This window comes from Triturus cristatus, chromosome 11, assembly GCF_964204655.1.
Source record: "Triturus cristatus chromosome 11, aTriCri1.1, whole genome shotgun sequence".
In the NCBI taxonomy this organism is placed as follows: Eukaryota; Metazoa; Chordata; class Amphibia; order Caudata; family Salamandridae; genus Triturus; species Triturus cristatus.
Window position 1 is genome coordinate 21,410,710 of NC_140594.1, and position 576,716 is coordinate 21,987,425.

Here is a 576,716-nt window from a genome sequence, read left to right on the forward strand (position 1 = left end):
GCTACCAATGACATCAGGGCACTCCTGGACCATGAGAAACGGCAGCCCTCCTCCTCCTGGAGTTTTCAGCTGCATTTAACACTATTTCCCATCACATCCTGATCAACAGACTTCACCACATCAGGTTCTGAGGATACACCCTCAAATGGATTACCTCCCACTTCATGGGTAGAAGCCAGAGGATCCGTCTCCCACAGTTAACCTCGGAGCCCAAGAAAGTCATCTGCAGAGACCCCAAAGATTGTCTCTCAGCCCCACACTCTTCAACACCTGCATGACCCCCCAGCTGACACCGTCAGATTGAACGGACTCAACATCATCTCCAATGCCGAAGACACCCAGCTAATCCTCTCACTATCCGAGGACCCCTCCACCATTAGAGCCAACTTCCACAGATGCATGAGGGACGTCATTGACTGGTTGAAAGTCCACAGTCTCAAACTCAACACAGACAAGACGCAAGTCCTCATATTTAGAAATCACACCTCGCCATGGATGATGCATGTTGGCCCACGCAACTTGGCCTTCCCCCTGCCCCGACAGACCATGGCAGCAACCTCGCCATCATCCCTGACAGCAAGTTTTGATAAAGAAACAAGTCAACATAGTCTCTTTCACCCACTTTTACATTCTCCGTTTGCTCCGCAAGATCTTCAGATGGCTCCTAGTCAACACCAGAAGGCCCGTCACGCAGGCCCTTGTCACCAGCAGACTGGATTACGGAAAAACTCTCTACGCGGGAATCACTGCACGCCTCCTGAAGAGACTCCAGACCATAAACAACTCAGCAGCAAGATTCCTCGTCGATCTCCTCAGAAGGACCCACATCATGCCGCACCCAAGAAACTTAACTGGCTCCCGATCCAGAAGAGATGCCAGTTCAAAATATTGACCCACGCCAACAAGGCCCTACACAACGAAGGATCAGCAAACATCAACAATCGCCTGACCGTCTACCAACCAGACACGTCCGATCTGCTTACATCGCCCTCACAGACACCCCTCGGCTCCGCCAAACCAACGCTCCATCTCGCACCTGGCAGCCAAGGCTTAGAACAACCTTCCCCTACACCTCAGGACCCCACCATCACTCCAGCTTTTCAGGAAGGAACTCAAAACTTGGCTGTTCGACTGAACATTCCACCACACAGCAGCCAACTTCCTCAGTGCTTCGACACCCTCACGGGTGCGTTGCCACCATACATGCCAATAGACCTGATTGAGGCGGGAGACTCACAATTTTTCAAGCCAGAAATGGCTTTATTTTAGCCGTCTCCTGCCTGAAATTGCATTTTCTACAATAGAAGTCAATGGGGAATTTTCATTCTCCCAATTTTTGATTTTATATCTCCCACGTCCGTCCTAAAATGTTGGCATGTATGGTTTCCGCCCTTTATAAATGATTGATTGATTGACTACCAGTTGTAGAAAAATACCACTTTTAATAAGTAATTCTAAGTGTAGTGCTATAATGTGCCCTGTGAATTTCAAAGCTTCAAAGTGTTAAACGAATACCCTTCTCTTCATCGTAAAGAGGTGTGAGGGATTGCGGGACGACCTCACGAGTATGACGCCGTGGAAGCGCTCTGGTCGTAACCTCCCACACAATGTCCCCCTTAAGAAAAGGAGGGACTACCCTAAACTACGATATCCATACTCCTCTCTGGTTTGTCCACAGACGGGAGTCGAAGACCCGGAAGAGGGCGGGGTGAAACCCGGAAGTACAAACCAAACACCAATGAAAGGCGGAGGAGAAGGAACGTCGTTGTCGAGGACCAAACGCGAGAGAGAGGAAGGAACCCGGAACGAACAGCACGGAGAAGACGAAGTCGGAGAAAGGACAGCGGAAAGAGCGGACCCCGAGGAGGACAAGCAGGAAGAAGGCAGAGACGACGCGGAGTTAGAGGACCGGTGGTACGAAGATTGGTGGTGCCCTCTGGAGGACGCTGAGGAGCGGCCGTAACTCTGGAGAGTTACGGCGGGCGTCGGTGAGTGAAACCGTCACCGGGGTCTGAGCTGAGGGATTGAGGGAGGCAGCGGGAGGCAGGAGGTAGAGAACTGACGGGGAGGTCGGGTGGAGAACGGGGAAGGCTGAGTTACCGTATATACTGTGATTGCCTAGTTGAAACCGATACGGTCTCTGCGTCGATAAAATATCGGACCTCGCTACCTCATCCCGTAGACAAACCTAACTCTTCTATACTGCTAAAATAAGTACTCTCAATGCTTAGCCGGACTACGTTTAAATTGCCCTATTTTCCTTCACGATCCTATTTCCCTTCACGACCCTGTAATGTTGCTCAATAATCACACGAGGCACGTGTTGGGCTATCGCTATGTTTATTTTAACATTTAAATTAACATGTACCGAGGAGCGTCGGCCGGCACTCCCGCTCTGGCTGCCCGGCGCGCTAATCTGCGCGCGCACCCCGGCGCCAGCATGGCCGCCTGCGTCACGTCAACGTGACGCGATAACAACTAGACCGCTACATATCTCCCCCTTTTACCAAACCAAAAATCAGGCACTTACAGTTCGCAGGTTAGTTCAAAGTCTTGGAACCTGGAAGGCCTTACAACTTGTCTTCCACTCCTGGTCACCTTACCAATGTTCCCTCGAGCCCCTTGGCTCTGCGTTTCCTCGATTTCTGTCCCTCCACTCATCGCTCCTTCGCTGTTCATATTGCCTCTCGGCCTGTCCATCTCTACCTCTGGGGCCTCACCCCTTAACACACCTTCTTGCTCCTCTCCTGCACCTGCTTCTTCCCTTTGTTCACTTCCGCCTTCCTTGTTCTCTTCATCCCCGTCTTCCGTGTCCTCACCTTCCGGATCCCACTGTTCCCATCTCAGTATCTTGTTGCACCGGGCCATGCGGTCCTGCGACCACACGTTCCCATCACTGAGCAGGGCAGCTCGATCATAAACTTCCTTAACCTGCATCGGCTTGCTGTACTTGCTGTCTCCCTTTCTTTGTAGGGTCGCCAGCTTTACTCTCACCCATTCTCCCCTCTCCAAATGAGTGTCCTTCACGTTCCTCCTCTTGTTGTAGTTGTTGGTGTAGGTGGCTTGTGCTCTCTCCAGATTCGCTCTCACTACCGCCGGGGACCATTCGCTGGTCACCACCTTCTCCTTCCAGATTCTGTTGTCGTGCGTGAAGGGTTCACGTCCTCTCAAAATTTGAAACGGGCTATACCCCGTGCTTGTGGGCGTTATTCTGTAGGCCCATACCATGTTCTCCAACGCTTTCTTCCAGTCTTTATTACAGGTGATGGCCGCTTGTATGGCCCCCATCACCACTCTGTTAAATCGTTCCACTAGACCGTTGCCTGCCGGATGGTATATGGCCGTGTGCTTTACAGAGATGCCATTTCTTCCCATGAATTGTTTCCATCTTTCCGACGTGAACTGTGGTCCATTGTCACTTAAGATGGACTTGGGAATTCCTTCTCGGGTGAATGTTTCCGATAGAAACTCCAGGATGTTCTCCGTGTCCATGGATTCGCTCACCTTTATTTCTGGCCATTTAGAATAACGGTCGATGAGGACACACACATATTTCTGTATGCTCTGGTCATCCAGCACCGGTCCTAGAATGTCTATGGACAACTCTTCCCACGGGTTTGAGGGAGTGTCGAATTTTCCGAGAGCTGGACGTAGTGGCCTCAGTGTTTTGTCGGCCCCTTGACATTGGGGGCACTCCCTGACATGCCTCTCTGCTCTTACGTCCATACCTGGCCACCAGTAGTTCTGTTTCGATCTGGCCTTGAGTTTCCCAATGCCAAGGTGGCCTTCGTGTAATAAGTCCAGCAGCTTGTCGATGAGATTCGTGGGGGGAATTACTCTGTCTCCCCGGTAGATGAATATGCCCTTGTCTCCTACTGTCAGTTCTTCTTTCACTTCATAAAATGGTTTGAGGCTGGTTTTCACCTTTTTCTTGTCAGGCCACCCTTGTGTGATGTGCGCTTTTACTTCCATGAGGTCAGAGTCTTCTTCATAGGCTTCCGTCCACTCTTGTATGCTGATTATCTTCTCTTGATCCTCTATGAGAGCTACCATCTCTCCTTTGTCCGCTGGGTCTTCTTCTCCCGGTTCCATGGCCGCCGCTCGACTCAAGTAGTCCGCCACTCGGTTCTTGTTTCCAGGAATGTACTCCACATCATATCTGAATTCCAACAGTTGTAAGGACATCTTCGATATCCGGGGTGTGGCACTGGCGTGCCCGCTCGATGTTAATACCTTCACTAACGGCTTGTGGTCCGTCTTGAGCAGGAATCGGGTACCCCATAGGAACTGCCGGAATCTCGTCATGGCCCACACTACCGCTAACATCTCCTTCTCGATGACGCTGTACTTGCCTTCTGTCTCCGTCAGTGCTCTGGAGGCGAAGCTGATTGTCTCCGTGTCCCCTCTTCCTCGGTCTTGCATGAGTACAGCGCCTAAACCCTTGTCGCTGGCGTCGGTGATGAGTATGGTGGCGCCTTGTGGGTCGTACCCCTTGAGTGGTATGGCTTCTAGGATTCCCTTTTTGATGACTTCGAATTCCACTTGGGCTTCCGGTGTCCACTGGAACACTGTGCTCTCTCTTGTCAGCCTCCTCATGTTGTAGGTCTTGGATGCGAAGTGTACCACGAATTTGCTATAGTACTCCGCCATCCCCAGGAACGATCTGACCTCCTCCTTGTTCTTGGGGGGCGGTGCTTCCGCGATGGCTTTCACGTTCCCCGCCTTGGGTGTGATCCCCTGTCGCCCAATTTCATGGCCTAAATACGTTACCGATTGCAGCCCCAACCGACATTTCGACCATTCTGCCGTGAGACCTTTGGCTTCTAGTGTTCGTAGTACTTTTTCTAGTTTCCGGTCATGATCTCTCCTATCTCTCCCCATCACTAGGATATCGTCCTGGAAGTACTGTACATCTTCGCAGTCTCTGAACAATTGGTGCATCATCTTCTGAAAGACAGCTGCCGCCGAGGCTAGCCCGAACGGCATGCGACAAAATCTGTAGCACCCGAACGGGGTGATGAACGATGTCAGGCTTTTGCTGTCCGGGTGTAGAGCTACCTGGTGGTAAGCTGATGTAAGGTCAATGGTTGAGTACCACTGAACTCCTCTTGTTTTTGCCAACATCTCCTCTATCTTGGGAAGGGGAAATTTCTCCACCACAATGTTTTTATTGAGTTCTCTCAGGTCCACACAGAGCCTGACCTTCCCGTTGGGTTTCCTCACGACCACCAAGGGCGCCAGCCATTCGGCACATGTAATGGGTTCTATGATGCCCTTCTTCTCCAGATCTTGGAGTTCGGTCTGGACGGCTTCCCTTACTGCAATGGGCACATTCCTCACTTTATGTGCCACTGGCGTGGCTCCTTCCTTGAGCACTATTTTATGTTGAAATTTCTCCATTTTCCCTACAGTGCCCCCGAACACTTTTGGGTAGTTCTTCTTCCATCTGTCCATGTCCGGCCATTCCTCCTGTTCTGTGAGCAGAATTTGTTCCTTTCCTCCTGGGTCGAGTTTTATGCCTAGGTCGCCCTGGTCTAACCATCCTAGGACGGAGGGTCCTTTCTCGGCCACATACAGTTTACACCACGCGGATCGGCCTCTGAACTCGAACAGTAGACGTCGGAAACCTAGCATGGGAATGCGATCCCCATTATAGGTAACTGGTCGTATGTCTAGTTTCTCCAGTTCAGGGCCCAACTTGGATTGGAACTGTTCTTCCCACACTGCTCTCTGTATAATGGTAAATGGGGAACCGGTGTCTGCCACTACTGAAATGGTGATGCCGCCCATGGACATCTCTAGGACGGGTTTGGTTGATCTCTTGGCGTCCACGCTCAATACCTGATCGTATATACATAAGACGGTGACCACTTCTTCCTCTGCGGCTTCCTCCAGGTCTTCTGCGCTTTGGTCAACATATCTCACCACTCCTTTTTGTTGTTTCTTCCGGCACACCTTCTCGTAGTGACCCATGATACCGCAGTGCAGGCATTTGGCTCGGAACGCCGGGCAACGTCTGTCTTGGGCTTCGTGGGACCAACTTCCACACCTGTAGCACGTTTTCTTGTTCTCACTGTCCGCTTGTTTCCCTTGCCATCTGCTAGTCCCTTTGGCCATGGGTTGTTTGTTTTTCTGGTCCTTGCGGTGATCTCCCTCCTGTATCCTGTTCACCATGGTTGGGGTGACCGCCTCTTTTTTAGTAGCGTCGGCGCACCTCTTCGAGAGTTCTGCCCTCTTCACGATGACCATTACTTCCTTGAGTGTGGTGTCCCCACTCGCCCACAGCTTGTCTTGCACGTTTGCACTAGTGGTGTGCATGATCACCTGGTCTTTTATGAATTCATCTTCCCACAGTGCGTACTTACACGGGGCTGCTAGCTTTCTCAACGCTGCTACATACTCTTCGATGGATTCCCCCACCCTTTGTTTCCTTTGCTGGAAGTTATATCTATCCACTGAAACACAGATGGTGGGGCGGTATCGCTCATCTAGGGCCTCCACTGCATGCGCATACACATCGTCGTCTGTGTCTTCTCTCTTCGTTGGTACCAGACTCTTATATATTCTCAGTCCTTCTGGGCCCAGATTTAGTAGCAGGATGCGTTTTTTTCTCTGAGGAGTGAACTGCTCTTCATTTTCGTCCTCCAGAACCCCTATGAAATTGTCTATATATTCCTTCCAGTCCTCCCATTTCATCAGTGGGTCTCCGGGTTTCGTTAGGAATTGCACGGGTGCAATCGCATACCCTGCCGGGGTACTCATCTTCACTTCCTTGGCGCTCGTTCCGTCGGTGGCTTTGCTCGGGGGGCTGCCTGGGGTGTTGTTGTTGTTCCCTGTGTGCTTGATTCTCTGGGGGCTCTTGTTACTAGACCCCACTTCCCCCTCCTTGGTAGCCAGCGCAGCGCTCCCTGTACGTGGCTATGTGTGAAGGTGGCGCGTGTGCTCTTGGCCTTTTGTGGATAGCGTCGTCTTTGTGGCCTATATGCAGTTCGTGTGCTGTACTGTGGCACTGCCACGCTCCTCGGTTGCTCCGTACCTCGGATCGTCCGACGTGGTTGACTAGGACGTTTTCCGTGACTCCACCGCTCCAGGCAGGTCTGTCTGGTGTTCCGTTTTGGGCCTGGTGCCCTGTTTGCGTGTCTTCCTTCGCCTCGTGGGGGCCACGTGGAGTGTTGCCCTCTCCTGTGCTCCCGCGTCGGTCAGGTCTCTATCCCGCGCTCGTCGCCACTGTAATGTTGCTCAATAATCACACGAGGCACGTGTTGGGCTATCGCTATGTTTATTTTAACATTTAAATTAACATGTACCGAGGAGCGTCGGCCGGCACTCCCGCTCTGGCTGCCCGGCGCGCTAATCTGCGCGCGCACCCCGGCGCCAGCATGGCCGCCTGCGTCACGTCAACGTGACGCGATAACAACTAGACCGCTACAGACCCTATTTCCCTTCACAATCCTATGTCCCTTCAGGGTCCTACAACTGATCCCGATCCCGACGGTGTTAAGAAAGTGCAACCTACCAACAAATACCAAACTGACAACCCCCTCTTTTTCCCTCCTATGAGCCTCCGGGAAGACGGGCGCGACACTGCCGAAGAACCCCCTGACACGTCCAACTCGAACCCTAAAGATCCATCGTACGAGGAAGAAGAAGGACTCTCAGGAGGGAAACCAGAAGCTTCAACATCATCCAGAACTCTATTGTCACAGAAACCCAATAAAACACTTTCTTTGGGCAAATATATACAGCCTCCTCGCCTGTTTATCAAGCTTGCCCTCCCACAAGAGGATATCATATTTTATGTGATGTTTCTTGTATGACGTACATAGTAAATATTATCAGGGCTCGGCCCCTGCACGGGCTCTAAGATCCGAGGCAGACCAGTGGCTCGGCTCTGGCTCGGCTCGCCCACCTCTACTCTGCTGGCCTCTCTCCAGCGTCCTTCAGTGGCACTCAAGGCAGACAGTACCGATCCAAGATGGCGGGGCCGCTGGCGGTCTTGTCCTTCTTCAGTGTCGGTGCTGCGCAGGTGCGCCCGTCGCCACGCCCAAGGCACCCCGGAAGGCCGAGCACCCTCCCAAGATGGCGGAGTGTCGTTAGTCCGTCTTCTGTGTTTATGTGCCATGACATCGCCTCTCCCAGGCACTGACCCAGCGCTGACATTAGAAGCCGCGGTCGGTGGGCGCTATGAGGATCCTGTTGCTCGCCTGCCTGCGAGCCCAGACCGGCAACAGCAGCACTGCCAGCAGGATACAGTAAGAGAAGGCAGAGGAAGTGGGGGCTGAGCTCACAAGACCACATACACTCCAGGCACGCCCCCTCCCCGTATGCACGCTCAGGGGCTCACCACTACTCGTGCACTCCCACACACCCCTAGCACAGGCACTCGCACACACACTGACTTCTGATAACTGACTGTTCCATTCACACTGACTCCTGATCGCACACTGACTACGAATCAATGACTGTCCAATGTACAGGGCTCCTCATCCCTGACTGCCCATGCACACTGATTACCCCATGTCCACTGACTGTATCGCTGACTACTGAATGCACACGGATTACCCCATGCTCACTGACTGTGTATCACTGACTCCCCATGCCCACTGACTTCTGATAACTGACTGTTCCATGCACACTGACTCCTTCCTGATCGCACACTACCCCATGCCGATGGACTCCTCATCACTGACTGCCCCATTCACACTGATTACCCCATGTACTCTGACTGTATCACTGACTGCTGCATGCACACAGTTTACCCCATGCCCACTGACTTTAACACTGACTGCTGCATGCACAGTTTACCCCATGCCCACTGACTGTTCCATGCATACTGACTCCTTGCTGATCGCACGCTACCCCATGCACACTAACACCGGATTAATGACTGTGCAATGCACATGGACTCATCACTGACTGCCCCGTGCACTCTGATTACCCCATGCACACTGACTACACCATGCACACTGACTACACCATGCACACTGACTACACCATGCACACTGACTCTTAATCACTGACTGTGTGATGCACACTGACTCTTAATCACTGACTGTGTGATGCACACTGACTCCTAATAACTTATTTTCAATGCACAGAGTGAATCATGCACGCTGACTCCGGTTCACTGACTGGCCCATGCACACTGACTCCGAATCGTTGCATGGAGCAGTTTTTAAATATGAACTAAGAAGCATTCCTGCCCCCCTCTGATAACGATGCTATTATTAGTGACCCAAGAGGTCAGGGGTCATGTCTTCTTACGAGTTGATGCTTATTTTCCCCTGGAGATTGGTCTTTACTTTTCTTTCTCTGACTGCAAAGTCAGAGGATTTTGTGAAGTGAGCTGTGAGCAGTCTGACAATCTTCCTGGACGTACGACGGGCGATTACATGGCATTTAAATTAACTATACAAGTATTTCCAAATACATTTTAGAAGTTAGGAAAGCATTTTAAAATTCTGAAGTGCGATGAAAACAAAGATTTTAATAGGAACAAAACAAACCCCAATGCTTTACTTAGTGATGTGCAAATGCAAAATATTGGCTGAAATCCGTTTCCCAAACATAATTGTTTATGCAATATTCTGTTTTATCAGTAAAATTTCATGTCAGTGGAAAAATCTTTGGCCATTTCAATTAAAAATATCTGTCTGTAAATGACGGTGCGCCACCACATCATGCTTTAGTAATAGATTTATTAAAAGGGAGTTTTTAACCTTCAACTGATAAACATTCCTGCCCCCGGCCTGATAGCAATGCTATGAGTGAACTACGAGGCAAGTCAGGGGCATGTGTACCCAGTGCTTTAAATGGGCCGGTACTCACCGGTACTGAGTACCGGCACTTATTATCATTTTTATCACTCTGAGTACTGGCACTTCTCTGCTGCCAAGGAGAGTACCGGTACTCATCAAAGGTAGGCTCATTGTTGCTAGTGCTCACGAAGGAGGCTGTCTGATAGCCAAAGCGCCTCTAGCCCAAGCTGAGCCACTTCTAAACAATTCAGCAGGGCTCATTTGCATAATGTCCGGCGTTCACCACCATGCTGTGTTTGACAGCCCTGTGCTGTCAATCACATTCACACCATGGTGTGCATTTGTGCACACACTCGAATCCAGGCATCCTGCTGACAGCAGCAATAGCAGCAATTAAGAAAGCCACCCACCTGAATCTTTTGTGTGAGTGTCTGCTTGTGTCTGGGTGTTTGCCTGCTTGTGTGCGCATGTTTGTGTGTATGTGAGAAAAGCGAGTGAAAGAGGGAGGGAATCCAGACACTAGGGAGGTATTTTAAAGGATATTCTTGGAATGCTTTGTGTGAGCATTGCTGCTTGTTTCTGTGAGTGCGCACTCAAGAATATATAAGTAATCGGCCACATAGTAGAAGTGTCTCATATGTCTTATCCTTAGCCCCGCCCCCAAGCCCCGCCCACTTGCTACATTTATAGCTCATTTTAAGAGTACCTGCACTTATTTTTTCCAATGTGTAATCTATACGTGGGCTACATTTTTATTATACATGGAGCAAACATGGAGTCTGTTAATTCAAACAGAATAGTTCATTGTACAGCAGCCACGTGGAACTCACTCTCGTATGTGATGGTGAAGAAAAAGGCAACCTGGTGAAATAAAGTATTTGCCAAGGATCACACAATTTGAGACGAGTTTATGGGTCAAGTGCATTACAGTTTGGTTGAGTAGATTATTCTAGACCGCCGGTCGATTAACATTGTTCTGATGTTCGAGGTCTGTACCCTGAGCTCACTGATTGCCCCGTGCTCACTGATTGCCCCGTGCACACTGATTGCCCCATGCACACTGTGTGCCACATGCACATTGATTTCGGAAAACGGACTGTCCCATGTACACTTACCGTCCCTTGCACACTGATTTCGGATCATATTGACGCCATGCATTCTAGCTGTCCCATACACGCTGACGCAAAATGACTGACTGCACCATGCACACTGACTGTTCCATGCCTCCTCTTACCCTTCCTGACCTACAGCCACTCCCATGGACAGTGTACCCATGCCCAGAACTATATGTGTACGTCATGTATTGGCTCCCTCATTCACACGACTTCCTTCACAAACAACCTTTACACCCATAACCCAGATACACACTAAATGAACAGACTCACTCCTGCTCAAAGCGCACACAGACCACCATAGAAAGACCCTGTATAAGACCAACTCCATGATACACACACACTGACTAGCCAGGACAGATGCCTCCCCCACATAGTTTGCACATACACACTCACTCATCAAATATGCAGCAGACGCACCCCACACAGACATCCTATGCATATTTATTCTCACACACATCCACCCACTTTATAGGGATCATTTCGCTCAAAATGTTCGAATTCGCTTGACTAATGATATTTGTGGGGGGGGGGAGGAGGGGGGGTGATGGACCATGGCATAAACCGGTGGTGGTTCAGCCGGTGCAATATGTTAGAGAACTGTACAAATTGCTGGTAAAATCGCAGAAAGGTAACTCAGTGTCTTGAGTGTCTGTCTCAGAGTTTATGAGTAACCTATAGGCCTGAGGCTCTGGTAAGAGTAACGCAGCCAATAGAACTGATGTCAGTAGAGTAGGTAAGAGAGGGCATGCCAGTAACTCATGGGGTCCAGTCCCTGTTGCACAACTAATCCACACGTCCACTCTTCTCACGAGGGCTTTATGTTACGGGTTCCAAGTGTAGGTCAAGATTAACAGCGTCCTGCATCTCTTGTAGGCAGGTTTTGTCCAGGCCGCAGTGTGGTTCGATTGTGGTGTCTGTAATACCAGCTTGATGTCTGTTGCGCTGCTGCTTCGGTCCTTTTGGCTTTTTCTGCAGTATTTGACATAGTAGATCATCAGACTGTGATTACCAGAATAGACCTCTATGGTTATCAGATTAGATCTGTGTGATTACCAGAATAGACCTCTGTGATTACCAGAATATACCTCTGTGATTATCAGATTAGATCTGTGGGATTACCAGAATAGACCTCTGTGATTATCAGATTAGATCTGTGTGATTACCAGAATAGACCTCTGTGATTATCAGATTAGATCTGTGTGATTACCAGAATAGACCTCTGTGATTACCAGAATAGACCTCTGTGATTATCAGATTAGACCTCTGTGATTATCATATTAGATCTGTGTGATTACCAGAATAGACCTCGGTGATTAGCAGAATAGATCTGTGTGATTACCAGAATAGACCTCTGTGATTATCAGATTAGACCTCTGTGATTATCAGATTAGATCTGTGTGATTACCAGAATACACCTCTGTGTTTACCAGAATAGACCTCTGTGATTATCAGATTAGATCTGTGGGATTACCAGAATAGACCTCTGTGATTACCAGAATAGACCTCTGTGATTATCAGAATAGACCTCTGTGATTATCAGAATAGACCTCTGTGATTATCAGATTAGATCTGTGTGATTACCAGGATAGACCTCTGTGATTATCAGAATAGACCTTTGTGATGATCAGAATAGACCTTTGTGATGATCAGAATAGACCTCTGTGATTATCAGATTAGATCTGTGTGATTATCAGATTAGATCTGTGTGATTACCAGATTAGATATCTGTGATTACCAGATTAGATATCTGTGATTACCAGATTAGATATCTGTGATTACCAGACTAGATAGCTGTGATTATCAGATTAGACCCCTGTGATTACCAGATTAGATTTCTGTGATTACTAGTTTAGATCTCTGTGATTATCAGATTAGAGCTCTGTGATGACCAGATTAGATCTGTCATTATCAGATTAGATCTCTGTGATTACCAGATTAGAGCTCTGTGATGACCAGATTCGATCTCTGTGATGCCCAGATTCGATCTCTGTGATGGCCAGATTAGATCCCTGTGATTACCAGATTAGACCTCTATGATTATCAGATTACATCTCTGTGATTATCAGAGATCTCTGTGATTATCAGATTAGATCCCTGTGATTACCAGATTAGATCTCTGTGATTGTTGGGACGGGAATGTCTCCTGCATGATGTACAGTCGTGTCCCCTGGGCTTTTCTCAACAGGTTCTGGACCTAGTCCTGAACCAAGAGAGGTACGCCCAATGCACCCCCATAGGGACAAGAGATTACCATCTCTATCACCGGGTTTATGCGTGGTGGCAACATAACATTCACCTGTGGGTCATGTGTGCCTGCTTACCTGCCGATTCATGTAGTCACCTGGAGGCTGACCTGCTGGGCTGAGCTTCCAAGCAGACTGAGGCCAATCTGGAAAGTAGCCTGGCCAGGACACATGAATGGGGAACCAACCCAAACCGGTTCCATGGAAGGAGAACTGTCCTCACCCTGCAAAACCGGAATAATGGTGGGAGCTCAAACCTAGCTTTGTGGTGTGCTCTCTTCTACAGAGGAGGGGGCACTGCAAAGAGTACTCAGGGACTACACGCAGCCAAGTGTTGATGACCCCCCCCAGCAGACCAGAAATCCAGGGCTTTCCTGAATTAATTATATTTGTTGGAAAGTGTTCCCTGGGAACTGAGGCAGCAGGGAGTCTGGAGCTCAGTCACTCCTGGCTTCATCCTTTGACCAAAACTCTCTCCATCTCGTTGTGCCTTAAATTGTAAATATGTGTAGTTTTAGTGTGTAGAAAAAAAGCAAAACGGTTCCCCTCCACTTCGCATAATTGGTTCTGCAACAAACCCCATGCATCCTTCAACTCTGCACATCCCTTCAAGGTCGAGGGCCTCCTGCTGCTCGAAGGAATGCTCTCTGTGAGGCACCCTCTGCCATGTGCCCCAGGTTATTGCTCAATGAAACACTGAGAGCAGTAATGTGTCTCATATGTACTTTTCAATGACTGGCATGCATGAATATTTTTGATGTACATTCGTACCCGGCTGTGCTGCCCTTTCAGCTCCTTGAAGCCTTCACTTACGCGCATGTACCATGAGTCTGTGTTTTGTTGCTCAGCCGCAGAACAGTTTCTTGCTGAGCAGCTCTTTGGGGCTCCTTCTCCCGACCGTGAAAGGAGAAAGGATGTATGGACCCCCGGGAGTCTGTGATCGCAGCTTCAGCATAAGCAGTGGGAGCCAACAGTGGGAGAAGCAAGTCCTAATCCTCCAGTATTGACACCTGGACCCCAGCATTTCACACACAGGACCCTCATACACACAGAAGAGCCCCTCCATAGACACACAAGACCCACCTGCGCCCACAGGGGCCCTTGTGTCTGTTACAGGCCCTGTACACCCAGGGGCCCTCATTTCCGTCCGTTCTAGCCCCATATTCAGTCTCATGTCTGTACCTACTTCTGCACACGGAGACCCTCCTGTACATCCATACTGACCCCATGCGCACAACGGACCCTATGTCCGTACTAGCCCCACACTCAGAAGGAACCTTGCATCCGTACTGGGTTTTTACATACAAAGACCTCCATGTCCGGACTGGCCCCATACGCACAGTGACTCTAATGTCCTTACTGGTTGCATACATGTCATGTCATGTCTTTACTATCGTTGTACACACAGGGTGCCTCATGTTCGCCCTGGCCCCGTACACACAGTGAGAATGATGTCAGCCTGTACTGGCCCCGTACAAAAGTGTCTCATTCGTTAATTAATTATGCCCTGTACAGCGTTTAGTTGTAGGCGCTATAGTAATAAATGAGCACCTTTACTTATGTTTTCTTCCCAGTGATCTGCACCATCCCTGTTTGTAGCCTTTGCACAATGTGTAGTGTTTCTGCTAGCCGCGTTCGTCTCTCCATTGTATTCCCTGCCGTGGCCAATTCGTCATTAAGCAGCCGATGAAGTCCGAGTTTCTCAAAGGTCTCATTTTGAGGTTCGGCATTTCCTTTATAGTTCAGAATCCGACGTAGTCTCCTTGAATCCGGCCTTTGTATATCCCTTCTTTGAAGTGTATGTTCTTAGAGCCCTCAATCCATCTGAACTGTTTCAGTCATTCAGTTTATCCAGCACTCTGAACCCTTCTCCGCACCTCTGGACCACTTGTCCTCCAGATGAAAAGCTCAAGAAACAGCTGTTTCAGGCAGCTACACAAAAGTCCCCCCTGTCCACCTACTGTCATCCAAGCTGGTACTAATGTCCCGCTAATACTGATAAATCTGTTCGGCCCCTGTCCTGTCGTTTACGCCAGTGTGTATTATCACACTAACGGCCCCTGTCCTGTTGTTTACCCCAGTGTGTATTATCACACCAACAGCCCCTGTCCTGTCCTTTATGCCAGTGTGTATTATCACACCAACAGCCCCTGTCCTGTCCTTTATGCCAGTGTGTATTATCACATCAATGGCCCCGTCCTGTCCTTTGTCCTTTATGCCAGTGTGTATTTTTACACCAACGGCCACTCACTTTTACTGCAGTATATATGATCACACCAACGGCCCTTGTCCTGTCCTTTACGCCAGTATGTATTATCGCACCAACGGCCCCTGTCCTGTCCTTTACGCCAGCGTGTATTATCACACCAATGGCCCCGTCCTGTCCTTTATGCCAGTGTGTATTATCACACCAATGGCCACTGTCCTTTACTCCAGTATGTATTATCGCACCAACGGCCCCTGTCCTGTCCTTCACGCCAGTATGTATTATCGCACCAACGGACCCTGTCCTGTCCTTTACGCCAGCGTGTATTATCGCACCAATGGCCCCGTCCTGTCCTTTATGCCAGTGTGTATTTTCACACCTACGGCCACTGTCCTTTACTCCAGTATGTATTATCGCACCAACGGCCCCTGTCCTGTCCTTTACGCCAGTATGTATTATCGCACCAACGGCCCCTGTCCTGTCCTTTACGCCAGTATGTAGAATCACACCAGTATCCTAACTTTTGTATATGAAAGTCATCTGTGTCTTTGCAGCACGGTGTCTTCAACCCAAACAAAGTTAATTTGGCTCTTTAGGTCTGGAACATTGTGACCTCATGTGACCAGTTTAAAAAAAAAACATTTTGCGATTGGTGGTCATATGCTTGTGATCTCTAAAGTGGAGAACAGTATGCTGTGAATACTGCCACTTTATTCAGTATCTACACTAAATAATTTGTACCTTTTATTTCAGTAGTATGTTCGCTTTGTCTCCTTTTTCGTAGTGTTGTCTAATCATACTGTGACCGATAGTATATGAGGCACAATATTTTTCTGCTCAGAAGAGGTCTGGGAATCCTTCCCCTCAAAGCTCCTTTGTGTCCTTTGGAAAACTTTGCTGTACCATTATCCTGGACGTCCTGCATGTGGTCACTCCTGAGTACTCTGGTGCTGATCCACCCTTCATGTGGTCACTCCTGAGTGCTCTGGTGCTGATCCACCCTGCATGTGGTCACTCCTGAGTGCTCTGGTGCTGATCCACCCTTCATGTGGTCACTCCTGAGTGCTCTGGTGCTGATCCACCCTTCATGTGGTCACTCCTGGGTGCTCTGGTGCTGATCCACCCTTCACGTGGTCACTCCTGGGTACTCTGGTGCTGATCCACCCTTCATGTGGTCACTCCTGAGTGCTCTGGTGCTGATCCGCCCTTCATGTGGTCACTCCTGGGTACTCTGGTGCTGATCCGCCCTTCATGTGGTCACTCCTGGGTACTCTGGTGCTGATCCGCCCTTCATGTGGTCACTCCTGGGTACTCTGGTGCTGATCCGCCCTTCATGTGGTCACTCCTGGGTGCTCTGGTGCTGATCCACCCTTCATGTGGTCACTCCTGGGTACTCTGGTGCTGATCCGCCCTTCATGTGGTCACTCCTGGGTACTCTGGTGCTGATCCACCGTTCATGTGGTCACTCCCGAGTACTCTGGTGCTGATTCACCCTTCATGTGGTCACTCCTGAGTACTCTGGTGCTGACCCACCCTTCACGTGGTCACTCCTGAGTACTCTGGTGCTGACCCACCCTTCACGTGGTCACTCCTGAGTACTCTGGTGCTGACCCACCCTTCACGTGGTCACTCCTGAGTAATCTGGTGCTGATCCACCTTTCATGTGGTCACTCCCGAGTACTCTGGTGCTGATCCACCCTTCATGTGGTCACTCCTGGGTACTCTGGTGCAGATCCGCCCTTCATGTGGTCACTCCTGGGTACCCTGGTGTTGTTCCGCCTTTCATGTGGTCACTCCTGGGTACTCTGGTGTTGATCCACCCTTCATGTGGTCACTCCTGGTACTCTGATGCTGATCCTGGATTCATCCTTCTTCCCAAGCTCTCTGGGCACAGTGAGCTTGCAATCTGTCAGGTGCTGGGGTAACTCTGTAAAGCAGCTACTCAAGATGTGCCCCTTCATGAACACATTGTACAGCCCATCATAACCTGTTACTTTACTGCCCTTCAGCCAACCTTCCATTCCCTTGCTAGACGCGTCTACAGAGTCCACCTCAGACTGGTGTGTCTGCTTCTGGCTATCCCTGAAATTTAGGCAATAATTCTCTTGGGTTAGGCCAAATTTTGCAATGAAAGCATCTTTCACGGGGCCATGTGTAACCCAATGAGATGCATCTAGGGCCACTGGCGTATCCCTCCCAGTGATGGGCATGTGCTTTCACAGGCTCCCCTCCCTCCCCCGTAACCCCCAGTTCTCATCTGGCACTCTTTGCATCAGCAAATCAACTGCATAAGCTGCGCACCTTTTATCAATGTCACCTGCCACCCTATTACTAGCCACCATGTCTCTTGGGATATGAATCCTATGTTTACCTCCCCATGGAACTTTAATGTCACTGCCACCATCATCACTGAACTCAGATATCCTCTGGGACATGAAGTTCATCTAGTGATGACTCCTCTTGTCTTATAGGCCAAGGCCATCTTTTGCTCCTCCAGTGCAAAATTTACTGCTGCCTTCTCTTCAGCAGCTCATTCTTCCTCTTCAAGGGCAAGGCTAGCCAGCTGCAAGGCGAAGGCCCTCTCTGCTTGCCTGTCCTCCAGCTCTGATGAGGACAAACGGGGGGCAACTCATTGCCTCCTGCCATGGGCCATGCAGACGGCACTGCTCCTTGGGAAAAACATTTCCCTGGCACTGGGACTCCCTTCATGCCATCCTCATTTCCTCCCTCAAACTCATCCCCATTCTCCTCTGAGGTGCACTCTTTCCGGTAGGCTTCCTCCCCGGCTTGAGGGCGATGGGATATTCCTCCTTCTTGGACTGTTTGTTCAGCTTCAGTCGGCTTTGCTTGAACATGCACATAAGTGACACAGCTGTTTCTTGGCTTTGCAATGTACACCCTAAAACATGTTCCATTATATTCCATCTGGGGGCTACTTCTCAATTACTCGGCGGTGGATGGCCAACACGTTTTTGAAATTAAATCCAACCAAAACTGAGCTCTTTCTAGCCTCTGCCTTTGATTCAATCACAAAACCCTTTGACTGGCCTCCTCACGTGGCACCATTACTGGTTCAAGGTGACTCAGTTTGCGATCTTTGTATTTACGTAAATTCTAATCTGTCCATGGAACTCGTTCAGCTCTCTAAGACCTGTTTCTGGCAATTGAAGAGCTTATGAATTTTACTGCCTTATATTGACAATAAATGCCATGCTCCTGTTGTGGGTGCCCCTGTATGAAAAAGATTGCATTATGGGAACTCAATATACTTGGCTGGCCTAGAAGTGGTTCAGCTGGTGCAAGTATACCGGCAAAAGTGATCGCACATCGCTCCTGTGTGCATCAATTCCACTGGCTACTCAGCGCCTGGATACCGTGACTGGTGACAAGTAGCGCTCTATGAATCTACTGATTTATTAATTAATTGATTGACCCATCAATTGTCTGGTCATTTTAAAAGTGATTGTCATAGTCAATTGAGCGATTTATCAACATTCTCCAGACTTTTTATTGAACATGTTATCCTGGTAAATTCCAAAACAAGCTCTTTAGTTGTCACATCATTTGTTAGAGTTCCTGTGATCTGCATGGCCTGCGTGGCCTGCGTGGCCTGCGTGGCCATGCGTGGCAGTAGGGACTTTGCGGTGCGCTAAGGAAAGAGCTGAAATGCTCAGACTTCTGCCTCTGCTCTAAAACTGGTCTTTCTCCAATCCAGGAAACCGCTCAGGTCTTTTTTCTTTAACCCTCATTAGATCTGTCATTCCAGTGGTGCCTCATTGAAGGTCCAGCAATATTAATTTTCCACATATGTGCACTTTACAAATATCCCCCATAGACCATGTGCTATCTTGAATTGGGGATGAAAACTTCCCGCTATTTAGGAAGCACAGTGTGCTGAATGAACAACGTAGACACTGAAGGGAGGAGTATGTACGACAGTCTGGAAGCACTACCTAGCAGATTCAGTATCCCCAAACACGTTGAGAGAGTAATGGCCGTAGCCGATTCAGGATCCGGAAACACGTTGAGAGAGTCATAATCGCGGCAGATTCAGAATCCGCAAATACGTTGAGAGAGTAATAATCGTGGCAGGTTAAGTATCCCCATACACGTTGAGAGAGTAATGATTGTGGCAGATTATGGATCCGCAAACACGTTGAGAGAGTAATGGCCGTGGCAGATTCAGCATCCCCATACATGTTGAGAGAGTATTGGCCTTAGCAGATTCAGGATCTGCAAACACGTTGAGAGTGTATTGGCCGTAGCGGCTTCAAGATCCCCATGTAATGGCTGTAGCAGATTCAGGATCCGCAAACACGTTGAGCGAGTAATGGCCGTAGCAGATTCAGGATCCACAAACACGTTGAGAGAGTAATGGTTGTGGCAGATTCAGAATCCTGAAACACGTTAAGAGAGTAATGTCCGTAGCAGATTCAGTATTCCCATTCACGTTGAGAGTGTAATAGCCGTAGCAGTTTCAGGATCCGCAAACATGTTGAGAGAGTAATGGCCGTGGCAGATTCAGTATTCCCATTCATGTTGGGAGTGTAATGGCCGTAGCAGATTCAGGATCCGCAAACACGTTGAGAAAGTAATAATTGCGGCAGATTGAGGATCCGCAAACACGTTGAGAGAGTAATAATCGTGGCAGGTTAAGGATCCCCAAACACGTTGAGAGAGTAATGATTGTGGCCGATTATGGATCCGCAAACACGTTGAGAGAGTAATGGCCGTGGCAGATTCAGGATCCCCATACACGTTGAGAGAGTATTGGCCTTAGCAGATTCAGGATCTGCAAACACGTTGAGAGTGTAGTGGCCGTAGCGGATTCAAGATCCCCATGTAATGGCCGTAGCAGATTCAGGATCCACAAACACGTTGAGAGAGTAATGGTTGTGGCAGATTCAGAATCATCCCGAAACACGTTAAGAGAGTAATGTCCGTAGCAGATTCAGTATTCCCATTCACATTGAGAGTGTAATGGCCGTAGCAAATTCAGGGTCCGCAAACACGTTGAGAGAGTAATGGCCGTAGCAGATTCACGATCTGCAAACACGTTGAGAGAGTAATGGCCGTAGCAGATTCAGGATCTGCAAACACGTTGAGAGAGTAATAGTCGTGGCAGATACAGGATCCGCAAACACGTTGAGAGAGTAATGGCCGTAGCAGATTCAGGATCCCCATACACGTTGAGAGAGTAATGGACGTAGCAGATTCAGGATCCACAAACACGTTGAGAGAGTAATGGTTGTGGCAGATTCAGAATCCCGAAACACGTTGAGAGAGTAATGTCCATAGCAGATTCAGTATTCCAATTCACGTTGAGAGTGTAATGGCCGTAGCAGATTCAGGATTCGCAAACACTTTGAGAGAGTAATGACCGTGGCAGATTCAGGATCTGCAAACACGTTGAGAGAGTAATGGTCATGGCAGATTCAGGATCCGCAAACACGTTGAGAGTGTAATGGCCGTAGCAGATTCAGGATCCCCATACACGTTGAGAGAGTAATGGCCGTAGCAGATTCAGGATCCGCAAACACGTTGATAGAGAGTAATGGCCGTAGCAGGTTCAGGATCCGCAAACACGTTGAGAGAGAGTAATGGCCGTAGCAGGTTCAGGATCCGCAAACACGTTGTGAGAGTAATGGCCGTAGCAGATTCAGGATCCGCAAACACGTTGAGAGAGTGTAATGGCTGTGGATGATTCAGGATCCGCAAACACGTTGAGAGAATAATGGCCATAGCAGATTCAGGATCCGCAAACACGTTGAGAGAGTACAAGTGCCACACACCCTGTAGAAAGTTCCCTCACAAGCACCACAGCACCTGCCTCACTGCCCGTGCCTCCACCCCCTTCAGTTCCAGTTTCCGCACTCCTCCTCACTGCCAGTGTCACCTGTGTCCTTATCCCACTTACTGTCAAACTCCATGTTTTACATTTTTTTCTTTACATTTTCCTAGGCAAAGTTTGCGTATTTAAACTGTGCCCGGGTGGCTCATCTAAAGGGTTCCAGTCTCATGTCCAAGAGAAAAAAATTGCTGTCTTGAGCATGGAAAGACTACATGGTTAGTGTCAGCCGGTTAGATTATGGGTGCCCCTTTTCTTACCTCCCTCCCATGACTGTTCCAGATAAAATCCTCTCAGTTCCCCTGAAGATGACCTTTTATTTTATCATTTGGGTTTGTGGTAAGAATAGTTCACCACATCCCCGACAGTCCTTCTTCAGCTATGGATGCTTGTAATATAGTGAAGGCTAACCACCCATCCTTCCGACAACCTTGAGCCGCTGTTGGCAACCCTTTTAATCATTTAAGTGTCTGTTTTCTGGACTTGGATTTTTCTAGAAATCATGGTCTTTGCTCCCAGTTGACACTTCTTGGGCCTTGGAATAGAAGTTTGTAAACCTGCCCTGCTCTCAGCTCTATTCAGCCTATGTTTTTGAGCCATGCTTCCTGCTGATTGGTCGCTGCGCTCCTATCCACCTTATCTGAGATCTAATATATATGGGGCCTCTGCAGCTAGTACTTCAAACTGCTACCCCCCTGATACTTGCGTGGACACGTAGAGCACATTCTTGAGGTTCGTGTGTCCTATAGCCATCGACCCGCTGTCGCCCCCATCACCACCTTCAACTTCTCCCCAACACCTATGGTCAAGCTGTGGTGACATTCTTCCTAGGCCACAGCCAGCCTGAAGTGTTTGTAGACCAAAAGATCCCCCAGTAAGATGACAACAGCAGTTCCATTGCTGCCCTAGAAGTGCTCCGTGAGGAACTGGGGTCATCGCTGCTTCAGACGAGGCTGACTAGAAGATTATGACAAGTGCAGGTGGGCAGCATGGACTAGGGACACTGAGCGGCTGCTCTACTTCACCAGCAAATTCTTAAGATTTCAGAACTCTCCCCACATCCCCTGTGGGACAGCAAACCTACTGCGCCTGCTGAGGCTTCGAGCCCGGTCTACCCTGTTTTGGTCCAAAAATAGTTGGGGTCCCCTGTTTGGCGTCTACGCAATATGGCATTGATGTCCCACAACTGTTAGCCTTGTACCAGTGATTGTGAACGCCCGCTCTGCATGTAAATCAAAGCCCCTTGCATTACCCTACTTGAAACAAAAGTATCCACATGGACACTGGGTAGCCTCGGGGCCCCACGATTCCCCTCATGATGCACTAGAGAAACAAGGAACTCACGGCCACCTAGAAGGTCTTAGGCATAGCTGTGTGATCCTGAGGTCCATACCTATGAAGTTTCCTTGTGCCCTGAACCCTGACTGTGAGGCACAAGAAACTAAGAGCTTCTCCACAGAGCCAGAAAAGTCTGTCTGCGACCAGTTGATTCCAAGATACAGGTCCGTCTTGTCCCCGTTGGCCGCAACCTTTACACCAAGGAAGAGTCTGTAGAACCGGTGGTCCACATAAAACATGGCCCACGGCCTAGAGTGGTCAAGGAAGTGTCACAGCGACAGTTTTAGTACCAGAAATTGTCACTGTTGTCATTTGACTGCCGCTGTAGGGACTCCTCTCTGGTGTCTTACAGCTCACTTTGGACTTTAGAAGAACTCTATCGCAGCCGGTGCTTCGCTTGCGAGAGAGGATCAACCATCTCGTCTCACGTGTGCACCAGGCCATTGACTACCTCCTAGTAATCATTAGTATTGACTCACCCAGACCCCAGACCCCTGGAGGTCATGCTGAATTTGTAGATCCAAGTGGCTGCAAGGTTTCTTGAATGTAGCTCTGTTATTTAATAGGCGGGAGCCGCTGTTTTTTTAAATATAAGCTTTGAAACTGCTAGGTGTTCCCTGCAAGCGACAGGATCTGGAGAGATAGTCCAACACCTGTGGTTGAAATGGAATATTCCTACATCTTTCCACAGTGGGTCCACATGAAGCGGCTTGTAGCACACACTGCGGTAAGGCATTGCTGTTTGTCAGTTCTGCGGATGGCCCCAATACCTGCAGATCAGGAGAAGGGGTCCTTCAAAGAGAGCAATGTGATCACATGGCCTCATCTCCTCCCACCCTCAGTCCCAAGAAACTCTCCTCTGTTTTATTCTAAATCCCATGTTCTTGAAGAGAATGTTTTATCATTCCGGAGACAGGTCTTAGTTTGATGCCTTTGCTTCGTTTGGCGTGGGTGATGGATAGGAAGAGAGGTAGACGAGCTTTTTATTTACTTCTTGTGGCTGCTTGCATTTTTTTTCTGAAGGATTAAATTCCAGGCTGGGGCTGCGATGTGCAGCTGAAGTTCTACCTCGTCTACTGTTTTATTAAGAGAAAATAAAACTGTTTAGGAAAGTTAACGTAGTGCCAAATTAAATCATTTAATATATGTGAAGCCTTAAATGAATTGCGGAAATTGCTAATAAACTGAATGGGGTAGGTGTACTATAAAATTAAGAATCATTTCTTCAGCTGAGCGACTCAACTAAACAAACCAGCATCCATAATATGAAGTTTAAATCGAAATTGAGATTAATGAGAATTTTCATGGCAGTGTGCCTTGTTTGCGCGGTCACATCTGTTGAATTGTAATGAGATGAAGACCTTAGTGCTGCAGAACTAAACCAAGGTACTCCTCTTTGGGGCCCCACCTCCCCCTGGAATGACACCTGGTGGCCAGCTGAACTCTCCCGCTCCACACCCACGGAACACACTAAAAACCTGGGCATCGTACCCGACGGCAAGCTCAAAATGAGAAACGGGGGAGTGCCGACTCTTTGGCGTGCTTCCACATCCTCCGCAGCTGAAGAGAATATTCAAAGGGCACCCACAGACACCAGAAACACCATCCCCCAAGCCCTCGTCACCAGCCGCCTGGACTACGGCAACACCCTATATGTGGGGATCACCACCTAATGCTGAACAGGCTTTAGACGATTCCGAATACAGCAGCCAGGCCCGTCCCCGACCTACCTAGGCGAACCCACATAACACCGCACCTCACAGCACTGAACTGGCTCCCCCTTAACAAACGACGCCAGTTCAAACTCCTCACCCACACCTACAAAACCCTCCACAATTCTGGCCCAGCTTCACTCGACTACAGAGTAAACTTCCACCAACCCACCAGACAACTACGCTCCACGCCCCTCTATCTCGCCCACACTCCGCACACCCGCAGAAGCAGAAGCGGCGGCCGCGCCTTCTCCCAGTTGGCCGCTAAACACTGGAACGATCTCCCTCTCCGAACCGCCCCAACCCCTTGAGTTCAGGAAGAAACTGAAAACCTGGCTGTTCAACCGATAACATGGAGCTGTGGCTCCGCCTCCCCCCCACCCAACACACAGATTGCCGCCCCCACCCCACCAGCGCCTGGATACCGTCGCAGGTGATAAATAGAGATCTATAAATCCACTTTGATTGATGATTGGTTGAACTCTTTGTTTTAGGTCTGGCCTAAAGCCAGTTTTGCTTGTTTACCAGCCTCAATTAATTAAAAAAACATCCCAAATAAATAATACATGTAAATACAGAGATGAGCCTTCTTCCATTGGTCGGTTCTGCTGCCATTCTCATTGTTGCTTCCACTCCCCACAGCATGTGGCAGTGGGTCAGCCCGTTTCATCTGTTGGTGAGCTGACCTATGACTAATTGCATTTTGGGTGATCCCGTGCACATTTGCCTAAATATAATAACACCACAGTGTCAGGGTTGGTGGGGGGTACATTACTTTGCCATTGGTTATTTTTCTTCCCATTCTTTATCTTTTTTACATTTGTCTTTCAGCTTTGTGTTTTAGGTCTTTAAATGACAGTACTCAAAGCCATATTACCTTTCCTTTACACCAGTAAGAATCCTGTTTTCAAGCGGTGTACATTAAGACTGAAAGGGTTTTCTATACCTGTTCTTGGTACACCTGTCTGCTTGGAAGCACTGATTAGTGTGGCTTGTGGCTCAGGTCATTGAGGCTCGTAGGCGCTACCTTGACGGGTCTCTTTTGGAAAACTTCGTCCCAGGTGGATAATTCAGCCTTTCAATCGCAGAGCAGGAGTGGGACGGCTTGGGGCTGTGTAGAGCACATGCGTGTGGTGGAAGGAGGAAGCAAGAAGTGGGTGAATTTGTGGCTGAGCTCACCTGGGCCCCTTTTGGAGGAATTCAGGGAGAGGAGGAGAACCCGGTAGAGCTCCGATGGGATCTCCTGGTCAGATCCTAAACTTGACAAAAGTGTTGGCTACAGGATGAGGGACCAAGGCACTTAAAGTCCCAGGTCCCTGGGTCAGGGGATCCCTTATCAGCCACATCAAATCTGAACAGTAAAGGTTCGACGGAATCTACCATTGACAGCGTTGTTAATCAATGATCATTTAGCAGATTCGAGGGTGAACCATGTAGCAGCTGGATTTAGGGAACACCTTCATGTTTCAGTGAAAGGGTGTGACCTACCTAGAACCGGGGTTCAGAGCAATTCATGGTCCTTGCAGAAAAAGAGTTTCACACAGACCTCAGTGGAAGAGACGATCATAGCATCAACCATTGATTCTGTAGACCTCTTTGGTGGAGTCGGGGCCCCAATAAATAGGTGAAGAATTTCAAGTCTCCATCTGCAGGCTCTGCAGGTTGTGCTGCGCTCATCACACATTCAGGGGGTGATGATTCTGAAGGATTTCCCTTGTGTCAAATGCAGGCTGGAGTTCAGTTCTAGGTTTATTCCATCGTTGACCAGGATTTTGTGATCTCTTCCACAGGAGAGGAATCTGCCTTCTTCCAATAACTGATTCTTGCAGATGAAGGCCGATTGCTCACCGACCACCAACGATTATGAACATCGGCCTATGATCAGTTCTGTATTACCTCAAGGTGGTCCTTTGGTGATATTCCCCAGCAGTTTGAGCCCGATCATTAGGAGAGGTGCAGAGAAGAAGCACATTGTTGATCATAGTTAGTGGTTATCCCGAATCAAAAATAAATGAGAAGAACCCGCCTCTCCCTCTCCCGAACCATAAACTTCAGATCATTGAGGTCGGCTGGCTTCTACCTGAGGACCATAACACGGAATAGATAACGGGCTCCAGTGCTGCTGTTATTGTTCTTCAAGAATCCTTTGGTACTGATCTTTTTGTTTGTCAGCAGGGTGGTAAGGACTAGACTCGAGAGGTGCAGGGGGTAAGGCAGCAGCGTAGGTAAGGATCACACCCATAAGGAGCATGGGGTAAGGCGGGCTGCGTTTGTTTTATAAGTCACTTGACTGGAGACATTTTAAGAGTTTACATCTACAGGGCTAAAATACCTGCTTCACTTCTGTATGCAGTTGAGTAGATGACCTCGAGTCATGGAGCTTTTTATAGAAAACAGAACCAGAAATATTACGTAAGCTCTGCTCCCTGAGAGGCTCTCTCCTGGTTCAAGCACTGTCTCTCAAATTCGGACTGTCGCTCTCTTTTTTTAGGTCTCGCTGAGTCTGTGCACATGCGCTGCTCGGAGAGACTTTAGTAGATGAGTTTTCAAAGTGCTGCTGGCTGGCCTAGCGCTTGCTTTCACGCTTTTTTGCTTTTCAGCTTTGCAATTTGTACAGCCGTGATCACTTTCACTTGCGCGCGCAGCCTACTTTCACTTTTCGCGCCCACGCACCACTCGCTTTGCACAAGCGTGTAATTGGAATGAATGGTCACTTATACAGTAGTGTTCCAGATCAGGGCATATAAATTCTCCCTACTTCCACGGATAGAGTAATTTCACAGATACACGCACATACACTCACCATACGCTTGGGCCCATTCCACTAACATACACTCCGATTACTCTACCTGTACCAACCATGGGAAAAACACCTCCTAAACACCCTGCATCTAGAGTGAGGTCAATGAGACCAAATTGACACTGTCTTGAGTCATGATTTAAACAACAATAATCACAATAGAGTACTCAATAAAGCACAAGAAATAACCACCAACACTGTATTTAAAATAATGGTACTTTATCTAAAATTAGTTCAAATGGAAAGGCAATCAAAATAAAATCATTATTCTCATAGTTACCTATTCTAGCTAAATGTCATAAATGGGTCAGGACAGGTCTCTCAGTAGAAGTCTCCCAAGTCACCGTCCTCACAGCATCGATCCTCACCAACGCAGGTTTGGGAAGAAGTGGCCTCAAAAATCCCGAATGCAAAAACCCACAGACCCTCTCTAGTCTAGTATATTTATAACAAAACTTACAAAATAAAGCAACATAAAATGTTCTGAATTTCCGTTGAGCCGCTGAGCAGAGCGAGCAGGAAAGGATGTAGCATCGCTACATTTGGAAAATCTCCGCTCAGAAAAAATCACAAAAATAAAAAAACGGAAGAAGGAAACTCGAGTTTGCAAATGTAACTTTTACAAATGTTCTTCCTCGGAACCATCATAAAACCACTACTGTAATCACAAAGTTCATTGTGGCTCTCTTTTCCTCCAAGGTTACTTGGATGTTTGCCTGGAGTCGCTGTCATCATGGAAACTTTCAAAACTCCAGCAGAAGCCACAGTCAGATGACTTTCAACAAGGCCTCTCGTCATCCATTTCACTCGAGCACAGGCTGTAAACGGCAGCCATTTTCTCTTAGGCCAAAACGAACCATCTTAATCGAAAGAAATACAAACAACGTTACTACATCATCGCAATGATTAAACAGTGTTAATTCCCACTAATACCCTTATGTGTATGTAATTAACTAGCCATCTGCAACATATTTAAGCATTAGTACACGTTATTTCAAAAGCGTTTTGTGCTTAAAACAAACAGCACTTAGCAACATTTATTTAATAAAACCTGCACATTATTATTAAGCAACATATATGCATTACCACGTGTAATTTCTCTTTGTTAATCATGTTGGTTCATCAAAATTTTCACACAAGACAAATAATTACTAATTATGAATTAATATTTTTAATCACGACTTGTAGACAAAACTGGAGCTTAAAAACCCGATAAATTTTCAACAGAAAACTCTGCTCCAGCAATCCCCCCTTTGGTGATATTATCACCAAATAAACAACCCCAAAAAAAAATGTATTCCCATTTTAGGAGAAATTGGAAATGTCTTTTCTTTTTCACAACACTACACACCAGACTCCCTTTCATCATCCCTCTTCGTTTCCAAGTAAACACTCTCCCTCAATTCTTCTAATTCTATTTCTTGTGGATCTCTTTTTGACCTTTTATTTCTCTTTCCAATATTTATTTTGATTAATTTCTTTTTCCCTCCCCTGTTTTTACAACACAAACACCCCAATCTTAGTATTAATAAAGCAACAATTACACAGGTCAAAGGAAACAATATCTTACCTATAATAGTACTACCTATTCTTGCAATAAAACTCTTAACAGCAACTATTTTATTAGCTATTTTGGTCCAGATACTTTCAGCTTCCAGTGGTACTAATTCTTCATGCAAATCAGTAATATTTTTGATATAGACCTTCAGGTCCTTGCTTTCGTCAGGAATGTAAGTGCAACAATGTTGAACTTTCAGCATTCCACAAACCCCACCCTCCTTGGCCAATAAAATATCAAGGGCAAGTCGATTTTGCATAGACATGGCACGTACGGCAATCATCTCCGTATTCACCAAAAGAAACCCTCCAGCGGTACTTGTCGATAAGCGATCCACCACTGTTGACAATTTCCGAATTCCATATGCATTTAAAGAAATTCCCACTGCTGGAATTAAAGCTCCAAAGATATCACCCACTATTTCAGACCAAGTTTCTCTCTTAAAACGTGTTAGTAAATTAATATGTTCTACATCTTCTATTCTATCTATATGAAAGATCTTTGGAAAGACCAGGCCCACATAACACGTGCCATACCAATGGTCAGGCAACCTATAATAAGCCTTGTTCCCACAAACATAATACACTCCTGGGAAAACTGGATCCTCTCCTCCTTTAAAACCCCATCCTGTTGCAATGAAGTATGTATCATGACACTCACTAGTCCCAACAAAATATGTATCATATTGGGATTTCTTCCTTGTAATGCATAGTTTACCCTTCTGTGGTGCATCTAGAGCTAAAGTTGGACTAGCCTCATTCCTCAACTCTTTCCCCAATTCAATGTCCCAAATTGTCTCACTCACTTTGTATTTCCCTGCCTTTTCATGCATACTCATTCTCCTTTCCTCTACCATGTTTAGGAAAGCCTTCTCCTCTTCTTTCAAGCTGCAAGTTAAATTGTTCTTAAAAATGTAATCTAATGTTATTTCTTCTTTTTCAATAAAAATCTCACCAAAAACATTAGCTTCTTTAGCTGGATTCAGCCTTTTGTTCATAGGCAATTGCCCAAAAATATTATCTTTGTTAGACATCACATAATCTATTTTCCCTAGCAAATAAAAAACACTACTTAACACACTACAAGAAATTCCATACGTAGCTGGTAAATGGTGATAAGTAACACCCTCTGAAACGGATGCAGGTAATTGCATACATACGTAGCAATCTCTTACTTCCATTGTCTTCACATATTCATATAGCAATTTTGAAAAAACATTACTAGAAAAATCATTAATTGACCTGTCTTTATGCATGTAAGTATTACTAATTCTAGTTGGGACTACTTTCTGTGAATTCTTCTCTACATTAGTCTCATTCTCAGTATGTATCTCAAATGTACCTATTGTAACTCTAAATGTAACTAATAAAGCTAAAACTCCCCATAATAGCATTAATAATCCAGTACAGCAGCAGCACATTCTACACCATCTTTTTAAGAAGGCACATCTACTTTGATTATTCTTTGTGTTAGCCATTTTACTACTTTGACCGTGTCTTTTGACTTAGCCTCTACTACTCCACTACTGCAATTCTTTATTTCTGGACAACAGCTAAATTTCAGACTTTCTCCTTTTCACTTTTCTCCAAGTGATTTCTTCAGTTCACTCAATTTGGATATTCATCACTCTTCACTCCTTCTTCAGCAACATCAAATTGTATCAGATCATCAACAACATCCTGTGCATCCGACTCTTCTCCAATGTCAGTCAGGATAACTTTTAAGATTCCAACAGACTTTTCCTCTTCCTCAACCACTTTTCTCAAGATCCCCTCCGGATTGTCTTGATTCACTGTTTCTTCTTCTTCTCCTTCAGACAGTGCTACATAAGACCATTCCGGTGATCTGTACTTTTGGTTGGGACTTCTAATTCTCTTTATCTCCTCGGGTTCTTTTGATTTCTTTTGCTCCTTTTTCTTCACTTCATTTTGACTTGACACCTCATTCACTTGTTCAGCTTTCGATGTATTTGCTCTTATCAGTCTGTATCTCAGCCTCTTTACTCTGTTGTTAGGCCAAAGATCTCCTCTTACAACCTTTTTTGGTCTTGTTTCTTTATTATTTCTTTCTCCAATCCAAGTTCTCTTTCTCAGAACTCGACCTTCTGATTTCTCATTCTCACTCTCGTCCGATTCTGTTTCATATGCCTCTTGTTCTTCAGCAGTTTTCTTTCGCTCCACACTCTTTATCACCACTGTTTGAGACTTCCCTATTTCTTTCCCTCCTCGGGTCTCCGACACGCAATCTTCTTGCTGTCTACTTGTCCCTTCACCTAGCTTATCAGGAATGTTCCCTACACCTCCTCGGGGGTCTTCCGCAATCTGTCCCTCTCTATCTTCTTCTGACCCTACTTCTTCAGATATAATCTCAAGTGGATTTTCAACCTCCTCATCTGATTCAGGAGTAGTCTCTGTGGAACTGCTCTTTTCTCTTCTTTCTTCTCCACTGCTTGTTGGAACTTCAGGCTCTCTCACAGAATCTGATCTCCCTTTTGAAACTCTCAATGTTTCTCTTGAAGCTTCTCCTGGAAAGAAAGAATCACCTGACTCTTTTTCTCCTTCACTCCTTCCAGAATTCTGATTCCTTGTCACTGGTTCCGTTTCTTCATCATCACTGGAATCTGACTCTTCAAAATACTCCTTACCAGTCCCATCTTTTGGGTTTGGAACTCTCAGAGTATGACTTGCATGTACCCAGTTTTTCACACCAGCACACTTCACTGCAGTTGTCGTAGTCAGAATGACTTGTCTTGGCCTTCCCCACCTTGGAACCAAGCAATTTCTTCTTCTGTGCACTTTAATCCTCACCCAGTCCCCTGGACTCAGATCATGAGCTTGCTTCTTCTCAAGTGTAGTAGCGTCTTCTCCAACCTGGTGAAACACAGAATGAACTGCGTCAGCCAGGCCTTTACAGTAATCCAAAATCATGTCATCAGTTATTGTCATCAACTTGTTGACAGGCACAAAAGCATGTCTCATCGCACGTCCCATTAAGATTTCGTGCGGACTCAAACCTGTGGTTCTATCTGGAGTAGACCTAATAGTCATCAGCACTAGAGGCAAGACATCGGGCCATTTCATTCCAGTGGCTAAACACATCTTACCAATCCTGTTCTTAATTGTGCCATTTATCTGTTCCACAACACCAGAAGCCTCTGGTCTGTAAGCACAATGTAGCTTCTGCTGTATGCCCAATGCTTCACAAATCAAACTCATGAGCTCATTATAGAAGTGTCCACCTCTATCAGACTCAATCGTTACTGGAAACCCGTACCTTGGAATCAACTCCCTCAACAGTAATTTTGCAACTGTTATTCCATCATTTCTCCTAGTTGGATAGGCCTCCACCCATCTTGAAAACAAGCAGACTACCACTAGAACATACCTCAATCTGTTCACTTGTGGCATTTCAATGAAATCAATCTGCATTCTCGTAAAAGGACCTCCTTCTCTGCCTATTGTTCCTAGACTCACCACTGTCTTTTTCCCAGTGTTAAATTGCTGGCAAATCAAACATCTTTGACAAATGCTTTCTGCAATCGTCCTGAACTTTGCATTGTACCAAGTCTGTTTTAAAGACCTAATCATCGCATCCCTTCCCAAATGTCCCTGGCCATGATACATCCTTGCCATTGTCGACAGCATAGAGTTTGGCATGACTGGTCTACCATCTCTATAGATCCAGACATGATCTGTCTCTCTTGGGGCACAACCTGCCTTGATCCAGTCTTTCTTTTCTTCCTTTCCTGCCTCATCCTGCAACTGTTTCACTTCATCCCACGTTTCTAGGACATTAGTAAACATCACAGAACAAAAAGACATTTCCCCTTCTCGTTCCCTATTAATCGAGTGATTATTCTTAGCACAATATTGTGCAATGTCATTGGCAAAGCGATTCCCAAGTGTCACAAAATCATCTCCTTGTCCATGAGCAGCACATTTTACAACTGCTAATTCTTTAGGCAGCTGTATCGCCTCAAGTAATTTTCCAATCACCTCAGCGTTCTTTATTGGAGTCCCACTCGACGTCAAGAAACCTCTCTGCAGCCAAAGCTGGCCAAAATCATGCACGACTCCAAATCCATACTGACTATCAGTCATTACAGTCACTCTCCGATCTTTCCCAATTTCGCAAGCTTTCGTCAATGTCACCAATTCAGCAACTTGTGCAGATTTCACTCCTTTCAATGGTGAAGCTTCCATCACTTCTGAAACCTTGCACACTGCATATGCTGCACTCAGCACACCCTCATCATTCCTCAGACATGATCCATCCACAAACAGCACATGATCACTCTCAGGCAATGGAAGATCTCTTATGTCTGGTCTCGGTTTTGTACAGTAATCCAGCACATCCAAACAATTGTGATCATCTTCTTTCACACCCACATTTTCATTATCTGGCAACAATGTCGCTCGATTCACATTCACACATCTCTCAAGAGTCACATTTGATGCTCCCAGAATGACTTTCTCATATTTAGTCAACCGACTATGTGACATGTACTGAGTTCTGCTTCTTGTCAAAAGAATTGCCACATTATGAGGTACAAATACCCTTACAGGATATCCCATTATGATTCCCTCACTCTGTTCCAGACTTCTGCATGTTGCAGCTACAGATTTCAGACAACCTGGTAAACCCACAGCTACAGGGTCAAGTGTCGATGAGAAGTACGCAATAGGCCTTCTCAGTTGTCCATGCTTCTGGATTAACACTGAAAGTGCCCATCCATTTCTCTCACTGCAGTACAACTCAAACTCTTTTTCATAGTCTGGCATACCCAAAGCAGGGGCTTCACACATTCTGCTCTTCAACTCCTCAAATGCTGCCATTTGTTCTCCATCTAGTTCCAATGGGTCTCTCACCTCACTTTTAGTCAATTTAATCAATGGCTTTGCTATCAGGGAGAAATTAATTATCCACTGACGACAATAACCCACCATCCCCAGGAACATCCTCACTTCTCTTTGGGTCCTCGGGGCTCTCATTCCTCTGATGATTCTGATTCTGTCATCAGTCACTTTTCTCAGACCTTTTTCAATATTGTGTCCAAGATAATGCACCTCTTTCTTGCAAAATTGCAATTTGGCTGGAGACACCTTTAACCCTCCATCTGCCAGATGATTCAGTAAAGCTATGGTATCTACTTCACAAGCTTCACGTGTCTTCGATGCCACAAGTAAGTCATCAATATACTGCACTAGTACTGAGTTTTCAGGCATGATCAAGCTCTCCAATGACTTTTTCAATAACTGATTGAATATCGAAGGACTCTCTGTATACCCCTGTGGGATTCTGCACCATGCTAAAATACGCTGGCCAAACCTAAATGCAAAAATCGGCTGGCTGTCATGATGCAATGGAATTGAAAAGAAAGCATGACACAAATCAATCACTGTGTACCACTCAGCATCATGTGGAATCTGATACAAAATCACTGACGGATTTGGCACAATGGGACAACATGCCACCACAATTTTGTTAACTTTTCTCAAATCCTGTACAATCCTGAACTTCCCATTAGGTTTCTTTAGCCCCATTATCGGTGAATTACACGGACTACTCAGTAATTCTCTCAAAACTCCTTGCTGAATCATTTTTTCAATTATAGGAGTTATTCCTGCAATTATTTCTGGTGTCATTTTGTACTGGGGAATGTTAGGATAAATAATTCCCTCTTTCACTGAAATTTTCACAGGATCTACATTATTCATCAATCCCACATCCTCTCCAGTAAACTCCCAAACTGCCTTTTTCACTGTGTCTCTCAGCTCTTGAGGCAAATCCTCTGGATTAAACACAGCATATGTACCAACCATCTCACTTTCTCTATTATCTAGAGTCATTCGGTACAAAACATCTTCATCTTGTGTTTCAAAAGCTATTCCATCCGGAGTACAAAAAATTGTACAATTCATTTTGCATAGCAGGTCCCTGCCTAACAAGTTCACTGGACTAGTGTCACAGACTACAAATCTGTGCATGTCCGAAAATTTCCCTATTTGTACCCTTACTGGTTCAGTAAGACGTGTCTTAATTTGTGTATTGGCTACACCAACTACTTGGATTGCTTCATCCGAGAGAGGAAGATTTCTAATATCTGCTGACCTGACAGTTGATCTCGTCGCACCTGTGTCTACTAAAAAAGTAACGCTTTCTTCATTTATTTTCCCATCTACAAATGGTCCTGCCTGGTCTATTTCTAGAGTTGCACCAAGTATGCACTCTTCCTCCTCTCCTCGGCACCGTCAATAATCACCTTCAGACTCACTCCCTTCATTCTTTAACAAATATTGTTGTACCTGGTTAGAACGCCTTGGTTTGTTTACCTGCTCCTCATTGTAGAATCCCGAATCCTGATTGTACTTTTGTGACCCTCTACTCTGCGGCAAGGGCGGTTTTGGCTCTTGGCTCTGCTGTCTCACAACCTTCTGTTGTTGCTGCTGTTGATTATTCCCCTCGTTCTGCACCTGTTGATTTAAGGTTTTACTCTCATTATTCGTTAATGGTGGATTGGTACATTCAGATCTCCAATGTCCCAGTTGGCCACAGTTGTGACAAGGAAACTTTTTCTTCGTTTCCTCAAGATTCCCCTTTCCTTTCCCTGCATATCTGGGCCTATTCCCTGGATTATTTGCCTGTTCCACCAACTGTGCTTCTTGTCTCTCCGCAACTTTCACTTGTGCCCACATTGCTTTCTCTTTCAGCTTTCTCTGTTTTGCTTCAATTTCATCACTAAAGTACTTTGCATGTCTCAGAATCTCATCTATTTTCTTACTCTGCCAGTCCACTGTATGCTCACGAATTCTCTCACTAATCTCAGGTCTCAGGCCATATACAAATCTGTATACAAAATGACTCAAATCCTTGTCACCCAGGTGCTCATCCCCACTGAATTGTTTAAAAGCCAGTATCAGCCTCTCATAAAAAGCATGAACTGATTCTTTTGCTTCCTGATGTGTTCGATCTATCTTAACCCAGTCTGTCTCTTTTGGAGGTACTTTACTTTTCAGGTATACAATCACCTGATCGTACTTCCTCATTACCTCTGGATCTGGTGCCCCTGTTCTTGGATCTCTTGGATATTCCTCAGTAGGCCAACTCACAACTATTTTACACTCAGCCCACAAGTCTGCTGGAACAATTATATCAAACAGACTATTCAGGTCAATCCACAGCACTTTCGACAATTTCACAAACCTGTCTACCTGCCTATACCACTCGACGGGGTTTTCTCTCAGTCGAGGGAAATCATTCGTAAATGATAGAATATCCTGTCTGGTCCATGGAACATGTACATATCCTCCTCCAGGTATTTCTCTCATAGGATAAGCATCCACTGTTTTCTCTTTTTCTCTCACAGGAAATGCTGAATAAGTCCTGTCCCCTGATTCTTCCCTTTTCTTGTACCACCTATCCTTCCACTTCTCTACATCACCCCACCTTCGCAACAATGCAATCATTTCCTTAATCTGTCCTGTTCTACCAGCACCATTCAGATTTTCATTATCCTTGTCCGTAAAATCCATCCTGTAAGACCTCTGCAATGTTTTCATCTTATCAATGTCAACTCCTTGCTCACTCGCTATTGCTCTTAACCTGTCATGCGTATTTTAAGCTCTCCAGGTAATGTTTTTGCACATGAATAACAATTCTCCATCATGATGATTTTTTAGAATGTCTGTAGGAATTGTCCCTACAACAAGCTCCTCTAATTCTATGCGTAACCTGGCCACATCAATTGCCTGGGAATCTTTATCCCTCTTTTGAAGGACTCTCATCCAATCATTCAAATCTTCAGCTGTTATTTCAGTAGTTCTTTTCACTGGAACCACCTTTTCTGGCATTCTTTGTTGTTCTAGAATTGGCATCCCTGAACAACTAGCATCACTAGTATCCAATCTCGAATTAGACTGTACCTCTAATCCTCCACTGCATGTGTCACGTCTGGATTGTCTCAAATCATCATTACATTCTGTCCTTTTTCCTGAGTCTCCTGAGGGACCAGCCAAACTTGTTATCCTATTCCCAACATATGGAACCACCAAACCATTTTCACCCGTCCTCTGCTTGTCAAAAACAGGCATAACCGGACCTATGGTTACAGGTACCGTAACAGCTTCTAGAATCTTCGTCAGTTCCCTAATCTTTTCAGTCAGTTCTGATGTAGTTCTGGCTAATTCTCTCGTATTCTCATCACCACATCTTTTCTCTTTCTCTTTTTCTCTTTCTCTTTTTCTCTGAAAGGGTTACCACTTCTTAATTCAGGTGTCACAACTTCTGTCTCAATGATACGCAATGTATCTCTCATCGGAGAAACAACTGGTGTGCTCTCTTCTGGTTCTGGTCTATATGGAGGTGGTCTCTTGTAAATCATGTCATTCAAGACCTCATCCTCATAATCGCTAACTCCATATCTTCTCACTTCTGCCTCAGGAACCCTCTCCGTACCCTTCCTTTCTTCCTTCTCGTCAACTGTTCTCATAGGATATAATCCCTCTGACATACTAGCATCTCACCATCTCCTCATTCGATCATGATGAGTTTCACGATCATATTTCCTCCCGAACATGTACCTATAGTTGCCTCCAGATCTCTGTTTTTCTCGCTCATGTACTTCCTCTTCCCATTCCACCAAAGCCTCAAACTGTCGGCCTTGGTCTAGGCTCTAGACCCATCATTTTCTCCTGCAAATTTCTCAACACGGCCAGATTAAATGAACCATGTTCTGGGAAAGCTAAGACACCATCTTCCTTAGTATACCTAGCCCAATTCTCCAACCATATACAGGTATGATACCCATATCTCGCAATCATAAAGGATGCAGGCGTTTTCGTTGGAGGTAACAATTCACCTTCTCTTGTTTTAACATCTTTATCAAACCATCTCTTTATTTTTCCGAACAAGGATTTCTTCTTTTTCTCTTCTTGGTAATACATTTCTGTGTTTACCAAAACTTTCTAATCCCTTCCATAATTCCACTGTACAGTACGATATTTTATCCAATGACAGCGCAACTCACACCAACGCACCAATCCTGGAGCGTCTACGTCACAGGAATATAGGGTGACTCCTTCCAATCCCTGCGCGGCTCACACCAACGCACCAATCCCAGCGCGAGCACTGTTCTGATTCACTATCCAATCAGAGCGCGGTCTGTATGACGTCAGCAGTCGCTGCAGTCGCTCCTGCTCCTGTCTCCTGTCACTCGTCTACCCCTCCTTTACAAAATCTTCTCAGTAGACTTCGTGTCAAATTTTACAAAATCTATTAGTTACAACATATAAACATCTCCATTGTCTGCTTCGCTAACCATAGAATAGTAAAGAAAATCTATTTCACAAGAATCCCGTCTTTTCCCTGAAACAGTTCTCACTTCTGCTTCACTACGGAATTAATACTCTCGTTGACACAGTAGCACATCCCTCTACTCTGCCCTTCTAACATGCATCCATTAACTGTTTCCTCTAGGACTGATCCAAAGAGTCTTACAATCAACGAAATGCTCATACATTCACGCACTTTCATACAAGAAAATATAATACATACACACAGAATCCTGCCTTCCCGAGAACAGCGAACAGTCTGTCCCACTACAGAATTATATCACACATTAACCAAGCAGCGCTTACCTCTGCCCAGTCCTTCAGACAAGCTCAGAGAATACCTATTACTCCTCCCGTGATAAGCTTTAACGGCAAACCTTACGGATCCCTGGGACTTAAGACCAGAGTTTCACAGATAACCTTCGCTATCATACACACTCCTTTTATACTAGAAATATATCCCTAATAGTAACACACGACGATGTCACTGATTCCGAACCCAGACAATGTGACGCGCAACTTCAATTGTCACACGTTTTTCCTGCATACGTACAGGTAATTCCAACAATCCCGTCTTTCCCGAGAGCAGTATATACTTCCCTCTGCCCTACTACGGAACTACTACCAGCTCCCAAATTCCAGAAGCACTACATAAAACTCAACACGACGATTCCAACATATAATATTAGTACATATACCAACATCAATCAATAATCAATAAATCAAAAAGCCAATGTACAAGCAATCTAATCAGATCAAGACAATAATCAAAACCATCAAATTCTGCTACCAGGAAATTGTTCCAGATCAGGGCATATAAATTCTCCCTACTTCCACGGATAGAGTAATTTCACAGATACACGCACATACACTCACCATACGCTTGGGCCCATTCCACTAACATATACTCAGATTACTCTACCTGTACCAACCATGGGAAAAACACCTCCTAAACACCCTGCATCTAGAGTGAGGTCAATGAGACCAAATTGACACTGTCTTGAGTCATCATTTAAACAACAATAATCACAATAGAGTACTCAATAAAGGACAAGAAATAACCACCAACACTGTATTTAAAATAATGGTACTTTATCTAAAATTAGTTCAAATGGAAAGGCAATCAAAATAAAATCATTATTCTCATAGTTACCTATTCTAGCTAAATGTCATAAATGGGTCAGGACAGGTCTCTCAGTAGAAGTCTCCCAAGTCACCGTCCTCACAGCATCGATCCTCACCAACGCAGGTTTGGGAAGAAGTGGCCTCAAAAATCCCGAATGCAAAGACCCACAGACCCTCTCTAGTCTAGTATATTTATAACAAAACTTACAAAATAAAGCAACATAAAATGTTCTGAATTTCCGTTGAGCCGCTGAGCAGAGCGAGCAGGAAAGGATGTAGCATCGCTACATTTGGAAAATCTCCGCTCAGAAAAAATCACAAAAATAAAAAAAACGGAAGAAGGAAACTCGAGTTTGCAAATGTAACTTTTACAAATGTTCTTCCTCGGAACCATCATAAAGCCACTACTGTAATCACAAAGTTCATTGAGGCTCTCTTTTCCTCCAAGGTTACTTGGATGTTTGCCTGGAGTCGCTGTCATCATGGAAACTTTCAAAACTCCAGCAGAAGCCACAGTCAGATGACTTTCAACAAGGCCTCTCGTCATCCATTTCACTCGAGCACAGGCTGTAAACGGCAGCCATTTTCTCTTAGGCCAAAACGAACCATCTTAATCGAAAGAAATACAAACAATGTTACTACATCATCGCAATGATTAAACAGTGTTAATTCCCACTAATACCCTTATGTGTATGTAATTAACTAGCCATCTGCAACATATTTAAGCATTAGTACACGTTATTTCAAAAGCGTTTTGTGCTTAAAACAAACAGCACTTAGCAACATTTATTTAATAAAACCTGCACATTATTATTAAGCAACATATATGCATTCCCACGTGTAATTTCTCTTTGTTAATCATGTTGGTTAATCAAAATTTTCACACAAGACAAATAATTACTAATTATGAATTAATATTTTTAATCACGACTTATAGACAAAACTGGAGCTTAAAAACCCGATAAATTTTCAACAGAAAACTCTGCTCCAGCAGTAGCACTGCCGTCAAATCACTGTGCATCGCTCTTTGATAGCCTCAGGAATCCAGTCAGAAGTGGGTATTACAGGGTTGTAAATCAGTATGTTGGTTATCAAGGTTATCTTCGTGGATAGTTCCCGTATGACTTGTCAAAGCCTTAAATAACTCATTAAATGCGAGCCGTTAAGACTAGAAATGGCCAAGCCCTATTCCACGGTCCATTGTACTGCAAGACACACTGCCATAAACTTCACACAACATCAAGCTATGTTAAGCAACTCGAGTTCCTTATGATGCTGAGCACAGCTGGGGGGTTTGCTGCTGGTGCGCTAGATGCAGGCAGTTCCTAGCTGCTCTTCTGTGTTTGCATTTGGCCTCAAGCCCGCAGCTTCCAGCTTTGCTAGGGCCTTGTAGCGTTGCTGCCCGCATTCATTCCTAAAAGGATTGTGACGCTTTCCATGATTGAGCCGAGACTAGACTTAAGGCCGCCTTCAATGGTGCTTTGTCCTCATAACATGTACCCACGACTGAAGACATCAGACGGTGCAGCGGCAGTGAACTGGCGGAGCGCTTTTGTTTCCACATCTTGACCATGAATCTGTTATCACTGCACTTCTGTGGCATGCCATACTGCACTTCTGTGGCATGCCATACTGCACTTCCGTGGCATGCCATACTGCACTTCCGTGGCATGCCATACTGCACTTCCGTGGCATGCCATACTGCACTTCTCTGGCATGCCATACTGCACTTCCGTGGCATGCCATACTGCACTTCCGTGGCATGCCATACTGCACTTCTGTGGCATGCCATACTGCACTTCTGTGTTACAACAAACAAATGATGGACGGAATGCTGACAATGCAGACATTCTCCCCCAGTCAAGAGATCTGGGTTAAATCCATTGTTCTTTTGTCCACTACGCCACCCCAGTTCAGACATGGCCATATGCAAATCAGTCTTGACCCTGTGCCTCATGGGAACAGTCCAGCCCGAACTGCCAAGCCATGTCTTCCCTGGACCGGAATCAAGCATCCTAGGACCGGTTTCTGGCTATCAGCCGTCATCAGCCAGGATAGCTTGACTCCAGTAGCGTAGTGAGCATGGGACCCACGTCTGGGCATACCCATCCCACTTAGGGCGAAAAGCGTTACAACAAACAAATGATGGACGGAATGCTGACAATGCAGACATTCTCCCCCAGTCAAGAGATCTGGGTTAAATCCATCGTTCTTTTGTCCACTACGCCACCCCAGTTCAGACATGGCCATATGCAAATCAGTCTTGACCCTGTGCCTCATGGGAACAGTCCAGCCCGAACTGCGAAGCCATGTCTTCCCTGGACCGGAATCAAGCATCCTAGGACCGGTTTCTGGCTATCAGCCGTCATCAGCCAGGATAGCTTGACTCCAGTGGCGTAGTGAGCATGGGACCCACGTCTGGGCACACCCATCCCACGTAGGGCGAAAAGCGTTACAACAAACAAATGATGGACGGAATGCTGACAATCCAGACATTCTCCCCCAGTCAAGAGATCTGGGTTAAATCCATCGTTCTTTTGTCCACTACGCCACCCCAGTTCAGACATGGCCATATGCAAATCAGTCTTGACCCTGTGCCTCATGGGAACAGTCCAGCCCGAACTGCCAAGCCATGTCTTCCCTGGACCGGAATCAAGCATCCTAGGACCGGTTTCTGGCTATCAGCCGTCATCAGCCAGGATAGCTTGACTCCAGTGGCGTAGTGAGCATGGGACCCACGTCTGGGCATACCCATCCCACTTAGGGCGAAAAGCGTTACAACAAACAAATGATGGACGGAATGCTGACAATGCAGACATTCTCCCCCAGTCAAGAGATCTGGGTTAAATCCATCGTTCTGTGGCATGCCATACTGTACTTCCGTGGCATGCCATACTGCACTTCTGTGGCATGCCATACTGCCCTTCCGTGGCATGCCATACTGCACTTCTGTGGCATGCCATACTGCACTTCTGTGGCATGCCATACTGCACTTCTGTGGCATGCCATACTGCACTTCCGTGGCATGCCATACTGCACTTCTGTGGCATGCCATACTGCACTTCTGTGGCATGCCATACTGTACTTCCGTGGCATGCCATACTGCACTTCTGTGGCATGCCATACTGCACTTCTGTGGCATGCCATACTGCACGTCTGTGGCATGCCATACTGTACTTCCGTGGCATGCCATACTGTACTTCCGTGGCATGCCATACTGCACTTCTGTGGCATGCCATACTGTACTTCCGTGGCATGCCATACTGCACTTCTGTGGCATGCCGTACTGCACTTCTGTGGCATGCCATACTGTACTTCTGTGGCATGCCATACTGCACTTCTGTAGCATGCCATACTGCACTTCTGTGGCATGCCATACTGTCTGTCTTCTCCAGTTTAAGCTTTGGCTGACTTGTAGCAAATATTCTTTGTGTCAGACGTTTATATTCAGTTTTCCTTTTTATTAAACTGAAATAACATTTTGGGGCCCATTCAAAATCTTGGGAGCTCGAAAATGTCAAGATATCTCTGCATGTTTACGTGAAAACATCCTCCTAGCTAAACTAAGTGTTTTTCATATATTTTTCTGAAACAGCGTGGGCAAATCGTCCCCCTCAATGACTGGACAGAGTGGCACCGCCTTGGCAGAGTGGGCAGCACTATTTAGCTTGGTAGCGCTGCCACTTTTGTTGTCGGAGTACGATGGATTTGTGGTGCATCGGGCTATACTTGAGGATTCATACATTCATACATGAACGTCTCGCTCGCGTTGACTTTTTTCAGACTCTTTCTTTTATTACACGGCGTGAAAGAACATGATGTCTCCGGTGACTTCCGGCGGTGCTCCCGTGCCAGCGATCCGCCGTGTCCCTTATTACAAGTTCCCCAGAACGCTAGCATTCCTTAGGCCACCTCACTGGTTCGGCAGGTATAAGGCGAGCCTTTAAGAGCTCGCAGTCGCCCTTCAGCACAGACCAGCCCTTCCCCGGAATGGTCATCGGCCGGCTGTAAACAAGGACGCTCTGAGCTAAGTTGGTAACTATGTGGTATTGGTCATAGGTATAATGGCGCCTCATCAGATTAGCACTTGTGTTTTGTACGTTATTCTATGACGGTGCTGATGGGTGTAGAGGAACCACAAACTCTACAATGAAAAAACAATAACAATTCTTTTGAATCCCCAGCACACGTAAATAAGTATTTACAACATTAGTTTAGATTTCGGAAGTAAACACATCTAAAAAGTAATTGTAGAGGACATGAGTCAGATCTTCTTTCTTTCTTTATTTTAGAAGTGTTCCTTAGAAACTCCACAGCCAACACGTGTTTCGTCGTTTTGGGAAAGCTGGTCCCACGACTTTCTCAAGGCTGTACAAGTAAAGAAACAACAGTGAAGAACAGTATAGTCTTTCATATATTCCCAAAAGAGGGGTTTCTTAGTACGTAAAACAAAGTTGTAATGTCTATAAAATTTAAGCAACATATGTACATCAACTCCAACTTGAAAACGACGAAACACGTGTTGGCTGTGGAGTTTCTAAGGAACACTTCTAAAATAAAGAAAGAAAGAAGATCTGACTCGTGTCCTCTACAATTACTTTTTAGATGTGTTTACTTCCGAAATCTAAAATAATGTTGTAAATACTTATTTACGTGTGCTGGGGATTCAAAAGAATTGTTACGCTCTGAGCTAATGTTTAATGTTCCAGCGACATGAATCCTATGGTGAGATGTTGAGGGACGCCCGCCCTCTTCAGCAAACTTTTAGCAATTTCGTGTTTGCCAATTTTCGTCTCTGGTTGTGTTGGCAAATATTTTAGATGCTTCAAACATACCTTATGGGGATAGATGTGTTACTAGGTTTTCGGTGTGAGATTAAGTAACACTGAAGCGAGCCACACGAACCATCCTACAGAAGTGCAGCACATCATCTGAGGCGTCTTGCACATGAAGTCTACTCCCTGGCGTGATATTGAGTGGGAGGGGCGGTGGGTGTAGGACTTTAGTGGCATGCATGTCCCTTTTTTCGTCCTTAAAACTACACGGCTTGTCCCATTCATTCCCTGCAGTTTCCACCTTTTGTGTTTGCGCCGATAGATGGATGGTGGTTTCTTTTATTTTGTTTTGACAAAAAAGCCTTGGTTTGTTCCAAACACCCGTCCGCTGTAATTCTATACGTCTTTCAAGGTTTGTAGGAGACATTGGACAAACTCAATTGGCTTCTGATTGAAATATTCGAGTCCATGGTTGCCCCTGGATTCCACACTTGCGCGCGGTTATTTAATGGTACGCCGGATTGTTGAGGCCATATTGAGTGGTGTTTGATCCACTTGCCTCAAATACATATTTCAGTTTGACTTTTATCCCTTTTTTTTCCTTGCTGTGGTTGGAGGTCATTCTTTATTTGACCACTTGAGGTAATGTCCATTTAAGTAAGCGTCAAAGTCAAATGGCCTTTCATATGTACATTGATGAGTGTACTATCTGAGTAACAGTTCAGATTGCAGGAAGAGATTAGGTCCGATAGAGAGACAACTCCACATAATACCACTCAGTGCCACGTAATAACACGCCACCTAATTACACTCTACTCAATGCAATATAAATACACTCCACCTAATACCACTCAGTGCCACATAATTACACACCATATAATTACTCTACTCAAAGCAACATAAATACACTCCACATAATAACACTCAGTACCACATAAATACACGTCACATAATTAATCTATTCATTGCAACATGAATACACTCCACATAATAACACTGTGCCACATAATTACACGCCACATAATTACACTCTACTCAATGCAACATAAATACAGTCCACATAATACCACTGTGTGACACTTACATGCCACATAATTACACTCTACTCAATACAACATAAATACACCCCACATACCACTCAGTACCACATAATTACAAGCCACATAATTACACTCTACTCAATGCAACATAAATACACTCCACGTAATACCACTGTGCCGTATAATTACACACCACATAATTACACTCTACTCAATGCAACAAAAATACACTCCACAAAATACCACTCAGTGCCACATAATTACATGCCACATAATTACTCTACTCAATGCAACATAAATACACTCATATAATAACACTCAGTGCCACATAATTACACGTCACATAATTACACTCTACTCAATGCAACATAAATACACTCCACGTAATACCACTGTGTCACATAATTACACACCACATAACTACACTCTACTCAATGCAACATAAATACACTCCACAAAATACCACTCAGTGTGACATACTTACACGCCACACAATTACGCTCTACTCAATGCAACATAAATACACTCCACATACCACTCACTACCACATTACACTCTACTCAATGCAACATAAATACACTCCACATACCACTCAGTACCACATTACACTCTACTCAATGCAACATAAATACACTCCACATAATGCCACTCAGTGCCATATAATTATATGCTACATAATTACACTGCACTCAATGCAACATACACTCCAAATAATACCACTCAGTGCCACATAATTACACGCCACATAATTACTCTACTGAATGCAACATACACTCCACATAATACAACTCAGTGCCACATAATTACACGCCACATAACTCTACTGAATTCAACATACACTCCACATAATACCACTCAGTGCCACGTAATAACACGCCACATAATTACACTCTACTCAATGCAATGTAAATACACTCTACTTAATACCACGCAGTACCACATAATTACACACCACATAATTACTCTACTCAATGCAACATAAATACACTCCACATAATACCACTCAGTACCACATAATCACACGTTACAATTACTCTATTCAATGCAACATAAATACACTTCACATAATACCACTTAGTGCCAGCCACATAGTTACACACCACATAATTACACTCTACTCAATACAAAATAAATACACTCCACATAATACCACTCTGTGCCATTTAATTACACGCCACATAATTACTCTACTGAATGCAACATAAATGCCCTCAACATAATACCACTCAGTACAACATAATTACTGTCACATAATTACACTGTACCCAATGCAGCATAAATACACTCCACATATTACCACTGTGCCACATAATTACATGCCACATAATTACACTCAACGCAACATAAATACACTCCACATACCACTCAGTACCACATAATTTCACGCCACATAATTGCCCTCTACTCAGTGCAACAACTACACTCCACATAAATGCACTCTATGCCACATTCCACCAATCAACATAATGCACTCCACACCATAACACAATTTCACTAATCTTAATTTGACTCAACACCACAGTTCCAGGCCACACAATTCAACTCCACACATTTCCAATACACACCACATAATTACACACAAAACCACATATTTCAACTCCACAACTCCACAATCCTCGACGTACTTCCAATCCACACCATATAGTGGCACCACCTGAGCACCAAACATCACTCCCCACCATCATTTTGCATCACCTAAGCATCACGTCACTCTGCCCTCTGAATCTGGCATCTGTTGATTCTCCCCTAGTGTCCGCCCGCTACTCGTGTTCTAATAAATTACTGTTTTCTATCCTCCATGCCCCCATTATTTATGTCCCGCTCCCCCATAACAAAAAAATTATAACAAACAAGTATGAGAACAGGCAGAAAGAAGTTGCAGGCAGTGCAAGTACAAAAAAACTAGAAGACATTTTTTATGTTAAAATCTTTTTTTAATCAGGTTGTTTAGTTGTATATAATGTCGTTTTGCTTTGTAGAAATGTAACAAGAATGCTTAACACTTTTTATTATAACTTTTCAACATGATGCACAGCAGCCACAATAAGGAGGCCTCCATCCAGTCCTAGATGGTGAAATAACACATTTTTCACATAAGATTTACTTCTTGGTGAAAGTAATTCTTAGCTCTGACCTTTGAGCCAGCATTAGCTGGCTCATCAGACTATTGTTTGTCCAAAAGTCTGAACCACAGCAGTTATCTGAAGTTGATGTTGTTGCACCAAGGATATTGTGCTGCATAACTAAATACTTCTAAGGTCCCAAAAGCGAGACCTATTGGCTATGTAAATGCTTGTTTTATTTTGGCCATGCAGCAGACACTCGTTGAGGTTATCGTTTGATGCACTCGAAGGAAGGAAGAGTAACAGGACTCGTTGAAAAATGTATTTTTTCCTTCATGGGAACCATTGGCACTCATGGACAAAGATTGCTTTTAATCAATCAATCAATCAATCAAAGCATTTATATAGCGCACTACTCACCCAGAGGGTCTCAAGGCGCTGGGGGAGGGGGGTCCGCTACTGCTCGAACAGCCAGGTCTTGAGTTGCTTCCTGAAGGCGAGGTGGTCCTGGGTCAGGCGGAGGTGGGTCGGGAGGGAGTTCCATGTCTTGGCGGCGAGGTAGGAGAAGGACCGTCCCCCTGTGGTGGCTCTTCGGATGCGGGGGACGGCGGCGAGGGCGTGGCCGGTCGATCGAAGCTGGCGTTTGGGAGCGTAGAAGTTGAGGCGGCTGTTGAGGTATCCTGGGCCTTGGTTGTGTAGGGCTTTGTGTGCGTGGGTGAGGAGTCGGAAGGTGATTCTCTTGTTGACCGGGAGCCAGTGCAGGTCTCTCAGGTGTCCGGAGATGTGGCAGTGACGGGGGATGTCCAGGATGAGTCGTGCTGAGGCGTTCTGGATTCGCTGGAGTCTCTTCTGGAGTTTGGTGGTGGTTCCGGCGTAGAGGGAGTTGCCGTAGTCCAGACGGCTGGTGACGAGGGCCTGGGTGACCGTCTTCCTGGTCTCGGTGGGGATCCACCGGAAGATCTTACGTAGCATGCGCAGGATGTTGAAGCACGACGAGGAGACGGCGTTGACTTGTCTGGTCATGGAGAGGGAGGAGTCCAGGATGAAGCCCAGGTTGCGTGCGTGGTCTGTTGGTTTGGGTGCGCTGCCTAGGGCGGGGGGCCACCAGGAGTCCCAGGTGGAGGGTGAGGATCCCAGGATGAGGACTTCCGTCTTGTCCGAGTTCAGTTTCAGGCGGCTGTTCATCATCCACTTGGCTACTTCTTTCATCCCTTCGTGAAGGTTGGCTCTGGCGGTGGCGGGGTCGTTGGTGAGGGAGAGAATCAGCTGGGTGTCGTCGGCGTAGGAGATGATGTTGAGGTTGTGCTGGCGTGCGATGTCTGCGAGGGGGCTCATGTAGGCGTTGAAGAGGGTTGGACTGAGCGAGGAGCCTTGAGGAACGCCGCAGATGACTTCGGTGGCTTCAGATCTGAACGGGGGGAGGCGGACTCTCTGTGTCCTTCCGGCGAGGAAGGAGATGATCCATTCTAGTGCCTTCTCCCGGATTCCGACGTTGCTGAGGCGCTGCACTAGGGTGCAGTGGCAGACCGTGTCGAACGCTGCGTCCATTATTGTATTTGTATTATTTTCAGAAATGGGTATTCCATTAATATGGCTAATCTTGTATGATCATATTGTGCTCTGCTGGCATCGGCAGAGGTCTTTATCGACACAGTTTTGGTTTAGGAAGCGCGCGTGGGCTGGTGCTTTGTGCTTATGCTGCCCTGAGGCCTTTGGTGAAGACGATGCTTCCTTCTCCTAAGTTGTGGGCGTGGTTTCGAGTGCTCCCGTCAGGTGTCCTACACTCTGTGCCATTCCTGCCACAGGTGATGGCATGGAGGGCCTATATGGCAGAGCAGACGTACTCATTCAAGGTACGCCTCCAGTGCTGGGCACAGAGCTCTTTACACCTTCACAGGTGCCCCTACGGCTCAGCCATAGGCCCATGCTTGCCTGAGCAAGTTACGCCTTTTCGAGTATGCGCAGATGATCGAGAGGTCTATTTTCACACTTTTTGGTATTCTGGGAAAGTGGAAAGATGGCAAGTGGTGTCCCGCGCCCCTTCTCTCCTTCGCTGCAGCCTAAAGTGTCCCTCCAGGTAGTGGAGTCCCAACAAGTCTTGAAAACCCAACGGCGGGACATTCTAAAACCCAACCCGACATCATCAAACTAAGTGACATTCTGAAATGTGAAACTCAAGGAGACCTCAAACTAAAGGGCCGCCTGAGACCCAGGCAGACGTCATCAGAGGAAAGGAAAGTCTGACTTGTGAAACCCAAGCCAACATCATCATAGGGACACCATGAAACTCTAGCAGTGAGCCACAAACAGAAGGGCATTAAAAAATGTGAGGCCCAACCTGACATGGTGTATGTATTTATTTATATATGAATATAGTATTTCTATCGCGTGAACCTAGCTGAAAGACAGCGGAGCACTGTACGAGGTCAAAGATGAGCATAAAATAAAAAGAAAATGGTAACGGCCACTAAAGGATCCAAACGAGTTCCATTAGGATGAGGGGGTGGGGGGGAATATATATCTTCCGGCCCTGCATGGGGCGTGCTCTGAAGGTAGGTGTGGAGTCTGGGAGCCAATGGGGTTCCATCAGAATGGCGGGGTGGTGATCATATATCTTCAGGCCCTACATGAGGCGTGCTGCGGCTGGTAGGTGTGGAGTCTGGGAGCCAATGGAGTTCCATTACGATGGGGGGGCGGTGATCATATATCTTCAGGCCCTGTATGGGGCGTGCTCGGAAGGTAGGTGTGGACTCTGGGAGCCAATGGGGTTCCATTCAGATGGGGGCGCGGTGATCATATATCTTCAGGCCCTGCGTGGGGCGTGCTCAGAAGGTAGGTGTGGAGTCTGGGAGCCAATGGGGTTCCATCAGGATGGCGGGGTGATCATATATATTCAGGCCCTGTATGGGGCGTGCTCGGAACGTAGGTGTGGAGTCTAGGAGACAAAGGGGTTCCATCAGGATGGGGGGGCGGTGATCATATATCTTCAGGCCCTGCATGGGGCGTGCTCGGAAGGTAGGTGTGGAGTCTAGGACACAATGGGGTTCCATCAGGATGGGGGGGGCGATTCTATATCTTCAGGCCCTGCATGGGGTGTGCTCGGAAGGTAGGTGTGGCGTCTGGCAGACAATGGGGTTCCATCAGGATGGGGGGGCGGTGATCATATATCTGCAGGCCCTGCGTGGGGCGTGCTCGGAAGGTAGGTGTGGCGTCTGGCAGACAATGGGGTTCCATCAGGATGGCGGGGTGATCATATATATTCAGGCCCTGTATGGGGCGTGCTCGGAAGGTAGGCGTGGAGTCTAGGACACAATGGGGTTCCATCAGGATGGGGGGGCGGTGATCATATATCTTCAGGCCCTGCGTGGGGCGTGCTCGGAAGGTAGGTGTGGAGTCTGGGAGCCAATGGGGTTCCATCAGGATGGCGGGGTGATCATGTATCTTCAGGCCCTGTATGGGGCGTGCTCGGAAGGTAGGTGTGGAGTCTAGCACACAATGGGGTTCAATCAGGATGGGGGGGCGGTGATCATATATCTTCAGGCCCTGTATGGGGTGTGCTCGGAAGGTAGGTGTGGAGCCTGGGAGCCAATGGAGTTCCATTAGGATTGGGGGGGGCGATTCTATACCTTCAGGCCCTGCGTGGGGCGTGCTCGGAAGGTAGGTGTGGCGTTTGAGAGCCAATGGAGTAGATCATTGCCGTGCCATGAGAAGCAGCTCTGAAGTCGATTTCTGGAAGAAATGGTTTGAGCTTCTTCTGAAGAGAGAGCTAGTCCCAGACCACCTTTGTTTTTAGGCTGGTCGTTCCTTGAGGGGGAGGTTGGCGCCCAGAGTGAATCCAAGTGACGGCATTTAGTGAAGGTTGGGGTTCGAAGCGTTCTTTGCTCTTGTAATTGAGCCAGGTTTGCAGTGTATCTTGTTTATTGTTCTTGGCAAATAATAGGGCTTCTGTCTTGATTGCGTTGAGCTTCAGGGAGACGCTAAATATTTCAAGTACAGTTGAGCATCATTGGCAAATTTGTGAATGTTGATGCTGTTATCACAAAGCAGCTCCTTGTAGAGGTTATAGATGACAGGTGAGAGTATGGCGCCCTGTGTTACCCCTCTGGTGATGGGGATCTTGTGACCTGCAGGTGCCCATATGAAGGAACTGGTGACGGTTGGAAAGGCAGGAGAAGAACATTGCCGGTGAATCCCATTCGAGACTCCAGGGTGCGTATGAGGGTGGGATGGTGACTGTGTTGAAGGCAGCTGAGTGGTCCAGCGATATCAGGAAGCAGGGGCCATCTTCATCTGTGAACTAGAGGGCATCGTCTACAATGTGTAAGGCAGCGGCTTCCGTGCTGCAGGGTGGTCTGAAGCCCGACTGGTAGTCGTGCAGGAGATGGTTAGCACGGATGCGGTATTGGAGATGAACGTATGCTGCTGTTACTTTTATCTTGCCGATGAGTGGTAGATGAGTGATGGAGCGGTATTAGGCGAGGGTGTAAGGGTCTAGTGTAGGTTTCTTTAGGAGTGGGAGGAGCTAGCCTAGCTTGAGACCTTCTGGTTCCTTGAGTAAGGGCGGGATTGACAGTTGTAAGTAGGGGTAACACAGCATCTCCAGAGAGAGAGTGCTTAGATGACGAATGACGGTGAGACGTAATCTTCATAAGAAGTGGTTTTCAGGGAGTTGAGCATGTCAGTGAGATCTGGGAGAGGGAGGGCGTTGAGGGCTGAAATCCATCAAAGCTACATTAGGCACTTGTTGGCAACATCCGGGTGTGACCCGTTGGGCATAGATGGAAACCCGGGAGGACCTTTGAGCGTCATTTTTGTGCCATTGAGTTGTATAACAGGATCATGTAACATGCAGCACGCGCAAAGAATGAATGTTGTGGCGCGTGTTACTTGAGTGGTCCGTATTTTAACTGCACAGTGACGGGCAGTGCCAGCTCGAGCTGGACATGATGAGGGAGTGTGGGCAGTGAGGGCGAGACAAACTCTCCGGAGGCAAATTGAGAATAGGAGTGCGTCACAGGGCCGTTTCTGCACCTTTGCTGAGGGGGACTCCTGTCGCTTGTGATCTGTGGTTTTAATAAACAGAGGTGATTTCTGTACCCAAGTTACAGCAGCGCCTATAATGTTATTGGTGCCGCAGCCCTTTCCGCCCGTGATTTCAGAGGGAGAAGGATCTTAATGTGCGACCTCTCCTTCCGTACCTTCCTCATCGTCAAGTTTTGTTTATTTCCAAACTGATCAGTGAAACCGCCGCAACGGCGCGCATGCGCACACCTTTATGGCAAAGTGTTCCTATATAGACATTAAATAAAGAGAACACGGTCACAGATCATGAAGATGGCCGCATCCGCACACACACAGGACCGTGAATCTGGAAAGAGAAGAATCCGTTCATGGACGTTTCTGAGTCTGTCGAGATTGATGTTTCTAATTTTTATTCTCTTAACCCAAAGTTCCCAATCCTAAAATTGCAGCTTTTCATTAAATGGCTTTAACATTTGTGGCTGAACGAGCATGGCTGCATCTACAATAATGGCAAAAGGGTTTTATCGTCAATGTTCTGTTCACCCCAATCTTCTTTGCCTGCACCCCACACCCCTGGTGATGACGCCCGCTTCCTTCGGGGAGGCGTGAGATCACCAGAGCCCCTTTCCGCCCTCCGGGCTGTGTGAACGGGGCCGGCGGGTGTGGTGTGTAGGATGCCTTTCAAGGGTCAAGTCAAGTCAGAGAATCTTGTATAGCGCTCATATCCCCGCTAGGTCTCGTGGCGCTTGCAGAGACTCCAGAGCCTGGGGGACAGATCCGATTAGCGTTAATTCTGGTCGAACAGCCATGTTTTCAGTTCTTTACGGAAGTGCTGGTGGTCTGCCATGGAAAGAAGATAAGGCGGCAACTTATTCCAGAGATGGGGGGCAAGAAAGGAAAACGATCGGCCCCCATTGCGAATGGTGCGAACGCGAAATGGGGTGAGAAGACATTTTGAACAAGATCTTAGTGTTCTTTTTGGCTGATACGTTTGAAGTTTTTTCGCTAAATAACCAAGTCCGGTACCAGGGATACTTTTATGAGTTAGAAACAGGATTTTGAAATGACCCCTTTCATGTCCATGACTTTCCAGATGGACAGTGAGCTCTTTATTTCCCAGGCATTCGAGCGCCTTCCCGAAGTAAGGCAGTAGCGAGATGGGACGGTAATTGCCTGGCTCTTTGGGATCTAACGTTGGCTTTTTCAGGATAGGCCTAACTTGAGCTGATTTCCATCTTTTGGGCGCCATCGCCTGGTCTAGTGACCGGTTAAAAATCTCTGTTCACTTTGGTATTAGTAGGGGTGCTAGTTGCGTGAAGAAGCGGGGAGGTAGAGGATCTGCTGGGGAGCCTGATTTGAACTTAATGATGGCGTCTGATGCCTGATCACAGGTCACAGTTTTAAATGCACCCAGCAAAGGCCCCGCGATTGACTGTTCGCCGCTGAATGCAGATCAACTTTGCTTACATTGCCTTGGGGAAAAGCACTATAGATGGTTTTAACCTTTTCGTCAAAAAAGGAGGACACTCTATTAACCCATTCTTGGGTGGGGGGAAGGGTGTGCTGGTTGACCTGAGGGGTAGTGAACTCCTTCAAGGTTTTATATAGCTCTTTACTGGAGTTCGCACCAGTAGTGTGTTACGTTTTATAGGTTCAGACCGGTCAGCTGTGACGTGTTGCCTTTGGGGTGCCTTTTCTTGAAACCTCCTGTTCTTTTAAGAGGTTGCGTGTCAGAGGCGTTGTACAGCGGTGTTTTTGTCTTTGGTTTCTTTCTGCGGTTCTGATGGACACAAACCTGCCCTGTTTTTAGATTTCCTTTCATCCTTTACCTGGGACAGATCTGAGCACTTCACGTCCCGTTTCTGTTGTTCTCAAATCTGTGCTTCATTTGCCTGTGACTGGGATTTCCTGGCCGGGTGTCATTCTGTGGGGCAGCCATGTTTACGCTCGTCTCCCTCGCACCTTGGTCCTGGGCGCCTCCATGTTGTGTTAGCCCAAAGCGCCATTTTCTTGGTTCCGTCTCCTCTAAACATTCCTGTCTTGGAGGCACTTGGTCCCAGTGCATCATGGGTGGATGGATGGAAACAGATAAACAAATGGAAGAGACAGTGAATCACCTATCCAGGAATAAACCAGTATACCACGGCATAGCTCTGCTGTCTGTGGTCTTTTGGAGTAAACTTGGCTGTCTATGTAAGAGAGAAATATCGCCTGTGTTTGCACCAGCCAAGAGCTCAGTCAGCAGAAAGTGTGATGTTTGTCCCTCAGTGACGATTCAGGTCTACCTCTGTCTGCTGTCTCTAGCAAGTGAGGGGTAGCTCTGGTGTCTGGAACTGGAGAGGGGAAGTTCTGCTGACAGGCAAGGGAGGGGTAGGTAGCTCTGGTGTCTGAAACAAGAGAGGGATAGCTCTCCTAAGAGGCAAATGAGGGGTAGCTCTGGGGCCTGGAACAAAGAGGGATAGCTCTCCTAAGAGGCAAGCAAGGGGTAGCTCTTTTGTATGGAACAAGAGAGGGATAGATCTGCTAAGAGACAAGCGAGGGGTAGCTCTGGTGTATGGAACAAGAGAGGGATAGCTCTGCTAAGAGGCAAGCGAGGGGTAGCTCTGGTGTCTGGAACTATGGCGGGATAGCTCTGCTAAGAGGCAAGCCAGGGGTAGCTCTGGTGTATGGAACAAGAGAGGGATAGATCTGCTAATAGGCAAGCGAGGGGTAGCTCTGGTGTATGGAACAAGAGAGGGATAGCTCTGCTAAGAGGCAAGTGAGGGGTAGCTCTGTGTGGGACAAGAGAGGGATAGCTCTGCTAAGAGGCAAGCGAGGGGTAGCTCTGGTGTATGGAACAAGAGAGGGATAGCTCTGCTAAGAGGCAAGCAAGGGGTAGCTCTGGTGTATGGAACAAGAGAGGAATAGCTCTGCTAAGAGGCAAGTGAGGGGTAGCTCTGTGTGGGACAAGAGAGGGATAACTCTGCTAAGAGGCAAGCGAGGGGTAGCTCTGGTGTATGGAACAAGAGAGGGATAGCTCTGCTAAGAGGCAAGCGAGGGGTAGCTCTGGTGTATGGAACAAGAGAGGGATAGCTCTGCTAAGAGGCAAGCAAGGGGTAGCTCTGGTGTATGGAACAAGAGAGGGATAGATCTGCTAAAGGCAAGCGAGGGGTAGCTTTGGTGTCTGGAACTAGGGAGGGATAGCTCTGCTAAGAGGCAAGCAAGGGGTAGCTCTGGTATCTGGAACTAGGGAGGGATAGATCTGCTAAAGGCAAACAAGGGTTATCTCTGGTGTATGGAACAAGAGAGGGATAGCTCTGCTAAGAGGCAAGTGAGGGGTAGCTCTGGTGTATGGAACAAGAGAGGGATAGATCTGCTAAAGGCAAGCGAGGGGTAGCTCTGGTGTATGGAACAAGAGAGGGATAGATCTGCTAAAGGCAAGCGAGGCGTAGCTCTGGTGTATGGAACAAGAGAGGGATAGATCTGCTAAAGGCAAGCGAGGGGTAGCTCTGGTGTATGGAACAAGAGAGGGATAGATCTGCTAATAGGCAAGCGAGGGGTAGCTCTGGTGTATGGAACAAGAGAGGGATAGCTCTGCTAAGAGGCAAGTGAGGGGTAGCTCTGTGTGGGACAAGAGAGGGATAGCTCTGCTAAGAGGCAAGCGAGGGGTAGCTCTGGTGTATGGAACAAGAGAGGGATAGCTCTGCTAAGAGGCAAGCAAGGGGTAGCTCTGGTGTATGGAACAAGAGAGGAATAACTCTGCTAAGAGGCAAGTGAGGGGTAGCTCTGTGTGGGACAAGAGAGGGATAGCTCTGCTAAGAGGCAAGCGAGGGGTAGCTCTGGTGTATGGAACAAGAGAGGGATAGCTCTGCTAAGAGGCAAGTGAGGGGTAGCTCTGTGTGGGACAAGAGAGGGATAGCTCTGCTAAGAGGCAAGCGAGGGGTAGCTCTGGTGTATGGAACAAGAGAGGGATAGCTCTGCTAAGAGGCAAGTGAGGGGTAGCTCTGTGTGGGACAAGAGAGGGATAGCTCTGCTAAGAGGCAAGCGAGGGGTAGCTCTGGTATCTGGAACTAGGGAGGGATAGCTCTGCTAAGAGGCAAGCAAGGGGTAGCTCTGGTGTATGGAACAAGAGAGGGATAGATCTGCTAAAGGCAAGCGAGGGGTAGCTTTGGTGTCTGGAACTAGGGAGGGATAGCTCTGCTAAGAGGCAAGCAAGGGGTAGCTCTGGTATCTGGAACTAGGGAGGGATAGATCTGCTAAAGGCAAACAAGGGTTATCTCTGGTGTATGGAACAAGAGAGGGATAGCTCTGCTAAGAGGCAAGTGAGGGGTAGCTCTGGTGTATGGAACAAGAGAGGGATAGATCTGCTAAAGGCAAGCGAGGGGTAGCTCTGGTGTATGGAACAAGAGAGGGATAGATCTGCTAAAGGCAAGCGAGGCGTAGCTCTGGTGTATGGAACAAGAGAGGGATAGATCTGCTAAAGGCAAGCGAGGGGTAGCTCTGGTGTATGGAATAAGAGAGGGATAGATCTGCTAATAGGCAAGCGAGGGGTAGCTCTGGTGTATGGAACAAGAGAGGGATAGCTCTGCTAAGAGGCAAGTGAGGGGTAGCTCTGTGTGGGACAAGAGAGGGATAGCTCTGCTAAGAGGCAAGCGAGGGGTAGCTCTGGTGTATGGAACAAGAGAGGGATAGCTCTGCTAAGAGGCAAGCAAGGGGTAGCTCTGGTGTATGGAACAAGAGAGGAATAACTGCTAAGAGGCAAGTGAGGGGTAGCTCTGTGTGGGACAAGAGAGGGATAGCTCTGCTAAGAGGCAAGCGAGGGGTAGCTCTGGTGTATGGAACAAGAGAGGGATAGCTCTGCTAAGAGGCAAGTGAGGGGTAGCTCTGTGTGGGACAAGAGAGGGATAGCTCTGCTAAGAGGCAAGCGAGGGGTAGCTCTGGTGTATGGAACAAGAGAGGGATAGCTCTGCTAAGAGGCAAGTGAGGGGTAGCTCTGTGTGGGACAAGAGAGGGATAGCTCTGCTAAGAGGCAAGCGAGGGGTAGCTCTGGTATCTGGAACTAAGGAGGGATAGATCTGCTAAAGGCAAACAAGGGTTATCTCTGGTGTATGGAACAAGAGAGGGATAACTCTGCTAAGAGGCAAGCAAGGGGTAGCTCTGGTGTATGGAACAAGAGAGGGATAGATCTGCTAAAGGCAAGCGAGAGGTAGCTCTGGTGTATGGAACAAGAGAGGGATAGATCTGCTAAAGGCAAGCAAGGGATAGCACTGGTGTCTGGAACAAGAGAGGGATAGATCTGCTAAAGGCAAGCAAGAGGTAGCTCTGGTGTATGGAACAAGAGAGGGATAGCTCTCTAAGAGGCAAGTGAGGGGTAGCTCTGGTGTATGGAACAAGAGAGGGATAACTCTCCTAAGAGGCAAGCAAGGGGTAGCACGGGGTCTGGAACAAGAGAGGGATAGATCTGCTAAAGGCAAGTGAGGGGTAGATCTGGTGTATGGAACAAGAGAGGGATAGCTCTGCTAAGAGGCAAGCAAGGGGTAGCTCTGGTGTCTGGATCTAGGGAGTGTAGGAAGGTGGAATCTGACTATATAGTTCCCCCCACTTTTTTCCTGGTGTTTTGCTGGTTTATGACCAATGTTCCCTCTAATTTTTCTTTCTTATGTGTGGCAATAGAATGTTGGTGTGCACTCTTTTATTGCTTGTGTGCGCAACTGAGTGATAAGATGTGCAACAAGGCAAGTCGATCCGCTACCACTTATAGGTAAATGACAAGCATTGGCACTGCCAATAAGCCTTGCTTTTAATTAAAAGTGACTTCTTTGTCACTGATTGGTTTAAGCACTGAATAAGTCATCACACATGCACCCTGTCAATCATCCTTGCACTTGTGCATCCATAAATCACTTATTCATTCTTGCATTCACCAACATACACAACCACAATACAGCACATACACAAGTTGAGTCACATTTGCAAGATAAATTGAAAGAATAAAAGTAGAAAAATACAACATGCTATCGGCTAAAAATGGCAGACGTGTGCAATAATAAAGTTAAACAAAGCAGCTCATTTCTTGCCCTCTGTGTGTCCCTTCTCTGCTCGTTTCTTGCCCTCTTTTTGCATTTTCTGCCCATTTCTTGCCCTCTGTTTCTAACTTCACTGCTCGTATCTTGCCCTCTTTTTGCTTTTTCTGCTTGTTTCTTGCCCCTGGTTTGTGCCTCCTTCTCTGCTCATTTCTTGCCCTCTTTTTGCCTTTTTTGCTCAATTCTAGACCTCTGTTTATGCCTTCTCTGCTTGTTTCTTGCCCTCTTTTTGTCTTTTCTGCTTGTTTCTTGCCCTATTGTTGCCTTTTCTGTTCACTTCTTGCTCTCTGTTTCTGCCTTATCTGCTCATTTCTCACCCTCTGTTTGCCTTTTCTGCTTACTTCTTGCTCTCTGTTTTGCTTTTTCTGCTCGTCTCTTGCCCTCTTCCTGCCGTTTTCCTCCGCCTATTGCCCAGCGCCTCTACTTCCCCCCAGGACACCTTCCCATGCGGAGTTCAGAAACAAACTCTAAACTTGGCTTTTTGACGGAGGCCTTGCATTCTAGCACCCAGATATCCTTGGGGTGACAGTGCTGCACACTAAAAATGCTGAGTGATTGATTGATTCAAATAAAGATACTTTCAAAAAGGTTATGATTGTTTGAAAAATGTTGATTTGCGACGTTTCTAATGGAGGTGAGTGGGAGAACTTGGTGAACTGGTTTGTAGGTAAAGGCAAAGGCCTATTGTTTGGGAAGTCCACTGCCAGTCCTTGGTTTCTGGTTCACATTCCAAAGTACTTGACGTTTGTTTTTATAATCAGATAAGTAATATTACTAAGTCATTCCCCAAATGCCCCATAATGCCTGATGACCTTTTAAGTACTTAGTGTCTGGGCAAGTATTTTCAGTGGCCACTTAGAGTGTATTCTCTGCTAAGCCTAAAATATTTGCCCTATTTGTTTATCTTTTGCTTTGTCATGTGTATACAGTTGGCAATAACCTGTTTCACTAATAAAAGATATGAAAAGGGCACTCACTTGTTCCTAATCTGTCTAGGGCCCCAAAAACCCTAGAACTAGCCCTGCTGCTGTGTGTGTAATCGCTGCCTAAGTGTCAATGGCACATACTGCAGAACACCTGGCAGTTTCGAGAAGTGGAATGAAAAACTAACATATTGAGCAGTTTGAGGCGGGAGACACAAATGTGAATGGCAGCATGCAGTAGGGAGCATTTTAGGAGTCACTGCATAGGTAACTGACTAACAATAACAGCTGAAGGTGCTGTATTGGATGGAAGCATCTTACAAACAGTAAAAGCACACGTGAAGCCAGTGACGCCACACAGTGCAAAAAAAAGAAGAACTGGAGAAATCAGGAGGTGGCCTGGTCGGAGGCAGTGAAGTAAGGTGCAGCACGCCGGTGAAGAGTGTTTAACAAGTCACTGCAGAGGTGAATGGGCAGCAAAAATAGCAGAGGCTGCTGAACTGAGACCAACCAGCATACCGACTGATAAGGCCTCAGACAAGCATGTGTGATGCCACAGCCAGACACAGAAGGAGAAAGCAGAAAGGTGGAGGCAGCTCTGCCAAGCACCACGCATCAGGCGTTAGACTAACGCATTTCAGTGTGGTGATCTGCATCACCGCACTGAAATGCAAAGTCATGCATTTATATTGATATATCCTCATGGCCTGTGTTCCGCTGCGCCTTGGGTGTCTCTCTGTGGAGCCTTGGGAGAGCGGGTATCTGAAGCGGGTTGTGGCCTGTTTTATTTCTTGGTCAAGGAGTCCCATCCCCGTTTCTTGACAGCGCCAGGTCTATCTTCCTCACATGCAGAGGCAAAAAAGTCAGAAGCCGCACATGAAGGTGGATTCTTCACTTAGTTAATCCAGAAGCTCTCAGTCTGCCCGGCCGGCCAGATCAGCTATCACAGCACAGCAAACCATCTCCCATAGGGAACGAATATTTATTAGAGCGTTTTGTAAAATAGCGTAGGCTGTATCTGGTTTATTCTTGGTGCCCAATTAAATGGCACAGTTTACTTTCGATTTATGAGGGCATCTTCTTAAAATACAAAGAATTTCAAGCAATCATTCTAATGGCAACAGACAGTGCAAACATAGGTGGACTGCTCACCCAGTTGTACATGTAAAGTGTGGATCATGTCAATCGCAGTGCCTTCCCATAAAGTACAGCTGCCTGCTTAGTTGTCTCCCACTCTCAGCTTTAGAATGTAGCTGTGCTTACTGCTCATGTCGCTGTATGTGAGTCTGCGAGTCACGCAGCTTTCAGTGTGCCTTATCTTTTGTCTGAATTTTGGCTAGAGTCTGATAAAGCAAAGTTGTTTATATTTCTTACGTTTTGCAGCAGTTAACTTAGTTTCTCGTTGCTCAAATTGGTGATCTTTCTGATATTTATGTGTTCCCCTTGTCTTCATTGCTTGATTTTGCTCGCGATAAACTGGATGCCATTAGTTTAGGAAACAATAACACCTGTTATATTGAGAAGTGAGAAGCCCCAAAAGTGCAGTAAAAAATGCTTTATAAAAATCAACGTATTATTATGGGTTCTCTAGTAAAGCACATTTTACTAGTTTCCTTTTCAGTGTTGTAGGATGCTATATTTTTTATTGGACCTAAAAAATAAGTATGGTGCCGCATCTTAAATACATGGGCTTTCACACCACTCTACTTCCTATGCCAGACCAGTAAAATGAATCACATACGAAAATGAACATGCAGGCATCATTTTCAGATCAGTCGGGCGACAAAAAAAACTTATCTGACACAGCATGTAATGCTATCACTATCTGTTACATGAGAGAGATTTAGCAATACTAATGTCTTAGATCGATATATTTATTGGTATAGTGGATAAATATATGTTGTTTTAGTTTCTGAATGTAATCGATTTCGGTTAAGGGCATCGCTCCCCTGATTAACAGCAGTCTAATTATATTTCCCACCTCCTTTTACTTCACTTTAAAAGCTTGAAAGATTTCTCATATACTTTCAGCAAAAATTATTCTCAATTTTATTTAAAATGAAATTCTCAATGTCACTCACAGTCATTGAAATGCACTCATAATTACTCTAAAATTACAAAGATGTCACACATGGCAATCTGAAACCTTGGTAGCTATGTGAGGAGATAGAGGTCCCTGGACTTTGCAAATGTGATTGTCTACTAAATACAACCAACCAGTTCAATGAATTTCCGTGGAAAGTTCAAGCTGAACGAGCATCTCGGTGTTAAGAAACCCTCGCTACAAAGGAGAGGTTTGTGACCGCTCCGAGGCAGACAGGTAGGAGCTTCAATCACGACTTTGGGGAAGTGACAACACAGCTCAGCTACACACTCCTCAGCGGGGGCACCTCTGGACACACTGCAAGCACAGAATCCGAGGCAAATCACGCAGTTCACCCCCGCCGGGAATGTATTTTGCATTGTAATTTTATTTTTTAATCGAATATGGCACTTTCACGATGCTTGGTAAACTAGACCGCTGCCTGGTTCATCTGTATATATGAACCCACCGCCCGGGCGGGCTCCCTAACACAAACTTAATTTATTCATATACCGTGCACTTGTGCCCCATTTCGGCAGCAACAACTGCGTGCTCGTTGACATTCGGTGATGAAACAACGGGACTCTGGCTGTAGAGAAAGCTATCGGAATTCTCTCCTGCTGTTTAATGACCGCGTTGCAGGCATTTAAACGTCCCCCATTAGGATTTCTAAAGACGAAATCCACGTCTTTAGAAATGCATTTGGAACCGCAGCAGCATTGCCATGAGCCGCACTTCAAGGGCTCCAGTGAAGTATTTACTGGAATCCTTTGTAGTGCGCGCTCATTGTAGGTGTCTGCGCGGAGGGAAACCTAGGTGTGCGCGCCCGCTCAGGCGCGCAGGTTAGAGGGAACCATGTTTATGACTTAGTTGGACTGGGATCCTGCTATTCAGGGCCCCAGTCTATCTGCTTTCTCTGTAAAATGGTTTCCATGTACATTAGGTACATATCTAATTGTATTCTGGGGTGCCTTATAAGCCCCTAGTACATGGTATACTATGTACCTAGGGCATAGGTACCTCATAGATCTATCAGGGGCTGCAGCATATATTATGCCACCCCTGGGAAGCACTCCAAAATGACACCACAGGTCTGCTACTGCAGCCTGGGTAAGGGTGTGCTTGCACCCCTTACTGTGGCATAGCCTACCTATATCACCACCGTATACAGACGCATATAAACCTATAAGCCACTCCTATGGCATGCCTTGACAATCCTGAAGGCAGAGTGCTTGGTTTTATATGAGAGGGTGCCCAAGCATGAGCTGAGCCCCTCTGCAGCATTTGAAAATACTTCCTTATGGCTGTTCTGTGATACAGCCATACCATATACTCTTAAGTGCATTATAACCTTGCGGTAAGTGCTAACTTTGGGATGGCTGCATCAAAACATGTCGTGTTTGGTGTCAAACACTTTGCAATACTAACCCCCCCCCCCCGCCAGTTCTGGTGGCGGGGGTAGCATTCCACCCTTCTAGAGGGAGAGACATGTTTACACTGGCTAAACCCGGTTAAAACTTTCCAAAGTCCTGGCATCACAAAATGGATGCCACTGCCACAGACACGGGTCTAGCCTCCTTCTGCTGGGGGAAACTCCGGCAGGGGAGGCCTGGACAATAGGTTTCCTGTCGCAGGGAGGTGTAACCCCCTCCCCATACAGGCAGATGTGTATTGGGGCAGGGTCTGTGCATTCAGAGAATGCTTCTGAGACACTGCCTGGGGCACACAAGGTGTCCCTGTGCATAGCCCAGTTCAAACCGGTTGCAGGGACACTTAACCCCTGCTCTGGTGCAAAACTGGACAAAGGGGAAGAGTTGTAACCACCCCCACCCCAGGCCCACCCCTAGGTGGGGCCTTAGAGTTAGTCCATTCCCTAAACTTAGTATAAGTATAGGAATCCAGTCCCTAGGACTTTAGATTACCCTGGACGAACCTCTGAAACATATATCCTGGACCTTCGACTTTCTATCACGACTAGAAGACGGAAGAAAACTCCCTTGGGGTCAAGGAGTGACTCCCCTGCTTGGCAGGCACCTAAGAAGCAACTGACCGGTCTGCATTGCTGAAGCTCCTGCCGGACGCCGAGGTCTTTGCATCACCAGAGGAGGATTTCCAGACTTCCCCGAGGCTACCTTGAGTCCACAGCAAAGCTGAGGTCCGTGGCTATCATGGATAACGTGGAACCGTGACCCCTGGACACGGTGAACTTTTGCAGCAACACTACCTTCCTGGTCATCCTTGAAGTTGTGCTTTGGGCTCCGAGTAGCCCCAGCCTTGAGCACCTCCTGCACCGAAGATTGTTGGCCTCCACTCCACGAGTGACCCGTGGGCCAGCTTCCAGTGCGACCGCTCAAGGCTCCTTCGCGATCACTAGCCCGTTGGCTAGCAGGTCCCCACGAAGGCAACACCACTTCTGCTTGGGCTTTTCTGGTTGCTCCAGACTTGCTCCTACTTACCATCGCTGGGTGAGTCCATCAGACCTTGCTGGTCTGCACCGCAGTCCTTTCTATGATTTTCTTTGACTTGCCGTTGCCAAGGCTTGTTGGTTCTTCCCTGGTCGCCGACACCGCAGCACTCGACCGACTTCGTGGTACAGCTCGAATCCGGCTCGTGGACTTCGTCGACGCCTCCTGGACCTCGTGGCTCAAGAGTCAAGACACCCATCAACTCACCTGAAGCACCCGACAACTGTGGGCATTGGTCCATCCTGCCCTAGGTCACTGGCAAGTAACCCAGACTCTGTCCCCTCTGCTTTCAGGTTCCTTCCATCCCAGATCCAGGCTTGGATCTCTCCGGACTCTTCTCCTCTTCACGGCAGCAGCAGTACTTTGCAGGCTTCCATTGAAATCGACGACGCGACCCGACACCAAAACTATGCACCCGGCTTCCCTGGGTGAGGTAACTCGAGTACTCCGGTGCTTTCGTTGGTGCTAACCCTAGAACTGTCTAAGTCCAAAAGGGTTTGGTCCTGACTCGTTAAGAAGTGTCCCTAATCTTTAAAATTCCATCCGCGACATTCCTCATAGAAGATAATAGGAACCCGCGGTTGTGTTTCCACACTGCATACAGTCCCCGTGGGTCCCCTGCGTCACTACCTTGGGTGGTTCCTTGGGGTCCCAGCGATTCTACAGGCTATAGGCCTAGTGTCTATTCCAGTCGTGGTTCTTATACCACTTTTTTAGTATATGGTTTGGTACACCCCTAGGGCCCAAACGTGTATTTGTGCTTTTACTGATGCTTAAACACTTGTAACTAAAGTACTTCGAACTCCAGTCTCATAAAGAGACTAGAGGGGTGTGTATTATCTTAAATACATATATTTTAAATATATACCTGGTGTGGTTGTCTTTTCATTTGACGCAAAAAAAGATCCGACATCAGGGATCAGAGAACCTAGCTAGATGGGAAGGGAGGGGTCTACTTAGTGAGTAAGACGCACCTTAAATAGAGAAAAGAAAATACTTTTCTTGAGTCCCCTCACTCACAAAAGGTTTCCCCTAGGTGACATGCTTCATCATTGGGGCCATCCCAAGCATCTACTGCTTGGGGCGTGCTGCGACTTGCGACAGTTACGTAGGAGCACTATTTAGTGAAGACTATGTGTAGTGCAGTGAGAGGGGAGTGGTGTGGGTTTAAATTAAAAATTACCTAGCTAGTGAGCGTAAATTAGTTTATTCGTGCTCCTAGTTGGTAAAGGATAAAAAGGGGGGTTAATAAAAGGGAGGAATTAGTTAATAATGTGCTAATAGTCCCTAATATTGAAAGCCAACATGTTTCGAGGTTATCCCCTAAAGCTAGCCCCATGTGTACCACTCCGTGCAAAGACCTATAATAAGGTGATAAAGTAAAAAGGAAAAATAAACGCACACATTAGGGTCAGCGTAAATCAATTACATACGGTTAGATTGAACGGGTAGTATTTAGTAGTTAATCAAAATTTGCCTCATGGTCTGCCGGGGCGGAGGAGCCTAAATAACCTTGACTCTGCTTGCCTCCGTCAACTTGACCTATTGGATCCCCTTGGCGGAGGGGTAACTCTGGTGTATGGAACAAGAGAGGGATAGCTCTCCTAAGAGGCAAGCGAGGGGTAGCTCTGGTGTCTGGAACAAGAGAGGGATAGATCTCATAAGAGGCAAGCGGGGGGTAGCTCTGTTGTCTGGGACAAGAGAGGGATAGCTCTCCTAAGAGGCAAGCGAGGGGTAGCTCTGGTGTCTGGGACAAGAGAGGAATAGCTCTCCTAAGAGGCAAACGAGGGGTAGCTCTGGTGTCTGGAACAAGAGAGGGATAGCTCTCCTAAGAGGCAAGCGAGGAGTAGCTCTGGTGTCTGGAACAAGAGAGGGATAGATCTGCTAAAGGCAAGCGAGGGGTAGCTCTGGTGTCTGGAACAAGAGAAGCATGGCTCTGCTAAGAGGCAAGTGAGCAGTAACTGCTGTTTAGCTGCTGAGTGATAGCTTTGCTGCCCGTGGCAAACAATGCATATGCTTTGTTATCTGCGCTGATTGATCGATGTCAGCTAAGCATGGGATATCTCTGCTGTCTGTCACAAAGGAGGCCCAGTACTGCTGTCTGTGGCATGTGGGGAAGAGCTCTGCTGCCACTTCTGCTCTGTTTCAAACAAAATGTCCCTAACGAACTGAAAGTAACAGCATCTAATATATTTATTTTACAATATTATTTTTTGCATGCTTCTGTTTAGGAATTTTAAAATGTTCACATCTAAATGTACATTAAATTAAATGTTTCCAGGGATTCTGTATTGGCGCCAGCCTGAAGAGTAACCGCTACTCCTTTGTGGTCATTTGTTTCAGCCATAGGTTACTCTTCATTGGTAGCTCTTCTACAGGAAATACGGATGGACTCATACTTGGGCACAAGGCAGGCTGAAGCAGCAGCAGCTCCGAAGAGTGTGTTCTCTCAGGTGTAACTGCTGGGGCGTCGGAGGACCCTAACTCTAGAATTGCAGAAGCTTCTGGGGTGATATCAGATACCAGTATACTGTTCCGAGGGGATTCAGCCCCAGAGAACGTATCCCTCGCTGAATGCTGGTACCCTGAGAAGCCAGTGCTTGTGAGAACGATTGCCCTCACTTACCCGAAGGTGACATGTGTCATCATAGGGCGGTGCTCCTCGCCAAGCCGGCGCTGCAGTTCCTTACGGAACTCATGAGAGGGCTCTTTGTCGAAGATCTTTTTATAAACACGCCAATTGAGCACCGTAGGACAAGGAATGGCGTGTCCTACAATTTTTGAATGCGAGGACTGGGGGAGGTGCTAGTAGGCGCTATCCAGTGGAGACCAGTCTTGCTCTGGGTTGGCGTCCTCGCATCCAGATAGTTTGATTTGATCTAAAACTCAGGAGAGTCATCCAAAACCGAGCGCTCTATTAGTACAGTCCTCGGCAATGACGGTAAGATGTCAGCTGGCACCGTATCATCCGCACTCGGAGTGGGGCTTCAAGTTCTAGAGCTCCTCACTCTACCAGGATTACGTCACATCATATACAGTTGGTCCTGTCGAAATGCCACAAGATCGCTCCACAACTAGCTTGGGGATGAGACATGTTGACCTATAACTCAGACCAGGGCTTACAAGCCAGTGTATAGGTGACCGATTCACGCTCTCACTCGCACAGACAGGGACCATTATATCTTAAGTTTCTCTGCCTTATTTTTAATCTCAACATCAACCGGGGTATCACATTAAATATTTTGGTGGCACCTGGTTGACCGTTCATTTTATCTCTACACCATTTCAATCTTCTCCCATTGCAGGACACACCATTCCTTGTCCTACGGTGCTCAATCGGTGTATTTATTAAAAGATCTCCAACAAAGAGCCCTCTGGGGGGCGCACTAGGGACTGCCGCGCCGGCCTGGGGAGGAGCACAGCCCTATGAGGAAGCATGTCACCCTCAGGCGAGTGAGGGCAACTGTTCTCAAAAGCACCGGCTTCTCAGGGTACCTGCACTCCGCTACGGATAATGTATTTTGGGCTGAATCCCCTCGGAGCAGCCGACTGTGATTTGACTTTGGTTAGTTTGGGGAGAGGGTTTGCTGGACCGGTCATCTCCCCGTCCTCCTCTGTGATGCGCTACTTGAATGGTGCCAGGCGGTGCATCAGATGTTGGCTGGCTGTGCTTCTCATCACACTACGCAACCTGAAAAACACGTTTTCTTCATTAAATTGAAATGAATTCATGCTCCTTGTAAAGTGAATCTTTATTGTACTGTGACTATCTCAGGATCTGAAGTCCTTGATTAGTAAAGAGAAGTTGTAGGAATCATCATTGCACGTTTTCTGGCTCTGAAGTCCTCCAATGTTTGTGTCTTTCTCCTCCCATCCAGGAGTCACCTGGAGGCGGCGGGGCACACCTGTGTCCTGAAGGATGCCGCGGGGGTCGGGTGCTCGTCCGAGGTGGCAGACCTCGTCGCTGATGGCCAGTTCGATGCCGGACTCCTAATTCACCTTTACAAAGGAGGCCGCCTTCTGCTGGGTAATCAGCGTCATGTTTACCAGTAGGACCTCTTTCCAAGGGGGGGGGGCTGAGGAGGAGAGAGCCCTTGGCTCTAAGGAGAGAGGGAGGGAGGTGGCGATAGACACCAGCCCATATTGTGTCCCCAAGCCTCAGCCCTGGTGGCTCATGTTCATGGCTGGCACGTGGTTCCCTGGTGTAGACCACCCCACCTTGGCTGCTTGGAGGCCACAAGATGGGTCTTTAGGGCTTTCTTTTAGGAGAATTGTAATGAAGATGAAATGGATTTAAAAAGATGCCATCTCTAAGAGACTTCAAGTACGTTCACTGAAGCGGAGCACACTGAAAGGGTACAAATGCTGATGAGATATTGAAATATAAGTAATGTTTTAGGAAATTAAATTGAACTGTTCCACCAATCACGACGGATCTCTCTTCTGGGGTTACCTTTTCCTGTGTGTTTAATCACATTCCACTGTTAGAAATGACCTCTAAAACCACTAACACGCCAGAGACTGGAAGAAGACTACAATAGGGCCCCTTCAGACGACACTAGACACCGACTGCAGCTCAAACAGGAGGTGTATCGGTCCCTGACCAGAGAAAAGATACGAGCCAAACTCCTTCACACCACACACACACTGTACGAACTAGGGGACAGAGCTGGGAAACTATTGGCGTGGCTGGAGAGGAAGGAACAAGGGGAAAGATGGGTGCCTCTGCTGACTTTGGGGGACGGGTCGCAAGTTACACACCCACTGGATATTGCCAATGCCACTCACTTAGCACAAGTGTATACCCCTTCCACCTCATACACCTCCAAAGACTCCCGCCAACTGTTGGCAGACAGCGATGTGCCGGTTTTATCGGACGAAGACAGGAAAGCATTAGAGGGGGATTCGACTGATGTGGAGATTCAACAGGCCTTGAGCAAGATCCAATCTGGTAAAGCGATGGGCCCCAATGGTATCCCCATAGAATTCCTGAAAGTAGCTGCCACGCAGGTGATGCCTCAGCTGCGAGAAATGTTTGAAGAAAGCTATGAGAGGGGTCTCCTGCCGGCGGACCTATGGCTAGCATCCATTGTAGTAATCAGGAAACCTGGGAAGCCAGCGACAGAGTGTGGCTCATACCGCCCGATTTCCCTGATCAATGCAGAGGGTGAAATCTTAGCTACAATCCTCGCTCTGCCCCTAATAGTGGTCCTTCCATCACTGGTCCACCCGGATCAGTCGGGCTTCATGCCTGGAAGGAACACAGTACTGAACATCAGACGCCGACATAATGTCATTGCCCGTCGGGAGTTTATCGAAGAAGATGCTGTGATCCTCTCCCTGGACGCCTCGATGGCATTTGATTCCATCGAATGGCCCTACTTATTCGAGGTCTTGAAGTGTATTGGATTTGGTCCTAAATTCATGGGGTGGGTGAGACTCTTATACACAGAAATACGGGGACAAGTGCGGGTGAACAACCATACATCCAGGTGCTTCCCCCTCGGGAGGGGTACCAGACAGGGTTGACCTCTTTCCCCCCAGCTGTTTGCTTTGATGCTGGAACCGCTCGCAGCCTGGGTTAGGCGGGACGCTATGGTGAGAGGTCTGCGATGGGCGGAGGGTCACGACGACAGGATGTCACTCTATGCAGATGATATTTTGCCCTACCTGCGGTCCCCCTATAAATCCTTATGTGGGGTTTTAGACATATTCACGAACTTTGGGAAGTACTCGGGGTATGCCATGAACTGGAGCAAATCAGTGCTTTTTATCTTGAAGGGTGAGGCCCCCAGACTACCGTCGGGATGCAATGTGGAAATCACATCGATGCGCTTCCGATACCTAGGGATCTTTGTAACGCCGGACCCCCAACTTTTTTACGATCGCAATCTGGCGGCCCCCCTGACCCAGCTTTGAGAGGACGTCAAACACTGGCGCTCTCTGCCTCTGTCCCTGGTGGGGCGGGCAGCCCTCTTTAAAATGTTAGCCCTTCCTCGGTTCTTGTACATAATTCAGAACTGCCCCCACAAGAACCCAGACGCCTACTTCACCGGAGTAGAGAGTGAGATTTGCACGCTGCTGTGGGATGGTGGATCCCCCCGAATAGCCATGCACAAGCTGACTAAAGGGTGGTATGATGGGGGAATTGGCCTCCCCGACCTCCGTCTGTACTATTGGGCGACGCAGCTAGTGGTGATTAACCACTGGATTTATAGATCCCCGGCGGATCCAGCATACATGCTAGATAGGTACCAGATGGGCAGATGGGGTTATCTGGAGGCGTTATACTCCAGGTCAGAAAAGGTCGATATATTAGCCCCACCATGCACACGGTAACAATATGGCATTTGGCGAACTCTCGTCTGGGTTGGACCGCGATCCTCACTAAGGCTGTGCCCCTGTGCTGCACTCGGAAACTGGGACTTCTAGGCAATCAACCTGGGTTCGATAAGTGGGACACTATCAGAATATCCACAATAGGAGACTTGATAAAACGGGGGGCGCTACTCAAGTTTGAAGACCTACAGAGAACGTATGCTATGACCGGTGGGGAGGTATTTCGATACTTGCAGGTAAGACACGCCCTCACGACAGCTATCCCTGACATGGCAGGTATCCCTGACTCGTCCCCTCTGGAAGACAGGCTACTTGATGGTCCTCTGCTTGCGAAGCCTATATCACTCACATATAAAAAACTGTGTAATAACCTGCCGGACACTTTTAATGAACTTCGAGAGAAATGGCGAGGAGACTTGGGGCAATAGAGGACGAGGACTGGCAGGTGGCATTGATGTCACCTCGGGAGGCGGCCATAACACAGCGGTATAGCAGCTAAACAATTTACATAGGTCCTACCTCACGGGAGTGACCCTTGCAAAAATAGGTTCCAGACCTAATGCACTATGCCTTAGAGGGTGTCAGCAAGATGCATCCTTTTTCCACATGATATGGGAATGCCTGGAGGTGAGACCCCTATGGGAGGGGGCCACTAAAAGTATCCTTGAAGCCCTGGGCAAAGAACACGCCCTCACGCCTCGGCTGGGTCTCCTAAATATCTGGGAGCCGACTGACCTTACAGATGCTGAACAACAATTCATGACATTGGGTTACACACTGGTCAAGAGGGAGATAGCAAGGAACTGGGAGGTTGCAGATAGACCCTCGCTTCGGATGTGGTCCAAGGAATATGACAAATGCATGATTGCAGAGAGGGAGGTGTTCAAGGTGAGAGGGTGCCCTAAAAAATGGGACAGAAAGTGGGGCAAATGGAATACGTATCAAGGTGAAATATGTGTGTCCCCTACAGTGGAGCTAGAACTGCAACGATCAAAACGACGATCACGAGAAGTCCCCTGAATACGCTTCAGATTTTACACGGTGCACTGTTCTGCTTGCTGAAATATGACCATTGCTTCTTGATTACACACGTGATTTGTATTTGTTTAAATTTAATAAAAAGATTTTCACACAAAAAAAAAACATTAACAGGACGTGTACTCAAATGCAGACAATTTGCACCTCTTCTGGATTCTCAAAATGTGCTTAGATGTTTATCCTCTTTATTTTCGAATATTTTATTGGGGAAAAACAATCCTGCTAGTTCTTTTATGGAAAAGGTTTTCCAGTAGTGTTTACAGCTGAGTTAAACACGAAGGATGCTCGCGGTTAAGAATCAGGACATTGCAGTGTGGCCCTAAAATTGAGCAACAGGAGACAGAATGTGTGTAGTGATGGGCAGAGCAGTGAGGCTGAGATCAGTGGTCCTGTATATCAGTCGCTCATCAGATCCTATATACTATGGGGCACATGCAGTGCACCTGAGGCCCATCTGGGTGTCTATTTGGGTTCTGCAAATTGTGATGTATTTGCAGTGTGTCTGACGTCTAGAAGGGCTAGGCAGCGGCCGGGTCCAGTAAATTGCAGCTCACAGGATGTGAACCTATAGGTTAGGGGGGGCTTGCTTATTTCCTATAGATTGCAGTGCACATACACTACAGCTTACAGCAGAGTAAGCGGCGGTGCACAGACACTATGACGTGTTGGAAGTGCACCCAGGTGTCTGATAGGACCCCTTAGACTGTAGTGCACGTGCAGAGTGCAGCGGGCACCTACCAAGGCACCATATGGGTCCTATTGACAGCGACACATAGGGAGTGCATGTCAGACTCACGCTCGGGTCTCATTCCACCCTTTGGACTGCAGTGCACGTGCAGGGCAGCCAACACTCAGCAGAGAGTGCGACAGGTGCTCCGGAACCGGGTGCGCTAGAATCACGGCCGATGCTCTGAAGAGCACGTGACAGGTCCTCCAGAACCTGATGCGCAAGAATGATGGCCGATGCTCTGAAGAGCGCATGACAGGTCCGCCAGAACCTGGTGCGCAAGAATCATGGCCGATGCTCTGAAGAGCACGTGACAGGTGCTCCAGATCCTGGTGCGCAAGAATCACAGCCGATGCTCTAAAGAGCGCATGAGAGGTCCGCCAGAACCTGGTGCGCAAGAATCATGGCCGATGCTCTGAAGAGCACGTGACAGGTGCTCCAGAACCTGGTGTGCAAGAATGACTGGCGATGCTATGAAGAGCACAGACAGGTCCTCCAGAACCTGGTGCGCAAGAATCACAGGCGATGCTCTGAAGATCACGTGACAGGTCCTCCAGAACCTGATGCGCAAGAATGACGGCCGATGCTCTGAAGAGCGCATGACAGGTCCGCCAGAACCTGGTGCGCAAGAATCATGGCCGATGCTCTGAAGAGCATGTGACAGGTGCTCTAGAACCTGGTGCGCAAGAATCACAGCCGATGCTCTAAAGAGCGCATGAGAGGTCCGCCAGAACCTGGTGCTCAAGAATCATGGCCGATGCTCTGAAGAGCATGCGAGAGTGGCTCTAGAACCTGGTGCTCAACAGGCACAGGTGATGCTCTGAAGAACACATGACAGGTGCTCCAGAACCTGGTGCTCAAGAATCATAGGCGATGCTCTGAAGAGCACGTGACAGGTGCTCCAGAACCTGGTGCACAAGAATCACAGGCGATGCTCTGAAGAGCACTGACAAGTGCTGCAGAACCTGGTGCGCAAGAATCACAGCCGATGCTCTAAAGAGTGCATGAGAGGTCCGCCAGAACCTGGTGCACAAGAATCATGGCTGATGCTCTAAAGAGCACGTGACAGGTGCTCTAGAACCTGGTGCGCAAGAATCACGGGCGATGCTATGAAGAGCACGACAGGTCCTCCAGAACCTGGTGCGCAAGAATCATGGCCGATGCTCTGACGAGCACGTGACAGGTGCTCCAGAACCTGGTGCTCAAGAATCACAGGCGATGCTCTGAAGAGCGCTTGACAGGTGCTCCAGAATCTGGTGCGCAAAAATCACGGCCGATGCTGTGATGAGCATGTGACAGGTGCTGCAGAACCTTGTGCGCAAGAATCATGGCCGATGCTCTGAAGAGCACTGACAGGTCCGCCAGAACCTGGTGCGCAAGAATCACGGCCGATGCTCTGAAGAGCACTGACAGGTCCGCCAGAACCTGGTGCGCAAGAATCACGGCCGATGCTCTGAAGAGCACTGACAGGTGCTCCAGAACCTAGTGCACAAGAATCATGGCCGATGCTCTGAAGAGCACGTGACACGTGCTCCAGAACCTGGTGCACAAGAATCATGGCCGATGCTCTGAAGAGCACTGACAGGTCCGCCAGAACCTGGTGCGCAAGAATCACGGCCAATGCTTTGAAGAGCACTGACAGGTGCTCCAGAACCTAGTGCACAAGAATCATGGCCGATGCTCTGAAGAGCACGTGACACATGCTCCAGAACCTGGTGCACAAGAATCATGGCCGATGCTCTGAAGAGCACTGACAGGTCCGCTAGAACCTGGTGCGCAAGAATCACGGCCGATGCTCTGAAGAGCATGTGAGAGGTGCTCTAGATCCTGGTGCGCAAGAATCACAGCCGATGCTCTAAAGAGCGCATGAGAGGTCTGCCAGAACTTGGTGCGCAAGAATCATGGCCGATGCTCTGAAGAGCACGTGACAGGTCCTCCAGAACCTGGTGCACAAGAATCATGGCCGATGCTCTGAAGAGCACGTGACAGGTCCTCCAGAACCTGGTGCTCAAGAATCATGGCCGATGCTCTGAAGAGCACTGACAGGTCCACCTGGTGCGCAAGAATCACGGCCGATGCTCTGAAGAGCACTGACAGGTGCTCCAGAACCTGGTGCGCAAGAATCACAGGCAATGCTCTGAAGATTGCATGACAGGTGCTCCAGAAACTGGTGCGCCAGAATCACGGCCGATGCTTTGAAGAGCACGTGACAGGTGCTGCAGAACCTGGTGCGCAAGAATCATGGCCGATGCTCTGAAGAGCACGTGACAGGTCCTCCAGAACCTGGTGCACAAGAATCACAGGCGATGCTCTGAAGAGCACTGACGGGTCCGCCAGAACCTGGTGCGCAAGAATCACAGGCGATGCTCTGAAGAGCACGTGACAGGTCCTCCAGAACCTGGTGCTCAAGAATCACAGGCGATGCTCTGAAGAGCACGTGACAGGTGCTCCAGAACCTGGTGCGCAAGAATCACGGCCGATGCTCTGAAGAGCACTGACAGGTCCTCCAGAACCTGGTGCTCAAGAATCACAGGCGATGCTCTGAAGAGCACGTGACAGGTGATCCAGAACCTGGTGCGCAAGAATCACGGCCGATGCTCTGAAGAGCACAGACAGGTGCTCCAGAACCTGGTGCACAAGAATCACGGCCGATGCTCTGAAGAGCACAGACAGGTCCTCCAGAACCTGATGCGCAAGAATCATGGCCGATGCTCTGAAGAGCATGTGAGAGGTGCTCCAGAACCTGGTGCTCAAGAATCACAGGCGATGCTCTGAAGAGCATGTGACAGGTGCTCCAGAACCTGGTGCACAAGAATCACGGCCGATGCTCTGAAGAGCACAGACAGGTGCTGCAGAACCTGGTGCGCAAGAATCACGGCCGATGCTCTGAAGAGCACTGACAGGTCCTCCAGAACCTGGTGCGCAAGAATCACGGCCGATGCTCTGAAGAGCACAGACAGGTGCTGCAGAACCTGGTGCGCAAGAATCACGGCCGATGCTCTGAAGAGCACTGACAGGTCCTCCAGAACCTGGTGCGCAAGAATCACGGCCGATGCTCTGAAGAGCACTGACAGGTGCTGCAGAACCTGGTGCGCAAGAATCATGGCCGATGCTCTGAAGAGCACGTGACAGGTCCTCCAGAACCTGGTGCACAAGAATCACAGGCGATGCTCTGAAGAGCACTGACAGGTCCTCCAGAACCTGGTGCGCAAGAATCACAGGCGATGCTCTGAAGAGCACGTGACAGGTCCTCCAGAACCTGGTGCTCAAGAATCACAGGCGATGCTCTGAAGAGCACGTGACAGGTGCTCCAGAACCTGGTTGGCAAGAATCATGGCCGATGATCTGAAGAGCATGTGAGAGGTGCTCCAGAACCTGGTGCTCAAGAATCACAGGCGATGCTCTGAAGAGCATGTGACAGGTGCTCCAGAACCTGGTGCACAAGAATCACGGCCGATGCTCTGAAGAGCACTGACAGGTGCTCCAGAAACTGGTGCGCAAGAATCACGGCCGATGTTCTGAAGAGCACAGACAGGTCCTCCAGAACCTGGTGCGCAAGAATCACGGCCGATGCTCTGAAGAGCACAGACAGGTCCTCCACAACCTGGTGCTCAAGAATCACAGGCGATTCTCTGAAGAGCACGTGACAGGTGCTCCAGAACCTGGTGCGCAAGAATCACGGCCGATGCTCTGAAGAGCACAGACAGGTGCTCCAGAACCTGGTGCACAAGAATCACGGCCGATGCTCTGAAGAGCACAGACAGGTCCTCCAGAACCTGATGCGCAAGAATCATGGCCGATGCTCTGAAGAGCATGTGAGAGGTGCTCCAGAACCTGGTGCTCAAGAATCACAGGCGATGCTCTGAAGAGCACGTGACAGGTGCTCCAGAACCTGGTGCGCAAGAATCACGGCCGATGCTCTGAAGAGCACTGACAGGTCCTCCAGAACCTGGTGCGCAAGAATCACGGCCGATGCTCTGAAGAGCACAGACAGGTGCTGCAGAACCTGGTGCGCAAGAATCATGGCCGATGCTCTGAAGAGCACGTGACAGGTCCTCCAGAACCTGGTGCACAAGAATCACAGGCGATGCTCTGAAGAGCACTGACGGGTCCGCCAGAACCTGGTGCGCAAGAATCACAGGCGATGCTCTGAAGAGCACGTGACAGGTCCTCCAGAACCTGGTGCTCAAGAATCACAGGCGATGCTCTGAAGAGCACGTGACAGGTGCTCCAGAACCTGGTGCGCAAGAATCACGGCTGATGCTCTGAAGAGCACTGACAGGTCCTCCAGAACCTGGTGCTCAAGAATCACAGGCGATGCTCTGAAGAGCACTGACGGGTCCGCCAGAACCTGGTGCGCAAGAATCACAGGCGATGCTCTGAAGAGCACGTGACAGGTCCTCCAGAACCTGGTGCTCAAGAATCACAGGCGATGCTCTGAAGAGCACGTGACAGGTGCTCCAGAACCTGGTGCGCACGAATCACGGCCGATGCTCTGAAGAGCACTGACAGGTCCTCCAGAACCTGGTGCTCAAAAATCACAGGCGATGCTCTGAAGAGCACGTGACAGGTGCTCCAGAACCTGGTGCGCAAGAATCACGGCCGATGCTCTGAAGAGCACAGACAGGTGCTCCAGAACCTGGTGCACAAGAATCACGGCCGATGCTCTGAAGAGCACAGACAGGTCCTCCAGAACCTGATGCGCAAGAATCATGGTCGATGCTCTGAAGCGCATGTGAGAGGTGCTCCAGAACCTGGTGCTCAAGAATCACAGGCGATGCTCTGAAGAGCACGTGACAGGTGCTCCAGAACCTGGTGCACAAGAATCACGGCCGATGCTCTGAAGAGCACAGACAGGTGCTGCAGAACCTGGTGCGCAAGAATCACGGCCGATGCTCTGAAGAGCACTGACAGGTCCTCCAGAACCTGGTGCGCAAGAATCACGGCCGATGCTCTGAAGAGCACAGACAGGTGCTGCAGAACCTGGTGCGCAAGAATCATGGCCGATGCTCTGAAGAGCACGTGACGGGTCCTCCAGAACCTGGTGCACAAGAATCACAGGCGATGCTCTGAAGAGCACGTGACAGGTCCTCCAGAACCTGGTGCACAAGAATCACAGACGATGCTCTGAAGAGCACTGACAGGTCCTCCAGAACCTGGTGCGCAAGAATTACGGCCGATGCTCTGAAGAGCACTGATAGGTCCTCCTGAACCTGGTGCTCAAGAATCACAGGCGATGCTCTGAAGAGCACGTGACAGGTGCTCTAGAACCTGGTGCGCAAGAACCATGGCCGATGCTCTGAAGAGCATGTGAGAGGTGCTCCAGAACCTGGTGCTCAAGAATCACAGGCGATGCTCTGAAGAGCACGTGACAGGTGCTCCAGAACCTGGTGCGCAAGAATCACAGGCGATGCTCTGAAGAGCACGTGACCGGTCCTCCAGAACCTGGTGCTCAAGAATCACAGGCGATGCTCTAAAGAGCACGTGACAGGTGCTCCAGAACCTGGTGCGCAAGAACCATGGCCGATGCTCTGAAGAGCATGTGAGAGGTGCTCCAGAACCTGGTGCTCAAGAATCACAGGCGATGCTCTGAAGAGCACGTGACAGGTGCTCCAGAACCTGGTGCGCAAGAATCACAGGCGATGCTCTGAAGAGCACGTGACAGGTGCTCCAGAAACTGGTGCGCAAGAATCACGGCCGATGCTCTGAAGATCGCATGACGGGTCATCCAGAACCTGGTGTTCAACAGGCCTCAAAACAGTCATACATTGGATTTGTGGTCGGTATTAGGAAGGGAACGCCCTTTCCTAATAGCGAGTCGAAAATCCTATTTAGCGAGTCGCAAATAAATTGTGACTCGCTAAATAGGGTTTGTACATGGCCCTTTAGGTTTTTGTATGCAAAAAAACGGGTCGTATGGCCCTTAAAGTGTTCCCTGAATGCGCGATGGCAGGCCGCTTGTAGCAGCCAATAGCGAGACAGCAGGGAGGCACCCAGTAATCCAGCGGGTACAGTGGGCATATTGCAGCCCTCTATATATTGGTGACAGACAGGGTGACGCATTCTTTTTGTCAGGGTGGAAGTCTCGAAAGCCTTTCTGTATTCTGTAGAGGGGTGTTTGTGGGGGGAGGAGGGGGTTATCAAACGGTGAAGTCAGAGGAGAAGCCATGAACAACCCTGCTGGTAGGTCCAGTGTCTTTCATTCGTCTGTGCCAGAGTCGCCGAAATGCCACGACCCTGGAGAGCGTCATCTTAAGGATATTCGGGGCCTTGGTTAGACATATTTTGGAGCCCTCTGTTCGCGATAGATTTGACTTTTATTACTTGTTTCTGCTAATTCATGCCCACATGGCACCACACGGTATTCAGTTATATGTTACGCTTTGTGAAATTGAGTCACTATAAAAGAACCGAACTATCTCTTGAGCTGAACCCCAAAACACGTGTGATGTCACTGGACTGACGTAGCGACAGAGTCGGATGTTCAAGTAGAGATTGTGCTACAAAAAATCAACAGCGGTGAGATAGGGAGACAGGAGACTCACCCCTCCAGTGGGGCCCTTCAAAGGTGGGGGCCCTGGTGAGATAGGGAGACAGGAGACTCACCCCTCCAGTGGGGCCCTTCAAAGGTGGGGGCCCTGGTGAGATAGGGAGACAGAAGGCTCACCCCTCCAGTGGGGCCCTTCAAAGGTGGGGGCCCTGGTGAGATAGGGAGACAGAAGGCTCACCCTTCGAGGGGGCCCCTTCAAAGGTGGGGGCCCTGGTGAGATAGGGAGACAGAAGGCTCACCCCTCCAGTGGGGCCCTTCAAAGGTGGGGGCCCTGGTGAGATAGGGAGACAGGAGGCTCATCCTTCGAGGGGGCCCCTTCAAAGGTGGGGGCCTAGTGAGATAGGGAGACAGAATGCTCACCCATGCCGGGGGTGGGGTGCTTCAAAGGTGGGAGCCCTGGGCAATTGCCCACTTTACCCAAGTCTTAAAACGTCTCTGTCCCTGGACGGCATCTGTGCAGTTCTGTCGTCCTGCCTGGGGATTCTGGAATAGCGCGTCTCTCTGTAGGGATGTGGGACGGGACTCTCCGTGGAGGGTACCAAGCTGTGAGGAGCCTTCTCAACCCATGCCTGTGGCGATAAAGACATCCTGTGACGCTGGTGCGTGGCGGCACTGCTGGTGACCCGTGTGATCCTCGGCACACTGGCGTGTCTGATTGCATAACCTAGTGATACGCTGGCTGTGTCTGAGGGCCGCAGTCAGCCCTTATCAGCTTTGCTGGTTACAGCGGATACTCGAGCACTGCCTTCACTTCAGTGCCTGGACCGCCAGAAAAGTTTAACATCTGGATAACATTGTTTGGTCATCACGAAAGGACAGAGTCTCGGCCGCTTTGAGTCCTTTGTCCAGCGCCGTGTGTGAGAGACCCTTATAACTCCCGAGGGTGGATTATAACCACACCTCCCCCCCCACCCCCCCCCCCTTTCAGCATCTGTGGAACCTTTGCTGAGACCGTTTTGTGGTGTCTGCCGACAGCCGTGTCACTGCCTCACACCGCCCAGTGTTTCATCTGCGATCTTAGTTTATGGGCAGGTTTTCCAGGTATTAAAAGTCTGCTCTGTGTTCGCATTTATGTCTGCAGATATTAAAAGCGATCCTTCTTACGGCTGCGCGCTGTCTGCGTGATTACAAGGGCGCACAGCACTGCGAAGCCCTGTGACACGCAGGTAGGCGCACAGATCCCCGCGCATGAACTGTTAGCATTGGGCCTCGTGTGAGTCACAGCATTGACTATCACTCCCGACATAATGTACATTATAAACTTTATTAAAGATCTCAGTCTCGGATGCGCTTCTCTGACTCCGAGAGCAGAGGTTGAAAGGAGTACCACGGCCTCGCGCTACAGCGTTTATTACCCCCAGGGCCTTGGAAGGGGGCACCCTGCCTCACGTTTACACTTTACAGTAACTTATGGCAAGACGTGTCTCGTCTTTTTAATCTTAGTAACGATACTCTTTATTAAATGTGCGTAATCGTCTCGAGGCGCTACAGGTAGTTCTTATCTCCTCAGTAGCGCTGTCGGATTTATTTACCTTAGTGAGGATGCCTTTCAGTTACCTCAAAACTGCGGTCCCGGGTATCTCCCCTTTAATACTGGGGCCAGTGACCCAAACCTGCAAACACGGCTCCGTCTCCCTGCCGCTGGTGTGTGTGAGGCGATGATGAAGCATGACACGCTCTGTGTGTGAGGGGATAATGAAGCATGACACCCTCTGTGTGTGAGGCGATGATGAAGCTTGACACACTGTGTGTGTGAGGCAATGATGAACCATGACACGCTCTGTGTGTGAGGCGATGATGAAGCATGACACGCCCTGTGTGTGAGGCAATGATGAAGTATGACACGCTCTGTGTGTGAGGCACTGATGAAGTATGACACGCTCTGTGTGTGAGGCGATGATGAAGCATGACACGCCCTGTGTGTGAGGCAATGATGAAGTATGACACGCTCTGTGTGTGAGGCACTGATGAAGTATGACACGCTCTGTGTGTGAGGCGATGATGAAGTATGACACGCTCTGTGTGTGAGGCACTGATGAAGTATGACACGCTCTGTGTGTGAGGCGATGATGAAGTATGACACGCTCTGTGTGTGAGGCAATGATGAACCATGACACGCTCTGTGTGTGAGGCGATGATGAAGCATGACACGCTCTGTGTGTGAGGCGATGATGAAGCATGACACGCTGTGTGTGTGAGGGGATGATGGAGCATGACACACTGTGTGTGAGGCGATGATGAAGTATGACACGCTCTGTGTGTGAGGCAATGATGAACCATGACACGCCCTGTGTGTGAGGCGATGATGAAGCATGACACGCTCTGTGTGTGAGGCGATGATGAAGCATGACACGCTGTGTGTGTGAGGGGATGATGGAGCATGACACACTGTGTGTGAGGCGATGATGAAGCATGACACGCCCTGTGTGTGAGGCGATGATGAACCATGACACGCCCTGTGTGTGAGGCGATTGTTAGACGGCGACCTCAGAGGAGCCCGGAAGGGGGTCCTGACTTCCCTGAGTCCCACCCGTGTAGTATCGTAGCCGGGCACTGGCGAGAGATTCCCCAGGGGGGAGGAATCGCGCAACTAGGATCGTACTTCTGACACCACACGACACAGAGAGACCACACTGGGTATTCTCAGAAACAAGCTTTATCAAATAGGTATCACTGCAAATATGTACACGGCGAGCACGGGCTCAAGAGTCTCGGAAAGGTAGGGGGTAGCGGGACTGTCTCTGGTAACGGTTCAAAGCAGGGACGTATCCGGCGCACAGCTCACAATCCTCGAGCTGGGGGATATGTGGTCGGAGTCGGGGTCCGGCGGGACCGTGAGAGTCTGGGGGAGCCGTGAGTCACTCAGCGGGCTCAGGTACAAGTTCGGAGGTCTTACGATCTTCAAGGAGCCGCGAGTCACTCAGCAGGGCTCAGGTACAAGTCTTACGATCTTCAAGGAGCCGCGAGTCACTCAGCAGGGCTCAGGTACAAGTTCGGAGGTCTTACGATCTTCAAGGAGCCGCGAGTCACTCAGCAGGGCTCAGGTACAAGTTCGGAGGTCTTACGATCTTCAGGGAGCCGCGAGTCACTCAGCAGGGCTCAGGTGAGTTTCCAGTTCCAGGAGCCGCGACCACGTCAGCAGGCTCTCGTTGTTCCAGCGTCGAATCTGCCGGACAGTCTCAGAGCACCCCTTGTTATAGGTCGACCCCGCTTTGATGTCCGGAGTCTGCGCAGGCAGGGGTCTTGTCACCTGGGGGCCGCTTGTCGGGGTTTCCTGCTATTGTCTTTTGATCCTTTCAGGGCCGGGTCGGGAGGAGTCCCAGACACCCAGCAGGCACGGAGCCAGCCCGCAGGGAGGCCGGAGGGCCGATCGAAACCCATCGTCCCAGGGGAGTTCAGAAGTGCGATAGAAACTGCTCCTCCCTCTCTCATCCCCTGGAAGCGTGATGTCCTCCAGCCGGAGTGGCGCCTCGAGGCCCGGGTCGCGCTGGGGCCGGGCGGCCATCTTGTTGCAGGGAGTGGGCACGCGGGCCCGGGGTGGCCGAAAGGAGAGAGGCCATGGACGGGGATGCCCGGGGTTGGTGCAGGTGTCCTGGTGGGAAAGGTCGGCTGGGCCGCGTGCTTGGGCTGCAGGCACCAGGTTTCGGTGGTGCGGGGGCACGGAGGGCCATTCTACGAGGCCGGGTCCAACACGCGTCCCCCCCAGCTGAAAGCTGGAGAGAACTGCCCATCACCTTGGGGGGTTCTCTTCTCTGAGGCGGAAGAACCGGGAGAGGCCGTCAGCGTTGGCGTGGTCCGTACCAGGGCGGTGTTCTACGGTGAAGTCCATTCCCTGGAGGGAGATTGACCACCGCAGTAGCTTGGGGTTTTCTCCTCGCATCTGCATGAGCCATCGCAAGGGCCGATGGTCAGTTTGGACCCTGAAATGAGTGCCGAACAGGTAGGGTCGTAGTTTTTTGAGTGCCCAGACCACGGCAAAGGCTTCGCGCTCTATGGTGCTCCACTTCTGTTCTCGGGGCAGCAGCCGCCGACTGAGGAAGGCGACGGGCTGGTCTAGGCCTCGATCATTCACTTGGGACAGGACGGCCCCAATGCCATGCTCGGAGGCATCGGTCTGGACTATGAACTCCTTGGTGTAGTCGGGAGCCTGGAGGACGGGGGCCGTGCACATGGCCTTTTTTAGAGCATCGAAAGCTTCCTGGCAGGCAGCCGTCCATTGCACCTTCTTTGGCTGTTTTTTAGACGTGAGTTCCGTGAGAGGGCCGACCAGGCTGCCATACCCCTGAATGAATCGGCGGTAGTAGCCCGTGAGTCCCAGAAAGGCTCGGACTTCCGTTTGGGTGATGGGTGGGTTCCAGGCCAGGATGGCGTCGATCTTGGGCTGTAGAGGAGCGACCTGGCCACTCCCGACTTGGTGCCCCAGGTAGACTACGGATCCTTGCCCGATCTGGCACTTGCTGGCTTTTATGGTGAGGCCTGCCTGGCACAGGGCGGTTAGCACTCTCCGGAGGTGCTGGAGGTGCTCACTCCACTCTGAACTGAAGACAGCGATGTCGTCCAGATAGGCCGCGCTGAACTGTTCTAGCCCGGCCAGGACCCTATTTACCAGTCTCTGGAAAGTGGCCGGGGCATTTTTCATCCCGAAGGGCATCACGCGGAAGCGGTAGTGCCCATCGGGGGTGGAGAAAGCAGACCTCTCCTTGGCCCCTTCGGTGAGCGCAATCTGCCAGTAGCCGCAGGTGAGGTCGAAAGTGCTGAGGAACCGGGCGGCCCCTAGTCGGTCAATGAGCTCGTCGGCTCGTGGAATGGGGTGGGCATCGGCTCGGGTAACATCATTGAGCCCCCGGTAATCCACGCAGAACCGGAGCTCGGGGGCGACACCGGGGGCTGCTGCCTTCGGAACCAGGACCACGGGGCTGGCCCAGGGACTGTCAGAGGGCTCGATCACCCCCAGGGTCAACATCTTCGAGACTTCGGCTTGAATACAGGACCGGACCCGGTCAGGAACCCGGTAGGCTCGGTGTCTCACCGGCGGGCTGTCCCCGGTGTCCACATCGTGAACACACCAGTTGGTGACCCGGGGGGTCAGGGAGAAGAGGTCAGAAAATTGTCTGAGGAGTTGTCGGCAGTCCGCTTGTTGCTGGGCAGTGAGGGCTGGGGAGTGGTTCACTCCCTCCACGGAGCCATCCTGCTCCTTGACACACAGGAGGTCCGGGAGGGGATCTGACTCATCTTCGGCCCCGTCATCGGTGGCCAGCAGGAGGCTCAGTTCTGTCCGCACGAAGTGAGGCTTGAGGCGGTTCACGTGCAGGACCCGGAGGGGATCCCGAGGCGACTGGACGTCCACCAAGTAGGTGACTTGGCTCTTCCTCTCAACCACTTTGTAGGGCCCAGTCCATCGGTCCTGGAGAGCGCCAGGCTTCACGGGGGCCATGACCCACACCTGCTGGCCCGGCTGGAACTCGACCAGAGTAGCATTCTGGTCGTACCAGCGCTTCATTTCTTCTTGACTCGCCTCCAGGTTGGCTTCGGCCAGTTCTCGGAACCTCCTGGTCTGGTTCCGGAGGGCCAGGACATATTGGAACACATCTCGGGGGGTGGTCTGGGGTGCTGCCTCCCACCCTTCCTTAACCAAACTGAGGGGACCTCGGACGGGGTGACTGTGAGAAGTTGGCCTGGTATATGCTGTTCACTAGTTCTAGTGACCACCTTGTACCATGCCAAGCAACCCTTATGGTGTGGTTGTAAGTCAACCTTTTTGGACTAGCTGCCCTAGTGGTAGCGTAGGCTAAGCAGTCTTTGAGGCTAAACTCGTGAAGCGTGTTAAGCAAGCTGTTTTACCAATAGTAATCCCCTTTTATACCAATGAAAGGACACCACACAGATATATATTCAAAATATATATGTATTTATTTCTCAAAGTAACCCCTAGTCTCTTTATGAGCACAGGAGCACAAATCGTCAAACAAGATTATCACAGAATACACAGAAGTTGCACTTTATATGGATAGGCCCTGGTGGCCACTCGAACCATATACTAAAATAGTGGTATAAGTACCACGAACAGAAAAGGGAAAAGGCCTAGGGCCTCTAGAATCGCTGGGCCTACAAGGAGCTAACGTCAGTTAGTGACCAGGAGGTCCACGGGTGGCGTGTGCAGAGCAAATAGTCACACGCGTGCTCCCATAGGTTTCAATGGGTGCGTAAAAAGTACAAAGTTACTGCAAAAGGAATCTTCCGGATGACCTAGGAACTTAAGATTTGGAACACAGGCACTAGAGATGTAATACTACACTTGGGCACAGGAGTGCCAGCTTTACCTCACCCACAGGAAGCGGGTGCATAGGCCTCGAAGTGCGTCGGGTTCCTTCTATCGGTTCCGTGGGGTCTGTAGTCAAAAGTGCTGCAGGCGGTCGGTCGGGAAGAGATGCAGTGGATCCAAGAGTGGATCGGAGATGTTGAAGACCTGTAAGCAGAGGGGACAGTGTTCACAGTCACTAGCCAGTGACCAGCGTGGCACCAGGTGGGTACCAGGCGATGTCGGGTGCAAACAGGTGATGAGGGGTAGCTTGTCTCCGCAGCCACGTGGTCCCTGAAGGTCGACGACGTCCAGGAGTCGGCTCACGAGCTGTCCCACGCAGGCTCTCGCTGTCGGCGGTGTCGGCGACTTGATCGAAGCAAACAAGCCTTGGCAAAAGCAATTGTAGAAGGATTCGGAAATCAGCTGTTGGTTCTGACCAGCAAGGTCAGAGGGATTGCTCCTTTGGAGGGGAGCAAGGGCCAGTCTGGAGCAACCAGACCAGCGGTGTTTGTCGTAGATTTCGTCGCCAAGATGGCCACTAGCCAGCGGGCCAGCAACCGGTTAGGCGCGTCGAGTGGCAAAATGCAGAAGGGCCCCACGCAGATCGTGGAGATGCTGGAGGGCTCACCTTTGGTGCAGATGCTGCTCGAGGGTTGGGCTTCTCAGGACCCAAAGCACAACTTGGAGGGAGCCTCGGTTGTTGCACTGGTCAGCTTGTCGTAGTCGTTTCAAGATGGCTGGCTCCACGTGTCTCGGTGCCTCCACGGGTCTCCTCTTTGCAGGGACTGTGGATCGGGCGGTGAGAGGTCTGGAGGTCCAGGTCTTGTCAGTCTCTGGGCTCGGGCTCCGGCGGGAGGCGGCGGCAGAGCAGACGTTGATTCGCTGGATGGTGCTTGCGTTAGCAAGGTGGTCACTCCCTGACCACAGGGGAGATTGGCTTCAGTCCTCTGTGCAGCAGAGCGTCGAAGTTCCCGTCTTCTTCTTAGTTTTAAGTTGATTCCAGGATGTCTGAAGTCTTAGGACACAGCTCCTACCTTTATTCGGATTCTAGGGGCCGGACTACCTGCTAGGTCCCTCCCTATGGGTGGGACCAGGAAGGGGGGTGGTTACACCCCCAATCCTTTGTCCAGCTCGCCCCAGGCCCGGGACTGGTGTGCCCCAGGACCGGTTTGAATTGGCATATGCACCGAGGCTCCTTGTGAGCCACAGGCATGTCTGGTTTCTTTCAAGCCCTACCTGACCAATACACAAAATCCTGTCTGGGGTGGTGCACGCACCTCCCCTGGCAGGAAACCCTTTGTCCACACCTCCCAAGCTGGAAGGACTCCCAGCAGCAGGAGGGCAGACTTGTGTCTGTGGTGGCAGCATCCATTTTGTGGAGCTGAGGCTATGTCTGATTTTACCCGGGTTTCAGGTACTGTACATGTCGTGTCCCTCTAGAAGGGTGGAATGCTAACCCCGTCGCCAGAATTGGCGAGGGGTTAGTATTCCAATTCGTATGACACCTTACTCGACATGTTTTGATAAAGCCAAACCAAAGATAGCATTTAACCGCGAGGTTCATAATGCACTTAAGAGTATATGGTATGACGATATCTGGAAACAGTAGAAGGAAGTTGTTCCGACCACTGCAGACAGGCTCAGCTCATGCCAGAGCACCATCTCACATGGAACCAAGCACTCTGCCTTCAGGATTGTTAAGGCCTGCCATAGGAGTGACTTATAGGTTACCAGGTGTCCCATTTAAGGTTAGGTATAGGTATACTACACCTAAGTAAGAGGTGATTACACCAACTTACCCCAGCTGAGTGATCAGCCAGTTGTGTCAAATTGTTAGGCCAAGCCTGGGGTGGCATAATACATGCTGCAGCCCTTGGCAGGCCTTGGGTACACCAATGCCCTGGGTACCTAGTGTACACTGGTACAGGGGCTGACAGGGTGATCCACTTCCAATTGGTTATGCACCTAGGGTGCATAGTTTTAATTTAGTAGAGAGAACAGCAGGCTGGGGGTCTGATTGGCAGGCCCACAGCCTCAATATGTCAAAAACCAGTGAAGCAAAAAGCAAAAATTTGGGGTGACCATAGGATAGCAGACCCTACTCTCCTACACAACCCCCCCCCAAACGCTGGGACATTAAACTAGCCTTGACCAGTCTCGTCTTCATGTCCTAAGTGGAAGTACCTGGAGAGACCATCTGCATTCCCATGGTCAGTACCTGGCCGGTGCTCCACTGTAAAGTCCATCCCCTGTAGGGAAATGGACCACCTAAGCAGTTTGGGGTTTTCACCCTTCATCTGATTTAGCCACAAGAGGGGCTTATGGTCGGTCTGAATCTTGAAGTGAGTGCCAAACAAGTATGGCCTCAGCTTCTTCAGGGCCCACACCACAGCAAAGGCCTCCCTCTCAATAGCTGACCAATTCTTCTCTCTGGGGGTCAACCTTCTGCTAATAAAAGCAATGGGTTGGTCTTGACCATCTACATTAAGTTGTGACAGCACAGCTCCCACACCCAACTCAGAAGCATCTGTTTGGACAATAAACTCTTTGGAGTAGTCAGGACTTTTCAGGATAGGTGCAGAGCACATGGCCTCCTTCAGGTCATCAAATGCCTTTTGACAGCTTACTGTCCACTGAAGCTTTTTGGGCATCTTCTTGGATGTCAGATCATTAAGAGGAGTCACAATGGACCCATAGTTCTTAACAAACTTCCTGTAGTACCCAGTCAAGCCCAAGAAAGCTCGAACTTGAGTCTGGGTGGTTGGAGGGGACCAGTCCTTGATGGATTGTATCTTACTCTCCAGTGGTTGAACTTGGCCTCCACCTACAAGGTGGCCCAAATATACAACCTTACTCTGCCCTATCTGGCACTTTGTAGCCTTGATAGTGAGGCCTGCCCTTTGCAGAGCCTCAAGAGCCTTCTTCAGGTGGATCAGGTGATCCTCCCAGGTGGAGCTAAAGACAGCAATGTCATCAAGATATGCTGCGCAAAAGTCATCCAACCCAGTAAGGACTTGGTTCACCAGCCTTTGGAAGGTGGCAGGTGCATTCTTCAGACCAAAGGGCATCACCACAAACTGGTAGTGCCCACCTGGGGTTGAGAATGCTGTTTTGGCCTTAGACTCCTCAGCTAATCTGATTTGCCAATAGCCAGCTGTTAAGTCAAATGTGCTCAAAAACTTTGCAGAAGCTAGTTTGTCTATGAGCCCTTGGAATAGGGTGTGCATCTGTCCTGGTGACAGCATTGAGTCCTCTGTAATCCACACAGAACCTCATCTCTCTCTTGCCATCTTTGGTGTGAGGTTTGGGGACCAGAACCACTGGGCTAGCCCAGGGGCTCTCTGAGGGTTCAATGACACCTAATTCCAGCATTTTATGTACCTCAGCCTTTATACAGTCCCTGACGTGGTCAGGTTGTCTGTAAAGTTTGTTCTTTACAGGCAGACTGTCACCAGTGCCCACCACATGGGTACACCAGTCAGTTTGACTAGGTATCAAGGAAAACATATGTGAAAATGATTGTAGAACCTGTCTACATTCAGTCTGCTGATGGGCAGTGAGGTTGCCTCCCAGGGTCACTCCTTCAACTGAGCCATCTTCAGGGTTCTGAGACAACAGGTCTGGGAGAGGGTCACTCTCTTCCTCCTGTCCCTCATCTGTAGCCATGAGCAAGCCCATGTCTGCCCTGTCAACATATGCTTTAAGCCTGTTAACATGGAGTACCCTGTGGGGACTCCTGGGAGTTCCTAGGTCGACCAAGTAGGTGACCTCTCCCTTCTTTTCCAGGATTGTATGGGGTCCAGACCATTTGTCTTGGAGTGCTGCTGGGGCCACTGGCTCCAACACCCATACCTTCTGTCCTGGCTGAAACTCAACCAAGACAGCCTTTTGGTCATGCCAAGCTTTCTGTAAGGCCTGGCTTGCCTCAAGGTTTTTGGATGCCTTCTCCATATACTCAGCCATCCTGGAGCGGAGACCAAGTACATAGTCCACTATGTCTAGCTTAGGCTTTTTGAGAGGTAACTCCCAGCCTTCCTTCACCAAACACAGTGGGCCTCTCACAGGGTGTCCAAACAACAATTCAAAGGGGCTGTAGCCAACTCCTTTTTGTGGGACCTCTCTGTAAGCAAACAGAAGGCAGGGTAGAAGGATGTCCCATCTTCGCCTGAGCTTTTCAGGTAATCCTTTGATCATACCCTTTAGGGTCTTGTTGAATCTCTCAACAAGCCCATTGCATTGTGGGTGATAAGGGGTGGTGAACTTGTAGTTGACACCACATTCCTTCCACATAGCTGTCAAGTATCCTGACATAAAGTTGGTACCTCTGTCAGATACTACCTCCTTAGGAAACCCCACTCTGGAGAATACTCCCAGCAGGGCCCTGGCCACAACAGGAGCTGTAGTGGTCCTAAGGGGAATTGCCTCTGGATACCTGGTGGCATGATCCACTACCACCAGTATAAATCTGTGCCCAGATGCAGTGGGAGGATCCATGGGACCCACTATGTCTATTCCCACTCTTTCAAAGGGAACCCCCACCACAGGTAGTGGTATCAGGGGGGCCTTTGTTGTGCCACCTGATTTGCCACTGGCTTGGCAGGTAACACAGGAGCGACAAAACTCCTTTGTATCTTCATTCATATGAGGCCAGTGAAAGTGAGGGACAAGTCTGTCCCAGGTCTTGTTCTGGCCTAGGTGTCCTGCTAAAGGAATATCATGGGCCAAGGTAAGAAGGAAGCCCCTAAATTGCAGAGGTATAACCAACCTCCTGGTTGCACCAGGCTTGGGGTCTCTAGCCTCTGAATAAAGGAGCCCTTCATCCCAATACACTTTATGGGTACCTTGAGCATTCCCAGCAGCCTCAGCAGCAGCCTGCTGTCTGAGGGGTTCAAGAGAGGGACAGGATAACTGAGCCTGCCTCAAGTCAGCCCTTGAAGGTCCCCCTGTCCCCAGAAACTCAACCTGGTCAGGTTCAAGCTCTTCAGGGACAGTTCCTTCAGGGTCCTCTAGATCAGCTTCCTGGGAAGGCTGATCATCACTCTGAGGCAGGGGGGAAGGCACAGCCTTGACCCTCCTGTTCTTCTTCTTGGTAGGTGCTTGGTCCATTGTTCCAGGATCCAAGACCTGAGGTTCAGTGAGGCACTTTTTGGCCTGTGACCTGGTCACAGCAAGGACATGTGATGATATACCTAACATCTCTGCATGAGTCCTGTACTCCACTTCTGACCATAGAGAACTCTCTAGGTCATTGCCCAACAAACATTCTACTGGGAGGTCTGCACTAACCACAACCCTTTTGAGGTCAGTTACCCCTCCCCATGAGAAGTTAACAACTGCCACACTATGTGAAGTAGTGGCATTGCTGGCATTGGTCACCAGGTAGTTCTCACCTGGTATGTACTGTCCAGGGTCCACAAAGCCTGGTGTCACCATAGTGACACTGGCACATGTGTCCCTGTAGGCTTGAGCCACTTTGTCATTAATTAAAGGAGTCTGTCTGTACTTGCCCAGGTTACTGGGGCTCACAGTCAGGGACAAATCAATGTCCCCATCACAGATCAAGACTGCCTGTGTAAGGGTTCTGTCTAAGTCAGAATCTCCTTCAGTTCCCATAGTGATTCCCACTACACCCTTTGTCTGGGGACCAACACTGCTAACAGTAGTACTGGGAGCAGGTGCCTTAGGGGCAACAGTGTTGGGGGCTCCACCCTTTTTGCAATCACTAGTCCAGTGAGTTGTATTTTTGCAATGATTGCACCAGGGTTTCTTTTGACCTTCTTTCTTCTTTTTGGACTGTTGTTGGGACCCACCCTCCTTAGCAGTAGTTTGGGGCCCTGTTGAAGACTTCTGGTCTTTAGGTTTCTGATCTCCACCCTTTTGGTCTGTTTTCTTCTGATCACCCCCTTGGCCCTGGTTCTGGTTCTTTTGCTTAACCCTGGTTCTGACCCATTTGTCTGCCTTCTTTCCCAATTCTTGGGGAGAGGTCAGATCAGAGTCAACCAAGTGTTGATGCAGTTGCTGGTTTTGACAGTTATTTAAAATCTGCTCTCTCATCATCAAATTATACAATCCTGTAAAATCAGATACCTTACTTCCCAGCAACCAACCCTCCAAAGCCTTAGTGGCACATTCAACATATTCAGACCAGTCCTGAGTCTGTGTCTTTTGGGTGTCTCTGAACATTAACCTGTACTGTTCAGTGGTTAAGCCTAACCCATCTACCAGAACACTCTTCAGGACTCTGTAGTTTCTGACATCCTCTTCTCTAACAGTGAGGAGTCTGTCTCTGCCTCTTCCTTCAAAGGAGAGCCAGAGGATTGCTGCCCACTGGTCTTCAGGAACCTGCTGTACTTTGCAGGCTCTCTCAAGAGCAGTTATCCATTTGTGGATGTCATCCCCACTTTTGTAGGGGGGCACAACCTTAGACAGGTTTCTATTATCGAAAACCCTATCTTTGTCCTTAGGGACAATGCTGCAACCAGTGGGTATAGACCCACTCTCTTTATGCTGTCTAGCCTTGCTCAGTTTCTCTTCCATCAGGGCTACTTCTAGCTCCTGTTTCCTGATCCTCAGCTGGGCTTCCTGCATTCTGGCCTCATGTTCCCTCCTCTGAGGGGTGGTCATCCTTTTCCTGGAGTGACCTTGAGAGCCTCTAGAGTCATGAGAAGCATTGGAGTCACCTGAGCGATTCCTTTGCCTCCCAAGCCCTGTGTTAAGTCCACTGGGGAGATCCAATGGGGTAAACCCATTGTCAGTCCCCAATAGCCTTAGTTTAGCTGGGCCAAGTATAATACTTGGCACTGGGCTAGTTCTCCCTTCATCATCACTACTTTCTGTATCCTCACCACTTTCCTCCCCTGTAGTATGATTCTCATCTAAGGGATGGCTATTGGAACTGGGTACCTCTGTAGTATCTTCAGAAGGGGGGCCTCCTGTTCCTGACCCTGAGGGGGCTAACTGGGAAGCTTTCTTGAGTGCTCTCTGATTCTCATCATCCTGTAAGAGCTCTCTGAGCTCAGCAGAGTTTGGGTTCTTGGGCTGTTTAAGGCCTCTAAGAGTTGCCAAATGCCTGAGCTCATTCTGATTAAGGGTAGCAAAGCTGGATGGTGCCCTCTGGGGGTCACTCTCAACAGAGATGGGTACAGTGGACCCCTCTGCCCCGGCCATTGCTCTTAAGTGTGGGTGGATGTGTTGCAATCTACCTACACTTGGGTTTACCTACTAAACCTATCTAGTAGTTGTAGTCAGGGTGTGCTACTCCCTTTGCTCTACAACAACTAAGTTCAGTAGAACTTAAGTATATCTAATCTTGTTTTATATGTACCTACAGGTACCTATGTGATCTTTCAATTGGTAACCAAGAGATTACAATGGTAAAACACAGCAAGCTCAAATCCAACCGCTGCTCACCAATGTGAGAAGTTGGCCTGGTATATGCTGTTCACTAGTTCTAGTGACCACCTTGTACCATGCCAAGCAACCCTTATGGTGTGGTTGTAAGTCAACCTTTTTGGACTAGCTGCCCTAGTGGTAGCGTAGGCTAAGCAGTCTTTGAGGCTAAACTCGTGAAGCGTGTTAAGCAAGCTGTTTTACCAATAGTAATCCCCTTTTATACCAATGAAAGGACACCACACAGATATATATTCAAAATATATATGTATTTATTTCTCAAAGTAACCCCTAGTCTCTTTATGAGCACAGGAGCACAAATCGTCAAACAAGATTATCACAGAATACACAGAAGTTGCACTTTATATGGATAGGCCCTGGTGGCCACTCGAACCATATACTAAAATAGTGGTATAAGTACCACGAACAGAAAAGGGAAAAGGCCTAGGGCCTCTAGAATCGCTGGGCCTACAAGGAGCTAACGTCAGTTAGTGACCAGGAGGTCCACGGGTGGCGTGTGCAGAGCAAATAGTCACACGCGTGCTCCCATAGGTTTCAATGGGTGCGTAAAAAGTACAAAGTTACTGCAAAAGGAATCTTCCGGATGACCTAGGAACTTAAGATTTGGAACACAGGCACTAGAGATGTAATACTACACTTGGGCACAGGAGTGCCAGCTTTACCTCACCCACAGGAAGCGGGTGCATAGGCCTCGAAGTGCGTCGGGTTCCTTCTATCGGTTCCGTGGGGTCTGTAGTCAAAAGTGCTGCAGGCGGTCGGTCGGGAAGAGATGCAGTGGATCCAAGAGTGGATCGGAGATGTTGAAGACCTGTAAGCAGAGGGGACAGTGTTCACAGTCACTAGCCAGTGACCAGCGTGGCACCAGGTGGGTACCAGGCGATGTCGGGTGCAAACAGGTGATGAGGGGTAGCTTGTCTCCGCAGCCACGTGGTCCCTGAAGGTCGACGACGTCCAGGAGTCGGCTCACGAGCTGTCCCACGCAGGCTCTCGCTGTCGGCGGTGTCGGCGACTTGATCGAAGCAAACAAGCCTTGGCAAAAGCAATTGTAGAAGGATTCGGAAATCAGCTGTTGGTTCTGACCAGCAAGGTCAGAGGGATTGCTCCTTTGGAGGGGAGCAAGGGCCAGTCTGGAGCAACCAGACCAGCGGTGTTTGTCGTAGATTTCGTCGCCAAGATGGCCACTAGCCAGCGGGCCAGCAACCGGTTAGGCGCGTCGAGTGGCAAAATGCAGAAGGGCCCCACGCAGATCGTGGAGATGCTGGAGGGCTCACCTTTGGTGCAGATGCTGCTCGAGGGTTGGGCTTCTCAGGACCCAAAGCACAACTTGGAGGGAGCCTCGGTTGTTGCACTGGTCAGCTTGTCGTAGTCGTTTCAAGATGGCTGGCTCCACGTGTCTCGGTGCCTCCACGGGTCTCCTCTTTGCAGGGACTGTGGATCGGGCGGTGAGAGGTCTGGAGGTCCAGGTCTTGTCAGTCTCTGGGCTCGGGCTCCGGCGGGAGGCGGCGGCAGAGCAGACGTTGATTCGCTGGATGGTGCTTGCGTTAGCAAGGTGGTCACTCCCTGACCACAGGGGAGATTGGCTTCAGTCCTCTGTGCAGCAGAGCGTCGAAGTTCCCGTCTTCTTCTTAGTTTTAAGTTGATTCCAGGATGTCTGAAGTCTTAGGACACAGCTCCTACCTTTATTCGGATTCTAGGGGCCGGACTACCTGCTAGGTCCCTCCCTATGGGTGGGACCAGGAAGGGGGGTGGTTACACCCCCAATCCTTTGTCCAGCTCGCCCCAGGCCCGGGACTGGTGTGCCCCAGGACCGGTTTGAACTGGCATATGCACCGAGGCTCCTTGTGAGCCACAGGCATGTCTGGTTTCTTTCAAGCCCTACCTGACCAATACACAAAATCCTGTCTGGGGTGGTGCACGCACCTCCCCTGGCAGGAAACCCTTTGTCCACACCTCCCAAGCTGGAAGGACTCCCAGCAGCAGGAGGGCAGACTTGTGTCTGTGGTGGCAGCATCCATTTTGTGGAGCTGAGGCTATGTCTGATTTTACCCGGGTTTCAGGTACTGTACATGTCGTGTCCCTCTAGAAGGGTGGAATGCTAACCCCGTCGCCAGAATTGGCGAGGGGTTAGTATTCCAATTCGTATGACACCTTACTCGACATGTTTTGATAAAGCCAAACCAAAGATAGCATTTAACCGCGAGGTTCATAATGCACTTAAGAGTATATGGTATGACGATATCTGGAAACAGTAGAAGGAAGTTGTTCCGACCACTGCAGACAGGCTCAGCTCATGCCAGAGCACCATCTCACATGGAACCAAGCACTCTGCCTTCAGGATTGTTAAGGCCTGCCATAGGAGTGACTTATAGGTTACCAGGTGTCCCATTTAAGGTTAGGTATAGGTATACTACACCTAAGTAAGAGGTGATTACACCAACTTACCCCAGCTGAGTGATCAGCCAGTTGTGTCAAATTGTTAGGCCAAGCCTGGGGTGGCATAATACATGCTGCAGCCCTTGGCAGGCCTTGGGTACACCAATGCCCTGGGTACCTAGTGTACACTGGTACAGGGGCTGACAGGGTGATCCACTTCCAATTGGTTATGCACCTAGGGTGCATAGTTTTAATTTAGTAGAGAGAACAGCAGGCTGGGGGTCTGATTGGCAGGCCCACAGCCTCAATATGTCAAAAACCAGTGAAGCAAAAAGCAAAAATTTGGGGTGACCATAGGATAGCAGACCCTACTCTCCTACAGTGACCATAGAGTAATTCAAACGGGCTGAACCCTAAGGACTTCTGGGGGACCTCCCGGTAAGCGAACAGGAGGCAGGGGAGCAGGACGTCCCACTTACGCCGGAGGGGCTCTTCTAGGCCAGCGATCATCCCTTTCAAAGTCCTATTAAACCTCTCTACTAGGCCGTTCCCTTGGGGATGGTACGGGGTGGTGAACTTATAGGACACCCCACATTGTTGCCACAGGGACGTCATATACCTGGATATAAAATTAGTGCCGCGATCGCTCACGACCTCGCGGGGGAAACCCACCCTGGAAAAGATCCCCATCAGGGCCCGGCCCACCACGGGGGCCGTAATGGTGCGCAGGGGAATAGCCTCTGGGTAGCGGGTGGCGTGGTCTACTAGGACCAAGATGAAACGGTGACCTTGGGAGGTGGGGGGGCCCCGTGGCCCCACGATGTCGATTCCGACTCCTTCGAAGGGGGTACTGACGACCGGGAAGGGTTGGAGGGGAGCCTTGCGCTTCCCCCCACTCTTCCCACTGGCTTGGCACGTGGGGCAGGATTTGCAGTGTGCCTCTACCGCTGCTTTCATCTTAGGCCAATAAAAATGGGTCACGAGACGGCTGTAGGTCTTGTCCTGACCCAGGTGACCGGCGAGGGGGACATCGTGGGCTAAGCCCTGGAGGAAAGCCCGGAAGCGGAGGGGTACCACCAGTACCCGTCCGGATCCCAGCTCCACTGATTTCTGCTCACTATACAGGATGTTATTTTCCCAATAGATTCGGTGCGTTCCGGTCTGGTCACCTGCGGCTTGGCCCTCGGCCTGGCGCCGCAGCCCGACCAGGGAAGGACAGGTGGCTTGCTCCCGGCAAAATTCTTCCCGGGTGGGCCCGCCCTCGTGGCGCCAATGGGCCAACTCGGGTAGATCCCCCAACTCGGGGACCGGGGCGGGGTCGGATGGTGCGGGTTCGTCGCTGGCGACGGACCCTTCCGATGGGGGAACGGGAGGACCCTCGGCGGGGACGGTACGGGCTTCTTCGACCGGGGGGCTCTCGACTTCTCTCCGGGGAGTGAGTCGGGCTGTCATAGATCGGGTGGTGGCACACACCCACTCGGGGAGTCCCATCATCCCTAGGTGGGCCTTGCGCTCTACGTGCTTCCAGGGAGAACTCTCCAGGTCGTTCCCTAAGAGGCAGTCGACCGGCTGGGAGGTTCTTACGGCCACCTTGAGTTTACCTATCACCCCTCCCCACTCAAATGGCACCAGGGCTACCTGACACATACTTTCCCTATTGTCTGCAGAGATTACGGGGCAAAAGACATTGGGGAGGATCTGCTCCTCGGGAACTAGGTGCCTGAGGACACCGGTGATACTGGCCCCGGTGTCCCGCAGGGCCTCTACCTGGTGGCCATTGATCTTGACGAGCTGCCCATATTTCTGTGTGTTAGACGGTAGGAGGCTACCAGGGATCATTTCCCTATCTCCCAGGGATACTAGGGCCATAGCGGCGGGTTCCCACTCCTCGGCTTCCTCAACCTCCTCCCCCAGGGCTACGTTGGCTATCTGTCTCGCAGGGGTGACTTGGGTGGCCATGGGGCACTCTGGGTCATTGGCGTAGTGCCCGGGTTTCTGGCAACGAAAACATGTAACGGTCACCCGGTGTCCTCGTCTCCCAGGGGGCCCTGTTACTGGTGGGGGGGGCGCCGGGAAAGGTGGAGGTGGTGTCTTCGGGGGGCTAGGCTGGGACTCTCTCGGCCCTCCCTGGTTCCCTCCCCCTCTCTGGCGGGGTGGTCCCTGACTGGTTCGGGGGTACTCTCCTACCATGCCCCGGGAGACCCGGGTGTTGGTCCAGCGGTCGGCCTCCACAGCCAGCTTCCGGGGATCTGTGAGCTTGCTATCCAGCAGATGTTGACGAAGCTCTACGAAGCAGTTCGCAGCCAGATGTTCCCATAACATGAGGTCAGTGAGTTCGGCAAGGGTGGTGACCTTGCTGCCCTTGACCCACCCATCGAAGGCCCGACTAAAAAAGTTTACATACTCCACCCAGGTGGTGCCTGGGATCTTCCTGCAGTCCCGGAACCGTTGGCGGTACATTTCTGGGGTGAGGCCGTATCTTGTGAGGAGAGCCTCTTTCATGTGGCTGTAGGAGGTCTGCAGGGAGAGGGGTAGGTCGAGCAGGGTGTCCCTTCCTTCGCTCAGAAACCGCCCCCACAACCCCGCCCCCCCAGTCCTTCTGTGGAATCCGATGGGAGGTCATGGCGACCTCGTAGGCCCGAAACCATTGCTGAATGTCATCGTTTTTATAATATTCTTTGACCACATCCTTGGGGATGTGGACCTTCTGTTCCGCTGGGGGGGCCGTCTCTCGGTTCCCCGAGGGCCTCCCGTCCTCATTTCGGGCCTTGAGCTCGAGTTCTTTTAAGCTGCGTTCGTGCTCTAGTTGGAGCTTTCTTCCTTCGTGCTCCCGTTGGAGCTTCTTTTCTTCCAGTTCGCCTTGTACGCGCATTTGCTCTACCGCTAGCTTTTTCTCCGCTAACTTCAATTCGCCCTCGATTTTGAGTTTGGCTAACTCGAGTTCATGACTGCGGCTTCTCTCTCTGTCCGCGAGTTCTCCCGGGGATAGGCCCCCATCTGGTACCATGCCTTGCACCTGATTGTCGCTGCTTTCACTTGGAGGGGGTTCGGCTTCGTCGGGGCGCTCCCCCGTGCCTTCCGGGCGGGATGCCCCGGTCTCCACCCAAGTTTTCAGTGTTTTCTGCAAGTCTTCCTTAGTGTTGAGGCCAGTGGTAGCTATTTTAAGTTCTTTGCAAAATTGTTTTAGCTCTTTGTGTGTGTATTCTTCCAGATGCTCCACCTGGAACACTCTGTTGGCGTTGGTTTCTGCGGAGCTCATGGCGCTTCTGTCTGCCATCTCTGTTGGTCGTGCGTCCGTTGTTCACTGTACGATCTGTAGGTGATGGGCCCGAATCCCGTCGCTTGCCACCAATGTTAGACGGCGACCTCAGAGGAGCCCGGAAGGGGGTCCTGACTTCCCTGAGTCCCACCCGTGTAGTATCGTAGCCGGGCACTGGCGAGAGATTCCCCAGGGGGGAGGAATCGCGCAACTAGGATCGTACTTCTGGCACCACACGACACAGAGAGACCACACTGGGTATTCTCAGAAACAAGCTTTATCAAATAGGTATCACTGCAAATATGTACACGGCGAGCACGGGCTCAAGAGTCTCGGAAAGGTAGGGGGTAGCGGGACTGTCTCTGGTAACGGTTCAAAGCAGGGACGTATCCGGCGCACAGCTCACAATCCTCGAGCTGGGGGATATGTGGTCGGAGTCGGGGTCCGGCGGGACCGTGAGAGTCTGGGGGAGCCGCGAGTCACTCAGCGGGCTCAGGTACAAGTTCGGAGGTCTTACGATCTTCAAGGAGCCGCGAGTCACTCAGCAGGGCTCAGGTACAAGTTCGGAGGTCTTACGATCTTCAAGGAGCCGCGAGTCACTCAGCAGGGCTCAGGTACAAGTTCGGAGGTCTTACGATCTTCAAGGAGCCGCGAGTCACTCAGCAGGGCTCAGGTACAAGTTCGGAGGTCTTACGATCTTCAGGGAGCCGCGAGTCACTCAGCAGGGCTCAGGTGAGTTTCCAGTTCCAGGAGCCGCGACCACGTCAGCAGGCTCTCGTTGTTCCAGCGTCGAATCTGCCGGACAGTCTCAGAGCACCCCTTGTTATAGGTCGACCCCGCTTTGATGTCCGGAGTCTGCGCAGGCAGGGGTCTTGTCACCTGGGGGCCGCTTGTCGGGGTTTCCTGCTATTGTCTTTTGATCCTTTCAGGGCCGGGTCGGGAGGAGTCCCAGACACCCAGCAGGCACGGAGCCAGCCCGCAGGGAGGCCGGAGGGCCGATCGAAACCCATCGTCCCAGGGGAGTTCAGAGGTGCGATAGAAACTGCTCCTCCCTCTCTCATCCCCTGGAAGCGTGATGTCCTCCAGCCGGAGTGGCGCCTCGAGGCCCGGGTCGTGCTGGGGCCGGGCGGCCATCTTGTTGCAGGGAGTGGGCACGCGGGCCCGGGGTGGCCGAAAGGAGAGAGGCCATGGACGGGGATGCCCGGGGTTGGTGCAGGTGTCCTGGTGGGAAAGGTCGGCTGGGCCGCGTGCTTGGGCTGCAGGCACCAGGTTTCGGTGGTGCGGGGGCACGGAGGGCCATTCTACGAGGCCGGGTCCAACAGCGATGATGAAGCATGACACGCTGTGTGTGTGAGGGGATGATGGAGCATGACACACTGTGTGTGAGGCGATGATGAAGCATGACACGCCCTGTGTGTGAGGCGATGATGAACCATGACACGCCCTGTGTGTGAGGCGATGATGAACCATGACACGCTGTGTGTGAGGCGATGATGAAGCATGACACGCTCTGTGCGTGAGGCGATGATGAAGCATGACACGCTCTGTGTGTGAGGCGTTGATGAAGCTTGACATGCTCTGCGTGTGAGGCGGTGATGAAGCTTGACACGCTGTGTGTGTGAGGTGATGAAGCTTGACACTGTGTGTGTGAGGCGATGATGAAGCATGACACGCTCTGTGTGTGAGGCGATGATGAACCATGGCACGCTCTGTGTGTGAGGCGATGATGAACCATGACACGCCCTGTGTGTGAGGCGATGATGAAGCATGACACGCTCTGTGTGTGAGGCGATGATGAACCATGACTCACTGTGTGTGTGAGGGTATAATGAGGCATGACACACTCTGTGTGTGAGGGGATGATGAAGCATGACACACCCTGTGTGTGAGGCGATGATGAAGCATGGCACGCTCTGTGTGTGAGGCGATGATGAAGCATGACACGCTCTGTGTGTGAGGGGATGATGGAGCATGACACACTGTGTGTGATGGAGGCGATGATGAACCATGACACGCCCTGTGTTTGAGGCGATGATGAAGCATGACATGCTCTGTGTGTGATGGAGGCGATGATGAACCATGACACGCCCTGTGTTTGAGGCGATGATGAAGCATGACACGCTCTGTGTGTGAGGCGATGATGAACCATGACTCACTGTGTGTGAGGGTATAATGAGGCATGGCACGCTCTGTGTGTGAGGGGATGATGAAGCATGACACGCCCTGTGTGTGAGGCGATGATGAACCATGACACGCTCTGTGTGTGAGGGGATGATGAAGCATGGCACGCTCTGTGTGTGAGGCGATGATGAAGCATGACACGCCCTGTGTGTTAGGCAATGATGAAGTATGACACGCTCTGTGTGTGAGGCACTGATGAAGTATGACACGCTCTGTGTGTGAGGCAATGATGAAGCATGACACGCCCTGTGTGTGAGGCGATGATGAAGTATGACACGCTCAGTGTGTGAGGCAATGATGAAGCATGACACGCCCTGTGTGTGAGGCGATGATGAAGCATGACACGCCCTGTGTGTGAGGCGATGATGAAGCATGACACGCTCTGTGTGTGAGGTGATGATGAAGCATGACACGCTCTGTGTGTGAGGGGATGATGGAGCATGACACACTGTGTGTGAGGCGATGATGAAGCATGACACGCCCTGTGTGTGAGGCGATGATGAACCATGACACGCCCTGTGTGTGAGGCGATGATGAACCATGACACGCTGTGTGTGAGGTGATGATGAAGCATGACACGCTCTGTGCGTGAGGCGATGATGAAGCATGACACGCTCTGTGTGTGAGGGGCGTTGATGAAGCTTGACACGCTCTGTGTGTGTGAGGCGATGATGAAGCTTGACACGCTGTGTGTGTGAGGTGATGAAGCTTGACACTGTGTGTGGAGGCGATGATGAAGCATGACACTCTGTGTGTGAGGTGATGATGAAGCATGACATGCTCTGTGTGTGAGGCAATGATGAAGCTTGACACACTGTGTGTGTGAGGCGATGATGAAGCATGACACGCTCTGTGTGTGAGGGGATGATGAAGCATGACACACTGTGTGTGAGGGTATAATGAAGCATGGCACGCTCTGTGTGAGGCGATGATGAAGCTTGACACACTGTGTGTATGAGGCGATGATGAAGCATGACACGCTCTGTGTGTGAGGGGATGATGAAGCATGACACGCTCTGTGTGTGAGGGGATGATGAAGCATGACACACTGTGTGTGTGAGGTGATGATGAAGCTTGACACACTGTGTGTGTGAGGCGATGAAGCATGACACGCTCTGTGTGTGAGGCGATGATGAAGCATGACACTCTGTGTGTGTGTGAGGGGATGATGAAGCATGACACACTGTGTGTGAGGGTATAATGAAGCATGACAAGCTCTGTGTGTGAGGTGATGATGAAGCTTGACACACTGTGTGTATGAGGCGATGATGAATCATGACACGCTCTGTGTGTGAGGCGATGATGAAGCATGACACGCTGTGTGTGTGAGGGGATGATGAAGCATGACACGCTGTGTGTGTGAGGGGATGATGAAGCTTGACACACTGTGTGTGAGGTGATGAAGCATGACACGCTCTGTGTGTGAGGGGATAATGAAGCATGACACCCTCTGTGTGTGAGGCGATGATGAAGCTTGACACACTGTGTGTGAGGCGATGATGAAGCATGACACGCCCTGTGTGTGAGGCGATGATGAAGCATGACACGACCTGTGTGTGAGGCGATGATGAACCTAACTCACTGTGTGTGTGAGGGTATAATGAAGCATGACACGCTCTTGTGTGAGGGGATGATGAAACATGACACGCTCTGTGTGTGAGGGGATGATGAAGCATGACACACTCTGTGTGTGAGGGAATGATAAAGCATGACACGTTCTATGTGTGAGGGGATGATGAAGCATGACATGCTCTGTGTGTGAGGCAATGATGAAGCTTGACACACTGTGTGAGGCGATGATGAAGCATGACACGCTCTGTGTGTGAGGGGATGAGGAAGCATGACACACTGTGTGTGAGGGTATAATGAAGCATGGCACGCTCTGTGTGAGGCGATGATGAAGCTTGACACACTGTGTGTGAGGTGATGATGAAGCTTGTCACACTGTGTGTGTGAGGGGATGATGAAGCATGACATGCTCTGTGTGTGAGGCGATGATGAAGCTTGACACACTGTGTGTGAGGCGATGATGAAGCTTGACACTGTGTGTGTGAGGCGATGATGAAGCTTGACACTGTGTGTGAGGGGATGATGAAGCATGACACACTGTGTGTGAGGGTATAATGAAGCATGGCACGCTCTGTGTGAGGCGATGATGAAGCTTGACACACTGTGTGTGAGGTGATGATGAAGCTTGTCACACTGTGTTTGTGAGGCGATGATGAAGCATGACACGCTCTGTGTGTGAGGGGATGATGAAGCATGACATGCTCTGTGTGTGAGGCGATGATGAAGCTTGACACACTGTGTGTGAGGGGATGATGAAGCATGACACCCTCTGTGTGTGAGGCGATGATGAAGCTTGACACACTGTGTGTGAGGCGATGATGAAGCATGACACACCCTGTGTGTCAGGCGATGATGAAGCATGACACGACCTGTGTGTGAGGCGATGAACCATGACTCACTGTGTGTGTGAGGGTATAATGAAGCATGACACGCTCTGTGTGTGAGGGGATGATGAAACATGACACGCTCTGTGTGTGAGGGGATGATGAAGCATGACACACTCTGTGTGTGAGGGAATGATAAAGCATGACACGTTCTATGTGTGAGGGGATGATGAAGCATGACACGCTCTGTGTGTGAGGGGATGATGAAGCATGACACACTGTGTGTGAGGGTATAATGAAGCATGGCACGCTCTGTGTGAGGTGATGATGAAGCTTGACACACTGTGTGTGAGGTGATGATGAAGCTTGTCACACTGTGTGTGTGAGGCGATGAGGAAGCATTACACGCTCTGTGTGTGAGGGGATGATGAAGCATGACATGCTCTGTGTGTGAGGCGATGATGAAGCTTGACACACTGTGTGTGAGGCGATGATGAAGCTTGACACTGTGTGTGTGAGGCGATGATGAAGCTTGACACTGTGTGTGAGGCGATGATGAAGCATGACACGCTCTGTGTGTGAGCGGATGATGAAGCATGACACGCTGTGTGTGTGAGGGGATGATGAAGCATGACACGCTGTGTGTGTGAGGCAATGATGAAGCTTGACACACTGTGTGTGAGAGGCGATGGTGAAGCATGACACGCTCTGTGTGTGAGGGGATGATGAAGCCTGACACTGTGTGTGAGGAGATGATGAACCATAACACACACTGTGTGTGAGGGTATAATGAAGCATGACACGCTCTGTGTGTGAGGCGTTGATGAACCATGACACGCTCTGTGTGTGAGGCGATGATGAAGCATGACACTCTGTGTGTGTGTGAGGGGATGATGAAGCATGACACACTGTGTGTGAGGGTATAATGAAGCATGACAAGCTCTGTGTGTGAGGTGATGATGAAGCTTGACACACTGTGTGTATGAGGCGATGATGAATCATGACACGCTCTGTGTGTGAGGCGATGATGAAGCATGACACGCTGTGTGTGTGAGGGGATGATGAAGCATGACACGCTGTGTGTGTGAGGGGATGATGAAGCTTGACACACTGTGTGTGAGGTAATGAAGCATGACACGCTCTGTGTGTGAGGGGATAATGAAGCATGACACCCTCTGTGTGTGAGGCGATGATGAAGCTTGACACACTGTGTGTGAGGCGATGATGAAGCATGACACGCCCTGTGTGTGAGGCGATGATGAAGCATGACACGACCTGTGTGTGAGGCGATGATGAACCTAACTCACTGTGTGTGTGAGGGTATAATGAAGCATGACACGCTCTTGTGTGAGGGGATGATGAAACATGACACGCTCTGTGTGTGAGGGGATGATGAAGCATGACACACTCTATGTGTGAGGGAATGATAAAGCATGACACGTTCTATGTGTGAGGGGATGATGAAGCATGACATGCTCTGTGTGTGAGGCAATGATGAAGCTTGACACACTGTGTGAGGCGATGATGAAGCATGACACGCTCTGTGTGTGAGGGGATGATGAAGCATGACACACTGTGTGTGAGGGTATAATGAAGCATGGCACGCTCTGTGTGAGGCGATGATGAAGCTTGACACACTGTGTGTGAGGTGATGATGAAGCTTGTCACACTGTGTGTGTGAGGCGATGATGAAGCATGACACGCTCTGTGTGTGAGGGGATGATGAAGCATGACATGCTCTGTGTGTGAGGCGATGATGAAGCTTGACACACTGTGTGTGAGGCGATGATGAAGCTTGACACTGTGTGTGTGAGGCGATGATGAAGCTTGACACTGTGTGTGAGGCGATGATGAAGCATGACACGCTCTGTGTGTGAGGGGATGATGAAGCATGACACACTGTGTGTGAGGGTATAATGAAGCATGGCACGCTCTGTGTGAGGCGATGATGAAGCTTGACACACTGTGTGTGAGGTGATGATGAAGCTTGTCACACTGTGTTTGTGAGGCGATGATGAAGCATGACACGCTCTGTGTGTGAGGGGATGATGAAGCATGACATGCTCTGTGTGTGAGGCGATGATGAAGCTTGACACACTGTGTGTGAGGGGATGATGAAGCATGACACCCTCTGTGTGTGAGGCGATGATGAAGCTTGACACACTGTGTGTGAGGCGATGATGAAGCATGACACACCCTGTGTGTCAGGCGATGATGAAGCATGACACGACCTGTGTGTGAGGCGATGAACCATGACTCACTGTGTGTGTGAGGGTATAATGAAGCATGACACGCTCTGTGTGTGAGGGGATGATGAAACATGACACGCTCTGTGTGTGAGGGGATGATGAAGCATGACACACTCTGTGTGTGAGGGAATGATAAAGCATGACACGTTCTATGTGTGAGGGGATGATGAAGCATGACACGCTCTGTGTGTGAGGGGATGATGAAGCATGACACACTGTGTGTGAGGGTATAATGAAGCATGGCACGCTCTGTGTGAGGTGATGATGAAGCTTGACACACTGTGTGTGAGGTGATGATGAAGCTTGTCACACTGTGTGTGTGAGGCGATGAGGAAGCATTACACGCTCTGTGTGTGAGGGGATGATGAAGCATGACATGCTCTGTGTGTGAGGCGATGATGAAGCTTGACACACTGTGTGTGAGGCGATGATGAAGCTTGACACTGTGTGTGTGAGGCGATGATGAAGCTTGACACTGTGTGTGAGGCGATGATGAAGCATGACACGCTCTGTGTGTGAGCGGATGATGAAGCATGACACGCTGTGTGTGTGAGGGGATGATGAAGCATGACACGCTGTGTGTGTGAGGCAATGATGAAGCTTGACACACTGTGTGTGAGAGGCGATGGTGAAGCATGACACGCTCTGTGTGTGAGGGGATGATGAAGCCTGACACTGTGTGTGAGGAGATGATGAACCATAACACACACTGTGTGTGAGGGTATAATGAAGCATGACACGCTCTGTGTGTGAGGCGTTGATGAACCATGACACGCTCTGTGTGTGAGGCGATGATGAAGCATGACTCACTGTGTGTGTGAGGGTATAATGAAGTGTGACTCACTGTGTGTGTGAGGGTTCCTTTTCCCACTTGATTTGACAGATTCTTGTGATGTCCAAATAGGGCTCGGACTTGAATTTCCAATAAGGAAGAAAAGTCCTTCTTTAACTTGAGCTACCCTACCATTTTGTGTTGTAGTGTTTAGTTTAGGGAGGACGTGCGGTGGCCTCACCTTCCCTCTCCATTTACATGTTGAAAGTTGCAAATAGCAATACAGAACTGTGTGCATTCCACTGCTCTCTGTGCATCAGTGCCCCAGTGCATCGAAATGCTGCCACTCCTTTCCCAATGCACCCTTCCAGTGCACCCTCTTCTTCCAGTGGCCCTGCCCCTCGTGCTGCTCTTACTGACCCTTAATCTACTGCCAGCACACCTGCTCCCCTCCCAAGGCTCCTTCTCACCTCCCATGCACTCACTGTACCCAAGTGCATTAATCTCATAGTGCACCCACTCCCCTCCCAGTGCACCCCCTCCCCTCCCAGTGCACCCCCTCCCTCCCCAGTGCACCCCCTCCCCTCCCAGTGCACCCCCCTCCCCTCCCAGTGCATCCGCTCCCCTCTTAGTGCACCCACTCCCCTCCCAATGCACCCGCTCCCCTCCCAATGCACCCGCTCCCTTCCCAGTGCACCCACTCCCCTCCCAGTGCACCCCGCTCCCCTCCCAGTGCACCCACTCCCCTCCCAGTGCACCCACACCCCTCCCAGTGCACCCACACCCCTCCCAGTGCACCCACTCCACTCCCAGTGCACCCACTCCCCTCCCAGTGCACCCGCTCCCCTCCCAGTGCACCCACTCCCCTCCCAGTGCACCCGCTCCCCTCCCAGTGCACCCGCTCGCCTCCCAGTGCACCCGCTCCCCTCCCAGTGCACCCGCTCCCCTCCCAGTGCACCCGCTCCCCTCCCAGTGCACCCACTCCCTTCCCAGTGCACCCGCTCCCCTCCCAGTGCACCCACTCCCCTCTCGATCCCCTCTCAGTGCACCCACTCCCCTCTCATTCCCCTCCCAGTGCACCCGCTCCTCCACCAGTGCACTCACTCCCCTCCCAGTGCACCCACTCCCCTCTCGCTCCCCTCCCAGTGCACCCGCTCCCTTCCCAGTGCACCCGCTCCCCTCCCAGTGCACCCGCCCCCTCTCAGTGCACCTGCTCTCCCACCAATGCACTCACACCCCTCTCAGTGCACCCACTCCGCTCTCGCCCCCCTCTCAGTGCACCCACTCTCCCACCAATGCACCCGCCCCTCTCCCAGTGCACCCGCTCACTTCCTTTGCCCTTCCAGTGTTCTGGCCTCATCATCCCTCCAACTTTGTTTTTGTGAACACTGCTGCTGTTCTGCAGCTTAGTTCGGTCATGTCACGTGCTTGAATATATTGAATAGAAGCAGGGCTTTAAGTGGGCCGGGTCTCACCGGTGCTGAGCACCTGCAGTTTTTTATTGGGGGGCTCGAAACGGGACTCTATCGGGCTCTGTTTTGTGCCCTGGCAGAGGCGGACTACAGTGACAGCGTGCACATGGACGTGCGCTGCTCACACTGCTCACTTTTCACAAGTGGAGAAGTTACGGCATGACGTCATGCCAGGGGAGCGTTGTAGGGGAAGGGACATCCCTGAAAGAGAGTCATTTTCTCTCTGGATTTCCCTTCCCCTTTTTTGAAACTCAGGAACAGAAACATTGTCGTGATGTCATCAGGGCTTTAAGTGGAAGCTTTTTCAATATTATATATAAGCCATAGTTGCTGCTTATTTATCTTATGCAACTAACAACCATTGACAAAGCCAATAGTCCTGACTTGTAGGTATGATGTTACTTGTTGTGTTGTTAGAAGGCGACCTCAGAGGGGCCCGGAGGGGGCCCTGACTGTCCTGAGACCAACCCTCGAGGTATCGTAGCCGGGCACTGGCGGGAGACTCCTCAGGGGAGGTATCTCGTATCTAGGATCGTACAATCGGCACCACACGACAAAGAGACACCACACCGAGAGTTCTTAAGAATAAATCTTTATCAGATCGGAGTTGTAGGATCTTTATGATCAGCAAGGCAAATATATACAAGTGGAGCGCGGGCTCACAAAGTCTTGGAGGGGGGGTAGGAGGTAGCGGGACAGTCTTTGGGAATATGGATCAGATGCAGGAGCGTACCTGGCGCACAGCCCACAATCCTCGAGCTGGGGGATACGCTTGTCGTCGTGGAGTCCGGCGGGACCAAGAGAGTCTGTGGGAGCCGCGAGTCACTCAGCAGGGCTCAGGTACAAGTTCGGAGGTCTTACGATCTTCAGGGAGCCGCGAGTCACTCAGCAGGGCTCAGGTACAAGTTCGGAGGTCTTACGATCTTCATGGAGCCGCGAGTCACTCAGCAAGGCTCAAGCACGAGTTCGGAGGTCTTACGATCTTCAGGGAGCCGCGAGTCACTCAGCAGGGCTCAAGCACAAGTTCGGAGGTCTTACGATCTTCAGGGAGCCGCGAGTCACTCAGCAGGGCTCAGGTACAAGTTCGGAGGTCTTACGATCTTCAGGGAGCCGCGAGTCACTCAGCAAGGCTCAAGCACAAGTTCGGAGGTCTTACGATCTTCAGGGAGCCGCGAGTCACTCAGCAGGGCTCAAGCACAAGTTTGGAGGTCTTACGATCTTCAGGGAGCCGCGAGTCACTCAGCAGGGCTCAGGTGTTTCCAAGGCGAATCTCCCGGACAGTCCCAGAGCACCCCTTGTAATAGGGCAACTCCTCTTTGATGTCCGGAGTCTGTGCAGGCAGGGGTCTTGTCACCTGAGGGTCGCTTGTCGGGGTTTCCTGCCATTGTCCTTTGATCCTTTCAGGGCCGGGTCGGGAGGAGTCCCAGACACCCAGCAGGCGTGGAGCCAGCCCTCGGGGAGGCCGGCGGGTCGATCGAAACCCACCTTCCCAGGGAAGCGCAGAGGTGTGATGGAAACTGCTCCTCCCTCTCTCATCCCAAGGGGAGCGTGATGTCCTCCAGCCGGAGTGGCGCCTCTAGGCCAGGGTCGTGCTGGGGCCGGGCCGCCATCTTGGTGCATGAAGTGGGCACGCGGGCCCGGTGTGGCCGAAAGGAGGAAGGCCACGGACGGGGAAGTCCGGGTCGGGTGTGTGTGTTCTGGTGGGAAGGATCGGCTAGGCCGTGGGCTCGGGGGCTTGTGTGAGGTGCAGGGGTCAGGTATGGCTATGTTACGAGGGCCGGGTCTAACATGTGTCATATATCTGGATGCAATGACAGAAACAGCAAAATACAAGTCTCAGGGCACAGATTGTTAACATACGTGTTTTAAGCCATGCCCTTAATTATGTTGGCCACGCCCCTTTGAGAGACCCCGCAGTTTTGTCAACCCACTTAAAGCCCTGAGTAGAAACATAGCATAAAAAGATGCAAGCGTCCTTTTACGTTGTAAAGTACAAGCCTTCGCTTTTAGTCCCTAATTGTAGGCCCATTGTATCCTCTACACCCTGTAATGGCCTTTATTTGTTCATTTCTATTTTGCTATTTGTTTCGTCTTGTCTTTGTTTTCGACTCTTCGTTTTGTGCTGCCCGTGTTTCCCTGTTGTTTGCCTGCTCCTCCTCTCCCCTCCGCCGCTGATCCAACGTCTGCAAACTTCCCTTTTAATATCTATTTCCCGCCACTTATCAAGGAGCTCGCCAGGGAGGGCTGTCGGATCATAAATGGTGTCGATGATTGTCGGGTCTGCTCCGGCTGGACCCCCCAGATCCACCCCAGATCCCTTTAGAGCACAATGTGTGTCATCAGAGGGTGGATCAGACCATATCACTCAAAGCCGCAGGCAGAGAAGACCGGAAGTGTGGTATCAGCTCATACACCCTCCTTGAGCGCGAGATCCCTTCAGCCGCCTGATATGGGGGCGCAGCCTCCCCCAAAGCCGGTGGCTAAAAGGTTGGGAGCTCTCGTTGGTCCATCCCCATCGCTTCATCCACCTGCACCGGCTCCCAGTTAAACCTCTTGTCTCATTTGTAAGATTCGAAAGGGGTGTCCCCTGGTTTCCTAAGAGACCCCATAGTGGGACTTTCTCCAAGATGGCTCCCCTCCTCTTCTGCTAACCCTCCGGGGATCCCAGGGTTTCGGAGAATCAGAATGGGAGGGCGTACCTTGTCGGGTCTTGTTCCTGAGGAGGGGAATGACCATCCACTCTATTCCTGAATGACTCCCTTCGATGGGGGGTGCTAAGGACCCGGCTCTCGCAGGCTTCTCACAAGTGAAACTGCCGGTCTCCGTCCTTTCATATGTTTCTCTTCCGTTGCTGTAGCGCCGAGAGACCCTTGGGTGTTCGTTGTACTTCATAACACAACACGGCCCGAGTCTGGCGGCCACAATCTCAGCCTCATCTGAGTTCAGCTCTTGTGATGGAGACATTGCGTGAACCAGAGGGCGAAGTGCGTTGGAACTGCTGAGAGCCCCGCTCCTTACTGCAAACGAGTTCTTATCCTCAAGGAAAGCGTGCCAGAAGGGGGCGCCAGCACCGAGGGGCTTACCTTTTCAGGTATGTTGCGTCTTCTGCAGCATCTTCTGCAGGCTCTATCACAGGAAGGAGGAGGGGACTGTAGGGGGTTCATCTCAGCCCCAAACCCCTGGGGGCTTTCATCGGGCTCGGTCATATGTCTGACCAGCCAGCTCCCAGGGTCCGGCACAGAGTGGATTTTTCACTGTGAGCATTTGATGCTTATATCTGCGGGTAAAAGGCCTTCGCTGCCATCTTCCTCACCACTGGGCATAACCTTCGACCGCCTCAAAGAATGAGGTCTCCCAAAAACTGACGGCTTCTTTCACGTGCTAAATCAACTTAATCTGGCTCCAGCCCCCTGGATTCTGGAACTTTTGTTTTGTTTTGCTAAATAGACCAGCGGGGCAGGGAATAGTCGGGCTCATGGTTTTTTCTGTCCAAAAAGCTAACACTGACCCCGCCTCCGTTGCCATCACTCTCCCCACTGCCAGATTGTTACCACCCACATCAGGGCTTTAAGTGGGAAAAAAAACTGGGGGTGCTCTAAAAGGGGCGGGGCAAACCTCAAAGGGGTGTGGCCTATCTAAGTAGGGGCGTGGTCTAAATAGAGATAACTAGTGTAGCAGTCCCCCCTGCTCTGACAAGCCCTCAGCTCTAGGACTCCTCAGAGAACAACTGCAGTATACACAAACATAGACATGACACAATATATTCCGCCTAACCTCAATGCAGGTAGAATTGTGACACAGGTTGTCGAAGAACATTTACTTCAGTACAGCCTGGTGTACACCTCGAATCACATCTACCACAACCCAGCTGGGCCTGTAAACACGGATTAGAGCACTCCCTACTTTACTCGCCATGCAGAATCAACATAAAAACTATGCTTATTTATTTACATCAGTACTATTGCATTATCATTCTTTTATTGATAACGATGAAAACAAAATTGCAATAAAAATAACTTTTTATTGCAATTTTGTTTTCATCGTTATCAACAAATATTATTATTTGCAATGATGATAATATTAATAATAGCAGTGGTAATGGAACAATAATAATTAAAATAAGCAGGTTAGGCAATATTTACTTTATAAAATCCGATATACTGCGTTGTTATGTGATCCGTACCACCGTTTCTCTTCCCCATAATCACCTAATTAACAAAGCTTGATAATCGCCTCGCACTATTCGTTTTTCATAATAGTATAATTGAAGGTGGACTGCGACGTGTACCCGGAGGAGCCACAGTGGGCTGCCCGCTGCCTGCTTTCTCTCTCCCACAGGGCCGGCGCTAGGCATGGGCAGCGTGGGCAGCTGCCCAGGGCCTCGCACTCAACCTACCAGCATGGGGCCCGCACTGATCGTGTGCCCTGTTGTTTCCCTGTCTCCTTGCAATTAGAGTCCATGGGAGGAGTCCCTTCCCCCTGGCCACTCAGGGATGTTGTCTGGACGCCTAGGGGAGGGAGACGCTTCCTTTTGTCCCAATTGCAAGGAGACCATTCAGACACTGTGGGAGGCCCATTGTAGAGGATTTTAGCGCCCCCACAGTGTTAACTCTCAGCCCACAAGCAATTCTTACACCCATCAGGCTGAAGGTGAGAGAATTGCTTGTGGGCTGAAAGTTAAAACTGTGGGGGCACTAAAATACTGTACAATGGGCCTCCCGTAGTGTCTCTGAATGGTTTCCTTGCAAGGGGTCACTTAAGGGGCCTCGCACATTCCCTTTTGTCCCAGGGCCCCGCAAATCATAGAACCGGCCCTGCCCCAAGTGCACGCGGGATCAATGAAGACGCACCGCACGTGCAAGCTGCAACCGTATTGTGGATTCTTGAGAAAGCTGTCATGATAAAAAGAGTTTGCACCAGCTAGCTAATAGCCACGTATATATATATATTTTTTAAAACGTCGACGTAGTCTTATTTTTGCACAGATGGTACGTCTGGTGGACGCACAAGTGATGGCTGGGGTGGGGGGGCTACAATCGTCTCTGTTCGCTGCGTTAAGATTCACCAGCTAGTGCGTCGTCCTCCTGACAGGAGAAAACCATGTAGCGGAAATACTTACCCTCCGACGCCGTGCCTGTCAGTGAAGCTGCGGAGACTCAAACCCTAACCTGACCGGGAACCAACCGAATCCTGCCTTTCAGGCCAAGTTCTCCTATGCGAGAGACAACAAACTGCAGCGGCTGCCGAATCACAGGTGTCATGTTATCTTATGCAGGGGCTGCCACGGCAGCCACGCTGCAAGTAATACCAAAACACAGACCCTAAGCAACTCGGCAAGAGGTTTCACATCACAGCCGAGATCAAAAAGCCGATAAGGCACATCGATGTGCATGCTCTCACTGCAGTCCAAGAAAAAAAAAAGAAAACGGACTACCTCTGCGAGGCACAAAAATAGAGCCCAATAGAGACCCGTTTCGAGGCCCCCTGAAAATAACTGCCGGTGCTCAGACCCGGACAGACCCGGCCCACTTAAAGCCCTGACCCACATCACAGCTCCCATACTTGTTGGCGCTTGGACCACTTTAGTGTGTGAACGCACGCGCTATTTCTGTGGTTTGTTCCAGACCCTGAGTGCACAGATGCTGGGGCGGTCCTGATGGACACAGTGATGCTGTTCCAGACCCTGGGTGCACAGATGCTGGGAGGGTCCTGATGCACACAGTGATGCTGTTCCAGATCCTGGATTCACAGATGCTGGGGCGGTCCTGATGCACACAGAGATGCTGTTCCAGACCCTGGGTGCACAGATGCAGGTGTGGTCCTGATGCATACAGGGATGCTGTTCCAGACCCTGGGTGCACAGATGCAGGGGTGGTCCTGATGCATACAGGGATGCTGTTCCAGACCCTGGGTGCACAGATGCAGGGGTGGTCCTGATGCATAGAGGGAGGCTGTTCCAGACCCTGGGTGCACAGATGCAGGTGTGGTCCTGATGCATACAGGGATGCTGTTCCAGATCCTGGATGCACAGATGCTGGTAGGGTCCTGATGCACACAGGGATACTGTTCCAGATCCTGGATGCACAGATGCTGGGGTGGTCCTGATGCATACAGGGATGCTGTTCCAGACCCTGGGTGCACAGATGCAAGGGTGGTCCTGATGCATAGAGGGATGCTGTTCCAGATCCTGGATGCACAGATGCTGGGAGGGTCCTGATGCAAACAGGGATACTGTTCCAGATCCTGGATGCACAGATGCTGGGGCGGTCCTGATGGACGCAGGAATGCTGTTCCAGACCCTTCGTGCACAGATGCTGCGGTGGTCCTGATGCGTTTCAGGGATGCTGTTCCAGACCTTGGGTGCACAGATGCTGCAGTGGTCCTGATGCACACAGAGATGCTGTTCCAGACCCTGGGTGCACAGATGCTGCGGTGGTCCTGATGCATACAGGGATGTTGTTCGAGACCCTGGGTGTTTAGATGCTGGGGTGGTCCTGATGCGTACAGGGATGCTGTTCCAGACCGTGGGTGCACAGATGCTGCAGTGGTCCTGATGCATACAGAGATGCTGTTCCAGACCCTGGGTGTTTAGATGCTGGGGTGGTCCTGATGGACACAGGGATGCTGTTCCAGATCCTGGATGCACAAATGCTGGGGCAGTCCTGATGGACGCAGGAATGCTGTTCCAGGTCCTGGATGCACAGATGCTGGGGCGGTCCTGATGCATACAGGGATGCTGTTCCAGATCCTGGATGCACAGATGCTGGGGTGGTCCTGATGGACGCAGGAATGCTGTTCCAGATCCTGGATGCACAGATGCTGGGGCGGTCCTGATGCATACAGGGATGCTGTTCCAGATCCTGGGTGCACAGATGCAGGGGTGGTCCTGATGCATACAGGGATGCTGTTCCAGACCCTGGGTGCACAGATGCAGGTGTGGTCCTGATGCATACAGGGATGCTGTTCCAGATCCTGGATGCACAGATGCTGGTAGGGTCCTGATGCACACAGGGATACTGTTCCAGATCCTGGATGCACAGATGCTGGGGCGTTCCTGATGCATACAGGGATGCTGTTCCAGACCCTGGGTGCACAGATGCAGGGGTGGTCCTGATGCATAGAGGGATGCTGTTCCAGATCCTGGATGCACAGATGCTGGGAGGGTCCTGATGCACACAGGGATACTGTTCCAGATCCTGGATGCACAGATGCTGGGGCGGTCCTGATGGACGCAGGAATGCTGTTCCAGACCCTTCGTGCACAGATGCTGCGGTGGTCCTGATGCGTACAGGGATGCTGTTCCAGACCCTTCGTGCACAGATGCTGCAGTGGTCCTGATGCACACAGAGATGCTGTTCCAGACCCTGGGTGCACAGATGCTGCGGTGGTCCTGATGCATACAGAGATGCTGTTCCAGACCCTGGGTGTTTAGATGCTGGGGTGGTCCTGATGCATACAGGGATGCTGTTCCAGATCCTGGAAGCACAGATGCTGGGGCGGTCCTGATGCATACAGGGATGCTGTTCTAGATCCTGGGTGCACAGATGCTGGGGCGGTCCTGATGCATACAGGGATGCTGTTCCAGATCCTGGATGCACAGATGCTGGGAGGGTCCTGATGCACACAAGGATACTGTTCCAGATCCTGGATGCACAGATGCTGGGGCGGTCCTGATGCATACAGGGATGCTGTTCCAGACCCTGGGTGCACAGACGCAGGGGTGGTCCTGACGCATAGAGGGATGCTGTTCCAGATCCTGGATGCACAGATGCTGGGAGGGTCCTGATGCACACAGGGATACTGTTCCAGATCCTGGATGCACAGATGCTGGGGCGGTCCTGATGGACGCAGGAATGCTGTTCGATCCTGGGGGCACAGATGCTGTGGCAGTCCTGATGGACTCAGGAATGCTGTTCCAGATCCTGGATGCACGGATGCTGGGGCGGTCCTGATGGGCACAGGGATGCTGTTCCAGATCCTGGATGCATGGATGGAAAGGCCTGCTGCCTTCTTTTATCTTTTTTCCCTCCGTAGTCTGCAGTCACATGGTGTCCTGGCTGTAGGTGTGCCGAGAACCACCAGGGCTGATGATCTTGCGAATCTAATTAGGGGGTTGGATGCTGGTCATGATGCCTCTGTCAATGATGCCGTTGGTTCTGAAGATGTTACAGGCCGGCAGGGCCAGGCATTGGTGTTCCATCAGGATGGGGTGATGTGATCATATTTCTTCAGACCCTGGATGAGACGTGCTGCAGCGTGTTGGGTGCTCTTAAGGGTGCCAGCGTGGAGTCTGGAAGGGCATGGAGTAGGACGTTGCGAGAGGACGAGAGCGTGAACAGTAGTTCTTAAGTCGCAGTCCAGAAGCTGGTACCAGGCTACCAATTGTTTTTGCCAATGTGTACTGTGATGGAGAGGTTGTTATCCAGGGTGAATTCAAGCGACTTGGCACTTGATGGAAGCTGGGGTTTAAAGCTGCCAATGTTCGTATCACTGAGGCAGGTTTGCAGTGTTTCTTGCTTGTTGTCCTCGCCGAATAACCGGAGTTCCATCCTGGTTGGTTTCAGCTTCAGGTAGACACTGGACATCCAGGTGTGGTTGATGTGCAGACAGTGTTTGAGGTGTTGGTTGTCCGAAGCAGAGGAGACGTTGAAGCAGAGTTGTGTATCATGGATTCTCGAGGCTCTTGTCTATGGGTAGAACCCTGGGGGGCACCATATTGTGATTGAAGATGGCGTAGAGTGTTATCTAGCTCTGGGGGGTCCCTTCTCTTTCGTCCCTCTTGCAGAGACTTCATTTTGGAAGACTTGTGAGCTCCTCAGTCTGATGACTTCAAGTGGTGTTGATAAGTTTGTTTAGTGGAATGATTGCCGTGCATGGATAAGTTTGAACTGTAAGTCAGCCGCTTACGGTGTCGGAAGAGTTACTGTTGTAGTTACTTGACTCCTGTTCACAGATCCACCTTCTTCAGTTTGTTCTGGCCTAGAAACCTTTTTCATTCCAGGAATTGTCGAATAGTTTCTATTAGAAATCAGTTTCATCCCACCAGAAAACAGGGGAAGGGGCCAGCATTCTGTACAGGTGACTTTACTGCACATTTCAGTCCACTGACTACAGCTCTAAGCATCGCAGAGGAGAGGCCATTAAATATGAGACGCCCTTTTCTGGCGAGGTTCATCAAGAAGCCCGTTGATGTTGTGTAAACCTAGAGCAGTCATGGTTGGGTTGTCAGTAGAGCAGACTTCCTTCATTCGTGTGTCACACAGGCCCGGCTCCAGGAATTTGTATTTGGGTGGGCCAAGGGTGCATTCGGGTGGGCCACTGCGGGCCCGATTTGTCACTTATATGTCTAGCCAGGCCTGCTTCAGGGCCCTCCTTTATCTCTCCTTAGACTTACAAGGGCCCAGTAAAAAACATTATTTTCTTTCCAAATGTCTTTCTAAATGTTATCACTCTCAAAAAGTGTTTTTTTCCTTGTAATGTCCTTCTAATGGGAAGAGGAGGTTTCTGAGGTGGCAGTATCAGGCAAGTGACACTTCTCGGGCTCTCCCTCATGCCCTCCTCCTCGGATTCCCTCACTGCCACCCTCAGCCAGTGCCCCTCATCTCTCCATATCCCCCTCCTCGGATTCCCTCACTGCCACCCTCCAACAGCGCCCCTCATCTTTTCGTAGCCCCCCCTATTGTCCTCCTCCTCGGATTCCCTCACTGCCACCCTCCACCAGTGCCCCATATCTCTCCATAGCCCCTCCCCCTATTGTCCGCCTTCTCAGATTCCCTCACTGCCACCCTCCAACAGCGCCCCTCATCTTTTCGTAGCCCCCTCTATTGTCCTCCTCCTCGGATTCCGTCACTGCTACCTTCCAACAGCGCCCCTCATCTTTCCGTAGCTCCCCCTATTGACCTCCTCCTCGGATTCCCTCACTGCCACCCTCCTCCAGTGCCCCTCATCTCTCTGTAGCCCCTCCCCCTATTGACCTCCTCCTCGGATTCCCTCACTGCCACCCTCCTCCAGTGTCCCTCATCTCTCTGTAGCCCCTCCCCCTATTGACCTCCTTCTCGGATTCCCTCACTGCCACCCTCCTCCAGTGCCCCTCATCTCTCGGTTGCCCCTCTCTCATATGCATTTCATTTGTTGTATAGCGCTACTCATATCAGTGTAGGGTGTCACAGTACTTTACATCACGCACACATTATACAGAGACAATCAATCATGCCAGTATGTAAATCAGTCTACAGGGAATGCCACATAAGCCAATGAAGATTACAAGGTGGAGGAATCACATGTCATCCATACTGGTGGGCAGTACATTTTAAAAGGGTTTAATCTGGAGAAGCACAAACTCAGGATTTACAGATTACCCCAGTGGTTAGGGGTTGGCTTTACTGATAAAAATGTATATCTGCCCAAACAAACTCTTTTTAGCAACATTCCAATAATTAAAGACTGGGGAAGTTCGAACTATATTACAACACAAAAAAAGCTAAGTTCTAAATATATCATTCAGGTTTGCATGCAGCTCTTTGATGACAGTTTATAGGTCACTGACCTATGATAGGGTTGTAACTTCTGTACTGCAAGTAACACAAGAATCTTTGTGACAAAGGCGTAACCCACTGAGCTATCCACATAAAATACAGTTTATCTGCATTTCAAAACTGCCAACAGGCAAAGGATTGGCAGGATCATTAATCTCCAGTTATCTGGACATTTTTATTGTTGTCTTACATCTGTGGCAGAGCCGGCCTTGATAAGATAAAAACTGTTTAAATAAAGCATACAGGAAGTATGTGGCTTGCTGGGCCTGCCCACCTTTCTAAAAGTAAACGTGTGATTGGGGTGCCTGTGAGAGAGAGCCCAGGCCCAATCACGCAACTCCCAGAACAGGAAGAAAAACAACGTTCGGAGGAATGTTTTAAATGAAAGCGGCCATTTACTACTGGGCTTTGTGCCGTCACTGCCAGGGCTCATGTTTGGGTGGGCCAGGCTCATGTTTGGGTGGGCCTGTCCTACACGGTCCACACGCTAGAACCGGGCCTGGTGTCACGATTTACCTCCAGCTTTACAGAATAGCCTAACGTTCAAACGTCATTGATAGGTGCTTGAATTTGTCGCTGCCCGCAAGGAGGGCTAGCAGTTTCCTCTTAAGGAGTGTGACTAGTGGCTCATAAGTTGTATGTTGACTCTACTCCTGTGATGATGGTGAGGTGGACATCTTACTAGTTGAAGACCAAGGGTTCTTTTACGTATTTGCTTTTAGCTGTTTTTTCATGTATTGCCTCAGTTTGTGGCATAAGAATGTTATGCACTGCGAAGATGTTGTCAAAGTGTGTGTGTTTGTGTATCGAGTGCTATCCGTGTGATGGCTGTTCACTAAGTGCTACGTGCAGGATACAGGTGCCGTTCTGCTTCGCAGTCTTTTTCCTGCCATCTGTCAAAGCACTACATGAGAAGTTGGCCTGGTATATGCTGTCCACTAGTTCTTGTACCAGTCCAAACAACCCTTATTGATGATTAGGTTAAAGACAACCTTTATTGAAAGCTATCCTAGTGGTAGCTATGGAGAGCAGCCTTCAGGCTAAGTCTCGAAGGAATGTAAAGCAGCTTGGTTTACCAGATTGTAACCTCCTGAATGACCAAATGAAAGGAGAGCCACACAGGGTACATATAAAATATATGTATTTATTACTAAACACTCTCTACTAACTTCTTTATGAGACTGGAGCACAAGGCACACAATACTGAATCAATAGACCAACAGTAAATAGCCAAATACACAGCGGGCTCCAGGGGGAGACCGAACCATATACAAAAAAAATGGTATAACAACGACAACTTCACTAGGCGATTTAGTGATTTAGAATAGATATAGGTAACCTATATCTAAGTAAGGGGTGCATACACCACCTTACACAGGTTGCCGTAGCAGACCTGTGGTGCCATTTTGAATGGTCTCTGAGGGGTGGCACAATACATGCTGCAGCCCCTGAGAGGCCTCTGGGGTACCTATGCCCTGGGTACATAGTATACCATATACTAGGGACTGATACGTGTACCCCAGTATCCAATCTGGAGTGTATCTAATGTACATGCCATCAATTTAGAGGAGAAAGCAGACAGACTGGGGTCCTGAATAGCAGGATCCCAGGTCAGACTAAGTCAAAAACAGTGAAACATCAGCAAAAAGTTTGGGTAACCATAAGAAGCAGATCCTACTCTCCTACACAGTATATATTTGCATTTTGTCCTGTGAAGTAGCAGTTAAACCCGTTGTTATCGGAGCACTGGTCAATTTCTGTTGCACCTTTCAGCTGTTCTATAAGTCTGGGGTGATACTTTCATAGGTTGAGTCATGGATGTCATCTCATCAGATCTGGATTCTGAGGGAAGCATGAAACTGATATCTGGTTGAGGAAGGAGGGGTACATACCCTTCAGAGCCAGGAGTGTCAGCTGCATAGACCCCACTTCCTTTCAGTACAGAAAGCTTTGTGACTTTTGGATTTGAATAAAGATATGGTCGCTTCTCTTCTCTCCAGGTGACATCAGTGGCTGACCTCTGTAGTAGTCCACTTAGTTTGCACAATAAGGGACTGACCTATTTATATCCAATCTTGTTGGCACTCATTTCCGGTTTAATAAGTATTGAAAGCTGAGCATTCTCTGCTTGGATTCAACTTATGGCTAGTTTGTGCACATCTCTCTCTCTCTCTCTCTCTCTCTGTCTCTTTCTCTTTCTCTATGCCACTCTCTTTATCTCCCCTTCTCTTCTCTCTCTCTCCTTCTCTCGGTCCCCTTCTCTCTCTTACACTTTCCTCTTCCCTCTCTATTTCTCTGCCTCTCTCTCTCACTCTCTCCTCTTCTCTCTCTCTCGCTCTCTCTCTCATTCTCTTCTCTCTCTCTCATTCTGTTCTCTAGTCTCTCTCTCTCTCTCTTTCTTTATTTCTATGTCTCTCTCTCTCTCTCCCCTTTACTGTCTTTTTGTCACTCTCTCTTTCTCTTCTCTCTTTCTATCTCTCTCTCCTCTTCTCTCCCCAAGTCTGTCTTTTTCTTTCTCTCTCTCTCTCTTCTCTTCTCTTCTCTTCTCTTCTCTTCTCTTCTCTTCTCTTCTCTTCTCTTCTCTTCTCTTCTCTTCTCTTCTCTTCCTTCTCCTCTCGCTCCTCTCTTCTGTCTTTCTGTCTCTCTTTTTCTTTCTCTCTCCTTCTCTTCTTCTCTCTCTATTTTGTTCTCTCTCCCCCCCTCTACTGTCTCTGTCTCTCCTCTCTTTCTCTTCTCTCTCTTCTCTCTCTCTCTCTCTCTCTCTCTCTCTCTCTCTCTCTCTCTCCACTTTGTCTTCATAAATTGTTTTCTCCTGCATTCATGTTCTCAGCGTTGCACATCGTTGTGTGTCTTACATGTGAATCTTCAGAGCAGTTTGCTTTGGACCACCGGCCCCACCGCCTCGTGCTGGTCTCTAGGGGCCCGTGGGTGATTCTAGTCCCTAAACCCCCCACCTCTTGTCAGAAACTCACAGAGTTTAGTCACTTTGTTGACAGTCTTGTTTTAGTCCCCACTTTCAGTCACATAATAGAACTGCCCAGATCCATAACTGAAGGTGACGATGGTCTGATCTGATTTCTCGATCTAGGTTCTGGGATCCCTTTTGGAGCCGTGTTTGGTGGAACCGACATTAATGAAGATATTAAAAATGAGGAGAAGGCCCGGGTGATGGGGGCTGTGCTGGAGGAGGCCAGGTAAGGGGGGGTCTGTGTCTCTCTTCATGTGTGTGCTTGTGAGTGTGGTGCTGGGCACTCATAGCCGAGTGTGAGGGGACCACAGCACCTTACACTGCGGCACAAACCATAGACGATGGTGCAAGTCCCGCGTGAAGGGGACTGTGCTGGAGGAGGCCAGGTAAGGGAGGTCTGTGTCTCTGTTCATGTGTGTGCTTGTGAGTGTGGTGCTGGGCACTCATAGCCGAGTGTGAGGGGACCACAGCACGTTACACCACGGCACTGACCGTAGACGATGGTGCAAGTCCCTGGTGATGGGTGCTGTGCTGGAGGAGGCCAGGTAAGGGAGGTCTGTGTCTCTCTTCATGTGTGTGCTTGTGAGTGTGGTGCTGGACGCTATTATCCGAGTGTGAGGGAACCACAGCACCTTACACTATGGCACAGACCATAGACGATGGTGCAAGTCCCGCGTGAAGGGAGCTGTGCTGGAGGAGGCCAGGTAAGGGGGGGTCTGTGTCTCTCTTCATGTGTGTGCTTGTGAGTGTGGTGATGGCTGCTCCTACCTGAGTTTGAGGGAACCACAGCACCTTACACCACGGCACTGACCATAGACGATGGTGTAAGTCCCGCGTGAAGGGGGCTGTCCTGGAGGAGGCCAGGTAAGGGAGGGTCTGTGTCTCTCTTCATGTGTGTGCTTGTGAGTGTGGTGCTGGGCGCTATTAGCCGAGTGTGAGTGAACCACAGCACCTTACACCACGGCACTGACCGTAGACGATGGTGCAAGTCCCTGGTGATGGGGGCTGTGCTGGAGGAGGCCAAGTAAGGGAGGTCTATGTTTCTCTTCATGCGTGTGCTTGTGAGTGTGGTGCTGGGCGCTATTAGCCAAGTGTGAGGGAACCACAGCACCTTACACTGTGGCACTGACCGTAGACGATGGTGCAAGTCCCTGGTGATGGGGGCTGTGCTGGAGGAGGCCAGGTAAGGGAGGTCTGTGTTTCTCTTCATGTGTGTGCTTGTGAGTGTGGTGCTGGGCGCTATTAGCTGAGTGTGAGGGGACCACAGCACCTTACACCACAGCACTGACCGTAGACGATGGTGCAAGTCCTTGGTGATGGGAGCTGTGCTGGAGGAGGCCAGGTAAGGGAGATCTATGTCTCTCTTCATGTGTGAGCTTGTGAGTGTGGTGATGGCTGCTCCTACCCGAGTGTGAGGGAACCACAGCACCTTACACCACGGCACTGACCATAGACGATGGTGCAAGCCCCGCGTGAAGGGGGCTGTGCTGGAGGAGGCCAGGTAAGGGAGGTCTGTGTCTCTCTTTGTGAGACCGGCCTCGTGGCGTGGGCCCTTCCGACCAGCAAGCCACCCTGCAAACCGCACCGATCCTCGATGTCACAGACTTCCGGCCACCATGGCCCAACATCCCGATGGCCGGCCAGACCCCAATACGCATGCCCGGCCGAGGGAGAGAGAAACCCCCCAAGCCAGACCGAGAGGCGCCGACCTTGTCACACCTCTTGTCTCTTCCCCAAGGAAGGTTTCGATTGGCCACCAGGCCCCCGGTGAGCGGCCGCCTCGCCTGCTGGTTGTCTGGGGTCCCTCCCGGACCCACCTGAACAGATCAAAGGGCCGAGCGACAGGAAGCCCCGACACACCGCCCCCAGGCACCAAGACCCCTCTCGGCGAGGACTCCGGACTTCAAAGAGGAGGGGAAGTATAAGAAGGGGTGCGGAAGGGACGGGAGGCAGAGAAGACCGGGACTGACGAGAGCCTGCTGACCTGGTCGTGGCTCGATCGCTCCCTGAACCGAAGAACGCTACCCGAACTCTGAACCATCTGAGCCCTGCTGACGCTGTCGCGGCTCCCCGAACTCTGAACCATCTGAGCCCTGCTGACGCTGTCGCGGCTCCCCGAACTCTGAACCATCTGAGCCCTGCTGACGCTGTCGCGGCTCCCTGAACTCTGAACCATCTGAGCCCTGCTGACGCTGTCTCGGCTCCCCGATCTCTGAACCATCTGAGCCCTGCTGACGCTGTCGCGGCTCCCCGATCTCTGAACCATCTGAGCCCTGCTGACGCTGTCGCGGCTCCCCGAACTCTGAACCATCTGAGCCCTGCTGACGCTGTCGCGGCTCCCCGAACTCTGAACCATCTGAGCCCTGCTGACGCTGTCGCGGCTCCCCGAACTCTGAACCATCTGAGCCCTGCTGACGCTGTCGCGGCTCCCCGATCTCTGAACCATCTGAGCCCTGCTGACGCTGTCGCGGCTCCCCGAACTCCGAACCACCTGTGCCTGCTGAGTGACTCGCGGCACTCTCCTCCAAGGGAATCGGCAGAGATTGCCGAGAGAAGCAACGTTCCCCCAGCTCGAGGATTGAGAGCTGTGCGCAGGACACTCCGCAGAGACACTGACTCAAAGACTGTCCCTCTACCCCCATACCCCCATCACGAGATCGCCGCCGCTTGTGGCACTAATTCCATACCTGCCTTCCGGATCATAAAGATCCCCTACAACTAACGATAAAGTATACTGTCTTACGAAGAACTACTGTGTGGTGTCCCTCTGTCAGAGAGTGCAAGCGCAGCGTGTGCGATCCTAGGTACGAGACCCTTCCAGGAAGGGCCTCCCCGCTCTTGCTCGGCCTAACTCTGGGAGAGGTGGGTCCCCAGGTGGTCAGGAACGCATTCCGAAGCCTCCCCGGTGAACGCCTTCTAACACTCTTCATGTGTGTGCTTGTGAGTGTGGTACTGGGCACTCTTAGCCGAGTGTGAAGGAACCACAGCACGTTACACCACGGCACTGACCATAGACGATGGTACAAGTCCCGCGTGAAGGGGGCTGTGCTGAAGGAGGCCAGGTAAGAGAGGTCTGTGTCTCTCTTCATGTGTGTGCATGTGAGTGTGGTGCTGGGCGCTCATAGCCGAGTGTGAGGGAACCACAGCACCTTACACCACGGCATTGACCGTAGACGATGGTGTGAGTCCCTGGTGATGGGGGCTGTGCTGGAGGAGGCCAGGTAAGGGGGGGGGGTCTGTGTCTCTCTTCATGTGTGTGTTGTGAGGATGGCCAATCCGCAAAGGTGTCTCAGGGAGATGTGTGGGGGCAAGAGCTGAGAATTCAGCTGTCTAACACTCTGCTTTGAAAGTAGAAGAGTAACATGACAGGGAAATAGCTTTGATAAGGCATTTCTAAGCATGCCCTGTAGGTCTCCACTACAGGGTACACCCTATATAAAAGGGAGACATATTAAATATTATGGAAAAGTGAGCCCCAAGTGAATAGGCGCCAGAAGCGCTTATCACTGTGTAGGCCAAAGGTCAAGTTATGTTTCCACTGTCGGCTCGGTTATAATTAAAGGCAATTTTTTTTATAATTCTACTAATCCCTCAGACGCGAAGTACTTACCGAAGCATCAGGAACTCTGGAATCTCCTTCGTTTTAAGGAAAAATCCAATTTTTGCAGGAAGTTTTTGTCCCTGGAAGCAAAGGCGCCGGGAGGTTTCCTATCAGAGGCTTTCAAGGAGCAAATGTGTCTGATTTGAGGCCAGAGAGAGGGACAGGAGATCTAACTGCCCCCCCCCACTGCCCCAACGCTGTGACATTCTTTAGCAAAAATATTTTTTCCTGGGAAATATTGTTGCTGCAGAGCCAGATTTTGCAACGAGGAGCCGACTGTCTTTGAACAGACAGTTCTAATAGTGGGAAGCTCTGGTCACTGTGTCTGCCTCAAAGAAAGATTAGTCTCGCTGCTTACACACCCTCTGATATTTTTAAAGAATTTGCTGGGTATTTTCATATCTGTAGGACTCGGAACACACTGATTGATACCCAACGGTTAGAGGACCCTTTCCGAGGCAGGGTAGGAAGGCCAACTCTATCTGAGGAGGTGTAGGGTGGCGAGGAGGGGGACATTACAGGAGCTGAGACCCAAGCGGCTTTAGAGAGGTCCACCGGGAACGCTCTGGGGTCGATGGATTCCCCACTGATGGGTATGAAATCAACAAAACTCTGATAATGTCACTTCTACAGCAGGTATTTAGGGCAGTGGAGGAAACTGGGTCTCTTAGGAGTGCGACGGCCAATGTTGACGCTTCTCGATGAACCTGGAAAGGACCCCTTACTATGTTCTCGCTCCCGCCCCATTTCACTATTCAACACAGATGTAAGAATCCTAGCCAAAGTCTTAGCCAGTTCACTCTCTTTTGAATAAGATATGATATACCAGCGGGAGCCGAGTGACCCTTTCACATGCTTTCTCCCACCCCCATTTGACTTTTCGTAAAGTCTTAGCCAGTTCACTCTCTTTTGAATGAGATATGATATACCAGCGGGAGCCGAGTGACCCCTTCACATGCTTTCCCCCCTCACCCCCATTAGATTTTTCGTAAAGTCTTAGCCAGCCAACTTACAAAAGATAATTCTGTGTCTTATACACCGTGTGCAGCCGATCGGATTTGATCCGGGACACACGTCCAGTGACCATTTGAGAACTCGATCGCATGATGTGTCGGGTGCAGAGCGACAAGGATCAAAACATAGGGATTTCACTCGATGCCGAAAGGCGCTTGAGATTGTTGAAAGGGGCAGTTGTTTGGACAATGGAAGGTGCTAGAAAAGGCCAGTCATGTGTTATCTAGGTCAGATGGTTAGATGAACCCCAGATGCAAAACTTAATTGTGGAAGATGTATGTATGAGGCATCCCCTATCAATCGAAGGACTCTGCGGGGTGCCTGTAGACACCGCTGCTAGTCTTATAGGCCCTTGATCCGCGAGGGCCATACTCCCAGGTGCTTGCGTTAAAGGGATTCCTACAGAGGCAGCAGTAAAAAAAGCTTTTCTATATGGCAATGACTTCTTGCCCACTCTTTCCAGCCCGCTCTCCTAGATCGATACCGTCTTCGATGTTCGCCGTAGATCGATTCTCCCAATTTTGGTTCACAAAATTAATTGGAATAAAAGCGCGGTGTTACCCCTCATATCTACTAATGGAAAAGGGTCTATTGGATATCAAACAACATGCAATATTTGTGGGGGGGTTAAAATAATAAGAGATTAAAACACCCAGTCAGGGGCAATATTTACACCTCTTATTCAGAAGGTGAGGGGTGAGTTACACAGTTGGAAGGCCCTGGGCATTTGTTTGTGGGGGCAGGGTACAATTTATAAAATGAATGTGACACCCAGGCCGAATTCCCTTCTTGGGATGTTTGCTGTGCCGGTCCCTTGAACCCCACGAGGCGCCATTGATACTCCCTTTAAAATGTGTTTGAGGAAATTCCAAGCCACGAGTCCAAATGTCCAACTGTGAGCCTTCTCGAAGTATGGATTATTGAGAGCGCCCGAAATGAGCTCTTAGGATTTGGCTGGTACACTTGCACCACCAGCCAGATATTTCTGATTAAATGACACAGCACCAGCCCGGTGCTTTATAGAAGACACTGATGGTGGCACCGGACAATAGAGACATCATTTAGGGGAGTTCAAGGCCCCTTCAGGAGCAGATAACCCTATAAGGATTTCCTCTACACATATGTGGTGACCATTACATAAACAGCTTTAGATACGTCCATATATTCCTGCTGGAACCCCAATATGGAGAAGCAAGACATTGTTTATAGGTGGTGTCCCTCTCTGGTGGAAACCAAGGCCGGATTCAGTGATGTGCAACTGTCAGGTTGTCAGCAGCTCAACAAAGGAATATATACAGCCCACTAACCTCTGCGTAGCAGCCAGCAGGGACGATGTCGTGAAGAATAGGATTCCTTCGCCACCGAACACCTTCACCCCAAAGTGTAATGGCTTTACAGCTCTGAGGGAACGCACCCGGGGGACAAGGAACAGAACAAGGGTCTCCGGGGTCTTGGGTCAGAGGGTCTGGTCTAAGAGGAGTTGCAAGCTGCCTGTAAGAACAATAGGAAACTCACATTAGAGAGGGGGGCACTCTGTCTCATTCCTTCTCTACTTCCCTCTTGTCAGAAACGTACCTGAAAGGCTTATCCCTTCAGCGAACCTTTTTCCTCGACACAGTCTCGAGTGACTCCTCTGTGCAATGTCGTCTCTGTTGTAGTCACAGCGACTGACGATAGTTTGCCCCAACTTCCACAGTGTCTAGGAAGCAGGCCGATGTTCTGAAGCTTGTGAAATTTAACACAATAGTTAGGTCAGAAAATATACGGGGATTCTCTCGGAACTCGAGGAACACACCAGGAACTGGGGAATCTAAGGAAGACACTGAATTACCTATAAGTGCTCACGTCTCCACCAGGAAAGAAGGACTCGCAAAATACGAAGAAAATCGGAGGCTCCGGGTGGAATCCCTCCGCTCTTTTGAAGTCCTCAAGGGATAATGGTGAATGACCACGGCAGGACGAGACTTGAAAATTGGAGGCTCCAGTTGGAATCCCTCCGCTCTTTTGAAGTCCTCAGGGGAAATGGCGAATGACCTCGGCAGGACGAGACTTGGAAATCGGAGGCTCCGGTGGGAATCCCTCCGCCCTTGTGAAGTCCTCTCAGGTAGTAAACCGATGTTTTCGCTTCCTCTCTCCGTGCTGCGGGAAAGAAAGCGTCCGCTTGAAGCCAGGGTCCGGAACGGATTGTCAAGCGCCGTTCCGAGGCCCCGGAAGTGTTTTTATGTGTTTCCGACTTCGCAGAGTCCTTCCCCGGAAACGGCCCAGCCTCTGGGAATTGTAGTCTTTCCGCCTTGGTTGTGACGGAACGGGAGGAATCGACCTTCGCGTCTTTGTTTTCGGCTCCGTGAGTACAGGAGCATGACAGCAACGGACAAGACGTGTTACAAGAAGGTGGACTACATTTATTTATGTATCTCCAGCATGAATAAAATCTACCCTGCTCTCCCTTTCCCGCTTCTATCCCCTCCCCACATCTTTTGAGGGTTACCTACACAAGTGCAGGTCATACAGGGGTGATGCGTTATGATTTTGAGGGATTTGTTCTTTAAACCTATGACGGAGGGTGTAAGACAATCCTGGTAGATGTTACTGGACTGTGAATACGCGTTTAAGGACTGGGCTAGGATGCTTGAACATCCAGGAGGTCTAAAGGAGGCCAGACTTGAATTCACCGCCTTCAGTGTCACCCATGGATGCCACTGGACTCTGTAAAGGTTGTTTAGATTCAACCTGAGTCCTTACTGCACATCACTCATAATGGCTGGGACCTAAGAAAGGAAATGTTAGCAAGTTTGAAGAAAGTGATTGGTGGAGGAGAGACTAGGGGGAGTGGTGTTTTTCTAAGTTTTGTGGGCTTGTGGGGATCCCTGAAGAGCGTTGTCACTTGGACAGATGTGGTTGGAGGAGAACTCGCTCAGGTACTTAGTAATTGATCCTGGTGGGTGTTGCGGAGTTTGCAGAACTGGCCCATTGAATGAGGAGCCCGATACAGCCTTCCGCGTCCAGCGCTAATGTCTCTCCGCAGCATCACCGCTGCTGTTATTCATCACACAGTCATTAAAACAACAATTGATTTTTGTTCCTCCATTGATTGCGCCGGAGCAGCCAGAAAGGTGCCTGAATTGTGGATTCCTCTCCTGCACGATCCACGGCGAAACTTCATAAAACGAAATATTGAACGGTCTCAGGGCTGCATAATGAGCGTTTCATTTTTAATTAAATTCCTTTGCATGGAGCCGTGTTCCTCAGGGAAGACTCTTGCGTTCGTATGGGTTGTGTCTATAGGAATCCAATTTGTTTCCCGGGCACCATTGTTTGGGTCCTAACGATCACTGCAGGTAGGTACATCCATGCCTGCAGGCGAGTGGCACACAGTCCTGTTTAGTGCTCTGCCGCAGTGGGTCACGATGCATGCCTATGTCTGGCTTTGTCGTCACACAGCCACCAGCTTCTCCATGCTGTACCGCCCAGCTCCTGGACTTTCATGAGCGCGCCATCAAGGCTTGCACTGTCCATCCTCTTGTAGACCTAGAAAAGAGAATTCCAACCCACTCCAGAGGCTATATCCAGCCTTTCTTCATCAGGCAGCCAAGTAGCTGCATTTACCACAAGAGAACCAGGACCCTTGGAAGATAGTGACGGTACTGCCAGGAGCCAAACTGACCCCCCCTGCCTTGAGCCTCTCCAGAAGCAGAGGAACCGCCTTCAACTTATTTTGGACCGCATCCCAATCCATCGTGGCCTGGTAGTTCCGACTGAACTGTTCCTATTGGAGCAGGATCAAGACTGATTTGCATATAGCTAGGTCCAAACTCAGGTGGCGTGGCGCACAAAAAGCAATGGATTTTGATGCGGCGTGAGTAAGTACCAGTGGCTGAGATTTATTCAAGAATATCCATCTCTTTTTTGTATACATTAGTGCAACGCCCTAAGTGGGACATGTATGCCCAAACGTGGGTCCCGTGCACACTGTGTGACTAGAATTAACATGTACCCGACTGATGAGCCCATAACTAGGGCGAGACGGGTCCTGGGCTGCTTGTGTTCTGGTTCAGAGAGGACCTGGCTTGTCGGTTCTGGGCTGGACTGTTCCATTATGGCTGGGTGAGATCTGATTTGCATTTGCCTTAAGTCCAAACTGAGGAGGTCTGGAGGGCAATGGACTGGGATGTGGCCTGAGTAATTACCAGTGAGTGAGATTCATTCAAGCACTCCATCCCTCACTCTCTTGCACACTTCAGTGCTTCAGGAGTGCGGCAAGAGTAGAGGGCTAGGTGACCGATGACTGAGGATGAGAGTGAACTCCAACGCTACCTGCTGACACAACCCTTATGAATGCTTTTCTCCTTCACAGATATTGATCAGTCCCTTAACTTCACTAACTTTCTTCCTAGGTTTGCGGTGGCTTTCACCTGCCAGATGAAAGAGGCGGCAGACACGCAATGGGTAAGTTTTATGTTGTACGAATTCGTTCTATGATCCAAAGAGCATTTTATGTTCTGTGGTTGGTATTTTTGGTTTTCTGTGCTTCTGTGAGTTTACTGTGTTGTAGCTGTGGTAAAGAAGGCTTCGCTCAGCTGCAGCTCCCCATGATTAGAGGGTACAGGGCACTTCTTAATCTCTTCAAGGCGATATAACTGCATGGTTGTTTTGATGTCTCCTGTTGGATGTAAAGCAACTCGTGGTCCCGTATTAAGGATGGTGTTGGGATGTTTGAGTTTCAAGGAGATGAAGACTGAACCAATGGAACTACGTGTTCAGCGATACGTAAAACTATAGAGCATCTAATGAAGGGGTAGAGTAGACAGGCATCCCGTCAGGCTAGGATTATAAACCAGATTTGGTGCATTCCTGGTGCACCCTCATAATACTGATGACCATACACAAGCCATGAACTGAATTGGATCTGGTCTCTTGACCGTTGGGTGTCTTGAAGCCGAGACTCACGGATGCTCTATTTATTTAGTCCTGGAAGATGATTGGGTCAAGATTCCTACCTGGAAGCCCCCATGGCTCTCGGCGCGCTCCCACTTCTCGCAGGAGTCCTTCTTCGCCAGACTGAGCACAAGCGCATGAAAGGCAGCGTGGGGTACAGGTGCTCAGTTAATGGTGGGGAGCATCTCTGAGGCTTGTGTTAAGAAACAGAAGACACAGGAAACCAAGAGCTGAAACAGAGGAAGAAAGGCAGAGGGGTGAGTGCCTGGGGATCACTATTATGGCCCCCAGCATGACATGGACACCTCTGTTACCTGGAGCACCCACCCTCATGCTCATAGCAGGCCAACGACAGACTAAACCATTAACAAAGAACTCCCAGCTGGATGCGTTTCTGTTGGGTGCACTATACAATACCTATTACGTCTCTGGTGCTAAGAATAAGTCCGGATTGAGGTCTTTGATATAAGTAACACTTGAACAGCATCGGGGTTTATAACCAAGGTAACTATTACGTCCGAGTCAAAATGCAAATAGAAGCATATGTGTGGATGGAGAAAATTATCAGAAACTGAAGACTGGAGGTCTCAATCTGTAGTAAACAGGAGTTACAAAGCTGCCCGGCTCTTGTGGGCGTGGGCTTTGTGGGGTCATCATAGTATCCTGAGCTGGGGAGGAGAGACACTAAACATGTGCTGGAGTGCATGCGCTGTGGCCATCTTGGATTGGGATAGCTTCTCAGACTAGATGGAACTTGGTGTGGCCATGTTAGCTTGGGAGCGTTATTGGGCTAACTGCGGACTGTGGTCTGGTTTGGGACAAACTTCCATGTCCTTGATATGTGACTGAGAAATGTCTGCCATTGATGTTGGGCCCTGGAGCCCAGGCAAAACAGCTATTGCTTCCTCACTACATGGACTAGCCTGGACATGTGGCTGTTGCCTGGCCTCAGCACCGCAGATGTGGTAGTTTCAGTCTAGTTCTTGCTGTTTGTGCATTACACCCTGGTTTATGTCATCTGTCGGGATGTGAGTCACTGCTCTGTAAAGCGTTCTATTTATTTTATGGGAGTGGGTGGTTGTAAAGCACTGTAAACCATCTGGTGTTAGTCTCAGAGCATTTAATCTCTAATAGATACAAGGCAGAGTACACATATGTGCCATTCAGACTTGTGACCTGCAGGTGAAACCGACGCTCTAGTTTGGAGACAGTCCAATGAGAGGTGTGTTATGCCTCATTTTTTCATAACTCTCATATTTACAGTTTCATTTATGTGAGCGGACCATGCGGTACACCCTTGTGCTGCCTTATTCTCAATGCCTGCGACTCCTCTCTGCGCTCCATGTCCACCGCACACCCAGCACTACACCCACTGTTGCCCAGTGTAGACTGGCAAGGAAAGCTCAGCACCAAGTATGTGCCATGCCACGAAGGCCACAGTGAATGAACTAAGGAGCGGCGATTGCATCATTGTAGTTATTTTATGTCCTGGAAATCTTTAATGTCACTCAAAATAAGCAATAAACCTATTGCTAACCGGCCCACGTCACTCCAGGTCATTACAGACATTGTCTCCTGCCCTGAACTTCACACCTACAAATGAATTGATGTCAGGTGTGTTAGCCTGATTAGTTCTATGGAAGCAAAACAAGACAATAACACCCAGAATGCACTGCTTTTGCAGTGCGCACACGTACTGTAAGCATGCGCTTGCACTGATTGGACCCAAGTGTGCAATCGATTCCTCTTTCTTTGCCAGATCCATTTCATGGATGACGCGGGACACTCCCTAATCATGAACCGCTGCCGATAAAAAGATCAGCTGTGCATCCAGTGTGCATCTGTGTACAAAATCCTCTGTATGCAGTAACGCTGTGCCTGGTGATATCATTTGTAGGCTGAGCTCGAAGCATCACCGTCTGCTCTCCCTTATAAATGCACCGACACATAAGGGGGCGTGGTGCAGTCTGCATTGAAGCCCTTGGGCGCAGAGTCCTCCATGACTGACCTGCAGAGATGACGCCGGATTGGATTGACGACAAGTCCGGGTCCATCATATCATCTCACCAGGATCGAATGGATGCTCCGGCACCACCCATCCTGGGGACACGCGTGTTACTGGGCTGTGCACTTTGAAGGATGACACATTTCAGGCTTCTGTGTGCACCAGAAGTCCGCCAGGCAGAAAGACAGTGCAAACATGCAATTCCTTGAGCTAGCGAAACTTTATCGCACCATAGCAACCTGATTTGAAAGGAAAATTAGGGAGTCAAGGAAGCTCTGTTTGCACATCCACCTTAAAATCTCATGAGAACTATTTGGTTTTAGTGCTGAGTCGAAGCTTCACAGAGCAAGTTAACCTGCCTTCTTGAACTCATGTAAACTCTGGGAAGATCTTTCACACTCTGCGAAGATCTCTTACTCTCTGCGAAGATCTTACTCTCTGCAAAGAACTCTTACTCTTTGCGAAGAACATTTACTCTCTGCGAAGAACTCTCACACTCTGCTAAGACCTTTTACACCCTACAAAGAACTCTTACTCTCTGCAAAGATCTCTGCAAAGATCTCACACACTCTGGAAAGGTATCTTACTCTCTGTGAAGCACTCTTACTCTCTGCAGAGAACTCTTACTCTCTGCGAAGACTTCTCTCTGCAAAGATCTCTCACTCTCTGTGAAGCTCTCTTACTCTCTGCAAAGATCTCTCATTCTGTGAAGATCTCTTACTCTCTGCAAAGTACTTTTACTCTCTGTGAAGAACTCTCACACTCTCCTGAGATCGTTTACACCCTGCAAAGAACTCTTACTCTCTGCAAAGATCTCTCACTCTCTGCAAAGACCTCTGCAAAGATCTCACACACTCTGGGAAGATATCTTACTCTCTGTGAAGCACTCTTACTCTGCAAAGAACTCTTACTCTTTGCGAAGAACATTTACTTTCTGCAAAGAACTCTCACACTCTGCTAAGACCTTTTACACCCTACAAAGAACTCTTACTCTCTGCAAAGATCTCTCTGCAAAGATCTCACACACTCTGGAAAGGTATCTTACTCTCTGTGAAGCACTCTTACTCTCTGCAGAGAACTCTTACTCTCTGCGAAGACTTCTCTCTGCAAAGATCTCTCACTCTCTGTGAAGATCTCTGCAAAGATCTCACACACTCTGGGAAGATATCTTACTCTATGTGAAGCACTCTTACTCTCTGCAGAGAACTCTTACTCTCTGCGGGCTCCGAAATTTAAGGAATGGCTTAAAGACCTTGTCTACTGCCAAGAACAGATCCTGGCATACTCCGACCGGCTCCCGGCTCGATCCCGCCCCGCCGATATCTGGGGCCCACTACAATGTTACCTACTGCAATACCCGGAAGCCCTGACCGGGGATGCCCCTCCCCCGGCCCTTGATGGCGTTGCTTCTGCTGCTCATGATTCACAAATTACGCAAGGGGTCGGTTGAGCTGTTGCGGTGCTGTGGGGGCGGGAGTTCTGTTCATGTGTCCCCGGGTTTTCCCTTTTTTTTTTTTTTTTTTTTCCCCCTCTCCCTGGGGGGCCCCTCTGCCCTTTCTTCCACGATTGCCAGGCTGGGATGATCGGGTTGCATACCTGTTACACGTGTCTTAAGGATTACGGTCATGCCCTGGGAGAGGTATACTGCATGGGGAAGGTCCGCTGAAGAACCCCTCAGGACTACACTGTTCGCTTTTCTTGTGTGTGGCTCTGTTGCCGGCTGTTCCTGCCCAGGGTCCCTGTGCTAAGACTCATGATAATGTCTATTTTGCTGTTCCCGCCCCCCCCGGACATGCATTGGATATACTGATGTAATGATTCAGACCTTGAAATGCCACAGAAGTTTGATTATGATAACTGTGTGATTGTATTGTTTTGATGCAAAATCCAATAAATAAAGTTTAAAAAAAAAAATAAATAAAAAAAAAAAACTCTTACTCTCTGCGAAGACTTCTCTCTGCAAAGATCTCTCACTCTCTGTGAAGAACTCTTACTCCTTGCGAAGAACATTTACTCTCTGCGAAGAACTCTTACTCCTTGCGAAGAACATTTACTCTCTGCGAAGAACTCTCACACTCTGCTAAGACCTTTTACACCCTACAAAGAACTCTTAATCTCTGCAAAGATCTCTGCAAAGATCTCACACACTCTGGAAAGGTATCTTACTCTCTGTGAAGCACTCTTACTCTCTGCAGAGAACTCTTACTCTCTGCGAAGACTTCTCTCTGCAAAGATCTCTCACTCTCTGTGAAGCTCTCTTACTCTCTGCAAAGATCTCTCATTCTGTGAAGATCTCTTACTCTCTGCAAAGTACTTTTACTCTCTGTGAAGAACTCTCACACTCTCCTGAGATCGTTTACACCCTGCAAAGAACTCTTACTCTCTGCAAAGATCTCTCACTCTCTGCAAAGACCTCTGCAAAGATCTCACACACTCTGGGAAGATATCTTACTCTCTGTGAAGCACTCTTACTCTCTGCAAAGAACTCTTACTCTTTGCGAAGAACATTTACTTTCTGCAAAGAACTCTCACACTCTGCTAAGACCTTTTACACCCTACAAAGAACTCTTACTCTCTGCAAAGATCTCTCTGCAAAGATCTCACACACTCTGGAAAGGTATCTTACTCTCTGTGAAGCACTCTTACTCTCTGCAGAGAACTCTTACTCTCTGCGAAGACTTCTCTCTGCAAAGATCTCTCACTCTCTGTGAAGATCTCTTACTCTCTGCAAAGATCTCTCATTCTGTGAAGATCTCTTACTCTCTGCAAAGTACTTTTACTCTCTGTGAAAAACTCTCACACTCTGCTGAGATCGTTTACACCCTGCAAAGAACTCTTACTCTCTGCAAAGATCTCTCACTCTCTGCAAAGACCTCTGCAAAAATCTCACACACTCTGGGAAGATATCTTACTCTCTGTGAAGCACTCTTACTCTCTGCAGAGAACTCTTACTCTCTGCGAAGACTTCTCTCTGCAAAGATCTCTCACTCTCTGTGAAGATCTCTGCAAAGATCTCACACACTCTGGGAAGATATCTTACTCTCTGTGAAGCACTCTTACTCTCTGCAGAGAACTCTTACTCTCTGCGAAGACTTCTCTCTGCAAAGATCTCTCACTCTCTGTGAAGATCTCTGCAAAGATCTCACACACTCTGGGAAGATATCTTACTCTCTGTGAAGCACTCTTTCTCTCTGCAAAGAACTCTTACTCCTTGCGAAGAACATTTACTCTCTGCGAAGAACTCTCACACTCTGCTAAGACCTTTTACACCCTACAAAGAACTCTTAATCTCTGCAAAGATCTCTCTGCAAAGATCTCACACACTCTGGAAAGGTATCTTACTCTCTGTGAAGCACTCTTACTCTCTGCAGAGAACTCTTACTCTCTGAGAAGACTTCTCTCTGCAAAGACCTCTCACTCTCTGCAAAGACCTCTGCAAAGATCTCACACACTCTGGGAAGATATCTTACTCTCTGTGAAGCACTCTTACTCTCTACAAAGATCTCTTACTTTCTGTGAAGATCTCTCACACTCTGTGAAGATCTCTTACTCTCTGTGAAGAACTCTTACTCTCTGCAAAGATCTCTTCCTCTCCGGAAAGATCCCTCACATACTGTGAAGATCTCTCTGCAAAGATCTCTCACACTCTGGGGAGATCTCTCACTGTCTGCGAAGATCTCTCTCTGCAAAGATCTCTCACACTCAAGGAATATCTCATACTCTGGAAAGATCTCTTACTTTGGGAAGTTCTCACACTGCGAATATCTCTCTCACTCGGCAAAGGTCTCTGGCAGGCTCTATCTCTCACTCTGTGAGGAAAATCTGTCACTCACAGTGATTATCTCTCACTCTCTGTGAAGATCTCTCTCTCTCAGTCAAGATCTCTCACTATGTGAAGATCTCCCCCTGTGCGACTATCTTAAACAGTGCCAATATCGCCCTTTAAAGTGTCTCAGTTCCCACTGATTGTAAAACTGTTCTTACCCCAACAGGCTCTTGAATCGCATCTGAAGCACTTAAGGTATCTCTGAATCCTAGTTAAGGGCCACTATCGCAAGAAGTTGTCCCTCTGCATCGCCGAAGCACCCATGTCCAGTCATAGTTATGAAGCAGCTCTGTCCTCTTCTTACAACTGCGCTTCTCGTCCTGTTTACCAATTGTCTGAGACAAGGTATTGTGCCCGGAGCCAGGAAGTTGCAATGGTAAAGCCCCTGCTCAAAAAGCTTTCCTCAAGAATAGGTGACTTGACCAACTTTTGCCTTATATATTTATTGATTTACTTAGAAAAGTTGCTGGAAATCTTGCTTTTAACAGGTTACACAAATAAGCGTCGGTACATGGTCCTTTTGACTCCTTTCATGTGGACTTCCTTCCAGACTGCAGCACTGAGGTGATGGTGCAGCCCTTGCTCGACAGTCTTCACAGCCAGGTTGATGGCGGTGTGTCGAATCACAGATTCTTTTAGGTCTATCAGCCACCTCTGGTACCATTCACCTAAACGGCATTATGAAGAACCTGGGGGAAGCCTGATATCACCTGCCAATGCATCCTTTTGAAGAAGATGGGGAAGCCTGATACCACCTACCTACACGTCATTATGAAGAACCTGGGTGAAGCCTCATACCACCCACCAACACGTCATTGTGATGAACCTGGAGGAAGCCTCATACCACCCACCAACACATCACTGTGAAGAACCTGGGGAAAGCCTGATACCACCCACCAACACATCATCGTGAAGAACCTGGGTAAAACCTGATACCTCCCACCAACACATCATCGTGAAGAACCTGGGTAAAACCTGATACCTCCCACCAACACATCATCGTGAAGAACCTGGGTAAAACCTGATACCTCCCACCAACACATCATCGTGAAGAACCTGGGTAAAACCTGATACCACCTTTCGCCTTCTCAGATGTCTCCACCGGCTTCCCATCCACAGTAGAGTCTATTGCAAAGCTGTGAAAACTGTGCACAAAGTTTAGCATTAAAAGACTCCTAAATGTCTGGCTTCTAAATCCAAACGGTCCCCCAAAAGGATCTCTGTACTCTTCAAACTAATGTGGTTTTTAGTGTTCGGTGGTCGTCCATCGCCATAGCCAAAGTCTCAAATACTTTCCACCTACTTTGTGTATTGAGCCCAATCTGATGAGTTTTAATCAGTTATTACAGTTCTGGGGTTTTAAATAATAACATCTTTTAATTAAGTTATGTTGTTTGTTAGGTTTTAGCCTGTACAAAGAAGCTCAGCGAAGCAGTGCTCTGTTAACAAACATAAGATAACCACCTCTTTATTACTTGCACATGAGAACCACAAAAAGACCTGAAAACCTAGAGTATCTTTAACATGATGGAGACACAAATGCTGAAGAACTGGCAGTGCATGAACAGCCATCATCAAAAAGGGGGAACAAGAGTAGTAGGCCCTGCATGATTGCTTCCTCCCAGTTATGTACTAAAACATCAAAATCAGGCAACCGGCACATAAGGGTACTGCCAGAAAATGTGTCTGAGTAAGTGGGTACTCTCATGTCTTGTGTGGAATTCATAAATGTTTATAAACCTTTTTACAAAAACTTGAGTCAGACCCTCACCCACCAATTTGGGTGTCATGCTACATCATTGGGTTTACCTGATCCGTCCAACTGTCTTAGCGTGGCCGATGGGCCCCTTAGTTTACCAAGGGCTGTTATTTTTGAATGCACCTCCTTTTGTTTTTAGTGTGTGTAGGAAAGTAGGATCTGCACTTATGTTGCCCCCACTTTTTTCTGATGTATACACTGGTTTCTGGCTATAGTCTGGCTGGGTCCCTGCTAATCAGGGCCCCAGTCTCACTGATCTCTCTAAACAACTTGGTGTGCATATTAGATGCACTAGTGATTGGATACTGTGGTACCTTATGAGCCCCTAGTATATGGTACCTTAGGTACCTAGGGCATTGGTACTTCACAGGCCTACCAGGGGCTGCAGCATGTATTATGCCCCCCCCCCCGGGAAGCATACACAATCTGACACCACAGGCCTGCTACTGCAGCCTGTGTGAGGTAGTGTTAGCACTCCTCACTGAGGTATAGGTTCCTATATCTCACCATACACACACACATAAACCGATCAGTCACCCCTCTTGCAGGCCCCAACAATCCTGAGGGCAGGGTGCTTGGTTTACTATGTGAGGGGGTGCTTCTGCCTGAGCAGGACCCCTCTGCAGCTGGCAGAGTCTATTCTCTGCTGCTGTTTGTGGATGCGGTTAAACCATATACTCTTAAGTGCATTATAACCTCGCGGTAAATGCTAACTTTGGAATGACTGCATCAAAACATGTCGTGTTTGGTGTCAAACAACTTGGAATCATACCCCCACACCAGTAACTGGTGTGGGAGTATGATCCCACCCTTCTAAAGGGGACGACATGTACCCACTGTACTAAACGGTAGAAATCTTCTAGAGCCCTGGCATCACAAAATGAATGCCACCAGCACAGACACTGGACTGCCCTCCTGCTGCTGACCGAAACTCGCAGTGGAGGAAGCCCAACAAAGGGTATCCTGTCACAGGGAGGTGTCACCACCTCCCAGACAGGATTAAGTGTATTGGAGCTAGGTGGGTGCACTCTTAGAGTGCTTTGAAGTCCTGCACTGGGGGAGCAGTAGGCTCCTCTGTGCATATGCCAGCTCAAACCGGTTCAGGGGCTACCTGCCCCTGCTCTGGCGCGAAACTGGACATAGGGAAGTGGGTGTAACCACCCACTACCCTGACCCTCCTAGAGGAGTGGTCATAGAGCTAGTCCCTCCCCTATCTTCACTATAAGATACCAAGCATTGCCAATGCAATTCAGATTAACCCTGGACGACGCTCTACAAAGAAGAATCCTGGCCCTTCGACGTTCCACTATCTCTGGAAGACTGAAGAATCTCCCTTGGAGTCAAGGAGTGACTCCCCTGCTTGGCAGGCACCAGTAACTTTGATCAACGGTTGCAAACTTCACCGCTCCCGCCGGAGTCCGAAGTCCCTGCGTCCCCTGATGCGGATTTCCTGACCTCTCGACGGCCATTTTGAGTCCCCAGCGAAGCTGTGGCATCTGGACCCCACGAGTGACGAGGAACAGCAATACCAGGGAACCGTGCACTGATTTCGACTGCAAACCCTAAACAATGTTCTACGAACTTGTGCTGTAGACCATCTGTGTAGTCCAAGTCCCTAGCAGGTCTGGTACCGAAAATCAGCGGCCTACCCCGTCCCGAGTGACCGTGGGCTCCGGTGGAACTTTTCCTGTAAAGGCGTCTTCGCGGTTGCTTGCCCGTTGGCTAGTGACTCACCCGAAGACTTTCTCATCAACTTCAAGGGCTCTCCTGGTTGATCCGGGCCTGCCCTCACTTACCCTCGCTGGGTAAGTCCATCAGACCGTGCTGGTCTGCATCACCGTCAATCTTCATTCCACACGAGACTTGCAGTTGCCAAGGCTTGTTGGCTCCAATCCGGTCGCCGACACCGTCATCAGCTGCAGACGTCGTGGGACCCTCCGAATCCAGCTGCTGGTCAGCGTCGATCACTCCTGGACCTCGTGAGCGAAGAGACAAATCACCATCGACGACCTGAAACGACGCAACATCAGTGGTCATCCATCCTGCTGGCCACCGGTCACTGGCAAGTGACTTTGAACACTGTCCCCTCAATTTTCAGGTCCTCTTCAACTTCAATCCATCTTCGGATTTCAGCGGACACCTCTTCAGTCGTCTCAAGCAGCAAGTCTTTAGTGATCTCCATTGAAAACAGCATCGCGACCCGACACCAAAAGACACCTATGCACCCGGCTTCCGTGGGTGAGGTAACTCGTGCACTCCAGTGCCCAAGTGTGTGTTGGCCCTCAAAATACTTACCCTGTAAGTGGCTTGCTTGTTGACTTCTTCGAATTGCCCTAAAACTTTAAAATACAAACCGCGACTTACGCCATTGAAACCAATAGGAAACCCGCGGCTGTGTTTAGACACTGCACGCGTCTCCCGTGGGCTGATTACTTACCTGCTAACACTGCAGAAGTGAAGCCCCAGCGATTCCCAAGGCCCTAGGACTTTTCATTTTGCAAGTCGAGTTTGTTAAACCATTTTCTTAGTATATGGTCTGGTACGCCCCTAGGGCTCCAGCCATATTTGTGCTTAATTTATTGAGAAGTGTTGACATTTGAATGTGTATCTTGGTTCTAATCTCATAAAAAGATTAGTAGAGTGTATCAAGAAATAAATACATATATATTTGATATATATACCTGTGTGGTGTCCTTTTCATTTGGTTATTCAAGAGATTATAAGGTAAAACAAGCTGCTTTACATTCCTCAAAGACTTAGCCTGAAGGCTGCTCTCCACAGCTACCACTAGGATAGCTTTCTTTAAAAGGTTGTCTTAAACCTATCACCATAAGAGTCGAATTGGACTGGGGCAAGGTGGCCACTATAACTAGTGACCAGCATATGCCAGGCCAACTTCTCACAGTGGCTATCCAATGTTAGAGAATATAAATCACTCTAGATGACCTGAATGATTTTTTATTAAGTGTTTCTAGAAGGATGTTAAAAACAAAGTGAATATGGGAGTGTTATGTGCCTTTAACCCGGCTGAAACCTGTCGACCAGCAGAGTGCGGTAACAATAGTCATTCCTAACATCCCCATTCTCACTTTGTTGAGTAAGAAAGTAAAACATGAGGAGAAGCACATGAGGGAGAGAGCAACAAAGAGCTCGAGGGGGGACTTGTGGAGAAGGACATGGGAGCATAAGCAGGTTGCCAACAGCGAAAGAGAGGAGAGAGAGCAAACGCAGCACGGGAGAGTGAGTATTTCGTGCTGGGGAGAGAAAAACAAGAAGAGAGAATGTAGTTTTTATAAAAGTGAGCAGTGGCAGGACACAAATCAGTCAGTCAAGAGGATGGTAAATAGGCCCTGCTTTAGAGGAGGGACAAACACAAGATGGAGAAAGAAAGCCATCACATAAGAAGCCAGCAAATGAGACTGACTGTGAAATAAGCCAATTGTAAGCAGTGGGCGGGCTCTAAGCCCCTGTACGTTCTTGGTAAGCTGACAATAGGCCTTTTGCAGGTAAGCTCAACTTAAAAGCGGGTACCCTGGATTACAAAAGGCATGGAGAGAAAATAGCCAGAGGATTAAATTGGTCACAAAATTGTCAAGTGATCATGGGCTCGCCTGTAACCGTGGTTTAGAAGCTAGAGCAGCCGGCAAGAGGACAAGGGAAAAACAAAAAATAAGCAGATGATCGTTTCTGGCCCAGGGAACTGTGCTTGTCGTTACTGGAGTTCGGGGCAGGACCCTGAACGTTGAGTTTAATCACACTGTAGTTGGAACTTCAAGCTCAGAGTTATGAATGATGCCTTCAAGCCTCCACAAGGCTGCTGGTGATTGAGCTGCGGGTCGAAACCAGAAGCAGGTAGTTCGAAGACTGAGGAAGACAGTCGATGCTATGTGGAGGTGCCTGACCAGGTGAAGGAGCCTCCTCCAGGCTTGTCTCCATAATGCTTCTCCTGGCATGGCTAAAAGTATCTGCCTGCTTGACACAAGTGTTTTTGTTGAGTGGAAGAGGGACATTAGTGATTTTATTAGTTTGAAGAGGGTTAACCCCTCAACTCATGGGGCTTTCCCAAACCCCACAGTGCTGAGACCTTTTATGACTATTTGGTGTAGTTTGTGCTTAGGGCCTGCAACGTTCTTTTTACATGAGGTATCCTCGCCACATTTGTGTCCTTTTTTCCCAACATCTTGGAGATTCTAAAGGTACCAAGTGTTTGTGGATTTCCCTGGAGGGGACCGAGAAAATAGGCAATATGGAGCTACATTTTGAGTTAGTTTGCATCAACAAATGATTTGCTGTGCTAAATTCATCATCTTCCCAGCATTGGGACCATGGAGAGCTGAATCAAAAAAACAACTTTTTTACTAAAGTTTTGGCATTTTTCAAAGAAGTCGCCCATTTTTCCTCTTTTTTGTGCTTTCAACCTACTTCCAGTTTGTGGTGGAAACCAGTGTAAAACCCATGAGTGATCCAGGTAAGCCACAGATTTCTTAAAAGTAGAGAAAATTCCAAATTCAGCAGGGGGTCATGCGTAGATCCTGCATGGTTCTCCCAAAGAAACTAACTGTTGAAATAAAGAAGTTTCCTCACATTTCTGTGATGGAAAGTTCTGGAATCTGCAGGGAGCCACTAACATCATTCCACCCTGCATTCCACCAAGTCTTCCGATAAAAATGGTTCCTCATATGTGTGGGTAGGAATATTGCCCGCAAAAGGAAAGGGCTCAAAATGTACCATGGACACCTCCCATTTTTACTCAAAAGACTCTTTTTTTGCCAAGAGGGTAGCTGTGGATTTTGGGCCCCAGCTCAGCCGGCACATAATGAAACCTGGCAAACGTGCATGTTTTTGAAAACAAGATGCCTTGGGGAATAAAGGGTGGGGGTGACTTCTGTAGCTTTCACTAAGTAGTTTTATCCAGAATCCCTTGCATATGTCAAACTTTAGTTTAAAACATAAAAAACACCTTTTCCTCACATTTATGTGACTGAAAGTTCTAGAATTTGCAGGGAGCCACAAATTTCCTACCACCCTGAATTCCCACCTGTCCCCCAATAAGAACGGTACCCCCACTTGTGTGGGTGGGCGAAGAGCCCACAACACAAAAGGCCCTACATTGATAGATAAGCAACAGGGGTGGGTGGTGTATTTGGACCGGGCTGTGCTGTGGTGCCAGCCATGCAAAGGTACGAAACACAGAAATTGTTGAAAAATAGACACCCTGGGGATTCCAGGGTGGTGTGCCTCGCGAGGAACCCATGAGGTTGTTTTACCCTGAGTGCCCTGCAAACCTCAAACTTTGCCTGAAATCTCTCATTCCTGTTGCGGGCACCAGGCCCAACCAGACAAGTTGGGTAATGCTGGGTGGTAGGAAGTTTGCAGATTCCTGCGGATTCTGGAAGTTTCCATCACAGAAATGTAAGGGAAATGCGTGATTTCAGGCAAAGTTTGAGGTTTGCAGGGCAGGCCCAGGACAATCCCTTCCCATCCCATGTGCATTGTAGGTGCGTGCCCTTTGAAGTTGTGGGCTGGAAGGTGGGCATTAAAAGTTGTGGACTGTTGGGAGCCCCCCAAAGTGTATTCTGTCTGAATACCCTGCTGCCGAGGCAGACAGATGAGATTTCAGATCCAAAACTACCTGTGCACACGGGAACGGAATATATTTTGTCCCTTGGACTTTTCCAGTCAATCGGCCTCTAAGCTGTGAATTATGCGTGATTGTATTTGTCAATCAGAATTCACTCTTTAAATGCCGCGGCGTTTCACAGGGTGTAAGATTCTGCATTCAGCAGCACTGCCAGAAACAAGGCAGCTGTAAGCCTCTCAAGTGCCTGGTGTAAACTCCTTGGTGCTACCCCTTCTTGTAACAACTTCTGGTGATGGGCAGCTGCTCTGCACACACATGCACCTTACGTGAGGGTCATTGGTGAATAACTTGAAAAAGGATGCCTACCCTTTGCTCGTAGCAAATGTGGGCGCTGATCAGGAGATCGCAGTAACTGTAGAAGTCTAAAACGAAGGCATCCGCGATGAAAGGATGGGAGCCCAGGCCATGAAGATGGAAGTCTCTATGGTGTTCCTTCAGAGCCTGGGGCGTGTGCACTTCTCTTTTGTACAGGACATGCTGGGGGCGTCCATCACTGGCACAGAGAGCTGTTTCCAGGCCCTTCACATAGATCTCCTGACCAAGAGAACTGGAGAGTCAAATAGAGCATGGAAGCTAGCCCCAGGTCTTCTGACCCTGTCCAGTGTACCCCAACTGACCCCTCTGCTTTCGTAGGCAGTTGGGGGTCTTCACAGCCGCACACCATCAGCCATTCTCTCCTCTATGTCGGAGAGTAGAGGAAGGGGCCAAGCTCAATAATGCATCGCTGAAGCCAGGCAGCAAGAAGGCATCTCAGATCCCTGGAGGCCTGGTCCTACAGCTCTTGGAAGGATAGAGGCGCTACAAGAGAACAAATCACGTATTCTTACAAATCGCTTATTCACAACTGAAGCAGTTTCTTAGCGGTGATAAGAGAAGTTTGTTGTCACCCAACTCCCTGGTGCTCATCTGGTCAGTCTCAGAAGAGTCAAGGCTTAGTCAATGGCTGGAAACAAGCTTCGGGACACAAGCTCAGCAGAGGCCCAGCAGTGGGCGGATCAGCCCACAGAGCCACTGCTCTGGTGCTTGAACCATGAGGTGACGTGGATGAGGGAGCAATTGAGTGGAGCGCCAAGAGGGAGGTTATCAGGAGTGGATCGAAGTTGAGGGCAGTGATCAGGAGTGGATCAAACTTGAGGGCAGTGATCAGGAGCGGATCACCAAGGGGGTGACGATTGTGAACTGATCACCCTGAGGTTAGCTATCAGTGGATGAGGAAGCAATTGAGTGGAGCGCCAAGAGAGAAGTGATCAGGAGTGGATCGATGTTGAGCTCAGTGTTCAGAAGTGGATGGAAGTTGAGGGAAGTCATCAGTAGCAGATCGAAGTTGAAGGCAGTGATAAGGAGTGGATCGAAGTTGAGGGCGGTGATCAGGAGTGGTTGGAAGTTGAGGGCAGTGATCAGGAGTGGATCAAAGTTCAGGGCAGTGATCAGGAGTGGATCAAAGTTGAGGGCAGTGATCAGGAGTGTATCAAACTTCAGGGCAGTGATTAGGAGTGGATCGAAGTTGAGGACCGTGATCAGGAGTGGATTAAAGTTGAGAGCAGTGATCAGGAGTGTATCAAACTTCAGGGCAGTGATCAGGAGTGGATCAAAGTTGAGGACAGTGATCAGGAGTGGATCGAAGTTGAGGGCAGTGATCGGGAGTGGTTGGAAGTTGAGGGCAGTGATCAGGAGTGGATCAAAGTTCAGGGCAGTGATCAGGAGTGGATCGAAGTTGAGGACAGTGATCAGGAGTGGATCGAAGTTGAGGGCAGTGATCAGGAGTGTATCAAACTTCAGGGCAGTGATAAGGAGTGGATCAAAGTTCAGGGCAGTGATCAGGAGTGGATCAACGCTGAGGGCAGTTATCAAGAGTGGATCAAAGTTGAGGGCAATGATCAGGACTGGATCAAAATTGAGTGAAGTTATCAGTGGATAACCAAGGGTGTGACAATTGATAACTGATCACCTTGAGGTTAGCGATCCGGAGTGGATCACCAAGTGTCTGGCCTATCGAGTGCTGATCACCATGAGGGTGGTCATCGAGAGCCCATCATCATATTAAACAAAGTGGTAAATTTGTACTCAGCTGGACCCAGTCATTTCTAAAACTGTCCCCGGAAGGCCCTGTGAGGCGCTGAAGTCTCGTTGTACAAACCCCTGGCCCAGGAAACTCTTTCTTTACCTTCTCAAATAAAACATTTAGGGTTTTGTAGACTTGAAGTGTTTGTTTCTGTCCCCAGGCGTTTCAGCTTGGAAAGACTGTGGCGCTCTCTATATTCCATTCATGACGTCAGTTTGTGAAGGCTGTTGTAAGATGTCTGCAGACTGGGCAGGCCCTGGAAAGCAGTGCGTGCTCCACGTGCCACGCCCGCGAGCTGGTAGGACCTGGAGCCTGGGCTGGGCAGATCCTACTTACCCCCCACCTCCAGGATGTTTGCCCAGTTTATAGCTCGCCATCTGGCAGGGCCCCTCCCTGTGTGAGCTGTGACAGGCAGCCTGGGATCCTGTGCCCTGGAGGTTGGTCAGGGGCTCTACTTTTACCAGCTCTGAGGCTTCCTTACCTTGGCTTCATCCACTCACACAAGCACCTGTCCCGCGGTCCCCGCAGTGACGCAACGGACCGGAAGTATGATGAGGCAGAGTTCTGCTGTTTATTGTAACATCTGTTCTTCAAAGTTTGTTGTACTGAGAGTTTAGATACAGCATGGCAGTCAGGATATCCTGATCAGTGTGTGCACTAACATGCCATGTACCCGTCTCACCATGCTCATGACATGTATGCTGCATTGACATAAGACATCTGGCACTCAGTGTAAACTACTTACAGAAGGTGGGAGACCCTTCACTTAGCCACAGCTAGGCCGGTTAGAGCAGACAGTAGACCCTCCCTTAGTCACAACCAGGCCGGTTAGAGCAGGCGGTAGACCCTTCGCTGTACCATACCTAGGCCAGTTATAGCAGACGGAAGACCCATCCCTCAGCCAAAGTTAGGCCGGTAAGAAAAGAATCTCTTTGACATTTCTGCTTTATTTTACATTTTAAATTGAAAAAAACACAGGTTGAGGGAAACTAGTGAATTGGGAAACTTGATGACAGCCACGGATGCAGGCACGGTGACGGCTAAGGTACCTAACCTTAGAATCCAGATGTTTTTTGGGTGAGATAACCACCCACTGGGGTCGAAGGAGTTAAATCTGTTTACTCAAATGAAGTCTCCTGCACAGAGAATCCTGTAGACGAGTGGTTCTCAACCTTTTGGATTCTGTGGACCTCCACTTAATCACTACTGCAACCCATGGACCCCGGTGAATCAGTATTGGAATCCAGGGACCCCCACTGAATCATTATTGGAATACAGGGACCCCTCCACTTAATCATTGGTTGAACCCCGGGACCCCCACTGAATCATTACTGGAACCCCAGGACCCCCGTTTAATCATTACTGGAATTCAGGGATCCCCTGAATCATTGCTGGAACCCCAAGACCCTCTCGGAATCATTGCTGGAACCCTGGGACCCCCACTGAATCATTGCTGGAACCCTGGGACCCCAAACTTAATCATTACTGGAACCCTGGGACCCCCACTCAATCATTATTGGAATCCAGGGGCCCATTTAGTCATTACTGGAAACCCTGGACCCCCGCTGAATCATTACTGCAACCCGGGGACCCCCAATGAATCTTTATTGGAATCCAAGGACCACCGTTTTATCATAACTGGAACCCCGGGACCCCCGCTGAATCATTACTGGAATCCAGGGACCCCTCCACTTAATCATTACTGGAACCCAGGAACCCCCACTGAATCATCACTGGGACCCCGAGAGCCCCCACTGAATTATTACTGGAACCCGGAGACCCCCAATGAATCATTATTGGAATCCAAGGACCACCGCTTTTTCATAACTGGAACTCCGGATCCCCTGCTGAATCATTACTGGAATCCAGGGACCCCCGCTGAATCATTACTAAAACCCCGGGATCCCCACTTAATCATCACTGGGACCCACAGAACCCCACTTAAACATTACTGGAGCCCTAGGACCCCCACTTAAACATTACTGAAACCCTGGGACCCCCATTGAATCATTGCTGGAACCCCAGGACCCCGCTGAATCATTATTGGAACCCTGGACCCCCACTTAATCATTGCTGGAACCCTGGGACCCCAAACTTAATCATTACTGGAACCCTGGGACCCCCACTCAATCATTATTGGAATCCAGGGGCCCACTTAGTCATTACTGGAAACCCTGGACCCCCGCTGAATCATTACTGCAACCCGGGGACCCCCAATGAATCTTTATTGGAATCCAAGGACCACCGTTTTATCATAACTGGAACCCCGGGACCCCCGCTGAATCATTACTGGAATCCAGGGACCCCTCCACTTAATCATTACTGGAACCCCGGAACCCCCACTGAATCATCACTGGGACCCCGAGAGCCCCCACTGAATTATTACTGGAACCCGGTGACCCCCGCTGAATCATTACTGGAATCCAGGGACCCCCCCTGAATCATTACTAAAACCCCGGGATCCCCACTTAATCATCACTGGGACCCACAGAACCCCACTTAAACATTACTGGAACCCTAGGACCCCCACTTAAACATTACTGAAACCCTGGGACCCCCATTGAATCATTGCTGGAACCCCAGGACCCCGCTGAATCATTATTGGAACCCTGGACCCCCACTTAATCATTACTGGAACCCTGGGACCCCCAGTGAATCATTGCTGAAACCCCAGAGCCCCCACTTAATCATTACTGGAACCCGGGACCCCCACTGAATCATTACTGGAATCCCGGGACCCCCGCTGAATCATTATTGGAACCCTGGACCCCCACTTAATCATTACTGGAACCCTGGGGCCCTCAACGAATCCTTGCTGGAACCCCAGGACACCCACTGAATCATTATTGGAATCCAGGGGCCCCCACTGAATCATTACTGGAACCCGAGGACCCCCACTGAATACGAGGACCCCCACTGAATCATTATTGGAATCTGAGGATCCCACTGAATCATTATTGGAACCCCGGGACCCCGAATCATTATTGGAGCCCCGGGACCCCTGCTGAATCATTATTGGAACCCCGGACCCACACTTTATCATTACGGGAACCCTGGGACCCCCAATGAATCTTTGCTGGAACTCTAGGGCCCCCACTGAATCATTACTGGGACCCCAGGACCCCCACTGAATCATCACTGGATCCCTGGGACACCCGCTGAATCATTACTGGATCCCTGGGACACCCGCTGAATCATTACTGGAATCCAGATACCCCCGTATGTTTCAATTTTTACATTTTGCTTCTTTCATTACATTTTTAAGGACCCCCTGAGAAGGCTTCACGGACCCCAGGGCTCCCCGGGCCACAGGTTAAGAACCGCTGCTGTAGACACATTAAAATACTGTATCCAAGCGTGTCAGGGTGTGTATTGCTTCCTGCCTGCTCTCGGGCACGTACCGGCATAGTACCCACATAATACCGACATAGCACCAGCGTAGCACCGGCATGCACTGTTCTTCTGCTTACTTAACATTTTTTTTCTCCATTTTTTTTTTTACTTTGAATGTTCTCGGCATCTGGCGCGCGCACTGCTCGCGGGGTGCGTTTTATTTGAATGGCTATCAATGCTTCCTTGGGCACATTTGGGCCAGCAGGGGTGGGCGCCTTTGAACGGGCTTCCAGTCATTAAATCAATGATGGCCTCACTGCGTCTATGCGCGCCTCAGGTGGCCATCTTTGAATATTCCTGTAAAACCTTGTTACAGAAACTTCCAAAGATGTCCACCTGCGCATGCGCATACAGAGGTGGCCATTATTTCATGCTATTGTACTGAAGGTGTACAAAAAGCATTGCAAAGGAAGGATTGTCAAAGCGAGTAGGCTGGCATCCACAGTCAGCCTGGTTGGGTGCGCACATCTCACCAGTTAACCGCTTTAGGAGACTGTAGGTGATGATCTGTTGGGACAGGAAGGTCCCCTGAGGTCTCCGGCCATGTTCTCTGCGCGGGGTGCGCGGTGTCCTCGCTTTTGGATATTTGTACCCAGCCTCGCGCTAGTCTAGCCTGTATACACAGGCCTGTCCGTGCCCTTTAATGTGAGTGCGGTCCTAGCTTTGAGCTAGTCCGGCCTGTATACACAGGTCTGTCCATACCCCTTAATGTGAGTGTGGCCCTCGCCTCGCGCTTGTCTAGCCTGTATACAGAGAACTGTCCGTGCCCCTTAATGTGAGTGTGGCCCCAGCCTCTCGCTAGTCTAGCCTGTATACACAGGCCTGTCCGCGCCCCTTAATCTGAGTGCAGCCCCAGCCTCACTCCTGTCTAGCCTGTATACACAGACCTGTCCGTGCCCCTTAATGTGAGTGTGGCCCCAGCCTTGCGCTTGTCTAGCCTGTAAACACAGACCTGTCCCTGCCCCTTAATGTGAGTGTGGTCCTAGCTTCGCGCTAGTCTAGCCTGTGTACATAGGTCTGTCCGCGCCCCTAAATGTGAGTGTGGTCCTAGCCTCGCGCTAGTCTAACATGTATGCACAGGTCTGTCCGCGCCCTTTATTGTGAATGCGGCCCCAGCCTCGCGCCAGTATAGCATGTATGCACAGGTCTGTCCGCGCCCCTTAATGTGAGTGCGGCTCCAGCCTGTCCGCGCTCTTTCATGTGAGTGCGATCCCAACCTCGCGCTAGTCTACACTATATACGCAGGTCTGTTCTTGCCCCTTAATGTGAGTGCGGCCCCAGCCTCGCGCTAGTCTACACTATATACGCAGGCCTGTTCTCGCCCCTTAATGTGAGTGCGGCCCCAGCCTCGCGCTAATCTAGCCTGTATAAATAGGCCTGTTCTCGCCCCTTAATGTGAGTGCAGCACGAGCCTCGCGCTAGTCTAGCATGTATACGCAGGCCTTTGATTGCCCTTTAATGTGAGTGCGGCCCCTGCCGCGCGTCAGTATAGCATGTATACACAGGCCTGTCCGCGCCCCTTCATGTGAGTGCGGTCCCAACCTCGCGCTAGTTTAGCATGTATACTGAGGCCTGTCTACGCCTCCTAATGTGAGCGCGGTCCTAGACTTGCACTAGTCTAGCCTGTACGCTCCTCTTAACGTGAGTGCGCCCTAGCCTCGTGCTACTCTAGCCTGTAAACGCAGGCCTGTCCGCGCCCCTTAATGTGAGTGCGTCCAAGCCTTGCGCAAGTCTAGCCTGTATACGGAGGCCAGTCCCCTGCCCCTTAATGTGAGTGCGGTCCTAGACTCGTGCTACTCTAGCCTGCAAACACAAGCCTGTCCACGCCCCTTAATGTGAGTGTGGTCCTAGAGTCACTGTGGACCCTGACGGTGCACCAACCGCCCCCTCTTTACTGACACCAGACTATCGTCCCCGTCATGGATGCTAGCCAGGTCTGGTGGCTTAGTGGACTAATGCGTCCTCTGTAGGGGCCTGTGTGCGACCTCTTGGTCACAGGTCCAAATCTTAACTGGCCTTTCAACCTTTGGAGGTCGATTAAATGAGCACCATTGGGTTGGTTATCAATAAACTTGTTCTTCAATGCCAAGATACCCTCGGGTGAACGTGCGCCTTACAAATACACATTATGATATGCTTTTACATTACTAGCATGCAGACGGGTGAGGGCAGCACGCCGTTTTTCAGATATCATATAGTTGTGACCAGACCTTTTTATCTGTGTCAAGGGAGTACTGCCCATCTGGCCCTTTCGTGTAAAGTTCCCTTGCTACAGGCTAGACGCAGATTGCTGCGCTGACATCCCAGCGCATGTCTGCCTGTATGTGTATGGTGTCGGTGCGCATTGCTCATTGGGCTGAAAGGGTTTCTGCCCCCCTCCCGTCGTGTCTCAGCTGCAGCTCGAGCTGCTGTGGGCTCGGGGGAGGGTGGGTGGCAGTGTCTGGAGTTTTATCTCTGGCACGACCATTTACATATTTACATACCTTTGGAAACTAGTTACTGAGGCTTAGTTTTTTTTCTATTTCCAGTACCCCCTGGGCCCCCACTGTTAGAAGGCGACCTCAGAGGAGCCCGGAGGGGGCCCTGACTATCCTGAGACCAACCCTCGAGGTATCGTAGCCGGGCACTGGCGGGAGACTCCTCAGGGGAGGAATCTCGTATCTAGGATCGTACACTCGGCACCACACGACAAAGAGACGCCACACCGTGAGTTCTTAAGAACAAATCTTTATCAAATCGGAGTCGTAGGATCTTTATGATCAGCAAGGCAAATATATACAAGTAGAGCACCGGCTCATAGAGTCTCGGGGGGGGGTAGGAGGTAGCGGGACAGTCTTTGGGGATATGGATCAAATGCAGGGGCGTACCCGGCGCACAGCTCACAATCCTTGAGCTGGGGGATACGCTTGTCGTCATCGGGGTCCGGCGGGACCAGGAGAGTCTGTGGGAGCCGCGAGTCACTCAGCAGGGCTCAAGCACAAGTTCGGAGGTCTTACGATCTTTCAGGGAGCCGCGAGTCACTCAGCAGGGCTCAAGCACAAGTCGGAGGTCTTACGATCTTAAGGGAGCCGCGAGTCACTCAGCAGGGCTCAAGCACAAGTTCGGAGGTCTTACGATCTTCAGGGAGCCGCGAGTCACTCAGCAGGGCTCAAGCACAAGTTCGGAGGTCTTACGATCTTCAGGGAGCCGCGAGTCACTCAGCAGGGCTCAAGCACAAGTTCGGAGGTCTTACGATCTTCAGGGAGCCGCGAGTCACTCAGCAGGGCTCAGGTGTTTCCGAAGGCGAATCTGCCGGATAGTCCCAGAACACCCCTTGTTATAGGTCGACCCCTCTTTGATGTCCGGAGTCTGTGCAGGCAGGGGTCTTGTCACCTGGGGGTCGCTTGTCGGGGTTTCCTGCCATTGTCTTTTGATCCTTTCAGGGCCGGGTCGGGAGGAGTCCCAGACACCCAGCAGGCGTGGAGCCAGCCCTCGGGGAGGCCGGAGGGCCGATCGAAACCCACCTTCCCAGGGGAGCTCAGAGGTGCGATGGAAACTGCTCCTCCCTCTCTCATCCCAATGGGAGCGCGATGTCCTCCCGCCGGAGTGGCGCCTCTAGGCCAGGGTCGCGCTGGGGCCGGGCGGCCATCATGGTGCATGAAGTGGGCACGCGGGCCCGGTGTGGCCGAAAGGAGGAAGGCCACGGACGGGATAGTTCGGGTCGTGTGTGTGTGTGTCCTGGTGGGAAGGATCGGCTAGGCCGTGTGCTCGGGGGTTGCATGAGGGGCATGGGTCAGGATATGTGGTGCGGGGACAGGGATGGCCATGCCACGAGGCCGGGTCTAACACGCGCCCCCCCCAGCTGAAAGCCGGAGAGAACTACCCATCTTCTTGGGGGTTCTCTTCGCTGAGGCGGAAGAACCGGGAGAGGCCATCGGCGTTGGCGTGGTCAGTACCAGGGCGATGTTCCACGGTGAAATCCATCCCCTGGAGGGAGATTGACCACCGCAGTAGTTTGGGGTTGTTAGACGGCGACCTCAGGGGAGCCCGGAAGGGGGTCCTGACTACCCTGAGTCCCACCCGTGTAGTATCGTAGCCGGGCACTGGCGGGAGATTCCCCAGGGGGAGGAATCTCGCAACTAGGATCGTACTTCTGGCACCACACGACACAGAGTGACCACACTGGGTATTCTCAGAAAACAAGCTTTATCAAATAGGTATCACTGCAAATATGTACAAGGTGAGCACGGGCTCAAGAGTCTCGGAAGGGTAGGGGGTAGCGGGACAGTCTCTGGTAACGGTTCAAAGCAGGGACGTATCCGGCGCACAGCTCACAATCCTCGAGCTGGGGGATACGTGGTCGGAGTCGGGGTCCGGCGGGACCGTGAGAGTCTGGGGGAGCCGCGAGTCACTCAGCGGGCTCAGGTACAGGTTCGGAGGTCTTTACGATCTTCAAGGAGCCGCGAGTCACTCAGCAGGCTCAGGCACAGGTTCGGAGGTTTTACGATCTTCAAGGAGCCGCGAGTCACTCAGCAGGCTTAGGTTGGTTCAGTTCCAGGAGCCACGCACACATCGGCAGGCTCTCGTTGTTCCAGCGTCGAATCTACCGGACAGTCTCAGAGCACCCCTTGTTATAGGTCGACCCCTCTTTGATGTCCGGAGTCTGTGCAGGCAGGGGTCTTGTCACCTGGGGGCCGCTCGTCGGGGTTTCCTGCTATTGTCTTTTGATCCTTTCAGGGCCGGGTCGGGAGGAGTCCCAGACACCCAGCAGGCACGGAGCCAGCCCGCAGGGAGGCCGGAGGGCCGATCGAAACCCATCGTCCCAGGGGAGTTCAGAGGTGCGATAGAAACTGCTCCTCCCTCTCTCATCCCCTGGAAGCGTGATGTCCTCCAGCCGGAGTGGCGCCTCGAGGCCCGGGTCGCGCTGGGGCCGGGCGGCCATCTTGTTGCATGGAGTGGGCACGCAGGCCCGGGGTGGCCGAAAGGAGAGAGGCCATGGACGGGGATGTCCGGGGTTGGTGCGGGTGTCCTGGTGGGAAGGGTCGGCTGGGCCGTGTGCTTGGGCTGCAGGTACCAGGTTTCGGTGGTGCGGGGGCACGGAGGGCCATTCTACGAGGCCGGGTCCAACACGCGTCCCCCCCAGCTGAAAGCCGGAGAGAACTGCCCATCACCTTGGGGGGTTCTCTTCGCTGAGGCGGGAGAACCGGGAGAGGCCGTCAGCGTTGGCGTGGTCCGTATGTGGTAAATTTAAATTACCTGGACTTAATTTATGCGGTAAAATACAATACAAATAACTCAGTAAAAATAAGAGGCAGAATCCGTGGTATTCGAGGGTATAATAGGGTATTTATTCCTTACAAAGGAATGATGGTTCGAACCAGGCAATCGAGTTCCGTCACCACGAAGGTTCAGGAAGGGATCAGCAATACATTATTGACAGGTTATGGCATATATAGTAATGCATTACAGTAAAGACAGATGCAGGAGGCGTAACAACTGATAAGAATACACATACGTAATAGAAAAGGCGTTACAATAGGCGTGCATAGAGGCGTATACTAAAAAACGTCATTATGATGATGACACAAGTGGGTGGATCCATAAGAGAATCCTGCAAAGTCAGCAAAAATACATGGCAGAGATGCGCGCGCAGTCGCATGACGTGTGATTGACGTGTAACTAGAGGGTGAAGGGAACTTGACATTTAGCCCTACATGAGGAGACAGAAGTCTGGGGTGTCAGGACAACCTAGTCCTAAATCATATCTAATATCTTGTGTTTAAGGAACTATATTATCTGGAAGGAAAGGTCTTCTCGGACAGATCCTATTCTATACTGACTGCTAGTGCGTGTACAAGCGTCTAAGTGTCTACATGAGATGCGAGGGGGCATGGGCCTACCATGGTAACGAGAGTCATGAATTACTTGCACGGAGACAGTAAGGCCGGGCCCTTTGCTCTGCAGCTAGAGGGATGTTTACCTAAGCTATTTAGACAGGAATGCATTTCTTGAGGAACGGAGCAGATAACTTGAAGGCTGAATACAGTTTTTGGCAGGCAACAGGCCGGGCTAGGCACCGTTAGCCGCGCAGGAAGTAAAACAAAGTTCATGGATACAGATGCAGGTCCAGGCTGGAGCATTCAGAGGCAGAAGCAGGAAAAAGCTCGATGGCAGAATTCAGGGCCTACCTTGCCAGAGCTGGAAAACGTGAAAAGTATACCATATAAAGACGGTGGCAAGGCATACTTAGGAACGGAATATCTGGCCCATTCATGGCAGATAGGAAAGAGTACATATTAACGTTGGACACAATTGTATTTGCGTCTTCATAGCTTGAAGTGGAGGGAACATACATGTACTTGTAGCATGTACATGGAGCCGTTGGGGTCTAGATAGGGGACACAATTGACCATAAAAATTCATATTTCCTCACGTACCAGGGCGGTGTTCTACGGTGAAGTCCATTCCCTGGAGGGAGATTGACCACCGCAGGAGCTTGGGGTTTTCTCCTCGCATCTGCATGAGCCATCGCAAGGGCCGATGGTCAGTTTGGACTCTGAAATGAGTGCCGAACAGGTAGGGTCGTAGTTTTTTGAGTGCCCAGACCACGGCAAAGGCTTCGCGCTCTATGGCGCCCCACCTCTGTTCTCGGGGCAGCAGCCGCCGACTGAGGAAGGCGACGGGCTGGTCTAGGCCTTGATCATTCACTTGGGACAGGACGGCCCCAATGCCATACTCGGAGGCATCGGTCTGGACTATGAACTCCTTGGTGTAGTCGGGAGCCTGGAGGACGGGGGCAGTGCACATGGCCTTTTTTAGAGCATCGAAAGCTTCCTGGCAGGCAGCCGTCCACTGCACCTTCTTTGGCTGTTTTTTAGACGTGAGTTCAGTGAGAGGGCCGACAAGGCTGCCATACCCCCGAATGAATCGGCGGTAGTAGCCCGTGAGTCCCAGAAAGGCTCGGACCTCCGTTTGGGTGATGGGTGGTTCCCATGCCAGGATGGCGTCGATCTTTGGCTGTAGAGGGGCGACCTGGCCACTCCCGACTTGGTGCCCCAGGTAGACTACGGATCCTTGCCTGATCTGGCACTTGCTGGCTTTTACTGTGAGGCCTGCCTGGCGCAGGGCGGTTAGCACTCTCCGGAGGTGCTGGAGGTGCTCACTCCACTCTGAACTGAAGACAGCGATGTCGTCCAGATAGGCCGCGCTGAACTGTTCTAGCCCGGCCAGGACCCTATTCACCAGTCTCTGGAAAGTGGCCGGGGCATTTTTCATCCCGAAGGGCATCACGCGGAAGCGGTAGTGCCCATCGGGGGTGGAGAAAGCAGACCGCTCCTTGGCCCCTTCGGTGAGCGCAATCTGCCAGTATCCGCAGGTGAGGTCGAAAGTGCTGAGGAACCGGGCGGCCCCTAGTCGGTCAATGAGTTCGGCGGCTCGTGGAATGGGGTGGGCATCGGCTCGGGTAATGTCATTGAGCCCCCGGTAATCCACGCAGAACCGGAGCTCGGGGGCGACACCGGGGGCCGCTGCCTTCGGAACCAGGACCACGGGGCTGGCCCAGGGACTGTCAGAGGGCTCGATCACCCCCAGGGTCAACATCTTCGAGACTTCAGCTTGAATGCAGGACCGGACCCGGTCAGGAACCCGGTAGGCTCGGTGTCTCACCGGCGGGCTGTCCCCGGTGTCCACATCGTGAACACACCAGTTGGTGACCCGGGGGGTCAGGGAGAAGAGGTCGGAAAATTGTCTGAGGAGCTGGCGGCAGTCCGCTTGTTGCTGGGCAGTGAGGGCTGGGGAGAGGTTCACTCCCTCCATGGAGCCATCCTGCTCCTTGACACACAGGAGGTCCGGGAGGGGATCCGACTCATCTTCGGCCCCGTCATCGGTGGCCAGCAGGAGGCTCAGTTCTGTCCGCACGAAGTGAGGCTTGAGGCGGTTCACGTGCAGGACCCGGAGGGGATCCCGAGGCGACTGGACGTCCACCAAGTAGGTGACTTGACTCTTCCTCTCAACCACTTTGTAGGGCCCAGTCCATCGGTCCTGGAGGGCGCCAGGCTTCACGGGGGCCATGACCCACACCTGCTGGCCCGGCTGGAACTCGACCAGAGTAGCATTCTGGTCGTACCAGCGCTTCATTTCTTCTTGACTCGCCTCCAGGTTGGCCTCGGCCAGTTCTCGGAACCTCCTGGTCTGGTTCCGGAGGGCCAGGACCTATTGGAACACATCTCGGGGGGTGGTCTGGGGTGCTGCCTCCCACCCTTCCTTAACCAAACTGAGGGGACCTCGGACGGGGTGTCCATAGAGTAATTCAAACGGGCTGAACCCTAAGGACTTCTGGGGGACCTCCCGGTAAGCGAACAAGAGGCAGGGGAGCAGGACGTCCCACTTACGCCGGAGGGGCTCTTCTAGGCCAGCGATCATCCCTTTCAAAGTCCTATTAAACCTCTCTACTAGGCCGTTCCCTTGGGGATGGTACGGGGTGGTGAACTTATAGGACACCCCACATTGTTGCCACAGGGACGTCATATACCGGGATATAAAATTAGTTCCGCGATCGCTCACGACCTCGCGGGGGAAACCCACCCTGGAAAAGATCCCCATCAGGGCCCGGCCCACCACGGGGGCCGTAATGGTGCGTAGGGGAATAGCCTCCGGATAGCGGGTGGCGTGGTCTACTAGGACCAAGATGAAACGGTGACCTTGGGAGGTGGGGGGGTCCAGTGGCCCCACGATGTCGATTCCGACTCGTTCGAAGGGGGTACTGACGACCGGGAAGGGTTGGAGGGGAGTCTTGCGCTTCCCCCCACTCTTCCCACTGGCCTGGCACGTGGGGCAGGACTTGCAGTGTGCCTCTACCGCTGCTTTCATCTTAGGCCAATAAAAATGGGTCACAAGACGGCTGTAGGTCTTGTCCTGACCCAGGTGGCCGGCGAGGGGGACGTCGTGGGCTAAGCCCAGGAGGAAATCTCGGAAGCGGAGGGGTACCACCAGTACCCGTCCGGATCCCAGCTCCACCGACTTCTGCTCACTATACAGGATGTTATTCTCCCAATAGATTCGGTGCGTTCCGGTCTGGTCACCTGCGGCTTGGCCCTCGGCCTGGCGCCGCAGCCCGACCAGGGAAGGACAGGTGGCTTGCTCCCGGCAAAATTCTTCCCGGGTGGGCCCGCCCTCGTGGCGCCAATGGGCCAACTCGGGTAGATCCCCCAACTCGGGGACCGGGGCGGGGTCGGATGGTGCGGGTTCGTCGCTGGCGACGGACCCTTCTGATGGGGGAACGGGAGGACCCTCGGCGGGGACGGTACTGGTTTCTTCGACCGGGGTGCTCTCGACTTCTCTCCGGGGAGTGAGTCGGGCTGTCATAGATCGGGTGGTGGCACACACCCACTCGGGGAGTCCCATCATTCCTAGGTGGGCCTTGCGCTCTACGTGCTTCCAGGGAGAACTCTCCAGGTCGTTCCCTAGGAGGCAGTCGACCGGCTGGGAGGTTCTTACGGCCACCTTGAGTTTACCTATCACCCCTCCCCACTCAAATGGCACCAGGGCTACCTGACACATACTTTCCCTATTGTCTGCGGATATTACGGGGCAAAAGACATTGGGGAGGATCTGCTCCTCGGGGACTAGGTGCCTGAGGACACCGGTGATACTGGCCCCGGTGTCCCGCAGGGCCTCTACCTGGTGGCCATTGATCTTGACGAGCTGCCCATATTTCTGTGTGTTGGAGGGTAGGAGGCTACCAGGGATCATTTCCCTATCTCCCAGGGATACTAGGGCCATCGCGGCGGGTTCCCACTCCTCGGCTTCCTCAACCTCCTCCCCCAGGGCTACGTTGGCTATCTGTCTCGCAGGGAGGACTTGGGTGGCCATGGGACACTCTGGGTCATTGGCGTAGTGCCCGGGTTTCTGGCAACGGAAGCAGGTGACGGTCACCCGGTGTCCCCGTCTCCCAGGGGGCCCGGTCACTGGTGGGTGGGGCGCCGGGAAAGGCGGAGGTGGTGTCTTCGGGGGGCTAGGCTGGGACTCTCTCGGCCCTCCCTGGTTCCCTCCCCCTCTCTGGCGGGGTGGTCCCTGACTGGTTCGGGGGTACTCTCCTACCATGCCCCGGGAGACCCGGGTGTTGGTCCAGCGGTCGGCCTCCACAGCCAGCTTCCGGGGATCTGTGAGCTTGCTATCCAGCAGATGTTGACGTAGCTCTATGAAGCAGTTCGCAGCCAGATGTTCCCATAACATGAGATCAGTGAGTTCGGCAAGGGTGGTGACTTTGCTGCCCTTGACCCACCCATCGAAGGCCCGACTAAAAAAGTTTACATACTCCACCCAGGTGGTGCCCGGGATCTTCCTGCAGTCCCGGAACCGTTGGCGGTACATTTCTGGGGTGAGGCCGTATCTTGTGAGGAGAGCCTCTTTCATGTGGCTGTAGGAGGTCTGCAGGGAGAGGGGTAGGTCGAGCAGGGTGTCCCTTCCTTCGCTCAGAAACCGCCCCCACAACCCCGCCCCCCAGTCCTTCTGTGGGATCCGATGGGAGGTCATGGCGACCTCGTAGGCCCGAAACCATTGCTGAATGTCATCGTTTTTATAATATTCCTTGACCACATCCTTGGGGATGTGGACCTTCTGTTCCGCTGGGGGGGCCGTCTCTCGGTTTCCCGAGGGCCTCCCGTCCTCATTTCGGGCCTTGAGCTCGAGTTCCTTTAAGCTGCGTTCGTGCTCCAGTTGGAGCTTCCTTCCTTCGTGCTCCCGTTGGAGCTTCTTTTCTTCCAGTTCGCCTTGTACGCGCATTTGCTCTACCGCTAGCTTTTTCTCCGCTAACTTCAATTCGCCCTCGATTTTGAGTTTGGCTAACTCGAGTTCATGACTGCGGCTTCTCTCTCTGTCCGCGAGTTCTTCCGGGGATAGGCCCCCGTCTGGTACGATGCCTCGCACCTGATTGCCGCTGCTTTCACTTGGGGGGGGTTCGGTTTCGTCGGGGCGCTCCCCCGTGCCTTCCGGGCGGGAGGCCCCGGTCTCCACCCAAGTTTTCAGTGCTTTCTGCAAGTCTTCCTTAGTGTTGAGGCCAGTGGTAGCGATTTTAAGTTCTTTGCAAAATTGCTTTAGCTCTTTGTGTGTGTATTCTTCTAGATGCTCCACCTGGAACACTCTGTTGGCGTTGGTTTCTGCGGAGCTCATGGCGCTTCCTTCTGCCATCTTTGTTGGTCGTGCGTCCGTTGTTCACTGTACGATCTCTAGGTGATGGGCCCGAATCCCGTCGCTTGCCACCAATGTTAGACGGCGACCTCAGGGGAGCCCGGAAGGGGGTCCTGACTACCCTGAGTCCCACCCGTGTAGTATCGTAGCCGGGCACTGGCGGGAGATTCCCCAGGGGGAGGAATCTCGCAACTAGGATCGTACTTCTGGCACCACACGACACAGAGTGACCACACTGGGTATTCTCAGAAAACAAGCTTTATCAAATAGGTATCACTGCAAATATGTACAAGGTGAGCACGGGCTCAAGAGTCTCGGAAGGGTAGGGGGTAGCGGGACAGTCTCTGGTAACGGTTCAAAGCAGGGACCTATCCGGCGCACAGCTCACAATCCTCGAGCTGGGGGATACGTGGTCGGAGTCGGGGTCCGGCGGGACCGTGAGAGTCTGGGGGAGCCGCGAGTCACTCAGCGGGCTCAGGTACAGGTTCGGAGGTCTTTACGATCTTCAAGGAGCCGCGAGTCACTCAGCAGGCTCAGGCACAGGTTCGGAGGTTTTACGATCTTCAAGGAGCCGCGAGTCACTCAGCAGGCTTCGGCACGAGTTCGGAGGTCTTACGATCTTCAAGGAGCCGCGAGTCACTCAGCAGGCCCAGGCACAAGTTCGGAGGTCTTACGATCTTCAGGAAGCCGCGAGTCACTCAGCAGGCTTAGGTTGGTTCAGTTCCAGGAGCCACGCACACATCGGCAGGCTCTCGTTGCTCCAGCGTCGAATCTACCGGACAGTCTCAGAGCACCCCTTGTTATAGGTCGACCCCTCTTTGATGTCCGGAGTCTGTGCAGGCAGGGGTCTTGTCACCTGGGGGCCGCTCGTCGGGGTTTCCTGCTATTGTCTTTTGATCCTTTCAGGGCCGGGTCGGGAGGAGTCCCAGACACCCAGCAGGCACGGAGCCAGCCCGCAGGGAGGCCGGAGGGCCGATCGAAACCCATCGTCCCAGGGGAGTTCAGAGGTGCGATAGAAACTGCTCCTCCCTCTCTCATCCCCTGGAAGCGTGATGTCCTCCAGCCGGAGTGGCGCCTCGTGGCCCGGGTCGCGCTGGGGCCGGGCGGCCATCTTCTTGCATGGAGTGGGCACGCAGGCCCGGGGTGGCCGAAAGGAGAGAGGCCATGGACGGGGATGTCCGGGGTGGGTGCGGGTGTCCTGGTGGGAAGGGTCGGCTGGGCCGTGTGCTTGGGCTGCAGGTACCAGGTTTCGGTGGTGCGGGGGCACGGAGGGCCATTCTACGAGGCCGGGTCCAACAGGGGTTTTCTCCTCGCATCTGCATGAGCCATCGCAAGGGGCGATGGTCGGTTTGGACTTTTAAATGGGTGCCGAACAGATAGGGGCGTAACTTCTTGAGGGCCCAGACTACGGCGAACGCCTCGCGCTCAATGGTGCTCCATCTCTGTTCTCTGGGCAACAGCCGTCGGCTGAGGAAGGCTACGGGCTGGTCTAGGTCCTGGTCATTCACCTGGGACAGGACGGCCCCAATGCCATGCTCGGAGGCGTCCGTTTGTACCACAAACTCCTTGGAGTAGTCGGGGGCCTGGAGGACGGGGGCAGTGCACATGGCCGCTTTCAGGGCATCGAACGCCTCTTGGCAGGCAGAGGTCCACTGCACTTTCTTGGGTTGTTTCTTGGACGTGAGTTCCGTGAGGGGACCGACCAGGCTGCCGTACCCCCAGAGGAATCTCCGGTAGTAGCCCGTGAGGCCCAGAAAGGCTCGGACCTCCGTTTGGGTAGTGGGTGGTTCCCAGGCTAGGATGGCTTCGATCTTGGGCTGTAGAGGGGCGACCTGGCCGCTTCCGACCTGGTGCCCCAGGTAGACTACCGAACCTTGCCCAATCTGGCACTTGCTGGCTTTCACGGTGAGGCCTGCCTGGCGCAGGGCGGTTAGCACCCTCCGGAGGTGCTGGAGGTGCTCACTCCATTCGGAACTGAAAACTGCGATATCGTCTAGATAGGCAGCGCTGAACTTTTTCAGCCCGGCCAGGACTCTATTTACCAGTCGCTGGAAGGTGCCGGGGCATTTTTCATCCCGAAGGGCATCACGCGAAAGCGATAGTGCCCATCCGGGGTGGAGAAGGCGGACCGCTCCTTGGCTCCTTCTGTGAGCGCAATTTGCCAATAGCCGCAGGTGAGATCGAATGTGCTGAGGAACCGAGCAGCCCCGAGTCGGTCAATGAGCTCGTCGGCTCGGGGAATGGGGTGGGCATCGACTCGGGTGACTTCATTGAGTTCCCGGTAGTCCACGCAGAAGCGGAGTTCTGGGGCGACACCGGGGGCAGCTGCCTTCGGGACCAGGACCACGGGGCTGGCCCAGGGACTGTCTGAGGGTTCGATCACTCCCAAGGTCAACATCTTCGAGACCTCGGCTTGAATGCAGGACCGGACCCGATCAGGGACTCGGTAGGCTCGGTGTTTCACCGGTGAGCTGTCTCCGGTGTCCACGTCATGGACACACCAGTCGGTGACTTGGGGGATGTTAGAAGGCGACCTCAGAGGGGCCCGGAGGGGGCCCTGACTGTTCTGAGACCCACCCTCAAGGTATCGTAGCCGGGCACTGGCGGGAGACTCCTCAGGGGAGAAATCTCGTATCTAGGATCGTACACTCGGCACCACACGACAAAGAGACACCACACCGGGAGTTCTTAAGAACAAATCTTTATCAGATCGGAGTTGTAGGATCTTTATGATCAGCAAGGCAAATATAAACAAGTGGAGCGCGGGCTCACAGAGTCTTGGAGGGGGGTAGGAGGTAGCGGGACAGTCGTTGGAGATATGGATCAGATGCAGGAGCATACCCGGCGCACAGCTCACAATCCTCGAGCTGGGGGATACGCTTGTCGTCGTGGGGTCCGGCGGGACCAAGAGAATCTGTGGGAGCCGCGAGTCACTCAGCAGGGCTCAAGCACAAGTTCGGGGGTCTTACGATCTTCAGGGAGCCGCGAGTCACTCAGCAGGGCTCAAGCACAAGTTCGGAGGTCTTACGATCTTCAGGGAGCCGCGAGTCACTCAGCAGGGCTCAGGTGTTTCCAAAGGCGAATCTGCCGGACAGTCCCAGAGCACCCCTTGTTATAGGGCGACTCCTCTTTGATGTCCGGAGTCTGTGCAGGCAGGGGTCTTGTCACCTGGGGGTCGCTTGTTGGGGTTTCCTGCCATTGTCCTTTGATCCTTTCAGGGCCGGGTCGGGAGGAGTCCCAGACACCCAGCAGGCGTGGAGCCAGCCCTCGGGGAGGCCGGCGGGTCGATCAAAACCCACCTTCCCAGGGAAGCGCAGAGGTGTGATGGAAACTGCTCCTCCCTTTCTCATCCCAAGGGGAGCGCGATGTCCTCCAGCCGGAGTGGCGCCTCTAGGCCAGGGTCGCGCTGGGGTCGGGCGGCCATCTTGGTGCATGCAGTGGGCACGCGGGCCCGGTGTGGCCGAAAGGAGGAAGGCCACGGACGGGGAAGTCCGGGTCGGGTGTGTGCGTTCTGGTGGGAAGGATCGGCTAGGCCGTGGGCTCGGGGGCTGGTGTGAGGTGCAGGGGTCGGGTCTGGCTATGTTACGAGGGCCGGGTCTAACACGCGTCCCCCCCAGCTGAAAGCCGGAGAGAACTACCCATCCTCTTGGGGGTTCTCTTTGCTGAGGCGGAAGAACCGGGAGAGGCCATCGGCGTTGGCGTGGTCCGTACCAGGGCGTTGTTCCACGGTGAAATCCATCCCCTGGAGGGAGATTGACCACCGCAGTAGCTTGGGGTTTTCTCCTCGCATCTGCATGAGCCATCGCAAGGGGCGATGGTCGGTTTGGACCTTGAAATGGGTGCCGAACAGGTAAGGGCGTAACTTCTTGAGGGCCCAGACTACGGCGAACGCCTCGCGCTCGATGGTGCTCCATCTCTGTTCCCTGGGCAACAGCCTTCGGCTGAGGAAGGCTACGGGCTGGTCTAGGCCTTGGTCATTCACCTGGGAGAGGACTGCCCTGATGCCATGCTTGGAGGCATCAGTTTTTACCACAAACTCCTTGGAGTAGTCGGGGGCCTGGAGGACGGGGGCAGTGCACATGTGCGCTTTCAGGGCATCGAACGCCTCTTGGCAGGCAGGGGACCACTGCACCTTCTTGGGCTGTTTCTTGGACGTGAGTCCCGTGAGGGGACCGACCAGGCTGCCGTAATTCCGGATGAATCTCCGGTAGTAGCCCGTGAGGCCCAGAAAGGCTCGGACCTCGGTTTGGGTCGTGGGGGGTTCCCAGGCTAGGATGGCGTCGATTTTGGGCTGTAGAGGGGTGACCTGCCCGCTTCCGACCTGCTGCCCCAGGTAGGTTACCGAACCTTGCCCAATCTGGCACTTGCTGGCTTTCACGGTGAGGCCTGCCTGGTGCAGGGCGGTCAGCACCCTCCGGAGGTGCTGGAGGTGCTCACTCCACTCAGAGCTAAAAACTGCGATATCGTTGAGATATGCAGCACTGAATTTTTCCAGCCCGGCCAGGACTCTATTTACCAGTCGCTGGAAGGTGGCCGGGGCATTTTTCATCCCGAAGGGCATCACGCGAAAGCGATAGTGCCCATCCGGGGTGGAGAAGGCGGACCGCTCCTTGGCTCCTTCTGTGAGCGCAATTTGCCAGTAGCCGCAGGTGAGATCGAAGGTGCTGAGGAACCGAGCAGCCCCGAGCCGGTCAATGAGCTCGTCGGCTCGGGGAATGGGGTGGGCCTCGGCTCGGGTGACTTCATTGAGTCCCCGGTAGTCCACTCAGAAGCGGAGTTCTGGGGCGACACCGCGGGCAGCTGCTTTTGGGACAAGGACCACGGGGCTGGCCCAGGGGCTGTCTGAGGGTTCGATCACTCCTAGGGTCAACATTTTCGAGACCTCGGCTTGAATACAGGACCGGACCCGATCAGGTACTCCGTAGGCTCGGTGTCTCACCGGCGGGCTGTCCCCGGTATCCACGTCATGGACACACCAGTCGGTGACTTTGGGGACCATGGAGAAGAGGTCAGAAAACTGCCCTAGGAGCTGGCGGCAATCCACACGTTGCTGGGGAGTGAGGGATGGGGAGAGGTTCACTCCCTCTACGGAGCCGTCCTTCTCTTTGGTGCACAGGAGATCAGGGAGAGGATCCGACTCCTCCTCGGACCCGTCATCCGTGGCCAGTAGGAGGCTCAGCTCCGTCCGCACAAAGTGGGGCTTGAGGCGGATCACGTGGAGGACCCGGAGGGGGTCCCGGGGTGACTGGACGTCCACCAAGTACGTGACCTGGCTCTTCCGCTCAACCACTTTGAAGGGCCCGGTCCATTTATCCTGGAGGGCGCAGGGTTTCACGGGGGCCATGACCCATACCTGCTGGCCGGCTGAAACTCGACCAGAATGGCGTTCTGGTCGTACCAGCGCTTCATCTCCTCCTGGCTCGCCTCCAGGTTGGCCTCGGCCATCTCTCGGAACCTCCTAGTCTGGTTTCGGAGGGTCAGGACGTAACGGAACACATCTCGGGGGGGGCCTCGGGGTGCCGCCTCCCACCCTTCCTTGACCAGGCTGAGGGGCCCCCTGACGGGGTGTCCGTAGAGTAACTCAAAGGGGCTGAACCCCAAGGATTTCTGGGGAACTTCTCGGTAGGCGAATAGGAGGCAGGGGAGCAGGACGTCCCACTTACGCCGGAGGGGCTCTTCCAAGCCCGCGATCATCCCCTTCAGAGTCCGGTTAAACCGCTCTACCAGGCCGTTTCCTTGGGGGTGGTACGGGGTGGTGAATTTATAGGACACCCCGCATTGTTGCCATAAGGACTTCATGTAGCGGGAGATAAAGTTGGTACCGCGATCGCTCACGACCTCGCGGGGAAAACCCATGCGGGAGAAGATTCCTATCAACGCCCGGCCCACCACGGGGGCTGTGACGGTGCGCAGGGGGATGGCTTCAGGGTATCGGGTGGCATGATCCACCAGGACGAGGATAAAACGGTGCCCTTGGGAAGTTGGGGGGTCCAGCGGCCCCACGATGTCGATCCCGACCCGCTCAAAAGGGGTACTGACGACAGGGAAGGGTTGGAGGGGAGCCTTGCGCTTTCCTCCGCTCTTCCCACTGGCCTGGCACGTGGGACAGGACTTGCAGTGGGCTTCTACATCTGCTTTCATTCTGGGCCAGTAGAAGTGGGTCACGAGGCGACTGTAGGTTTTGTCCTGGCCCAAGTGGCCTGCGAGGGGAACGTCGTGGGCCAAGCCCAGGAGGAGGTTTCGGAAGCGTAGGGGTACCACCAGCACCCGGCCGGACCCTAGCTCCACCGACTTCTGCTCGCTGTACAAAAGGTGATTCTCCCAATACACCCGGTGCGTCCCATTCTGGTCGCCTGCGGCCTGGGCCTCTGCCTGTTGCCGGGGCCCGACCAAGGAAGGACAGATAGCCTGCTCTCGGCAGAACTCCTCTCGGGAGGGGCCCCCCTCGTGGCGCCACTGGGCCAATTCGGGCAGATCGCCTAACTCGGTGACCTGGGCGGAGTCGGAAGGCGGGGGTTCGTCACTGGCGACCGACCCTTCTGGTGGGGGGATGTGGGGACCCTCGGCGGGGACCATCCTATCTTCAGTGGACGGGGCGTCGTCGACTTCCCTCAGGGGGGTCAGTCGGGCCGCCATGGATCGAGTGGTGGCGCACACCCACTCAGGGAGGCCCATCATCCCTAGGTGGGTCTTGCGCTCGACTTGTTTCCAGGGGGAACTTTCCAGGTCGTTCCCCAGGAGACAGTCGACTGGCTGGGAGGTTCTCACTGCGACTCTCAGTTTACCGACCACCCCTCCCCACTCAAAAGGCACCAGGGCTACCTTACATAGGCTTTCCGTGTTGTCGGCGGAAATGACCGGGCAAAAGACGTTGGGGAGGACCTGGTCTTCGTGGACTAAATGACTGAGGACACCGGTGATGCTGGCCCCGGTGTCACGGAGGGCTTCTACTTGGTGGCCATTGATCGTTACGAGCTGCCCATATTTCTTCGTGTTGGAGGGCAGGAGGCTTCCAGGGACCATTTCTCTATCTCCTAAGGATACTAGGGCCATGGCTGCGGGTTCCCACTCTTCGGTCTCCTCAACCTCCTCCCCCAGTGCTACATTGGCTATCTGTCTAGCGGGGGGTGCTGCCTGGGTGGTGTGTGGGGCCATGGGGCATTCAGGGTCGTTGGCGTAATGCCCGGGCTTCTGACAATGGAAAGAAGTGATGGTCACCCGGTGCCCCCGTCTCAGGGGGGGGCCGCATACAGCTGGTGGGGGTGCCGGGAAAGGCGGAGGTTGGGACTTCGGGGGGACTAGACTGGGACTCTCTCTGCCCTCCCTGGTTTCCCCCCCCTCTCTGGCGGGGTGGTCCCTGACTGGCTCGGGGGTACTCTCCTACGGGGCCCCGGGAGACCCGGGTGTTGGTCCAGCCATCCGCCTCGACAGCCAGCTTTCTCGGATCCGTGAGCTTGCTGTCGAGCAGATGCTGGCGTAGTTCCACAAAGCAGTTCGCAGCCAGGTGTTCCCACAACATGAGGGGTTAGTTCTTCTAGGGTGGTTACCTTGCTGCCCTTGATCCACCCATCGAATGCACGGCTGAAGAAGTTTACATACTCCACCCAGGTGGTGCCCGGGATCTTCCTGCAGTCCCGGAACCGCTGGCGGTACATCTCCGGGGTGAGGCCGTACCTTGTGAGGAGGGCCTCTTTTATGTGGTTGTAGGAGGTCTGCATGGAGGTTGGTAGGTCGAGCAGGGTGTCTCTCCCTTCGCTCAGAAATCGTCCCCACAACCCGGCCCCCCAATCCTTCTGCGGGACCCGATGGGATGTCATGGCGACCTCGTATGCCCTGAACCACTGTTGGATGTCATCGTTTTTGTAATATTCTTTGACCACATCCTTGGGAATGTGGACCTTCTGCTCCGCCGGGGAGGCCGCCTCTCGGTTTCCCGGGGGGCGCGCTTCTTCGCTTTTTGCTTTTTGTTCGATTTCCTTCAAGCTGCGTTCGTGCTCCAGTTGAAGTCTCCTTCCTCCGTGTTCCCATTGGAGTTTCTTCTCTTTTAGTTCTCCTTGTACTCGCATCTGTTCCACTGCTAGCTTTTTCTTGGCTAATTTCAACTCGCCCTCGATTTTAAGTTTGGCCAATTCGAGTTCGTGATGGCGACTTCTCTCTCTGTCTGCGAGTTCCTCCGGGGATAGGCCCCCGTCTGGTACGAAGCTTCGCACCTGGTTGCTGCTGCATTCTCCTTGGGAGGCTCCAGCTTCGTCGTGGAGCTCCACCGCTCCTTCTGGGCGGGGGGCTCCAGAATCCACCCAAGCTTTCAGTGCCTTCTGCATATCTTCTTTGGTGTTGAGACCAGTGGTAGCGATTTTTAGTTCTTTGCAGAATTGCTTCACTTCTCTGTGCGTGTACTCTTCCAGTTGTTCCGCCTGGAACACGGTACTGGTGTCGTTTTCTGTGAGACTCATGGCGTTTCCTTCTGCCATCTTTGTCGGTAGTGCGTCAGCCGTTCACGGTACGATCTCTAGATTATGGGCCCGAATCCCGTCGCTTGCCACCAATGTTAGAAGGCGACCTCAGAGGACCCCGGAGGGGGCCCTGACTATCCTGAGACCAACCCTCGAGGTATCGTAGCCGGGCACTGATGGGAGACTCCTCAGGGGAGGAATCTCGTATCTAGGATCGTACACTCGGCACCACACGTCAAAGAGACGCCACACCGTGAGTTCTTAAGAACAAATCTTTATCAAATCGGAGTCGTAGGATCTTTATGATCAGCAAGGCAAATATATACAAGTAGAGCACGGGCTCATAGAGTCTCGGGGGGGGGGGGTAGGAGGTAGTGGGACAGTCTTTGGGGATATGGATCAAATGCAGGGGCGTACCCGGTGCACAGCTCACAATCCTCGAGCTGGGGGATACGCTTGTCGTCGTCGGGGTCCGGCGGGACCAGGAGAGTCTGTGGGAGCCGCGAGTCACTCAGCAGGGCTCAAGCACAAGTTCGGAGGTCTTACGATCTTTCAGGGAGCCGTGAGTCACTCAGCAGGGCTCAAGCACAAGTCGGAGGTCTTACGATCTTCAGGGAGCCGCGAGTCACTCAGCAGGGCTCAAGCACAAGTTCGGAGGTCTTACGATCTTCAGGGAGCCGCGAGTCACTCAGCAGGGCTCAGGTGTTTCCAAAGGCGAATCTGCTGGATAGTCCCAGAACACCCCTTGTTATAGGTCGACCCCTCTTTGATGTCCGGAGTCTGTGCAGGCAGGGGTCTTGTCACCTGGGGGTCGCTTGTCGGGGTTTCCTGCCATTGTCTTTTGATCCTTTCAGGGCCGGGTCGGGAGGAGTCCCAGACACCCAGCAGGCGTGGAGCCAGCCCTCGGGGAGGCCGGAGGGCCGATCGAAACCCACCTTCCCAGGGGAGCTCAGAGGTGCGATGGAAACTGCTCCTCCCTCTCTCATCCCAATGGGAGCGCGATGTCCTCCCGCCGGAGTGGCGCCTCTAGGCCAGGGTCGCGCTGGGGCCGGGCGGCCATCATGGTGCATGAAGTGGGCACGCGGGCCCGGTGTGGCCGAAAGGAGGAAGGCCACGGACGGGGAAGTCCGGGTCGTGTGTGTGTGTGTGTCCTGGTGGGAAGGATCGGCTAGGCCGTGTGCTCCGGGTTTGCATGAGGGGCATGGGTCAGGATATGTGGTGCGGGGACAGGGATGGCCATGCCACGAGGCCGGGTTTAACACCCACTCTGCCTATTCCTTACATTGCATTTTACATTTACTGCCCTAGTGTGAGAAGGCATTTAATGAAAAGGAATATAACTCAGGGTTGCCAAAAGAAAAATGCCAGCCATGTGTTGGTTAAAGAGCCTGCAAAGACCTCCTCTTGACACTAAATAGGTTTATAAATAAAATCATATGTATTCATTTTTAATGTGACTTTTCTGTCTTTGTTCCCTTTAATTATCAGTCATGGATCATTCAGGCAGCCCTAGAACACAACTAAAAGTGCATTCTATTTACTTTTGCTGTTCCAAGTATGCACAGATAAGTTCTGAAAATAGGCTATAGGTGACTGCTTATTTTTATAATGTCTGGGACGTCAATATAATGAGCTGGAAACCCTAATCACAAGACTGGAAGTTTGTTGCAGGATGGGGACGATATATTTCCTCCACCCTCCGGCCCTGGACAGGGCCGGACTGGGAACGGAAACCGGCCTTGGTAATTAGGTTGGAACGGCCACAGAGGAGGGTGGTAGGGGCTGAGGGGGGCGCATGGGGGGGGGGCGTGGAATCACTTGCAGCTGCTTTTGAGACAGGGAGGCGCTATTGCAGAATTGCTACAAAACCGGCTCCCTGTAACAAAACCAGCACCCACCGGTCCAAAAACGGACCCCACCCTTCTAGCCCTCCGAGAAAACGCCCTGTGCCCGCTACCGCTAGTCCAGCCCTGTCCCTGAATAATGCAATAATAGCAATAGTTTAACTCATATCTGAAACCCTACGCCGCCGTCAATAACAAGCTAAGTTACTTCAAGTGTCTGGGAATCGGACAACTCACTCCTCATTCTCTCCCTTCACTTTCAAACTCACCCTGCACTCGCACCAATCACAGTGCACTCACACTGATCACCATGCACTCACGCCATACACCATGCACTCGCAATGACCACACAGCACTAATGCCACTCACCATGAACTCACACCGTTCTCCCTCCACTTACCCAGCAGTCACATGAGCACACCGCTCACTCTGCACTCACACTGATCACCATGCACTCACGCCATACACCATGCACTCGCAATGACCACACAGCACTAATGTCTCTCACCATGAACTCACAGCGTTCTCCCTCCACTTACCCAGCAGTCACATGAGCACACCGCTCACTGTGCACTCGCACCGTTCACTCAGCACTCACACCGCTCACCCTGCACTCACAATGACCACACAGCACTAATGCCACTCACCATGAACTCACAGCGTCCTCCCTCCACTTACCCAGCAGTCACATGAGCACACCGCTCACTGTGCACTCGCACCGTTCACTCTGCACTCACACCGCTCACCCTGCACTCACAATGACCACACAGCACTAATGCCACTCACCATGAACTCACAGCGTTCTCCCTCCACTTACCCAGCAGTCACATGAGCACACCGCTCACTGTGCACTCGCACCGTTCACTCTGCACTCACACCGCTCACCCTGCACTCACAATGACCACACAGCACTAATGCCACTCACCATGAACTCACAGCGTTCTCCCTCCACTTACCCAGCAGTCACATGAGCACACCGCTCACTGTGCACTCGCACCGTTCACTCTGCACTCACACCGCTCACCCTGCACTCACAATGACCACACAGCACTAATGCCACTCACCATGAGCTCACATCGTTCTCCCTCCACTTACCCAGCAGTCACATGAGCACACCGCTCACTCTGCACTCACAGTGATCATCCTGCACTCACAATGCACTTGCGCTGTTCACCCTGTACCTCACCCTGCAGTCACACAAGCACAGTACTCACCCTGCACTTATGTGGCACTTCATTTACTTGTCCCCCTCACTGCTCACTCTGCAATCTCACTCAAACAAGCCCATCACTAACCATACATTCATTCGTCCCACTCTGCACTTACATCCTTACCCAAATTCATATGGTCACCTCACTCACCCTGTAGCCACTTCTCTCACCCCACTTTAACACTGTTGCATTGCTCACCGTGCACTCACATCGGCACTCCTGTCACCCAGTCAGTGCAGGGGGTTAATGTGCCTGCTACAAAGAAGGTGTACCATCCAGATCACAGAGCTGAGTGTGAGTAAACTATGAGTAGCCCTATAAAAAACTGAAATGTTTGTCAGAAAGGGGCAATAGAGAGATGAGGTGCATTGTTGGCGAGTGGTAGTGAGGAGATTCCTGGAGAAGGAGGAAATGGGGGAGGGGCACCAAAAAAGACTGTTGCACTGTGTGCGACCAGTGCTAGGGCCAGCCCTGGCTCGGAGTCTTAGCCCCACCACCCTCAAAGTTCGGGTCTAGTTGTGCCCCTGGTGTGGTGCATGTATAGTGTGTGAATATACCAGAATGAAGGAGGCCATTTTGGAAACACCTGACCTATTCATGTCAACAAGATGGAGGTGGTATTGCTTTCCCAGACAGTGTGGGGATGGATGCTAGCTAAAGAAGTGAGACAGAGGAGACTGGCTTCTCCTCAGTGGCTGAATAAGGTCATGCTGCTACAAAGAGCTGCTATCAGCCGTCCTGAATCCAGCCATCTGGTGTGGGGTGGGACTGCAGTCTCTGAGGTTCAGAGTGTGAAGGGTCCTTTAGAAGAGGCCAGCCTTGTGTCACTCTTTCTGATCACTGTCAGTGCTGCTGTTGATAGCCAGGTGCAAGATTGAGACCCTTAGTGGATTCAGGCCTGTCATGGACTGCACTTGTAGGATGCTCTTTAAACTTATAGTGTATAAAAGTAGCTTCTGTCACTAAGAAGAGGTGGAGGTTTTAAGCAGCTCTCTGAAGGCGGTGGGTGACTCTCTGCGGGCCGTGGGTGACTCTCTGCTGGCGGTGGGTGACACTCTACAGGCAGTGGGTGACCCTCTGCGGGTGGGGGGTGACTCTGCAGTTGATGGGTGACTCTGCAGGCGATAGGTGACTCTCTACAAGTGGTGGGTGACTCTGCAGGCAGTGGGTGACTCTGCAGGCAGTGGGTGACTGCAGACAGTGGGTGACTCTCTGCAGGTGGTGGGTGACTGTAGGCAGTGGTTGACTCTCTGCAGGTGGTGGGTGACTTTCTGCGGGCGGATCGTGACTCTCTGCGGGCGGTGGGTGACTGCAGGTGGTGGGTGACTCTGCAGGCGGTGGGTGACTGCAGGCGATGGGTGACTCTCTGCAGGCGGTGGATGACTCTGCAGGCGGTGGATGACTGCAGGCGGTGGGTGACTCTGCAGGTGGTGGGTGACTCTCTGCAGGCGGTGGATGACTCTGCAGGCGGTGGATGACTGCAGGCGGTGGGTGACTCTGCAGTCGGTGGGTGACTCTGCAGGTGGTGGGTGACTCTGCAGGCGGTGGGTGACTCTGCAGGCGGTGGGTGGCTCTCTGCAGGTGGTGGGTGACTCTCTGCAGGCAGTGGGTGACTCTGCTGGCAGTGGGTGACTCTCTAGAGGCAGTGGGTGACTGCAGGCGGTGGGTGACTGCTGGTAGTGGGTGACTGCAGGCGATGGCTGATTCTCGGCAGGCGGTGGGTGACTCCCAGTAAGCGGTGGGTGACTCTGCTGGCAGTGGGGATTGCTGGAGGTGGGTGACTCTGCAGGCGGCTTGTGACTCTGCAGGTGGTGGTTGACTCTCTGCAGGCAGTGTGCAACTCTGCAGCCAGTGGGTAACTGTAGGTGGTGGATGACTCTCTGCAAGCGGTGGGTGTCTGCTGGCGGTGGGTGACTCTCTGCAGGTGGGGGGTGACTGCATGCGGTGGGTGACTCAGCAGGCAGTGGGCGACTCCAGGCGATGGCTGACTCTCTGCAGGCGATGGCTGACTCTCTGCAGGTGGTGGGAAACTCTCTGAAGGTGGGGGGTGACTCTCTGCAGGTGGTGGGTGAATCTCTGCAGGCAGTGGGTGGCTGCTGTCAGTGGGTGACTCGCTGCAGTTAGTGGGTGACTCTCTGCAGGCGGTGGGCGAATCTCTACAGGCAGTGGGTGTCTCTGCAGGCAGTGGGTGACTCTCTGCAGGCAGTGGGTGACTCTCTGCAGGCAGTGGGTGACTACAGGCAGTGGGTGACTCTGCAGGCAGTGGATGGCTCAGCAGGTGGTGGGTGACTCAGCAGGTGGTGGGTGACTCAGCAGGTGGTGGGTGACTCAGCAGGTGGTGGGTGACTCTCTGCAGGTGGTGGGTGACTCTCTGCAGGCAGTGGGTGACTGTAGGCAGTGGATGACTCTGCTGGCGGTGGGAAACTCTCTGAAGGTGGGGGGTGACTCTGCAGGCGGTGGGTGAATCTCTGCAGGCAGTGGGTGACTGCTGTCAGTGGGTGACTCTACAGGCAGTGGGTGACTCTGCAGGCGGTAGGTGACTCTGCAAGAGGTGGATGACTCTCTGCAGGCAGTGGGTGACTGTCTGCAGGCAGTGGGTGACTCTCTGCAGGCAGTGGGTGACTCTCTGCAGGCAGTGGATGACTCTCTGCAGGCAGTGGGTGACTCCCTGCAGCCAGTGGGTGACTCCCTGCAGCCAGTGGGTGACTCCCTGCAAGTGGTGGATGACTCTCTGCAGGTGGTGGGTGACTCTCTGCAGGTGGTGGGTGACTCTCTGCAGGCGGTGGGTGACTCTCTGCAGGTGGTGGATGACTCTCTGCAGGCGGTGGGTGACTCTCTGCAGGTAGGGGGTGACTCTGCAGGTGGGGGGTGACTGCTGGCGGTTGGTGACTCTCTGCAGGTGGTGGTCGACTCTGCAGGCTGTGGGTGACTCTGCAGGCTGTGGGTGACTGCAGGCTGTGGGTGACTCTGCAGGCGGTGGGTGACTCTGCAGGCGGTGGGTGACTCTCTCCAGGTGGTGAGTGACTCTCTCCAGGCGGTGGGTGACTGTGCATTCAGTGGGTGACCCTGTGCCGGCAGTGGGTGACTCTGCAGGTGGTTGGGGACTCTGCAGGTGGTGGGTGACTGCAGGTGGTGGGTGACTGCTGGTGGTGGGTGATTGCTGGTGGTGGGTGACTGCTGGCGGTGGGTGACTCTCTGCAGGCGGTGGGTGACTCTCTGCAGGCGGTGGGTGACTCTCTGCAGGAGGTGGGTGACTGTGCCAGTGGTGGGTGACTGCGCTGGCGGTGGGTGACTCTGCTGGCGGTGGGTGACTGCTGGCAGTGGGTGACTCTTTGCAGGTGGTGGGTGTCTCTCTGCTGACGATGGGTGACTGCAGGCTGTGGGGCACTCTGCTGGAGGTGGGTGACTCTGCAGGCGGTGGGTGGCTCTGCAGGTGGTGGGTGACCGCAGACGGTGGGTGACTGCATGCTGTGGGGCACTCTGCAAGCGGTGGGTGACTCTGCAGACTGTGGGTGACTCTACAGACTGTGGGTGAATCTGCAGGCTGTGGGTGAATATGCAGGCTGTGGGTGACTCTGCAGACTGTGGGTGAATCTGCAGGCTGTGGGGCACTCTGCTGTAGGTGGGTGACTGTCTGCTGGCGGTGGGTGATTCTGCAGGCTGTAGGTGACTGCAGGCTGTGGCTGACTGCAGGCTGTGGGGCACTCTGCAATCTGTGGGGCACTCTGCAGGTGGTAGGTGACTCTACAGGCTGTGGCACACTCTGCTGGAGGTGGGTGACTCTCTCCTTGTGGTGGGTGACTCTGCAGGCGGCTGGTGACTGCAGGCTGTGGGGCACTCTGCAGGCTGTGGGGCACTCTGCAGCCTATGGGGCACTCTGCATGCTGTGGGGCACTGCATGCTGTGGGTGACTCTGCATGCTGTGGGGCACTCTGCTGGAGGTGGGTGACTCTGCAACAGGGCGACAACTCTGCAGGCTGTGGGGCACTCAGCAGGCGGTGGGTGACTGCAGGCTGTGGGCACGCTGCTGGAGATGGGTGACTGCAGGTAGCATGTGACTGCAGCAGGGCGACAGCTCTGCCGGCTGTGGGGCACTCTGCCGGCTGTTGGGCACTCTGCCGGCTGTGGGGCACTCTGCCGGCTGTGGGGCACTCTGCCGGCTGTGGGGCACTCTGCTGGCTGTGGGTTGTAGTGGAGACGGAGGTCCACGTACGCACATTGCTATGTTAGCATAAGCGTCTTAGCCATCTTGCCACTTTTGCTGCTTTTGCACACGACACTGCAGATAGATGTTATTATATGAAAACTGCTTGCTTGCCTTTTCTTCACATGAGAACGGTCTGTTGTTCACATCCCTAGACTTGCACCGCGACCTCGGTCTGAACATTGTGTGCAGAAACAGTCAGGGCCAACAAACAATGTATGCTTTTGAATTCGGGTTGATCGGCCCACGCTCTAGCCATAACACGCACACAGCTGCAAATATCTGAAACTCGAGCGCCTTTAAAATTGCAGTTTGCATGCATGAGACATTCATTCTGGAGAAGACTTTTTCATGACACAGAGCAAAGCTGATCCTGTGATGTGATTCACCTAAGCTGATCTTTACGGGATGGGGTTCCCCATTCAAACCTAGAGACCTTCTATTAGTCTAATAATACTAGCTCACTAGCGAAGGGAGGGTGGTTGTATTCCACTAGCATTTGTAACATGATTTCTCCCTTCATTTTCTATGGTATTGTAACAATGCTGATGGTTGTATTTGTAATCATTTGTCTGCTTATGTTAGCCAAAGTACTGCATCTTAGGACAGGTAGTTTATAAAATAAACATTTTAAACTTTACTGTGTCTCTGAATACTCTTGTTGTGAACTGATATGAGAATAATAACAAATAGGTATTTCTAATTCCCACCATTCCTGAGAGTACTCTAAGCCGCTTGTTCTGGGTTGTCTAATCATTGGTAGCTTCGAGATGATACGGAGAACGAATGAGACACTGATGCTAGTCGGATCGGGGTTCTGGGTACCGAGGTGAGTTTTTGGTACACCGCAATTCACTGAGGTCCTGGTTTGCTGCGCATAGTTCTGTGCATGAGCAGAATCCCTGCAACAGGGTCACTCTGCTGGCTGTGGGGCACTCTGCAGGTGGTGGGTCACTGCAGGCTGTGGGTCACTCTGCTGGTTGTGGGTCACTCTGCTGGCTGTGGGGCACTCTGCTGGCTGTGGGGCACTCTGCAGGCTGTGAGGCACTCTGCTGGAGGTGGGTGACTGCAGGCTGTGGGACACTCTGCAGGCTCTGGGACACTCTGCAGGCTCTGGGACACTCTGCAGGCTGTGGGGCACTCTGCAGGCTGTGGGGCACTCTGCAAGCTGTGGGGCACTCTGCTGGCGGTGGGTGACTGCTGGCAGTGGGTGACTCTTTGCAGGTGGTGGGTGTCTCTCTGCTGACGATGGGTGACTGCAGTCTGTGCGGCACTCTGCTAGAGGTAGGTGACTATGCAGGTGGTGGGTGACTCTGCAGGCGGTGGGTGACTGCAGGCGGTGGGTGACTGCATGCTGTGGGGCACTCTGCAAGCGGTGGGTGACTCTGCAGGCTGTGGGTGACTGCATGCTGTGGGTGACTCTGCAGGCTGTGGGACACTCTGCTGGAGGTGGATGACTGTCTGCTGACGGTGGGTGATTCTGCAGGCTGTAGGTGACTGCAGGCTGTAGGCGACTCTGCAGGCTGTGGGACACTCTGCAGGTGATGGGTGATTGCAGGCTGTTGGGCACTCTGCAGGTGTTGGGTGACTGCAGGCTGTGGGGCACTCTGCTAGAGGTGGGTGACTGTCTGCTGGCGGTAGGTGACTGCAGGCTGTGGGGCACTCTGCAGGCTGTGGGGCACTCTGGAGGCTATGGGTGACTGCAGGCTGTAGGGCACTCTTCAGGCTGTGGGGCACTCTGCAGGCTGTGGGGCACTCTGGAGGCTATGGGTGACTGCAGGCTGTGGGGCACTCTGCAGGCTGTGGGGCACTCTGCAGGCTGTGGGGCACTCTGCTGGCTGTGGGGCACTCTGCTGGAGGTGGGTGACTGCAGGCTGTGGGGCACTCTGCTGGAGGTGGGTGACTGCAGGCTGTGGGGCACTCTGCTGGCTGTGGGGCACTCTGCAGGCTGTGGGGCACTCTGCAGGCTGTGGGGCATTCTGCTGGAGGTGGGTGACTGCAGGCTGTGGGACACTCTGCAGGCTCTGGGACACTCTGCAGGCTCTGGGACACTCTGCAGGCTCTGGGACACTCTGCAGGCTGTGGGGCACTCTGCAGGCTGTGGGGCACTCTGCTGGCGGTGGGTGACTGCTGGCAGTGGGTGACTCTTTGCAGGTGGTGGGTGTCTCTCTGCTGACGATGGGTGACTGCTGTCTGTGCGGCACTCTGCTAGAGGTAGGTGACTATGCAGGTGGTGGGTGACTCTGCAGGCGGTGGGTGACTGCAGGCGGTGGGTGACTGCATGCTGTGGGGCACTCTGCAAGCGGTGGGTGACTCTGCAGGCTGTGGGTGACTGCATGCTGTGGGTGACTCTGCAGGCTGTGGGACACTCTGCTGGAGGTGGATGACTGTCTGCTGACGGTGGGTGATTCTGCAGGCTGTAGGTGACTGCAGGCTGTAGGCGACTCTGCAGGCTGTGGGGCACTCTGCAGGTGATGGGTGATTGCAGGCTGTGGGGCACTCTGCAGGTGTTGGGTGACTGCAGGCTGTGGGGCACTCTGCTGGAGGTGGGTGACTGTCTGCTGGCGGTAGGTGACTGCAGGCTGTGGGGCACTCTGCAGGCTGTGGGGCACTCTGGAGGCTATGGGTGACTGCAGGCTGTAGGGCACTCTGCAGGCTGTGGGGCACTCTGCAGGCTGTGGGGCACTCTGCTGGAGGTGGGTGACTGCAGGCTGTGGGGCACTCTGCTGGCTGTGGGGCACTCTGCTGGCGGTGGGTGACTCTGCAGCAGGGAGACGACTCTGCAGGCGGTCCCAGGGGCATGGTCTACACCCTGCAGGAGGATGGCAGAACTGTTGCAGGAGGGTAGGCACACACTCTGGTCGGTGGGCATAAATCTGAGTCTGGGGGGTGGTTGCACTCTCGAAGAAGACTAGAAGACACCATAACGGGTGGTAGGAATCAATCTGGCAGCAGGGTGGGAAGCATTCTGACTGGTGAAATGTTACACCTTGAAGGATGTGTGGGGAGCTCCCTGCCAGGCAGTTGAACCACCCTTACTCACCACAAGGAGGTGAGTGATACTGCCTGGTAGACAGTGGGCACCACTGTACAGGCCATGGACGACTCCCCGGCTGACTGGTGGGCAAGACCCTGGTAGGAGAGAGGAAGAGCTCCTGGCAGGCACCTGGTGTTACTGATGCAGGAGCGTGGGCCAGAGCCTCATCTTGGCCAGCAGAGTCTCACTCCATGGCCAGCATGGCCTCACTCCATGGCCAGCATGGTCTCACACCATGGCCAGCATGGTCTCACTCCATGGCCAGCATGGTCTCACACCACGGCCATCAGAGTCTCACACCACGGCCAGCAGTCTCACACCACGGGCAGCAGAGTCTCACACCACGGCCAGCAGAGTCTCACTCCGTGGCCAGCAGAGTCTCACTCCGTGGCCAGCAGAGTCTCACTCCGTGGCCAGCAGAGTCTCACTCCGTGGCCAACATGGTCTCACTCCGTGGCCAGCATGGTCTCACTCCATGGCCAGCAGAGTCTCACACCACGGCCAGCAGTCTCACACCACGGGCAGCAGAGTCTCACACCACGGCCAGCAGAGTCTCACTCCGTGGCCAGCAGAGTCTCACACCGTGGCCAGCAGAGTCTCACACCATGGCCAGCAGAGTCTCACACCATGGCCAGCAGAGTCGCACTCCCTGGCCATCAGAGTCTCACTCCCTGGCCATCAGAGTCTCACACCGTGGCCAGCAGAGTCTCACACCGTGGCCAGCACATAGTCTCACTCCATGGCCAACATGGTGTCACACCATTGCCAGCAGAGTCCCACACCACGGCCATCAGAGTCTCACACCACGGCCATTGGAGTCTCACTCCAAGGCCAGCAAAGTCTCACACCATGGCCAGCAGTGTCTCACACCATGGCCAGCAGTGTCTCACTCCCTGGCCAGCAGAGTCTCACTCCCTGGCCAGCAGAGTCTCACACCGTGGCCAGCAGAGTCTCACACCGTGGCCAGCAGAGTCTCACACCGTGGCCAGCAGAGTCTCACACCCTTGCCAGCACAGTCACACCCTTGCCAGCAAAGTCTCACACCATGGCCAGCAGAGTCGCACTCCATGGCCAGCAGAGTCTCACTCCATGGCCAGCAGTCTCACACCGTGGCCAGCAGAGAGTCACACCATGGCCAGCAGAGTCTCACTCCATGGCAATCAGTGTCTCACACCATGGGCAGCAGAGTTTCACTCCGTGGCCAGCAGAGTCTCACTCCGTGGCCAGCAGAATCTCACTCCGTGGCCAGCAGAATCTCACTCCATGGCCAGCAGGGTCTCAAACCCTGGCCAGCAGGGTCTCACACCATGGCCAGCCGAGTCTCACACCCTGGCGAGCCGAGTCTCACACCCTGGCCAGCCGAGTCTCACACCCTGGCCAGCAGTGTCTCACACCCTGGCCAGCCGAGTCTCACACCCTGGCCAGCCGAGTCTCACACCCTGGCCAGCCGAGTCTCACACCCTGGCCAGCAGAGTCTCAAACCATGGCCAGCAGTGTCTCACACCATGGCCGCCAGAGAGTCACACCATGCCAGGTGGTGGAGCACACCCTTGTAGGCTATAAGCAACTTCCTAACAGCGACCGTGTGAGACCCTTGGAGGTGCTGCCCATGCCCTGGCACTCCGAGAGACCTGGACTACACCCTAGTAGGCGCTGGTATCACTTATACAGGCCGCAGGGTGACACCGTAGCAGACAGCGCACCCTGCCTTGGGACTCCGAAGGAGGTGGAATACACCCTAGCATGCACTGGTATCACTGTTGGAGGCCGTGGGCTGACACCATAGCAGACGGTGCACCATGCCATGGCACTCCGAGGGAGCTGGAGTACACCCTAGTAGGCCCAGGTATCATTCTTGCAAGCCGCGAGATGAAACCTTAGCAGAGGGCGGGCGCACCATGGCTTGGCACTCCGAGGGGACTGCACTACACCCTAGCAGGCTCTGGTATCACTCTTGCAGGCTGTGGGGTGACACCTTAGCAGAGGGCGGGCACACCATGGCTTGGCACTCCGAGGGGACTGCACTACACCCTAGCAGGCTCTGGTATCACTCTTGGAGGCCATGGGGTGACACCTTAGCAGAGGGCGGGCACACCCTTCCCTGGCACTCCAAGGGGACTGCACTACACCCTAGCAGGCTCTGGTATCAATCTTGCAGGCCGTGGGGTGACACCCTAGCAGACGGCGCACCATGGCTTGGCACTCTGAGGGAGCTGGACTACGCCCCAGCAGGTGCTGGGTGTCACTCTTGGAGGTCGTGGGGTGACACTGTGACAACATAACTGATGGTGCACCCTGCCTTGGCACTCTGTGAAAGCTGGACTACACCCTAGCAGGCACTGGTATCACTCGTGGAGGCCGCAGGGTGCCACCATAGCAGACGGCGCACCCTGCCTTGAAATACTCAAGGGAGACTGAGGTGGCAAAGTGAGCTAAGGAATGATAATAGATTCAACCTAGATCTGTGACTGGGGGTGAGTGTCTGAAAAGTTTCAGTGCTCCGTTCGTCATCTCCTTATGTTTGCTTTCTTCGCCCTAAGTTGGCAGGGTATGCCCAGACATGAGTCCCTTGCTCTCTTTGCCACAGGATTCAAGCTATCCTGGCTGATGAAGTGTGTCACCCAGAAACTGGTCCCAGGATGCTTGTTTCCGGTCCATGGAAGACCTGGCTTGGCAGTTCGGGCTGGACTGTTCCCATGAGGCACAGGGTCAAGAATGATTTGCATATAGCTGGGTCTGAACTGAGGTGGTGAAGTGAGCTAAAGAATGATGATGGATTCAACCCAGATCTATGACTGAGGGTGAGTGTCTGAAAAGTTTCAGTGCTCTGTTCGTCATCTCCTTATATTTGCTTTGTTCGCCCTAAGTTGGCAGGGAATGCCCAGACGTGGGTCCCTTGCTCACTTTGCCATTGGATTCAAGTTAGCCTGGCTGATGAAGGGTGTTACCCAGAAACTGGTCCCAGGATGCTTGTTTCTGGTTCAGGGAAGACTTGATTTGGCAGTTCGGGCTGGACTTTTTACCTTGAGGCACATGGTCAAGACCGATTTGCATATAGCTGGGTCTGAACTGAGGTGGTGAAGTGAGCTAAAGAATGATGATGGATTCAACGGCGCACCCTGCCTTGGCACTCCGAGGGAGCTACACTACACCCTAGTAGGCGCTGGTATCACTCTTGGAGGCCGTGGTGACACCTAAGCAGACGGTTGGCGCACCATGGCTTGGCATTCCAAGCGAGCTGGACTATGCCCTAGCAGGCACTGGTATCACTCTTGGAGGTCGCGGGGGGACACCATAGTAGACGGTGCACCCTGCCTTGGCATGCAGTGGGCACTAGGCCGAATTCTGGCATATTATGGGCCACACCCTGGCATCGGGAGGGATGCTGCCTGGTAGTTGGGGAGCTCACCCTGATAGGCAGAGCTACTGAAAGTAGAAGGTATGTGACTTCACTGTCCATCAGACAAAGAACGGTTTCTTCTGTTTAAAATCGCGCATTTAAAGGCTCACTCCTGGAAGTCCCTAGCGCCTTCTTTGAAGCTCATAGTGCCTTTATGGATGCGCATGGCTTCTCGGTGTCTCTTCTTTACAGTCCCTTCCTATTCGCAGCCGGGCACACTTGTGGTGATATGTCGCGATAAAAAGGCACAGATGCCACCCCTTCAGGCCTCCTCGGTAACAAGCATTGGCACTCTGAGAGGGTTGGCACACTGTGAGCGCTGGCACCGCTTGCCACCCCGGGCTAGGACTGTCCATGCTGTGAACCTCACCACAGCTGCTGCTGCGCCTTGGCACCGAGCGCCTATATGAGGCGCCAACCCCCGGGGCAGCTCAGCGCTACATGCATTGCAGGATGTACATGAAATAAAACTGATAAACGCATGGGGTGGGGAAGGGTAGAGGAGGGGGTGGATCGCACCTTGCAGCCTAGAGATGCAGGGTGAGAGGTCATGTACTCTTCCTAAAAAGACAGGGTGCCAAAAGCACTTTCAAAAGGCAAATCATTGAGACTGACTCGTGATTTTGTGGCCGTTATACCAAGAATCATTTTAAAAAACGGTGTCAGCTGTCGGAGAAGTATCTGTAAAATGTCCGTCTTGTTCCTTAAAAGTTGTATCTGCAAACATTTAAAGACAACATGGCTGTTCTGAATCAGACAGAGCGAGGGGTTACATTGACGTGATGTGCCCAACATGATAATGTCTCTCTGGAGTATTTCTGAGCAGTGTGTGCTCTGCCTGACACATTAATGTCTCCCTGGAGTATTTCTGAGCAGTGTATTATCTGCCTGATCTGTCAATGTCTCCCTGGAGTATTTCTGAGCAGTGTGTGCTCTGCCTGACATGTTAATATTTCCATGAAGTATTTTGTGAGCAGTGTGTCCTCTGCCTGACATGTTAATGTCTCCCTGGAGTATTTCCAGACAGTGCGTGCTCTGCCTGACATGTTAATGTCTCCATGAAGTATTTCTGAGCAGTGCATCCTGTGCCTGAAGCGTTAATGTCTCCCTGGAGTATTTCTGAGCAGTGTGTCCTCTGGCTGACACATTAAAGTCTCCCTGGAATATTTTGTGAGCAGTGCGTGCTCTGCCTGACATGTTAATGTCTCCCTGGAGTATTTTGTGAGCAGTGTGTGCTCTGCCCGATCTGTTAATGTCTCCCTGGAGTATTTCTGAGCAGTGTGTGCTCTGCCTGACCCCTTAATGTCGCCCTGGAGTATTTCTGAGCAGTGTGTCCTCTGCCTCACACATTAATGTCTCCCTGGAGTATTTCTGAGAAGTGTGTGCTCTGCCTGGCATGTTAATGTCTCCCTGAAGCATTTTGTGAGCAGTGTGTGCTCTGCCGGATCTGTTACTGTATCTTGGGGGTATTTCTGAGCAGTGTGTGCTATGCACAAAATGTTAATGTCTCCCTTGAGTATTTCTGAGCAGTGTGTCCTCTGCCTGACACGTTAATGTCTCCCTGGAGTATTTTGTGAGCAGTGTGTCCTCTGCCTGACACATTAATGTCTCCCTGAAGCATTTTGTGAGCAGTGTGTGCTCTGCCGGATCTGTTACTGTATCTTGGGGGTATTTCTGAGCAGTGTGTGCTATGCACAAAATGTTAATGTCTCCCTTGAGTATTTCTGAGCAGTGTGTCCTCTGCCTGACACGTTAATGTCTCCCTGGAGTATTTTGTGAGCAGTGTGTCCTCTGCCTGACACATTAATGTCTCCCTGGAGCATTTTGTGAGCAGTGTGTGCTCTGCCGGATCTGTTACTGTATCTTGGGGGTATTTCTGAGCAGTGTGTGCTCTGCCTGATCTGGTAATGTCTCCCTGGAGTGTTTCTGAGCAGTGTGTCCTCTGCCTGACACATTAAAGTCTCCATGGAGTATTTTGTGAGCAGTGTGTGCTCTGCCTGACACGTTAATGTCTCCCTGGAGTATTTTGTGAGCAGTGTGTGCTATGCCCGATCTGTTAATGTCTCCCTGGAGTATTTCTGAGCAGTGTGTGCTATGCCCGATCTATTAATGTCTCAGTCGAGCATTTCTGAATAGTGTGTCCTCTGCCTGACACATTAATGTCTCCCTGGAGTGTTTCCGAGCATTGTGTGCTCTGCCCGATCTGTTAATGTCTCCCTGGAGTATTTCTGAGCAGTGTGTGCTGTGCACGAAATGTTAATGTCTCTGTTGTGTATTTCTGAGCAGAGTACCCTCTGCCTGGCAAGTTAATATCTCTCTGGAGTATTTCTGAGCAGTGTGTACTCTGTTTCACATGTTAATATCTCCCTGGAGTATTTCTTAGTGTGTGTGCTCCGCCTGACATGCTAATGTCTTCTGTAGTATTTCTTCAAGATGTGCTCTGCCTGACACATTAAGTCTCCCTGGAGTATGTCTCCAGTGTGTGCTATGCCTGACAAGTTAATGTCTGTCTGGAGCATTTCTGAGCAGCGTGTCTTCTCCCTGACACGTTATTGTCTCCCTGGAGAATTTCTTCAGTGTGTGCTGTGCCTGACATGTTAATGTTTTCCTGGAGTATTTCTGAGTAGTGTGGGCTCTGCTTGACACCTTAATGTCTACCTGGAGTATTTCTGAGAAGTGTGTGCTCTGCCTGACACATTAATGTCTCCCTGGAGTATTGTATTTCTGAGAAGCGTGTGCTCTGCCTGACATGTTAATGTCTCCCTGGAGCATTTTGTGAGCAGTGTGTGCTCTGCCGGATCTGTTACTGTCTCCTAGGAGTATTTCTGAGCATTGTGTGCTATGCCCGATCTGTTAATGTCTCCCTGCAGTATTTCTGAGCAGTGTATCCTCTGCCTGACACATTAAAGTCTCCCTGGAGTATTTTGTGAGCAGTGTGTGCTATGTCAGATCTATTAATGTCTCAGTCGAGTATTTCTGAGTAGTGTGTCCTCTGCCTGACACATTAATTTCTCCCTGGAGTGTTTCGGAGCAGTGTGTGCTCTGCCTGACATGTTGATGTCTCCCTGGAGTATTTCTGAGCAGTGTGTGCTATGCACGAAATGTTTGGTCTCCCTTGAGTATTTCTGAGCAGTGTGTCCTCTGCCTGACACGTTAATGTCTCCCTGGAATATTTTTGTGAGCAGTGTGTGCTCTGCCTGATCTGTTAATGTCTCCCTGGAGTATTTCTGAGCAGTGTGTGCTATGCACAAAATGTTAATGTCTCCCTTGAGTATTTCTGAGCAGTGTGTCCTCTGCCTGACACGTTAATGTCTCCCTGGAGTATTTTGTGAGCAGTGTGTGCTCTGCCTGATCTGTTAATGTCTCCCTGGAGTATTTCTGAGCAGTGTGTGCTATGCATGAAATGTTAATGTCTCTGTCGTGTATTTCTGAGCAGTGTACCCTCTGCCTGGCAAGTTAATATCTCTCTGGAGTATTTCTGAGCAGTGTGTACTCTGTTTGACATGTTAATATCTCCCTGGAGTATTTCTGAGCGTGTGTGCTCCGCCTGACATACTAATGTCTTCTGTAGCATTTCTTCAAGATGTGCTCTGTCTGACATGGTAATGCCTCTCTGTAGTATGTCTTCAGTGTGTGCTGTGCTTGACACATTAAGTCTCCCTGGAGTGTGTCTCCTGTGTGTGCTCTGCCTGACACGCTAATGTCTCCCTACAGAATGTCTCCAGTGTGTGCTCTGCCTGACATGTTAATGTCTCTCTGGAGTATTTTTGAGCAGTGTGTGCTCTGCCTGACACGTTGATGTCTCCCTGGGGTATGTCTTCATTGTGTGCTCTGCCTGACACGTTAATTTCATCTGGCGTATGTCTTCAGTGTGTGCGCTGCCTGATATGTTAATGTCTCCCTGGAGTATTAACTCCAGGGTGTGCTCTTCCTGACACGTTAATGTCTCCCTGGCCTATGTCTTCAGTGTGTGCTCTGCCTGACACGTTAATGTCTCCCTGGAGTATGTATTCAATGTTTGCTCTGCCTGACACGTTGATGTCTCCCTGGGGTATGTCTTCATTGTGTGCTCTGCCTGACATGTTAATGTCTCCCTACAGAATGTCTCCAGTGTGTGTTCTGACCATCATGTTAATGTCTCTCTGGAGTATTTCTGAGCAGTGTGTGCTCTGACCATCATGTTAATGTCTCTCTGGAGTATTTCTTTTTTTTTTTTGAAAATTTTTATTGTGCAGAAAGAAGGTTACAGTCACGGGCCTACAACCACCAGGGCCGGCCGCTAGTAGGGAAAAGATCACACAGTGCAATAAAGATGACTGGCCCATCGGGGCTCCGCACAATACAGAAGAGCAGACTGCACATAGAGGAAATCAGGATACACCCTTTTAACATAAATAACAACTTAAAACAAAGGCGAGGCAAGAAAACATAAGATGGGCGTCGGGCCACAGCAGGGGCACGTCCATATCCGACCACCCGATGGCAGTCAAAAAACAGGGAAACAAAGAGGTAGGGTGGGGGGGAGAGACGGGAATACAAATCTATACTCAGATATGCCAAGTGAGTAAGGAACCATCAAGGATCAGGGGGACATGGCGACATCAGACGTGTCCATCAGGGGGGAGCACAAATACTTCCACGATACGCATTCCACTGCCCCCAAATTCTGTTCCAAGCCCCGGGCTTACCACGAGCCACATAAACAGTCTTTTCCCTAAACATGCACCAGTCCATGTTCTCCTTCCAGACAGACACGGTGGGGGCCCGCTGCGAACCCCAAAGCTGCGCTATGTCCCTCTTTGCTATCATGTTCCCCAGGGAACCCCACCGCGTCTGGGCAGCATTATAGTCATTGGGCTCCCACACATTCAGCACACAACGACGCACCTCCGGCAACAGCGTGACCCCGGTGACTCGCCCCATAACCTCATGCACCTGACGCCAGTATTCCACCACCTCACGGCACTCCCACAGGATGTGGAGAAAGGTGGCACTGTGCCCACAGCCACGCTTGCAGAGCCCGTCCTCAGAAAACCCCATCGAGACCAAACGGGGGCCCGTCACGTAAACGCGATGGAGGATCTTAAGCTGGACCAAACGGAGACGGGCCGGGATGGCCACCTCCTTAGGAGATGACAGCGCGGACTGCCAGTCCTCGTCGTCCAACTCAACTCCATCCCCCGTCCATGTCTCCCGTAGACGCACCAAGAGGTCAGCCCGATTATTTATCAACTTTTTATATATCAAGGAGATAGTACTATCGGGAACGTGACCGTCGAGTATGCGGTCCTCGAGGGGCGAAGAAACAGGGACCGTGGACCCTTCCCCAAAGACCGAGAGCAGGGCATGCCGCACCTGGGCGTAGCGAAAAAACTCCCTCTCACTAAGCTCATACTCGCTTCGGAGCGCCGCGAAGGTCTTGACCGCGCCTTTAACCCACAGATCCCCCACTCTGCTAATACCGATCGTGTCCCAGTGCTCAAAGCCTTTCGTCGTCCAAAGGCTCCCCAGGCGGTCTGAGGCAAACAGGGGAGTGGCACACGTTAAACGCTCACCCCACCCCATCGCAACATTCGCCGCCTTCCACACCCTTACCGCAATCTTGGTAGGGCCTGTGAGGGTACCACCAGCAGATCGGGAATAAAGCGCTCTGTTATAATTACCGCCGGGAAGCAGGAATTTATCCATCTCATACGCCGGGTTCAGACCAGGAGCATACGTGGCATGGTTAATTGCCGACAGTTGAGAGGCCCAGTAGTACCGTCTAATGTCAGGAAGCGCGATGCCCCCGTCGTACCAGGGGAGAGTAAGCTTTGCCAGAGCGATACGCGCCCGCCCATCCCAGACCAGTCTCCTCTGCAGGCTCTCCACCTCCCGAAAGTAGGCCACCGGGATGACATCAAATGAGTTCTGTAGTGCGTAGAGAAATCTGGGAAGGGACATCATTTTAAACAGGGCCGCGCGACCAAGCGGAGACAGGGGCAACCTACACCAACGCGCAGTATCCACCCTCAAACGTCGGAGTGGAGACAGGAGGTTCTGCTCATAGCGGACCGCCGGGTCCAACGAAACATACACCCCCAGGTACTTAAAGCCGGATGAGGACGTTTGGATAGGAAGTAGAGGCGGCAAGACGGGAGGGCCACCGGAAAGAGGGTACACACAAGATTTGGACCAGTTAATTATCAAACCCGAGTTTTTCCCAAAGGAGGTGAGGACATCAAAGAGAACATTGAGTGACTGTCGCGGCGAGGTGAGGTACAGAAGGATATCGTCCGCGTACAGCGAGACCCGATCCTCGAAGCCCGGAGCCCACCGGATCCCCCTGATAGAGGGCTCCCAGCGGAACCAGGCGGCGAGCGGTTCCAAGGCCAGAGCAAAAAGCAGAGGGGACAACGGGCACCCCTGCCTAGTGCCCCTCCCGAGAGCAAAGGGCCTGGAAGCCCGCCCATTGACAACCACCTGAGCCATTGGTCCGGCATAAAGAAGCTTCACCCAGCTAAGGAATCCATCCCCAAAGCCAAACTTCTCCAAGACCGCCCAGAGGAATGGCCACTCGATGGTATCAAAGGCCATGGTGGCGTCCAATGAAACCAATACGGCTGGTTCAGAAAAGTATTTCGCCCTAGCTAGGACACCGTGCAGACGCCGCAGATTAAGAGCGGTATTACGGTGGGGGATGAAGCCGCATTGATCCGGATGAATCAGATCACAGATAACGCTCAGCAAGCGGTTGGCGAGGACTTTAGCCAGGATTTTGGGTTCTGCGTTTAAGAGGGAGATAGGCCTATATGAAGCACAGCGGTCACGTGGTTTACCCTCCTTAGGAATCACGACTATAGTCGCCAGACGCTGGTCGGCGGGAAGGGAACCCCTCTCGTTCGACTCCTGAAACATACGACGAAGGAAGGGCGCGATTTTATCCGGGCGTAGTTTGTATAGTTCGATCGGCAGGCCATTAGGGCCCATGGCTTTGCCCGAGCGAAGGGAGCCAATCGCGGCAGCAATCTCATCGACGGCCAAGGGGGCATCCAACCGCTCACGGTCCTCGGCGGATAAGCCGGGCAGGACAATATCCCGGAGTAGAAGACGAGAGTCGTCTTCATCTCTGTCAGACACCGGGGAATACACCGTCCGGAGGTGGTCAGCAAAGCACTCCACAATCTCGCCAGGCTCAGTCACACACACTCCATCCGCAACCCGGAGCTCCGGGACCACACGATTCACTCTCTCCTTCCTATCCAGCCAAGCAATCAATTTACCAGCCTTGTCTCCAGCATCATACAACCTACCCTGCTGCTCCCTATACATGGTCCGGGCAGCGTCAGTAACAAGGGACTTATACTCGAACTGTTTCAGGCTGAGGGCATGCAGCCCATCCGGAGAGACACCCGTCTCCAAGGCCGCCTCCAACCCCAAGATGTCGGTCTCCAGCTTCTCCACCTCCTCCGTCTTAACCTTCTTAGCCGCCACAATCTGGGATAGGGCATGCCCACGGAGTACTGCCTTAAAGGCTTCCCACAGGGACACTGCGGACATCACCGACCCATCATTTTCAAGGAAGTATTGGTCAATCGACTTGACCAGACTATAGCGGATCGTGGGGTTCCGCAGGTACCAAGGGTTAATAGGAGCGATCCGCCCAGCAGACCGCGTCCCAGTGTCAAAAAGCAACCACAGTGGGGAATGATCAGAGATACCCCGGGCCAAATGCTTAACCTCTCGAATCCGAGCACTCTGGGCCGCGGGCATAAGAAAGTAATCCAATCTGGAGAGACTCCCATGCGCCCCCGAATGAAAGGTGTACTGACACTGTGTAGGATGCATAAACCTCCAGCAATCGACCAGGCCGAAGGTCTCCATGAATCCGCCAAGCCACGCCTGCGCAGCAGGGAGGGCCCTGGGCGGGTGGCGATCCCGGTCGCCCGAGACCACCGAATTGAAATCCCCACCCATAAGCAGAAGACTGTCAGGAAGCTCAAGCAGCATTCGACCCAAATCTGAAAAGGTGGAGTTCTGGAGGCCCGGGGGGACATAGACAGAGACCAGGGAAAGGGACTGCCCCTCCCACCGCCCAGTCAAAGCCACATAGCGCCCTCTGTCGTCCGGGACTACCCTGGTGATCTCCAGCGGAAGTGAAGATCGCAGAAGAATGCCAACCCCTCTAGAGCCAGTGGTGAAACCAGAATGGGCAACGAGTCGGTACCCCCCCCTGTTCATGGCATGACAAACGTTACCCACCAGATGCGTCTCCTGTAAAAACACCACATCAGGAGATATACGTCGCAGATACTGCAGCACAACACCCCGTTTGATACGGTCCCCCAATCCATTGACGTTCCATGACATCAACCTCAACCCGTCTCCCCCCATCCCCTCCAATCGATCAAAGGTCCCCCGGCAGATAGCGCAACGCCCAAGACAAGAACAGAACAAAAACCTCGCATGAAAAACAAAACACACAAATCAAAGCCCCCCAACCCCCCCCAACTACCAACTCCCCCCACCCTGCACCCCTGCGACCCAAAAAACCACCCCAACTTGCAGTGTGCCTGTCGCCCCATAAACCCCATTCTACGGAAAGACCCCGGAGGAGGAGAGGGACCCGTCCCCAGCCGCCCCCCACATAGATCATAATGAAACAAAATGCAAAAGAGAAGTTGAACCCAGCCGAACAGTACAGAATGGCAAAATCAAGGACCAAAGTCACTCCGAGGGAGACCCGCCACCCTCGGTACCAGGAGAGGGCCCAGGCCGGTCCCCGCGGCCCGGCAACGAGTCAAGCCAGTCACTCACAATCGCGGGAGAGTCAAAAAAGAGTGTCCGATCTTCGTGCTCCACTCTGAGCCTAGCAGGAAAAAGCATGGAGTACTTGAGACCCAGGTCGCGGAGGCGACGCTTTACCCCTTGGAAGCCCATCCTTTGCTTCTGGACAAGTTGGGTGAAGTCCGGTAAAAAGTTAATAGACGCATTCTCATGGCGGACCGGGCCATGGGCCCGCGAGACCTGCAAAATCACATCTCGGTCTCTGTAGTAGAAAGGTTTGGCAACAATGGGCCTCGGGGGGGCCCCCGGCCGCGGCCGACCGCCCGGAACTCGATGGGCCCGCTCCACGGCAAAGAACTTACTCAGGCCGGCGGGGGCAAGATACTTGAGGATGAGCTCTTCCACCAAGAGATCCACCGGGTGGTTGTCGGAGGACTCCGGGACGCCCACGACTCGGACGTTATTGCGGCGGGCCCGTCCCTCAAAGTCCTCCAGCCTCCGGGCCATCAGATCGTTGGCCGACTTGAGGTCGCCGAGAGTGGCCCGCTGGTCCGACACATCCGTAACCAGGGTGGACGTCCGCACCTCAAGCGATTGAACCCTCTCGTTGGTCTTGGAGAGATCCGCCCGAATCAGTGCGACATCAATAGCCACCGTGTCGATTTTACGGGCCAAGACCTCGTATTGCGTAGCAATAGTCTCCTTGATGCCGTTAATGGCGCCCATAATGTCCTGCAGGGACGGATCCGAGGGCATGGACGAGCCACCACCAGCCTCGTCCGAGGGGGCTCCAGCCGCTCCAGGGGACCCTCTTCCTTGAGTATAGCGATCCATGTTGTTCGTCTGGACCGGACCCCCGCGGAGGGATGTCTTAGTCTTACGCCCCTCGGGGCCCCCCCTGCCACCCATGAGAACCACGCTCACCAACGGGGACCGCCGGCCCAGCGTCAAGGGGGGTGCCGGCCACTCAGTCAGAAGCCGCACCAGGTACCGTGGTGCGGCCGGGCGAAGAAACAAAAATCGACGGACACACTGGTGGCAAGCGGAGACAAGGGCATCCAGCGGAGATAAACACCCAGCCGCTCCAATCAGTTACGATCTCCAGCCCCTCAGGGATCCAAAAGTGAAACCGAAAGTAATGGAGCGGCCCCTGGCACAGATCCGCTGCCGCTGTTGTTCAATTACACCCCGGCTTCACAGGTCACCCTCGCACCGGGCACAGCCATCGATTGGGCCTCGAAAGTTCCAACCACCGTAGATCAGGATTCCCAGGTCCGATTTGATTTCTGAAAGAAGATCCACGCTCAGCCAGAATTCGCCTTCCAGATTCCGTCAGCCAAGTCAGGATAATTGCAGGATAAATTCCGAGGAGCGGCAAGGGTCCGGGGAGCCCTGTGCTCACGCGACCATCTTGGATGCGCGCTAGGCTCCTCCTTTCTCTCTGGAGTATTTCTGAGCAGTGTGTGCTCTGCCTGACACGTTGATGTCTCCCTAGAGAATGTCTCCAGTGTGTGTTCTGACCATCATGTTAATGTCTCTCTGGAGTATTTCTGAGCAGTGTGTGCTCTGCTTGACATGTTAATGTCTCTCTGGAGTATTTCTGAGCAGTGTGTGCTCTGCCTGACATGTTAATGTCTCCCTGGAGCATTTCTCCAGTGTCACAGGAAAGTTCCTCTTTTGAAATGGTTAGGCCACACTTTTTGCCTCATGTTATTTCAAATGAAAGTGAAGAGGGCCCCTGCTATCCAAGTTCCCAGTTCCAGATCTCTTTTCCAAAACGGTACCACCATTGGCACAATTTCAGCGACTCCTGCTAATGTCTCCGTGAAGTATGTCTCCAATGTGTGTTCTGCCTGACATGTTAATGTCTCCCTAGAGAATGTCTCCAGTGTGTGCTCTGCCTGACACATTAAGTCTCCCTGGAGTGTGTCTCCTGTGTGTGCTCTGCCTGACACGCTAATGTCTCCCTACAGAATGTCTCCAGTGTGTGCTCTGCCTGACATGTTAATGTCTCTCTGGAGTATTTTTGAGCAGTGTGTGCTCTGCCTGACACGTTGATGTCTCCCTGGGGTATGTCTTCAGTGTGTGCTCTGCCTGACACGTTAATGTCTCCCTAGAGAATGTCTCCAGTGTGTGTTCTGACCATCATGTTAATGTCTCTCTGGAGTATTTCTGAGCAGTGTGTGCTCTGCCTGACATGTTAATGTCTCCCTGGAGCATTTCTCCAGTGTCACAGGAAAGTTCCCCTTTTGAAATGGTTAGGCCACACTTTTTGCCTCATGTGATTTCATATGAAAGTGAAGAGGGCCCCTGCTATCCAAGCTCCCAGTTCCAGATTTCTTTTCCAAAACGGTACCACCATTGGCACAATTTCAGCGACTCCTGTAAATCCTGAGTTCATGGTACCCATGGTACCTAGGGCATGGGTACTGAAGAGGGTCCCCTGGGGATGCAGCACAGATTGCGCGACCACAAGGATCCCTCACCAAGATCGTGCACACTGCCAATGCAGGCTTCGTGTCTTGGTGCAGAGAAACCTGAAGAGGCGACATGGCACACAACCCTGTGTGCCATGCCCGTAGACACTGCATGAGATATACTTAAGTTATCCCTACTGCTGACTCTATTGCCCTAAGGAAGGGTGCACTATATCCCATGTGCGGACATATCTGTACGAGTGGATATGACCCTACAATATCTGAGCTGTTCTTGGATATTGTAAGTGCACATGGAAGCCATGAAGATTACATTGGCTGGATACTTGTCATTACGAGTTTCCTTGCTCCACGATGGTTTCCCTGTACCATAAGATGTTTGGTACCACACTTCTCAACCTAATAAATCCTCACTGATGCCAGTATTGGCTTTAATGATAAATGCACACAGGCGATCCTTTATTGTCTCCCTGGCGTATGTATTCAATGTGCGCTCTGCCGTACACGTCAATGTCTCCCTGGAGTATGTCTTCAGTGTGTACTCTGCCTGACACGTTAATTTCATCTGGCGTATGTCTTCAGTGTGTGCGCTGCCTGATATGTTAATGTCTCCCTGGGGTATGTATTCAGTGTGTGCTCTGCCTGACACGTTAATGTTTCCCTGGAGTATGTATTCAATGTGTCCTCTGCCTGACACGTCAATGTCTCCCTGGAGTATTAACTCCAGGGTGTGCTCTTCCTGACACGTTAATGTCTCCCTGGCCTATGTCTTCAGTGTGTGCTCTGCCTGACACGTTAATGTCTCCCTGGAGTATGTATTCAATGTTTGCTCTGCCTGACACGTCAATGTCTCCCTGGAGTATTTGCTCTGTCTGACACGTTAATATCACCTGGTGTATGTCTTTAGTGTGTGCGATGCCTGACATGTTAATGTCTTCCTGGCGTATGTCTTCAGTGTGTGCTCTGCCTGACACGTTAATGTCTCCCTGGAGTATGTCTTCAGTGTGTGCGCAGCACATCCCTTAGCACAGGTGAACACAACGACAATCCAGACCATCACACAAGAGGTCAGACCCAGCACATCTCTTAGCACAGGAGAATACAACAACAATACATACCAGCACACAAGAGGCCAAACTCATGACATCCCTCAGCATAGGTGAACACAACGACAACCCAGACCAGCACACAAGAGACCAGAGTCGGCGTATCTCTCAGCACAGGTGAACACAGTGACTTCACTGACCAGAACAGAAGAGGTCAGACACAACACATTGTCCTGCTTCTAAAACTCATGAATCTCCTCACATAAATCCCACACACAAAAAACCACCAAGGAATTCCAATGATACTAGGCAATTGTAGGGGCTTCGTGTACACCAGGACATCGTAGGCAATCCTAAGGGCTGTCTGTACACCTGGAGAGCATAGGTGATCCTACCGTCTGTGTGTACGCCTGGAGACCGAGGGAATCCTAGGGTCTATCTGTACACGTGGTGATCATATGCGATCCAAGGGTCTGTGTGGTCACCTGGAGATCATAGGCGATCCTAGGGTCCGTCTGTTCATCTGGAGATCATAGGTGATCTTAGGGTTTGTGTGGACGCCTGGAGATCGAGGGGATACTAGGGTCTGTGTGTACATGTGGTGATCATATGTTATTCTTGGGTCTGTGTGTACATGTGGTGATCATATGTTATTCTTGGGTCTGTGTGTACATGTGGTGATCATATGTTATTCTAGGGTCTGTGTGTACATGTGGTGATCATATGTTATTCTAGGGTCTGTGTGTACATGTGGTGATCATATGTTATTCTAGGGTCTGTGTGTACATGTGGTGATCATATGTTATTCTTGGGTCTGTGTGTACACCTCAAGATTGAGTCAATCCTAGGATGTGTACGTGCATCTGGCGATCCTAGGGTCTGTCTGTACAACTGGAGATCGAGAGGATCCTAGGATCTGTCTTTACACCTAGAGATCGAGGTGATCCTAGGGCCTGTGTGTACCTCTGGAGATCGAGGCGATACTTCGGTCTGCCTGTAAACTTGGAGATCATAGGTGATCCTTGGGTCTGTGTGTACACCTGGAGATCACGGCGATCCGAGGGTCTGCCTGTGCACCTGGAGATGGTAAGGTCGGTCTGAACACCTGAAGTTCGTAGGGTCTTCTGTACACCTTGAGATCTTAGGGTGTCTCTACACCTGGCGATTGTAGGGACTCACTGCAGATTGTTGGGCCCATTTTCTTAAGAAAAAGGGGAGAAAGGTCCCAGATCCCTTACTCGCCAGATATTAAGCGTATGTCATATTGGTGCTGGTTCTTGCCCGATGACAGTGGGAGACCCCTATCCCCCTAATTGAAGCAAAGGTTCTGTAGGTTTGTCTGGGCAAGATTTGTAATTCTTATTCGTGATGGAAAAATTCCAATTCAATATAAGTAAGTCCAAAAGTGAATAGTCCTTTATTTGCACTCTCAATATAGGAGTGGGTATGAAAGATGACGAAAAGAAGTGGCACAGCCAACACGTGTTTCACCCCCTAAATGGCCTTTCGGCCTGGGGCTTCTTCAGGGCGGGTGTCTCAGTAATGAAATATTTCAACCGTAGTAACTTGTATTGAATTGGAATTTTTCCATCACGAATAAGAATTACAAATCTTGCCCAGACAAACCTACAGATTGTTGGGCCCGTCCGAATACCTGGAAATTAAAGGGTCCTTTTGTAAACCTTGAGTTCATAGGGTCTCCTTGTACACTTTGAGATAGTTGGACAGGATAAGGTCTATGTACGGTCACCACACAGGGTATTGGGTGCAGGCTCCTCTCTCCCACTGAGGCAGCAGTAGGCACAGGCCCATCTCCCACCGAGGCCACAGTAGGCACAGGCCCATCCCTCTCACCCATCCCAGCAGTAGTTGCAGGCCCCTCTTACCCATCCCAGCAGTAGTTGCAGGCCCCTCTCACCCATCCCAGCAGTAGTTGCAGGCTCCTCTCACCCATCCCAGCAGTAGGCGCAGGCCCCTCTCACCCACAGAGGCAGCAGTAGGCGCAGGCTCCTCTCACCCATCCCAGCAGTAGGCGCAGGCCCCTCTCTCCCACCGAGGCAGCAGTAGGTGTAGGCCCCTCTCACTGATCCCAGCAGTAGGTACAGGCCCCTCTCACCCATCCCAGCAGTAGGCGCAGGCCCCTCTCACTGATCCCAGCAGTAGGCGCAGGCCCCTCTCACCCATCCCAGCAGTGGTTGCAGGCCCCTCTCACCCATCCCAACAGTAGGTGCAGGCCCCTCTCACCGATCCCAGCAGTGGTTGAAGGTCCCTCTCACCCATAACAGCAGTAGGCGCAGGCCCCTCTCACCGATCCCAGCAGTGGTTGCAGGCCCCTCTCACCGATCCCAGCAGTGGTTGCAGGCCCCTCTCACCGATCCCAGCAGTGGTTGCAGGCCCCTCTCACCCATCCCAGCAGTAGGCGCAGGCCCCTCTCACCCATCCCAGCAGTAGGTGCAGGCCCCTCTCACCCATCCCAGCAGTAGGTGCAGGCCCTTCTCACCCATCACAGCAGAAGGTGCAGGCCCCTCTCACCCATCACAGCAGTAGGCGCAGGCTCCTCTCACCGATCCCAGCAGTACCCGCAGGCCCCTCTCACCGATCCCAGCAGTAGGCGCAGGCACCTCTCTCCCATCCCAGCAGTAGTTGCAGGCCCCTCTCACCGATCCCAGCAGTAGGCACAGGCCCCTGTCTCCCACCCATCCCATCAGTAGGCGCAGGCTCCTCTCACCCATCCCTGCAGTAGGCGCAGGCCCCTCTCTCCCACCCATCCCAGCAGTAGTTGCACGCTCCTCTCACCCAATGAGGCAGCAGTAGTCGCAGGCCCCTCACCCACCCCAGCAGTAGGCGCAGGCCCCTCTCTCCCACCCATCCCAGCAGTAGGAGCAGGCCCCTCTCTCCCACCCATCCTAGCAGTAGGTGCAGGCCCCTCTCTCCCACCCATCCCAGCAGTAGGCACAGGCCCCTCACCCATCCCAGCAGTAGGCGCAGGCCCCTCTCACCCATCCCAGCAGTAGGAGCAGGCCCCTCTCTCCCACCCATCCTAGCAGTAGGTGCAGGCCCCTCTCTCCCACCCATCCCAGCAGTAGGCACAGGCCCCTCACCCATCCCAGCAGTAGGTGCAGGCCCCTCTCCCCTGCCGAGGCAGCAGTAGGCGCAGGCCCTTCACCCATCCCAGCAGTAGGCACAGGCTCCTCTCACCCATCCCAGCAGTAGGTGCAGGCCCCTCGCACCGACCCCAGCAGTAGGTGCAGGCTCCTCTCACCCATCCCAGCAGTAGTTGCAGGCCCCTCTCACCCATCCCAGCAGTGGGTGCAGGCCCCTTTCACCCACTGAGGCAGCAGTAGGCACAGGCCCCTCCTTCCCACCCATCCCAGCAGTAGGCACAGGCCCCTCACCCATCCCAGCAGTAGGCGCAGGCCCCTCACCCATTCCAGCAGTAGGTGCAGACCTCCCTCTCTCCCACCGATTCCAGCAGTAGGTGCAGACCCCTGTCCCCTGTCGAGGCAACAGTAGACGCCGAGGCAGCAGTAGACGCCGAGGCAGCAGTAGGCGCCGAGGCAGCAGTAGGCGCAGGCCCCTCTCACCCATCACAGCACTAGGTGCAGGCCCCTCTCATCCATCACAGCAGTAGGCGCAGGCCCCTCTCACCGATCCCAGCCTTAGGCACAGGCCCCTCTCACCGATCCCAGCCGTAGGCGCAGGCCCCTCTCACCGATCCCAGCAGTAGGCGCAGGCATCTCTCTCCCATCCCAGCAGTAGTTGCGGCCCCTCTCTCCCATCCCAGCAGTAGTTGCGGCCCCTCTCCCCCATCCCAACAGTGGTTGCAGGCCCCTCTCTCGCATCCCAGCAGTAGGCGCAGGCCCCTCACCCATCCCAGCAGTAGTTGCAGGCCCCTCGCACCCACCCAGCAGTAGGCACAGGCCTCCCTCTCACCCACTGAGGCAGCAGTAGGCACAGGCCCCTCCTTCCCACCCATCCCAGCAGTAGGCGCAGGCCCGTCACCCATCCCAGCAGTAGGTACAGTCCCCTCTCCCCGCCGAGGCAGCAGTAGGCGCAGGCCCCTCACCCATCCCAGCAGTAGGTGCAGGCCCCTCTCACCCATCCCAGCAGTAGGTGCAGGCCCTTCTCACCCATCACAGCAGAAGGTGCAGGCCCCTCTCACCCATCACAGCAGTAGGCGCAGGCTCCTCTCACCGATCCCAGCAGTACCCGCAGGCCCCTCTCACCGATCCCAGCAGTAGGCGCAGGCACCTCTCTCCCATCCCAGCAGTAGTTGCAGGCCCCTCTCACCGATCCCAGCAGTAGGCACAGGCCCCTGTCTCCCACCCATCCCATCAGTAGGCGCAGGCTCCTCTCACCCATCCCTGCAGTAGGCGCAGGCCCCTCTCTCCCACCCATCCCAGCAGTAGTTGCACGCTCCTCTCACCCAATGAGGCAGCAGTAGTCGCAGGCCCCTCACCCACCCCAGCGGTAGGCGCAGGCCCCTCTCTCCCACCCATCCCAGCAGTAGGAGCAGGCCCCTCTCTCCCACCCATCCTAGCAGTAGGTGCAGGCCCCTCTCTCCCACCCATCCCAGCAGTAGGCACAGGCCCCTCACCCATCCCAGCAGTAGGCGCAGGCCCCTCTCACCCATCCCAGCAGTAGGAGCAGGCCCCTCTCTCCCACCCATCCTAGCAGTAGGTGCAGGCCCCTCTCTCCCACCCATCCCAGCAGTAGGCACAGGCCCCTCACCCATCCCAGCAGTAGGTGCAGGCCCCTCTCCCCTGCCGAGGCAGCAGTAGGCGCAGGCCCTTCACCCATCCCAGCAGTAGGCACAGGCTCCTCTCACCCATCCCAGCAGTAGGTGCAGGCCCCTCGCACCGACCCCAGCAGTAGGTGCAGGCTCCTCTCACCCATCCCAGCAGTAGTTGCAGGCCCCTCTCACCCATCCCAGCAGTGGGTGCAGGCCCCTTTCACCCACTGAGGCAGCAGTAGGCACAGGCCCCTCCTTCCCACCCATCCCAGCAGTAGGCACAGGCCCCTCACCCATCCCAGCAGTAGGCGCAGGCCCCTCACCCATTCCAGCAGTAGGTGCAGACCTCCCTCTCTCCCACCGATTCCAGCAGTAGGTGCAGACCCCTGTCCCCTGTCGAGGCAACAGTAGACGCCGAGGCAGCAGTAGGCGCCGAGGCAGCAGTAGGCGCAGGCCCCTCTCACCCATCACAGCACTAGGTGCAGGCCCCTCTCATCCATCACAGCAGTAGGCGCAGGCCCCTCTCACCGATCCCAGCCTTAGGCACAGGCCCCTCTCACCGATCCCAGCCGTAGGCGCAGGCCCCTCTCACCGATCCCAGCAGTAGGCGCAGGCATCTCTCTCCCATCCCAGCAGTAGTTGCGGCCCCTCTCTCCCATCCCAGCAGTAGTTGCGGCCCCTCTCCCCCATCCCAGCAGTGGTTGCAGGCCCCTCTCTCGCATCCCAGCAGTAGGCGCAGGCCCCTCACCCATCCCAGCAGTAGTTGCAGGCCCCTCGCACCCACCCAGCAGTAGGCACAGGCCTCCCTCTCACCCACTGAGGCAGCAGTAGGCACAGGCCCCTCCTTCCCACCCATCCCAGCAGTAGGCGCAGGCCCGTCACCCATCCCAGCAGTAGGTACAGTCCCCTCTCCCCGCCGAGGCAGCAGTAGGCGCAGGCCCCTCACCCATCCCAGCAGTAGGCACAGGCTCCTCTCACCCATCCCAGCAGTAGGCACAGGCTCCCCTCACCCATCCCAGCAGTAGGCGCTGGCCCCTCTCTCCCATCCCAGCAGTAGTTGCGGCCCCTCTCTCCCATCGCAGCAGTAGTTGCGGCCCCTCTCCCCCATCCCAGCAGTGGGCTCAGGCCCCTCTCTCCCACCCATCCCAGCAGTAGGCGCAGGCCTCCCTCTCTCCCACCCATCCCAGCAGTAGGTGCAGGCCCCTCCCCCCCTGCCGAGGCAGCAGTAGGTGCAGGCCTCCCTCTCTCCCACCCATCCCAACAGTAGGCACAAGCCCCTCTCCCCCGCCGAGGCAGCAGTAGGTGCAGACCCCTCCCTCTCTCTCACCCATCCCAGCAGTAGGCACAGCCCCCTCTCCCACCCATCCCAGCAGTAGGTGCAGGCCCCTCCCCCACTACAGAGGCAGCAGTAGGCGCTGGCCTCCCTCTCTCCCACCCATCCCAGCAGTAGGTGCAGGCCCCTCCCCCCCTGCCGAGGCAGCAGTAGGTGCAGGCCCCTCTCTCCCACCCATCCCAACAGTAGGCACAAGCCCCTCTCCCCCGCCGAGGCAGCAGTAGGTGCAGACCCCCCCCCTCTCGCCCACCCATCCCAGCAGTAGTTGCAGGCCCCTCTCCCCCGTCGAGGCAGCAGTAGGTGCAGGCCCCTCTCCCCCACCCAGCCGTAGGTGCACCCCAGCACGAGGCGCAGGCCTCCCCCTCTCTCTCACCGATGGCCCCCTGGAGTCAGCCGCGCGCTCGGGGGTGTTGACTCCCCTGCGGGCCTCTCTGGAACTGTTGCTCATTAGTAGTTATATGTATAAAAAGTAAGAAAGGATTCATTCACTGTCAGATGTTTCTGCGATCATAATTAATAAGACTTCCAGGTTTCCAGCGGATTTCTGGGTGTGAATCTGCCTTTTTATTTGTAATATTTCCCTTGGGGCCAGAAGGCCCCTCTCTTGACACAACACGTGTAATATTTATGTGAGAGGCAGGAAGTGCCGCGGATTGTGTCATTAAAACTGTGATCCCAGTGTAGAGTGCCACTCGGCCTCTACCATACAATGTAGACACACATACACGCATCCTCCACCCCTCGAGGCGGGCTCGCCTCGAGGGTATAAATAAAAGTATCGGAAGACCGCTCGGGGTCTTTCCGGTTTAACCAACACACCGACTCACCGTCTCTGTATTGCGGCGTTCCTGTCCCCATACACGTGGCCTATCTTGGGTCACCACATTGGCGACGAGGCCGGAGGTCCCGCTGCGTGCTGCCTACTCGTCCTGCTGCCCGCGGCGTCATCGGAGCCCACAAGCGTCGCTCCTTCATCATCGGCGCTTCCCGCCTGTCGCGCTCCAGACCGGAGTGCCGCCTGCTGTTCCGGCCTGTTCCAGCCCTCCGCGAAGCAAGCGTGGTGGCCGAAGGATCCCCCGAGCTGACGGCCGGTGAGGCGCTGCATGGACGCGCTGAACGCGCATCACCCTCCCCCACCTCCCTCGGCTCTGCATTCATCAGCGAGGCCCGGGAAGTGCCCCGCCCGCTGAACCTCGTGGAGCGCCTGCTGCCTGCCGTGACGCCCCGGGCTCCTGACTGGCTGTGGCCTGGCCGTGTGGTGGGTGTTCCCTCCCCCAACAAGCACTGGCGAGTGCAAGGGGACCGGTGGAGGAGGAAGGCAATTCCAGACTGGAATGTAAAAAAAATTAACAGAGGACTAACACGTCCTGCCAGCAACAAGCATTGGCTGCTGCAAGAGGGTTCTTCCACTGTCCCTCATCAAGCATTGGCAGCTGCAACTCCTATTTCTGGCCCTGGTGATCCCTGCGGATGCGGAGCGTCGCTGGCTACCTTCAAGAGACGCAGGGGGACGCCGCTGACATCTGCGAGGTCTGAGTGAGTACGCCTGCCCCAAGCGCCCCCTGCCGCTCGCCCACCCGCCAGCCGGCTCGTGCGTGGGAGGTCAGAAGCTGTGTACCTGCAACTCGTGATGGGCGACCAACCGGGGGCCGGAAGGGGCGCCGCGCCGGCCCAGGCAGCTGCACCTGCTGGAGGGGGACGCCAAGCAGTTGACCCACCCCGTCACAATGCGACGACCAACCCGCTCCCGCCATTCAGCGAGATGGTGGATCCGGCCACTGCTGCACCCCGTTGGAGGGCATGGGTCGGTCAACTGAACAACTACTTCACGGGGACCCGTGAGACGGATGGAACTGTTAAGCGCTCCCTGTTGATTTTCTATGGGGGGTCCGAAATCTATGATCTCTTCGAGACCCTGCCGAACACGGGCAATGCGGATGACTACGACGGCGCGGTGGCGGCCCTCAACGGCTATTTCGATCCACAGCTAAACCTGGACTTCGAAAAATTCAAATTTCGACGGTCACTACAATTGGAAGATGAGTCCATCGACATGTTCCACGCGCGCCTGCGGAAACGGGCGGCCACCTGTGGGTTTGCCGATCACCGGGAAGAGATACGGAGCCAAATCATCCTTGGATGCAAGTCGAAACTGCTCCGGAAACTGATACTGCGCCAGCCGGGGATCACGCTCGATCAGATCCTGGTGCTCGCCCGTTCGCACGAACTTTCAGACGTCAGGGCGGAAGAGATGGCTGCGGCCCTACACAAGCCTGCCCCGGTGCAGACCGCCACCAGAACCCCCCAGATCAAGGAGGAGCGCGTGGATGCTATTCGGAGGAGGCCGACACCTGCGCCTGGGAGAACACGACCGCCACCCGGAGGGCCCTGCGGGAATTGCGGGGAGGACCACCTCCCCACAGCCACGTGTGGAGCGAAAGGGCGCGAGTGCTCCCGCTGCGGGAGATTGAACCACTACGCAAAAGTCTGCCGCAGTAGCCAGCCACGGCCTACCCCAAGGAAGCCGCGGGGTTTCACGCAAAGGGTCCGCCAACTGTCGATCGCGGGGTCCGAGGAGGCAGAAAAGGAAGCGCCGCACCAGACCAACCTCGACTTGGAAGAAGATGACGACGAGATCTACTACGTATCGTTTGTAGGCCAGTCCGGGAGCCGGCGGAGGCCGCCTCCCATGTGCTCGGTCAGAATAATGGACACTACCCTTCAGGCGCTCATAGACACCGGAGCGACAGTGAATGTCATGGACTCCCAACAATTCGAGGCCCTGGAACACCGACCTCCGCTACTCCCGACCAGAGCGAGAATCTACGCATATGGAGGAGTCGACCCCCTTCCCCTGAGGGGCACGTTTGAAGCGCCAGTCACGAGTGGGTCACTCACCACCATGGCCCGGTTTCATGTGACAGAAGGGAAAAGGGGCACCCTTTTAAGCTGCCACACGGCCGAAGACTTGGGCCTCGTGTTCTTCACGAACGAAGTGCACGAAGCACACGCGGAGGACATTCTAAGTGAGTTTCCTGAGCTGTTCACAGGTCTGGGGAAGCTGAAAGGAAAGCAATTCAAGCTTCACATAGACCCCACGGTCAGGCCGGTAGCACTGAGACACCGACGAGTACCCTACAACCTGAGGCCACAAGTAGAAGCTGAACTGGCAAAACTTGAAGCGCTGGGAGTCATCGAGAAGGTTTCAGGCCCCACGCCCTGGGTGTCCCCGTTGGTGGTCGCCCCCAAACCGAAGCAGCCCGGGGCAATCAGGCTGTGCGTCGACATGCGGCTACCCAACGCAGCAGTCAAGAGGGAGCGCCACGTCACGCCGACCATGGATGATGTCGTTGCTGATCTTAATGGGGCCAGGTGGTTTTCCAAACTAGACCTCAACGCGGGTTACCACCAGTTGGAGCTGGAACCGAGCAGCAGATACATCACGACGTTTGCGACGCATGTGGGCCTGAGAAGGTACAAGCGCCTCAGCTTCGGGGTATCGTCGGCCGCAGAGGTATTCCAGAATGCCATCAAGGAAACCCTGTCTGGTCTAACCGGGGTGATCAACCTGAGTGACGACATCCTCGTGTTCTCCTGCACCCTTGAGGATCACCACGCACAATTAAGAGCCACACTCCAGCGGCTCAGGGACCATGGCCTCACTCTACATAAAGAGAAGTGTGTGTTTTATCAGGAATCCATCGATTTCTTTGGTTACACCTTCACACGAGACGGCCTAAAAGTAGACCCCAAGAAAGCGATCGCCCTGAGGTCAGCCAGCATACCCAAATCACCAACAGAAGTGAGGAGTTTTCTTGGCATGGCAACTTATTGCGGGAGATTCATCCCGAACCTGGCGGCATTGTCAGAACCCCTCCGTGCCCTCACGAGAAGCGACCAGCCCTGGCGGTGGACCGTGGAGGCCAATGCGGCGTTTGCGAAGATCAAGGCGGCCCTACAGGACAAAACGGTCATGGCGTACTTCCGCCCGGGGAAGCCGACGGAGCTTGTCGTGGATGCCAGTCCGGTGGGCCTCGGAGCGGTGTTGCTCCAGGAACACGACAAGGGCACATGGAAGCCGGTCGCATATGCCAGTCGGGCACTGTCTGACACCGAGACGCGGTACGCCCAGATTGAAAGAGAGGCCCTCGCGATCAAGTGGGCCTGCCAGCATTTCCATCTGTATCTGTTCGGACAGGACTTTACAGTAGTCACGGACCACAAACCGCTGGTCCCACTGTTTGGAGGCACCACACGGTTAGCCCCGCCACGGATTGAACGCTGGGCGGTACAACTGCAGCAATACCGATTCACAGTGGTCTTCCGTCCCGGAGCGCACAATCCGGCTGACTACCTGTCCCGGCACCCTGAAGACCTTCCCCCTGAGTGCGTCCCCGCGGACGTCGGGTACTCCGACGCCTACGTGAAGATGATTGGCAGAGATGCCTGCCCGGACGCGATGACCCTGGAGGAAGTTGGCCGGGTGACTGAACAGGATGGAACCCTGACTAAAGTCAAGGAAGCCCTGACGTCCCACAACTGGAAAAGGTTTCTAGAAGGCAACCAGGTGCTCACGGAGGAGGAGAAACATGCCCAGCAGCGGATGTGGCAAGTCCGCCACGAGCTGAGTGTGGGAGAATGCGGCACAGTGCTACGAGGCCACCTGCTGGTTGTTCCCTGCGCACTTCAGGAGAGGTGTCTGCGCTTGGCGCATGAGGGCCATCAGGGGATGGCGAAGACCAAGGCCCGCCTGAGACACAAGGTCTGGTTCCCGGCCATGGACGTGAAGGTCGAGGAGCTGGTACGAAGATGCAGAGCATGTACGATCACAGGAGCGGACTCACCAGCCACGCCGGTCATCACGGAGGAACCGTGTCCTCGCCCATGGTGCCATGTGAGTGTGGACTTCGGCAGCTTCCCGGATGGGAGGCAGATGCTGGTGATGGTGGACGCGTATACGAAATTCCCGGTGGTGGAGGTGGTGGAGTCCACGTCGTTCCAACACATCCGGATGGCTCTGGAGAGGACCTTCGCCATGCTGGGGAACCCGGAGGTGGTCCGGTCGGACAACGGCCCACCCTTCCAGGGCCAGGAGTTCAGGGACTACATGGCACAACGTGCGATCCGGCACAGGCGAATCACTCCTCTGTGGCCTCAAGCGAACGGCGATGTTGAGAGACTGATGCGTACACTGAACAGAGCTCTTCGCATTGCCGTCGAGCAGGGGCAGGATGCGGAAGCAGCACTAACTAAGTTCCTTGATGCGTATCGGCATACACCGCACTGTACTACGAAGTGTGCCCCAGCACATCTCCTGTTTAAAGAAGCACCACGAGATGGAATACCGACGGATCCATCCTGGAGCCCACCGGCACGGGATGATGTTGCAGTACAGGAGAGGAGAGAGAGAGCTAACAACAAAGCCAGTGAACACCGGAGAGCCCGCGAACACCGCATAGTGGTTGGAGACAGGGTCATAGTGAAAGACCGACATCCGGGATGGAAGTTCAGGACGCCTTTTGAACCAGAGGTGTGGACGGTGCTATCGGCAAAAGGAACGATGATAACAGCCGGAAGAGGCGATGTGAGGGTGACCAGGAACGCATCGTACTTCAAGAGAGTCGGAGAGGAACTGGCGGGAGAGCCATCGCGTGAAGACGCGAGTGAGGAGCCGTTTGACTTCCCGGAGCGAGCCGACACCCCGGAGAGGGCGTCCCCGAGGCAATGGGGGGGCACTCCGCCAGGAGCCTCCGGTCGGACCCCGACTGACCGTCAGGAGAGTCAAACCCGAGCGGAAGAGCATGACCCCCGGGGCCAGGGTGAGAGCGGTGTGTCCCACAGGGGAGTAGGCTCCAGGCTGCGCAATAACCCAGCTCCAAGTCAAAGACTCCGAGACTATGTTTGCCCCTCGCCTTGAGAGAGACTTTCGAAATGAAGGACACTATCTAAAATGTTGGAGGGATGTAGAGTGCCACTCGGCCTCTACCATACAATGTAGACACACATACACGCATCCTCCACCCCTCGAGGCGGGCTCGCCTCGAGGGTATAAATAAAAGTATCGGAAGACCGCTCGGGGTCTTTCCGGTTTAACCAACACACCGACTCACCGTCTCTGTATTGCGGCGTTCCTGTCCCCATACACGTGGCCTATCTTGGGTCACCACACCCAGCATGGACGCGCGATACAGCGAGGGGGTAATCACCACCCCAGAGACGTCTTATTATAGCTATAACTCCTCGCACACAACCGCGGCAGCGACGCGAAACTGTAATATTCACCATGTAATAAAAACAAAAAGGAGCGGAGCGAGGCCGGCCGAGGAGACGGGGGCATTGCGTGGACGGAGGCTGTCAGGGGCCAAAAACCCAGAAGACATCAGCGGAGGAACTTCATTTATGCATTTAGTAGTTTTATTAAGCGCCACAAGTTCGTTTTTTGTTGCATCAGATCGCTGAAGAACCCTGCAGACGGGCTTGGTATATATGTTGCAGGGGCGTCCTTCTGTTCTCTATGTAGCTCATTATAAAGTTAGTTTCAGAGTTTGATTGTCCAGGTGGTCTGAGATACCTTGATGTCGGTCAGTTTCAGAGTTTGATTGTCCAGGTGGTCTGAGATCCTTTGAGGTCGGTCAGTTTCAGAGTTTGATTGTCCAGGTGGTCTGAGATCCCTGGAGGTCGGTCAGTTTCAGAGTTTGATTGTCCAGGTGGTCTGAGATCCCTTGAGGTCGGTCAGTTTCAGAGTTTGATTGTCCAAGTGATCTGAGATCCCTGGAGGTCGGTTAGTTACACAGTTTGATTGTCCAGGTGGTCTGAGATCCCTGGAGGTCGGTCAGTTTCAGAGTTTGATTGTCCAGGTGGTCTGAGATCCCTTGAGGTCGGTCAGTTTCAGAGTTTGATTGTCCAGGTGGTCTGAGATCCCTGTAGGTCGGTCAGTTTCAGAGTTTGATTGTCCAGGTGGTCTGAGATACCTTGAGGTCGGTTAGTTTCACAGTTTGATTGTCCAGGTGGTCTGAGATACCTTGAGGTCGGTTAGTTTCGCAGTTTGATTGTCCAGGTGGTCTGAAATACCTTGAGGTCGGTTAGTTTCACAGTTTGATTGTCCAGGTGGTCTGAGATCCCTTTGTGGATGGCTCTTTTAGGGGCTTACTGGTGCAGGGGTTCCCCCTATCTGTTCACAGGTCCTTAGACCAACAAAATAGAGATTGGCACGGGAGCTGGAATATCAAACAACAAGTTTATCAATCTCTCATGAGTGGGACTACATCAATAGAGCACCCTCAGGCACTGTAGGAGGTAGTCCAAGGAATACAGAAACCAAGGGTCTTATATACCCTGTTTACAGCTGAGTAGGCATGGAGACTCAAATGGGAGGTACAGGCATACACAGGAATAGTTATTGACTAACACAGACAGATAGAAATCACTTTGTCGGCAGAGTGGGAGGGGAGACAGAACTGCTTCCATCAGTCGAAATAGCCTGACAGTTACACTCTAAGACAGGTGCATTCTAGCAGCTACAGGCCTTTCTGAGCTTACACAGTGCTCTGGCTCAATACTGAAGGAGTTATGATTGAAGCAGACTAGAAAGGCAAGCAACAGTGAAGGCGGGAGAAGCACATGGCTAGCACATGGCTAACAAAAATGGATGCCACAACCAAAATGGCTTCAGCTTATGCTAACTGCAATTTCTGCGATTTCCACAGAAGGCCCTTTTAGCATTAGCTGAAGACATCCACTATGTAATAGAAGAAACATGAAAGTTATCACGGATGTTGATTGACATTAGTTCTCTTATTTCTTGGTCAGTTACGAGCCGGGCATTTGCATTCTTGACATTTTGTTTAGCTGGTATACATGAAGATCTGAAAGAAACACGTTAGTTAGATTCCTCACCTTACAATATCCCCAGGCGTCAGACTGGATCCGGAAGATTTTTGTAGCAATACCCCTTGCGCGTCGCTAGGCGTCGTCTGCGGCTCCGCGCCCGTCGTTGGCGTCGTGCGCCGGAATGACGTCGTCGGAGTACTTAGATGCCGCCCTCGCGCGCTGACGTCAGTTCTTCTTTTTTCCGCGCCAGTAAGCGCCGATCCGGGAGAGCTACCCCTTTAGTCAATTTTTGACTAACTTTTTTCGACTCTTTTTGGTCACTTTCGACTCTGGTGCCGGTAGGATGCCTGGTTTCAAGGCCTGCGACGACTATCACCGACTGATGTCGGTGACCGATCATCACCGCCGGTGCCTGTACTGCTTGGGCCTCGACCACGACGCGGAGTCGTGCTCCGATTGTATGGCCCTGACCTCGAAAGCTAGGAGGGAGCGGTCCCGCAAGCTTCTCGACCTTCGCCACTCGGCTCCGCGCCCCTCTCGATCCCGGTCCAGGAGGAGGTCCAAGGATCGGTCGCGGAGCCGCACTCGACATCGTCGCTCGTCTGGCTCGAAGTCTTCGGGTAAGTCGAAGCACTCCAAGAAGTCCAAGAGGCGACACTGCTCTTCGGACTCACCTCGCCGGTCGCGCGACTCGGCCGAGGGTCCGGGTGGTTCCACCCCCGCGGCTCCGCGGGAGCCGCAGGCGCCGCGCAAGTCCCCATACCCGCCGGTCCCTTGGACTGACGCGACGCCGGCGAAGGTCAATGCCTTCCTCTCGGCCATGAGGAGCCTGGCCCCGCCGTCGATGCCCGCTGGCGCGCCTTCGGGCCCCGCGGACACGACTGGGCGACCTTGCGTGCCGGCGGCTCCGGCCCCGGCGCTGTTGGAGGCACCGGCCCCGACGCCACAGGTCCCTGACGCCGGTCGACCTCGTTACGCCTCCTCCGCCGGCGCCGACACCGGTACCACCCCCGACGCCGACTCCGGTCGACGTCGATCCCCGGTTGAGCTCCTGTCCGGTCCCGATGCTGATGCTGCGCCAACCGACGCTGCATCCGACGCCGCTAGAGACACATATTGTCTATCGACCGGCTCCAATCATTCCTCCTGTTTACCAGGAATCAGATTACGGGGGTGACTGGGAGGGGTCTGAGGACCCTATGGCCCTTCAGGGGCACCTTTCTCAGGACTGGGCAGATGAACTGGGAGAGGCCAGTGGTCTGGGTACCTCACCAGACACTGGATTCATCTCTCCTCCGACTGTGGCTGTGGAGGAGGGTGCAGCGTTTTCTGTGGTGCTGCGCAAGGCGGCCGCGGCCCTTGGGCTTGAGCTGCCTGCCGTGGCTGTGAGGACTAACATCCTCACTGAGGTGCTTCAGCCTGCCGCATGCTCCACTGAGCCTCTGCTGCAATTCAATGAGGCCCTCACTGACGTTCTGCAGGGCACCTGGTCCAAGCCCTCCACAGTCCCTCCTGTGGATAGGAACATTGCCAGGCGCCACCACCCTGCTCCGGGCGACCCCAGTTTTCTGTCCCAACACCCCACCCCCGAGAGTCTGGTTATCCAGGCCTCTACCTCTCAATCCTCCTTCCCGACCGCTCCTCCGGACCGGGATTCCAAGAGACTGGAACAGTTCGGTAAGAAGCTGTTCTCCTCGCTCAGTTTGGGCCTGCGGTCTTTGAACACCGCCTGTCTCTTGGACCGTTATTCCCACTCTCTGTGGGGTACGGTGGAGGACGGGCTGCCACTGTGCCCGGAGGAGGCCCGGGCGCGGCTTTCCTCGGCTCTGGCCGATGGGAGAGATGCAGCGCGCCATGCCATCCGATGTGGACTTGACACTACGGACTCGCTGGGTAGGGCGATTTCTACCACGGTGGCGCTTCGACGTTTCGCCTGGCTGTGGTCCACGTCCTTTTCAGGGGATGTCCAGAGCACACTCATGGACATGCCTTTTGATGGCACTCGCCTTTTTGGTGAGAAAGCGGACAGTGCGCTGGCTCGCTTCAAGGACTCCCGGGCTACGGCCACGTCCTTGGGCCTCTCGGCCCCGCGGCCACAAACTTCCGCTTTTCGCTCCTTTCGTGGCCAAGGAAGGGGCTCCTCCTCACGTCCGCCTAGCCACCGGCCGCAGAACCAGCCTGCACGCGGTCGCGGACGTGGTTTACGCCGAGGCGGTACTGGAGGACGACGTGGTCAGTCCACATCCACCCCGGCAGCATCCGCCTCAAAGCCTTCCTAGTCCGAGCTTTCAGGCCCATTCCTCGCCAGTGGGAGGCCGGGTTCGCCATCACCTGCTCCACTGGCGTACCATTACTTCGGACAGGTGGGTGCTGCAGATCATCCGAAGGGGCTACTCCCTCCCCTTCGAGACGACCCCTCCAGCCATGCCACCGCAGCACCACCGTATCTCGGAGGATCATTTGAATCTTCTGCAAGAGGAAGTTTCGGCCCTCTTGGCCAAAGAGGCTGTTGAGCGCGTTCCGAGCCCAGAAGTAGGTCGTGGTTGTTATTCCCACTACTTTCTGGTTCCCAAGAAGGGCAAAGGAGGCCTACGCCCTATCTTGGACCTCAGGAACGTCAATGCCTTCCTCCGGAAGGAACGGTTCAAAATGTTGACTTTGGCTCAGGTTCTAGCTGCCCTAGACCCTGGAGACTGGATGGTAGCGTTGGACTTGCAGGACGCATATTTCCATATCCCCGTCCTGCCGGCCCACTGGCGTTACCTACGGTTCACGGTGGGTCAGGAGCACTTTCAGTTCACCGTGCTCCCCTTCGGCCTTACCAGTGCCCCTCGGGTGTTCACGAAAGTGATGGCGGTGGTCGCAGCTCATCTGCGCAGATCAGGGGTTCCGGATCTTTCCCTATCTCGACGACTGGTTGTTGAAGGCGGGCTCGCCCCAGACAGTCGTCTTCCACCTCCAGACTACGGCGGATCTCCTGCATTTGCTAGGGTTTTCCATCAACGTGCCGAAGTCACACCTGAGCCCCTCTCAGAAGCTCCTCTTCATCGGAGCGGTTCTAGATTCGGCGCAGTTCCGGGTTCATCCACCGGAACAGCGGGTCCGGGATATACAGGCCCTGATTCCCATCTTTCGGCCTCTATCCTGGGTTTCGGTCAGGCTAGCGTTGCGGCTTCTGGGGCTGCATCCTACTAGTGCATCACGCCAGGCGGCGCATGCGGGCTCTGCAGTGGGACCTGAAGTTTTAGTGGGCCCAGCATCACGGCAACCTGTCCGACCATGTCTTGATCTCAGAGGGCACTGCACAGCAGTTGCAGTGGTGGCTCACGGACCGCGATTGGGTCACGGGCAAGAGACTCTCCCTTCCCCTACCGGAGCATGTCGTAGTGACGGATGCGTCCCTCCTGGGATGGGGTGGCCATATGGGCGAGGCGGAGATCAGAGGCCTCTGGTCTCCGGCGGAGTCTCGCCTCCACATCAACTTGTTGGAGCTGAGAGCGATCTGACTTGCACTGAAAGCCTTCCTTCCCTCTGTCCGGGGAAGTGTCGTGCAGGTGTTCACGGACAACACCACCGCCATGTGGTATTGCAAAAACAGGGCGGGGTGGGGTCGTGGACCCTTTGTCAGGAGGCTCTGCGCCTCTGGACATGGCTGGAACACCAGGGCATCACCCTGGTGGTTCAACATCTGGCAGGCTCTCTGAACGCCAGAGCAGACGAACTCAGCCGCCGGTGCATGATGGATCACGAATGGCGTCTGAACTCCGAGGTGGCGCAAGGTCTCTTTCAGCAGTGGGGAGAGCCTTGGTTAGATCTATTCGCCACCGACAAGAACGCGCAATGTCAGCAGTTCTGCGCGTTGGAATTTCCAAGGTGGCACTCGCTCGGCGATGCTTTTCGTCGCGAGTGGAGTTGCGGTCTGTTATACGCCTTTCCGCCTATACCACTTCTGCCCAGAGTACTGAAGACGATCAGGCGCGACCGGGCCCAAGTCATCTTGGTGGCTCCGGATTGGGCACGAAGATACTGGTATCCCGAGCTACTCAGTATGTTGACCGATCCTCCGATACGTCTGCCCCTTCGGGAGGATCTTCTGTCGCAGCAGCAGGGGACGGTCCTCCACCCGAACCTGTCCAGCCTCCACCTCCATGCGTGGAGATTGAGCGGCGGCAGTTGATGCCATTTGACTTGCCTCCTGAAGTCTGTGATGTCATTCTGGCAGCCAGGCGTCCCTCCACAAAGACGGTATACGCCTGCCGGTGGAACAAATTTGTGGCATGGTGCACAGCAAAGGCTATGGATCCCCTTTCCGCCCCTCTTTCTGAGGTTCTCCTCTTTCTTCTTTCTTTGGCCCGGCAGGGCTCTGCCCTGGGCACCTTGAAAGGTTATCTTGCTGCCATCTCTGCCTTCTTACGGCTTCCTGATCAGCCCTCTCTTTTCAAGTCCCCTGTAGTGTAACGCTTTCTTAAAGGCATTACTCACACGTTCCCTCCTGTCCCTTTCGTAATGCCTCAGTGGGACTTGAATCTTGTCTTAACATTCCTGATGTGCGCTCCCTTTGAGCCTCTTCACAATTGTCCTCTTCGTCTTCTAACTCTTAAGACTGCTTTCCTGGTTGCCATCACCTCAGCTAGACGGGTGAGTGAGCTCCAGGCTCTATCGTCCAAGCCTCCTTTTCTATCTGTTCATCCGGACAAGGTTGTCCTTCGGCCTCGTCCTTCCTTTCTACCGAAAGTGGTGACCCCCTTTCATCTGGGGCAATCTGTCACCTTGCCCACCTTCTTTCCGCCTCCGCATCCTTCCACAGAGGAAAAGCGGCTCCACCGTCTGGACCCAAAACGTGCGCTCTCCTTTTATTTGGACCGCACAAAACAGTTCCGAGTGGACGACCAGCTTTTCGTTGGCTACGTGGGTGCAAAAGAAGGGAAAAGCTGTGCACCAATGGACCATCTCCTGGTGGGTCGTTTTGTGTATAACAATCTGTTATTCCTTGGCAAAAAAGGACCCTCCTGTTGGGCTGCGAGCCCATTCTACTTGGGCCACGGCGGCTACTACTGCTTTGGGACGGGGAGTCCCTTTGCAGGACATCTGTCAGGCAGCGACGTGGGCTTCGCTGCACACGTTTGCCAGGCATTATTGCCTAGACAGCCAAGTCCGGAGGGATGGCTTCTTTGGCCGTTCTGTCCTCCAGGACTTTCTGGTGTGATCTTGGTTCGCAGACCCACCACCGGGGTTGGTATTGCTTGGGTATCTATTCTAAGGTGAGGAATCTAACTAACGTGTTTCTTTCAGATGAACAAGTTACTTACCTTCGGTAACGATGTATCTGTAAGAAACATTAGTTAGTTAGATTCCTCACCGACCCACCCATCCTCCCCGTTCTGCGAACTGACATCTAGGGTTAAGGCTATCCCTTTCAGGGCCCTAGATTTTTTGGCACCAGTGTCGGTCTCTTGCATGGCTCTGCGTTCCTGGCGCGGAAAGCTATGTACAAGAACTGACGTCAGCACGCGAGGGCGGCGTCTAAGTACTCCGACGATGTCATTCCGGCGCACGACGCCAACGACGGACGCGGAGCCGTAGACGACGCCTAGCGACGCGCAAGGGGTATTGCTACAAAAATCTTCCGGATCCAGTCTGACGCCTGGGGATATTCTAAGGTGAGGAATCTAACTAACTAATGTTTCTTACAGATACATCGTTACCGAAGGTAAGTAACTTGTTCTACAGGTACAAGCACAAAGGGAACAGAGCATCGGGCCACATTATATACAAAGGCAGCACGAAAAAAGGATTGCAGCGAATATACAAAGGGTTGATAATAACTTCCAGCCCCAGACGGTAAACAGTGTCCAAAGCCATCCAGTCCAAGTCCATGTCGCTGAATTCTGGTGGATTTCAGTGGCTATTTTATTCAGTTTTGGAAATAGCCAACAGCACATGTCTGATGCAATGTCTAAATAAAAACATTATCTTGATAGACCTTCCGGTGTTCTTCCTTATGAGGGCTAGAGTACCAATGATATGTTCAGGGGGAGGGCGAAGTAGTACTTATCAAAGTGTACACAAGATGTTTTTCTTACAGAAAAAACAGTATTCCAAATACGAATATGAAAGCAAATACAATCATTGTCACAAAAACAATCTTTGTTTTGGGGGACCAGGAGGACCAAAAGGGGCCATGGGAATTAGGACGAGGAGCTGCAGAGGGCTGCTCCTCCTCAAAAATGGGACGACCAAAGGGGTACATTGCTAACAAAAAAGTACTTGAGGAATTGAAGCCGCTGTACAACCGGCCAGAGTGGAGTGTTCTCCCTGTGTCCCTCTGAGCCTCACAGGCAGGCTCTTATCGCTCATCAAGAGTTCACTTCACCCACGGTGGAACTGCACAACTTGCAACCCAGAAAAACAATCACGGCCCAGGCTAAGGAAAAAGTCTTTCTTTCAGGATAGGGCAATCACCCTCCAGGTAAAATACCCTCAACGATCCTGTCCAGTGTCTCAGGCATTGCACCAGTATTCTTCACTCTAATCTAACAGGCACCAGAGGCACAGCACCTGTACCCTGAACTCAAGTCCTTCCCTAACTCCTGTGTTGCTCGGCCTGTGCACTGCTCTTTCGTCTGGGTCGCAGATTGTACCTAGTGTGTCCAGGCACCTCCTTATCAACAAACAGAGGTGCAGACTTGCATTCACTTGGGGACCGGGACTCAGAGGCCTGATGCTGGAGTATCTGAAGCAACCCTTGTTTCAGAGGGGGTCATCTCCAGCAAAGCCTCCTTATCGTCCTTGTCGGTCTCAGCTGGGCATCAGGAAAAAAGGAACAAAGCAAGGAATCATCTCTCCGTCCTGATTTGTGACCCCGTCCTTCGCCCAAGAATTTTCCGACAGTGGTAGGGGTACACATTTCACGTCACTTTCATGGACCCAGTGCTTCCGGCCTTCTACCTTCACTGTGGTCCTAGTTGCCAGCACCTCCTGTGCTGGTTTTCTTCACCTCAGCTCCAAGCAGGACTTGCACTGAATCCCTCGGCTGGATCTGATGTCCGGGCCCCTCTGGCTATGGTTGTAAGGCAGCAGATATCTGTTAGTGAACAGAACAGAAATCTTTAGATACAACATACAAATAATCAATCAAAAGAGGATATTCAATTTCAGAAACTCCTCTATATTATTCTTATGAAGAACCTTAAAGAAAAAGGAATTTCAAAACAACTATTCTTTTAACAAACTTGGAATTATAAGTCATAGAAGTCACAATACAGCTTCTACTTTGTGAACCTTCACCATTGTGCAAAACTGCAGACTCCTCTAAAATTATTTTCCTTGCATAAGAACAACCATGTTTTGCTCTTATGACCATGCTCTCATATTATAGGTGTAGTGGAAAACTCTAAAACTGTAAATGTAACAGAGATCCATATTACATGAATAACTAATAAATTAAGCATAACCTAATAGGTACATGAATTTTCCAGCAGAACTTGTTTGTGGCAGACAAGAAAACAAGCAAAAGAACATTTTGTTCTTAAAAATGTGTGCTAGGGGCATATGGGCCTCTTTCCTAGCATTGTGAACCATATGCATCATACTTTTCACAATCCGGGCCATGTAATATCATATTCAGGGGAGAAACCCATTCACCAGCTCTAGCAAGGGCTGTCAGCTCGATTACATAGACTAACTACTGAGGGACTCGTGCTGCCTCTGCGACTTATGTAGTGCTGTAATAACATCAGCAATAATGGTGTTGCCACCTGGGAATTTGGAACAAACACCACCAACCTATAGTTCCCCTTAAAGGTCAAATAAGGGAACATCAGTCTATTCTACCCATCCTTTCATCGTTATCCAATTTCATCAGTTTACAGACAGGAGGGGCAGTAACATGGCGTATTTATTTATTCATTTTGTTAATTCTAACAATTTGTTCAAACAGTATTACTTAAGAGCCAATTGTCTCTATTTATTCAAGAGCATATTCACAGCATCCTGTGAAATTAATGACTAAAGCGAGACCAACCGATTGTCTCATGGCTGTTGAGAGAGAGAGAGAGAAAAAAACAAAAAAAAACACACACACAATGTGTTGCTTAATTTTGCTTACTCTTAATTTGACCAGGAGCTAGTCTCCTACCCTTCTTCGACAGTAGGTCACCTAAGCAGGTGACGTCCTGTCGACAATACTTTCCTCTTTTGGCAGCTGGGCACGGACAGACTTGTAGGAGATAAATAACTAGGGGAAACCACACCAAGGAGGCCATGTCCATTACTATTGGACTGTACCACCTTGTAAATTTTGCTATACAAGCACAATGAGCTAACTAGAAAACATGAATCCAATGACCAACTACCAATTCCTCTAGCTATTGTGCTGTTTAACATGATGGCGCAGTAATGCAAACTTTATTTCATTGGCCATGTGTCAGGAGCTACGCATGGCCCACAGATGCTGCTGCTCCTCCTTCGGAATGTCTACTAAGGTCGAAGTGCCAGAGCAAGCCTGCCAGAAATAAACCCTCCTGTGTGGGCATTTTGCTTTAACAACAAAACTCGACCTCTGACCCTTAAACCTGTTGTCCCTTGTGTGAGCAAAGTTATCCCCATGTGGCCATCACAATTCAAAGTAACTTCTTCAAGAAGCATGACTGTAGTGCATCCCTGCTCCGTGCCTGTGTGCTGATATTCCAAAGGTATACTTTTGCTCTTTATTTTTTTTTATTCTTGTGCACTGTGCTTTCTAGCACCTAAAAAACTGGCTCAAAATTTTAGTTTTCAGAATGCGCCCATAACTATTGTGCATTAAGGGCGTGCGATGTAATTCACATGTCTCTAGAGCTACTCTTTTTGTATAACTTTTAATTGTATTTGAGACTGCAGCCATTAGGCCATACTAGAAATCATTTTTTAAGTTTGTCACTAAGATACAGTAATATTGTCTTTGTTAGAGAAACTAATATTCACCTTTTTAATTTTGATGCACAATATATTTAACTATTTAGACATTGAAATCTTAATGCACACTTTGCACAGGGTAATTTTCTACATTGCCAAATATTATTGAATTTTCACAGTAGTGTTATTAGATATTATAAAGATCATAATAATGCAAAAACGATTTTAGTGCAATGACTTTTAATAAATATTTTCATGTAGTCATTTTTGAATAATGATCACTACCCCTTTTTGTTGTTTCTGCATATGAAAAGTAAACCTCATTCCTTTCCTTTTGTCTTTAAATGCATTTATTTATAACACTTACAAAACTTCTTTTGTAACTAAGCACAGAAGCTTTACTGAAACATCGAAAGTTTGTTTCACTCTTTAGAAAGTAGTAATTATTTACCGTCAGATCCACAGATGTGCTTCTTAGGAAAGCAACAGGAAAGAAAGTCCTTACTTTTATCCTTTCTCTTTTATCCAAAATAATGAAGCTGTATTTCTAACTTTCAAAAGTAGTAGTCTTTAATGCACGTGCTTTTATGCCATTTTGCACTAACTTAAAACCTAGTTGCCACAGTGTTTATTTGTAGCTTGTGCCTGGGTAAGGCCTGTATTATTTATTTAGCTGTGTTTTATGACCGGCAGATGTTAGCTTCTACATTTTTCTCAGGAGAGAAGGCATCGTGTTCTAGGACTGATAAATCCTGTCTGACAATTAATGGCACAGGGCCCCTTATGATGCTATTTGTTTCCAATATGACAGCAATGTGCTGTATTCTAATGTCCTCACAACCCCCCCCCCCCCAAAAAGTTGATAAACTACTCATTACCTCCAACAGAACTTAAGCGGTAGGGCTCCCAGCACTAGCGCACTAGGCGTTTTCATATGTCAAAAAAAGATTGAGTAATAAGGAAAAATGTGCTCACTTCTCATGGTTTACCGCTAAACACCTACACTAACAAATACTCAATTGCAAGGAGAAGGAGAAGGAGCAACACAATTTAAATTCAATAATATCCATATTAGAGCCAAATCTTCAAAACGAAAGAAGTCATTAGGCAGATAGTTCATGAATCAGATCCATTCATCTTTATTGTAATTCGAGTCAATTTCTTTTCATAAATAGTCATTCGATTTTTCAAATTAAAGACTTGCAGTTTTATTGTATGAATCAGATCATTCTTTGTTGCGATACTTAATTCAGCCAACGCGTTTCATCCTAAAAAGACATCATCAGGGCTTAGTAATTTAAGGTGAATCTCCTCATTAAAACGTTCAAATGCATCGCATGAATCTAATATTGAGTGTGTTGCTATTCTTAGAGGAGTTTCATCTATTTAACATCCGTTAATTTTGCGCGTCTATTTTTCAAACAAGCAATCTTGTTCAAATCTTGCTATGATGTAATAGTATAAAACTACATCCCATACCCAGGTATAAGAGGGTAATTTGGGTATACCCCTGTTGATTATGTTCAGCCACCTCCAGGAAGTCCTCTCAAGAGGACAGGAGCTAGTGGCTAAAGTTCTTGATATTGGCCTTGCCAATGAATTTCAACCTGTTTCCTTCCTGGGTGACTGATGGTATGTCCCTTTATAGACAACTCGTCAAGTCAGGCGTTGAGATGGAAAGTCTACCTTGCTCCATTGGAGTCTACCAGAACTGACCACGGTAGTCTTTTGTGGAGGCCGAAGGTAATCAGACAATATATGACAGATCTGAGGCAGGTTAGAACCAGGGCTCTGTGCTCTAGGGGGCAGGTCTTTGGAGCATATTGATGCTGTGATGCAGGACGAGCTGCAGCTAAGACCTCCACTGCCTGGCTGCATCTTCCAGTTCTATACTCTGCATGGAGGCTGTTTATGGTATGTCCCTTTATAGACCTGGCAGTTTGGCCGATGCCCGGTTGAGCTACCTTGATATCTATAGAGGAGATGGGCTGTGGATTTACCGCTCGGCCGTCACCTACCCAGCTAGACTTTGGGCAGACTTTCCTTTGTCTCTCCGCCGTATCTCCCTCCTACCCTTTTACCTTACTCCCCTACCACTCTATGCTCCTTTTATCTCGTCTTCTATGCTCTTTTAATGTTTTTTTGCAACAAATGTAACTTGTAACTGATGTAACATTGTAACATTGTAGAACCTCATGTAAAGCGCTCTGATACCTCCGGGTCTAGCCAGCGCTATATAAAACTCATCAAATAAAATAAAAAAAATAAAAATATATAGACAACTCGTCAAGTCAGGCATTGAGATGGAAAGTCTACCTTGCTCCATTGGAGTCTACCGGAACCGAACACGGTGGATTTTTTGTGGAGGCCGAAGGTAATCAGACAATATCTGACAGATCTGAGGCAGGTTAGAACCAGGGCTTTGTGCTCTAGGGGGCAGGTTTTTGGAGCATGTTGATGCTGTGATGCAGGTTGAGCTGCAGCTAAGACCTCCGCCTCCTGGCTGCATCTTCTAAATCTTTACTCTGCACCATGCAAGCACAGTCCCCGCAGCGAAGAGTGCTTCAGTGGCGTTTTCGAGGGATGGACCGGTCAGCACCATAGATATAGTGCAGCTACGCGGCCTTCACCAAACACCTTGGACAGAAAGCATTGTTAGAAAGCGACCGTGCGATGCGATGCACAGTTTGGCTTTGAGGTTCGATGGAGCCTGTTTGCTGGGGTCTGCACTTCCCAATGCTGCCATTTGCTCAGCCCTATGTTCTGTCTACTGTAAAATCCACCCACAGCTTGTGAGAGAGGCCTGATGAGAGAGCAGCTTAAAGATGCCTTTCTATAAACTCCATCATTCCTAGGTAGCAAAACTGGTGATGGTGGGCACCCGCGAGGTTGTAGACTAGGGGTGCCTGCCTATTGTAAGGAGATCCTGCCACTGGATGGTGCTGGCTCCCACAGGCTGGTAATGAGCAATGTTCTACTTATGACTCTCTTGCAAGAGCCGTTGTCTGTCCTTCATCCTTCTTGGGTATCAACAAGAACTCTGCATCCCACTGACCTCAGGCTTGCACAGAACACCACAACCTCTTGTCACTCAGGAACTATCACCGTTGAAAGCTCAGATATTGCTAATGTGAGTTTGTTCATACCCCATGGCTAGCAGGGGTGGTAACATCCTTCTTAAAATGAAAGCTGGACTTTTGAATGCCCCACTGTGCCCCCTCTGCCCCCAGGCTCCCTTCTGAATCTTCATTCACTACCTTTAAAATAGAATTAAAGGTAGCAGGGGCTGTTCTGTACATCCTAGGTTAATCTTCTGTGGAAACATTTGCTGCGCCAGCATCAATCTCACGCTGTCCTATGAGACAAACCTTGTTGTTTAATTAACGTTAGGCTTTATAAACATGGCGCACCTGAGAGCAGCTTTACTAATGAGCAATGCACCTTAGAGGTATTTACATAAATGTAGAGTATTGCACAGTTCAGCACAGGATGGAAATACCTGTATACCTTCTTGCAGTAATTGCGGCACAATGAAAACATCTTCCCACACCTAGGATTCCCTCAGAGGGTTCAAGCTGCCATCTCTCTTGTCCTATCAAAGCTAGATTACGCTAATGGTCTGTATCACAGCTCACCTCTGTCAACTATGAGAAGATTACAGAGAATTCAGGACACTGCTGCAGGACTCCTCCTACTTGTAAAGCCACAAGCAGACACCTCCCCTGCCTTGAGGGACCTGCACTGGTCACCAGTTGCCAGGAGATCCACACTCCAGCTGCTTTGTATCGCACACAAAGCATTACATGGCAATGGACCACTCTTTATCATGAATAAAATCAACAAATACATACAACAAAGAAACCTTGTAGGAAAGTAGCATCTGCTTTCATGGTCACCCCCACTTTTTGCTGGTGTAATTATGTTTTACTGACTAGTCTGACTGGGATCCTGCTAATCAGTGTCTGTGCTTCTCCTCTAAATTGGACATGGTGAGTACTTAGGTACCCCCAGATTGGCTACTAATGTACCCTTGTTAGTCCCTAGTATATGGTAACAAGGTACCCAGGGCATAGGTACACCAGGGATCTCCCATGGGCTGCAGTATGTATTATGCCACCCATAGGAGACCACTCAAATTGTGACTATGGGCCTGCCATTGCAGCCTGTGTAGGCTGGTGCAAGCCCCACTGAGGACCGATAAACGTTTCCTTATATATGAGGTCACTACACTTTAAACCTATAAGTCACCCCTAGGGCAGGCCTCTCAATCCTGAAGGCAAGGTGCTCGGTTGTAAGTGTGAGAGTGTCCCTGCATTAGCAGGACACCCCTGTAACCTTCGGAGTCCATTCTCCGGGGTTGTAAGTGCATCAGCCATTACGATATATAGAGTTGCCATGCATCATTACGCAATGGTTTTCTCTAAACTGGCTGTAACGAACTCTGTCATGTTTGGTATCAAACATGTTAGAATCATACCTCCAACACTGTAAACAGTGTTGGAGGTATGATTCCATGCACTGTAAAGCTCCTCCGGACGCCCTCAGTGCTCCTGGTACTAGTCTTCTAGACCCGGACAGCAAACTATGGCTGCTGGCGACCAGAGACACGATTCTGCCCTCCTGCAGGTGAGCCAAGCTCGAGCAGGGGAAGGCTTGACATTAGGTTTCCTGTCACAGGGAGGTGTGACCACTTCCCAGACAGGACTTAGTGTTTTGGGACTGGGTGTGGATGCTTGCCAGCACCACAAGACTGCTTTGAAGGGCACATTTGGTGCCCTCCTTGCATACTCCAATTGAAACCACTTCAGGGAGTGGTTGGCTCCCGCTCTGGTGTGAAACTGGGCAAAGGACATGGGGGTATCCTCCCCACTTTCCAGCCTCTCCTCTGGGAGGGAATCCTGAATCGTCCCAACTCTTTCCTTAGGGTACTTAAGGGCTTACCTGCGGGTGGGTCCCTAGATTCGTCGTGGAACAAGATTCAAATCTGAAACCACTTCATCTTTAGCCGTCTAGGCACTTTAGACTTCGCTGGACTTCGCTTTGGGAACCGAGACTGTAACTGGGAAGACTCCTGCTGCTCCTGGTCTCGTTGTCCTGCCAGTCTTCTGCAACATCTGTGCCTGTGCTCCATACAGGTTCTTCACAGGGCCTGTGGACATCCAAGACACCCAAAGGAATCTTCCTTGGTGTGAAGGAGTTACTCCCCTGCATCTGCAGGCACCACAACAAAGCTGACCTGTCTGCTGTTCCTGAGCTCCTATGGACTCCAAAAGGTTCAGCAACACAGGTGGTGGTTCTGCAACTCCCTCGAGGCCTGCTCTGTCTTCACAGCAAGTTTGAAGCCAGTGCCCTCGTTGGAACCGCTGGAGCAGTACCCATGTCCACCGCTTTGACATGCCATTGCCAAGGCTTGTTGACTCTCTCCTCCAGAGATCTTTGAGCTGCAAGAAGCTCCAGCCTCAATCATCTCCTGCAGCCAAGAAATTCACCTGCTCTCGCATCCCTTGCACTGTGGGCCTTCATTGTTTGATGAGCAGCTCGAAGTCCTCTTGCGACTCCTGTCCCTCTGGCCTGTGGGTGTTCTCGGGGGTCTACTTTGGCTCAGTGGGCTCCCTGCATGCTCGGGCCTGCTCTAACTTACCTGCTCGCGGTAAGTCACTTAGACCTTGCTCGTCCCGACACTGCACCTTTTTCTATGATCACTATGTTGGTTGCCGCTACCAAGGCTTGTTGGTGCCCATGCCGGACACTGACCCCCTGGCTCTTAACATCCGATGTGGGACGGCCTGTGAACGCCTCCTGGTCTTCCACAGAGTCGCCTGGTCCGCACAGCTGCTATTCAAGGGCACCGTTAACTATCCTGCATCTCCGATATCGGTGGGCATTCGTCTTCTGCGCTCCTGGTCACTCCTGAGTGGCATAGACTCTGTCCTCTCTGCTTGCAGATACCTCTCATCTTGAATCCACCTTTGGGATCTACCGGACTCTTTCACCTTCTGTGCCAGCGGCATCCGCACTGAAGTCCTCCATTGTGGTCTACGGCGGTTTCCGACATCACTTCGCACCTATGTCAATGTCAATGTCAAACATTTTTATAACGCACACAAATCACCAAAAGGTCTCAAGGCGCTAGCAGCCAAAACAAAAGAAACAGACAGTGACTGAAATGCTCAAATACCTAAGTTTATTGAGAAAAAAGCCAAGTCTTCAGCTTTCTTCGGAAATGTAAATAGTCCGTTGTGGATAGGAGCTCCAATGGAAGTTTGTTCCAAAGCAGAGGAGCTAAGTATGAAAAGACCTATGCACCCAGCTTCCTCGGTGTAGGTATCCTGGTTCCTGGGGTATCCATGGGTGGGGTGACTCTCCAACCTTCCATCTTCAACGGGATGTCTTCATCGTCCATTTTCTTTAAAACTGCAACCACGACTTACCCATTGACTTCTATTGGGCACGCGGTCGTGTTCCCACTCTGCACACGGCCTCCGTGGGGTTCCCAGATACTCACCTTGGGTGGTTCCTTGGGTCCCCGACTCTTCTACGTCTTCTGGGTCCATTCTCGACTTAGGTCGTGGTTCGCATTCCACTATTTTAGTATATGGTTGGTCTCCCTCTAGAGACTACTGTGTATTCGGTGCTACTTACGTATTCTATTCACAAAGTATTGTGTGTATTGTGCTTATATCTCCGGGTAGGCGAGATTGCAATGTGTTAGTGAGTGTTTATAATAAATGCTTATTTGTATAACTACACTGTGTGGTCCTTTTTCACTTACTCTACACCACAAGGTTATGTACTGGTAAAACAAGCAGTTTTACAGTCCTGGACTAAGCCTGAAGGCTGCTGTCCACAGCTAGCACTTAGAGAGCCTTCTATGGTTGTGTAAGACCACTAAAAGCACCATAGGGTTGGTCTAGATTAGAGCAGGGTGCTACACTTGCATAAGTGAACACTATATACTAAGCTAGCCTCCTCCAAACCTGCTCTTAAGATTGTCTCTTCACCTCATAATTCCTACATACAAGCTAAGAAACATGGGGGGGACATCTTTCTCTGTTCAAGGAGCCAAACTATGGAACTCCCAACCCACAAACCTGCGATCCACCGGCAACCATCTTATCTTTGGAAGATTAGTCAAGAGCTGGCTCTTCCTCACATGACAACTCTACTCACAACACAACATTGTACCACAATAGTATACTCCAACATAAACAAATATGTTTCTCACGGTATTGACATGAAGCTGTTGCTATATATGTGCCCTTGTACATTGAACTATGCTTCCTGTTACAAGCAGATACGATCATATAAGGAGAAAATATATATTACAGCACAAGAGACGTGCATATCCGACATTGTCATAATTGCTGCTTCTATGTAGATATAGGTGAATATATAGAGGAGTTTATGGCTGCTACTAAAACTTTAACATGTGTCATGACAACATTTGTAGACCCCACCACAAGTTAACTGTGCACATTAGGCCATATTAAAAATGACTGCTTCTGTGCACATATGGATATTTATATGGAGGCTCTCCAGCCATTACAGCCTTACAAAGTGTCATTTGTAAACAAATATACAAGAAATCCTCCTTTCAACATTTTTGTCCATCCCTCCACTCTCTGACTCTATCCCAAACCTTTCTAAGTACTATGAACTCAAAAACGTCCTTCTAAAAGTTCCCCTTTTTTTTATCGATGACACGCAACTAATAGACACACACTATTTACGAAAACAATTTACTCCTTCCCCTTACAAATCCATTCCATTCATTCTGTCCCTAATTTAAACTCTACTAAGCACACAAGAAATCAAGAGTGCAAACCTAAGACAACTAATACACAAAGGAATGAAAAGCAATATACATAGATATATGCAACTAATCTACTAACTTCTAACGTTGGGCTCCGGAGTAGCGTGCTACTCGCCCCAAAGCGCTTCACCGCCTAGCAAGGGGTCGTACGAACTATGTAAATACTATCTACAATTACATTTATAGTTGTGTCACTACTCAGTCCCACCGAGGGGCGTCAACTACAGACTGGTTCTCTTCTGAATTTCAGTTTTATGATGATGACACCTTAGTTTATTTTACCCAGTCTCAGGTGGTTACACTTTGAATTCTGTTGTAGCATTGTATAGTGCTTTCCTGCCACACACAAAGACCCACAGTGCTTTCTGGGTGGCTGAGTAAATACGTACTGTTTGTTATGCGTTGTTGGAAGAGTGTAGAGTGTAGGTTTGTGGTGTCCTTTAGGAGCACTGTGGTTGGTGTCGACATTGGAGTTTAGAAATATGCTTCATTGTTTTTTCTTCTTTTTATTCACAGCCACAGTGCAGAAATAAAATCTACGTCCAGCCTCAAGGTAAGCATTTGAGAGTGTAAAGGACAGTCTCTTGGTTATTGGGCGCGGTTCTGACTGTCTCTGTCCTCTGCTGTCCGCACCCCCGGGGGCTCTGAGTAGGGCCCCTTCTTTTTCCTCCATGGAGTGATGTCCACTCCAAGCTTATGTTCCACTTTTCATGGGAAAGAGCCATCTTCATGTGTGTGCCTTGCACCTACTCACTGTCCTCACACTCCTCTCTGTGTCAGTGCTAAATGCTTTCTAACCCCCCCAGTTCACAGATTGAGCAGGACTCATTGACAAAGTGAAACCTCATCTTGCTCTTTTCTGCTTCTCAGATCCATTTCCTCTGCTTCTGTGTCACCTTCCCTCTCTGCCCAACAACTTGGAAAGACTTTAGATGCTCCTCCGTGGGTCTTAAACTAGCTCTAGTCCAAGCCAACTTTCCAAAATCGTAGACAAGCCGGTCTTCATGCATGCTTGTCATCATCAGGTGACATGTCCCACATCCCTTACGCTGTGCTTGACCCTCCACACCCACGGTCCACACAGGTCCTCCCTGTGCTCACTCTCCTCCGCACCCGTGGGCACATTGACTCCTCCATGGTCTCCTGTGCACCCGTGGGTCTCACTGTGACTCCCACTCCATGGTCGCCCCTACACCTGTGGGTCACACTGCGACTCCCTCTCCATGGTCTCCTTTACACCCAGGGGTCGCACTGTGACTCCCTCTCCATGGTCTCCTCTACACCCAGGGATCTCACTGTGACTCACTTTCCATGGTCTCCTCTTCACCCGTGGGTCACACCGTGACTCTGTCTCCATGGTCTCCTCTTCATCTGTGGGTCACATAGACTCCTCTATGGTCTCCTCTGCACCTGTGGGTCACACTGACTCCCTCTCCATGGTCTCCTCTACACACATGGGTCACAGTGACTCCCTCTCCTTGGTCTCCTCTGCACCCGTGGGTCACACTGACTCCCTCTCCATGGTCTCCTCTACACCCAGGGATCGGGCTGTGAATCCCTCTCCTTGGTCTCCTCTGCACCCGTGGGTCACACTGACTCCCACTCCATGGTCGCCTCTACACCCATAGGTCACACTGTGACTCCCTCTCCATGGTCTCCTTTACACTCAGGGGTCTCACTGTGACTCCCTCTCCATGGTCTCCTCTACACCCAGGGATTGCGCTGTGACTCACTTTCCATGGTCTCCTCTTCACCCGTGGGTCACACCGTGACTCCCTCTCCATGGTCTCCTCTACAAACATGGGTCACACTGACTCCCTCTCTATGGTCTCCTCTACACCCAGGGATCGGGCTGTGACTCCCTCTCCATGGTCTCCTCTACATCTGTGGGTCACATAGACTCCTCTATGGTCTCCTGTACAACCGTGGGCCACACTGTGTCTCCCTCTCCAAAGTCTCCTCTACACCCGTAGGTCACACTGTGACTTCCTCTCCATGGTCTCCTCTACACCCATGGGTCACACTGACTCCCTCTCCATGGTCTCCTGTACACACATGGGTCACACTGACTCCCTCTCTATGGTCTCCTCTACACCCAGGGATCGGGCTGTGACTACCTCTCCATGGTCTCCTCCACACTCAGGGGTCGCACTGTGACTCCCTGTCCATGCTCCCTTCTACACCCGTGGGTCACACTGTGACTCACTCTCCATGGTCTCCTCTACATCCGCGGGTCACACTGTGACTCTATCTTCATGGTCTCCTCCACACCCGTAGGTCACACTGTGACTTCCTCTCTATTGTCTCCTGTACACCCAGGGGTCTTACTGTGACTCACCTCTCCATGGTCCCCTCCACACCCAGATGTCACACTGTGACTCCCTCTCCATGGTCTCCTTTGCACCCTTGGGTCACACTGCGACTCCCTCTCCATGGTCCCCTCTTCATCTAGAGGTCGCACTGTGACTCCCTCTCCATGGTCTCCTCCACACTCGGGTCACATGGTGACTCCATCTCCCATGGTCTCCTCCACATTTCGGGTCAAACTGTGACTCCCTCTCCATGGTCCCCTTTACACCTAGAGGTCGCACTGTGACTCCCTCTCCATGGTCTCCTCTACACCCAGAGGTCGCACTGTGACTCCCTCTCCATGGTCTCCTCCACACTCAGGGGTTGTACTGTGACTCCCTCTCCCATGTTCTCTTCTACACTCAGGGGTCGCACTGTGACTCCCTCTCCATGGTCTACTCTGCACCCTTGGGTCACACTGTGACACCCTCTCCATGGTCTCCTCTACATCCAGAGGTCGCACTCTGACTCCATCTCCGTGGTCTCCTCTAGACCCAGGGGTCACACTGTGACTCACTCTCCATGGTCCCCTCCACACCCAGATGTCACACTGTGACTCCCTCTCCATGGTCCCCTCCACACTCAGGGGTCGCACTGTGACTCCCTCTCTATGGTCTCCTCTACACCCAGGGATCGGGCTGTGACTCCCTCTCCATGGTCTCCTCTACATCTGTGGGTCACATAGACTCCTCTATGGTCTCCTGTACAGCCGTGGGCCACACTGTTTCTCCCTCTCCAAAGTCTTCTCTACACCCGTAGGTCACACTGTGACTTCCTCTCCATGGTCTCCTCTACACCCGCGGGTCACACTGTGACTCTGTCTTCATGGTCTCCTCCACACCCGTAGGTCACACTGTGACTTCCTCTCTATTGTCTCCTGTACACCCAGGGGTCGCACTGTGACTCACCTCTCCATGGACTCCTCCACACTTCGGGGTCGCACTGTGACTCCCTCTCCCATGGTCTCTTCTACACTCAGGGGTCGCACTGTGACTCCCTCTCCCATGGTCTCTTGTACACTTAGGGGTCGCACTGTGACTCCCTCTCCATGGTCTCCTCTGCACCCTTGGGTCACACTGTGACTCCCTCTCCATGGTTTCCTCTACATCTGTGGGTCACACAGTGACTCCCTCTCCATGGTCTCCTCCACACTCGGGTCACACTGTGACTCCCTCTCCCATGGTCTCTTCTACACTCAGGGGTCGCACTGTGACTCCCTCTCCTTGGTCTCCTTTGCACCCTTGGGTCACACTGCGACTCCCTCTCCATGGTCCCCTCTTCATCTAGAGGTCGCACTGTGACTCCCTCTCCATGGTCTCCTCCACACTCGGGTCACATGGTGACTCCATCTCCCATGGTCTCCTCCACATTTCGGGTCAAACTGTGACTCCCTCTCCATGGTCCCCTCTACACCTAGAGGTCGCACTGTGACTCCCTCTCCATGGTCTCCTCTACACCCAGAAGTCGCACTGTGACTCCCTCTCCATGGTCTCCTCCACACTCAGGGGTTGTACTGTGACTCCCTCTCCCATGTTCTCTTCTACACTCAGGGGTCGCACTGTGACTCCCTCTCCATGGTCTCCTCTGCACCCTTGGGTCACACTGTGACTCCCTCTCCATGGTCTCCTCTACACCCATGGGTCACACTGTGACTCACTCTCCATGGTCCCTTCTACACCCAGAGGTCGCACTGTGACTCCCTCTCCCATGGTCTCTTTTACACGCAGGGGTCGCACTGTGACTCCCTCTACATTGTCTCCTCTACATCTATGGGTCGCACTGTGACTCCCTCTCCATGGTCTCCTGTACACCCGTGGGTCAAACTGTGACTCCCTCTCCATGGTCCCCTCTACACCTAGAGGTCGCACTGTGACTACCTCTCCATGGTCTCCTCCACACTCAGGGGTCAAACTGTGACTCCCTCTCCATGGTTTCCTCCACACTCAGGGTTCACACTGTGACTCCCTCTCCATGGTCTCCTCTACATCTGTGGGTAACACTCTGACTCCCTCTCCATGGTCTCCTCTACACTCAGGGGTCACACTTTGACTCCCTCTCCATGGTCTCCTCTACACCCAGGGATCGCACTCTGACTCCCCTTCCATGGTCTCCTCTACACCCCTAGGGTCACACTGTGACTCCCTCTCCATGGTCTCCTCTACATCCAGAGGTCGCACTCTGACTCCATCTCCGTGGTCTCCTCTAGACCCAGGGGTCGCTCTGTGACTTACTCTCCATGGTCCCCTCCACACTCAGGGGTCGCACTGTGACTCCCTTTCCCATGGTCTCCTCTACACACATGGGTCACAGTGACTCCCTCTCCTTGGTCTCCTCTGCACCCGTGGGTCACATTGACTCCCTCTCTATGGTCTCCTCTACACCCAGGGATCGGGCTGTGACTCCCTCTCCATGGTCTCCTCTACATCTGTGGGTCACATAGACTCCTCTATGGTCTCCTGTACAGCCGTGGGCCACACTGTGTCTCCCTCTCCAAAGTCTCCTCTACACCCGTAGGTCACACTGTGACTTCCTCTCCCATGGTCTCTTTTACACGCAGGGGTCGCACTGTGACTCCCTCTACATTGTCTCCTCTACATCTATGGGTCGCACTGTGACTCCCTCTCCATGGTCTCCTGTACACCCGTGGGTCAAACTGTGACTCCCTCTCCATGGTCCCCTCTACACCTAGAGGTCGCACTGTGACTACCTCTCCATGGTCTCCTCCACACTCAGGGGTCAAACTGTGACTCCCTCTCCATGGTTTCCTCCACACTCAGGGTTCACACTGTGACTCCCTCTCCATGGTCTCCTCTACATCTGTGGGTAACACTCTGACTCCCTCTCCATGGTCTCCTCTACACTCAGGGGTCACACTTTGACTCCCTCTCCATGGTCTCCTCTACACCCAGGGATCGCACTCTGACTCCCCTTCCATGGTCTCCTCTACACCCCTAGGGTCACACTGTGACTCCCTCTCCATGGTCTCCTCTACATCCAGAGGTCGCACTCTGACTCCATCTCCGTGGTCTCCTCTAGACCCAGGGGTCGCACTGTGACTTACTCTCCATGGTCCCCTCCACACTCAGGGGTCGCACTGTGACTCCCTTTCCCATGGTCTCCTCTACACACATGGGTCACAGTGACTCCCTCTCCTTGGTCTCCTCTGCACCCGTGGGTCACATTGACTCCCTCTCTATGGTCTCCTCTACACCCAGGGATCGGGCTGTGACTCCCTCTCCATGGTCTCCTCTACATCTGTGGGTCACATAGACTCCTCTATGGTCTCCTGTACAGCCGTGGGCCACACTGTGTCTCCCTCTCCAAAGTCTCCTCTACACCCGTAGGTCACACTGTGACTTCCTCTCCATGGTCTCCTCTACACCCAGGGATTGCGCTGTGACTCACTTTCCATGGTCTCCTCTTCACCCGTGGGTCACACCGTGACTCCCTCTCCATGGTCTCCTCTACACACATGGGTCACAGTGACTCCCTCTCCTTGGTCTCCTCTGCACCCGTGGGACACATAGACTCCCTCTCTATGGTCTCCTCTACATCCAGGGATCGGGCTGTGACTCCCTCTCCATGATCTCCTCTACATCTGTGGGTCACATAGACTCCTCTATGGTCTCCTGTACAGCCGTGGGCCACACTGTGTCTCCCTCTCCAAAGTCTCCTCTACACCCGTAGGTCACACTGTGACTTCCTCTCCATGGTCTCCTCTACACACATGGGTCACACTGACTCCCTGTCTATGGTCTCCTCTACACCCAGGGATCGGGCTGTGACTCCCTCTCCATGGTCTCCTCTACACACATGGGTCACACTGACTCCCTGTCTATGGTCTCCTCTACACCCAGGGATCGGGCTGTGACTCCCTCTCCATGGTCTCCTCTACACCGTGGGTTACGCTGTGACTCCCTCTCCATGGTCTCCTCCACACTCAGGGGTCGCACTGTGACTCCCTGTCCATGCTTCCTTCTACACCCGTGGGTTGCACTGTGACTCCCTCTCCCTGGTTTCCGCCACACTCAGGGGTCGCACTGTTACTCCCTCTCCATGGTCTCCTCTACACCCAGGGCTCGCACTGTGACTCCCTCTCTATGGTCTCATCTATACCCAGGGGTCACACTGTGATTCCCTTGGTCTCCTCTACACCCAGAGGTCGCAATCTGACTCCAGCACCATGGTCTCCTCTACACCCAGGGGTCGCACTCCCATCAATCTCAGTCCAAGGTGTCCTGCTCCCCTTCCCAAGGGACTCGTTGTCACGCTCTCTCTCGGCTGGTCTTCCTTTCTGCGCTCTCTCCTCTCGCCTCACTGTCTCATGCGGTCATTATTATGCCATGTTGCGGTGTCACTCGTGCAGTGTCTCCCCTGGCTCCTCTGCACTCCGAGTCTCTTCTTAAGAATAGCGCCCTGAACCCCCGCTCCCTTACCTCCTGTTTTGTTCTCTTCCACCCTCCCCTCCTATACCTGCTTCTCTCATCTCTCTCAACTCCTTTGTCGGCGGCCCAGAATATTCCAGCAGTGGCCCTGAAAGTGCGCGTTTCATCCTGTGGTTTACAATTGTCCTTTTACGAACATTTTCCTAACTCATCTTTTGCGTCCTCTTCGTCAATAACTAATTAATGTGTGAAGCTCCTTTTACTTTTGAATTGAACTCTGGCCCCAGTGTGACGCAGATCCAGCAAGTGAGCCTGAAGGGTGCAAATTCAAAGTCTTAAATCTTGCAGAACAGACCCCATGTCATCCCCCTGAGAGACCACCGAGGCACACCTTTGTGCAGCGTCACCTGCTGCAGGTGAGGTGCTTCAGGAGCTGGGTGTGCACGCGGTGGGTCTCTTCCGGGTCACGCCCCTCCTGCGGTGACGCTTAGCAGGGCCCTCACGCCTGAGACTTTGAGGTGGGGAATAACACCGCGCTCCTCTTCTTCCCCAGGAATCCTCACCTCCCCGACTCCAGCCTTCAAGTACGAGGCGTTTCTGCGAAGCACAGGTACCGTCTGCACCCTCAGCTTGCTGAAGAAAATAACAGTAGACTTTATGTAATCATCATTTGTCTGAAATGTTTCTTTGCCTTTGTGTCTTTAAGTGCACAGCCTTATTTCACAGAGATGATGGTATTCCTGTGATGTATTTTCCAGATTTCGCAGAAGTGCTGTTGTGAGTGAAGTTCAGAGGCCGTAGTGTAGATTATAAGGTTTATTCGATCTCAGTTTCAAGTGGGTAAGTACACAGCAGCGCCCCCCCTGGTGCAGCCTCCTTGCTGCTCAGCCCAGGTGTCCACTGGCCTCATCCAAACACAAACACTCAACATTCTACGGGACCCCAGGCCCTGCCTGAGCAGCAGGGTCTGGGAACGCTGAGGAGGCTGCAACATTCTATGGGACCTCAGTCCCTGCCTGAGCAGCAGGGACTGGGAACGCTGAGGAGGCTGCAACATTCTACGGGACCTCAGTCCCTGCCTGAGCAGCAGGGACTGGGAACGCTGAGGAGGCTGCGATAAGATATGGGGGTACACCAGAAGCCTCGGCTGACGCGGATAATCAGTTTGACATTACACTGCGTTTAGATATTGGAATCCCCAATCCTTTCTCAGAGCTTGACCAATGCCCATTGTTTCATTAGCTTGTTATTGATGCTGGGGATTCTGGTTCCCATCCATGCCCTGTATCTGCACCTTGCTGAGAGCAGTTTCAATTGTCTCTCACTTCCACACATACAGTTTGTGTTTTAGGTCAAGCCTGACGTCGGCGCGCATGCGCTGCTCGCTCCGCGAGGCATGCTGTATTAGGGTATGTTGTTGAAGTGGCTCCCACTCTCCGCACATATTTGCCATTGGCTTTGTGTCATTGTCCTTCTTAAATGGTGACTTCTGGTTCATAAATGGGGTTGTTAGTCCTGCCCTGGTACCGCCTTGTCTCCATTTGTTACGGCCCATAATGACTGGACCTTTAACTTGGCTCAATCAATCAATCATTTGTAGAGCGCACTACATACCCGCGAGGGTCTCAAGGCGCTGGGGGGGCGCTACTGATCGAACAGCCTGGTCTTGAGCATCCTCCTGAAGGTCAGCAGGTCTTGGGTCAGGTCAGTGGCAGGGTGTTCCAGGTCTTGGTGGCGAGGTGGGAGAAGGATCTCCCGCCGGTGGTTGTTCATCGGATGCGAGGGACGCTGGCGAGTGCGAGGTCGGCGGAGCAGAGCTGGCGGTTGGGGATGTAGAAGGAAAGTCATCTGTTGAGGTAGGCTGGGCCGGTCTTGTGGAGTGCCTTGTGTGCGTGGGTGAGGAGCTTGAAGGATATCCTCTTGTTGACGGGGAGCCAGTGCAGGTTTCTCCGGAGGGGAGTGATGTGGCTGTGGCGTGGTACGTCGAGGATCAGTCGTGCAGAGGCGTTTTGGATGCGTTGCAGTAGTTTAATGAGCTTAATCGGGGCTCCCGCGTAGAGGCCGTTTCTGTAGTCGAGTCTGCTGCTGACGAGGGCCTGGGTGACTGTTCTTCTTGTGTCTGTCGTGATCCACCTGTAGATCTTGCGAAGCATGCGGAGGGTGTTGAAGCAGGAGGAGGAGACGGCGTTGACTTACTTGGTCATGGAGAGCGTTGAGTCGAGGATGATAACCAGGTTTCGTGCGTGATCGGTGGGTGTCGGGGCTGCCCCCAGTGCCGTCGGCCACCAGGAGTCGTCCCAGGCTGAAGGGTTGGAGCCAAGGATGAGGACCTCCGTCTTCTCCGTGTTCAGCTTGAGTTGGCTGATCTTCATCCAGTCGACGACGGCCTTCATTCCTTCGTAGAGGTTGGATTTGGCGGTGATAGGGTCCTTGGTGACAGAGAGGATCAGTTGTGTCGTCGGCGTAGGAGATTATGTTGAGGTCGTGCTATCGGGCGACGTGTGCGAGCGGGGCCATGTAGGTGTTGAACAGTGTTGGGCTGAGGGAAGATCCCTGGGGTATGCCGCAGATGATCTTGGAGGCTTCGGATCGGAAAGGGGGGGGGAGGCGGACGCTCTGGGCTCTGCTGGAGAGGAAGGAGGTGGTCCATTCCAGAGGCTTGTCTCGGATCCCTACAGCGTGGAGGCATGCGCATAGTGTGCGGTGGCAGACGGTGTCGAAGGCGGCGGAGAGGTCCAGGAGGATGAGGGCCGCGGTCTCACCATTGTTCAGCAGGGTCCTGATGTCGTCAGTGGCGGCGGTGAGGGCAGTCTCGTTGCTGTGGTTGCTGCGGAACCCTAACTGGGAAGGGTCCAGGAAACTGTTTCCTTCAAGGTATCGGGTTAGCTGTCTGTTGACGATCTTCTCGATGACCTTGGCCGGGAACGGAAGCAGAGAGATGGGCCGTAAGTTCTTGAGGTCTCTTGGGTCTGCCTTGGGTTTTTTGAGTAGGGCGTTGATCTCGGCATGTTTCCAGCTCTCTGGGAAGGTCGCGGGCTCGAGGGAGACTTTGATGACATTGCGCAGATGGGGTGCGATGGAGCTGCTGGCTTTGTTGAAGATGTGGTGCGGGAATGGGTCTGACGGGGAGCCAAAGTGGATTGTGCTCATGGTCTTGATGGTGTCATTGAGGCTCACGTTGGCCCAGGCTAGCAGGGGGTCGTGGTCGATGGTGTGCGGAGAGTCTGTTGTGTTGATGACTGTTGGGGCTGTCTGGGTGTTTAAGCTGTTGTGGATGTCTGCTATCTTGCGGTGAAAAAAAGTGACGAGGGAGTCGCACAGGGCTTGCGATGGCGGGATGTCGTTGGTGTTGGTGCTGGGGTTGGAAAGTTCCTTCATGGTGTTGAAGAGCTCCTTGATATTGTGTGCGTTGTTGTCGAGGCGGTCTTTGAAGGAGGTCCTCTTGGCAGTCCTGATGAGATGATGGTGGTTGCGGATGGCGTCCTTGTGGGCTGCGTGGCTGTCCGGAGTCTGCTCACTGTGCCATTTCTTCTTTAGTTTCTGGCAGGCTTGCTTGGAGGCTAGGAGTTCTGGGGTGAACCAGCTGGCCTTCTTGCTGGTGTCTCTGTAGGAGGGTTTGTTCAGCGGGGCGAGGGTGTTGGCGCAGTCGTCGATCCAGCGTCTGAGGCTGTGGGCAGCGTCGTCGGTGTTGGAGGGCTCGGTGGGTGGGCTGAGAGCGAGGTTTGCGTGTAGTTGGTCTTCGGTGATTTTGCTCCAGCAGCGGCAGAGGATCTGTTGGGTGCGGTGGTGTGTGGTGGGTTTCTGGAAGGTGAAGTGGATGCAGCGGTGGTCGGTCCAGGGGAGTTCGGTAGTGTGGCTGAAGGAGACGTGGGAGCTTGAGGAGAAGACTGGGTCGAGCGTGTGGCCGGCGGAGTGGGTAGGCGTTTTGACGAGTTGCTTCAGTCCGAGGTTGGCGTGGTTATCGATCAGGGTGGTGGAGTTGCTGTCGTTGTTGTTCTCAAGGTGAAAGTTCAGGTCTCCGAGGAGGATGTAGTCGGTGGAGGTCAGGGCGTGCGTGCTGATGAAGTCGGCGATGGAGTCGCTGAACTGGGGTCGGGGTCCGGGGGTGTCTGTAGACGAGGATGCCTCTGAGGGTGGAGTTGGGGTCTGTGTTGATCTGGAAATGCATGTGTTCGGCGGTGCTGAGAGTGTCGTCGGTGCTGGTCAAGACCCTGATGCTGTTCTTGTGGACGATGGCGATTCCTCCTTCGACTCCGTTGGGGCGGTCTCTGCGGGTCATCTTGTAACCGTCTGAGATGGCAATGGCGATGTCGTGTGCGGAGGAGTTGTTCATCCAGGTCTCTGTCAGGAAGGCGATGTCCGGGGATGAAGTGTCGTGCAGGTCCCAGAGCTCGACGGCATGTTTGCGTGCGGAGCGGGTGTTCAGTAGGATGCATCGGAGGTGATTGTGGCCTTTCTTGGCGAGTGGTTCGGCGGCTCTGAGACTGGTGTAGTTGCAGTTCTGGCAGGTGAAGGGACCCTGTGTGCGCCTCGGTGCGGCTTTGAAGCAGGTGTGGGTCCGTCCGGAGTTGAGAATGTGGAGTGTGCTGGCATAGTAGCGGCGGCGGTTGTCGTGGCGGGCGCGGGGACCAGGGGTTCTGGTGCTGGGCGCGGTCCAGGCACGGACGGGCGCAGACGGGCTTGCCTTAGGCGCGGCTGCTGCACGCATCCACTGCGTGGCCGCGCAGCGGCTGCCATATATGGGGAGGTGGGAGGGAGGAGCAGCTGGGAGGCGGGAGGTAGGGCAGGGGCAGAAAATGGGCGGTCAGGGGGGCGGGGCCGCAGGAGATGCAGCAGGTGGAGCGGGAGCGGTGAGGGGCGACGAAGGGAGCAGAAGGCAAAAGGGCACCGAATTACAGGGGCAGCAAGGGAACAGATTGCAACAAGCATTGGCATAGCCAATAGGTCTCGCCTTTGGGACCTTATAAGTGTTTAGCCATGCAACAGTTGCATAACTAAATACTTATAAGGTCCCAAAAGCGAGACCTATTGGCTATGCAAAGCGGCCGTGATCACGATCAAACATGGCCGCGAAAGTAATCGTGGTAAAGCGCGGCGCGCGCGCCCGCTCACATGCACTGTAGCTCTAGGCTGGCCTGGTAGCACTTTTTGGAGCCCTCTCAATAAGTCTCGCCAGACCAGCGCATGCGCTGGGTCAAGCGAGCCCTAAAAACTGGCAGAGAAACACGGGGACAGCGAAGGGAACATAAGAAAAAAGAGGGCACAGAATTACGGGGGCAACAAAGGGAACAGAATGCAAAAATGGGCAGAGACGCACAGGGACAGCGAGGGGAACAGAAGGAAAAGAGGGCGCAGAATTACGGGGGCAACGAAGGGAACATAATGCAAAAACGGGCAGAGAAACACGGGGACAGCGAGGGGAACAGAAGGAAAAGAGGGCACAGACCAAGTACAGGCACCAGGGGAAGACAGACAACAGTAGTCACAGACACCAAAATAACAATAAAGGCAGTACAATAAAGATACAGATGGTGATACAAACCTACGGCCTACCACTGGCCACCAGGGATGAGGCGCAGGTGGTAGCCTGCGAGTGGAGGAGGGCCTCGAACTTCCTCAGCAGCGGCAGCTGGGGCAAGGACACACAGACGGTGCTGTGCGGAGGGGGAGCGACCTAGCTAGCGGAGGGGGAGCGACCTACCTAGCAGGGTCAAGGGTCGCTGGTTACACGGCCTGCTTCATCCAGGGGGTGAGCACTATTTTTGTTATTGCCACCGATTGGGACAATGGCGGGTGCTTTTTGGGGAATTTTTATATGATTGCGGCACCCGCTTTAGGGACACCGCAATCATTTTCAATTTTAATTTCATTCAATTTTCATGTTGAGCGCGGCGTCTAGTTCTGGGACACCGCGCTTTATTTTTATTTTCTTAAACTTTCTTAGTGAGCGCGGTGCCCGCTTCAGGGACACCGCATTCTGTTTCTTTATTATTTGTTTTTACTTAAAAACTGAGTGCGGCGCGGCTTCAAGGAGACGGCGCTCAATATTAAAGTAAAAAAAAAAAGAAATCAAGCGCGGTGTCCTGGAAGCGGCGATGCGAGTTTAAGCTATTAGCATTGTCATTTACAATGCCAATAGCTTAAACTCGCAGAAATGCGAGACCTATTGCGTGGCAAATGCTTGTTTAACTATGAGAAGATTGTTTTTTTTTCTAAAAATGTCTGTATTGTTCACTCCATAACTACTTTCATTCTCTTCTTTTCACTATAAACTACAACATGTTATAATGCAATGTTTCAATCAATCACTCATTATTTGTAAAGCGCGGCTTGTCACCTGAGAGGGTATCCAGGCGCTTGCAGTAGGTCTCATTCGAAGAGACAGGTCTTGACCCTTCCTGAAGTCGGTCAGCAAGGGTGAGGTGCGGAGGTGGAGAGGGAGGGTGTTCCAGGCTTTTGCGGCGAGAAAGGAGAAGGAACGCCCTCTGTCTTGGCAGCGGTGTACAAGAGGGATCTGTGCGAGGGCGAGGTGTGTTGAACGTAGGTTCCTGGGGGCGGGGGAAGTGCAGACGGGGGTTCAAGTAGGTGGGTCCTAGGTCATGGAAGGCCTTGTAGACGTAAGTCAGGAGCTTGTCATGTCATCTCTTCTGGACCGGGAGCCAGTGAAGGTCTTTCAGATGCTGGGTAATGTGACTTCTCTTGGGCAGGTTGAGAATCAGTCTGGCAGCTGCGGTCTGGATCATCTGGAGTCTTTGCGTGAGTCTGGTGGTGGGGCCTCCTTAGTGTGCGTTGCCGTAGTTCAGCCGGCTGGTGATGAGGGCATGCATTACAGTCTTCCTGGGGTTGATTGGGAGCTACTTGAAGATTTTGCGGAGTGTGTGGAAGCATCCGGAGGAGACGGTGTTGACCTGACATCTCATAGAGAGTACGCGGTCTAGAATGAAGCCTATTCATTTAAAGAGTTTTATATAGCGTTAGCTAGACCCGAAGGTATCAAAGCGCTTTACATTAGGTTCCACAATGTAACAGAAAATGATAACAATTACACATAACATCAACAAAAAATAAATAAAAAATTAGCAATACATTGAGAGAGGAGAGAAAGGAGAGACATAAATAGTGGAGGGGAAAGGGGAGGTGTGAAGAGGGAGGATGAGGGAAGAGACGACAGGAGAGACGAAAGGAAGTCTGTCTAAAGACCGACTGGGTAGGTGACGTCCGAGGAGGGAATCCACGGCCCGTCTCCCCTTTAGCTAAACAAGGTAGCTCCATCGGTCATCAGTCAAAATAGCTAGGTCTCAATTGATGAGGGAAAGTTCACAGATAAACAGGGTGTGGACTAAGGGCAAGGACAGGTGAGGGCAAAGGTCAGTAGCTGGAAAGAGGAGAAGAGTAGAGCGGAGAGGGGTAGGGAAAAGGGGTAGGAGGGAGATATGACGGAGAGACAAAAGAAAAGTCTGTCCAAAGTCCGGATGGGTAGGTGACGGCAGAGGGGGAAGTCCACAGACTATCTCCTCTATAGCTAACTGGTAGCTCCACTGGGCATCAGCCAAAAAAAGGTAGGTCTCCATTGTCGGAGGTAAGATCAACATGGTCTGAGTACTGATGGGTAAGCAGGATGAGGGATAGGTTCAAAGACAGGTCGTAGTCCAGTTTTTGTTCTGAAGTAGTAGCAGAACGTGGTGAGGACAGCTGTGAAAGCCATCTTGGAGACAGGCAAAGGAATACTAATCATGGGGTTACATTCTGACGGACCCATTAATATCTTTAGCTCAAAGGCGAGTGTTTGTTGATCAATGGCACAGCGAGAGGCCATAGCCGGTGTCCTCTCGCCTCCCGAGGAGGAGAGTATTGCTGTGTTAAAGAAACAAGGGGGAGAAACTGCTGTCATTTTAGGATCAGGTGAGGCGCCTCCTGTATCCCTATCACATTAAGACTAATTGTCTTTCTCTTCCCTCGCGGTGCTTGGGGGTCTAAGGAGTCCGACACCATCACAGGCAGTGGTCGTGGCAGTGGCGGGCTAGTTTGATTTCCTGCTGCGTGAACCTCTTGGCTTCAAAACTGCCCGGCCACCATCTTGTGTGCAGGCCGGCCCGTGTGTTGTGCGGTAAGTTCCTGAATTACTAAAGGTGGCAGCCGGGCCGTTACCAGCCGTAAGTTTGATTTATCCTTACAGCTCCACCGATTGCTTTGCGGGCCGCAAGTCTCTCGGGTCATTAATTGTGCTCGGCCGTTGTGGGGAGGGGGGTGCGGACCACAGCCCAGCCGGCAGTCTCTCTGCGAAACCGCACCATCACCTGAGTCAATCCGTCGTGCCTTGGCACCTACCAGTGCTCGCTGTTCCCGGTTGTGCCCCTGTGAGTCTCCAACGCAGACATGGTTCTTCTTAGGGCTCTGTCACTGCTGTTCGCCCGCCATCTGGCCTCTCAGCCGGGATAGATGTCGGGAGGTTGCCGGGTAGGGGTTTGCTCATCGTTTTTTTTTGGGGGGGGGGGGTCTTCCGATGTCAGTCTTTAGACGTTCGCCGCTGCCCTGGATCTCGCAGCACCCCTCCTCCTCTACAGCTGCAGTGTTGTTGGCTCAACTCAGGATAGAATCGGGACGATCTCTGCTTTCCTTCGCCCGATTTCATCCGTTTCACTATCGGGTCGCTCTATGGAGGTTCCGAAGCAGTTGGTGAAAATTTCAGCGAGGATTAAAGCTGATTAAAGGATGAGATTCATCTCGAACAGGCTCGGTAGAGCGGAGCCTCGCAGCTACGCGGCCATTTCACCCCATGGTGCGTGGCCTCGGAACGAAGACTAGGTTGCGGACGTGGTCTTTCGACGTGGAGGTTGGTCCAAGTTCCGATGGCCACCAGGAGTCGTTCCAAAGGGCAGTGTGTTTGCTGAAGATGAGAACTTCCGTTTTGTCCATGTTGAGCTTTAGACAGCTGTCCTTCATCCATACTGAAATGTTCTTCAAGCAGTTTTGGAAGTTAGACTTCGTTGAGGTGGGTCAGCAGACAGTGATAGGACGAGCTGTGTGTCGTCGGCTTAGGAAATAGTGTTAACGCTGTCTGATCTGACAATGTCTGCGAGTGATGTCATGTAGAGGTAGAAGAGTGTTGGGCTGAGGGATGAGCCTTGGGAACGCCGCAGATGTTGTGTGCGGCTTGCTATGTGAAGGGAGGGAGGAGGACTTTCTGGGTGCATCCTGGGAGAAAGGATGCCATCCAACTGAGTGTGTTGTCTGTTATACCAATCTGGCGTAGGCGGTTGATGAGTGTGTGGTGGGAGACCGTGTCGGAGACCACGGAGAAGTCATGTAGGATCAGGGCGGCTGATTCTCCTCTGTTGAGTAGGGTTCCAATGTCATCTGTTGTGGCGATCAGAGCTGTCTCAGTGCTGTGGTTGGTTCTGAATTCTGATTGGGAGTAGGAGTCTAGTAGGTTGTTTCTCTCCAGCTGTTCGGTGAGTTGGAGGTTGATGGCTTTCTCCAGGACTTTGGTGGGAAACAGGAGCGGAAAGATCGGACAGTAGTTCTGGAGATCGTTGGGGTCTGCCAAGGGTTTCTTGAGGAGGGGTCAGACCTCGGCGAGTTTCCAGGTTTCAGGAAAGTTGCCTGTGATTTGAGAGGCATTGATGATGGTGGTGAGTTGGCGGCTGATCTGGTCTCTTTCGAGGTTGACGAGTCGGTGGGGGCAAGGGTCAGTGGGTGCTCCTGAGTGGATGGAGTTCATAAGGGTGGTTGTATTTGGTGCACGGAGTTTCCATGCGGAGAGCCGATGGTCGGCGGTGGTGGTTTATTGGAGGCTGAGGAGGTTGGAGGTTTGAGGATTGAAGTTCTTATAGATGGTTGCTATTTTGTTGTGGAAATGTTCGGCGAGGGCGTCACAGAGTTCCTGTGATGAGGGGATCAAAGTTTTTGGTGGTTGACGAGCAGGTGAACTCCGTGACGATGGTGAAGAGTATCTTGGTTTGGTTGGAAGTGGTGTTGATTCGGCTGGTCAGGGCCTCCCTCTTTGCTGCTTTGATCTGTCAATGGTAGTCTTTGAAGGTGGCTCTGTCTGTGTGGTTCCTGCTGATGCACCCTCTTCTTTCATGTTGTGTGAACCTGTGTTTTGATGTGCTGAGGTCAGGGATGTACCACCTGGCTTGTTTGGAGACCCTGTATGTATTGGCTGGTTTGGTGGGAGCGACTTTGTCTGCAGCGCTGGTGATCCACTCGTTGAAGCTCTGTACGGCGTGGTCCAAGTTGGTGGTGTCCTTGGGCTGTGAGGTGCTGAGGGTGCCAGTCCAACCTTGTTGAGTGACCTTAGACTAGCTGCGGAAGGGATCGATGTGTCGGTTGGGGCTGGTGCGGGTATATCCGGCGATGGTGAAATGTACGATGGAGTGGTCAGACCAGGTGAGTTCCGAAGTGTGGTTCAATCAATCAATCAATCAATCAATCAATCAATCAATCAGGGGTTTATAAAGCATGCTGCTCACCCGTCAGGGTCTCAAGGCGTGGGGGGTGCAGCTCCGGATTAGTCGAAGAGCCAGGTCTTGAGGCACTTTTTTAAAGTGTGCAGAGTGGGGGAGCATCTGATGTTGATTGGGAGCTTGTTCCATGTCTTTGCTGCGACGTAGAAGGCACTTCCACCTGCTCTGGTTCTACGGATGCGTAGGGTCTCTGCCAGGGTGAGGTCGGTGGAGCAGAGGTACCTTTTGGGTACGTGGAAGGAGACTATTTCGTTGAGGTATTTGGGTCTGATTTTGTGGAGGGATTTGTAGGCGTGGGTGAGTAGCTTGAAGGTTACTCTCTTCTCGATGGGGAGCCAGAGGAGGTCTCGTAGGTGCTGGGTCATATGTTCCTGTTGTGGAGTTCCGAGGACGAGTCTGGCTGAGGTGTTCTGGATGGTTTGGAGCTTGTGTAGCAGGGTTTTGTTGATTCCGGCGTAGCGGGCGTTGCCGTAGTCCAATCTGCTGGTAATGAGTGCGTGGGTGACGGTCTTTCTGCATTCAGAGGGGATCCACTTGAAGGTCTTGCGGAGGATGCGGAAGAAGTTGAAGCAGGTGGAGGCGACGGCGTTGATCTGGCGGGTCAAGGTGAGAGAGGAATCTAGAATGATGCAGAGGTTCCGGACGTGGTCCGTCGGGATGGGTGGTTTTCCGAGGGCAGGGGGCCACCTGGAGCTGTTCCACGCAGTGGCTGTCACTCATCCAGGCTGCAACATCTTTCATTCCTTCTTGGAATCTGAGTCTGGTGTCTTCGGGGTTCTTCGTGAGAGAGAGGATGAGCTGGGTGTCATCGGCATAAGATACTATGCTGAGCTCCTGCTGTCTGACGATGGTGGCGAGGGGGGCCATGTAGATGTTGAAGAGCGTGGGGCTGAGCGAGGCTCCTTGGGGTACTCCACAGTTGATCTCTGTAGGTTCGGAGAGGAAGGGAGGCAGTCTGATCCTTTGGGTTCTGCCGGAGAGAAAGGAGCAGATCCAGTCGAGGGCGGTTCCTCGTATACCGGAGTCGTGGAGTTTGGCTGCGAGAGTACGGTGTGAGACGGTGTTCAAGGCTGCGGAGAGGTCTCGTAGGATGAGGGCTGCAGTGGGGCCCTGGTCGAGTTGCATGCGGATGTCATCGGTGGCGGCGAGGAGGGCGGTCTCGGTGCTGTGGTTGCTGCAAAATCCAGACTGGGAGGAGTCGAGGATGGCATTCTATTCGATGAAGGTGGTCAGCTGGGCGTTGATGAATCTCTCTGTGACTTTGGCTGCGAAGGGAAGAAGAGAGATGGGTCGGTAGTTTTTCAGGTCCGTCGGGTCAGCCGAGGGTTTCTTGAGGAGGAGCTTGACCTCTGCTCTCTTCCAGTCGTCGGGGAAGGTGCCAGATTCGAGGGAGGCGTTGATGGTCCAGCCTAGTTCCGCTGCTATGGTGGCGGCGGCTCTGTGGTAGATGTGCGGAGGGCAGGGGTCAGTGGGGTCTCCTGAGTGGGTGTTCTTCATGGTCGTGGCGGTGTCTTCAGTGGCGGCAGGTTTTCAGGTGGTGATGGTCAGCTGGTTTTCGGTGGCGGAGAGGGGGGTGGTGTCCGAAGTCTGTTCGCTGAAGTTGTCATAGAGGGCCTTGATTTTCAGGTGAAAGTAGCAGCTGAGCTTGTTGCAGAGGTCCTGAGACGGTGAGACGTCTGTGGCTTCGCTAGGGGGGTTTGGTGAACTGCTGTACGACGTTGAAGAGTTCTTTTGCGTTACTTGCATTGGTGTGCATTCTGTTCTTGATAAAGGTCCGCTTGGTGGCTCTTATGCGCTGGTAATATTCATTCGTGGCGTCCCTGTAGTTGTTCTGGTCTTCAGTGGTTTTCCTGTTCCACCAGAGTTTCTCAAGGTGTCTGCAGGAGCACTTGACTTCTTGAAGGTCGGTGGTGAACCAGACAGCCTTCAGGGGGCATTGTTTGACGGGGTGGTGGAGGGGTGCAAGCTTGTCAGCGCAGCTGGCGATCCAACTGTGTATTTCTTTGGCTGCAGAGTTGGCGTCGGTTGTGGCGAAGGGGGGGTCATGAGAAAGGGTGGTGTTGAGGTGTTCCTTTGGGATCTTGTTCCAATTCCTTTGTGGCGGAGCGGGCGGGTTTGGGTGTGGTGGTGGTGGTGAAGGTAAAGTGTACGCAGTGGTGGTCTGTCCAGAGGGGCTTGGTGGTGTGGCTGAAGTGGATGTTTGTCCCTCCTGCGAAGATGGGGTCGAGGATGTGTCCGGCTCTGTGGGTGGGGGTGGTGACGAGCTGCTTCAGTCTGAGGTTGGCGAGATTGTCCAGGAGGGTGGTGGAATCCGGGTCGCTGCGGTTGTTGAGGTGGAAGTTCAGGTCACCGATGAGAATGCAGTCCGTGGAGGCGATGGCGTGGGGTGCGACGAGGTCGGCAATGATGGTGGCGGAAGAGGTGCGAGGGCCAGGTGGTCTCTAGATGAGGGTCCCGCGCAGCGTGGTTCTGGGGCTGGTCTGGATCTGGAAGTGGAGGTGTTCGGTGTTGGAGAGGGGGTCACTCGTGCTGGAGGTGGATAGTCGGAGGGAGCTCTTGTGTGCGATGGCGAGTTCTCCTCATGGACGGTGGGGGCGGTCCTTTCTTTGGATCTTGTAACCCTCAGGGATGGCAGTGGCAATGTCGGGGGCGGAGATGGCATTGGTCCATGTTTCCGTGAGGAAGGCGATGTCGGGCGGGAGGGTGTCAGGCAGGTCCCAGATCTCCATGGCGTGTCTGTGGAGGGAGCGCACTTTGAGGAGGATGCACGTCAGGGCTTCGGTGGTGCTGGAGTCCAGCGTGGGTTCAGCGGTCGTGGGGGGCTGTTGATGATGGATTGTCGGCAGTGTAGGCAGGAGAACTGGCCGTGGGTGGTGTTCAGCATCAATCTCTGGCAGTTGTTATTTCTTCCGGGGTTGAGTGCGAGGAGGGCGATGGAGTTGTAGTGGTGCGGGGTCGTAGATCCAGGGTTCCTGGCGCTGGCCAAAGTCGGGTCGCGGACGGGCGCAAACTGGCTTGCCTTTGGCGCCCTTTTGGCGCGCTGTCAGCGTGGCTGCGCAGTGGTCGCCATTAAGTAGGGGAGGGGGAGGGAAGCGCAGCTGGGAGGCGGGAACCGGCGGGGGGAGGGGCCGCAGGGGCAGCAGCAGCAGGAAGGGCACAGAAACAGAAAACGGGCACAAGAGAGACAGAGGAACAGAAAGGGGCACAAGGCAGACACGGGGACAAGAGAGACAGATAGAACAAAAAGGGGCACAAAGGCACACATGAGTGCAAGAGAGACAGAAAAAACACAATAAAACGGCAAAGTGGTACAAAGATAGACACGGGCACAGAGAAATTGAACAGCAAAGTGGCACAAAGACAGACAGAGACAACAGCGGCCAGCAGAAGAGCAAGGCTCTCCCCTGGACCACCAGGGATGAGGCGCAGGCAGGAGCCTGCCCGTGGAGGAGGGCCTCAACTCCTACCTGGGCAGCAGCGCCCAGAGCACAGTGCCGGAGCGGTGGCACTTGACAGCGGAGCTGCGGGGGGAGAGCAGGTCTCTGACCAGGAGGTCAGGGGTCTTAGTTGTAACTGATTCTGTTACTAGATGTGAAGATGGGGCCCAGCGTGTGTCCTGCTTTGTGCGTGGGTCGGTGACTAGCTGCTTGAGGCCGATGTTGTCCGGTCTTTCCAGGAGGTCAGTGGAGCTGGTATTGGTGGAGTTGTCTAGGTGGAAGTTGAGGTCTCCCAGGAAGATGTAGTATTTGTATTCGATGGCAAGCGGGGTGGTGAATTCAGTGATAGCGTTGGTGAGTCTGGTCCGGGGTCCTGACAGTCTGTACACGAGGGTGCTTTTGATGGTGGTGCTATCGTTGGTGCAGAGTTGAAAGTTTGTTTTTCATGATTGGCGATGTTTGGTCGTCGGTGATGGTGCAGGTGATGGATTCCTTGTGTATGATGGCGATGCCGCCTGTGTGTGTGTTGGTGCAGTCACGGTGTTTCATCTTGAAGCTGGTGGGTGTTGCTGTGGTGATGTCTGGGGTCAATGCTGGGGTGAGCCAGGTCTCTGTGAGGAAGGTTATGTCTGGGTGAGGGTGGAGATGGTTTACTAGATTTTAGTGGCGTGTTTGCAGAGAGATCTGCCATTGAACAGGAGGCATCTGAGTTGATCCAGCGGGATCTCGGCCGGTGTGTACGGTGTTGTGCTCGTTCCTGCGGGGGGTGATCGGTCCTGAAGTGGAGGTGAAGCGGCAGTGGAGCCAAGTGAACGGTCCTGCTGTGAAGCGGGGAGATGTAAGGCAGCAGTTGTTGTTGTGTCCGGAGTCTGTGGTATGAAGCTCGGCGCTGGAGTACCCGTGGGATTCCGGAGGGCCAGGGTTCCTGGCGATGGGAGTGGTCCAGGCACAGACAGGCAGTTACTGTTCCTAATAATTTTGATTACTGTTTCTAATAATTATGTTTCTGTTTTAAAAAAAATCTTTGGTCCTGGTGACATTGCCTTATAATTTTCACTGATAGGGTAAACCTTTTCACTTTGATCATACCCTTCAAAAGTGTGAAATGCCAGCAGACATTTTCTTTGCAAGTTTACCTTTTGTGCAGCTTTTCTACGCACGATGGTGTTGGTCAGAAAAGTACAGCTACTTTTTCTGCAAAGTATATCTTATCAAGAACCATTTTGTTAGAGCTAAATATCTATGCAACAGAAATTGTGACATAAGTCATGATTTTCATGCAGAGGTCTCAAAGCAGAAACTTTGTGGCATTTGTAAAGTTGCAATAGAACTTTCTGCATGTTGTTTAAAAAAGACAAAAAACTTTACACCCCTATTGATGTTATTTTATCAGATAATATACAGATAACGTGTCTGCGTAGGATCGGGGCGGTGTGGTCCTCAAGAACATATGAAGAAGTGTGGTCCGTCATAGATTAGATTTTCAGCAAATCAAATTGCGTCATTTATTAAATAAGCCTCCTTGAGACAAAGTATGAGTTAGAATCCATGGTGGTTTATTACATAATCAAAGTTCATTACAGGAGGCAAAATATAGTTAGTCTCAAAATCAGTCAAATTTCATATTTAATCATACATATGGAATTAACATAACACTTGACTTACCTGCTGGAATCAGTAATGTAGCGTGAGGTCTGACCTAGGGCCGCCACAGGAATCAGTAATGTAGCGTGAGGTCTGACCTAGGGCCGCCACAGGAATCAGTAATGTAGCGTGAGGTCTGACCTAGGGCCGCCACAGGAATCAGTAATGTAGCGTGAGGTCGGACCTAGGGCCGCCACAGGAATCAGTACTGTAGCGTGAGGTCGGACCTAGGGCCGCCACAGGAATCAGTACTGTAGCGTGAGGTCTGACCTAGGGCCGCCACAGGAATCAGTACTGTAGCGTGAGGTCTGACCTAGGGCCACCACAGGAATCAGTTCTGTAGTGTGAGGTCTGACCTAGGGCCGCCACAGGAATCAGTACTGTAGCGTGAGGTCTGACCTAGGGCCGCCACAGGAATCAGTACTGTAGCAAGAGGTCTGACCTAGGGCCGCCACAGGAATCAGTAATGTAGCGTGAGGTCTGACCTAGGGCAGCCACAGGAATCAGTACTGTAGCGTGAGGTCTGACCTAGGGCCGCCACAGGAATCAGTAATGTAGCGTGAGGTCTGACCTAGGGCCGCCACAGGAATCAGTAATGTAGCGTGAGGTCTGACCTAGGGCCGCCACAGGAATCAGTAATGTAGCGTGAGGTCTGACCTAGGGCCGCCACAGGAATCAGTACTGTAGCGTGAGGTCTGACCTAGGGCCGCCACAGGAATCAGTACTGTAGCGTGAGGTCTGACCTAGGGCCGCCACAGGAATCAGTACTGTAGCGTGAGGTCTGACCTAGGGCCGCCACAGGAATCAGTACTGTAGCGTGAGGTCTGACCTAGGGCCGCCACAGGAATCAGTAATGTAGCGTGAGGTCTGACCTAGGGCCGCCACAGGAATCAGTAATGTAGCATGAGGTCTGACCTAGGGCCGCCACAGGAATCAGTACTGTAGCGTGAGGTCTGACCTAGGGCCACCACAGGAATCAGTACTGTAGCGTGAGGTCTGACCTAGGGCCGCCACAGGAATCAGTACTGTAGCGTGAGGTCTGACCTAGGGCCGCCACAGGAATCAGTACTGTAGCGTGAGGTCTGACCTAGGGCCGCCACAGGAATCAGTAATGTAGCGTGAGGTCTGACCTAGGGCCGCCACAACAGAATTGTACATGTTCTAAGTCTACAGTGTGCAATAAGTCCATGTGAATTTGTTTTCTAAGAATTCGAAAAGCATCACTGGCTCGCCTTCACAATGAGCCATCTTTTTTGAGGAAAATACACCTGAATGGACTGGACATTGCAGGCCTTCAAGCTGTACGGCAAGGTGCACTGTATCCCACGTGTGGACATATCTTCATGAGCAGATATGCCCCTACAATATCTAGTCCATTCTTGGATATTGTAAGTGAGCAGGGAAGCCATAAATAGTGCATGGGCTGGATACTTGTCATTACGAGTTACCTAGCTCCATGGTGGCTTCACTGTACCCTAAGATGTTTGGTACCAACCATCTTGCCTTAACAAATCCTCACTGATGCCAGTGTTGGATTTATTATTAAATGCACACAGGGGACCCTTTAGAGGGTCCCCTGAAAACCTACCACGCACTGGTGTGGTCTCTGACTAGTCTTAGGGTGGACATCCATCACAACGTATGCGTTACATCGCATGCGTTTACATCGCAAGCGTTACAACGCAAGCGACGTTACGGCGCGGACCATTACTACGCGTCCCACTACATCGCATGCGCTTTTACAACGCATGCTTTTAAAGAGCATGTGATGTAATGGGCGGGCTCCGAGACGGACGTGCGCCAGGACAGAGACGAGGAAGAGACGACGCTGGGACCGGAACTGGGAGAGCACGACGAGAGAGAGGTAAGGGGGATTGTGCTTAGAGTAGTAGTGTACGATAGGGTTTTAGGCTTTAGGGCTTAGGGTTGAGGGTAGTGTCAGGGGTGGTAGTGTAGGGGACTGATTTAGGGTTTAGGGTTGTGTCAGGGGGTCGTAGTGCAGGGTAGTGATTAAGGCTTTACGTTTTAGGCTTTAGGGTACTGTATTGTTTTGTCCTGTAGGGTAGTGTTGTGGAGTGTGTGTTATGTAGGGTAGTGTATTAGTGTTGGGGGGGTTAGCTCAGGAAAAACAATTGCGATGTAAGAGCATGCGGGGGATTGGTGTGCGTTGTAAAGGAGTTTTCTATGCATTTCAAAGGAAAAGCGAAGTAATGGTTTGCGATGTTATGACTTGCGTTGTGACGGTACATGCGAGCTAACAACTGCGAGGTAAAGGCATGCTTTGTTTTAGTTTGCGATGTATCGTCATACATCCAGTCTTAGCCAGCCCGCCACCACCAGACATGTTTCTAACCTCATGGGGTGAGGAACGAAGCCTGCTTGGGCAGAGGTGCTTCACACCTCCCCCAGGACAGGATGGCCTTTCAGGGCAGGAGGTTTCAAAGCGATGCCACCTTTGAAATGCCACCCTGGCAGCTCCAGATAGTGGAAGATGCCAACCCCCTTTCCTACTCTACATTTGGCGAGAGGACAGACAGGAAACTTAGTTAAATTAGGAGGTGGGTCCCCATTCAGCCCTCACCACCCCTAAGGTGGGGAAGGCGATGTGGAGCCCATTCTTCATTTCCCCTGTCTTGGTTTGAGGGGGAATTAGCCAATTAGGGTCAGGGTAGTGCCCCTTCTCACAGGAAGGGGTCACTTAGAGGGAGGAGACACCCTAAAGGTAGGTAGCCCATTGGCTACTACCTGTTACTCCCTTTAACATCCCTACATTAAGTATTTATATGGCATCCAGGGACCCTGAACTTGGATTTGTTGGGCACAGAGAAGAAAAGGACAAAGAAGAGCTGCTGACCCGAGGACTGAAGCCCTGCTTCAGAAAATTGGCGCCAAAGTCTACCTGCTGCCTTAAAGACTCGACAATCGTGGTGTACTGTCTCGTCCTGCAACTGTGAGGCATCCAAGAACCCTGGAGCTCCTCCAGCCTTCTGCAAATCGCCAAAGATTTCCTTTGGAATGGAGGTACCGCTCCCCTGCAGCTGCAGGCCCCGAAACGCAGAATCCAGTTGTTTCGACTTGCTGATCCCCGGCGACTCCAACACAGCCCTCGAACCAAAAGTGGTATACCAGCTCCGGATGGTCATATCTGTCTCCCTACACAATTTGGAGACACCAGGACCTACCAGAGCCGTGCCGCACCAATACTAGGAGTCCAAAACCCTCTGCAGCGTACACAAAGACGAAGAGTCCAATCCAGACTCCAACTGCCCTGGAAGCAAGCATCCGTAGAGGAGAGTCGAGACCCATGAGACCCACTTTGTGAGTGCCCTAGCTGTCCCGGAATTGCCTCTCCAAGCTGCCTTCTCCTGACCGCAGGAACATCTTGATGTGCACCGCCCGACTGACCTACCTGCTTTGTACCTGGCCCATCCGGCATTGGTAATGACGATCCAGCTGTTCTTCCGTGGTTCTGAGGCCCTTGCGACCTGCTCCCTTGAGTGGGACCCCTCAGACTTACGTTTAAATCTTTGTGCAGTGTTTTTTCAAGTGGCCCCTTCTTCATAGCGCACCAGCTACCAACGACCACAGCACCCTGACCGAATCTGGCCGAATCTGGGACGCTTTCTAGAACCCGCTGGTGGAACAATGGGCCTGGCCTTGCTACGTGCTTGTTTTTCTTTCTTGCTGTTTTATGTAGCGTGAACTCAACTCCGAGTGCTTTACATGAGCACCAGTTGCATTACAGATGGACACGTTCATTTTTTTTTTTTTTTTAGACACTGAGAGATTAAGTGATTTGCTCAGAATCACCAAATGTTTGAGCCTTCCACCAGACTCGAACTTGGTTCCCCAGCTTCAATGTCGGCCGCTCTAGCCGTTAAGCCACATCCCGAAATCGAACTTTGAAATCCAATGGTGTGATTTTATATGCATTTTTCTCTTTTCTCATATTGACTTCAATAGTGCAGAATTGTGCACAAAAATGATTTATATTGCGAACTTAAAAAATTAATATCTTGAAAAGTACATCTTGAAAAGTACTTACTGAGAACAAAGTTCTTGGCCTGAAAAATGTCATAAAAATCGGTGTTATTTTTATCAATTGGTCTCGGAGTTATTCATGAGTGTGTATCTCATTTGTTGCCTCTGTGAGTACAACAAATGCTTTGCACTCATTATCCCCTGAATAGCCTAGTTGCTCGCCCACACCACCACAAATAGAGCGTTCGTATGACCTACTTTTGCCTCTGTGTGCCAATCTGGGACTCTTGGAACTCTCTGCGCAGTGCACTTCTTTTTAGTGCACTATACAGAGAGCCAGCGTCCTACAGGGCAGAGTGAGCATGTCCTGCCCATCTGTTGCCCGCCCCTCGGTCCCTAAATTGGCGCATCACTCATGGTGGTTTGTCCCTGGACGGTGACAGCCAGTCGCCCATCAGCGTCCGCCTGCGCGTGATTGATCCGCGCAGTGGGCGCGGCTGCGCCAGGATTCATGGAGGGCGCAGCATCCCACCATGAAGCAATGGATGTTGGGGGGTGCAGCTGAATGATGGGGCGCTCTCTGACGTGATGGAGAGCCGGGACAGCGGGGGCTCATTTGTACCCCCGCCAACAGCTGGAACTCCTCCCAGAGACGGATGGTGCGCAGTCTATTGGTTTTTATATTCAGTTGTGTGAGAGAAATGGATGGAAATTAGTCACGCTGCAGAAGGGGCCAAAGAAGGCTGGGAAACCCGTGGAAGTAAAGTGCCTCGACTGTGGCCTCGAGGGGTAGTGATTCAGGCACCCTCTGCTGTATTACACTGTTTGATTGTGATAAAAATGAAACGCAACTAGTTTATTCCAATTCCTATTTACTAGATAAATATACAATCACCCTCTGGTGTCTGTAAGGTTTCAGTGCGCTATCTAATCCAAAACAACACCAGGCACTCAAAGTACCACCACACGTGCACACCTGCAGCTGCTGGTGCCCACTAGGAGAGGTTCACTCCCAGCGTGCACAGGTACTGGCCTGCCGCTTATGACTGGCATCGTGAAGGGCCACTATGAAGATAACATCTCTGGATTATTGTGTTAAAAAAAATATATAGCAGGGAACCGGTCTTTTTGTCAGTATTTGTATCGACGTCATAGAGAGATAAATCTAGGAGCCTTTTTGGTTTTAAGTGTCATCAGCACAGCGGAGTAGGCGTGAATCAAGCGGCACTTCTGTGAGTGACACGGTGTGATCCTGGGCAAACATTTAATTCCCCCCCCTCCCCCTTTCAGTAATTAGCTGTATAAATGAGGCGCCTCAAGGCCATGTCGGTGGTTTATAAGATGCTCTACTGGTATAGCAACCCCCTTTAGTGCAGGTTGTGTGAAACTAGTCATTCAGTTCCCTACTGCTAGCCACAAGAAGGCTGTTTGCGCCCAAACATGTATTTTTATTGAGTTTTTTTGCTATTTTCGTACAGGACCCGTGAAGGTGGTGTGGTGGTTCGGGAGTGTATAGCTGCTTTTAGGTTTGGCCTTACCGGCCCTTTACCAACATTCACTCCAAACTGCTTAAGTATATGTAAGACGATGGGAGAGTGGTCTGGAATGCTCCAGTCTGGGCTCTGTGATCTGTGCACAAACCTTTGGTAACACGTCGAGTTTAACATCTGCTTGAGCAGCCTTTTATATTGCACATGTTAGCAGTGCATGGTGTGTGTCCTCAAAGCCTCCATGTTGGGGTCAGGCTCTATTATTGGGACAAACACACCTGTGCCATTGTTAAAGTAGTCCACTGTATTTTTTGTGTTGCTTTCCTAAAGTTTGCTCAAAAGTCAATAAATCAATTCTGCCATAGATTGCTGCCTGCTGGACCGGTTTCACTTTCCACATTATTTGTAGCAGATGTTAGCCTCAAATAACTTTTTTTAAAGTTCAAAAGTAAGTTTATTAAAGAGATAAAGATGTCAATACATAATAAAATAGAGCAATACATTTTCACCTAAACAAAAATAACTCTTAGGATCAAGAATAATTGGAGATATAAAACAAATATACATACCCTGAAGAAAAGGGTAACATTAACTAGCTAAAATGGATTGGCATATATAAAATTAAAACGTATTATATAAAAGAAGTACAAAGCAGCGTTAGGGAAGTATATAAAACAAATATACATACCCTGAAGAAAAGGGTAACATTAACTAGCTAAAATGGATTGGCATATATAAAATTAAAACATATTATATAAAAGAAGTACAAAGCAGCGTTAGGGAAGTCATGGAGGTTGCAGAACTTCTTGTTGGTCAGGGTTCAGAGAAAAAGGGGCCATATGTATCAAAAAAGAGTTTTGCGATTCTCAAATTACGATTTTTAGCGAATCGCAATTAGAGAATTGCAAAATGCAATGTATGTAGGATTTGCTAAAAAATGTCCTTATTTGTAAATCGAAAATTGAGATCCGCAAATAAGGAATACCTTCCCATTCATTCCTATGGGCTAGGAGGCCCATAGGAATGAATGGGAAGATATTCTCAATTTGCGATTACCAATTAGAGAATCCCAAATTGAGAATGCAATTTCAAGGTTGCAAGGGTGCCAAAAGGACACCCTGTTGCACCCCTGAAATATGCATGTGTGCACATTTTACGCACATACAAACATACATGCCCTAATGGCATGTATGTGTGTCATAAGGCACTTTGAAAAAATCAAAAAACTGATTTTTTTAAAAGAAAATCGCAAATTACCACCAACTTGAAGTTGGTGGTAATTTGCAATTCCTTAAGGCCAAATAGCAAATTTCTGGTGCTTCCAGAATTGCATTTAAGGAATCCCAATTTGCAATTCCTTAATTGCATTCGCAAAATAGAGAATCGCAAATTTTGCACTTCTCTATTTTGCGATGGCCTTTTAAGGTGATACATCCCAAAAGGCTTTTTTCAATTCGCAAACGGGCTGATTCTGAGAATCTGCCAGTTTGCAAACGGGAAAAAAGCTTGATACATATGGCCCTTGATCTTTTAGCACTAGCATCAATAAACAATGTAACCGATAGCTATACGTTTAATCGTTTCGCAGCCATATGAATAGGATAGACAAAAGAAGTATCTAATCTGTGATTGTGACATACGGCATACCACCACGCCTGATTTTTGGTTATTTGTTGGAGGGCAACCGCCAATAGTAAATCAATGATTTTAGTATTGGAGGTATAATTTCCCAATTAGGGGATAAACTTCCCAAAAATACGTGGGCAGCTGAAAAAGGAAAACTGGAGCCAAAGATTAGGTTGATTTGGGACCATACATTTTTCCAAACATTGCAAACAGGCGGACACAAAAATAACAAGTGATTTAAGTCTGCCACTGGAGAAGAGCAAGTCCAGCAAGTATCGGGCGTAGCGGTGTGTCTCCTGTTTAAAGCACCCGGGCAAAGCAAAAGTCCATTATATATGAAAAAGCGTGGTGTTTGCAGCCCTTGAGGATTTTCTGATCTTAGTCCAAATTTTATTCCATAAGGACGTCGACCAATCAACTCACAAATCCGCTTCCCAAGCAAGTTCCACGTTTGTTTTTTCTCTTATAACAGGTGAAGAACGTAGATGACTGTAGATAGCAGAAGCCTTGGGTGTGGCGTACAGCAAGGTGTGTAGTCTATTGACTGGGGAGGGAGTGGAGGCGGCGGGAGAAGCAAGTTGAGTGCAAGCGCTTAGAATGGCTTGTCGTGAAAGGTTATATTTAGATTGAAAGGATCGGGGCAGGTTAAAGAGTTCGCTGAGTAGGGGAAAGACAAAATGTCATTCTGCGCAAAGAATTGTTTAACCCAAGGTAGGCCTTTATATCTCCAAAATTTCCAGTAAAAAGGTGTCTCCCCCGTATCAATACTAACTTATTATGCCAAATTGTGGATTTGAGAAAAGAGTTAAAATCAGAAGGAATTAATGGTGAGTTTGAGCACAGAATTTTACAAGTGTGTTTAAGTATAGGGGTGGATAGGGATTGTGGCTTTCGAGAAAAAGAAATACATTCTTGAAAGGAGAAGGGAGATAAAAAGAGGGGTTCAAGTGAAGTCCATAAAGGACAGCCTTCTGAGGGATCAGCAAGCCAATTCGAGGATAGGCGTAGTAAAAAGGACTTCTGATATGTGGGGAAATCAGTAAAATTGACCCCTACTTCTGACTTAGAACGTGAAAGTTTCAATAGTGACATGCGTGATTTTTTATTATTCCACAAAAAAGAGGAAATTATAGAGTTAATCTTTTTAAACAATTTTAACGGAATGGGAGCTCGGATGTTAGTAATTGTTTACAGTATTATAGGAGTTATACTCATCTAAATGGTTTCTAGTCGACCCCACCAAGATAGATATAGAGGATGCCATTTGGCAGTTTATTCCGAGACCCTATGTATACACTTATTCATACACAAGGAAATTGTACCAGAAATGGAAGGTGTAAAGTATAGACCTAAGTATTTGACATGATTGGGACTCCAGGCGAAATTTGAGATTACAAAATCATCTTTAAAGGTATATTTAGTTAGAGGTAATATCTCACATTGATCCTTGTTCAACTTGTACCCAGAAACAGAGGAGAAGGATTCGACTTCCTTTAAAAAAGCGGGGATAGAGGTCTGTGGATTTGAAATAAATAACAGCATGTCGTCAGCATAAGCTGCTAGTTTAATTTGGGAGTTATGCACTTGACCCCTTGAGGTATCACAACTGAGGCAGGGGTATGGGCTGCAGACTGTGGTACTCCTGCCCCCCTCTTTCCGTCATTTTCCAGCTTCATACTAGAGGCGCTCATCGCCTGAATCAGTCCATAGTTACATTTTGAGGGCAGCATGGGCATCTTCATGTCACTTCCTGGTCCTTGAGGCTGCTGTTGCCAGGCTCTAGAGTGGGAGGTGGATCTCTTCCCTTTTCCTGGAAGCATCCCTTTGCTTCCCATCTTCGGGTATCCCAGAAGGCTCATACAGGACCTATCTAACTCAGATTTCAGTGTATTTCCAACCAGAATTCTGTAGTTACATATCAGTTTACTGGCTCTTGTGCTCGCTCCAGTGGCCACGAGTCTCACCCTCTTTTGGATCTGAAGTTGAAAGGTCACAAGTCTCACCCTCTTTTGGATCTGAAGTTGTATTGGCTGCCCTAATCAAACTGTTGAGCCAATGGCATAAGTGATGCATACTACTTTAACTTCTGCACTAAAAACGGGTGTGTCTGAGGCTCTTTCCTCTTGTGAACCTTATGCTGGTTCCATGAGGACGAGCTGCTGTTGAAATCACCTTTCCACTCCTGTCCTCTTCACAGACCTTCTCTCAGACTTTCATATGAATCAGGAGTTTGGTGTTGACACTAATTACCTTCTCTTACATCAAAAGCAGGGAGGAGTCTCCACAGCCTGACATTTTAAGTGTCCCCCACCTGGACTTTCTGGAGAATGCTACGCCCCCCGGACAGCCTAAATGGTCTCGAGGCTTCAGAAGAACTTACGCTCTCTTCCATGCCTGGGTGCTACTCAATAAGATTGATTCCAATGCATTCGGCCAGCGCCAAGGTGTACTGGTGGGGTTTCAGTCACCGATCCCTATCAATGGACATCATCTGCAGGACAGCAGGCTGGGCTGCTTCCAAAGCTAAGGTGTCGATAAACGAATAGATTGAACAGAATGCTCAAAATATGGACAAGTAGTGCACTCAAGGCAGTGATTTAGAAAATCAAGTTGTATATAATTCTGAAATAGCTGTGTTGCCTCTTCTGTTGAGATGTTATTGTTAATTTTTTCTTAGTGATTAGTTTTTATCAGACTTACAGACATGTTCATGCCTCTAGCTACAATATTGGCGAACTAACCGGTACTGGAAACTCTGCAGCTTTTGCTGGATGCTTTAGAAATAAATCAAGCAGTTCATTATAAACTGACCCACAAAGGACAACGAAGGACTCACAGGAGAGGAGTAGGGCGCTAGAGTTAGGAGATATAAACACGGTGAGTACTGTTCAGGGCAGGAAGCAGCCCTGTGGCAGCACACTGAGCTTTATACAACACAACATATATGTAAAAAAAAATGTCATGGCTGGTGAGTGTCATAACGCACATAGATCGTAACCGAGCGACTTGTATGTGAAACTAGAATTGATGGCAGCTCTGCTCTTTCAGAGCTCTCTGTCGGGCTCTATCGATGTTGCTGCGGTGAGACCCCGCGGGCATCAGTAGCGCTTGTAGTGGTGAAGGTGGTAGTTAATTCTGGTGATGCATCGTTTAATTAAAAATCTTCTTTAATCATGAATCTTATTGCGACTCTTTTGTAAAACGACCTCAAAGATCGCTCCATAAATACGCAATAGGCTCACTAGTTCGCCCGTGGAATGAGGCCGCCCTAAGAAGACCATGTGACTGGTTAGTAAAAGGCAGTACGTTGTCACATGCTCGAGCGGGCCTTAAGGAAACAATTACTTTACGTCAGTCTTTGACACTACGCTTTATCCTCCTGAAGTATACACATCTGAGAAGTTACTCCATTTCTCTTAGTGGCCCTGGTCTCTGCCTTGTGCTGTCTGGAACCTCTGGAGACCGCTGGTCCAGATTCTGCAGTCACAGACTTACTAGTGGATGTCCCACCTTGGGTCCAGCCAGAAGGGTCAATGCGTTCTCTGGACTCACTTGTGTGTCCTTCACGCCATAACCTTCATGCACTGGAGACCTGATGAGTCCTGGAGTCTGAACTCTCCTGTAGAGTGCATGTGGCCGGGGTTGTATGTCATAAAGTTGAGTTTTAAAATGTTGTTGAAATTATCATGGCAATAATGTTGTGTCCTTAATTGCAATCTGTGACAATTCTAAAAATGTGTTACTTTTACATGCCTTCTTTACTTTATGCAACTCTTCCCTGATAACCCCTTAGGTACTCCTTAACTCTTCCCATCTGTGAATCCTAAATACTCCATACTACAAGAGGTACCCTGCGTTGTACCCTAAAAAACGCTAACTATCTCTTGACTATACCAGTCCCTGTACTGCACCAATCACTTAGTACACCCTAAAGCTGCCCTTCCCTAAACCCCTTAGGAGTTGCCTGACCCCTTCCCGCCCCAGTTTTAATTCTCATCTCTACCTTAGCAAGAAGATGTCACGGCTCCCAGTACATTTACCTTTGCCCTTAAGGCACAACATTTTTCTCTTTTTTTTTTTGTAACCACAACTTCTTCATTCTATTTTTTTAGTAGTCAACATTCTTGGCACAACTTTTTTTCTGCCTACTTTTTTTCCCATGACCTCATTTGCTACAATCCGTGGCCGGTGGCGCCCAACTCCTGTGCTGGTCTCGCCTGTGATTGCTTCTAGGCGCAGGAGATTGACCAAGATCCGGTACCAGGTTTTGTGTCTTTCTGTTGTAAGAAATCAAAGTGGGATTGTTTCAACGGTACTGAATGCTCCGGAGAACAATCAGTCTCATGGTGAGATAAGCATTGGCAAAGCCAGTAGGTCTCATCTTTACAATGAGTGGCACACTCTTAGCTTTCCCAATGCTTGCTTTTAAAACATTGTTTAGAACATAAGCAAAAGGGCAAAATCAAAAAGCTGGCACAGCGGCAGATAAATACTCTAGGGGGATATTCTGAAGAACATGCGATAATCATCGCCAAATAGGTTAACGCAATTTTTCATATCGCCATCTATCACGAGAAAATAACTCCATGTTAACGTCGTATTTCCAACACGGCGATAACATGCGGTAGTCTCCTAATAACGCGTCAAATGTCCGCGATAAAATTACCTGTACGGCAATAAAAATCTCAAGCTGAATGTGAAAAAAGTGGCGATCGGCCCAACCGTGATAAAAAAATCAGCGATAAGCTGCGCCAGGCCTGCAATTCACACACGTCAGGCGGGAAAAATCACCATAAAACCAGAAAAAAAACCACAAGCAAAACCAAAACAACTGCGAAGCACAATGGAGGTAGCCGGAGCAAGGACAGAGGACAACCAGAACCCCACAAGCCCCACGCAGGACCAGCCTGGGACCTCGGGTCAGGGAAGGGCAAGGAGAAGAGGAAGACACGGTTCAGTCCGCAGGAAAACAGGATCCTGATAAGAGGTGGTCGAACACCATCCACTGCTGTTTGTCACCTCCACTGTGTCATTGGCAACAAAAAATGGAATATGGCGGGACATCGTGGACAAGGTGAATGCAGTCGGAGTGCTGAAGAGGACAATGGAAGAGGTCAAGAGGCGCTGGAATGACATCAAGCGCAAAACCAAGCAGAAACTCGCAAACAACCGGAAGGCAGCAATGCAGACCGGAGGTGGGAGTCCAGAGCCACAGGAAGAGCTGGACGATATGGAGGAAATGGTGTCCACAGTCATCAGTGGGGAGACGGTGGCAGGAGTTGGGGGACCGGACAATGCTCAACATGACCTGACCCAACAGCAACAGGGTGAGTAACGACCAGGAACTGGGGGGACGGGGGGAGATGGGGGGAGATGGGCACACAATTAAGTATAGCACAGTACACACCCACAATGACCCTGATCGCCTTGCCACACAGCAGCACACCTACAAACAGCAAGTAGGCCCCCGTCGACTATGTGCCCAGAGGGGGCCCTTCCCACACATCACCAATCTCACAACCAACCCATGCACATGTGCCAAACCCAGCAAAGGGCGTGTCTGTGAGCCACACTGACAATGCAAGTGACACTGCATGACGAATAGCATGGCAGCAGTCAATATATCATGACATGTTGCATGACACGATACTGAGGTGGCTGAGTGTGGACCACATCCGTAAAGGAGCAGGTCACACTCTGACACATCCACGTGCACAAACAACCCCTCACGTCAACAACACATCTGCAGACAAGCCATACCCCAGAGTCTCAACTCCCACCAAGAGCCCAATTCACCCAAGTATGCAACATCTCAGCACTGTATAAGCACAGAAGTCAAAGGCACACCGCCTGAAAGGGATAAGGGGCAGCAAAATCAGAGCTGCAGGGGCGACTCTCCCAAAATGCAGCACACACATCACATGCAGAGCACATCAACATTGATAACAATATGGTACAAACTGCAACGCGTTCAGAACAAAGGACACAACTGCTGCCGCTTTTGTGTAGAAACTGGCCAATTACATTTGGCATAGCAGGGAAATGTGAGATGGCAATGTACAAGTACAAACACACATCCGTGATATTGTCGAAATGTCCACTGTCCCACATAAAATAGGCAGCTCCTCCCAATCAGTCACAATGTACATTGTCATGCAGTCTGTATGTAAACTTGTACAATGCGTCAACATACATGTGAACACAATGTTAAACTGCATCTCCCCTTCACGTTGCAGAGGGAGAATCAACACCTCCTGCAGAGCAGACTGAACCTCTCTTCACTAATCACGAAGAGGACCTCCACACCTTCGACCTCGACTCCCTCCAAGAGCTCATGGACAGCTTCGGCACCTCACCTCTAGGAGCAGGGCAGCCCAGCTGCATCGAGGAGACCTCACACACTACACAGACCACACAGCAGGAAGCACCCACCACCACGGCTGTCTCCCAGGACCCCCACGAACAACACATGGCCTACCAACTCTGTGTGTTAGGGCGCCAGGAGAAGATGGCTGATCAGGTGCGGGTGGGGTTCGACCGCATGGCAGCCAAATTGGATGCCATACGTGGGTGTCTAAGGACACCCACAGTCCGCTCCATGCTCTTGAGCGATCCATGGCTGACATTGCTGGAGTCCTGACTCAGAGACAAGAACAACTGTCTAGTCCGAGTGGCTCCAGCGATGTCATTCAGCACTTGGGACACATGCGGAGGAACGCGGAGGAACATGGAGAACATGGAGCGGATGCAGGCGGAAAGAATGGCTGCCACGGCTGCACACCAGCGAGATATAGCTGGGATCTTCCATGCCCTGCAGACCCTCATCATGGCATTGCTGCCACAAGGCTTGGCACGGGCGAATGCTGCTGCTACTACTCCATCCACATCTCTGCCCCCTGAAGTGTCAGTGCCTCACAGTGCGGCAGACAATCCACCTCCGGCCCCTGAGGTGTCACTGCAACACAGTGCTGGAGACAGAACACCACCACCCACATGTGTGGCACATGAGACATCAGAGGACGAAGATGAGGATGATTCTGCCTTGGTGGTAAGAAGGAAGCGGTAGCATTCATCTCCGCCATGTGGCCTGTTTCTGCTTAGTTCTGCCCTCTGCATCATCACCTTCCACTGTCCCCCTATGCACTCTGTGACACTCACCTTGGACCTCGACATGGACTGCCATATTCTGTTTGGTCACCAATGACACAGCAATCAGACTGCGGACTGGACTCTTCCTCTTCTGATGTACTTGTCATTCCCTAAAGGACTCTGGCTGGCCCTCCACGGGCCAACAATGTGAAGTGGGGTTTGCATGGCCCTTTACTGCTCCAGCTTCAACACTCCACTGAATGTGAATAAAACATTCAAATTTACACAGATGTGTCATGTCTGTGATCATTCAAGTATGAAAGTACGGATGAATGTAGAGTCAGTGAGTCCCCCTTACGTCCATGTTGCTCATGTTGTGGGACTTGAGTCACAGGGTGCAACATTGCCGATTGCGGGCCAGGTGGCGCCAACACTACAACAGAGTCACATGCATTTGTTACTTCCTTGTCCAGCCCAGAACTGAACCACGCCCAGAGCCCCGGGATCATTGTTCACACCCCTACGCTGGACTGGCATATGCCAGGCCAGACCACTCCGCTTACGCTTACTGGGGGGGGGAGGGAGGGCGGAGGTCGACAAAGCTACATGTCCCAGATCTTCCATGTAGTGATCTGCTGATCACTGGTCTAGTTGTCAGCATGCCACAGCCACTCCCTGAGGGCTGGCTTACACCCACACCACACCCACCCAGCACAGGCACCTCAGGACATGTGAGCCTGCTAATAAAAGGGGCCTTCCACATCACATTCCCCACTGCCGGAGGTGACATGATGGTGTCCGCACCCCGAGACTCAATCATAAAGGGTCAGTGACTTGTGGCGCACTGGGTTAGTGGCACCCGATGTACTGCGGCCGGCATGGTCCTACCGCCACGGGACGATGACTTTCGTTGCACAGAGTTGGTGGCACCTAATTCACTGCGGCTGGCATGGGCCTACCGTCACGGGACGATGACTTGCTGTTGGAAAACGAGGCAGCATCTGTGAGGCCTGCATAAATAACATGACTACATTTGTCCTTCACTGGGAACCAAACACCCAATTGTAGCGCCTGACTCTCAGAGGGTAGCGTTGCAGAGCAGTCTGAGGCTTACTCAAAGGAGGTGGTGTGGGCTAGTAATCGCCATTTGCAGGTGCACAAAAATAACACTCAATAATTGATTGTCCAGTCTGTACTTTGCTTTATAAAAGTAAGAGTACATTTATTAAACACACACACTACTCAATACTATGCACCAATTTACAAATATACATAAGCTGTTGGAATTACTTTGTGACATTGCATAACATCTCCACCCCTCCCGCAGGGGGGGTGGGGTCTAGTACCACCACTCCCATGTATGCACATCAACTTGCCCCCAATGCAGTTAGTTGAACATGACCTGGAGCGAGTGCCCTGCGCACTGGCACCATCCCAGTGGCGACCCACCCCATTACCTCAACAAGCATTAAAAAGTGGTAAACCTGCCTTGGTGACACATGACCCTGACTGAGCATCTCCTACTGACCATAAAGTATGCACCTCTATATCTTAAGGGCTAGCAGTCTGGGGTCTTCACCTAAGCTCAGCAGCAAGAATCCATGTTTACGCACACTTTAGAATGACAGTACTCATCACCTTGGTTGATCATTTGAATGCATTGCAATTACAGCCCCTAAGGGCATCACAGATGAAATCACAGGATTGCACATATACAGCCAGACACCCTAGCAGGACTGTCTGGCAACATAGCCCCACTTGGCTTATGACATCTCCTAACACATGTGACTTACAGTCCCTTCAAAAGAAGTACTCCTGGCAACTACACTTCCCCTGCAGTGCGCCTCTTCACTTTAAAAGGAATCACAGGTAAAAGCATGGGATTACGTAAATACAGCCAGACCCCCTAGCAGGAAGGTCCAGCAACATAACTCCATTTAGCTTAACATCACCTTACACAGGTACTTCACTTTACACATGTGACTTTCAGTCCACCTAAAAAGAAATAACCAATAGTTAATGCATTTCGGTGCAATTACACCACTTCACCTCCAGGGGATGCCCTTCTTCACACATCCCCAACTCAGCCCTTCACTCCATGATGCACTTCCTAGTACACCCTCAGCTGTAGAACATAAGTTCCAGCCTAGAAGGTGTTAAAGGCTGGCTGAGCCCTTGGGGGTTATTCTTTCAGATGCCCTGTGAAACTTAGGGGTGGACTGTTCTTCTTTATGCTGGGGGAGACTGCGGTGCTCCTGCAGCCCCCCTGCACCCCTTTTCACTCATGAGGTGACCCCCTCCTCTGGGGGCCACCAGGCACCAAAATGGCAGATTTCTTCGTGCTGGGGGGGGGGGGGGAGACTGCGCTCCTCCAGCAGCTCCCCCAGCACTTTTTCACAAGTGAGGGTGACCTCCCTCCTCTGGGGGCCACAACGCACCAAAACGGCAGATTTCCAAATGCCTGGTGAGGCATTATGGGGCGCTTCATGCTCCTCTTTACCAGCCCCAGCCACTGAGAACACTCTCCTCCGCCCTCAGGGTCTCTGATTCAGCAGGGTGCTGTCTTCACTGGCTCCCTGCGCCAGCCTTTCGCCAGGCTCTCCTCCTGGGCCTCTCTTCTCCCTGCGCAGAGGCCCCTGCTTCTGTGCACCAGTCCTGGGCTCTTCTTCTGGTGCTGATAGGGTCCTGGGGGTAGTCAGGGGTCTCTCCTTCCAACTGCCCATTGCGCCTGGTTCCAGCACCTTCACCCTCAGCAGACCACACCCCAGAGAGACCTTCTCTTCCTGTGCAAGCACTTTTTAAAAGCTGAGTAGGGGGCTGGCAGGAAGTCTCTGTTGGTCCTATCAAACAGCGACACATCACGTCCCTGCCCCTGCTCCCTCCTTCTTGTCCAGCCTCTGAGGTTGTCAAAATGGCATCGTCCAGGGTTTCTGGCCACATGTCTCTGAAGCCCCTTTCGCCCACACTGCCTTCCCTCCTTGGTGCAGCCTGGTGCCTGGCACCCAGTGACAGCTGCTAATTGATGAGCCTGTAGCCCCTCCCATCTTCTCTTCGTGGAGAGGAGGCCCTAGCTTGTGCAAGAAAGGTTATCAATCCATCCAGCTGAGGTCAGCCCTCAGCCTGGGTCTGGTCCTGGCTGGCTCAGAGAAATATGACAGTTCTGGATGACCCAAAAGCAGTACAAATATGACTTTGGACTCTGCAGAATACTTATTTTCACATTCGCTACATTGGACTTAAGTGCGTGTTTGGAATCTGTAGGCCTAATGGAAGTTAATCTAGCCATGGGCCCCACATTTCCATAAGGGAATAATGAAGTGAAAACACAGTAAAACACACTGACTTTCCCTGGCATGTTTCTTTCCAGGGTATAAAGCCTATTCCATGTCACCACCCAATACTGCATAAGTCCTGGCACACCATTCACTTTGTAGCTGCTCCTGGACTGCGCACGCTAGGAATCTCCCCTGCGCAGCCCGTACACGTGTGCACACGCGTATACACATGTGTCTGCATGTAACCAGCCCGGTGCCCCTTACTCTAGCTGCTGCGCAGTGGCCTGGTCAGGCCAGGGTAACACCAGTAAAATCCCCATGCAGTCTCTTACATCCTGAGTTCGCTGTGGGTGAGTCCCAATTTATGAGGCTCCCCCACAGTAAAAGCTCAACAACTAGGTGCTCAAAAAGCGAAAAATCCGGGCGGCCCATAGTGTCAGAACCACCATCTAACACTTGCGTTGCACAGATTTGGTGGCAGACGATGCACTGCAGCCGGAACGGGTCTACCGCCACGGGACGATGACTTACGGTGCACTGAGGTAGGGGCACCTGAAGAGCTGAGCGGGTGTGCAGCCTGTGATGATGCGCCGTCCTGGCAGTATGGACTGGATTGAATTTGTGTGAGCCCTGCTGGACCGCAGTGTAGGCCTGAGGCAGCGGGAAGCGCGGGCCTCCCGCCACGTGGCGATGACTTGCGGTGCACTGAGTTAGTGGCACCAGAGCTGAGTGGGTGTGCAGCTTGCGATGATGCGTAGGTCTCGATACGCCATCCTGCCAATCAAGATTCGATTTGAATTGGGAGGCCTGCTGGACCGCAGTGTACACCCAAGGCAGCAGCCAGCACACACATGACTCCGCGGTGCGGTGCCGCAGGGTGCGCTGGGGGCCTGTGGCACGGAATCCAGCGATCGCCTGAGGAGGTTGCACCGGCACGTGGTGGACCCTCTTGGAGACACGCCGGTGGTGGCAGGTGAGCATTGAGGCCTGGGTGCGCATGGGCAGTCGGTCATCTCTGGGCGGCAGACGGGTCTGTGGACCAGGGCTGGGGTGCAGCAGATGCACAGGATCGCGCAGGCAACACCAGTCATGGTGGCGACCTTGTGGCTTGGCGGGGGCGCCGCCCTAGCAGACACGACCCTGCATGCGATGACTAGATGTGCGCGGGTTGGCTTCTGACGTAGCCACCTCGTCTCCAGTATAAATGTGGCCGTTGAAGGTGGTTGGCCACGTGTGTGTAGGCCTATGGACAGGATATGGCTGACACTTAGACACACGCAGTAGTAACTTTGGTGGCCATCCCGGGACTGAACCATGCCCAGAGCCCGGGGTGATTCATACACAACATACACCAGCTCAGCCCACTCCGCTCACGGTCTCGGGGGGGGGGGGGTAACAAAGCTGCATATCCAAGGTCTTCCACACTGCCGGAGGTGACCAGTTTGCGTCCACTGTCCACAACACTACAAACACCAGCAGTATATGTCCACATGGACATGTCTGTGCTCTGCATACTGAAGTCTGTCCAGCACATCTCCGCCACACTTGGCATTGTGTACATTCTCATTGATGGGTCACTTGCCTCCTTCGCACATACTTGGTTCCCACCTCTCCCCGCATTCTGCAATTGAGTGGCAGAGGTGCCATGCCGTGGATGGTTAGTCTACATGGCTGGCCACAGTTACCACAGTTACTTGTGTTGTTGTGTCTGGTAGTTGGGCATGTTGATTGGCATGTTGTATGTGCTTTTGTAACATTTGGATTACCACAGTTGTGAGTTGTAGGATTGTGAAGTTGAGATGTGTGGTGTGTTCAGTTGGTACTTACTGACGAGCAGGGCATTCCCATGGGTGCCCTCCTCAATGCGCTGGTTGATGATGGACTTGCAGAAGATGAAGGAATCATGCACACTGCCTGGGAAGTTTGCGACGACATTGGTGTACAGTCCCTGGTGGTCCACTTTTGCCTGCACATTGATTGAATGTGTGTGGTTTCTGTTGCAGTGATTGTGTGCAGTGTCGGCAGGTTCACAAGTAGTATGTGTGGAGTCAATTGCCCCCGACATGTGCGGGAAGCCAGCTATGGCGTAGTTCCCTTGCTTGGTCTCCAGCTGTTCCTGCGCAGTGTGGGAGAAGTGAAGGTGCAGGGGCATCTATCTGATACAAAATGTGATGCTTACAGGTATGATATATCCTGCATAATAAGACCATAACAGAAGTTCGTGTGGTCGTAACCTTCCTTTTCTTTCCTACGAAGGTTACGTCCACACGAACTTCTGTTACGGTCTTTTTCTTCAGGATGTATCATACCTGTAAGCATTCCGGTTTGTCCAAGTGCAATACACTGTACCAGATTACAATTGTGACTATACGGACGCTTGACCATTGTCACCATTTCATTCATCAGGTTTCTGGATACTGACTTTTGGAATATGGAATGGTATTGGTGCGTTCCCACAGCATTTGCAGTTAATTGAATCCACACGTTGCCCTGCTGAAGTTCCCCGTTGGGGATGGAACGTGTTGTCTGAGCTTTTCGTATTGTTGATTTATGTATTTGTAATAAAGAACTGTTTTTACACTACTGTTGACTACTGGACTTCGTGACCTGGCGCACCCCCATTTCAGTGACTACAATCTTGGATCTGGAGCACAGAGGCGTCAAGCAAAGGCTGGCGTTGGGTTTGGTTGCGCAGGAACACTACGAATTGGAATGTGTGTGTGGTGCGGATACAAGGGCCCAGCGTTGATTTGGTGGACATGCATCCAAGACATGTGTGGGGAAGTTTGATAGGGCTGGCTGTGAGACTCCTCCGACTCTGGCAGTTGTTGGTTGGAAGGTCCCAGAGGCCAACAGGTGCAGCACTTTGTCTGCGGAGGGATGTTGGTTCTCCGCTGGGTTGGTACCGTCAGCCTGTGGGCGATGTGTGTCAGGATGCGGAGGATGGTTGTCCTTTTGAGCGAACGTCAGCTGTCTTGTTATGCGCTGCCTAGGTGGTATTCTGGGGGGGGGGGGAGTGGTCCGGGGGAGGCCTGGGAGTGGTGGCGGTGGGTGTTGTGGCCCTCTTGGGTCTCCGAACTGCATGATCAGAAGCTCCATGACATGTGTTGATCTTCAAATGTGGCTCTGAGCTGGGCTCCCTTTCATGCTGCAGGTTTTCGTCCTGCTTAACACCAGTAAAAGGCAGGTCTTAAATCCCTGCTGCTAACGCGCCTTATTGCCTGTTTTTGGATCGCTTCGCCGATCTGGCTGGTCGTTGAGAATATCGCGAAGTGGTGTTTTTGTGTGTTTTTGCACGGGAACGCCTACTCTGCATATCATTAGCGTTAGTTGTCGCTCTCATCCGTGGCGATGTCTTTTGCGGCAGCTGTCGCTGAGGAACTGGCGATATCGCCAGTTTGGACCAGCTTGAGAATAGGATGAAAAAATCTATTGCCACTTTTGCGGCGCTGAAGTGCCGATAAATCGGCGATAGGTCCTTGAGAATATATGTCCCTAAGACTTCTTGAAACTGATCATTGATTTCCTTGTTTGCAATCCTTAGAAACGTCACGGTTTCCTTGTCCAATACTTCTGAGGCAGGAAACTCTGCAGTGTTAGTAAACTTGTTGCACGAGATCGAACTTAAAACTAACGAAGAGGACAAGCTGCAGGCGCTGAAAAGAATAAAACGGTGTGCGAAGAAGGATGGAAGCAAGGACACCTTACCCAGAATACCCTCAGAGTGGGCGTGGTCAGTCTAGCACCTCTGAAAAACACTGCGCCAAAATAGATCTAGGCGCTAGATGCAGGTGAGATGGAAGCCTTCAGCACCTGTGTCAGGGCAGCGCATTCTGATTTGATTCAAATGTGTAAAGCGCCACGAATGCCCTAAGGCGTTGTTAGACGGTGACCTCAGAGGAGCCCGGAAGGGGGTCCTGACTACCCTGAGACCCACCCTCGAAGTATCGTAGCCGGGCACTGGCGGGAGATTCCCCAGGGGGAGGAATCTCGCAGCTAGGATCGTACTTCTGGCACCACACGACACAGAGTAACCACACCGGTTATTCTCAGAAACAATCTTTATCAAGTAGGTTATCACGGCAAATATGTACAAGGTGTGCACAGGCTCAAGAGTCTCGGAAAGGTAGGGGGGTAGCGGGACAGTCTTTGGCAAAAGTTCAAGCAGGGACGTATCCGGCGCACAGCTCACAATCCTCGAGCCGGGGGATACGGGGTCGTAGTCGGGGTCCGGCGGGACCGTGAGAGTCTGGGGGAGCCGCGAGTCACTCAGCGGGCTCAGGTACAGGTTCAGAGGTGTACGATCTTCAAGGAGCCGCGAGTCTCTCAGCAGGCTTAGGCACAAGTTCGGAGATGTTACGATCTTCCAGGAGCCGCGAGTCACTCAGCAGGCTTAGGCGCAAAGTCGGAGGTGTTACGATCTTCCAGGGGCCGCGAGTCACTCAGCAGGCTTAGGCACAAGTTCAGAGGTGTTACGATCTTCCAGGAGCCGCGAGTCACTCAGCAGGCTTAGGCACAAGTTCAGAGGTGTTACGATCTTCCAGGAGCCGCGAGTCACTCAGCAGGCTTAGGCACAAGTTCAGAGGTGTTACGATCTTCCAGGAGCCGCGAGTCACTCAGCAGGCTTACGTTGTTCCAGCGTCGAATCTGCCGGACCGACCCAGAGCACCCCTTGTTATAGGTCGACCCCTCTTTGATGTCCGGGGTCGGTGGAGGCAGGGGTCTTGTCACCTGGGGGTCGCTTGTCGGGGTTTCCTGCTATTGTCTTTTGATCTCGTTCAGGGCCGGGGCGGGAGGAGTCCCAGACACCCAGCAGGCGTGGAGCCAGCTCTCAGGGAGGCCGGAGGGCCGATCGAAACCCATCGTCCCAGGGGAGTCCAGAGGTGCGATAGAAACTGCTCCTCCCTCTCTCATCCCCCTGGAAGTGTGATGTCCTCCAGCCGGAGTGGCGCCTCTAGGCCAGGGTCGCGCTGGGGCCGGGCGGCCATCTTGACGCATGAAGTGGGCATGCGGGCCCGGGGTGGCCGAAAGGAGAGAGGCCATGGACGAGGATGTCCGGGCCGGGTGCGGGTGTTCTGGTAGGAAGGACCGGCTGGGCCGGGTGGTTGGGGCGGCAGGTACCAGGTTTCGGTGGTGCGGGTGCACGGAGGGCCGTTCTGCGAGGCCGGGTCCAACACGCGTCCCCCCCAGCTGAAAGCCGGAGAGAACTGCCCATCATCTTGGGGGGTTCTCTTCGCTGAGGCGGAAGAACCGGGAGAGGCCGTCAGCGTTGGCGTGGTCCGTACCAGGGCGGTGTTCTACGGTGAAATCCATCCCCTGGAGGGAGATTGACCACCGCAGTAGCTTGGGGTTTTCCCCTCGCATCTGCATGAGCCACCGCAAGGGCCGATGGTCAGTTTGGACTCTGAAATGCGTGCCGAACAGGTAGGGTCGTAGCTTTTTGAGTGCCCAGACCACGGCAAAGGCTTCGCGCTCTATGGTGCTCCACCTCTGCTCTCGGGGCAGCAGCCGCCGACTGAGGAAGGCGACGGGCTGGTCTAGGCCTTGGTCATTCACTTGGGACAGGACGGCCCCAATGCCATGTTCGGAGGCATCGGTCTGGACTAGGAACTCCTTGGCATAGTCGGGAGCCTGGAGGACGGGAGCAGTGCACATGGCCTTTTTTAGAGCATCGAAAGCCTCCTGGCAGGCAGCCGTCCACTGCACCTTCTTTGGCTGTTTTTTAGATGTGAGTTCGGTGAGAGGGCCGACCAGGCTGCCATATCCCCGAATGAAGCGTCGGTAGTAGCCTGTGAGTCCCAGGAAGGCTCGGACCTCCGTCTGGGTGATGGGTGGTTCCCAGGCCAGGATGGCGTCGATCTTTGGCTGTAGAGGGGCTACCTGGCCGCTCCCGACCCGGTGCCCCAGGTAGACTACGGAGCCTTGCCCGATCTGGCACTTGCTAGCTTTTACTGTGAGGCCGGCCTGGCGCAGGGCGGCTAGCACCCTCCGGAGGTGCTGGAGGTGCTCACTCCACTCTGAACTGAAGACGGCGATATCGTCTAGATATGCCGCGCTGAACTGTTCCAACCCGGCCAGGACCTTATTCACCAGTCGCTGGAAAGTGGCCGGGGCATTTTTCATCCCGAAGGGCATCACGCGGAAGCGGTAGTGCCCGTCGGGGGTGGAGAAAGCGGACCGCTCCTTGGCCCCTTCGGTGAGCGCAATCTGCCAGTATCCGCAGGTGAGGTCGAATGTGCTGAGGAACCGGGCTGCCCCCAGTCGGTCAATGAGTTCGTCGGCTCGTGGAATGGGGTGGGCATCGGCTCGGGTAACGTCATTGAGCCCCCGGTAATCCACGCAGAATCGGAGCTCGGGGGCGACACCGGGGGCCGCTGCCTTCGGGACCAGGACCACGGGGCTGGCCCAGGGACTGTCAGAGGGCTCAATCACCCCCAGGGTCAGCATCTTCGAGACTTCATCTTGAATGCAGGACCGGACCCGGTCAGGAACCCGGTAGGCTCGGTGTCTCACCGGCGGGCTGTCCCCGGTGTCCACGTCATGAACACACCAGTTGGTGACCCGGGGGGTCAGAGAGAAGAGGTCGGCAAATTGTCTTAGGAGCTGGCGGCAGTCCGCTTGTTGCTGGGCAGTGAGGGCTGGGGAAAGGTTCACTCCCTCCACGGAGCCATCCTGCTCCTTGACACACAGGAGGTCCGGGAGGGGATCCGACTCATCTTCGGCCCCGTCATCGGTGGCCAGCAGGAGGCTCAGTTCTGTCCGCACGAAGTGAGGCTTGAGTCGGTTCACATGCAGGACCCGGAGGGGGTCCCGGGGCGACTGGACGTCCACCAAGTACGTAACTGGACTCTTTCGCTCAACCACCTTGTAAGGCCCAGTCCATCGGTCCTGGAGGGCGCCAGGCTTCACGGGGGCCATGACCCACACCTGCTGGCCCGGCTGGAACTCAACCAGAGTGGCATTCTGGTCGTACCAGCGTTTCATCTCTTCTTGACTCGCCTCCAGGTTGGCCTCGGCCAGTTCTCGGAACTTCCTGGTCTGGTTCCGGAGGGACAGGACGTATTGGAACACATCTCGGGGGGTGGTCTGGGGTGCCGCCTCCCACTCTTCCTTTACCAAACTGAGGGGACCTCGGACGGGGTGCCCATAGAGTAACTCAAACGGGCTGAATCCTAGGGACTTCTGGGGGACCTCTCTATACGCGAACAATAGGCAAGGGAGCAGGACGTCCCACTTCCGCCGGAGGGGTTCTTCTAGGCCAGCGATCATCCCTTTCAAAGTCCTATTAAACCTTTCTACTAGGCCGTTTCCTTGGGGATGGTACGGGGTGGTGAACTTATAGGACACCCCACATTGTTGCCACAGGGACGTCATATACCTTGAGATAAAATTAGTGCCGCGATCGCTCACGACCTCGCGGGGAAACCCCACCCTGGAAAAGATCCCCATCAGGGCCCGGCCCACCACAGGGGCCGTAATGGTGCGCAGGGGGATAGCCTCCGGATAGCGGGTGGCGTGGTCCACTAGGACCAAGATAAAACGGTGGCCTTGGGAGGTGGGGGGGTCCAGTGGTCCCACGATGTCGATCCCGACTCGTTCGAAGGGGGTACTGACGACCGGGAAGGGTTGGAGGGGAGCCTTGAGTTTCCCTCCACTCTTTCCACTAGCCTGGCACGTGGGGCAGGACTTGCAATGGGCCTCTACCGCTGCTCTCATCTTAGGCCAGTAAAAATGGGTCACAAGACGGTTGTAAGTCTTGTCCTGTCCCAGGTGACCGGCGAGGGGGACGTCGTGGGCTAAACCCAGGAGGAAATCTCGGAAGCGGAGGGGTACCACCAGTACCCGTCCAGATCCCAGCTCCACCGACTTCTGCTCACTGTACAGGATGCTATTCTCCCAATAGATTCGGTGCGTCCCGGTCTGGTCACCTGCGGCTTGGCCCTCGGCTTGGCGCCGCAGCCCGACCAGGGAAGGACAAGTGGCTTGCTCCCTGCAAAACTCCTCCCGAGTGGGTCCGCCCTCGTGGCGCCAATGGGCCAACTCGGGTAGATCGCCTAACTCAGGGACCGGGTCAGGGTCGGATGGTGTGGGTTCATCGCTAGCGACGGACCCTTCTGATGGGGGGACGGAAGGACCCTCGGCGGGGACTGTTCTGATCTCTTCGATCGGGGTGCTCTCGACTTCCCTCTGGGGAGTGAGTCGGGCGGACATAGATCGGGTGGTGGCGCACACCCACTCGGGGAGTCCCATCATTCCCAGGTGGGCCTTACGCTCTACGTGCTTCCATGGGGAACTCTCTAGGTCGTTCCCTAAAAGGCAGTCGACCGGCTGGGAGGTTCTTACGGCCACCTTGAGTTTGCCTATCACCCCTCCCCACTCAAATGGCACCAGGGCTACCTGGCACATGCTCTCTCTATTGTCTGCGGATATTACAGGGCAAAAGACGTTGGGGAGGATCTGCTCTTCGGGGACTAGGTGCCTGAGGACACCGGTGATACTGGCCCCGGTGTCTCGCAGGGCCTCTACCTGGTGGCCATTGATTTTGACAAGCTGCCCATACTTCTGGGTGTTGGAGGGGAGGAGGCTACCAGGGATCATCTCCCTATCTCCCAGGGATACTAGGGCCATTGCTGCGGGTTCCCACTCTTCGGCTTCCTCCACCCCCTCCCCCAGGGCTACGTTGGCTATCTGTCTCGTCGGGGGGACTTGGGTGGCCATGGGGCACTCTGGGTCATTGGCGTAGTGCCCGGGTTTCTGGCAGCGAAAACATGTGACGGTCACCCGGTGTCCCCGTTTCCCAGGGGGCCCGGTTACTGGTGGAGGGGGCGCCGGGAAAGGTGGAGGTGGTGTCTTCGGGGGGCTAGGCTGGGACTCTCTCGGCCCTCCCTGGTTCCCTCCTCCTCTCTGGCGGGGTGGTCCCTGACTGGTTCGGGGGTACTCTCCTACCATGCCCCGGGAGACCCGGGTGTTGGTCCAGCGGTCGGCCTCCACAGCCAGCTTCCGGGGATCTGTGAGCTTACTGTCCAGCAGATGCTGACGTAGTTCTACGAAGCAGTTCGCAGCTAGATGTTCCCACAACATGAGATCAGTGAGTTCGGCCAGGGTGGTGACCTTGCTGCCCTTGGTCCACCCATCGAAGGCCCGACTGAAAAAGTTTACATATTCCACCCAGGTGGTGCCCGGGATCTTCCTGCAGTCCCGGAACCGTTGACGGTACATTTCTGGGGTGAGGCCGTATCTTGTGAGTAGAGCCTCTTTCATGTGGCTGTAGGAGGTCTGCAGGGAGAGGGGTAGGTCGAGCAGGGTGTCCCTTCCTTCGCTCAGAAACCGCCCCCACAGCCCCGCCCCCCAGTCCTTCTGCGGGATCCGATGGGAGGTCATGGCGACCTCGTAGGCCCGAAACCATTGCTGAATGTCATCGTTTTTATAATATTCCTTGACCACATCCTTCGGGATGTGGACCTTCTGTTCCGCTGGGGAGGCCGTCTCTCGGTTACTTGGGGGCCTCCCTTCCTCGTTTCGGGCCTTGAGCTCGAGTTCCTTTAAGCTGCGTTCGTGCTCCAGCTGGAGCTTCCTTCCTTCGTGCTCCCGTTGGAGCTTTTTCTCCTCCAGTTCGCCTTGTACACGCATTTGTTCTACCGCTAGCTTTTTTTCCGCTAACTTCAATTCGCCCTCAATTTTGAGTTTGGCCAGCGCTAGTTCATGATTGCGGCTTCTCTCTCTGTCCGCGAGTTCTTCTGGGGAGAAGCCCCCGTCTGGTACGCCTCCTCGCACCTGATTGCTGCCGCTTTCACTTTGGGGAGGTTCGGTTTCGTCGGGGCGCTCCCCCGTGCCTTCCGGGCGGGAGGCCCCGGTCTCCACCCAAGTTTTCAGTGCTTTCTGCAAATCTTCCTTCGTGTTGAGACCAGTGGTAGCGATTTTAAGTTCTTTGCAAAATTGCTTCAGCTCCTTGTGTGTATATTCTTCTAGATGCTCCACCTGGAACACCCTGTTGGCGTTGGTTTCTGCGGGGCTCATGGCGCTTCCTTCTGCCATCCTTGTCGGTAGTGCGTCCGTTGTTCACGGTACGATCTCTAGGTGATGGGCCCGAATCCCGTCGCTTGCCACCAATGTTAGACGGTGACCTCAGAGGAGCCCGGAAGGGGGTCCTGACTACCCTGAGACCCACCCTCGAAGTATCGTAGCCGGGCACTGGCGGGAGATTCCCCAGGGGGAGGAATCTCGCAGCTAGGATCGTACTTCTGGCACCACACGACACAGAGTAACCACACCGGTTATTCTCAGAAACAATCTTTATCAAGTAGGTTATCACGGCAAATATGTACAAGGTGTGCACAGGCTCAAGAGTCTCGGAAAGGTAGGGGGGTAGCGGGACAGTCTTTGGCAAAAGTTCAAGCAGGGACGTATCCGGCGCACAGCTCACAATCCTCGAGCCGGGGGATACGGGGTCGTAGTCGGGGTCCGGCGGGACCGTGAGAGTCTGGGGGAGCCGCGAGTCACTCAGCGGGCTCAGGTACAGGTTCAGAGGTGTACGATCTTCAAGGAGCCGCGAGTCTCTCAGCAGGCTTAGGCACAAGTTCGGAGATGTTACGATCTTCCAGGAGCCTCGAGTCACTCAGCAGGCTTAGGCGCAAAGTCGGAGGTGTTACGATCTTCCAGGGGCCGCGAGTCACTCAGCAGGCTTAGGCACAAGTTCAGAGGTGTTACGATCTTCCAGGAGCCGCGAGTCACTCAGCAGGCTTAGGCACAAGTTCAGAGGTGTTACGATCTTCCAGGAGCCGCGAGTCACTCAGCAGGCTTAGGCACAAGTTCAGAGGTGTTACGATCTTCCAGGAGCCGCGAGTCACTCAGCAGGCTTACGTTGTTCCAGCGTCGAATCTGCCGGACCGACCCAGAGCACCCCTTGTTATAGGTCGACCCCTCTTTGATGTCCGGGGTCGGTGGAGGCAGGGGTCTTGTCACCTGGGGGTCGCTTGTCGGGGTTTCCTGCTATTGTCTTTTGATCTCGTTCAGGGCCGGGGCGGGAGGAGTCCCAGACACCCAGCAGGCGTGGAGCCAGCTCTCAGGGAGGCCGGAGGGCCGATCGAAACCCATCGTCCCAGGGGAGTCCAGAGGTGCGATAGAAACTGCTCCTCCCTCTCTCATCCCCCTGGAAGTGTGATGTCCTCCAGCCGGAGTGGCGCCTCTAGGCCAGGGTCGCGCTGGGGCCGGGCGGCCATCTTGACGCATGAAGTGGGCATGCGGGCCCGGGGTGGCCGAAAGGAGAGAGGCCATGGACGAGGATGTCCGGGCCGGGTGCGGGTGTTCTGGTAGGAAGGACCGGCTGGGCCGGGTGGTTGGGGCGGCAGGTACCAGGTTTCGGTGGTGCGGGTGCACGGAGGGCCGTTCTGCGAGGCCGGGTCCAACAGGCGTCTTGGCGCTGATGTCGGCTCTTTCAAAATCACAAAAGAACATAATCGAATCGAATACGAATCTGTAGACCTGTTGTTGTTTTGGGCCGTTGTATCCTGTATAAGGCGGTAGGGTGGTGTTGCCTCCCACCACAGGAGGTTGGAGGCTGAGAACATCTGACCCCAGGGAGCATCCGGTGTCTCACCTCCGAGGCCTGAGTGTGGCACTCCTCTGAGCAGGACCGCCCGCACCTCTCCAGGCCGTACCTTATAAGTGTGCCCTCCCCCCTGGCACAGAGGGCAGCGCTTCCTGTAGCCCTGACACCCTAAGGCTCAGGAGTCTGCGTTCCCTCCTGTCAGTCTTGTTACAGGGTAACAGATGTCGGCGGTTCCTCCTCTTCTATAGGTTATTTCTGAGAATCCTACAGGAACATGAGGTGGCCATAAAACGGATTTGTGTGTGAATGTGTTGTATTTCTTTTTCATGTGTTCCCCAGAGCGCAGTGAGCAGTACAGACCAGCGCCTTAGTTCAGTAGAGATGATATCGAAATGTTTGTGTTCACTTTTCACGTGTTCTGCACTTTACAAAGCGTTGTTTTGCACTGTTGTGAAGTTTTGTGCTTTCAGTAGAATGCTAGGTTGTTTTCCATCCAAGGAGTTAGGGGGTATTTTGGGCAGTTTCGCTTTAATATTTTTCTGTGCGTGTCATGGTGGCGCAACTCTGATCAATTTTTGTTTTCCGTTGTTATAACCTAAGCATTGGTAAATGGCAGCAGGGTTTCTGAGACTCGTACCCATGACTGGTGGGTTCTCGCCTGCACTGATGACGTCTCGTCCTCTAGGACACATGTAAACACCTCCTCCCTCTTGTGTTTCAGAGATCCCGCAGCGCCTCGACGCCGTGCGCCTCTTCGTGCTGGTGTGCGGCCTCCGGCGCGTGAAGGACCCCCTGTTCTTGGTGGACGCCTTCTCAGGTGCGTAGCCCGGATGTAGAGCTGGTGTTATGGGCGTCTGACCAGTTACTAGCCGGCTTTGTTCATTGTGGGGACTTTCATCGGCGCTTTGTGGGGTGCACGGGGGTGGAACTGCTCAGTGACAGGACTGTATTGTGTTCTAAAACCAGCAGCCGCAGGCTCGGGTGCGAGGGTGTGTCTGCAAACACGGGTGAGTAGCACCTGAAGGGTTGAGGACATTCCTATAAACTGAAACCAGTTTACCTCCACAGCTGCATGCGTGAAGACTCCGACCCAAACCTCCCCTGTCTGCAAGCTTCCAGCCGAGGCGCAGAATGGGAACCCAAAGCCGTCCTGAGCAGCTGGAAGCTTGGAGCCACGGTGGCTACCTGGAAACAAATGCATCATAGCAGCTGCGCGCCTAAACTCACCACACATGGCTAGTAGCAGCAACGGTCTTACCCCAGCAAACACGAGGACTGTTCTGTCCAGTCCCAGCAAAAGGAAACCACGATTGCGTGTGACTCCAAAGCCACGGCCACGACTGACCACCACAAGCAGCTGCAAGTTTAAAAGTCACAAAAACCACATTGAAGCCGAAACGTATCTTAAAACCCGCAGGCCGAGGTTCACGGGGAGTGTGTGCGGAGCTAGGCAGAGGTCACCTTTTCAAAGGCCAACTTCAAGCATAGCAAGAAAATGAAAACACAAACGTACTACAGAAGTTACATGTAAAGGCAGCGGGTGCCTGAAATATCGCACGTGTTGCATCTGCGGTGCTCGGTCCATCAAGAGATTCTGCAAACAGAAAATTCTGACAGAGATTTCTAGCCACAGATCCCTCGCCCTTTGAATATTCCCAGGCGTTAGACTAGATCCGGAAACATTTCATCAGTACTTCTGAGCACCATCAGGTGGCATCGTGCAACACCACGCTAGCACCATTCCGCTCTGGAAATGAGGTGCAGCGCTCGTGTACCCCACCCCTGTGTGCTGACGTCAGTTCCTTTCTTACCCTGCCACCAGGCGAGGATCTGAGCTCCCTTTACCTCAGACTTTCTTCAATGTGCAAGGGAAGTCACCCCCTAAAATGGCAGGTTTCAAGCCCTGTAGGGACCGCTGCAAACAGATGTCTATGACGGATCCGCCCCAGGTATGTGTGTGGTGTATACGGTCAGGCATGACTGCAGGGCCTCCAGCAACTACGCGTTGAGGAATCTGGCGACCATCAGGCAAATCTTTATGTCACCGAGCTCAGATAGACTCCTTGTCAGGGCTGCTCCAAGGCGCGGGCTGCGTCTAAAGTTCAGTCCAAGTACCAGTCGCTTTCCCGAAGTCGCCGGAGCTCATCATGCCGGTCCGTGCCACGGCCAAACTCCTCAGGTAATTTAAAAAGGAAGCACAGGAAATCAGAGTGATTCCGCGCCCTCGCGCCGCTCACAATCGCTTGATCAGGCACGTGGGTGACGTCACTCATTTTGATCTTTCTCTCAAAGTCATCTGACTTCGGAGCCGATCCTGCAACTAGCGCCGGCACAGCCCAAGTCAAAGTCCGATCAAAGGGTTCCATGCAGCCATGATCTGTCTCTTCGGGTCCTTACTGGCTCCCTCTGGGGCAGCTTCAGGCCCGTGGAGCTGAGAGACCTTCCATCTGGAGAATGGCTGGCGAGTTCGACCTCGGTGACAGTTGAACTCACCAGGCCTATCATGTCTCTGGCTCCAGTTCTAACCCCGCTTCCGGCTTCACAACATATGCGGGCTCTGGGTACGTTGCCGTTGATGCCAACACCATTGACACTGGCGGAGAAGTCCCAACTTAACATCAACCTGATAAAACTGAGGAACATCTACTTGGCACTGAAAGCCTCCCTTCCCTCCATAAAAGGGAGGCTGGTGCATGTGCTCACGGACATCACCACCGTCATGTAATGCTGCAACACACAGGGCGGGGTGAGGTCATGGGCCTTGTGTCTGGAGACCTTACCAGCTCCCTCTGGCGCACCTTCGGGCCCCAACAAGCCGAGAGATCTTCCATCTGGAGCACTGCTGGCAGGTTCACTCTCCGCACCAGTTGGACCCTCTGAGCCCCTCTTGCCTCCAGCTCTAGCTCTGACCCCGCTTCCGGCTCGGCAACCTATGCCAGGCTATGGTACTTTGACATCGATGCCGACACCGGAGGAGAACGAGGAGTCTTGGCTCTCTGTCAACCTGCTGGAACTGAGAGGCATCTGCTTGGCGTTGAAGGCCTTCTTTCCTCCATGAAAGGGAGGCTGGTGCAGTTGCTCACGGACATTATTATTATTAAAATTTTTATAGAGCGCGTAGTCACCCGGAGGTATCCCAGCGCTAAAAAAAAAAATCCCTACACCAGTGGGGGGGGGGGGGAGAAGGGGGGTACAGCAATTTTAGACAGAAGCAATTTTAAACATGGCAAAAAAGAAGTGGTTAAAAGCTGTTTTAAGGAAACAAGTGGGTTTTGAGTCGTTTCCTGAATCGTAAATAGTTTGGTTCTTTCCTCAGGTCTCGAGGAAGGGCGTTCCATAGGCGCGCTGTGTGGATCGAGAAACGTCTTCCACCCGTGCGGGCTTTTTTGAATCTGGGCACGGTGATGAGGGACTCCCTGTCCGATCGGAGAGATCTAGGGGCTTTATAGGGTTGTATGAATTTCCTCAGAATGGGGGGGCCCTGATTCTGCACTAGCCTATGAGCCAGGCTTAAGGCTTTGAATGTTATTCGTTCTCTCACTGGAAGCCAGTGAAGGAGCTTCAGAGCAGGTTTGGCTGAAGCTCTGGCAGGAGTATGTGTGAGGATCCGGGCGGCAGCATTTTGAATTTTCTGCAGTTTATTTAAGGTTGCTTCGGGTGCGCCCAGGTATATAGCATTGCTATAGTCAAGCCTGGACAGAATAAGGCCTTGGATGAGAAGTCTTTGCGATGTGGGTGGAAGGAGGGGCAGAATCTTTCTCATCGCTTTGAGTAGGCCGAAGCAGGTGCCTGCTACTCTTTTGGCCTGCGTAGTAAAAGAGAGATCTGTTTCAATCCATACTCCCAGGCTTTTTACTTCCTGTTTGGGAGCAGGGGGGGGGCCCAGACAGGGTGGCCAGGTGTTCAGAGGGAAGGTGCATCCTTTCTGACCCAGAAGGAGAATGTCAGTTTTAGAACCATTCAGCTTTACGGCTGAGTTATTCATCCACCCTTGGATCTGTGTTAAGCAGTTGAATAGATCCGCTGGCTGTTGACTAGGGTGGGAGAGGGAGACAACTAGCTGTGTGTCATCCGCATAGCTGACAATGCTCACTCCGAACGGGATGACGACCTCCTCCAATGGGACATATAGATGTTAAACAATGTGGGGCTCAGGGAGGAGCCCTGAGGCACCCCACATTGGAGGGGAGTATCGGAGGAGCGGGTGTTATTTTCCCAGATCTGGAAGGAACGTTGGGCCAGAAAGGAGGAAAGCCAGGATAGAGCGGTGCCTTCTACTCCTACCTTCTTAAGCCGTTTAACCAGGAGTTGGTGGTTGACGGTGTCGAAGGCCGCGCTCAGGTCGAGGAGGATCACTGCCACTGATCCTCCCTCGTCTAAGAGTGCTCTGGCCTCCTCCACTGCAGCCAGGAGGGCGATGTCAGTGCCTTGTCCTGGGCGAAAACCTGTCTGCGAGTTTTTTAGCAGATTATTAGATTCAAGAAACTGGGAGAGTTTCTTATTCACCAGTTTCTCTGCAACCTTGCTGGTCCCGGGGAGGAGGGATATAGGTCGATATAGGTCAACATGTAATACTGCAACACACAGGGCGGGATGGGGTCACAGGCCTTGTGCCTGGAGACCTTACCAGCTGCCTCTGGCGCCCCAAGGAGCCGAGAAGCCTTCCATCTGGGGCACTGCTGGCGGGTTCACTCTCAGCACCAGTTGGACCCTCTGAGCCCCTCTTGCCTCCAGCTCTAGCTCTGACCCTTCTTCCAGCTCGTCAACCTATGCCAGTCTATGGTACTTTGACATCGATGCCGACACCGGAGGAGAACGAGGAGTCTCGGCTCTCTGTCAACCTGCTGGAACTGAGAGGCATCTGCTTGGCGTTGAAGGCCTTCTTTCCTCCATGAAAGGGAGGCTGGTGAAGGTGCTCACGGACATCACGACCACCATGTAATACTGCAACACACAGGGCGGGATGGGGTCACAGGCCTTGTGCCTGGAGACCTTACCAGCTGCCTCTGGCGCCCCAAGGAGCCGAGAAGCCTTCCATCTGGGGCACTGCTGGCGGGTTCACTCTCAGCACCAGTTGGACCCTTTGAGCCCATCTTGCATCCGGCTCCAGTTCTGACCCTGCTTCCGGCTCTGCAACCTATGCCGGTCCCGGGTACTTTGACATCGATGCCGACACCGGAGGAGAACGAGGACTCTCGGCTCTGTCAACCCGCTGGAACTGAGGGTCATCCTCGCCTCCATCAGAGGGAGGCTGGTGCAGGTGCCCACGGACAACACCACAGAATGGAGATATGGAACGGTGGAGTGAAATACATCTTTCCACCACTTTATTATGTACCAAGTGAATTTTAAAACACCTGTTTTGGGAACCAGGCTGCAGAGCGTATTTCCAATGAGCAGGACAGAGTAAACATTTAAATTTCGTAACTTCTGACAGGAAAGTGTCATCAAACCATCACATAGTGGTAAACTGATCTCAAAACATAAGTGCTCTTATATAAAAGATATTATTCTACCCCATAGCAGCTAAGCGGGTAACAAGAGACACCCACATGTACGAGGCGCTGTGTATGATGGGAATAAAGTGCAGGTCTCTGGGAGATGTCTAGGGAGGCTGCGGAGAGAAGCACCTGTGGTACTTAGGACAGGGTGGAGCGGAAGTGGGTCTCTAGATGTGTGAGGGGGTGAGAGGTCACGATCTACACTATGGGCATAGAGTGGGTTCCATGATGCGAGACAGTCTCCGTAGTAAGAACTGTATGGGGGGTCTCTTTACGTCACAGGGGCATTACAGTAAAGCCACTGTTGCCGCAGAAGAGAGTTGGACGAAGGTGTTTCACATTTCTTCATCTTGTAAGTTATTAGGCTCCAGCCTCAATGGGGGGGTGAGGGGTGGGGGGGGGGGACAGAATACAAACAGTAAAATGATTTAACCCGGTGACACAGAAATGAAAGTAGCATTTTCCTTTCTTTCGTGCTAAACGAACGCCATCTTTCTTCTCGATGACTCACTAATAATCATTGATAACTGTAAGAGCCAGTTGCGTTCTATCAACATTGAGAGGACCCCGTAAAGTTTACATTAGTGATGTCGAGGCGCACACTGGACCCTGTTGAAACGGTGTTCACTGCTTGGCTCTCTATGTGTGAACGAAAGAAAAATGTCCAGTTCACGAGCCCTGATCATCAGACCCACCTGTGATCCTTCCATGGAGACAAACACCCTTTACTCATCTTCTTTGACACACAATTCGGCAGCTGCACTATTACAATTCTTTAGCCACCTTTTGTATTACAGAATTCAAGTGCAAATACCTCTTGCATCCGGCATGACTGATGACATCATCGCCAAGAAAGAAAACTTCCCGCATTGACATCATCAACAGGACGTTGTCCAGAAGACAAGCGCCACCCCCAGATGAACACGCGATGCATTCGTTGGCCTGTCGCATTGATCCACCTGAGGGCAGAACTTTGCACCAGTGACGCCTGCCACACTGCTGGAGCATCCTAGCCAGGGCTGCCTTCCATAGTCCTTGCCCCCTCTGATGCCAGTCTACTGCCCAGGGCATGGTTCTAAAATGAAACTAATGCCCATTGCTCGACCTACGACCTACGAACATCAGCCCCTGGCAGAATTCAGAAGGGGATCCAGACCTGGCTTGTCGACTGAGACCTCAGCGCCCGGATACCCTCTGGGGTGAAGAGCAGCGCTTTATAAATAACTGATTGATTGATTGAATGCTGGAAGATGTGTACACAGTCTGGTGCCACTTGGTGTCCATTCAATAAAGGGGCTTTTCCACACTCTGCAGGTCTTTCTTGAAGAGGAATCTTTGGAAAATTGTAGCTGTGAGGAAACTTTTCAAAAACTTGGCTTGGGGCAGACATATCAGCCACTCATCTCAGACAAGGACTTGGAGCTCCTTTCAGCACCTGTCATGAGGATGGAAATGAAGGGCGTGTGTTCTTGAGGTCACCTGGTCCTTGGCCAACTGGCCAAAAGCGTGTAGTGTGGTGGTCACTAGATCCTGGTAGACGTGTGAAGTGGACCTCCTGCCCAGCGTGGCTATTGTGGTGGTCACTAGACCCTTGTAGACGTGTGAAGTGGAGCTCCTGACCAGCGTGGCTAGTGTGGTGGTCACTAGACCCTGGTAGACGTGTGGAGTGGACCTCCTGCTCAGCGTGGCTAGTGTGGTGGTCACTACACCCTGGTAGACGTGTGAAGTGGACCTACTGCCCAGAGTGGCTAGAGTAGACATGTGGAGTGGACCTCCTGCCCAACGTGGCTAGTGTGGTGACACTGATGTCTGTGTTAGTGTAGGCGAAGGAGATGTGAGGTGTAACAGCAGAACTGGACGTACGACAGCTATAGAGACCTGGTGAACCAGGATTCGCTATTGACTATGAGTATGTAGACGTCTTAACACAGAAATGGGTTGCTCATTGCGTTCTTTTACTCTCCTAGAATGGCATCGGCAGGAGAACAGCGTTTACATGATCATTATCGGACCAACAGTAAGTTTCGTCTCTTCAGTTATTTTTCATCCTATTCTGGATTTGTCTTTTATTTGAAGCTGATTTGAAGATGTAAATGACAAACACAGTCAGTAAATCCGTGCTATTTTTGTTTTCTTGCTTAAAATATGTTCACAAAACCATCTCTTAAAGTTCTCCTGACTATTGGTCACTCCACGTTGACCTGGTTCTGTCTGCCCACCAGTCACCTCTAGGGTCCACCTGCTGCTTTCCCGCTCCAAGCCACCAGGTCTCTTGCTCCAGGCACCGGCCACAGTTCCCTTTTCTGGTTGTGCAGAAGGGAAACTGCCTTTACAACACACCTCAAACCACACTGTGCCTTTACAAAGCAGCTCGAGCCATTCTGTGCCTTGACAACACTGCTCAAACCACCCTGTGCCTTTACAACTAGGCTTGAACTACGCTGTGCCATTACAACGGCGCCCGATCCATTCTGTGCCTTTACAACACTGCTCGAACCACCCTGTGCCTTTACTATGCGGCCAAAACCATTCTGTTCCTTTACAAAATTGCCCAAACCACGCTGTGTCTTTATAACTAGGCTTGAACTATGTTGTGCCTTTACTATGCGGTCCGAACTATGACTGCTTCTTTAAAATGCATTCCTTTGCCACGCAAGTCGTAATAACGACCTGCCTTAGGGAAAGCGTTGTTGGAGTGATATTGGAATTTAAGTCCAACACTTTCCCTACTGTTGAGAAGACTGGAGTTGGAGTGGTAAATTATACTATTCCAAAGTCCATCACTTTCCTTATGCAATGTCGTTGCAACGACTTGCGTGGTAAAGGAATGAGTTGTAAAGATTCATTTGTGTTTCGGACCGCGTTGTAAAGGCATGCGTGGTAAATTCATGCGTAGTTCAAACATAGAACTTGTATGGCAGTACCATAGGCATCAACCTTATTCTATAAATCATATTCTTGATGCTCTTGAATGTGCACTAAAGGTCATTAAATGAGTGTCCTCTGCCACTTTGGCTTGCAAAAATGGAGACCACCGTTAACGGCTCAAACTGCGGGCGAGTGGACACTGGGGCTCGGATGCAGGATGGTGGATTAGTTATAAACACATTTTGGTAGACTACAGCTTGACGCTGGTAGGTGCTGAGTGTACCAGCCCCTAATTTGAGCCGGTGGTTACAGGTGGGCCCCACCATCACTCATGTTTGGGGTCTGTCACTTATGTTTCCTTACAAGACGTTCACACACAACGAATTTAATAGCACTGACTGTGGGCTCCGAAGCAGAGCCCTGGGCACTGGCGCTCATTCAATCACAAACTGAGCTCTGGGGAGGACTCTCCTCCATGAAGAGCCTCTGTATGAATCTTTTTATCAGGTGCTGCTATGTAGTTGCACATTAGTGCCACTTGGTGGCAGTGTGTTGCAGTGTTTTTTTTAAGAAGAGGAAGCAGGTGACACAGAATTGACAAGCCACGCCTCTGTATCTTTGCCTCGTCATTTCCTGTCTTCCAGATTTAGGTGCGACATCACCAAATGTTTTAAAGTATAAAATTGCATTATGTAATCTTTCTGTCGCATATGACTTACTCATTTTAATGCAAGTTAAAGGGGAAATGAAGTTTATTGTCCCTTTTCCCAACATCTCCCTCAGGTCCTTTTGCCAGATGTTGGCACACCGGCCACTGCCATCGTCTACCAGCCCCCCTGGATTAATCCCTACCCTGATCCTTAATTCAGGCCAAGCCTTTGGGGCGGTGCGCCTCCGCACTGTCACTTTAAGCATAATGTAGTGCCACGGTGCTGGGTAGTGGGCGCAGCCTCACTGCACTGCAGCTGAGCTTAGATTTTACCCATTTAAGCTAACAAACAAACTCTGCTCCTTCCCCTTCTTCCAGCCCTCTCCCATCCTCTGTCAGCTTTACTCCCTCCTCTGTCAGATTTACTCCCTCATCTGCTAGTTTTACTCCGTCCCTTGTCAGTTTTACTCCTCCTCTGCCAGCTTTTTCTTCCTCCCTTGCAAGCTTATTCCCTCCTCTGCCAGCTTTACTCCCTCCTCTCAGTGTTACTCCCTCTGTCAGCTTTACTCCCTCTATCAGCTTCATTCCCTCCTCTGTCAGCTTTACTTCCTCCTCTGCCAGATTTACTCCCTCCTCTGCCAGATTTACTCCCTCCTTTGCCAGTTTTACCCCTCCACTGCAAGCTTTACTTCCTCCTCTTCCAGCTGTACTTCCTCCCCTGCCAGCTCTCTCCTCTGCCAGCTTTACCCCTCCTCTTGTGGAAATTTAGCCTGCAAACTGAACATTATCTGCGCCATCTTGCCCCTCCCCAGCACCACGCACAGCGAACGCACGGCTGCCATTTTAGGCACCCCACTCATTGTCAATCGCCAGCGCGGTCCCCTTGGCGCTGCAAGCATCCCCCGCGCGCTGGCCACCCCCGCTCTCTCATACAGGCCATAAACCCTCTCCTTCTGCGCGACCCTGCTACGGAACCACATCCGACCGACATCCCATACATGGTCATGCCTCTCCTTTGATAACCCCCTTCCTCTGCGCCCCATTGTCCGAACTGGTCCCAGGCCATCACCTAGCCCTGCGGATGCAGTTTATTGCCCCTACTGTAAGGGAAACACCCCGCATCAAAGGGATTACAGTAGATCAAAACCCCTACCCCCTGAGACCCGGCCGGTTGCACACACCGCCGGGAATTAGCGGAATTCCCTGCTGCGCGATAGCCATCTCCCACTGCGGGTAGGGTGGGAACTTCTACTGTATCTATGTGTGGGATCGGATCTGAGCCGGGGCTTCAGGGGATGTTCTTTCAGGCATCAAGAGAATCTCAAGAATATACTATGTGTAATAAAGCAATAAACCAGTGTATAAGAGACCAGGTCTCAGAGATGCAGTTAGAGCACCTCGTGACGATACCTTGCTGTCTGATCTGATGTGTTCTGCTCCGACGGAATAAAACTTTGTTTCCTGCCTTCCAGTCTCCGGCGCCTGCCTCTTTTATTGGTAAATTATCGAGTGGTATGAGAGGCGATTACCGCCGGGCAAATACTTGAAAGGTTATCGACTGAAACTGCCGCTACCATTTAACAATTGGCGTCCCAAACGTGGGGCCCATCAGCGACACGTGGATCCAGTGGGAGAGGTCCCGACGACAGAGTGAACGACTGCAACGATCGGGAGAGCTCCTGCCCAATAGACCCTCGTCTGGCAGCCGATCATCCGAACTTCACTGGTTCCGAGCAGACCTCTCTCGAGTGATCTACGGTCCTGACTGGGAACCATCAGGAGTGCCGCGGCAAATACGGAGAGTAGAGGACGATCGGGCGCTGGAGGCGGAAGACGAGAAACTGTCCACGCGGTCCGGGTAAGGTCGTGAAATACGACAAAAGTGCGAAATAATTGATTGATTGTTTGAATACTAGTATTGCTCATTGATTGTTCTCTTTGAGATATTCGCTGTCTACAAACGGGGAGGAGTAGAAATACCCTCTCTCTCCCTTTGCAGATAGTGAAGGGTAGGTAACGCAGACTTTTGTCCCCGTTGAAACCCGTCGTGCCTATCTTTATCTCCCCATTGATTGATTGTCCGAACATTGATTGTTTTGAAGAATAGTGCTTTTTGAGATATTCTCTGTTTGCAAATAACGTAGAATAGGAATATTCTGTCTAGTCTTTGCAAATAGTGAAGGGTAGGTAACGCAGACTTTTGTCCCCGTTGAAACCCGTCGTGCCTATCTTTATCTCCCCATTGATTGATTGATTGATTGTCCGAACACTAGTTGTTCGATATTGGTTCTTTGGAGGTATTCTCTGCTTACAAATAACGAAGAATAGAGATATTCTGTCTAGTCTTTGCAAGCAGTGAAAAGATAGGTAGTGCTGACTTTTGTCCCCGTTGAAACCCGTCATGCCTATCTTCTCCCCACTGATTGGTAGTTGGTTCTGCCCGGACTGCTTATTAGAGGTGAACCACCCGGCTCCACTGGAAGGCACCCCTAATAAGGACATGTTCACTAAATATGGACTAGTCGCCGTAGCTTATAGCAAGCTGTGGCATAAATATACCAAGAAGGACCCCGAAAGTCAGTGGCCACTGATGGGATCCTTCGACGACCGCAAGATAGAAGCGCTAGAAGTAGCTCTGCGTAGCAATAAGACGACGCCTACTATGCTTGACAGTATTGGCATGTGGCGCAAATAAGCGACGCAACGGAAAAAGAGGGAAGAAGTAAAAGCAGAAAAGGAATTACGAAAGGCAGCTCACCTTGCCGCTAGAAAGTTAGAAGAAGACATAAAGGAGAGAAGGGAAACTAAACTAAGACAGGAGCCCGAAACCTCAGGCCAGTACGCTGTTAGGACCCCTTCTTTGCTCTACCCTGAGTTGTCCTCCAAGCAGCGAACGAATGACGAATTACTGTTAGGTCCCCCGATCATTTACATGCCCCCTCCGTATGCACCCTCCCAATCAGTAGTGCAACACCCACAACCCCCGAACACGAGCGAAAGCAGTACAGGGGCCTCGGCCCTCACGGCCTCCGCGCCGGCTGAGCCTCTTGTACTGAACCCAATGTCGACTACAACGCTAGATGACCATGAGATGGGAAAGAAAGAGTCCACCAGAATGAATCGATTAACTAAGGATGAACGAGCAGGAATCGATAGGATAGTAGGGACGCTGGTGGAGCGAAAAGAAAGTGAGGAGTATATAACAGACGTGTATAGCTCGTATGCCGACAGCCGCAGACGACACTTCGTCGTACGGCTCTGTTATCACGCCCTGAATGCATATGAGGACAGATACCACGATAAAGGTCCCGAAGGCTTAGCGGCCCTATATAGGAAGGTAGACATTGGGGAAGAAGGAGAGGGCGATGTAACGAACCTCTTCACTCGTACACTCGAGGTCTACCGACACCTTAAAGAACATGGACAGACCACCAAAACAGAAACCCCCATAGCAACTAAGCCCCAGGGAGGAAGGGCCGATGCCATGATGCCCATTAAAGAAGCTGCCCCCTACTGGGTCCCCCCACGGGGTCAGGGAACACACGACGACATCAACCACCAAGATGCGAAGGGAAGGGTTGTATATAACTGGGTCTACCAGCCGTGGGACCGGCAAGATATTTTGACCTTTAGAAAGACTCTACCCGACTTGAGAAAGAACCCGACTGCCTTCTACACTGAATTGGGTACAGCCTTAGGCTCAACGATAATGACGTTAGCAGATATCGACTTGTTCTTTGGGCTATGCCTGCCGGCTGATGTGTGGAAACAAATCCGGAAAGTTGACCACGCTGAGCCGTTCGGATATACCTGGATACAACTCGATACCATAGATAAACAGCGAGAACCAGGACAGAAACCCCCGAAAGCCATCTTAGAGCTCCCAGACAAGATTGTACAAAAGCTGAAGACTCTAATCCCAGAAAGAAAGGTAGACTGGTCGATAGTGACGGCTTGCCGCCAGAAACCCCAGGAGGATGTGTCTGAATACTTCTCCCGATTCGAGACTGTGTTTTCCGATTACAGTGGCCAAGACATGACCACCGCAACCGGACATCACCTTTTTGTCCAGAATTATGTAAAGGGTCTGTCTCAAGAAGTTTCCCAGAAGCTACAGACCAACGAGAGCAGTTGGGCAGCCTCCAAACCCGCAGCAATTCTCCAGATGGCCCAATACTACGAAAACCAGAAGAACGAGAATGATAGGGCATCAGAGAAGAAGAAAAAGGAATTAAAGGAGAGGGTAATGATAGCACAGTTGCAAGGGGTGACCATGGGAAGGGAACCCCCGAAAGAGAATTACCAACCAACCGCCCCTACAAAGCTACCCCCTAGAGATCATACCCCTACACCCTACAACGGACGGAGAGACTTAGATGGGAATCAATGTGCGTTCTGTAGGGGGTTCGGACACTGGAAATCCCAGTGCCCGGTCCTTCTGGAAATGAACAAGAATAGGGACCCCAGAGACACAGCATATGACCCCAGAAATAGAGGACAGGGACGAGGGCACACGAACAACACCATCAACGACAGGCCAGGCAGACCAAACACCTTTGATCGCCCCCGCCAAAACCAGTGTCAGCAGTCCGACTATGAGAGCACTCATGACTTCGCATAGGACCGCCAGGGGCAAGGGAGGGATCCAGTCGAACTCCGTGTTGACCAGCAAGGTCCTTACGTCACCGCTAAGGTCTTGGGCACAAAATCTCCATTTCTGGTAGATACTGGGGCGACACGTAGTGCGTTATCTAAACGACTGATTCCTAGGGCACCCTTGTCTGGCTCACACGTAACCTCAATAGGCTTTGACGGAACGCCCTCCACTAACCCCTTATCAGCACCAATCTCCTTTGACTTAGAAGATAACACCACTGACACGACCTTTCTGCTCTCCTCCAACACCCCCGATGCTATTATGGGACTTGATTTGCTAAAACATTTTCGAGCCACCATCAGATGCTCCCCAGACGGAGTTCGAGTCATCCTACACGATAACCCAGATCTGTCCAGACCCTGTCACACACGGCGTATGCTCTCTATAACCGATGCTGATATGTCCCTACTCGACACATTACCTTCACATCTATGGGCTAAAACCGACTCAGATGTAGGGCGCATGGTGATCGACCCGGTACACATAACCGTCCGACCGGACGCAGTGCTCCCAAAGCTTCCACAGTATCGGATATCACCCGAAGGCGAGAAGGCATTGGTGGAAATCATCGAGTCCCTGGTCGAGGCAGGAGTGGTAGAAGAAGTAGTCAGTAATGTTTGCAACAGCCCTATCCTCCATAGGCCCTAAGCAACGCCCTTGTGCCTACTTCTCTGCCACTCTTGACCCCGTAGCCAGAGCTTTGCCCGCCTGCCTTCGAGCAGTAGCCGCCGCTGCTGTCTCTATCCGACAAAGTGAGGGGATCGTGCTCTCGAACCCCCTCACGGTATTGGTACCCCATGCTGTTGACACCCTCCTGAACCAAACCAAGACTCAACACCTGACTAGCGCACGACTGACTGGTTATGAACTGACTCTGCTTGCACCCCACATCACATTGAAACGATGCACCACTCTGAATCCAGCTACACTACTGCCTCTCCCTGACGCTGACCCCAATGCATCCCCTATACATGATTGCGTGACCCTCACCGACGAACAAACCAAGAGTAGGGTTGACCTCCGGGATACTGCCTTCCCGGACCCTGACGGAGAACTGTGGGTGGATGGCTCATGCATCAAGCTCCCCGATGGCACCACCTCAGCTGCCTATGCAGTCACCACAGCCCGAACAGTTGTTGAGACAGCCCGCATCACACAGCGATCCGCACAGGCGGCGGAACTAATTGCTCTTACACGAGCCTGCATCCTGGCAGCAGGGACAACCGCAAACATTTACACAGACAGTCAGTACGCCTTCGGGGTAGTTCACCACTTTGGGCTCTTATGGAAAGAGAGGGGATTCTTGACTTCTCATGGCACACCCATCCTGCATGGAGATCTAGTCTCTGCCCTGACCGAAGCAGTCCTCCTCCCCACACGGTTAGCTGTGATCAAATGCCAGGCACACAAGAAGGTGACAGACATTATAGGACAGGGAAATGCACTGGCTGACATTACTGCCCGAACCACAGCCGAGAATAGGTCCACGACCCGTATGTACGTGACCAGGTCACAAACTGAGAAATGGAAGGATGCTAGGGAAACAATTAGGGATATCCAACTAGCCAGCACACCACACGAGTTAACTGAATGGGCCCGGGTGGGATTGAAGGACGATGACGGTTGCTGGCGAACCAAAGACTTGAACAAATGGTTGTTACCAGATTCATACTTGATCCCCATGCTGACCATGGCACACTCCCCCGCACACATAGGGTCTGCCCCCATGATCGAACTCATCTCTAAAGTCTGGCACAACGACAAAATACCAGACTCAGCCAAACGTCTAGTCCAACAATGCCTAGTATGCCTCCAATACAACCCTGGGAAAGGAACTGCTGTACCCCGGGGAGGGTTTGGGGTCCCCAATCACCCCTTTGAAGTCCTACAAATGGACTATGTCCAGCTAGAAAGGTGCCAAGGTTTGAAGTATGTACTTGTCATTGTGTGTGCCTTCAGCAAGTGGGTGGAGGCCTACCCAACCCATGACAACACCGCTATGACTACCGCAAAAGTACTGCTGAAGGAGTTCTTCCCCCGATACGGCCTTTGTCGAATTTTGTGGAGCGACAATGGCCCCCACTTCGTAGCCGAAGTTATCCAACTCATCTTAAAAGGGTTGGGTGTAAAACAGAAGTTCCATGCGGTCTTCCATCCCCAATCTGCAGGCCTGGTTGAGCGACACAATGCCACATTGAAGCTTAAGATAGCAAAAATAGTCGCCACCACTGGACTAAGATGGCCAGACGCTCTCCCACTAGCATTGCTATCAATGCGTTCCACCCCCACCAAACACCACTTAACCCCCTACGAGGTCGTCTTTGGGCGACCCATGAACCTTTGGACTGCACCAAAACCATCATCCATCCACGACGTCCCGGACGTCCTCATGTCTGACTATCTGTACAATCTAACTAAAACGTTGTCTGTTATCCATCAGCAGGTGCTGCACGCCATCCCCGATGTTTCCAGGGGCCCCGGGCACGACATCCAACCTGGTGACTTCGTCTTAGTGCGTAACTTCCAGCGCACCAAGAGTCTGGAGCCCCGGTGGACGGGCCCCCTGCAAGTCCTGATCACCACCCGAACAGCTCTTCGAGTGGAGGGGAAACGCAATTGGCTGCATGCACACCACTGCAAGAAGGTATCACCGACCCTGACAACCACGGACAACATCACCGCCCAAGAGGAACTTCTGGACAAAGACCGACCATCCCTGAGCCGCTGCCCGGATACAGAGACACTTGAATTGATTGAATATCCCGATCCCACTGTGCCATCCAAAGAAGGGTATAACTTGCGACGAAAGGAGAGGACTTCGGCTAAGCAGACCACAGGCTAAGTGGAAATCTCAGAGCGGTAGCCTAGTCACCTCAAAGGCCACCAGGAGAGAAACTAAGCAAAGTCTGTGGTTCTGCCCGCTACCGAGTCTCTCGAAGGTGATGGAAGCGCCCGACATGAAGGTGATGGAAGCAACCGGACGTCCGAAGATCCCCTACAAAAACCCAAAGACTGACCGAATGCACAGCTTTAAGACTATAACACTTTTTATTACCCTTCTCTTTTGCCTTCTCCTCATGGTCACCTTCTGGATCATGGAGGAGAACACACCCGCTCATAAGACATTGCTGACCACCGTTCAACCTACCACCACGAAGGAGCACCATCTGATCTCACTTTCACCCCAACTCCGAGAAAGGCGTAAGGAGTTCTGGAATAACTCTTTTGTGCAGTTGCTCCACCAACACAATCTTGCCACCAACGCCACTAACTGCTGGATCTGTGGATTGCTACCACATGCCACTGGGCACTCAATCCCTTTCATCCCTTCACCTTTTTCTGTCCATGGTTCCTGCCTCGCCTGGCTGATCCTTCTGCAGGAGAGCTACAAGGACAATGCCACTTCCGGCAGAACCATGTCACACTTCTACCATGGGTTCTGGATGAACAAAACTGGTAGAACTTCCGCCCTCTTCTGCCCTCTGAGATCGAACGCTTCCTTTCACATGGACATCCCTGCCAAAGAACGAGTTGAAATGCAAGTGTTCAACAATCCAGCCAGACCCACCTTCTCTTACCTCCGAAAACGGACCGCCGCCACCCTAACAGTGGCCCTGTCCGTCATCAACATCACTGGATCTGTATGCCTCGAAGGCCTGGGGGCACAGCTGGTGGGCCACAGCTCCTGCCTCATCACCCGAACATTGGATTCAGTTGACCCACCCTCCTTTGTTGCCTCCCCGAATATGTACTTCGTCTGTGGTACTAAGGCCTACACCTGGCTCCCGAAAGGTTGGGGAGGCACCTGCTACATCGCCTTTGTCCTTCCTCCGACGTATGTGGCTCCAGCAAACCATCACCGACAGAAACGGGCCAAAGACATTTTGCAGGCCGACTCCACCGGAGCACAGTTCATGGACGCAGTCAAAGGCCTTGTTCCACTCTGGGGCCCAATGGCAAACAGCCGTGCCATCCGCCACTTAACCCAGGCAGTCGAAACGGCAATGAACATTACGGCTGGCGCCCTCGCCAACAACACCGCCGAGCTCCAGGCCGTCCGCTTAGTGGCCCTTCAGAACCGCCTCGTTCTAGATGTGGTTCTGGCTGATCGTGGAGGAGCATGCCGCATCATTGGGTCCAGCTGTTGTACCTACGTACCAGACAACTCACCCTCAGTCTACAAAGCAATTGAACACCTCCACAGACTGTCCACAGAGGTCCATCAAGAGCAAGAAGAATGGTCGCTGGGGAGTTGGTTTTGGGACACTATTAAAAGTTGGGGATGGAGGCTGTTTTCATTTATCCTAATACCGATTGTGATACTATGTGGATGTTGTTTGGGGATTCAGTGTCTGCCACCTTTATGTTCGCTTTTTATGAACTGCATCTGCCCTAAGACTTTGAACTTTGAAACAGAGCGGATGAAAGCCCTCTATGAGGTGGAAGTCCGCAGTATTATGGGGATAAATCCGAACTAGACAAGCTGGCGAGATATGTTAAAAGGGAGGACTGTGGAAATTTAGCCTGCAAACTGAACATTATCTGCGCCATCTTGCCCCTCCCCAGCACCACGCACAGCGAACGCACGGCTGCCATTTTAGGCACCCCACTCATTGTCAATCGCCAGCGCGGTCCCCTTGGCGCTGCAAGCATCCCCCGCGCGCTGGCCACCCCCGCTCTCTCATACAGGCCATAAACCCTCTCCTTCTGCGCGACCCTGCTACGGAACCACATCCGACCGACATCCCATACATGGTCATGCCTCTCCTTTGATAACCCCCTTCCTCTGCGCCCCATTGTCCGAACTGGTCCCAGGCCATCACCTAGCCCTGCGGATGCAGTTTATTGCCCCTACTGTAAGGGAAACACCCCGCATCAAAGGGATTACAGTAGATCAAAGCCCCTACCCCCTGAGACCCGGCCGGTTGCACACACCGCCGGGAATTAGCGGAATTCCCTGCTGCGCGATAGCCATCTCCCACTGCGGGTAGGGTGGGAACTTCTACTGTATCTATGTGTGGGATCGGATCTGAGCCGGGGCTTCAGGGGATGTTCTTTCAGGCATCAAGAGAATCTCAAGAATATACTATGTGTAATAAAGCAATAAACCAGTGTATAAGAGACCAGGTCTCAGAGATGCAGTTAGAGCACCTCGTGACGATACCTTGCTGTCTGATCTGATGTGTTCTGCTCCGACGGAATAAAACTTTGTTTCCTGCCTTCCAGTCTCCGGCGCCTGCCTCTTTTATTGGTAAATTATCGAGTGGTATGAGAGGCGATTACCGCCGGGCAAATACTTGAACGGTTATCGACTGAAACTGCCGCTACCATTTAACACTCTGCCACCTTTACTCCCTCCTCTGCCAGCTTTACCCCTTCTACTGCCAACTTTACTCACTCCTCTGACAGTTTTACCCCTTTCTCTGCCAGTTTTACTCCCACCTCTGCCAGCTTTACTCCCTCCTCTGCCAGTTACAAAAAAAAGAAATTGGGTTATGGCGGTAGTGCTTTGTCGTAAAATGAAAGATTTTGTTGACTTTATTGTTATTCTCATCTCATTTCTCCTTATTCAGTTGCTTGCCGTCCTCTTCTTGTGTTAGTCCGTGGCGTGCCATCCTCTTCTCATGTTAGTCCGCAGCGCACCATCCTCTTCTCATTTAAGTCCGTGGCGTGCCTTCTTCTTCTAATGTTAGTCCATGGCGTGCCTTCCTCTTCTCATGTTAGTCCACGGCATGCTTTCCTCTTCTTGTGCTATTTTGTGGTACGCCTTCTACTTCATGTGCTAGTCTGTGGCGTTCCTTGCTCCTCTCATGTTAGTCCCTGGCGTGCCTTCCTCTTCTAGTGTTAGCCCGTGGAGCTCCTTCCTCTTCTGGTGTTAGTACATGTCGTGCCTTCTTCTTCTTCTGTTAGTCCGTGGCATGCCTTCCTCTTCTTGTGTCAGTCAATGGCGTGCCATCCTCTTCTCATGTTAGTCCTAGGCATGCCTTCCTCTTCTTATGTTAGTTCGTGGCGCGCCTTCCTCTTCTTGTGTCTGTCCATGGCTTGCCTTCGTCTTCTTGTGTTAGTCCGTGGCGTGCCTTCCTCTTTTTGTGTTAGTCCGTGGCAAAGCTTTCCTCTTCTTGCATTAGTCCGTGGCATACCTTCCTCTTCTCATATTGGTCCGTAGCATGCCCTCCTCTTTTTAGGTCTAGCCTAGAACAGCGCATGCGCTGCTTGCTCGACTTATAGTAAGAGGGTTTTCAAAGTGCTACCAGAGGCTGCCTCAATCTTGCGTTCACGATTGTGTTCACGCGCGCAGCCGCCATCTGTCTTTTCTCCGTCATGGGTAATTAAGTGCATCGCGATCGAGATTCCTGGTTTCCTTATCGTGGCAACAGAGAATAATCAAAGGCGATTAATTAGCCTTCAGTGTTAGTAAAAAGTATTCCCAGGAGGCGGAAGGCCCCTATGAGTAATTTACTGAAGCAGAGAGTGATTTATTATTGGAAACCCCGAGCGCCAGACGCCGGAGAATGGAAGGCACGGTGTACCACTGATTAATTCTATCTATTGATATGATGAGCTACGCTTGAATCAGGTTAACCATCTAAACTGTACGAGTTGCCCTGCTGCCCTTTGGTATCCAAGTAGACCCTATCAGAAGGACACACACAGATTCAATTTCTAGTCCTGAGGAAGACCCCCCACAGACGATTACACATTCGCAATATTTTTCAGGGGTCAAAACGTCGACGTATATTATTGAGTGTTAATGATCACCCAGAAAAACTAAGATAATTGGATGAATTGCTTGCTGGGCAGAATCATATCCAAAATACTTTGCACTGTGTTTAAATGTTTGTCGTAAAGTTTGTGTTATGTACATATTGTGGTGTGATATGTAAATAGATTATTTTATGTTCACTTCACGTCACCAATCTAAATGTACATGTATAGTCCATATCTGTGTGTATATATATGTGTTATAGTTAAATTTATATAGTACACAATTTAATTCAATACACTAAAAATCTTATACTGATTCAGAATGATATGAGTTCTCTTTTTGTTTGGACTTTCTCGTTTCATTCATGTCTAGTCTCATCTGAACAGAGGGACTGAATTATTTATAAATAAGTGCTTACGCTTTAAAAAGCGATTAGGTCGCAGAACCACTGTTACCTTAATGTGCACTTTCACTTTTGGCGCCCGCGTGGCCAATGCTTTCCGCGCGCGCTAGTTGCTAAATGCCCCTCTCCTGTAATATCAATTAAATAGTTAGACTCCAGAGACGATAAAGCATTTCTACAACAAAACTAAAACATCTTTCCTTGTAAATGTGCAGAACCATGTAAATCATTTAGTAAAACAGCTTCATTTAATAAGTCATTTGTGACAAACACGAATGGGTGATTTACAAAACACAAACTGGTCGTTCCTTTCAACTCAGATTTATACCTCACGTCTAACAATGCCTTTCCTTTCATCAAAGCCATATATTTCTTTGTTTAAGGGCTGTAGGTGTGTTCGTTGTTGCATTCTGTCTCACTTCCAGTGCTCTGCATTCCAGCTCCATGTGGCTGGCAGCTCATAAAACCTGGGTACGTTGAAACTGCTGCTATAAATAGTAAGCGAACCACTCGCACAAGATGCACTGGTACCAATTTAAAGCACCGTTTCAATCTCTATGGGGCCACGTTTCTTAGGATAAAAAAGGGAAAAAATAACTTTGATTCATTTGTTTGTCCACCATACTTCTAACAGCTGCAGCTCCTTCCAAAGTCCTCATGCCCAGTCCCCAGAAAGCAGCCATTACGTGCGTGCCCACAATTTAAATAAACAAACAAACCTTTGAATGTGGCCCGAAAAGAAAGCAGCCCTCGCGCATAAAACATTTTTTTTGTTTTACAAAGTTTTACTTTTAATTGTTTATATTCCGGCTGGTTAAAAAGACACGCTTACTCACTCATAAGTGCACCATTCAAGTACAACTGCTAGTCATTTCCCGACCCATCTCCCACAGGTATACAGTTAGCATTTTGCCTGGTCTGTCGTATCTCTGGTCCTTTCACGGCCCCTTTCCTCATTAGAAAATCAAGGTCTGGTGACGTTCCAACATACCCTAGCTTTAAAGAATGCACCACCACGTCCTCCACCATGTCCACCACCACCAACATGTCCACCACCAACATGTCCACCACCAGCACGTGCACCACCACCACGTCCACCACATCCACCAACATCACCACATCCACCACCATGTCCACCACCACCATGTCCACCACCACGTCCACCACCATGTCCACCACCACCACGTCCACCACCACCACATCCACCACCACCACCACCATGTCCACCAGCACCGTATCCACCACATCCACCACGTCCACGTCCACCACCACCATGACCATGACCACCACCACCATGTCCACCACCACCATGTTCACCACGTTCACCACCACGTCCACCACCAAACCACATCCACCACCACATCCACTACCAACATGTCCACCACCACCACATCCACCACCACATCCACCACCACGTCCACCACCACGCCCACCAACACGTCCACCACCACCACGTCCACCACCACGTCCACCACCACCATGTCCACCACATCCATGTCCACCACCATGTCCACCACCATGTCCACGTCCACCACCACGTCCGCCACCACCACCACGGCCACCACCACCACGGCCACCACCACCATGGCCACCACCACCATGTCCACCACCATTAACACGTCCACCACTACCAACACGTCCACCACCATGTCCACCACCACCACCTCCACCACCATCACCACCACCTCCACCACCACCACATCCACCACCACCATTCCCACCACCACCACATCCACCATGTCCACCACCACCACATCCACCACCACCACGTCCACCAGCACCGTATCCACCACGTCCACCACCACCATTCCCACCACCACCACATCCACCACCACCACATCCACCACCACCACGTCCACCAGCACCGTATCCACCACATCCACCACGTCCACCACCACCATGACCACCACCATGACCACCACCACCATGTCCACCATGACCACCACCACCATGTCCACCACCACCACCATGTCCACCACATTCACCACCACGTCCACCACCAAACCACGTCCACCACCACATCCACTACCAACATGTCTACCACCAACACATCCACCACCACTATGTCTACCACGTCCACCACCACCACGTCCACCAACACCACATCCACCAACACCAACACATCCACCACCACCACGTCCACCACCACCACGTCCACCACCACTCCCACGTCCACCACCACATCCACCACCACATCCACCACCAACACCACCACATCCACCACCACCACCACATCCACCACCACCACATCCACCACCACCACTTACACCACCACCACCACGTCCACCACCACCACCTGTGACAGGTAAAGTGTCACTGAGGGCTGGGGTAATAGGAGTGTCAACCCCAGCTGTACATGGGACATTTAAGGATACATTGGGTGCGAGAAGACGGGAATAGGGGCTATAAGTATTACACCAGACCCAAGATACATTTTGAAGAAGCACAATGTCACAGGGGCTCCTGTAAAAGCACTCGCAGGATCTCTACCTCACAGTGGCATACCTACACAAGCCACTCACTCAAACAAGCATTGGCATAGCCAATAGGTCTCGCCTTTGAGACCTTATAAGTGTTTAGCCATGCAACACTTGATGTTGTTGCACCAAGGATATTGTGCTGGATAACTAAACACTTATAAGGTCCCAAAGGCGAGACCTATTGGCTATGCCAATGCTTGTTGTGTTAGTCCGTGGCATGCCTTCCTCTTTTTGTGTTTGTCCGTGGCGTGCCTTCCTCTTCTTGTGTTGATCCGTGGTGTGCCTTCCTCTTCTTGTGTTGGTCCGTGGCGTGCCCTCCTCCTCTCATGTTAGTCTGTGGTGTGCCTTCCTTTTCTTGTGTTAGTCCATGGTGTGCCTTCGTCTTCTTGTGTTAGTCCACAGCATGCCTTCCTCTTCTTGTGTTAGTGCACGGCATGCCTTCCTCTTCTTGTGTTAGTGCACGGCATGCCTTCCTCTTGCGTTCGTTCATGGCGTGCCTTGCTTTTATTGTGTTAGACCATGGTTCGACTTCCTCTTCTTGTGTGAGGCCATGGCGTGCCTACCTCTTTACATGTTGGTCCGTGGCATGCCGTCCTCTTCTCGTGTTAGTCCGTGGCATGCCTTCCCGCTCTTGTGTTGGTCCGTGGCATACCTTCCTCTTCTCGTGTTGGTCCATGGCATGCCTTCCTCTTCTCGTGTTGGTCCGTGGTGTGCCTTCCTCTTCTTGTGTTAGCTAGCTGCGTGCCGTCCTCTTCTTGTGTTAGTCCACGGTGTGCCTTGCTCTTCTTGTGTTGGTCCATGGCGTGCCTTCCTCCTCTTGTGTAAGTTTGCGGCGTGGCGTCCTCTTCTTGTGTTAGTCCATGGCGTGCCTTCATCTTCTCATGTTAGTCTGTGGCGTGCCTTCCTCTTCTTGTGTTAGTCCGTGGCATGCCTTTGGCTTCTCATGTTAGTCCATGGTGTGCATTCCTCTTCTTGTGTTAGTCCGTGGCATACCTTCCCCTTCTTGTGTTGACCCATGGCAAAGCTTTCCTCTTCTTGCATTAGTCCGTGGCATACCTTCCTCTTCTCATGTTGGCCTGTGGCATGCCTTCCTCTTCTCGTGTTAGTCCACGGCATACCTTCCTCTTCTTGTGTTAATCCACAGCGCACCTTCCTCTTCTTGTGTTGGTCCGTGGCATGCCTCCCTCTTCTCGTGTTGGTCCGTGGCATGCCTTCCTCTTCTTGTGTTAGTCCGTGGCATGCCTTCCTCTTCTTGTGTTAGTCCGTGGCTTGCCTTCCACTTCTTGCGTTAGTCCACGGCGCACCTTCCTCTTCTTGTGTTGATCTGTGGCGTACCGTCCTCTTCTCTTGTTGGTTTGTGGAGTGCCTTCCTCTTCTCGTGTTAGTCCGTGGTGTGCCTTCCTCTTCTTGTGTTAGTCCACGGCATGCCTTCCTCTTCTTGTGTTAGTCCGTGGCATGCCTTCCTCCTCTTGTGTTAGTTAACGGCGTGCCGTCCTCTTCTTGTGTTAGTCTGTGGCGTGCCGTCCTCTTCTTGTGTTAGTCCACGGTGTGCCTTCCTCTTCTCGTGTTATTCCTTGGCCTGCCTTTGTCTTCTTGTGTTAGTCCACGGCATGCCTTCCTCCTCTTGTGTTAGTTAGCAGCATGCCGTCCTCTTCTTGTGTTTGTTCGCGGCGCGCCTTCCTCCTCTTGTGTTAGTCCTTGGCCTGCCTTTGTCTTCTTGTGTTAGTCCGTGGCGTGCCTTCCTCTTCTTGTGTTAGTCTGCGGCGTGCCTTCCTCTTCTCGTGTTAGTCCTTGGCCTGCCTTCGTCTTCTTGTGTTAGGTTAGTCCGTGGCATGCCTTCCTCTTCTTGTGTTAGTCCGTGGCGTGCCTTCCTCTTCTCGTGTTAGTCCTTCAATCAATCAATCAATCATTTGTAGAGCGCACTACTCACCAGTGAGGGTCTCAAGGCGCTGTGGGGTGGGTGGGGAGGAGGGAGCTGCTACTGCTCGAACAACCAGGTCTTGAGAAGTCTCCTGAAGGTCAGCAGGTCCCGGGTTTGCCGCAGGTGGATGGGAAGGGTGTTCCATGTCTTGGCGGTGAGGTGGGAGAAGGATCTGCCGCCGGTGGTCGTTCGGTGGATGCGTGGAATAGTGGCGAGGGCGAGGTCAGCGGAGCGAAGCTGGCGGTTGGGAGTGTAGAAGGTGAGTCGTTTGTTGAGGTATGCTGGACCGGCGTCATGGAGTGCTATGTGAGCTTGTGTGAGGAACTTGAACGTGATCTTCTTGTTGACGGGGAGCCAGTGCAGGTACCTCAGGTGGGCGGTGATGTGGCTGTGGCGGGGGATGTCGAGGATGAGATGTGCGGAGGCGTTCTGTATGCGTTGGAGTCTCTTCTGGAGTTTGGCCGTGATTCCAGCATACAGGGTGTTGCCGTAGTCCAGCCTGCTGGTGACAAGTGCCTGGGTGACCGTCCTTCTGGTTCCGGTGGGGATCCATCTGTAGATCTTGCGAAGCATGCATAGGGTGATGAAGCAGGAGGACAAGACGGCGTTAACTTGCTGGGTCATCGACAGTGATGAGTCCAGGATGAACCCCAGGTTGCGTGTGTGATTGGTGGGTGTTGGTGCAGCTCCCAGCATGGCCGGCCACCAGGAGTCATCCCAGGCGGAGGGGGTGGATCCGAGGACGAGGACCTCCGTCTTGTCCGAGTTTAGTTTCAGGCGACTGTTCTTCATCCATTCGGCGACGGCCTTCATTCCTTCGTGGAAGTAGGTTTTGGCGGTGGCGAGGTCTTTTGTGAGGGAGAGGATCAGCTGGGTGTCGTCGGCGTATGGGACGATGTTGAGGTTGTGTGATCGGACGATGTTGGCGAGTGGTGTCATGTAGACGTCGAAGAGGGTCGGGCTGAGGGATGATCCATGGGGTACGCCGCAGATGATCTTGGTGGCTTTGGATTGGAATGGAGGGAGGCGGACTCTCTGGGTTCTGTTGGTGAGGAAGGAGGTGATCCAGTCCAGGGCCTTGTCGCGGATCCTGCGGGGTGGAGGCGTGTGTGTAGGGTGTGGTGGCAGTGTCAAAGGCGGCCGAGAGGTCTAGGAGGATGACGGCCCCTGTTTCGCCATTGTCCAGCAGGATCCTGATGTCGTCAGTGGCTGCAATGAGGGCGGTTTCGGTGCTGTGGTTGCTGCGGAATCCGGACTGAGATGAGTCCAGGGAGTTGTTATCCTCGAGGAAACGGGTCAGTTGTCTGTTGACGGTCTTCTCGATGACTTTCGCTGGGAATGGCAGCAGGGAGATGGGCCAGAAGTTCTTGAGGTCCTTTGGGTCTGCCTTGGGTTTCTTGAGTAGGGCGTTGATCTCTGCGTGTTTCCAGCTTTCTGAGAATGTGGCAGTCTCCAATGAGCTGTTGAGGATCTGTCAGAGTTGGGGGCGATGATGGGACTCGCTTTGTTGAAGATGTGGTGGGGGCAGGGGTCTGACAGTGCGCCGGAGTGGATGGTGTTCATGGTTTTGAGGGTGTCTTCCTCGTTGACGTGGTTCCAGGAGGCCGATGTCACCGGGGGGCAGTGAGCCTGCGGTGTCGGTGGCTGTAGGGGGGGTGTGGGTGTTGAAGCTGTCGTGGATGTCTGTGATCTTGCGGTGGAAGAAGGTGGCTAGAGAGTCGCAGAGGTCTTGTGACGGGGGGATGTCGTTGGAGCTGGGGCTGGGGTTAGCGAGTTCCTTCAGGATGTTGAAGAGCTCTTTGCTGTTGTGCACATTGTTGTAGATGCGATCCTTGAAGGAGGTCCTTTTGGCAGTTTGAATGAGTTTGTAGTGCCTGCAGCAGGCGTTCCTGAGGGCTGTGTGGTTGTCTGCTCAAGGCGCCATTTCTTCTCGAGTCTTCGGCAGGTCTGCTTGGATGTCTGGAGTTCGGTGGTGAGCCAGATGGCCCTTCTGTCGGTGCGTCTGTCTGAGGGTTTCTTGATCGGGGCGAGAGTGTTGGCGCAGTCGTCGATCCATTGCCTGAAGTTGCGGGCGGCTGTGTCAGTGTGGTCGGTTGGTGGGTCTCTGGCGAGGGTGGTGATTAGCTGGTCTTCGGTGACCCTGTTCCAGCTGCGGTGGGGTACTCGTCGTGGGTGGTTGTGTGCGGTGTGTTTCTCGAATGAGAAGTGGATGCAGCAGTGGTCGGTCCAGTGGAGTTTGGTGGTGTGGCTGAAGGTGACGTGGTTGCTGGCGGTGAAGATGGGGTTGAGTGGGTGTCCGGCGGAGTGGATTGGTGTCGTGACGAGCTGTTTGAGACCAAGGTTGGCGAGGATGTCCAGCAGTGTGGTGGAGTTGCTGTTGTTGGCGTTCTCGAGGTGGAAGTTCAGGTCTCCGAGGAGGAGGTAGTCTGTGGAGGCCAGGGCGTGCGAGCTGACGACGTCTGTGATAGTCACTGAACTGTGGCCGGTCGGGTGTGTCTGTACAAGAGGGTTCCTCTGAGGGTGGTGTTGGGATCGGTGTGGATCTGGAAGTGCAGGTGTTCGGCAGTGTTGAGGGTGTCTTCGGTGCTGGTTGAAATTCTGAGGGTGCTCCTGTGGATGATGGCGATACCTCCTCCTGCACTGTTGGTGCGGTCCCTGCAGGTGATCTTGTAGCACTCTGGGATTGCTATGGCAACATCAGGTGCCGATGAGGGGTTCATCCAGGTCTCCATCAGGAAAGCGACGTCTGGGGTGGATGAGTCGAGCAGGTCCCAGAGTTTGACGGCGTACCTGTGGACGGAGCTGGTGTTGAGCAGTATACATCTGAGATGGTTGTGGCCTGCCTTGGTGGGGGGGGCCAGGACGTGCTGGTGTACGCTGGCAGGTGAAGCTGCAGTTTCGGCAGGTGAAGGGGACGTGGGTGCGCTTCGGGTGGCCTGGAAGCAGGTGGTAGATCGGCCGGCGTTGAGTGCGTGGAGGAGGTTGGCGTCGTAGCAGCGTATGGTGTGGTGGCACTTGCGTGGGCGAGCGGGTCTGACGCTGGGCGTGGTCCAGGCGCGGACGGGCTTGCCTTAGGTAAGCCTACGGCGTGCCAGCGGCGCGACCGCACAGCGATCGCCATTAAGAGGGGGGTGGGAGGGAGGTGCAGCTGGGAGGTGGGTGGGAAGGCGAATGGGCAAGCAAGGGGGGCGGGGACGCAGCGCCGGGAAAATTGAACCATTGGGGCTACGGGAAGAGGGGATCAATGGAGAGCACAAAAGCACAAAGCACAAAAAAGCAGCAAGGAAGGCAATACAAGCCCAGTAGCGCTGGCAAAATACAGAACAAAACCCAGTGAAAAATTAAACCAAGCGAGCGAGGGCGGCCACAGGAGGCTAGAACTCGCAGCAGCAGTAGTGGGGAGGCACTGCACAAATAGGTGGAGCTGGCTGTCCGGCGTGGGGGAGCGACCTGCCTGAACACAGGGTAAAGGGTCGCTCTCCTCAACGCGCAGCGGCTGCCATTAAGAGGGGGAGGTGGGAGGGAGGGGCAGCTGGGTGGTGGGTGGGAAGGCGAATGGTCGAGCCAGGGGGGAGGGCCGCAGGGGACTCAGCGGCAGGAAAATGGAACCAGGGTGGCTACGGAGAGAAGGGATCAATGGAGAGCACGAAAGCACAAAAAAGCAGCAAGGAAGGCAATACAAGCCCAGTAGCACGGGCAAAATACAGAACAAAACCCAGTGAAAAATTAAACCGAGCGAGGGCGGCCACAGGAGGCTAGAACTCGCGGCAGAAGCAGTGGGGAAGCACGGCACAAACAGGTGGAGCTGGCTGTGTGGCGTGGGACAGCGACCTGCCTGAACACAGGGTCAAAGGTCGCTCCTTGGCCTGCCTTCGTCTTCTTGTGTTAGTCCGTGGCATGCCTTCCTCCTCTTGCGTTAGCTAGCGGCGTGCCGTCCTCTTCTTGTTTTAGACTGTGGCGTGCCTTCCTCTTCTTGTGTTAGTCCGTGGCCTGCCTTGCTCTTCTCATGTTAGTCCTTGGCCTGCCTTTGTCTTCTTGTGTTAGTCCACGGCATGCCTTCCTCTTCTTGTGTTAGTTAGCGGTGTGCCGTCCTCTTCTTGTGTTAGTCCACGGCATGCCTTCCTCTTCTTGTGTTAGTCCACGGCATGCCTTCCTCTTGCGTTAGTTCACGGCGTGCCTTGCTTTTATTGTGTTAAGCCATGGATCGACTTCCTCTTCTTGTATTAGGCCATGGGGTGCCTACCTCTTCTCGTGTTGGTCCGTGGCATGCCTTCCTCTTCTCGTGTTAGTCCATGGCGTGCCTTCCCCCTCTTGTGTTGGTCCATGACGTGCCTTCCTCTTCTTGTGTTAGTCCGTGGCAAAGCTTTTATGTCCTTGCATTAGTCCGTGACATACCTTCCTCTTCTTGTGTTGGTCCATGGCGTGCCTTCCTCCTCTTGTGTTAGTTAGCGGCATGCCGTCCTCTTCTTGTGTTGGTCCGTGGCGCGCCTTCCTCTTCTCATGTTAGTCCGTGGCATGCCTTTGTCTTCTTCTGTTAGTCTGCGGCGTGCCTTCCTCTTCTCATGTTGGTGCGTGGCGTACCTTCCTCTTCTCATGTTGGTGCGTGGCGTACCTTCCTCTTCTCGTGTTAGTCTTTGTTGTGCCTTCCTCGTCTTGTGTTAGTCCATCCTTCCCTTGGACAACAACCTCTGTACAATCCTTTTGATTGGCTGACTTGTATCTTTCAACTACTTATGTTTCGAGAACTACTTTTTAAAACATTTATCACTCCATTAGAGTATGTTTGAATTCTCTCCTCCGTGTGCACTTCTCTGCCACCCACCCCACACTTTGCTGTGTTGCTTCCCTCTCCCTCCTAGCTTGTCTTTAGAAGCCCAGTAACTGGGATACTTTTGTGTCTGAAGTGGAGACTTTAAGGGTTGTTTTTGTTGTATCCCCTGCATTGCATGAAAGCACAAGCTTTGGCACACAAAGGCTGATATGGTGCCGGCAGAAAGGCCCTCTGCTGCACTGTCTTAGCTGGCTTCCAAGGCAGAAAGTGTACTTAGCATAACACTTCTCGTGGAGGCTCATAAAGCTGCTCCCTGGGCAGCTACAGAGGACCAAATGGCTGAATATTGAGGACGGTAAATTAGGATTTGGCAAACGATCCCTCTTACAGTTTTACACTTGCGTATTATTTTTTTTATTCTGTTTGGAGTTTCCTGTGTGAAAAGTATTTAAAAAATAAATCACGTCATTTATAAAGACTGACAACATTGAATGCAGTATATTGTTTTTAGATACATGTGATATGTGTTTGCTTTTCCTCAAGTAGTTTTATTTGTTTGGTTGCTTTTTTAAAATAATACGTCACAGACGAACACTTCAAAGCCAGCGGCTCGACATTTGCAATATAAAGGCAGAGGAGTTGGCTTAAGGGCTAGGGCGCTCGACCTCGGACCCGGGGAACTGGGTTCGAGTCTCGGTAATGACGCTGAACATCCTGTGATTCTGGGCAAATCACTTAATCTCCCCGTGCCTACCAAAAAATGAATGTGTCCTCCTGTATCGCAACTGGTGCTATGTAAAGCGCTCTGATACCTGATTGGATTCGGGTCAAGTTCGCGCTATATAAAACTCTGCCAAAAAAAAAGGCAAGGCATATTAGCTTTGCCAATGCTCGATTGGGAGGACCCGAAACTTTCTTTCTGAGACAGTGAAGTAGTGCGGTCTGGTCGGCGAGACCTACTAATGAACCACGAACCAGCCTGCCCCCTGGAACTGCTAGCCAGCCTGACACTATGAGTGACCAATCAGGATCGTGCCAGCAGCCAGCATGCGTCCTGCAAGAATGAACCAGCAGCCACCCTGGAAGAAGCCATCAGTACCAAAGCAATATCAAGGAACCTGCTGCTGGCCGTCAAAATGGACTACAGGGGGTCGTGTAAGAAACGAAGAGACACGTGCCAATAGGTTGAGATGTTTTCCAACAAAATCTGCAATAAGAGAACGTCTTTCACTTAACCCACATGTGCCAGTTTTGAACCAGTGAATGTGTTAAGAGTTTGTTACAGGCATTGCTGCCCGCGTGCCGCAATATCCAGGCCATTGCTCGCCGCACGTGATCTGAGCCAAGATTTGTAATCCCCTTGCATATATTTTTCCTGGAAGCTCCGCACGGATACCAGTGGCATCTCATCTGTTCATGTTCAGATAAGAGAATGAGTGCGCGCGAACTTCACCTCCGGCGCAGGTATTTTGGTCGCTTTTTAATTTAAAAATGTGTTTTTTATTACAAAGGAAGCGAGGGCCCTTTCGCTGTTTGATCTGCGCTTTCCTTCCGCTCTGCCACTCCAAGAGATGTGATGGTGAAGTGATGCGGAAGCCGATGGCAGAGGGGCCACCTTTACACCGTTTGCGCCGCAGACCTGCGTACCGCGCCGGCAGCGCGCGCTGCGGCTGCCAGCAGCTCGCCTCCCGGCTCTGTGCTTCAAGCAGCCTTGAAAGACCAACTCTTCTGATCTGCTTAACTTTCATCTACTTCAGTCTTTGCAGTTTGTCATCTTTTTTGTTTTTTTATCAGGCAGGTGAGATGCGAATGTAATTAGAAAATAGGTGTTTGGCATTTCAAGTTGATGCAGTAAAATCAAATTTATTGGATTTGCAGTCAATTAAAATGTGATGGTGATATGGAATTAAATGAGTATATTTGTACTGAACCATCACATATATGTGTGGCCAAAGACGATGTCACCAACGTTGGCACGATGATGCATTCCATAATAAGCACATTATGAAAGGATGGCCAGCACGTCAGTGGATGTCCAAGCGTGGTTGAGTACCCTGTTGCCACCAGGTGTAAAATATTTGCCGCAAATTGCCTACAAATGCCAGTTTTATTGTTTTATTTTAGGAGCTACCTTCTCCATTTGCTTATATTGCTTAGGGCTCTTGCCCCAAACTGTTCTCAGCGACCGCTCTGACATTGCAGCGTGGACTGTCCGGGAACGCCGAAGCTTGGTTGGAAGCACCTGCAGGAGCGTGAACAGCGCATGAAGTGTTTCATTAACCTCAGCTTAATCTATCCGATACTGGACAGAGCTTGGTAGACACACTGTCCTCGAGGCTTATTGCGGTGCCAGGGCTTTAGCGATCTACCTCTCAACGGTGACTGTTGTCCTGACCGGGTGAGGTCTCCTATCTGCTCTACCTGTTGAGCCTTGAAAAAGGCCATGTACGGGTGAAACACCTTTCGGCTGGACTACCCGGCTCTTGAACCTTTTCAACTCAAAAACTTGATGGGAAAAAAAAAATGAAGACCAGTATTGTAGAGCAGACACTTTTCCCGCTTTCGGAATGAAATCACACATGCAGGGTGAGAAATGAATATTCATAGAATCAACATTTGTTTCTCAGAGGAAGTCTTGCAATGAATGTAAAAGAAACCCATCGAAGAGAACCCACCATTTAAAAACTGTTTTTTTTTTTTGCCATCCCACAACTGAAGCAAGAGGCGGTGGGGTACTACACAACCAACAATGTCATGCGCCTTCAGTGATATACCTTATGGGGTCTGTCTACTACACAACCAACAATGTCATCCACCTTCCGTAATATACATTGTGGGGTCTGTCTACTACACAACCAACAATGTCATGCGCCTTCCGTAATATACCTTGTGGGGTCTGTCTTCTACACAACCAACAATGTCATCCACCTTCCGTAATATACCTTGTGGGGTCTGTCTACTACACAACCAACAATGTCATGCGCCTTCCGTAATATACCTTGTGGGGTCTGTCTTCTACACAACCAACAATGTCATCCACCTTCCGTAATATACCTTGTGGGGTCTGTCTACTACACAACCAACAATGTCATGCGCCTTCCGTAATATACATTGTGGGGTCTGTCTACTACACAACCAACAATGTCATGCGCCTTCAGTGATATACCTTGTGGGGTCTGTCTACTGCACAACCAACAATGCCATCCGCCTTCTGTAATATTCCTTGTGGGGTCTGTCTACTACACAACCAACATTGTCATGCGCCTTCTGTGATATACCTTGTGGGGTCTGTCTTCTACACAACCAACAATGTCATGCGCCTTCAGTAATATACCTTGTGGGGTCTGTCTTCTACACAACCAACAATGTCATGCGCCTTCAGTAATATACCTTGTGAGGTCTGTCTACTGCACAACCATCAATGTCATCCACCTTCCGTAATATACCTTGTGGGGTCTGTCTACTACACAACCAACAATGTCATGCGCCTTCCGTAATATACATTGTGGGGTCTGTCTACTACACAACCAACAATGTCATGCGCCTTCAGTGATATACCTTGTGGGGTCTGTCCACTACACAACCAACAATGCCATCCGCCTTCAGTGATATACCTTGTGGGGTCTGTCCACTACACAACCAACAATGCCATCCGCCTTCCGTAATATACCTTGTGGGGTCTGTCTACTACACAACCAACAATGTCATGCGCCTTCAGTGATATACCTTGTGGGGTCTGTCTACTGCACAACCAACAATGCCATCCGCCTTCTGTAATATTCCTTGTGGGGTCTGTCTACTACACAACCAACAATGTCATGCGCCTTCAGTAATATAACCTGTGGGGTCTGTATACTACACAACCAACAATGTCATGCGCCTTCAGTAATATAACCTGTGGGGTCTGTATACTACACAACCAACAATGTCATGCGCCTTCCGTAATATACCTTGTGGTGTCTGTATTCTACTGTTGTACGTCATATGCGGAAGTATAAACTTACCATCCAAACGATACACGGCGCGAAACGCCGGGGATCGAGACCAAGTAGGTGGACAAACGGGGCAGGACTCTTGAAGAAGTAAGTGGGGTGACAGAGCGGGGGAGTATTTTTTCAAATGGAGTGATTACCGTCCCCATCATGATAGATGTCCATCATTAGAGTATCCTTATATCACCTCCATATATCTCCTCTCTCCCTCATAATCGGGGGTCCCTACAAAAGAGTGTGACTACAGAGCTACCCCTTTACAGTCCTACGATCCCCTGAGAAACGGAGCCCGTCCGAAAATCGGGTAAGAGAGAATGCATGTGTGTGTAATGTCACAAGAAACCACACCGTTTTTTTATGAATCACGCATGGTCAAGACAATACCATGTCCGATCACGGATGCCACAGGAGTGATGAGTGTGAGTGGTACATGAGAGAGTTTTTTTATATTGATAGTGTACACTAACTGGCATGGAGTTACAGTTAGGATGCGAGCGATTTCGCCACCGCACAATATACCTGGCACACTGACTAAGTGTACAGATACAGGTATGAGTGGCACATGGATAGAGTGGAATGTACACCACCTGGCCTAATGATCACCTAAACACATGTAGGTACTACTCGTGGCAAATAATGGGAATGGCCACTAAGAGAACGCACCAATACAAGTTATTTGTTGTTTGTTTTGTTTTCTTTTATTCTCTTTTCAGATGGAACACGAAGTATGACGGATTAATAAATCAGTCAATCTTTCAAGGAGCAGCAACTCTGTCCTTGCATCTATAAACAGGGTAGGGAATCCCCTGCACTGTTTTCCTGGGTGGCCTTTGGTTTGCCCTGATGAAAGTCCTGGACCTTTAAGGCCATTTCAAGGACTGAAACATGTTGGCACTAGGGTCTTAGGACCATAATAATCCTACAAAGACCCTATTTGAAGTATTTTAGTATCCCAGACAGACCCGCAAATAAAGGGATACTGGGGATCTGTCTGAGGTTTTTTAAAGAATTTTCTAGCCCCCCCGGTCTGTAACATCTTCAAAGAGCTCCCAACATTGTGGTTGAGCCCACCCCGACTTTTAGGCGTCGGGGTGACCCGATGATGAAGCATGACACCACTAGGGTGTGTGAGGGTACCTAAATCAAAAGGAATTTTTTCCTTGCTCACCTATCGGTGAAGTAAAACACTCCCCCGCAGTAACTTCATCATAGTATTCCGTCTATACATTTAGATATCTGACCAGTTCCGAAGGTCAGTTGGAGTAAAATTGTTGTGAGTCTGTATACTACTGTCATGCGCCTTCAGTAATATACCTTGTGGGGTCTGTATACTACTGTCATGCGCCTTCAGTAATATATCTTGTGGGGTCTGTCCACTACACAACCAACAATGGCATGCACCATCCGAAATATACCTTGTGGGGTCTGTCCACTACACAACCAACAATATCAGGCACCTCCGTAATATACCTTGTGGGCTCTGTCCCCTACACAACTAACAATGCTATGCGCCTTCCGTGATATACCTTGTGGGGTCTGTCCACTACACAACCAACAATGCTATGTGCCTTCCGTGATATACCTTGTGGGGTCTGTCCGGTACACAACCAACAATGGCATACGCCTTCCGTAATATACCTTGTGGGGTCTGTCCACTACACAACCAACAATGTCATGAGCCATCAGTGATATACCTTGTGGGGTCTGTCCACTACACAACCAACAATGTCATGCGCCCTCTGTAATATACCTTGTGGGGTCTGTCCACTACACAACCAACATTGTCATGCGCCCTCCGTGATATACCTTGTGGGGTCTGTCTACTACACAACCAACAATGTCATGCGCCTTACGTGATATACCTTGTGGGTTCTGTCTACTACACAACCAACAATGTCATGTGCCTTCCGTGATATACCTTGTGGGGTCTGTCCACTACACAACCAACAATGTCATGCGCCTTCAGTAATATACCTTGTGGGGTCTGTCTAATACACAACCAACAATGTCATGCGCCTTCCGTGATATACCTTGTGGGGTCTTTCCTTGTCATTTTCGGTCCTTCACCGGGTGGAGCAGGTTGTTGGATAATGTACCCCCGCCGCGGTAGAGTAGTATGTCACGTCTTCTCAGCGACAACACCAGAGCATTTTAAGGACTCAGCGGTGACCTACGACCCCCTTGTTGCATCTGAGCCTTCAGGAGTGCCCATCAACTCTTACTGGGCAAGGGTCCAACGCTCGCTCCATTTGATATCTCGCAAAAAAACATCCAGTTTGGAGATCGGCCTTTGGGTGCTCTGTTCGTGACTTGACTCCTTGAGGGGTCTCTCGTGAACATACGTGTGTTCCTTGATTCGGTGATAATATAGTGAGTCCGTTCCATAGTCCCATCGCATTGAACTGTTTTCAGATTGGTAAAATAATATTCAGTTTTACTCCGTGTGCCATCAAGTTTCATGTCTCAATGCTCCCGACCTCCGACCCAAAATCTATTGAAAACCCCCTGTTCAGGTTACTGCAGCCTCTGTAGTAAAAGGGCTCGTTGCCTCTCACCGCTGAGCTGTAATATGCGACTTATCGCACTCCTGCCGTGGGATCATCTCCACGTCTGTAATTGCTGGGCCATTGTGATGTCACAAAGCTTCTGTAATGAGGAAATTATATGGGGCTTTTTGCAAAAGCGCTGCAGTCATCCAGGTGTTGTAGAGGAGACATCCGTGCCCGGGCATGGGTCACGTGACCCTACATCTGGGATGACTTCACTCCACATATAGAACCATGCCCCCCCAGATTTTCAACCACTGAACGCAGAGAGTAAGAGGCTGCAAGGGTACTTTATTTTTATTTGTGTGGGGAACTAGTGTGCATCGTTCCCACGCATCCCTGATTTGATCGCAGAATCGCTCTCTTCTCGCGAGCAGCCAGTACGTCAGCCGCATATGTCTATTTCTGTATGGTTGTACCACTGACCTGGTCCGACAACGTCCCCCTGGTCTCTGCAGCCCATGTCGGTGTTTCTACCTGTAACTTCCTGTTTTAAAAAAAAATAAAAATTATCAGATGAAACTAATGTCAGAATATCGTCTTCCTTGAGATCAGCTCCTGGAAATTCTGCTTGTGTTTTTTACCTAATAGACAATGTTATTTCATTTAATTGTTTTGCCTCTGAGCACCTCCTGGACCCCATGCTTCACCCGGAATGGCTGCATGAGCGCTCTGGTGGGAGTCCATCTTCTGGCATGCTTGTGGTCGGTGACCGCTTCGTTCATACATTCTGAGCCAAATTCCCGTTGTGTGAGCGGAAATTGACCCAAGAGAATTGAAGGAGGTGGCCTTCGTGGTCAGTGAGTAACGACTGGAAAGATTGCAATGTAAGTGCAAATTTAGTGACGTTGGTAGCGTCTCTGGTGCTGCGTGCGCTGCCGCACAGTAGTTCACTCCGCATTGCACTTGCTGATTGATCGCTTTTAGTCTCTAGTGCCTGCTGTTCGTTGATTGGCGCTTGGCTATCGTTCAGTTCAAGCAATCTAAAAAGCATCACTCATTTCTAATGATGACTTTGTAGTTTTACCAGTCCATGATTGGTCCACTTCATGCACCTGTTGATCATTGACGCGTGTCCTGATTTAGCTACTAACACCCGATTGCTAACCTTATAGAGTTAGTAAATTAATCATTTATGACACTACGAATGCTGCAATGTGTGATCTCTCTGAGGTTCCGCTGCACTCTCCTGTCCTCATGTTTTGTCCTTTGTCTCTTTCTAGATTGATGCACTGTTCACAAGTGAAGTTGAAGCAAAGCTTAGCCGGTAGGTGGGCACTGCCAGAACCTTGGAGGACTGACTGTCTTTCTTCTCCGTCTGCTCCCTTGAATTTGCGTTCTGGAGCCGTGTGTAATTGGGGCTAGGTGCCTTGGCAGGCACAGCGTGTTTAAAAGGAATAGGTTCTTTATGCTGAAGTAGAGACGAGCAGGTACACCGACCAGCCCTATCCAGAGATGGGGTCAAGAGGGACGCGGCGGCGGATTATTGGATTTCGCCCGGAGGGTAATTGGATTGCAGAACACACAGCCGGAGATCTGTTGAGGGCGCTGATGTGAAGGCAGTAAAAGTAGGCGGTCTGGTATTGAATCATAACTGTGCAGGCTTGTAAGGCGGCGGCTGCGGGGAGGGCGGGAGAGATCCCTGGCTCCCACCGTGGTTATATTTCTTTCTCACTGTACGTTTCAATTGGCTCTGTCAATTTTCCATTTAAGGCTCTTGGCTGGGGTTATGGGCTGCATTCATGCTGCTTTGCTGTTTGCTTGCTGGGATCTGCCTTCTCTTTGTACTACCTTCCGCCGGCACGCTGTGTCTCCCCGCTGATCAATAATGGGCCATGTTGGATGCTAAGAGATGTCTCTGTGGTGCCGCAGATCAGTTCACACCGGGTAATAGATATCATGTCAGGTTCCACCAGTCCCCCTCAAGAGGCTGGTCCGTAAGCAATGCAAAGCAGGTAGGATCCACATAGGATGTGAATAACTGTACACAGCCTCTTTGTCTCCAGGGCAACTGGGGTGCAACTGATGCGTGAGATGCCTCAACGGGACCTTCAGGCGGTCATGAAATGCTGCTTCGCTGTGGTCAACAGCTCCATCTCAGAGGGAATGTCTGCGTCAATTCTGGAGGTAAATTGGCAGTTTTAAGGCGCAGGGTGGGTGTAGGAATCTCGGGGTGCCCTGTACTTGCGTCTAGTTGTGACATGGTTCTTCTGTGGTCAACTGCAAAGAGTAAAGAGGATCCCAGCCTTTTATGGGAGGAGCGGTCAGGAGTGACGTAGGGGGCGATGGCATCCGCACTGGAAGGATAGGGGACTGCATTAAATGCCTACTACAAACCTACAGTTGTAACTCAACCACACTTCTCTTTTATGTAGGGATATCCTCATACATGTAACTTTACTGCTTAGTAATCCGTGTAGGCGGGACCGGGGGTGTGATGGGAAAATTAGAAATATCAACTACGAAATGGATAGAGTTTAGGGAGGAGTGAGACGGAGCTCGGGGAGAGACAGCAGATCAGAACCTACACCCTCAAAAGACTAAGCCCACTGCTACTCACAAACTACACTTCTAAAGTTAGTATTCAGCCAAAAAGTCCACAGAACAGTTGAAAATGTACTTCACCCCAGCCTTGGAGTAAGTCTAGCACCACACCTGCCCGCCTACAGGTACTGCATCAACTTCCTAATGGAAAATGGTTGACACAGGGGCTTAAACTAGAACCCCATAAAAAACAATGTTAAAATTAATTAATTTATTAATTTGTACTTTTTAAATGTATATACATATTTATTCTAATGTTTACAAAATATGTAAATAAGGTAGATAAAATTTTAAAATAATTTAACGTTCTCAATTTTATAATAATTACAATAATAACAATTAATGCTTTACGTAACTTTTAGTAATTTAAAGCTTCATAAATATCAACATTTGACTGTGTTTTTTTAATTAATCTTGAAAAATCATTTAATATATTTAAGCGAATTAAATATTTAATTCATAATACTGTTAATAGTGAATCTTTTCTACATTTAAAATATATAAAAGTAATTGCATTACTATTTACCGTAGAATAGCGAGCAAGTGGGTAAGTGGCCACGCTTACAGTATGCTATCCATCGAGGGTCTGAGACAAGATCTGTTGAGGTTGGCACGATTGTGCTTCTGTTTGTAGCACTAGGAACCCCCCCTCCTCCCCCGTAAGGGAAAGATTTGTGTGGTGCAGCCGTGCCGTGGAAGCTGATAGTGTGTCACAGGTGCGAACCACTGGTGAGACGAGTGTCGCAACATGCAGACTTCATTCAAACTGCAGAGTGTGCAAGTGTGAGGAGCATCAGTCTCGTCCAGTGGTGCAGGCGTGAGCTCACTTCTGCAGGCAGAGCTGGACTGGGAAAATGTTTATTATCAGCTCCTGTAAACAAGTGACCGAACGTAGCAAGCGAGCCTGACCGCCTGCAAGCGAGCCTGACCGCCTGCAAGCGAGCCTGACCGCCTGCAAGCGAGCCTGACCGCCTGCAAGTGAGCCTGACTGCCTGCAAGTGAGCCTGGTATGCTGCAAGTGAGTGTGGTCCCCAGCAAGCAACCATGGACTGTTGCAGGTGAGCCTGATCCCCCTGCAAGTGAACCTGGTATGCTGCAAGCGAGCCTGACTCCTGCAAGTGAGCCTGAACCCCTGCAAGGGAGCCTGAACCCCTGCAAGGGAGCCTGGTAGCCTGCAAGGGAGTGTGGTCCCCTGCAAGTGAGCCTGGTATGCTGCAAGTGAGCGTGGCCTCCAACAAGCAACCCTAGACCGCTGCAAGCTAGCCTGACTCCCTGCAGGCAAGCCTGGCCCCTGCAAGCGAGGCTGGTATGCAGCAAGTGAGTGTGGTCCCCTGCAAGCGGGCCTGGCCCCCTGCTAGTGAGCGTGGTCCCCTGCAAGTGAGACTGGTATCCTGCAAGTGAGTGTGGTCCCCTACAAGGGAGCATGGTCCCCTTGCAAGTGAGCGTGGTTCCCCTGCAAGTGAGCGTGGTCCCCCTGCAAGTGAGCGTGGTCCCCCTGCAAGTGAGCGTGGTCCCCCTGCAAGTGAGCGTGGTCCCCCTGCAAGTGAGCGTGGTCCCCCTGCAAGTGAGCGTGGTCTCCCCTGCAAGTGAACGTGGTCCCCTGCAAGCGGGCCTGGCCCCCTGCTAGTGAGCGTGGTCCCCTGCAAGTGAGACTGGTATCCTGCAAGTGAGTGTGGTCCCCTGCAAGTGAGCGTTGTCCCCCTGCAAGTGAGCGTTGTCCCCCTGCAAGTGAGCGTGGTCCCCCTGCAAGTGAGCGTGGTCCCCCTGCAAGTGATCGTGGTCCCCCTTCAAGTGAGCGTGGTCCCCCTGCAAGTGAGCGTGGTCCCCCCTGCAAGTGAGCGTGGTCCCCCCTGCAAGTGAGCGTGGTCCCCACTGCAAGTGAGCGTGGTCCCCACTGCAAGTGAGCGTGGTCCCCTGCAAGTGACCGTGGTCCCCTGCAAGTGAGCATGGTCCCCCTGCAAGTGAGCATGGTCCCCTGCAAGCGAGGCTGACTCCCTGCAGGTGATCCTGACCCCCTGCAAGCTGGCCTGACCCCCTGCAAGAGATCCTGGCCTACTGCAAGTGAGCCTGACCTGCTGCAAGCAAGCCTAGCCCCCTGTAAGCGAGCCCGGCCCCCTGTAAGCGAGCCCGGCCCCCTGTAAGCGAGCCCGGCCCCCTGTAAGCGAGCCCGGCCCCCTGTAAGCGAGCCCGGCCCTCTGCATGCGAGCCCAGCCCCTAGCATGCGAGCCCGGCCATCTGCAAGCGAGTCCGGCCATCTGCAAGCGAGTCCGGCCCCCTACAAGCGAGCTCTGCCCCCTGCAAGCAAACCCGGCCCCCTGAAAATGAGCACGACCCTCTGCAAGAGAACTTGACCTACTGCAAGTGAGCCTGACCCCAAGCAAACGAGTCTGACCCCCTGCAAACGAGCCTGACTCCTTGAAAACGATTCTGACCCCCTGCAAGCGATTCTGACCCCCTGCAAGCGAGCCCGGCCCCTGGCCTTTAAACCTTCTTCGGGTTGGAGATGTGGGTCTAAAATAAAGTGTTGTTGCCCGGGGGGGCCTCTGCAGGGTTCCTCTGTGTAGAGAAGTGACTTGTGTGGACACGTATGTGACACGCTGCTTGTACACATGTCTGATCTCTGTGTCTGCCCTACCCCATGTGTAGGCCATGGATCTGGGGGTGCCCGTGCTGGCGAGGAACATTCCCGGAAATGCTGCAGTCATATCCCACGAGGACACAGGGCTGCTCTTTTCAGACCCCCAGGTAAGCGAAAAGCCACCTACATCATCTTAGAAGCGTTATTGTAGTAATGCAATAGCATTATACATTGTTTTTATCATTTACAACTTCATGGTGTGTTGAAACACGATACTCAGTGCAATAGCACTTAGTGCCAATATCGGCAACTGTAGTCACATAACACACATAATACATTAATAAACCACACAACACTTTTGTAAGTGGAGAAATATTGCTGCATGTTTATTAGCATAACCAATATAAAAACATGGTGGGTTATCTTACGGGCGATTCCAGGGCAGGCCAACCCCTATGCCGCCTGCCCGTCTGATAAGCCTAAATTACACCGTGGCAGTCGCCAATTGGTGCATGCCAAATCTTGGGAGGGGCCACCCCTCCCATCCGTGGACCACCAGTCCACTTGCTTACTCACGCCCCCCCCCCCCCCCCCGAAAGAGGTGGGCGGAGCGTCTTCTGGCAGCCCCCGGTTGCTGAGACCCACAACCGCCCGTAGGACTAACGGGGCGCCGTAGTTCTTCCAGGGGACAACGCTAAGACATCCCTGGGTATCCTGGCTTAGCACCACGCTGTGCTGTTGCATGAAGTACTCCTTGGTATCTGCAGACTCTGGATCGCCCTGTAACTCCTCCTGCAACACAGAATAACATGTTAGAAAAACCTAACCCCCCCCTCACAGCTTGTACCTCCGGCTGCTGGGTAAGCGGAGGGGCGGGCAAGGCGAGACGGCGAGGGACAAAGAGGGCGAAGGATGGGCGGGGACAGCCTAAATACCCCTGTCCCCTCCCCGGAAATGGGTTGGCCGGACGACTTCCCTGGCCGTGGCCCAGGGACTAGACCGGCGACCCCAGTGCCTTCCTGTGGCACTAAGGCGGACGCCCTTTTAGGGTGGCTGCTGCGCAACCCCCCCCCCCCCCGGGCAGCCTTGCATACCCTTCACCCTTCGGCTGATGAAACGCGGAGTCAGTCCCGGCCTAGTCCTGCCTGTGACGATCAGCGGGTACCAGAGCCCAGCGAGGTACCACAAAGCATGGCGGTGGAGTTTTCTGAGCGTCTGCCCTTGGGGGGGTGGGGTGCTGCTTCAGGGGGGGGGGGGGTTGCGGGCTGGATATCGTAGAGTAGGCCTATGAGGGCTCAAACTTTCAGACCCTCGCAATTTGATACACAGACGCCCATGGCAGACACTAGATCATTCCACTTTTCAGGATACACTCGCCACGACACAACCTATGTTGCCCTCAGACATCGAGAGGTCCACTGACTGTTTCGGAATAAGCCAAATGGAGTCATCCAAACAAAGTTCGGTCCCAGGCATGGTTTGATGAGGCACTCACGATAGTTGGAAAACTGTAAAGTATTAGAGCGTACCCGGAAACGCGCTTACAGTCCCACTGCAAAACTTGAATATACTGGCCAGGAAAGCCTACCGCCAACGGATACGGAAAGTTCATGCTCCATATTTTGCCAACAAAATTAATACCAGCAATAACCCCTCTAAAACTATTTTCTCCTTGTTAAAGGATATGGTGAAATCACCGCTGACAGCTGAAAATACTACCACCTCCCATGCCTAATGTGAAACTTTGGCCTCCTGTGTCATCTATAAAGTGGTGGGCATTTACGACAGCTTCCATCCCAAGAGTGATGCCCTAGGCTGGATGAGGGGAGATCTCTCTGGTAGTGAGATCCATTCCCTTCCATCGATTGATTGCTTCAAGGCCTTGTTCATCAAAATAAAATCAGGGTCTCCAGATGGCCCCCTCAAACCGGAACTCTTGGTTACATTCCAAGAATGCCTGCTTCCCAGCTGCCTGGAATGCATCAACCTCTGCTTAAAGTCCATCACCACCCCCTCTTGTACCGCTTTGTTCGCCATAAGTTGGCAGGGTATGCTCAGACGTGAGTCCCTTGCTCACTTTGCCACTGGATTCAAGCAAGCCTGGCTGAAGACGGCTGAAATGCCAGAAACCGGTCCTAGGAAGCTTGTTTCCGGTCCAGGGAAGGCATGGCTTGGCAGTTCGGGCTGGACTGTTCCTATGAGGCACAGGGTCAGACTGATTTGCATATGGCCATGTCTGAACTGGGGTGGCAGAGTGTGCTAAAGAACGGTGATGGATCAAACCCAGATCTGTTGACTGGGTGTGAGTATTTGATTGGTTCTGATGCTCCGTCCATCACCACCCCCTCTTGTACCGCTAATGTCCGCAGAGTCCCCGCAATCCCGGAAACACGCTAAGGTCATTCCTTTACTAAAGAAGCCGTCATTAGATGCCTCTAGGCCGGAGAACTATCGTCCGATCTCTCTGCTTCTATTCTTTGCTAAAATAATGGAATCCCATGTGAATACCATTTTAACGCAGTATGTGGAATCTCATTCCATATTGGATTCATCGCATAATGGCTTCCGGCCGAGACACAGCACTGAGTCAGCCCTATTGGCAGTAACTGAGCAACTCCGAGCATCCACGGGTGAGAGCAGTACGTCTGCACTTATTCTGTTCGATCTCAGCGCCGCCTTTGATACGGTCTTGCATAACATCCTGCTCCTCCGGCGGCAGGATATCAGTGTCACTGGCAAAGCCCTCGCCTGGTTTACATGTTTTCTGTCCGATAGGTCCTTCCAGGTCACTGCCCCTCCCTGTCACTCTCAGACACACTCATTACGCTGTGGCGCCCCTCAGGGGTTGGCATTGAGGTCGACTCTGTTCAATGTCTATATCCGGCATTGACTGTGTTGGCCAAAACCCGTAATGTTTCTCTGGTGTCATATGCAGATGATATCCTTTACCAAGGAACCTAGCCTGGACGCCGCCAAATTTCAGGAAGACCTGTCCGTCATAGCTGTCTGGATGGAAACAAATGGCCTCCAGCTGAATTCTTCAAAAACTGAGATCCTCCTACTAGGTAGAGACCCTCATTTCTGGGGCGACAAGTGGTGGCTGCCAACGCTGGGCACTCCTCCTGTGCCAAAAGTCGTCGTAAAAAATGTTGGCGTATGGGTCGACAATGCCCTATTTTTTGAGGACCATGCTAAGTCCGTGGCAGGTACTTGCTTTGGCCTACTGCATGGCCTCAAACCCATACTGGGTTTGTTTGACCCCCACACCCGTCAGCTGGCCGGTCAAGCTACGGGTTTGGCCAGGTTAGATTACTACAATAGTCTGTTGCTTGGATCTAATAAGTCCGTAATCAATAGACTACAGCGCACCATGTAACATTGCTCTGCCTAGATATAGTTCTGTCTCGGGTCTATTGCGCTGCCTTCATTGGCTGCCCGTAGAGCCAAGAATCCAGTTCGAATTCCTCTGCATCACACACAAAATTCTTGCAGGCTTAGCTCCGGCGATTCTGAGCATCCGGTGTCATACCTACGCTCCAATCGTGTTCTGCGCTCCGCCAACCTTCATCTGACGCGTGTGCTGCGGTTCCGTAGATCCAGAGCCGGACGACGCTCTTTGGAACTCTGTCACTTCCTATCCAAAAACACCACCAATCTCCTGGCCATTAGAAGCCAGTGAAGGCTTGGCTTTTTGAGTGATCAGTAGCTCCTCTTGCATCCTCACCTCCGGCACTTCGCGAAGGGACGTCCCTTTGCCGGGACAGCCATGCGCTCTGTAAATCCTATAACATAACATTACAGGTCTGGGTGGGGAAGGAGGACAGACACGGCAGGCTATTGCCAGAGGACTGTAGTTTTGTTCTTCACCAAGCCGAAGCAGAAAAGATAAACCGACCCTATTGAAGAACTGTCATCAATCCTAAATACTGGTGGATGACGCACTCATACAGCGCCTGATGCTGAAACCGGCGTTGGGAGGCGCTTGGTCAGATGCTACTGCGGTGTGATGAAGATGGGCTAACAAGCAGGGGTAGGTCCCGTTACATGGGGTTTAATGTCAAGAGTGTGTGTGTGTGAGGGGGTCAGATCCCTTTACATGGGGTTTAATGTCAAGAACTGTGCCTGGGGCATCATGGGCGCGAAGCAGCGGCCAGGCTGAGCCCGAAGGCCTCGGGATGTTAAACCTGGACATCACCCTGTAGTGATGGTCACAGGATCTCCCCAAACAGGTCTTGGTGGTGGCGTTTCACCTGAACTTGTGTGACACAGGCGCGGGGTGGCTTTTAAAAAAATGTATTTATTCATTTTAGGAAGCGCATGATTAGCCGGAGGTGTCTTGGCGCTAGCTGGACAGCACCTGAAACCCAAAAGCTCGAAAAAGATCGCCTGTTGTCAGAAAAGAATCAGAAAGGCTTTGACTGAAGTTCATCGGAACTGAAAAACCAGGTGTTTAAGGCTTTGCTGAAGACAAGAAGGTCTTTGATCCTTCTCAGGTGGAGCGGTTGACGTTCCAAGATCCCGATGCTCCGATCCCAAAACCTCCTCCTCCCCATGAGGCAAGTCTAAATTCAGGCACTGGTACATTCCAGTCTGCGGAGCACCTGTGTGTTCTTGGTTTTAGGCATGCACTACGTGCACTCCTCTTCCTGTAAGTACGTAACATAGATGTTCTGTCTCCCTTAACTCCATGCCTGTATCACCTTTCCCCTGCGTCTTTAGTGTAGTTGTGTGGACAGCCGTGCGTGGACTCCGCAGTGAGTACATTCGAGTGATGAGCTTGGCCTCACCTCCCATGTCTGGAAGGGTCTGGTTTAACACATGTGTTTCTGGTTCTCGTGGAAACGCTGCCCAGCCTTTGCGAACAGCTGCCGCCAGGCACGCATATGCCAGAAAGCATCCACCGGCTAGCCCCCATTTGTGGTAAAAAGCCACATAGCCCATCATTCAACCATCTCAAACAAGTCTCCCATATTCTGTGGGATATCTTCCTCACCTCCATGTCTTGAGAAGACAGGGACTTTTTATTCCAGAGAGAGAGAAAGGGCTGAGAAGAGCAAAAAGTGAAGGATGGAGGGGCTTTCAACGATATCAGCCACTGGTAATGACCCTGGTGGTCATTCTAGTTTGTCTTTTTTCAGCTCGCCTGTCCCTCAGTAGTTAGGGACTAACCATACACAGTTCAGTGTTTGTTCCCCTCCAACTGGAGAATGATCCCCCCCCTAAACGAGAACACAAGCACCCCCAGACCGGTTTCACCCACCTGAGCCTCATCGGTGACGAGCCGCCCCAGTCCTACAGCACAGCGACCTCGGGACCCACACTTGCTGCACTCGGGGCTACTCAGTAGGGTTACTAGAACCTCGTCCCAGCCATAAAGCGGTGAGCCTAAATACAGTGGCTACTGAGTGGCATACGCTGGCCATGGGGCAAACTTGAAGGCAGAGCGACTGGTGCAGCTGCACCTGGTGCTGAGCTGGGGACTGGGGCTTGTATTCAGAAATAACTTATGGGTTTAAAAGCACCTGCTGCAGAGTTCCTTGTGTGTCGAGCGGTTTCCAGGCAACAATAAAAATGTCAAGATAACTCTGGTAATTATTTTTCCCACTGGAGAGAGATCGATGTTAACTCTAGTGGCAGTTTTGGCTCATCATAAAGTAGCACAGAGGGTTAATGTGTCTGCTGGAAAGAACACGTACCATGCAGATCACAGAGCTCTATTTGAAGTGGATATCTCAGTGAGTTACTGCTTTTGTCACAGAGATCCTTTTGTTATTTGCAGTTCATAAGTTACAGTCGTAATATAGCTCAGTGACCTTTGAACTGTCATCAAAGAGCTGCCTGCACACTGCATGGTATAGGTTAAAATGTTGTGTTTTTTCCCCAGTCTTTCATTATCCAAATATTGGTAAAAAAGGGTAAGTTTTGGTGTAAATACATTCTTATGCCAGCACCAACGCATGTGGCGGGGTTTTAAATCCCGAGTTTGTGGTTCTTCAAACCAAACTCTCTTAAAATATACTGCCCCCTAGTGTGGATGACGTGATTCCCACACCTTGCAATCCTCGCTGTCCTATGTAACATTTCCTATAGACTGATTTACACACTCATAATTCATTGTCTCAGTGTATATGTGTGATATAAAGTACTCAGACACCCTACCCTGGTATGAGTATCGATGTAAAACAATTGAAATGCATGTGAGAGAGGGGCTATGGAGACATGAAGGGCACGGTTGGAATGTGGAAGTGAGGGAATTCATGGGCAGGAGGTCATTTTCTTTTGCAGTTTTGTGTAACACAAACTCGACCGAAGGTATTGGACTGCTCTACATGAGCAGCAGGTACATCACACAAGGACACATGTTTGTTGTTGTTTGTTTTGTTTTTGTTCTTAGGCACAGGGTGATTGAGTGATTTGCCCAGGATCACAGGATGTTGAGCCGACACCGGGACTCAGGTTTCCCAGTTCAGAATAAGGCAGCTCTGGCCGTTACACCACATCTACTCCCATTGGTGGAAGAAGGTGCCCCACAAAATAGTGTTGCAACGGACCCCACCAGTGCAAAAACTGGCCCTGGCTGGCACTCTGAGTGTGCGCCAATATTTTCTTCTTATCTGGGAAACATTTACAGGTGTATCGTCGATGATCTTGATAATGTTCACCTCTCTTCTTGCCTTGGCCGTGTGTTGGCCTCTTCCATCCCTACTGACTGTGCTTCACACCAGTTCTTAGTTCTTGTTCGCCAGCCGAGCGCCCTCACCACTTCGCCCTTCTTCAGAGCCCTGTGGAATGAATCCGCAGGCGACAAAATAAGAAGTCGGTATGGCCTGTAGTACATCTTAGTGACAGTGAGCTGAACCGGGCAGGGTGGTCTTCAATGGGAGAGGGTGTGGCTTAACAACGAGTGCGGCTGACCTTGAAGCTGGGAAACCAGGTTCGAGTCTGGCAAGAGGCTCAAACATCCTGTGATTCTGGACAAATTACTTAATCTCCCCGTGCCTAAAAAAAATGTGTCCATCTGTAATGCAATTGGTGCTCATGTTAAGCGCTCTGATACGTTCCGGTCGAGTTTGCGCTATATTAAAACAACAAAAAAAGGCCCGAGCTTTAAGCAGCGTGGTTCTAGGCCGAGGTGGTGCCGGAGTGAGTTACGTGTGGGCAGAACCCCAGTCGTCGAGAGATCTACCCCGTAAACGTTTCCGCTGGCAGATTGCCAGCTGGTTATGTGAAGATGACCTTATTGTCTTTTGTTTGAAGGGTTGAACCGTGTCTGCAGGGTACCTGAGTGCTGGACCGGTTACTCTGTCACAACGGAGTCGGATATTCCGTCCGTCGCATTATAAATCCCATAGGATATAATGGAATTTACATTTTTGGGAATGAAATACCCATCACTGTTGTGACCCGTCCCCCAAGATCTCAGTCAGGCTCATAGTGTCCTAAAGTCAATATGTTGCTTCATTGTGGCCCCTGCAGTGACCCCAGGGTCAGAGTGCTATTGTAGCCAGTGATCCAGCGGTCAGCAGGCCTGTGAACTTGAGATGGTTCAGTCCGTGTTTAAACTCGAAGACCGTAGCTTCAGTTTGCTCGAGATGAGGCGTGACCGCTCTAAGTGCGAGTGCTGTCCTTTGAGACAGTGTTAAGTGGGATTCGAAGCTTCAAGTGCCTGCTCAGCTCTACGTGGCTGAAGGTCCGAGTAGAAGTGCCTGTCTCGTTAGCCTTGAAGTGGACTTCATTAGTAGTCATCTAGCCAGCCGCGGCCCGTGCAGGTAAGAGCCAACCTGGCCCACCGCTCTTACCTGCACGGGCCGCTCCTTCACATAGCCCTGTACGTGCAGGCAGATCTGATTGGTGGCCCAGCTTCCTCGTGTCATCAGGGTGTACAAGAGGTGAATGATACCTTAGCTGTGCACTTTCTGCGCCAGTGGTGCCACGTAGATGCCGAAGACACAGAATCCCTGGAGGACAGCGTATGTCATATCTGGGATCAGGGTACAACGAATTCTGCACTTTGAGTGCCGTCACAGAGGTGGGATGGAAACCGTGCCTTTAATTCATTGAGGTGGTGGCCAGGTGCAGTGGATGTGTTCTGCGGGGTGCATGAGTAACCAAGGTGTCTGTCAGCGAGGAGCCCTTTGACTTCAATGAAGGCAGCTTTTGAGTATTGGTTTGGGCGAAACCCCACGAATAGCCATTGCAAGTGGAGACAATAACCACAGTTCATTGTGGAGCAGCAAAGGGGTGCAGTGCAGATGAAACAAGTGCAGTGGAGCTGCGGGCGGCACAAAGTTCCTCGAATGCAAGGGGGAACTCCAGACAAATATGATTTGGGTACAAGCAGTGCTAAATTTGTAAAAGAATGAGTGTAAGTGCCCAAAGCTCTGATGACAAGCCCACGGCCACTGCTATTAAAGGTGGGCACTCTGAATACCAGGGCTGGGTACCCTTCAATCCAACTCAGGCCTCCCCAATCCACCCCTGCACACTCTCTGTCCCTTTGTCACACTCTTGCCGGTCCTTGCCTTCTCCCTTCCTTCCATCTCTCTCTACCTCCTTCGCCTCTTTGTGTGTTTTCCTCTCTTGTTCTCAGAAAATGTCAGATGAGGAAAAATAAGTGCTGGTCCCCAAAAATGAGTGCCGATGGGCCCCATAGGCAAGCACCCGCTCAAATTGAGCACTGGGTACAGACGACTGAGGCGACACCCAACTACTTGATCAGCAAGAGGCAGGTACACACCACTGGCCCAGAGTTTGCAGTTATTGGACTTCAAATATGTGTTGAGGATTTCTCATGTATTTTCCTGGTGCATTCGTGTAGGATTGAAAGTTCCTCGGCCAGCAGCCCTCTGCCACTCTGCTCCTGATTTCACCATTTTGGATCCACTCAGAATGTTCTCCTCTGCAATAGACTCATGCCACTCTGCATAACTGGTGGTGCTGTTGCTCACCAGCAGAGTTCTCTACTTGGCTGTAGACAGGGATCCACCCAGCATGTAACTCCTTTTATCACGGGACCGCCCGTCCCGTGCCCAGGCCATGGCATGCCTCATGGTCAGTGGCATCTGATTAATAATGGTGAAGTACAGGCCTTTTTACCTGCACCCTGAGATGGCTAGACTGCCAACTGCCTGTATTTTTGTGATATGTGCTCTTTACCCTGCTTTGGCCTCGTCTTCCCCATGTGATATGTTATGTTATGTTACAACATATTTATAAAGTGCATGTACACCAAAAAGGTGCAAAGGCGCCAAGGCATTGACGCAAGAGCAAAGCGTGGCCATACGACTGTTCAAAGCGTGGCCATAAGACTGTTCAAAGCGTGGCCATAAGACTGTTCAAAGCGTGGCCATAAGACTGTTCAAAGCGTGGCCATAAGACTGTTCAACAAGGTCCTGAAGCTTGCGCATGTGTTTTTTTAGCATGGGGATTGGTGTTTACAAACTCCCCTCACTTTGCAGTAAGAGAAAGAAAAGTACAGTTATTTATGGGCCAATCTTGCTGGGTTACAGGGAGCGTGAAAGGAAAGGCTGTGCAATGTCATGTTTTTGTAACGCACAACATGTAAATAAAGCCTGTAAATGAACTGTACACATTCAGCACACTTCTTTGTAATTCTGAAGTGTGATGGAAAGAAAGATTTCAATAGGATCAAGACACTTTTCTTGGTGATTCACAAATAATAATAAATATTCACTGAAACCCGACTTCCTCACATTATCATTTGTGTGCAATATAGTTTTATCGGTAAGATAAAATTAATAAATTGTGCAAATTTAGAGGCCATTTCAATGGAAAATGTGCTGCTTGTAGATGGCATTGGCTGCAAGACGATGCTTTCGTTACATTAAAAATGTGCCGGCCTCATGTCCATAAAATCTAGGTGGGTTATGAAAGTTTGTCGTTCTAAAAGTGCGGGAAGCACTGGTGTAAGGCATTAGTGACTTGAACATTAGATCCGAATGCACTTTCTGGAAGAAACGGTTTCACTTTCTTTAGAGAAGTAAGGGTTTCTTCCAGAAAGTTAATTCAGAAATGTAGCTTTCGAGTGTGGCAAAGTGCCTCTTTTGACATGGTTAGCTCCCACTTTTTGCCTGATGTGATTTCGAACTTCAAGGGCACTGGGTCCCGGTGCACTGTGCCATGATTGGCTCAACTTCAGTCACCCCTGTAAGTCCCTAGCAAATGGTACCCCTGGTACCTAGGGCACTGGTACTGAAGAGGGCGCACTGGGGCTGCAGCACTGGTTGTGCCACCCTAGGGACCCCTCACCGAGGCTATGCACGCTTCCATTGCACGCTGCATGTCTTGGTGCTGAGAAATCCAAAGAGCCGGCATGGCATACAGCTCTGTGTGCCATGCATCCCATACACTGCATAAGATACACGTAAGTCACCCCTACGGCAGGCCTTTAGCCCTAAGGCAGCGTGCACTATATCCTCTGTGTGGGCAAATCAGCGGGAGCAGGTGTGCCCCTACATTGCGCTGTCTATTCTGAGATATTGCAAGTGAATAGCAAAGACATAGAGTAGATGCGCTGGATCCGAGTTTCCTAGCTCCATTATGTTTTCACTGATTTCTGAGGTGTTTGGTACCAAACATCTTGAATTAATAAATTCTCATGGATTCCAGTGGTGGATTTATTAATAAATTCACACAAGAGACCTTTTTAGAGGGTGGACATAAAACCTACCAAGCACTGGTGTGGTCTCTGACTTGTTTTCACTGTCTGCCATCACCAGACATTTTTCTGACCTCATGGGGTGAGAGCCAGGGCTCTCAGAGGACAGACGCAAAGCCTGCTCTGGGCGGAGGTGCTTCACACCACCTCCAGGACAGGGTCTCCTTCCTGGGCGGGAAGCTTCAAAGGCAATGCCACTATTGAAATCCCACCCAAGAACCTCCAGATAGTGGGGGAAGCTAAGCTCCCTTACCTGCCCCACTTTTGGCTGGAAGAAAGGAGGTAAAATAGATTATAAGGAGGGTCCCCACTTCGCCTTCTCCACCCTTAGGGCGGGGAAGGCGAGGCGACCCCCCCCCCTCCTGAAATTCCACCATCTTGGGATGGTGGAGAAACAACCTATCAGGGCTAGAGTTGTCTCCCTACCCATTGGAAGTGGTCACTAGAGGGTGTAGACACCCTAAAGGTAAGTAGCCCATTGGCTACTACCTGTCTCCCTTTGTAATGCCCCTAAATTCAGTTTTTAGCTGGCACCACGAGTCCTGAACATCCGAATCGATGGACAAGGGAAGGAAAAGGACAAAGAAGAGCTACTGCCTGAAGACTGACACCCTCCTGCGGAAGAAATTAGCGCCAAGCCATGCCTGCTGCATGGAAGACTCAACAATCGGGATTTGCTATCTTGTACTGCGACTGTGTGTCCTTCAAGAACCCCGAAGCTCCTTCAGCCTTCAAGAAGTCACCAAGAAGCTCCCTTGGAGTGAAGACATCACTCACCTGCATACCACAGGCACCAAACCTGTGAAGTCTGGTTTGTCGACTTGCTGCACTCAGACGACCTGGAAGCATCACAGAAGCAAGAAAAACATACAACAGGTCTGGAGGGTCAGATCTGCCTCCTCCCAATGTTTAGAGACTCCAGGACCTACCAGAGCCGCGGCACACCGATACCCGAGGTACCGAACCCCCAACGGCAAACACTGAGAAGAAGAATCCTCTCCGGACTCCAACGACTCCAGAAGCAAGCACCCGTTAAGGAACATCAAGACCCCGGAGACCCACTTCCTGAGTGGCCCAGCTGTCCAGAGATCGCCTCTCCAAGTTGCCTGCTCTTGATTGTGATGACTCCTAGACACACAGCGCCTGGCTGACCTAACTACTCTGACCCCAGCACCACCGAACCCTGTAACAACGAACCAGTTGTGCTTCCGTGCTACTGTGGCCCTTACTATCTCCTCCCTCCATTGGGACCTGTCGGACTTACCTGTAAGTCCTCCTGTGCTGTATGTTTTCAAGACCTTCAACACTCTTCTCCAAGTTGAACAAGGACCCTCCTGAACTTTTTCTGCTGGAGACTTGGATCTGGTCCTGACATCAACCTAAAACGAGAAGGTGAACTTCGTGAAAGCATTGCCTGATTTTATATGCATTTTTCCCCATTCTTTTCAATGGTGCGTAATTGCGCAGAAAAGTGACTTTTTTTCTAACTTTAACGAATCGTAACTCCAAAAGTACTTACTTTTGAACTGTGTTCTTGGTCTTAAAAATTACAAACTTCACATAAATTTGGCGTCAGATTTGTTCTTGAGTGTGTTTCTCATTTACTGCCTCTTTGAGTACAACAAATGCGTGTCACTACCCTCTGAAAGCCTGTTTGCACACACAAGCACAAAAAGAGCGTTAGAATGATCTGATTTAGCCTTTGTGTACCAGTCTGGGATCCACTGGACTCTGCACAGTGCCCTTCATTTCAGAGCCCTGCACAGAGAGCCAGCTTCCTACACCGAGGGTTACCGGTTAAAACAGAGATGGAGTCACCCTCATCTGGGGGCGTTGTGAACCAGGGCGCTGCGTATTACAGTGGAGAGAAATGTGTCCATACTCGGTGAGGACAGCTCTGGATTGCACCTGTGATTTCGATTCACCAAGGGATTGTGATTCGATGATGGACCCTAGATTAAACGTGGGTCCCTTGCTCGCTGTGCCACTGGGTTCAAGCCAGTCTGCCTGATGAGGGGTGATACCCGGAAAGCCATCCCAGGATGGTCCAGGAAGGACTTGGCTTGGCAGTTCGGGCTGGACTGTTCCCATGAGGAACAGGGTCAAGCCTGATATGCATATGTTGTGAATCAACATGGAGTGGCACGGGGCACAACAAACGAGGGATTTAACCCAGATCTGTGACTGTTTGTTTTGTTCAGCTTTCCATCCATCATCTGTCCTTTTTACACATTGTTGTGGCTGGATCATCTCTCCAGCCCTCTCAGGTTGTCTGCCTCAACTCTTCCAGAGGCTGCAGGATGGCGCTGTCTGAAATATCTTGTGACGTGGAAGCCAGGTTCTCATGTCACTGGCCCTCTCCACACTGCTGTGACTGCCAACTAATTTTATTTACTGGCAGCTCATAGCTATCGTCCAACATTTCTTTGCCCCATCAATGACATCACCGGCCCCCTACACCGCCACACCTCTGTGTATCCCCTACACCACACACTGCGCATGCACCACCACCACCTTCAGCTAAACACGCCAAGGGCTCGTGTGTAGCAGGGTACAGATAAAGAGGCCCCCCTGGTCTCTTCTGCCCCATCGTTGACTTCTCCAAGAGGAAAGAAAGTCCTTCCAGTATACCACTGCTCTGACTGTAAAAAAGAAGCTTGCACTTCTGGTGCCTGTGTTGCGCCTGACGTGTTTGTATAAATAAACGTGTGCTGCTATCAGTAGTGTGGTGCCTGCTCTGTGTGCAAGGGAGCCTTGCACGGCTGCAGCCTGTGTTGCCGTGTTCTGTGTGAGAAAAGCTTACACAACTGGTGCCTGTGGTGCGCCTGGTGTGTTTGCTGTACCTGTTCCGTGTGTGAGAGAGCCTTGCATTGCTGCAGCCTGTGCTGTACATATTCTTTGTGAGAGAAGCTTGCACTGATGATGCCTGTGGTGCACCTGGCTTGTTTGCTAGACCTGTTCTGTGTGTGAGGGGGCCTTGCACGGCTGCTGCCTGTAATTGCCCGTGTAAGGGAAGCTGGAGCTTGTGGTGCACCTGCCGCGTTTGTGTAAATAAACGTATGCTGTTACCAGTTGTGCTGCACCTGTTCTGTGTGTGAGGGAGCCTTCCACGGCTGCAGCCTGTTCTGTACATGTTCTGTGTGAGAGAAGCTTGCACTGCTGGTGCCCGTGTTGCGCCTGCCATGTTTGTGCAAATAAACGTGTGCTGCTATCAGTAGTGCTGTACCTGTTCTGCGTGTGAGGGAGCCTCGCAGGGCTATGTTCTGTGAGAGAGAAGCTTGCACTGCTTGTTCCTGTGGTGCGCCTGGCTTGTTTGCTAGACCTGTTCTGTGTGTGAGGGAGCCTTGCACAGCTGTAACCTGTGTTGTACGTGTTCTTTGCGAGAGATATTTGCACTGCTGGTGCCTGTGCTGCACCTGGCGTGTTTGCTACACCCGCTCTGTGAGGGAGGGAGCGATGCATTGCTGCAGCATTTGTTGTATGTGTTGTTTGAGAGAGAAGGTTGTACTGCTGGTGCCTGTGGTGGCCTCACGTGTTTGCTTTACCTGTTCTGTGAGGGAGGGGGCCTTGCATTGTTGCAGCCCTTGTTGTACGTGTTGTTTGATAGAGAAGCTTGCCCTGCTGGTGCCTGTGGTGCACCTGGCTTGTTTGCTAGACCTGTTCTGTGTGTGGGGCAGCCTCACATGGCTATGTTCTGTAGAGAGAAGCTTGCACTGCTGGTGCCTGTGGTGGCCTGGCTTGTTTGCTAGACCTGTTCTGTTTGTAAGGGAGCCTTGCACGGCTGCAGCCTGTGCTTTGCCAGTGTAAGTGAAGCTTGCACTGCTGGTTCTTGTGGTGCACCTGGCTTGTTTGCTAGACCTGTTCTGTGTATGAGGGTGCCGTGCACAGCTGCAACCTGTGCTCTACGTGTTCTTTGAGAGAGAAGCTTGAAGTGCTGGTGCCTGGGCTGCAACTGGCGTGTTTACTACATCTGTTCTGTGAGGGAGGGGGCCTTGCATTGCTGCAGCCCTTGTTGTACGTGTTGTTTGATAGAGAAGCTTGCGCTGATGGTGCATGTGGCGTGTCCCCTACATGTTTGGTACAGCCGTTATGCTGATGTGGGTGTCTTGCACGGATACAGCTTTTGTTGTACGTGTTGTTTGATAGAGAAGCTCGCACTGCTGTTGCCTGTGGTGCGCCTGGCTTGTTTGCTAGACCTGTTCTGTGTGTGGGGGAGCCTCACACGGCTATGTTCTGTTAGAAAGAAGCTTGCACTGCCCTGTGGAATGAATCCGCAGGTGACAAAATAAGAAGCCGGCATGGCCTGTAGTACATCTTAGTGGCAGTGAGCTGAACCGGGCAGGGTGGTCTTCAATGGGAGAGGGTGTGGCTTAACGACGAGTGCGGCTGACCTTGAAGCTGGGAAACCAGGTTCGAGTCTGGCAAGAGGCTCAAACATCCTGTGATTCTGGACAAATCACTTAATCTCCACGTGCCTAAAAAAAATGTGTCTAAAAAAATATGTGTCCAAAAAAATATGTGTCCATCTGTAATGTAACTGGTGCTCATGTTAAGCGCTCTGATACGTTCGGGTCGAGTTTGCGCTATATTAAAACAACAAAAAAAGGCCCCCGAGCTTTAAGCAGCGTGGTTCTAGGCCGAGGTGGTGCCGGAGTGAGTTACGTGTGGGCAGAACCCCAGTCGTCGAGAGATCTACCCCGTAAACGTTTCCGCTGGCAGATTGCCAGCTGGTTATGTGAAGATGACCTTATTGTCTTTTGTTTGAAGGGTTGAACCGTGTCTGCAGGGTACCCGAGTGCTGGACCGTAGGTGATAGAGGGCCTGATTCAGATCTTGGCGGACGGGTTACTCTGTCACAACGGAGTCGGATATTCCATCCGTCGCATTATAAATCCCATAGGATATAATGGAATTTACATTTTTGTGAATGGGATACCCATCACTGTTGTGACCCGTCCCCCAAGATCTCAGTCAGGCTCATAGTGTCCTAAAGTCAATATGTTGCTTCATTGTGGCCCCTGCAGTGACCCCAGGGTCAGAGTGCTATTGTAGCCAGTGATCCAGCGGTCAGCAGGCCTGTGAACTTGAGATGGTTCAGTCCGTGTTTAAACTCGAAGACCGTAGCTTCAGTTTGCTCGAGATGAGGCGTGACCGCTCTAAGTGCGAGTGCTGTCCTTTGAGACAGTGTTAAGTGGGATTCGAAGCTTCAAGTGCCTGCTCAGCTCTACGTGGCTGAAGGTCCGAGTAGAAGTGCCTGTCTCGTTAGCCTTGAAGTGCACTTCATTAGTAGTCATCTAGCCAGCCGCGGCCCGTGCAGGTAAGAGCCAACCTGGCCCCACCGCTCTTACCTGCACGGGCCGCTCCTTCACATAGCCCTGTACGTGCAGGCAGATCTGATTGGTGGCCCAGCTTCCTCGTGTCATCAGGGTGTACAAGAGGTGAATGATACCTTAGCTGTGCACTTTCTGCGCCAGTGGTGCCACGTAGATGCCGAAGACACAGAATCCCTGGAGGACAGCGTATGCCATATCTGGGATCAGGGTACAACGGGTTCTGCACTTTGAGTGCCGTCACAGAGGTGGGATGCAAACCGTGCCTTTAATTCATTGAGGTGGTGGCCAGGTGCAGTGGATGTGTTCTGCGGGGTGCATGAGTAACCAAGGTGTCTGTCAGCGAGGAGCCCTTTGACTTCAATGAAGGCAGCTTTTGAGTATTGGTTTGGGCGAAACCCCACGAATAGCCATTGCAAGTGGAGACAATAACCACAGTTCATTGTGGAGCAGCAAAGGGGTGCAGTGCAGATGAAACAAGTGCAGTGGAGCTGCGGGCGGCACAAAGTTCCTCGAATGCAAGGGGGAACTCCAGACAAATATGATTTGGGTACAAGCAGTGCTGAGTTTGTAAAAGAATGAGTGTAAGTTCCCAAAGCTCTGATGAGAAGCCCACGGCCACTGCTATTAAAGGTGGGCACTCTGAATACCACGGCTGGGTACCCTTCAATCCAACTCGGGCCTCTCCAATCCACACTCCCTGTCCCTTTGTCACACTCTTGCCGGTCCTTGCCTTCTCCCTTCCTTGCATCTCTCTCTACCTCCTTCGCCACTTTGTGTGTTTTTCCTCTCTTGTTCTCAGAAGATGTCCGATAAGGAAAAATCAGTGCTGGTCCCCAAAAATGAGTGCCGATGGGCCCCATTGGCAAGCACCGGCTCAAATTGAGCACTGGGTACAGATGACTGCGGGGACACCCAACTACTTGATCAGCAAGAGGCAGGTACACACCACTGGCCCAGAGTTTGCAGTTATTGGACTTCAAATATGTGTTGAGGATTTCTCATGTATTTTCCTGGTGCATTCGTGTAGGATTGAAAGTTCCTCGGCCAGCAGCCCTCTGCCACTCTGCTCCTAATTTCACCATTTTGGATCCACTCAGAATGTTCTCCTCTGCAATAGACTCATGCCACTCTGCATAACTGGTGGTGCTGTTGCTCACCAGCAGAGTTCTCTACTTGGCTGTAGACAGGGATCCACCCAGCATGTAACTCCTTTTATCACGGGACCGCCCGTCCCGTGCCCAGGCCATGACATGCCTCGTGGTCAGTGGCATCTGATTAATAATGGTGAAGTACAGGCCTTTTTACCTGCACCCTGAGATGACTAGACTGCCAACTGCCTGTATTTTTGTGATATGTGCTCTTCACCCTGCTTTGGCCTCGTCTTCCCCATGTGATATGTTATGTTATGTTACAACATATTTATAAAGTGCATGTACACCAAAAAGGTGCAAAGGCGCCAAGGCATTGACGCAAGAGCAAAGCGTGGCCATACGACTGTTCAAAGCGTGGCCATAAGACTGTTCAAAGCGTGGCCATAAGACTGTTCAAAGCGTGGCCATAAGACTGTTCAAAGCGTGGCCATAAGACTGTTCAACAAGGTCCTGAAGCTTGCGCATGTGTTTTTTTAGCATGGGGATTGGTGTTTACAAACTCCCCTCACTTTGCAGTAAGAGAAAGAAAAGTACAGTTATTTATGGGCCAATCTTGCTGGGTTACAGGGAGCGTGAAAGGAAAGGCTGTGCAATGTCATGTTTTTGTAACGCACAACATGTAAATAAAGCCTGTAAATGAACTGTACACATTCAGCACACTTCTTTGTAATTCTGAAGTGTGATGGAAAGAAAGATTTCAATAGGATCAAGACACTTTTCTTGGTGATTCACAAATAATAATAAATATTCACTGAAACCCGACTTCCTCACATTATCATTTGTGTGCAATATAGTTTTATCGGTAAGATAAAATTAATAAATTGTGCAAATTTAGAGGCCATTTCAATGGAAAATGTGCTGCTTGTAGATGGCATTGGCTGCAAGACGATGCTTTCGTTACATTAAAAATGTGCCGGCCTCATGTCCATAAAATCTAGGTGGGTTATGAAAGTTTGTCGTTCTAAAAGTGCGGGAAGCACTGGTGTAAGGCATTAGTGACTTGAACATTAGATCCGAATGCACTTTCTGGAAGAAACGGTTTCACTTTCTTTAGAGAAGTAAGGGTTTCTTCCAGAAAGTTAATTCAGAAATGTAGCTTTCGAGTGTGGCAAAGTGCCTCTTTTGACATGGTTAGCTCCCACTTTTTGCCTGATGTGATTTCGAACTTCAAGGGCACTGGGTCCCGGTGCACTGTGCCATGATTGGCTCAACTTCAGTCACCCCTGTAAGTCCCTAGCAAATGGTACCCCTGGTACCTAGGGCACTGGTACTGAAGAGGGCGCACTGGGGCTGCAGCACTGGTTGTGCCACCCTAGGGACCCCTCACCGAGGCTATGCACGCTTCCATTGCACGCTGCATGTCTTGGTGCTGAGAAATCCAAAGAGCCGGCATGGCATACAGCTCTGTGTGCCATGCATCCCATACACTGCATAAGATACACGTAAGTCACCCCTACGGCAGGCCTTTAGCCCTAAGGCAGCGTGCACTATATCCTCTGTGTGGGCAAATCAGCGGGAGCAGGTGTGCCCCTACATTGCGCTGTCTATTCTGAGATATTGCAAGTGAATAGCAAAGACATAGAGTAGATGCGCTGGATCCGAGTTTCCTAGCTCCATTATGTTTTCACTGATTTCTGAGGTGTTTGGTACCAAACATCTTGAATTAATAAATTCTCATGGATTCCAGTGGTGGATTTATTAATAAATTCACACAAGAGACCTTTTTAGAGGGTCGACATAAAACCTACCAAGCACTGGTGTGGTCTCTGACTTGTTTTCACTGTCTGCCATCACCAGACATTTTTCTGACCTCATGGGGTGAGAGCCAGGGCTCTCAGAGGACAGACGCAAAGCCTGCTCTGGGCGGAGGTGCTTCACACCACCTCCAGGACAGGGTCTCCTTCCTGGGCGGGAAGCTTCAAAGGCAATGCCACTATTGAAATCCCACCCAAGAACCTCCAGATAGTGGGGGAAGCTAAGCTCCCTTACCTGCCCCACTTTTGGCTGGAAGAAAGGAGGTAAAATAGATTATAAGGAGGGTCCCCACTTCGCCTTCTCCACCCTTAGGGCGGGGCAGGCGAGGCGACCCCCCCCCCCCTCCTGAAATTCCACCATCTTGGGATGGTGGAGAAACAACCTATCAGGGCTAGAGTTGTCTCCCTACCCATTGGAAGTGGTCACTAGAGGGTGTAGACACCCTAAAGGTAAGTAGCCCATTGGCTACTACCTGTCTCCCTTTGTAATGCCCCTAAATTCAGTTTTTAGCTGGCACCACGAGTCCTGAACATCCGAATCGATGGACAAGGGAAGGAAAAGGACAAAGAAGAGCTACTGCCTGAAGACTGACACCCTCCTGCGGAAGAAATTAGCGCCAAGCCATGCCTGCTGCATGGAAGACTCAACAATCGGGATTTGCTATCTTGTACTGCGACTGTGTGTCCTTCAAGAACCCCGAAGCTCCTTCAGCCTTCAAGAAGTCACCAAGAAGCTCCCTTGGAGTGAAGACATCACTCACCTGCATACCACAGGCACCAAACCTGTGAAGTCTGGTTTGTCGACTTGCTGCACTCAGACGACCTGGAAGCATCACAGAAGCAAGAAAAACATACAACAGGTCTGGAGGGTCAGATCTGCCTCCTCCCAATGTTTAGAGACTCCAGGACCTACCAGAGCTGCGGCACACCGATACCCGAGGTACCGAACCCCCAACGGCAAACACTGAGAAGAAGAATCCTCTCCGGACTCCAACGACTCCAGAAGCAAGCACCCGTTAAGGAACATCAAGACCCCGGAGACCCACTTCCTGAGTGGCCCAGCTGTCCAGAGATCGCCTCTCCAAGTTGCCTGCTCTTGATTGTGATGACTCCTAGACACACAGCGCCTGGCTGACCTAACTACTCTGACCCCAGCACCACCGAACCCTGTAACAACGAACCAGTTGTGCTTCCGTGCTACTGTGGCCCTTACTATCTCCTCCCTCCATTGGGACCTGTCGGACTTACCTGTAAGTCCTCCTGTGCTGTATGTTTTCAAGACCTTCAACACTCTTCTCCAAGTTGAACAAGGACCCTCCTGAACTTTTTCTGCTGGAGACTTGGATCTGGTCCTGACATCAACCTAAAACGAGAAGGTGAACTTCGTGAAAGCATTGCCTGATTTTATATGCATTTTTCCCCATTCTTTTCAATGGTGCGTAATTGCGCAGAAAAGTGACTTTTTTTCTAACTTTAACGAATCGTAACTCCAAAAGTACTTACTTTTGAACTGTGTTCTTGGTCTTAAAAATTACAAACTTTACATAAATTTGGCGTCAGATTTGTTCTTGAGTGCGTTTCTCATTTACTGCCTCTTTGAGTACAACAAATGCGTGTCACTACCCTCTGAAAGCCTGTTTGCACACACAAGCACAAAAAGAGCGTTAGAATGATCTGATTTAGCCTTTGTGTACCAGTCTGGGATCCACTGGACTCTGCACAGTGCCCTTCATTTCAGAGCCTTGCACAGAGAGCCAGCTTCCTACACCGAGGGTTACCGGTTAAAACAGAGATGGAGTCACCCTCATCTGGGGGCGTTGTGAACCAGGGCGCTGCGTATTACAGTGGAGAGAAATGTGTCCATACTCGGTGAGGACAGCTCTGGATTGCACCTGTGATTTCGATTCACCAAGGGATTGTGATTCGATGATGGACCCTAGATTAAACGTGGGTCCCTTGCTCGCTGTGCCACTGGGTTCAAGCCAGTCTGCCTGATGAGGGGTGATACCCGGAAAGCCATCCCAGGATGGTCCAGGAAGGACTTGGCTTGGCAGTTCGGGCTGGACTGTTCCCATGAGGAACAGGGTCAAGCCTGATTTGCATATGTTGTGAATCAACATGGAGTGGCACGGGGCACAACAAACGAGGGATTTAACCCAGATCTGTGACTGTTTGTTTTGTTCAGCTTTCCATCCATCATCTGTCCTTTTTACACATTGTTGTGGCTGGATCATCTCTCCAGCCCTCTCAGGTTGTCTGCCTCAACTCTTCCAGAGGCTGCAGGATGGCGCTGTCTGAAATATCTTGTGACGTGGATGCCAGGTTCTCATGTCACTGGCCCTCTCCACACTGCTGTGACTGCCAACTAATTTTATTTACTGGCAGCTCATAGCTATCGTCCAACATTTCTTTGCCCCATCAATGACATCACCGGCCCCCTACACCGCCACACCTCTGTGTATCCCCTACACCACACACTGCGCATGCACCACCACCACCTTCAGCTAAACACGCCAAGGGCTTGTGTGTAGCAGGGTCCAGATAAAGAGGCCCCCCTGGTCTCTTCTGCCCCATCGTTGACTTCTCCAAGATGAAAGAAAGTCCTTCCAGTATACCACTGCTCTGACTGTAAAAAAGAAGCTTGCACTTCTGGTGCCTGTGTTGCGCCTGACGTGTTTGTATAAATAAACGTGTGCTGCTATCAGTAGTGTGGTGCCTGCTCTGTGTGCAAGGGAGCCTTGCACGGCTGCAGCCTGTGTTGCCGTGTTCTGTGTGAGAAAAGCTTACACTACTGGTGCCTGTGGTGCGCCTGGTGTGTTTGCTGTACCTGTTCCGTGTGTGAGAGAGCCTTGCATTGCTGCAGCCTGTGCTGTACATATTCTTTGTGAGAGAAGCTTGCACTGATGATGCCTGTGGTGCACCTGGCTTGTTTGCTAGACCTGTTCTGTGTGTGAGGGGGCCTTGCACGGCTGCTGCCTGTAATTGCCCGTGTAAGGGAAGCTGGTGCTTGTGGTGCACCTGCCGCGTTTGTGTAAATAAACGTATGCTGTTACCAGTTGTGCTGCACCTGTTCTGTGTGTGAGGGAGCCTTCCACGGCTGCAGCCTGTTCTGTACATGTTCTGTGTGAGAGAAGCTTGCACTGCTGGTGCCCGTGTTGCGCCTGCCATGTTTGTGCAAATAAACGTGTGCTGCTATCAGTAGTGCTGTACCTGTTCTGCGTGTGAGGGAGCCTCGCAGGGCTATGTTCTGTGAGAGAGAAGCTTGCACTGCTTGTTCTTGTGGTGCGCCTGGCTTGTTTGCTAGACCTGTTCTGTGTGTGAGGGAGCCTTGCACAGCTGTAACCTGTGTTGTACGTGTTCTTTGCGAGAGATATTTGCACTGCTGGTGCCTGTGCTGCACCTGGCGTGTTTGCTACACCCGCTCTGTGAGGGAGGGAGCGATGCATTGCTGCAGCATTTGTTGTATGTGTTGTTTGAGAGAGAAGGTTGTACTGCTGGTGCCTGTGGTGGCCTCACGTGTTTGCTTTACCTGTTCTGTGAGGGAGGGGGCCTTGCATTGTTGCAGCCCTTGTTGTACGTGTTGTTTGATAGAGAAGCTTGCCCTGCTGGTGCCTGTGGTGCACCTGGCTTGTTTGCTAGACCTGTTCTGTGTGTGGGGCAGCCTCACATGGCTATGTTCTGTAGAGAGAAGCTTGCACTGCTGGTGCCTGTGGTGGCCTGGCTTGTTTGCTAGACCTGTTCTGTTTGTAAGGGAGCCTTGCACGGCTGCAGCCTGTGCTTTGCCAGTGTAAGTGAAGCTTGCACTGCTGGTTCTTGTGGTGCACCTGGCTTGTTTGCTAGACCTGTTCTGTGTATGAGGGTGCCGTGCACAGCTGCAACCTGTGCTCTACGTGTTCTTTGAGAGAGAAGCTTGAAGTGCTGGTGCCTGGGCTGCAACTGGCGTGTTTGCTACATCTGTTCTGTGAGGGAGGGGGCCTTGCATTGCTGCAGCCCTTGTTGTACGTGTTGTTTGATAGAGAAGCTTGCGCTGATGGTGCATGTGGCGTGTCCCCTACATGTTTGGTACAGCCGTTATGCTGATGTGGGTGTCTTGCACGGATACAGCTTTTGTTGTACGTGTTGTTTGATAGAGAAGCTCGCACTGCTGTTGCCTGTGGTGCGCCTGGCTTGTTTGCTAGACCTGTTCTGTGTGTGGGGGAGCCTCACACGGCTATGTTCTGTTAGAAAGAAGCTTGCACTGCTGATGCCTGTGGTGGCCTGGCTTGTTTGCTAGACCTGTTCTGTGTATGAGGGTGCCGTGCACAGCTGCAACCTGTGCTGTACATGTTGTGTGAGACAGAAGCTTGCACTGCTGGTGCCTGGGCTGCAACTGGTGTGTTTGCTTTATCTGTTTTGTGAGGGAGGGGGCCTTGCATTGCTGCAGCCCTTGTTGTACGTGTTGTTTGATAGAGAAGCTTGCGCTGATGGTGCATGTGGCGTGTCCCCTACATGTTTGGTACAGCCGTTATGCTGATGTGGGTGCCTTGCACGGATACAGCTTTTGTTGTATGTGTTGTTTGATAGAGAAGCTTGCACTGCTGTTGCCTGTGGTGCGCCTTGCTTGATAGCTAGACCTGTTCTGTTGAGGAAGGGACCCTTACAGGACTGCACCTGTGCTCTTTCTGTGTAAGGGAAGTTTACACTGCAGGTGCCTGTGGTGCTCCTCACATGTTTGGTATACCTGTTCTGTGTGTGAAGGAGGCTTGCATTGCCGCAGCCTGTGATGTACATGTTCTGTGGGAGAGAAGCTTGCACTGCTGGTGCCTGTGGTACGCTTGCCATGTTTGTTACACCTGCTCTTTGTGTGAGAGCCTTGCACTGCTCCAGCCTGCATGCTACGTGTTCTGTGGGAGAGAAGCTTGCACTGCTGGTGCCTGTGGTACGCTTGCCATGTTTGTTACACCTGCTCTTTGTGTGAGAGCCTTGCACTGCTGCAGCCTGCATGCTACGTGTTCTGTGGGAGAGAAGCTTGCACTGCTGTTGCCTGTGGTGCACCTGACGGGTTTCCTAGACCCGTTCTGTGTCTGAGGGAGTCTTGTGTTGCCTCAGCCTGTGTGGACATGTTGTTTCAGAGATGCTTGCATTGCCGCAGCCTGTGATGTACATGGTCTGTGGGAGAGAAGCTTGCACTGCTGGTGCCTGTGGCGCGCCTCACATGTTTGCTACACCTGTTCTGTCTGTGAAGGAGGCTTGCATTGCCTTCTCCTGCGCTGTACATGTTATTTCAGAGACGCTTGCGTCGATGGTGCTCCTGAAAAAACGTTTCTCTGTGTTGGTGACATTGAGGACAGTGTGTGCAGCACACACACACTCAATTACCGACTGTTATCAATGCTTCTTTAAAGGCGAGGAGGTTGAATCTCCTCACCCCTAGTGGGGACCCCATCCTCCCGCGCATGTTCTCTCGGTTTAATCTCCACGCCCCTAGTGGGGACCCACCCCGTGCATGTTCTCTCGGTTCCTGCCGGATTCCACAGGCCGTGAGACAATGGCTCCCATGTTCTCGTCTTTGCCGCGTCATTGCCTGGGCCAGGCGCCTTGACGTCGGGAATAATAAATAAATCTTCATTACAGTGTTCACGCAATCCGTGGTCTTGTTTGCACGGTCGGGGGCCTATCGCAGTGTGTTCTCGTCTCCGCAAGGCTCACGGCGTGGGTTACTTGTGTAGCACCTATTCTGACAAAGGCTGTCTCAAGGCGCTAAGCATTAGTTGTAACCTGAGCCTGCGAGATTGCATGTATGTTGTGTTTTACACTGAGGCGAGGCGCTGCGGCGGCCATGTTGGTAGTGACAGTGTCCGCTCATGAAGCTGAACTCGGCATTATAGGATCCCTCTAATGTTCTCTGCCGTTATGGGGCGGTCTCTGCAGTACAAGCCCACAGGGCCCTGGAGTCACCCTGCTGCCATGACAGCTTGGGTAATGCACAGCTTTCTCCAGTGTAATCGTGTGATCGTGTGTTCGCTGCATCCCATGCGCTGCACGCTTGCCCTGGCGTGTTTGGCGCAGACTCTGCAAGTTGTTTTTCTTCGAGGAACTGTTTGTCACAAGAGGCCTCGTGTCCCTTCCCTTTGCCACAATGTCCTAAGCAAACGCTCCACCATGGATGCTTCTTAGCCGCCATCGGGGATGGACATTTCTGCTCGAGCTCTGCTGGGACTCGCTCTTTGTGTCACTGTCTCACTGGTGTCTGTCTGTCCCTTCCAGGACATCAGCCAATCGCATTCCCTGCCTGTCCTCTAGGTATGTCTGTTGCACTGATGTCTGCTCCTCCCAGGACCTCAGCCAATGCCACACCCTGCCTGTCCTCTTGGTGTCCCTTTCACACTGATGTCTGCTCCTTCCAGGACCTCAGCCAATAGCATTCCCTGCCTGTCCTCTAGGTGTCTGTCGCACTGATGTGTGCTCCTCCCAGGAGCCAATGCGACACCCTGACTGCCCTCTAGGTGTCCCCTTCACACTGATGTCTGCTCCTCACAGGACATCAGCCAATGCCACACCCTGCCGGTCCTATAGGTGTCTCTTTCACACTGATGTCTGCTCCTCCCAGGACCTCAGCCAATAGCATTCCCTGCCTGTCCTCTAGGTGTCTGTCACGCTGATGTCTGCTCCTTCCAGGACCTCAGCCAATAGCATTCCCTGCCTGTCCTCTAGGTGTCCCTTTCACACTGATGTCTGCTCCTCCCAGGACCTCAGCCAATAGCACTCCCTGCCTGTCCTCTAGGTGTCCCTTTCACACTGATGTCTGCTCCTCCCAGGACCTCAGCCAATAGCATTCCCTGCCTGTCCTCTAGGTGTCTGTCACACTGATGTGTGCTCCTCCCAGGAGCCAATGCGACACCCTGACTGCCCTCTAGGTGTCTCCTTCACACTGATGTCTGCTCCTCCCAGGACCTCAGCCAATGCCACACCCTGCCTGTCCTCTAGGTATCCCTTTCACACTGATGTCTGCTCCTTCCAGGACCTCAGCCAATAGCATTCCCTGCCTGTCCTCTAGGTGTCTGTCACACTGATGTCTGCTCCTCCCAGGACCTCAGCCAATGTTACACCCTGCCTGTCCTCTAGGTGTCTCTTTCACACTGATGTCTGCTCCTCCCAGGACCCCAGCCAATGTTATACACTGACTGTCCTCTCAGTGTCTCTGTTGTACTGGTGACTGTCTGCTTCCTCCACGAGGTCACATGATGCTGTACCCTGACTGTCGTGCGGGTGTCTCCGTTGCACTGGTGTTTGTCTGCTCCTCCCGGGAGCCAATGCCACACCCTGCCTGTCCTCTATGTGTCTCTGTCACACTGATGTCTGCTCTTCCGCGGAGCCAATGCCACACCCTGACTACCTCTAGGTGTCTCTTTCAAACTGATGTCTGCTCCTCCCAGGACCTCAGCCAATGTTGCACCCTGCCTGTCCCCTAGGTGTCTCTTTCACACTGATGTCTGCTCCTCCCAGGACCTCAGCCAATGTTTTACACCGACTATCCTCTCAGTGTTTCTGTCACATTGATGTCTGTCTGCTCCCTCCAGGACATCAGATGATGCTGTACCCTGACTGTCCTCTGGGTGTCTATCACACTGATGTCTGCTTCTTCCAGGACCTCAGCCAATACCACTCCCTTTCTGTCCTCTAGATGTCTCCGTTGCACTAGTGTCTGTCCCTTCCAGGACTTAAGACGATGCAATTTCCTGACTGTCCTCTGGGTGTCTCTGTTGCTCCGGTGTTTGTCTGCTCCTTCCCGGACTTCAGACGATTCTATTACATGCCTGGCGTCTAGGTTTCTCTTTCGCACTGATGTCTGCTCCTTTCAGGACATCAGATGATGCCATACCCTGGCTGTCCTCTGGGTGTCTCTGTCGGACTGGTGTCTGTCTGCTGCCTCCAGGATGTCACATGATGCTGGACCCTGACGGTCCTACGGGTGTCTCTGTTGCACTGGTGTTTATTCTGCTCTGTTCAGGACATCAGACGATGCCATACCCTGACTGTCCTCTGGGTGTCTCTGTTGCACTAGTGTCTGTCCCTTCCAGTACTTAAGACGATGCCATTTCCTGACTATCCTGCAGGTGTCTCTGTTGCACTGGTGTGTGTCTGCCCCGATTCTATTGCATGCCTGGCCTCTAGGTTTCTCTTTCGCACTGATGTCTGCTCTGTTCAGGACATCAGATGATGCCATACCCTGACTGTCCGCAGGGTGTCTCTGTTGCACTGGTGTCTGTCCCTTTCAGTACTTCAGACGATGCCATTTCCTGACTGTCCTGCAGGTGTCTCTGTTGCGCTGGTGCGTGTCTACCCCAATTCTATTGCATGCCTGGCCTCTAGGTTTCTCTTTTGCACGGATGTCTGCTCTGTTCAGGACATCAGACGATGCCATACCCTGACTGTCCTCCGGGTGTCGCTGTCGCACCGGTGTCTGTCTGTTCCTTCTAGGATGCCACATGATGCTGTACCCTGACTGTCCTACGGGTATCTCTGTCGCAGTGTCGTCCGTTTGCTCACTCAGGGCCTCACTCCGTTGCCATTACCAGACTGCCCTCTTGGGGTCGCTGTTCCCTACGAGGACGCCAGCTGATCTCATATCGTAGCCCTCCTCTGGTGTCACGCTGCTGGTTGAGAATGGATGGCTCTTTCTCCTCTGGGTCTTTTGTAAACTGCTGACACCTTTATCCGCCGCCTCACGCCGAGAAGGCATTGATACACAAGCTAATCGCAGCGGGTGAATTAAGATAAAGTCAGCCCTTCTTGGTTTCTGTTCAGTCCTTTGTTGTGGTTTAACCGGAATGATCTTGTCTGTTTTTAAATGAAAATTGAATTCTGCATTGTTTCTTTGAAGTATCTCTGTTTGTGCAAGCACCCACTGCAGGCTTTGAACATGTGTCCTCGCGTGGCACTGTGTCTATCTATTTGTGCAAGGGTTCACTGCAGGCTTTGAACCTGTTTACCCGGAAGGCATTGTGTCTATCTATTTTTGCAAGTGTTCACTGCAGGCTTTGAACCTGTTTTCCCGGGTGGCACTGTGTCCATCTGTTTGTGCAAGGGTTCACTGCAGAACTTGAACATGTGTCTCTGGGTGGCACTGTGTCCATCTGTTTGAGCAAGGGTTTATTGCAGGTTTTGAACCTGTTTTCCCGGGTGGCACTGTGTCCATCTATTTGTGCAAGGGTTCACTGTAGGCTTTGAACATGTGTCCTTGCGTGGCACTGTGTCTATCTAGTTGTGCAAGGGTTCACTGTAGGCTTTGAACATGTGTCCTTGCGTGGCACTGTGTCTATCTATTTGTGCAAGGGTTCACCTCAGGCTTTGAACATGTGTCCCCAGATGGCACAGAGCCCTGCTGGTTCTACACTGCCCTTTGATTCAAGGGCCCGTCCAGGTAATTATGTTCTTTAGAAAAGAAAGGGCAGCGCTGCCCCCTCTCTCTGGGAGCAGGATGGATCGATCTGTGGCGCTTGCCAGTTCGAAGAAAGTCCTCAAAGTCAAGGAGAGGATTTGCTCGCTGCCACCCACTGAAATGTGTATAGTATGTCTTTGTCGCCTATAGAAATGCGTACATTAGGTCTCTGCCACCTACAGAAATGTGTACATTAGGGCTCTGCCGCCTACAGACATTTGTACATTAGGTCTTTACCACCTACAGAAATGTGTCCGTAAGTTCGCTGCCACCTACAGAAATGTGTACACTAGGTCTCGTCTACTTACAGAGATGTGTACATTAAGGGGGCAGCGGACGCGGTGCACTCTAGGGGGCCTCCTGGCTTGCAAGAGAGGGGGCCCTCGGGGTTCAGAAGGGTCCTTCTGGCAAGGTCTGTTTAGAGCCCACTGTGAAAACCACTTCTACTCATCAAAGCGCTTCAACGTCTCATCAAGGGCAGTAAGCGCTATATAAATGCAATTTCAGTTTCAATACAATACTTTCTGATGAAGAACTTGAAATGCCGTTTGGTTGGTTGGTGGTTCTGTTTATCATTACTACTGTATTTATAAGCACAACCCCTAATTCTGTCCAAACTCTTTTGCCAATCCCAGAATCCCTGCCGCGGGGTCCACTGGCGGGGCCCCCCTTGCTTCTCGGAATGCTCGGATGCATTAAAAGTGAACGAAAGCTTCACGAAGATTCGTGCAGTGATACCGGCGTTCTTTAGCGGACCAGGCCTGCTCCACGTCATGGCTGTGATGCCCCGGAAGTGCATGCGGGTGGGCAGGGCTCCAGGGGTCAGCATTTCTTTTTCTTGTCTGTTTCAGTGCTTCTTTCAGGATCCAGCGGTCTGAACGCAGCAGGTTGAAGTACAGGTGCAGGTGCGCGCACATTGTAAGCTGACGTAGCACCCTTACGGCTGAGTTGTATATATTGGTTATTTTAAATCAAGAAGTCCTCACATTGTTGTGTGATGGACAGGAGTTGTGGTTGGGACCCTTCAGTGACGTCTACCTCAGGTGGTTGCTGGCACTGTGGTTGATTGTGCACCAAGGGGCTGTGTATTCAAGTGGTTGGTGCGTAGTGGGGTGACACGTCCAGAGGGGCTCCGGCTATGCAGGCAGTGGCCATCCAACCTCCTCTCTTAGCCCCTCTGTTCTCAGGATGGGCTTGTGACCCGGAAGGACGAGGTGGTTGGAAACGGTGACACTTGGTATTGCACAGGAGACCATGGGGGTTCAAGAGTTTTGGGGTGAGTGGGTATTGAGGCCTATGTGATAAGGAACTAAGTCTGACCCACAAGATGTGCCTGTCTCCTAACTCAGTGCTGGAGGCTGCGTTTGCAGTGCCGCGGGCAGTGCGGCGGGCTGTGCGGTGGGCTGTGCGGCTGGCAGTGCGGTGGGCTGTGCGGCTGGCAGTGCTGTGGGCTGTGCGGCTGGCTGTGCTGTGGGGCTGGCTGAGCGGCGGGCAGTGCGTTGGGCTGTGCGGCGGGCAGTGCTGTAGGCTGTGCGGCTGGCAGTGCGGTGGGCTGTGCGGCGGGCTGTGCGGCTGGCTGTGCGATGGGCAGTGCGGTGGGCTGTGCGGTGGGCAGTGCGGTGGGCTGTGCGGTGGGCAGTGCGGTGGGCTGTGCGGTGGGCTGTGCGGTGGGCTGTGCGGTGGGCAGTGCGGTGGGCTGTGCGGTGGGCAGTGCGGTGGGCTGTGTGGCGGGCTGTGTGGCTGGCTGTGCGATGGGCAGTGCGGTGGGCTGTGCGGTGGGCTGTGCGGTGGGCAGTGCGGTGGGCTGTGCAGTGGGCTGTGCGGTGGGCAGTGCGGTGGGCAGTGCGGTGGGCTGTGCGGCGGGCTGTGCGGCTGGCTGTGCGATGGGCAGTGCGGTGGGCTGTGCGGTGGGCAGTGCGGTGGGCAGTGCGGCAGGCAGTGCGGTGGGCTGTGCTGTGGGCAGTGCTGTAGGCTGTGCGGCGGGCAGTGCTGTAGGCTGTGCGGCTGGCAGTGCGGCTGGCAGTGCGGTGGGCTGTGCGATGGGCAGTGCGGTGGGCTGTGCGGTGGGCTGTGCGGTGGGCTGTGCGGTGGGCTGTGCGGTGGGCAGTGCGGTGGGCTGTGCGGTGGGCAGTGCGGTGGGCAGTGCGGCGGGCAGTGCGGTGGGCAGTGCGGTGGGCTGTGCAGTGGGCAGTGCGGTGGGCAGTGCTGTGGGCAGTGCTGTGGGCTATGCTGTGGGCAGTGCTGTGGGCAGTGCGGCAGGCAGTGCGGTGGGCTGTGCTGTGGGCTGTGCCGCGGGCAGTGCGGCTTTGACACTGTGGAAGTCACAGCTGTAGTGAGGTGAGAGCTGGGTCTGTGTCGGCTGCAGGGAAGTTTTAACCCCTTCAGTGCCACGCCCTTTCCCCCTCCTGTGCCGGGCGTTTCATTAGTGGGTGGGGTTCATGACGAGATAGTCTCGTCATGGGCACAGCGCGACCGTGCTCCATGACGAGACTATCTCGTCATGGGCACAGAAGAGGTTAAACCCTGAAAAGGGGAGGAGCTTTGCTACGTCAGGCATTGTTGTGTTGTCAATCCTTAGTGTTGATACAAAGGAAAGGATGGCGGAACGCTGTTGTGTGGTCATTTGTCGTGAGTGTCTCGTTGCTGATGTGGGGAGGCTTCCATGGTAGAAGTAGAGATTTGATTGGCCTTTTTATATTTTTAGGTCTCGCCTGAGCCAGTGCTTTAGCGCTGCCCTGGCGAGAGCTTTTGTAAATGGGGGATTTGGAAGTGCAAACGAGTGCTTTTCAGGCCTCCAAATGCAGTGCATGTGCGCCGGGGGCGCGCACCATTTGGCAGCCTGCCTGATCACTTTCGCGGCCGCTTTGATGTTCTCAGTGAGCCGCGCGGCCACTGAGAACATCAAAGCGGCTGCGAAAGTGATCACCATTTGCCACCCCCTCCCTTATCCCACTTTCTGCTTGTTGTTCTTCTTCAACAGAAATAAACAACTCCTGTTCCATCCACACTCTATTACTGAGCAAGGCTTTTCTTTGTGCTGCTGTACCCTGCTCTGTCGCCCTCCGTTTCTTTTCGCCCTTCCATCAGTGGCTCATTTCCACACCAATGATACGACCCTATATTATACTCTATCCATGCTTGGAGCACATATAATCCCTCGCTTAAATCTATTTGAAGATTTTTTGTTCACCTCGTACAGATGCTCTAAAGCTGGACACTAGTGTCAAGCCAGCACTTTTCTGCCACGTCGCTTCCAGCATCACGCTAGAGTGTTAAACCACTCGTTGTCAGTGCTGCGTTTTCAAACCAAGCACTGAAAAGACGATCACTCTCTTCGGAGCAGAGAAGGCCAAGAAGCGTCAGTCCGTCCAATGAAGACTGGGGTCTGACTTGACTGCGAAAATTAAGCACTGTGCTTTGCGGTCTGCCTTGCTTTACTGTTTCACAGCATCACGGTGAAACACTGCTGTTTTTCAAAGAGAAACGTACACGTTTCCATATTTTCCCAACTGCCTTTCCCTGTTCTGTACAGACTTTCTTCGTTTCTACCCTTTCCTTGGCATTTCTAAATAACATTTCTCAGATTGCAATTTCCGTTTCTTTAGCGTTTCCTAACTGTCCCACACCATTCCGCTGTTCTGCCCCCAGGAATTGGTCAACTAGGTGCCCAGCTGTGGACTGCTGCTCTCATACCCCCTAATATGGTGCAAGTACACTCTCTGCCCCTCACACACAAGTTCCCATAGCTTGTCTGGGCGCCATGTTAGCAAGTATATTATGGGTTTTAAAGCACCTACTGCTGCGTTCTGGGCCTCCAGCAATTTTCAGGCAACAATAAAAATGTATTTCCCATTTTCATCAGTCAGAAATGGTCGTACAAAAAGAAAAACGAGCATTGGCATAGCCAATAGGTCTCGCTTTTGGGACCTTATAAGTATTTAGTTATGTAGCACAATATCCATGGTGCAACACCATCAACTGTTGCATGGCTAAACACTTATAAGGTCCCAAAGGCGAGACCTATTGGCTATGCCAATGCTTATTTATAATTTCATTAGGAGCAGACGGGTCCTTCCATTGTCCAGATCACGCTGGTTCAGTTTGTGCCAATCCTGATAGAATATTTCCTTCGGGATCTGAGGTTGAAGGACGCGCCAAGTCCAGAACTTCTTTCCATCTCCGAGTCCTCAGTGGTGGTATGAATTCTGTGGAGGGCGATCAGCGATGCGAAATATTGTTTTTTTGTTGTCATGGCATGTTTTAGCATCCCTTCTGTGTCCTTTCGTAGGAGACAGCAATGTCTGTATCCTGAGGCTTTTTAGTTATCATTTTTTGGGGTTCTGAGTATGTTTTTATTTAGCATTAAAAACATAGCGACAACCCCCTCCCCAAATCAGCTAGTATTTGGAATGACTTCCTGCTTTTCAAGTTGAAATGTGTCCAGGAAATGTGCTGTGAGTGAGAAGGAAACCTGTGGGAATGAGAGCCAGACACAGATTTCCATGGTTATTCCTCATTCCAAATCAAGGAACTTGGGGTACGATGAAAATGTCTCTCTAGGAAAATACCAAACCCTAAGATGTTGGTGTATGCCCCGGGGGACAATTCTAGTCGATAAAACTGGCAAACGTGTGTTCTTGGTCAGGTGCCTGATCCTAAAATGGCCGCTATGTGGGACAGCTGAATTAGTTGTTGAGTTTGTTAGCGTGCATGAAGAGATACTCCCAATATGTCCACTCAGTTGCTGATGTAAGCAGCAGACTTTTTTCTTTGGTGCACTCTAGTGTTAGCGCCCCGTCACTAAGGGCCTAATTACGAGTTTGGTAGTCCAAGGACTGCCAGACTCACCCGGGCGCAGTGGTGTTGGTCCAGCCACCTACAGTCTGACCGCCCTATTACAAGTTGGGCAGTTGGTCCACCATTGCACCGCCGCAGCTGCCAGGCACCCACCGTTCACTGGCGGTGGCGTGGTGGTGAGGGCCTCAGAAATAAGCTGGTGGTGCCACTGCAGCACCGGCATGCATATTACAAGTTCCAGGACCGCCAGCGTTGTCATGGAGGTTTTTCCTCCATGAAAAGGCTGGCGGTCCTGAAACAAAGAAGGCCATACAGGCCCCCTGTTGCCCATGTGCATGGAGATGCATGCAAGGGGGCACATGTGCCCCCCTGTGTGCATGCACTCCAGTTCCCATTGCAGTGCCCGTTTTCAGAGGCATCACCAAAAAAAGCCCTCCAGACACCAGGACACTCGTAATCTGGTGGCCCAGGAGTTTGGTGGTGAGGGAGAGGGCCGCTGGCGTGAGTGTCCGCTACGCTGGGGCTACGCTGTTCTACCAAGGATTGAAATACCACCGGTCTCCTAACCACACGTACAGTTTGTTGCATTGCTGCTGGTTGGGCCCCTGACTTGCGCAGCCCTAACATTCGCTTCGGCCCCTTTTACCACTGTCCGCATGGCATTTGCAGAAACCCCCATAAAGTAATCATATTTTGCAATGAAGTTGTGATATTACTTTATTCCACACACGCTAACATCACTTCCTTCTATTTTTAAATTGCACCTGCGCCTATGACCCTAGCGGCAATGTGTCTACTTTGTCCGGGGTCTCAAGCGACCCAGAGGGAGGTGGGGGTGCTTGGTAAGGTGGAAAGCGAAGGTGCTCAAATACACTCTATTAAACCTTTCCTTAACATTACCATTCGAGTTCCCTCATATATTCACCCCCTCCCGATGAACTGCTCAGGGACGTGGTGAACCGAAACATCCTCAGTCGCTACGGTGGCCTCGTCACGTGACCCCTCTTATTTCCACAGCCTGCATCGCCCTCATTCCAGCTTGAATTCATCTCCGAATGCCCTCTTGCCCCAAGGCCAGCGCCACCCTTTCCCCATAGCACCTTCCCTGCCTGACTTTAGTGTGCTGGGATCTAAGCGGCGTAAGATGCGGGCCTGGCAGGCGGTGCCATCCTGAAGGCTGCCATGTGTAATAGGTCAGCCTCGCTTCTCAGGACTGGTCTCCGGTGGAGGTGCCAGGTAGGCTGCTCCTTGCATCAAACCTTGCCTTTTTTAATGCCAGGCTGGCCCTGCGCTGCGGAGGCCTGGAGAAGCCGCAGTGATGCCGCCAGCGAGGCCTGCGTAATTGGACAGTAGTAGTGAGCGTCCCCTCCCTGCAGTCTGCCTCCAGGACTCTGTTACAGAGTGAACCTACCTCGGAGAGAGGCTGCAGGCTTCATTATCACACGTGGAGAGAGGCTCCTGCGGAGAGGGTGGGATCTGATCTGGGCCTTCCTAGGTCACCGCCTGTCTTCTTAAAAATTAACAAGCCCCCGGAGAGCCAGGCGTCCGCACTTTCTTTTTGAATTATTTGATATATTGTGGGGTCTCTGTTGGTTATGACATGTTACACTTTCATACAGCTCTCCATTCTTGAACAGGTTGAGACTGCAGGGGTCGTAGGAGCCTCAGGACACTAAGAATGCATCTGATTGGTGACGTTGTAGCTGCACGAGGCCCCTCTGTAGCAAGTAAAAGTCACAGCACCAAAGACAAAAACAAAAAAAAAAGGAAAACACGGTTTCCCTTGAACAAAGGATTATTTCATTAACTGATGGTCAGAGTTTGTTTGCAAAGAAAGCTGTGCAGTCCGGACATAGTGCAGCACACAGGGGTCGCCGTGCATAGTGCAGCCCACAGGGGTCGCCGTGCACAGTGCAGCCCACAGGGGTCGCCGTGCACAGTGCAGCCCACAGGGGTCGCCGTGCACAGTGCAGCCCACAGGGGTCGCCGTGTACAGTGCAGCCCACAGGGGTCGCCGGACATAGTGCAGCACACAGGGGTTGCCGTGCATAGTACAGCACACAGGGGTCACCGGGCTTAGTGCAGCACACAAGGGGTCGCCGTGCATAGTGCAGCACACAGGGGTCACCGGGCATAGTGCAGCACACAGGGGTCGCCGTGCACAGTACAGCACACAGGGGTCGCCGAGCATAGTACAGCACACAGGGGTCACCGGGCATAGTGCAGCACACAAGGGGTCGCCGTGCATAGTGCAGCACACAGGGGTCACCGGGCATAGTGCAGCACACAGGGGTCGCCGTGCAAAGTGCAGCCCACAGGGGTCGCCGTGCATAGTGCAGCCCACAGGGGTCGCCGGACATAGTGCAGCACACAGGGGTCGCCGTGTCCGATGTGTTTGGGGACCAGGGTTGGGAGCTATGAGGGAAGCGTACCCCAGGGGGCCTCTGGAACCCACCAGCATCCGCATGAACCAGGCTCCAGTGTGCTCATGAGCCTTCATTACTGGAAAAAGATAAACAAGCTGAGTGAGGAGAGCGTGGGTGGGGGTCTTCCACATGCAGGCCATCCTGGACGGTGAACCACAGTCCTTCCTTTATTTCCATTGTGGGTGGTGGAAATAGAAGAAGAGAGGTCAATACAACTAATGGTAAAGGATAAATATATTGACTATCCTCTTTCAGTAGGAAATAAAAAAAGGACTATGACAGGTCTGCTGCTGCTCGGACAGCTATCTTCACCACCGCCTGGTACCCTTTGGGCTCATCGCCTAGAATGAGCCAGCTCCAGAGGGTTTGGCTGTTCCAGCAGCTCTGGCCTTACTCTTCCTTTCAATGAAGCGTAAGGCCTCAAAAGTGAGAACCGCGTGTCCTTGGCCCCACCTATCACGCCAAAGCCAGTGCTGCTCTCTGGGCCCATTTCAGTGTGGCCTTCAAACCCCCCCATCAGCGGAAATTATCTGACTAGTGAAAGAAAAATATGAGGCCTGTTTTGACAATGAATCTTTGACACTAAGTCTCTCAGGGTGCAAAGACTTGCCTGCTTCGAGGAACTCTTGAAACAAATCCACCCGCACCATAAGAAGTTTTGAGGCTAATCCGAAGCACGAGTCTTGCCTAACCTTCGCAACCAGTCCAATTGTTCCAACAAATGTACTGCTCTTTTCTCGACAGGAGTGGATCTAGGGAGCCTCATCACCAGCACAAACAGCTTCATCCATCGCATCTTCTGAAGCCTCAAAACCGCTCTGACTCCTCCCACTACGCCAGCATGTTCCAGTGCGCGGTGTCTCTCATTTCTCCTGCACTTGAGAGGCAATAATGACAGATCGCTGCGTCATCCTGCTGAAAATGCTACGTCCTACCTTTTTAGGTCTCGCCTGGCATAGGCTGCGCGCACATGCGCAGTCTCACTGGCGAGATTTAATGAGTTAGAGTAGCTTTCACTAGCGGGGTTTAAGCCCCGCCCCTCTTTTCCATTGGCTGGCGTCACCGTTTATGCTAAACGGTGGCCAGCCATTGGAAAAGAGCTTCCAGTGACGTACACTTTTCTCTTTTAGAGCCGTCCCAGTTGGACTGGCTCGCTTTCCTTACGTTTGTGGTAAAAGGTTTCTTATCTTTATGGGGCCATGTGTTTCAAACACATGACCCCATAAAGACAAGAGATCACCGCCAGGAGCTTCATAATAATAATAATAATAATAATAATAATAATAATAATAATAATAATACAGAGTTTTATAGAGCGCGAACAGTTACCTCACAAGGAGGTGTCCCGGCGCTAAACGCAGGCAGAGAAACAAATACCGAAGTGCAAGTCAGTCAATTAGCGAGGTTGGGTGAAGAGCCAGGTTTTCAACATTGTTTTAAAACAAGATTCAGAGGGGGCCTGTTGGAGCTCAGGGGGGAGTGAGTTCCAAAGCCTTGCTACATTGGCCGAAAACGTTCTACCACCCAGCCGAGCCCTTTTTATTCGAGGGACTACTAGCTGGATCCGCCAGTTGGAACGGAGAGAGCGGGACTGCGTGTATCTTGGCAGCCGATCCCTCAAATAAGTTGGACATGAGCCAAACAAGGATCTGAAGGCTAGCGTAAGAGCCTTGAATTTGATCCTGTGGGCTACTGGTAGCCAATGAAGTGATCGAAGATGCGGAGGGACAGAGTGCTTGAATGGAATATGCATTAACAGTCTCGTAGCCGCATTCTGGACCACTTGCAGACGTTGAGTTAAGTATTTGGGCAAGCCCAGGAGCAGGCCGTTCGCGTAATCCAATCTGGATGTAACTGTCGCATGGATTACCGTTTTCCTGCAATTCACCGGAAGAAGTCGCAGGATTTTGCGAAGATTCCTAAGTTTACCCAGACAACAACCCATCAGCTGTTGTGTGTGCGAAACAAAGGACAGATTGTTGTCCCAGCGCACTCCCAGATTTTTTGCCGAGGGACTGGGGGAAGGGGGGGGGAACCCATTGCCATCGGCCACCAGAGCTCAGAGGGGGGCGGGGTGCCTTTGCCAAAGTAAAGCACTTCCGTTTTATCCGCATTAAGCTTTAATTTATTAGTATTCATCCAGCGCGCCACATCATGGAGACAGCCTTTAAAACTTGACAGGGCTGCCTCTGACACCTCTGCATATGGAAACACAAGCTGGGTGTCATCGGCATAGGATACTGCCTTGACCCCCCAGTTAGCGATAAGTGTAAAGAGTGGGGCCATATAGATATTAAATAATAGTGGACTGTGCGCTGAGCCCTGGGGTACGCCACAGCCTAACGGCTTGGGTGTAGAAGAAGCGGTCCCCAAGGCCACCTTCTGGGTTCGCTGGGACAAGTATGAGTGTAACCAGTCCAGCGCTTGATCCTGTATGCCCACTTCTGACAATCGCATCAACAACCTTGCGTGGTCGACGGTGTCAAAAGCCGCCGAAAGATCCAGGAGCACCAGCAAAGCTGAGTCTCCCGAATCCAACGACCATCTTATTGACTCTGCCACCTCAATCAAAGCTGTCTCGGTGCTAAAGCCGGGTCTAAAGCCTGACTGAGGCTCGTGCAGAATCTTGTTGTCCTCTATATATTTGCTAAGCTGCCGCTGGATAACTTTCTCCAGCATCTTGCCCGGGGCAGCCAGTAGGGAAATAGGGCGAAGGTTGCTGAGATCCTTAGGATCTCCATTAGGCTTTTTCTTTAGTGGGAGGAGGGTAGCATGTTTCCATATATCTGGGAAGACCCCCGAAGAAATGGACGTATTCCAAACGTGTTGTAGGGACGGGGCCACAAAATCCGCCATTGTGCACCACAGTTTGGGGGGGCAAGGGTCGTCCGGCGAGCCCGACTTGCAGCACCTTAATTCCTGCATGACCGCGGGCAGAGTTACTGGTTGAAAACAGGTTAACGGTCCGCTTGTCAACACTTTGGCAAACTGATCTGTTTTCTCCGTTGTTACCTCTGGGCCAAATGAGTCGTAAACACTCTTAATCTTCTGGTCAAAGAAGTCCGAGATTTTATTACAGAGAGTGACCGAAGGCGGTATCTCCCTTTCAATGCATCTAGGTTTGAAAAAGGACTGAACCACCTTGAAGACTTCCTTGCTGGAATGTTCTGCCTGTTCAATCGACACTGCAAAAAACTGTTTTTTTGCCTTTCTGACAGCCTTCTGAAATTTATGGGAAGCCACCTTATATTGAGTTCTTTCCTGGGTCCCATAGTTCTCATAAAGCTCCTGCGTCACCGCAAGCCGCGCTGGGATTGGCCCAGCGTCGCAAGTTGCCTAGCAGGCAGCGGAGGGGCGGGCTCGTCTCTTGTTTTCCCCTTTCAATGGCAGTCGCTTCACTTTTGCAGCTGCTTGTCGTTGCTTTCCTAAGCCATGCGCTTCTATTCAATTTGAAACCGAAAGGGATACTGCTCTTGGAAGCCCCCAAATATCTGGCCTCCCGCCCTGATCACGTGATCACCAGAAGCAAACTGTTTGTTCTCAGTTGCCCGTTACACGTGCAGCTCGAGCCACGGAGAAACCTACTTCGTCTGTCTTACCGGACGAGGCAAAAGACAGGAATGTGAGATACTGTAAGTAACTGCATGCAGAATGTCTCGCAGCGTTGGTTTGCTTTTTTGCAGAGATGTAAATAAACATCTCTGAAGAACTGACTGCAGCCAATTCTTTTTGGCTTTCTGAATCAATTCACTGCAAGACTTCCTTCCATTAAGCATGTGTTATCTAAAAGCTGGGGGCTGACCCCTACCCACTGTCCCAAGTTACTTGAGACTCGTTCATCCACATCATTTCTTTCTTTGCCCTCTGGCACCTATATTTTCCCAAATGTTTTTATTACAAGTGCAGTACTACAGATCCCAGAATGCAATACAAACCAACGTAGGGGCACTACGAACGATCGTGTAACCAAAGTTCCCAGCTGTGGGGCTTGCTATGGCTCCAGCGAGGTGGGGTTAATAGGGGTGGAGCATAAGAGGTGGTGGAGGCTGATGGTCCCGCCCAACCGGTGATTTAAATTGGCCGCGAACCTCAACTTCCACTCACTTTCTTCCAACCGGAGTCGCAGCAGAGCAGGTGAGTGTCAATCCACGCGCAGCACATGGTTGGCACAGAAAGCAGTGTGGGGGACACACAACCGTTCCATTCTTTTGCTGATGGACGTGGTGTAATAGTCCCCCCGTATATTTCATAATATCATCCCTCGGCCAATGCTTGCAGTTTACCTAAAAGAATGGGCAATTTCTCCCGGCGACCTCTGGGGGCCTAATTCCTTCCCTCCACTAATCGACCTGGTTGTTTCTTTTTGCGCGTCCGATCGCCTTTTATCCGTTTCTGTTTTCCCTTTAAATGCAGTACTTTGACGGGTCCTTTTTTTGTTGCTTCAGTAAAGGCATGCTCTATTTTTGTAATGCACTTAACACTCCACAGAGCATTTGCGTCTCCTTTTGCACCGATCCCTTGTGTTATGCGCCCTCTTAAACTGTAATTTGTTCACACCCGTCCAACATCACCATTCTCTTACAGAAACCAACCTGCTTGCCATTGCTCCTCTTGCCTTTATCATCGCCGCCCCCTCCTACTTTCACCCCCACTAGTGAGGCCCCACATCTTCTATACTCTGCATCTTTTCACTGGATTGCCAGCGATCGCTGATCACCCCCCTTTTTGGGGGGTTTAAATCAAACCTGTGCGTGAGGCTCTTGTCAGGGAGTTCTCGTGAGACGCTTCCTATTGTCAGCGAAGTCCAAGATTCATGGTAACTGACTTTCCTAAACATAACCACCCGTCTGGTCATTTTGTGACCCGTGACCACTTTAGTACGTAGCCCCTATCGGCAGCCATTAACTCCCTGCTGCCCCATTCCCCCACCCCCCCTTTCATTCCAGTGCCACTTGTTTAGGCACCGCCTTTTCACCCCCAGACACCAGCGCCGAAATCTGTCGCAATGGGATAGGAAAAAATCCACATTAACATCGTGGTCATCGGCCATGTGGACTCTGGCAAGTCCACCACCACCGGCCACCTCATCTACAAGTGTGGGGGCATCGACAAGAGAACCATCGAGAAGTTCGAGAAGGAGGCAGCCGAGGTAAGGAGGGGTGAATGAGAGGGAACCAGGGATGGAGGCACTGACTGCCGCCAGCAAGAGGCCCGGGGGTAAGAAGCTTTAAGAAATTGGCTTGAGGTGTGTTTTGGTCGTTTGTACGGCGGGATTAGGTGAACCTCAGTGAGAAAGCAGCAGAGACGGGCCATGTTTTGATGACGTACATTGAAAGGCGCCAAGATGGTGCATGTTCTTGCAGCAAGGCCTCATCGCACATAATAGGAGTTGGGGCGCAATTCTTTTATCATGTGTCACCCCCTGGTCTGCTTTGCCCTCTTAGTGAGTGTTGGACCCGGCCTCGTAGAGTGGCCCTCCGTGCCCCCGCACCACCGAAACCTGGTGCCTGCAGCCCAAGCACACGGCCCAGCCGACCCTTCCCGCCAGGACACCCGCACCAACCCCGGACATCCCCGTCCATGGCCTCTCTCCTTTCGGCCACCCCGGGCCCGCGTGCCCACTCCATGCAACAAGATGGCCGCCCGGCCCCAGCGCGACCCGGGCCTCGAGGCGCCACTCCGGCTGGAGGACATCACGCTTCCAGGGGATGAGAGAGGGAGGAGCAGTTTCTATCGCACCTCTAACTCCCCTGGGACGATGGGTTTCGATCGGCCCTCCGGCCTCCCTGCGGGCTGGCTCCGTGCCTGCTGGGTGTCTGGGACTCCTCCCGACCCGGCCCTGAAAGGATCAAAAGACAATAGCAGGAAACCCCGACAAGCGGCCCCCAGGTGACAAGACCCCTGCCTGCACAGACTCCGGACATCAAAGAGGGGTCGACCTATAACAAGGGGTGCTCTGAGACTGTCCGGCAGATTCGACGCTGGAACAACGAGAGCCTGCCGACGCGGTCGCGGCTCCTGGAACTTGAACCTACCTGAGCCCTGCTGAGTGACTCGCGGCTCCCTGAAGATCATAAGACCTCCGAACTTGTACCTGAGCCCTGCTGAGTGACTCGCGGCTCCCCTGAAGATCGTAAGACCTCCGAACTTGTGCCTGAGCCCTGCTGAGTGACTCGCGGCTCCCCTGAAGATCGTAAGACCTCCGAACTTGTGCCTGAGCCCTGCTGAGTGACTTGCGGCTCCCCTGAAGATCGTAAGACCTCCGAACTTGTGCCTGAGCCCTGCTGAGTGACTCGCGGCTCCTTGAAGATCGTAAGAACTCCGAACCTGTACCTGAGCCCGCTGAGTGACTCGCGGCTCCCCCAGACTCTCACGGTCCCGCCGGACCCCGACTCCGACCACGTATCCCCCAGCTCGAGGATTGTGAGCTGTGCGCCGGATACATCCCTGCTTTGAACCGTTACCAGAGACAGTCCCCGCTACCCCCCTACCTTTCCGAGACTCTTGAGCCCTTGCTCACCTTGTACATATTTGCAGTGATACCTATTTGATAAAGCTTGTTTTCTGAGAATACCCAGTGTGGTCTCTCTGTGTCGTGTGGTGCCAGAAGTACGATCCTAGTTGCGAGATTCCTCCCCCTGGGGAATCTCTCGCCAGTGCCCGGCTACAATACTACACGGGTGGGACTCAGGGTAGTCAGGACCCCCCTTCCGGGCTCCTCTGAGGTCGCCGTCTAACATTGGTGGCAAGCGACGGGATTCGGGCCCATCACCTAGAGATCGTACAGTGAACAACGGACGCACGTCCAACAAAGATGGCAGAAGGAAGCGTCATGAGCTCCGCAGAAACCAACGCCAACAGAGTGTTCCAGGTGGAGCATCTAGAAGAATACACACACAAAGAGCTAAAGCAATTTTGCAAAGAACTTAAAATCGCTACCACTGGCCTCAACACTAAGGAAGACTTGCAGAAAGCACTGAAAACTTGGGTGGAGACCGGGGCCTCCCGCCCGGAAGGCACGGGGGAGCGCCCCGACGAAGCCGAACCCCCTCCAAGTGAAAGCAGCAACAATCAGGTGCGAGGCATTGTACCAGACGGGGGCCTATCCCCGGAAGAACTCGCGGACAGAGAGAGAAGCCGCAGTCATGAACTCGAGTTAGCCAAACTCAAAATCGAGGGCGAATTGAAGTTAGCGGAGAAAAAGCTAGCGGTAGAGCAAATGCGCGTACAAGGCGAACTGGAAGAAAAGAAGCTCCAACGGGAGCACGAAGGAAGGAAGCTCCAACTGGAGCACGAACGCAGCTTAAAGGAACTCGAGCTCAAGGCCCGAAATGAGGACGGGAGGCCCTCGGGAAACCGAGAGACGGCCCCCCCGGCGGAACAGAAGGTCCACATCCCCAAGGATGTGGTCAAGGAATATTATAAAAACGATGACATTCAGAAATGGTTTCGGGCCTACGAGGTCGCCATGACCTCCCATCGGATTCCACAGAAGGACTGGGGGGCGGGGTTGTGGGGGCGGTTTCTGAGCGAAGGAAGGGACACCCTGCTCGACCTACCCCTCTCCCTGCAGACCTCCTACAGCCACATGAAAGAGGCTCTCCTCACAAGATACGGCCTCACCCCAGAAATGTACCGCCAACGGTTCCGGGACTGCAGGAAGATCCCGGGCACCACCTGGGTGGAGTATGTAAACTTTTTTAGTCGGGCCTTCGATGGGTGGGTCAAGGGCAGCAAGGTCACCACCCTGGCCGAACTCACTGATCTCATGTTATGGGAGCATCTGGCTGCGAACTGCTTCATAGAGCTACGTCAACATCTGCTGGATAGCAAGCTCACAGATCCCCGGAAGCTGGCTGTGGAGGCCGACCGCTGGACCAACACCCGGGTCTCCCGGGGCATGGTAGGAGAGTACCCCCGAACCAGTCAGGGACCACCCCGCCAGAGAGGGGGAGGGAACCAGGGAGGGCCGAGAGAGTCCCAGGCTAGCCCCCCGAAGACACCACCTCCACCTTTCCCGGCGCCCCCCCCACCAGTAACAGGGCCCCCTGGGAGACGAGGACACCGGGTGACCGTCACATGTTTCCGTTGCCAGAAACCCGGGCACTACGCCAATGACCCAGAGTGCCCCATGGCCACCCAAGTCACCCCTGCGAGACAGATAGCCAACGTAGCCCTGGGGGAGGAGGTTGAGGAAGCCGAGGAGTGGGAACCCGCCGCTATGGCCCTAGTATCCCTGGGAGATAGGGAAATGATCCCTGGTAGCCTCCTACCCTCCAACACACAGAAATATGGGCAGCTCGTCAAGATCAATGGCCACCAGGTAGAGGCCCTGCGGGACACCGGGGCCAGTATCACCGGTGTCCTCAGGCACCTAGTTCCCGAGGAGCAGATCCTCCCCAATGTCTTTTGCCCCGTAATATCCGCAGACAATAGGGAAAGTATGTGTCAGGTAGCCCTGGTGCCATTTGAGTGGGGAGGGGTGATAGGTAAACTCAAGGTGGCCGTAAGAACCTCCCAGCCGGTCGACTGCCTCCTAGGGAACGACCTGGAGAGTTCTCCCTGGAAGCACGTAGAACGCAAGGCCCACCTAGGAATGATGGGACTCCCCGAGTGGGTGTGTGCCACCACCCGATCTATGACAGCCCGACTCACTCCCCGGAGAGAAGTCGAGGGCACCCCGGTCGAAGAAACCCGTACCGTCCCCGCCGAGGGTCCTCCCGTTCCCCCATCGGAAGGGTCCGTCGCCAGCGACGAACCCGCACCATCCGACCCCGCCCCGGTCCCCGAGTTGGGGGATCTACCCGAGTTGGCCCATTGGCGCCACGAGGGCGGGCCCACCCGGGAAGAATTTTGCCGGGAGCAAGCCACCTGTCCTTCCCTGATCGGGCTGCGGCGCCAGGCCGAGGGCCAAGCCGCAGGTGACCAGACCGGAACGCACCGAATCTATTGGGAGAATAACATCCTGTATAGTGAGCAGAAATCGGTGGAACTGGGATCCGGACGGGTACTGGTGGTACCCCTCCGCTTCCGAGATTTCCTCCTGGGCTTAGCCCACGATGTCCCCCTCGCCGGTCACCTGGGTCAGGACAAGACCTACAGCCGTCTCGTGACCCATTTTTATTGGCCTAAGATGAAAGCAGCGGTAGAGGCACACTGCAAGTCCTGCCCCACGTGCCAAGCCAGTGGGAAGAGTGGGGGGAAGCGCAAGGCTCCCCTCCAACCCTTCCCGGTCGTCAGTACCCCCTTCGAACGAGTCGGAATCGACATCGTGGGGCCACTGGACCCCCCCCACCTCCCAAGGTCACCGGTTCATCTTGGTCCTAGTAGACCACGCCACCCGCTATCCGGAGGCTATTCCCCTACGCACCATTACGGCCCCCGTGGTGGGCCGGGCCCTGATGGGGATCTTTTCCAGGGTGGGTTTCCCCCGCGAGGTCGTGAGCGATCGCGGCACTAATTTTATATCAAGGTATATGACGTCCCTGTGGCAACAATGTGGGGTGTCCTATAAGTTCACCACCCCGTACCATCCCCAAGGGAACGGCCTAGTAGAGAGGTTTAATAGGACTTTGAAAGGGATGATCGCTGGCCTAGAAGAGCCCCTCCGGCGTAAGTGGGACGTCCTGTTCCCCTGCCTCTTGTTCGCTTACCGGGAGGTCCCCCAGAAGTCCTTAGGGTTCAGCCCGTTTGAATTACTCTATGGGCACCCCGTCCGAGGTCCCCTCAGTTTGGTTAAGGAAGGGTGGGAGGCAGCACCCCAGACCACCCCCCGAGATGTGTTCCAATATGTCCTGGCCCTCCGGAACCAGACCAGGAGGTTCCGAGAACTGGCCGAGGCCAACCTGGAGGCGAGTCAAGAAGAAATGAAGCGCTGGTACGACCAGAATGCTACTCTGGTCGAGTTCCAGCCGGGCCAGCCGGTGTGGGTCATGGCCCCCGTGAAGCCTGGCGCCCTCCAGGACCGATGGACTGGGCCCTACAAAGTGGTTGAGAGGAAGAGTCAAGTCACCTACTTGGTGGACGTCCAGTCGCCTCGGGATCCCCTCCGGGTCCTGCACGTGAACCGCCTCAAGCCTCACTTCGTGCGGACAGAACTGAGCCTCCTGCTGGCCACCGATGACGGGGCCGAAGATGAGTCGGATCCCCTCCCGGACCTCCTGTGTGTCAAGGAGCAGGATGGCTCCGTGGAGGGAGTGAACCTCTCCCCAGCCCTCACTGCCCAGCAACAAGCGGACTGCCGCCAGCTCCTCAGACAATTTTCCGACCTCTTCTCCCTGACCCCCCGGGTCACCAACTGGTGTGTTCACGATGTGGACACCGGGGACAGCCCGCCGGTGAGACACCGAGCCTACCGGGTTCCTGACCGGGTCCGGTCCTGCATTCAAGCTGAAGTCTCGAAGATGTTGACCCTGGGGGTGATCGAGCCCTCTGACAGTCCCTGGGCCAGCCCCGTGGTCCTGGTTCCGAAGGCAGCAGCCCCCGGTGTCGCCCCCGAGCTCCGGTTCTGCGTGGATTACCGAGGGCTCAATGACATTACCCGAGCCGATGCCCATCCCATTCCACGAGCCGACGAGCTCATTGACCGACTAGGGGCAGCCCGGTTCCTCAGCACTTTCGACCTCACCTGCGGCTACTGGCAGATTGCGCTCACCGAAGGGGCCAAGGAGCGGTCTGCTTTCTCCACCCCCGATGGGCACTACCGCTTCCGCGTGATGCCCTTCGGGATGAAAAATGCCCCGGCCACTTTCCAGAGACTGGTAAATAGGGTCCTGGCCGGGCTAGAACAGTTCAGCGCGGCCTATCTGGACGACATCGCTGTCTTCAGTTCAGAGTGGAGTGAGCACCTCCAGCACCTCCGGAGAGTGCTAACCGCCCTGCGCCAGGCAGGCCTCACCGTAAAAGCCAGCAAGTGCCAGATCGGGCAAGGATCCGTAGTCTACCTGGGGCACCAAGTCGGGAGTGGCCAGGTCGCCCCTCTACAGCCAAAGATCGACGCCATCCTGGCCTGGGACCCACCCATCACCCAAACGGAAGTCCGAGCCTTTCTGGGACTCACGGGCTACTACCGCCGATTCATTCGGGGGTATGGCAGCCTGGTCGGCCCTCTCACTGAACTCACGTCTAAAAAACAGCCAAAGAAGGTGCAGTGGACGGCCGCCTGCCAGGAAGCTTTCGATGCTCTAAAAAAGGCCATGTGCACTGCCCCCGTCCTCCAGGCTCCCGACTACACCAAGGAGTTCATAGTCCAGTCCGATGCCTCCGAGCATGGCATTGGGGCCGTCCTGTCCCAAGTGAATGATCAAGGCCTAGACCAGCCCGTCGCCTTCCTCAGTCGGCGGCTGCTACCCCGAGAACAGAGGTGGAGCACCATAGAGCGCGAAGCCTTTGCCGTGGTCTGGGCACTCAAAAAACTACGACCCTACCTGTTCGGCACTCATTTCAGAGTCCAAACTGACCATCGGCCCTTGCGATGGCTCATGCAGATGCGAGGAGAAAACCCCAAGCTACTGCGGTGGTCAATCTCCCTCCAGGGAATGGACTTCACCGTAGAACACCGCCCTGGTACGGACCACGCCAACGCTGACGGCCTCTCCCGGTTCTTCCGCCTCAGCGAAGAGAACCCCCCAAGGTGATGGGCAGTTCTCTCCGGCTTTCAGCTGGGGGGGACGCGTGTTGGACCCGGCCTCGTAGAGTGGCCCTCCGTGCCCCCGCACCACCGAAACCTGGTGCCTGCAGCCCAAGCACACGGCCCAGCCGACCCTTCCCGCCAGGACACCCGCACCAACCCCGGACATCCCCGTCCATGGCCTCTCTCCTTTCGGCCACCCCGGGCCCGCGTGCCCACTCCATGCAACAAGATGGCCGCCCGGCCCCAGCGCGACCCGGGCCTCGAGGCGCCACTCCGGCTGGAGGACATCACGCTTCCAGGGGATGAGAGAGGGAGGAGCAGTTTCTATCGCACCTCTAACTCCCCTGGGACGATGGGTTTCGATCGGCCCTCCGGCCTCCCTGCGGGCTGGCTCCGTGCCTGCTGGGTGTCTGGGACTCCTCCCGACCCGGCCCTGAAAGGATCAAAAGACAATAGCAGGAAACCCCGACAAGCGGCCCCCAGGTGACAAGACCCCTGCCTGCACAGACTCCGGACATCAAAGAGGGGTCGACCTATAACAAGGGGTGCTCTGAGACTGTCCGGCAGATTCGACGCTGGAACAACGAGAGCCTGCCGACGCGGTCGCGGCTCCTGGAGCTTGAACCTACCTGAGCCCTGCTGAGTGACTCGCGGCTCCCTGAAGATCGTAAGACCTCCGAACTTGTACCTGAGCCCTGCTGAGTGACTCGCGGCTCCCCTGAAGATCGTAAGACCTCCGAACTTGTGCCTGAGCCCTGCTGAGTGACTCGCGGCTCCCCTGAAGATCGTAAGACCTCCGAACTTGTGCCTGAGCCCTGCTGAGTGACTCGCGGCTCCCCTGAAGATCGTAAGACCTCCGAACTTGTGCCTGAGCCCTGCTGAGTGACTCGCGGCTCCTTGAAGATCGTAAGAACTCCGAACCTGTACCTGAGCCCGCTGAGTGACTCGCGGCTCCCCCAGACTCTCACGGTCCCGCCGGACCCCGACTCCGACCACGTATCCCCCAGCTCGAGGATTGTGAGCTGTGCGCCGGATACATCCCTGCTTTGAACCGTTACCAGAGACAGTCCCCGCTACCCCCCTACCTTTCCGAGACTCTTGAGCCCGTGCTCACCTTGTACATATTTGCAGTGATACCTATTTGATAAAGCTTGTTTTCTGAGAATACCCAGTGTGGTCTCTCTGTGTCGTGTGGTGCCAGAAGTACGATCCTAGTTGCGAGATTCCTCCCCCTGGGGAATCTCTCGCCAGTGCCCGGCTACAATACTACACGGGTGGGACTCAGGGTAGTCAGGACCCCCCTTCCGGGCTCCTCTGAGGTCGCCGTCTAACAGTGAGTCAGTCTATGTGGCCTGCCATCTGTTAAACGGCAGTGACGAGGTAAAGGGGAGAGGATGTGGTCTGACGGCTAGACTGACCTTGGAGCTGGGAAACCAAGGTTTGAGCCTCGGGGTCGACTCCACATCCTGCGATTCTGGGCAAATCACTTAATCTCCCCGTGCCTACCCAAAAAAAGCATTGAAAATGCAATAGGTCCCGCCTTTGATTAAGTTAAAGCCATTTGCTTTGCTAATGGTATTGTATAGCAAAGTAAATGGCTTTAACTTAATAAAAGGCGAGACCTATTGCATTTTTAATGCTTGTTTATTTATCTTCCTCTCTGGACCGCCCACCTTGAACCTGGACGTGCCTTGATTTTTGGAGGCGTAAGTTCTTGCACTCCTAAACAAACAGCTCATAGAGGCGGTGTTTATCAAGAAAAGATACACAGGCTTTTACTCCCTGTACTTCTTGATCCCCAAGAAAGATGGCGATCAGAGACTCATCCTGAACCTTTGTCTTTTGAATCTTTTAATTTGACAGGGCAAGTTAACAATTCTGACTGAGCCAGGTGTTTCTGTCGCTCAATGCTGGGAATGGACATGTGACCCTGGACCTTCAGGAATGATCCTACCCACTGATAGTCGCTCAGCAATGTTAACCGTTGGTTTCATCACTCCAGACCATACAGAACGCCACAGACAGACTAATCCTCGATATACTACGGCACAGCCACATCACCCAACCCCTCTGCCACCTCCACTGGCTCCCCATCGAAAGAAGAATAACTTTCAAACTGCTCAAGCACGCCTACAAGGCCCTCCACAACATCGGACCACAATACCTCACCGACATAATCTCCTTCCACGCACCTAAGAGAAACCTCTGCTCAGCCGACCTCGCCCTAGCGGCCGTCCCCCACTTCTATAAGAACAGAGGGGATAGAAGGTCCTTCTCCTACCTCGCAGCCAAGACCTGGAATGACCTCCCCCTTCAACTCCAGCGAAGCCCGACACTGCACCATTTCAGGAAAGACCTCAAGACCAGGCTCTTCAAATGACCCCATCAGAGCTGCGCCCTTGAGATCCTAACTGGTGATTAGTGCGCTCTATAAACCCTTGATTGATTGATTGTGTTTGCATTGATGGCTGCTCCACAAGTATTCACCAAGGCCGTGGCCGCGGCATTACAGCAGAGGTTAGGAGTAAAAGTATTTCCATACTTGGATGACTGGCAGGTGAACACAGGCTGTCTTCTACTGGCCTCTTCTACGGGTCACAAAACACGTTCAGTGCACCAAGACTGCTCTTCTCAACCTGGACCTCACAATCTAGGAGTGCTCTTTCGACCCCTCAAAGAGGTTTATGTTTATAAGAGCAGTGCTGGACTTGACCCATGCGAAAGCCTTACTTCCTTCTCTGAGACTTGCTTATTTTTGGGATATCATTCTGATGATTCTGGCTCAGACACAGATCTCAGTTCTGCAAGCCCTACACCTATCAGACATAATGGCTTCATGCGCCCCTTTGATTCCAGGTGGCAGATGGTGAACAGAAGCCCTTCATTGGTGCCTAGGGAAGCATTGTCTCTAGCATCAGGGAAGCCTTGCTGCTTGGGGTCCGATTTCAACTCTGTCACCCTAGATCCGCACTGCTGGGTGTGCCCCTCCAACATATCTGCAGGCCATCCCTTCATTCCTCCACAGTTACAGGCTACTGTGGCTACGGATACCTCCTCACTGCGTAGAGATAGTCAGTGGTTGACATCATGGACCACGCTGGAGCAGAGCCTATGCATTAAAGTATTGGAGCTGAGGATCGTCCATCTTGTGGTGAAGGTCTTCCTTCCAACTCGGGGAGTATCGTCCAAGTTCTGTCCCGTAACACAACTGGATGTCCATTACATCAACAGGCAGGATGCCAAGGATCAATGAGCCTGTGTTGGGAGATGAGCGGGCTGTGGACCCAGCACTGGGGTATTTTCCTGGATGTGGCCCACGTAGCAGACTCTCTCAATGAAGAATGGATGCTCTTCAGAGATCTCTCTGTAGAAGAACACGAGTGGGAACTTCATCCGAAGGCACGGAAATGATCTTGTCTAGATTGCGTTGTTCATGCATGGATCTATTCACCATGGCCCGAGCAGGAAGTGCCCTTGATTTTGTGCCATAAACTTCCCTCTGAATGGTTCCCTGGGGATAGCTTCATGTTTAGCTGGGCAAGTAGACTGCTTTACGCATTCCACCGGTCTAGGTACTCTTGAGAGTCCTGCAGAGGGTCTGGGAGGATCAGGCACTGATCTGTTGGAACTCAGCCCCCTATTTCTCTTGTGTACCTGGTGAACCTGCTCTTGCACCAGGGTGGCCAAGTTACTGCCTCTGCACATGTGAACGTTGAGAGGTGTCAACTAGCATCCTCCTGCTTTCTGCCTGAAGTTGTGGTTGCCGCCTTGTCTGCCGGGAAGCCCACCTCTAAATTCATGTAAGTGAGTCATTGGAAACATTTGCTCTGTAGTGCGAGTCATAAGATCTGAACCTGGTTTAGTCGTGCCTTTATGCTTCACCCCATCTCTCACCTGGCATTGGCTTATTTAACAGGTTGTTTGACCGCCCCATCCAGCTTCATGTTTATGCTCTAACTCTCCATTGGTGGGACGTTTTCTGAAAGGTTTGCTCGACTAGTTTCCTCCCACTCCGTTTATTGTTCCCGAGTGGGATTTGAACCTTGTGTTAAAAATTCTTTGTGGCATACCCATAAGGGGGGGGGGGGGCATAGTTTCCTGGTTCTACTTCTGAATCCTAAAACTATTTTCCCGGTGAAGTGACTTTGGCCCGTAGGGTCGATAAACTTAGTCCCGCCACCATTCCGTTTCCCGTTCAAATGAGCTTTTTTCTGCACTTGCCAGGCAGATCCCACTGACAGTGGTGTCTGCCTCCCTCAAGAGCCAGTCCCCAACTTTTTTGACTTTCGTTCCTCCTTATCTTACTAAGGAGGAGAAGTAGATGCATGGACCCCAGGTATGCAGTGTCTTACTACATCGACCAGATACCTTTATGCTCTCTTGGCTGCTCTCTGCTTGATGAAAAAGTAACAAGAACTGACTCCAGCATTCTGGTGAGTGCAGGAAGGTGGAGTATTATGTGGTGTAATACTCTCACTGTACCCCAAGGATGGTCCTTGGATTCACATTAATAAACCCTTAGCTCAGTCCTGGTAGAGTGACAAACACCAGTCAGGCTTTACTAGAGGAGCGTGTGTTGAGCATTTCATGGACGATAAGTAATTCACAAGACTCGAAGGAAATCCAATGCAAATTAATAAAAATAAAATGTATTTCATCTTAATTTAGACGCCAAAATGAACCAAACAGTATACATATAACCGAGGTTATAGATTTTAAAAGAAAACTTAAATCACAGCATTTCAATACATTTGCATTGCTGTCAATGGGAACAAGTCTTCGTGACAATCGGTCACCTGCAGGTCAGCACCCATGAAGTGTAAAGGTCGTGCAGGTCCCTGGACAAGGCCACAACAGTCAGTTCGATTCGGCCTAACCCGAAGAGCCCATGTGCCCCGTTGTCCGGGCTGTCCGTGGTGCTGAATGGGAGCTCCGGGAGACGCGGCTTTTACAGCTTACACAGTGCTGTGGGGAACAAGATGCAAAAACACAGCCGAGTCACAGCTGACGTTGGACGAAGGTCGGATAGTGTTCCTCTTGATGCAGTGTTGAGTGCAGTGGTCAGTTACTGGACTGGTGGCCAACAAACTTTGGCAGCAGCAAGCACAGCAGGTAATTACTGTGACATCAGGTAGTCCTGGGGAACACAGTAGATGCCCGAAATGTCAAGGAAGGCAGGACTACTTATCCTACAATGCAGTAGACATCTGAATTTGGTCGATCCCATGGAGGGCCCGATGGCCAGCGATGCTTCAGATCCAAAGTGGTGTTTTACGTGCAGTTTGCAGGTACTTGTGCCACTAGTCCAGGGGAGTCAGTGCTTCAGGCTCTTACTGGGGTCCCTCTGACTGAGGGAAACGACCTTTAGCCTAGCGCGAGTTTCAATAAACACAGTTCCAGGAGCTTTGCCTCTTTTGGTTTGGTTTTTGCAGACTTGTTGTCTTTGATACGGGTCTCTTGTTTGTCCTCTTCGATACACGTTTATTCAGAACTCTGATTCTGGTGTCAGGGGGGGGTCTCTTTAATCCTAGATTTAGGGGAGTTGGGGGTGTGGGAGCAAGTAGCCAAAGGGCCGCTAGTGCACCTTGTCTGCCACTGAGGTGACAACATCCGGGGTGTGGGTCACCTTTTCTACTCAGAACCATCTATTTCTACGACTTTTAAAAATGGCCAAAGTCTTCCTGAGCTGTACAGACCAGGCAGCCCACCCTAGAGATACGGCTAGCCTTCTAGGGGTGTGCACCTCCAGCATACCTAGATTCAGCCTGCCCCGGTGCAAATGTGCCTGCGGCAGTGGTAGGGCTGTCTCCTCCGTTGTGACTCAGCCCTGAAGCATATCAGATGTGGTGTCACCCTTGAAGCATCCTACCTTGATGTGCCTCTTCCATTGCCTTCCTAATAGGAAGTAGGTGTGGCCTGTTTCTTACCAGGCCTTTGTTCCTGACTCCTCGGAGTAATCACACTGCCTGGGAGGAGGTCAGAATCTTATTTTGGTGGGAGCAAGTGCAGGCTGCGAGCAAGAGAGCAGAGAAGCTGGGGCATCCAGGTGGGCAACCTCTAAGAAAGCCACCTGGGTGCATGCCATATCTTTTTGACTCGAGATTTGTGTCAGGGGCGAGAAGTCACATTGTTTGATACCAGCCTTGTTTGTAGGACTCCCTTTCTGAAAGGATGTGCAGAGTCAAACACGTGGAACCATTTAGAGAGCCGAGCACTGAACTTCCTCCGATCAAACGTCTAGACTTGTCAAGAGGAGGGGTCTGGGAAGATATCCCTCGTCCTCAGGGAAGCCATTGGCCAAATGAAAGAGAACGTCTGATTCTTTTCAGATGAGGACCAATGGGCTCAGGGCTTTCCTCTTGAGTGCAGTTGAGCTGTCCTCATCATCAATAGTCAGAGATATTTCTCAATGTACTCAGTTTACTTAAATAAACACAATTGCATCACGCTCTTTACTCGGAGGGTGGGGGGGGGGTGTGTTACGTGGCTTGGTTTGGTGTAAATCTGGTCAGCAGTTTTTTTTTTTTTTAAATTAGTTTCATCAAAATGTATTGGCTGGACTTTAAGGGGTTAAAAGGTAGAAATAACTTGGATAGTTAAAAAGTTTTGTTTCATTTGCCTATAACCTTAACACTAGTTACTGAATTTGCACTAAAATTGGCAGATGTTCGGTGTGTTTAAGGTTTTCTTGTATTTTTGAATTTGTGTACATTTGTCCAGCAAGGACCCAGTCAAGATGGGGAGTCAAAAAAGTGCGCATTTGCTGATCACTTTGGCATCCTTTAAAAAATCTACATTAAATGTGGAAGACATTTCTCATGTTTAGTCTTCGGTGGGTATGGTAAGGTTAGCGCCGACCCAAGAGATGGAGGGACCTTTCATTTGCAAATCACTTTGGCCCTGTTTATGTAATCTGTATGAAATTCGTCTGGCTCTTAGTAAGACATGTCCGGTGCAAACTTTATGTAGATTCAATGGGAGGCAGGGGAGGCACAAAGAAGGGGGTGCAGAAAATCATCGATTTAATAATAACTTTGACATGCTGTCAGGTCTTTACACCGCTTTGCAGATACTTGCCATGTTTAGTTTACTCTTCATGTTTTGAGTTTCATGCAAATAGCTGGTATCTTTGGCCCTTTTTAATGAATCTGCAAGAAGTTTTGGTTTCTCAGGCTTTAATTAATCCCAGTGCAGGGGAGAGCTAAAGCTTAGAAAAGGGCAGGGGGAGTCCGAGGACTGCAGACTGTGAGTTCCCTAGGACCACAGACTGTGAGTTCCCAAGGACCACAGACTGGGAGTGCCCGAGGACCACAGACTGGGAGTGCCCGAGGACCGCAGACTGTGAGTGCCCGAGGACCGCAGACTGTGAGTGCCCGAGGACCGCAGACTGTGAGTGCCCGAGGACCGCAGACTGTGAGTGCCCGAGGACCGCAGACTGTGAGTGCCCGAGGACCGCAGACTGTGAGTGCCCGAGGACCGCAGACTGTGAGTGCCCGAGGACCGCAGACTGTGAGTACCCGAGGACCGCAGACTGTGAGTTCCCGAGGACCGCAGACTGTGAGTGCCTGAGGACCGCAGACTGTGAGTGCCTGAGGACCGCAGACTGCGAGTGCCTGAGGACCGCAGACTGCGAGTGCCCGAGGACCGCAGACTGTGAGTGCCTGAGGACCACAGACTGTGAGTGCCCGAGGACCGCAGACTGTGAGTGCCTGAGGACCGCAGACTGTGAGTGCCCGAGGACCGCAGACTGTGAGTGCCCGAGGACCGCAGACTGTGAGTGCCTGAGGACCACAGACTGTGAGTGCCCGAGGACCGCAGAGTGTGAGTGCCCGAGGACCGCAGACTGTGAGTTCCCAAGGACCGCAGACTGGGAGTTCCCGAGGACCGCAGACTGTGAGTGCCTGAGGACCGCAGACTGTGAGTGCCTGAGGACCGCAGACTGCGAGTGCCTGAGGACCGCAGACTGCGAGTGCCCGAGGACCGCAGACTGTGAGTGCCTGAGGACCACAGACTGTGAGTGCCCGAGGACCGCAGACTGTGAGTGCCTGAGGACCGCAGACTGTGAGTGCCCGAGGACCGCAGACTGTGAGTGCCCGAGGACCGCAGACTGTGAGTGCCTGAGGACCACAGACTGTGAGTGCCCGAGGACCGCAGAGTGTGAGTGCCCGAGGACCGCAGACTGTGAGTTCCCAAGGACCGCAGACTGGGAGTGCCCGAGGACCGCAGACTGTGAGTTCCCAAGGACCACAGACTGGGAGTGCCCGAGGACCGCAGACTGGGAGTGCCCGAGGACCGCAGACTGTGAGAGCCAGAGGACCGCAGACTGTGAGTGACCGAGGACCGCAGACTGTGAGTTCCCGAGGACTGCAGACTGTGAGTTCCCAAGCACCGCAGACTGGGAGTGCCCGAGGACCGCAGACTGTGAGTTCCCAAGGACCGCAGACTGGGAGTGCCCGAAGACCGCAGACTGGGAGTGCCCGAGGACCGCAGACTGTGAGTGCCTGAGGGCCGCAGACTGGGAGTGCCTGAGGGCCGCAGACTGGGAGTGCCTGAGGACCGAAGACTGGGAGTGCCTGAGGACCGCAGACTGGGAGTGCCCGAGGACCGCAGACTGGGAGTGCCCGAGGACCGCAGACTGGGAGTGTCCGAGGACCGCAGACTGGGAGTGCCTGAGGACCGCAGACTGGGAGTGCCTGAGGACCGCAGACTGTGAGTGCCCGGTGACCGCAGACTGTGAGTGCCCGAGGACTTCAGACACTGAGTGAATGGGAACTGCAGACTGTGAGTGCCCAGGGACTCGAGACTGTGAGTGCTCGAGGACTACAGACTGTGAGTGCCCGAGGACTGTAGACTGTGAGTGCCTGAGGACCCAGGACTGTGAGTGTTGAGGATCGCAGACTGTGAGTGTTGAGGACCACAGATTGTGAGTGTCTGAGGACCACAGATTGTGAGTGTCTGAGGACCACAGACTGTGAGTGTTGAGGACCGCAGACTGGGAGTGTCCGAGGACCGCAGACTGTGAGTGTTGAGGACCGCAGACTATGAGAGCCCCGCAGACTGTGAGTGTCTGAGGACCGCAGACTGTGAGTGTCTGAGGACCGCAGACTGTGAGTGTTGAGGACAGCAGACTGTGAGTGTTGAGGACCGCAGACTATGAGAGCCCCGCAGACTGTGAGTGCCGGAGGACCGCAGACTGTGAGTGCCCGAGGACTGCAGACTGTGAGTGTCCAAGGACTTCAGACACTGAGTGAATGGGAACCGCAGACTGTGAGTGCCCAGGGACTCAAGACTGTGAGTGCTCGAGGACTACAGACTGTGAGTGGCTGAGGTCTGCATATTGTGAGTGCCCGAGGACCACAGACTGTGAGTGTTTTAGGACCACAGACTGTTTGTCTGAGGACCGCAGACTGTGAGTGTCCGAGAACCGCAGACTGTGAGTGATTAAGAACCACAGACTGTGAGTAATTGTGACTGCAGACGGTGAGTTTCCTTGCCCCTCCTCCCCCCTCCCCCCTCCCCCCTGAAGAAGCCACAGTTTAACCTGCTTAAACTAAAGGGGGATTTTACTGTAATTTTAAGTATTTGTTGTGCGCTCGTTGAAAACTATGATAATGGGCACCATTGGGCAGTGTAGCACTCTTACTCTCGTGTACATAAGGGAGAAGATTGTGGTGAACTGCGCCTTCTTGTAGTCCTTTAAGCGCCCCAAGAGTTGGAGAAGGCGCTAGTGAGGTGCAGAAGGTGCACTCTATCCCTGGACATCCCACAGAGCAGGGGAGACTTTATGCAGTTGAAGGGCTTGGATCAGTTCTGGAATTCACCGCCGCATAATGCCTGCTCTTTGGGATGCCAGGATTGTGTGGACACCCTAAGCCTTAGTTTGCTTGTCTAAGACGTGTTGGGAGGACTCTGTCTGAACTGGCAGTGCTTGCACCAAATAACTACAGGGTGAGAAGGCTGTGTTTGCACTAAGTGACCTCAGAGTGGATGGGCAGCGCTTGCACGAAGTGACCTCAGAGTGGACAGGCAGTGCTTGCTCGAAGTGACCTCAGAGTGCACAGGCAGTGCTTGCACGAAGTAACTTCAGTGTGGATAGGAAGTGCTTGCACAAAGTAACTACAGAGTGGACAAGCAGTGCTTGCACGGAGTGACCTTAGGGTGGACAAGCAGTGCTTGCACGAAGTAACTACAGAGTGGACAAGCAGTGCTTGCACGGAGTGACCTCAGGGTGGACAGGCAGTGCTTGCACGAAGTAACTTCAGGGTGGACAAGCAGTGCTTGCACGGAGTGACCTCAGGGTGGACAAGCAGTGCTTGCAAGAAGTGACGCCAGGGTGGACAGGAAGTGCGTGCACGAAGTAACTACAGGCTGGACTGGCAGTGCTTGCACCGAGTAACTGCAGGGTGGACAAGCAGTGCTTGCACGTAGTGACTTCAGGGTGGATAGTGTGGGAGCCGGCCTCGTGGCGTGGTCCTGTTCCCCCTCGCTAAGCCGCACGAGGTCCCATGCACCTCAGGGCTCCTCCATTTTGGATCATACGTCACGCCACGTGACCACCTGCGTGACCCAGCTTCACCCGGCCTCTGTCCCAGCGAGGCCCGACATCAAGGCGCCAACCCCTGGCCCGGGGGATACCACGTGAACCCTTCCCACTCCCGGCGGAGGGCAGTATCGATGGGACCCCCAACCGTCCTTCCACACCTAGGTGCGATCGCCCCACAGCTCTCTGGGGCCTGGCGCCTCTCCTGCTGGGCGTCTGGCCGCTCCCTACCCGGCCTCTCCACCCCCTCCGGGCGCAAGGGTCCGAACATCAAAGGGCTCCAGTCCTATATCTGGGGCGACCCGACAGCAGGACAGTAGTTGTATCCTGGAGTCAAGAGCCCTGCTGATCGGATCGCGGCTGACCCTACGGAAGAAGACTCATCCTGAACCCACCTCTGAGCCCTGCTGACGACGTCGCGGCTCCACCGTGCCTAAAGACCTTCACGAACCTTTGGGGCCCTGCTGACGCTGTCGCGGCCTGACCTTGTTGAACTTTACCATCAAGAGCCCAGCTGACCTCGTCGCGGCTCGACCGAAGCGGACCGACCACCGGAGCCCTGCTGACTGTGTCGCGGCTCGACCCAAGCGGAACTACCATCCGAGCCCTGCAGACGCCGTCGCGGCTCTCCACGTCCAAGCCGCTCCGAGACCAGCACTCAAGGTCTGGCACAGAGCCCTCCCGCACCTGGGTGGTACTAAGACTGTCCCGCTACCTTATCCCTCCGCAAGACATTAAGATTCTTACTGGATCCCTCGATCCCACTGTAAATATTGAACGTACTGCTATTGATAAAGAACCAAGTTAAGCAACTGATACGGAGTCCTGTGTGGTGGTATTACTGGGCCTAGTACGAACGTAGGAGAAGGACCTCCCCTAGGGGGCTTCTCAGCGGCGCTCGGCTATAACTTTGCGGTAGGAAGGTGCCCCGGAGTAGTCTTCCCGACTCCCCGGCGGTCCTCCCTCCAACATTTGGTGGCCAGCGACGGGATCCGAGCCAGACGCAATCGTACAGGCCAGTAACGCGCCCACTACCTAGCCAGACGGATAAGGGAACTATGGACGGCCAAGAGGCAATCGTGGCCGCAACCTTCCAGCCGGAAAGGTTGGAAGAATACACCCACAAAGAACTGAAACAATTCTGCAAGGACAAAGGGATCCCCACCACAGGATTGGGCACCAAGGAGGAAATGCAGAAAGCCCTGAGAGCCTGGGTAGAACCCGGGACCACTCCACCCCGAGCCGAAGGGACCTCGGCCCGGGACGGAAACCTGCCGACCCCAACCCCGACAGATGGGGGGCGAACCGTCCCCGAAACCAGCCTTTCCCACGAAGAAATGCGAGAACGGGAGAGGGTCCGGACACACGAAATGGACCTCGCCCGACTCCGGCTGGACGGTGAGCTCCTACTGGCGGAGAAGAAAATAGCCTTGGAACAACTACGGCTGCAAGAGGAAATCGAGGAAAAGAAACGGCATCGGGAACTAGAGGAGAGACAGCTAACCCTCGAGCACGAGAGGAGCCTCAAGGAACTTGAACTAAAAGCTAAAACGGGGGAGACCAGCACCCCCGGAGCCCGGGACGCTCTGCCACTGACCGAGCCAAAGGTCCACATCCCCAAGGATGTCGTCAAGGAGTAGTATAAAAATGACGACATCCAGCAATGGTTCCGAGCGTACGAGGTAGCCATGGCCTCCCATCGGGTACCCCGGAAGGATTGGGGTGCCGGCCTATAGGGGAGGTTCCTCAGCGAGGGCCGGAATACCCTGTTGCAACTCCCCGACGAGGTGATGACATCATACGACCACATGAAGGAAGCCCTACTCACACGCTACGGACTATCAGCCGAGATGTACCGGCAGCGCTTCCGGGACTGCAAGAAGCTCCCCGGTACCACGTGGGTCGAATACGTGGACTTCTTCAGCCGAGCATTAGAAGGATGGATCAAGGGAAGCAAGGTCACCTCATACAATGAACTTTTCGACCTCATTGTCTGGGAGCACCTCGCCAACAACTGCTTTGTTGAACTAAGGCAACACCTCCTGGACAGTAAACTGACCGAGCCCCGGAAGCTCGCCGCCGAAGCAGACCGATGGGTCAACACCCGGGTCCCCCGGAACCCCGTGGGGGACTACCAACGAAGTACCACGGGACCTCCCCGCCAGCGAGGCGGAGGAGGGGGGTCCCACCGCGGTAGAGAATTCCCGGCCGGGCCGCCCAGAAGCCCGCCACGAGGCCAAGCCACCAACCACACGTCCCCGACCAGGGGCCGAAGGGGGACTCCTATCGCACGGCCTGGACCACGACCGACAGTGACCTGCTTCGGCTGCCAGCAGACCGGCCACTATGCAAGCGACCCGGCCTGCCCCGTGAACCGACGGAACGGGACCACGGGGCCCCCTCCCCGGCAAATAGCCGCCGCAGCCCTGGGGGAGGGAGAAGACGAGGAGGAAAACCACGACGGCGAGTCCCCCGAGTGGGAACCAGCTGCCATGTCGCTTGTATGCCTGGGCTCCCGAGAAATGGTGCCCCGAGCTGCCATCCCAAGCAACACCCAGAAGTACCAACAGTGGATCACCATTAATGGACGACGGGCCGAGGCCCTCCGGGACACTGGGGCCAGTGTGACCGCTGTCCGCTGCCACCTGGTGACCCCCGAACAAATCCTGCCGCATGTCCTATGCCCTGTCCGGACCGCGGACAACACCGAGAGCATGTGCCGGATGGCCAGGATCCCCTTCGAGTGGGGAGGAGTGTCCGGCACCCTAAAAGTGACTGTCCGCGACGACGCCCCAGTGGACTGCCTCCTGGGGAATGACCTAGAGAGCTCTCCCTGGGCCCAGGTGGAACGCCGAGAGCATCTGGGGATGCTCGGACTGCCCGAGTGGGCCTGCGCCACCACCCGGTCCATGAACTCCAAAGAAAAGGTATGCTGTTCCTACAGGGTTAGGTTGAGAGAGAGATACAAGTGAATGTCTAACGGGAAGATGGTGAAAACCCGACACCTTAAACCAGTCGTGTTGGTCCGGGAGGGGAATACCTTCCTTCGGAACTAGGGCCCTCACACACCCAGCCAGCTAGGTGTCATGCTTCATCATTGGGCCTGCTCCTCGTTGGGTTGGCGCTGCAATACCCAACGGGCACCCAATGAGGGGCTCTTTGGCGGAGATCTTTTGTTCCTTGCCAATAGATGTGGTGTGAGTGAGGGGCCAAAAAGTGTAGGTGTAAATTAAATGTGAAAGTTAAAACAGGTTAGGTAAACCAATAATTGTTATTAGGATATGGTTCCTACCTGATTAAAAGAAAAAGAGGAAGGCGGTTTGATCTGACTAAATGGATCAGAACAAAATAACGCTCTATTCCAAAGGGTCAACATGTTTCTTGCCTTAACAGCCCTGCTGGGTCTATGGCAATTCATCAGGACCAAAAAAATATCTGAAGTGTGAAACTACCTACACACAGTGGTAATGGTGGACAGACTACCTACCACGTAATAGTATTGCTGTTGTTTAGATACTCATGCATGTTGAAGGGATTTCTGCAAAAGAAAAAAGTAAACAGCATATACAAAAGTTAGGCGTATGCTTGCATTCTGTATCTCTCTCTTAATATTGATAACATAAATTCAAACCCTTTTAAAACGAGGGCTTATTAACCCATTGTATTAGAATTATTGTTAAAAGAAACCCGTGGTATGGTCTCCTAAGGTTTCGAAATGAGCACGAAGCTCACAGTACAGCGTAAACACCCCGGAAGGACATGGACTCACCAATTAACTAGATGACGCCTCGCCTAAACAGTTTCCGGCGGGCCGTGACATCAGAAGATAAGGTGACCTGGAGAATGCATATGGTTAAAAGAAGTTGTAAGCAACCTTAGCAAACACAAATACGGGGCACTGAGGGGAGACCCAACCACTCGGTTTCGCAGAACGCGGAAACCAAGGTAAGTCAGGAAACCGACAAAACTCTGTTGAAGGACTGCTTCTTACCTAAAGAAGATGTCGGCGAGCTTGTAACCTACCCATCCCCGTCGGAACTGGGTGATGGCAGCAGTCGTCTCTCATGCAAAGAAAAAGTATCCGGAAACGTGCAGTGCCCGAAATACGGAAGTGACAAAACGTGCGTCACATCAGTCTAGCACAAGAACGACTAGAACGTTAACCCAGTGGGGTTGAAGCGCAAAAAAGGTCCCCATGTTGGTAAGGGGAGGTCCTAGAGTTCTAGGATTCTCATTAATGTCAAGAGATAAAGGGACACCTAAATGTTGGCGTCGAGTGGAGAAAGGAGAGTACATGTCCAGACCGGGGAGCCACGTATACGGCTTAGTAGCCTAGAGGTGTTGTAATGTAGAGTTAAAAAAGGAAAAAACCAGGAGAGGCCATTTGCATCACTTGTTAACCTTAAATTAAAATATGGGCCAAGAGAAGCTATTTGCGTCTCTGGTAACCTGTATACATATCCCACGGGGGTTAACCCGTGCATTCTATAATCAACAAAGAGGGGGACATAGGGCATTTTGAAGAGGTCCAGCATACGAGCCCGTATCATAAACTCCAAAGAAAAGGTATGCTGTTCCTACAGGGTTAGGTTGAGAGAGAGATACAAGTGAATGTCTAACGGGAAGATGGTGAAAACCCGACACCTTAAACCAGTCGTGTTGGTCCGGGAGGGGAATACCTTCCTTCGGAACTAGGGCCCTCACACACCCAGCCAGCTAGGTGTCATGCTTCATCATTGGGCCTGCTCCTCGTTGGGTTGGCGCTGCAATACCCAACGGGCACCCAATGAGGGGCTCTTTGGCGGAGATCTTTTGTTCCTTGCCAATAGATGTGGTGTGAGTGAGGGGCCAAAAAGTGTAGGTGTAAATTAAATGTGAAAGTTAAAACAGGTTAGGTAAACCAATAATTGTTATTAGGATATGGTTCCTACCTGATTAAAAGAAAAAGAGGAAGGCGGTTTGATCTGACTAAATGGATCAGAACAAAATAACGCTCTATTCCAAAGGGTCAACATGTTTCTTGCCTTAACAGCCCTGCTGGGTCTATGGCAATTCATCAGGACCAAAAAAATATCTGAAGTGTGAAACTACCTACACACAGTGGTAATGGTGGACAGACTACCTACCACGTAATAGTATTGCTGTTGTTTAGATACTCATGCATGTTGAAGGGATTTCTGCAAAAGAAAAAAGTAAACAGCATATACAAAAGTTAGGCGTATGCTTGCATTCTGTATCTCTCTCTTAATATTGATAACATAAATTCAAACCCTTTTAAAACGAGGGCTTATTAACCCATTGTATTAGAATTATTGTTAAAAGAAACCCGTGGTATGGTCTCCTAAGGTTTCGAAATGAGCACGAAGCTCACAGTACAGCGTAAACACCCCGGAAGGACATGGACTCACCAATTAACTAGATGACGCCTCGCCTAAACAGTTTCCGGCGGGCCGTGACATCAGAAGATAAGGTGACCTGGAGAATGCATATGGTTAAAAGAAGTTGTAAGCAACCTTAGCAAACACAAATACGGGGCACTGAGGGGAGACCCAACCACTCGGTTTCGCAGAACGCGGAAACCAAGGTAAGTCAGGAAACCGACAAAACTCTGTTGAAGGACTGCTTCTTACCTAAAGAAGATGTCGGCGAGCTTGTAACCTACCCATCCCCGTTGGAACTGGGTGATGGCAGCAGTCGTCTCTCATGCAAAGAAAAAGTATCCGGAAACGTGCAGTGCCCGAAATACGGAAGTGACAAAACGTGCGTCACATCAGTCTAGCACAAGAACGACTAGAACGTTAACCCAGTGGGGTTGAAGCGCAAAAAAGGTCCCCATGTTGGTAAGGGGAGGTCCTAGAGTTCTAGGATTCTCATTAATGTCAAGAGATAAAGGGACACCTAAATGTTGGCGTCGAGTGGAGAAAGGAGAGTACATGTCCAGACCGGGGAGCCACGTATACGGCTTAGTAGCCTAGAGGTGTTGTAATGTAGAGTTAAAAAAGGAAAAAACCAGGAGAGGCCATTTGCATCACTTGTTAACCTTAAATTAAAATATGGGCCAAGAGAAGCTATTTGCGTCTCTGGTAACCTGTATACATATCCCACGGGGGTTAACCCGTGCATTCTATAATCAACAAAGAGGGGGACATAGGGCATTTTGAAGAGGTCCAGCATACGAGCCCGTATCATAAACTCCAAAGAAAAGGTATGCTGTTCCTACAGGGTTAGGTTGAGAGAGAGATACAAGTGAATGTCTAACGGGAAGATGGTGAAAACCCGACACCTTAAACCAGTCGTGTTGGTCCGGGAGGGGAATACCTTCCTTCGGAACTAGGGCCCTCACACACCCAGCCAGCTAGGTGTCATGCTTCATCATTGGGCCTGCTCCTCGTTGGGTTGGCGCTGCAATACCCAACGGGCACCCAATGAAGGGCTCTTTGGCGGAGATCTTTTGTTCCTTGCCAATAGATGTGGTGTGAGTGAGGGGCCAAAAAGTGTAGGTGTAAATTAAATGTGAAAGTTAAAACAGGTTAGGTAAACCAATAATTGTTATTAGGATATGGTTCCTACCTGATTAAAAGAAAAAGAGGAAGGCGGTTTGATCTGACTAAATGGATCAGAACAAAATAACGCTCTATTCCAAAGGGTCAACATGTTTCTTGCCTTAACAGCCCTGCTGGGTCTATGGCAATTCATCAGGACCAAAAAAATATCTGAAGTGTGAAACTACCTACACACAGTGGTAATGGTGGACAGACTACCTACCACGTAATAGTATTGCTGTTGTTTAGATACTCATGCATGTTGAAGGGATTTCTGCAAAAGAAAAAAGTAAACAGCATATACAAAAGTTAGGCGTATGCTTGCATTCTGTATCTCTCTCTTAATATTGATAACATAAATTCAAACCCTTTTAAAACGAGGGCTTATTAACCCATTGTATTAGAATTATTGTTAAAAGAAACCCGTGGTATGGTCTCCTAAGGTTTCGAAATGAGCACGAAGCTCACAGTACAGCGTAAACACCCCGGAAGGACATGGACTCACCAATTAACTAGATGACGCCTCGCCTAAACAGTTTCCGGCGGGCCGTGACATCAGAAGATAAGGTGACCTGGAGAATGCATATGGTTAAAAGAAGTTGTAAGCAACCTTAGCAAACACAAATACGGGGCACTGAGGGGAGACCCAACCACTCGGTTTCGCAGAACGCGGAAACCAAGGTAAGTCAGGAAACCGACAAAACTCTGTTGAAGGACTGCTTCTTACCTAAAGAAGATGTCGGCGAGCTTGTAACCTACCCATCCCCGTCGGAACTGGGTGATGGCAGCAGTCGTCTCTCATGCAAAGAAAAAGTATCCGGAAACGTGCAGTGCCCGAAATACGGAAGTGACAAAACGTGCGTCACATCAGTCTAGCACAAGAACGACTAGAACGTTAACCCAGTGGGGTTGAAGCGCAAAAAAGGTCCCCATGTTGGTAAGGGGAGGTCCTAGAGTTCTAGGATTCTCATTAATGTCAAGAGATAAAGGGACACCTAAATGTTGGCGTCGAGTGGAGAAAGGAGAGTACATGTCCAGACCGGGGAGCCACGTATACGGCTTAGTAGCCTAGAGGTGTTGTAATGTAGAGTTAAAAAAGGAAAAAACCAGGAGAGGCCATTTGCATCACTTGTTAACCTTAAATTAAAATATGGGCCAAGAGAAGCTATTTGCGTCTCTGGTAACCTGTATACATATCCCACGGGGGTTAACCCGTGCATTCTATAATCAACAAAGAGGGGGACATAGGGCATTTTGAAGAGGTCCAGCATACGAGCCCGTATCATAAACTCCAAAGAAAAGGTATGCTGTTCCTACAGGGTTAGGTTGAGAGAGAGATACAAGTGAATGTCTAACGGGAAGATGGTGAAAACCCGACACCTTAAACCAGTCGTGTTGGTCCGGGAGGGGAATACCTTCCTTCGGAACTAGGGCCCTCACACACCCAGCCAGCTAGGTGTCATGCTTCATCATTGGGCCTGCTCCTCGTTGGGTTGGCGCTGCAATACCCAACGGGCACCCAATGAGGGGCTCTTTGGCGGAGATCTTTTGTTCCTTGCCAATAGATGTGGTGTGAGTGAGGGGCCAAAAAGTGTAGGTGTAAATTAAATGTGAAAGTTAAAACAGGTTAGGTAAACCAATAATTGTTATTAGGATATGGTTCCTACCTGATTAAAAGAAAAAGAGGAAGGCGGTTTGATCTGACTAAATGGATCAGAACAAAATAACGCTCTATTCCAAAGGGTCAACATGTTTCTTGGCTTAACAGCCCTGCTGGGTCTATGGCAATTCATCAGGACCAAAAAAATATCTGAAGTGTGAAACTACCTACACACAGTGGTAATGGTGGACAGACTACCTACCACGTAATAGTATTGCTGTTGTTTAGATACTCATGCATGTTGAAGGGATTTCTGCAAAAGAAAAAAGTAAACAGCATATACAAAAGTTAGGCGTATGCTTGCATTCTGTATCTCTCTCTTAATATTGATAACATATTGATGGCCAGGATCCCCTTCGAGTGGGGAGGAGTGTCCGGCACCCTAAAAGTGACTGTCCGCGACGACGCCCCAGTGGACTGCCTCCTGGGGAATGACCTAGAGAGCTCTCCCTGGGCCCAGGTGGAACGCCGAGAGCATCTGGGGATGCTCGGACTGCCCGAGTGGGCCTGCGCCACCACCCGGTCCATGACCGCACAACCAGCCGCTGCCACGGCCCCCGACAAGCCGGCGGGCCCCGAACCATCACCCTCCTCCGGCACGGAGGAACCTGACGAGGAGGCCGGGCCCTCCGAACTTTCCACCGACGAGGCCGCCTCCCTCAGCAAGATCCCCGAGCTGGCCCAGTGGCGCCACAACGGGGGCCCCACCCGCGAGCAGTTCCAGCAAGAGCAGAAGGCCTGCCTGTCCCTCGAGGGGGCCCGACAGCAAGCGGCCGCCCAGGCTGCAGGGGACCCCACGGGAACCCACTGGGTCTATTGGAACAATGACTTATTGTATAGCGAGCAGAAAGTCGCCGAACTAGGGGCCGGCCGGGTGTTGGTGGTCCCCCTCCGATTTCGAGAGTTCCTCCTGAACCTGGCACATGACGTGCCCCTCGCCGGACACCTCGGGCGGGACAAAACGTACAGCCGCCTAGTGACCCATTTCTATTGGCCCCGACTGAGAAGAGAGGTGGACCATCACTGCCGGTCCTGCCCGACCTGCCAAGCTAGCGGGAAGACTGGGGGTCGAGTGAAAGCTCCCCTCCAACCATTTCCAACCGTCAACACCCCGTTCGAACGAGTGGGGATCGACATCGTGGGGCCCCTCGACCCCCGAACCGCCCTGGGACACCGCTTCATCCTGGTACTGGTCGACCACGCCACCCGATACCCCGAGGCCATCCCACTCCGCACCGTGACGGCCCCAGTGGTGGGTCGGGCCCTGATGGGCATCTTCTCCAGGGTGGGGTTCCCCCGAGAAGTGGTGAGCGACAGGGGTACGAACTTTATTTCAAAATACATGAGATCCCTCTGGCAACAATGTGGGGTCACCCATAGATTTACCACCCCTTACCACCCCCAGGGGAACGGACTGGTCGAGCGGTTCAACAGATCCTTGAAGGGGATGATCAAGGGCCTGGAAGAGCCCCTGAGGAGAAGATGGGATGTCCTGCTGCCCTGCCTCCTGTTCGCCTATCGGGAGGTACCTCAGAAATCCCTGGGCTTCAGCCCCTTCGAACTGTTGTATGGGCACCCCGTACGAGGGCCCCTCAGCCTGGTCAAGGAGGGTTGGGAGGCGCAAGTCCAAGATGCCCCTCCCGACGTCTACCGGTACCTCCTGACCCTGCGGAACCAGACTCGGAAGTTCCGGGCCCTGGCAGAAGCCAACCTCGAAGCCAGCCAGGAAGACATGAAACGCTGGTATGACGAAAATGCCTCAACCATCGAATTCGAGCCGGGCCAGCAAGTCTGGGTCATGTCACCCATGGACCCCTGCGCCCTGCAGGACAAGTGGACCGGGCCCTTCAACGTAGTTGAGAGGAAGAGCCCCGTCACGTACCTCGTCGACATGGAGTCCCCGAGGAACCCCCTCCGGGTCCTGCACGCCAACCGGCTCAAACCCCACTTCGCCCGAACTGAACTAAGCCTGCTGCTGGCTACCGACGATGGGGGCGAAAGTGACTCCGAACCCCTTCCAGACCTCCTGGGGTCCTCGGGCCAAGACGGCTCCGTGGAGGGCGTCCGCCTCTACACCACCCTGACACCAGAACAGCGCCATGACTGCCAGAAGCTGCTGCAACCCTTCGCTGCCCTCTTCTCTCTCACGCCCGGGGTGACCTCCTGGTGCGTCCACGACGTGGATACTGGGGACAGTCCCCCTGTGCGACACCGCGCTTACCGAGTACCTGACCGAGTCCGAGCCTGTATACGGACCGAGGTCACGAAGATGCTCACCCTCGGAGTCATCGAGCCGTCCGACAGCCCGTGGGCCAGCCCGGTGGTCTTGGTGCCGAAGGCCGCCGCCCCCGGCACTGCCCCGGAACTCAGGTTTTGTGTCGACTACTGGGGCCTGAACGCAGTCACCAAGACCGATGCCCACCCCTTGCCACGAGCAGACGAGTTGATCGATCGCTTAGGGGCCGCCCGCTACCTAAGCACCTTTGATCTCACCGCTGGGTACTGGCAGATCCAGCTCACTCCCGGCGCCCAGGAACGATCCGCCTTTTCCACCCCCGATGGGCACTACCACTTTCGGGTAATGCCCTTCGGTATGAAGAACGCCCCAGCGACCTTTCAGAGACTCGTGAACAAGGTCCTGGCCGGACTAGAAGCCTTCAGTGCGGCCTACCTCGACGACATTGCCGTCTTCAGCGACCACTGGGCCGCACACCTAGGACACCTCGGAGAAGTCCTGGCCGCTCTCCAGAGGGCCGGACTCACCATTAAGGCCAGTAAATGCCAGATCGGTCAAGGATCTGTGACCTATCTGGGCCACCAGGTGGGGAGTGGCCAGGTGGCGCCCCTCCAGTTAAAGGTCGACGCCATCCAGGCATGGGAGCCCCCCGTAACCCAAACCGCTGTCCGGGCCTTCCTAGGCCTCACAGGCTACTATCAACGATTCATCAAGGATTATGGCAGCATTGTGAGCCCCCTGACGGAGCTCACTTCCAAGAAACAGCCCAAGGTAGTGCAATGGACGCCCCGCTGTCAGACCGCTTTTGAGGCCCTCAAGGCGGCCATGTGCGCTGCCCCTGTGCTGCAGGCCCCTGACTACAGCAAGGAATTTGTAGTCCAGACCGATGCCTCGGAGTACGGGGTCGGGGCGGTCCTCTCCCAGCTAGACGCCAAGGGCCTCGACCGACCTGTGGCCTTTATCAGCCGCCGACTGCTGCCGCGAGAACAGAGGTGGAGCACCATCGAGCGGGAGGCCTTCGCCGTGGTATGGGCTCTCAAGAAGCTCCGGCCCTACCTTTTCGGCACCCACTTCAGGGTCCAAACTGACCACCGGCCCTTGCGGTGGCTCATGCAAATGCGGGGTGAGAACCCCAAGTTATTGCGATGGTCCATCTCACTGCAAGGGATGGACTTCACTGTGGAACACCGGCCCGGCAACGACCACGCCAACGCTGACGGCCTATCCAGATTCTTCCGCCTCGGCGAGGAGAACCCCCAAGGAGATGGGTGACTCTCCCTGCCTTCAGCTTGGGGGGACGCGTGTGGGAGCCGGCCTTGTGGCGTGGTCCTGTTCCCCCTCGCTAAGCCGCACGAGGTCCCATGCACCTCGAGGCTCCTCCATTTTGGATCATACGTCACGCCACGTGACCACCTGCGTGACCCAGCTTCACCCGGCCTCTGTCCCAGCGAGGCCCAACATCAAGGCGCCAACCCCTGGCCCGGGGGATACCACGTGAACCCTTCCCACTCCCGGCGGAGGGCAGTATCGATGGGACCCCCAACCGTCCTTCCACACCTAGGTGCGATCGCCCCACAGCTCTCTGGGGCCTGGCGCCTCTCCTGCTGGGCGTCTGGCCGCTCCCTACCCGGCCTCTCCGCCCCCTCCGGGCGCAAGGGTCCGGACATCAAAGGGCTCCAGTCCTATATCTGGGGCAACCCGACAGCAGGACAGTAGTTGTATCCTGGAGTCAAGAGCCCTGCTGATCGGATCGCGGCTGACCCTACGGAAGAAGACTCATCCTGAACCCACCTCTGAGCCCTGCTGACGACGTCGCGGCTCCATCGTGCTTAAAGACCTTCACGAACCTTTGGGGCCCTGCTGACGCTGTTGCGGCCTGACCTTGTTGAACTTTACCATCAAGAGCCCAGCTGACCTCGTCGCGGCTCGACCGAAGCGGACCGACCACCGGAGCCCTGCTGACTGTGTCGCAGCTCGACCCAAGCGGAACTACCATCCGAGCCCTGCAGACGCCGTCGCGGCTCTCCACATCCAAGCCACTCCGAGACCAGCACTCAAGGTCTGGCACAGAGCCCTCCCGTACCTGGGTGGTACTAAGACTGTCCCGCTACCTTATCCCTCCGCAAGACATTAAGACTCTTACTGGATCCCTCGATCCCACTGTAAATATTGAACGTACTGCTATTGATAAAGAACCAAGTTAAGCAACTGATACGGAGTCCTGTGTGGTGGTATTACTGGGCCTAGTACGAACGTAGGAGAAGGACCTCCCCTAGGGGGCTTCTCAGCGGCGCTCGGCTATAACTTTGCGGTAGGAAGGTGCCCCGGAGTAGTCTTCCCGACTCCCCGGCGGTCCTCCTTCCAACAGATAGGAAGTGCTTGCACAAAGTTACTACAGAGTGGACAAGCAGTGCTTGCACGGAGTGACCTCAGGGTGGACAAGCAGTGATTGCAGGGAGTGACCTCAGGGTGGACAGGCAGTGCTTGAACAGCGTGACCTCAGGATGTACAGGCAGTGCTTCCAAGTGACCTCAGGATGGACAGGCAGTGCTTCCAAGTGACCTCAGGATGGACAGGCAGTGCTTGCATGGAGTGACCTCAGGGTGGACAGGCAGTGCTTGCACGGAGTGACCTCAGGGTGGACAGGCAGTGCTTGCATGGAGTGACCTCAGGGTGGACAGGCAGTGCTTGAACAGCGTGACCTCAGGGTGGACAGGCAGTGCTTGCATGGAGTGACCTCAGGGTGGACAGGCAGTGCTTGCATGGAGTGACCTCAGGGTGGACAGGCAGTGCTTGAACAGCGTGACCTCAGGGTGGACAGGCAGTGCTTCCAAGTGACCTCAAGGTGGACAGGCAGTGCTTGCATGGAGTGACCTCAGGGTGGACAGGCAGTGCTTGAACAGCGTGACCTCAGGGTGGACAGGCAGTGCTTCCAAGTGACCTTAGGGTGGACAGGCAGTGCTTGCATGGAGTGACCTCAGGGTGAACAGGCAGTGTTTGAACAGCGTGACCTCAGGGTGGACATGCAGTGCTTCCAAGTGACCTCAGGGTGGACAGGCAGTGCTTGCATGGAGTGACCTCAGGGTGGACAGGCAGTGCTTGCATGGAGTGACCTCAGGGTGGACAGGCAGTGCTTGAACAGCGTGACCTCAGGGTGGACAGGCAGTGCTTCCAAGTGACCTCAGGGTGGACAGGCAGTGCTTGCATGGAGTGACCTCAGGGTGGACAGGCAGTGCTTGCATGGAGTGACCTCAGGGTGGACAGGCAGTGCTTGAACAGCGTGACCTCAGGGTGGACAGGCAGTGCTTCCAAGTGACCTCAGGGTGGACAGGCAGTGCTTGCATGGAGTGACCTCAGGGTGGACAGGCAGTGCTTGCATGGAGTGACCTCAGGGTGGACAGGCAGTGCTTGAATGGTGTGACCTCAGGGTGGACAGGCAGTGCTTGAACGGCGTGACCTCAGGGTGGACAGGCAGTGCTTGCACGAAGTAACTTCAGGGTGGACAGGCAGTGCTAGAACAGTGTGACCTCAGGGTGGACAGGCAGTGCTTCCAAGTGACCTCAGGGTGGACAGGCAGTGCTTGCATGGAGTGACCTCAGGGTGGACAGGCAGTGCTTGCATGGAGTGACCTCAGGGTGGACAGGCAGTGCTTGCACGAAGTAACTTCAGGGTGGACAGGCAGTGCTTGAACGGCGTGACCTCAGGATGGACAGGCAGTGCTTCCAAGTGACCTCCTGGTGGACAAGCAGTGTTTGCATGGAGTGACCTCAGGGTGGACAGGCAGTGCTTGCATGGAGTGACCTCAGGGTGGACAGGCAGTGCTTGAACAGCGTGACCTCAGGGTGGACAGGCAGTGCTTGCATGAAGTGACCTCAGGGTGGACAGGCAGTGCTTGAACAGCGTGACCTCAGGGTGGATAGGAAGTGCCTCCAAGTGACCTCAGGGTGGACAGGCAGTGCTTGCATGCAGTGACCTCAGGGTGGACAGGCAGTGCTTGAACAGCGTGACCTCAGGGTGGACAGGCAGTGCTTGCATGGAGTGACCTCAGGGTGGACAGGCAGTGCTTGAACAGCGTGACCTCAGGGTGGACAGGCAGTGCTTGCATGGAGTGACCTCAGGGTGGACAGGCAGTGCTTCCAAGTGACCACAGGGTGGACAGGCAGTGCTTGCATGGAGTGACCTCAGGGTGGACAGGCAGTGCTTGCATGGAGTGACCTCAGGGTGGACAGGCAGTGCTTGCATGGAGTGACCTCAGGGTGGACAGGCAGTGCTTGAACAGCGTGACCTCAGGGTGGACAGGCAGTGCTTGCATGGAGTGACCTCAGGGTGGACAGGCAGTGCTTCCAAGTGACCTCAGGGTGGACAGGCAGTGCTTGCATGGAGTGACCTCAGGGTGGACAGGCAGTGCTTGCATGGAGTGACCTCAGGGTGGACAGGCAGTGCTTGAACAGCGTGACCTCAGGGTGGACAGGCAGTGCCTCCAAGTGACCTCAGGGTGGACAGGCAGTGCTTGCATGGAGTGACCTCAGGGTGGACAGGCAGTGCCTGCATGCAGTGACCTCAGGGTGGACAGGCAGTGCTTGAACAGCGTGTCCTCAGGATGGACAAGCAGTGCTTGCAGCAAGTGACGCCGCTGTCCCTAAAACACAAGGGCCCAGTCCTGGTGCGAGCTCGCGGAAAGACTGAGTACCTTGTATGCAGGTACTGAATCTCAAGGTCACTGAGGTCGAATAGGTAAGGCTCACTCTTCAGGTAGTTTAGACTATACGCTTATCTGGCATTATAGATAGAATGTTCAAGCAGTGTTATTCTATTTATAAAAGATATTAAGAACATATTTTCAATAGCTTTGTAACTTCTAATACACTTCTATTCTTTGGCTGATCACGGCGCGCCCTCTGATAACGCTTGTGTCTAAACCTGTTGGCAAAGTAGGGTCAGAATCTCAGTTGTAAGTTTACCCAATAGCCTCGTGCAGCACCTGCCGAGGGGCGCGGCCTCCGTGTATGTACGTTAATGCAGTCTCTTTGAGTGTTCTGGCTAACCCTGGGTGGTGAACTCCGCTCCGCTCACGGAGTTTGCCGAGTTTCCTGCACTCCTCGTTATGCGGAGATCGCGGAGTTCCGAAAAACTCCGCTACGTGTTGTGTATCGTAGTTTTTTTCCTCGCTCGCGTTTGTCAATGTCAAATTGGTGACCGTGAATGAGGAAAATCAACCTTCCAGCGAGATTTTTCCTCGTTCGCGATTGTCAACATCAAGTTGGCGAGCGCCAGCGTGGAAAATCATCATCCCGGCGAGATTTCTCAACGCGGGGGGTCAGGTTTCTCATTGCGAGTGGTCGCGTATGCTCGCGACATCTCGCGTTGAGAAACTGCCGATTCGCGTTGAGAAAGCTGTTGCTCGAGTAAAAATCTACTCGAGCGGCAGAAAAGGAAAGCAGGGACCGCCTGCACTGTGCATGGTGCCGTTTGCAATGATTGCACAGTGCAGACAAGCATCTGGCACTATGCATTCACCGCGAACGGCATTTTTCAATCGTACTCCGCCGCTCGTGTAGCATGTCTGAGTTTTTTTTTGCACTTCGCATAGTTCAACTCCACGAACTACGCCCAGGGTTAGTTCTGGGTCGGAGAGTGCTTTACTGTTGAGTGAAGATGATAACCTTCACTTGGCGCTATACTTCTCAAGTGTCACACGCCCTCGCCAAAGTCCAGCACACTGTTGGTGAGCAGCACCATGAGCCTGGAGAGCGCTTGTCAAGAGTCTCATGACACGGCCCCCCTGGGTCACAAAGCTTTCTGGGAGGAGCTGATGACGCATGGTGGGTGCACCAAGGGGTTTCACCTTTACACACGCAAGCTGCGGGGCTCAGAGCATGCCCACGGAGATGAATACGCATTCACTAATGGTTTCCGGTGACGTGCTATATAAATGCAGCCATTTAAAACAACAAGCATTGGCAAAGCCAATATGCCTTGCTCATGGAAGAGCTATTGCCTTTTCCAATGTGTTTTATCATCCATGTAGTACACAAGCGTGGCTGCATGTTCAGCCTGGCTAAAACTTAGTGGCGCAGAGGAGAGATGTGTGGAGTGTCGTAGAGTGGAATGGCAAAGAGTGTAAGTAAAGTGCAGTGCCGCAGAGTAGAGTGGGCAAAAGACTGATTTGCATATGGCTGGGTTCAAACTGGAATGCCAGTGTGAGCAAAAAAACGATGGATTTAGGCCCAGATCTCTGTACTGGGGTGAATGTATGACATTGTTCTGCATTCTGTCCATCAACTGTTGTTTTTGCAGAGTGGAGTGGGGGCAGAGTGGAGTGCCGCACAGTAGAGTGGCGGGTTGTAGAGTGGTGCAGAGTGGAGTGGGGGCAGAGTGGAGCGCCGCACAGTAGAGAGGCGGATTGTAGAGTGGTGCAGAGTGGAGTGGGGGCAGAGTGGAGCGCCGCACAGTAGAGAGGCGGGTTGTAGAGTGGTGCAGAGTGGAGTGGTGGCAGAGTGGAGTGGCGCAGAATAGAGTCGAGTGGCGTAGAGTGTAGATTAGAATTGAGAGGCAGGAGTGCAGTGGTGTAGAGTATAGTGCCTTACAGAGTGGTGGTGTAGAGGGGAGTAGCGCGGAGTGGAGTAGTCCCCAAAGTCTGGTAGGCTGGGACATAAAAATGCCTCCGTCCAGTGCATGTTTACAGGAAGAGAGACGGCCATGCCATTGGTCCTACCAAAGCCCCCGACCCGTGTGAATATTCCCCTTTTCCCGTCTGAAGACTGGTGTCCAGAGCTCTGCTCTAATATTCAAGTTCTTCGATCTATAATCTTGCTGCGGCAGCCACTGCAAACACTAGTGGTCAGATGTCAACCATCTTGCAGTTTTGCATAGGACCGCTTGATGGCGCAGTTGTTCCGTCACTGGATGGGAGGGGCAAAATGTATGAGGTGTGATACTTCATTAAGTTGGTGTGAAGGTTGTGCCCATGCAGTCAGGGAACATTCCAGAAAGTTCTAGAGCTGGCGTTTCCGTACAGTGGTGCAAGTATGGAGGTCTGGGGTGAAGCAGAGTCCAGATGGGAAGAAAGAAGCCAGCATTCGTTGAAAGAGCGCTAGAGACAGAGGGGACTGAGGGCCAGCCCCACAGACAGGGAGCGCGCCAGCCCCACATACAGGGAGCGCGCCAGCCCCACAGACAGGGAGCGCGCAAGCCCCACAGACAGGGAGCGCGCCAGCCCCACAGACAGGGAGCGCGCCAGCCCCACAGACAGGGAGCGCGCCAGCCCCACAGACCTGGAGCGCAGCAGCGTCTCGTGAGCAAACAGTGAAAGCCTGCCGGGGAGGGCGGAAGTGTCCTGTGAGGTTCTCTGGGACTTGTGAAAAAAGTGCAATGTAGGAGAGCCTCTGTCAGGGAGGGCGTGCAGTACACTGGTGATTCGTAGAGGGCGCCCCCTACACTGGTGATTTGTAGAGGGCGCCCCCTACACTGGTGCTTCGTAAAGGTCTCCGCCTACACTGGTGCTTCGTAGAGGGCACCGCCTACACTGGTGCTTTGTAGAGGGCGCCCCTGCACTGGTGCTTCATAGAGGGCGCTACCTACACTAGTGCTTTATAGAGGGCACCGCCTACACTGGCGCTTCACAGAGAGCACCGCCTTACACTGGTGATTCGTAGAGGGCACCGCCTACACTGGCGCTTCACAGAGAGCACCGCCTACAGTGGTGCTCTGTGAAGGGCGCTGCCTACACTGGCGCTTCACAGAGAGCACTGCCTTATACTGGTGCTTCGTAGAGGGCGCCGCCCACACTGGTGCTTCGTAGAGGGCGCCGCCTACACTGGTGCTTCGTAGAGGGCGCCGTCTACACTGGTGATTCGTAGAGGGTGGCGCTTACACTGGTGCTTCGTAGAGGGCGCCGCCTACAGTGGTGCTTCGTAGAGGGCGCCGCCTACAGTGGTGCTCTGTAGAGGGCGCCCCCTGCACTGGTGTTTCGTAGAGGGTGCCGCCTACACTGGTGCTTCGTAGAGGGCATGTTGGGCAGGCCTCACAGACGGCTTGCTCCCTCCCCGCTCGACAGGGCCCGAACTCCGGCCCACCTGGCATATCCCCGCAACAAGCACCTGTACTCTGTCTCCCAACGGACCCTCTGCCCTCGGACCCCTACTCATCACGGGGTCCAGCCCCACCGGCTTTCCCGGCCGGGTCAAGCCGCCATCTTGGGCCCTGCACCACGCGGCCGCATGGCCTCCCCTCGACCCTAACCCCGGGCCTGGCCGGCCCCGACATCCCGGCACCACCATCCACCCAGGAGGTGAGCGGACCACTTGGCAGGTCAATGGGAGAACGAAGTGTCAAGGGCTCTCCCCCGCCAGGTGCCGATCGCCTCCAGCTCCCCCAGGCACTGGCTCCACCCCCTGCTGGGTGTCTGGACACCTTCATCCCGGACCCTCCGACCTCCAAGTGCGAGGGTCCGGACATCAAAGGGCACCAGCCCTATAACTGAGGCAGCTCCGGAGCAGGAAGGCAGTTGTATCCTGGAGTCGAGAGACACCGAGTGAACTCAACCCTGACGGTCTACTGGCGCTGCCGTAGCCCGCTCTTGTGAACCATCGTCCTGCCTGCTGGCGCTGCCGCGGCCTTCTGCAACCTTCATCTTCCTGGGACCTGCTGGCGCTGCCGCGGCCCGTTGTAACGACCATCCTCACCGGGACCTGCTGGCGCTGCCGCGGACCGTATATCTTCCGGGGACCTGCTGGCGCTGCCGCGGCCCATACCACCTAACCACCAAGCTCGAGGATTGTGAGCTCATCATCATCTCATCCGAACTACCTGATTGGTAACTAGACTGTCCCGCTACCCCCTTCCCTACCTTGCGAGACTCTACTCGAGGGGACCCCTGAGTCCAGACCTCCTTGTACCATTCAACCGTACCTTAAATAAGTGCTTATAAAGGACACTGAACCTTATCCGTGTGTGATATCTGTCTGTGGGGGGGAAAGTTACTTGTCTGTACGATCGCTGGAGACGGCTCTCCCCGGAGACCTCTCCTCTTGACCCCGGCCGACCCTCCCGGTCCATCTACCTTTTCTAACATTGGTGGCCAGCGGCGCGATCCGAATCAACGCGTAATCGTACAGAGAGTAGCTCACCCCACGACAAAGCACGATGTCAACCAAAGATAGCAGCTCCACCGAGAAGTTCCAAATGGAGAAATTAGAAGAATACAACCACCGCGAACTGAGACAATTTTGCATAGAACTTGGCATTGCTACCACCGGCCTGAGTACCAAGGATGATCTAAAGCGCGCTCTTGAGTCATGGACAGAAACTGGGGTCGCAGGACCCTCCGACCAAAGCAGCGTCACACCAGACCAAAACAGCATCACACCAGAGGGGAACGCCACGGCTCCCGAGGAGCGGGGAACGGGCCTCTCACAGGAGGAGATACGAGAAAGAGACAGAGTCAGATTACACGAATTAGAGATGGCACGACTCAAGATGGATGGGGAACTTAAGTTAGCTGAACAGAAAATCAACCTCGAGCATATGCGGCTTCGAGAGGAACGAGAAGAAAAGCAGAGACAAAGAGAGCTGGAAGAGAAAAAAATAACGCTCGAGCACGAGCGCCGACTGGCGGAAATAGAACTGCGCAAACAGAATAAGGAACTGGGGGTGCCTGAGCGACCACACACCCCGGGGCCTATTGAGAAAAAAGTTCACATCCCCAAGGATGTGGTCCGCGAGTATGTCCGAGAAGACGACATACAACAGTGGTTTAAAGCCTATGAGATCGCAATGACCTCCCACCGGATCGACCGGAGTGATTGGGGAGCCGGACTTTGGGGGAGATTCATCAACGAGGGTCGCGATGCCCTGCTGCAGCTCCCCGATCACCAAATGTCGTCCTACGACCACATGAAGGCTGCCCTCCTCACCCGCTACGGCCTCACGCCCGAGATGTACCGCCAGAGGTTCAGAGATTGCACCCGGATCCCAGGTACAACTTGGGTGGAATACGTGAACTATTTCAGCCGGGCCTTCGAGGGTTGGATCAAGGGAAATCAGGTCACCACCTACGAACAACTCTTCAACCTTATGGTATGGGAGCACCTGTCAAACAACTGTTTCGTCGAGCTCAGGCAGCACCTACTCGACAGTAAGCTGACTGACCCCCGGCAGCTCGCTGCCGAAGCTGACCGGTGGGAAAGCACCCGAGTGGGCCGGAAAGGGCCACACGACCAGAACAGAAGCAACCAAGGCCAGCACCGTCCTCGGGGAGGAGGAGGGGGCCAGGGGCGAGGGAGAGACGCCTTACCCGCAACACCCGTGGCCAGCACCCCACCTCCGGCCGGCCGGGGCAACCCCCCGTTGCGGCCTGGGTACCGAGCCAACGTCACGTGCCACCGGTGCCAGCGACTAGGCCACTACGCCAACGATCCGAACTGCCCGCTAAACCAACCACCCAAGCCCCGCCAGGTAGCTGCCGCTGCCCTGGGGGAAGAGCAATCATCGGAGGGACCCGAGGAGTATGAGCCGGACCAGCAAGGGTGGGAACCGGCCGCCATGGTCCTGGCCTGCTTAGGGGGAAGGGACATGGTTCCGCGGGCTCCCCTACCCGCCAACACCAGAAAATACGGTCAGTGGGTGACCATTAATGGACAGAGAGCCGAGGCCTTGCGTGACACCGGCGCCAGCGTGACGGCCGTCCGCTGTCACCTGGTGAAGCCCGAGCAGATCCTGCCGAACATTCTCTGCCCCGTCCGCTCGGCAGATAACCCTGAGAGCATGTGTAAGATGGCCTGCGTCCCGTTTGAATGGGGAGGGGTCTCCGGCCTACTGAAGGTAACGGTCCGGGACGATGCCCCCGTGGACTGCCTCCTGGGGAATGACCTCGAGAGTTCCCCGTGGGCCACCGTCGAGAGGAGAGAGCACTTGGGGATGCTGGGCCTCCCGGACTGGGCCTGCATAACCACCCGATCCATGGCCGCCCGTGCCGCCCCCCGATCCGAAGAAACCGAATGGCCAGCACCTCCGCCCCCGGTTGCCCCCGTAGAGGACAACGGCGAGTCCGACCTCCCGGACCCGACTACCGAAGAAGACGCGCAACACCAGGACCTTCCGGATCTGGCTCAGTGGCGGCAAGAAGGGGGGCCCACCCAAGAACAGTTCCGCCAGGAACAAAAGACCTGTCCCTCCCTCGAGGGACTCCGCCAACAAGCCAGCACCCAAACCGCCGGGGACACCACCGGAACCCACTGGGTCTACTGGGATAACGACCTGCTCTACAGCGAGCAAAGGATCGCCGAGCTGGGGGCCGGTCGAGTTCTGGTGGTACCGCTCCGCTTCCGAGACTTTCTGCTCAACCTAGCCCACGATGTCCCCCTGGCTGGACACCTGGGCCAGGACAAAACGTACAGTCGCCTGGTGACCCATTTTTTTTGGCCGAAAATGAGGAATGACGTCCTGAACCACTGCCGATCGTGCCCCACATGCCAAGCCAGCGGGAAGAGTGGCCGGAAGCTGAAGGCCCCTCTACAACCCTTCCCGGTGGTCACCACCCCGTTCGAGAGGGTGGGGATAGACATTGTGGGACCTCTGGACCCCCGCACGGCACAAGGACACAGGTTCATCTTGGTACTAGTGGACCATGCCACCCGCTACCCCGAGGCGGTGCCCCTACGGACAGTGACCGCTCCAGTGGTTGGCCGGGCCCTGATGGGGATCTTCTCCCGGGTAGGCTTCCCCCGAGAAGTCGTCAGCGACCGAGGCACGAATTTCATATCAAAATACATGAAGTCCCTCTGGCAACAATGCGGGGTCACCTACAGATTCACGACCCCCTATCACCCCCAAGGGAACGGACTAGTGGAGCGTTTTAACCGCACTCTCAAAGGGATGATTGGGGGATTGGAAGAACCTCTCCGTCGCCAGTGGGATGTACTGCTCCCGTGCCTCCTCTTCGCCTACCGGGAAGTTCCCCAGAAGTCCCTCGGTTTTAGCCCCTTTGAACTCCTATACGGACACCCTGTGCGAGGGCCCCTCAGCCTAGTCAAGGAAGGTTGGGAGATGGCCCCCCTAACGACCCCTCCAGACGTCTTCAAATACATCCTGGCCTTACGAAACCAGACCCGGCGCTTCAGGGAGATGGCCAAGGCGAACCTCGAGGCCAGCCAGGAGGACATGAAGAGGTGGTATGATCACAATGCCTCCTCCGTTGAATTCGAGCCTGGGCAGCAAGTATGGGTGATGTCCCCCACCGAACCATGTGCCCTGCAAGATAAGTGGACGGGGCCCTTCAAAGTGGTCGAGCGCAAAAGCCCCGTCACTTACCTCATCGACATGGGGTCCTCCCGGAACCCCCTTCGGGTCCTCCACACCAACCGGCTCAAACCGCACTTTGTGCGCTCCGAACTAAGCCTCTTGATGGCTACAGACAGTGGCACAGAAGAAGACTCCGAGCCCCTCCCGGATCTCCTGAAGACTCAGGAGAAGGACGGCTCCGTGGACGGGGTCCGGCTCTCTGGCGCCCTCACTTCGGAGCAACGCCAGGACTGCCGGAACCTCCTGCTGCAGTTCGCTGCCCTGTTCTCCCTCACCCCCGGGGTCACCCCCTGGTGTTTGCACGACGTAGACACCGGGGACAGTCCCCCTGTCCGGCACCGGGCCTACCGCGTACCAGATCGGGTACGGGCCTGCATACAGGAGGAAGTGGCCAAGATGCTCACGATCGGGGTCATCGAGCCCTCGGACAGTCCCTGGGCCAGTCCGGTCGTATTAGTTCCCAAGGCCGCTGCCCCCGGCTCCGCCCCTGAACTGAGATTCTGCGTCGACTACCGGGGCTTGAACGCTGTCACCCGGACCGACGCTCATCCCATCCCCCGAGCAGACGAGCTGATCGACCGGCTGGGGGCCGCCCGCTACCTTAGTATCTTCGACCTAACGGCGGGCTACTGGCAGATCGGCCTCACACCCAGGGCTCAGGAACGGTCAGCCTTCTCTACCCCCGATGGCCACTATCAATTTAAGGTCATGCCCTTTGGCATGAAGAATGCCCCCGCCACGTTCCAACGCCTTGTGAACCAGGTCTTGGCAGGGCTTGAAGAATTCAGCGCTGCCTACCTGGACGATATCGCTGTATACAGCCGCCACTGGTCCGACCACCTCCGTCACCTCCAAGAGGTCCTACAAGCCCTCCAGCGGGCCGGCCTCACCATTAAGGCCGGCAAGTGCCAGATTGGCCAAGGGTCTGTGACCTACCTTGGGCACCAAGTGGGGAGCGGGCTGGTGGCCCCACTACAACTCAAGATTGCTGCCATCCAGTCCTGGCAGCCCCCCGTCACCCAGACCGAGGTCCGAGCCTTCTTGGGGCTCACCGGCTACTACCGGCGGTTCGTGAAGGACTACGGCAGCATCGTGGGGCCCCTCACGGGTCTCACATCCAAGAACCAGCCGAAGCGGGTCAACTGGACTCCTGATTGTCAAGCGGCCTTCGAGGAGCTGAAGGCCGCCCTGTGCACCGCCCCGGTGCTCCAGGCCCCCGATTACAGCCGGGAATTTGTGGTGCAGACCGACGCCTCCGACCACGGCATCGGGGCCGTCCTCTCTCAGTTGAACCCCGAAGGTCATGACCAGCCGGTGGCCTTCATCAGCCGACGTCTCCTGGCCCGAGAACAGCGTTGGAGCACCATCGAGAGGGAGGCATTTGCAGTAGTGTGGGCCCTCAAAAAGCTCCGACCCTATCTCTTCGGTACCCACTTCCGGGTACAAACCGACCATCGACCCCTGCAATGGCTGATGCAGATGCGGGGGGAGAACCCAAAACTCTTGCGCTGGTCCATTTCCCTGCAGGGAATGGACTTCACCGTGGAGCACCGACCAGGCCAAGACCACGCCAACGCAGATGGCCTGTCCCGTTTCTTCCGCCTCGACGAAGAGAGTCCCCAAGGAGATGGGTGACTCTCCCCGCCTTCAGCTGGGGGGGACGCATGTTGGACAGGCCTCACAGACGGCTTGCTCCCTCCCCGCTCGACAGGGCCCGAACTCCGGCCCACCTGGCATATCCCCGCAACAAGCACCTGTACTCTGTCTCCCAACGGACCCTCTGCTCTCGGACCCCTACTCATCACGGGGTCCAGCCCCACCGGCTTTCCCGGCCGGGTCAAGCCGCCATCTTGGGCCCTGCACCACGCGGCCGCATGGCCTCCCCTCGACCCTAACCCCGGGCCTGGCCGGCCCCGACATCCCGGCACCACCATCCACCCAGGAGGTGAGCGGACCACTTGGCAGGTCAATGGGAGAACGAAGTGTCAAGGGCTCTCCCCCGCCAGGTGCCGATCGCCTCCAGCTCCCCCAGGCACTGGCTCCACCCCCTGCTGGGTGTCTGGACACCTTCATCCCGGACCCTCCGACCTCCAAGTGCGAGGGTCCGGACATCAAAGGGCACCAGCCCTATAACTGAGGCAGCTCCGGAGCAGGAAGGCAGTTGTATCCTGGAGTCGAGAGACACCGAGTGAACTCAACCCTGACGGTCTACTGGCGCTGCCGTAGCCCGCTCTTGTGAACCATCGTCCTGCCTGCTGGCGCTGCCGCGGCCTTCTGCAACCTTCATCTTCCTGGGACCTGCTGGCGCTGCCGCGGCCCGTTGTAACGACCATCCTCACCGGGACCTGCTGGCGCTGCCGCGGACCGTATATCTTCCGGGGACCTGCTGGCGCTGCCGCGGCCCGTTGTATCAACCATCCACACCGGGACCTGCTGGCGCTGCCGCGGCCCATACCACCTAACCACCAAGCTCGAGGATTGTGAGCTCATCATCATCTCATCCGAACTACCTGATTGGTAACTAGACTGTCCCGCTACCCCCTTCCCTACCTTGCGAGACTCTACTCGAGGGGACCCCTGAGTCCAGACCTCCTTGTACCATTCAACCGTACCTTAAATAAGTGCTTATAAAGGACACTGAACCTTATCCGTGTGTGATATCTGTCTGTGGGGGGGAAAGTTACTTGTCTGTACGATCGCTGGAGACGGCTCTCCCCGGAGACCTCTCCTCTTGACCCCGGCCGACCCTCCCGGTCCATCTACCTTTTCTAACAGGGCACCACCTACACTGGCGCTTCATAGAGAGCACCACCTTACACTGGTGCTTCGTAAAGGGCTCCGCCTAAACTGGTGATTCGTAGACGGCGCCGCCTACACTGGTGCTTCGTAGAGGGCACCCCCTGCACTAGTGCTTCGTAGAGGGTACCGCCTACACTGGTGCTTCGTAGGGGGCTCCGCCTACACTGGTGCTTCGTAGAGGGCTCCGCCTACACTGGTGCTTCGTAGAGGGCGCCGCCTACACTGGTGATTCGTAGAGGGCGCCGCCTACACTGGTGCTTCGTAGAGGATACCGTCTACACTGGTGCTTCGTAGAGGGCGCCGCCCACACTGGTGATTCGTAGAGGGCGCCGCCCACACTGGTGCTTCGTAGAGGGCGCCGCCTACACTGGTGCTTCGTAGAGGGCGCCGCCTACAGTGGTGCTTCGTAGAGGGCGCCGCCTACAGTGGTGCTCTGTAGAGGGCGCCCCCTGCACTGGTGCTTCGTAGAGGGTGCCGCCTACACTGGCGCTTCATAGAGAGCACCGCCTTACACTGGTGCTTCGTAAAGGGCTCCGCCTAAACTGGTGATTCGTAGAGGGCGCCGCCTACACTGGTGCTTCGTAGGGGGCTCCGCCTATACTGGTGCTTCGTAGGGGGCACCCCCTGCACTGGTGCTTCATAGAGGGCGCCACCTACACTGGTGCTTCGTAGAGGGCGCCACCTACACTGGTGCTTCGTAGAGGGCTCCGCCTACACTGGTGCTTCGTAGAGGGCGCCGCCTACACTGGTGATTCGTAGAGGGCGCCGCCTACACAGGTGCTTCGTAGAGGGCGCCCCTACACTGGTGCTTCGTGGCGGGCGCTGCCTACACTGGGGCTTCGTAGAGGGCGCCGCCTACACTGGTGCTTCGTAGAGGGCGCCGCCTACACTGGTGCTTCGTAGAGGGCGCTGCCTACACTGGTGCTTCGTAGAGGGCGTCGCCTACTCTGGTGCTTCGTAGAGGGCGCCGCCTACACTAGTGCTTCGTAGAGGGCGCCCCCTGCACTGGTGCTTCGTAGAGGGTGCCGCCTACACTGGTGCTTCGTAGAGGGTGCCGTCTACACTGGTGCTTCGTAGAGGGCGCCCCCTACACTGGTGCTTCGTAGAGAGCACCGCCTACACTGGTGCTCCATAGAGGGCGCCGTCTACACTGGTGCTTCATAGAGGGCTCCGCCTACACTGGTGCTTCGTAGAGGGCGCTGCCTACACTGGTGCTTCGTAGAGGGCGCCGTCTACACTGGTGCTTCGTAGAGGGAACCGCCTACACTGGTGCTTCGTAGAGAGCACCGCCTACACTGGTGCTTCGTAGAGGGCACCGCCTACACTGGTGCTTCGTAGAGAGCACCGCCTACACTGGTGCTTCGTAGAGGGCACCGCCTACACTGGTGCTTAGTAGAGGGCACCGCCTACACTGGTGCTTCATAGAGGGCGGCACCTACACTGGTGCTTCGTAGAGGGCACCGCTTTACACTGGTGCTTCGTAGAGGGCGCCCCCTACAGTGGTGCTACACTGATGCTTGATAGGGGGCGTTCGTTATCCCGTGGAGCGCGTCCTGGCACCTCATAGTCCAGGGGTCCCCTTCGGGCTGTTTCCAGGAGTCAGACGAGTCGAGCCACGGTGGGCATGAGCCAATGCCCCCCAGGTACCAGCCTGGTAGGTTAGGATGGAACCTGGGCTGGGCCTGTTGGGCTGGTGTGCGCAGACTGAATGTAGCCCGGTGGGTTCCTGACCTGTGGACATCCAGCAGCGACCCCCCACGGTGCGAGGCGCACTGGCCTCAGTCACTTGCTTTAGTCTTGAAAAGAGGAAGCGGCGCGGGCCCAGGGTCAGAGTCCTCTCTCTGAGCGCCAGTGGGAGCTCCAGATGCCGCACATGACCGCGGTGTGCCGCTGGGGGGCGCTCTCCCAACGCCGCGGCTCGGTCTGACAAGGGCCTTTGATGTTAGGAATTGTGAATTTCTAGCAACAAAGCCAGCCAGGCCTGCATCAAGCGGACATGAGACCCGTTTACAACATGTTCGGAGTAGCGTGGAGTGAAGTGCTGTATGTTCCAGGCTCCCTCGGCCCCCAGCCCACGTCGCCTCCCTGAGGACAGACACCCGTGTGCCGTGAGGCTGCAGAGCCCTGTAGACAGAGGCTGCGAGAGCGCCGTGAGGTCGACCTCACACCTTCGCGGCGCTGCCTGCAGAACACAGCATCCTCAGCCGCGCAGCCAGCCTTGGTGCAGAGCGGCGCTGCGCGCTTTGTAAATAGCTCCTTCCCCGCCACGCCGTGAATTTGCAATTTTATGGCATATGTGACAGCAAGTTAATATAACCCGAGGGGGAAATTGATAACAAGGAAGGAAAGCACAAGCGCCCATTGCCAGACTCATAAATACTGAACGGTGCGTAAAAACGCCACCCCCTAAACGGATGATGCTTCCTGGGCCTGTAAATGTCACCCCTGCTCCGGCGGCACGCAGTCAGCCCCGCACAGGAGCAGGTGTTTGATTGGAGCCCTGACAGCTAATTCTGTATGTCATGGGCAGGTCTGGTTCAGGCACAGGGGAGTCCAATTAAAAGCGCCTGGCGTGGTCTCCTAGGCGCTTCGTGGGACTGCGCCGCCTCCACCTGCACTTCTCTGACTCAAGGGCGGTTGAAGGTCGGGTCATCCTGCAAAGTCCGCATAGGTGGACAACCTTTGAGGGTGCAGGCAGCTCCCTCTCAGGGGTAGCGGCTGGACTGCCGAAGCCTTGGGTACCCCTCCCCGGCCACGGACCACAGGGCAGGCGGGGGCTTCTGCACTCCACCATAGGGGAGAGCACTGTTTCCACTGGTGTCCGTCACACTATGGCTTGCACACTTGACTGTCAGGGTAGCGAGGGCAGCAGGCGCAGGCTTCTCGCGGAGAGATATTGTGGGGCGAGCAGTCACAGGCGTCTCAGGGAGGAAGAGAGGGGAGAGCAGTTACAGACGTATCCAGGAGGCAGTGTAGGGCAAGCAGTCACAGGCGTCTCACGGGGGTAGTGTGGGGGAGAGAAGTGGCAGGCTTCTGAGAGAGGTAGTGTGCGGAGAGCAGTCACAGGCTCCTCAGGGAGGTAGTGTGAGGAGAGCAGTCACAGGCTCCTCAGGGAGGTAGTGTGAGGAGAGCAGTCACAGGCTCCTCAGGGAGGTAGTGTGGGGAGAGCAGTCACAGGCGTCTCAGGGAGGTAGTGTTAGGAGAGCAGTCACAGGCTCCTCGGGGAGGTAGTGTGAGGAGAGCAGTCACAGGCTCCTCAGGGAGGGAGTGTGCGGAGAGCAGTCACGGGCTCCTCAGGGGTGCAGTGTCAAGAGAGCAGTCACAGTGTTCTCAGGGAAGTAGTGTGGGGAGAGTAGTCACAGGCTCCTCAGGGAGGGAGTGTGAGGAGAGCAGTCACAGGCGTCTCAGGGAGGTAGTGTTAGGAGAGCAGTCACAGGCTCCTCAGGGAGGTAGTGTGGGGAGAGCAGTCACAGGCGTCTCAGGGAGGTAGTGTTAGGAGAGCAGTCACAGGCTCCTCAGGGAGGTAGTGTGAGGAGAGCAGTCACAGGCTTCTCAGGGAGGTAGTGTGAGGAGAGCAGTCACAGGCTCCTCAGGGAGGTAGTGTGGGGAGAGCAGTCACAGGCGTCTCAGGGAGGTAGTGTTAGGAGAGCAGTCACAGGCTCCTCAGGGAGGTAGTGTGAGGAGAGCAGTCACAGGCTTCTCAGGGAGGTAGTGTGAGGAGAGCAGTCACAGGCTCCTCAGGGAGGTAGTGTGGGGAGAGCAGTCACAGGCGTTTCAGGGAGGTAGTGTGAGGAGAGCAGTCACAGGCGTCTCAGGGAGGGAGTGTTAGGAGAGCAGTCACAGGCGTCTCAGGGAGGGAGTGTGAGGAGAGCAGTCAAGGGCTTCTGAGGGAGATATTGAGGGGAGAGCAGTCACAGGCTCCTCGGGGAGGTAGTGTGAGGAGAGCAGTCACAGGCTCCTCAGGGAGGTAGTGTGCGGAGAGCAGTCACAGGCTCCTCAGGGAGGTAGTGTGGGGAGAGCAGTCACAGGCTCCTCAGGGAGGTAGTGTGGGGAGAGCAGTCACAGGCGTTTCAGGGAGGTAGTGTGAGGAGAGCAGTCACAGGCGTCTCAGGGAGGGAGTGTTAGGAGAGCAGTCACAGGCGTCTCAGGGAGGGAGTGTGAGGAGAGCAGTCAAGGGCTTCTGAGGGAGATATTGAGGGGAGAGCAGTCACAGGCTCCTCGGGGAGGTAGTGTGCGGAGAGCAGTCACAGGCTCCTCAGAAGGTAGTGTGCGGAGAGCAGTCACAGTGTTCTCAGGGAGGTAGTGTGTGGAGAGCAGTCACAGGCTCCTCAGAAGGTAGTGTGAGGACAGCAGTCACAGGCTTCTCAGGGAGGTAGTATGGGGAGAGCAGTCACAGGCTCCTCAGGGAGGGAGTGTGAGGAGAGCAGTCACAGGCGTCTCAGGGAGGTAGTGTGAGGAGAGCAGTCACAGGCGTCTCAGGGAGGTAGTGTGAGGAGAGCAGTCACAGGCTTCTCAGGGAGGTAGTGTAGGGCAAGCAGTCACAGGCGTCTCAGGGAGGTAGTGTGAGGACAGCAGTCACAGGCTTCTCAGGGAGGTAGTGTAGGGCAAGCAGTCACAGGCGTCTCAGGGAGGTAGTGTGCGGAGAGCAGTCACAGGCTCCTCGGGGAGGTAGTGTGAGGAGAGCAGTCACAGGCTTCTCAGGGAGGTAGTGTGCGGAGAGCAGTCACAGGCTCCTCAGGGAGGTAGTGTGGGGAGAGCAGTCACAGGCGTTTCAGGGAGGTAGTGTGAGGAGAGCAGTCACAGGCGTCTCAGGGAGGGAGTGTTAGGAGAGCAGTCACAGGCGTCTCAGGGAGGGAGTGTGAGGAGAGCAGTCAAGGGCTTCTGAGGGAGATATTGAGGGGAGAGCAGTCACAGGCTCCTCGGGGAGGTAGTGTGCGGAGAGCAGTCACAGGCTCCTCAGAAGGTAGTGTGCGGAGAGCAGTCACAGTGTTCTCAGGGAGGTAGTGTGTGGAGAGCAGTCACAGGCTCCTCAGAAGGTAGTGTGAGGACAGCAGTCACAGGCTTCTCAGGGAGGTAGTATGGGGAGAGCAGTCACAGGCTCCTCAGGGAGGGAGTGTGAGGAGAGCAGTCACAGGTGTCTCAGGGAGGTAGTGTGAGGACAGCAGTCACAGGCTTCTCAGGGAGGTAGTGTGAGGAGAGCAGTCACAGGCGTCTCAGGGAGGTAGTGTGAGGAGAGCAGTCACAGGTGTCTCAGGGAGGTAGTGTGAGGACAGCAGTCACAGGCTCCTCAGGGAGGGAGTGTAGTGCAAGCAGTCACAGGTGTCTCAGGGAGGTAGTGTGAGGACAGCAGTCACAGGCTTCTCAGGGAGGTAGTGTGAGGAGAGCAGTCACAGGCGTCTCAGGGAGGTAGTGTGAGGAGAGCAGTCACAGGCGTCTCAGGGAGGTAGTGTGAGGAGAGCAGTCACAGGCTTCTCAGGGAGGTAGTGTAGGGCAAGCAGTCACAGGCGTCTCAGGGAGGTAGTGTGAGGACAGCAGTCACAGGCTTCTCAGGGAGGTAGTGTAGGGCAAGCAGTCACAGGCGTCTCAGGGAGGTAGTGTGCGGAGAGCAGTCACAGGCTCCTCGGGGAGGTAGTGTGAGGAGAGCAGTCACAGGCTCCTCAGGGAGGGAGTGTGAGGAGAGCAGTCACAGGCGTCTCAGGGAGGTAGTGTACGGCAAGCAGTCACAGGCGTCTCAGGGAGGTAGTGTAGGGCAAGCAGTCACAGGCGTCTCAGGGAGGTAGTGTGCGGAGAGCAGTCACAGGCTTCTCAGGGAGATATTGAGGGGAGAGCAGTAACAGGCTCCTCAGGGAGGTAGTGTGAGGAGAGCAGTCACAGGTGTCTCAGGAAGGTAGTGTGCGGAGAGCAGTCACAGGCGTCTCAGGGAGGTAGTGTGAGGAGAGCAGTCACAGGCTCCTCATGGAGGTAGTATGGGTAGAGCAGTCACAGGCCCCTCAGGGAGGTAGTGTGAGGAGAGCAGTCCCAGGCTCCTCAGGGAGGGAGTGTGCGGAGAGCAGTCACATGCGTCTCAGGGAGGTAGTGTGAGGAGAGCAGTCACAGGCTTCTCAGGGAGATATTGAGGGGAGAGCAGTCCCAGGCCCCTCTGGGAGGGAGTGTGGGGGAGAGCAGTCACAGGCTCCTCAGAAGGTAGCATCGGGAGAGCAGTCACAGGCTCCTCAGGGAGGTAGTGTGCGGAGAGCAGTCACAGGCTTCTCAGGGAGGGAGTGTGGGGCAGAGCAGTCACAGGCTCCCCCGGGAGGTAGTGTGAGGAGAGCAGTCACAGGCTTCTGAGGGAGATATTGAGGGGAGAGCAGTCACAGGCTTCTGAGGGAGATATTGAGGGGAGAGCAGTCACGGGCACCTCAGGGAGGTAGTATGGGGAGAGCAGTCACAGGCTCCTCAGGGAGGGAGTGTGAGGAGAGCAGTCACGGGCTCCTCAGGATGATATTGAGGGGAGAGCAGTCACAGGCCCCTCAGGGAGGTAGTGTCAGGAGAGCAGTCCCAGGCTCCTCAGGGAGGGAGTGTGCGGAGAGCAGTCCCAGGCTCCTCAGGGAGGGAGTGTGAGGAGAGCAGTCCCAGGCCCCTCAGGGAGGTAGTGCGGGGAGAGCAGTCACAGGCCCCTCAGGGAGGTAGTCTGTAGGAGAGCAGTCACAGGCTTCTCAGGGAGATATTGAGGGGAGAGCAGTCACAGGCTCCTCAGGGAGGTAGTGTATGGAGAGCAGTCACAGGCCCCTCAGGGAGGTAGTCTGTAGGAGAGCAGTCACAGGCTTCTCAGGGAGGTAGTGTAGGGCAAGCAGTCACAGGCGTCTCAGGGAGGTAGTGTGAGGAGAGCAGTCACAGGCTCCTCAGGGAGGTAGTATCGGGAGAGCAGTCACAGGTGTCTCAGGGAGGTAGTGTGCGGAGAGCAGTCACAGGCCTCTCAGGGAGGGAGTGTGGGGGAGAGCAGTCACAGGCTCCCCCGGGAGGTAGTGTGAGGAGAGCAGTCACAGGCCCCTCAGGGAGGTAGTGCGGGGAGAGCAGTCACAGGCTGCTCAGGGAGGTAGTGTGAGGAGAGCAGTCAAAGGCTTCTCAGGGAGATATTGAGGGGAGAGCAGTCACAGGCTCCTCAGGGAGGTAGTGTGTGGAGAGCAGTCACAGGCTCCTCAGGGAGGTAGTTTGAGGAGAGCAGTCACAGGCTTCTCAGGGAGATATTGAGGGAAGAGCAGTCCCAGGCCCCTCAGGGAGGTAGTGCGGGGAGAGCAGTCACAGGCCCCTCAGGGAGGTAGTCTGTAGGAGAGCAGTCACAGGCTTCTCAGGGAGGTAGTGTAGGGCAAGCAGTCACAGGCGTCTCAGGGAGGTAGTGTGAGGAGAGCAGTCACAGGCTGCTCAGGGAGATATTGAGGGGAGAGCAGTCACAGGCTCCTCAGGGAGGTAGTGTGTGGAGAGCAGTCACAGGCCCCTCAGGGAGGTAGTGCGGGGAGAGCAGTCACAGGCTGCTCAGGGAGGTAGTGTGAGGAGAGCAGTCAAAGGCTTCTCAGGGAGATATTGAGGGGAGAGCAGTCACAGGCTCCTCAGGGAGGGAGTGTGCGGAGAGCAGTCACAGGCTTCTCAGGGAGGGAGTGTGCGGAGAGCAGTCCCAGGCTTCTCAGGGAGATATTGAGGGGAGAGCAGTCACGGGCACCTCAGGGAGGTAGTATGGGGAGAGCAGTCACAGGCTCCTCAGGGAGGGAGTGTGAGGAGAGCAGTCACGGGCTCCTCAGGATGATATTGAGGGGAGAGCAGTCACAGGCCCCTCAGGGAGGTAGTGTCAGGAGAGCAGTCCCAGGCTCCTCAGGGAGGGAGTGTGCGGAGAGCAGTCCCAGGCTCCTCAGGGAGGGAGTGTGAGGAGAGCAGTCCCAGGCCCCTCAGGGAGGTAGTGCGGGGAGAGCAGTCACAGGCCCCTCAGGGAGGTAGTCTGTAGGAGAGCAGTCACAGGCTTCTCAGGGAGATATTGAGGGGAGAGCAGTCACAGGCTCCTCAGGGAGGTAGTGTATGGAGAGCAGTCACAGGCCCCTCAGGGAGGTAGTCTGTAGGAGAGCAGTCACAGGCTTCTCAGGGAGGTAGTGTAGGGCAAGCAGTCACAGGCGTCTCAGGGAGGTAGTGTGAGGAGAGCAGTCACAGGCTCCTCAGGGAGGTAGTATCGGGAGAGCAGTCACAGGTGTCTCAGGGAGGGAGTGTGGGGGAGAGCAGTCACAGGCTCCCCCGGGAGGTAGTGTGAGGAGAGCAGTCACAGGCCCCTCAGGGAGGTAGTGCGGGGAGAGCAGTCACAGGCTGCTCAGGGAGGTAGTGTGAGGAGAGCAGTCAAAGGCTTCTCAGGGAGATATTGAGGGGAGAGCAGTCACAGGCTCCTCAGGGAGGTAGTGTGTGGAGAGCAGTCACAGGCTTCTCAGGGAGGTAGTGTGGGGAGAGCAGTCACAGGCTCCTCAGGGAGGTAGTTTGAGGAGAGCAGTCACAGGCTTCTCAGGGAGATATTGAGGGAAGAGCAGTCCCAGGCCCCTCAGGGAGGTAGTGCGGGGAGAGCAGTCACAGGCCCCTCAGGGAGGTAGTCTGTAGGAGAGCAGTCACAGGCTTCTCAGGGAGGTAGTGTAGGGCAAGCAGTCACAGGCGTCTCAGGGAGGTAGTGTGAGGAGAGCAGTCACAGGCTGCTCAGGGAGATATTGAGGGGAGAGCAGTCACAGGCTCCTCAGGGAGGTAGTGTGTGGAGAGCAGTCACAGGCCCCTCAGGGAGGTAGTGCGGGGAGAGCAGTCACAGGCTGCTCAGGGAGGTAGTGTGAGGAGAGCAGTCAAAGGCTTCTCAGGGAGATATTGAGGGGAGAGCAGTCACAGGCTCCTCAGGGAGGTAGTGTGTGGAGAGCAGTCACAGGCTTCTCAGGGAGGTAGTGTGAGGAGAGCAGTCACAGGCTTCTCAGGGAGATATTGAGGGAAGAGCAGTCCCAGGCCCCTCAGGGAGGTAGTGCGGGGAGAGCAGTCACAGGCCCCTCAGGGAGGTAGTCTGTAGGAGAGCAGTCACAGGCTTCTCAGGGAGATATTGAGGGGAGAGCAGTCACAGGCTCCTCAGGGAGGTAGTGTGTGGAGAGCAGTCACAGGCCCCTCAGGGAGGTAGTCTGTAGGAGAGCAGTCACAGGCTTCTCAGGGAGGTAGTGTAGGGCAAGCAGTCACAGGCGTCTCAGGGAGGTAGTGTGAGGAGAGCAGTCACAGGCTCCTCAGGGAGGTAGTATCGGGAGAGCAGTCACAGGTGTCTCAGGGAGGTAGTGTGCGGAGAGCAGTCACAGGCTTCTCAGGGAGGGAGTGTGGGGGAGAGCAGTCACAGGCTCCCCCGGGAGGTAGTGTGAGGAGAGCAGTCACAGGCTGCTCAGGGAGATATTGAGGGGAGAGCAGTCACAGGCTCCTCAGGGAGGTAGTGTGTGGAGAGCAGTCACAGGCCCCTCAGGGAGGTAGTGCGGGGAGAGCAGTCACAGGCTGCTCAGGGAGGTAGTGTGAGGAGAGCAGTCAAAGGCTTCTCAGGGAGATATTGAGGGGAGAGCAGTCACAGGCTCCTCAGGGAGGTAGTGTGTGGAGAGCAGTCACAGGCTTCTCAGGGAGGGAGTGTGAGGAGAGCAGTCACAGGCTACTGAGGGAGATATTGAGGGGAGAGCAGTCACAGGCTTCTCAGGGGGATATTGAGGGGAGAGCAGTCACAGGCTTCTCAGGGGGATATTGAGGGGAGAGCAGTCACAGGCTTCTGAGGGAAATATTGAGGGGAGAGCAGTCACATGCTCCTCAGGGAGGTAGTGTGAGGAGAGCAGTCACAGGCTTCTCAGGGAGGGAGTGTGCGGAGAGCAGTCCCAGGCTTCTCAGGGAGATATTGAGGGGAGAGCAGTCACGGGCTCCTCAGGGCGGTAGTATGGGGAGAGCAGTCACAGGCTCCTCAGGGAGGTAGTGTGAGGAGAGCAGTCACAGGCTTCTCAGGGAGGGAGTGTGCGGAGAGCAGTCCCAGGCTTCTCAGGGAGATATTGAGGGGAGAGCAGTCACGGGCTCCTCAGGGAGGTAGTGTGAGGAGAGCAGTCACAGTGTTCTCAGGGAGGTAGTATGGGGAGAGCAGTCACAGGCTCCTCAGAAGGTAGTGTGAGGAGAGCAGTCATAGGCTCCTCAGGGAGGTAGTGTAGGGCAAGCAGTCACAGGCTCCTCAGGGAGGTAGTGTGAGGAGAGCAGTCACAGGCTTCTCAGGGAGGTAGTGTGAGGAGAGCAGTCACAGGCTCCTCAGGGAGGTAGTGTGAGGAGAGCAGTCACAGGCTCCTCAGGGAGGGAGTGTGAGGAGAGCAGTCACAGGCATCTCAGGGAGGTAGTGTAGGGCAAGCAGTCACAGGCGTCTCAGGGAGGGAGTGTGCGGAGAGCAGTCACAGGCTTCTCAGGGAGATATTGAGGGGAGAGCAGTCACAGGCTTCTCAGGGAGATATTGAGGGGAGAGCAGTAACAGGCTCCTCAGGGAGGTAGTGTGAGGAGAGCAGTCACAGGCTTCTCAGGGAGGTAGTGTGAGGAGAGCAGTCACAGGCGTCTCAGGGAGGTAGTATGGGGAGAGCAGTCCCAGGCTCCTCAGGGAGGGAGTGTGCGGAGAGCAGTCACAGGCGTCTCAGGGAGGTAGTGTGAGGAGAGCAGTCACAGGCTTCTCAGGGAGATATTGAGGGGAGAGCAGTCCCAGGCCCCTCTGGGAGGGAGTGTGGGGGAGAGCAGTCACAGGCTCCTCAGAAGGTAGTATCGGGAGAGCAGTCACAGGCTCCTCAGGGAGGTAGTGTGCGGAGAGCAGTCACAGGCTTCTCAGGGAGGGAGTGTGGGGGAGAGCAGTCACAGGCTCCCCCGGGAGGTAGTGTGAGGAGAGCAGTCACAGGCTGCTCAGGGAGGTAGTGTGAGGAGAGCAGTCAAAGGCTTCTGAGGGAGATATTGAGGGGAGAGCAGTCACAGGCTTCTGAGGGAGATATTGAGGGGAGAGCAGTCACCTGCTCCTCAGGGAGGTAGTGTGAGGAGAGCAGTCACAGGCTTCTCAGGGAGGGAGTGTGCGGAGAGCAGTCCCAGGCTTCTCAGGGAGATATTGAGGGGAGAGCAGTCACGTGCTCCTCAGGGAGGTAGTGTGAGGAGAGCAGTCACAGGCTTCTCAGGGAGGGAGTGTGCGGAGAGCAGTCACAGGCTTCTCAGGATGATATTGAGGGTAGAGCAGTCACAGGCCCCTCAGGGAGGGAGTGTGCGGAGAGAGCAGTCACAGGCTCCTCAGGGAGGTAGTGTGAGGAGAGCAGTCACAGGCTTCACAGGGAGATATTGAGGGGAGAGCAGTCACAGGCTCCTCAGGGAGGTAGTGTGAGGAGAGCAGTCCCAGGCTCCTCAGGGAGGGAGTGTGCGGAGAGAGCAGTCACAGGCTCCTCAGGGAGGTAGTGTGAGGAGAGCAGTCACAGGCTTCTCAGGGAGATATTGAGGGGAGAGCAGTCACAGGCTCCTCAGGGAGGTAGTGTGTGGAGAGCAGTCACAGGCCCCTCAGGGAGGTAGTGCGGGGAGAGCAGTCACAGGCTTCTCAGGGAGGGAGTGTGGGGGAGAACAGTCACAGGCTCCTCAGGGAGGTAGTATCGGGAGAGCAGTCACAGGCTTCTCAGGGAGGGAGTGTGGGGGAGAGCAGTCACAGGCTCCCCCGGGAGGTAGTGTGAGGAGAGCAGTCACAGGCTTCTCAGGGAGGGAGTGTGGGGGAGAGCAGTCACAGGCTTCCCCGGGAGGTAGTGTGAGGAGAGCAGTCACAGGCTGCTCAGGGAGGTAGTGTGAGGAGAGCAGTCAAAGGCTTCTGAGGGAGATATTGAGGGGAGAGCAGTCACAGGCTTCTGAGGGAGATATTGAGGGGAGAGCAGTCACGTGCTCCTCAGGGAGGTAGTGTGAGGAGAGCAGTCACAGGCTTCTCAGGGAGGGAGTGTGCGGAGAGCAGTCCCAGGCTTCTCAGGGAGATATTGAGGGGAGAGCAGTCACGGGCTCCTCAGAAGGTAGTGTGCGGAGAGCAGTCACAGTGTTCTCAGGGAGGTAGTGTGTGGAGAGCAGTCACAGGCTCCTCAGAAGGTAGTGTGAGGACAGCAGTCACAGGCTTCTCAGGGAGGTAGTATGGGGAGAGCAGTCACAGGCTCCTCAGGGAGGGAGTGTGAGGAGAGCAGTCACAGGTGTCTCAGGGAGGTAGTATGGGGAGAGCAGTCACAGGCTCCTCAGGGAGGTAGTGTGAGGAGAGCAGTCACAGGCTCCTCAGGGAGGTAGTGTGAGGAGAGCAGTCACAGTGTTCTCAGGGAGGTAGTGTGAGGACAGCAGTCACAGGCGTCTCAGGGAGGTAGTGTGAGGACAGCAGTCACAGGCTTCTCAGGGAGGTAGTGTAGGGCAAGCAGTCACAGGCGTCTCAGGGAGGTAGTGTGCGGAGAGCAGTCACAGGCTCCTCGGGGAGGTAGTGTGAGGAGAGCAGTCACAGGATCCTCAGGGAGGTAGTGTGAGGAGAGCAGTCACAGGCGTCTCAGGGAGGTAGTGTAGGGCAGGCAGTCACAGGCGTCTCAGGGAGGTAGTGTAGGGCAAGCAGTCACAGGCGTCTCAGGGAGGTAGTGTGCGGAGAGCAGTCACAGGCTTCTCAGGGAGATATTGTGGGGAGAGCAGTAACAGGCTCCTCAGGGAGGTAGTGTGAGGAGAGCAGTCACAGGTGTCTCAGGGAGGTAGTGTGCGGAGAGCAGTCACAGGCGTCTCAGGGAGGTAGTGTGAGGAGAGCAGTCACAGGCTCCTCATGGAGGTAGTATGGGTAGAGCAGTCACAGGCCCCTCAGGGAGGTAGTGTGAGGAGAGCAGTCCCAGGCTCCTCAGGGAGGGAGTGTGCGGAGAGCAGTCACAGGCGTCTCAGGGAGGTAGTGTGAGGAGAGCAGTCACAGGCTTCTCAGGGAGATATTGAGGGGAGAGCAGTCCCAGGCCCCTCTGGGAGGGAGTGTGGGGGAGAGCAGTCACAGGCTCCTCAGAAGGTAGCATCGGGAGAGCAGTCACAGGCTCCTCAGGGAGGTAGTGTGCGGAGAGCAGTCACAGGCTTCTCAGGGAGGGAGTGTGGGGGAGAGCAGTCACAGGCTCCCCCGGGAGGTAGTGCGAGGAGAGCAGTCACAGGCTTCTGAGGGAGATATTGAGGGGAGAGCAGTCACGTGCTCCTCAGGGAGGTAGTGTGAGGAGAGCAGTCACAGGCTTCTCAGGGAGGGAGTGTGCGGAGAGCAGTCCCAGGCTTCTCAGGGAGATATTGAGGGGAGAGCAGTCACGGGCTCCTCAGAAGGTAGTGTGCGGAGAGCAGTCACAGTGTTCTCAGGGAGGTAGTGTGTGGAGAGCAGTCACAGGCTCCTCAGAAGGTAGTGTGAGGACAGCAGTCACAGGCTTCTCAGGGAGGTAGTATGGGGAGAGCAGTCACAGGCTCCTCAGGGAGGGAGTGTGAGGAGAGCAGTCACAGGTGTCTCAGGGAGGTAGTATGGGGAGAGCAGTCACAGGCTCCTCAGGGAGGTAGTGTGAGGAGAGCAGTCACAGGCTCCTCAGGGAGGTAGTGTGAGGAGAGCAGTCACAGTGTTCTCAGGGAGGTAGTGTGAGGACAGCAGTCACAGGCTTCTCAGGGAGGTAGTGTGAGGAGAGCAGTCACAGGCGTCTCAGGGAGGTAGTGTGAGGAGAGCAGTCACAGGCGTCTCAGGGAGGTAGTGTGAGGAGAGCAGTCACAGGTGTCTCAGGGAGGTAGTGTGAGGACAGCAGTCACAGGCTTCTCAGGGAGGTAGTGTAGGGCAAGCAGTCACAGGCGTCTCAGGGAGGTAGTGTGAGGACAGCAGTCACAGGCTTCTCAGGGAGGTAGTGTAGGGCAAGCAGTCACAGGCGTCTCAGGGAGGTAGAGTGCGGAGAGCAGTCACAGGCTCCTCGGGGAGGTAGTGTGAGGAGAGCAGTCACAGGATCCTCAGGGAGGGAGTGTGAGGAGAGCAGTCACAGGCGTCTCAGGGAGGTAGTGTAGGGCAAGCAGTCACAGGCGTCTCAGGGAGGTAGTGTAGGGCAAGCAGTCACAGGCGTCTCAGGGAGGTAGTGTGCGGAGAGCAGTCACAGGCTTCTCAGGGAGATATTGAGGGGAGAGCAGTAACAGGCTCCTCAGGGAGGTAGTGTGAGGAGAGCAGTCACAGGTGTCTCAGGGAGGTAGTGTGCGGAGAGCAGTCACAGGCGTCTCAGGGAGGTAGTGTGAGGAGAGCAGTCACAGGCTCCTCATGGAGGTAGTATGGGTAGAGCAGTCACAGGCCCCTCAGGGAGGTAGTGTGAGGAGAGCAGTCCCAGGCTCCTCAGGGAGGGAGTGTGCGGAGAGCAGTCACAGGCGTCTCAGGGAGGTAGTGTGAGGAGAGCAGTCACAGGCTTCTCAGGGAGATATTGAGGGGAGAGCAGTCCCAGGCCCCTCTGGGAGGGAGTGTGGGGGAGAGCAGTCACAGGCTCCTCAGAAGGTAGCATCGGGAGAGCAGTCACAGGCTCCTCAGGGAGGTAGTGTGCGGAGAGCAGTCACAGGCTTCTCAGGGAGGGAGTGTGGGGGAGAGCAGTCACAGGCTCCCCCGGGAGGTAGTGTGAGGAGAGCAGTCACAGGCTTCTGAGGGAGATATTGAGGGGAGAGCAGTCACAGGCTTCTGAGGGAGATATTGAGGGGAGAGCAGTCACGTGCTCCTCAGGGAGGGAGTGTGCGGAGAGCAGTCACAGGCTTCTCAGGGAGGGAGTGTGCGGAGAGCAGTCCCAGGCTTCTCAGGGAGATATTGAGGGGAGAGCAGTCACGGGCACCTCAGGGAGGTAGTATGGGGAGAGCAGTCACAGGCTCCTCAGGGAGGGAGTGTGAGGAGAGCAGTCACGGGCTCCTCAGGATGATATTGAGGGGAGAGCAGTCACAGGCCCCTCAGGGAGGTAGTGTCAGGAGAGCAGTCCCAGGCTCCTCAGGGAGGGAGTGTGCGGAGAGCAGTCCCAGGCTCCTCAGGGAGGGAGTGTGAGGAGAGCAGTCCCAGGCCCCTCAGGGAGGTAGTGCGGGGAGAGCAGTCACAGGCCCCTCAGGGAGGTAGTCTGTAGGAGAGCAGTCACAGGCTTCTCAGGGAGATATTGAGGGGAGAGCAGTCACAGGCTCCTCAGGGAGGTAGTGTGTGGAGAGCAGTCACAGGCCCCTCAGGGAGGTAGTCTGTAGGAGAGCAGTCACAGGCTTCTCGGGGAGGTAGTGTAGGGCAAGCAGTCACAGGCGTCTCAGGGAGGTAGTGTGAGGAGAGCAGTCACAGGCTCCTCAGGGAGGTAGTATCGGGAGAGCAGTCACAGGTGTCTCAGGGAGGTAGTGTGCGGAGAGCAGTCACAGGCCTCTCAGGGAGGGAGTGTGGGGGAGAGCAGTCACAGGCTCCCCCGGGAGGTAGTGTGAGGAGAGCAGTCACAGGCCCCTCAGGGAGGTAGTGCGGGGAGAGCAGTCACAGGCTGCTCAGGGAGGTAGTGTGAGGAGAGCAGTCAAAGGCTTCTCAGGGAGATATTGAGGGGAGAGCAGTCACAGGCTCCTCAGGGAGGTAGTGTGGGGAGAGCAGTCACAGGCTCCTCAGGGAGGTAGTGTGAGGAGAGCAGTCACAGGCTTCTCAGGGAGATATTGAGGGAAGAGCAGTCCCAGGCCCCTCAGGGAGGTAGTGCGGGGAGAGCAGTCACAGGCCCCTCAGGGAGGTAGTCTGTAGGAGAGCAGTCACAGGCTTCTCAGGGAGATATTGAGGGGAGAGCAGTCACAGGCTCCTCAGGGAGGTAGTGTGTGGAGAGCAGTCACAGGCCCCTCAGGGAGGTAGTCTGTAGGAGAGCAGTCACAGGCTTCTCAGGGAGGTAGTGTAGGGCAAGCAGTCACAGGCGTCTCAGGGAGGTAGTGTGAGGAGAGCAGTCACAGGCTGCTCAGGGAGATATTGAGGGGAGAGCAGTCACAGGCTCCTCAGGGAGGTAGTGTGTGGAGAGCAGTCACAGGCCCCTCAGGGAGGTAGTGCGGGGAGAGCAGTCACAGGCTGCTCAGGGAGGTAGTGTGAGGAGAGCAGTCAAAGGCTTCTCAGGGAGATATTGAGGGGAGAGCAGTCACAGGCTCCTCAGGGAGGTAGTGTGTGGAGAGCAGTCACAGGCTTCTCAGGGAGGTAGTGTGAGGAGAGCAGTCACAGGCTTCTCAGGGAGATATTGAGGGAAGAGCAGTCCCAGGCCCCTCAGGGAGGTAGTGCGGGGAGAGCAGTCACAGGCCCCTCAGGGAGGTAGTCTGTAGGAGAGCAGTCACAGGCTTCTCAGGGAGATATTGAGGGGAGAGCAGTCACAGGCTCCTCAGGGAGGTAGTGTGTGGAGAGCAGTCACAGGCCCCTCAGGGAGGTAGTCTGTAGGAGAGCAGTCACAGGCTTCTCAGGGAGGTAGTGTAGGGCAAGCAGTAACAGGCGTCTCAGGGAGGTAGTGTGAGGAGAGCAGTCACAGGCTCCTCAGGGAGGTAGTATCGGGAGAGCAGTCACAGGTGTCTCAGGGAGGTAGTGTGCGGAGAGCAGTCACAGGCTTCTCAGGGAGGGAGTGTGGGGGAGAGCAGTCACAGGCTCCCCCGGGAGGTAGTGTGAGGAGAGCAGTCACAGGCTGCTCAGGGAGATATTGAGGGGAGAGCAGTCACAGGCTCCTCAGGGAGGTAGTGTGTGGAGAGCAGTCACAGGCCCCTCGGGGAGGTAGTGCGGGGAGAGCAGTCACAGGCTGCTCAGGGAGGTAGTGTGAGGAGAGCAGTCAAAGGCTTCTCAGGGAGATATTGAGGGGAGAGCAGTCACAGGCTCCTCAGGGAGGTAGTGTGTGGAGAGCAGTCACAGGCTTCTCAGGGAGGGAGTGTGAGGAGAGCAGTCACAGGCTACTGAGGGAGATATTGAGGGGAGAGCAGTCACAGGCTTCTCAGGGGGATATTGAGGGGAGAGCAGTCACAGGCTTCTCAGGGGGATATTGAGGGGAGAGCAGTCACAGGCTTCTGAGGGAAATATTGAGGGGAGAGCAGTCACATGCTCCTCAGGGAGGTAGTGTGAGGAGAGCAGTCACAGGCTTCTCAGGGAGGGAGTGTGCGGAGAGCAGTCCCAGGCTTCTCAGGGAGATATTGAGGGGAGAGCAGTCACGGGCTCCTCAGGGAGGTAGTATGGGGAGAGCAGTCACAGGCTCCTCAGGGAGGTAGTGTGAGGAGAGCAGTCACAGGCTTCTCAGGGAGGGAGTGTGCGGAGAGCAGTCCCAGGCTTCTCAGGGAGATATTGAGGGGAGAGCAGTCACGGGCTCCTCAGGGAGGTAGTGTGAGGAGAGCAGTCACAGTGTTCTCAGGGAGGTAGTATGGGGAGAGCAGTCACAGGCTCCTCAGAAGGTAGTGTGAGGAGAGCAGTCACAGGCGTCTCAGGGAGTTAGTGTGAGGAGAGCAGTCACAGGCTCCTCAGGGAGGTAGTGTAGGGCAAGCAGTCACAGGCTCCTCAGGGAGGTAGTGTGAGGAGAGCAGTCACAGGCTTCTCAGGGAGGTAGTGTGAGGAGAGCAGTCACAGGCTCCTCAGGGAGGTAGTGTGAGGAGAGCAGTCACAGGCTCCTCAGGGAGGTAGTGTGAGGAGAGCAGTCACAGGCTCCTCAGGGAGGGAGTGTGAGGAGAGCAGTCACAGGCATCTCAGGGAGGTAGTGTAGGGCAAGCAGTCACAGGCGTCTCAGGGAGGGAGTGTGCGGAGAGCAGTCACAGGCTTCTCAGGGAGATATTGAGGGGAGAGCAGTAACAGGCTCCTCAGGGAGGTAGTGTGAGGAGAGCAGTCACAGGCTTCTCAGGGAGGTAGTGTGAGGAGAGCAGTCACAGGCGTCTCAGGGAGGTAGTATGGGGAGAGCAGTCACAGGCGTCTCAGGGAGGTAGTGTGAGGAGAGCAGTCACAGGCTTCTCAGGGAGATATTGAGGGGAGAGCAGTCCCAGGCCCCTCTGGGAGGGAGTGTGGGGGAGAGCAGTCACAGGCTCCTCAGAAGGTAGTATCGGGAGAGCAGTCACAGGCTCCTCAGGGAGGTAGTGTGCGGAGAGCAGTCACAGGCTTCTCAGGGAGGGAGTGTGGGGGAGAGCAGTCACAGGCTCCCCCGGGAGGTAGTGTGAGGAGAGCAGTCACAGGCTGCTCAGGGAGGTAGTGTGAGGAGAGCAGTCAAAGGCTTCTGAGGGAGATATTGAGGGGAGAGCAGTCACAGGCTTCTGAGGGAGATATTGAGGGGAGAGCAGTCACCTGCTCCTCAGGGAGGTAGTGTGAGGAGAGCAGTCACAGGCTTCTCAGGGAGGGAGTGTGCGGAGAGCAGTCCCAGGCTTCTCAGGGAGATATTGAGGGGAGAGCAGTCACGTGCTCCTCAGGGAGGTAGTGTGAGGAGAGCAGTCACAGGCTTCTCAGGGAGGGAGTGTGCGGAGAGCAGTCACAGGCTTCTCAGGATGATATTGAGGGGAGAGCAGTCACAGGCCCCTCAGGAAGGGAGTGTGCGGAGAGAGCAGTCACAGGCTCCTCAGGGAGGTAGTGTGAGGAGAGCAGTCACAGGCTTCTCAGGGAGATATTGAGGGGAGAGCAGTCACAGGCTCCTCAGGGAGGTAGTGTGAGGAGAGCAGTCCCAGGCTCCTCAGGGAGGGAGTGTGCGGAGAGAGCAGTCACAGGCTCCTCAGGGAGGTAGTGTGAGGAGAGCAGTCACAGGCTTCTCAGGGAGATATTGAGGGGAGAGCAGTCACAGGCTCCTCAGGGAGGTAGTGTGTGGAGAGCAGTCACAGGCCCCTCAGGGAGGTAGTGCGGGGAGAGCAGTCACAGGCTTCTCAGGGAGGGAGTGTGGGGGAGAACAGTCACAGGCTCTTCAGGGAGGTAGTATCGGGAGAGCAGTCACAGGCTTCTCAGGGAGGGAGTGTGGGGGAGAGCAGTCACAGGCTTCCCCGGGAGGTAGTGTGAGGAGAGCAGTCACAGGCTTCTCAGGGAGGGAGTGTGGGGGAGAGCAGTCACAGGCTCCCCCGGGAGGTAGTGTGAGGAGAGCAGTCACAGGCTGCTCAGGGAGGTAGTGTGAGGAGAGCAGTCAAAGGCTTCTGAGGGAGATATTGAGGGGAGAGCAGTCACAGGCTTCTGAGGGAGATATTGAGGGGAGAGCAGTCACGTGCTCCTCAGGGAGGTAGTGTGAGGAGAGCAGTCACAGGCTTCTCAGGGAGGGAGTGTGCGGAGAGCAGTCCCAGGCTTCTCAGGGAGATATTGAGGGGAGAGCAGTCACGGGCTCCTCAGGGAGGTAGTATGGGGAGAGCAGTCACAGGCTCCTCAGGGAGGTAGTGTGAGGAGAGCAGTCACGGGCTCCTCAGGGAGATATTGAGGGGAGAGCAGTCACGTGCTCCTCAGGGAGGTAGTGTAGGGCAAGCAGTCACAGGCTTCTGTGGGAGGTAGTGTGCGGAGAGCAGTCCCAGGCTCCTCAGGGAGGTGGTGTGGGGGAGAGCAGTCACGTGCTCCTCAGGGAGGTAGTGTGCGGAGAGCAGTCCCAGGCTTCTCAGGGAGATATTGAGGGGAGAGCAGTCACAGGCTCCTCAGGGAGATATTGAGGGGAGAGCAGTCACAGGCTCCTCAGGGAGGTAGTGTGCAGAGAGCAGTCACAGGCTCCTCAGGGAGGTAGTGCGAGGAGAGCAGTCCCATGCTCCTCAGGGAGGTAGTGCGAGGAGAGCAGTCGCAGGCGTTTCAGGGAGGTATTGAGAGGAGAGCAATCACAGGCTTCTGAGGGAGATATTGAGGGGAGAGCAGTCACAGGCTTCTGAGGGAGATATTGAGGGGAGAGCAGTCACCTGCTCCTCAGGGAGGTAGTGTGAGGAGAGCAGTCACAGGCTTCTCAGGGAGGGAGTGTGCGGAGAGCAGTCCCAGGCTTCTCAGGGAGATATTGAGGGGAGAGCAGTCACGTGCTCCTCAGGGAGGTAGTGTGAGGAGAGCAGTCACAGGCTTCTCAGGGAGGGAGTGTGCGGAGAGCAGTCACAGGCTTCTCAGGGAGGGAGTGTGTGGAGAGCAGTCACAGGCTTCTCAGGGAGGGAGTGTGAGGAGAGCAGTCACAGGCTACTGAGGGAGATATTGAGGGGAGAGCAGTCACAGGCTTCTCAGGGGGATATTGAGGGGAGAGCAGTCACAGGCTTCTCAGGGGGATATTGAGGGGAGAGCAGTCACAGGCTTCTGAGGGAAATATTGAGGGGAGAGCAGTCACATGCTCCTCAGGGAGGTAGTGTGAGGAGAGCAGTCACAGGCTTCTCAGGGAGGGAGTGTGAGGAGAGCAGTCACAGGCTTCTCAGGGAGGGAGTGTGCGGAGAGCAGTCCCAGGCTTCTCAGGGAGATATTGAGGGGAGAGCAGTCACGGGCTCCTCAGGGAGGTAGTGTGAGGAGAGCAGTCACAGGCTTCTCAGGGAGGGAGTGTGCGGAGAGCAGTCCCAGGCTTCTCAGGGAGATATTGAGGGGAGAGCAGTCACGGGCTCCTCAGGGAGGTAGTGTGAGGAGAGCAGTCACAGTGTTCTCAGGGAGGTAGTATGGGGAGAGCAGTCACAGGCTCCTCAGAAGGTAGTGTGAGGAGAGCAGTCACAGGCGTCTCAGGGAGTTAGTGTGAGGAGAGCAGTCACAGGCTCCTCAGGGAGGTAGTGTAGGGCAAGCAGTCACAGGCTCCTCAGGGAGGTAGTGTGAGGAGAGCAGTCACAGGCTCCTCAGGGAGGTAGTGTGAGGAGAGCAGTCACAGGCTCCTCAGGGAGGGAGTGTGAGGAGAGCAGTCACAGGCATCTCAGGGAGGTAGTGTAGGGCAAGCAGTCACAGGCGTCTCAGGGAGGGAGTGTGCGGAGAGCAGTCACAGGCTTCTCAGGGAGATATTGAGGGGAGAGCAGTCACAGGCTTCTCAGGGAGATATTGAGGGGAGAGCAGTAACAGGCTCCTCAGGGAGGTAGTGTGAGGAGAGCAGTCACAGGCTTCTCAGGGAGGTAGTGTGAGGAGAGCAGTCACAGGCGTCTCAGGGAGGTAGTATGGGGAGAGCAGTCACAGGCGTCTCAGGGAGGTAGTGTGAGGAGAGCAGTCACAGGCTTCTCAGGGAGATATTGAGGGGAGAGCAGTCCCAGGCCCCTCTGGGAGGGAGTGTGGGGGAGAGCAGTCACAGGCTCCTCAGAAGGTAGTATCGGGAGAGCAGTCACAGGCTCCTCAGGGAGGTAGTGTGCGGAGAGCAGTCACAGGCTTCTCAGGGAGGAAGTGTGGGGGAGAGCAGTCACAGGCTCCCCCGGGAGGTAGTGTGAGGAGAGCAGTCACAGGCTGCTCAGGGAGGTAGTGTGAGGAGAGCAGTCAAAGGCTTCTGAGGGAGATATTGAGGGGAGAGCAGTCACAGGCTTCTGAGGGAGATATTGAGGGGAGAGCAGTCACCTGCTCCTCAGGGAGGTAGTGTGAGGAGAGCAGTCACAGGCTTCTCAGGGAGGGAGTGTGCGGAGAGCAGTCCCAGGCTTCTCAGGGAGATATTGAGGGGAGAGCAGTCACGTGCTCCTCAGGGAGGTAGTGTGAGGAGAGCAGTCACAGGCTTCTCAGGGAGGGAGTGTGCGGAGAGCAGTCACAGGCTTCTCAGGATGATATTGAGGGGAGAGCAGTCACAGGCCCCTCAGGGAGGGAGTGTGCGGAGAGAGCAGTCACAGGCTCCTCAGGGAGGTAGTGTGAGGAGAGCAGTCACAGGCTTCTCAGGGAGATATTGAGGGGAGAGCAGTCACAGGCTCCTCAGGGAGGTAGTGTGAGGAGAGCAGTCCCAGGCTCCTCAGGGAGGGAGTGTGCGGAGAGAGCAGTCACAGGCTCCTCAGGGAGGTAGTGTGAGGAGAGCAGTCACAGGCTTCTCAGGGAGATATTGAGGGGAGAGCAGTCACAGGCTCCTCAGGGAGGTAGTGTGTGGAGAGCAGTCACAGGCCCCTCAGGGAGGTAGTGCGGGGAGAGCAGTCACAGGCTGCTCAGGGAGGTAGTGTGAGGAGAGCAGTCAAAGGCTTCTGAGGGAGATATTGAGGGGAGAGCAGTCACAGGCTTCTGAGGGAGATATTGAGGGGAGAGCAGTCACGTGCTCCTCAGGGAGGTAGTGTGAGGAGAGCAGTCACAGGCTTCTCAGGGAGGGAGTGTGCGGAGAGCAGTCCCAGGCTTCTCAGGGAGATATTGAGGGGAGAGCAGTCACGGGCTCCTCAGGGAGGTAGTATGGGGAGAGCAGTCACAGGCTCCTCAGGGAGGTAGTGTGAGGAGAGCAGTCACGGGCTCCTCAGGGAGATATTGAGGGGAGAGCAGTCACGTGCTCCTCAGGGAGGTAGTGTAGGGCAAGCAGTCACAGGCTTCTGTGGGAGGTAGTGTGCGGAGAGCAGTCCCAGGCTCCTCAGGGAGGTGGTGTGGGGGAGAGCAGTCACGTGCTCCTCAGGGAGGTAGTGTGCGGAGAGCAGTCCCAGGCTTCTCAGGGAGATATTGAGGGGAGAGCAGTCACAGGCTCCTCAGGGAGGTAGTGTGCAGAGAGCAGTCACAGGCTCCTCAGGGAGGTAGTGCGAGGAGAGCAGTCCCATGCTCCTCAGGGAGGTAGTGCGAGGAGAGCAGTCGCAGGCGTTTCAGGGAGGTATTGAGAGGAGAGCAATCACAGGCTTCTGAGGGAGATATTGAGGGGAGAGCAGGCATGGGCTACTAGAGGATATAGTGGTTTTTTGATGCCTCAGCACATGGGGGCACCTTATTGAGGGATCTTAAAAGAGGTGAGCCTGCCATGATGGACCAAGATGTGAGATCACGTTCTCGCCCTATACCTTGGACCATGGTACTGTTATGCCAGCCCAACATACATTTCACGCTGTGCTCTCTACAGCCTCCCAAATGTTCCCAGTTTCTACCAACAAAATCTCTGCTCCATGCAAGACCAAATACAGGATTTTACTCGCAGTCTCTATAAGGGGGGGGGGAGGGGGCAGCGAAAATCCCCTGCCTGCATGGTTACACGTGACTTTACACCCTGCTTGTATGGGGCTCTTGTCCTTGGTGTTCTCAGGTTATTTGAAAACAACAATCCTAGCGATTTATACGAATTGACCACTTCAATCCGCATCTCATCCAAGAACCATTGGGGTTGATTACCTTTCTCCCAAAGATCGCTCTCTTTGACTTCTCCAGAATTTTCTAGATGTATCTAGATCTCTGAGTATACCTGCACATTCCTCAGGCTGGTGGCGAGGGTACCCTAGAAATGCAGTGCTCCACATGTACAGCGCCATGGAAGACCCTCGTTCTCTGGTCGCCGCTGTCATGCTGCAATCCCTGCGGTGTGTAGAGTCATAGTCTCACAATTATTGTGTTACGCTACTATTTGCAGTTTGTCTCTGGGTTCATGGCATCATCACACTGTGTAGAGAGACAAAACTCACAATTTATTAAAATAAAGGTTTTCTGTCAACAAATTGGAAAACTCTCTGAAATGCATTCTGTTTCGTATTGTGGCATTGTTTAGGCTTAAAGTAGGAACGAGGCCCTGTTAGTGGGGCTCTTATAGGCATGCACATATTTAGGCCTTACCTACCAGGCAATACAATCTGTCTGGTTGCAAAAGTGCTATTGTGGGCTCACAAAGAACTTCCGGTGGACTTAGAGCCCGCCCCATGCTTAGCATTGGCTGCCTTTAGTGTCACTCTTATTGGCTTGCTTCTTAGAGGAAGAGTGGATGTGACTGAGCCTGTCCGGGTCACAGATAGCAGCAGAAGAGAGGTAACATGGCGCCCTGCCCCTTACCTCGTCCCTTTTCAGTACTGGTGTCTAGAACTTTTCTGAAGTTGAAGGATAAGTTGTTCTCCAGCGAGTGCTAGCTTACCACCACAAGCAGCTGTGGCGCGGTGGCCCTTGCCACTCAGATCTTGGTCTGTGCTTTAGAATTTGGAGGGAACCAATCAGATTCAAGTGCACGTGAGCCATGTGGTCTTACACTTAAAACCCTTGTCAAAGCCAGAAGGTCTGACTTGTTATTACCGAAAGTCTGATTATTAAGAGTCTGTCTGTTGCCCCCAACTGTCTTAGAACTAAAATCCTAAATGAAGCAACATCTTGCGCAGACGCCGCGAACAGACTGCATCCCCGGAGGTAAAATGTGCCCTCGAGCATTGTACAAAGGGGGCAGAGGATGGGGCTTGCATTGTAAGTGCTCAACTTAAAGCCCGGACGTCACAACATGCTGCGTAGTAGACACCTCTGAGCAGGGCCCTTGTTGTTGCATCTTTCATGCGCCCCTGTCTGCGCGTCTTTACCTTTGGAACAAACAATGTTTCACTTCAACGTTTTATTATCACGACAGTATAGTAAAGCGTGAATACATAATGGCGGTTAGTGAATATCGCTGTCTTTATGACAGACTAAGGCATCCAAAGAGCTTCCACTTCTTCAACAAAAAAGTAATATATGAGCAATTGAAATATTACGTAAGCAAGAGAAATGCATAAAAAGATCCTGGTTCTCAGTTACAATCCAGCCATCATGTGGAGTGTCATCTGCAGTCTGTCAAAGGGCTGCTTGAGGCCCCATCACCAACACCCTAATGGGAATTCAACGGGGACCTCTCAGCATCCGTAAAATGTCAAGGCCTGGGAAGCCAGCTCGTTGACGTATCGGCAACCAAAGTAAGAACACACACGCGCATGGGTGCCTGGGAGTGACCCAAGGCCCGCCCTCTCTCTGGACACCATCTATTTGTACCTGTTTGAAGAAACGTTGCTGCAGCGTCTTCCACGCAGATAATGCAGGCTGGAGCCAGACTCTGAAACCGTACAGTACCTGCTGTGACATAAGAAAGGCCATAGTGACTCTGGGATCTGTAGGCATTCGGAACCCTCCACATTTCTTCATGGAACATGTCCCTACAGACCCACGCCTTCTGCTCGTGTAGCAGTTCTGGGTGTAAACCCCCACATGAGGGCCGACGGTGGGTGCCGAGACTGTCACGTGGGGCGTTTCCTTCTCTGTAGAGTATCACAGGCAGCAGAATGCAACAACAGACCTCGAAGATGACTGCGATGCAGCCTGCTGGGCTCAGTTCATGCCTGGAGGGTTCTCTCTGTTGACTCCCGAAAATGATACTTATCATCTGATTAATAAAGCATTCTTCATATGCTACACCTCGTCAACTTCCATTTATTACATATAGGTGCCGCTGGGCAACACATGGGACCCCCTGGGCATTCTCAGGTGTGAAAATGATTATTTTTGGTTGTTAGGGAAAAATAATGCGTTCCCAGACTGTGAGTCATCATGTGTAGCTATTGCTGGCCGCGCACACCTCCAGAGCAGCACCATCTGGAACAGAGGCATGTGAAGTGGCAGAAGTAAGATGTTGTGCAGTAGAACCTTGGGTGAGCAGCACAGAGCAAAATATATTTCACCAGCATAAATTTCATTGGAACAAAATGAAATCAAAGTATTTTTTATAAGTAGTGCAACATCTGAAAATCAAGGCCCTCTACGACAACTTCAGCGAACCAACGACAAGCACCACCCCCCTACCCACCACCACCGATAAGCCGACCATCACGTCCTGGGATCCTGCTACCGTCGAACTCATCACAGCGACCATGAAGAAAACCCACTCAGGAGCCCCAACGGACCCCTGCCATCGCACATCTTCCACAGGGCTGCCACCGTCATCGCACCCGAACTAGGACACACCATCAACGCCTCCCTCAGATCAGGTATCTGTCCAGACGACTGGAAACGGGCAGAGGTAAAACCCCTCCTCAAGAAACCATCGGCCGACCCAACGGACCTGAAAAACTACTGGCCCATCTCTCTCTCCTCCCCTTTGTGGCCAAAGTCACCGAGAGACTCGTAAACACCCAGCTGACCGCCTTCATAGAAGAGAACTCCATCCTGGACACCTTCCAGTCTGTATTCTGCAGCAATCACATCACCGAGACCGCCCTCCTCGCCGCCACTGACGATATCCGCATGCTACTCGACCAGGGACACACCGCGGCCCTCATCCTTCTAGACCTCCCCACAGCCAGACTGTACTCTCACAGCCAGACTGCACGACGCAGGAATTCTAGGAGCCGCCCTCGACTGGATCCAATCCTTCCTCTCCGGCAGAACCCAGAGGATCCGACTCCCTCCCTTCCTCTCCAAACCGACGGAAATCAACTGCAGAATACCCCAGGGATCATCACTCAGCCCCACGCTCTTCAACATCTACATGGCTCCCCTCGCCGCCATCATCAGACAGCATGGGCTCAGCATCGTATCCTATGCCGACGACAACCAGCTCATCCTCTTCCTCACAAAGAATCCCGAAGACACCAACTCTGTTTCCAGGAAGGCAAGAAGAATGTGGCAGCCTGGATGAAGGACAGCTGCATGAAGCTAAACTCAGAGAAGACCGGGGTCCTCATCCTTGGTCCCTGCACCTCTGCCTGGGACAACAACTGGTGGCCCTCCGCCCTCGTGAGCCCACCCACCCCTACAGACCATGCTCGGAACCTCTGCATCATCCTTGACTCCTCCCTCTCCATGAAACGCCAGATCAACGCCGTCACCTCCACTAGTATCAACTGCCTTTGCATCCTCCGTAAGACGTTCAAGTGGATCCCCCCGACTGCAGAAGGACCGTCACCCACACACTCATTACCAGCAGACTGGACTACGGCAATACCCTCTATGCCGAAATCAACAAAACTCTTCTGCACAGACTCCAGACCATCCAGAACGCCGCAGCCAGACTCATCCTAGGGACACCGTGCCACAAGCACTTGACCCAACACCTACAAGGCCTCCACTGGCTCCCCGTTGAGAAGAGGGTCACCTTCAAACTCCTCACCCACGCCTACAGATCCCTCCACAACATCGGACCCAAATACATCAACGAGAGAGTATCCTTCCACGTACCCAAGAGGAACCCACGCTCCACTGACCTCACCCTGGCAGAGGTCCCCTACATCTCAAGAAACAGAACTGGCGGGAGAGCTTTCTCCTACATTGCAGCCAAAACCTGGAACGAGCTCCCTGTGAACATCAGACGCTCCCTGACCCTGCACACGTTCAGGAAGGACCTCAAGACCTGGCTCTTCTACTGATCCGGAGCCGCCCCCCTCCCCCAGCACCTTGAGACCCTCACGGGTGAGTAGCGCGCTATATAAACCCCTGATTGATTGATTGATAGATTTAAGCTTTAAGAGGTAAATGATAAATCCTATTGACTAAGGATAACAAACTTGTCAAATTATTTGAAAAACGACCTATAAATTAGAGTATAATTAGCATTAAAACAGTGGATTGTCCTTAGAGGCTTTGAAGTTATATGGTGTTTATTCCCAACTGTGTTTATTCCAAGCCTGATTCTGAGCGGAAGCCATGTGAGAATGGGTTGTGATATTGCATGGGGTGGACCTCTTCAGTGTGATGTCTTCTGGGTTGTGGTGTTGTGTGGGGTGGACCAAAGGGATGTTTTCAGGGTTACGGTTTTGCATGGGGTGGACCTCTTCAATGAGATGTCTTCTGGGTTGCGGTGTTGTGTGGGATGGACCTCTTCAGTGGGTTGGTTTCTTTCTTGCAGTGTTAGGTGGGCCGGACAACTTCAATGGGATGTCTTCTGGGTTGCGGTGTTGCGTGGGGGTGGAACTCTTCAATGAGACATCTTCTGGGTTGTGGTGTGCCTGGGCCTCTTCAGTGGGATGCCTTCTGGGTTGTGATGTGCGTCGGCCTCTTCAATGGGATGCCTTCTGGGCTGTGTTGTGCGTGGGCCTCTTCAATGGGATGTCTTCTGGGTTGTGGTGTTAATTGGCCTCTTCGATGGGATGTTTTCTGGGTTGTGGTGTTGCGTGGGGGTTGACCTCTTCAATGGGATGTTTTCTGGGTTGTGGTGTGCGTGGGCCTATTCAATGGGATGTCTTCTGGGTTGTGGTGTGCGTGGGCCTCTTCAATGGGATATCTTCTGAGTTGTGGTGTTCCGTGCGGTGGAACTCTTCAATGAGATGTCTTCTGGGTTGTGGTGTTGCGTGGGGTGGACTTCTTCAATGGGATGTCTTCTGGGTTGTGGTGTTGTGTGGGGTGGACCTCTTCAATGGGATGCCTTCTGGGTTGCGGTGTTGCGTGGGGGTTGACCTATTCAATCGGATGTCTTCTGGGTTGTGGTGTGCCTGGGCCTCTTCAGTAGGATATCTTCTGAGTTGTGGTGTTGCGTGGGGTGGAACTCTTCAATGGGATGTCTTCTGGGTTGTGGTGTTGCGTGGGTGGACCTCTTCAATGGGATGTCTACTGGGTTGTGGTGTTGCGTGGGGTGGACCTCTTCAATGAGATGTCTTCTGGGTTGCGGTGTTGTGTGGGGGTGGACCTCTCTAGTGGGTTGGTTTCTTTGTTGCAGTGTTAGGTGGGCTGGACCACTTCAATGGGACGTCTTCTGGGTTGCGGTGTTGCGTGGGAGTGGAACTCTTCAATGAGACATCTTCTGGGTTGTGGTGTGCCTGGGCCTCTTCAGTGGGATGCCTTCTGGGTTGTGGTGTGCGTCGGCCTCTTCAATGGGATGCCTTCTGGGTTGTGGTGTTGCGTGGGGGTTGACCTCTTCAATGGGATGTCTTCTGGGTTGTGGTGTGCGTGGGCCTATTCAATGGGATGTCTTCTGGGTTGTGGTGTGCGTGGGCCTCTTCAATGGGATATCTTCTGAGTTGTTGTGTTGCGTGCGGTGGAACTCTTCAATGAGATGTCTTCTGGGTTGTGGTGTTGCGTGGGGTGGACCTCGTCAATGGGATGTCTTCTGGGTTGTGGTGTTGTGTGGGGTGGACCTCTTCAATGGGATGCCTTCTGGTTTGGGGTGTTGTGTGGGGGTTGACCTATTCAATCGGATGTCTTCTGGATTGTGGTGTGCCTGGACCTCTTCAGTAGGATATCTTCTGAGTTGTGGTGTTGCGTGGGGTGGAACTCTTCAATGGGATGTCTTCTGGGTTGTGGTGTTGCGTGGGTGGACCTCTTCAATGGGATGTCTTCTGGGTTGTGGTGTTGCGTGGGGTGGACCTCTTCAATGAGATGTCTTCTGGGTTGCGGTGTTGTGTGGGGGTGGACCTCTTTAGTGGGTTGGTTTCTTTGTTGCAGTGTTAGGTGGGCTGGACCACTTCAATGGGACGTCTTCTGGGTTGCGGTGTTGCGTTGGGGTGGAACTCTTCAATGAGACATCTTCTGGGTTGTGGTGTGCCTGGGCCTCTTCAGTGGGATGCCTTCTGGGTTGTGGTGTGCGTCGGCCTCTTCAATGGGATGCCTTCTGGGCTGTGTTGTGCGTGGGCCTCTTCAATGGGATGTCTTCTGGGTTGTGGTGTTAATTGGCCTCTTCGATGAGATGTCTTCTGGGTTGTGGTGTTGCGTGGGGGTTGACCTCTTCAATGGGATGTTTTCTGGGTTGTGGTGTGCGTGGGCCTATTCAATGGGATGTCTTCTGGGTTGTGGTGTGCGTGGGCCTCTTCAATGGGATATCTTCTGAGTTGTGGTGTTGCGTGCGGTGGAACTCTTCAATGAGATGTCTTCTGGGTTGTGGTGTTACGTGGGGTGGACCTCTTCAATGAGATGTCTTCTGGGTTGTGGTGTTGTGTGGGGTGGACCTCTTCAATGGGATGCCTTCTGGTTTGCGGTGTTGCGTGGGGGTTGACCTATTCAATCGGATGTCTTCTGGGTTGTGGTGTGCCTGGACCTCTTCAGTGGGATATCTTCTGAGTTGTGGTGTTGCGTGGGGTGGAACTCTTCAATGGGATGTCTTCTGGGTTGTGGTGTTGCGTTGGGTGGACCTCTTCAATGAGATGTCTTCTGGGTTGCGGTGTTGTGTGGGGGTGGACCTCTTTAGTGGGTTGGTTTCTTTGTTGCAGTGTTAGGTGGGCTGGACCACTTCAATGGGACGTCTTCTGGGTTGTGGTGTTGTGAGGAATGGACCTCTTCAGTGTGTTACTTTCTTGGATGCAGTGTTAAGTGGGCTGGGCCCCTTCAATGGTATGCCTTCTGAGTTGTGGTGTTGCGTGGGGGTCGACCTCTTCAATGGGATGTCTTCTGGGTTGTGGTGTTGCATGGGGTGGACCTCTTCAATGGTATGCCTTCTGAGTTGTGGTGTTGCGTGGGGGTGGACCTCTTCAATTGGCTGATTTCTGGGATGCGGTGTAGCGTGGGGGTGGACCTCTTCTTTTTTTAAATTTTTTTAAAATAAATTTTATTTTGACAAGAAGGAAAAAGAAAAACAAAGAAAACTAAGAAGGTCATGAGGGCAAATGAGCATCAGTCACAAAATAAAGTACAAATCCAATAATAACATAAAATAAAATTTTTACATCAATGTTTGATTATTCCCAATGAAGGCTAGACCAAATGCGTTCAAATTTACCACAAGAAGAAAAACCCCTGGCTTTAGCGAGAGCTAATTCCATCTCATAGACCCCTCTCAATATTATTCGCATCTCCATGAGTGTCGGGCATTTCGTGTCAATCCAAGCCCTTGCAATACCTAGACGGCAACAAGCCATGATGATAGAAAAAAGGGCATTAGATATTAGACCGGAATTGTCTATTAGGCCCATTAGTATCTCTTTTTCAGAGATAACAATGTTCCTGCCTGCCCATTTACACAGTTCCTCAGTTACCTGAACCCAGTATGTATTCAATTTCGGACAGGTAATAAACATATGTCTAATGTCGGCTGCGTATAGTAAACATTTAGGGCAATATGTCTTAGGTGACAAATTATTCGTTGCCCATTTTGAAATGACTTCGGGCGTGTAATAAAGAAGAAACAGCGTTCGATGTTGTTGGAGTTTTAGATTTATAGAGGTAACTGCTTTGTTAATAGTGGCCAATTAATTATGTAAATCTTCTTTTCCCACAGCAATCCCAAAAAATCGATTTAGTTTAACTATAACCTGACCACAATCATCCCTTAATTCCATCAAGAGATTCTTATAAATCTTCCCTATGCAGCCCCTGCCAGTTGCCTGTAATAGTGAGCAAGTAGCCTTTCTAATTCCGCTAAGTGCAGCTAAGCCTTTTCCATTAATGAGAAAATCCCGTATTTGCAAAAATTAAAAAAATTAGTTATGCGGAACTCCAAATTCGCTTCTAAGAGAAGTAAAAGATCTGAAACCGTCCAAGTCGTATAATTGCCCAAATTGAGTAATTCCACTACGCTGCCAGCTTCTCCAGACCGAGTCGTCAAAAAGGGCTCCCAATCGAGGGTTACCCGCTAAATACGTAAGTTCGTGAAGTTCCGGTATGTTATAAGCACACACAATATCGTGCCAGATCCGGACGGCTTGTCCTACTATCTTAAAACGAACCCACTTAAAGTAATTCGGGTCAGACATCTTGCAAACTATAAACCTATACTCCAGCCCACACGCCAGCTGGTATGCTAACCAAACTTGAGACATACCAGACCCTTGAAGTAGGCTCTGTAGCCGACTAGCGAAGGCTGCCCAAAAGTACAACTTAAAGTCTGGGAGTCCAAAGCCTCCTCTCTCATAAGGGAGTTTCAAAGAATAAATGGAGCGTCTAGCCCTTTTATAACCCCATATAAAACTGCCAATAATACTATCAAGTCTTTTGAAAAAAGAAAAGTGGACCCTCAATGGGATAGCCCTGGAAAAATATAGAAATTTTGGCAGGATGTTCATCTTTACGATATTACATCTCCCCCAAATTGTAAGCGGTAGTTGGTGCCATTTACGCAAATCGGAAGCAACTCTCTTAAACAAGGGTTCGTAATTAAGTTTTACTATTTTATTAGTCTGACTGCTGAGGTTAACCCCCAGATATGTAGCTGTTTGAGTAACACCTAAAAGAAGAGTATCTTGAGTAGTTTCAGAATTAGTTATTATTTGAGTTTTACTAGTGTTGAGCTTGTACCCTGAAAAAGCCCCAAAGCAACGAGCCGCCGTAATCGTTTCCGCCATTGCCTCAATAGGATTAGTCGTATAAACCGCGATATCGTCCGCGTAAGCGGTTACTTTGAGAGATACATTTTTGAATGTCACAGGAATAATACTTGAGTTTTGTAGTAAATGACGGATAAAAGGCTCAATGTAGATCGCAAACAGGAGTGGCGATAAGGGACACCCCTGCCTCGTGCCCCTCTGAATACTAAAGGGAGATGAGGTTAAGCCATTGAGCCTAATTGTTGCCATGGAGTTTGTATATAATCCATGGAGTTTGTATATAATTCAATGGGATGCCTTCTGGGTTGCGGTGTTGCGTGGGGGTTGACCTATTCAATCGGATGTCTTCTGGGTTGTGGTGTGCCTGGGCCTCTTCAGTGGGATATCTTCTGAGTTGTGGTGCTGCGTGGGGTGGAACTCTTCAATGGGATGTCTTCTGGCTTGTGGTGTTCCGTGGGGTGGACCTCTTCAATGAGAAGTCTTCTAGGTTGCGGTGTTGTGTGGGGGTGGACCTCTTTAGTGGGTTGGTTTCTTTGTTGCAGTGTTAGGTGGGCTGGACCACTTCAATGGGACATCTTCTGGGATGTGGTGTTGTGAGGAATGGACCTCTTCAGTGTGTTACTTTCTTGGATGCAGTGTTAAGTGGGCTGGGCCCCTTCAATGGTATGCCTTCTGAGTTGTGGTGTTGCGTGGGGGTCGACCTCTTCAATGGGATGTCTTCTGGGTTGTGGTGTTGCATGGGCTGGACCTCTTCAATGGTATGCCTTCTGAGTTGTGGTGTTGCGTGGGGGTGGACCTCTTCAATTGGCTGTTTTCTGGGATGCTGTGTAGCGTGGGGGTGGACCTCTTCAATGGGATGTCTTCTGGGTTATGGTGTTGCGTGGGGTGGACCTCTTCAATGGTATGCCTTCTGAGTTGTGGTGTTGCGTGGGGTGGACCTCTTCAATGGGATGTCTTCTGGGTTGTGGTGTTGCGTGGGGGTGGACCTCTTCAATGGGCTGATTTCTGGGATGCTTTGAAGCATGGAGTGCGCCGCTTCACTGGGAGGACTTCTCTTGCGCTTCTAATCACATAAACATTTTCTTGTCAGTGGTTGTAATAATATTAATAAGGTGTTGTCAGATCTGGTGATTGGTAGCTACAGACCTTGAATCCTTTGGCTATATGCAAATCAGTAAAAGGATACATGTTTATCACAATTCTTAAGGAGACGGTCTGGAGGAATTACCCACTGTTCATGAACCTGTGTGACGGTGCAGAATCGACGTCACATCACAGATTCACCAATGATTACACCAAAAGAAATAGTTTGGTGCTGTTTGTACTGTTGGTTCCATAAATTTATACCGAAAGAATTGCCCAACTCATTGAAAAGGATTAGATAAGCTGAAATAACTTGCAGTTTGCTGCGGTCACCGGTTCACAGTAGTAGCTGCCTGCGGACCATGCAGCTGCCATAGGCGTCTCTGCGGTTTGCAATGGGGTCTCAATGTGGGACTTTGGGCCAGTGATAGACCATCATTAACAGAACCCTTTAATGGATATGATTGCCCAGTGAGAGTCCTACCGCCGGTGTTCCTTCTAATGGAGGGCACCAGCGTGCTTCCGGTGTAACTGTGGGAACCAGCGAGAGTCTCGTACTTTTTAAACCTTTAACCCTCAGCTCAAGCGCCAAGAGGGAGACCCAAGGCCACGAAGAGCTAGCAGCCAGTCATCAAGAGATTAAGACATTTGACTCCAGATGTGCAGTGTTTTAAATCCAATCTAATCATGTCTGTAACCGCGGCTCTGAGGAGCTGGACTAGCAGTTAATGTTCAATAATGGGAATATTAAGGCCAGTGACAGTCATCTAACTGAAGCAGTGTCTCGTGCAAGGAGACAGTCAAACAAACTAAGAGACTGCTGGGTGTCTCTTCCCTTGGCGGGTTCTGCCCCAGGATGCTTTGAGAAGCGTCACGCGCGGCCCTAAAGCTCGGATATCCCAGCAGCACCCGCGGTGCTGCGCCTCGGGGGGCAATATCAAGATGGGAGATACTTACGGGTGCCTCGTGGCGCCCACTAGACTTTGCCCTCACGAAGATGACGTGATTGTGGAGAAGCCCTAGTAATCTAGTCTGGATCAGCCCAACACTCACAGGGTCTTACAGAAGAAAGTTCCCCATCCATACAGGGCTGATCTTTTTAAAAAAAAAATTGATAATTGTGTAAAGTTAAGCACGTCTTTAGGTAATAGTTCAGGATGTAGTCCAAATGTTTTGGAACTGGTGATTGTGTTTCACGTGACATCACCTGGGCACTCGGTTGTTGGTATTCGTACCCAAGTGGTGGGATCTTTGCGAATCTTGTGTTTTGTGAAGTGTGTGTTTATTCTCTTGTGTACTCGTATCTCGCTGATGGGGACTGCCTTGTTTACCTTTTATCCTGACGTTCTCTTGGTAAGTGCAGGAGTAGAGGTTTTTCTGCATTCAGGTGCTCAGGAGTGGTCCTTCGAGCTCCACCGCAGATTAACCCTTTATTCTGACATTCTCATGTTAAGTGCAGGAGTAGTTGTTTGCACGTAGGTGCCCAGGAGTACTCATTCGGTGCTCCTCCATGGATTAACCCTTTATTCTGACATTCTCTTGTTAAGTGCAGGAGTAGTTGTTTGCACGTAGGTGCCCAGGAGAACTCCTTCGGTGCTCCTCCATGGATTAACCCTTTATTCTGACACTCTCTTGTTAAGTGCAGGAGTAGTTGTTTGCACGTAGGTGCCCAGGAGTACTCCTTCGGTGCTCCTCCATGGATTAACCCTTTATTCTGACATTCTCTTGGTAAGTGCAGGAGTAGAGGTTTGCGCGTAGGTGCTCAGGAGTGGTCCTTCGTGCTCCACCGCGGATTAACCCTTTATTCTGACACTCTCTTGTTAAGTGCAGGAGTAGAGGTTTGCGCGTAGGTGCTCAGGAGTGGTCCTTCGTGCTCCACCGTGGATTAACCCTTAATTCTGACATTCTCTTGTTAAGTGCAGGAGTAGAGGTTTACGCGTAGGTGCGCAGGAGTGCTCCTTCGGTGCTCCTCCATGGATTAACCCTTTATTCTTACATTCTCTTGTTAAGTGCAGGAGTAGAGGTTTACGCGTAGGTGCGCAGGAGTGCTCCTTCGGTGCTCCTCCATGGATTAACCCTTTATTCTGACATTACCTTGTTAAGTGCAGGAGGAGTTGTTTGCACGTAGGTGCCCAGGAGTACTCCTTCGGTGCTCCTCCATGGATTAACCCTTTATTCTGACATTCTCTTGTTAAGTGCAGGAGTAGTTGTTTGCACGTAGGTGCCCAGGAGTACTCCTTCGGTGCTCCTCCATGGATTAACCCTTAATTCTGACACTCTCTTGTTAAGTGCAGGAGTAGAGGTTTACGCGTAGGTGCGCAGGAGTGCTCCTTCGGTGCTCCTCCATGGATTAACCCTTTATTCTTACATTCTCTTGTTAAGTGCAGGAGTAGAGGTTTGCGCGTAGGTGCTCAGGAGTGGTCCTTCGGTGCTCCTCCATGGATTAACCCTTTATTATAACATTCCCTTGTTAAGTGCAGGAGTAGAGGTTTGCACGTAGGTGCGCAGGAGTGCTCCTTCGGTGCTCCTCCATGGATTAACCCTTTATTCTTACATTCTCATGTTAAGTGCAGGAGTAGAGGTTTGCGCGTAGGTGCGCAGGAGTGCTCCTTCGGGCTCCACCGCGGATTAACCCTTTATTCTGACATTCTCTTAGTAAGTGCAGGAGTAGAGGTTTGCACGTAGGTGCTCAGGAGTACTCCTTCGGGCTCCACCGCGGATTAACCCTTTATTCTGACAGTCTCTTGGTAAGTGCAGGAGTAGATGTTTACACGTAGGTGCTCCGGAGTGCTCCTTCGTGCTCCACCATGGATTAACCCTTTATTCTGACACTCTCTTGTTAAGTGCAGGAGTAGTTGTTTGCACTGAGGTGCCGTCTAAACATGGCCACTGAGGTGCCGTCTAAACATGGTCCCTGAGGTCCCGTCTAAACATGGCCACTAAGGTGCCGTCTAATTATGGCCACTGAGGTGCTGTCTAAACATGGCCACTGAGGTGCCGTCTAAACATGGCCACTGAGGTGCCATCTAAACATGGTCCCTGAGGTCCCGTCTAAACATGGCCACTGAGGTGCCGTCTGAACATGGCCACTGAGGTGCCGTCTAAACATGGCCACTGAGGTGCCGTCTAAACATGGCCACTGAGGTGCCGTCTAAACATGGCCACTGAGGTGCCATCTAAAGATCGCCACTAAGGTCCCATCTAAACATGGCCACTGAGGTCCCATCTAAACATGGCCACTACCAGTTTGGAGACAACTGTGGATGTTGCTGTCCAACTCCTCACTGAAGCCCTGCTCGCTCCAGCTACCCCCGCAGTTTTGTCTTTATAGTAAAATATTACACACATCCAAATGTAATCGAGCACATTTGGTGACTGAAACTGCTATGCATAGAATTTGATTTAAACATCCTGGCCTTTAGTCTCAACATTAGTCCCAAGTGTAAAATTAATTGTAAATACAGATATGTGGTGTGCACTGTCAAGCCTGTGATACACACAGGTATTTGTGCACTGTCTTTAGACATAGGGATTTTACTGGAAGAGTATGACTGGAGTGAATACAATTTATTGCATGGATTTAATAAAATACCAATTAAAGTCTTAAAAACAGAGAATCAGCTTAAATACTGGAAAGATAAAAAAAGAACCATACATTTAAGAGATGTAGGTTATCCAAAATGACGATATGCAAGGTTTAAAAATGTCATACACTTTCTAATAAATTTCATATTATTGGTAGAGAAACAACGTCTAATTGCTTTGTGAATAGTTCTACAGTTTAGTTGTAAAAATAATGGCGTCGAGTATTTTTTCCTCGCGGATAGTGAAAGTGGACACAAACACACGACATGTTCTGAGGTTTCTTCCTTTTGGCCACAGAGTCGACACTGTCCTGAGGAATAACACTTCTTATTTCCGACCCTTCAAATTGGGCAATCGGTATATGGAGAAGGCGGAACCTCAGGTACTTAACCTTACAGGCCGGGTTTAAGACACAGGATATATATACCCGAAGTGTATTCAGGTAGGTATAAGAGGGGTATCTGAGAGTTTATAAACCTATAAGTGGGCTAAATCTGTCTGTTGCGAAGCCGCTATCATAGCTTGCTTTACAAGATTTTTCCGAGACGAAGAATGGCCATTTTATTAAGACCGATAAAGGGGGTAACTTATTCTGGCTTAGAACCTCACTGAGACCTGTAATATTCAGGGTTGAGTTAGAATCAGGTAATGATTATAACTCATTATATAGATAACATTTCAATGAGTTTTCTGTGGCATTAAGCAATCAAATAATTAGTTCATGGGATTTACAGAGGAGACCTTAGACCAGAAAGACCGCACTTGTCACACCATGGGGGTAATATCTCAGTGGTGCTCCCATCAGGGGAAAAAGCCTCCTAATCCCCTTTCAGTGGAAATTATCCACACAATTAGGAACAAGAAATGATCCGCACCCACGTTCTTCTAATTGCCACCATTAATACATCAGGATTGAGGCGGTGTTTCAATATGGATTTTAAAAGAAGTCAGTTATTGTAGGACTTGGCCTTTTTGGCAAAAGTTCCCTAAAACTTTTTGCTTTCCCCCTAGACCGTTTTCCCGACATAAAGTTGCCACGTTAGATGCTTTGGGTACTTTGCCACTGCTGATCAGTGTCAAAGTACAAGTGTTCCCTGTGTAAAGTGTGATGGTGATTGGTTGGCCATGATTGATAAGTTGGCCTTACTAGTAAAGTCCCTAGTGATGTGCACTGTGTGCAGGGGCTAGTCATGCAAGGGTGCGCAGAGAAGAGAACTCAGGCCTGCAGTGTAGGGCCTGCGCGCAGTTTGCTGAGTTAGCATGTTGTCCTGACAAGTGCAACCACTTGTCAGGCCTTACTTTCCCTTTTGCGTACACAGTGGGCACCCCTGTGGTGGGTCTCGGGTAACCCCTGGGCAGGGTGCAGTGTAAGTAAAAGGCAGGACGTGTCCTGAGGTGTGTGCTATGTCCTGATAGTAAAAAACACTCCATTTAGTTTTTCCCTGGTGAAAGACCAATCTGCCCATTGGACAGAATGGGGGAGGCTTGGTATTGTGTTTGTTAGCCTAGTTTCCTATAAGTTTAAAATGGAGAGGTGAAGTTTAGTATGTATGAACTCACAGTGTCATAACACATCTTTCTATGAAAGTGGTTGTGTCACTGTGTGTTCAGAAACCACTCTTTTAGAAAGTGGCTGAGTTTTGTGCTTTAAGCATTTCTGTGTGTCTCTGCTGAATGTGGATTGACTGTCTGGATCTGAGAGGTGCGAGGAGCTGGGGAGGTCTTGACGCAGGGAGGGGTTAAGATGACACCAGGCTGCCCTGCATCTGGAGAGTAGAGGGAGGAGAAGCCCGGGAGGTGAAAAGGCCTGGGCTGGTGCCATAAACCAATTGACCCATCTCCTGCTGAGTGATTAAGGATCCAGACCCCCACTATCAAAGGGAGAAAGGAGACACTGGGGGGAAGACACCCAGAACTGACTAGGCAGGGGTCAGGGAGCCCTGAACACAACAAACTTCAAAGACATTTAGGGGTATAACTATGAGAGCTGAGGCCCCTGAACGTTCGAATAGAAATGGATTGAGACTGAAAAGGCTTAGACCCATTTTGTGGTCAAGAGGAACCTCTGCTAAGGAAGGAACAACTGAAGAGACTGCTGGGAAGGACCAACACTTGCTTCGCGATCTGGGGCTGGTCTGCAGTTTGCTGTTTTAACCAAGGAAGAGGCTGTTGGGACTGTGCTGTGTGCAATGGATCCCCCTGCTTGAAGAAGACTGTGGTTTGTGCTGTGTCTTGTAACTCCAAGGGCTCGAGGTGAGCAGGCTCCCTGTTTGGAAACACAGGAACATGAAAGTTTCTGGAGAAGTTTCAAGCAACGCGGTGGGCGCGTGTTGTGGCAGCTTGAGACCCTCGGAAGGTGTGCCCTGTGATCTTGGACACACGGAAGAAAAAGTAAGACTCGGACGTGTTGGGTGCATGTCGTGGTGCACCGCAGGTGTTGGTGAAGAGCGCCTGGTCAGCGTGTGCATCGGTGGTGAAGTGAGACTCGGACGCGCAGAGTGCGTGTCGTGATGCACCGCAGGCGCTGGTGAAGAGTGCCTGGTCGGCGCGTGCATCGAAGGAGGAGTGAGTCTCAGACGCGCAGGGTGTGTGTCGGGGTGCACCGGAAGCATTGGTGAGGAGCATCTGGTCATCGAGTGGACCGGAGGAGAAGTGAGGCTCGGACCCGGTGAGCGTGTTGAAGCGGGCCGAAGGCGTTGGTGAAGAGTGCCTGGATATCAGAGCACCGGAGTTGAAGTAAGTCTCAGTGAAGCAGTTTGCGTGCTTTGGTGCAACCTGGGACTGTGGAGGTGATCGGCTGATCATCGTGTGCACCGGAAGAAAGTAAGTCTCCTCAGCGCGGTGTGCGTGTCTTGGTGCCAACTGAGACCGCAGGAAGGACTTCCTGGTGAACGTGCACTCTGAGTCAATGTAAGGACTCATTAGCATTGTGTGTGTGGTTTCGTGCCAGAAGAGACCCAGAGGGTGCTGTGGTGAACGTGCACCCAGAGTAGCGTAGTCTGAGGGGTGTCGGTTACGTGTGCCCTATGGCCGCCTGAGACCTTCCTAACAGTCGCGGCCTGGACCGGCAGCCCAAGAGGAGCTGAGCTGCCCGGCCAAGCCGCTTAGGCCCATTGAGGAAGTTCTACACGGAAGGCCCAGTCCGTTGAAGGAGCAGAGGAGAGTGGGGTCGCGCCCCCAGGTATCATGGAACACTGCCTCTGCGGGGTGCGGGCTCGGAGGGACACTCGCTCGGCCTCTCATTCCTTCTGGCGATGTGAGCCTTTGCTTTGGCTCAGATTAGGGCCCGTACTAACCAAAGGAGTGGCAGTACTGGGGCCAGAGTGAGAAGCTGTGATTCATGTCATCGTTGATCCATGTGGGGGCAACTGTTATTGAAGAGGCTGACTGTCATAATACACATTGCCAACGTTGCTGCTAACGAATGCCGGACTTTCTTATGACTCCTGACAGTATTTCTTCATAACGAAGTACACGATTGTAGCGCTACGCATTGCATTATTTCTCTCTTGCAAAGTACAGGGTTGTAGCGGCCCGCATTGCATTATTTCTTCATTACAGAAAATTAATTACAAAGCTGTTCCTTTACAAAGGGGATGAGACAATCCATGTGCTGAACAAAGGATTTTAATTGTCGGATATTGTGGCCCTCACACAACCATCAGGATGTCGTGAATCACGTACCCCTCAGGATGTATCGTGTCATCATCGGGCTGCTCCTGCGTCGAGTCGGCTGGTGTAATACCCGATAGTCGGGTATTGCACCAGCCGACTCGACGCAGGAGCGTACACTTTAGGGCACACTCAGCTGGACCTCCTCAAAAAGCCCGTTACGCCCCCCCTTTCGTTTTTGATATATTATTTCTTCATTGCAAAGTACGATTGTAGCTACGTATTGCATTATTCCTTAAATGCAAAGTACATGATTGTAGTGGTACACAGTGCATTATTCCTTAATTGCAAAGCGCATGATTGTAGCAGTGCGCATCGCAATTATTTCTTCATTACAAAGTACATGATTGGGGTGTGACGCATTACATTATTCCTTCATTGTGCAGTACATGATTGTAGCAGTACGCAGTGCATTATTTCTCCCATTGCAAGGTACCGGGGTGTATTGTTACGCATTGTATTATTTCTCCTTTGCGCAGCACAGGATTGTATCGTTACGCAGTGCACTATTGTCTGTCCGTTGAAGCGTGTGTGATTCTAGCATTACGACCAGAATAGCATGTTGAAAACGGTGGTTGGGATTTGAACCGACCATCCAGCCGGGACAAATACAACCCTTTATTATATGTTGATTGTTGTTATATGTTGATATCTTGTGGACTGATAGTATAGCTTTTTATATAAAGTTTATACTCGTTTTATCAAACTCAGGTGGAGTCCATTTGTGGTGTCACCAGTGGGTTGCTGTGGGCGTGATTGCACATACTGTACACTCGTGCCTTGGAGCTAGGCCTGGCTGCTCGTGCCAAGCTACTAAGGGGGTGAGCAGGGCTATCTCAAACGGTGTCCTTACTTGGCCTAACGTTGAGTGGGGAGTCCCGTCTCGCGCCTTTGGTGACAGTATTGCGGGATTGGGACTCCGGCTTCCAGCAGTTATCTTTCAACAGGTTTTCTAATCCAATGTTATGTGGAGCACAATCAAATATATGCAGTCACTTTTGTAGGTTATGCAATTCTTTATTCTTTACAAAATTGATCCTCCAGAAGGAGCCAACGCATTTCGTCCCGTTTTGGGACTTCTTCAGGGCTTTGTGATGCAATTCTTCATCACCGGTCCGAATTTGCTGTCCAGTACTTCAAAGACATTTTGGCCTCTGCACCAAGTAAATCGGTTAATCGATGTGCATGTTAAGGCTGCAGACGCCCTGAAGCAGATGGGATCTGAACGAGCGGCCTCAGATGAATGTGACTTCTTTATTAACTCAAGTTTCAAGTCAAGTCAAGTTTATTTTTATTTGATTTAGTTCTCTACTGAGAACAACAAATTTCTAAAAGGATAATAAAATACATTTGTTATTTAAAATTGATAATTGATCATTCTAATACAATTGTAAAAAGGTTTTTAAAAATGTAAACAGATTATAACACACAAATTCATTAGGAGGTGACTTAAGAAGCGAAATCAAACTCTGAGTGGTTGTCCAAATACATCTTGTTTGAATTCATTTTAAATACCGTTTTCTGGCTTCTACCACTATCGAATTAGGGCAAACAAACAAAACGTGCTTCAAGTCTTGCACACCTCCGTTACAAAGGTCACATAAACTACAGGCATTTTCGTTAAAAATCCATTTTAAGGTAAATGATTTAAAAGGGAGAATCCCAAGCCGAAGTAGTATAATGCATCGCCTGACTCCATGCCTTAAAGTAAAACGAGTATACTGATGCACTTGTTTATAGTCTATTGTCTCTACATAAGGTTCATAATGGTGCAATTTAGAACAATGTTGGATATCAAGATCATAGCTTATCCTCGGCATTAAATGTTTTAGGAAAAGCCTCAAGTGTGCAGGAGACCAAGATTTCAGCAGATCAGTTGTACAGTTTGTTAATTTAAGTGCTATAGCTAGATTTTGACTAAAAACGTACTTTGGTGATCCTAGGTCGAAAGTTTCTATTTTTAGTACAGATCTTAAAGTGCTTGTTCTGCGTGTACAAGATTGTAGGCCCATCTTATAATGTTGGTAATCCCTCTGGCCCATGAACTGCCTATAGCTAGCTCGAGGCGCGGAGCTGGTGGATGAACTGCTTGGTGCACTTTAATCAGTTGCCAAAGTATTTTCCCTTCTTTAATTTGTATTTGTTGCCACTGTCTTATTGGGATATATTTGAGGGCGTAAGAAAGTATAGGGGGGATCTTGGAATTTAAAATCCTGTAAAAGAGAGGAGAAATGCCTGTGCCCGGAGGCGAAATATAATCGTTGGACAGCCCTGACGTGTGCATCAGCTTTACGGACCAGGTGCTGCAGATGAGGGGTGTTTTGTAAAGTTTGTGTAAATATACACCCTAAGTAGGTGTATTCCTTCACCACATCTAGCGGTTTTCCCCCTAGGGTCCAGTTGTATTTTGTATATTGTTTTCTTCCTCTGAACTGAACTATTTTCGTTTTTGGTATATGTGGCACTAGTAAGTTTTCTTCAGTAGTTTGGTGAGGGCTTGTAAATTCCTTTGTAGGCCGAATGGGGTAAGATCTAATATAAAGCAATACAAAAGGGGATGATGGACGTTGTGTTGAAGAATGCAAGCACTCACCCCCAGTCAACTGATCTGGGTTTAATCCATCATCATTCTTTAGCTCACTCCGCCACCCCAGTTCAGACATGGCCATATGCAAATCAGTCTTGACCCTGTGCCTCATGGGAACAGTCCAGCCCGAACTGCCAAGCCATGCCTTCCCGGGACCGGGAACAAGCATCCTGGCACCGGTTTCTGACTAATCAGCCAGGCTAGCTTGAATCCAGTGGCCAAGTGAGCAAGGGACCCACGTCTGGGCATACCCATGCTCAGACTTGAGTCCCATGCTCTCTATGCCACTGGAATCAAGCTATTCTGGCTGAAGAGGGATGAAACCCTGAAACCGGTATCCTAGGATGCTTGGTTCCAGTCCAGGGAGGACCTGGCCTGGCAGTTCGGGCTGGACTGTTTCCATGAGGCACAGGGTCAAGACTGATTTGCATATGGCTGGGTTCAAACTGGAATGGCATGGTGAGCAAATAAAAGATGGATTTAGGCCCAGATCTCTGTACTGGGGTAAATGTATGACATTGTTCTGCATTCTGTCCATCAACTATTGTTTTTGCATTTGTCACCCCGAGTGGGACGGGTATGCTCAGACGTGCGTCCCGTGCTCTCTATGTCACTGGAATCAAGCCATCCTGGCTGAAGAGGGGTGAAACCCCGAAACCGGTCCTAGGATGCTTTGTTCCAGTCCAGGGAGGACCTGGCTTGGCGGTTCGGGCTGGACTGTTCCCATGAGGCACAGGGTCAAGACTGATTTGCATATGGCTGGGTTCAAACTGGAATGGCACGGTGAGCAAAAAAACGATGGATTTAAGCCCAGATCTCTGTACTGGTGTGAATGTATGACATTGTTCTGCATTCTGTCCATCAACTGTTGTTTTTGTAAGATCTAATATAACCACATCGTCGGCGTACATCATAATATGGATCTTGCCTAGTGATATTTTTGGGTGAAAATTGATGACTTGTGTAAAACATTCTGGTAGATCGCTGAGATATAAAGAGAACAGAAGGGGAGCTAAAAGGCAACCTTGCCTAAGACCATTTGGTGTAACTATTGGACGTCTGAGTCCCTTCTCTTTCCCCATTTGTACTTGACACCATGTTTCCGAGTGTAATGATGTAATTATATGAAGCAGATTATCCGGGATTCCCAATTTTCTAAGCTTACCCCAGAGTGTGGGTCTATCCACTCTGTCGAATGCTGTGAAGTCGACAAAGACAGAGTAGACGATCTGAGATTTCAAGATCACGTATTTGGCAGTTACTGTTTGTAACGCTGCTATGTTGTCCATTACAGAGTGTTTTTGTCGGAACCCAGCTTGATTTAGGGGGATTAATCCAGCTGAAAACGCCCAATCTTTAAGATGATCCAGGACACTAGCTGCAAAGTTCTTCCCTGCAGCGTCCAGTAGAGCGATCTGTCGGTAATTGCAGGGAAGCAACCGAGAGCCCTTCCTATAGATTGGGATTACGATGCTCCCCTTCCATGATTTCAGGATTTTACCAGTAACATAGCAGTGGGAGTAGAGGGGGGCTAAAAACTTACCCTATTCTTCTGGGTTACTTTCAAGTACTTTTATTGGGATCTGATCCGGACCCATTGCAGCAGAAGATCTAGCATTTTTTATGTAATTTTCAATTTGCCGAGATCCAGGAGCAGTGTTATCAAGAATATCTTCCCTGCTTGCTTAAGGCGTGGATCGAGCCTACTTGCCTCAAATTTAATTTTTTATAGGTTTTGTAGGTATGATTCCCATTCAGTTGGTGGAACTGGTGAGGCTTGCAGGGATTAAGCTCCAGTATTAGCGATTGTTTATTTGTTTGGCTGCAATCTGAATATCGACCCATTTTTGATCCTGCTGAATTTTCCGATTTTTTTTCTTTTTCCCTCCGGCGACGATTTTTTTACAGTTGTAATTTCCTGTTGTCTATTTTCAGAAAAATTGAGAAATTGTGCCCGAATTAATTTATTTAGTGCAGTTCTTTATTAACTCAACCATTTCTTTGGTTGTAATTGTAAACTACGGTTTGCAGTTTGAAGGCATGGGGTATGACTCCGTAGTTATCTTGTTGTATGTTTCAATAATAAATTACTCCCATTTGTCAAATGGGATAAAATGATCGGTTGCAGGGTGATAAGACTCAAGCCATGGCCGACCAGGGATCAAAAACGCTTAGAGTGTTTTGACTTCATTGCAGGATGCAGGTTCACTCATGCTGCATCTTGGAACCCCTGAACTTTCTTCCGGTAGATTTTTTAAAACTCTTTTATGCATGAATCTCAACGGCGTAGTCGATTGTTCCAGTAACGAGTGGCGTAGTTACCTCCGCTACTCCCTCTTCAGCTGTATACTAGACTTGTTGTGTAGAATCTTGTAGTTGGGTTTCGCAGACATTAATCTCTATGGAGATGAGAAGCATAACTTGATTTAAGAAATACTCCCAGTCTTTTAACCAATTAAGGAGCTACGTCTTAGCTGTGGTGTCCCAGTTCTTTAATATCGCAATTATGAAATCCTGGATTACAAGTGCCTTTAATTTAGCAGTCATTTCCACATTCCATGTAATAATACACTGGTAATAGATACCAGGGAGTTATCGATTAGAGAATCATCTTTTGTCCAGGTTCTAAAGGAAAATTGTAAACCTATGATTTGTGGTCGCTTTCTTTCCTGGGTTTGATTTCATAGCTCTTACCAATAGAAGAAATGGAAAAGTGTAAGTTCGAGGCATGTGGGCTGCTGAATTCATATCTGTGCATAGATCGCCGCCTAGTGTTGGGTCCGGATGTTTGCACGTTGTTGTCCTGGAAGAGTCTTCGAAGTATCCTTGGATAGGTGACTCCTCCCCTGGACTACAGTGCGCATGGGCATCCTCTCCATCCTCGGATTGTTTTTTTCCGCCATTGGGTTCGGATGTGCTATCTTAGCTCAAGTTAGGAAAAACTTTGTCGAGGCCAAAAGGCCTTTAGTTCGCGTCGGTACTGTTTTCTCGATCGGTTTCGATACTACCTTTGTTAGTTTACTAACTTTCAGTACCGACTTTTTCGCATCTTACCTGCCCATCGACGACATCGACGATGGAATCGAGGACACCATTCAAGAGGTGTCCGGTATGCAATGCGAAATATCCCCACATCGACGTCCATCCGGTGTGCAACAAATGCCTTTCGCCGGATCACGGCGAATCTACATGCATGGCCTGTGCCCGGTTCCGTTCAAAGAAGACTCTACGGAATCGACGAGCGGCGAGACTCGAAGCGCAGCACGCGGCACCGGCCCCGGCAGACATCTTCAACGAGACCGAAGATGTCGAAAAATTGGAGATCCTACCCTCCAGTCCCGTTTCCGAACACGACTCCGGATCGGACGACGTCGACGAATCACTCTTTCGCAGAGATGAAGACGACACCGAGGTAGGAGACTACGATGAGGCCTTAGGGGCCGAAGAGAGTAGCTCCAATGACGAGCAAGGCCTACCCGTTCAGACCGAAGAAAGCCCAGTGCCACAGTCTATGGCTCCGGTCGAGGGATCGCCTTCGGGCCTTACCCGAGACCTATCCCGCAGTTCTTCGGCCCCGCCCTCGGGCCCGGCCTCGGACATTCAGCGGCAGCCATTATTACCTAAACCGGCTGGTTTCCCTTCTACGAAACCGAAAGCTGCACCGGTTCAATTGAAACCGAAACCAAAAGTGGCGCTGGTCGGATCGAGGCCTTCCACGCCTTCGACGCCAGCGAAACGCGTCGGCACCGACCGCACCAAGCGAGACTTCGGTGCCGAACTTGAAGCGGCCGACGTCGGAGTCGACATACGGAAAAAGGCCTTCGGTGCCAACAAACCTGCTCGGCTCCCGGCGCCGACGCCATCGACTCCGACACCAAAGGTCACACTGCCAGCTGCGTCTCATATCGCTTCCACGGCAACACCAAAGCCTCATGCATCGAAGACGTCGACGGCCATTCCCGCCCCTCGACTCGATGACCCACCGGCGCCGAAAAAGTCCACGGCCGCCTCTACACACTTGGTCGGCGCTAAAGCCTCAAGGGCGCTCCAAGTGCGACCCGTTGCAGCACAAAGCAGCAAAACCAAAACAGTCCTCCAGGACACGTCGGGCTCCGGCCCAATAAAAGCTCCAGCAGCCTCTTCGGCGCCAGCCAACATTACTTTTGGCCTGCCTCCATCCACGGCCCCGAAAATGTTCCAACTCAGGACACGGGTCACCCACACCACAATTACACCTGCTGAGACGTCTCCGTCACATTTCATCGACGCCAACACCGGCAGGATGGTTATCCACGAACGGAGGATAACTTCGGAGCCACCTTTGGACCCTTTCCGGATCCCACTAAAAAGAAAGCTGCCTGTGGACTCGGAACCTGTCCTTTGCGAATCTTTCAACTCGCCCTACCAGGATCCACAATCATTCTCTCCCACACACTCCTACACGGATGCGTTGGAGGACTACATGGGTGACCAAGTCCCCTACCACGGAGACATAGACCCTGATGACCAACAGGACCCTGATCAAACTTGGGGAGACCCTGTAGACCCGGGTGCACCTCTTGATGCACAGGACCCACAACTCTATGGGGCGAAAACATCTCCCACAGAGGACACTGCAGCGTTCAACGCTCTTATTGAACGTGCTGCGAATAATCATGGAGTGCAGCTTCACTCTGACACCGTCGAGGACGACTTTCTTATAGACACCTTCGCATCCTCAGAAAGGCATGTAAAAACTCTGCCCATGTTGAAAGGAGTCCTCAAACCAGCCAAGGACATCTTCAAAGAACCCACCAGGGCACGGGTGTTAAACCCCAGGATCGATAAGAAATACAGATCGGCGCCTGGGGACCCTACTTACATCAGAGGCCAATTACCACTAGACTCCATTGTCGTAGCGAATGCTCGCAAGAGGGCACACTCGCAAACGACAGGTGACGCTCCTCCCCCGGACAAAGAGTCCAAGGTGTTAGAGACCTCTGGCAAGCGAGTTGCCGCCCAGGCTGCCAACATATGGCGCATAGCCAACACTCAAGCGCTCCTCGCTCGCTACGATAGAGCGCACTATGACACATTGGAGCAACTACTCCAACATCTCCCTGACCCGTTCAAAGAAGGTGCAGAAATTCTTATCAGAGAGGGACAGCTACTCACAAATGCTTCCATCAAGTGTGCACTAGATGCTGCAGACACGGCTGCCAGGGCCATAAACACAAGCGTCATGCTGCGACGACATGCCTGGTTGCGAATCTCCGGATTCAAACCTGAGGTGCAAAATAATATACTAAACCAACCTGTCAACCCCGACTATTTATTCGGGCCGGAGGTTGACACCGCCCTTGAGAAAATAAAAAAGGACACGGACACTGCAAAGGCCATGGGGGCTCTCCAGACTCAGTCCTTTCGGAGCAGCTCCTTTCGTCGCCCCGGAAATAGAGGAGCAGGTAGAGGACAGGGGTCACAGCAGACATACAACAAGGGCAATACCCAAACCACCTACGATAAAAACACCCGGGGTGGATATCGTGGCTCCAGTACAAAGGGCAGAGGACGCGGCTACGGCAACACCAGGTCCTCCCCCAAGAACAAGCAGTGACGCCCTCTCCCTTCCTCCCGACCACATAACACCTGTCGGGGGAAGGCTACAAAGGTTCCTGTCCACGTGGAACTCCATCACCACGGACAGGTGGGTCAAAGATATTGTCAAATACGGTTACTGTCTAGAGCTAACCTCCACTCCACCCACAATACCTCCAAGAAACCGTCCTATGTCCTCAGAGCACTTAACGCTCTTACAGCAAGAGGTGCAAAGTATGCTTCTAAAAGGCGCTATAGAGGTCGTACCCGTCCACGAGCAGGGTACGGGAGTGTACTCCCTCTACTTTTTAATACCGAAAAAGGACGGGTCACTCAGACCTATACTAGACCTAAGACCCCTGAACCGGTACATTCTTTCCGAGCACTTTCCCATGCTCACTCTCCAGCAAGTCCTTCCGCTTCTCAAGCAGGGAGACTTCCTGGCCACACTGGACCTCAAGGATGCGTATTTCCACATACCCATTCACCCCTCACACAAAAAATACCTCAGGTTCACTGTTCAGGGACAGCACTATCAATTCCAAGTCCTGCCCTTCGGCGTGACAACAGCACCCAGGGATTTCACAAAGTGCCTAGCTACTGTGGCGGCACATCTACGGAGGCAGCACATACACGTCTACCCCTACCTGGACGACTGGCTCGTTCAAGCGAAGTTAGCCCAGCAATGTGCCAGCCACATGTCCCGCACCATTCACCTCCTTCACAGTCTGGGATTCTCACTAAATTACCCAAAATCCCATCTCCAGCCCGCACACGTACAACAGTACCTGGGTGCGACTATAGACACTCTGGCGGCCACAGCTCAGCCAAATTTAGTGAGGATCAACAGCATGCAAATGCTGATTTCCAAGTTCAAACCCCAACACTCCCTTCCTGCGCGAGTGTTCATGCAGTTGATAGGCATGATGGCCTCCTGCATTTTCATAGTCCCGCACGCGAGATTACATATGCGCCCGCTTCAGGAGTGCTTAGCACGTCAGTGGAATCAGGCTCAAGGACAGTTGAAAGACCTAGTGTTGGTGAGCGGTCGGGCATACAACTCTCTGCATTGGTGGAATCCACAAAACCTTTGCAAGGGCCGACCGTTCCAAGAGCCTGTTCCACAAATAGTACTGACAGCGGACGCGTCTCTCCAGGGATGGGGAGCTCATGTACTCCACTACACAGTGCAGGGACTATGGACGACACAACAGAAGAAGATGCACATCAACCTTCTGGAACTGATGGCAATCTTCCTGGCCATGAAGGCATTCAAAGTACATCTGTGCAACAAGGTCGTGTTGATCCGGACGGACAACATGACCGCAATGTACTACATACAGAAGCAGGGAGGAACGCACTCTCCACAGTTGTCTCATCTGGCTCAGAGCATGTGGAAGTGGGCCATTCAGAGGAACATGTTCCTCATGGCGGAACACCTCCCCGGCAAGGACAACCAGATGGCGGATCTGCTCAGCAGACACAGCCACCAGATGCACGAGTGGGAGTTACACCCATCAGTACTCCAGCCGTACTTCCAGCAGTGGGGTCATCCAGAGATAGACCCGTTCGCCACAAGCGAAAACGCAAAATGCCAAAGCTTTGCCGCCAGGTTCCCACATCCGCAGTCGCAGGGCAATGCGATATGGATGAACTGGTCCGGCAGATTTGCGTACGCATTTCCCCCAGCGCCGTTGATACCGCTGGTGGCTCGCAAACTCAGACAACACTCCCTGACACTCGTCCTAGTTGCTCCTACGTGGGCACGCCAGCCATGGTACACCACCTTCCTCGAACTTTCCGTGGTGCTGCATCAAAGGCTGCGGATCAAACCCGCGCATTTGACGCAGAACCATGGAGAGATTCAGCACCCAGATCCGCAACAGCTGAACCTGGCAATCTGGCTCCTGAAGTCCTAGAGTTTGGCTACATCAACCTGCCACCTGACTGTATGGACATCATCAAGGAGGCCAGGAGACCCACTACAAGAGCTTGCTATGCAGCCAAATGGAAAAGGTTCGTCATTTATTGCGGTAATAATGACATTAACCCGCTGGACGCATCCATCCAAAACATCATTTGTTACCTCCTACACCTATACCGATGCAATCTGGCGTACACCTCTATACGTGTCCATTTGACCGCAATATCAGCCTATCTGCAAACCAGGCAGCACCTCTCACTATTCAGAGTGCCTGCCATCAAAGCATTCTTGGAGTGACTCAAACGAGTCATTCCACCAAGCCACCCACCGGCTCCAATGTGGAACCTCAACCTGGTCCTCACACGCCTGATGGGTCCACCCTTTGAACCTCTCCACTCATGCGAGATTCAATTCCTCACCTGGAAAGTAGCTTTCCTGGTAGCGATCACTTCTTTAAGAAGAGTTAGTGAACTCCAGGCACTAACAGTTCAAGAGCCATTTATACAGGTTCATGCCAATAGGGTCGTACTACGTACCAACCCCAAATTCATGCCCAAGGTAATATCGCAGTTCCACATGAATCAAACTATTGAACTGCCCGTTTTCTTCCAAAACCCACAAACTGTCGCGGAAAGGGCACTCCACACACTAGATGTCAAAAGGGCCCTCATGTATTACATCGACAGGACTAAACCCTTTAGGAAGACAAAACAACTGTTCGTTGCCTTTGCCCCACACCACAAAGGTAACGCCATCTCCAAAGCAGGGATAGCCAGATGGATAGTTAAGTGTATCCAAATTTGTTATCAAAAGGCAAAACGCACATTAACTATTCCCCCACGAGCCCACTCAACACGTAAGTTAGGGGCCTCCATGGCTTTTCTGGGAAATATTCCCCTGCATGATATATGTAGAGCAGCCACCTGGTCCACTACACACACATTAACCAAACACTATTGTGTAGATGTGCAATCAAAACAGCAGGCAGCTGTAGGACAGGCTGTTCTCAAAACCCTTTTTCAGACCGCTGCAGCTGGCACTGGTAGCCGCCGCTAATAGAGGGCACTGCTATATATTCTATGCACAGATATGAATTCAGCAGCCCACATGCCTCGAACTGAATATGCTACTTACCAGTATGCATCTGTTCTTGGCATGTAGGGCTGCTGACATTCATATCGCCCTCCCTCCTCCCCGGCGCCTGTAGCAGCTGCAGCTCTCAGAATTACTGTATAGCATGGTCATCACTTACTGTATCTACTCCATCACTGCCACAATGGCGAAAAACAATCTGAGGATGGAGAGGATGCCCATGCGCACTGTAGTCCAGGGGAGGAGTCACCTATCCAAGGATACTTCGAAGACTCTTCCAGGACAACAACGTGCAAACATCCGGACTCAACACTAGGCGGCGATCTATGCACAGATATGAATGTCAGCAGCCCTACATGCCAAGAACAGATGCATACTGGTAAGTAGCATATTCATTCTGTATAATCAATAATGCTTCTTACCTGATGTGAAATGAATGTAGGTCGAGCAGGTTGATCAGTGGCAAAATGACCATTTAGTGCCTGAAAACCCAAATCAAACAGAAGCGTACACATATATTGACTCTAAGGTCGTTTATGGATCCACCAATTATTAATAATTGGTGGTGAGATGCCAAAAAAGGGGTCTGGTAAGTCTTCAGGTAACATCATCTCATAGTGGAGGAGCATCGTGGAAGTATCTGCCACAAACATTTTGATTTGGACTTCACACACTCTTTACATATCCGGCTCACACGTGAAATCTTCCAGCATGTAAGTGAGTGCAGGGTGGAGCACCAGGCTGTGCACTAATCACTGGATGAGTGTATGACTCTTATAGACCCGTCTAGGGAAAGAGGCAATTAAAAGATAGACTTCAGCTTCTCTACCCAGGTGCACTTGTGTAGTGATAGCAGATGTCCAAGCACTCTTATATTACAACCAAAAGTCAACTTAAAGAGTAGATCAGCAGTGTATTTGGCCACGCCTTCTGCGTCCTGGGAGTCACGGGTACCCAACAGTGTCCTCCTCGGTCAGTATATCACCGCTCTGGTGTCTGCAGGTGTCGTCTCAGCACCTGCGCGACAGCTCTTGGAAGCCACCCTCTCCATTGGGTACTGTTGGCATCATTGTATGCCAGAAATGGGGTTCTCGCAGGTCAACCTCTTTATCTGGTGGTGTTGGCATCAATGTATCCCAGGAAGCAGGTTCTTGGAGTTCACCCTTTTCATTTGGTGGTGTTGGCATCAGTGTATGCCGGGAACGTGGTTCTTGGAGGTCAGCCTCTTCTTCTTGGGGTGTTGGCCTCAATCTATACTGGGAATGGGTTATTGGAGGTCAACGTCTTCATCTGGTGGTATTGGCATCAATGTATGCCGGGAAGGGGGTGCTTGGTGGTCAACCTCTTCACGTGATGGTGATAGCATCATTGTATGGTGGTAAGGTCCACCACCCAGGAGTACCAGGGTGTAGAGATGCGCTGTGTGTGTGTGGCTGTTGGGCTGGTCCTGTCCAGTTTCCAGCTCTTTTCTGGGTTACATTATTTTCATGTTAAAATCTGATGTCGCAGGCAGCTGGAGTCTGGAAGCAGAAGCTCATTTATGTCCGTTTGTACCATTGTCCCTGGATGCGGGTCTGGAAGGCGACGGGGATGTGGTTTGCTGGAGCGCAGTCATTGCTGGCTCCTGACTCTCCCGCGCGATGGCCAAGAGGCATTGCCTGCTGTCTTTCCTTGTCATCACATTATTAATTGGACAGTTTTCAGCCTCTTCTCCTCGTCCAGCCCTGGCACTCTGATAATGAGTGGGCACAAAGCGTGTCCCCTACGGCATGGCGGCTTCTCGCTCTGGCTTGGTCCATTCCTGCTTCCAGTGAGAGTTGTGATGGAGACGTCTCATTAGCAGTCGCACAAGGAGCCAGTTGGGTCTGAAGGCAGCATTGGTTGCCACCACCTACCGGAGGGCTAGGAAACCGGTGGGCTTTGGTACCCCCATCCATCCTTTGCAGGTGCTTCTTTGGTCTCGTTCGGTGCTGATGCAGCGATCCACGCTGCTGCAGACGCGGGTTGTTCTCCTGACAGATCTTGGTGGATCATGTAATCTGCCCTCCATCTTCAGTTCATTCTGAAAATGAATGCTTCAATATGTTTGGGCAAAACCACTTTCTTGCTCCTTGTTTACTAAACCTTTTTGCTTTTGTTCAGATGGATGTTATAATCTAGCCTTGCCGCCTCATTAGAACGTGGTTTCTGCCACACGCTGATGGCATCATTTTGTTGTCTTCGTCGTTGGTGCTGCCTCTTCCTCTCTTTTGGCGGGCTTGGTTCTCGACTTTGGATTCTAAGTAGACGATGCGCCCGCAAGATGTTTTTAGAGTTCACCAAATTGATAGTCATTTTACCGTGGGCGACTACCGTCCCCAAGTGAAAGCTGTGACTGGGCTACTCTAGGGCTATTTTAAGGCACTCTGGCTTCATTAGCTGCACTATGTATTTCGACAGGAACAGTTCTATAACTCTCTACTTTTTTGGAGACTACAGTTGCTCCTCCTTCGTGGCCTCTGCTTTACTTGACGTGACGTGGAAGCCGTCGATTGGACGGACGCCTCCCACTGGTCACTCAATCCCACTCCTGGCTTTGTCGACAGTCGATGCTTTCTGCGGGGCTTCCTTTAATTTCTGGCTCTCGTACCCCAAGGTCTGGATCTGTGGGTGCAGCCGTGTGCAGGGTGTGGGCATCGCCCTGCCTTAGACTCCAGACAGAGTCTCTAGTGCTGAAGAATTCTAGCCTCCCTTGTGGCACTTTTCCTGTTTTCCTCATTGGACCGACACAGAGTCCTTCCAGCGGCTTCACCTGGAGTTCATGTGATCTGACTGAAGACGATACTCACCTGGAACTGTGCAGTAAGTGATAACCCAGGGAGAACACTCATTCAGCAGGTATTTCAGGGTGCCTATCACCCCACCATAAGCCGTGGCAGCGCCATAGAGTGTGGCTGGCCCGGCGGCTCCCTGAGACTCACACACCCACGAGCAGCCGGCCGTGAATGGTGTCCCTCTTGTTCCTCACCTTCTGGCCGCCGCGACCCTTCTCTGAGACCAGCTTGATGGTCTATTTTATGTCAATTTTCTTGCTACCGGTGCCTTCCTTGAGATTTTTGCCTGTGTTGACGATTGTGGATCATGTAGATGTGCCGCAGACCCTTGAGAACCTGTTGTGTTGGTTGTGTCAGTGCTTACTTTAATCTGAAGTCCTCAAGCGTGGCAGGCAGGATTCGTGAGCCTTGGATGGCAACCCAGATGAGAAAGTTACCTTAAGATCAAGTGATTATCCACAGCCACCTGGTTCCTTCTGGTCCACCACAGCAATGGCTTCTTTGGGAGCAGTGATGTGCACAGCCTTGTAGTTGCACGGGGGGCTTGCTTGCCTGGTGTCTGGGCCCTTCATCAGCATGGTAGCGGGCAGGTCCTGGCATTCCTCAACCATGAATGAGAGTGTGAGGATGAGTGATGGAGCAATACCAGGTTCTCCAGATGGACCACGCCACCAGTTGTGCTGCCCTTGAAAGAGACAGTGCATCTTTCTATCAACATCCTGATATCGCTCTTGTGCTTTTGACTTTGCACCCTGCACCCCGCACCATGTACCCTGCACCCAGCACCATACACCATGCACCCAGTACCCTGCACCTTCACCCTGCACCCTGCACCATGCACCTTCACCATTCACTCTGCACCATGCACCCTGTATCATGCACCCCGCACCCTGCACCATGCACCTTGCATCATGCACCCCACTCCCTGCACCATGCACCCCGCACCCTGCATCATGCACCCCGCACCATGTCTGTGGGTTCACAACACCAGACAAACCTGCATACAGAGTCTGCCCCTGTCTCCCTGTCACTACTGCCATTACTTAGCATCACTGGCACAAATGTGGGCACCTTGTAATCAGTGGCGACTTGTATTTAACAGCATGAGGGGGGCACATCATGATGTCATTGGGGGGGAGGAGGGAATGAAGAACAAAATAAAATATACACTTACTTTTCTGCCGGCCCCTCCTCCTCTCGGTCATCTTCGCCCACTTCCAGAGCAGGAAGCACCCGACTCCCAGCCTCCCGATAGCCAATCACAACACTGTAAAGCACCATTATGATTGGTTTGAGCACCGCGGTTCGGCGCTCAGCCAGTGAATGGGAGGCTGGGCATGTTCTCCACGCAGGCTGTAATGCAGCATTATGATTGGTTTGAGCACCGCGGTTCGGCGCTCAGCCAGTGAATGGGAGGCTGGGCATGTTCTCCACGCAGGTTGTAATTGTAATGCAACTTTGCATGGAGAGCATGCATACTGCTCATGAAGGTTTGACCGGCGCGAGACGGCTGACCAAAGCGTCAAGCGCACTTGATGTGGGCAAACCACTCCTCCGGTGCCCTTCTTTGTGAGCAGAGCAGCCCCGCCCCAAACCAGCTGAGCAAGGACAGAAAAAGATAAGGATAATAACAAGGAGTTATGATCATTTTCTGTTTTCCTTTTTCGACCTGCTCAGTGGGGCGATGCTCATCCGCCTTAGCGGAAGGGCCGCCACTGCTTGGAATGACGCTAGCCCAATGACGAGTGACGCCCATGTGGAGTCGGCCGCCAGGCTGGTCACAGCTCCAACGACTTACAGAATATTGGCTCAACCACAGAGAACTGTTGCCAACGCGTTTCTTAAGGTGAAATCCGTTTTCTATGGATATTTCTGTGGCAGAGGAAGAGCATTTACGCCCCACTCTGTTTCCACGACAGAGAAAATCCACTGCAAAATGGTGACGCCTAAACTGTCCCAACCCGGAAACTTCATAGACAAGGCGTTGCCGAAAAAAGATGCTAAAATAGATGTTCCTAAGTCAAGGGCCCGATGTACAAAAGAAGCAGGTCACAGATTATTGGTTACAAATCGTGCACCCACTTTTTGCGACCTGTCTGTAAGTTTGTGATGCAGCCTATGTACTGATAAGTGTTGTCGCAGTCTTGAATCGCAGGGAGTCGCGGAACACCTCTCTAGTGGGTATTAATTCGGCAGGTCACTATTTGCGACCCTGTGTGGCTGGCTACAGACACCGGAATGGTGGTCTTCAAGGAACATCAGATTGTCACCCCAAGTTGGCATTCCAAAATGTGGAAAAGAAAATCCCTAAAGCATCACGGCTGTAAAAAAAATGTGTTTACCGCTTTCCTTGCGGTGGTACCCCTTTGGCTTTCCAAACTGCAAAAGGAGTTTAGTAGATCGCGAAATGCCATTTCGTGTCAGCCAACTCTGTGATTTTGCTAATTTCTGGGCTTCAGGCCACAAAATCATTTTTTTCATTATGCCCAAGGTGCGCAGACATTTATTTACGTCACTTTTTTATGTGCAATTACATCTTCATGTGATCACAGAATTAACTCTCCACAATAATACTGGCCTAAAAAACTCAACTCCTAAATGGGCTTTAGATTTTGGGATTCATTTCCCTTATTCAGAAGTTTAAAGTTGTTGGAATTGTTGTTTTGAGATGTTAAATTTTTAACGACTTTATCAAAAACAAATATTTCATCTATGACTTAAAAAAATATGTATTTATCATTTATAAAAGGTTATAAACCACAGCCATGAGTTCTGAAAGCTCGTGGCTATATATGAATTCACTTAAGATATCTTAAAAATTGTAGGACTTTAAAAAAAATATGAAAAAGTGAAAAAATGTTGATTGGCTACGTGGAAAGCAGACACTTTATTCCCGAGTTCCAGGAAATGTGAAATTGTTTAAAGGTTGGAAAAGTGAGTGACTAGTAATTGCAAGTTTTAAGATAACCTTTACTGTTTTCTTCCAGGAATTTGTTCAGCTGGCTCAGAGGCTCATAGACAATCCTTCTTTGAGGAGTCAGATTGTGGCAAACGCGAAGGAGTACGTGAAAAAACACCACTCTTGGGAGCTGGAAAGAGACGTTTACCAGAGCCTCGTGGTTGGCCTCCAGTGACCAGTGGCCATCAAGGGTGGCCCCTGCTCAGAGCTTGCCAGCTGCTGGACTCCATGTTGGCAATCATGTTGAAGATGGAACCCAGGTTGCTCCGGGTGGGAGTCATTGTTTAGTTAACACGGTGCCATAATAGGACATGTGAAATACTTGCAGCCCTGCACACTTGTCCTCAGTGCCACCAGAGTTGCTGAACCATGACCCATTTGACAATTTCATAATTGAGGGTAAACCATGAAAATCTGTGGCATTTCAAATGTGTTCCTTAATTTTACTTGCATTTTTTTCTTTACCCTTCTTATTTATATAACATTTTCACAGAACGGTTTTTTTCAAGTGTGGAGATTTCATTCTTTGTTTAATCTTATTTGGATGTCAATGCAATCATTTCAAACAATTCTCAGGGCATGGAACTTTAACCTCTGTTTTGCCACATCATTTAAACTTTATTTTCTTGAAAGTACTTTAGTGTTAATTTATTTTATCTTTTTGAGATTTTCTTCAATTTGGACTTGAAAGCAGCCAGCTTGTAAAACCTTAAGTCTTTCTCTTGGTCCCTGTTATCTTTTTGCCAAAACCCTCTTTTTCATGCCAGTCTGTGTAATCGCTGATGCCCACTTGGGTTTTCAAAGGGGGGATTTTTAATGCGTATTCATTTGGGATTACTCTGATTGCTGTGTTATCTTTGGCTGTCTCAGCAGAGCGTTGTGTTACTTTAGATGCCTGCTTCTCTTTGGGGAGGGATGATTTTGGGGGCAGAAGCTTCATTGGGGCATCTTCTAGCAAAAATAATCAGTCTTACGCCTGAAGCTGGTTACAAGTTGGTCAGTTCTGGGTGGAAGTTTATAGTTTTTCTCTCTCAGAATCTTGCTGCTTGACGAAATTCACTCTTTGTTTTAATTCTGTAACATTTCAACGGAGTACGGCTTTTGAATTTTCCTCATGGGTGGGGACTGCACTCATTTTTTGGGCACTCAATCACTGAATAAGTAATTGCTCATTAGGTGTGCTCAAACTTTTCATAAATCAAATCATCCTGCTGGTCTGGTGAAAAATCACCCTGCTGGTCTGGTGAAAAATCACCCTGCTGGTCTGGTGAAAAATCATCCTGCTGGTCTGGTGAAAAATCATCCTGCTGGTCTGGTGAAAAATCATCCTCTGGTCTGGTGAAAAATCACCCTGATGGTCTGGTGAAAAATCATCCTGATGGTCTGGTGAAAAATCATCCTGCTGGTCTGGTGAAAAATCATCCTGCTGGTCTGGTGAAAAATCATCCTGATGGTCTGGTGAAAAATCATTCTGCTGGTCTGGTGAAAAATCATGCTGCTGATTTGGTGAATTATGACACATTTGAGGTGATATAGTAAACTTATTAGCCAATAGACTAAAAGATATTTTTGTGAAGGGATATTTGTGTACAGAAAAAATGCACATTTAAATGAAGTTTTTCTAATAGTGATTTTAACATCCTTGTACAGTTGATTCGTCCGTGTTGTGCACACTCACCTGCCAAGAAAGGTCCTGTAATGACCAGGTTCTTTAAATCAATGTTTTTAAGGCTGTTGCCTGTGCAGTGACTCTTAGTACGCACACCATATCTTCGGATATTCTTTTTCCATGTTTTATTCGCATGAGGCTGTTGATGGTGGTTGCTTGGCATAGAGTATCCATGTTTGGGGCTTCGAGTGTCCTCTTTTGGCCAGATCAGTGGTGGCCTGGTGCTGCTGTCTGAGTCCAAGAGCGCCTAGAGGGAAGGGTGACTTGAATGAATCCCCAATATCAAAGAGATCATTACCAAAGGTGGAGAGAGGGCGTGCTTGACTCTGCAGTTTGGTCAGTACCCTTGGGTGAAGCTTCTAGGCCAGACCCTAGCCTGCACAACCGCGGGCTTCAGGTGGACACAGATCTTTCTTTGTTCCCCGGAGACTCTCGGCCACCTCTTGTTGACACTTCTTCCACCCAGGGATTATAGGGAAATTCTTGCCGGCCAGTACCTGGGAGACCCTGGTTTTCAGTTGGACTCTGGGACCCTCATTTAATTGAGGATTTTCAGGAAACAGATAACGGAAATCAGAACTTCTACAACTCGCAAACACCAGAATGATCAATGGACGTATACAGTGTGTCCTTCTATTATTAATTTGGTGCAGTCTGCACTGGTGAGCTGTTCAGCTACAGATTTTTTTTCCTGTGTGGCATCTAAAATATCCAATCAAGATGAAAGCCCGTCCGCCGTGGCAGAGAAATTGCAATCATGTGCCTGGAAGCCAGCGTTGGTCCAGCAGCAGCCTGTGTGTCAGAAAGGATGGCGCAAGACCTCAAGATCAAAGTAGTTCTATCTCGATGGAGGCATTTTTATCCTACACTTTGTCCTCACTTCCTTCACAAAAACCACCCGCTCCGCTGTGATCAGGCGTCGCAGCACACCTGGGTTGCACTCGGCCGCCCAGGTGGGAACCCAATGATGAAGCATGCCTCCAACAAGGTTGGTGGGTGAAGGTTCTTTTTAAAAACCTAATGGTTTTTCCTTCCCATTCCCTTGGCACTGTGTTGCAGTGTCCTAGGTTCCCTTGTTGGGCCCGTCCCTGTTGTTGTTTGATGTGTTTTTAGATGTACATGTGTATGTGTCTGGTGAGATGGAGGAAAGGTGTTTTATTGTTAATGAACCAGCACAGGAATTGTGTGTCATGGCAGCAATCTTGATACACCGAGAAAGGTTGGGATGCATTATGCATTCGAATAATTCAACGCCAGCAGTCCCGAGAGGCATTAAAGATGAATAACACTGTGTGTGGTTCACGATTGTGTATTAAAGGATCAGACGCAGGTTCTGCAGGAGTTGCCCCGCTACCTGCACGGTCTGGAAGACTGTGTTGAACCACAGGTAAAAATCACTGTTCAACTGCTTGGAAACGCGGTGTTCTAACAGGTTTAACGTAGAATCTGTCCTCCCTGAAGTAAGATGTATGCAGCATTTGAAAAGTGAAGTATTTGAAACATTATGGAATAAAACTGTATGGAATACGTAAGCATTAAAGAGGGGGAAAAAGATGTAAATATGGAAATTCTTGTTTTGAGTTTTGCTGTATTTTGATATGAACATTGACTTGTGCTAATGCCAGGAGCCCCTACAATTAGTAGGAACACTCGGGGCAGATAAACAGCACCCTGGTAGTTAATCTGCCGTGCCCCACGTTGGCATGAACCATTATCAAAGAAAGTGTTCCAAGGGCAATCATTTCCAAAGACATGGCAGGTGGGGAGGAACGCAGGTTCCTTCTAACAGAAATGTAATGGTGAGAAGTTATGAAAAAAATATTCAAATTTAGTGATTGGATTAATCATCTTCAAAATACTCATATGACAATTCCAACAAGTGACAATGTGCTACGTGTGACGGTGCAGTGCAAGTGAGGTCACGTAAAGTAATTTGCATAATTATATTCAGTGCGCATAACACAGATTGAAAAGCTCAACCAACAGGACAAAATGTGAATATTCAAGAATATCATAACTCATCAGAGCAGAGTTTTTTGTAAAGGTCCTTTCAAGAAATGAGCACATGCTTGAGACGTATTAGTCAACGTTTCGACCCTAAAAGACAGAATTTTGCCTGGGTCTTACCCAGGACAACCGTAGCAGCCAGACCTAGCTGGAGGCTGTGTGTCACAAAGGAGATTGGCTGAAGGACAAAATGAGAACGCCTAAGGCGTACATCTGAAAAAAACTCCTGAACATCAGGGGTAACCGGAAAGTGTGATGCCTTCGTGCTTTCCTCAACTTGGGTGCAATTCTTCCTGCTTGTGTGTTGTTAGGCGCCACAAAGTCTGTTGTGTTCTGTTCAAGTCCTGAATTAGCGCTCTTTTCATTACCTTGTTATTTCATGGGATCTTTTCCATAACCTTCTAGGAAACCCGCCCCGTGTTCTAGAGATCAGTTGTAGGCCTCGTTGTGACTCCAGCCCCTTTCATGGTGTATTTTCGTAAAACTCCTAGGAAGCGCCTTGTAGTGAAACAACTCTATGGTTTAACCAGAGTCAGGGAGGTGTAGTATAAAGCAAGCAGACCGAGGTTACTGGGACCTGCAGACGTCATTCCCAAAGGCCTCGTGGTTGTTGGGTTTTAAAATGCATAAAATTATGTAATTGTATTTATATTGCGCTTAGTACCCTGACGAATGTGGAAGCAGAGGTTACCGGGCTTTCAAATGAGGATTTCACTCAGGAGTGTGAGGAGGCATCATTTATAGAAACCTGTCATTTAAATCCAAACCATCCCCTCTGCTGCCCACCCTCACCTCAAAAATGAAGCATTTAGCAGAGCCTGAGAGGGGCACGACTGGTGGCAGCTGCTGAGACGGGCGTGGGATTGTTTAAAAATAATATTCATGCATTATGCACCTCCAGTGGCGCGTTTTATACTTTATTTCACTTAAGCAAAGAAAAGTGTTTAGTTCAAAAATGGGGAAGGTGAGTTAAAATACTGGGGTTGAGAGTGACATTTCATTCCCAGGGACAGCGAAACCTTTAATGTAAAGCGCGCGTTCACCCAGAAGGGTATCTTGGCACTGAATAACAGATTTTCATTGTTACCAAACTCAACAATACTCATTTTATCGACCTCAGAATGATGAAAGGCTGAGTGGACCCACCAAGAGTTGAACCTGTGACAATGAGGTCTTACACAGGCCCCTATAATGGACGCATTAGGGCTGTGCACTCCCATTTACAAGATGTGACGCACGTCATTCTCACGTGAACGCGTTCCTGTGTATTCCTAGCTGTATCCTCGTAGATATCTGGGCCTGGGGTGCCCAGCGCAGGCCCAGGAGGGACACATTTCCAGGACAACCACTTCTTAAATGGATCCCATGCAGTCACCGTGGGGCCCTGAAGAGCTGGTATGAATCCGGCTCTCCCAGGGCAGCATTGGACACCTTTCTGTCCCCCGGAGTATCTAGATATTGTACTAAATAATAATATGTCTTACAATGACAAAGAGGAAGGGCCTGTTATGTTTACCACTGCACTCATGTTTGTTTAACGAGTGCACGGTAGCTACCACCGGCCGCTAGGCGTGGCCGCTTTAGTGCGCGATGTAGACCGCGGAAATAACACCAGGACACAGAGCTAGTGGGAACAGTGTCGGTGCGCGGGCGGCTCTGACGCCGTTCGCGCGTTCGCACCACTATTTAATAACGTGCTCGCTCAGAACAGGCAAAACCATTCAACAGCACGTCACCGGGGTTCCCCAGAATACACCCAGGACCAATAACCAGCAGATAGTTTTGTACAAAGTATCGCATTGCGATACAACATTCCTCCCCAAAAAATAAAACAGTTATCAAACTTGATTATCGACACAAAACTGGCAGACATATCAAACCTGCTTCTGACGACCCCAGCGCTTGGACATGTCCATTTAGCAGTGGAAGTCTCTCAGCCGGCGAGAAGGCTCTGGATTGCTCCGCCAACCATATCGGCCACGACCTCCTCTGCCCCCAGCACCAGTGTCAGCAGCTGCACAGTTTCCCAAAACATTTCGATCCCGGTCTAGCCCCGGGGAGTCTTGGCTTCTGGCTTCAACCTGGTCAGGGGCCATTCCTTTTCTGGATCATCCTTCCAGTCTGATTCACCCACAGTCCCAGTCAAAGGGCTCGCTTCAACCTCCTGGTTCCAATGAAACTTCCTGAATGCCGACACATTCCTGGTGATCAGCAGTTATTTGAGTCCCACGGATCTGAGTAATGCGCCACGGATCCTTCTAAAACTTAAGTCGGTACTTGCTGCCGGGGTGCCTGTCTTGGACTAACCCTAGGTCCCCACGTTGTAATCGGGAATGTTCCTCTTGATGGCGAGCACTAACTTGATCGTTGGCTCTTTGTCGCCTGCTGTGTACATCAGGTTCATCTACAGCGTACGGGATCCACTGAGGGTGGTGTGGAATCGAATCTCGTACAATTCTCCCCATTGACAGGTGTCCCGGGGCCCTCCCCGTAGTGGCATGGGGAGTCTGACGGTAATCCCTGAGAAATGAGTAAATGGACTGTTCCACGGACTCCCCATTGACGACAGCAATCCGGCTAACCTTATTTAGAGTTCTCATGAAGCGTTCCGCTTCACCATTGGCCTGGGGCCACTTAGGAGTTATCTTCCGGTGACGGATCCCTTGAGATGACAGATATGATGCAAATTCTTGTCCCTGAAAGGGGGGCCCGTTGTCAGACTTGAGTTCCTTGATCAGTCCATGGGTAGCCAGCACTTTTTCCAGTTTTGTAACAACATCCCCAGCACTCAGAGACGAGAGTATCTCTACTTCAGGGTACTTTGAGTAATCATCAATGCTCACCATGGAGTGTCTCCCATCGGGAAGATTTCCGAAATCCATGCCGGCACTCTTCCATGGGCCTTCAGGTCGTCGTTCAGTCACAATGGGTGCTGGAGGATTCGGGTCCCCGGTGGCCTGACACCACTGGCACGATCTTACTGTGGCTTCTACTTTTTCAACCATCAGGGGGAACCACACTTTAATCTTCCAACAATTCTTGGTTTTCACCATACCCTGATGGCCGGCATGTGCAAGCCCCACTACCCGGTCCACAAGAGTGGAAGGGATAACCAGTCTGTGTCCTCGGAGTCGACATCCATGAGGGTCAACGCTCAGTTCATGCCTCATGAGATACATGCTATCCAGGATTCTTTGGGCTTCCTGCGTGAAAGTGACCATCGGGCTTCGGAGTTGATGCCACTTGTTATTTCTTACAGCCTCCACTGTTTTCTGCAGGCAGTCGTCCTGAGCAGTCGCTTGGCATAGTTCACCTAGAGAGAGCGATAGCGGACGTGATCTGTCCGCGATGTATCCGACATATTCTTCTGTCTCTTTAGCATCCTCCATTTCTTTCATGGTTGCTTTTCTGGGATGTCGCGATAGATAGTCCGCAGGATTGCTGGCACCCGGCTGGTATTCAATCTTGCAATTATACTCCTGCAACTGGAACATCCATTTTCGATGCACGGCTGCGGTTTTGACGCTGTCCCAGTGAACAGTGGGATCAAAGGCTTGTGGTCGTTGGTGACAAGGAAAGGTTTTCCGTTCAGATGGAAGTGCCTGCACCCCCAGTGTACCGTGATGGCCTACTTCTCAATGTGGGAATACCTTTGCTCAGGATCAGTCAAATGACCGGCTTGCAAAAGTCACAGAAGCCCACTCATCATCTTCCTTTCGTCTCTGGAGAAGCACTGCCCCAAGCCCTTGGGGACCCGAGTCGACCGCAACTTGGATATGTTGGCGGGGATCAAAATACCGCAGCGTCGTGTTGCTGGAGAGGGCATCCTTGGTTTATTGGAACGCAGCCTCCTGCTCTGGGCCCCATGACCAGGGGGTGGACACCTTGGTGAGCTCTCTCGGAGAGGTGGTGAGTGAAGAGAGATCCTTGATAAACCTCCCGCAGTAATTAACATTCTCAGAACACTGCGCATTTCCGTGATGTTGGTGGGTGCTGGGGCCTCTTTGATGTCTCGGATTTTGTCTGGATCCGGAGCAACTCCCTCCACGGAGAAAATGTACCCAAAGAATTGTAGCTTTCTTTGAAGAAACTCACACTTCTCTTTATGCAAGGTAATTCCCAAGTCTTGAATTCTCTGAAGTACCTGTCTGAGTCGGGCATTATGTTCCTCTACGGACTTGGCATGGACCAGAATATCGTCGCTCTGATTCACGACTCCCGGGAGATCCGCAAGGAGCTCCTGGATAGTGTTCTAAAACACTTCCGCAGCGCTAGAGATTCCAAAACTCAGACGCCTATAGCTCGTCAGTGCCACATGTGTGGAGAATGTTGTTATGTACAGGGACTGTTCATCAAGGACTAACTGATGATACCCAGCTCGGAGATCAAGTTTAGAGAACCAACTGTCTCTGCTGAGTTCCCTGATTAGGTCATCTATGGTGGGTTTCAGGTGTCTTACCCTCTTGATGGCAGTATTTGGGATTCTCATATCCACACAAATCCAGTCTTCTCCCAGTTGTTTTGGCTTCCTTGCAACCATTATCGGAGAAACCCAAATGGTTGGACCTTTTACTTTCTCGATGATTCCAGCTTTTTCCAGCTTGCGCAGCTCCTTTTCTACGTTTGGTCTTAGGTGAAACGCGACCCTCCTGTGCCGAAGAGCAACCAGTTGTACCAGCGGATCAATGTGCAGGCGTATTTGTTTGTCCCGCAGACACCCAATGCCATCAAATACTTGCTTGAATTCCTTCAGTATCTGGCTCACGCCTTCTCGATGAATGCCAAAAGCGAAGACGACGATCCCTAAGGCTTCAGCTGATTTGCAACCCAGCAGCATACCATGCCCTTCGTCCGTCACATACACCATAGCATCCACCTCTTGCTGGTCATACGCTATTGTGGTTTTGAACGTTCCTCTTATGACTAGAGGCTTTGGCCATATGCAAACACCTTCACCTTGGCCAGCATCAATGCTGGAGGAGATGGCATCTCTCTGTACACTTCCCAGGACATAATGTTTATGGTGGCTCCAGTGTCAATTATTGCTGTTGATGGGCACCCGGCCACTCGGTCTTGGCATCGTGGGACGCATGTTTGAGTCTCAGCGGCAGCCTCCTCAGTGAAGACAGAGTGCACCACGCGTTCCTCTCGGTTATCGTCGTGTATGTCACTGCCTTGTTCCTTAGACTCAGCAATCATGTTTACCGGAGAACTTCCTGCTCGCCCCTTGCTGGACCTGCACACTTTCATAAAGTGGTTGAACTTTCTGCAGGCCATACATCTTTTCCCCCTTGCTGGGCATTCAGCTGGGCGGTGTCACGTCCCTCCACAGTATCCACACGATTTGATCCTGGGGCTTCTCATGCGAGTTACTGAGTCCACTGCGGCGGGGCTTCTCGTGCGAGCCATTGATTCAGTGGCATTGCTGGTGACGGCGTTGACCGGCTCTATCTTGATTGGAGTCTGAAGGACAGCTTACATGTGTGTCGCCCTGGCTTTTGATAGTTCTTTGGTTCTCCCCAAGGAGAGTATGTCCACCAATGATTACCCTAATTCTTCCAGTATTCTTTCCCTTAGCTTTACTGACACACACCCCTGTATAATCTGGCCCCTTATTTCCTCAGTTTCATCTTCAAAATCACATGTTCCTGCCAGTTGCTTTACACGTGTATGGAATATATCCAGGGACTCATCAAGCTTTTGCTGTGCCTGTCTGAATATGAAACGTTTGTAGTCCCGGTTTGCCATTGGTTCAAAATGGGCATTCAGGGCCGCAATGAGTGTGAGATGGGTCTTTGGTGCTGCCTCCACTACTGTTTTTGCTATCTTGTGAACGTCTTTCCCACCTAAATGGAGCAGCATGGCGAGCTTTTGTACATTGTCCACCTTAGCTGCCTCAAAAAACACGAGCACTCGCTCCACCCACTCCTTCCATCAAGGGGCCTGAGCAGAGGGAGGCCCCTCCACCACAAAGGGGTCAACGGCTGGGATATGGGCCATGGTGCACACTTTCCTGGGAACTCGATCTTATCCCACCTAGAAGTGGATCGAGCTCCTGCTGAGGATGCCTACGGCCAGGCCTGAAGCGTGTCGTAAATTTCCACTCACAGTTTGTAGGGCCCACCGGGGGCACTGGCACACAAACTGTTCCTTCGCCCAGACTCTGGTGTTCGTAGTGACTGCCTGCTGTCTCGCATACCACCAGGAGGAGCTGCAGCCTCCCCAATGTGCCTCGGGCAGGCCATGTGATGACGGGGTAGCACGTGCACCGTGCACGAAGAATCTTGTACGCGGCCACCACCACAGAGTCACGGGGGTCCAGACACCCTCGTCGCCAAATGTTATGTTTACCGCTGCACTCGTGCTTGTTTAATGAGTGCACGGTAGCTATCACCGCCCGTTAAGCGTGACCGCTTCAGTGCGCGATGTAGGCTGCGTAAATAACACCCGGACACAGAGCAAGTGGGAACAGTGTCGGTGCGCAGGCGGCTCTTACACCGTTCACGCACGCGCACCACTATTTATTAACGCGCTCGCACAGCGCAGGCAAAACCATTCAACAGCACGTCACCGGGGTTCCACAGAATACACCCGGGTCCAATAACCAGCAGATAGTTTCGCCCACAGTACAAAGTATCGCATCGCGATACAACATTAAATCGGATTTATCTGAGGTTGAAGTAAACGGTTATACCTTGCCGAGGTCTGTGCCCATGGCCTCCGAGCGAGGGGGGGGAGAGGGGGCATTTGGGGCATTCAAGGGGCACCACATTCAGAGTTTATATAATTTCATCGACATGACGGTGTCTGTGAAATCTTTTCATATTTCTATTTATATATTTCTTTTTTAAATAAGATAAAGTGGTTTATGAATGGATTATGGAAAAAGTAAAACATTTTGATTGTGTGTCTAATAAAGATGTGTGCAACCAATACCTTGTTGAGAGAGTTTGCTTTTGGGATGTGCTCAGTAGAAGCGCTACATTCCCCATGAGACCCTATGAACCTCTTTTCCCTTGCCCCCACCCTTTATCAGGCATTGTTACCGCAGAATCGATATCCTGTCAGAGGCCTTGTTCTATGAGCCTGTTTATAAACCATTACAGCTCTTAGCGCGGCTTTAGATCCGCGCTGCAGCCAGGCACTAAATTTATGTCTCATTGGATAACAGTTTCATTCCCACTGCCCCACAGCTTCCTTTGTTGATAAATGTTTGCAATATTTCTACTTAACAATATTGGTACCGGGCTGTTCTAGCGCTGCAAGAGGCGCTGTCTGATGACGCCGCGCTGCCATTGTTGCTGTTACCTGCTTCTAGGTGTCCCTTGGCGGACATCTTTTTTAAGGGCACATACGTACTTCTACTTTTTGAGGTCTCGCCACTTTTGTGCTCTATCCTCACCATGACTTCCCCTTCATTTCATGGCCTCCCTCCTAGCGATCCGGAGGTTTTAAGAATATTGGCTGGTCAGGGGCCAGAAGTGGCCCTTTTTGGCTGCATTATTAGTGTTTACTTTGCCCACCCACGCTCCCATGTTTGTCCAGTAATATCCAAAGATGAGCAGATCCACTGGGCTTTCTGCTGGCCCAGAGATTGAACTCTTAGCCAAGCTCTGATGCTGTACCCAGAATGCATCATTTGTGCCATAGGACCTTCCCCCACGAGCCTTCATGATTCCTGGGAGGTTCACCTGGCACTTGTAGCACAAAGACAGTTTTCATGGTAGCTCCAATGAAAAAACAACCTATCACCAAACAAAGCACAAGTATCAAAGGTGACATTATTTTATTGTTCATATTCTTAGGGCTGGCATTAGAAAACACCTTTTTATTTTGCTAAAGTTATATGTGTAATAAACGTGCTTGTGGGGGTTGCAAGCAGCCCTCTTCACCCATTGGTCTGTTGTAGAATCATTCACATACTGCTTCTGCCCATCACAACATACAGTACCAGGCTTGGAGCCAGCCCTCTTCATCCATTGGTCTTTTGTTGTGTCATTCACATTTTGCTTCCACCCACTACAGCATATAGGTTGCATGGGGCAGTGGCCAGCCCACTTCAGCCATTGGCTAACCTCACTGTGAGTGACAGCATGCTATCCTTTCACAAGGAGCACATCCAAAAAGTAGTTCCCTCCAGTGCCAGGGACTTCTATGACAATGTGTTTGTAGGAACCTGGGGTCACCAGGCCCTAAGGGCGGTAACGTGGCGTGAGCCGGTCGGGCAACCAGAGGGCTATGTGTTAAGCAACCATACACCACACGCTTCTCATGGACTAGAGTCACACACAATAAGGGACGCCACACCGTTTAAATTATGCAAATACTTCAAGTTTATCCAAGTATAGCTGGTCAGTTGCAGTTCAGGAAATAACAAGGCAATACATGAATCATAATACCATCGTTCAGTACATACGACACTCTTGGTGATATCTATGCAGTGCCTAACCTCGTTTATGTACCCACGCCCGCTGGTTAAATGCGGGAGATTCTAGCGCGGCGCGCGCTTATGTCACGTCTTTCCCTGAACCGGCCGTCTAACACAGCGTTATACTTGTAAGGGGGAACATTGGGTTCACCAACATGGCGACTGTCGAACTAAGCGCCCCTCGTGACCACTGGCCCCTAGTACTGTGAAGCAAGGCATATAAAACACAGCGCTACGCGCAATCAGTTGCATGTGGAAACGTTTGCGTAGAACAATTATCACAACACGTTACTCGTAATCAGTTGCATATCATTACCTTCGAGCAGAGCATATAACACAATGCGCTACTCGCATTCCTGGGCATGTAACTACGGTCGAGCAGAGCATATAACACAGTGCGCTACTCGCATCCCCTAGCAGGTAATTACTTTCGAGCAGAGCATATAACACAATGCGCTACTCGCATTCCTTGGCATGTAATTTACTTTCGAGCAGAGCATATAACACAATGCGCTACTCACATTCCTTGGCATGTAATTTACTTTCGAGCAGAGCATATAACACAATGCGCTACCCCCATTCCTTGGCATGTAATTTACTTTCGAGCAGAGCATATAACACAATGCGCTACTCGCATTCCTTGGCATGTAATTTACTTTTGAGCAGAGCATATAACACAATGCGCTACTCGCATTCCTGGTCTCTCCGGCTGAAGAAGCAGGGTCGGTGGCGTGAAGCGCCACACGAGGGTAATGTCAGTCAGTTCTTTGGGCGGCTTCCAGCGGGGAGGGTGACCGAACTTGAGGAGCGGGTCCCTATGCTCCGGTGCAGGTCACAGAGCACCGCGCTCAGTATTACAGAAGGGGGGACACGGACAGGATCCCTCGGCGGGGTCTCTCCGACGCGCAGGCAGGGGAGGGGACTCCCACGGAGGGGACAACCCGGGCCAAGTGCGGTGTGGTTTCCAGACCAGCAGGGGGCGCACCAGGGGGGATCTCGGCCTCCGGGCTTACCTCCGTCTCGGCGTCAGCAGGCGTCCGTCCTCACGACGTTGGGGGAACTTGGCCCCGACCTTGCGCACTTCCTCACACGGCAGCGACGGGGCCCCGGACTTCGCCTGGGCCTCGCGACACAGCAGGGCACTCCTCCAGGCCTCCAGGCCACGGCGGTGAGCGCGCTGGCTTCGTCGTCGCAGGGGGGGGCTCAAATTAAGGATGGGGATAGGGTGCTCAGCGGAGCACGCTGCCGGGGGTCCCAGACCAGGGCAGGGAGCGCGGGGGTCACAGCGCTAGTACCTGGTCGATCCCCGGTGTCTCGGCAATCGGCTTAGTATTTTGTTCAAGAGAGTAGTTTGGACACGCAGTCTCAGCTCTGGCATTCAAGGCTTACAGCTCGCTCTTGTCATGCAGTCTCAGTTCTTAAAGTTAGGTTTCAGTTCTCAGTGGACAGATGAAGTCTTTTGGCGCAGATGTATCTGGCGCCCTTAAGGGGTTCTGTTACAGGGGTAGGGATGGAGAGGGCGACTAGGTCCTTCCTAGTCAGGTTGGCAGAGAGTCTCTGGGTCCTCCTACTACTGGGCAAGATCAGTGGGATTCACAGGGCACCTCACTCACTTAAGAGGCAGTACCTAAATCCTGTCACTCTCAGAGGCATAAGTCCCTGGCTAGGCCCTACCGCCTACACTCCTGGTGGATTCTTCCAGCTCTGCTTCACCCCAATGGCCAACTCACCACAAAAGTTTCCCTCCCACTCTTAAGTAGCCCTAGGTCAGGTGACCTCTAGCCAAGGCGGCAAAAGTAAAACCCCACCTCCCTTCTAGAAGGTTCCAGCATCTTCCAGGAGCTTCCCCACTCTACCTATGGGACAAAAAGGCAGGCTGGTGTCGCAACATTGTTGTGGGTCCCAGCCAGCTCCTGGCAGCTAGGGTGCTACTATGAAAAACGACCACCCTGCAGTAGCAGGGGTCTGTGGCAGCCATCTTGGGAGAAGGGAGCACCTTCACCTTAACACTGATTGGCAATGAAAAGGCGCCCGGAGACCTAGTCCAACATAAAAATGAGGGTGGAAAAAATGAGGCACGATACAAAAATAGAAGGGGAGACCACCCTAGGGCTGACAGGTCCAACATGCGTCCCCCCCAGCCGAAAGAGGGGAGAGCTACCCAACCTCTAGGGAGTTCTCTTCACTAAGGCGGAAAAACCTGGAGAGACCGTCAGCATTGGCGTGGTCAACTCCGGGCCGATGTTCCACCCGAAAGTCCATCCCCTGTAGGGAAATGGACCACCTCAACAACTTGGGGTTTTCGCCTCTCATCTGCATGAGCCAGCGAAGGGGGCGGTGGTCGGTCTGGATAAGGAAGTGAGTGCCAAAGAGGTATGGCCTCAACTTCTTCAGAGCCCATACCACCGCGAAGGCTTCTCTCTCAATGGTGCTCCATCGCTGTTCCCGAGGGAGGAGTCTTCGAGATATGAAGGCCACAGGTTGGTCTTGGCCCTCGGTGTTGAGTTGCGAGAGCACCGCACCTATGCCGTGCTCTGAGGCGTCGGTCTGTACAATAAATTCCTTGCTGAAATCAGGTGTTGCTAGTACTGGAGCTGTACACATCGCATTTTTCAGCGTATCAAAGGCTTCTTGGCATGCAGCTGTCCATATGACCTTGCGAGGTTGTTTCTTGGAGGTCAACTCCGTCAAGGGGGTCACGATGGTACCATATCCCTTAACGAACCGGCGGTAATACCCAGTGAGGCCGAGGAAAGCTCGGACCTCTGTTTGGGTCTTGGGGGGCTCCCAAGCCAAGATGGTTTCAATTTTGGCTCGGAGGGGTTGCACCTTACCTCCGCCCACCAGGTGTCCCAGGTACACGACAGATCCCTGTCCAATCTGGCACTTGCTGGCTTTAATAGTTAAGCCAGCGCGTTGCAGCGCCTGCAATACCTCCTGGAGGTGTTGCAGATGGTCCTCCCAGCTGCTACTGAAGACAGCTATGTCATCCAAGTAGGCTGCTGAGAAGGACTCCAGGCCAGATAGTACCTGATTCACTAACCGCTGGAATGTGGCCGGAGCATTTTTGAGCCCAAAGGGCATCACTCGAAATTGGTAGTGGCCCTCTGGGGTGGAGAACGCTGTCTTCTCCCGTGCTCCGTAGGCCATGGCAATCTGCCAATATCCGGACGTCAGGTCAATGGTGCTGAGGTACCGGGCTGCTCCCAGCCGGTCCACCAGCTCATCTGCACGTGGGATGGGGTGAGCATCTGTCTTCGTGACAGAGTTCAACCCCCGGTAGTCCACACAGAACCGAAGTTCTGGCGTCGTACCCGGTGGGGCCGCTTTCGGCACCAACACCACTGGACTAGCCCACGGGCTGCTGGAAGGTTCTATCACCCCCAGCTCCAGCATCTTTGCCACCTCACGCTGGATGCTATCCTTCACTCGGTCAGAGAGCCGGTAAGACTTGTTCTTCACCAGGGGGCTATCCCCTGTGTCCACATCATGGGTACACAAATGAGTGATTCCAGGCATGAGGGAGAACAACGAGGCGAACTGTCCCAGGACATGGCGACAGTCCCTCTGCTGCTCTGGGGTCAAGGATGGGGAGAGGACTACACCTTCCACCGAACCATCCTTCTCTTGTACCGCAAGAAGGTCAGGAAGAGCTTCACTCTCTTCCTCTTCGCTCCCATCCGTCACCATAAGGAGAGCAAGCTCCGATCGCTCATGGTGCGGCTTCAGGCGGTTGACGTGGAGCACCCTGAGGGGCTGACGGGGGGTTTTTACATCCACAACGTATGTGGTCTGGCCGCGCCGCTCCACAATGTCGAACGGGCCAGTCCACCGGTCCTGGAGGGCACAAAGCTCTCCAGGTTCCATAACCCACACCTTCTGTCCAACGTCCAACTCGACCGTCCGAGCGTTGCGGTCATACCACTCCTTCATCACGGTCTGGCTAGCCTCCAGGTTCTCTGTGGCTGCCTTCCACAGCTTGGCCATCTGGCTGCGGAACGCCAGCATGTAGCTGACAATGTCACGGGGAAGCTTCTGGGAAGTCTTCTCCCACCCCTCTTTCATTAAACTGAGGGGACCCCTAACGGGATGGCCATAGAGCAATTCAAACGGGCTGAACCCGACTCCCTTCTGCGGTACCTCCCGATAGGAGAATAACAAGCAGGGGAGGAGGACGTCCCACTTACGCCTCAAGCCTTCTGGAAGGCTTCGGATCATCCCCTTCAATGTCTTATTGAAGCGCTCTACAAGTCCGTTAGTCTGGGGGTGGTAAGGAGTGGAGAACCGGTAGGTCACTCCACACTCCTTCCACATGGCCTGCATGTAGGCCGACATGAAATTGGTGCCCCTGTCCGACACCACGACCTTCGGGAATCCCACTCGGGTAAAAATTCCCAACAGTGCCCGCGCCACCACCGGTGCAGTGATGGTCCTCAGAGGAATAGCCTCTGGGTACCTTGTGGCGTGGTCCATCAAAACCAAGATAAACCGGTGTCCCGCTGCGGTCGGAGGGTCCAATGGCCCAACAATATCGATACCGACCCTCTCAAAAGGGGTCCCGACCACGGGGAGCGGTTCCAACGGGACTTTCAACTTTGTCCCAGTCTTGCCACTAGCCTGACAAGACTTGCAGGTCTTGCAAAAGGCGTCTGAGGCAATCCTCATCCTGGGCCAATAAAAATGGGGGACTAACCGTGCAAAGGTTTTGTCCTGGCCCAGGTGTCCAGCTAAGGGGATCTCGTGCGCTAACTCCAGCAGGAAGGCCCGGTAACATTGGGGGACCACTATGGCCCTCGAAGATCCATGTACCGGCACCCTGGGCTCACTGTATAGGAGACCATCCTCCCAATACACATGATAACCTCCCAGTTCCTGACTAGCCACTTGAGCTTCGGCCTGCCGCCGCATACCCTCAAGAGTGGGGCACGTCCTTTGTGCTTGACAAAACTCTTCCCGGGTAGGCCCTCCTTCCACTTGCCAGTCAGCAAGGGTCGGCAAGTCCTCCACAGGAACGACATCTACCTCCGCGGACTCCGGGGGCACCTCTGCGGCCTCCCCATCCGACTCACGGGGCATGTCCTCTACCACCTTCTTCTTCCCACGTTTGGGTTTGGGTTGGGCCATGATTCCAGGCTCCAACTCCGGGTGAGTTCCATGCCGGGCAGCCATGGACCGCGTGCTCACGCAAGTCCACCCTGGTAATCCCAGCATCTCAGTGTGAGCGTGAAACTCGACGTCCTTCCATTTGGTGTGCTCCAGGTCGTTCCCTAGCAAACACCCCACAGGCAAGGCATGGCTCACAGCAACTCGCAGTAGGCCTTTGACTCCTCCCCACTCGAATGGAACACGAGCCACTGGATAGTGACTCAAACTGCCGTCAGCCAATACGGCCGGATGGAACTCCTCGGGGACTACTTGGTCTGGGGACACCAGCCGCCGCACGACAGTGGTCATGCTGGCCCCTGTGTCTCTCAGAGCTTCCACCTCCTCCCCATTAATTCTCACCCTCTGCTGATATTTAGCAGTGTTCGGGGGCAGGGACACTACGGGGACCACCTCTCTATCCCCGAGTGAAACCAGTGTCAGGCCTGTCCACTCCCCTTCCCTATCTAAGGGCAGCTCCAACCCAAGCGCTATACTACTCACCCCGGGACTTTTCCCGCCCAATGGGGCTGGTGGTCGCTTGCGACACTTGGGATCTCCTCTGTAGTGTCCAATCTCCCCACACTCGTAGCACCGCACAATCCTTGGCTGCTGACTCCTGTCAGGGTAAGTGGGTCTTGTGGAATTGGACGGGGGTGGGGTTCCTACTCCCTTCCCAAACTTATTTTGGGGACCTTTCGAGAACTCCACCTTTTTATCTCCCCCCCTCTTTCTTCTGGGGGAAACCCTGTCCGCCTTTCGAGCAATCTCCCCCGGGGCCCTTGTGAGACACCCGGGTGCTCACCCAAATATCTGCCTCCTCCGCAAGCTCTCGAGGATCCTTCAGCTTGCGGTCCACCAGATGTTGGCGCAGCTCCGGAAAGCTCTTATCCAAGAAGTGCTCCCTTAAAAAAAGATCGTACAACCCTTGGTAATCCTGCACCTCGCTGCCACGCACCCAACCATCTAGTGCCTTCCTCGCGTAATCAAAAAAATCTACCCATGTCTGGGTGGACAGCTTATGGCTGCCACGAAACTTCTGCCTATACTTCTCGGGGTTAAGGCCAAACTTCTTTAACAAGGCCTCTTTCATGGGGGCGTACTTAACCTGATCCGCCTTGGCCAAATATAACAGGGTGTCCCTAACAGTGGGAGGTATATACCGGTAGAGACCACCTCCCCAGTTACTCTCGGGTACCCCATGGGCCGTTAAGGCTACCTCGTATGCCTCCAACCACCTCATGATGTCATCCCCTAAGGTATAATTGGCTATGACTTCTTTGGGTAGGTAGAATTTTGGTTCTTGAGGTTCCCTGGGTATGCTGCCACCATTGTCTTTGTTAGACGCGTTCAATTGGAGGGCGCGTAGCTTCAGCTCCTTTACCTGAAGCTCGTGCGCCAGCTTCTTCTCCTCCATTGCCCATTTCTTATTCTCCCTTTCTTGTTCCAATCTGGCTAGTTCCCATCTTAATTGCCTCTCTTCCCTTCTGTCCTCATACTCCTTTGGAGACGCGCTCCTACTAGACCCTGTCCTACTACTGGCCCCAGAACGTCTCCCTGGGGGCACATTTTCAGACTCCTCTATGTTTACGATGTCTAGGACTTCTTGGGCGCTCTCCTCCTGAGGTGCCTCTGGCGCCTCCTGTCCCTCATCCCCTCTCCCTTCTGGGTGGGCTTCTACCCATGCCCTAATGGCGGTACGGAGTTCCGGCGCTTTGGCCCTCCGCATCCCAGGCACCCCCAACTCCTGCGCGAACTCCCTTAGTTGCTTCACTGTGTACCCCTCGAGGTCAGCTAACCGGGATTCCATTCTGGCAGGTGGGGACCTAGACTCTAAGGAGAAAATTCCTAGGGTGTAGGCAACAGTTAGTGGCCAACCAGGTTTATTGCACTCTCTACCTGGACAGTGGAACTAATGATCCAGCAACAATGGTTTCTGAGCTATGGAACAAAAAAAATGTAGGATAGGCGTTTAATTGTGGCGCCCTTCGCCTCACGGAAGGGTGCTGTATGGTCACAAGTCCCAAGGATCCCACCGCTGGCCAACAATGTAGGAACCTGGGGTCACCAGGCCCTAAGGGCGGTAACGTGGCGCGAGCCGGTCGGGCAACCAGAGGGCTATGTGTTAAGCAACCATACACCACACGCTTCTCATGGACTAGAGTCACACACAATAAGGGACGCCACACCGTTTAAATTATGCAAATACTTCAAGTTTATCCAAGTATAGCTGGTCAGTTGCAGTTCAGGAAATAACAAGGCAATACATGAATCATAATACCATCGTTCAGTACATACGACACTCTTGGTGATATCTATGCAGTGCCTAACCTCGTTTATGTACCCACGCCTGCTGGTTAAATGCGGGAGATTCTAGCGCGGCGTGCGCTTATGTCACGTCTTTCCCTGAACCGGCCGTCTAACACAGCATTATACTTGTAAGGGGGAACATTGGGTTCACCAACATGGCGCCTGTCGAACTGAGCGCCCCTCGTGACCACTGGCCCCTAGTACTGTGAAGCAAGGCATATAAAACACAGCGCTACGCGCAATCAGTTGCATGTGGAAACGTTTGCGTAGAACAATTATCACAACACGTTACTCGTAATCAGTTGCATATCATTACCTTCGAGCAGAGCATATAACACAATGCGCTACTCGCATTCCTGGGCATGTAACTACGGTCGAGCAGAGCATATAACACAGTGCGCTACTCGCATTCCTTGGCATGTAATTTACTTTCGAGCAGAGCATATAACACAATGCGCTACTCGCATTCCTTGGCATGTAATTTACTTTCGAGCAGAGCATATAACACAATGCGCTACTCGCATTCCTTGGCATGTAATTTACTTTCGAGCAGAGCATATAACACAATGCGCTACCCGCATTCCTTGGCATGTAATTTACTTTCGAGCAGAGCATATAACACAATGCGCTACTCGCATTCCTTGGCATGTAATTTACTTTCGGGCAGAGCATATAACACAATGCGCTACTCGCATTCCTGGTCTCTCCGGCTGAAGAAGCAGGGTCGGTGGCGTGAAGCGCCACACGAGGGTAATGTCAGTCAGTTCTTTGGGCGGCTTCCAGCGGGGAGGGTGACCAAACGTGAGGAGCGGGTCCCTATGCTCCGGTGCAGGTCACAGAGCACCGCACTCAGTATTACAGAAGGGGGGACACGGACAGGATCCCTCGGCGGGGTCTCTCCGACGCGCAGGCAGGGGAGGGGACTCCCACGGAGGGGACAACCCGGGCCAAGTGCGGTGTGGTTTCCAGACCAGCAGGGGGCGCACCAGGGGGGATCTCGGCCTCCGGGCTTACCTCCGTCTCGGCGTCAGCAGGCGTCCGTCCTCACGACGTTGGGGGAACTCGGCCCCGACCTTGCACACTTCCTCACACGGCTGCGACGGCAGCGACGGGGCCCCGGACTTCGCCTGGGCCTCGCGACACAGCAGGGCACTCCTCCAGGCCGCGGCGGTGAGCGCGCTGGCTTCGTCGTCGCAGGGGGGGGGGCTCAAATTAAGGATGGGGATAGGGTGCTCAGCGGAGCACGCTGCCGGGGGTCCCAGACCAGGGCAGGGAGCGCGGGGGTCACAGCGCTAGTACCTGGTCGATCCCCGGTGTCTCGGCAATCGGCTTAGTATTTTGTTCAAGAGAGTAGTTTGGACACGCAGTCTCAGCTCTGGCATTCAAGGCTTACAGCTCGCTCTTGTCATGCAGTCTCAGTTCTTAAAGTTAGGTTTCAGTTCTCAGTGGACAGATGAAGTCTTTTGGCGCAGATGTATCTGGCGCCCTTAAGGGGTTCTGTTACAGGGGTAGGGATGGAGAGGGCGACTAGGTCCTTCCTAGTCAGGTTGGCAGAGAGTCTCTGGGTCCTCCTACTACTGGGCAAGATCAGTGGGATTCACAGGGCACCTCACTCACTTAAGAGGCAGTACCTAAATCCTGTCACTCTCAGAGGCATAAGTCCCTGGCTAGGACCTACCGCCTACACTCCTGGTGGATTCTTCCAGCTCTGCTTCACCCCAATGGCCAACTCACCACAAAAGTTTCCCTCCCACTCTTAAGTAGCCCTAGGTCAGGTGACCTCTAGCCAAGGCGGCAAAAGAAAAACCCCACCTCCCTTCTAGAAGGTTCCAGCATCTTCCAGGAGCTTCCCCACTCTACCTATTGGACAAAAAGGTGGGCTGGTGTCGCAACATTGTTGTGGGGTTCCAGCCAGCTCCTGGCAGCTAGGGTGCTACTATGAAAAACGACCACCCTGCAGTAGCAGGGGTCTGTGGCAGCCATCTTGGGAGAAGGGAGCACCTGCACCTTAACACTGATTGGCAATGAAAAGGCGCCCGGAGACCTAAGTCCAACATAAAAATGAGGGTGGAAAAAATGAGGCACGATACAAAAATAGAAGGGGAGACCACCCTAGGGCTGACAGGTCCAACAGTGTTAATTTTGGGGAAGCTGCTAGGGCCTTGTCAAAAAAAGGCTCAAAAGTAAAATATATGTGCATGTACTGGAATCCTAGACCGTGTACATCAAAGACATTTAGACCTAAACCTCTTCCGAAGGTGGTGTTTGTTGCTCCTCATGTCTCCTTATGTCAGTTTATGATTCAGGGGACCTTACAGGGCACCTTATGTCAGTTTATGATGCAGGCACCTTATGTCAGTTTATGATTCAGGGGACCTTACAGGACACCTTATGTCATTTTATGATTCAGGGGACCCTACAGGAGAGCTTACATCAAACAAGTGTTACAATCCCTTTCCAGACACAGTTTAAACAACTGGCAGCAGATTACTGCAGTCTCAGAGCACCCTCTGTTCTGTCTCTGATGTATAATATCTCTGTTTCTAAGGGGGGAAGGGGACATCACCTAATTACTATTCCTGCCAAGATAAAACATTTTTAGCCCCCCACCCTTCCCCTTAACTTGCTTTCGTAGTAGGCCAGCATAACACAAATATAACTTGAATTATTATGAGCGATTACTGGTTGCTCTCAAAAGTCAAAGGCATAATCAAGGTACATGTCTTCCCGTTGTTACACCTCCGGGGCGAGAGGCACCAATCCGGCCTCTGCACCCCCGGAAGCAGGTGCCCCCTGCTGCTCTCTCAGTTCTGACATCATGAATAACCAGGCTACCAAGTCATCCTCAAGTCCTGTATCTCTCTGCACATGTCTCAATCGAACCCCTCACAGTTGCCCACTCACAGACATCTTTCAACCTTGTCCTGAAGTGGGGGGTGTAGAACTAAGCCACATAATGGCAATATGTCTCTTCGCCACCACAAGACCCGAAGCAACACATTTCCTGCTCAATTTCTATTTTGCTGGCGATGGGAGTTGTCTTAGCAACACCTGTCTAATCACCAATGGGATATCCCATCCAGAAGACCCCCAGATTTCTTGCCAGTAGGTAGCCAAGGATGGGCAAGTCCACTCCATGTGGATAAAATCCACTCTTTGGACTTTACAGCGTGGGCACTCCCCCAAGCGGGCAGGATAAATAACCAGTAATGTCTGCAGGGTAAGGTATGTCTGATGGATAAAGTTACATTGGAGGAGGTTAAGGAGCGCATTAGAGCGAACTTGAGGGCCCCCTCCTGGCTGATTCCTACTCCAACAGGGGTTCTTCCGGCAAGGAGTCCCACTTTGCTTGCACAGGGAGCCCCGCCCACGGCACGTCATCCCGAAAAGCCTGATAAGGATGTGATATTACCTGACGTCCCTGGGCCATATATGACATGACCAACAGCACATTGGACCTCGGGGATCCACAGGAAAGAGATATATTGGAGATCCTGCTCATTGCTTAACTCAAAGGAAGTCATCACCTGTGGAGTGCCCCAGGGCTCCACCCTGAGCTCCACCCTCTCCAACATCTACATGACCCCCCTCGCAGCCATCGTCAGAAGCCACGGACTCAACATTTTCTCCTACGCCGACGACACCCAGCGGATCCTCTCCCTCACCAAGGAACCCACAACAGCCAGAGCCAACTTCCATAGTAGAATGAAGGCCGTCACTACCTGGATGAAAGTCAGCTGCCTCAAGCTCAACTCTGACAAGACCAAGGTACTCATCCTGGGACCCATGCCTTAGGCCTGGGTCGACTCTTGGTGGCCAGCCGCTCTGGGATCCCCCCCACCCTGACAGACCATGCACACAAACTCAGCATCATACTGGACTCATCGCTCACAACAAAACGCCAAATCAAAGCATTTTCCTCAGCCTGCTTCCACATGCTCCACCTGCTTCGAAAGACATTCAGATGGATTCCTCACAGAATCCAGAAAAACGGTCAAACATGCACTCATCCCCAGCAGACTCGACTACAGCAACACACTCTATGCCCGCATCACCCAAGAAACTACAGAACATCCAAGATGCCGCAGCCAGACTGGTCCTCGATGTTCCCCACCGCAACCACGTCATGCAACACCTCCGACAACTCCACTGGCTCCCAGTCAGCAAGAGAATCACCTTCAAGCTCCTCACACATGCCTGCAAAGCTCTCCACAATGAAGGACCAGCATGCCTGAACCACAGCCTCGCATTCCACGTGCCCACCAGACAACTCCGCTCCACCAAGCTTGCCCTAGCCTCTGTCCCCAGGGTCCACAAGACCAGAACCGGAGGAAGATCCTTCTCCTACCTCGAAGCCAAGACCTTTAACACCCTGCCCCTCCACCTCAGGCAATCCGCTTCTCTGGCCCAATTCAAGAAGGACCTCAAGACCTGGCTCCAGAGGGACCAGCAACCCCCTTTCCCCCCACACAGCTCCTTGAGACCCTCACGATTGATTGATCGGCTCTGCCTGTGTAATAAACCATTGGTCAACATGTAGGTCTCTCATTAGATTGCACCCTCCATCTCTCCACCGATGTACTGAGATGGGCTCAGCGATGCAGGGGAAAGACGGCACCACCCAAATAAGCATATACGGTGCATAGGGAGCCCTCCTGATGACCTGTTTGACCTCTATTTTCCAAATAATTGGCACGTGTCGTATAACATAAAGAAGCGAGAGGGGTATGGGAGCCAGGCATCAGGAGAGCCGGTAAAGATCTCCCACCGTAAGTGCCCGATAAGAGCCTTTTTCCCAATTATCCTCATCATCCAACTAAAGGACCGTGTGTTGCAGCTGAGCCACCATATAGTAGAACTCTAGACGGGAACCTCAAGCCCTCCCTGACTCCACGTTACCTGTTGAGTAGCGAGACCAACCCTTTTGCGCTTAGAGCCCAAAAGGAGATCTACCTTCAATCTGTTCAATGTGTGGAAGTATTGCCTGGGGATCACATCAAAAACATTTTGCATAGCATATACGCAGCGTGGTAGCACTATCATTTTAATTATTACGATCCTGCCTATAAGGGACAAAAGGAATTCCCTCCAAAACCTGATCAAGACTTGTATCCCATTCACTGCCCGTCCGATGTTAGGATCCAAGAACTGTGTAGCCGTGGGAGCTAAGCAAGCTCCCAAATATCGGATAGAAGAGGTCACCCAAGGGATTCCCACCACGGGCCATTCCTCCTCTGGTACTCCTGTCATTCCACCCAAGGGGAACACTCTACATTATTTGGGTTAATCCAAAGGCCCGAGACCTCTCCAAACATTCACATGATCCTGAGTAAGATGGGTGCCGAATAAGCCGTCTGTCGAAGATAAACCAGCGCCTCAAAGGCATAAAGGGAGACCACATGGCCAGTGTTCCTCAGTGATATACCACACGGCCTCATCTTGGCACAAAGAGTCTCCACCAACGGCTCCATGGTAACCGCAAACAAAAGCGGAGACAGAGTGCAGCCCTGGCGGCTGCCTCTGACTAAGTGTAATGGATCTGAGCTCACTCCTCAGCTCGAGCTGAATAGAGTAAGCAAACCCATCGAATAAATCCAGGGCCCAACCCAAGTTTTTGGAGTACTATCCACATGTAAAATTTATGAAATCGAATGCTTGCTCGATATCTAGGAATGGCAAAGCAAAATCATCTGACTGGAGATGCGGAGCATGCCACACATGAGCTGGTGGCCCTAAGTTATAGGCTGTGCTTCATCTCGGGATAAACCCTGACTGGTCCGAATGTACAAGAGTGTGTGCAAATGAGGAAAGCTGCCAGGATACCACTTAGACTCTTAAGATCTATATTTAGAAGCTATATCGGACTATATGAGGATGTGTTTAAAAGGTCCCTGCTGGACTTTGGTATCATGACCACTAGGGCCTCTCGCACAGAGGAAGGCAGAATACCGATCTCTAAGGCCGCGTTATATACCTCTAGCAATTGGTCTGTTATTGATGCTGTGTATTTATGATGAATTACCGCAGACAACCCATCACTATCTGGGACCTTTGCAGGTTTAAGATGCCTAATTGGCGAGAGAATTTCGGGGGTTTGTATGGGCCCGTGGGTGCTCCCTGTCCAGCAACCCATCCAGGACACAGTTAATATCCCCTGTGAAGACCACCACTCCACCTAAATAGGGGGTCGCGGCTGCCATCAACGGTAGAAAGAAATCCAGACAATCAACATTGGGGGCATAAACATTAATTAAGCAGACCTCCCAGCCCTCGAGTGTCCTATCGAGAACAATATATCATCCCTCTGGATCCACAATGTGATCCAAATGTTTAATAGGGATCCTCACCATCACCCAAACAAGTGCTCCCCTTGCAAACCCTGAATAAGAGGTAGTGTCAACCTGCCCTCTCCATCGCTTTCTCAGGCATGGGATGCATTTCCCACAAATGCTTGTTTCTTGCAGGAATGCAAAAGCCACTCAATAGCGCTTCAAGTAGGCATACGCTCTTCTGCTTTTCTCAAAGGAGGAGATACCCTGGACATTCCAAGAGATTAATTTGTTCACAGAGGTAGTCATTCCTCACTGAGCCGCCACTCATCTCCCCCCACTCGTGCTGCATCACTGCACACACAGCCCCAGTGGGGAACCCCAGACATCGCTCCATACACGGCCGTTTGACACAATAACAGAACTAACATTCTAATTCAAATCAAAACATGTAAAACATACCCAATCCACAACTCCGCCCCCCTCCCTATGGGCAGGACCACCCTCTTGGCCCGTCAATGCTCACACAAGTTTGGAGTCAGCATAAGCTACTCCATACCATAATATTGATAAGAAACAAAAGAAATAAGAAGAAACGCCAAACCAATCCTCCCCTCTGCAAATTTGTGCTTTGCAAGTGGTTAGAATTCCAGGAAGGGAACGAGGCCTGCGCGCTCCTGCTCCTTCCTCCCGCACAGCCACCTCTAAAAGTCGTAGCCCTCCCGCCAGCCCAGACCACCCATTTGGTGGGGGAGAAGGAGAGAGAACATCCCTCCTATTTTTCCTTCCCACTTCCGCACACATAACAACGTTTTGTGTTACATATCAAATTTACAGCCAGGAAAATCAAACGTCATGAGTGCAGATTTTCAATGTCTTCCGTCAAACTATTGTAGAGTCCGCAACTATTCTGGCAGTCGTCCCCAGATCGGGGTCTAATAGAGTTGGCTCAGTCACCCAAACGCTCATGAACGCAGTAGCATAATCTCAGTCGGATGCATTCTTCGATAAATCTCGTTCACCCAGCAAGTCCTGGGAATCTACATCCGAGTCCATGACCACGTCAGTGGCTTGCAGGCTCAGATCCTCTCTCTATGCTCGCTAGGCTCCTGTGTATTCCAATGGCTCTGCCTTCTCCGGCCATGTCCAGAGCGGTTCACCGCCAACCACTGGGTTGACCCCATCTTGGACACCAGCTGATCATAAAAGTTTCCCTTGGAGCCCAACCAGTCCTGGGCCTCGGCAGACAAAAAATAACAGTGCTTTCCCTTGGTGCTCAACCCGTAGTTTGGCTGGGAGAGGAGGCTATACTTAAAACTGAGTTCTCTTAGAGACGCGTTTTCACTGCCATTAAAGTTTTCCTTTGATCTTGCACCCTTTGCTTATAGTCGGGATAGAGAGGTATAGGGTGCCCTTCAAATAATAAAGGCCCCCCTTTTCAAGTGGCTTGTAGGAGTGCATCTCTGTCCCGAAAGTTATACAGTCATGCTGTGATTGCTCTAGAAAGTGCACCAGGCCTGGTTGGAGGCACAAGGACCATGTGCGCCCTTTCGATAGTAAAGAATTTAGAGAAGCTTTTGGGTGCCAGAGGTTTAGTGATCCAGTCCTCCAGAAAAAGTTTAACAGATTTCCCCTCCACCTTCTCCGAAAACCCCACAAATTGCACATTATTCCTGCAAGACCTCCCCTCGAGTCTTTCATGTGGACATCTAGACGAACCGCCTATTTCTGAAGATGAACAACAGTGTCACAGAGCATTTTCACCTCTTCTGATAGGGTGCCCACATTCTGTTCTGTAGCAGTCACATGTTCTGACACCTTACGCAGATCACCTTGCAAAAGTATAACATGTATTGTGAGAGAATCAATCTTATTGGCCATTGTAGGAGGCTGGCTTAGTATATGGTGCTCACTTATGTAAGTGAAGCACCCTGCACTAATGTAGGCGACCCTTATGTTGATTTTAGTGGTTTAGACAACCTTAGAAAGGCTCTGTAAGTGGTACCTGCGGAGAGCAGCCTTCAGGCTTACTCAAGGAGGAGTCTAAAGCAGATCGTTTTCCAGTGTGGAATTCTTCAATGTAGGCTAAGTGAAAAGAACCACACAGTGTACTTATAAAAATTGATATTTATTACAGTCACTTACTAACACTCTACAATGTCTCCTTCCCGGAGATATAGTGACAGTGCACACAATACTTCGAAATAGAACTCTAAGCAGCACTAATACACAGTGGTCCCCAGGAGGAGACCAAATCATATACCAATATAGTGGAACGCGAACTCGACAGTAGTAGAGACGGGACCCAGGAGAAGTAGCAGAGTTGTGGACCCAAGATACCACCCCAGGTGAGAATCTAAGCGCCGCACGACAGTTGTATGCAAAGAAGATACACGACCATGTACTCAATACTATTCAATGGGTACGTCGCAGTTGCAGTCTTGGAGAAAAGGGAACCTTCCCAGTGGACTCTGAAGACACCCCCTGGAGGATAAAAGGTTGAGGAGCCACCCCACTCGTGTATACCCTCGGAATCAGGATACGTACAACCAATGTCGAGCACCAACAAGGTCGCTGTTTGCAGAAGGATGTAAGAGTCTGTTGGAACCCCGAGGCGGGTTCATTTCGAAAAGTACCTGAAAGCAGAGGGGATAGAGTCTTATGCCACTCCAGGGTGACCAGGAGGCACGGAAGACTAAGGCCACTCGAGTTCAAGGAAAAATGTCAGTAGATGAAGAGCTGGATAGTGGGGAGGATACTCCCATATCCTTTGTCCAGTTTTGCGCCAGAGTGGGAGCCAACGGCATCCTGAGCTGGTTTGAACTGGAGTATGCACAAAATGTGCTCTTCTAGCAGCTTATGTGGCGCTGGAAAGCGCCCCCACCCCGGCCTAATACTAAATCCTGTCTGGGAGTTGGTTACACCTCCCTGTGACAGTACTCTTATTATCCTACCTTCCCTTGCTCGGGCTTGGCCCAGCAGCAGAAGGGCAAAATCGTGTCTGTGGTTGTAAGCAGCTCTAGATGCTTTCAGGCTCTGTAAGATCGGTCCCGGGAGCATCAGCCCCCCTCCCCCTCAGGCAGGCCAGCACAAAAATCCACGATGCAGGTCGGGGCAGGGAAATCCGCCCCCGCTCTCCTAAGGATATCCCTCGGGTTACCAGCTCGGCTGGGCTCCCAGCTGCACCGCAGGCAGGGCCGGCTTTAGCACTGGTGGCGCTCAGTGCGAGAATCATTTTTTGCACCCCCACACTCCATGACCACCTCCTCAGATTCTCTTACAACCACCGAGCATAAGTGCCCCTCATCTCTCACCATGAGGTTGGCGCCCCCTCCCCAGGTCAGCGCCCAGTGCCGCCGCACCAGTTGCACTGCCCTAAAGCCGGCCCTGACCGCAGGCCCCCTTCACTGAGGCTGCACCGGTATCACTGCTGCAGATCAACCTCAAACTGGAGGCCGGGTCCCCCAGTATGCCCAGGGCACCGCTGTGTGTTTGGGGAGCAATTCAGGGGGAAAACCCTCGCAGGTTCATGCAGGATGTGGTAGTATGACCACCCTGTCGATGGGAGCCCCAGCAGGCATGTCTACTCCGCCATCTTACTTGGCCAAGCTCCCCCATCGTCTTCATTACTATAGTATTGATTAATTCACAGAACCAGCAGGCCCAGAGAATATAGAATTATACACAATAGGAACACTACAGAGCTCCCCTGTAATTGTCATAAAAATCTCCAAGAAAGATTTCCTCATTGCACCAGTGCTGACAGGTCAGGCTGATCCGCGTTTTGCTATTCCTGGAAACCTCTGAGACGTCAGAACATCTGATGACCAATCACAGGCTCATTTACTCCGCACAATCCCATGAAACTCTTGCTGTCCACGTCTCTGAGTACTGGAGAGAAAACATTACTGACAATAATTTAACGGAGATGATTCAGAATGGTACTTACAATAATTCGTATTTCATTTCAGTGTAATAGCCCTGTGGCCAATAGACATTTGAATATGCATGAACACATTCCATTGCAAAGCTGCTGGTCCCTTAGCAAACAGACCAGATCCCAAGAAGATGATATGCGCATTTATAACAATGACCACATACAGTGTAGGTGACCTGTGCCAGCCATGGCTGCACATTCCAGTCTGACTGCCATTCAGTGACACCAGTCCCATTAATGTCCTCATATCATAGACTCCAAGGCAATGGTTTCGGCCTTATCATTGCCTACATCTTAAATGTGCAAAAGCAGTGCAATTTTGTAGAAAAGTCTGAACCCATAGAATAATGGGCATAAAGGAATCTAAAAGGGCATCTCTGAGCATTTCACACATTCGATGAAAGAAATAGGAAAGTCTGAAGAAACTAATGATGAGAATAGAAGAGTCAAGAGGGACAAATCATGGGAGTAATAGAATCTGGCCATAGTGTTTACAACATCCTCAGAGGTGTGAAGAATAGACTCAATATTTACTGATTCTGCTAGAACTCGCATAGCGCCAAGACAGCACAGCGAGGGTGTTTGGGCTACAAAATTCGACAAGCATGTCACAATTTATTCCTAGAAAAACTTCCTGCACAGTTCTGCTCAGTACTGCTCAGTGGGCTGTGTCCGGCTTGCAGTCCAATGGGATTTCTAATTTGTATTGGTGCATTGACTGAGTCCTTGCGCCAGGAGGGGTGGGGTGTGGGGACCACGCAGTGTGATCCTGTTGGATAAGGTGGGTTTTGCACAAGATCCCTGCCTCGTTATTGGAGCCTTGGTCCAAACTGCATGCTCTTCCTCAGAGACAATGCTTGCATTGCATAGGGCAAAAACTACAAAACAGTTAAGAAATAAAGAACTTAATCAATCAAAGCCCGGGCAATTAATAAAAATGTGATTGTCCACCATTGGGGTGGAGGCGGATTCCATACGAGCAGATTGGGGAAGTCTCTTGTGACTGTCTTGCAGTATTTATCATGTCTGAATGGTGCTACGTCTATGTTGTCGATGCTGTTTTTTCCTAAAAAATGCCAATGAAATTGATTATCAAAAAAATAAAATGTCGACAAATATAAAGGAAATCTGACAAAAAGGATCCAAATTTATAAACAATTCAGAGCTCCTCTGCCAGGAAATTCCTTAAGAAAGGAGCTCATGTTTTTCATACTGTTGAACCACAACCTAGATACCCCACGAATGGCTGGAGACACAACTGGTGGTTGTTCCACTGAAGCTTTTGACCTGTGGATTTAGAGCCTGTTCTGGGGGACAAGCCTGGAAGCTGAATCCAGGATGGACCACATGTGGTTAGCACATGGGCTGAGCAGTCCTGCTTTAGACTTGAAGTTCCCACCGAAAGGCTGTCGTGCTCAGAACAAACACCTTTCTAAGGTTCCTTTGATACCTTCTCGAGGTCTTCCAGAAGCGAATATTTCCATCTTTTCTGTAACAGTTCTGGCACCTCTACCATCTTGTGCTATGATCCTCAAATCCTCTTTTGACCCTACTTCATGCCTTCTAGTTGCAGCAGCCGTCACAGACCTCTACCTTCCTGTCCACAGTCAAATGTCCTTTTCTACCTGGTCCCCTTGAATCCTGCCAGGCTAGGGTTTCCTTCATCCCATTACCACCTTCTCCTTTTAGCTCCAGAAGGGGGGTTCCACAGGGAACATACAGCAATGCTGCCCCTTTTGTAACTGGTCCACTGGCTGTATTCCAGGTAGGTATAGTTACATCTTCACCAGGTTCTTCTGCGCCAGCCAGCCCAGGAAGGGTGGTTTGTGAGGGTGAGTAGGCTTCTGTGGCAAGACCTGGATCCAACGCGTAGCCATAAGGACCTTCAGAACGGAATCATAGAGCACCGTGGAAACATGTAGGCGCAGCAGTGCAATAGAGAGCTGGCGACACCTCTAGCCGGCGTCATTCTGCGCAGTTCCTGTTCTAGTTGGCCAAGCAGGATATTTATAGGGTAACCCAGACAGCTAATGATACTAAAATCCTCAGTCCTGCCACCCCTTATTATCACTCATCAAAGTGATGTGCTTCCTTCTCTGGTGACCTGTTTTGGGGCAATGCAGTTGTTCCAGAGTTTGCTTCACAGATCACCAACTTGGTGATTCCCTCCCTGCCTCTGTTCTGTGAGCTCTCTGCTCTACAGTAGCCCCAACGTTTGCTGTCCCATTCATCCCACAGAACCTCAGAGATCTAGTCCTTGCTGTAGAGCACCCCTCCAGTGAAGATGGGGGCCCACTCTGCATGGGGACTGTACCACAGAAGCTTTTCATAACACCCTTATCCCACGTGACAACTTCCAGAGGTTGCCACACTTCCATCTAGATTGACCTGTGACCTGTCCTTTAAAGTACGAGATGACAGGCCCACCCTCTCAACATTTCTGAAGAAGGTGCAGTCCCAGACAGAAATGTGTAGGCCCCCAGAAGGGATTCAGCCAGGCACAGACAATTCTATATTTCATATTCCCAAACTGGTGGAAGGGTGCCATGGAATGAGAATGTAAAGCACACTACTGATATAACCTTTAAATGCCCATTTCATATTCACCATTTATTCTACAACTTAGGTCGCTGATGAAAAAGTAATCTTCAATCACACATTAGTAGGTGATGCAATGTTTCCTTCATCCCATTCCTGACACCCTGAACCTGTGCAGAGTGCACCTTCTCAGGGACTCCTCACACACAGTACCAGCTCCAACACTTTGTAATTAAGAATGGTTTATTCAAACAGAGCAACTGTTGCTGAGTCTGCAAATTTAACACCGGTGTGCACTCATGTGTGTGTGTGGAGGGCTCCCTTGGAAGGACTAGTACAGGATGCATCTATGAACACGCGTGGGGTTTACAAGATCAGCTGTCTAATCACAATAATGTTCTTTAAGCACAATTCATGTCCTTCTATTAAATCCAGACGTCGCACAAGCGGTCTAGACATGGGGCCTGGGCAGATGCCCATCGCACCACTCCTGCTACAACCATATGCACTATCCTTGGTGGGGGCAATGAAAAGTAGATAAGAAAATAGAAGTCCATTTTTAAAATCAAATCTTCAATAATGACATCCACATTAACAAGAATATGGGTGAGGGCGGCTGTTCTCTTGGTGGCCTGTTGACATATAGTAAATAATGCAAACCAGCATGGCCGGGCGGATCATATGATGCAGATGAGGAGTTCACAGGTTCATGAGGGTTCAGCCCATGTTGTGAGGAGGAACTAAAACGGTTTAAAAAGGATGTGGGGGAAATGAAGGGAAGGAAGTACTTTCAAAATAGAGTGTGATGCAGATATGGAAAGAACTAATAGAGAATTTGGAAAGACGTGTGACCAGAGGTGGTGATGCTCTCATCAATGCGAGTATTTCCCCGCGAGAGTGGGAAGGAAACGGGCCACCATTTGAACTTCAGTTTATCCTTCTCTGCCTGCACCATGCTCTGTGTTTCTCAACTCCATGGTTCCAATGTTCTTTTGAGTTATGACTTTGTAGAAAAACTCAGATATAAACCAGCTGAGATGGATGGACTCTAGGCCAACCACTTGACTCCCTGTCATCTTTAAACTCTATCACCGTACCAAGATTCAACAATATGCTGATGAGGTACAACTGTATTAAAAGTCTCCTCAGCTTCAGGCATCCAACATCCCAAACATTGCCTGCACATCAAACAGACCTGGATGTCCAGCGCCTTCCTGAAGCTCAACCCAACCAAGATGGAATTCTTGATATTTACCAAGATCAACAAACAGGACACAGTACAAACCTCACTGAAACACATGAACCTTGACCGCTTCATACCTCAACTTTCACTGAATGTCATCGCTTGGATTTACCCTAGACTCCAACCTCACCCTCAAGGAACATAGAGACAAAAAAAACAAGCATTGGCAAAGCCTATAGGTCTTGTACATGCAAGTGATATTGGCTTTGCAAGTGTGTTTTTTATCATTGTAGTACAGCAATGTGGCTTCTGTTCCATGGCTATATGGCTAAAGGTTAGTGCTGTAACGGAGAGTGGGGTGGCCTAGAGTGTCGTGGAGTGGAGGGCCATAGAGTGTCGTAGAGTGGGGTGGCCTAGAGTGTCGTAGAGTGGAGGGCCATAGAGTGGGGTATGCATGGTGTGATAGACAACACAATTAAAATGACCATTACATTTCCACAGACATACCATTTAACTGAAAAAATATACAACTCCCTAAGGATAATGTGTGGATTTGATATCACTCAGTATATTGATTTATTCTGATCATATTAAATATTTGATTCTAGCACACTTTATAATTACATAAAAGTGCTTAATTTGTGCTTTCCTAATTCTGATATATTCTAACATTTTTGCACAGTTTATTTACAGACATTTACATTTTATTGTCTGCTAGAAAAAAAGCCTTTTCTTCCAGACGCCCCAGATTGCCTGATAAATCCTCTCACTTTGAAGTCACAGAAAGAAAAGTACACCTTTCAGCTTCCTCTGAGGACAGAGTCTGACATGTGTCCTCTGTCTTTTAATACACAGAAAATGTGACAAGATAAGAACAAAATTTTAAGGGCTGTTTACAGAAAGTGAACACACAAGGAAAAATACTGTAAACAGGCTATGCTCCCCAGGATAAAGACATGCTGGACAGCCTAAAACAAATAAAGGCAGCAAATCGAAAGTAAGCAAATGTGAGTTACATACCCCGAAGCCATCGGTAAGCAATGGACTAAATGCATTCTTAGGTCAGCTTTGGAAATGTCCCCAAGAAGTCTTTATCAATCAGACAGCTGAGCCGCTGACTGTGAAGCGCTATTATTAAAAATTATGCTTACACCTAAGTTCACTCTTTCTAGCATACTGCTTTACCATCCCCCGGGCCCTCCTGGGCCCTTGGCGGCATCCTTCCCTGACTTAGTAACCCCTCACATCCTGAAAGCAGCCAATTTTATCATCTTGGGTGATCTAAATTTACATCTAGAATACCACAAATGCTCTAAAAGTATGTCACTTATTGTTGATTTGGAAGCACCGAACGTTCGACTCTGCAACTCAGGTCCGACCCATGTGGCAGGCCATTTGCTTGATCCCCTCTTCTCCAATTTGTCTGGTCTCAGCTGCTCCCCAACTCTTCCCTTATGCTGGTCTGATCATTTTGCTGTTACTGTTTCACTGGAAGTCTCGCCTTGTCCCCCTATAGTCTCTACGGGGCTTAAAAAACGAGTAAGAAACTGAGCAAAACTTGACGTCTCAGCCCTGAATAAACTTAATGGACAGTAGGCCAGAGGTAGTATGGCCACTAACAACAGATCTCGACTCCTTTCAAACCTGGATCTCACTGGCACTCAACACCTGCCTACCCCTGACTAATAAATGCTCTAATAATCACCGTCCACCAGCCCCTTGGTTCACTAACAGACTCAAGGCTGAAAAATCCAAATGGAAAACCCTTGAAAGACACTGGAGGAAAGAATACCACTTAGCTGCTAAAGTGACATATAAAAAAGCCTTAAAGGAATATCATACTCTATGTAGAGCTGTTCGAGCCGAGTTTTTCTCAGATAAAATTTCTCAAGCACAAAACTGTTCCAAACCCGTCTTCAAGGTGGTAAAAGAGTTATCTGGTTCGGAAACTCAAACTACTCCACCTGCTCTCACTGGTACTCAATGTGAAGAACTCGCCCTGTATTTCTTGGACAAAGTCAGTAAAATACATTCTGCATTATCTAGCTCTAAACTACAAAGCCTTCCAGTTGATCCTGGGTTCTCCACCAATGCTACCAGTGCTGATAGGACTGAGACATTTATTGACACTAAACCAGCTATCAAACTGGAAGCCTGGTCCCTTTTGGATTACAGTTCATTTAATCATCTTTTCAAATAAATTTAATTTGGATCTCCCCGTGATATAATTCCAATTTCTGTGATGAAACAGCTTGACGCTCCTATTCTTGCCATGATTATGAACCTCTTGAATGACTCAAGTGCAGGAGGGCCTAGTCCCGTTGGAATGGAAACATGCAATGGTGCTCCGTCTCCTAAAGAAAGCCAACGGTGACATGTCTAAGTGAGCTCATTTTCGTCCTATCTCGCTGCTCCCGGCCGTCTCTAAAATCCTTGAAAAACATGTCAATACTCAGCTGACTTCTTTTGTTGAGTCCCAGAAATGTCTTCACGCTTCTCAATCTGGATTTAGAGCAGGTTTCTCTATGGAATCAACGCTCCTTGGAGTCACTGAAATGTTGAGGCACGGCTGGAGAGGGAGACACGGCGGCTCTTGTCCTGTTGGACCTCAGAGCCGCTTTGACACGGTGTCCCATGTTACCTTGCTGAAAGCCCTGAAGTCTCTGGGCCATGAGGGCTCGGCCCTACAATGGCTTAGTTCTTTTCTAACCAATTGAAATTTCCAGGTCTTTTCTACTGAGGCCAGTTCCAAGTCCCATGCTTTACTTTTTTGGTGTTCCTTAGGGTTCGGTCCTGAGCCCGCTATTGTTCAATATTTATGTCCGGCGGTGGGCTGATGTTGCTGAGGAAGCAGGGCTGTCTCTTTTTTCCTATGCCGTTGACACCCAGATCATCTTCTCCCTCTCCTCATCTAAGGGATCGGAGGCCTCGGCCCTTCAGTAGGGTTTGAGCAAAATTGCATCCTGGATGCAGCACAATCTGCTCAAACTTAACAGATATAAGACGGAGTTGACGATCCTAGGTAAAAAAAACTGACCTCTAGGGATTGCATCACTGGCCATTTGAAATGGGTACTTTGCTCCTGCCAGTACACCAAGTCCGTAACCTGGGCTTCATTATTGACAGCCAGCTCTCAATGAACCAACAAGTCACCAAGGTAGCTGCCGCATGTTTTAATGTTCTAAAATGGCTGAGAAAAATCTTATGGATGATACCTCGCGTGGCACAGAAAACAGTGGTCCATGCCCTAGTCACGTCTAGGCTGGACTATGGCAATGTTCTTTACTTAGGCTCCATCAAAGCTACCATCCAAAGGCTCCAAGTAGGGTAGAACGCGGCAGCTAGACTGCTGTGCAATGTACCTATGACTGCTTCAATCACTGGCTATCTTCGCGACTTACACTGGCTGAAGATAGAGAATTGAATCAGATTCAAAGCTTCATGCTGTATGCATAAAATCAAAATGGAAGTGGCCCCCAAAGTATCTGCAATCGCTGGTACAACCATATCTTCCTTCATGTCTCTCACGTTCTGCCCACCAAAACAGATTTATCATTCCCAAAATTAAATAGTCGCATATGCGTGGCCGTTCTTTCTCTAATCTCGCAAAAGCCAATGTACAACAGTGTCAGAGACAATGTTAGCGATTCCCAAAGGGGTCGTAAACTGCGAGTCTCATGAATATTAATGAGCCACTCGCAATTTGCAACCCCATTGGGAATGGCTGGCCCTCCCAGGGATGGTGGCCTGCCGGGCTCAGCAGACCTCCATGTCTGGGACTGCTTTTCAATAAAGCAGTTTTCTTTTTAAATGCAGCCCGTTTTCCTTTAAGGAAAACGGTATACATTTAATTTTAAAGGATGAAACATTTTCGTAACATTTTTTAGGGCAGATATAGTATTCGCTGGACCACTGCCTGACCTAAAAAAATGTTTTTAGAGCCAGTCACAAAGGGGACGGTGTCCCCTGGGGACTCCTTCCCATTTGCTACTCCATTACCACCCTCTTGAAGAGGGCGGTAAATTGCGAGTGTTTTGCGACTGCAATAACGGTGTCAAACCATTCATACATGGCTCGTAGGTGCTATTAGGAAGGGAACGCTCCCTCCTAATAGGGGGTAAAAAACACTATTTTGCGAGTTGCAATTTTTTGCGAGTTGCAAAATAGTGTTAGTACATTGGTCATGTACATTTCCGCATGCAAAAACTGGTTGTACATCTGGCCTAAAGTCCTCTTTTACAGGACGCAATGTTTAGTGTCCAAACCAAGGGGCGCATGGCTGGCTGAAACCCCATGACCCCTACCAGCATCAGAAGCTAACCAACACTGAAAGTGCTTTCGGAACATTAGATAGAAATATCTCTCAACATAAGCTATGCTTCCCAAACCACATATTTTATATGCCCAGTTGTATAAGAGCTTTGGTAGCATTGTACCAGTGCCTGGATACCCTCATGAGTGACAGGAAGCGCTCTTCAAATCTAGTGGTTGAAAGATGGTTTGTTCCTGAACAATTATTTTTCTAGTAATCGCGAAGTGTAAGATTCTGGGTGGAATAAATGGATTTGCCCTTCTGTTTGTTGTCACCAGGGTAAAGGTCTAGTAGTCCCTCCAGGCACTAACACTACTCCCGGTTACAAGGTCTGTGTGTGAGCAGCTCGTCATGTCCAGGTTCCTTCTGTGTGTTCTGGAACATATGGTCCTGTTTTATCTCATTATAAAACCCAGGCTGCTAGCACCAAGATGCACTGGAAGCCACAAGGCAGGAGGACCTCTGCAGAGGGCGACCAGGCGTCCCAGATTTGCCCAGACTGTCCCCGGTTTTCACCAACTGTCCCGGCAGATTTAGCCAATTTTGACTCATGTCCTGGTTTTTAGAGGGTGTCGACTAAAACTAGTGAGAGGCACTTATTGGGTGTTCTAAAGTTGTGCTAGCTAGCAGCTGTTATAAGTTTAATTAACAGGTATGATGCTGGCTTTAGAAATTACATTTTATTTATTTTCTTAGCGCTTCTTCTGTGTCCTGCGTTGATAAGAGTTGTCTTTCTGCGCTGCACAGTTGATGTAAAATTGTAGTCCTTCTTCTATTTTTGCCAAATATCCCCGTCTTAGGTCTCGCCTACGCAGCGCGCATGCGCTGCATAGGAGGGCCTTAGCCGTCGCTCTGCTAATTTTCAAGCACACACTCGTGCTTGTGGCGGCATCCAGCTTGCGGAAGCTCGCAGCGGCGGGCCACAAGCAGGAGTGTGTGCTTGAAAATTAGCAGACTGCTCTGCGAAGCGCGTGCGTGCACCTCTCTCCTCGCCCACACGTCCCGGCCATTTGCTCCGCCCTCTCCGTCTCCTTTTTTTTGCTTGTGCTTCTCTCGCGCTTCTTGTTCTAAACATTCATCAGTTTTCCACCCTTATCTGAAATATCTTATTAACGAGGAATCCTTTAATACTTTTATGCGAAGCTGCGGTACATGTGATGTTGGGAGAAAATGGGATGGGGCGGGAAAAACACTTTCTCAAAAAATTGTATTTCGTGCTATAGATATATTTTCTCTTATTTGTGTCTAGTTGCTACGTAATTGTAGATAGATGTACTTTTGTTTGTGTTTTCAATTAGTATATGTGTAATGATTTCTGACAGGCAGGTGGCTGTATGTAACATGATGCGTGTGTGCGTGTGTTTCTGTATACATCACTTGCATTTTCACACATGCGCTTGTTTCTTCCAAACCACGTTGCCTTAGGATTCAAGCAAAGCGAGTGGCTTTAGACGACAGTCCTATGCCAAAGTGCGCAGCAATGACAACCGGATTATTAATTTTGTGAGTGCTCTATGGGCAGAATGTGCATGACTGTTTCCTCTCTGGTCAATGCCCAGGGGCACACGGCGCGCCTCTTGCAGGTGCATAGTACCGAACTGCTTCTTTCAGAGCCATCCCCGGGAAGCAGTCACCTCGCCCGTTGTTTTGGCTCGACTTGTTTATCAATGGCTGACAGTTTCTTCCTAAGTGCCGGGTGGGGTGAATTTGAATGCGGGTCGATGGCCTATTTAGCATAATCTAAGACTCAGATTTAAATTACAAGCATCCGTCCTTCTCCTGAAGTTTGTAACTGAAAGACCCGTGCGTTTTTTCTGCATTTGAAGGGGCGGCCGCTTTGCAGAGCCGTCCACTTTAAAACTAGTGCTTTGAGATGCAGGGAAGTTAAAAAGAATCGTAATTAAGGAGAAGGGTGTATGCCTCTGGAGTTCAACTTGGAATAAAACAACAAATGACTCGAGTCTTCAAGGTGGAAACCTGCTCCGGGGTCCGTATTTCAGCTTAAACCGGAGTAGTAATTAAGGCGGGCAATAACATCGACATTACCGGTTGCATGTGTCTGAAAAGTAAATCCGTCTACAGGGATCTGACATGTAAAACACCTTGGTACGGTTTTTTAGTGTACTAGTACTGTGGAAGACACAAAAAGTAGAATACGGGCCCTTTCAGATGCTTTCTAATGCAATTGTGACAGTGTAGTAAAACTAAACTCCTGCGTCTTGGAATGGAGTTGGCGTGGACCCGTGGTTGTGTGTTGGCCTAAATCAGGGTTTATTTGAACCTAAACTCTGTTCACGTGTTGTAGGCTCGGGGCATGACAGACGTCTGCAGGGTACTTCATACATGTAAATACATGGGTTCATCTTAGTTTGCAATTGTTGCTTTTTTCTGCGCAGTGAAGCAATGTGGGCGTGTGTGTCGGAGGTAGTGTAAGGTGGCGGCTATCGGATGCGCATTACGGGTGTTTTTTACTGTGGCATACAAATAAGTGATAGAGTTCATTTGTAATGCAAACAATAACAATCAAAGGTTTATTGTGTGGGGGGGATTTATGCAGGCAGGGGTAGATGCTGGCCCCAGTATTATTTTCCGCTGACGTCACATGCCCACGGCCCGACCGCTCCCACGACTCCAGGGCCCAGTTGAAATGCCCGGAGCGAAGCCACCACGTTTGTTACATTTTTGTACATTAGACCAGAAAGATGTAGGAAAGCTAGAGATATTCCAATATGCGATCATGATAGATCCCTGATTTAATATTCTGACATTTTGTTATGCTCCTGAAAGTGTGACATCATAAACAGAGTGGGCGTGGCGTTCTAGAGACCAGCCATCCATTCACATTTTGGAAATCTATAGGCTTCTTGCTTTACTTTCTCCCAAAATCAGAAGTATGGCCGACTCTCTAGCGTTGTATGATTTACTTATGATTTTATGCAACAGCCAATCATATGAACGCTTGTTAGGTTTTCTGTGTTTATTATTACTTCGCTGTAGATTTGTAGCATGTTCTTTTAGACAACTTTAAACCAAGTTTTAGATGGAGAGACACAGGAGTGGGCAAGGACTCCAGACTCGTTTAAAGGTTAATTTGAAATCTGAGGTATTAAACTTACAATTTATTCGTGTCCAAGAAAGAGTCATCTGAACTTCGTTAACAAAGAATCGCGCACTAGATACTTAGTTTTGGCTTTTTTTATGACAGATGCCTCAAGTGCGAGTCTTTATTAAAGCCGGCTTCATTCCCACAAAAGGTGTTCTTTGAAGTATCTTAAAGTTATAGGTTTCTGGTCAAAGGCGGCAACGTTCTGAAAGCATTTCCCTACACATCACTCCATGGGTATCTTTTTAATTGGACAGACATGGGTTTGAAACTTTTCTCTCTGGACATAGTGTTTTGGTGTCATATATTAAATGTAGATTTTCTAACCATTTGCTTTCCAGCCTTTTACCAAAAACTGTCTTATAATTTTGAAGATGAATATCAGTCTTTCAGTTTAGGGGAGATGTGTTTCTTTTATGTTTTAACCCACCTTGTTCCATTTTTAGGTCTCGCCTAGGCAGCGCGCCTGCGCTGCATAGTAGGGCCTTTAGCTGTCGCTCTGGTCATTTTCAAGCACACACTCGTGCTTGTGGCGGCATCCACCTTGCGGGTGCGAGCAGGGGCGCGCCACAAGCACGCGCCACAAGCACGAGTGCAGTGCTTGAAAATGGGTAGACTGCTCTCCCAAGCTTGCGCGCGTGCCTCTTTTCTCGCCCACACGTCCCGGCCACTCGCTCCGCCCTCTTCGTCTCCTCTTTTTGCTCGCGCTTCTCTCGCGTTTCTAGTTCTAAACATTCATCAGTTTTCCACCCTTGTTGGATATATTTTATTAACGAGGAATCCTTTAATACTTTTATGCCAAGCTCTCGCCTATCTTTTTTGATGTCTCTTACTCAAAGTGACCGTCACTCTGTTTAGCGCCTTTTTTTTTATTAGCTTCCTCCGTGGGCGCCACTTTATTTGCTCAACCACATCAGCACCCACTCAAGTATACCAGTCTTTCTCTATTTCCATTCTTGCTAAGGGCCGAATATTTTATTATATATGTGCACTGCCTTACCAGTGTGCTTGAGTACTTCTGAGCACTTTCTATTAGGACAAAAAGGAGAAGTCTTTCCACACACAGCCTTTTTCCCTCCATTAGTGATCTCCGGGGACGTTCATCTGGCCGGGACTGAGAAATTTTCCAACTGAAGTCCCTTCCATGGACACACAGATGTCGCCTTTGACCCTGCCCTACAGCCAAACTCCCCAACGTCTTACTACTTTCTACCCATGCAGGGCTGTCCTGTTCACATCCCAAGATGTGCACTTCAACAACCGAGCCTTGCTCCTCCAGGCCAAGATAAATGCAGTTCCTCCCCTCTTTTCCTCATCAGAGATCGCATTCCTTTAAAAAAAAAAAGAACATCAGCCCGTGAGCACTACAGCCAGTCTCTACTATATAGAGTTTTGTCTCCCCCACCCCCCATTTCAAATCTCGTCACCCCTGACTATTTTCAACTCTGCAGAGAAACTTGACCTAGTCGATCAAGAGATCCCAGAGACTTCACATAAAGGTGTCATTGCTCCTGCTCCAGTCAAGTGTGGTTTTGAAAGCTCTATTTTCCTAGTACACAAGAAGGAACAAGCATTTGCAATGCAATCGGTCTCGCATTTACGCGTGTTTGAGCTATTGACATTGCAAATGACAATGTCTTTTATTTTTGTTTTTTAAACATAAATAAAAGGCATTGTCATTTACAATGCCAATAGCTTAAACTCGTGTAAATGCGAGGCCTATTGCATTGCAAATGCTTGTTGGTTCTCAAGATCTGGTCACCCTAGCTATGCCCCCTCAGGGCTCGGAAACGTCCGAGCTCTGCGTGCGCACATATACAACCCCTCTGGGCTGCTCCAAGGCCGCCGGTGCTCCTACTGTTTTATGCAGGGACACACTCGAGCTGAAAGGCTGCGGGGTTACCGAGGGCAAAGCCATGTATTAACACTTCTTATTAGCAATAGCTCCAGTCCCTGCCCTCGAGCGCTTGGTTTACAGAAAGAGAACGCGCCAAACAGCGCTTCACACGCACATCACGAGTACCAGCCTTGTAGTGAAGCACAATTTGTTCTCAACTGGTCCATGCCTTGTGGCGCGTTGGGGCGGCTGCCTGATCGAAGGGTATTTACAGCATGACACAGGCTTTTTCTGTAGCTAGTCCGGGTTATAGGGCCAAACATCAACTTGCGACTCACAAATCTCATCATGTTTTCTTTTAGTAGCTTGGCTCTAACTCACAAACTTTTGCTCAGGTCGCCTCCCGGGCACAGTTCCAAAGCTTGTTTTCGGGACTCTACATGAAAAAAAGACCAAATCTGGCGGTCCTCAAGTGTATGAAGATTTAAAACACAGCCCAAACTGCACACAGAGGGGCAGATTTACAAGCCCCCTGCGCCACCAGTACGTCACTTTTTGTGACGCACCGGCAGCGCATTCACTGCCCCATATTTGCAAGGACAGGAAAAGCCACCCTGCGTGGCTTTTTCTGCCCTTGTAAATATGGCGCCTTTTAATGAAGCACTTTGCTTGAAAGGGGCGTTCCATGGGTGTTGCTGTGGGGTTCCCCCGCAACACCCATGGAACCAGACACATTTCCAGATTTACGAGGATTCGTAAACCTGGAAAAAAATGCATCAGTATGCTACGCCACCCTAGGGGTGGCGCAGCGAGGAGAAATGTTATAATTTCTCCTTGTTTTTTTCCTCTTCTAAAGTGTGCTGCATTCTGCAGCACCCATTGAAAGAGGAAAATGCCTGTAGTGATTGTTTTTGTGCATGAAAACAATCTCCCCATGACACAGGCATCCTTGCACTATGGTGCAAGGGTGCCTGCGCCGGCGCATGGCAGCTGTTTGTGCGCCAGCGCTGGGGAGAGCACAGTAATGCGACATATCATTGTAAATATGTTGCATTCCTGTGCTCTGAAAGTGCCGCAGCGTGGTGCAGCCAAAGGCCTTGCGGTGCCGCGCTTCGGCACTTTCTTGTAGATTTGTCCCACAGTGCTTGAAATGGAAAAATAGAAGTGCAGGCACTCTGTACCAGAGTACCTGCTTGTTTCTGTGAAGTGCCGGTACTCTCCAGTTAAAAGTATTACGTCTCTCTTGAGGAGTGCCGGTACTCTCCTTCTTAAAATAAAAAAGTGCCAGGACTCCATACTGTAAACACTGGTTTAAGAAATTAAACAAGCAAAAAAGTGCAGGCACTATGGAGGAGCTGCAAAAAATGCAAACACTATGGAGGAGCAGCAAAAAGCGCTATTGCTATACAGTTGCGGCCAGCATGACTGGCGCGTGGGGGGGCGGGGGGCGCGCAGGGAGGGGGTTATATTTAATTTTAAAACTGCATCGCGTCTCCTCTCTCCTTTCCATACAGGAAGGAGGCAGCCTCCCTCCCCTAAGCCAATCACAACGCTCCAATGGCAACATTGTGATTGACTAGGGCGCCGACCCCACAGGCGTCTATGGGAGGCCATTTTCTCTATGTAGGCTGAATGCAGCCCACATAGAGAAAGTGCAGATTGCGTATGACTGGGGACCAAACAGTCAGTGCACTCAGAGTGGGCAAGCCACTCCTCCCCTGGAGTCCTGCAGGACCGCCCACCCACCCGCCCCCAACCAGGCATACCCGTCTGCTTTCTTGTACTGCGAGAAGCAGAAAAATAAAATGGTATTTAAAATACGATTTTATGTTTCTGCTTTTCGCACTGCAAGAAAGCAGTGGGGTGACGCTCCTCCACCCGCGTGGAGGAGCCACCCCTCTCGCCATGGCAGGAGCAACAGGCAGGGCGAGGGGGAAGAAATAGTGCCATCACATCGGCAGGAACGGACGGGCACTGAATAACTTTGAATAATCTGTGCTTGGTCCCTGCTCCACTGAAAGGATCAGAAATTATATTTGGCCAGAACTTTCTAATTAAGGTGGCTGCAAAGAAGAGGGACGCTACAGCCAACAAATGGCAAGCAATGGGTGGGCCCCAAGCCCTTTCTGTAAATAATAGTGTCTTGCAAGCGAGACGCATATGCTAGTGAATGCTCTCGCACACTCAACCCTAAAAAAGATGCTCTGGTACCAGCTCTGTCATCCAAAGATAGTGAAACTATTTCATCCACAAAGCAAATTTAAAACTGCTGCTCAAGCTCTTGTACTCTTGTATCTGGATGGTGGTAACACCAGTAGTGGCTGGTGTGAGGGCAGAGTGGCACTGGAGGTGACGGGGAGGTGGGGAGGGGAAAGGCAAAATGGACAACATATACACATAAAAATGTACCTTCCGTCTGTAGCGAGACGCTCTTTTCCATGTCATCGCTGCCACGCAGGCTCTTGAAACTTTGTCCTTCTTCCTTCCGGCGCGGACTCAGGTGGAAAGGGAAGGACTTCTGCTCTAGTAAAACCCCAAACCAGCAAATCCAGGATTGGTTGGAGCAGGCTGACCCAGTGCTCATTTTGAGGCTGGGGGCCTGCAGCTGCACTTCTTCCGGTGTTTCTCAGCCTTGGGATTGCGACTCTGAAGTGCGCAGGTCAGATTGGTCGGCTGAAGGCAGACAGCCAATTTTACCTGCTCACTGGCAGGGGGCTGCATTATTGGTGCAATCGCACTAATCAGCACTGCCCCCTGTCATTGCACTGTAACAGCGTGTGCCTGGGACACATTCATAAAATGGTATTTATTACCATTATATTAATATATGTGCCTGCTGCACTTGCAGCAGGCGGGGTGACGCTCCGCCATAATGGAGGAGCCGCCTCTGGTTAACCCACTGCTCTCTGGCCTCCCGGGCTCCACACTGGCACCTGTTAAGGGCATCCTGCAGCAAAGCTCAACCGGTACATGTATAAACATGATCACAAGGCCCCCACCCTGATGGAATTCCACTGGCTTCGTTTGCCTGACCACGCCAGCTTCAAATTCAGCAGCGTCATTTACAGAACCAACTCGACCAGCACCTCTCCTTATCGTGCAGACAAGCTCCCCTTCTCTGATGGTTCTCAGCACCCCGCAGCCGGAACATCAGCAGACTGAAGACTAAGAAGGGTAAAAGAGAAAAATAAGAAAGCAGTACTTTGACATCTATAAACACAGGATCCATCAGGACCGCCTCAATGCTGCTCTGATTTAAGTAATAGTTGAAGATGCACCACTTTAAAGAACACTACATCACAGTGCATTAACCCAATGCTCTCTTCATGCCGTCTTAACGCATGGACATGCTGGACAGTTGCCCGTAGGCCCCACAAGCATAGGGGCCCTATGCAGATCAGAATTTAACACAAATTTTCTGATAAACATTTTTATTCCTGTGAGTGGTTGTGTAGGCAGGGCCCAGTGCGCTGCTTTGCCTGGGGGCTTATAATGCTGTTAAGACGGCCCTGCATTAACCGTCCACAACCCAACCACTTCTCTTAGCACTCGTTAACTGTATGGTTGACGCTGACCCTGCGCAGTGCACAGCTGGCTTTTGGCCAGAATTACTCTATCCAAATACCACATACATATACTTATGACTTCATATTGAAAATATATGGATTCTTGGGATCGGATCTCTCTCCTTTGAAATTATCCGCCTGCTGCAGACTTTGCCTGCCATGCCTGCTACACTTGGAGACTGGGATCGGTCAAGCTAGCTTGAATCCAGTGAGAAGGGACCCACGTCTGGGCATACCCCGAGTGTAACTGCATCAAATGATGGACGGAATGCTGAATGATTCAAACATTCTCCCCCAGTCAAGAGATCTGGGTTAAATCCATCATTCTTTTGCCCACTACGCCACCCTAGTTTGGACCCAGCCATATGAAAATCAGTCTTGACCCTGTGCCTCATGGGAACAGTCAAGCCCAAACTGACAATCCAGGTCTTCCCTAAACTGGAAACAATTAGCCTGGGACCAGTTTCAGGGTAACACCCCTCATCAGCCAGGCTAGCTTGAATCCAGTGGCAAAGTGAGAAAGGGACCCACGCCTAGGAATACCCAGCCAACTTAGGGCGAACTAAGCAAACAAAAAGATGATGGACGGAGCGCTAAAACTTTCCAGACACTAACCCCAAGACACAGTTCTGGGTTGAATCCATCATTGTTCTTTAACTCACTTCGCCACCCCAGTTCAGACCCAGCCATATGCAAATAAGTCTTGACCCTGTGCCTCACGGGAACAGTCCAGATCGAACTGCCAAGCCAGGTCCTCCCTGGACCGGAAACAAGCATCCTGGGACCGGTTTCAGGGTATGTCACCCTTCATCAGCCAGGCTAGCTCGAATCCAGTGGCAAAGTGAGCAAGGGACCCAGGTCTGGGCATACCCGTCCTACCTAGGGCGAAAAGTGTAACTGCAACAAATTATGGACGGAATGCGAAGGGTTCAATCATTCTCCCCAAATGGCGGTATGGCATTCGTGGTCTGCTTATTTACACTTCTGAAGGTCAATCCCCAAAAAGGGTGTTTGTCGTTGGAAAGTAAAAAAAAACAATATCTCTGGTTCATTGGGATTTTTCGACAGATGCCTAGGGACATCTGCACTTTGTTCCTGTCTGGGACCATGATGGAGTGTAAGGCAGGGCTTGGCGTGATCCAGCAAGAGGAAATGAAACTGGCAGGGTGGGACTTCCGGCAGCAGTGCCATTGGTGGACCAGCAGAGGTATGAAGGATATCTTGACCAGAAGACCTGTGACAGGTTCACAATCCCTGCAAATGAGGTGGGCTCTGGAGTGTACAAGGGCTGTTGGGTCGGTCACCAATGTTTGCCACCTTCAAGGATCCCCTCTGTCTTTAGCCACTTCCAGGAACAGGACAATAAATGAATGAATCCAGTGGGTGCAGTTCCCGCCGTGCATGCCATCCTGTATGTGAGAAGTTGGCCTGGTGTATGCTGTCCACTAGTTATAGTGGACACCTTGTACCAGTCCAAACAACCCTTATTGATGAATAGGTTTAAAGACAACCTTTATTGAAAGCTATCCTAGTGGTAGCTATGGAGAGCAGCCTTCAGGCTAAGTCTTGAAGGAGTGTAAAGCAGCTTGGTTTACCAGATTATAACCTCTTGAATCTAAACACTCACTACTAATCTCTTTATGAGATTAAAGTCCAAGATATACAATAATACAGTTCTAAAACAATAGTAAATAGCACATTATTCAACGGGCCCCAGGGGGGGACCAAACCATGTATGAAGAAAGTGGTATAAGAAGCACAACTTGACTAGACACAGTGCCTAGAGCACTTAGAATCGCTGGGACCCCAAGGAACCACCCAAGGTAGTGAAACAGGAGACCCACGGGGGATGCTTGCAGTGTGAGAACACAGGCGCGAACCCCGTACTATTCTATGGGAAAGTCGCAGTTGGAATTTTAGAAGTTAAGGACACTTAGGAGAGGACTCTGAGCAAACCCCTTTAGACTTAGGAGATCTAGGCCCAACACCCACAAAAGCACCGGAGTACTCGAGTTACCTTGCCCAGGGAAGCAGGGTGCATAGGTGTCAAATGGTGTCGGGAATCGTCGTTGAATTCAATGGCGATCTGCTGCAAAGTGCTGCTGCCGGGAAGAAGAATAGTGTCCGGTGTGATCCAAGCCTGGATCGAAGATCTGAAGAACCTGAAAGCAGAGGGGATAGATTATTGGTCACTTACAAGTGACCAGGGGCACGATAGACGAATACCCACCGATGTCGGGTGTTTCAGGTGCGAAGAGGTGAAGCTTGACTCTGCAGCCACGAGGACCAGGAGGTGTCTACAACAACCAGGAGCTGGATTCAAGCTGTCCTACAAAGGATGTCGAGTGCTGCGGTGTCGGTGCTCGGATTGAACCCAACAAGCCTTGGCAACAGCAACCCACGCAGAAAGAGAAAAAATGCTTTGGTGCGGACCAGCAAGGTACTTGGGACTCCCCAAGCAATGGAGAGTCAGGGCACTTCTGGAGCAACTAGGTCAGCCCAATCAGAGTTAGAGTTGCCTTCACAGGGACTCACCAGTCGATGGACCAGGGATCGCGAAGGGACCTCGAGAGGAATCACAATACCAGCCCTCGGTGAGTGTAGGCCAGTAATCTTCGGTGGAAACACTGCTCGGGGTGTGGACTACAAGTAGCCCAAAGCACAGCCTCAAGGATCGACGAGAAGCATATGCACTTGTGTCCAGGGGTTCCGGTTCCACGGTCCCCACGAGGGCTACGGGTCTCAGCTTTGCTGGGAGCTCGGGTCGGCCTCTGGGAAGTCTGGGAACCCACCTCCTGTGTTGCAACTTCTTCGGAGTCCGGCGGGAGCTTCGGAGATGCAAACCGGTCAAATGCACTTAGGTGCCTGCCTTGCAGGGGAGTAACTCCTTTACTCCAATGGAGATTCTTCAGTCATCTAGCGCCTTGTAGACTGTTGAAGTTCCAGAATTATGTATTAGAGTTTCATCCAGGTAAGTCCTGTAGCCAGGGGTTCCTATCTTATACCCAAGGAAGGGGTGGGACAAATTCTAGGGACCCACCTATGGGAGGGTCAGGAAAGAGGGGTGGCTACACCCATTTCCTTTGTCCAGTTTCACGCCAGAGCCGGGGCTGGTAGTCCCTGCAACCAGTTTGAGCTGGACTGTCCACAGGAACACCAAATGTGCCCCCAGTGCAGAATTCAAAGCACTCTTGGAGTGCACCCACCCGGCCCCAATACACTAAAGCCTGTCTGGGAGGTGGTCACACTTCCCTGTGACAGGAAACCTATTGTCCAGGCGTCTCCTGCCGGAGTTTCGTCCAGCAGCAGGAGGGCAGACTTGTGTCTGTAGCTGGCAGCATCCATTTTGTGATGCCAGGGTCTGTTGAGCTGGTTCCAGGTATACCAGTGTTGTCATGTCTCTCCCTCTAGAAGGGTGGGATCATACTCTCTCACCTGTTACTGGGGTATGTTTCCAAGGTGTTTGACACTAAACATGACATGTTTCCGTGCAGCCATCCCAAAGTTAGCATTTACCGCGAGGTTATAATGCACTTAAAAGTATATGGTTTGGCTGCATCACAAACAACCCCGGAATAAAGGTTCCGAAAGCTGCAGAGGGGCTCTGCTCATGCATGGGCACCCTCTCACATAAATCCCAGCCCCCTGCCTTCAGGATTGTTAAGGCCTGCCATAGGGGTGACTGATAGGTTTACATGTGCAGTGATATGGAGAGAAATGGTAACCTATATCTCAGTAAGGGGTGCATACACCACCTTACACATGCTGCAGTAGTAGACCTGTGGTGTCATTTTGAATGGTCTCCCAGGGGTGGCATAATACATGCTGCAGCCCCTGGTAGGCCTCTGGGGTACCTAGGCCCTGGGTACATGGTGTACCATATACTAGGGACTTATGAGGGTACCCCAGTATCCAATCTGGAGTGTCCCTAAAGTACATGGAATCAATTTAGAGAGGAAGCAGCTAGGCTGGGGTCCTGGTTAGCAGGGCCCCAGCCAGACTAAAGTCGCAAAACAGTGAAACATCAGCAAAAAAGTGGGGGCAACTATAAGAAGCAGATCCTACTCTCCTACACTGTACACCCCCGTCCCCCATGTCAGAATACCTTCGCGCCAGGGGGGTGGCAGGGGGGATGTGAGCAGACAGGGAGCAGGAGACAGAACTATATTAAAGTAACATTAAGACTCCGATCTCAGCTCATCAATTTCCTTCCCGGGTTTAGACAGACATTTTAACAAGTTCTGTTTGTTCTCTGTTTTGAATAATTTGAAAACCTCGCGCCGAGGTGCGGGAGCTTCACTGCCAGACACCTGGTGGTAAATGAATTCCCCAGGTGGACCTGTCGCGGTTGCAATTTCGTTTTTGATTACTGCGCAGGTGAATCTGAGCGAGGCCTAATGCCCGCCTTGTCATTAAACAGAAATACTGCATTATCTTGGAGCGGAAGCAATATGCGCGCGCGCCTCACACAAAATGGAATGGCATTAAATGTGTGTGTTTTTTAATGCTAAAAATGTGTTTTATACATTGGTTCGCGGGATTGAGTTCCGTAAAATATTCACGTGACTGGGGATGAAACTTTGACACTCGCCTGCGAATATTTCCCTGCAGCTGCCATGAAAAGACGCCCAGAACCGATGGGGAAACAGAATATTAAAATCAGGATTTATCTTCGCATTTATTGAATAAAGGAATGCAGGGCACTGCTGTTTGCATCTTTTCGTTCGATGCTGTTGACAGGGTAAATTGGCAGCTCGTTGGGGCAGTGAGTGGAGGCTGAGAACAAACGGACAGTGAGAGACACACTGAGTGAAGGCTGAGTGCATACGGACAGTGAGAGACACTAGAGGCTGAGAACAAACGGACAGTGAGAGACACACTGAAGGTTGAGTGCATACGGACAGTGAGAGACACACTGAAGGTTGAGTGCATACGGACAGTGAGAGACACACTGGAGGCTGTGGGCAGTGAGAGACACACTGGAGGATGTGTACATACGGACAGTGAGAGACACACTGGAGGACTGAGTACATATGGACAGTGAGAGACACACTGAAGGCTGAGTGCATACGGGCAGTGAGAGACACACTGAAGGCTGTGGGCAGTGGGAGGCACACTGGAGGCTGCGAACAAACGGACTGTGAGAGACACACTGGAGGCTGAGTGCATACGGGCAGTGAGAGACACTGGGGGCTGTGGGCAGAAACAGATATACTGGAGGCTGTGGGCAGTGAGAGACACACTGGAGGCTGAGAACAAACGGACTGTGAGAGACACACTGAAGGCTGAGTGCATACGGGCAGTGAGAGACACTGGGGGCTGTGGGCAGCAAGAGACACACTGGAGGCTGAGTGGATACGGACAGTGAGAGACACACTGGAGGCTGAGTGCATACGGGCAGTGAGAGACACACTGAAGGCCGTGGACAGTGAGAGACACACTGGAGGCTGAGTACATACGGACAGTGAGAGACACACTGGAGGGCTGAGTACGTACAGACAGTGAGAGACACACTGGAGGCTGTGGGGCAGATTTACAATAACTGGCGCATCCCTGCATATCAGCAGGGATGCGCCAGTTATTGTGCGTCACGGCTCCGCCACCATGGATGCGCCGCATTTACAATTGGGCGCACCATGGGGCAAAAAACGGACAGATGCGTGACGCATCTGCTGCCGTAAAGGCGGCGCATTGCTGGAGTTGTGTCGCAAACGCGATGCAGCCTCAGCAAGGCTCGGGGGTGCCCTATCTTTAAAATGCTGCGGCAATCCTTACGCCTGCTTCAAGCAGGCGCAGGGTTTTGACGCAGCATGGCCTTAAAAGTGGCTGAGTGAAATCTTGTAGATTTCACTCAGCCACTTTTAGGAGGCGTTCCTGCGCCGGAACACCCCCCCTTGCGCCGGAACACCTACATGTGGCGCAGGGCTTTACAACGTGACGCATCTCCCAGATGCGTCACATTGTAAGTACCCTGCACCATGGCGCTGGCTTTGCGCCGCCGCTGCGTCACAAAAGTGACGCAACGGCAGCGTAAAAGAGGCGCAAGGGGCTTGTAAATCTGCCCCTGAGTGCATTTGGACAGTGAGAGAAACACTGGAGGCTGAGTACATATGGACAGTGAGACACACTGGAGGCTGAGTGCATACGGGCAGTGAGATACACTGGAGGCTGAGTACATATGGACAGTGAGACACACTGGAGGCTGAGTGCATACGGGCAGTGAGACACGCTGGAGGGCTGAGCACATATGGACTGCGAGAGACACACTGGAGGCTGTGGGCAGCGAGAGACACACTGGGGGCTGTGGGGAGCAAGAGACATACCTAGAGCTGTGGGCAGTAAGATACACACTGGAGGCTGAGTGCATATGGGCAGTGAGAGACACACTGGAGGCTGAGTACATATGGACAGTGAGAGACACACTGGAGGCTGAGTACATATGGACAGTGAGAGACACACTGGAGGCTGAGTACATATGGATAGTGAGAGACACACTGGAGGCTGAGTACATATGGGCTGTGAGAGACACACTGGAGGCTGAGTACATATGGGCAGTGAGAGACACACTGGAGGATGAGTACATACGGACAGTGAGAGACACACTGGAGGCTGAGTACATATGGGCAGTGAGAGACACTCTGAAGGCTGAGAGGTAGCACAGAGGGCCACAAGTAGTTGTAGTGACCAGGACACAGGAGGCATACGGGAGGTAGTACGGAGGGCCGCTGTCAGTGCTGTGACCAGGACGCAGATGGGAGGTAGCACGGAGGGCCGCTGGTAGTGCTGTGACCAGGAGGCAGACGGGAGGTAGCACAGAGGGCCGCTGGTAGTGCTGTGACCAGAATGCATGAGAAAGGTGGGAGGTAGCACGGAGGGCCACGCTGGTAGTGCTGTGACCAAGATGCAGGAGGCAGATGGGAGGTAGCACAGAGGGCCGCTGGTAGTGCTGTGACCAGGAGGCAGACGGGAGGTAGCACGGAGGGCCACGCTGGTAGTGCTGTGACCAGGACGCAGGAGGCAGATGGGAGGTAGCACAGAGGGACACTGGCAGTGCTGTGACCAGGGCGCAGGAATCAGATGGGATGTAGCACGAAAGGCCGTTGGCAGTACTGTGACCAGGAAGCAGGAGGCAGATGGGAGGTGGCATGGAAGCAGCTGGTAGTGCTGAACCAGGACGCAAGAGGGAGGTGGGACGTGGCGTGGATGGCCGCTGGTAGGGCTTTGACCAGAATGCAAGAGGCTGTTATGTGCCCGGGCCCATGTAGCGAAGCTGCTCATTTCTTACATTGCCCCATTATCCACACAACCTTTTGCACATATTTGCGTGCAGGACAATGTTGGATTAGTTTCTCTGAAACTACTTTTCTTACACATTTAGCTTCGCACAACATTATCACGATGCCTCGAACATCTTGTACAAGGGCCTTCTACGCACTATGTACAAATGTCATTTCTATCTTGATCCACAGAGCGACAGGACTACCTACATATCCATAACATCTCTAATTTATACGTACATCGAAATGGTGCTTTCAATAAAGAGCATCCCATAAGATTAGCAGAGGAGGCCCTTCTGCTGACACCGAGGGTCCCTGCATGCCGACACTGCACCACGCAGCGGTCTGACATCTCGTGAGGGGTGTCCAGTTCATGACCAAGACGGGCTCCTACATTCTCTCCCACCAGGTAATGGGGTTGGATCATCCCTCAGGGGATTCTTGGCTTCACACCTACACACACTCTAGGTACAGATAGAGTAGAGTTTTACATAGTGGGAGTATGCCAGTTACTGCTTTGTATCATATGCCTGCATATATACACTGTTTTAGCACCATGGTAGAATTGTATCTACTATTGACACTTTTGGTACTAGTAATCACTTTCATCTCCTTCGGTCTACTGGTTATCGCAGCACATGTATTCTATACAAGAATAATGTTGATTCAGTAAATACATGGAAAGCATCCCACTGTGTACTCTGTATATTTCTCTGAGCACAAGTAAGCATGAGTGACTGAGGGAAAGGTTCTGATTTGCTTCCACAATCCGTGAGGGGTCAGGTTTGTCATGTTCAGTGGTTGCCAGAAACTATTCTCTCCCTGGTATGGTTGGGGGGAGTCTTTTGGAGGAACTGTGAGCTAGCTGGTCTCCACACCAACATATCCTGCAGGGGTGCCCGGAACCAGTCTAGGCACCATGCCCAAAGTTTATGTTGTCCAACCAATGCGCAGGTCCAACAGATTAGTGGGAACCACATGACATGGCGCTGCCAATGTTGGGTGGGTTCTTATTTTACGGTCAATCTGAGTAGTTCAGTTGTGCTTTTCTCAGAGTCCCCTTCTCATCTTCAACCCATGGATGTCTGTGGTGGGAAGGGAAATCTGCCTCATCTGAGTAGGTATTCCCTATGTATTGGCTGTAGGTCATTCAAGTTTGTAGGATCAAAAATTATCCCTCATTTTGCTAAACCTATCTCCATAAATTCACTTGATAAATCCCTTCTCCTCACACAATTTCCATAAACAGAGAAGATGTTGGAGAAAAGTAGTTACTCTAAATATCACAGAAATTTGCAGACATAGAGTTACTATGGAATTATTACACTACGGCCTCCTGGCAACGGGTGGAGACGTTACCTTCGTGGTGGAGGCACACAAAGCGTTCAGAACAGAGGTGTTCTTTCTTGGGTTAAGTTCCAGGATGCGGATGCATGTGCACAATTGTTTCACACTTATATTGAAAATGAAACACCAGAGGAATACTTTCCATATGTGGGCATAGAAATGTCGTTAACTTACCAAGAACACATAAATTGGTGTAAAGGTGCCTTCCTCCATACCGTAGGAAATGTGAGACTCGTCTGCTCAGTAAAGAAGGAGTGACCTGGCCAGTTCTAGCTGCTTATACACCACATCCTAATCTTGAAGATTTAGATGCAGCAGAAATAACACTAGACAAAGATCTATAAAAAAAAGTACAGAAATCTCATGCAGTAAATTATGGCAAAACTGACAGTTAACCCTGAGTTTACGCTCAGGCTGCACAACCACAATTAACTGCTACCGGTATCAGCCCTCAACCGCTGAATGTCATTATGGGAAAGGTTCCCAGCAGTTGGGACCAAATTCAGTTCTGGATAGCACAGAAAACAAGGCAGCTCGAAGCGGTTTTCCACATACTGGACTGTCAAGGACTGTCCGGGACTATGTGGGGAACACAGTCAGAGACTGGGGCAAGGACTGGGAACTGAGTAGAAAACGTACACAGAAAGGGGAGTACAGCGCTGCCCAGGATCATACAGGGAGTCAGAGGAGGAAAAGGTATCCAAAGGGGAAGCCTGTACACGTGAACAAGATGGGTAAGACTCAGAAAGGAAGGGCACTCACGAGGCAATTTAGCATTCAGACTAACTACACCCAGGACGAATGTGCAAGACATATATATGAAACAACATTAATAACAAAGGGGAGTGTGGGGTAAAGCACTCAGGAGCTCCACACGGGAAGACTGAAGCTCAGTAAGTTTCTCACCCACAATTGTTATTACAGATACTAACTGCAAATACCCACATGTAGGATATGCATGCAAAGGCAGGGTCTGTGGAGCTTATACCTATGGGGATGTTATAAATGAAACTCAAAGACAATACTCACAGTGAACAAGAAACACCACCCAGGTATCAGCTGTGCCCACGGATCCTGGCGATCAAACAGGAACACACAAGAGGGTAGAACTAAACACAAGCACAATGGACAAGGAGCGAGCAAGGAGGAGAGCTTATGAGGAAAGGAAGGAAATCACAGGACACACTTGGCAGAAAGCAAGAAACAAACATACAAGGTAACAGAAGCAAGACAGCAGAATAGAAAGACAGCAAACTAGGAACTGGAGCCAAGGAAATGGGAAGAAAGGCAGGGACTGGAAAATTATATACAGAAGGGGAGGCTACAAGGGTATAGTAGAAAAGTGCAGGTTCAGGAAGCAAGAAAACAAAGTAGCATAGAAGGCAGTGCTAGGGCAGGAACAAGAATTGAGCTAATGCTCCGGAGTCAAGGTAGCACTGCAGGCAGTGCTAGTTCAAGGAAACAGGAAATAGCTACAGCTCAGGAAACATGGAGTCAAGAGAGAACTGCACGCAGTGCAAATCAGAAACAAGAAATGGCTGAAGCCCCGGAACAGGAACAAAGAATAACTATAGCTCAGGAAACAAGGTAGCACTGCAGGCAGTGCTAATTCAGGCACAAGGAATGGCTATAGCTCAGGAATCAAGGCATAGCAAAAACTCAGGAACAAGGACTGGTCTCACCGGATAACAGCTACAATGACCAACACTGGACTAAAGGGAGCTGAGGCTTAAAAGAGCTCCCAGTAATCACATGCATCAGGTGTGAGAAGACTAGTAGCAGCCAGCCACAGGTGAACTGAAATCCTCCACCCATCCTTGGCCTGCAAGGGTGGAGACAAAGCAGTGAGCAGGGGATTATAGGAATTGTAGTTTGCAGCATGAGCAGTCTGGCTTTCACAAAACCCGGCATGGATGGGGAATGGATGTCAATTCCCAAATGGTGTTCAAATGCCTGGAAGTCAGGATGTGCATGCAGGGGAGTGTCTGGAAGCATATTAGAACACTGGAAAGCCCCACAATCCAGCCCCCTGGTGGTGGGCACGAGAATACAGGGAGTGAATCGTGACACTGGACCACAGGACAAACAAAGACAATTAACAATTTTCTTGCCAATTGGGAGGGCTTCCTCTGTAGAAGATTGTGCCACTTGGGCTACAGTCTTTGCTGCAGTTTACACCAGAACTCATAGTAACCCTTCAATAGCAGATTTACCTGAGGTACTGAAACAAGTACAGAATTAGTATGGGGCAGGACCTGATGGGCAATTTTGCAGCAGTATCAACCATTACGTTAAGTTGGCAGCAGAATTGGGTATATGACAACGCGTGAGTGACAGGAGTGGGAATTGCCTACAATTATCAAAGAAACCTATGCTTCGCTAGGCAGAGATAATTTGGGAGCCAGACCTGGGAAACCACAGGTTAAGGGTGATTTTGAAAAGGATAACTCTAAGCAAGAACCCGATTCTCCCAAGAAGAAATGGGACAATAAACACAAAAATAAACAAAATAAAACATAACAACGGGTGGGTCTCCTTAACAGGAAGCCACTGAAAAAAAGACAATTTGAGAAACTGTGATAATATTAGAAAGCCTGACAGGTATCAGGATGCTGTTACACGTTCCTCTCCTTCCTTTAAGGATTCATCCAATATGCGTTCGGAGAGAGGTGTTTAGTCAGAGCGCAGATCAAAAGAGCGCGTGAAGCCAAAAAGGAAAACACATCGTACTTCAGACTACATCCTTAAAGACGGCAAAGAGAAGACTCCTAAACCTCAATTCGAAAAGAAGAAGGTAGCTGGGATTAAAAGAAGACATGCCGAGGCTACTGCGGACTCTGCTTCTGAATGAGCAATGGGCAATGATGATGCTGAACAGCGCGGCAGAAGTCGCAATAGCTCGCCGGAATCTGATGGATTACCTGGTGGTGGTAGGGCTGAATGAGCATATCACAGTGGAAACACCTGATACAAAGGTCAGTGTCTCCCATCGTTTATACAAATTTACTCTCCAATTAGATGGGGACATACCCAGAAACATCAATGCTCTCTTTAGGGAGAACCTAACCTATGGTTACAATATTCTTTTGGTGGAAAAGGATTGGCCATCTGAGTTTGTGATAGAGTGCCCAATGGGAGAAACAGTAATTTTACCTGCTTTCCCTGACCTTGTTCCAGAATCAGTTAAAAATTAATACGCGCAGGAGGAGGCATTAGCGCCAGCTCCTGCACTTTACCGCAATCATGTGAGGTGGGATGATGATTCTCCTCATCACAAAATACCATTAAAATCAACTCCTCAACCCCAGAGACAGTACCCAGTAGAACATGAAGCCAAAAAACAAGCTAGGGAAATCCTAGATCAACTTGAATACCAGGGAGTTGTTGAAAATTGCACCTCATACATGAATAATCTCTTGTTTCCCATAATGAAACTGGACAATTCATACCGTCTGGTCTTAGACTACAAACATTTGAACACTTCCACATGCATATTTGCCGTACCAAAAGCACACAGTGCTGCACTAATGAATAACGTTGTGCGGAAGAAATACAAAACAACATTTGGTTTCTCAATAGGATTTTTCTGGCAGAATATAGCACCTGGAATCAGATATTTGACCGCATTTTCACCGCTAGGTTCACAGCGTCAATTTTGCTGTTTACGTCAAGGGTATAGGAACAGCCCTGGGCTGTTCTCAGCAAGAATAACAGAGTTACTTTGAAATTTTGATGGGAAGGCATTGTTCTATGTAGATGATATTTATCTGACGGACAATGAATTAATGGAGCACTTGGCTAGAATAAACTATATAATTCTTGGGTTTGCTCACCGGGGTTACAAATTTAATTTAAAAAAATCAAAAATTGCCTATTTAAACATTGTATTTTTGGGATATAAATTGTCAAGTGAAGGCAAAAGCCTGGCAGCACATTTTTTAGAACAACATGCACTGCTTCAATCTCCAATGACTCTGAAAAGACTGCAATCCATTTTAGGATTCTTAAATTTTGGTTGAACATGCATTTTGGATTACGCAGAATGAGTCAAACCACTCTACGATTTGATCAGACATGATTTTTCAATACAACCATTGGACACAGGAACATACAAAATTTTACGTTCTGTACAAACTGACATGATAGCTTCAAAACACTTATACACACGTGTAAACACAACTAACATGGTGATTTGCGTAGTCGCTGGACCAACCAGGTACACCTATATCGTTTTCAATGAAGGTGATACGGTACCCATTGCACAAAAATTACATTTGTACACAAACACTGAAATGCGTTGTGCACTCACTGAGAAATGCTTACAGTGGTACAGACTCATGTAGTGAGCGAGAGAGCACTCGCTCAGATTAAGCGAATAATTGTCATTACCCGGGTACTGTCCTTAGAGGCCGTTACTAGAGGAAGCATTCCAAATGCCAAAATGTTACATCCAAGATGGATTCAATGGGCTAACTCTCTCCCTGCAACAGATGCAGATTGCAGATTTAATTCTACATTACAGACACAAGCATTCCTGCAGTACGAACAAGAATATCCTCTGCCTAATTAAATAATGCCTCTAGATTGATATGAATGATATGAATACATTATTTATACCTATGGATTTGATCAGCCTGCCGTAGGGACGTGACACCAATATTCCACAGCATGAGCAATTGCAAAGGGACGCATGCATAACAAAAAGTTCAGTCCTAAAAAACACAGATTCAGTCCCTAGGAGACTGTCATGCACAGCTGACAGAACTAAAAGCTCTGATACTGGCACTACAAAGTACAAATCCTGAATTCCTCACACTTATAGTGTGTGATTCATACTACTGTGCCCAGTCCTATAATTAATATCTTCGCTATTGGAGCCAGAATGGATTTCAAGATTCCAAAGGTTGCACAATTCAGGACAGGTTGCTTTGGGAACAGGTGGCAAAGCTGAAAGATTGCTTGCCACGGACTCATGTTATACACAGATTGAGTCATCAGCGTGCCGACGTTCATGTTGAAGGGAATTCCATGGCTGATGAAGCCACTAAGGCAACAGTCTACACTGCTGCCATTGCTGCAATCACTCGTTCACTTGTGAGATTAGACAGAGACATCATGGTGGCTGTCAACGCGGCCTGCAACGACACCCACCTGCCGAAAGGCTTTCCACTCAAGTACTCCTACAAGTTAGATGCACAAAACATTCTGTATGCTCAATTTCCAGGAGTGGGGGATAGAGTAATACCAAACACTGATCATAGATTGGGATTAATACTAGCTGCACACAAAGTTCTTGGTCCAGCACACACAGGGATGACTGCTACAGTTTTACTACTGAAGCAGCGCTATTGGTGACCAGGTCTAACCAACCAGACCAAGGACTCTGTCCTCAAATGTGACATTTGCTAATAGATGAAAAGCTCAACCGTAGCACGTCCACCTCCGACACCTCTATTGATCTCCTATAAGCCTCTAGCAGTTGTTTTTTTAGATCACTGCTGCCCCTTACACTCATACGGGGCTTACCAGTACATCTTGGTAGCTGTGGACTCATGCTCCAGATTCCCATGGGTTTGGCAATAGCTCTCGGCTGGCCTCAAACTGTTATAAAGGATTTGCGAGTCTTCATCAGAACATACCCAATTGGGACACTACATTCCGACCAGGGCTGGGAGATTAGCTCTCAGGCTTACAAAGAAACCTTGGGAAGTTTGGATGTGGCCTTGAGGTACTTCTTCCCCACCATCCCGAGGGTAGTTCGGTAGTTAAGAGGAAAAATCGTGACTTAAAGAAGTCCTTAACAGCAAGGGTATTAGGCTCTGTGGCAGTTGGGTCAATCACCTATATGGGGTGCAGAGGGCACTTAATAACATGTCAAGAAAATCCCTGGGTGGTCGTACTCCTTATGAATTCCTTTTTGGTGTGAGAAAGCGTATACCAGACCTCGATAACGTCAGCACAGTGTCGTTCGGAAACATCATTTGAATTCAATGAGCGTTTGCCTGTTTTACAGGAACTCAATGAATTCCGGTGCTCACAAAGCAACGTCCAAGGTTGTGCCTGCAAGACCTGCTTGGATCCCAAAGATTGGGGAACTGGTCAGGGAGAAAATTGTGGACGAAAAAGAGTTGGGGCCATCTTATAGAGCACCTGTACCTGTCCTGGATGGAGAAGGTACAAGAATTGTACTACTTCTGCCCCTTGCCGGTCACAGAGACAAAAAGTTTGTCTCGATTGAGCTGATCAAACCACACTATGTAGCCGTTTCTCAACAGTAGGCCACGTGGGGTCTTGGGTAGCCGCCGCACTCCTCTTCCTACTGTTCGGGAAGTTTAGATGGAAGCTTTGATTACTAGAGAAGCTGTAAACAACAATTAAGTATTACTCCTTCCCGTTAAAACAACTACAACTCTACAACAAGTTCAGAAACTCAAATTTCAATTAGAAAAATTGACAACGTCTATGTGCATATCCCACAGATTGAGTCATCTCCCAGTTCTGCGAAAGCAGCTGAGCTGCCAAAAATGAACCTTATGGCATCTGGTTACTTCGTGCATTATGACGACTTCTCATCGGGTTCAAGTGAACCAGAGCTGCCACCACCACCTCTCCCTTTCAAGCTACATGTGTATGCTCTCTATCTTTGACTGAAAAATACATACTTTGTTGTTCCATGGATACATTTCTCAATTACAATTGGATTGCTTTTCCTGGTCCTCTGATTTGGTTGGATAACTGTCTTTTTCCTACTTCCGAATGGACACTATCTCCCGGGACACTCTGCAGTACAACTTGTGAACTTGATTCTAAAACCACATGCATCATCGCACCGTGAACTAAGGGTCCAGAATAGTGTGGGTTAGGGTTTCATATGATGTATATGGTCCTACTGAACTTTTGAAAATACCTTATTTGTTTAAAATTTGCTTAAATCATATCATCACCTTTAGTACTTTCTCTGATGATTGGGACATTGAAACTGCACAATTTGATTACAGATCTAGAGCAATCGGCTGCATTTTCAAATGATGAATTGTATGATGGCATGTCACATTTTTGTGACATGTTCTGTTTTCAACCATTTCTTACACAAAGCAAGTATCCCACGTGCTGTTTACAATTGCGCTCAATAGGAACACTGCTCAACACCACCAGAAGGTAAAAATGCTTGCACTAAAGTTTGCTTATTGTTCTTGCTTTAACACATCAGACCCAGCCTCTTATTATCATAGGCTTGCACCTACAACTTCAAAGAAAAATATGGTAACAAACACCAAGCTGATATACTTTGCTTTCTTTATTTCCCAATTGTCTATACAGGGTTTCGACCTTTGGAAAGACACCATAGACACAACATTTGTTTGGGGGACAAAGATTGACAGGTTCAGGAAACTGAAGCATGCCTCATACCACATCAAATGATTTTCCTGAATAAAGCCGTGCAACCAACTTCCTGTCTTGGAATAGCTAAGATGAAGGAATTGAACAAACCTGTATTCTCGCGTTCTCACATTTCAAAAACTGGCAGAACTTAACACACTTTAGTGAGGATACATTAGATACCATGATACGTAATGGTTCCTTTAATTCATCATATGCCAATTGGAAGGAATGGTTGGTTTGGCCTGCAGACACAAATGGGTGGCAATCTAGATTCCTGGGTCACATCGAAGGGTTTAGGATCAATAGGCCTGATCAGCGATATGTACAATCAGAACACTCTGGGGTGGAGACATCATATAGGCTTGGGAAGTTGTGCCTTGATTGGCTGAAAACCGCTACACTTTCTCAGGTGAAACAACACTTGTCCCTTCTTTCAGATGACATGGATCTCAGGGATTTTTCCTTAAGTCCCCAAAACCCACGTCTTGTACCGAATATACAACGAACTGTGGGAAATTTCTCAACAGGAAACTGCTGAGAGATTGCGCGGGATCGACAGGGTTAACTTAGAAAAGGCTTTGGCTGTGGTTGACAACTTTATGAACGCATTATCATCCTGAATTTATTCACTGGGCAACACAGTTTCTTCTGCAATGGACATAATACATCAAAATATATCTATTTTACAACCTGGACTATCACAACTCCGCTCCATTATAATACTAAGATCAGCGTTGCAAAATTTGCATTCTTGCCACGTGCCATGGCTTTACATCAATAGTACAAGCCAGTTTTCTGCCCAGGATCTAACAAAAAGACAGATAGTAATGGCACACAGAGATGCAAAATATACCATGTTGCACATTGAAAAATTAGACCAATTACCTTTTACTGTGGCTGAGACACCATCCACAGACTGGATACTCCATGGTCACAACTTTCTAATTCAAATATTGTCTACAATACCAACAGGTAGGCATATATAAAGCGCTAGGGGAAGGTTATGTGCAAGCGTACTGGGAATTATCATTCAGGTTTCGATGCAGGAATGGGGACACAGAAGATTTCCTTAGTGGTTCCGATTGTGATAATTCTTTAAGCGGGTCCTTAATTTGCAAGGACATTTCTCTTCAAGGGGCAGGCAATGCTTCAGTTGCGAACTTGTCTTGTTATCTGAAGGGTCCTCCGCTGCTATGATTCATTCAGTTTCAAGTTGCTCTCGAATGGGAGCTATTTGATGCTGAATGACCAAGGTTGCTGCGGAATGGAACCGGGCATCACTTATCTGGTGATGGTAAATTCCATAGTCACTTGTTGCACACAAGTACTGTTCCCACCTGCCCGCACAGTTAAGGAGGCAGTACTATGGCCTTCGATAAATGTTTCCAACATACGGTTTGATTCTCTGAGCAAACTGAAAGCCATGCTTTTTCAAAAGGATGTGGCCTTAACTTCAGCCAGAGAGACGTTTGATCTCCAGGTTGCAAGGTTCTCGCCTGCGATACAGACACTGCTTCACGCTAACTTCACACTGCATTTTTGGGAGCTGGTACACCGTATCTTTAATATGCCTGATACCCAGGGAATAGTGCACTTTTTAAAAAAGTCTATCATCTCTGGACTGGTTAGCACCTTTCAGATGATTTTCACAGTTATACCATCTTTCATACTTTCCGTGTTGGGAAGCATTTTTGGAGGGCTCCCACTTGTCCTGCTACTTGTGGCGGGAATCCTGATTTGATTTTTTATGCTCTGCAACGGACGTCCGAATTCAACCCAGAATGGAGAAAGCACTGCTTGTGCTGCGATGACATGAGCGCATGGTACACTGCTTCGGGACACCTGAGCTTTGAGAACTAGATGAACACTGGTTCTTGTCCATCAGGCCTGTTTGGATTCACTGCACACTACCTGTATTCCGCTACCTGTTTTGCAGTCACAAATGCTTATTGGATCAATGCCTAGTATCACAATTGGTTGCGCTACTGGACATTGATGTACTGATGGACCCCTTAAAGGCCCATGGTTATTGTTCCATTGCTGATAAATGCATTTTTCGAGCTACCTTGGGATGCTTTGGCTCCAAGTGAAAAGGACAGTGGCTCTACGATACGCTTATAGGATGCAATCCCTCCCTCAGCGGCTGCCGTGCACTGGAAGGAATCACCTTTGCTTCATAAAGCTGCATGAGGTGCGCCTCTGGGAACATTGACTGTGGTTGTGGGCAACAGCAATGTTGCGTCTACCACTTGTAACACATAAACAATTGGCCTTTTTTGTGGTGGGAACCATTTGGTCTGTTTTTAAACAACATGAATCAAAACAGCTTTTGGTTTATTTTTCTTGGCACCATGGCATTCTGACTGCTTGGTATTTCAAATAGTATAATTACTTTTTAAGGCTTTTTATGAATATGTTTAGTACAATTTCTTTCTGGCCTGCTGGCTTTTAGATACCTGTTATATATCAACCATAAGTATAAAGAGTCGGTGTTATGTGCCCGGGCTCATGTAGTGAAACTGCTCATTTCTTACATTGTCTTATTTTTCAAAGTACCATTTCAGCCGTGACCCTTTGCACATATTTAGGTGCACAACAATGTTGGATTTGTTTCTCTGAAACTACTTTGTTTACACATCTAGCTTCATACATTATCATGATGCCTTGAACATCTTGCACAAGGTCCTTCTACGAACTATGTACAAATGTTGTTTCTATCTTCATCCACGGGGCAACAGGACTATCTACATATCCATAGCATCACTAATCTATACGCACATTGCAAGGCTGCTTTATATTATGAATAAGGAGCATCCCATAAGATTAGCAGAGGAGGCGCTTCTGCTGACACCGAGGGTCCCTTCATGCTGAGACTTCACCACGCAGCGGTCTGACATCTTGCGAGGGGTGTCCAGTTCATGACCAAGATGGGCTCCGACGTTCTCTCCCGGCAGGTAATGGGGTTGGATCGTCCCTCGGTATTCTTGGCTTCACACCTACACACACTCTAGGTAAAGTTACAGTAGTGTTTTGCATGGTAGGGGAACACCTGATTACTGCCATGTTTATCTGCCTACATAGATGCACTGTTTTAGCACCATGGTAGACTGTATCTACTATTTATGCTTTTGGTGCTCGGAATCACCTTCATCTGCTTCTATCTACTGATTATCGCAGCACATGTATTCTATAGAAGAATAATGTTGGTTCAATAAATATATTGAAAATGTCCCACTGTGTATTCTGTATATTTCTCTGAGCACAAGTAAGCACAAGTACCTGATCAAAAGGTTCTGATCTGTTTCCACGATCCGTGAGGGTCAGGGTTGCCATGTTCAGTGGTTGCCAGAAACTATTTCCTCCCTGGTAAGTTTAGGGAGGAGCTTATGATAGCACTGTGGGCTAGCTGGTCTCTAGGCCAAGACATCCTGCAGGGGTGCCCAGAATCAGTCTTGGCACCATGTCCAAAGTTTATGTTGTCCAACAAACACATAGGTCCTACGGATTAGTGGGAACTACACAACAAGGCAGATGGGAGGTAGCACGGAGGGCCGCTGGTAGTGCTACAACCTGGAAGCAGGAGGCAGAAGGGAGGTAGCATGGTGGGCCACTGGTAGTGCTGTGACTAAGAGTAGAAGGCAGATGGGAAGTAGTGCAAAGGTCCACTAGTAGTGCTGTGACCTGGACGCAGGAAGTAGAGAGGAGGTAGCGTGGAGGGCAGCTGGTAGTGCTGTGACCAGGAGGCAGATGGGAGGTAGCCCGGAGGGCCGCTGGTAGTGCTGTGGCCAGGAGGCATGAGGCAGATGGGAGGTAGCATGGAGGACTGCCGGTAGTGCTGTGATGAGGACATAGGAGGCAGATGGGAGATAGCATGGAGGGATGCTTGTAGTGCTTTGATCGGGAGGCAGGAGGCAGATGGGAAGTAGCACAGATGTCAGCTGGTAGTGCTGTGACCAGGGCACTTGAGGCTGATGAGAGGTAGCACAGAGGGCTGCTGATGCTGTGAACAGAGCACAGGAGGCAGATGGGAGGTAGCAGAGAGGGCCGCTGGTAGTGCTGTGAAGAAGACACAGGAGGCAGATAGGAGGTAGCACAGAGGGCCGTTGGTAGTGCTGTGACCAGGCCACATGAGGCATATGGGAGGTAGCACAGAGGGCTGCTGATAGTGCAGTGACCAGGACACAGGAGGCAGAAGTGAGGTAGCACAGAGTGCCGTTGGTATTGTAGTGACCAGGACACAGGAGGCATATGGGAGGTAGCCCTAAGGTCGGGTGTTGGTGGGAAGAGGATGCAGGAAGCAAATTGGATGTACCACGAAGGGCCGATGGTGGTGGGAAGAGGATGTAAGAGGCAGATGGGAGGTAGCACAGGGGGCCGCATGCAGGAGGTAGATGTAAGGTAGCACAGATGGCTGCTGGTAATGCTGTCACCAGGACACAGGATGAAGATGGTGAGGTAGCACAGAGGGGTACTCATAGTTCTGTGAACAGGATGCATGAGGCAGATGGGAGGTAGCACAGAGGGCAGCTGTTAGTTCTGTGACCAAGATGCAGGCGGCAGATAGAAGGTAGCACGAGGGCCGCTGGTAGTGCTGTGACCAGGAAACAGGAGGCAGATGGGAGGTAGCACAAAGGGCGGATAGCACAGACGGCAGCTTGTAGGGCTGCAACCAGGACGCAGGAGGCAGATTAGAGGTAGTACAGAGGGCAGATGGGAGGTACCATAGAGCCGCTGGTAGTGCTGTGAACAGGTTGCAGGAGGCAGACAGAGGTAGCACAGAGGGTAGCTGGTCGTGCTGTGACCAGGACGCCGCAGGCAGACGGGAGGTAGCACAGACCACCACTGGTAGTGCTGTGACCAGGACGCAGAAGGCTGAATCGAGATAGCACAGAGGGCAGCTTGTATTGCTGTGACCAGGACACAGGAGGCATATGGGAGGTAGCACAGGGGGCCGCTGGTAGTGCTGTGACCAGGCCAGGAAGTGCAGAGCGGTCAGTCAAGGAACAGCTTGTTGGAACACCCTTGGATGCTCAGGACTATGGCCTGTGAGTGGGTGATGTGAAAGGTTTGTCAGGTGATGAAGTAGCCCATAGTGAGAAGGTGGGATTGGACACAGGGCTCGTTGGTAGTGACGGAGGACGCCAGGTGGACACAGCCCTAGATGTGCCTCCCCAGATTCATGCAGTGTGGTGGTGCTGGAAAGAGCTGGATGAGCAGCAGGACGTTGCTGCAGTGGTTGATGGGAGTTTTGTGGTTTCAAGGTGAGAATAAAGCTGCGTGGTGCATTGTGTGCAGGAGCACACAGTGAGGCATTTTGTTCTCGAGAGAGCTGGGATTAGGAGTAGGGGAGACTGAGGTCCGAATAACTAGGGTGTCCCATCAGAGGCGAGGAAGAGGAAGGAGTGTGAAAGATCAGTTGTTTCATGACATTGAGAAGAAGTGGGCCGTGTGGCAAGTGGCAGGGAAGAGAAGCCTGGTTTATTATGATAGGGCAGCTACTAGTTGTCTAGAAGCAGAGGCCAAGATGGAGGCATTTAATAATAGGTTGAGTATCCTGGTTAGACTGCTAAGCCAATGTAAGGAGAAAAGAGGCATCTTTTATCGACGGGCGGTTGGAGGGGGCACTTGCTACCCCAAGCCTGCTGCTTGCACCTCCAGTGGACTTCTGAGAAGCTGCAGTCATTTCCCCTTCTAAGTTCTGCTCTTCTAGAAGGAGGGCCCCCTACAGGTGGGTGGTTTTAGTTGCTGGTGCTTTTCCTCTGGTTCGTGTCACAAATTGATAATGTGTTGTGCATCTTTACATTTACAATAACAATAGTTTTAATAATAAGTGTAATGACTCCATTGGTGTCCACGTTTGGTGTGATGTCACTTCCTGTGATGTCAGTGGGTGTCAAGCGGCAGGTGATGCCGCTCATAAACGTTTTATAGTTTTGTTGAAATGACGTAATTGAGGGGAAGAGGTCTGATGGCGGAGCGGTTTTAGGGGTGGATATGGCTCAGGTGAGTGGAGCATTGGGGCGCGTTTCCAGAGCGTGGTCGAGGGGCATTTCAAGGGGAGAATGAGGAAGGGCCTTAAGGGGTGCGCGTGGTCACTGACCATCAACCTGGACTGGTTTTTGGAGGTGACGACTTGGCACATGCTTTGCAATGCTTTTTGCGCTGTCACGTCTAAATCTCAGCAGTACGTGACTAGAGGACTCATCAACTGGGTAGCTTATAGTGTTTAAATACTAAATTAGTTTGCTATCTTTAACGTGCTTCTGGTACTTAGCGATGTACACAATTATATTTTCTTTATGGAGCTTAAAATGTGCACGGAATTGTTTTGCAATTAATTTTTCTTGCCTGCAGACTCACCTCAGGGGGCTTCTTACACAGCACGAGCAGCTGGAAAAAAGGGTCCCCTGGTCGCCAGCACACACCCCCGGGGGCATAAGCCACGTGCCCTGGCCTCACACGGGGTACCACCTGCCCAGGGGTTGATTAGAGCCCGCGCTTTAAAAGCACCCCACAAGCTTCCTTCTGAGGCCACATGGGTCCGGTGGTCGCCTTAACGCTGCCTCCCCGCCCCCTCCCTCCCCCAATTAGCTTTAAGGCACTAACATCTCGGAATACTGCAGAAAACCACCGCATGAAGGGAAGGAAAGTGGGAACATCGACTCCAGAAGTTTCCAGAATGACGTGTTAGAGCAGGAGACCCATTTCAGCAGAGGTGAACCGAGGAAGGCGAAAACCCCCTATTGAGAGGTGACCCCACAACAATTGTCACGAAGACCTCAGACGAGTGCGAGCAAGGTCCTTATAAGGGGACACGTTGGAAGTAGGAACTCTTGGCTGGTAGGTTAGGGGTGACCTGTGGAAATTAGAAGACCCTTCTCAGCAGTTAACCAGTAACGTGTGGATCTAAGGAGAAGCCACCTGGCGTTAGACACAAAAGATTATCTACCTGAAGCGATTGATCTGTGCATTTTGGGGGAAATGCTGTGCAAGGCAAATATCTTGATTTTTTTTTAAATTATCAATCCTTTTCCAAGGACTGAGGGGCATTTCATCAAGGACCGGCGATAATTGTCGCTAAGCGCACTTAGTGCTAGGATAATTATTGCCGGGTAACGTCGAATTTTATCGCTATTAACAACGCTTATCTCAAAAGCGATAAAATTCCAAGCGCTAACTGCCTAACGTGATATTATTGCTGGAAATCCAGCGATAATCTAACAAAGTTTGGCGATAGGTTGCTGATAGGGCAGGGCAGATTCAGCCATGATATCCACCTTCCATACGATATCATGGCTCAGTCCTGAAGCAGGCGTAAGGAAAGTAGCGATAACAGAGGTTATCGCTACTTTTCCTGTCGCTATGCTGCTTTGCGTGATGCTTGATAATAGGAGAAATGTCGCTTAGCGACATTTCTCTCGTTATCCTGGGGAGGAACGCCCACTTTGCATCTCATTAGAGATGCAAAGCTGGGCATTAAGGGAAAGGGCGAAGACGCATGGATTCACGTGCCAGCGTGTCCTTGCTAATAGGGCGTTAAAAACATCGCCGCTTTTCATCCTAAAACGGACGCTAAAGCGGCGATAATTTTTTATTGCCTCGTTGATGATATGCCCCTGAATCTCTTGGTCTACCTGTGTTCTCGACTCTTCTTTCTCTGTGAATTAACATGCTCTAAGTCAAATTATGTCAGATGAGATGCCAGCCGTCTGAAACTGGCCGCGTCAGTTCCCAAATCTATGGTGCACGTGGGCATTTGTAATGCGCAATGTTCGCTGTAAATAAAAGTCTTTGGCGCTCCTAGACATTGGCTAGCGCGGCCTTTGTGAAAACATATTTTATTGTGCTATTTTATAATCCGTATGTGTGTGAAGATGATATGTGTTATAGTCATAAAAGAAGTGCATGAAAACATATGACACTGCTGTGCACACTGCTTGTCTGCCCTGTGTGCCGCTGAGAAGGAATCGTTTGGTTCAGAATCAAAGGTTCATGCTGCTCTGTACCGCTTTGTTCGCCATAAGTTGGCAGGGTATGCTCAGACGTGAGTCCCTTGCTCACTTTGCCACTGGATTCAAGCAAGCCTGGCTGAAGACGGCTGAAATGCCAGAAACCGGTTCTAGGAAGCTTGTTTCCGGTCCAGGAAAGGCATGGCTTGGCAGTTCGGGCTGGACTGTTCCCATGAGGCACAGGGTCAGACTGATTTGCATATGGCCATGTCTGAACTGGGGTGGCAGAGTGGGCTAAAGAACGGTGATGGATCAAACCCAGATCTGTTGACTGGGTGTGAGTGTTTGATTGGTTCTGATGCTCCGTCCATCACCACCCCCTTTTGTACCGCTTTGTTCGCCATAAGTTGGCAGGGTATGCTCAGACGTGAGTCCCTTGCTCACTTTGCCACTGGATTCAAGCAAGCCTGGCTGAAGACGGCTGAAATGCCAGAAACCGGTTCTAGGAAGCTTGTTTCCGGTCCAGGAAAGGCATGGCTTGGCAGTTCGGGCTGGACTGTTCCCATGAGGCACAGGGTCAGACTGATTTGCATATGGCCATGTCTGAACTGGGGTGGCAGAGTGGGCTAAAGAACGGTGATGGATCAAACCCAGATCTGTTGACTGGGTGTGAGTGTTTGATTGGTTCTGATGCTCCGTCCATCACCACCCCCTTTTGTACCGCTTTGTTCGCCATAAGTTGGCAGGGTATGCTCAGACGTGAGTCCCTTGCTCACTTTGCCACTGGATTCAAGCAAGCCTGGCTGAAGACGGCTGAAATGCCAGAAACCGGTTCTAGGAAGCTTGTTTCCGGTCCAGGAAAGGCATGGCTTGGCAGTTCGGGCTGGACTGTTCCCATGAGGCACAGGGTCAGACTGATTTGCATATGGCCATGTCTGAACTGGGGTGGCAGAGTGGGCTAAAGAACGGTGATGGATCAAACCCAGATCTGTTGACTGGGTGTGAGTGTTTGATTGGTTCTGATGCTCCGTCCATCACCACCCCCTTTTGTACCGCTCTGGGGTCACAGGCACCTTTGGTAGGGCACGTTAGACCCAGGAGCCTTTGCGGCTCGTGAAGTACACGGCACCTTCAGCAAGCGTGGCCCGGTTTTCACACCTGGCAGGGCGGCAGGTTTTGTGAGATCAGAGTCTGTATTTGTGGATGTGAATGCGACCTTCCTTCCGAGGCTGTTCATTCCTTCTTCGGAGGAAAGGTTCCAGACACCTGCATGTTAAATCGAAAGGTTGTCACGTGACCGTCTCACATTTGTTTGTATAGGTGAAAATGTCCATTTATTGGATAAAATGGACATGCGTTCGCGCACCGCTGCGACGGGCCATCTTTAGCTTTCACCTGCAGAGTGCTTGCGAAATGTCTTGTAAGCAAAAAAAAATGTGAATAAAAATGGGTTTAGAGCCGTTCCATTACTCACCATATAACAGTTTGTTCCCCAAAGTTTCCAAGTACGATTTTTAGACTCAAAATAGTTGCTGGTCTCCACCCAGGACCAGTGGATGAATGATCTCTTTATTGTTAATTTCATTCGTTTAAGTGGAGCTGAGATTATCGACCACAGATGTGTACATTGGTCTCGTCGTGCAGAACATCTCCCCGATTCAAGGCTCGTTGCTTCAATGGGTACAGATTCACTCAACCAAGGGGCCTCTCTGTGCAGAATACTCTCAGGCACGTCCAGCTATTCCAACAGATAAAGAGCAGTTCACTTGTTGGTCATGTCCAGGTTGGAATCCTGGACCCCAGCCCAGCTGGTGTCCTCCTTGAAGGTGATGGACTTCCCACAGCCCTCTTTTTACTCTGCAGACAGACTTGCACGATATGAGACCCTCGCGGTCATACGGTGTGGCTCACTGACTCCATAGAACGGATTCCAATCCAATTGAACATGTGTGGTCCAACCCGTAAAGGGCTACTCATCATCTGTGGTGGTTGAGAGCGCCTAGAAGCAGATCCTCGCTGCTCCTAAAAGTCCAGAACTCCACGTTTGCCATATCTCTAAAGCGGTGCTCCTCCTGAGGACCAGCTGCTCTTTCTCCTGGTCACACCCACTCATCACCTTCAAGAAATACATTTTTGTGTATAATACTAGTGCGCCATCCGGCCCTATCTGGATTAGTAACTATTTGAGACCTTAATCTACGTCCGCAATGATCTTCGTGCCCGGCTCTTCAGTGCAGCAGCTTTCGAAGGGTTTACACCTTTTATCATCTTCTTCTACTTAGGGAGAGAGAACTGCCAGTCACCCATAGTTTTTTTAATCGCGGGAGCTGCTTTAAATCTCCCTCATATAAATTCCAGACATGATCTCCCAAACCATCTGGGGGAGTCCGCAGTTCTTGTTCGCATGTGTATTTCTATTGGGTGTTTGTAAAGCCCACAACTTATCCTGGTGCAAGACTATCATCGTTACTGGCTCTCATAGTGGATCTAGGGTGGGTACAACAATGCCTTCATTTTTTCATGAAATGTCATCAAATCTGACACAGGGCAAAAGCCCCGAGGGAGCTTCTTCCAGGAGTAGAGGCCAAAAAGTTCAAAGAACGGCCGCCCATCCAGGGATCTGAGGGCAAGGCTACTTTGATCAACGAGGTGACCCACTGGATACGGAAACTCAGGGGAAGTCTTCATCTTATGCGAGAGGATATCAGTGCTGCAACGAGGTATTCATCAAAGACCTGGAATTTGACTCCATCGAGTTAACACGGAGGGACAAGAACGTCGTTGATAGTTTAGTAGATTTTGATGCTCGTGCATTGGATCTATGTGACACCAAACTACGCTTTAAATGTAGGCGCTCAGAAGACCCTGCCCCTCTAGAATCCAACACCTCTACGTCCACTGGCTGTGACACATTGCCTACAATGACTCTCCTCCATTGCTAATTCCGAATTGGCTTTTTGCCATGATGCTCATGGTGCTCATGCTGGTCATGGTGCTCATGGTGCTCATGCTGGTCATGGTGTTCATGGTGTTCATGGTGCTCATGCTGGTCATGGTGTTCATGCTGGTCATGGTGTTCATGGTGGTCATGCTGGTCATGGTGGTCATGCTGCTCATGATGCTGATGGTGGTCATGGTGCTCATGGTGCTCATGGTGGTCATGGTGTTCATGGTGCTCATGGTGCTCATGCTGCTCATGCTGCTCATGATGCTCATGGTGGTCATGGTGCTCATGGTGGTCATGGTGCTCATGCTGGTCATGGTGGTCATGGTGCTCATGCTGGTCATGGTGCTCATGCTGGTCATGGTGTTCATGGTGCTCATGGTGCTCATGGTGGTCATGGTGCTCATGGTGGTCATGGTGGTCATGGTGCTCATGGTGCTCATGGTGGTCATGCTGCTCATGGTGGTCATGGTGGTCATGCTGGTCATGGTGGTCATGCTGGTCATGGTGGTCATGCTGGTCATGGTGGTCATGCTGCTCATGATGCTCATGGTGGTCATGCTGGTCATGCTGCTCATGGTGCTCATGGTGGTCATGGTGCTCATGGTGCTCATGGTGCTCATGGTGCCCATGGTGCTCATGGTGCTCATGGTGGTCATGGTGCTCATGCTGCTCATGGTGCTCATGCTGCTCATGGTGGTCATGGTGGTCATGCTGCTCATGGTGCTCATGGTGCTCATGGTGGTCATGGTGTTCATGGTGCTCATGGTGCTCATGCTGGTCATGCTGCTCATGGTGCTCATGCTGGTCATGGTGCTCATGGTGGTCATGGTGCTCATGGTGGTCATGGTGGTCATGCTGCTCATGGTGCTCATGGTGGTCATGTGCCTCATGGCAAACTTATTTCACCAGTGGCACAAAGCCTGATTACCCAGTGGCAGGACGAGGCTGAGACGTGGTACAGTGGACACTACAGTTTTAAACACCATAAGTCCCCCCCCACAATTTCTCTAGACACCCACAATAGACTTTCGATGTCAATAATTTCATGGAACGTGGCAAGTCTTGGCCATAAGATTCCACCCCCAGATTGGCGCATGCTTGTAGAGGATCGTGATGTGTGCTTGTTCCAAGAAAGGCGGAGTGTGGAACCAATACATAAGACAGGTTATCTACTTTTTTTACCCCGGCAAGGCGGCTGCATTGGTTAACTAGCAGGGGGATTAACAATCTGGACTAGAGCCAGTGTGTCATGTTCGATACAGCCAATATACACTGGTATACAGGATGTCTTGGTCATATGCCTGGCAAGTGATAAACACACTAGCATAGAAATCTATAATGTGTACTCTAGAGGTGTTAAGGGGGTGCAACATCATCTACTATCTCATCACTTTAAGCCTATTTGGCGTCTACCAATCGATGTCCCTACCTATTGTGAGAAGTTGGCCTGGCATATGCTGGTCACTAGTTATAGTGGCCACCTTGCACCAGTCCAATTCGACTCTTATGGTAGATAGGTTTAAGACAACCTTTTAAAGAAAACTATCCTAGTGGTAGCTGTGGAGAGCAGCCTTCAGGCTAAGTCTCAGAGGAATGTAAAGCAGCTTGTTTTACCTTATAATCTCTTGAATTACCAAATGAAAAAGACACCACACAGGTATATATATCAAATATATATGTATTTATTTCTAGACACACTCTACTAATCTCTTTATGAGATTAGAAGCCAGGTAAACATTCAAATGTCAACAGTTTTCAATAAATTAAGCACAAATATGTCTGGAGCCCTAGGGGCGTACCAGACCATATACTAAAAAAATGGGTTAACAAAGTCGACTTGCAAAATGACAAAGCCTAGGGCCTTGGGAATCGCTGGGGCTTCACTACTGCAGTGTTAGCAGGTAAGTAACAAGCCCACGGGAGACGCGTGCAGTGTCTAAACACAGCCGCGGGTTTCCTATAGGTTACAAAGGAGCAAGTCGTGGTTTGTATTTTAAAGTTTTAGGGCACTTCGAAGAAGTCAACAAGCAAGACACTTACAAGGTAAGTACTTCGAGGGCCAACACACACTTGGGCACCGGAGTGCACGAGTCACCTCACCCAGGGAAGCCGGGTGCATAGGTGTCTTTTGGTGTCGGGTCGCGATGCTGTTTTCAATGGAGACCAATGAAGACTTGCTGCTTGAGACGACTGAAGAGGTGTCCGCTGGAATCCGAAGGATGGATTGAAGATGAAGAGGACCTGAAAATTGAAGGGATAGTGTTCAAAGTCACTTGCCAGTGACCGGTGGCCAGCAAGATGGATGACCACAGATGTCGCGTTGCTGCAGGTCATTGATGGTGTTTTGTCTCTTCACTCACGAAGTCCAGGAGGGATTGATGATGACCAGCAGCTGGATTCGGAGTGTCCCATGACGTCTGCAGCTGATGACGGTGTCGGCAACCGGATTGGAGCCAACAAGCCTTGGCAACTGCAAGTCTTGTGTGGACTGAAGATAGTCGGTGATGCAGACCAGCAAGGTTTGATGGACTCACCCAGCAAGGGTAAGTGAGGGCAGGCCCGGAGCAACCAGGAGAGCCCTTTGAATTGTTGAGAAAGTCTTCGGGGGACCCACTAGCCAATGGGCAAGTGTTCGCAAAGACGCCGCCACAGGAAAAGTTTCACAGGAGCCCACGGTCACTCGGGACGGGGTAGGCCGCTGATTTTTGGAACACCAACTGATGGGGACTTGGGCCACAAGTGATCCAAAGCACAAGTTCGTAGAACATTGTTTAGGGTTTGCACTCGAAATTAGTGCACGGTTCCCAGGTATTGCAGTTCGTCATCACTCGTGGGGTCCAGATGCCACAGCTTCGCTGGGGACTCAAAATGGTTGTCGAGAGGTCAGGAAATCTGCTTCTGGGGCCGCACTGAAATTTGCAACCATTGATTGAGGTTTTTGGTGCCTGCCAAGCAGGGGAGTCACTCCTCGACTCCAAGGGAGATTCTTCAGTCTTCCAAAGATAGTGGAACGTCGAAGGGCCAGGATTCTTCTTTGTAGAGCGTCGTCCAGGGTTATCTGAATTGCATTGGCAATGCTTGCTATCTTATAGTGAAGATATGGGAGGGACTAGCTCTATGACCACTCCTCTAGGAGGGTCAGGGTAGTGGGTGGTTACACCCACTACTCTTTGTCCAGTTTCGCGCCAGAGCAGGGGCAGGTAGCCCCTGAACCAGTTTGAGCTGGCATATGCACAGAGGAGCCTACTGCTCCCCCAGTGCAGGACTTCAAAGCACTCTAAGAGTGCACCCACCCAGCCCCAATACACTAAATCCTGTCTGGGAGGTGGTGACACCTCCCTGTGACAGGATGCCTTTTGTTGGGCTTCCTCCACTGCGAGTTTCGGTCAGCAGCAGGAGGGCAGCCCAGTGTCTGTGCTGGTGGCGTCCATTTTGTGATGCCAGGGCTCTTGGAGATTTCTACGGTTTAGTACGGTGGGTACATGTCATCCCCTCTAGAAGGGTGGGATCATACTCCCACACCAGTTACTGGTGTGGGGGTATGATTCCAAGGTGTTTGACACCAAACACGACATGTTTTGATGCAGTCATTCCAAAGTTACCATTTACCGCGAGGTTATAATGCAGTTAAGAGTATATGGTTTAACCGCATCCACAAACAGCAGCAGAGAATAGACTCTGCCAGCTGCAGAGGGGCCCTGCTCATGCAGAAGCACCCCCTCACATAGTAAACCGAGCACCCTGCCCTCAGGATTGTTAGGTCCTGCAATAGGGGTGGCTGATAGGTTTATATGTGTGTGTATGGTGAGATATAGGAACCTATACCTCAGTGAGGAGTGCTAACACTACCTCACAAAGGCTGCAGTAGCAGGCCTGTGGTGTCAGATTGAGAATGCTTCCCAGGGGTGGCATAATACATGCTGCATCCCCTGGTAGGCCTGTGAAGTACCAATGCCCTAGGTACCTAAGGTACTATATACGAGGGGCTCATAAGGTACCACAGTATCCAATCACTAGTGCATCTAATATGCACACCAAGTTGTTTAGAGAGATCAGTGAGACTGGGGCCCTGATTAGCAGGGACCCAGCCAGACTATAGCCAGAAACCAGTGTATACATCAGAAAAAAAGTGGGGGCAACATAAGTGCAGATCCTACTCTCCTACACCAATTAATAGCTGGGGATTTTAATGCAACTTTTGAATCCCTGAACAGCGATGATATTGACCTAACAAGGGATGAGGATGAAATAAAGGGCACTCCCAGATTAGAGCTTCCACAAATTAAAAACTAGACAGAGGCTGCTCTGCAACTTAAAGATGTTTTCCATAGAACTAGGGTTAAGAGCAGCCAATTGCACAACGGAGTCTGTCAAGAAAAGGGCTTACACTTTTGATAAGACACTGCGCTCAAGTCGTTCAGACTATATCTTGCTGGATGTCCGATTGTGACCATTACTTGGGGACATGGGTGTCAAAACACGGTTGGAGAGTGATCACAATCCCCAATGCCTTTATATGGAACCTCTTTGTCGTAGAGTAGAAACAGATAGGTACGATACAGCTCCCTCAAGAAGCATCCAAATCTCTAACGTTAAAAGATGCCTTATGTGGTCTCGGGTAGCCAGCTCAGAAGAAATACTATCTAGGATCAGAGACGATATAGCTTCTTGCCTGACAGAGTGGGCAGAAGAACCTCTGTATCTGGAGGACCCAAATTAAGGGGGAAAAAGGGGCTAAAAGCATGCGTACAATAATCCAAAAGGTTCCAAATACCAGGACAACATAACAATGATTATACAACAACCATTGTGCAATATTATAAGTTAATGACCATAACCATATTCAGTTATTTTATATCAAAAAACTTCTTTATTTTAGTTTTGTTTATTATATCTGTAAATCAAAACATTATTTTCAATTTAAGATACATAGTTAAAATTATGGGAAACATCGTTTACATTGCATTCAGTACACCGCGATGCTGTTACATCGCGGTCGTTACAACGAACGCGATGTAACCACGCAATTCCATTACAACGCAAGTCTTTACATTGACTTGCGCTAGATGGGATGCTAACATTACAAATAGTGTAGTTTACTATCCCAACACCTTCCCTACTGTTAAGTGGACTGGAGTAGGAATAGTAAATTACGCTTTTCTAATGTTAGCACGCCATCTAGCGCAAGTCGATGTAAAGACTTGCGTTGTAATGGCATAGCGTAGTAACATCACAGTCATTGTAACGACCGCGATGTAACTGCACGCGTTGTAATGACTCGCGTTGTTACGTCATACATACAAAATTATCAATGCATAAAAAAGAATACAGCATAGTCATGTATTCAAAGAAAAACAATGCAATTAATTTGTGCAAATTATTTAACAATTTGTTTCAATCCACATTTATATATGAAAGAAAGATCCAGATAGTTCATAGACAAAGGGAAGGCTGGCGGTAGATGGAAGCTATGCGCGTTTCGGCTGAGGTGCCTTCATCAGGGGTCCGTCTCAACTTTCTCTATTTCTGTGTTAGCACAGGGCTTACTAACAAATGATCGGAAGTCAACTTTCTTTGCTCTATGGTTCCTTTTGTTTATTCGGTGTATGAAATTCGTTTAAGCCTGTGACTTAGTATCCAATTAGAGTGTAGAGATAAGAGATATTTCAATCTCTCACACGCTTTTTGCAGGTCACTGTGGAATGCTTGGTGTTCCAGATCCTTATTTTATCATTTGTCCTCTTGTTGGTGCCTGTATGTATGTGGGATCCCGTTCTCATATAGAGTGGGGTCCTTGATGTTCTTTTGTCGGCTTTTCTCTATGCACTGCAGAGTATTTATTATCGCGGGTCCTTAATGTATTGTATTCATGTTTTTTTGATTACTAGAGCTCTTTAGCGACTCTTGGAGTTTTATGGAAATGGTTTTCGCGGTCTTCAAAATTGGCTCCAATTTAAATGTGATTCGTTCTATCTCTGTCCATGATGTGCAGGTACCCAATCTGGAAAACTTGTTATGTTGTCCTGGAATTTGGAACCTTTTTGATTATTGTACGCCTGCTTCTAGCTTAATTTCCCTACGGCTAGCAAGCTCTGGAGGACCCAAATACAGTAATAGCCCGTATGATAAGCTCTTCAAGAGATTACGCCTATACTTCAAAATCCGCCTCCAATCGATTTAATCATGTACCAAATTCATGCTTCAATACGGAACGTAGACGATTGCACTCCTTGCTGATTAACCCCTTCGCTGCTAGGCCTTTTCCCCTCCTGTGCTAAGCCCTTTTTGGGCTATTTGAGGTAGTGCGCGCTTAGGCCCCTGTAACTTTTTGACCACATTAGGTATCCACGCCAAATTTGCGTCCTTTTCTTCCAACATCTTGGGGATTCTAAAGGTACCCAGGGTTTGTGGATTCTCCTAGAGGGGTCACAGAAATTAGTCAAAATACAGCAATTTTTTTTTTTTTTGTGAAAAATGTGAAAAACGGGCTGCAAATGAAAGCTTCTGGGTTTTTCTCTGCAAATGGTATCAAAAAAGGGTTTGTGGGGCTGAAATCACAATTTCTCCAGCTTTTAGGGAATGACAGACTTTTGTTAGAAAACCAACATTTTTTACACAGTTTTGGCATTTTTCTGGGACATACCCTATTTTTGCTATTTTTTGTGCTTTCAACCTCCTTCCAGTTAACGGTAGAAAAGGGTAACAAAACAATACTGGATCCTGGAAAGCTATACATTTTTGAAAAGTAGACAAAATTCTGAATTCAGCAAGGGGTCATTTGCGTAGATCCATCAAGGTTTCTTTATAGAAATTTACAGGCAAATATAGGAGAAATTAAAAATTTGTTGAAAAAAGCAGCCTCTTGAGTCAACGTTTTTACCTGTAACTTCTTCGAATTATGACATCTCTTTGAAAGCAATGTACCGTTACATCCGGTAGACCTTCCTGGTTGTGTGGACATATAGGACTTGTAGGTTCATCAAGAGCCCAACGAACCCAGAGTAGAAAAATGAGCAGCATTTTGTAATGTTTTTTTTTTTTGGTCCGGGTATATAGCAATTATTGTGGGAAAATGTATACTTGGAAAAATCGGTATGAAAGTCACCTATGTATTTCTGAAATGGGAACAAATTACAGAGTTCAGAAACAGTGCATATTTGCACATTTTCGAAATTGGGAATACTCATATTTGCATGACAATTATTGGTCATTTTTCAAAATGACTTTTTTTTTACACAATGTCTTTCATTTGGAAGGGAGAAATGCATCAAAAATCAACAGGTAATAACAGTTGCTTTACAAATTTGAACTACCCTAAGTCTCCCGAGAAAAATGGTACCTCACTTGTGTGGGTAGGCATAGTGCCCACGACAGGAAGTGGCTCAAAACCTAAGGTGAACACACCACATTTTCACACTGAAAATTTACACTTTTTTTGCAAAGAGTCTAGCTGTAGTTTTTGAACCCTAGCCCTGCCGGCACCTAGGGAAACCTAGCAAACCTATACATTTTTGAAAACTAGACACCCAGGGGAATCCAGGATGGGGTGACTTGACTGCCTCCCACCATGGTCTGTTACCCAGAATCCCTTGCAAACGTAAAAAATTGAAAAAAAAAACACATTTTCCCCACATTTCTGTGATGGAAAGTTCTGGAATCTGCGTGGATCCACAAATTTCCACCCACCCCGCGTTCCCCAAAGTCCTACGAGAAAAATGGTACCTCACTTGTGCGGGTCGGCCTAGTGCCCGCGACAGGAAACGGCGCAAAACGCAACGTGGTTTTGGAGTGAAAAATGACCCTTTTTTTGGCAAAGTGACTAGCTGTAGATTTTGTACCTTAGCCCTGCCGGCACCTAGGGAAACCTAGCAAACCTATACATTTCTGAAAACTAGACACCCAGGGGAATCCAGGATGGGGTGACTTGACTGCCTCCCACCATGGTCTGTTACCCAGAATCCCTTGCAAACGTAAAAAATTTAAAAAAAAACCACATTTTCCCCACATTTCTGTGATGGAAAGTTCTGGAATCTGCGTGGATCCACAAATTTCCACCCACCCCGCGTTCCCCAAAGTCCTACGAGAAAAATGGTACCTCACTTGTGCGGGTCGGCCTAGTGCCCGCGACAGGAAACGGCGCAAAACGCAACGTGGTTTTGGAGTGAAAAATGACCCTTTTTTTGGCAAAGTGACTAGCTGTAGATTTTGTACCCTAGCCCTGCCGGCACCTAGGGAAACCTAGCAAACCTATACATTTCTGAAAACTAGACACCCAGGGGAATCCAGGATGGGGTGACTTGACTGCCTCCCACCATGGTCTGTTACCCAGAATCCCTTGCAAACGTAAAAAATTGAAAAAAAAACCACATTTTCCCCACATTTCTGTGATGGAAAGTTCTGGAATTTGCGTGGATCCACAAATTTCCACCCACCCCGCGTTCCCCAAAGTCCTACGAGAAAAATGGTACCTCACTTGTGCGGGTCGGCCTAGTGCCCGCGACAGGAAACGGCGCAAAACGCAACGTGGTTTTGGAGTGAAAAATGACCCTTTTTTTGGCAAAGTGACTAGCTGTAGATTTTGTACCCTAGCCCTGCCGGCACCTAGGGAAACCTAGCAAACCTATACATTTTTGAAAACTAGACACCCAGGGGAATCCAGGATGGGGTGACTTGACTGCCTCCCACCATGGTCTGTTACCCAGAATCCCTTGCAAACGTAAAAAATTGAAAAAAAAACCACATTTTCCCCACATTTCTGTGATGGAAAGTTCTGGAATCTGCGTGGATCCACAAATTTCCACCCACCCCGCGTTCCCCAAAGTCCTACGAGAAAAATGGTACCTCACTTGTGCGGGTCGGCCTAGTGCCCGCGACAGGAAACGGCGCAAAACGCAACGTGGTTTTGGAGTGAAAAATGACCCTTTTTTTGGCAAAGTGACTAGCTGTAGATTTTGTACCCTAGCCCTGCCGGCACCTAGGGAAACCTAGCAAACCTATACATTTCTGAAAACTAGACACCCAGGGGAATCCAGGATGGGGTGACTTGACTGCCTCCCACCATGGTCTGTTACCCAGAATCCCTTGCAAACGTAAAAAATTGACAAAAAAAACACATTTTCCCCACATTTCTGTGATGGAAAGTTCTGGAATCTGCGTGGATCCACAAATTTCCACCCACCCCGCGTTCCCCAAAGTCCTACGAGAAAAATGGTACCTCACTTGTGCGGGTTGGCCTAGTGCCCGCGACAGGAAACGGCGCAAAACGCAACGTGGTTTTGGAGTGAAAAATGACCCTTTTTTTGGCAAAGTGACTAGCTGTACATTTTGTACCCTAGCCCTGCCGGCACCTAGGGAAACCTAGCAAACCTATACATTTCTGAAAACTAGACACCCAGGGGAATCCAGGATGGGGTGACTTGACTGCCTCCCACCATGGTCTGTTACCCAGAATCCCTTGCAAACGTAAAAAATTGACAAAAAAAACACATTTTCCCCACATTTCTGTGATGGAAAGTTCTGGAATCTGCGTGGATCCACAAATTTCCACCCACCCCGCGTTCCCCAAAGTCCTACGAGAAAAATGGTACCTCACTTGTGCGGGTTGGCCTAGTGCCCGCGACAGGAAACGGCGCAAAACGCAACGTGGTTTTGGAGTGAAAAATGACCCTTTTTTTGGCAAAGTGACTAGCTGTACATTTTGTACCCTAGCCCTGCCGGCACCTAGGGAAACCTAGCAAACCTATACATTTCTGAAAACTAGACACCCAGGGGAATCCAGGATGGGGTGACTTGACTGCCTCCCACCATGGTCTGTTACCCAGAATCCCTTGCAAACGTAAAAAATTGACAAAAAAAACACATTTTCCCCACATTTCTGTGATGGAAAGTTCTGGAATCTGCGTGGATCCACAAATTTCCACCCACCCCGCGTTCCCCAAAGTCCTACGAGAAAAATGGTACCTCACTTGTGCGGGTTGGCCTAGTGGCCGCGACAGGAAACGGCGCAAAACGCAACGTGGTTTTGGAGTGAAAAATGACCCTTTTTTTGGCAAAGTGACTAGCTGCAGATTTTGTACCCTAGCCCTGCCGGCACCTAGGGAAACCTAGCAAACCTATACATTTCTGAAAACTAGACACCCAGGGGAATCCAGGATGGGGTGACTTGACTGCCTCCCACCATGGTCTGTTACCCAGAATCCCTTGCAAACGTAAAAAATTGACAAAAAAAACACATTTTCCCCACATTTCTGTGATGGAAAGTTCTGGAATCTGCGTGGATCCACAAATTTCCACCCACCCCGCGTTCCCCAAAGTCCTACGAGAAAAATGGTACCTCACTTGTGCGGGTCGGCCTAGTGCCCGCGACAGGAAACGGCGCAAAACGCAACGTGGTTTTGGAGTGAAAAATGACCCTTTTTTTGGCAAAGTGACTAGCTGTAGATTTTGTACCCTAGCCCTGCCGGCACCTAGGGAAACCTAGCAAACCTATACATTTTTGAAAACTAGACACCCAGGGGAATCCAGGATGGGGTGACTTGACTGCCTCCCACCATGGTCTGTTACCCAGAATCCCTTGCAAACGTAAAAAATTGAAAAAAAAACCACATTTTCCCCACATTTCTGTGATGGAAAGTTCTGGAATCTGCGTGGATCCACAAATTTCCACCCACCCCGCGTTCCCCAAAGTCCTACGAGAAAAATGGTACCTCACTTGTGCGGGTCGGCCTAGTGCCCGCGACAGGAAACGGCGCAAAACGCAACGTGGTTTTGGAGTGAAAAATGACCCTTTTTTTGGCAAAGTGACTAGCTGTAGATTTTGTACCCTAGCCCTGCCGGCACCTAGGGAAACCTAGCAAACCTATACATTTCTGAAAACTAGACACCCAGGGGAATCCAGGATGGGGTGACTTGACTGCCTCCCACCATGGTCTGTTACCCAGAATCCCTTGCAAACGTAAAAAATTGACAAAAAAAACACATTTTCCCCACATTTCTGTGATGGAAAGTTCTGGAATCTGCGTGGATCCACAAATTTCCACCCACCCCGCGTTCCCCAAAGTCCTACGACAAAAATGGTACCTCACTTGTGCGGGTTGGCCTAGTGCCCGCGACAGGAAACGGCGCAAAACGCAACGTGGTTTTGGAGTGAAAAATGACCCTTTTTTTGGCAAAGTGACTAGCTGTACATTTTGTACCCTAGCCCTGCCGGCACCTAGGGAAACCTAGCAAACCTATACATTTCTGAAAACTAGACACCCAGGGGAATCCAGGATGGGGTGACTTGACTGCCTCCCACCATGGTCTGTTACCCAGAATCCCTTGTAAACGTAAAAAATTGACAAAAAAAACACATTTTCCCCACATTTCTGTGATGGAAAGTTCTGGAATCTGCGTGGATCCACAAATTTCCACCCACCCCGCGTTCCCCAAAGTCCTACGAGAAAAATGGTACCTCACTTGTGCGGGTTGGCCTAGTGCCCGCGACAGGAAACGGCGCAAAACGCAACGTGGTTTTGGAGTGAAAAATGACCCTTTTTTTGGCAAAGTGACTAGCTGTAGATTTTGTACCCTAGCCCTGCCGGCACCTAGGGAAACCTAGCAAACCTATACATTTCTGAAAACTAGACACCCAGGGGAATCCAGGATGGGGTGACTTGACTGCCTCCCACCATGGTCTGTTACCCAGAATCCCTTGCAAACGTAAAAAATTGACAAAAAAAACACATTTTCCCCACATTTCTGTGATGGAAAGTTCTGGAATCTGCGTGGATCCACAAATTTCCACCCACCCCGCGTTCCCCAAAGTCCTACGAGAAAAATGGTACCTCACTTGTGCGGGTCGGCCTAGTGCCCGCGACAGGAAACGGCGCAAAACGCAACGTGGTTTTGGAGTGAAAAATGACCCTTTTTTTGGCAAAGTGACTAGCTGTAGATTTTGTACCCTAGCCCTGCCGGCACCTAGGGAAACCTAGCAAACCTATACATTTCTGAAAACTAGACACCCAGGGGAATCCAGGATGGGGTGACTTGACTGCCTCCCACCATGGTTTGTTACCCAGAATCCCTTGCAAACATAAAAAATTGACAAAAAAAACACATTTTCCCCACATTTCTGTGATGGAAAGTTCTGGAATCTGCGTGGATCCACAAATTTCCACCCACCCCGCGTTCCCCAAAGTCCTACGAGAAAAATGGTACCTCACTTGTGCGGGTTGGCCTAGTGCCCGCGACAGGAAACGGCGCAAAACGCAACGTGGTTTTGGAGTGAAAAATGACCCTTTTTTTGGCAAAGTGACTAGCTGTAGATTTTGTACCCTAGCCCTGCCGGCACCTAGGGAAACCTAGCAAACCTATACATTTCTGAAAACTAGACACCCGGCGGCTTCCAGGGAGGTATGGCTTGCGTGGATCCCCCAACGTTTCCTTACCCAGAATCCCCTGCAAACCTCAATTTTTGCCCAAAAAATCACTTTTTTCACACATTTTGGGGTGGGAAAGTAGTGGCATCACCGGGCTCACACAAATTTACCACCACCCAGCGTTCCCCCAGGTCTCCCGGTAAAAATGGTGCCTCACTTGTGTGGGAGGCCCAAGTACCCGCGGCAGGCAAGGGCCCCAAAGGTAGTGAGGCCACCTCAAGATGGCCTATCGCCAAACCACCTGGTTTTGCAAGGGGGGTCACTTTGGTTTTTGGCCCGGTGCGCGGCGGCCATCTAGGGAAACCTACCAAACCCAGGCATTTTTGAAAACTAGACACCCGGCGGCTTCCAGGGAGGTATGGCTTGCGTGGATCCCCCAACGTTTCCTTACCCAGAATCCCCTGCAAACCTCAATTTTTGCTCAAAAAATCACTTTTTTCACACATTTTGGGGTGGGAAAGTAGTGGCATCACGGGGCTCACACAAATTTACCACCACCCAGCGTTCCCCCAGGTCTCCCGGTAAAAATGGTGCCTCACTTGTGTGGGAGGCCCAAGTACCCGCGGCAGGCAAGGGCCCCAAAGGTAGTGAGGCCACCTCAAGATGGCCTATCGCCAAACCACCTGGTTTTGCAAGGGGGGTCACTTTGGTTTTTGGCCCGGTGCGCGGCGGCCATCTAGGGAAACCTACCAAACCCAGGCATTTTTGAAAACTAGACACCCGGCGGCTTCCAGGGAGGTATGGCTTGCGTGGATCCCCCAACGTTTCCTTACCCAGAATCCCCTGCAAACCTCAATTTTTGCTCAAAAAATCACTTTTTTCACACATTTTGGGGTGGGAAAGTAGTGGCATCACCGGGCTCACACAAATTTACCACCACCCAGCGTTCCCCCAGGTCTCCCGGTAAAAATGGTGCCTCACTTGTGTGGGAGGCCCAAGTACCCGCGGCAGGCAAGGGCCCCAAAGGTAGTGAGGCCACCTCAAGATGGCCTATCGCCAAACCACCTGGTTTTGCAAGGGGGGTCACTTTGGTTTTTGGCCCGGTGCGCGGCGGCCATCTAAGGAAACCTACCAAACCCAGGCATTTTTGAAAACTAGACACCCGGCGGCTTCCAGGGAGGTATGGCTTGCGTGGATCCCCCAACGTTTCCTTACCCAGAATCCCCTGCAAACCTCAATTTTTGCTCAAAAAATCACTTTTTTCACACATTTTGGGGTGGGAAAGTAGTGGCATCACCGGGCTCACACAAATTTACCACCACCCAGCGTTCCCCCAGGTCTCCCGGTAAAAATGGTGCCTCACTTGTGTGGGAGGCCCAAGTACCCGCGGCAGGCAAGGGCCCCAAAGGTAGTGAGGCCACCTCAAGATGGCCTATCGCCAAACCACCTGGTTTTGCAAGGGGGGTCACTTTGGTTTTTGGCCCGGTGCGCGGTGGCCATCTAGGGAAACCTACCAAACCCAGGCATTTTTGAAAACTAGACACCCGGCGGCTTCCAGGGAGGTATGGCTTGCGTGGATCCCCCAACGTTTCCTTACCCAGAATCCCCTGCAAACCTCAATTTTTGCCCAAAAAATCACTTTTTTCACACATTTTGGGGTGGGAAAGTAGTGGCATCACCGGGCTCACACAAATTTACCACCACCCAGCGTTCCCCCAGGTCTCCCGGTAAAAATGGTGCCTCACTTGTGTGGGAGGCCCAAGTACCCGCGGCAGGCAAGGGCCCCAAAGGTAGTGAGGCCACCTCAAGATGGCCTATCGCCAAACCACCTGGTTTTGCAAGGGGGGTCACTTTGGTTTTTGGCCCGGTGCGCGGCGGCCATCTAGGGAAACCTACCAAACCCAGGCATTTTTGAAAACTAGACACCCGGCGGCTTCCAGGGAGGTATGGCTTGCGTGGATCCCCCAACGTTTCCTTACCCAGAATCCCCTGCAAACCTCAATTTTTGCCCAAAAAATCACTTTTTTCACACATTTTGGGGTGGGAAAGTAGTGGCATCACCGGGCTCACACAAATTTACCACCACCCAGCGTTCCCCCAGGTCTCCCGGTAAAAATGGTGCCTCACTTGTGTGGGAGGCCCAAGTACCCGCGGCAGGCAAGGGCCCCAAAGGTAGTGAGGCCACCTCAAGATGGCCTATCGCCAAACCACCTGGTTTTGCAAGGGGGGTCACTTTGGTTTTTGGCCCGGTGCGCGGCGGCCATCTAGGGAAACCTACCAAACCCAGGCATTTTTGAAAACTAGACACCCGGCGGCTTCCAGGGAGGTATGGCTTGCGTGGATCCCCCAACGTTTCCTTACCCAGAATCCCCTGCAAACCTCAATTTTTGCCCAAAAAATCACTTTTTTCACACATTTTGGGGTGGGAAAGTAGTGGCATCACCGGGCTCACACAAATTTACCACCACCCAGCGTTCCCCCAGGTCTCCCGGTAAAAATGGTGCCTCACTTGTGTGGGAGGCCCAAGTACCCGCGGCAGGCAAGGGCCCCAAAGGTAGTGAGGCGACCTCAAGATGGCCTATCGCCAAACCACCTGGTTTTGCAAGGGGGGTCACTTTGGTTTTTGGCCCGGTGCGCGGCGGCCATCTAGGGAAACCTACCAAACCCAGGCATTTTTGAAAACTAGACACCCGGCGGCTTCCAGGGAGGTATGGCTTGCGTGGATCCCCCAACGTTTCCTTACCCAGAATCCCCTGCAAACCTCAATTTTTGCCCAAAAAATCACTTTTTTCACACATTTTGGGGTGGGAAAGTAGTGGCATCACCGGGCTCACACAAATTTACCACCACCCAGCGTTCCCCCAGGTCTCCCGGTAAAAATGGTGCCTCACTTGTGTGGGAGGCCCAAGTACCCGCGGCAGGCAAGGGCCCCAAAGGTAGTGAGGCCACCTCAAGATGGCCTATCGCCAAACCACCTGGTTTTGCAAGGGGGGTCACTTTGGTTTTTGGCCCGGTGCGCGGCGGCCATCTAGGGAAACCTACCAAACCCAGGCATTTTTGAAAACTAGACACCCGGCGGCTTCCAGGGAGGTATGGCTTGCGTGGATCCCCCAACGTTTCCTTACCCAGAATCCCCTGCAAACCTCAATTTTTGCTCAAAAAATCACTTTTTTCACACATTTTGGGGTGGGAAAGTAGTGGCATCACCGGGCTCACACAAATTTACCACCACCCAGCGTTCCCCCAGGTCTCCCGGTAAAAATGGTGCCTCACTTGTGTGGGAGGCCCAAGTACCCGCGGCAGGCAAGGGCCCCAAAGGTAGTGAGGCCACCTCAAGATGGCCTATCGCCAAACCACCTGGTTTTGCAAGGGGGGTCACTTTGGTTTTTGGCCCGGTGCGCGGCGGCCATCTAGGGAAACCTACCAAACCCAGGCATTTTTGAAAACTAGACACCCGGCGGCTTCCAGGGAGGTATGGCTTGCGTGGATCCCCCAACGTTTCCTTACCCAGAATCCCCTGCAAACCTCAATTTTTGCTCAAAAAATCACTTTTTTCACACATTTTGGGGTGGGAAAGTAGTGGCATCACCGGGCTCACACAAATTTACCACCACCCAGCGTTCCCCCAGGTCTCCCGGTAAAAATGGTGCCTCACTTGTGTGGGAGGTCTAAGTACCCGCGGCAGGCAAGGACAACAAACGTAGTGAGGCGACATTTGGGATAGGCAATGTTGATGTTGCCTCACTACGTTTGGGGCCCTTGCCTGCCGCGGGTACTTGGGCCTCCCACACAAGTGAGGCACCATTTTTACCGGGAGACCTGGGGGAACGCTGGGTGGTGGTAAATTTGTGTGAGCCCGGTGATGCCACTACTTTCCCACCCCAAAATGTGTGAAAAAAGTGATTTTTTGAGCAAAAATTGAGGTTTGCAGGGGATTCTGGGTAAGGAAACGTTGGGGGATCCACGCAAGCCATACCTCCCTGGAAGCCGCCGGGTGTCTAGTTTTCAAAAATGCCTGGGTTTGGTAGGTTTCCCTAGATGGCCGCCGCGCACCGGGCCAAAAACCAAAGTGACCCCCCTTGCAAAACCAGGTGGTTTGGCGATAGGCCATCTTGAGGTGGCCTCACTACCTTTGGGGCCCTTGCCTGCCGCGGGTACTTGGGCCTCCCACACAAGTGAGGCACCATTTTTACCGGGAGACCTGGGGGAACGCTGGGTGGAGGTAAATTTGTGTGAGCCCGGTGATGCCACTACTTTCCCACCCCAAAATGTGTGAAAAAAGTGATTTTTTGAGCAAAAATTGAGGTTTGCAGGGGATTCTGGGTAAGGAAACGTTGGGGGATCCACGCAAGCCATACCTCCCTGGAAGCCGCCGGGTGTCTAGTTTTCAAAAATGCCTGGGTTTGGTAGGTTTCCCTAGATGGCCGCCGCGCACCGGGCCAAAAACCAAAGTGACCCCCCTTGCAAAACCAGGTGGTTTGGCGATAGGCCATCTTGAGGTGGCCTCACTACCTTTGGGGCCCTTGCCTGCCGCGGGTACTTGGGCCTCCCACACAAGTGAGGCACCATTTTTACCGGGAGACCTGGGGGAACGCTGGGTGGTGGTAAATTTGTGTGAGCCCGGTGATGCCACTACTTTCCCACCCCAAAATGTGTGAAAAAAGTGATTTTTTGAGCAAAAATTGAGGTTTGCAGGGGATTCTGGGTAAGGAAACGTTGGGGGATCCACGCAAGCCATACCTCCCTGGAAGCCGCCGGGTGTCTAGTTTTCAAAAATGCCTGGGTTTGGTAGGTTTCCCTAGATGGCCGCCGCGCACCGGGCCAAAAACCAAAGTGACCCCCCTTGCAAAACCAGGTGGTTTGGCGATAGGCCATCTTGAGGTGGCCTCACTACCTTTGGGGCCCTTGCCTGCCGCGGGTACTTGGGCCTCCCACACAAGTGAGGCACCATTTTTACCGGGAGACCTGGGGGAACGCTGGGTGGTGGTAAATTTGTGTGAGCCCGGTGATGCCACTACTTTCCCACCCCAAAATGTGTGAAAAAAGTGATTTTTTGGGCAAAAATTGAGGTTTGCAGGGGATTCTGGGTAAGGAAACGTTGGGGGATCCACGCAAGCCATACCTCCCTGGAAGCCGCCGGGTGTCTAGTTTTCAAAAATGCCTGGGTTTGGTATGTTTCCCTAGATGGCCGCCGCGCACCGGGCCAAAAACCAAAGTGACCCCCCTTGCAAAACCAGGTGGTTTGGCGATAGGCCATCTTGAGGTGGCCTCACTACCTTTGGGGCCCTTGCCTGCCGCGGGTACTTGGGCCTCCCACACAAGTGAGGCACCATTTTTACCGGGAGACCTGGGGGAACGCTGGGTGGTGGTAAATTTGTGTGAGCCCGGTGATGCCACTACTTTCCCACCCCAAAATGTGTGAAAAAAGTGATTTTTTGAGCAAAAATTGAGGTTTGCAGGGGATTCTGGGTAAGGAAACGTTGGGGGATCCACGCAAGCCATACCTCCCTGGAAGCCGCCGGGTGTCTAGTTTTCAAAAATGCCTGGGTTTGGTAGGTTTCCCTAGATGGCCGCCGCGCACCGGGCCAAAAACCAAAGTGACCCCCCTTGCAAAACCAGGTGGTTTGGCGATAGGCCATCTTGAGGTGGCCTCACTACCTTTGGGGCCCTTGCCTGCCGCGGGTACTTGGGCCTCCCACACAAGTGAGGCACCATTTTTACCGGGAGACCTGGGGGAACGCTGGGTGGTGGTACATTTGTGTGAGCCCGGTGATGCCACTACTTTCCCACCCCAAAATGTGTGAAAAAAGTGATTTTTTGAGCAAAAATTGAGGTTTGCAGGGGATTCTGGGTAAGGAAACGTTGGGGGATCCACGCAAGCCATACCTCCCTGGAAGCCGCCGGGTGTCTAGTTTTCAAAAATGCCTGGGTTTGGTAGGTTTCCCTAGATGGCCGCCGCGCACCGGGCCAAAAACCAAAGTGACCCCCCTTGCAAAACCAGGTGGTTTGGCGATAGGCCATCTTGAGGTGGCCTCACTACCTTTGGGGCCCTTGCCTGCCGCGGGTACTTGGGCCTCCCACACAAGTGAGGCACCATTTTTACCGGGAGACCTGGGGGAACGCTGGGTGGTGGTAAATTTGTGTGAGCCCGGTGATGCCACTACTTTCCCACCCCAAAATGTGTGAAAAAAGTGATTTTTTGAGCAAAAATTGAGGTTTGCAGGGGATTCTGGGTAAGGAAACGTTGGGGGATCCACGCAAGCCATACCTCCCTGGAAGCCGCCGGGTGTCTAGTTTTCAAAAATGCCTGGGTTTGGTAGGTTTCCCTAGATGGCCGCCGCGCACCGGGCCAAAAACCAAAGTGACCCCCCTTGCAAAACCAGGTGGTTTGGCGATAGGCCATCTTGAGGTGGCCTCACTACCTTTGGGGCCCTTGCCTGCCGCGGGTACTTGGGCCTCCCACACAAGTGAGGCACCATTTTTACCGGGAGACCTGGGGGAACGCTGGGTGGTGGTAAATTTGTGTGAGCCCGGTGATGCCACTACTTTCCCACCCCAAAATGTGTGAAAAAAGTGATTTTTTGGGCAAAAATTGAGGTTTGCAGGGGATTCTGGGTAATGAAACGTTGGGGGATCCACGCAAGCCATACCTCCCTGGAAGCCGCCGGGTGTCTAGTTTTCAAAAATGCCTGGGTTTGGTAGGTTTCCCTAGATGGCCGCCGAGCCCTGGGCAAAAAACAAAAGTAACCCCCCTTGCATAACCAGATTACCTATTGTTACTACAGCGTGAGAATTTAGGAATAATACTGCAAAGAAAATGTGGCAGACAATTTGAGGTTTACAGGACAATGGGGATAAAAAATATTTTTCAAATCACTAGAGAGACATCACCATGAACTCCCAAAGGTTTTCGACAATATCTACAGTTGGTGGGTTATTCTTACATGGAAAGTGTACCTTGGCAGAGAAACAAAAAAAAAAGATTCCTGCACAACCATCTATTCCTCAAACACACACACATACTGGTTGGATTTGGCACGAGGGCAAGTCATGGTTCAGTGTATTAAATTTTATTAACAAGAGATTTCACAAATATGAAATGCACTGTCAATAATTAAATTCACAAAAAACCAAACCAATGACTTGCAGCTCGTGAGCTGTAAAGCCACGTCAAGGCACCAACCGCTTTACAGGCCATTCACACACCTTTCATACGTGATACAAACAAGACCATTCGCACCACCAGGTACAAAAGCAACACAGTACAAAAATCACCAAAAAGGGACAAGGTACACCCTGCTTCAAAAAAACAAATAATACTGCACAGTCATCTAACCCGCAAGCACACGCACATACTGGTTGGATTTGGCACGAGGGTGAGTGATGGTTCAGTAGATAAAATTGTATTACCAAGTGATTTCACAAAAAATGAAATGCACTGGTAATAATTGAAAGGGCAAGAAACTGAACCATTGACTCACAGCTCGTGAGCTGTAAAGCCACGACAAGGCACCAACCTCTTTACAGGCCATTCATACACCTTTCATACGTGTGAGACATACAAAACCATTCACACCGCCAGCCGCGGGCCCATCACATAACAAAACTCACACCGGCACACAGCGCCATTCAAGGGCCCATCACTTTCACACGCCCACAATCCAGACACAGCAACTACACAGGCAGAAGGATTGCGTGGAGTGGCACTCAGCTAGCAGTGTGTGTAGTGACCAGCAGAAAGTCACTACTCACACACAGCCAGCCAAGCACCGGTCGACACACACCGCTAGCCAAACGCCAGTCCACGCACACCGCTAGCCAAGCGCCAGTCCAGGCACACCGCCATCCAATCGCCAGTCCAGGCACACCGGCAGCCAATCGCCAATCCACCTACACCGCCAGCCAAGCTCCAGTCCACGGACACCACCAGACAAGCACCATTCCACGCACACCGCCAGCCAAGCTCCAGTCCACACACACCACCAGACAAGCTCCAGTCCACGGACACCACCAGCCAAGCTCCAGTCCACGGACACCACCAGCCAAACACCAGTCCGCACACACCACCAGTCCACACACACTGCCAGCCAAGTACCAGTCCACGCACAGCGCCAGCCAAGCACCATTCCACGCACACCACCAGCCAAGCACCATTCCACGCACACCGCCAGCCAAGCACCATTCCACGCACACCACCAGCCACGCACACCGCCAGCCAAGCACCATTCCACGCACACCACCAGCCACGCACCAGTCCACGCACACCGCCAGTCCATGCACACCGCCAGTCCACGCACACCGTCAGCCAAGCACCATTCCACGCACACCACCAACCAAGTGCCAGTCCACACACACCAACAGCCAAGCGCAAGCCTACACACACCGCCATCACATTTTGGATTTTTTTAGAAAAAAATAAAAACACAAACAAATTGCAAATAGATACAAATCTTCTAACAGAAAATCAGCAACTAAATACATTGCACTAACACCAACATTGAAACAGAATCAAATTATCCAAAGAATACAGACCAGCCAGTTCACTTTACCACTCAAGAATCCTCCCAAAAAATTTTTCGCGTGTGGTACGCTCTAAAACAAGCAGAGAGACACAGTGCAGGATGAGAGGGACAATCGGGGCAGTACATACGACTCTCCTTCCGCAAACCTCTTCGCCAACAGACTCTACATCTCCTACTGGGAAAATCTTTTGCGGGTGTGGGAGGAATGTGATCTGGAAAGTGGCGTTCTTTCAATCTAGCAACATCCTCCACCAGTCCAACTCTAGGAACACTTGCCTGTTCCACTACAACAAGGCTGCCTATTACAGACTCCTGAAACTTAACAAAAGTCATCTTTGACTCAGGGCAAGAATCCTGGAACACAACAAAAGCATTAAACATTGCCAAGTGGAAAAGATGGATAGCCAACTTCTTGTACCAAATGTAAGCCTTACGAAGAGCAGTGTAAGGTTCCAACCTCTGATCTACTCTGTCAACACCACCCATGTACCTATTATAGTCTAAAACACATACAGGTTTGCGCGCTTCAGCGACCTGACCCCAAACAGTCACAGGTGCAGTGCTTTCATCATGGATGGAAGTCAGCATGTAGACATCTCTCCTGTCTGTAAACTTCACAGCAAGAAGCTCCTGGCAACGCAACGCACTGCACTGTCCCCGCACAAGCTTTTGACAAACAAGTTCTTTCGGAAAACCTTTACGGTTACAGCGGACTGTGCCACAAGCAAAAGTGTCCACTTTGGCCAATTCCCTGAACAACCGTACACCAGTGTAGAAGTTATCTACATATAAATGGTGGCCTTTGTTAAAAAATCCTCTTCCAAGTTCCCAAACAATTTTCTCAGTCACTCCAAAAGTGGACGGACAACCAGGGAGGTTAAACCTAGATTCCTTACCGGTGTACACCCTGAAATTAGAGACATATCCAGTCCTACTGTCACACAGCATATACAGCTTTATTCCATAGCGTGCCCTCTTACTAGGAATGTATTGCCTAAAAACCAAGCGGCCCTTGAACAACACCAAAGACTCATCCACTGCAATTTCTCTACCAGGGGCATAAATCTCAGAAAATCGATCAACAAAGTGATCAAGGACAGGCCTAATCTTAAAAAGACGGTCACAATCAGGGTGATCTCGTGGCAACGCTAAACCATTATCTACAAAGTGCATCATCCGAAGCAGAAGCAAATACCTGTCACGACTCATGACTGCCGGAAAAATAGACGTTGCCATCAAGGGACTGCTAGACCAATATGAAGCCAATGATGGCTTCCTTAGCAAGCCCATCAAAAAAGTTAAACCCAAGAACTTCTTCATCTCTTCAACATTTGTGGGAGTCCACCGGGTAGCTCTAGAGTGTGGCTTAAGACTGGCACTGTTGTCCCTCAAAAACTGTTCGGCATACAAATTAGTCTGCTCAACAATCTCTGCCAAAAACACATCGTCCATAAACAACTGAAAAAAATTTACAGGCAAAAAGTTCTCGGTATTCACTCTAGACCCTGGAACACCAGTAAACTCAGGAAATTCCGGCTGCACCATGCCAGGGGCAACCCAGAGGTCATCACTTTCAACGGGAAGACTTGCAGCCCCAGCCTGCAGCCCAGATGTCTCTTGCCGCACTACACCAACGGAAAGGCTTGCAGCCCCAGCCTGCAGCCCAGATGCCTCTTGCCGCACTACACCAACGGGAAGCCTTGCAGTCCCAGCCTGCAGCCCAGATGTCTCTTGCCGCACTACACCAACGGGAAGCCTTGCAGCCGCAGGCTGCAGCCCAGATGCCTCTTGCCGCACTATCGGCACATCAGTCTCCTCCTCTAACACAGGCACTTCATCCGCGCTAAGAGTATCTTCGTCATCCGATGACCCCATACGGAGAGAAAACTCACTGCCAGAATCGTCCCCTGCCCCCTCTCCCTCAGAAGCAGAGTCAGTCTCTGACCCAATATCAGAGGAAGACTCAAACAGCAAACCAACAACCTGCTGAGCAGTCATCCTGCGGCTAGCCATTATACCTACTAAGATGGAAGACTGCACAAACAAGTCAACAACAACCAACAATGTGCAAACCAAGTAAGTAAAGAAATGTGTACCTTATATCAATAAGATCAATGTACTCAAAAACTATACAATCCAAAATCAAAAGAGACAGCTACACTCACCAGAAACAAACTCTGCAGTGACACAGCAAAGACCAACGATATCAAACTAGAAAGAAGAAAAAAAAACAAATTACTCACAAGACAACAAAATACACATCATGCACCAATGCAAAAAGTTTTTGAAACTCAAAAACCAAACATACTGCTATTATTACACCATTTGCAAAAAAAAACAGGCAGAGAAATCAAACACATTTGCATTGTACAAAAAAACAGTCTCTTACCAAACTACACAAACAGCAAAACCACCAGAACCAAAATGTCACCGTGAACAGAAGAAAAGCCTTCACCTAGAACAAAAAAGTAAACAAAAAAAACATTACAATTGGAAATCACAAAACATATAACAATAAACATTATAACATGCCATGTCACTACCCAAATGGTCAATCGGTTTGTGTGCCAGGTCAGGCAGAAAACAGCAGGAAAAAAAAGGCTATTCAGTCCCGGGGCAGGTGACCCAAATACATATAACAAATTGCACCCTGGAAGCGAGGGGTCACTTCTATTTCTAATTGAACTAATTCCCTGGTGTCTAGTGGGCTTTTCTGCCTCCAATGGGAGCAGAAACGGCAAAAAAATAAAACCGATCTGCCCACAGAGGGGGCAGAAAAGTCTTCAAAACATTTAGGGGCCCAAGGAAGCGACCCTTGCCCAAGGGGTCGCTTCCTACAATAATATTTATATCCCTGGTGTCTAGTGGGCTTTTCTGCCCCCCCCCAAAGAGCAGAAACGGACAGAAAGACGACCAATCTGCCCCCAGGGGGGGCAGAAAAGTATTCTAAAAAATTAGGCCGCAAAGGAAGCGACCCTTGCCCAAGGGGTCGCTTCCTACATAAAGAAAAAGACATCCCTGGTGTCTAGTGGGCTTTTCTGCCCCCCCTGGGGGCAGAAACGGGCAGAAAGACGACCGATCTGCCCCCAGGGGGGGCAGAAAAGTCTCCTAATCACTTTACCACCCTAGGAAGCGACCCTTGCCCAAGGGGTCGCTTCCTACATAACGAAATAGACATCCCTGGTGTCTAGGGGGCTTTTCTGCCCCCCCTAGGGGGAGAAACGGGCAGAAAGAAGACCGATCTGCCCCCAGGGGGGGCAGAAAAGTCTTCAAATTATTTGGCCCCCAAAGGAAGCGACCCTTGCCTAAGGGGTCGCTTCCTACATAGCATAAACAATATCCCTGGTGTCTAGTGGGCTTTTCTGCCCCCCCCGGGGGCAGAAACGCGCAGAAAGCGGACCGATCTGCCCCCAGGGGGGGCAGAAAAGACTTCCACAAAATTTGCCCCCAAGGAAGCGACCCTTGCCCAAGGGGTCGCTTCCTACATAGTAAAAACAGCATCCCTGGTGACTAGTGGGCTTTTCTGCCCCCCCTGGGGGCAGAAACGCGCAGAAAGCGGGCCGATCTGCCCCCAGGGGGGGCAGAAAAGACTTTGCCAAATAATCGTGCCCAAGGAAGCGACCCTTGCCTAAGGGGTCGCTTCCCAAACTCCAAATACAAAATCCCTGGTGTCTAGTGGGGCATCCCTACTCCACGATCGCGACGCTGTGCGCGATCGTGGAGCAGGAATGCCCTGTATTGAGAGATCGGGGGAGAGGAAATACTCTTTCCTCTCCCCCGATGCCTCAATACTAGAGATTTCACCGCCGCGGCCCCCACCAGACGCCAAACACCTACCTCTGCTCCCCTCGGACGCGCTGGAAGAAATGGATTCCAGCGCGTCCAACGCTTCCTGATGACGCCGGCGCGCGCTGTGCGCGCTGACGTCATCAGAAAGCGTGGGGGGGCTCGGGGGGGGTCGGGGGTGGCAGCGGAAGCTCTTCCGCTGCCACCCCCGTAAAGGGGGCCAAGATCGAGGGACAAGGGGGGGAGCGCCAGCGCTTCCCCCGGGGGCTGTCCTCATGACGGAACGGTTCCGTCATGAGCACAGCCCAACCGATGCTCATGACGGAACCGTTCCGTCATGAGCATCGAAGGGGTTAAATCAATCAAAGGCAAGGATATTCAGCGCTCCCGTGAGACAAGATCACAGTATAAATCCACACAGGCTCATGCAAGAGAGAATGGGACGAGAGGAGGTGGCAGGATCTTAGCGTTTCTTGTCATGCCAAGGATCCGCGTAGATTTTGGTCCTTGGTTACATGGGGCAACGACGGTGTAGCATCCCCTCCAGAAAACTATATACCCCCTGCAGCCTGAGTTGAATATTTTACTAATTAATATGCTGAAGGCTTTTGTATAGAGGAAGAAGGAGTCGATCATACTGATCCGATAGTCAATCATCAAGCCCTCCGTTAGGAACCTCTTTTTGACCTAATTGATATCCATAAGGCATTAGACGTAGAAGCTGGAGGCAAGGCACCAGGTCCCGATGGCACCAGGGCGGACGTATTCCTGGAGAATAGACATCACTGGTCACAATGCATTTGAAAGTTGGCCAACGCTATTGCCGGTGGTGCTCCTGGTCCTGAATCTTGGAGCGGCGCAGAACCAATCCTCATCTATAAAAAGGGTGATCGGGCTGCCCCATTGATCTATCGGCCAATCAGTTCAATTGATGGTAAACAACATTTTTTTGCTTGAATACTCTTGGCCAAAATTCAGATTTGTATTTCGAATACCAACATACTCTCCCCTTTCCAAGCTGGATTTCGGACCAAACCCAGCGCCCTGGATCAGGTTTTTCACTTTTTACTGCTGAACTGGAAGGTAGTGGCCATTGGAAACGGCTCTTTGTATGTGGATTCCGTGCATCTAAAATCAGCGTTTGACTAGGTACCACGACAAAAGGTATGGGCTATCCTTAGGTCTATGGGGATGCCATCGATTTGCTGAATCTTGTGATATAGCTCCATGAAGCAAACGTTACGCAGGTCCGTTGGAGTACCGCGGGCGACCTTACAATTCACTATAAATAGGGGCGTTCTGCAGAGTTGCGTTTTAGCCCCTTGCCTATTTTCCCTATTTCTTAATGACATTGTATTGTTTTTGTCCCGGAGCGAGACTGATGCCCCTGTGTTGGCATCAAAACACCAGTATTATGATTTGCGGATGAAACTCTGCTAATCTCAAAGACACCAGGGGGCTGGCAGCCATTACTGTCTCTTTTGGAGGAATTTTGTAAAGCTCGGGCCTTGAGAACAACACCTTAAAAACGAAATGTATGTTGTTTAATCAACCCAGAAGTTGTAGGGGAGGAGTAATGATGGGGGGCATGCCACTAGCACCCACACGTCTTCCACTAGTCAGTTGTGTCCCTGTCGTCTGATGTGGGTTGGAAGCCTCAGGTGGATGCTGTGTCTTTGAAGCTTAGGCAGATTACTGGGGTCACCTTAAAGGAACACAGCTGCTCTTACACAACAGCAATAGGCCTGGCTTTACAAATGTATGATGCAAAGGCACTGGGCTCTGCTCTGTATGACTCAGAACTATGGGGATTTTCGGACACTGCAGCACTAGCCACTACTGAGAACAAGTTCCTAAGAAACCTAACTCGCCTTCCTTTTAGTACCTCACGGAAACCTTTAAAGCCAAATCTGGGCAGAAAAGAAATCGCTTCCAAAATTATACGCTGTCCACTTTTATACTGGAGAAGGCTGTGGTCGACCCCCGAATCAGAACACTATGTAATGGCTTTGAAAGATGTGTCAGCTGTTGATCGGTTTCACAAAATATTATGGCTGCAACAGATCAAAGCCCTGCTACTTGACATAGACCTGAGGGGGCTTGGGGACTGTCCTTCCTCTAAGCCTATGCCATCCCAGATGTAAATAAGTCAAACTATTGATGATGGATCTTTCGCTGTGAGGCACGTGCGGTCCAGAGCTTGTCCCTGATGGATAGGTTCATGGATATTAAATGGAACAGTTTCCTGGAACCATATTGGGATGCCGTCACAGTCCCATTAGATAGGAAACTGTACTTCCAATTTAGGGTGGGCATACTGCCCCTGAGAGCCTTTACAAGCTCTTGGGCTGTTGGTATCAGGGTTTGATCGCACAGGGCGCCTACGTTGTTCCGAATACAGGTAGCAGCAGATCTACGAATCCCAAGAAGCTCGTTTTGGGAGGGATCGGCACTGATATAACCACGTACAACGCAAGGGGGCATTGTCCGTGATTCTGGTGACTGGAGGATTCCTGGATGCAGAGCGGCTGCTCGGCATCTCGTCGGATACACCGAGGCGTTCCACAGACCTACTAAGCCCCTTTTGACTTTAATGACCGAGACCCTCAGGCGGGGGTCGTTTGGGAGCGTCCTTGGTTGTTACTGGGATGAGCGGAGTGAGGTTCTGTAGCGATTCGAACCTGTGAATTCGGTATCATAGTACTGACACGATTTTGGTACCAATGAACCGCAAACAATCCATTGTATACGTGACAGTGTTTTCGCTGCGCAACTAGCACGAATTCACTGGAAACTAGGGCATTCTCTCTAAAAGTCACGGCATCCATTTTAGTTACGGCATCCATCTTGTTTCTTGCCCTCACATAGTCAATGAACGGACGATGACCCCGGCAGAGTCACCTTGTTAAGGACACGTAAGCTCGAGCCCCGAGAAAGGCTGACGCTACATGACTAGGCAGAATCAAGCTGCCTCCCTTGCCTGAGGCCAGTCCTGCTATACTGGTTCTCGTGTCCGTTGCCCTGACTGAAAGGCCGAAGACGATTGCCCTGCCCGTTTATGATCCATAAACACCTCTTATCCTACATTTCAATCCTTTGCACCTGGCTCTGCTCCTTTCTTTCTGGGCTTTTACAATGGGGAGGTTACGATTTTTATGATGGGGAGGATCAAGTAGAGAATGAAAAACTGTCGAGAGGACCTGATTGAATACCGAAAACCCACAACTAATCATTGTTTGATATTTATTTATTGTCTGTTTGGGATACCGGGTTAGGCATGAGAAATATTCGTGTAATGTTGCCCCAAGACATTTTTCTTGTATTTAAGAAGCAACCCACTTAATGCAATTTGAACAGCCTCGTAGATTCTGCCTCTGTGTGGTTCCTATGATTTCTGTATCCCTGCAGTAAATAAACCTTGGTCTTTGACGCCGCCATCGAGAAGCCCGTGTCTCTGTTTATTTGTGCACCGAGACAGGAGGAACTCAGGGGTCTTCGGGTGTTGTTTCCCTGACACCTCTGGACTCTTAAAAGTCCAGAACCTCAAATTGGCGCCCAACGTGGGGCGACGTCATCCGGTACCGGTCCAAAGCCTGAAAAGTTCGAGAAGTTTCGTGTGAAGATTCCGGAGGGAGGTACCCCGCTTCATCGATCCCTGCATGTCGTAAAAGTGGCCCGACGATCTCTTCCACGAGGGTTCCCGTTCCCAGACGGCTACAGAGGACCGCTGCCTTGACTGTCGCCCTGTCTTGGACCCGAGGTGCAGACCTTAGTACGGCGAGACGTAGACGGGTTCTCCTTGGTGACGTCTTCCACATTTCAGTTAAGTATTAAGTGGGTTGTGCTCAGTTTGGTTATTTGGATACGTTTGTTTTGGATTTGTAGATTATCATTGGTTGCTCTTGGTAAGATAATCTTTGTATTTGGTATAGGTTCATTTTGGTAGGCCTAAGTTCTCTGCGCATTTTGGTTGGAATTTGTCCTTGTAGTCATGACTAAGGGTAACAATTGTTTTTTGTCCTGGTTACGTTGCAACGGGGATTCACGGTTGGAGGACTCGTGTTTGGTTCCTCCGATTGGGACTCCTACATATGAGCTCTATTGTAAACATGGTGTGGGTCCTATTACGTATAATGAAGTATGGGTCCGTTATACCAAAAAAGATGGTGTCCTTAGTTGGCCACCGCATGGTAGTTTCGAAACAGAAATTCTAGATAATTTAGAAACGAAGTTGTTTAAGAGAAAAGCCCGGCCGGCAATGTTAGATTCTTTTCGCGTATGGCGCAAAGAAGCCAAACAGAGAGAAATTAGGAAAACGAAGAAAGAACAGAAAGAGAAAGGGTTGACCTTGATGGAGTCTGCTAGGCAGCTGCATGTCAACGAGACCGAGAAAGCAATAGAGATAGAAAATAGAAAACACAATTTGGCAATTGATAAATGTTACCCTGTATTGCCATCTTGTCCTGCTAAGCCGATAGAGGACCCTGAAAAGGACCCTCTGTTATCTTATCTGTTGAGTTCACCTCCACCGTATGCACAGGGTATTACAGCACCACAGTTACTACCTGTTGTACAGCCAGCTGCTGGTCAGCATGGAATAGGTGCTCCACTTCCTTTGAATCCAGCTCCTGTCTTTCCCGTGATCAATGATCCTACGGCACCTCCTCTTCCTGGGTCGCCTACTCCGCCTTTGCCTATCGTTTCGCAAACTGCTTTACCTACTACTCCTACCCTTACTACTTCATCTGCTTCAGCTGCCCTGTCCCCAAGCCCTGTCATTCTGACTCCGCTTTCCGTTCGTCGGAAGATAACCGACTCTGTAACTAATATCTTAACCCCTCTCTACAGGTCTTTAATTAGGACCCCCGTTTCTGACTCTATACAGAGACGTAGCCAGCTTCCTGGTCCTGAGGAACGAGACACGTTAGATTCGACAGCTCTTAGGTGGATGTCGAAAGCTGCGAAGTATGATGCACGAAGAGTATTAGACACATTTATGCAATGGAATGAACCGACTCAACGTTATGTTTTTGACGTGATGTGTTCTCTTGTGCGTGAAGAATGGGAAGATGATGAATTAGATTCCTAGGGTTAAGAGCAGCCAATTGCACAACGGAGTCTGTCAAGAAAAGGGCTTACACTTTTGATAAGACACTGCGCTCAAGTCGTTCAGACTATATCTTGCTGGATGTCCTATTGTGACCATTACTTGGGGACATGGGTGTCAAAACACGGTTGGAGAGTGATCACAATCCCCAATGCCTTTATATGGAACCTCTTTGTCGTAGAGTAGAAACAGATAGGTACGATACAGCTCCCTCAAGAAGCATCCAAATCTCTAACGTTAAAAGATGCCTTATGTGGTCTCGGGTAGCCAGCTCAGAAGAAATACTATCTAGGATCAGAGACGATATAGCTTCTTGCCTGACAGAGTGGGCAGAAGAACCTCTGTATCTGGAGGACCCAAATTAAGGGGGAAAAAGGGGCTAAAAGCATGCGTACAATAATCCAAAAGGTTCCAAATACCAGGACAACATAACAATGATTATACAACAACCATTGTGCAATATTATAAGTTAATGACCATAACCATATTCAGTTATTTTATATCAAAAAACTTCTTTATTTTAGTTTTGTTTATTATATCTGTAAATCAAAACATTATTTTCAATTTAAGATACATAGTTAAAATTATGGGAAACATCGTTTACATTGCATTCAGTACACCGCGATGCTGTTACATCGCGGTCGTTACAACGAACGCGATGTAACCACGCAATTCCATTACAACGCAAGTCTTTACATTGACTTGCGCTAGATGGGATGCTAACATTACAAATAGTGTAGTTTACTATCCCAACACCTTCCCTACTGTTAAGTGGACTGGAGTAGGAATAGTAAATTACGCTTTTCTAATGTTAGCACGCCATCTAGCGCAAGTCGATGTAAAGACTTGCGTTGTAATGGCATAGCGTAGTAACATCACAGTCATTGTAACGACCGCGATGTAACTGCACGCGTTGTAATGACTCGCGTTGTTACGTCATACATACAAAATTATCAATGCATAAAAAAGAATACAGCATAGTCATGTATTCAAAGAAAAACCATGCAATTAATTTGTGCAAATTATTTAACAATTTGTTTCAATCCACATTTATATATGAAAGAAAGATCCAGATAGTTCATAGACAAAGGGAAGGCTGGCGGTAGATGGAAGCTATGCGCGTTTCGGCTGAGGTGCCTTCATCAGGGGTCCGTCTCAACTTTCTCTATTTCTGTGTTAGCACAGGGCTTACTAACAAATGATCGGAAGTCAACTTTCTTTGCTCTATGGTTCCTTTTGTTTATTCGGTGTATGAAATTCGTTTAAGCCTGTGACTTAGTATCCAATTAGAGTGTAGAGATAAGAGATATTTCAATCTCTCACACGCTTTTTGCAGGTCACTGTGGAATGCTTGGTGTTCCAGATCCTTATTTTATCATTTGTCCTCTTGTTGGTGCCTGTATGTATGTGGGATCCCGTTCTCATATAGAGTGGGGTCCTTGATGTTCTTTTGTCGGCTTTTCTCTATGCACTGCAGAGTATTTATTATCGCGGGTCCTTAATGTATTGTATTCATGTTTTTTTGATTACTAGAGCTCTTTAGCGACTCTTGGAGTTTTATGGAAATGGTTTTCGCGGTCTTCAAAATTGGCTCCAATTTAAATGTGATTCGTTCTATCTCTGTCCATGATGTGCAGGTACCCAATCTGGAAAACTTGTTATGTTGTCCTGGAATTTGGAACCTTTTTGATTATTGTACGCCTGCTTCTAGCTTAATTTCCCTACGGCTAGCAAGCTCTGGAGGACCCAAATACAGTAATAGCCCGTATGATAAGCTCTTCAAGAGATTACGCCTATACTTCAAAATCCGCCTCCAATCGATTTAATCATGTACCAAATTCATGCTTCAATACGGAACGTAGACGATTGCACTCCTTGCTGATTAAATCAATCAAAGGCAAGGATATTCAGCGCTCCCGTGAGACAAGATCACAGTATAAATCCACACAGGCTCATGCAAGAGAGAATGGGACGAGAGGAGGTGGCAGGATCTTAGCGTTTCTTGTCATGCCAAGGATCCGCGTAGATTTTGGTCCTTGGTTACATGGGGCAACGACGGTGTAGCATCCCCTCCAGAAAACTATATACCCCCTGCAGCCTGAGTTGAATATTTTACTAATTAATATGCTGAAGGCTTTTGTATAGAGGAAGAAGGAGTCGATCATACTGATCCGATAGTCAATCATCAAGCCCTCCGTTAGGAACCTCTTTTTGACCTAATTGATATCCATAAGGCATTAGACGTAGAAGCTGGAGGCAAGGCACCAGGTCCCGATGGCACCAGGGCGGACGTATTCCTGGAGAATAGACATCACTGGTCACAATGCATTTGAAAGTTGGCCAACGCTATTGCCGGTGGTGCTCCTGGTCCTGAATCTTGGAGCGGCGCAGAACCAATCCTCATCTATAAAAAGGGTGATCGGGCTGCCCCATTGATCTATCGGCCAATCAGTTCAATTGATGGTAAACAACATTTTTTTGCTTGAATACTCTTGGCCAAAATTCAGATTTGTATTTCGAATACCAACATACTCTCCCCTTTCCAAGCTGGATTTCGGACCAAACCCAGCGCCCTGGATCAGGTTTTTCACTTTTTACTGCTGAACTGGAAGGTAGTGGCCATTGGAAACGGCTCTTTGTATGTGGATTCCGTGCATCTAAAATCAGCGTTTGACTAGGTACCACGACAAAAGGTATGGGCTATCCTTAGGTCTATGGGGATGCCATCGATTTGCTGAATCTTGTGATATAGCTCCATGAAGCAAACGTTACGCAGGTCCGTTGGAGTACCGCGGGCGACCTTACAATTCACTATAAATAGGGGCGTTCTGCAGAGTTGCGTTTTAGCCCCTTGCCTATTTTCCCTATTTCTTAATGACATTGTATTGTTTTTGTCCCGGAGCGAGACTGATGCCCCTGTGTTGGCATCAAAACACCAGTATTATGATTTGCGGATGAAACTCTGCTAATCTCAAAGACACCAGGGGGCTGGCAGCCATTACTGTCTCTTTTGGAGGAATTTTGTAAAGCTCGGGCCTTGAGAACAACACCTTAAAAACGAAATGTATGTTGTTTAATCAACCCAGAAGTTGTAGGGGAGGAGTAATGATGGGGGGCATGCCACTAGCACCCACACGTCTTCCACTAGTCAGGTGTGTCCCTGTCGTCTGATGTGGGTTGGAAGCCTCAGGTGGATGCTGTGTCTTTGAAGCTTAGGCAGATTACTGGGGTCACCTTAAAGGAACACAGCTGCTCTTACACAACAGCAATAGGCCTGGCTTTACAAATGTATGATGCAAAGGCACTGGGCTCTGCTCTGTATGACTCAGAACTATGGGGATTTTCAGACACTGCAGCACTAGCCACTACTGAGAACAAGTTCCTAAGAAACCTAACTCGCCTTCCTTTTAGTACCTCACGGAAACCTTTAAAGCCAGATCTGGGCAGAAAAGAAATCGCTTCCAAAATTATACGCTGTCCACTTTTATACTGGAGAAGGCTGTGGTCGACCCCCGAATCAGAACACTATGTAATGGCTTTGAAAGATGTGTCAGCTGTTGATCGGTTTCACAAAATATTATGGCTGCAACAGATCAAAGCCCTGCTACTTGACATAGACCTGAGGGGGCTTGGGGACTGTCCTTCCTCTAAGCCCATGCCATCCCAGATGTAAATAAGTCAAACTATTGATGATGGATCTTTCGCTGTGAGGCACGTGCGGTCCAGAGCTTGTCCCTGATGGATAGGTTCATGGATATTAAATGGAACAGTTTCCTGGAACCATATTGGGATGCCGTCACAGTCCCATTAGATAGGAAACTGTACTTCCAATTTAGGGTGGGCATACTGCCCCTGAGAGCCTTTACAAGCTCTTGGGCTGTTGGTATCAGGGTTTGATCGTACAGGGCGCCTACGTTGTTCCGAATACAGGTAGCAGCAGATCTACGAATCCCAAGAAGCTCGTTTTGGGAGGGATCGGCACTGATATAACCACGTACAACGCAAGGGGGCATTGTCCGTGATTCTGGTGACTGGAGGATTCCTGGATGCAGAGCGGCTGCTCGGCATCTCGTCGGATACACCGAGGCGTTCCACAGACCTACTAAGCCCCTTTTGACTTTAATGACCGAGACCCTCAGGCGGGGGTCGTTTGGGAGCGTCCTTGGTTGTTACTGGGATGAGCGGAGTGAGGTTCTGTAGCGATTCGAACCTGTGAATTCGGTATCATAGTACTGACACGATTTTGGTACCAATGAACCGCAAACAATCCATTGTATACGTGACAGTGTTTTCGCTGCGCAACTAGCACGAATTCACTGGAAACTAGGGCATTCTCTCTAAAAGTCACGGCATCCATTTTAGTTACGGCATCCATCTTGTTTCTTGCCCTCACATAGTCAATGAACGGATGATGACCCCGGCAGAGTCACCTTGTTAAGGACACGTAAGCTCGAGCCCCGAGAAAGGCTGACGCTACATGACTAGGCAGAATCAAGCTGCCTCCCTTGCCTGAGGCCAGTCCTGCTATACTGGTTCTCGTGTCCGTTGCCCTGACTGAAAGGCCGAAGACGATTGCCCTGCCCGTTTATGATCCATAAACACCTCTTATCCTACATTTCAATCCTTTGCACCTGGCTCTGCTCCTTTCTTTCTGGGCTTTTACAATGGGGAGGTTACAATTTTTATGATGGGGAGGATCAAGTAGAGAATGAAAAACTGTCGAGAGGACCTGATTGAATACCGAAAACCCACAACTAATCATTGTTTGATATTTATTTATTGTCTGTTTGGGATACCGGGTTAGGCATGAGAAATATTCGTGTAATGTTGCCCCAAGACATTTTTCTTGTATTTAAGAAGCAACCCACTTAATGCAATTTGAACAGCCTCGTAGATTCTGCCTCTGTGTGGTTCCTATGATTTCTGTATCCCTGCAGTAAATAAACCTTGGTCTTTGACGCCGCCATCGAGAAGCCCGTGTCTCTGTTTATTTGTGCACCGAGACAGGAGGAACTCAGGGGTCTTCGGGTGTTGTTTCCCTGACACCTCTGGACTCTTAAAAGTCCAGAACCTCAAATTGGCGCCCAACGTGGGGCGACGTCATCCGGTACCGGTCCAAAGCCTGAAAAGTTCGAGAAGTTTCGTGTGAAGATTCCGGAGGGAGGTACCCCGCTTCATCGATCCCTGCATGTCGTAAAAGTGGCCCGACGATCTCTTCCACGAGGGTTCCCGTTCCCAGACGGCTACAGAGGACCGCTGCCTTGACTGTCGCCCTGTCTTGGACCCGAGGTGCAGACCTTAGTACGGCGAGACGTAGACGGGTTCTCCTTGGTGACGTCTTCCACATTTCAGTTAAGTATTAAGTGGGTTGTGCTCAGTTTGGTTATTTGGATACGTTTGTTTTGGATTTGTAGATTATCATTGGTTGCTCTTGGTAAGATAATCTTTGTATTTGGTATAGGTTCATTTTGGTAGGCCTAAGTTCTCTGCGCATTTTGGTTGGAATTTGTCCTTGTAGTCATGACTAAGGGTAACAATTGTTTTTTGTCCTGGTTACATTGCAACGGGGATTCACGGTTGGAGGACTCGTGTTTGGTTCCTCCGATTGGGACTCCTACATATGAGCTCTATTGTAAACATGGTGTGGGTCCTATTACGTATAATGAAGTATGGGTCCGTTATACCAAAAAAGATGGTGTCCTTAGTTGGCCACCGCATGGTAGTTTCGAAACAGAAATTCTAGATAATTTAGAAACGAAGTTGTTTAAGAGAAAAGCCCGGCCGGCAATGTTAGATTCTTTTCGCGTATGGCGCAAAGAAGCCAAACAGAGAGAAATTAGGAAAACGAAGAAAGAACAGAAAGAGAAAGGGTTGACCTTGATGGAGTCTGCTAGGCAGCTGCATGTCAACGAGACCGAGAAAGCAATAGAGATAGAAAATAGAAAACACAATTTGGCAATTGATAAATGTTACCCTGTATTGCCATCTTGTCCTGCTAAGCCGATAGAGGACCCTGAAAAGGACCCTCTGTTATCTTATCTGTTGAGTTCACCTCCACCGTATGCACAGGGTATTACAGCACCACAGTTACTACCTGTTGTACAGCCAGCTGCTGGTCAGCATGGAATAGGTGCTCCACTTCCTTTGAATCCAGCTCCTGTCTTTCCCGTGATCAATGATCCTACGGCACCTCCTCTTCCTGGGTCGCCTACTCCGCCTTTGCCTATCGTTTCGCAAACTGCTTTACCTACTACTCCTACCCTTACTACTTCATCTGCTTCAGCTGCCCTGTCCCCAAGCCCTGTCATTCTGACTCCGCTTTCCGTTCGTCGGAAGATAACCGACTCTGTAACTAATATCTTAACCCCTCTCTACAGGTCTTTAATTAGGACCCCCGTTTCTGACTCTATACAGAGACGTAGCCAGCTTCCTGGTCCTGAGGAACGAGACACGTTAGATTCGACAGCTCTTAGGTGGATGTCGAAAGCTGCGAAGTATGATGCACGAAGAGTATTAGACACATTTATGCAATGGAATGAACCGACTCAACGTTATGTTTTTGACGTGATGTGTTCTCTTGTGCGTGAAGAATGGGAAGATGATGAATTAGATTCCGTCCCCTCGGATTTAATAAATATTCAGCAGAAATTCGCCGCAGGAATGGTGATAGGTTCAGAAGCAGGGAGAGCGATAGAATTGATTTTAGCCTATCGGGATGAGTCCCCTTTTAGGGCGACAAGAGACCCTGATGGTACACCGATAACTAGGAAAAGACGAGGTCAATATCCGATGAGGGAAGTTCCACCGATTTGGCGTGATGCAGTTCAAGCTGATGCGGCTCTGGGTATTTTGGCTGCTCCGGCACAATTCCAGAGAGTGTGGATACACATTCCTTGGAAACGGGCTGAAGTATTAGCGGTAAAACAAGCATTACCAGACCCTCGTAAGAATCCTGCTGGTTATTACAAAGAATTAACGCAGACAGTCCAAGCGTGTATCATGAATTTGGCAGACATTGAAATGCTATTTGGTAATGTAGTACCACAGCCTATATGGGCTAAGATTCGACAAGAGAACCACCCAGTCGCCTTAGGAGGTGATTGGGCAGCTATCGTAGCGGCAGACGCACAGCAGGTTGGCGGAGCTAAACCCGAACCTCTGATTGCTGACTTACCTGGCAGAATAATTAACCTGATGAAAACGCTGATGCCAGCGTTACGAGTAAATTGGGATAAACTATCAGCATGCAAGCAAAAGAAGGACGAAAGCGTCTCTGACTTCTTCACTGGATTTGAAGAGACTTTCGTAGACCACAGTGGGCAAGATATGAGTACCGAGGGAGGTCAGAGATTGTTTGTTGACAAATTCGTGTTTAATTTATTACCTGAGCTTAGTAACAAGTTAAAGGATTCTGAAAGTGCATGGGCAGTGTCGACGACAGCACAGATACTTGCAACTGCACAATATTATGAGAATAGAGAGAAAGAAGAAAAGGAAAAGTCAGAAAAGAAAACGAAAGATTTAAAAACCAAAGTCCTTTTGCAACAGGCATATCCGCCTCGTTCAAATCAGTCAGATTCACAGCAGCGACCCCAGTTTCAACAGCAGCCACAATTCCAGCAAGGGACGGCCCAGGGATTTAATTATAGTTTTCCCCGACAACAGTTAGCATGGAATCAGTGTGCCTATTGTAAAAAGGAGGGTCATTATAAGAATGAGTGTCCAGTACTACACCCACAAACTAGTGGTGTACCAACACAGAGAGGTCATGTTGGGTTTATGCAAGCTCCTAGAGGTAGAGGACGTGGTACAATGACACCACAGGCTGATCGCCAATCAAATTATTTTGACCAGCGAAATGTACAACCTACGCAGCCAGGTAGATCTCCGCAGTACCATGTTGAAGATTACTACGATCATAATGAAGAGATTCATAGAAGCGAGCAATAGGACAGCCGCAGGCAGAGAGAGGGAGTAGTATCAGTTCCAGTTGATCAGAGTGGACCTTATGTCGCAGTAGCTACCTCAGGCGTGGTCGAACCGTTTCTGTTGGATACTGGTGCGGCAAAAAGCTCAATCATGCATGCGAAACTCCCTGGCGCACCTTTGTCCGGCTTAACGAACACTTCAGTAGGTTTCTCAGGCGCCCCTGTTCACAATCCTGTGTCCAATCCTTTATCTATCTCTGTTGGGCCATGCAAGTTAGAAGCACCCCTTATCCTAACTACCGGTTGTAATGAGAATCTCATGGTTTAGACCTGTTGAAACGCCTGCATGCGACACTGTACTGTTCTCCTTCGGGAGTACAGCTCACATTAGGAAAAAGAGTAATCTCTTCGATGTACATGTCGATGGACAAGCTCCCACCGGAGCTACGTTCTCTCCCTGATACTCTTTGGGCTACTGGTCCAAACGATGTAGGCCTCTTGGAAATTCCCCCTTACGTGGTAAGTCTGAAAGCTAATGTTAAATTTCCACGAATCCCACAGTATCGGATTTCAAATGAAGGTGAACAAGCACTCTTGCTGATTGTGAAAGACTTGATACAGAAAGACGTGATTGAGGAAACTAGAGGAAACGTCTGCAATAGTCCTGTCCTGCCGATTTTGAAACGCACTGACCCTTCCAAACCTCCAATCTACAGATTTGTGATTGACCTCAGAGAGGTAAATAAAATTGTGATTCCACAGTTCCCAGTGGTACCAGATATCACCGCATTGTTGACGTTGACTCCTGCATCGGCATCATGGTTTACGGTGATCGACTTGAAAAATGCATTTTTCAGTATTCCGATAGCAGAAGAAAGTAGAGACATTTTTGGTTTCTCCTTAGGAGGACGCAGTTTCAGATTCAAACGCGCTCCACAAGGTTATTGTGAAAGCCCTTCAATTTACAGCCAAGCATTAAAAAGTCAATTAGATGCTCTTGTACTTCCTCCTGGTGTTGCTCTGATCCAATACGTAGATGATCTTTTACTGGCTGCTGATGACAAGGAAACTTGCAAAACAGCTACAATTTCTTTATTGCGTCACTTATCAGACCTACATCACAAGGTGTCACCTTCTAAACTACAATATTGTTGCCAAGAAGTGACCTACTTAGGTCATCTTTTGTCAAAGGAGGGAAGAAGGTTGACCCCAGAGAGAATCAAAGCAATTTCACAGATGACTGTACCAAGCACACAAAGAGAAGTGCGTGCGTTTTTGGGTATTACGTCATACTGTAGGCAATGGATCCCAAATTTTTCTCTCATGGCGAAACCATTGGTAGCCCTGACTGGAAAAGGTGTTCCAAGCCCTTTGCCATGGTCTGATGAATGTCAACAGAGCTTCTCCGACTTGCGTAATGCGCTGTGTTCAGCTCCTGTGTTGGGAACTCCTGACTACAGTAAGCCGTTTACTCTATATGTCCACGAAAGAGAAGGTTGTGCTTTGAGTGTATTAACGCAACAATTTGGCGACAAACAGCGGCCTTGTGCATATTTTTCATCCACGTTAGATCCGGTAGCCAGAGCATTGCCAAGTTGTTTGAGAGCCACGGCAGCAGCCGCAGTGTCTATTCGACAGTCTGCTGGACTAGTCATGAACAACATGTTAGTAGTCATGGTTCCACATGCTGTGGATACACTCATGAATCGAACGAAAACTCAGCACCTCACCAGTGCTAGATTATCAGGCTACGAGCTGACACTATTGGCAAGTCACATTCAGATCAAGCGATGCAACATATTGAATCCAGCAACGCTGTTGCCGACTACTCAGGAGTCGAGTGATTCAGAGCCCCATGATTGTTGTTTCAGAACTGAAGAAGAGACAAAAGGTAGAATTGATTTAAAGGATACTCCGTTATCAGACCCAGACGGCACGTTATATGTCGATGGGTCCTGCTTTAAACTCCAGAATGGTGATGTGACGGCCGCGTATGCAGTTACGACTTTGAGTACGATTGTCGAGACTGCAAGAGTGAGTCAGAATTCTACCCAAGCAGCAGAATTAATTGCATTGACAAGAGCGTGTGTTTTAGCTGAGGGAAAGAGAGTGAATGTGTTTACTGATAGCCAGTACGCCTTCGGCGTTGCACACAATTTTGGGCGTCTCTGGAGAGAAAGAGGTTTTCTCACGTCCCATGGAACTAAGATCCAACATGGACAGCTAGTCAGCGATTTATTGGAATCCCTGACCCTACCGAATGAAGTTGCGATTGTGAAGTGCAGTGCACATCGAAAGATTACGGATGATGTTGGCCGAGGGAATGCATTTGCCGATGAGGTTGCTAAAGAGACGGCCAAGAACATGACGAGCCGAATGTATGTTGCAACGTCTGCAAGATGGATTGCTGAATCAGGAATGTGTGAGAATACGATTGACAGTGTGAAAGCAATCCAAAATGAGGCAACTGAAAATGAGAAGAATGAATGGAAGGAGAAAACGGGTAAAATGGATCCAAGTGGATGTTGGATTGATCTGTCTGAGCAGCAACGTTGGATGTTACCTGACGCGTATGTACTTGCGGTAGTCACGATGGCACATGGAGCGGCGCACATCAGTTCGAAAGGGATCTGTAAAATGTTAGCTCCAGTATGGAAGAACGATGGAATTACTAAGTGTGCGGAAAGAGTGGTGAAAAACTGCATGGTATGCCTGATGCATAATCCTGGTAAGGGAACCCCAACCCCAACTGGTCATTTTGCTCCCCCTTCTTGTCCCTTTGAAGTGATTCAATTAGACTATATCCACATGGACAGGTGTAACAATCTTAAGTATGTCCTAGTGGTAGTATGTGCCTTTTCAAGATGGATTGAGGCATACCCATTAAAGGATAATACTGCCATGTCCACTGCCAAAATCCTCCTCAAAGAATACTTCCCTAGGTATGGTATGCCACGGATTGTTTGGTCAGACAACAGAAGTGAGTTTGTAGGGAAAGTTATGAAGAGTGTGTGTGCAGGTCTAGGAATTGTACAAAAATTCCACAGTGCGAATCATCCACAGTCAGCAGGTTTGGTGGAAGGATACAATGGTACCCTGAAACTGAAACTTGCGAAAATTCAAGCTTCCACTGGTCTCTCTTGGCCAGACGCACTGCCTCTAGCTTTACTGTCCACCAGAGCGACTGTACACTCTCGAGTAGGGCTTAGCCCATATGAGATTGTGTTCGGTCGTCCTGCTAATGTTTGGGGAGTCCCTAGGCCAAAGGAATTCAAACGGATCGAATACCCAATGTTGATTGATTACCTTTATGACTTGACTGCTAAACTAAGCCTTATTCATCAACAGGTATTCGAATCCTTGCCTAAACTGCCGGAGAGTCCAGGCCATACGTTGAAACCAGGCGACCAGGTTGTGGTGCGGAACTTTGAACGCACTCGAAACCTTCAGCCAAGATTCGTGGGCCCGTTTCAGGTCCTCCTCGTAACCAGAACTGCAGTACGGCTAGCTGGAAGGAAGAATTGGGTGCACGCCAGCCACACAAAGCGTGTCCCTCTTCCACTCCCCTATGACAACTGGGTTAGACGAGGAATTGGTGTGTCCGAAACAGAACCTGTTCCTAGGCACATCCCTTTCAGTGATGCAGAGTACCTAACGGACCATCCACGAACCGAAACGCAGAACTTTGGCACCTCAGCAGAAACCGCTCCTTTGAATCCTGAACCAAGTATTGCACAAAGTGAACACTTGTCTCCTGTGGAATCGAACATTTCTGCACCTGTGGACCAGCTATTTCAAGACCAAACAAGACCCGGAAAGTACAGATATAATCTACGTTCTCATGTTATGAACTAATGACATTGCATTATTGCCCTTCTGCTTAAAGACTGTAAAACTGTTTTGATCATACTGCATTCCAGTCAATCAGGAAGTTTGCTAGAATTTTTATTTTTTATTTTTGTTTCTTTCACCTTGCCATCTGGGTTACCGTAGGGTCGTAACGTGTGCCTTGTTTTAATTTACAGGGAATCAGACATTAGGTCGGTTTCTTCTGTTTGTCTTGGGAACTCCCAGGATAAACAGAGGTAAGTTTCTAACAGGTACAAACCATCCGTTGCGAACGGTTGTAGAAGATGGAGCTTCCTGAATCACGACGGGTTAAAGTCATAAATGTGTACAAGACAAAATTATATGACATATTGTATAGTAAATGTTTCCTAATGCAATGTGCCCTAACACTTCTGATTGTTTTTATAACTCTAGTAGGCGGAATTATTTTTGGTATTCAATTGATCTTTGCACCTGTTACGTCCACAGTATCTCCCCATATTTCTGTTTCCCCAACTATTGGTACTATTCACTCTTTCCACCCTTTTCCTGCTCACGAGCAAGCTCGACGCTCTGAGTTTATAAATAACACTTTCATTCAGCTCTTGCATCAACATCAACTAGTGGTTAACACAACAAACTGCTGGGTATGTGGCCTAATACCACATACCATGGACAAGGGCATCCCTTATTTGGTTCTGCCTTTCAGTTATAATGGATCATTCTGGGCATTTCAGACCATGTTCGCCTATGCTCTAGAGACTTACCCTCCACGACCTCCGCGTTCCACCCGGTATAACTCTGCTAATAGAGCCTTGGTAAAAGGAATCACTGATATGGTGAGAGATGTCACTAATACTCCGTACATTCCCAAGGATGAGTTGCGAGTTTACATGGGGTGGAACATTACAGAATATGGCATTACTCTGGGTGAGAACAAACGTAAGAGCTCAACTCCGATCTGGGTCGTACCCCACCAAGGTCAGGTCTGTTTGCAAGGGAATGGGAGGAATCCGAAGGCTCGACTGGGGAAGAGTGACTGCATTGAAACATACGTGTTCCCGTCACAATCTTCCCCTGCATTCTTAGCCGCTAAGGGTACCTATTTTGTTTGTCAAGACAGAGCATATACATGGCTGCCCGCTGACTTCTCAGGCTCATGTTATATCGCTCAACTGTTACCTCCGACATACACTGCTGCACCGGATTATCACAAAACGAGAGTTGTGAGAGGTGTATTCAGTAAAGAGGATACTGCTGGCCAAGAAGCAGGAGACTTTTTCAAAGGTTTCCTCCCGTTCTGGGGGCCTATGGTCAACAGTAGAAACCTGCGTCAGCTAACACGAGTAGTTGAATCCACCATTATTGAAACTACAGGTGCCCTTAGTAACCTGACAGCTGAGCTTCAAGCGGATCGCCTCATGACGTTACAGAACCATATGGTTCTTGACGTGTTACTTGCAGATCGAGGTGGGGTATGCAAAATGATCCAATCAAGTTGCTGCGTTTTTATCCCAGATAATGCGCCAACAGTATACAAGGCCATCTCTAAGTTACACAAAATCTACGACTCCATTCACGTAGAGGAAGGTGACTGGTCACTAATGGGATGGTTCTGGAACCTGTTATCTGCATGGGGGTGGAAGGTTCTAATGGTCATTGGTGTTACGTTAGTATTTTTATTCTCGTGCTGTCTCATTATTCAGTGTGGCCCTGCCATATGTAGCGTTTGTGTTTCATCATGCGTAAAAAGACCACCTGTTTTCAGAGATACGCCACAAGATAGAGTAATGCTACAACAACATATCAGTGACTTGATGAACATAGAACTGGACTCTGACATAGAGTGAGTTGTTGCCTATGTAAGGGCAAAAGGACGGTCTGAGGTTCTGTAGCGATTCGAACCTGTGAATTCGGTATCATAGTACTGACACGATTTTGGTACCAATGAACCGCAAACAATCCATTGTATACGTGACAGTGTTTTCGCTGCGCAACTAGCACGAATTCACTGGAAACTAGGGCATTCTCTCTAAAAGTCACGGCATCCATTTTAGTTACGGCATCCATCTTGTTTCTTGCCCTCACATAGTCAATGAACGGACGATGACCCCGGCAGAGTCACCTTGTTAAGGACACGTAAGCTCGAGCCCCGAGAAAGGCTGACGCTACATGACTAGGCAGAATCAAGCTGCCTCCCTTGCCTGAGGCCAGTCCTGCTATACTGGTTCTCGTGTCCGTTGCCCTGACTGAAAGGCCGAAGACGATTGCCCTGCCCGTTTATGATCCATAAACACCTCTTATCCTACATTTCAATCCTTTGCACCTGGCTCTGCTCCTTTCTTTCTGGGCTTTTACAATGGGGAGGTTACGATTTTTATGATGGGGAGGATCAAGTAGAGAATGAAAAACTGTCGAGAGGACCTGATTGAATACCGAAAACCCACAACTAATCATTGTTTGATATTTATTTATTGTCTGTTTGGGATACCGGGTTAGGCATGAGAAATATTCGTGTAATGTTGCCCCAAGACATTTTTCTTGTATTTAAGAAGCAACCCACTTAATGCAATTTGAACAGCCTCGTAGATTCTGCCTCTGTGTGGTTCCTATGATTTCTGTATCCCTGCAGTAAATAAACCTTGGTCTTTGATGCCGCCATCGAGAAGCCCGTGTCTCTGTTTATTTGTGCACCGAGACAGGAGGAACTCAGGGGTCTTCGGGTGTTGTTTCCCTGACACCTCTGGACTCTTAAAAGTCCAGAACCTCAGGAGCCCGTCAGGAAACGGGGATTCCCTGCCCGCGGAGGGGACCTTGCTGTTAGTATCTGGAGGCTCCGGCGGTGAACTGGGCAAAACAGCCACAGCTGTTACTAACTTTGATTTTCGTCAGCAGTAGCGGCGGACAAAGAGGCAAGACGTTAATGAGTGGATTTCCAGGGGCTTACGAATCTCTTCAGGTAAGCCGCGGAAGAATTATCGGCTGCCTTTGCTTTCTTTCGTTTCTTGCTTTTGTTCGTTTATTGACAATAAGGCCAACCCGGCAGCACCAGGGTGGAGGCGGCCAGGAACAGTATATTAGATCCCCCATTTGTGTTTCATTAAGGAGTATCCGGGACTTAAAGGAAAAGAGCAAACGCTTGCATTTCCGGAGCTGGTACATTGTCATGCCAAGCTGGAGGCCCTGAAAGGAAGGGTTTCTGGGCGCTTTAGCTCTCGAGACTGTATTAACTCCCCCGCAGGGGACTTGAGTCTACAGCAGTTATTTGGGGATGGCCTTTCTTTCTTTCTAATGATTATGAGGGTGTGTGGTGTCGGGTACGTATGAGAGCGAGAAGTTTGTTTCTTGGGGGGTCTCTGAATGGAAAGTTGAGGTCGCTCTAACTATATGTGTTTTGGTCTTTTTGTTTAGAGGACTGTACAGCATTTCCTAGCGGCGAGAGAAGGATCTTACTAGATAGAGGAATTATCGACAGGGAAGAACTTGGCAGGTAAGGGAGAAGGAATAGCGAGAACATATGAGAGTAGTAAGAGTTATACTGGATGTTAATTGTATGTTCTTTCTATTACAGATCTCCCTTTTCCCACGCTGCACCTACCCTAACCCTTTCCCTCACTTGATCGCCTCAACGCTCTGGATATTATTTAGTCAGAGTTTGGGGATGTCAGGAGGTGGACCCCTTTGAGCATCGCCCAGATCCTGAGGAGAACCCGGAATCGTGACAGTTGGTAGGGATGAACTGTGCCCTTGTTCCAACACTCACTTTGTAACAGTTGCTCACGTCTTTTTTCTTTCCCCCAGACATGAGTCTCCACGTCGGAAATGGCTCAAAGCTCTCTGTAAAAACCTGGGGGCCAGAAGTTGCTAAGTTTCTGGGCTGTATGGGGATACTGAGGTCAAAGATCCTTCCCAAAAATCGAAACCTTGGTTCCCAGAACATTGCTTAGAGCTCTCCACTCAGGCATAGATAGCATTGTTCTGTATCTGTGAGGCTTTGTATCTTTCTCAAAATTCATTTTTTTTCTTTTTCGCTGCTAATATATAAACTTAGTTGAGCCCCACAGATGTTATAGATTGTAATAGCATGTTGTGATGTCCCAGCCAACCGAAATGAAGCTAAACGACATGTTATCAG

At 51.3% G+C, this 576,716-nt stretch overlaps 1 protein-coding gene across 2 annotated transcripts; it reads left to right on the plus strand.

Moving 5' to 3' along the window:
* Nucleotides 1-8,099: 8,099 nt before the first annotated feature.
* Nucleotides 8,100-463,355, plus strand: GLT1D1 (glycosyltransferase 1 domain containing 1). Of its 2 annotated transcripts, XM_085636393.1 has the most exons (12): nt 8,100-8,252; nt 67,344-67,492; nt 120,153-120,258; nt 129,042-129,093; nt 224,950-224,986; nt 231,721-231,777; nt 276,445-276,540; nt 283,192-283,241; nt 313,441-313,484; nt 314,224-314,344; nt 317,408-317,506; nt 457,876-463,355. In XM_085636393.1, the coding sequence occupies exons 1-12, from the start codon at nt 8,185-8,187 to the stop codon at nt 458,020-458,022; spliced, it is 1,026 nt and encodes a 341-aa protein (XP_085492519.1). In that variant the 5' UTR covers nt 8,100-8,184; the 3' UTR covers nt 458,023-463,355. The 2 variants fall into 2 exon arrangements, with proteins under 2 accessions (XP_085492519.1, XP_085492520.1); XM_085636394.1 differs by lacking the exons at nt 313,441-313,484; nt 314,224-314,344.
* Nucleotides 463,356-576,716: the final 113,361 nt, after the last annotated feature.

Excerpts from the sequence above, each read along its gene's own strand:
- GLT1D1 (XM_085636393.1), top strand. The coding sequence starts at position 8,185 with ATGAGGATCCTGTTGCTCGCCTGCCTGCGAGCCCAGACCGGCAACAGC. Across the intron at positions 276,541-283,191 it reads CTTGGTGGACGCCTTCTCAG|AATGGCATCGGCAGGAGAAC; the intron begins GTGCGTAGCCCG and ends TTACTCTCCTAG. Across the intron at positions 317,507-457,875 it reads TGCTCTTTTCAGACCCCCAG|GAATTTGTTCAGCTGGCTCA; the intron begins GTAAGCGAAAAG and ends GTTTTCTTCCAG.